Genomic DNA, 529577 nt, shown 5'->3' on the forward strand with positions numbered 1-529577 from the left:
AAGTTTCTGTTGCTTGAAGCTACCCAGTTTGTGGTAATTTGTGTGGCAGCCCTGGGAAACTAATACAGAGTCCCTTTTTAAATTAGAGTGGCAGACAGTTAATCTTACTTGATTTGGAGAATGCTTTCTGTTTCTCTAGAGTTGTATTAAGTAGCAGTAAGATGTGATGTTGGGGCAGAGCCCACAAATTCTTAACATCGCTAAGCTATCCTGGTGTCCCTGAGCATCCTTCACTTGATTCACCATCAGTGCTCTTCCCTGGATGCTGCAGAGATGGCCTTTGCTCCCATTGACATGGCCCCTTCTGGTCTGCCATTTTCTCCACTATTGCCAGATCGCTCTTGAGTGATCAGGAATTATTCCACTGCTCCCATGTCATACTGTGGTTTATATAGATAGATTCTGCAACTATCTCTTGTCTGGGATATTGACATCTCCCAGTCCCAGCACTTTACTAGGACAATGGATTGCAAGTTGTCTCTGCCTTTGAACCCCACAAACCTGTCTGGGGGTGTTGCCACCTCTTCAGGACTTGATCCAAAGAATGGCTCTGGGTTTGTTGTTGATGCATGTTCTCCTTACTTCCTCTCTGACTCTGTTCCCATCACTCTGGCTGAAGAATGTTTTTCTAGCCTTGTTTTGAAGGTAGGGTGGGGGAGTGGCAAATTCTTGCCTACTCATAATGTTTTCTCTAAGATCTTTTGTCTGTGTCTTGATTCTTTTCTCTTCCCTTAGCATCCTAAATCAACAGTTCTCAACTGGAACTCATTTAGCAATGTCTAGACATTTTTGGTTGTCACATCTAGAGAGCTGAGGGGTTTTATTGACATCTAGTGGGTTGTGGCCAAGGATGCTGCTAAATATCCACAGTGCACAGGACAGGCCCTTATAACAAATAATTGTTTGCTCAAAATGTCATTAGTTCCACTGTTGAGAAACAAGCCTAGATCCTTGAAACAAAAAGAGTCTGAAAGATATGTCTTTTTCACTTTGCTTTCTGCCATCATAAATTCCTTTTTTTTGTGGCAATGAACACAGAATATTCTGCTTTGCAATGGGGAGAGTTAATGGCGAATAGAAATTCACCTTATATCAGAATTGTTCTGATTCTTCTAGGAAAGGATATTTAAAAATCCTTTCAACTTCCTCTGTCACGTAAATACATTCTTTATATTAAAATATAAAACAGAGCATTAGCAGTTACGGGGACTTCTGAATTGGCTAGAAAGCCAAATCATCTAATTTGGCAGGGGACAAAAATCCACTCTAGAGTTTAAACCATTTTGGTTGACTATCTAGAGAGCTCATATGACTTAAGCAAGTGCATGATTTAGCGAATTCATGCCAGGCTTGAGAAGAATGTGTAAATGTGGGTTGCAGTCTTGCTTCTCTTACCAGCTGCTTGAGTAGGCAACTTCATTTATCTGGGCCTCATTTTTCTCTTGTGATACAGGTTTACTCTAGATTATTTCTGAAATTAAAAATTGTCATTGAATTTTTTCCTAGGATAGGACCAGATTCTGAGCAGAAATAATTTTTCATATACAGACTCAAAATGTACTATATAAAATCATCTTTTTTCATGACATTCCTTAGAAATTCTTTGTTGGATTGCAGTTGTCCAACAAAAGTTGTTCTCTTTGTTTTCCATGTGCCCTTATTCAGGGCAAAGACTAAGCTGCACAGTAAGGAGACCCATCAACACAGTGACAAAAAACAAACAGACAAAAAAAATGAGGCTACACCACATTTCTCAGACTCCCTTGCATCAGGCGTGATTAAGTTTTCACCAATTGAATGTGAGGAGAAGTGAGGTGTCTAAACCCTGATCCCAGTCCTGAAGGCAGTGGAAGTGCCTCTTTCATGTGTTCCCTTTTCCTCCAGCTGAACTCCGGGCTTCAACTGTGCAGGTAACAGTGATGCCCAAGGGGGTGGAACAAGATGAAAGGAGTCTGAAACCCTAATGACAAAATGGAGCAGAGCCACCCCACCAAATTGGATTGCTTTCCTCAGAGCTGTTTGAGAAGAGATACAAACTTTTGTTTTTAAAGTATGGTTCAGTGTCTTTATTTTAGCTGGTTAGCCTTGGCCCTAATAAATCAAGGAATTCTTCATGTAATTGTTAAAACAACAAACTTAAAAAAATGCATTTTTGTTATACTCAGTGTGAGGCCTGATGTTTCCCTGCCTCACTGTCATTCTTGATATCCATTTTCACCACTGTGCAAAAACCACTGTGCAGTGCATTGTAAGCACTTAAAAAATATTTGTTGACCTACCACATGCAGGACAGTTCTCCAGGTGGCCTTGTATCCACCCAGTTCCCCCTCCTTTTTCGTCTGTAGTTCTCAAGAGAGACTGTAGAATGTGCTGGGAATGCAACATCCTGAGATAAGGAGGGACTGACCTGAAAGGCCCAGGCTTTGTGCCAGTCGCTTCTATGTTGTCTTCTAATATCTCATTACTAAAATAGAAGTGATTTTTTTTTTAAGAGACAGGGTCTTGCTCTGTTGCCCAGGCTGGAGTGTAGTGGTGCAATCACCACACGTGGCTAATGTTTTAATTTTTAATTTTTTTACCTGTTGCCCAGGCTAGTTTCAAACTCCTGGCCTCAAGCAGTCCTCCTGCCTCAGCCTCCCTAAGCACTGGGATTACAAGCACGAGTCACTGTGCCTGGCCATAAGTGAAATATTTAAAGTAAGAAGAGGATGTGAACAAGTTTTGGTCCATCTTGTTCACAATCTCTTCTTTTCTCTGTACTATTTTCTCTTGTAATTTCTGTACTAAATAACAATCCTCATAATCTACTCCAAGCTGGCATTTGTTGTCTTCAGGGATGACCTATGCTCCCAGGATGATGAGTTTCTATAATCTAAATGCAATGGCTCACATTTTAGACTTAAAGTATTATATTTCACACTGTGTTGTTCCTCTTATAGGTCTTTCTATTTCATTGCTTTTCTGGAATGTAGGGGTATATGGCTCTCTTCCCATGTGTCTAGGCACAATTGTCTATTGTGGTCACTTGAAAAGAATACTTGGGAAACTCTTCCCTTTAGGGTGCAGGAGGTAGAAGCAGTGGTAGAAGTGGATGGTGGTTAGATCGTCTTGGTTTTTACTGAGAAGGAAGCCATTTCTTGCCAGAGTTCTGCTCAAAAATCACTGCTTGCTTTCTAGCAAGTGTTCTCTCTGTTGTTACAGCCACTCATCTGTAAGTTATTGTAGTAGTGGTTATTAAGTATCATTTCAGATATCAACCAAATTCTGACTGTGAACTATTTTTGTGTTAAATGAAATATCATTTGTTTTAACTATGCAAATAGAAACTATTTCTTTACAATAAGTATTAACTTATCAGATCATGAATAAGAGAAAGACTGTAAATTGAATACCCGATTTTATGTATGTTTAAACGTGGACAAATAGGTTAATCATTCTCCTGTTAATTTTTTTTCTCTCTTAAAAGGCAAAGGTGATTAGCTGATCTGTGATCTGAAGGGAAATGACTTTGATCATCTTATCAACCTTTCCATTTAGCTTTCTTTAAATGGACCCATCTTATATAGTTGGCTTGGTACTATTTCCAATATACTTGCTATTTGAAATCAAAATTCTTCCCGGGTGACTAAGGAAATTTGGGTTAAAATGTTAGTTCAATGACTTTTTTCTCAATGACCTGGTGAAATAACTTTACCTCAAAATTTTAAATTGGTCTTTAGGAAAGAAAACTTGTTTGCACATTTTAATCTTGATATTAGTTCATGCAGGCCTATATATTTTTCGAGGGGCAAAAATCCAAACTTTAAATCCATAACCCAAGTTTAAATCCATACTTGCTTGCTGTGACTTCACTTGGATTTGAATAGGAGGCCCACCTTTCTTCTGATGTTTTAAGTAGGCAGTTGTAGATGGTTTCCCGGGAAGAAAATCCCCAACAGGGAACTTTTTGAAGAGTTGTTGCATTTGCTCTGTATGCTCTCTGTGTTTTGATACACTGAGCAAGGAATGTTGATGAGACATGAGGCAGAACAGCTTGTTCCTCCACAGCTATTTTGACTTTGCAATGCTGGCAGTAGTAAAAAAAAAAGAAAAAAAAAGAAAAAAAAATAGAAAAAAAAGTTTAGTGTGTTAACTAAGCAAACACATGGGGCTTGGAAGAAGGCTAGGGAACAGCTAGGCTATTCTTGGTATCCAAAACCCTATTGCTTAGGAACTTTTAATTCCAGTTTATGAATGTATAGTACTTGGAGTTCTACATTTCTCTAGATGTCCTTTGTCTCTGGGAGTGTTAACGGGAACAAATGGTGTTGCTAATGAAGTAAAATTGTTTTTGTGTTCAATAATTAGATTTTAGTACAAGGAAGATGACTTAGAAGAATAGACACCTCAAAGGATTCAGAATGTGACTGTGAAAACCAAATTAATTAAGAGAAATACTCATACTACTTTAGGTATTGATGAGTATGGATTATCCTGAAAAAATGAAAATATCAAAGATGGAAGTTTGTTATATTAGGGGCACTGCAAGGCATTTTAGAAGAATGTGGATTATAAACTTGAGTTTTGTGAGTTGTTGTTGCTGTTTTTCACAGAAGTGCCAGCATGCCAGCTTTGAGCCAATGCTTTAGGAGGCATGGAAAGTTTCCATTGGCCTCTCTTATGCTCCTACCATCTGCCATGAGAAGGACACACCATAGTTAGCAACAGCTCCTTTTGCCTGGGTCCCAGGATCAGAGAGATACAGGAAACCAACCTGAATTTGAGCCAAGCTGAGCCTAATTGAGCCCGGCTAATCCACTGCTGACCGGCGGACCTCTGAGGGAGAAGTGGAAGTGAATACTTTTTTTGTTTTAAGCCATGGAGATTTGGCAGTTGTTTGTTATGCAGCAAAACCTGACTAATACACCTTTATTAGCGGTCTCTAATTACAGGTTGTTGACATGTGAGGACCAGAGTATATATGACCCAGATCTTAGGTCCTGCTTTAGATTCCCTTGGCAGGCTTGTTTCTCAGCCCATGCTGTCAGTGGTTTGACAGTGATACTTGCTGTCACTGGGCAGTAGCTACAGGGCAGTCAGGTTTACTGGCTACAATTCAGAATTTCTTACTCCTCCCATCACTTTTTTAGACTTTTGAAATTTTAATTCCAGTTTATGAATGCATAGTTGAAATTCACTCTGATGAAATTGCACAGTACTTGGTGTGGTGACTGACATCTTAAGTGGCCACCAGAAGAGCTAGATGACACAACTCAGAAGTGTGATGGTATTAATTCCCATGGAGCAATATTTGACTAATGGGAAACTGAAGATGGGAGGAAGAAAGCAAATACCTCTCTCCCCTTCTTACTCCTTCCCATGCACTATTCCAATTACAGATACACAAAGCTCATTTGAAGTCCTGTATGGCCAAGCAGGTGCTTTTACTGAGTGATTCACTATGCCTATTTATGGCTCATTGGGAAGCAGTGACCAGCAGGGTAATAGCATTTTACATGGCTTTCCATCCTTCTTTGCTACATCTCCCTTTCCCCCCCTGGTTCGTACAACCCAAAGAAAGCATCAACACTTAATTCTTGATTCAGGCTCTGTTTTCTAGAGAACCTAAGCTAAGGCCTTGAACTAGACCATCATGTCAAGGTGAAGATGATGAAACTGATGGTTAGGATTATGTCAACTAATACTTACTGATGACCACTGACTATGTATCAAGCAATGTATTGAGTGTTTTGAATTCATTTTATTTAATATTCATTACAACTCATGAACTGTGTAGTATTATTAGCTCATTATATAGATGTTTGAAAATTTGCCAGGATCACATAGGAAGTAAGTGGAGCCAGGATAGAAACCCAGATATTTCTGATATCATATCTTATCAGTTAAACCACTAAGTAACACAAATAAATTGCGGAATAGGTCACTGGGTGCCCAGTTTCAATGTGTGCCTGATACAGTGTACTTCACATAGCGTACATTCAATATGGAGTTTTGATTTAATAAATATTTTATTAGTTTTCTATTAATAATAGTCTGGTAATGTTGGGTGCAGTGGCTCAGGCCTATAATCGCAGCACTTTGGGAAGCAAAGGTGGGAGGATTGCTTGAGTCCAGGAGATCAAGACCAGCCTGGCCAACATAGACAGACCCTGTCTCTACAAAAAAAAATTTTTTAAATAACATTTTGGTAAACCTAGAGTTATGCTACTTAGGACTCATGGTTTGTCAATTAAAAAAATTAGAGTAAAAAAGCCATCTTTAACCATAAAACCTAAGTTAGAAGACTATTTAGAATTTTTGGGGGCTAGAGAGATACCATAAAATTATCTTTGTATATTGTTTGAAAATAGTTGATTTGAACCTGATGGATTTAGGATAAAGGCATATCTATTACAGTAGGAATGGTTTTTTGTTTTTGTTTTGTTTTGTTTTTAAAAAACCATCCTTGTTGCTTTATGGAGGCAGATGATTATGTAGAAAAGCAGTGAACTAAGAATAAGTGGACCTCAATTCAGCCCTTGAGTTTTTCATGAACAAGTTTATGATTTTGTGAAAGTCAGTCTGGGCTTGGGATTCAGATACAACATCTGTAAAATGCAAAATTGGTTGAAGAATATTTCCAGCTCTGACTAACATCTGTGATTTTCCTGAAGTTACTAGGACTTTCTATACAGATGGTATCTGAAGAGACAGTTGCAGCTACACTTTTGATGATAAGTTATGCTGTTTCCCTCTTCTAAGACTTCCCTTTATCTGTTACTTAGTTTGGCAGATTACATGTTCTTTAAGATTCATTTCAAATACCTTTTTTTTTGGTTTTTAAATTTGTGAACCTCCCTTGACATTCTTAGGCAATTTCCTACTTTTTACCCATAGGATAGCTTTATATACCGATGCTGTAATTTTTACTCCATCATTTTGTGATTATTTGTATATATGTTTCTCACTATACTATGGACATTTAAAAAACCACAACTAAGTATTTATTATACTTTAAGAAGGGAATCAATTGTGGTAGTGTTATAGAAGCTATATATATTTTTCCTAATGCCTTATGTGTTCATAGACTCTAAGTACAAACACTTTAATCATCAAATTCCACTTTTTGCCTCTAAAAATATACTAGCTCATGTGCACGAAGAGACTTGTGTAAGTTTCTTTATTGTAGCAGTGTTCGAATTATTTTACTAACTGGGACTACAGGCACATGCCACCATGCCTGGCTGGGTTTTTTTGTTTTGATTTTTTTTTTTTTTTTTTTTTGGTAGAGATGGGATTTCACCATCTTACCCAGGCTGGTCTTGAACTCCTGGGTTCAACTGATCTACCCACCTTGGCCTCCCAAAGTGCTGGAATTACAGGTGTGAGCCACTATGCATGGCCTGTTTTCATTTTAATAGCCCCAATGACATATAATTGACTGTATTACTTTACTACGACTGCTATAACAAAATACCACAGACTGAGTGGCTTAAACATACAGAAATGTATTTATTCACATTTCTGGAAGCTAAAATTCAGTTGAAGGTATCAGCAGGATTGAGTTCTTCTGAGGCCTCTCTCCTGGGCTTGCAGATGGTCACTTTCTTGCTATGTCCCTACATGGTCATCCTGTGGTCTGTGTCTTAATCTTCTCTTCTCTTCCAAAACAACAACAACAACAAAATTCCAGTTTTATTGGATAAGGGCCCACCAGTATGACCTTATTTTACCTCAGTTCTCTCTTGAAAGGTCTTATCTCGAAATATAGTAACAATCTGATGTAACGGTGGGTAAGACTTCAACATATGAATTTTGGAGGATACAATTAAGTTCATAACATTGACCTACCATAAAATGCACATAAAGGGTACAGTGTGATGTTCTGAGATATACATACATCTACAAAACTATCACAGTCAAGATAATGAATATGTCCATTGTCCTTTCATATTTTCCATGGCCTCTTTGTCATCCCTTCCTTTAGCCTTTCCCTACCTTCCTCAATTCCTATGCAATCATTAATCTGCTTTTGATCACTGTATATTAGTTTGTATTTTCTAGAATGTAATACACATGGAATCATATAGATTATACTCATTTTGTTATTCAGCCTAATTATTTTGAGGCTCAGCTATAATGTAGCACATACCAATAACTTACTCATTTTTGTTGCTGAGTAATATTCCATTGTATGGGTGTGCCATAGTTTCTTTATCCATTCATCTGTTTATGCACATTTGGGTTCTTTCTAGTTTGGGCCATTAAAAATAAAGCTGCTATGTACATTTGTGTACAGGTCTTATGTGGACATATTCTTTTATTTCTCTTGGGTAAATACCCAATAGTAAAATGGCTGGATTTTGTGGTAACCTTAAAAAAAAGTCTACTGTTTTTCAAAGTAGTTGTAGTATTTTATGATTTAATTTAATTTACAAATCTATATCTTAAATGACAAATAAAAATTGCATACATTTATGGTATACAATGTGATGTTTTGATATATGTATAGATTGTGGAATTATTACATCAAGCTTGTTAACATATCTATCACCTCACATGCTTATTTTTTTGTGGTAAGAACAGTTAAAATCTCTTTCCGCAATTTCAAGTTTAGATTATTATTAACTGTAGTCTCCATGTTGTGTAATCATTCTCCAAAATTTATTTCTCCTGTCTAACTGAAACTTTTTACTCTTTGACCAACATCTCCACATTGTCCCCACATTCACAAGCCCCTGGTAACCATCTTTCAATTCTCTGCTTCTATGAGTTCAACTCTTTTAGATTCCACATAAAAGTAAGATCATACAGTATTTGTCTTTCTGTGCATGGCTTATTACACTCAGCATAATATCCTCCAGATTTATCTATGTTGTCACAAATGATTAGATTTCATTTTTTATGGCTGAATGGCTGAATACTATTCCATTGTGTATATATACTACATTTTATTTATTCCCATTAATAGACACTTAGGTGGATTCCATGTCTTGAAATTGTGAATAATCTGCAATGAACATAGAAGTACAGATATCTCACTGACTTACTGATTTCATTTCCTTTGGATAAATACCCAGAAGTAGGATTGCTGGATCATATGGTTGTTTTATTTTTAATTTGTTGATTAACATCTATGCTGTTTCCTCCAATGACCATGGGTTATACTATTTTATAATTCTGCCATCAAGTGTATGAGAGTTCCAGTTCTCCTATATCTTTACCAATGCTTGGTATGGTCAATTTCTACTTATTTGTTTGTTTATTGATATTTAAAATTTTATCCATTTACCCAGGTATGAAGGGGCATCTCATTGTGGTTCCAATTTCCATTTCCATAATGACTAATGATGTTGAGACTCTTTTCATGTGTTTATTTGCCACTCATTATCTTTTTTGCTGAAGTGTCTGTTCAAATCTTTTGTCCTTTAAAACATTGGGTTATTTCTTTTGAATACAGTGATTCAATTTATTTTGAATCATTATGTATTCTGGATACTAGTTTTTTAAAAAATTATAGAAATCATTTGGAAATATATTCTTCCATCCTGTGGCTTATTTTCTTATTCTATTAGCAGTATCTTTTGAAGAACAGTACATTTAATTTTGATAAGGTCCAATTTGTCAGTTTGTTCTTTCGTAGATTATTTTTGTTATATCTGAAAAATCTGCCTATCATAAGGTCACAAAAGTTATTCTCCTATTTTAAAAAGAAGTTTTGTCATTTTATTTTCAGTTAAGTCAATGATTCATTTTAAGTTAATTTTTGCATGTGGCAAAATAAATAGATATATTAAGGGGCAGATTCAAGTTTCTTTTTTGCATGTGGATATCCAGTTGCTCCAGCATTGTTTTTGAAAAGACTATCCTTTCTTTCTCTATTAGATTTTCTTTGCATCCTTGTGGAAAACATTTGCTCATGTATGTGTGGGGGTGTCTTTCTTTCTTTCTTTCCTTTCTTTCTTTTCTTTTTTTTTTTTTTTTTTTGAGACAGAGTCTCTCCCTGTCACCCAGGCTGGAGTGCAGTGGCACAATCTTGGCTCACTGCAGCCTCCGCCTCCGGGGTTCAAGTGATTCTCCTCCCTCAGCTTCCTGAGTAGCTGAGATTACAGGCATGTGTCACCATGCCTGGCTAATTTTTCTTTTTTTGTATTTTTAGTAAAGATGGGGTTTCACCATTGGCCAGGCTGGTCTTGAACTCCTGACCTCAGATGATCCTCCCACCTCGGCCTCCCAAAGTGCTGGGATTACAGGCATGAGACACCTTGCCTGGCCAGGTCTGTTTCTTCATTGATCTACTGGTGTATGTTACAAGTACTACATTTATTTGATTACTTACAAGAAGTCTTGAATCAAATAGCGTTAACCCCCCAACTTGTTTGTTCTTTTTTAAAGTTGCTATTGTTTCTTGCCACTGAGCTAAAAAATAGTTGCTGTTGACTATTTTAGGTTCTTTGCATTTTCATATGTGTTTTGTCAATTTCTACAAAAGTCCTCCTGGGATTTTGATTGGAATTTGCTGGAATCTGTAGAATAATTTGGGAAGAAATGACATCTTTAAAATATTGAGTAATATTTTATATATTACTGGCTAATTAATATATCTATTTATTTTGTTTTTTCTTTATTTTTTCTCAACAATGTTTTAAGATTTCTGTTTATAGGTTTTCCACATCTTTTATGTACATTATCCCTATTTTATATATTTTTATGTTATCATTAGCGACATTTAAAACATTCAATTTCCAATAACTTGTTGCTAGTATATAGAAATTCAGTTGATTTTATATGCCAATCTTGTATCCCGAAATCTTGCTAAGCTTACTTATTAGTACAAGTAGCTTTGATTCTCGATTCCATCACATTTCTATACAAATGATCATATTGTCTGTGAATAAAGACAGTTTTATTTCTTCTTTTCTGATTTCTGTGCTTATTTATTTTTCTTTTCTTTTTTTATTGTACTAGCTGAAACTTCCAGGACAAAGTTGAATAGAAGTGTTGAGAGTAAAAATTCTTGTCTTGTTCTGGTCTTTTATCTTTCAGTATAATACATTTTCATAGGTGCTTTTTTTTGGTTGAGAAAATTCTCTTCAGTTTCTTTTTCACTGAGTCGTTTTATGAGGAATGGATGTTGGATTTTGCCAAATGGTTTGTTGTGCCTATTTTATGTGCCTATTATGTACATGTTGAATAATTTCTTTTTTCTTTTTTTTTTTTTTTTGAGACGGAGTCTCGTTCTGTCACCCAGGCTGGAGTGCAGTGGCATTATCTAGGCTCACTGCACACTCCACCTCCTGGGTTCATGCCATTCTCCTGCCTCAGCCTCCCGAGTAGCTGGGACTACAGGCGCCTGCCACCAGGCCTGGCTAATTTTTTGTATTTTTAGTAGAGATGGGGTTTCACCATGTTAGCCAGGATGGTCTCGAAATCCTGACCTTGTGATCCGCCTGCCTCAGCCTCCCAAAGTGCTGGGATTACAGGCGTGAGCCACCGCGCCCGGCCCTGAAGAATTTCTTTTAGCATTTCTTGTGTAGGTCTCCTGGAAAAAAAATCTGATTTGGGGAGAAGGGTATGAAAATGTCTTTATTTTTCATTTTTGTAGGATATAGGACTATGCTACAATTTTATGTAGAATCTATTTAGAATCCTATACAGAATTCCAGACTAACATGTTTCACTTTCAGCTCTTTAAAGATGTCATTCCATTGTTTTGGAGTAATTGTTTCTGAAGAGAAATTAGACATAATTTTTATCATTTTTTTCTTCCGTGTAATGTTTCTTTTTTCTCTGACTGCTTTTAAGATTTTTGTATCATCTTTGGCTATCAACAGAGTGAGTATGGTGTGCCTAGTTCTGTTTTTGTGTTTATCCTCTTTTGGGGTTACTATGATTCCTGATGCTGAGGTTTGATATTTTTAATCAATTTTGAGAAATTCTTGGCCATTATGTTTTCAAGGATTTCTTCTGACTCATTTTCTATCTCTCACAGATGCAATTACATATTTACTAGGCTACTTAATATTGTCCTAGAGATCATAGACTCAAGTTTTTCACTCATTCCCCCTTTTATTTATTTATTTATTTTTGGATAATTGACCTGTCCTCAGGTTTACTTCTGCTTTTTGCTGCTGCTAATAGGCTACTGTTGTGTTTTATGGCCTGTTAGACTCCTAATATGTATTCTCTTTTGATGACAGTGTATTTTAAAAACAAATTTTGACATTGCAGTTTGGTTTCTTTTCATACTTTTCATTACTCTGCTGAAATTCTCTATATATTCATGCATGCTCTCTACCTTTTCCACTGAATTATTTGACATATTTATCATAGTTATGCTGAAGTTACTCCCTGATAAATCTAACGTCTGTGCTTTCTAGAGTCTCAGCCTGTTGACTGTTTTCTCATTTGATTATTGCTCACATTTTTTCTCTTTGTGGGTCTCAAAATTTTTTACTCTATGTTGGATATTGTGAGAAAAATAGTAGAGATTGAGAAAATTAATATTTATTTACCCTAAAAAAGTGCATACTTTTTTTGTTAGACCTTTTCTTGGGAAAGTTGAGGAAATCTGTTGTATATTTGAGGTATGTGGGATTATTTCAGCTTTAGTTGGATTAGTTTACCACTGACTTCAAATGTTTTGAAAACAGAATAAGGTCTTTTCTATCACTAGGGCTTGTGATCTGAGCACTGGCAAGATTTCAGAGATCTCTGTGTGCTCCCAGACTGTTTTGGTTGCTAGGGAGTTCTTTTTCCTTTCCTGTTTCTGACTTTATTAATCTCAGGAGGTCTCTCTTCTTTTTGCTCTGCTGCTTCAAGCCTTTGGCATCCAGTGCCTTGTACTTAATGAAAGTTTGCAACACTCTGAGCAACTGTTCTCAGTTCTTCTGCCTTATTTCTGGCCTCCGTTGCAACTGTTTTGACCTAGTGAAGGCCTAGACTTTCTCAGACAGATTTCTTTTAACTCTTCTGCCCTGACTCCAGTCTTCACTGGGATGCTGCCTTGCACTTAGGGAAGGTTCACATGCCTCAAGGATCTCTCTCTCTCAGATTTCTTGACTTTCCCTCAGTCTTCAGTATAGTCCTCCTCTGTGCCTGGTGAAGACCTGTGGTAAAGTGCTGGCAGGTGAGTACAGCTTGATGGTGTGGATGGGTTCCTTGGGACTCCAGCATGTCAAGCTAGTTCACACACAGGTCTTAATAGTTGTCTAAGATTCATGTAGTTCCTCATTTTCTTTTCTGTGGTAGATTCTGTTTCCTGCTGCACCACCAGGGATGAAAAAATTCACTGGTCTCTTCTTTTATAGAACGGGATCATAACTATACAGATTTTAGTTAAGTTAGCTTTATTAGTATTCTCAGCTTTTTTAATGGGATAAAAAGCAATGATATTATGGATTATCTGACTTTTCCTTTAGTATTAGGTTTGCCCAATCATCTCCATGATTTCTAAATTCCAAACTTCTTGAATAAATAAAATTTAAAAGAAAACATTGTACTAAAGTCAAAAGAAGGGTTTTAAGGCATAGTTCTACTTTTTACTGTCCATGTATCCTTGGATAAACTACTTCTCTGAAATTGTATTGCTTGCTTTTTCAGCTTGTTGAGTCTTTCATAAATTTAAGGGTTGGAATATGTCTCTCAGACAGAAATTGATAGAGCTTTGCAAGTCTTCAGATGTATTCAAGTTTGGTAAACACTGGGTTAGGCCATGGATAAAAGATTGGTCTTTGTGTGTTCATAAGAAAACCTGGATAGGAAGCTCTTCTTCTTACAGAAAGCCTCGATTGAGAAGTAAAGCTGGGACTATTAGTCCGTGTTCTGCAGTGAAATAATGGTAGCCATGCATAGATTGATTTAAGATCTATGCATGTTAAGATACCTGTCTTAACACAGGTAATAGTCACATCAGGGAAAAGAGCAACAGGCAGAACTCTTGGCTTTGTGTAAGAGCCCAAGGAAAGGGCCTGAGAGAGTACACACTGTATCAAAGTGTAGTGTTAATGTGAGGTGTCGGGAAAAAGGTCTTGGGTGTGTGTGTGTCTGCATAATATATGTGTGGAAAACTCTCAGTGCTGGTCCTTTGAGATATGTCTGTGAAAACTCTTTCAATTAACAAAAATAACCAACATTAATTGAATACTTTTTATGTGCCAGTCACTGTTCCAAGTTCTCTACAAAAGGTAATTCTTTAGTCCTTATAGTAATACTGTAGTGGTGCTGATACTATTTTTATCTTCATTTTTCAGAGAGGAAGCTAAATCACGTAAAAATTAAGAAACAGCTCAGCGTTTCACAGCTAGTAAGTAACAGAGATGGGCTTGAGACCCAGATTGGCAGGATCCAGGTCTTGTGCTCATGACGACTCTGCTATGGTGCCTCCCTTGAAAGCATCTTAGTGCTTTCATTGTTGTTTTTGTTATTGTTATTCTTACTATTATTTTGTACCCCCTTGGTGGATAGTGGCTGTGAATTTGTAGTTGTTGGTGTGTTTCTTCTGGAGCGTAAGCTCCTTCCTCCTCTATTGTTAGCCAGAGTTTTTGTTACCTTTGAAATAATTGCTAAATCAACAAAACATCTGTTACATTGCTGCTGCTCGAATGGCTATCTTTTAGAATTAGCACTCTTCTTTCTGAATCTGATGCCACAGCCTTTTGAACTTAAGGTATTTGGATGTGTCAGTAAAGGGGCTGTGGTAGCTGTGGTGACAGCAACTCCAATGGTGGTGACCGTAGAGAATGTGGCAGAGCTGTGAATGAGATGAAGAGATTTAGTGATGGCAGAGGAAACTTTGGGATTTCACAACTTTCTTCCTCCAAAAACTATTTGAAAGCAGATATGAGGAGTGGGAAATACAGAAACAATTCCAGCCTTTGTGCACCTTACAGCATAATGAGTGATGCTCACAGCTGATAAATAATAATAGCAAATACCTGTATAGAACTTACTATGTACTGGACACTTTCCCAAATATTTTACATGCGTTATCTCACATGTTCCACTCAATAATCCCAGAAGATGGAACTCTGATCTCTAGTTTGCAGTTGAGGAAACTGAGGCAAAGCAAGGTTAAGGAGCTTGCTCAAGATCCCACAACCAGTAGGTGACAGAACTGATATTTGAACCTAGGAAGATTGGCTTGAGAATCTGACACTTAAACACTATCCTATTCTGCTAACAAATAATGAATCAGTTGGCAACTATGGTAAGAGCTACAGAGACAATGAGAAGATGAGGGGGATTGAGCTGAGTCTGGAGGGTTTGGGAAGACTTGCCTGATGAAGTGATGAGGAGTGATGAAAAAGTCAGCCAGGTGAAGGGGCTTGTGTATATGTACATGTGTGTGCCTGTGTTCCTCTGCCCATGCATGTGGCATGGTCAGGGAGACACATTTTTAGGACTTGTGTAACACATCTCTGTAAATAGCTTCAAAATAAAATATCAATTTGTGATTCTTGTAATGGAAATTTACTTCATACACAACTTTCAGGCACTGTTTTGTAGCATAATTCAAAGTGATGCTGTCTTTGTATACGGCTTTAAGACAGTTTTTGAGCACATATCTCTGCATGTCTGTGTCCTGCTTTGTGGGCAGTAAGAAGCTTGGGAATCCCGGAAAGCTGAATTCACATTCCAGCTTTTTAGCCGTGGTCATTGCTCAGTTATTTGGGGTTGTGTTCTCTGTTTGTTGATTAATAGAAAATGCATTAAAAGTGCATAAAATAGAAAAATTACCCCCAATCAGTGCAAACGTCCACATATCTGAAGGCTTCTGTTGCAGGTGCCTGGTAATCATCAGAACCCCTCTAGTGAGACCACCAGGTTATTTCTGGGCTCCATCCCAGAGTCAATGGTCCCTCAAAAAGGAAGCTTTTGTTTACTGTAAGCAAAACCAAATGGGATTAGGAGGGCCATGGATTCAAGAACTCTAAAGACAGGGTTGAGAAATTAAGTGAGAAGGAGAAGACAGAGGAAGATCTAAGCATTGAGATTACTCCTCTGCCCAACTTAGTTGTGTTCTAACATTTTTAAAAACGAGATTAACTGGGAAGCAAATAGAAATTAGACTATTTATTAGCAAGCCTTTAGCAGTTTCTCATCAAGTGACACATTTGGTGTTTAGTGTTCCTAATGAGTTGCACTAGGGTTATTTTTACACTTTTGGGCATCTGTGGAGTGGTAAATGTGTTCCTAAATATTAGATATAATTACAATAAAATATGTTTATATAAATTTACTTGCTACCAGATTCAGACTAGTTTTGTTTTAATCAGGGTTTAGAATTATACATGACTTTCATCTCTCTTCACCTTTATCATCATTAATCAAGAGCTGACTATATCAGATGTCTGCACTTGAGTGGACACACTGGATCTCTTTGAATTTTGGTTTTCGAATGATTTTAATCCTCTTTTTCTTTTTTTTTATTGTTTATTTTTAACATTGAGATTATTTATTAGTGACTACAAGTGGAAACAGAGCAGAGGTGTGCAACGCTCATCACCCAGATAACTAATTTGCCCTTTAAATTGCATATCTGCCTCTTTTTTTTTTGTTTGTTTCTTTTTTTTTTATTATTATACTTTAAGTTTTAGGGTACATGTGCACAATGTGCAGGTTAGTTACATATGTATACATGTGCCATGCTGGTGCGCTGCACCCACTAACTCATCATCTAGCATTAGGTATATCTCCCAATGCTATCCCTCCCCCTCTCCCCCCACCCCACCACAGTCCCCAGAGTGTGATATTCCCCTTCCTGTGTCCATGTGATCTCATTGTTCAATTCCCACCTATGAGTGAGAATATGTGGTGTTTGGTTTTTTGTTCTTGCGATAGTTTACTGAGAATGATGATTTCCAATTTCATCCATGTCCCTACAAAGGACATGAACTAATCCTCTTTTTCTTTCCTCCCTCCCTTCCTTCCTTCCCTTTTTACTTACTGCCTTCCTTTCTTCCTTCCTGGCAGTGGAGCAGAAGATAAGGAAACCAAGTCTGAGGTTTGCTACTCAGAGGCTGGTGAGCTTGACTTGATCTTTCTCCTCGATAGTTTTATTGCTGGTAAAATGAGACAATTCATTAAATAGATCCCCTAAGAGCCCTGCAAGTCATAAAAAGTCTACATTTTCATTTTACATGAAAATATTTGACAGTACTTTCAGTTAAACAGTTTCAGTTTTTGCCTGTTTAAAAGAAGGTTGTAGGCCTAGCTCTCCACCCCTCTAAACCCGAGAAAGGATTCCCACAAATACAGCTTCACCAAATTTATAGGCTCCCAGCTGAGTTAGCAGAAACCAGGCAGCTGAGTGGATGAGCTTCTATTAGCACAATGGTGTTTGGTTATGCAGCTGAGTGGATGAGCTTCTACTAGCACAATGGTGTTTGGTTATGCAGCTGCAGAACTGGGGAGAAAAGCTTGAGACAATATTTATGAGGTGCGACTGTGACCTGAACTTTACAACTAGTTATCCTGGAGAATGCAGGTAATTCTTTTTTATTTCCTTGGAAAAATAAATAGCTATGTAAGGTAGGCTGAAAAATGGCCCTGCAAAGATGTCCATTCTGAGATGTTCTAATCTCAGAATCTGCAAATATGTTAATCTACGTAACAAAAGGAACTTTGCAGATGTGATAAAGGGTGTGAGATGGGAGGTTATCTTTTATTTTATTTTATTTATTATTATTATTTTTTAATTATACTTTAAGTTTTAGGGTACATGTGCACAACGTGCAGGTTTGTTACATATGTATACATGTGCCATGTTGGTTTGCTGCACCCGGTAACTCGTCATTTAACATTAGGTATATCACCAAATGCCATACCTCCCCACTCCCCCGACCCCACAACAGTCCCCAGAGTGTGATGTTCCCCTTCCTGTGTCCATGTGTTCTCATTGTTCAATTCCTACCTGTGAGTGAGAACATGAGGTGTTTGGTTTTTTGTCCTTGTGATAGTTTGCTGAGAATGATGGTTTCCAGCTTCATCCATGTCCCTACAAAGGACATGAACTCATCCTTTTTTATGGCTGCATAGTATCCATGGTGTATATGTGCCACATTTTCTTAATCCAGTCTATCATTGTTGATCATCTGGCTTGGTTTCAAGTCTTTGCTATTGTGAATAGTGCCGCAATAAACATACGTGTGCATGTGTCTTTATAGCAGCAAGATTTATAATCCTTTGGGTATATACCCAGTAATGGGATGGCTGGGTCAAATGGTATTTCTAGTTCTAGATCCCTGAGGAATCGCCACACTGACTTCCACCATGGTTGAACTAGTTTACAGTCCCACCAACAGTGTAAAAGTGTTCCTGTTTCTCCACATCCTCTCCAGCACCTGTTGTTCCTGACTTTTTAATGATCGCCATTCTAACTGGTGTGATATGGTGTCTCATTGTGGTTTTGATTTGCATTTCTCTGATAGCCAGTGATGATGAGCATTTTTTCCTGTGTCTGTTGGCTGCATAAATGTCTTCTTTTGAGAAGTGTCTGTTCATATCCTTTGCCCACTTTTTGATGGGGTTGTTTTTTTTCTTGTAAATTTGTTTGAGTTCATTGTAGATTCTGGATATTAGCCCTTCATCAGATGAGTAGATTGCAAAAATTTTCTCCCATTCTGTAGGTTGCCTGTTCACTCTGATGGTAGTTTCTTTTGCTGTGCAGAAGCTCTTTAGTTTAATGAGATCCCATTTGTCAATTTTGTCTTTTGTTGCCATTGCTTTTGGTGTTTTAGACATGAAGTCCTTGCCCATGCATATGTCCTGAATGGTACTGCCTAGGTTTTCTTCTAGGGTTTTTATGGTTTTAGGTCTAACGTTTAAGTCTTTAATCCATCTTTAATTAATTTTTGTATAAGGTGTAAGGAAGGGATCCAGTTTCAGCTTTCTACATATGGCTAGCCAGTTTTCCCAGCACCATTTATTAAATAGGGAGTTGTTTCCCCCTTTCTTGTTTTTATCAGGTTTGTCAAAGATCAGATGGTTGTAGATATGTGGCATTATATCTGAGGGCTCTGTTCTCTTCCATTGGTCTACCTCTCTGTTTTGGTACCAGTACCATGCTGTTTTGGTTACTGTAACCTTGTAGTATAGTTTGAAGTCAGGTAGTGTGATGCCTCCAGCTTTGTTCTTTTGGCTTAGGATTGACTTGGCAATGAGGGCTCTTTTTTGGTTCCATATGAACTTTAAAGTATTTTTTTCCAATTCTGTGAAGAAAGTCATTGGTAGCTTGATGGGGATGGCATTGAATCTATAAATTACCTTGGGCACTATGGCCATTTTCACAATATTGATTCTTCCTACCCATGAGCATGGAATGTTCTTCCATTTGTTTGTATCCTCTTTTATTTCATTGAGCAGTGGTTTGTAGTTCTTGAAGAGGTCCTTCACATCCCTTGTAAGTTGGATTCCTAGGTGGTTTATTCTCTTTGAGGCAATGGTGAATGGGAGTTCACTCATGATTTGGCTCTCTGTTTGTCTGTTGTTAGTGTATAAGAATGCTTGTGATTTTTGCACATTGATTTTGTATCCTGAGACTTTGCTGAAGTTGCCTATCAGCTTAAGGAGATTTTGGGCTGAGACAGTGGGGTTTTCTAGATATACAATCATGTCATCTACAAACAGGGACAATTTGACTTCCTCTTTTCCTAATTGAATACCCTTTATTTCCTTCTCCTGCCTGATTGCCCTGGCCAGAACTTCCAACACTATGTTGAATAGGAGTGGTGAGAGAGGGCATCCCTGTCTTGTGCCAGTTTTCAAAAGGAATACTTCCAGTTTTTGCCCATTCAGTATGATATTGGCTGTGGATTTCTCATAGATAGCTCTTATTATTTTGAGATACGTCCTATCAATACCTAATTTATTGAGAGTTTTTAGCATGAAGGGTTGTTGAATTTTGTCAAAGGCCTTTTCTGCATCTGTTGAGATAATCATATGGTTTTTGTCATTGGTTCTGTTTATATGCTGGATTATGTTTATTGATTTGCGTATGTTGAACCAGCCTTGCATCCCAGGGATGAAGCCCACTTGATCATGGTGTATAAGCTTTTTGATGTTCCGCTGGATTCGGTTTGCCAGTATTTTGTTGAGGATTTTTGCCTCAATGTTCTTCAGGGATATTCGTCTAAAATTCTCTTTGTTTGTTGTGTCTCTGCCAGGCTTTGGTATCACGATGATGCTGGCCTCATAAAACGAGTTAGGGAGGATTCCCTCTTTTTCTATTGATTGGAATAGTTTCAGAAGGAATGGTATCAGCTCCTCCTTGTACCTCTGGTAGAATTTGGCTGCATATCCATCTGGTCCTGGACTTTTTTTGGTTGGTAAGCTATTAATGATTGTCTCAATTTCAGCTCCTGTTATTGGTCTATTCAGAGATTCAACTTCTTCCTGGTTTAGTCTTGGGAGGGTGTATGTGTCAAGGAATTTATCCATTTCTTCTAGATTTTCTAGTTTATTTTCATAGAGGTGTTTATAGTATTCTCTGATGGTAGTTTGTATTTCTGTGGGATCAGTGGTGATATCCCCTTTATCATTTTTTATTGCATCTATTTGATTCTTCTCTCTTTTCTTCTTCATTAGTCTTGCTAGCGGTCTATCAATTTTGTTGATCTTTTCAAAAAACCAGCTCCTGGATTCATTGGTTTTTATAAGGGTTTTTTGTGTCTGCATTTCCTTCAGTTCTGCTCTGATCTTAGTTATTTCTTTCCTTCTGCTAGCTTTTAAATGTGTTTGCTCTTGCTTCTCTAGTTGTTTTAATTGTGATGTTAGGGTGTCAATTTTAGATCTTTCCTGCTTTCTCTTGTAGGCATTTAGTGCTATAAATTTCCCTCTACACACTGCTTTGAATGTGTCCCAGAGATTCTGGTATGTTGTGTCTTTGTACTCATTGGTTTCAAAGAACATCTTTATTTCTGCCTTCATTTCATTATGTACCCAGTAGTCATTCAGGAGCAGGTTGTTCAGTTTCCATGTAGTTGAGCAGTTTTGAGTGAGTTTCTTAATCCTGAGTTCTAGTTTGATTGCACTGTGGTCTGAGAGACAGTTTGTTATCATTTCTGTTCTTTTACATTTGCTGAGGAGAGCTTTACTTCCAACTATGTGGTCAATTTTGGAATAAGTGCGGTGTGGTGCTGAGAAGAATGTATATTCTGTTGATTTGGGGTGGAGAGTTCTGTAGATGTCTATTAGGTCTGCTTGGTGCAGAGCTGAGTTCAATTCCTGGGTATCCTTGTTGACTTTCTGTCTCGTTGATCTGTCTAATGTTGACAGTGGGGTGTTAAAGTCTCCCATTATTATTGTGTGGGAGTCTAAGTCTCTTTGTAGGTCTGTAAGGACTTGCCTTATAAATCTGGGTCCTCCTGTATTGGGTGCATATATATTTGGGATAGTTAGCTCTTCTTGTTGAATTGATCCCTTTACCATCATGTAATGGCCTTCTTTGTCTCTTTTGATCTTTGTTGGTTTAAAGTCTGTTTTATCAGAGACTAGGATTGCAACTGGTGCCTTTTTTTGTTTTCCATTTGCTTGGTAGATCTTCCTCCATCCCTTTATTTTGAGCCTATGTGTGTTTCTGCATGTGAGATGGGTTTCCTGAGTACAGCACACTGATGGGTCTTGACTCTTTATCCAGCCAAATCTTTATCCAATTTGCCAGTCTGAGTCTTTTAATTGGAGCATTTAGTCCTTTACATTTAAGATTAATATTGTTATGTGTGAATTTGATCCTGTCATTATGATGTTAGCTGGTTATTTTGCTCGTTAGTTGATGCAGTTTCTTCCTAGCCTTGATGATCTTTACAATTTGGCATGTTTTTGCAGTGGCTGGTACCGATTGTTCCTTTCCAAGTTTAGTGCTTCCTTCAGGAGCTCTTGTAGGGCAGGCCTGGTGGTGACAAAATCTCTCTGCATTTGCTTGTCTGTAAAGTATTTTATTTCTCCTTCACTTATGAAGCTTAGTTTGGCTGGATATGAAATTCTGGGTTGAAAATTCTTTTCTTTAAGCATGTTGAATATTGGCCCCCACTCTCTTCTGGCTTGTAGAGTTTCTGCTGAGAGATCCGCTGTTAGTCTGATGTGCTTCCCTTTGTGGGTAACCCAACCTTTCTCTCTGGCTGCCCTTAACATTTTTTCCTTCATTTCAACTTTGGTGAATCTGAAAATTATGTGTCTTGGAGTTGCTCTTCTCGAGGAGTATCTTTGTGGCGTTCTCTGTATTTCCTGAATCTGAATGTTGGCTTGCCTTGCTAGATTGGGAAGTTCTCCTGTATAATATCCTGTGGAGTGTTTTCCAACTTGATTCCATTCTCCCCATCACTTTCAGGAACACCAATCAGACATAGATTTGGTCTTTTCACATAGTCCCAGATTTCTTGGAGGCTTTATCCGTTTCTTTTTATTTTCTTTTCTCTAAATTTCTCTTCTCATTTCATTTCATTCATTTGATCTTCCATCACTGATACCCTTTCTTCCAGTTGATTGAATCAGCTACTGAGGCTTATGGATTCGTCACGTAGTTCTCATGCCTTGGTTTTCAGCTCCATCAGGTCCTTTAAGGACTTCTCTGCATTGGTTATTCTAGTTAGCCATTCGTCTAATTTTTTTTCAAGGTTTTTAACTTCTTTGCCATGGATTCGAACTTCCTCCTTTAGCTCGGAGTAGTTTGATCGTCTGAAGCCTTCTTCTCTCAACTCATCAAAGTCATTCTCCATCCAGCTTTGTTCCGTTGCTGATGAGGAGCTGCATTCCTTTGGAGGAAGAGAGGCACTCTGATTTTTAGAGTTTCCAGTTTTTCTGCTCTGTTTTTTCCCCATCTTTGTGGTTTTATCTACCTTTGTCTTTGATGATGGTGATGTACAGATGGGGTTTTGGTGTGGATGTCCTTTCTGTTTGTTAGTTTTCCTTCTAACAGTCAGGACCTCAGCTGCAGGTCTGTTGGAGTTTGCTGGAGGTCCACTCCAGACCCTGTTTGCCTGGGTATCAGCAGCGGAGGCTGCAGAACAGTGGATATTGGGGAACAGCAAATGTTGCTGTCTGATCGTTCCTCTGAAAGTTTTGTCTCAGAGGAGTACCTGGCCATGTGAACTGTCAGTCTGCCCCTACTGGGGGGTGCCTCCCAGTTAGGCTACTTGGGGGTTAGGGACCCACTTCAAGAGGCAGTCTGTCCATTCTCAGATCTCCAGCTGTGTGCTGGGAGAACCACTACTCTCTTCAAAGCTGTCAGACAGGGACATTTAAGTCTGCAGAGGATTCTGCTGCCTTTTGTTTGGCAATGCCCTGCCCCCAGAGGTGGAGTCTACAGAGGCAGGCAGGCTTTCTTGAGCTGCGGTGGGCTCCACCCAGTTCGAGCTTCCAGGCTGCTTTGTTGACCTACTCAAGCCTCGGCAATGGTGGGCGCCCCTCCCCCAGCCTCACTGCTGCCTTGCAGTTTGATCTCAGACTGCTGTGCTAGAAATGAGCAAGGGTCCGTGGGCGTAGGACCCTCTGAGCCATGCGCGGGATATAATCTCCTGGTGTGCCGTTTGCTAAGACCATTGGAAAAGCACAGTATTAGGGTGGGAGTGACCCGATTTTCCAGGTGCCATCTGTGACCCCTTTCTTTGACTAGGAAAGGGAATTCCCTGACCCTTTGTACTTCCCAGGTGAGACAATGCCTCGCCCTGCTTCAGCTCAGGCTCGGTGTGCTACATCCACTGTCCTGCACCCACTTTCTAACACTCCCCAGTGAGATGAACCCGGTACCTCAGTTGGAACTGCAGAAATCACCCGTCTTCTGCGTCGCTCACGCTGGGAGCTGTAGACTGGAGCTGTTCCTATTTGGCCATCTTGGCTCCACCTCGGGAGGTTATCTTTTTACTAGGGAGACAGCAGAGTCAGAGTAAGCAAATTGTGACAGAAGCAGAGAGACAGACTTTTGAAGATGCTACACTGCTGACCTTGAAGATGAAGGGTGGGGCCATGATTCAAGGAGTGTGGGCAGCTTTTAGAAGCTAGAAAAGGTAAGCTGAACTCTCTTCTGGGGCCTCCAGAAGGAACTCAGCCTTGCCAACACCTTTATTTTAGCCTGTAAGGCATATTTCAGACTTTTGAACTACAGAATTGTGAGATAATAAGTTTGCATTGTTCTGAGCCACTATATTTTTGGAAATTTGGTATAGCAATGATAGGAAGCAAATGCACCATGGCTACCGAAGTAAAAACTCTACATTTTGAAACCTTTATTATTTCTCCAAATAAGTCTGGATGAACAACTCCAAGGATGGAAGAATAATTTTACCTATTACAACCTGGTAGTTGGAGAAAAGACTTGGTGAGTGGAGGCGATCTAGACCTTCCAACAGGTAAGAAAACTTCAAAATTGCTAGTTCTTGTGACATCCCAGGTGGGCCACAGCAGACAGCTTCATTCAAGGGAGTTACTGAATTATAAAGGTGAAAATTGGTTAGAATTGGCCTATTTCCTTTGGAAGTATTCATAAACGATTCCATTTCAGGTCTAGTTTTTCTTTCTACTCTAGGAATATGGCCACAATTGCCTGAGGAAGGGGCATGAATAAGATGGTATTGAAAGGAGATATGAAATAATTCTCTCCTGAGTTCAGTAGAGAATTAATCCCACTTTTCTGTAAAATCAATATGATTTGTCTCTGTCAGTAAAGGGATGGCTATTAGCAATAGAGTGTTCTTTAGGTGGAACAATAGAGATCAACTGCGCACAAAAAAATGGCAATGGATGGACATTGGATAGCTTTCAATGGGGCTTTTTCTCTCTAGGTTTCAGTCGAATTTTGCTGTAAGTTAAAAGAGAAACCCTATTATAGGTCAGGTTCTAGGGGGTTGTATCCCCACACTGACTACTTACTGGCTGTGGGGCTGCCCTATGGGAAATTGCTTAATTTGGGGTGAGGCAGGTCCCTTCTGTTGAGGGTAGTGCCCAGGGAGGGACTCAGCTGTGAACCAGTGACAGCTGGACCATCCAGGCAGCTGGGGAAAAAAGTGCCTCAAAGTGGGGAGCTGGGAGGAGCTGGGAGGTGTACTCAGTGTTCTTACAGACCCCTGGATGCATGTAGATAAGGGTAAAGCAGAGACATGGGATCAGCACCGAGTAGAGCTCTTAATTGGATTCCAGAAAGATAGATTTAGAGGTTCTATGCCATTGGCTTTGCGAAAGTTACTTGGTCAATTAATTAGTTCCATTGCTCTCTAGGTTTCAGTTGAATGACCCTTTCCATTGCTTCTACATCACGATAATGGTGAAAAACAGAGAATTATAATAGTTGAAAGTCAAAGATAAGCCTTATTCTAAATCTCATTTTTCAACTTTGTTGAAAAACATTTTCACATGCCTCGTTACCTTTACCCTCTTGGAACATTTTCATCTCTACATTTTTTGGGGTTTACCCTGATGGAAATGTATTAAAGCAAAATAATCGTGCAAAGTTGGTGGCAGAAAGGAAAATAAGCACAATTAAAGGACTTGGATTCAGTGAACCATGTGTTTATGGAACCTCTACTAGGTTCAGACCAAAAATATATATTCAACTATTTATTTTAGATGATAGACTATCCAGAGATTAAGTAATCTACTTTTTAAACAAGGGTAGACATCAGGATTGGGCTAATGGTACATTTTTAAAAGGCAGGAGTTTTTCTTTGGAAATTGTTTATCCCTACAAGTTACTCTTAGTTTGTTACTGTTGGTGAAAAGATTATCTTCCTCTATAACTTAAGCAACATTGTGAGAACTACTGAAGGTAGATTGTAGCTTAATTACATGAAGTTACCAGTCTTTCTGTATGTTTTTTTTCAGCCCTTGTTAACACCAGTTACTAGTCTTCCTTATTTTCCCCAGCACACTTTTCTACATTTTACAAATATCAGTCCCACTTACTGTATCTTCATTATTAATTCATTTAACTTCTGTCACAAGGAGATCAAGCATTTATTCCTTTTTGAACATTCACTTCCCTACACGCTTAGAAATATTTTACTGACAGCAATGGCTACCTCCATGGAGCCTGTGTAAACACGAGTTTATGGGCTGCTGTGCAGGCACCTTTGGTGATTTACTTTCTGGTTATTGGGATTTATTTATTTTTTGATGGACTGGTAAATTATGAGGCTGTGGACCTTGCCAAGTTTTCAGGTATCAACTCAGCCCTGCTGGAAAAACTGTGGTTGGCACTGCAACACAGAGAATGACCAATGAGGCATCATATATTTTTAATAGATATATGTTTTAATAAACATTCTCCTCCTAAAGCAATGGATTTTAAAATAGGCTTTTGCCTTGAGCCATGTAGCTACCCAGCTGTGAGTTTTATAAGGCAACAATCTCCACATCATTAGATGTTGTGACTAATATTCCAGCAACTGAAATAATAGCTATTTACATGCACATAAAAAGTTAAAATGACATTTAAGGTGCACTTCTACTCAGAAAAGTATGCTTATAAAAGCAATGCCACAAGTTTCTCCTTCATGTTCCTTCTATTGACTTGTAAAGATCCCTTGCAAAGCAAAAGGTAGCTTAGAAGTCTTGTTCCAGACAGACACCTGGGGACCCTTCAAACTTGAGAGCAAGGTAGGATAGCCTCTAACCTCGAATCCCACTGCCCTTTAGGGTTCTAAGCTTCTTGAAGATTTCTGCTGATTTCATTGTGCTTGTGGTCTGTTCCTGCCTTTGCAGAGGCTTTGCTATTTTCACTTCAATTCACTGTTTTGCTCCTTTATTTGTTTCCGTATGAAATTCACTCACATCAAACATTTAGTGAGTTTGTTGTGGATTTTAGTGGCAAGTCACTTTGTGCTCCTTACAGCATTCTGCCAGTTCTCTGGCCCCACCTGCTCCTGCTCCCCACCCCTGCTTTATCTTCCTCTCGTTGTTAGAAAGACAAACACATTTTTCTTTCCTTGTCATATTCAGAGCATAGCCTAGTACCCTGAGGTCTCATATTCTATTCCAAGTACTTATCAAGGTGTCCCTTACACCCCACAACAAAGAATCTGGTGCCAACTTTAAGTATAAAATTATTTTCCCATCTCATTATAGGACTGAAGACTTATTTTCTATTCCTACTAAGTATTTTGATCACAGGCATGCACCTGTTATGTGAACATGGGTGGGAACTTTCTTCTGAACTTTCTCCTGATATTCCTGTCTTCTGGGCAGGTGAAGAAAAGAAGCAAGCAAGGAAGAATAGCATTAATAAGAAGCTCAGGATGGACAACTGTTTTAGAGGGGGAAATGTTGGCATATCAGTTTCCGCTCTCTGGTGCAACATGAGAACGTGCATTCAAGAGAAGAATTTGCCTCTATTCAATCTACCTGGCTCAATCCCAGAACCATGCGTCCAACTTCATCTATTTTTTGACCTGTAAATCTCTATTATTCAAACGACAACTAGGCAGCCACGTTCTTTTTCCCTTGCTATTTTGGCCTATTACATAAAAACTTTGGCCTTTGGAAATATGGAACAGATTAATTTTCTCTCCTCCCTCCACTTCTCACTTCTCCTAGGTGGTCTGTCCTATTAGAAGAATGAACAGTGTATTTGACTCTGCCTCTGCTGAGTTTTCTTTAAATAAAATATTTGAATATAGCTTAAATATCTGTTGAATTTATGATTGTATTAAAGGTAATTTATTTCCTGAACTGAATCTTGTTTTAGTTACATAATCTAGAAGACTACTTGATATGAATTTTATTTAAAAATCATTTTAAAAATAATAACTTGGACTTCAGTGGATTCTCTCATACAGTAGTATTTAGAAGATTTAGGTATTTCCCCATCTCTGGATAACATGGAAAAAACTGTCTCAAGCTTCTTCAAAGCTGTTATTCACCTCAAACTATAATTTTGGGAGTTTGCAGAATCACATTCTTTTAGGTTCATTGCAATTTGAGTGAATCTGATGGAATTTTCTTTCATCCAGTTCTATATTCTAATTTTAATCTGAATTTCAAATTTAAATAGTCTGCCCCCAACCTGTACTCCACACCTTCCATGGTATGCATAAGTTCCTGAAAGGACTGAGACTGGGTCTCCTTTATCTCTTTCCCCATTGTAGCCTTGCCTGTTACAGGTACAGTGAATTATTTCTCTGTTAATTTGATAAGAAAGCATTAGCCTCTGAAACAGTTTCATGCAGTTGATGGTTGGTACAGAAGAAAATATGGAGTGAGCTCCAAATCTCCAGACTCATACTGATACTAATATATATATATACACACACATATATATTATATATAATATATATGTGTATATATAATATATGTAATATATATGTGTGTGTATATATATATATATATGAGGCATCCAAGAATTTGGACTTCCTTGTGTAATTATTATGTGAGTATCATTGCACACATCTCTTGCTCCTTAGTCATTTAAAATTACTAGGGCATTTTACAAAGAATGGGGGGAAACCAGATAACTTCTTATTTCTCTATAGTTTTATTAATATTAATGAAACAGCATGAAAGAGTTGCTTAAAGAGCAGTGAGACAGACACTGAGTACCAAGAAAATACACTTGCCTTCTTGTGGACATGTAACTCTCGTATGAGTGAATCTGGTTGTTTCAAAAACAAAGAGATATTTCTTGTGATTTGATTTCTCTCCCATCTTGTCTGTAGGAATCGCAGGATTCATAACAGAATCATCCTAGCATATGCTTTTTCCTTCAGTGTTTTGATACCGAAAGGAATACTGAGTTGCCTTGTACCGTGTTTGCACAGCATGCCCTCAGCTTCAGCTGAAGTCTTGAAAGACTTTGCGGGTTATGACATTCCCCTAAATGTGCTGAGCTTTCTTTAACCTTTCATAAAACATTGTGATCTTTATGGACTGTATCATATTGTGCAGTAATGTGCTTTATTGTCCACAGAATAAGCTTTTCTTAAAGATAATTGGAAAGCTGGAAATGGCTGCTATCGGCTGATTTTTTAAAAATACATTATTTCTGAAATGGGGCTGGTGTAATAATGACCCTATCTGTTCAAGATTTAAGATTTGTCTTGGCAGAGAAAATTGATCCATTTCACCTTTGTCTAATGGAAATTTTTATCTAGGATTATCTGTTTATGTAAATGAATGTTCCTCTGAAAAGGGAACTTGAGGGGGCTGTAAATCTTGGTGACACTTCAGTTTCATAGGGGAGAAATTGGAAAGGATTCTAGTATTTATCTGCCTGAAATTGGTTATAAAAACAAAGTTGTCTTCATGTACCTGCAGCATCTGATGTTTCCTTGAATTTCATTATATTTTTGAATAATTCAGTGCTATAGAAAGAATGCTGTTTCTGTATTACCTCATTCAGAAGTTGTTTTTACTTTTTCTATTTTCTGGTTGCTTTCTAATGCTGACATTATAGAGGAGGAGAAGCTTTTGCTTACCCATTCTTTTAGGGATGAGATGTTTTTATCTGCATAATCTTAATAGTCTTCAGCTATTGTAGGCTCATTATCTACAGTTATATGCAATGTATTAGCAGAATATCCATCATTTCTCCTTTTTAAAAAACATAGCTTATATAAATTCTGATCTTAGTATCAGAATTGCTCTACATTGAAAATAAATAATTTTTTTAAGGTAATTTTTTGACCAAGCTTAATCCGGAAGCTTAATTTGGAAGTTGTAAGGTGATAACTTTGAAAAGTCAGCAGTGTCTGACAAATTCTTTTTCTCCAAGTCAAAGGGAAAGTGGAGAGTAAGATCAACCCACTTAAATGTCAGCTAATTAGAGAAAACAAAGTGAGGCAAAAAAAAATCATTTGCATTAACTTTCTTGAAGAAAGGTATAATTTCTTTATAGAGACCACTAACTTTATTACCTGGTAACTATCAGAATTACACTGTTTTCATGTTTCTCTTGCAGCTACTTGCTTGGAAGTTTCTCCCCTTTACCAATATTTGAGCTATTTCACCAGGATTTAAAAAAAAAGTTAGCAATATGTTGCATTCCAAAGATGACATGAATGTAATTATTTAGCTGTGTGACATTAGGACTGAAAATTGGTAAGAACTTTGATTTTTGCAGCATGATTCCATTCATAAGAAGGGGTAGAAAGGCTACAACAAGGAGTGGTGCTTGCTGCCTGGAATATTCTTATAAAAGTCATATTTGGACATCCATATTCAGGATGATCATCACAGCTTTCTGTTAGTATTAAATAGACATGAACAACAAGTATGGTACAAAATCATCTCTATTTTCCAGAAGATTGAAGGGAAATGTAGCAGTATGGGATAGAAGACAGGGCACAGGACTGGAAATGAGACCTGGATCTGGCAGACTGGAGAATTGTGTGACCATGGAAGGGTCACGGCAGCTTCATGAACCCTTGACTCCTCATCCTTAGGATGAAAATTGAACTTATGCCAAAACGAAATGTGCTGTGAGGAGTCAGAATGGTGGTTACCTTGGAGGAAGGAAGTGACAGGAGAGGTGTTAGTAGCTGTAGGGCTTCTGGGATGCTGACAATGGTCTCTTTCTTTTGGGCAATATTCACACAGGTGTGTTCACCATGTGAAAACTCCTCAAGCTGTATGTACCTTACGATCTAGGTACTTTTCTAAATGTATATTAAATTATTATGTATAATATTCAGTTCAATTAAAAAGTTGCCTCAAATGCCTGCTTGTTATAAGATCACTGGGGGAAACTGTGTTTGAAATTATTTTAAAAAATAACATGCATTCCAATGTTAGGTATAAACCTCTGCAAAAATGTGTAGCTTTTTCAATAGGGATCACATATATTGCTTTCTGCAAAGGTCTCTAATCTGACCTTTTGTTACTATTTTTCTTTTTATTGTTTGTTTCAGCACAATTATGAATATCCAATAAGTTTATATTCTACTTATACATAATAAACTCCATTATATTTAGAGCACTGGTTAAGAAAAAAAGGCTCCCAGATACAATCAGATGCATAGCATCTCAAACTAAGTGCCATTATCACAAACCGAACCTTTTAAAATATTTTCGTCTGTGTGGAAGTTACACTGAACCCTGATCATTCATTCCAGCATTCACTCAGTAGCTTTTAAGGACATAGAAGAAAACAAACTTTAATTGCTTCCGTACTGACTCCCAAGCTGCTCACTATGTTTCTTACTCAGAGCACTGAATGTTCTTAAATGGTTCTAACGTTCTCTCGGCATGCCTCAAGTGTCTTTGGCTCTTTACTCCTTCCTGTCTCTGTAGAATGGCCTGGAACTGCATTTTGAATAAGGGGCAGAAAGAACTTTGTCTGCAGGGCCAATGACGTGTGTGTGTGTGCGTGTGTGTGTGTGTGCGCGCGCGTGTGTGCGTGTGTGCGTGTGTGTGTGTATGTGTGCGCGTGTGTGCGCGCACGTGTGTGCGTGTGTTTGTGTGTGTGTGTGTGTGTGTGTAGGAATGGGGTGGGGTGCTGGGCTTCAGGGCTTGGGCAGGTGGAACAAATTTTGGGGACCTTGATTCTGAATGTCAGTCCAAATCTTGTTTCATATCTCTGTTTAAAGCCTGTTTTTTTTTTCCTTCTTTTCTTTTTCTTTTTTGTAGCTACAGAAAAACTCTCCCTCAGCAGTCCTGACTATTGACTATCTAATCTCAGTATCTAAATTGATTGCAAGCACTATATGCTGGTAAATCTACATTTTCCCAACTGTTGAAGAGAGAACTGTTTCTCAGCATAGATCCAGAATTCAAGAGATAAATTTCAAAACCTGAGCTCTCAGCTTCCCTTATCTGCAACCTGAGCCACATTAAAGAATGGGCTGAAACATATTTTCTCATTAAGAACAGAGAGATAATAATAGCTGCACTCTCCTTCATCAGGGTTGTTGTCAGGATTTAATGAGAGAATGCATGCTAAAATGTTTTGACAACTGTAAACTGCTTTGCAAAGTTAAGAAATTAATAAATAGGACTTTTATGCTTCATACAACCTTTTCAGACATCTATTTCAAATCCAACCTTGTAATTGTAAAGACAAAAAAAGTACAACACTTCAGTTTTTATATCAATGTTAAAAAGTAACTCTGCAATAAAAATAGTTACAGAATTGATATGTCCTAATGAAAGGAACACCATCATTTAAATATTTAAATATACAAAAACATAAATGATAAATATTTGAATTACTGAAGAGTGCTTTACTTTACAAATAAACAGCAATCCTCCTCCCTCAGTATATTTAAAATTATTTCAGTATATATGTGTCATATGAAGCTACTACTACATACTTAGATTTGTTACTCTGAAGAAATATAAAGCCATGATACTTCCCAGGAACATGGCAGAAATGTCAGGCTTTCAGGAGCCAGGCTAAAATAGCAGGTTGTGGCTAAGCTAGAGCTCCTCAAGGACAGTGACTCTCTACTGTTTATCTGTATGAGATAGGGTAATGCAGAGGGAGACAAGAGTTTCTGCAGCAGGCAGACCTGGTGTTGAGTTTGGCTTTACTGCTTGTTATTGGTGGTTCCAGGCACATAACTAAGCTCCATTTTCCATAGCAGCAAAATAGGAATGCTAGCACTGACCTATCACCGTTGTGAGAACTTGCTGAGACCTCGGTAAAGAGTCAGCTTATTATAAATGGAACAATGAGTTCCCTTCTCCCTACCCACAACCTCAGAGTCCAATGTTGGGTCTGAAGGGATCCAATAAAAGAATACCACCTTTTCCTGCCTGAGAACCAATTCAGAGCCAATTGCACAATAAATGTGTGTGTGTATATGCATGTGCATATAAAGTTTATATGTAAGTATATAAACTTTATTACTAACACAAACTGGCTTGGGGGGGATGACTTACATATGCAGTAACAATGAACTTCTTAATATAGCATCCCAGAATTAGACTGAACACTCTGTCACAGACAGTACTAACCAGCCGTAGGCTTCCCATGTGGGTGCCTGCACTTGTAAACTTAGGGTGCTGAGAAGAAGAGAGTGTTGGTTCTCCTTGGCCAGCAAGCTCTCAGGAGGGAGACTGGAAGGGGCTAAGCTGCTCATGTTTCATTTCTCCTTCCAAACTCATCGGTTGGATAAATAACCTCACCTCCCTTGAGAAGTGAGAGAGCAGCAGCAGGAGGCTGGGGATGTTACGCTAATGGATGCATCCCTACTGGGAAGGAAATGTCAGCTGAGAAGATCAGGATTTCCCTCAACACCCAGCACAGCACGCATGGTGCATGTTTGATGGATAAATGTGTTTGTCCATCTAACAAAACTTCGTTTTGCTACCTACCTGAGGGCAATCATTTCAGGCAGTACAGAGCGCTTTGGATTCTGGTTCTCTCATCTGTGGGACAGATCATCCCAGTTCATGTGCATGTTAGATCACCATAATCAGCACCATCAACGCCTGATTTGAAGCCAGGTATTTCCTAGTGGTGGGCTATAGGTTGGGGTATGGCTTAGTACCGTCAACTTGCCTTTCAAGGTACCATTGTTCATTAGTTGTCAATGTTACTAAACCATTTAGTGATCTCATTTGCCACACTAGCTAATCTAATGCAGAGATGTCTATTTTGGCCACAAAAGGATGAAGAGATGCTTTACTGAAATCCAGGTATGCTATAGAACAGAGTCAGTTTGGCGTAATGGAAAGTTCAGAGGTAAATCCCAGCCCTGCCATCACTTAAAATTTAAGTTTTAAATACAAATTTAGGTAACAAGTTTCACTTCTTGTGATAACTAAGAGCATGTTTTTATCTCAAAAGCAACCTGTAAAAATCACACAAAATTTTGACCTGCTTTTTCACTGTCCACAGAGACTTGTTGACAAATGTAATTGTAAGCACATGTGTATCTGTACTCTCTAGACATGGACGAAGCAAAGACCCAGACAAGCTTCGTGATAAATCAGAACTTAAAAGGAACAGCAGGGATGCTAGAGGCTAGTCTGAGTGGGAGAAACATACTCTGCATGAACTCTTAATTTTCATCAGCCATGCTGAGAACAAAGTCACTGCCAACCGGTTAAATCTAAAATACATAAGTATTATGTGCTTGGTAGAGTAGAAAAGTCATGCATTAAAGTAATAAACCTAACATATTTGTCACCCCAAATGAAAAAGGCATACTCCTTTGAGGTTTCCCAGGTTGGAAAGATCAGAGAGCTTTATGTTAGTCAGTGTTGCCTCAGTGCGACTTTCTTCAGTGATAGGAGGCACAGCCTGGATGGTTTTTGGGAACCCATCCTACTTTGGAAGTTGATCCAATGTTCCCATGGCCGAGTTTTCCTTAGAATGCCCTTTGAAGTGTAAAGGGGGCACAGAGACACCAGGGAAAAGGAGAGAGGTCACAAAGTGTCTGTTGATTTCTCTTTTTTTCCCCTACTTCCCAAATCCTAGGGAAGACTCATCATCTGACATCTACATTATGCAAGTTATAGCTTTTCTTCTATTTGGTGTACTCTGCTTACAGCTGTTCCTGAGTTTTCTACATCATGGTGTAAAGTGACTCCCTGTTGTCTACTTATCAAATGCAACATCTCTGGATTTCAAATCACTCATAATCTGGTCACCCCCTCTTAAATAAAATGAATGATTAAATATTAGGTTTGTATCTAAATAATGATTTAATGAATATGCTTGTACCCATCATCTGCTTTAAGAAATAACGTATTACAAAAAACCCGAGTACCCCTCCTCTGTTGAATTCCTCTTAGTCCCAAAGGTATCTTAACAGATTTTTAAGGGTACAACAAAATATTGTTAGCTATAGGTACAATGTTGTATAGCAGATCCCTAGAACTTACTCATCTTGCATTACTGAAACATTCTACCCATTGAACAGCAACTTTCTATTTCCCTTCTCTCCTGCCCTTGGTGACCACTGTTTTGTTCTCTGCTTTTATGAGTTTGACTATTTTAAATATCTCATCTAAGTGGCATTACGCAGTATTTGTCCTGTGACTGGCTTGTGTTACCTCCAGGTTTATCCATGTTGTCGTGTATTGCAAAATTTTCCTTTTTTAAAAAAAGCTGAATAATATTTCATTTTGTGTATATATCATGTTTTCTTAATTCATTTATCCATTGATGGACATTTAGGTTGTTTCCGTACCTTGGCTATTGTGAATGATGCCGCCAACATACGTATTTTCTAACATTAACCCTTTTTATTGTTAGTCTAATGGGTGCAAAATGTATCTCACTGTGGTTGTAATTTCCAAGGCAGGACATTTTTCATATGTTTCGTGGCCAATCTCGTTTCTTCTTCTGTGAATTACCCGTGTGTAGATCAGATTTCAGTACCATTTCTTGAAATATTCATTCATTTTGCTGTTGATAGACATTTTATTTATTATATATGGCTATTATGAATAATACTGCTTTGAAAATTTTTTACATGCCTTTTAATGTACAAATATATTAATTTCTGTTGAGTGTACTCCAGACATAGAATTTATGCGTTAACACTAGTAGGTATAACGAAGTAGTCTTTCAATGTAGTTGTACTAGTTTTTATTCCCACCAGCCATGTGTGAGAGTTTCGATATTCACCTATCTTTGCTAACACTTGGTATTTTCAGCCTTTCAAATTTAGTCAATCTGATGTCCATCTAGGTTGGAATTTGAGCATCTTTTCAGAAGTTTACCAGATATTTGGATATCTCTTTTTGTGAAATGCATGTACATGTTTCCTGTTCATATTTTTTTTGGCCTGTGTGTCTTTTTAATATGTAAGGGAGTTCTGTATGCAAATGATATATATGCCTTTTTTCATTTCTGACTGTTGAAAAAACACCTTCTTATACATATATTTGCCTTCTTGCCATCATCTTGGTGTCTTTTTGGTGAACAGAAGTTCTTAATTTTAACATTGTCATATTGATGAAAAATCAGCATCTTCATACTTTTTAATAAGTCATCCCCACCTGATGTCATCAAAAGACTCTAGTAACTTCTGGAAAAATTATTGTTTATCATTCATATTTACATCTGTATTCTACTTATTAATTTTTAGTGTATGGTGTAAGGTTGAGGTCAAGTTCAGTTTTTGTCATGTGGGTGTCTTATTGGCTAAACATCATTTGCTGATTTTTTTATTTTTTCAGTGCCTTGCACATTTGTTGTAAATTAAGTGTACATTCATACATGTCTCCTTTCCAATATCTGTTCGTGTCAATCCTTGCACAATACCATACTTTCATAGTTATTTTAGCTTTATAAAAGGTATTGATATCTTATAGAGCAGGCCCTCTGTATAGGTGTGTTGCCTTTCTTTCTTTTTTTTTTTTTAAAAAAAACAAAAAAACAAAAACATGTTTCCTAGATGTTTGATAATGCTAATGCTATCGTAAATGGGATTTTTTTTTTTTTTTGACACAAAAACTCACTCTGTCACCAAGGCTGGAGTGCAATGGTGCAATCTCAGCTCATTGCAACCTCCACCTCCTGGGTTCAAGCAATTCCCCTGCCTCAGCCTCCCAAGTAGCTGGGATTATAGGCATGTGCCACCATGGTTTCACAATGTTGGCCAGGCTGGTCTCAAACTCCTGACCAAGTTCTGGTCAGGAACTCAAGTTATCTGCCTCTCTCAAGTGATCTGCTTGTCTCGGCCTCCCAAAGTGCTGGGATTAAAGGCATGAACCACTGCGGCTGGCCCTTTTTTTCAGATTGTTAAAAGAAAATAATGTTTAGCTCATTACTGGCATGTAAAATAAAATTAATTGAATATTGCTTTTGAATCCAGTAAACTTGCTAAACTCATTTATTTTGATAATTTATCTGTAGATTCTTTGGATATTCTGAATATACAAGTGCATCTTTTTAAAATAATATTTTATTTGTTACTTTCTATTCTTATACTCACATATTATTATTTTCTTCTCGTCTTATTGCACTGGTTGGGACCTTCAGGACAGTGTTAAATAGAAGCCATGATAACAGAAATTTTTATAGTTTTTCTGATTTAAGCAAGGAAAGCTATCAATATTTTGAATGTAGTGTTTGCTGTAGATATTTCGAAGTTAGCTTAAATCTTCATTTCTTTCCAGGTCTACTCTATGGTTCTTCACTCTGATTTTCCCCAGTAGACTGATCTTTATTTCTACCCCGTGTCTACAGGGCCCCTTGTCTACTGGTTTCTAGTTGTGCTTGGCTGAGGACAGGCAGTGACAGAAAATCAGGAGGATGAAAGGAAAAACAGTATGGTCTTCATCCTTCCAGAGACCTCCCCGTTGGGTTTGAGGAGGCAGTAACTGCATTTATCTACCAAAGTCATAGTTCCTTTCAGCAGAACTCTTCTGCAGCTACAAGCTCATCTCATTGTTCTTGCGGGAATAATAACAGCTTCTCTTTCCCATTTCCTATTCTTAACCTTATTGACGGTGCTATTTTCTGCTGTGACCCTGACTAATACAGTACATTTGTCAATGTAAGAAAGTTTCTTTCTATTCTTTTTGCTTATATTTTAAAAAATAATGATTAGATGTTAAGTTTTGTCATTGCCTTTTGTATTTCTTTGACAACCATATGATTTTTCTCCTTTATTCTGTTAATATAGATTACATTGATTGATTTTGCTGTCTTCCCAGTTAGGATATATGATGTAGGGATATATGTCAAGGTATGTTTTAACCTCACTTGTAATAGTTCTTCCTGGTGAGGTTTTTGTGGCCATTCCTTAAACATGAGATGGATCTCCACCCAAAATTTGGTTTGGGTATTGGGACCAATAAAACTACGTGTACTCCAAGAGAATATAAAAAGGCTTACCACTCTCATTATGAAGCTTTTTGAGAGAGTAGAGCAGTCTTTCCAAGCTGGTCCAAAAATGACTTGAAAGAGTAAGGAGACTGGCTTGGAGTTTTGATGATGGTTGGAGAGTAGGCAGGTATAGGGGCTTCCATGCATGGGTAGGAGTTTGCAGGATTTAAACCTCCCACTGGTGCCAAAGAAGGAAGCATCTGAGCTTTTTTTGTCATTTGTCCAGATGTAGGGCAGATAGACAAGGGGGAGGAGTGAAGCTTAAAATATGTCAGCAGTCAAATACTTAACATATGGAGTCAGACTGTTTATTGCAAGGTTTATCCCACTAGATAGATATCAAATTATTTTATTTTAATTTTTTCATATTTTAAGACTAATTTTTGAGTATATTTAACTATCTTTTGAGAGTTCATGAGTTATTTACAAGGAAAAAAATCAGACTGTCATCAGACTTTTCAGCAGCAAATACTCTGTCTTTTCAACATGTAACTTCAGGTCACCTGTTACTTCAAGAAATTTTTCTTGATTTATGGTTTTTAGTATTTGTTTCATTCCAATACTTTGGTTTTCTTTTCCAGAGTCTGCTATTATATTCATGTTGGATCATCTTTACCTTTAAAAAACACCTAGCCTTTTAAAAAATCTCTTTATTTCCTTTTGATTTTTGACATTTTCATTCTTTCCATTTTCTATTAAGGCATTGCCAAATAGGATTATTCACTCTTGTGTTCTTTAAAATTTAATTTTCTTTTCTAAAATCCTAAAATCTAAAAATGATAATTTTCTCTTTTATTTCTATTTTTTTCTAAAGTTCTGTTCCCTCTGTTTTCAAATGTTCCTTTCCATCAATGATTTCATATGTATTTTTTAAAAATTCCGATTTGTGTTTTTCAGTTATGCTTATGTCACTTATCTTCATTCTTTTTGCTCTATTAAGGTTGCAGTTTTTACCTATTTTGCGAACACACCTTTCTGGCATGCTTTCAATTTTTGGAGGAGTGTTATTTTGATGATGATTATTACTTTCATAAGTAACTTTGTGATAAATTTGAATATGACCCTTTACTGTTGCTCATTTTATGAGTTTTATCATAATTTTAAGAAAGAATGATGAGCCAGGATACTTTTATTTAGGTCCACTGCTCTAGATCTCTCTCTTCTACTGTTTTCTTTTCTTTTTTCTTTTTTTCTTTCTTTTTTTTTTTTTTTTATGAGACAGAGTCTGGCTGTGTCGCCTAGGCTGGAGTGCAGTGGCATGATCTTGGCTCATTGCAAGCTCTGCCTCCCAGGTTCACGCCATTCTCCTGCCTCAGCCTCCAAGTAGCTGGGACTACAGGCACCTGCCACCACGCCCTGCTAATTTTTTGTATTTTTAGTAGAGACAGGTTTCACCGTGTTAGCCAGGATGGTCTCGATCTCCTGACCTCGTGATTCCGCCTGCCTCGGCCTCCCAAAGTGCTGGGATTACATAAGCCACCGCACCCGGCTCTTCTAGTGTTTTCATACCACGATGTCTCTGTACATCTTGAATTCTTCTTCTGCTTCCTCTCACACTTTATCTGGGCCTTCTTTATCCTTTCCTCCTATTATTTCTATTCTGCTCCATTAGATTATACTCCAAGCAGATTTTTCTTAATTATTTTGTTCTGGAAATGAGAATCAGTATACAAATTTTGATAGTTTATTGAACCAAGACTGTTCCAGTACTGCCATATCTTATCACTGTCCACTTGAATTTACCCATGAATTAGATCCTATAAAACATCCTTCCAGTTTCAGATGCTGTTCTCATATTGCCTCACTGCATTTACCAGGGAGTAATTGTTGGAAAACTTGAGAGTTAGTCTAGGGCTAAGGTGAATTTGAGACTTAGTCTCTTAGTCTGAAGCTATCAGAATCCTTATTGCTTTCTCTTTGTTTCTTCACAGGCTTTTTCTAATACTACAGTAGTCGTGTAGTTGATATTACAGTGGTTGGTGATTTGTCTATACCTACTTACATTTTGAAGTTTCTGAAGATAACATATCACTTAGTTTTTTGTAGATATTTTATGTGGGTTTTTGGTTTTGTACTCTATTTCATGTGTCTATTTTTTTTTTACAAGAAAATTAGAGTAAATTAAAAAAGAAAATAATCCTGCCCCAGGTTTCTCTTCTCAGAATCCTTCTGGTCCCTCTTCTACTCTTCTATGGAAGAGGCTGTGTAAGGCTGATGTTATTGCTGTCTAAATGTTTGGAAAATTCTCTGGTAAATCCATCTGGTTCTGGAGAATATTTTTAAATGTTTTATTATGGAAAATTTTAAATATATACAAAGTAGAGAGACTATTCTAATGAACTTGGTATAACCAAGACCTACTTTCAACAATTTCAAAGCATATCAAATATTATTTTACTATAAAACCCTACCAGTGCATAACAGCTGATCATTTTGAAGTAAATTCTATGCCTCATTCAATTGTGCATATTATAGTATAGATCAATAAAGGCAAAGAATATTTTTGAAACATAAACACAATATCTTATCACACCTAAACAAGCTTGTTTAACAATAATTTGGTAACATTATCCAATACTAACACAATGTTCACATTTTCTACATTGTCATGTAAATATCTTATTTAAAACTTACTTTATCCATACATTGTGATGGGTTGATAGATCCCTAGGGGTCTTTTAATTAATATGTTTCCTGTCTTTATTTCCTGGAAATAATAAATTATAGATTTAGTCTCTTGTAGGATTATTCAGTTTTTAAAAAGTTTTTGTTGTATTAATCTTGGTGAGTGGTGTTTTTCTAGAAATCTATTTCTGTTAATTTATTTAATTCCTTTTCAATATTTTGTTCACGATATCTTCTTTTTAGCTTTGTAGTATCTGTAGGATCAATAGTACTGTCACTTCTTTTATTCCTGACTTAAGATATTTTCCTCCCTTTTTTTTCTTGCTCTCTTAGCAGGGGTTTAGTAATTTTAATAGGTTCTTTTCCCCTAGGAACTAACTTTTGGCTTTGTTGATCTTCATGTATATTTATTTTTATTTCATTAATTTATGTTTTTATTATTTCCTATCTTTTTAACTTATTTGTATTATCTTTGCTATCTTTTTATAATATCCTGAAATGGGTCTTGGTTCAGTGTTTTTCAGTGTTTCTTTTTTTTTTCAACATGCATTTAAAGCTAAACACTTTTTTATGGTGGGTTTAGTCACATCTCATAAATTTTGATTTTTTATTTTAATTATTAATTTCAAAATATTTTTAAATTTCTATTGTGAGTTATACTTTATCTGTGGATTATTTATAAGTATATTGCTTAATTTTCAAGCATATGAGAGTTTTCTAAATATCTGTTTTTCACTTCCAGTTCATTTCAACTCTGACCAACTACTCTTTATAACTTCAGTCCTTTTATACTTATTGGGACTTGGCTTATGGGCCAGTATATGGACAGTTTTGGTAAAAGTTTATATATTCTTGTAAAAAATATGTTTTTGATATGCAAGTAGCATGCTTGCAATAATATGTTCTATTTTTGTCAATTAGGTCAAATTTATTAATTTGAAATTTTGGTTTTATTTTTTACATGCTTTTGAATTTTTTGGTCTACTAATTCTATCAGTTACTAAAAGATACATACTCTCCTTCTGTGATTGTGGATTTGTATGTTTCTCCTTTCAGTTCTGTCAATTTTTTTTCATATATTTTGATGTTAGTAGGTACACACAGTTTTAGGACAGTTATGTCTTTTTGGTGAACTGTTCCTTTTACCATTAATGCTCCTTCTCATCTCTGGTAATACTCCTTGATTTGAGGCTTCCTATACCAAATAGCTGTACCAACTTACTTTTGGTTTGGGTTTCTTTATAGATGCTTTTCCATTTGACTTTTTTTTTTTTATCATACTTTAAGTTTTAGGGTACGTGTGCACAACGTGCAGGTTTGTTACATATGTATACATGTGCCATGTGGGTGTGCTGCACCCATTAACTCATCATTTAACATTAGGTATATCTCCTAATGCTATCCCTCCCCCCTCCCCCCACCCCACAACAGGCTCCAGTGTGTGATGTTCCCCTTCCTGTGTCCATGTGTTCTCATTGTTCAATTCCCACCTATGAGTAGAACATGCGGTGTTTGGTTTTTTGTTCTTGTGATAGTTTGCTGAGAATGATGGTTTCCAGCTTCATCCATGTCCCTACAAAGGACATGGACTCATCATTTTTTATGGTTGCATAGTATTCCATGGTGTATATGTGCCACATTTTCTTAATCCAGTCTATCATTGTGGGACATTTGGGTTGGTTCCAAGTCTTTGCTATTGTGAATAGTGCCGCAATAAACATACATGTGCATGTGTCTTTATAGCAACATGATTTATAATCCTTTGGGTATATACCCAGTAATGGGATGGCTGGATCAAATGGTATTTCTAGTTCTAGATCCCTGAGGAATCGCCACACTGACTTCCACAATGGTTGAACTAGTTTACAGTCCCACCAACAGTGTAAAAGTGTTCCTATTTCTCCACATCCTCTCTAACACCTGTTGTTTCCTGACTTTTTAATGATTGCCATTCTAACTGGTGTGAGATGGTACCTCATTGTGGTTTTGATTTGCATTTCTCTGATGGCCAGTGATGATAAGCATTTTTTCATGTGTTTTTTGGCTGCATAAATGTCTTCTTTTGAGAAGTGTCTGTTCATATCCTTTGCCCACTTTTTGATGGGGTTGTTTGTTTTTTTCTTGTAAATTTGTTTGAGTTCATTGGAGATTCTGGATATTAGCCCTTTGTCAGATGAGTAGATTGCATAAATTTTCTCCCATTCTGTAGGTTGCCTGTTCACTCTGATGGTAGTTTCTTTTGCTGTGCAGAAGCTCTTTAGTTTAATGAGATCCCATTTGTCAATTTTGGCTTTTGTTGCCTGGGAGTTCACTCATGATTTGGTTCTGTTTGTTGTTGTTGGTGTATAAGACTTTTTTGAGATGGAGTCTTGCTCTGTCACTCATGCCGTAGTGCAGTGGTGCAATCTTGGCTCACTGCAGCCTCCACCTTCCAGGTGCAAGTGATTCTCCTGTCTTAGCCTCCCAAGTAGCTTGGACTGTAGGCGCTTGCCATGACGCCCAGCTAATTTTGTATTTTTATTAAAGACGAGGTTTCACCACGTTGGCAGGCTGGTCTCGAACTTCTGACCTCAAGTGATCCACCAGCCTTGGCCTCCCAAAGTGCTGAGATTACAGGCGTGAACAACCATGCCCAGCCCCCATATGACTTTTAAACTTTATGTTTCAGATTTTTTTCATGAATAATATATAGTTAAAATCTTTTAATTGGAGTATTTAGTATGTTTACATTATATTAATACATGTATGCATGTGTATTTAAATATATTTATTAAGTATTTCTTATATGTCTTACCTTTTCAAGTGATTAATTTTATTTCTTTCTTGCCTTGTTTTTATCATTATAATTAGAAATTTAATAATTTTAGTAATATTTTTCAAAGAACCAGCTTTTGGTTTTTCTTGCTTTTCGAATTCAATTTAGAGAACTATTCTACTTTTTTCTATGTTAGCGTGAATGTTATATTCCTTTACTATTAGTAAATATTATATCATGCATACTTGATATAAATATATACTGTTACTTTGTACTGCTATTATCGTTCTGGACAATAGAAGGACCTTTTAACTTTGGCTCCATTTATTACACTCCCAACTTGTATACCATTGCAACTTCAGTTTTAATTATGTTTATATTTTAAAGGCTAAAACACACTGTTAATATTGTTTTATATAGTCAATGTTTATTTAAATTTATGCATATATTTGCAATAGTTTGTTTTTTGTTCCTTCCTGCCTCTCTAATCTTCAATTTTTGGTTATTTTTATTTTTTCATTTTCTTTTATTGTATCCTGCAGGTGATAAATATTTTGTCTGGAAAATATCATTTCACACGTTTTCTTGAAGAATATTTCCACTGTGTCTAGAATTCTGCATTATTTCCTTTTGGTATGTTAAAGATATCATTCCCTTGTCATCTTTTCCTGGTGTTTTTATTGCAAAGTGAGTTGTAAAGCTATATGTTGTTCTTTTGAAAACACTCAGCTGAAAATTTAAGTTTGGCTCCTGTAAGATAATCTTTCATTTTTTTCTGGCTATTACAATTTTTATCTGTATTTTTGATTTTCAGTAGTTTTATCACAATATGCATAGATGTGAATTTCTTCTTTGTATCCCACTTTGGGATAAAATCCCACTTGAATCTATGATGTCATATCTTCCATTAGTTTTTAAATGTTTTTAGTTATTATCTTTTTAAATACTGCTTCTGTTCTATTTTCTCTCTTCTGCCTTCTGTGACTTCAATTATATAGGATAGATCCACTCATTGTATTCTGCATGTGTCTTTAACTCTTGTCTGCATTTTGTATAATTTTTCTCTTTTTGATTCAGTTTAGATTTTTTCGGACCCATTTCTTCTCAAACAATTCTCTTTTCATCTGTCTAAATCTACTAATCTTATTTTTAGTTTACGTATTTTTATATTATTGAAATTCCATTTGTTTTTAATAGTTTTCAGTTTTCTGCCAAAGTTTTCAATTTTTTCTTTTATTTTCTTGACATAGTAAGCTTAGATATGTAAAGTATGTGCCTGACAATTATTAAAAAGTCAAGAAACAACAGATGCTGGCGAGGCTGTGGAGAAATAGGAACACTTTTACACTGTTGGTGGGAATATAAATTAGGTCAACCATTGTAGAAAACAGTGTGGCAATTCCTCAAAGACCTAGAACCAGAAATATCATTGTACCCAAAGGAATATAAAACATTCTGTTATAAAGATACATGCAGGTTTATTGTGAAGCACTGTTCACCATAGCAAAGACACGTTATCAATCCAAATGCCCATCAATGATAGACTGGATACAGAAAATGTGGTACATATACACCATGGAATACTTTGTAGCCATAAAATGAAAGCAATTATGTCCTTTCAGGGACATGGATGGAGCTGGAAGCCATTATCCTCAGCAAACTAATGCAGGAACAGAAAACCCAACACTTCATGTTCTCACTTATAAGTGGGAGCTGAACAATGAGAACACATGGACACAGGGAGGGGAACAACACACACTGTGGCCTGTTGGGGGTGGAGTGAGGGGAGGGAGAGCATCCGGAAAAATAGCTAATGCATGTTGGGCTTAATACCTAGGTGATGGGTTGATAGGTGCAGCAAACCACCATGATACACATTTACCTATATGACAAACCTGCACATCCTGCACATGTATCTCAGAACTTAAAATAAAATATAAAGCATGTGCCTGAAGATCGTTAACATCTGGAGCCCCTGTGGGTTCGTTTCAGATTTTTTTTGTGTGTCATTTCTCTTGGTTTCGGTTCAAATTACATAATATCTTGCAGGCATATTGCCTTAATTTTGTGGGTTATTTTAAATTTTGTGCCAGATAACGTATTTGCAAAATTGTACAACTATCTTAATGACTAGGATGAAATTTTCTTTCTTCACAAAGGATTTCTGTTTGCTTTTCCTAAGCACATAGAATGTTATCAATCAGGATACTTTAATATGATTTTATAATCAGACATGCAGCAAGAACTTGAATATTTATAGGTTACTCAGATGATGGAATTTTCACAGAGACCCTCTTGATTGATTTTAGATTTCAGTATCAGTTCTGCCAGCCCACGAGTCTCTGTCAAAATTCTGCTTAGCCTCTCAACTATTCCATGAGAAGGGAATTGCTTTCCAGGGTCTCCATACCTGATTCTGAGCCAAGTAATCCCTCACTATTTCTATTAGCTTTCCAATGCTTTCAAAGAAATTAAAGAAATATTTTGTCTAGTTTTCTAGTTGATTCACTTAGCCCAAAAGTGCTAATGTAACATCATTGGAAGGAAAAGCCCCACTCATTGTTCTTCCATTTACTTTTTGAGCAGTTTGTAAAGTTCTTTGAAATTGCCTGTCAATATTTTGACAGAATTATATTAAATTCCTGAACTGATTTTTAGAGAGTTAACATTTTCATATTTAATCTTTCAATCCACTTACAAAATATCTCTCCATTTATTTGGGTCATTACTTACAACCCTCACAATAGTTAAAAAATATTCTAATGGTTTTTCTGCATCTATTAATATCATATTTTTTCTTTTTAAATCTGTTGATGTGGTAAATTACATTAATATTTGTTAAAAATGTTGGGCCATCCTTCCATTGCCTATGCATTGCTTAATCAGTTTGCTAATATTTTACTTAAAATTTTTTCTATTTGTCACATATACAACAACAATCTAAGTGAGATTAGCATGTAATTTTATTTCTTATACTGCTTTGTATGGCTTTACTTTCAAGGTTGTATTAGCTCCATAACATAATTAGGGAATATTCCCCACTTTTAAATTCTTTGCTAGAAATTTTAAATATTGAAATTATCCATTTCTTGATTTTCTGATCTAATTCACCTATAAAACATTCTGAGAATATTAGTTTGCATGTATGTGGTGGGGAAGAGGTGGAGTAGGGTAGGAATAGTATTTCAGCTATAAATTTAACTTCTTTTATGTTTTAGTGAGTTACATTTTTTAAAATTTTCTGTTTTGTGAAAGCTTTCAAATAAGCTGGCATAATGTTGTTCATAGTATTCTTTGTTTTTTCTCTCTGTAGTCAAGTCCCTTTTTCATTTCTAATATTATTTAGTTAGAATTTTCTTTTTCTTGATTAATTGTGTCATGGGTTATTTTTTAGTTTTTATCAGTTGTTTTAAAGAGCCAGCCTTTAGTGTTGTTGATTATTGTATCACTCTTTAAATATTATCTCATAGAATTCTTGGTATTTTAACTTTTTATTCTTTATAGTTTCAAAAAAAGTCTAACGGGCACTTAAACATCATTTGCTTTCTCACTTAGTTGCTTTGATTTTGAAACCCACATGCACTTTTAGAATGGTCCTCAGACTTGGTGTTTAAAGCCCACAGTGTAAATCATGACTTTTATTAATATTCCAATTGCTCTCTCTTTTAGCTCCTAAATGCAGTATTTCTCAAAGTATGGTTCCTGGACAGTCTATCAGAATCATCAGGAGCACTTGTTACAAATTTAGTTTGTCTCTGCCCTAGACCTATATCAGAATCTGTTGGTGGAGTCTGTGAGGTCAACCTTGAGTTCATTTCCACAGGTGGTTTTTGTGGACACAATGCAGTTTAGAACATCAGATCTCCTCATATTTTTATTCTAGTTCTCAATTCTTTCCTTATGAGGGAATAGAGAGGAACCTTTACAATTCTTTGAGAGCACAAAACTCAATCACAAGTTTTCATTTGCATCTCTCAGATCAAGTAGAAGAATGGCCTCCTCAAATAGCAGATTTTTATTCAGCCAAAATTCATAATGTGGACCATTAAATCTATTTTACATGCATCTGTAATTAATTAATATGTCTTTTCCACATTAGAATGATTTTTGAGATCTTTTTGGACAGAAAAAAATGCCCACTTAAAAAATTACTTATTATAAAAAAATTCGACTTAAGTAATTTGAAAGTGTAATACAATAAACTACTGTATACTTTTCCCTTAGCTTATCAATTTTTATAATTTTTCTTCTTTTGCTTTATTGTTTTCCCTTTCCACACACACATATTATTATTACTGTTATGTTTTTGCTAAACAACTTTAGAATATGTTTCAGATGTCATTTCCCTTCATCTTTAAAAACTTCCACCTGTCCTCAGGAATGACGAAGTTCTTTTACATAAACACAGTAAAAATGATCAAATTCAGGAAATTTAATTTTGAAGCAGTGCTAATGTTTAACATAGTCACATTTATTAGTTACACAAATAATATCTTAATTTCCCAAATTCAAGATCCAGTTCAGGATCTCACATTGCATTCAGTGATTAGATCTCCTCAGCCTCTTTTAATCTGATTCAGGACTCAGATTTTCTTTGTCTCTTTGTCACAACACTTATTATTTTCTTTCTTAAGGATGAAGGCCAGTTATTCTGTAAAATGTTCTTCAGTTGAGGTTTGTCTGATTGCTTCCTCATGATTAAGTTATGCATTTTTGTCAGTGATAGGACACAAGTGATGTTATGTCCCTCTCGTGTATTTCATCAAGGGCAAATAGTGTCAGTTTGCTCCATTTTGGTGATGTTAATTTTGATTGCTTGGGTTTACATGGTGTTCATTAATTTTTCCACTGTATAGTTATGATTTTCCCTTTTCAATATAATAACTGATCTGTGGAGAGTTAATCTAAGACTGTGTAGTATTCTATTTCCCATCAAGCTTTCACTCAGTGGCTTTAGCATCTATTTGTGGTTCTTGTCTGAATCAACTATTGCTATGATGTTTGTAAAATAATGTTTTCTAACTACATGAGTTTTTCTACACCTGTTAGTTGGCATTTTATTATAAAGAAGTTTCCCTTATACCATCTTAAGTAATTATTATAGCAATATGGTCTTAGGTATTTTTTCTAATTAAATTGGTTATAATTAATTATGATCACTATTCACTTTTATGCTCAAATTATCCCACATTTGGCCAATGGGAGCTCCTTTGAGCTAGCTCTTTTTTTATGTTTCCATAGTTTTTCAGGACTTTCTTACTTTTTGGCACAAAAAGATACTTTTGGAATGTCATGTTCTAAGGAATCTTGATTCTTTTCAGTAGGGAATGATATTTAGAAACCAAGATCTGGATACCAGATATGCTCATGGCTATTGCAATATCATTTTTAGATCAACCCCTGCCCTTTTTTTATTTTTTGCAGAGAGGGCTAGGATATATATCTCTCTTTTTATTTCTGCTTCTTTCTCTGTTTCTTTCTCTCTCTCTCTCATCTTGATACTTTGAATTCCAATCCAACAGTACAAGCTTATTCACTACCTTTACATATTACTTATTTGTATAATATGTCTTTTCTCCCACACTCAAAGCCCTGACTCCACAAAATATCAATTTATTTATTCTATTTACTCAATTGCTTAATTATACAATATAGATTAAGCAATCTTAGAAGACTTCTTCCTTACCTCCACTGACATCAAATTTACTAAGTAGATTTCAATATTTTTTTAATCATTCTTTTTGTTTTTTAGACTGAGAGGATACAGGCGAATTTATTTGCTCAAATGTTATTGGGACTTTTTTTTTCTTCTACTTTGGTGTGGTTGTTATTCATCTAAGTAGAACTGGTATTAATTTTTGAATGAATAAAGTTTACATTTGTTTTTTGATACTTTGTTATTCTTATTGATTTAAATATATTTTTGAATATATAAAACACCAGTATAGTTCCAAATATCAACACTATACCAAAAGAACTACTCATAAAAGTTACACCTTTCTTTTCATCGCTTTTACCTTGTTCTTGACATCCTCTCTTACTTGCTGCCCACACACACTACTGACCAATTTGTTTTTGTTTTTGTTTCTCTTTCCTTTTATTTTTGAAAAATGAGTGTGTGTGTGCGTGTATGTATAAAATTTCCCCCACCTTTCTTATACAAAAGACAGCACATCTCATATACTTTATATCCTTTTATTTGCTATATGTCCTTCCCCCACTCAACAATATAGCTAGCAAATCACTTCCCATAAGCTCATAGAAATCATACTCTTTTTGCATTGTGTAGTTTTATCATAGTCTATTTAATAATCTCTCTATATAGACATTTAGCTTATTTCCACGTTTCAAAATTACAGAAAAGGATACAATGAATAACTTTTTAGATACATAGTTTTGCAATGTTGGAGGTGTGTCTTCTAGTTAACTTCCTAGAAGTCTAATTGCTGAATTATAAGGTAAATGCATATGCAGTTTTCATGAATATCATGAAACTTCCCTTCCCACATTGTACCATTCTGCATTCCCACTAGCAATATATTAGAATGTCCATTTCCCCATAGCTTCATCAACAAAGTATATTCAAGATTTTGAATGTTTCCCAATCTGACAGGTGAGAAATATCAGCATAGTTTTAATTTTCCTTTCTTTAAAAAATATGTGAGGTGGAACATCTTTTCATATGTCTATGAGCCATTTCTATATTTTTTGTGTGAATTGTTTACTTGTGTATTTCGGCCACTTTTCCATCAGGTGCTGGGTCTTTCCCTGGATTGTAAGGGTTCTGTGTTTATTAGGGACAGTAGCTTCTTTTTCCATTTTATATATTACAAATATATATTTTCCCTGTTTCTTATTTGCCTTTTGATTTTGCTTATGTTATTTCATTAAAATTTTATGTATTAAAATTTATCATTGTTTACCTTTATGGACTCTGGATTTTAAGTCATAAGTTAGCTTTTCCCCACCTGCTTTCTTTTAGTATATGTATAGTTTCATTATATATATTTACATCTCTTATCCATTGGAGTTTATTTTTGTGTATGGTGTGAGATAATAGATCCTACTTTATCTTTTTTCAAATAGATATTTTGTAGTACCAAAATAATTTATAAAAAGTTTTTTATTTCCATGACTTGAGATGTTACTTATATTATGTAGTAAATGTATTTGAGCCTATTTTTGAACTTTCTATTCTGTTTTCTTGTCTAATTATTCATGTGCTAGGGCCTTACTGTTTAATTTATGATATATTTAGTATCTCATATGTCTACTTCCTCTGATAGCTCTATTTTTAATTATTTTTGTAGTTATTCTTGCATGTCTATTCTTGCATATTTTATTTTGAATATGAACTTTTGTATAGACTTGTAAAAATATTGTTCATATTTTTATTGGTATTGCTTTGCATTCACGATTGACTTAAGGCCACCTCGATTTTTAATTATTGTGAAATTTCTGGTATCTGACGTTTCCAGACATAAAACAGACATCTGACAAAAATCTATGGTTTGAACAAATGAATGAATAAATGAGCACTTTTGTGGTTGATGGCTTTTATAACTTGACTCAAAAGGACATGTCTTTACATATATTTTTTCAATCAAAAGTTTAAAAAGTTTGTTGGGATAGTTTCAGTATAAATGGTACTGGCTCTTCTTTGTACCTCTGGTAGATTCAGCTGTAAATCTTTCTGGTCCTGAGCTGTTTTTTTTTTTTTTTTTTTTTTTGGTGGTTAGGCTAATTATTACTGCCTTAATTTCAGAATGCATTATTGACTTATTCACAGATTCAATTTCTTTCTGGTTCAGTCTTGGGAAGGTGTATGTATGTAGGAATTTATCCATTTCTTCTAGATTTTCTAGTTTATATGCATAGAGGTGTTTATAGTATTCTCTGAGGGTTGTTTGTATTTCTGTGGGGTAAGTGGTGATAACTCCCTTATCATTTTTGATTGTGTTTGATTCTTCTCTCTTTTCTTCTTTATTAGCCTAGCTAGCAGTCTATCTATTTTATTAAGTTTTTCAAAAAACCAGCTCCTGGATTCATTCGTTTTTGAAGAGTTTTTCCTGTCTCTATCGCCTTCAGTTCAGTTCTGATCTTGGTTATTTTTTGTCTTCTGCTAGCTTTGGGGTTTGTTTGGGGTTTGATTCTCTAGTTCTTTTAGTTGAATTGTTAGGGTGTTGATTTGGGATCTTCCTAGCTTTTTGATGTGGACATAAATTTACCTGTTAACACTATTTTAGCTGTATCCCAGAGATTCTGGTACATTGTAGCTTTGTTCTCATTAGTTTCAAAGAACGTCTTGATTTCTACCTTAATTTTATTATTTACCCAGGAGCCATTCAGGATCAGGTTGTTCAATTTCCATGTAGTTGTGTGATTTTGAGTGAATTTCTTAATCTTGAGTTCTAATTGGATTGTGCTGTGGTCTGAGAGACTGCTTCTTATGATTTCAGTTCCTTTGCATTTGCTGAGGAGTGTTTTCTGATTATGTGATCAATTTTAGAGGACTCTAACTCATTCTATGAGGCCAGCATCATCCTGATACCAAAACCTGGAAGAGATACAACAAAAAAAGAAAACTTCAGGCCAATATCCTTGATGAACATTGATGTGAATATCCTTAATAAAATACTGGCAAACCAAATCCAGCAGCACATCAAAAAGCTTAGCCACCATGATAGAGTTGGCTTCATCCCTGGGATGCAAGTTTGGTTCAGCATATGCAAATCAATAAATGTAATTCCTCACATAAACAGAACTGAAGACAAAAACCATGTGATTATCTCAATAGCTGTAGAAAAGGTCTTTGGTAAAATTCAACATCCCTTCATGTTAAAAACTTTCAATAAACAAGGTATTGGAGGAACATACCTGAAAACAATAAGAGCCATATATTACAAACCCACAGCCAACATCATACTGAATGGTCAAAAGCTGGAATCATTCCCCTTGAAAACTGGCATAAGACAAAGATTTCTTCTCTCACCACTCCTATTCAATATAGTATTGAACTTTCTGGCCAAGAAAATCAGTGAAGAGAAATAAATAAAGAGTATTGAAATAGGAAGTCAAGCCATCCTTTTTTGCAGAAGACATGATCCTATATCTACAAAAACCCCATAATCTCAGCCCAAATGCTTCTTAAGCTGATAAGCACATTCAGCAAAGTCTGATACAAAATCAATGTGAAAAATTCTCTACCATTCCTATATACCAACAACAGGCAAGCATAGAGCCAAATTATGAATGAATGAACTATTCACAATTGCTACAAAAAGAATAAAACACCTAGGAATACAGCTAACAAAGGAAGTGAAGGACCTCTTCAAGGAGAACTACAAACCACTGCTCAAAGAAACCAGAGAGGACACAAACAAATGGAAAAATGTTACATGCTCATGGATGGGAAGAAACAATATTGTGAAAATGACCATACTGCCCAAAGTAACTTATAGATTCAATGCTATTCCCATGAACCTACCATTGACATTCTTCACAGAACTAGAAAAACTATTTCAAAATTCTTACACAACCAAAAAAGAGCCTGAATAGCCAAAACAGTCCTAAGCAAAAAGTACGAAGCTGGAGGCATCACGCTACCCAACTTCAAACCATATTGCAAGGCTACTTTAACCAAAACAGCATGGTACTGGTACAAGAACAGACACACAGACCAATGGAAAAGAATAGAGAACTCAGAAATAAGACTACACACCTACAACCATCTCATCTTTCACAAACCTGATAAAAACAAACAATGGGGAAAAGATTTCGTATTTAATAAATAGTTCTGGGAGAACTGGCTAGCCATATGCAGAAAATTGAAACTGGACCCCTTCCTTACACCATATACAAAAATTAACTCAAGATGGATTAAAGACTTAAATATAAAACCTAAAACTATAAAAACCCTAGAAGAAACTCTAAGCAATACCATTCAGGACATAGGCACAGGTAAAGATTTCATGATGAAAATGACAAAAGCAATGGCAACAAAAGCCAAAATTGACAAATGGGATCTAATTAAACTAAAAAGCTTCTGCACAGCAAAGGAAACTATCATCAGGGTGAATAGCCAACTTATAGAATGGGAGAAAAATTTTGCAATCTATCCAATCTGACAAAGGCCTAATATCCAGAGTTTACAAGGAACTTAAATAATACAACAAAAAAACAGCCACATTAAAGAGTGGGCAAAGGACATAAACAGACACTTCTCAAAAGAAGACATACATGCAGCCAACAAACATATGAATAAAAGCTCAGCATCACTGATGATTAGAGAAATGCAAATCAAAACCACAAGGAGATACTATCTCACTTCAGGCAGAATGGCCATTATTAAAAAGTCAAAAAACAACAAATGCTGGTGAATTTGTAGAGAAAAAGAGACACTTTTACACTGTTGATGGGAGTGTAAATTAGTTCAACCTTTGTGGAAGACAGTGTAGCAATTCCTCAAAGACCTAGAGGCAGAAACACCATTTTACCCAGCAATCCTATTTCTAGGTATATACCCAAAGGAATAGAAATCATTCTATTATAAAGATACATGCACACGTATGTTCATTGCAACACTATTCACAATAGCAAAGATGTGGAATCCACCTAAATGCCCATCAATGATAGACTGGATAAAGAAAATGTGGTACATATACACCATGGAACACTATGCAGCCATAAAAAGGAATGATATCACGTCCTTTGCAGGGACATGGATGGAGCTGGAAGCCATTATCCTCAGCAAACTAACACAGGAACAGAAAACCCAACACTGCATGTTCTCACTTATAAATGGGAGCTGAACAATGAGAATACATGGACACTGGGATGGGAGGGGAACAACACACACTGGGGCCTGTCGGAGCAGGGGTTGTGGGGAGGGAGAGCATCAGGAAGAATAGCTAAAGGATGCTGAGCTTAATACCTAGATGATGGGATGATCTGTTCAGCAAACCTGTGTATGTTTACCTATGTAACAAACCTGCACATCCTGCACATCTCCCTGAACTTAAAAGTTGAAGAAAAAAAAGTTTAAAAAGTACATTCTCATAAACAATCAATCACAATATTAACAAATGTATTTTTATCTTAAAAAGGTCTTCATAGAGAATTACTAAAAAAAAAGAAAACAAACTAACTCCTGTGATGACTTTGAATGTATTAACAAAGGCATCCTTTCCTCAAAACCTTTGCTATCATTTGATGGAAAATTATCATAATATTCTACTTTTTTAATAGGATAACTTTATTATTTAAATACATATAGAAATATGTGAGATCTGTCATGTGAATAGTTCCCTTAGGTTTGTGCTGTGTACTACATGCACAATTGAACAGGGCTGTCTTATGGAATAATGTTTAAAACAGATTTGAGGTAGGCTAATGACATGAGCAATAATAAAAGTGTTGTCATTGTTAATACACTAGATAAAGAAAATGTGGTACATATACACCATGAAATACTATGCAGCCATAAAAAGAAATGAGATCATGTCCTTTGCAAGAACCTGGATGGAATTGGAAGCCGTTATCCTTAGCAAACTAATGCAGGAACAGAAAACCAAATGCTGCCTGGTCTCACTTATAAGTGGGAGATGAATGATGAGAATGTGTGGACACATGGCAGGGAACAACACACTCTGGGGCCTGTCAGAGGGTGGGAGTTGCAGGGAGGGAGAGTATCAGGAAAAATAGCTAATGGATGCTGAGCTTAGTACCTAGGCGATGGAATGATTTGTACAGCAAACTGCCATGGCACACATTTACCTATGGAACAAACCTGCACATCCTGCCCATGTACCCCTGAACTTAAAATAAAATTTGGAAATAAAAAAACTTAAATTAAAATTTAAAAATGTTTCATTGTCATGTGAAGATGATAAGCCTAATCACTAAGAGTAGGTCAATTGTTCAGAAGTTTCTATTTAAGGTTTTCAACTATCTTATATGTACTTTCTCTTTTGGAGAAGGTTTATTTATATCCTCTTCTGTGCATGCACACAGGCATACAATTCCTTTCATCGTAAGAAATCCCAGTAAGCTTTTCAATTTCTTTGTGCCTCTTTCACTGCTGAAATGCAGCTGCCTCAGCTATGGAAGATAGCAGCCAACTGGCACATAACAGGAAGTACAACAGTTGGCTGAAAGGAAATTTTGCTAATGACACCAACAATGTGAGTCAATTTTCTTGTGAAAAACTGCACGATTAAATTTTTGATGGAGAAATGGCAAACTTTCAATCATGACTTAACATATGTATTAGTCTTTCTTATATATATTTTACTACCAATATTACTTTTTTGCGCAGAAGGGAATAGGGGAAACAACCCACCAAGAAAAGGTAAAACCTATAAGCATTGACTGCCAAACCTTTTTGTTCATGTGTATGAATATAAGCTATTGTCATTTGCTGTGTCAGGTGACCGATTAAGAATCTCCCTGTATTTACAGAAAGTTTTCCTTACTCTTTATTCTGGGTAGAGTTAACAGTTATGAGGTTTGGGAGCCAATGACTAATATAGCTACCAAAGCATGTTTCTTGCTTGCATCATAAACTCTATGGAAGATTTAAGGAATCGTAATATAGATGTGCTCACTGTCCTTTGTTTGGATAAGCTCCTATGAGCTTTCATAAGGCACCTAACTCAGCAGGAGGCTGTCTAGTGCAGCGGATGGGGGCAACAAGTTTGTTGTCAGATAGACCTGGTTCATGTCTTGGCTCTGCTGAATTATTTTTACAAGTTAACCCCTCTAAGTGTTAATTTTCTCATTAATACAATGGGATGTAGATGTAATAAGAACAATACACCTGTCATGAAAATATTTTGAGGATTAGAATAGGGAATGATTAGCATTTCTGCTACCTATTATATTCCTTAAGTAAGATAAATCAGGAAAATTTTCCCATTTAGTTGTTACAAATGTAAACCGGCCAGACAAGGTTGAGAAAGTTAATGCAGTAATACATTTGTTCTAAGTCTATATGTCATCTCAATTCTGCAGAGGAAACGAGAGTCTAAAATGTAAAATTCAGTTAATTAACTGCCTAGAGACAATGGGTCACCATAGATTTTCAAGATATGTTAGGAGAGTCACTATGGTGCCTTCTAAATGGGAGCCAAAGATCCTCTTGTAAAAACGTCTTGCAGGATCTTTATGGGACAGAAAAAAAGCATTGTGCAAGTTTGAAGGTGTTAAGAGTCAGTAAAAATTATGGCAAAAATATCCACTGTTGATAAATCTATATTCCTCAGAGAAAATTTCTGTAATAATAGAAGTATTCCATTTCTGTGCTAATACGGTAGCCACTAGCCACATGTGACTATTGAGCACTTTATATGTGTCTAGCATCATGGAGAACTAAGTTTTTAATATTATTTAATGTTAGTTACCTTAAGTAGCCACAGGTGACTAGTAGCTACCACATTGGAGAGCACAGCTTTGCAGCACCTAGGTTATAATTGGAGGTGTAAATTATTCTAGAAGAATAATTCAACAATTTTTAAAGATCAGTAGTATGCAGTGAACCAAAGATGACTTTCTGTTAGGCAGTGTTAGTATATATTTGCAGCATATTTCTTGAGACATGGCTTGCCAGCACTGAATAAGTATAGCTCTGTCAATTTGTAGTTTAGATGCCCTGTAGTTCAACAGGCCTGAACACTCACCTGACTAGGGCAGCTTGGCTGTGAAACCTTCATTCTCCCCACCCCCACCTCCAAGAGCTGTTATAAACACTGGAAAAAAATTGTGGACCATCTGTAGCTGCAGATGGGGATTTGTGGACGGTGTACAAGTTGCAGTCATGGAATCAGCAGAGATGCCCAAAATATGTCATCCAAATTGACCAGTCAGAATGGTGAGGAGAGCATTATCTTGTGCAGATACTGCGTCTCACAACCATGGTGAATGGGCCCCTCATGGGATCACAGGCTCATTGTCTTTCCTCATTCTCTGATAATACTACTGTTTTAACTTACAGCAGGCTGGACTTAGAGACTCAGGGACTGTTTGGCTGCACGACTATGTGAAGCACTAGAAAATGCATTGCCATCGTCATTCTCTACCGTTTGATTTTTACTGTACAGCATAGGTTCTGAGAAAGTAATATTTTGACTTATTTGAAAAGATGAGTACTGTGGATAAATGGATTCTGTTGATTTGGTGAAGTAAATTTATTTTTTTATTCATCATCCTTGAGTTTTTGTGCATTTTCTAGCATACATAATCTTGCCATATCAAACTTAAAATCACATTGAGGTTGATAGAGTAACCTGAATTTGCTGAGAAGGCTACAATTAAATAAGCAGTTAATAGTTTCAGACCATAAGGACCATTTAAGGAAACTCAGTTTATTATGAGGCCAACAGCCCCTTTCTCTCAGTTCTAGAATTTTTTAATTTCTAAGATGGCTTGGTTTGATAGGTTCAAATATTGCACTTGTTTAATATGCATTGCAATAATATTGCAACACAGGCCAGTCTGAGCCCATGAGTCAGGTAGATTGATCCCACACAGAATACCAGTGTGGAAAAAGAAGCCCAGAGCACCATTGGTCTAAGGTTTTATTTGAGAACACTGGGCTTGAGGAAACTCTGAAGGAGTATTTTAACTTAGAGAAAGATGTGGGATGTTAGCAGGATGAGGCCAGTAGAAGTTGAGCCAGTTTCTGGAAGACTTGGTTAAGGATGATTCTTAAAGGAGGTAAAAATTGTTCTGTGAATGAACAACCATTATTGGGCAATTTGAATCTTTTAAGAGGGCTGGAAAAGAACAGAGACTAAGCCTATGTGTGAGAAGGGTAGGGAGAAACAGCTTGAGGGGACAAGGATATGCAAGGGCCACTGTGGAAAATTAGTTGTCTTTTGTGTCTTACACTAATGTATACAATTAAACAGTTTAATAGTGTTCTTTCAAGAAAGCAAAGTTAGGTTAATGAAGTACAGTTCCATGAGCTTTTGTGGACTGAAGGCATGTATATTCTCAGGTAAGTTCTGAACCAAGCATTTTAGGGCACAGTGGTTGCAGCCATCCTAGGTGGGAGAACTTACTCCCCACTTCTCTTGTCTCTAGGGAAGAACTTGATCAGATAAGCCCTACCAGCCTCTCTCTGCCCCTGGAGCAGGAGGAGAGCCTGGCCTGATGGTTAAGTTGGGAGGAGAAGTGAGCAGTGTGGCCCACTCCCTCTTAGGCCCACATAGAGAATGCAGCCCAGCCAGCTTTCCTACTCGGCGTGAACTTGGCAGCACAGCTTTGAGCTGTGCTGGTCCAGGTGCAGGTGCCCAGGTGCCTGAGTCGAATTCAGGGGAGTGTCAGCCAGCCTTGTGGCTGCAGACCTCACCCAGGTTTTCCAGTCCAACTTTATCACTAACACAATTGACATTTTGATCTCCATCTGTCTGAATTTTGTATGATTTTTTTCTATTAGTTGTAAATTCAGAAGGGGGACAGGGTGATTTCATTACTGACCTACCAAATCTCAACAGGCCTAAGAACTATTATAATAAATCTTAATTATGTAGCTAATACTACTGTTGGTACATGGAGACACACATTTTATGGGTGTGATCTGTGCAACTTTTAAAATTTCAAACTAAATAGTAATAATCATAATAATAATTACTGTTAGTAATTAAACACTTATTATGTGCCAGGTTATGACCTAAGCACTTTATGTACATTGTCTCAGTTCCTACCATAAATCTACTAGATATATACGATAATCCTGTTTTTTTCAGGTAAAAAGGAAGAGTTTTAGACAGGTTGAGTGGCTTGTTCAGGGTCACACTGTTAATAAGTAGCCATAAATACCCTACAGTTTCTCATACACTTGACCTGTGCATCTGTCTTTTTAGGCTGGGCTGACCCACACTGTCAGTGTTCCCTGGTGACTTATAAAAATGAAGGCTCCAGGACACTGCCTTACAACAGCATCCAACTTCCTTTTGATTCCTTTGCACTTGCTTCCCTTCTTCTCTGGTTTCCTACCTGGACTTGGATAGATGTCTCTCATCCCACTCTGTTTTGATGATCCTCTGAACTCTGCATATTTCTTTTTACACTTTAGCTTTGCTATGCAGCATTTTACCTTGCTTATTTCCTTGGCTTTGTAGTCCAAGTTACCTTGGTTATAAATATCAGCTACTGTCCTAATATGTTTTGTGCAGCTATAATAGAGCATCTGAGACTGGGTAATTTATAAAAAAAACAGAAACTTACTGGCTCACAGTTTGTTTTTGAGGCTGGGAAGTCCAGTGTCAAGGTGATGGCATCTGGTGAGTGAGGGTCTTCTTTCACTGTCATCCCATGGAAGAAGATAACACATGGCAGAAGGGCAAAGAGAGAGAGAGAGAGAGAGATGGACAGGCAGACCGGCAGACAGACAAAATGGGCTGAGCTTGTCTTTTATAAGGAACTCTCTCCTGCAGTAATGAACCCACTCCCTTGACAATGGCATTAGTGCATTCACTGTGCCCTGATGGCCTACTCACCTCTTTTTAGGTGTCATCTCTCAGTGCTGTTGCATGTGGGATTAGGCTTCTAACATGTTTTGGGGGACACACTCAAACCATAGCAGCTGCAATTTTGGATCCTCAGAACTTAATCTCTCTCTCTTTCTTCCTAGGAGAGAAATGCAATTCAAAGGTTTGTAGACAGTAAATTCACATATGCAGTGTTCAAAGTAACTATGTGATTCTCTAGTCAGAGAATAATTACTCCTCTGAGATGGCCTTTTGAAATTTGCTTTATTTACAAAGCAATAACTTTTTGTCTTTTGGAGAAAAAGGCCTAGCAGATGATCGTACACTGCTGTTGGTGCATAGGTCGGAGTAGTCAAGGTGAGGCTAGGATATCTGTACCCAGAGTTAAATCAGGGAGAATGTGGAGGGCACCAAAAACGAGTCAGGATGTAAGCACATTAGTCACTGTGTTGGTGAGTCCCACATAGAAATCAGTTTCACATGGGTAAACATCAGGACAAAGCTTGGGAAAGTGTGCAGTTAAAGACAGCAGATATACATGAAGAGGAAGATTTTGAAAGGGGGAAGAGTCTCAAGAGCTCTTTTGAAATCTGGGACCTATTCTGTCTTGAAGGCACAGCCCTCTCAATATGCAGTCTGACAACCATCTCCTAGCTATCAGGACTCACTGTTAATTTTAATCCATTTTGCTCATCTAAGCAATCAATAAATATTTCTTGAGTGTTTATTGTGTACACAGCATGAGCATAGATTAGAGAATATAATAATGAACAAACTTTACATGTTAGTGCCAAAAACATCAGGAGATTAGCCGTCAAAATACAATGTGCTTTTTATAGTGCCCAGTAGGAATACCAAGGATGGAGGGACATCTCACCAGCTGTCCTTGAGAAGTCAGGGAAAGCTTCCTGCAGACAATGATGTCTAATCTTAGATTTGAAGGATGAGTAGGGGTCAGCAAAATTTTGGGAGAGGAGTAGGAGTATTCCAGGTAAAATGCTTGTGAGCTCAAAGGTAACAGAGACCAAGGTAAGCATTTTTTCATGTGTTTTTTGGCTGCATAAATGTCTTCTTTTGAGAAGTGTCTGTTCATGTCCTTTGCCCACTTTTTGATGGGGTTGTTTGTTTTTTTCTTGTAAATTTGTTTGAGTTCATTGTAGATTCTGGATATTAGCCCTTTGTCAGATGAGTAGGTTGCGAAAATTTTCTGCCATTTTGTAGGTTGCCTGTTCACTCTGATGGTAGTTTCTTTTGCTGTGCAGAAGCTCTTTAGTTTAATTAGATCCCATTTGTCAATTTTGTCTTTTGTTGCCATTGCTTTTGGTGTTTTAGACATGAAGTCCTTGCCCTTGCCTATGTCCTGAATGGTAATGCCTAGGTTTTCTTCTAGGGTTTTTATGGTTTTAGGTCTAGCGTTTAAGTCTTTAATCCATCTTGAATTGATTTTTGTATAAGGTGTAAGGAAGGGATCCAGTTTCAGCTTTCTACATATGGCTAGCCAGTTTTCCCAGCACCATTTATTAAATAGGGAATCCTTTCCCCATTGCTTGTTTTTTTCAGGTTTGTCAAAGACCAGATAGTTGTAGATATGCGGCGTTATTTCTGAGGTCTCTGTTCTGTTCCATTGATCTATATCTCTGTTTTGGTACCAGTACCATGCTGTTTTGGTTACTGTAACCTTGTAGTATAGTTTGAAGTCAGGTAGCGTGATGCCTCCAGCTTTGTTCTTTTGGCTTAAGATTGACTTGGCGATGCAGGCTCTTTTTTGGTTCCATATGAACTTTAAAGTATTTTTTTCCAATTCTGTGAAGAAAGTCATTGGTAGCTTGATGGGGATGGCATTGAATCTGTAAATTACCTTGGCCATCAGAGAAATGCAAATCAAAACCACAATGAGGTACCATCTCACACCAGTTAGAATGGCGATCATTAAAAAGTCACGAAACAACAAGTGCTGGAGAGGATGTGGAGAAATAGGAACACTTTTACACTGTTGGTGGGACTGTAAACTAGTTCAACCACTGTGGAAGTCAGTGTGACGATTCCTCAGGGATCTAGAACTAGAAATACCATTTGACCCAGCCATCCCATTACTGGGTATATACCCAAAGGACTATAAATCATGCTGCTTTAAAGACACATGCACACGTATGTTTATTGCGGCATTATTCACAATAGCAAAGACTTGGAACCAAGCTAAATGTCCAACAATGATAGACTGGATTAAGAAAATGTGGCACATATACACCATGGAATACTATGCAGCCATAAAAAATGATGAGTTCATGTCCTTTGTAGGGACATGGATGAAATTGGAAATCATCATTCTCAGCAAACTATCACAAGGACAAAAAACCAAACACCGCATATTCTCACTCATAGGTGAGAATTGAACAATGAGAACACATGGACACAGGAAGGGGAACATCACACTCTGGGGACTGTTGTGGGGTGGGGGTAGTGGGAAGGGATAGTATTGGGAGATATACCTAATGCTAGATGACGAGTTAGTGGGTGCAGCACACCAGCATGGCACAGGTATACATATGTAACTAACCTGCACATTTTGCACATTTACCCTAAAACTTAAAGTATAATAATAAAAAATAAAAATAAAAATAAAAAAAGAGACCAAGGTAGATTAAAGTTACTGAAGGCCGTTCAGTGTGGCCTTATCCTAGAGTGATATGGAGAATATGAGGGATTTAATATGAAGAGGAAAGCAGGAGTCAGGTCATCTAGGGTTTGTAATGCATGTTAAGGGTTTTGGAAGCCACTGAAGGATTTTGAATAGGAGAATGACCTGGTCAGCTTTTTGTTTTAGGGAGATTGCTGGGGCTGCTTAGTAGAGAACAGAAGAACAGAGTGGAAAAACTACAGGTTTGGAGGCTGGAAAACCAGTGATAAGGTTGTGGATTAATCAAGATGAGATGTGACAGTGCACTGAATTAGAGTACTAGCTTCATGAAGAGAGAAGTGGATGGACTATTTGGAAGATAAGATCTGCAGAATTCCACTGTTCACTGGATGTGAGCATTAAGGGCCAAAGGCAAATGAAGTGTTAAGAATGACTTTTAGGGTGGTGATTGGGCACCTGGTCTCCTGAAATAGAGACTATGGGAGGAGCATCAGATTTCTGGGGGAATCTCGTGACTGGGTTTTGACTGGCATGTGCTGAGTGTGAGGTACTCATGAGATCAGCAAATGGACCTGTCCAGTAAGCAGCTGGATATGACGGGAGAGGGACTTGTGCAGTCCGCAGCATGCAGGTGGCAGTTGAAGCCATGGGAGAGGATATGATAGAGAACGAATGTATACAGAGAGACAAGGTAATTTTTAGTCTCCTTAGTAATGGAAAGTAATATTTACTCTTTGATTAAAGCTTTAATGTTTTCTGTGTTTTAACATGAACAAAAGATTTCTAATCTCACTATCAGTTCATGCATTTTCAAAAAGATCAGTGGATTAGTCAGCTTCCTTTATTGCCTAGGGATAGTTGAGGTGGTGTTTTTCATTTAAATACATTGAACATTCTCATTCCAACAGGCAAGACTCCTTTCAAATATGAGACAAACTAAAAACTGATATGAATAAATGTTATGTTTTATTATGATAAGACAATGATTATTAAGTATGTATTGATTCCACCATGGGTTCTTGTGTAATAGTACTTAATCATAAAGCATGCTTCTTGCCCTTTTGGCTATCAATCTTAAATAGGCACATCTGCCATGGAAACTGACAATGAAGATTTATCAACAAGCAGATAGAAAGGCATATAGCAGGGCCATATTTCTCTCTACGTATGCTCCCAACCTCTGAAAGGCCAGCCTTGCCCCAACGTTCAAATGTGTTTCTGAACAACAGACAGCATCACATGCAGTATTCTGGTAAATGTTAAACAACTGGCTCTCTGAGAGAACAAAACAAAATGTTAAACAAGTCTTTATTTGTAGCATTTGCCAATTTCAGTGGTATCACTATTTCCACATTGGCCAATTTCAAGCTTCCAGTCTGACTTCATTGACCACAGAGCTGGGAAAAGATGTTTAGCCAGCTTCAACCATGCACAATGGTATCTTGTAAGAGAGGTTAGACTTTGTTATATTTTTGACCAAAAAAAAAATTTTGCCATATTTGCTACCAGATATGTTGGCAGTGGTCCCAGACAGGAGGAAGGTACTTCTAAGAAAGAACTGCATTCAAGGAGGACACCAGTTGTGGAAGGAGGAAAGGTTGAAAAAGGGGAGATTAATTATAGGCATTGAGAGGCAGCGGGGATAGATACTATTATCCTTTTCCTTAATTTTTTTCATAGTGCCTTGCATTGCACGAGCGGGCGGGCGTTGATGTTTCTCAACAGACTGGCCCTTGCCTGCCACTGCTTGGTGAACTGGCTGAGCATAAGGCGGCTGGCCGGGCTGCTGTGCTGCACAGGTGCTGCTGCTGCTGTCGAGACCCACTCTCTGGGTGCTCCATGTAGTGCTGGAACCTGGGGCGTTTTGTCCAACTGCTCTTTGGTAACAAGTGTCCAGACCTCAAAAATCAGTGTCAGTGTTTGGCATCTTCAGGTTTTGTTTTTCAAAATCCCAGGTTACCTACCTGTCATTCTCAATCGGACATTCACATTTAGCATATTAAGATTCTGAACCATGGGAACAATTATAAAACTTCTCAAGCCAGTCCACATCCCCCTAACACAGAGCAAAGAAAAAATGCTTTCAACTTAAGAGAGTTCAGGAAATATTTTTTAATTCTTATTTTTAAGTTAAAAATCGAAAAGGCTTTGATTTTAAGTCTACTGAGTAGACAGTTTGAAGAACTGAATGGCTTTTTAAAGTGAGGCTGGTTTAAGATAATATTAGAACTTTGCATTTGTATTCTTCAAACACCAATCCACATAGAATTTTACTTCAGTTATCTGGCTACATGAATGTTTTAAAAACAAAGGATAAGTGCTTGAGGGGATGGATACCCCTTTCTCATCATGATTATTTCACATTGCATGTCTGTATCAAAATATCTCATGAATCACACAAATATATACAACTACTATGTACCCACAAAAATTAAAAAAAATTCCTGTAAGACTTTTTTGTCAGTGTAATTTCACATATACAAAAATAATAGTCAGAAAAAATTATTTGCTTTGTTCAAAGATTCTTTGTGCCTGAATAGTCTATATACTAAACTGTTACATTCCTTTTACAGCCTAAATTTCACTAGATCTGAGTTCTTGCCTGTTCAAGGATTATGTGCTGAGCCATGAGTGTCTGTAGAAATATGAATCTCTGTGTGTTTAACTGTACTAAATAGATGTAAAATATAAATATTCACAGGGGCCACAGTTAAGAATTGATCAAAAAATACACTGTGTGTTTTTTGAATGTGTGTTATTTTCTCTCTGCTTCCCCTCTTACTCCTCGTGTCCCTCTCTTTCCTTTCTGCTCTTTATCCCCACACCTCTCACCCTTAACCACTGGTCCTGCCCTGCCCAATAAAGCCTCTGCACCTTCCTGCTTGTAATTTGTCGCTAATCAGCTGTCACTGTCATCGCCATGATGAGAGGTTCATCTCTGGCTGAGGGTAATGGCCTTAAAAGTCACACAGTCAATGTCAATGGGATCGCTCCAATTCAATCACTGAGCTGAATGAGGGATGGCACCTGCTGACATTAGCACTCATTTTGAGCTCAAGCATCTGGGCCCCAGTAAATAACCATCAGTGGGTGGGTCTGGGGGACAGGTCATTAGCCCCACGAAAAATAAATATCGCTTCCCTTGATGGCTGCAAGTAATTTAGCTCAGATGAGGAAATTTCACCCTAGATTAAGTATGATGAGCCAATATCAGTCAGAGGAGGCCAAACAGTGAGAGCTTGATGAGATAGAGGGAAATTTATATTCAGCTGGCTGCATGTGAGATGAGCTCAAAGAAACAACATACCCTTCTGGCCCATCTTCATGTGCACACTCAATGGTGGGCTTATCTCATTGCTTGCCTCTTCTTCTTGTTTAATATGTTTTGGGGAGGAGGGGGTTTTGAAGACTCCGCTTTGGGAAACTGAAGGCTAGATTTTGGAAGGATGAAAAAGGAGGAATGAAAAAGGAGGGCAGGGTTTAAATTTTTCTCCACGTTGCTTTTGTGACTTTGTCCTCTAGCATGTAATGTCCTAGCTTAGCCCTTTTGCCAGAACTTGGCTGGTGGAAGGGGTTTGCCTTGCCCGCAGGCTCTCACTTCCAGACCTCCCTTCCTGAGAAAGCAGACCCAGCTTTAATTGTTTTGGAGGCCCTGGAGGCTCCTTTCCCACTTGTAAATGGGATGAAAGTGACAGGTTAGGTAGGCTGGATCACTCCTTTTTGATTTTTAGGAAGGAAGAACCACCACATTTCATTCACAAGAACATCATTTTATTTGTCCCACTGATGTGATCCATCAAATCCAGACGGGTTATTAATAGAAGGTCTCTATTAGAAGCAGTTTAGCTCACTTTAGAATCATATTTTATATCTGTAGGGACCTGCCCTCGGTCCACCCTCTCCCTCATTGAACTAGATGTCTCTCAAAGCTGAGTGGACCAGCTTCTCAAGCAGTTTCTTAATATAGATATTGTTTCTCGTGCTGCCTCCTTTCATAATAGACTGTGGTGAGGGTTTCAGTAGGGCATATACTATCTGCCATTAAAATATTTTGTAAGTCATATGTGCATCTGATAATTAGCCAAAAACTTTACAGTATTTTTTAAAAGCAAGGTTTTGTTACCTGACTGGCATATCCAAATTTTGTTTTTATGATTTTCAGACCAATTTTATTACAGAGAAATGGGTCACAGCAGCAACAGTCATGGTAAAGAATGCATGCATGTAGGGTAAAAGGGCATCTTGGCAGAGGCATGCACTGGTGCAGCTGGAGAGCTCTCACCTGGGAGAGAGGATCAGTCAAGGTCTCTGTGAAACCTCTCACCTGTGTAAGAGTTCAATAGATATTTCTGGATTGAATTCATAAAGACCTGCTGTGATAACTAAATGCATCACATATATGAACTCACGGCACCTTGTTTACTTTATTAAGAACAATGATTACAATTGTAAATATAGAAATATTAAGTAATCATTTGTTCCTGACCTACGGTGAGTGCTCCACAAATATTTGATGAGTGACTGTTAAACAAATATTTGCTTTAAGTCTCCTAGACTGTAAATTTTAGAGGGATAGAGAGACTGAGTCTGTGTCCAAGTGCTGTATTCCTGGCACCAACTTAGGAGATGCCGCATAATAAGTGCTCAATAAATATTTGACAAATGAATAAGTAAAAATTTTTGCTGTGTACTTTTATATGTCAGGCACTATGTGAGGGTCTAAAAAGTATGGTCTATGCAAGATGGACTTTATTATTTGGCTGAAGAAAAAAAGATATCCACATACATGACAGTTAAGAAAGTAAGCTTGTGAAAGAGATACCCATTTTTATATTATAATCTGGTTGCTTCTGTGTTTACCAAAATGTAAAAGGAATTAAAGAAGAGAGTACCATTGTAAAACTAAGGCCCTTGAAGAATTCCTGTAGGAAAGAAAATGTGTTCCTGGATCTATGGGAATCTGTGTACAATGATTTTGTTTGGCTCTTACTAGGTAAATGTCGCCATGATATGTTCTTGTGGAATACACAAGACAGTTAAAGCTCTTCTGCCCCTTTAGTTAGTAGATGTTTGTCAAAATGGAGATTCACAATTTTGTGATATATGTAGAGAAGGTATTTTATCCATTGTACAGATGACAGAGGTAGAGGAGATAAAGAGACTTGGTCAACATACCAGACAAAGCTGAAAATAGAGCCCAAGTCTTTATCTACTAAACAGGTAAGGGAATAGAGAGCGACACAAGTGTTAAATCAGTCAAGTCTAATTTAAATACAATATCATCATTGTTGTCATTAAAGGTATCCACACAGATAGAAACGTGATATCGCATTTACAAAATAATTATTGTATTATGGATTTTTATTATAGATACTTTTGTGTGCTTCTATCAAGAAAAAATACTAATCTGCCAATATGTTCTGGAACCATAGAGGATAAAGTTTTCCGAGTCAGGTTATTTGAAGATACTAGCTGTGCTTCCAGCAGGCAAAGTGAAGAGGCGATCAAAACAATTATCCCCATACTCTCTATTTCAATAATCTGAAGTCAAAGAAAATTTCTTTTCTACCAGGATTTTTGGTCTGAGCAGATTATATTAATCAGAATATTTATATTTTTATTTTTGAAGGAAACTAGGTGACTCAGATTCTATACTTTCAATTTTTGGAAGAAATGAATCCAGAATAATTTGCATAACTGGTATTTCTAAAATGTAGAATTGAATATTTCTATAAATTAATAAAAATCATTTCATGCTAATTTTGGGAATTAAATTATTTTCTTGTTATTAGAGTATGTCCATGGTAAAATTTCTGATAAATCATATTTATCTTGAAAGTGTTTATGTTATTCTAATATTTTAGAAGATGTATACATGCAGATATAGATGCTTCATATATCAAAGTGGAAGTTGTTTCAGAATCAAATGGTGCTGTTTGTGTGACTAGCAGGTTGTTGGTTTTCTCTGATTCCTCCCCCCATTCTAAAAAATTATAGTCCAGTTTTTACTGTCTTTCCGTGTACCATGTCTTGATGTGAAATCTACAGGGGCCCAGGGATTTAATTTCTTATATATTTGTTTGTCTTTTAATACTTAACTGTAATCACATGATTTAGCCTCACTTGGTAATTCAAAAGTGATTTTTCTTATTTGGTTGTCTCCTTTTGAGAAGGTTTTGTTGCTAAAGATAAGAGGTACCAGAGCCAAGGGTTTAAGTCTGCTGATAGATATAGATGCAACATTGGTAACTCAGATTTGGTCACTTTGGTATATGGGCCAGTGTTACAGCTTAAGAGTCTTATGCTGCTTAGAGTCATTTGAATGAATTGAGGCCAGGTATTAAGTGTGTGTGAATGTGTGTGAGTATGTCTGGTAAACAGATGAAAGAAATGGAGGATTAATTGGCTTAAAGTTTTTTTTTATCATTTTTTACTAACTCTTTGTCACCACATTAAGGTGTTGACTTTCACTTGAGAAAGAAAGAAAAATTTTGGCAAGGGGTCAGGGAGAAACCAAGAATGAGAAGAAAAAAGTAGATGAATCAAAAAGGAAATAAGAGGAAGTATATATATTCTTCCAAGGAAATAAATATTTATCTTTCCAAGATAAATATTATTAATCAGAAATTTTACATATATATTTTACATCTATAAGTATAAATATATGATAAATAGAACAATGACAAACTAAGCTTGTATAAAGGCTCCTGTAGTGGGTGGGAGTTCTATATTCTAGAGGTCAAGAAGCAAAGTGCTGATAACTTATGTACATTATTCTATCTAATCTTCACAATAATAATCTTATTCCAATATTACACATGAGCAAACTGAGGCTCAAAGAAGTTAAGTAAATTGTCCAAGCGCATGTAGTTAATAAAAGGCTGAGTCATACTTGGAACCCAGGTCTCTGATCACAGAGTCCTCTGCTTTTAACCACTGCATTTAATGAATGTTTGTTCAGTTGGAATGAATGTCTAGAAATGCAGATTTTGTTTTAGGCTTTTGGTTTATGTGACCGCATATATAGGTGGCTCATGCCTGTTATCTCAGCACTTTGGAAGGCCAAGGCGGGCAGATCACGAGGTCAGGAGATCGAGACCATCCTGGCTAACACGGTGAAACCCTGTCTCTACTAAAAATACAAAAAATCAGCCAGGCATGGTGGTGGGCACCTGTAGTCCCAGCTACTTGGGAAGCTGAGGCAGGAGAATCGCTTGAATTGGGGATGCAGAGGTTGCAGTGAGCCGAGATCATGCCACTTCACTCCAGCCTGGGTGATAAAGCAAGACACCCTCAAAAAAAATAAATAAATAAAAAATAAAGAAAAAAGAAAATGACTGGAACATATCTTTGGAATGACTTTAGGAAATATATCTTTTAGGTCTCATCATGGAAAGGAGGAGGTTTTGCTGAAAAAGTAGGAGGCTGCAGTGTATTTTGAGTTTGGCAGAGAAGTTGGTGTAAACTTGTAATATTAAACCATATGAAACGACACCACCATGGAAGAGGTGAACACTTCTTCCTTTAGTCTTTGATAATAAGATTATTCTGTCTTCCTTATCTTTGAAGAAATTCACACAGCCTAAAAATAAAGGATGAGAATGAAATAGACCTGTATTTCTCAGAACTTAGTAAAATGTGGCTACCTCTAAGTTATTTAGTATTTTTGGATTATCCATACTTCACGGGCTCTTTTTTAACTCTTGTTCTGAATTTCAGATGTCACTTTCATTTCTTATTGGTCAGCACAGAAGAAGGAGTAACATTTGGCTTAGCTAGTTGTTAGCAGGTATTAGTAGGAGAAGGTAACGTTAACATTACATGGTTAAATGAGGTTTAGGGATGATTCCATTTTTTTTCTTTCCTTTTTGCATGGGTACCTGAGAAATCTTGATTATGCAAGTTTGAAAATAAGCATTACATATTTGGTTTTTTGAAATAGAAAATAAAATGGGAAAATTTCATTTATAGTAGCAAAATTATAGAAAATATCTGGTAATCATTTTATTTTTAATTTGTTTATTTTTTAATAATTTCAACTTTTATTTTAGATTCAGGGAGTACATGTGTGGGTTTGTTACATGGGTATATTACATGATATTGAGGTTTGGAGTATGAATGATGCCATCACCCAGGTAGTGAGCATGGTACCCAATAGGTAGTTTTTCAGCCCTTCCCCTCCTCCCTCTCTCCTGCCTGTAGTAGTCCCCAGTGTCTGTTCTTCCCATCTTTATGCCCATGTGTACCCAATGTGTAGCTCCCACTTAAAAGTGAGAACATACAGTATTTGGTTTTCTGTTCCTGCATTAATTCACTTAGGATAATGGCCTCCAGCTGCATCCATGTTGTTGCAAAAGGCATGATTTCATTCTTTTTTATGGCTGCATAGTAATCCATGGTGTATATGTATCATCTTTTCTTTATCCAATCCACCATTGATGGGCATTTCGATTGATTCCATGTCTTTGCTATTATGAATAGTGGTGTGACGAACATATGAATGCATGAGTCTTTCTGGTAGAATGATTTATTTTCCTTTGGGTAAATAGTATTGGGATAAACACTACATATTAGTCAACATTTGTAAGTACACACATGCATACACACACACACACACACACACACACACACACACACACAATAAAAACAGCCCTTTGTCCTTCAAACTTACTTTACAGAACAGAGCTCATTAAATTTTCAGAGCTAGTATTTTTCATCTTTAATTAAGTGGACATTTGCTATGCTGTGGTGATAATATGGTGGACAGGACCTAGGTCAGAGCAATGATCTAAGTAAACCTGCAGGTAATATGACTAAATCATGAATTTTAGTAATGTTGGTTTTAGCAGTAAATATATAAGTTATATTTAAAATGCTTTTCAAGTTAAATCCTATACTAAATCCATTGGGAGAATTTTCAATTAAAAAATAGTCCTCAAACAAGCTTATAAATATTATAATCTTAAAGGGAATATTCTCTAAATCCATTGGTTTTGGAAGTACCATTTCCATTTATTTTGAGTTTCTTTCAGCGGAATATTCTATAAATATGGTGATGAATATTTAAATGATGTAGATAAAGATTAACAGCATTAATACAAGATCCATCAGAAGGATAATATTAGTATTAATAAATTACTGCAGCAATTTTGTTATAAATTTTTAAAATGGGATTTTTGAGGTGTGGAATCTAAAAGTCTTCATCATGAGAAAAAGGTTTAGATTTTTAAATTTTTAATTTTTTTTACATTCCTTTATTATTTGAAAGCATTGTTTGCATTGTCCCTCCTACCCTTTAATAGCTGGCATTTGTTATGATTTGGTATCTGTCTGCAGTGTTTGTGCATGAGAAACTAATCAATAAACAGTTGACGAAGTCATCATGAAAAAGTGGTTGATGATGAATTGATTGCCATTACACAGGTATTATGTGCATTCTACCAGTTGACATTTTGAACTTCTCCCGTAATGCAGGTTGCTTTCTCTCATCTAGGAAACAGATCAAAGGCAGGCATTTCCAATTAAGCCTGGTAGGGTCCTGTACCTCCAAATTATAGGCTAACTTACTGTGTCTAACTATAACAGACATTTTGTTAGCAAATTTCTTTGAGCACACAAATATGCCCAATAAAGCAAATAGGAAAATATTAGAATTACTAGTAAAAATGTTCAGTGTGTTGAATTCTATCGCTGAACAGTTTATATTAATATTTTAGAGTCAGCTACTTTTTCCCCCTTTTCTTTCTAGAAGATACTTTAGCAGTAATAGCAAGACTAGGAATTCAAAGTGATAGGTTTGAAAAAACAAGCCAATGACGGCTGTCAATTAAAGAAATCATAAGAATTTTACACAAATATTGTAGGGAGGAATTCAAAATTGTAGTAATTAAAATGTTGCTGGGGAGACTGGTACCATAAACAAAGTCCACATAAATTTCATCAAATTGTATAATCAGAGATTGTTGCAAGGGGTGGATTGGACACTGAGCTTTTGTACGCAGAAAAGAAGTTTTATTTTACTTTTTGAAACTTTTCATTCTGTTGCATTTTTTTCCTGTTTGAATTTTATGTTGACAGTGAGCCAAATAATTCAGATTTATATCACTGTAATACTGACATAATGACAAAATATGAGATTATGGAAAGTGGGGCTCATAAATGAATTCCAGTTGTTTTACTTTCAGGCATTTTACAGAAACACAGATGAAGCATTGATAAACTAGAGAACAGCTGTTGTTTAGCCATCTTACACAATGTAGTTTTTCACTTTTTTTTTTTCTATTTTCATGAACATTTTTTTCTTGCCGGATTCTTCACTTTATGGTTATTATTAGCATCAGAGATACAAGACTGTTATGCACTCTAGATATCTTTGGCAAGTTAATACTTTTTGGAATGAACTTGTGAGAAGAATTCTTTAGTAGACTCATTGTTATATAGATTACACCTTTATTTTACATAACTTTCTGAACCGAGTTCCTTTGGTTCCAGTAATTTAAATTTAACCAACATATATTGAGAACCTATTCCTTCTCTTTCTGTACTTTGCAGTTTAGAGGTCAGTGTATATTGCTGCTTATAGTTTATAAGGAATATAGAGTCAGTAGAGCTCTTTGCAGTTTATAACTAATTTTCATTTGTATGTCATCTCATACTGTTGGTTATATATACACATAGATGAATGTCATGATCCCTACTCTTAAGATCCTTACAATCAAGTAGAAAGAGTAAACATAAATGACTTATTTATTATGGAACTTCAAAGTCACCCTAAATAAAGATTTGAAAAAGATTAAGTATAAATGTATTTCAAATTTGACACTTGCTTAAATTGATACATGGCCTTGCTTTTAGGCATTTGGAAAATTTTTATCTAAAGTGCTTTCTATTTTAGAATTTATACATCAGACACTTTGTATTAATAATGGAGATAATAATACCTAATGCTTATAGAACATATAATACTTTTTAAGGAGCTTTTAAATCTTCAATTTCATTTTATCCTCATTAATTTGATAATCTGCTGAGGTTCTTTTCTGTCCGTTGATTTGATTACAATTGCTACACAGCAAAAAGAGAAATGGAATCACACTATAATAGATCTTGAAGGAAATATAAAGACAATCTTACCTAATGCCTTTATTTTAAAACGAAACTGAGGTTAAGGCTGTTACTTGTCTTAGGTCACAATGCTAGTTAGGGGCAAATCTTTTGACATTAAATCAGTCATGTTTCTACCAAATCACTGCTTCTCTCCAGTATAGGCTTTTCAACACTTGTCCCCATGAGTTTAGGCATGAATTATCCAGTTTGATTCCTTATACTACCCAAATGGACAGCTGTTTGCTCTCTTTCCTTCTCTCCTTGTTTCTTTCTCTCTCTCCCCACTTCCACCCTCTCTCTTAATAACCACCCCTCTCCCTGCCTCCCTTCTTTCCTTCCTTTCTCTCCTTCCTTTTCTTCTTTCTTCTGTTTATCCAGATATTCAGTCATTCATCGTCACTGAACATTTATTGAATCTGTTTCATCTTTGCTTGCCAATGCACATGGCATCTGAGATTATGTGACCCTGATACCATAATGTCAGAATGCTTATTCCGAGTATTTGAATATTACTCTATTTCTAGAGCAGAGAAAGTAGGTTTATGAATGGAGATTGGGTCAGGGATGGAGAGGCAGAGGTGGGAGGGTCATGTGACACAAAGAGTTTGGGACCAGCCTGGGCAACATAAGAAGACCCTATCTCTACAAAAAAGAGAAAAATTGGCTGGGCATGGTGGTGCATGCCTGTAGTCCTAGCTACTTAGGAGGCTGAGGCAGGAGAATTGCTTGAGTCTAGGAACTTGAGATTACAGTGAGCTATGATCGTGCTACTCTGCTCCAGCCTGGGAGACAGAGAGAGAGTCCTGTCTCCATTAAAAAAAAAAAAAGAAAAAAAGAAAAAGAGATTGCATTTCTAACATTTCATTGAGGTCCTCAAGAAATTTTGTTGCTACCAGGGCATATTAACTCTGTCTACCTAAGACAATAAATACGAAAATACCTCTGATCCTTGGTTAATCTAATGCGATATTCTCTGTCTGGCAGGGATACCAACAGAATTTTGTTGTAGTCTCGTAGTAACCTTCAGAAAGTAAATATAACCCAAAAGCTATCACTGTGGTGGGATGGGGGCACTCTGGGCTCAGATCTCCAGTACATAAATGGTCCCAATTTGGGGGACCTATGTATTTAGGTCCCATGCTGGCAACAGTGAAGGGTGTTCACCATAAAACCTCAGTCTCTTATCTATCAGATCTCAAAACTATACTGTGTTTTAAAATTCTGTTACTTTCTTGTGACTAGCCCAGTCATATTATGTTGTATGTTATTCTGCTAAACGTGCTAATTTGTTAAATGTGTGCATTTTATAAATATGTTATAATTATTATTCCTCTACTTTGGCATTTTTTCCCATTTTAAAAAGTGCTTAGTTACTGAAAAAGACATGGCAAAGATTGTTTTGAACTCTGAGGTTCCATTTAATTTGTATTTAGCTATTCTTATATCCTGTTACAGATATATCTGTAAATTGGTCTCAACTGTTTCTTATGTTTAGATTCTGAGTTCTCATAGTTTCTTCCAAAAGATCCTCAGTAGGATAAATTATACCGCTGCTAGCTATGTTGAGGAGTATCTTATTTAATTTAAAAGCTTCCTCCTTTTGCTTTTGGTGAGATTCAGTCCTAGGTTTTCAAGGTATGGTGACTGAATCAGTGGTCATCTATTTATACCCTTCGTGATTTTATAAATTTGAGTGATACATCCCGTCTGCTCCGTAGTTACAGAATGAAATATAACTATGCCTCTCATTTCTTAGGTGTTCATCCCTGAAACTTCTGAAATATCATTAGGTTTATTCTGATGTTTTTTGATTCAGAGCCACAAACACTGTCCCAGAAATGAACAGACTATGGCTGTGGAGGAAAGTATTCTTTGCTAATTGCTCTTTTTCACTATGCAAAAGTAAATTAGCCAGGTTTTAGAAATTGCTGGATCCAAACCAATTTTAAAATGTTGTGAAACAATGAATCTTCTATAGTGTTTGAGTTTCAAAGTTAACACAGTTACAGCAGTAAGATGGTTGCTATAAAAATTCAAACCATGCAAAATATTCAAGGTAAAACGTAAAAGTTGCCCTGCATTCCCCAATATAACATTTTGTCATCAATAACTTGTTGGTAGTATTCCCATGCCTTTTTGCACATTGATATATGAAGTCTTGGCAGGTCTTATTGTTAAGCTATGCTTGACATTTGTTTTCTCAACATGATTTATTTGAAGATGGTCAAAATGAAGTATTGCATAAGGCAAGAATTTAGTTTTTTCTTTTGCCCAAAGGAACTTGTATTCGGTAATTGTTTTCTTCCAAACATGCTTTGAAGTCCTTGACTACAATAGCCAATGATGGAAACAGTAATAATGTAGTTAAACACGCCCCAAATTATGCAGCAAAAATCTTAGATTCTGGCACTTACTAGCCTCACTAGTGGTGTACCTTTGAGTAAATCATTTAATTGCCTTTTGTTCATTTCTGAGACTTTTTTCATTTCTGCGATTCTATTATTCTTTTACTAAGTGAAAAATATATGTGGATTTTTCAAGAAAGAAGATGAATATTTCACAAATAACTAAGAATACAAAATTTAGAAAATTTTTGCCTAAAACAAACATGTGACAAAAATAAATTAGAATAATTTTTAATGGGAAGAAGAGTTTAGTATTGACTATTGTGCAATAAAGTAGATAGCTTTATTTATTTATTTAGAGACAGGGTCTTCTCTGTCGCCCAGGCTGGAGTGCAGTGGCATGATCATGGCTCCCTGCAACCTTGACCCTCTTGAGTAGATGGGATTACAGGGGCATGCCACCACATCCAGATAATTATTTTTTTATTATTTTTTTTTTTTTACAGATGATGTCTTGCTATATTGTCTAGGTTGGTCTTGAACTCCTGACCTCAAGTGATCCTCCAGCCTCAACCTCCCAAAGTGCTAGGATTAAAGCTGTGAGCCACTGTGCCCTGATGGGAGATAGCTTTATGTTATGATCCAATGTAACACCTAGAATCATTACACTATAATGCTGGCCTTTAATATACTTTAGGTTTCTAAAAATAAAAACAAATGAAAATAATTTTCAAGAGACAAGTCCAAACATAACTGGAGAATTTGATTATGAAAGAATTCATTTTGCCTACATTCTTGTTTGCACGGTGGCTCTCCCTGTATAGCCATTACATAAACTATACAGGACTGTAGATTATAAATTCGACTTATATTTAGAATTCATCTGTGATATGAATATAAAGTTTCAGTCTGTTTTATACTATAGTGTTAGAAAATAAAATCAAGAAGCAGAAAATGGATATGTCCAAAGAATTCTAGGTAATTAAAAGGCAGCTATGTTTTAATCTAATAAGTAGATATCCCTGTCAGTATTTTATGAATTGTGAAGATAGAAACTATATTATTTATCTCAAATTTCTTTAAAAACAATGTTACGATACTGGTCTAGAGACCAGTATCAAACTTGATGTCTTGCAGAGTTATAAAACAACATTGCCAATATATTTTTGGGGGATATTAAAACTGGGTCTAGCATGATAGAAGCATGAATGATCTGATGGTATAATATGTGTTAGAGGCATTCTAGCTTTGGAGAGTCAGGTTTCATTCTTCTTCTGACATGCTCCAGTTATATAACTACGACAGTCAACACAGTGTTCTTAGTTTTTTCTTAACCAGTTTCAGGTAAAACCATAGGCATTTAGATACCTACAGGAGGCATTCTCTTCTTCAGTGGTGACGTACTGCAATAAGGTTCTGAGACTAACCACCCAAGGTGAGTACCAGACTCCACAGTTTTAAGGACATGGTCCCTGACATGATTGCCCTCACTTCAGATACCAGATGAAAAATTGGAGCCCCAAGCTACCTGCATTGCTAACCAACTGGCTACAAATCCAGAGGATTCCCATGACTACAACTCAGGTTTGACAATTCCCTAGAATAAATCATAGAACTCAGGAAAGTGCTATACTTACAGTTTTATTGTCAAGGATGCAAGTCAGGACCAGACAAATGAGGAGACACAGAGGGCAAGGGCTGGGAGGATCCTGATTGCAAAGCTTCCATGCTGCCTCTCAGTGGGTTCAGAGTGTATCAAACTCTTGGCCCATCAATGTGTTCATCAACCAAAAAGCTCCCTCAAGCTTCAGTGTTGGGAATTTTTACTGGGGTTTCATAATGTAGGCATAATTGATAAAATCATTGTCCATGTAATTGAGCTCAATCTTCATTCAGTCTTCCTACCCTCGCTGAATGTCCAGAAGTTGGGCTGATATCACATGGTTTAAAGCCCCAATCTTCTAATAACATGATCAGCCCCCATTCTGAAGCTATCTGGGGTCCCACCATGAGTTACCTCAACACAAATTCAGGTGTGATCCAAGGAACTTAGGAATAACAAAGACACTTCTTTTACTGGGGAAGTTCCAAGGATTTAGAGTCTTAATCCCAGGAACAAGGAACAAAGACCAGTCAAATTCCTTATTATACAACAAGTGGTGTGGTCCAAAGCTCTTTCTTAAAAAAGTTAGTAGTTATTTCAAATATGTATGCACCATAAATTAGTCATAAAGTCTGACATTGTAACTGTTTTCTTATAGGATATCTGGAAGTATGTAATTCCCCTCTTTTCCAATCCACTCTTTGCCTCTCATAGTGGTTGGATTATATAATAATTTTATGTTCCAATGCTGATAATTTTCTTTTTCTGAGAAAACTGTGGAGTCAATATGAATTCTTATTTCTAGGCCAAACCTAAAGGATTAAGGCTGAGAACATCTTCTGTTTTTGATAAAGATTAAAAATACATTTCCTTTTGCTGGCCTATGCTTCTCTTAATATTCAATGACTTCAAATACATAATTGTGATTGTTACTGTAAATCATAGCAAAATGGTTTATGGTCAGAGTTTATTTGATTTGGCTTTACCTATCCATGTGCTCTTAGAATAGGAGAGGTATGGAAATACTGGAGTAGGCCTAACACTTTGATTTAAAACTTTTTCAGAGAAACGGACTGATAAAATCAAAGGGTTACTTGTGGTTTGCTTCCAGCTCCATCAATATAGCGTATGGTATAAAGTTAAGAAAATTACTGACAGATTTGATTGTTGAACTAGGTCTGATTGGCTCCCAGACCTGATGTATTTCAGTAACTTGTGCTGCTTCCGGATGAGAGTTGCTTTTCCTTTTTAAGGGAAACATAAAAGCAGGGTACACTATAAGAATACCTAAAAGTCTGAATTTCTCATGGAGTTTTTTTTTAACTTTAAAGGAACCAAATTAAGATTTTAAAATATGCAAATTTCATTTTCTATTTTTGAAAGCCATTTTCTGATTCGTACCACCAGGTGTTTTCTCTTGGTTGTAGTTGGATGGTAATAATCTATGCCTTTATGGTGTGTGGCATTCTTAGAAGTCTGAAATATGCCACGTGCTGAGTGTTATACTAGATAAAAACACAACAACCTTAATGTTGGCCACAGAATATGTTAAATGCAGTGATCATGAAAACGCCTTTTTAGATAAGACAACAGATAGTAGATACCCGTTATCAATGCAAGACTTGTGAGATAAGGTGAGTGGGGGAGAGGTATGTGCTATATACTGAAATAGTTTTTCTGTTGTTAACAAGTAGCATCACATGTATTGTTTAGAATGATGTTTTACTTTGCTGAAGAAATTCTCCTGAATCCCAAAATAAAAAAGAGCATAGAGGAAATATTTAGTTATCTAAATATTTGATAAGGACTGAATCTCAACAATCACTTTCTGTTGTGGGTAAGAAATTATTATTTAGGTTGGAAAAATGAGACAAAATATAGCAATTTGGGGAGAAGTAAAGAACTGCATTTATTTTGTGTTTGGTGACTGTATTACTCAACACTGTAAACATATATTTTTTGTATGAAAATAAATGTTTCTTTTGTGGGACAGTGCCATTTTATGTACTGCTGAAATTATTCCCCTACAAACTGTATTTTATCTGGAGAAGTGATTGGTGTCAAAAGTATTGCTTGTATCAAGATATATGTACAGAGTGGAGGTTGCTCAGTAATATATAGTGTCCTGATGGTTTATGTTGACGGTGCACTGACATAATTTACATCAGCCATTCCTTTTTACCTTGAACTATAAGGTGTGATAGCTTCCGGATTTATATTTGTAAGACTTTTAACCATTTAAGGAGTTACTGTTAACAAATGCACACATATTTATGATATTCTGGTTCTGAGATGAAAACAAATATAAAACAATGTTGCTTGTGAGAACAGGAACTGGTAAGGAGCTCTTTGACAAGCAGCACTGTCGATGCAAGTCATAACAACTACAATAACAGCAACAATAGTTATTATTTCTAACAACTTCCATTTGAAGGATGCTCTTATGAAGTAGGCTGGTGTAGTGATGGAGCACCAAGTCTCTGGAGTCAGACTATGCAGGTTTGAATCTCAGCTCTGCTGCTAGGTGTATGACCTTGGCCAACTTGTTTGACCTTTCTGTGCCTTGATTTCCTAATTTTTAAAATGGGGAAAAGAATAGGATTGTTCTGGGAATTAAATGACATGATAGAGAGAAAATACATAGAATAGTAAATTATTTTAATGGTGATGATTTACAATATCTTTAGTCCTTACAGCAACTCTGGCAAGTTATTTTTTTCCCTCAAATTAGGGAAAGGTACAATTTTGCACTATTAATAGATATGAGACTGAGCATCAGAGAAGTTAAAGTCTTGCCCATGAACGCAGATTTGAGATTGAAATGTAGGTATGGTTAGCTTTCATGCTGTAATTCATTTCACTAAGTTTTGCTGCCTCAATATTAGAACTATTATTATTCCTGTGAAAGGGAAACTTTAAAAAGGGAACAGTTATAGGAATACTTGAGTCCAAAATTTTCATGGAAAAATTTTTAACCTTAGTGGAACCAAATATCTTAATAGTATGCAGAAAGGAACCATTCTCTAGCCTACAAATATGTTCTTTGGGGGAAGAAGGATTAATATTATCACTGAGTCATAAGTGTAAAATTTATGCAATATGGTTAAATTGAAATTAGTTATAATTTGGAGAAATTTGGAGGAGGTTATGATCATGGATACTGCACACAAGCTGTCACACACTTTCTAGATCTAGTTTTAATTACATGCACATGGATTATCCAATCTGACTATTAAACCTGGTAAATACTACACTAAGTTCTTATTAATATACTTATTTTGCTTAATTAAAGAAGTTATGTAGATTATAAAAATATATCTCTCTTTCAAGCTATTCCTCATATTCTCAAGACTTTTATTGGCAAAATCTATTGAAGCATAAACACAGTTTCTCACATAGTTATACTCCTCTCGCTATCCAGTTGAGTGCTATGTGCGCTGTAGAGGTTTAGTAATTATTTGGTGTTTTTGGCAAGCTTATCTTTTGTACATTCTTCTTGATTCCTAAACCTTTTAGAACACCCCCAACTTGAGCTTTCAGTGCAGCAATAACGTGGATATCTCTCTGCATCTCCATGTAGCTGCAGTTTTACATTGAACATAATTTCAATGTCAGTAGACTGCATGGTCTGCTATGTCAGAAAGAGGCAAGACATAGTGAGCTTTCCTAATACCTAAAATGCTCCTGTGGTGGTAGTGGGGACCAAAATCCAATGGGATTAAGAAAGATGGGTATTAAGCAGACTGCTTATATTGATATTGGAGAGAGTCAGGTCAAGTTTCGACCTTTTCATGTGTATTACCTAGTTTGGCAATGGCCTCCCCTACTCACCCAAAACCTGAGCAGATATCCTGGGCATAATCCAGTGCTCACCCCTATTTCCACACATGCTTTTAGTAACAGGATCCTATCCCATTCCTCTAAATCTTAAATTGTTCTCCCATTCATCCCTGTCTCGTCATTCCCATTGCTATTTCAGTCTTTATAACTTTGGTCCCACAATGTTTCTCTCTCTCTCTCTCTCTTTTTATGAATGAGCATTTCCCCACATTATTAAATTTCCTTCAAAATATGATTTTTATGCTCAACATCACTAATCATTAGAGAAATGCAAATCAAAACCACAATGAGATGCCATCTCACACCAGTCAGAGTGGCTATTATTAAAAGTCAAAAAACAACAGATTCTGGCAAGGTTGCTGAGAACAATGTATGCTTATATACTGTTGGTAGGAATGTAAATTAGCTCAGCCATTGTGGAAAGCAGTTTAGTGATTTCTCAAAGAACTCAAAACAGAATTACCATTTGACACAGTAATCCCATTGCTGAATATATACCCAAAGGAATATAAATTGTTCTGCCATGGAAACACATGCATGCATATGTTCATTACAGCATTATTCACAATAGTAAAAACATAGAATTAACCTAAATGCCCATCAATGGTAGACTGGATAAAGAAAATGTGTTATATACACACCATGGAATACTGTGCAGCCATAAAAAAGAATGAGAACATGTCTTTTGCAGCAACATGGATGGAGCTGGGGGCCATTATCCTAAGCAAACTAACACAAGAACAGAAAACAAAATACTGCATGTTCCCACTTATAAGTGGGAGCTAAACATTGAGTACATATGGACACAAAGAACAGACACCGGGGCCTGCTTAAGGTTGGAGAGAGTGAGGAGTGTGAGGATTGAAAAACTACCTATTTGGTACTATGCTTATTACCTGGGTGCCAAAATAATCTGTACACCCAGCTCCCATGACACACAATTTACCTATATAATATACCTGCATGTGCATCCCCAAACCTAAATAAAAGTTCAGACAAACATGATTTTTATGTTTTTGTGTTACTTTATCATATGGTTGTGTCCGATTTAAAAATCCCTCTATTTTGGCCAGGCGCAGTGGCTCACGCCTGTAATCCCAGCATTTTGGGAGGCCGAGGTGGGTGGATCACCTGAGGTTAGGAGTTCGAGACCAGCTTGGCCAAATGGCAAAACCCTGTCTCTACTAAAAATACAAAAATTAGCTGGGTGTGGTAGGGGGCGCCTGTAATCCCAGCTACTCACGAGGCTGAGGTAGGAGAATCGCTTGAACCCGGGAGGCAGAGGTTGCAGTGAGCTGAGATCTCACCACTGCACTCCAGCCTGGGCAACAGAGTGAGACTCTGTCTCAAAAAAAAAAAAAAAGAGTACCTCTATTTTTACTTAGATTATTTCCCCTCTTGGGCTCTTATAAATAATATTTCTGTACACATTTATATTTAAAAACATCTCTGGTCATTTCCTTAGGCTAAATTTCTAGAAATACAAATTCAGGGGCATAAGATCATATTTTTTAAAATAATGAAATACTTATTCTCCCATCAAAAGTATGATAGCATCTGTCTCACTAGAGTCTTGATTATTATTATCTAAAACAATCTTGTTAATTCAGTAGATAAAAATTTTATGTTATTTTAATCAATGTTTTTGAATGCTAGTGAGATAGAACATTTTTTGCATGTGTGTGTGATTTGCATCTCTAATTTTTGTAGTTTGTGATGTTTTGAATAGACATTTTAAATTTTAATGTAGTAAAATCTATTTTTTCTCATTTTCTACTGGTTTTATATTGATAAAACAGTTACATAAGTTAAATATTTATCTTTATTTTCTTCCTATTTTATAGTATTTAAAAAACCCAAAATATTTAACTCTTTATCTAAAATACATTTTGGTGCACCTTGTAAAATGAGCATTCAAAATTAAATTGGATAAATTTAATTTTTTCAAATAGGTAATAGTTTTCCAATTGTTAATTTTTACACAGGTTCTTGACTAGTTTCAAATACTGAGGTTTTAAATTTCATTTTTATATTTGATAGACTGAGTGCTCCTTCATTAATTTTTTTTCCAAAATATCTTTGTGTGTGTGTTGATTTTTCATCCAGAGAAATTTTAGAATAATGTTATCTACCTTCTTCCAAAATGTTACATTGGAAAAAATCGACATATTTAAGTATTTTGTGTTTCTTCATTTAGTCAGATCTTATTTTACATTTTTTTCAGTAGTCTATTTTTAGTCAGATAAGTTCCATACATATTTTTGTCATGGTTATTCATAGGCATTTTGTATAGATTGCTACTCTGAATAAGATATTTTATTCTACTGTATTTTCTAGCTCAATTTACTGGGATACATCTTTAAAATAGTTTTTCATAGTCATTTTTAATAGTTCCCACTGTTAATTTCAGCACCAGAGGGAGCTGTAGGGTAGTGGAAAAAGCCCTCATCATTGAGAAGGCCTGAATCTGAGTCCAGGCTCTGCAAATTATTTCCCATGTAGCCTTGGCCAAATTATCTATGAAATGGGAGAATTCTTCCTGCCTCTCACAGGGTGTTGGGAAAATCCACTCAGAAGAGTAGGCACTCTTATTATACAATGTGGGCAGCTGATTAATTTACCTAGGTGTGAGGCAGAACTTAACAGGCAGTAGTTTTTATCTGGAGATGGGGAAAAAGAAAAAGCATTAGTAGCATTTCCAGGATTTGATATTAAAGTCAATATCAGCTTCTCATTTTATGCATTATAAATATCACCTGAAATTGGATGACAGATCATTAGAATGGTATTGCGGGACAAACAGTGACTGGGAAGCCAGGGAACATGAGTCCTGGTCCCCACGGTGCCACTCTGTTGGGTGATCCTGCACCATTCAGTCTTTTGGGACCTCAGTTTGCTAATATGTAAAATAAAAATTCAAATGTAAGTCAAGACGCATAAACTAATTCAAGATTGTTTCCACAAATAAAATTAGTGTACTCAGTGGAATACATGACTTATTCTGGACATGCTTTATGATTTTCTGGATTGGTTTCCAGTGTCCTGGTGTAGACTTATGATACCTGATTTGGATGGGTTTCTTGCACTGCCTAAAGTTATCGTAATTGACAGGTTAACAAACGTGAATCTTTCAGGATTTTTTTTTAAAAAATAAATAAAACGATGGTGAAAGCACTACAGTTTTTCTATTTCAAATATATACATGTATTTAAAAATTCTCAAGCTATTATGTCTTTTAGACTATGAAAGCATCAGCAGACCCTTAACTAGAGCTTTGTGAGGGGCAGCGCTGCAATCCAATGAATAATATCTATGAATCCAGGATCACGTTGGATATTATCACTCATTACCATTGTGAGAAAAGGATGATTAAACTAATAGTTACTCGGAGACACTTCTGATGACAGGAGGCTATGATGAAAATAAACTGGCTTCAATATACATTTAGAACCGGTAATAATGGGATGTGGCAGGAAGCCAATAAATGAACATGGCCCTCCGCTCTGATCAATGAATTACTTTCCCTTCTCTTTCCCTGCTCTTGAGGGCAGCACAGGAACCTTAATGAAAAATCAATAACCCTCTGTAATTCAGAAATGGAATCAATCGTTTGACCTGACTTTTTCTTTTTCCTTGCTAAGAGAATGCTTAGCTCAAGATAGAATTCAGTTGTAAAGAGCTGTTCTTCAAAAAGCCTACAGAAGACACCTGATATCAGTCCACAACAATTTATACCTGCGATGGGTAGGACTTTTCTTCCTTGCCATCTTAAGGAGTAATGAGTCTTACGTTTATTTTCCCCCACAGTTCTTCCTCATAATCCCTATCTTAAAAATTATATGCAACCATTAGTTGTTTTGTTTTTTTAATGGTTCTTGTGGCAGTTACTGCTATCAGTGCTGCAGATGCTTTAAAACATAGGTTGATAGCTGTGGATGCTGTCTTTAAACCCATCTGGGATCAAATGGGAATCAATTTTTCCACAGATCTCTCTGCATACTTCCTCTAGCATCTGTTAACTATTAAATTTGTGCTCAAAACAAGCCAGGGCCCACGTGCCCTTGACCTAAAGGCAATTAGGACAGGCTGAAAGGTAATTAGGATGTAGGTTTAAAAATAGTGTTTTCAGGTTTTTATTGAAAATCTCTTATGACATAGGACGAGTTCTCAGGGCCCCTACTATATCACATGCTGTGGTGTACTGGTGAATCTTCGGCATCTGGCTTTCTTAGTGGGTGTGGCCCTAATTTGCAGGTTTTGCTGATTTCCATGGTGCTAATAGTACCACTATGGCTGATTTCAAACCACTATTGTGACTGTCACTGAACATGGAGTTGGGAGGAGACAACACAATGTACTCAGCTTGTGAGCTGGCCCTAGTATACCACAGTTGGCCATTTGGCACCTTTGCACAAATTAGAAAACAAACTCCCTTCTGTGTGGACACCACATGACTTGATGAGTGGTATGGGGGAATAGATTTTAATCCCCACTTTGCCTCCTGGCCAAGCGTTATTGTGCAGTATTTTAATCTGCAGAAGCACATGTGAACTCTGGGAGTAACTTGGGGCCCATAAATCCTTAAGGGCTCATGGATGGACTTCAGAGAATCTGCAACTTCCTGTACAGTCAGCTGTGTGTGTATGTGTGTATGTGTGTGCATGAGCCTTTATCTGGGGAGAGGATTAATGACTTTTAACAGATTTTCAAAAGGATCCCTAATTTAAAAATTTAAATCCTTGAAAATTCTGGTTACGTTGGTAGAAATCTGGGGACTTTGAGACTACATTTAAATGCAATTCAAGGGATATAAAGCCACAAGACCTAGTAAGAGTCTTGATTTTGCAGCTTTCTAGGAAAAAAGGGCACAATTTTGAAATTGGAGGCAAAAATGAAATTTTGATAAGCCTGGGCATTTTTGAATACCTCATAGATACATGCATGTTTACATTCCGTATAATGATGCAGTCAGAAGGCAACAGGATTTAGTATTCTTGCCTTCACTATATGCTAATCCCAGCAACATGCATTAAGAAAATAGGGAATTATTCATCCCTTTTTGTCCTTTATAATGCAGAGCACTTCAAAAATTTCCAACTCCTTTTCTGTCTTTTTCCCAGGGCTAGGCTTACACCCAATTTATGGTCATCTTGCTCATGCTCATCCTGCACAATTTCTAGCATTTGGAGAATGTTTCTCATGGTAGCATCTAATGCCTGTGGCTGCTGAGAGAAAGCAGCGATGAGGGGAAGACACTGACCTCTGTTTGGGTGAGTATTTTAGTGTAAACCAGAGAGTTACCATCTAAGAGTATCACGTAGCTATATAGGCTTAAAACATTCATTTCTGGAGCGTTTTATATCATATTTTTCATTTAATCACCCAATGTCAAGTCTAATAACGTAGGTCTCTTTATCACCATTTTGTGGAGATTTAGAAACCGAGATTCAGAGGCATGAGAACATGTGCAAGGGAATCAAAAATTAGAAACTTAGTCAGGCCCCAAACCCAGCTCTTCTGAAATCTCGTCCAAGGCTCCTTCCAGTACTCCCACTGTCGCACTGTTGTGGTGCCCCTGCTTGTTCCAGTGGTTGAAGGTTCAAGCAAGCATGAGTGCCAGCCCAATCACGGGTACACTGAGGGTAAACCTCAGGACTGCTGTCTGGAGTGTAGTTATTTTAATATTTCTAATGACAATTCTGAAGGCAACAAGGGCTTTGGAGCCCAACAAACCTGTGGTGGAATCCTGACTCTGCCATTTCCTGGTTCTGTAACCTCTGTCAGTCTCAATTTTATTTTCTGTAAAATGGGGGTAACAGCACTTCCTTCAGGATTTTGTGAATATTAATGTACATAAAGCACTTATACCATGCCTGAAAGGTCCACAGTAAGTATTCCCTAAATGATAACTATATTAATTCTTAGTACTATACTCAACATTCTGATATATTTACCACAGTGAAAACCAACACTACTTCATCTAGAAGTTGAAGGTCATAATTTATTGGAAGACTTTATTTGAAAACACCTGCACCAATATAAATGTAAAAGGTTCCAAATAGGGTCACATGGATAAAGTCTTTGTTTCTACTCTTTAAAACACCCGACGCAGCTACCCCAAAGGAGCCTAATGTAACAAAGAAAAAAGAAAATAATTAAAACAAACCCTCTGCTCCTTCAAACCTCAGCACTCTCAGGCATCTGTGCTAAAGCTTCTAATGGTCTTGATTTCCTGGTCTGCCTAAGTCCAAAAAACAATGACTGATGTTTCTGTTATTTGTGTGGTCTGCTTCTCTGAGTTTACACTGAATGATGTGTTGTTCCCCGCTATTTCTGTTCCCAGTCAGCATTACTGCTGAGTTTCAATTACTTTATCTCATCACAAACACTCTGCCACTACTGTCAGCGTTAGTCTATTCTTCCCATCGTGTATATATTTTTTTTTCCCATGGATGTGTGGAAGATTTCTCTTCTGGTGGACAGATCCCTTCTGCTTCTGTGCCTGCTGCTTCTGCTGTGTGGTCTGTTTGATGAATGTCTGGACTGCTGGCAAGAAGGCAGGCTGCACTCCTTGGCATGAAGCTGAGCGCACTCACTGTGGCAAAGTGACCATGCATTACCACACTTGCATTTTAGGTTTCCAGGTATCTTATTCCTTGACATCTTCTTAACTCCAAGCAGAGAGGAGTATTGATTGAAATGTTTAGGATTCTGGGGCAGATGGATACATTCATGAAAGGGAGGCCCTGAGAGCTGGCACAGACAGACCAAAAATGCAGTCATTTCTCCTCTACCTAGCTCCTCTCATAGTGGGTTCAGTTGGCATCAAACACCCCTCTTTCCTCCTTTTCTCCAAAAAGACCTGTTCTGGTTTTCAGAAAGACTTGCTTTCATTCCTCAAGAACATTTTTCAAATTTCCCCATTGTGTTACAGAGGCAGTATCCCTCCCTCCCTCCCTCCCTCCCTCCCTCCCTCCCTCCCTTCCTTCCTTCCTTCCTTCTTTCCTCTTTTTCCTTCCTTGATTCCTTTCCTTCCTCCTACCCTCCCTCCTTTTCTCCTTTCATTCCTTCATTCGTTCTTTCTTTGTATTATCTTTATCTGTAACTTTTAGTTCAAAAGCATGGACTTTGGAACCAGACAACCTGAACTGAATTCCAACAACCCCACCTAACAGCTGTATATCATATGGCAGGTTATTTACCCTCTCTGTGTCTCAGTTTACTGATCTGTAAAATTTGGGTAATAATAGGGTTAATTCTTAGGGTATTCTTATGATTCAGTGAGTTAATATATGTGTAATTATTGCATAGTGAGTTGTGTTGGCTATTATTCACTCATTTATACACTTACTTATTTTATAATCCACACCCATATCACATTGACTGAAGACATTTTAGGATTCACTGTGTTAGCTTTTAAATTTAGAAATGAGAAATATAAATGCAATGCATTAAAAAAATTCTGTGTACATTCACCCCATAAAAATGTAGAAAAAAATAAATAAAAAATATTTAAAGAAAAAGGCATTTTCCAGAACATGCTTTGGTGTTGACATTTCTAAGAGCAAGAAAGCACAATTATCCAACTCTGAATACTGTTGGCTTTGGTTGCATGCACCAGATTAAAATGTGTAGGTAACTAAATACAACCGTAGGTTTTCATTGCAATCTGCTATGTGTATTTTTTGGGTTTTAGTCCCAGCTGTTCAATGTATATTTAGTTAAGTAATGTAGCTATGTAAGAACAAGTGTTATGCCTATTTATAAAGGCACATTGTTTTAATTGACTGCACATGTATGTTTTATTTTACTCTGGGTAGAAAGTACCCAGACTCAAGCCCATTCTGCATGGCTACCTCCAGAATATGTGAGCACACTGGAAGGCAGAAAGTTGATTTTCTCCCATGCTTCCAAAGACAAAGGCCTTGGGATGATCTTGGACATTGTTTTTCTAGTGATATTTGTTTTTGTATACAATCATGTAGGTCTTCCTGGAGTTCTGATCACAGCTTTTTTGCATTCCACATAGTGGATACCCACATGTAGGAGCTTTAAATATGTTGTGAAAAAATTGTTTGATGATATTTCTCTATCTTGAACTTATTAACACATCAGAATCCCACCTGTAAAGTGCAGAGAGTATACCTATACTTCCTGCCTCACCAAGATTTTTTAAGCTCCTTCAACCATTGGTCAGATGTCTTTAAAAAAATTTAAGGATTTTTTTTTTTTTTAAATAGAGCATACTTCCAAGTGCTCTTTGTCACCATACGTAGATTTCTAGGTAAGGTCCATTTTGTTGATATGCTGGGAGAAATGCATATTTAGATTCAAAGCCAAATTATCAAGTGGAATATAAGCAGAGCAAATATCAAAGTGTATTTTTAGTACTTTGGCATTTTGACATGAGTTCTTGCCAATCAGTTTCCTTTTTGTGGTTATAAGCTGATTTTCCTTCCCTGTTAAGAACAAATGCCCTTTATTTTAATGTTTTCACTTGCTGACAGCTTTCTTTTATATGAATTTCAAGTGCACTATATTATGTGGAGTTCCTGTTTGGCAAACTGTACCCATGTAAAATCATATTGGTCCTGTCAACTGATAGACATAACTTACAAAAAGAAACTCTGATTTGGAAAGCTCCAAAGCTGAAAGTTGGCTATTAGTAAGATTTCATTTGCTTCCATATCTGCATTCTGTTTTTGATGAAATAATTAAGGATAAAATTTCAGTGGAACATTTTTTAAGGGTACTGAAATACACACTACATGCCTCATTTATATTTTGCTCCAAGAAGTAAAATTCCCATTGCCATTTGGGAACTAGGAAGAAGGAAGGCGAGAAGTCTAGATGGTACTGGACATGGATATCAAGTATAACAATCAAACCACCTAGAGAACTATAGGCATAGAAATGGGACAGAGGGTCTTTCATTGCCAGATTACTCAGTAAAATCTGGACTGGATCAGAAGTACTCTCAAGCCATTTGCATCGTACCCTTGGCAAGGGGCCTACTGAGAGTAAAGTAAGTATGAAATGGGCTGTTCAGCTCCCCAGGGTCACAGCCCATTCATATATCAATGCTGTACTCATTAACAATGTCTTTGGAAATAGAAACGTAAGCAAACCGTGTTCTGACCATTCCCTTCTGAATGGACTGAGTTGGCAGGGTGAGCCTTGTCTCTTGCTTCTGTTGACAATCACACGTGGAAAATCCCAATGTTCAGGATAGTCAATCTGTCATCTGTGGTGAACACCATAAAACAAGCAGTGATGTACTTAGCAAAGCTGCTGACCTTTTGTGAACTAGGATGGACGATGTCCTTACAATTGGAGGATGAGCTCTGGGGGAAAAGAGTCATAAAGATCTCATTAATATACTAGATTTGGGTAACAGTTACAATGAGTGTATGGAGACAAAAGAGAAGGGAACTAGCCTCTGTTGGAATCTCAGAGGGCTGGAGCTCTTAAGTAGTTGTAAGAGCAAGGCCGATTTTTCATGCATGGATGCATTGGGGTTCCTTGTGTATAATATCCATGCATATACATATGTGTACTATATGAAGTCAGGCGTTCCTGTATGATATGAATATAGTTGCAAAAGTGTGACTATACTGAGGTTAATTCCACAAGCTCTGAACAAAGGTCTCATTCTTTTATGATCTTTTTTTTTTTATAGGGCTGTGGGAACTACAATATTAGTTAAAAGCATTGCGGTCTGAATTGGGATGCTGGTTTTTGGAAGGCTGGTTGATAGAACGGAAAGAGCTCTGAACTGATTAGTAGGGGACTTTTCTCTCAGACTCAGGTGCACCACCCTAAAAGCTGTGTGACAGGAGGAGGTTTCCTAGTCTCTCTGGGTTTCCTTTGCTGGTAGGCGAATCAGAAAGCTGGATAGATGCTTCTGGTCTCCCTTTTTAAATTTCGTGCTTCTCAAATAATTGCTATGGTGGTGATGTTGGTGAGAATCTTTACCTGGATTTTTATGGAGTTACTCTAATTTCTGAGAGCCTTTGTCTTCTCCTACCCAAGAAATCCTCCTGCTTTGTGTTTCTTTGAGTATTTTTTAAGAAAGGAAAAAGTGAGGAAAGTGATGAAAAGAGCCAGGGCAGTGCGCTAGAGAAGGAGAGCATGCAGGCGCCGGCAGGGTGCCAAGCTGGCGTCCACGCGGCCCGTGCTCGCTCTGTGCCGCCTGGCAGCCAGGCAGGAGCACCTCTCGAGAGGGGCGACTGCCCTGCGTCTCAGGCAGGGAACAGCCCAGGGTTATAGCTTCACTTTATTTGTTAAACAAAAGGAGATAATTAAAGGAGCTATAAAAAATTCCCTCCAGAGCCTGTACTTTCTTTGCACACTGGCGTGGTTTATTAATTGATACAGATTTCCGGTTCAGTTCACCCTGCGCCCGCGGTTGAGCAATGATCTGCGTGGTCAGAGTTTGTGACTGCGGTGGTCTCGGGGGCGCAGGGCTGTCCGCCATGTGAGGCATGGCTCTTCTTCCCAAGAAAGCCAGTCACGAATCCAGATATTCAGGGCACGCAGGACAGAGCAAGGGAGGAAGCCACTGTCGCCGATCTCGCCTAATGCCCCTGGCTTGCTCTCCTCCTTCTTCTTCTGGTTCCTGTTTTCCTGGTACATTTTATTCCCCTCTTTTCTTCTCCCCCATTCCCTTAAGTAGAGGTGACACAGATCAATACCTTTGATGGAAAGTAATAATCAGGCCTATTAAGTGACAAAGGTTTACTCTGTAACAGCTGTGCTGGCGGGAGAGGAGAGCTTGTCTGACTAATGAATCATGAAACAATCAGGCAGTAGCCATTTGTGTTTAGATCTGTAAATATGGTGTGGTTCAAGTGCCAGACCATTGCCGGCGCTCCAGCTGGGGGCACAGATGGTCCGCATTCAGAGCAGCACGAGTGTGAAGAAAGGGTTTTTTCCCTTTCTCTGTCCCACACCGCACCTCTCTGAGCCTACACTCAGTTATCTGCAGCAGGAACTTCAGAGAAAGAAAAGGAGACCCTTTCAGGGGAGGAAGCCCTTCCAATGTGAGTTTCAGTGTAGGTCACCAAATACTCCAGGCTCCTCATTGCTCCACCTGGGAGGAAAAACATGATAATAGAAGATGTCACTGTTTTTTATTCCCATAAGAAGGTTTGATATGTATGTGACTCTGAATGTCTGTTTGACTTGGCACTGTCAACTATATTCCTTTATATTTTTCCTACACATTACTATACAAGACCCCCTGTTTTGTTCTTAGCTATAAATGGAACAAGTTGAGAGAAAAATATACATTCCAAGATGAGAAATTCACATTTATATACAAAGCTAAAAATGTTCTATATAAAATTATGCTAATAATGTCTGCTTGGATTCTGTTTCTCCTAGCTCTTGAAGTAAGGAACCTTGTCTTCAAGGGATGAGATTATCAAGAATTAGTTCTCCTAACCCACTATGAAACAGGGTTTTGTAGTTTTTTGTTGTTCACATTAGCCAAGAAAGTGTCACTCTTTACTAGAGCTGGATGCTGAGCTGACATTAAAAAAAAAAAAAAAAAAATCTTGTCATTGATGTTGTTTGAATCATTTATGTATCTATTAATGTACCGTAATTTCTTCTGGTGCTCTGATAGCTGTGTTTCTTAACAGTTGCTACTGGAGTCTTTATAGAGCTTGCATTGTGGCACCCTTTCAACCATGAGAAATACATTCTTCACCAATTTTTCTCTTTAAAAACATCTTTAAAACATGCAGTAAGAAACGGCTAGTAGGGGGAAAATTATAAATGTTTAGGAATATTTAGGAAAGACAGATATTTCAAAATATATTCTAGAATCTATTAATACGTTTTCCTTTTAAATTTGGCCTCTTTTATGGGAGGGCACCACTTTCTCTTGCCTCTCTTGTTTGGATAAATTAAAGTTTATTAAATAAACAAAGAAGACATTTTTCAGGATGAGCTATTTATACAACGATGGAAGTAAGTCCCATCAATGTTTCAACTAAAGTGCTAAATTGTAAGTTTGCTTTTGAAATTAAAGATATTTATGGGAGTACTGAGTTGTGATAAAACAGGCCCAAAGCAATCTCCACATAGCTCTGCAGAGCTTCCTGGGGCTGGCTGGCTTTTGGTTCCCTAAGGATTGGGTGATATGAAGATGCTTTTGATTTGTTGGTCTAAGGTTGCTGGTAATTTCAGTTTATTATTGAACCAGAAAACAAGTAGTGAAAAGGGCACAATGAGATTAGAGTACAAGTGTGTGAAAATGGCTTTCCTTTCCCCACCTTTTCCTCAGAGGTACACCCAAGGTTTGGTGGTCAGGGCAGCCCTTGTGGAGACAGGAACTCAGTTAGGCACGCTCACCACCATCTATAATGCTTAGAATCTCATTATGTGATCAATCTCATTGTCTTCAAAGGGAAATCTTGCTGTGCCATGGTGACATTTTTTCTTATACCAATTGCTTCTTTGCCTACCAGGTCTATAATAGACCTGGCCATGGCTTATCAGAAGTCTGTTTTGAAAAACACTGGTGATAGGACCATGACTTGCTCATTACAGATTCAGCTCAATACTCGGCCCCTCTGTTCTAGCTACCTTAAGTACAGCATCGTTCCAATACTTGACAAACTTGGGACACTGCCTATACAGAGATAAAGCTTTTGATACTTTCAGTTAACTAGTTGATCTGGCTCATAGTCAGCAGTATTTAAAAATTTGAGGTCACAAATCTCTGAACATCTGATGGGAGCCAGGGATCCTCTTCTCAGAAAAATACTTGCTCTCATACTTGCATACATAACATTTTATCACCTGGTTTTAAAGGTTTAGTAATCACCCAGTATCCACTCATGGTTCCCAGGTCAAGAACACTTGTTTCTGTTCTTCTGTGCTTAGTTAGCAACCTAATTAGTCAAGCCCCATCTTGGCACCAGACCCTTCAGCTCCATCTAAAAATCTTAAGTCACCGTCTTGTTCTCTATACTTCCTGACTCCTAATTTTATTCCTATCCCCTTAATTTCTTCTAATCAACTCTTTACTTTCCAATTCATTTTTGCATTATTATCATTAATACCATTCTTATTTTTGCTAATCTTATAGTCTAATTGTTTCTCCATTTTCTTTTTTAAAAAACTTTTCTGTTGTTTTTCTATGGTTTCATTAATAAAATAGTTTTTGTTAAGTTTGGCACGTGCTAGGTACTTAAAATACTAATAGTACTTATATTAGTTAATAATTATTGAAAACCTCATAGGCATTGTGCTAGATGATTTATAACCCCCATTGCTAATCATCACAGCAGTCCTGAAAAGCAGGTTATATTCCATTGTACTCATTAGGATCCTGTAGATTAAGAAATTGGTATCCTTAATTTTTTTTCCTTAGACTGATTTTGTATTTTTTCTTAAATAAATGTTTAAAAATTTGAAACTCCATATCACTCATGGAAATACAAAGCAAAAACAACTTGCCAAAAGAGAAAACAACTGTAAAATTAAATACATAAATATTTTTAAGAATCTGTCTACTGCCAACAATCACCTACTCTATACTCTGTGACATAACTTCGCTCTTATGCCATTCTCTTACCTTCAGTTTGTACCGTTTTTTTCCCCATCTTTCACTTCTCCTCCCTGCTCTGCCTCTTTTCTTCTCTTAATTATCCCTATTCTCCTACTCCTACATCCCATCTGCTTGTCTCTCTGAGGCCTTCGAGTCTATCTTCCTCAAATGTAACATCTGATCACCCTGAGTCACTAGACTGTCTTCAGTCAAGAAACCCAAGCATGTATGCCCTATCTGTGAAGTCTCTTCAGTGCAGATATTAGCATTGAAAAAGCTTAATTCACATCATTCTTGCTCTACCTCTGGGCAGTTGGAAGAGGGTGGTTATGTCCAATTCCCACATAATGTTCAGATCTAATAGAGACTCCTACTACTTGTTGTATTTGGCTCATTGGCCTGAGAGTTAGGGCATCAGGCTAATTCCAATTGCCTTCTCTCCCATATCTTTAAACTTTGGCAAGTTCTCTCCTCAGCCCTGCTTTCTACTAAATGTAGCCTTTTCCTTCAGGTCATCTCAGGCAGTGCCATGACTTTAAATAATTTTTAAGATGTACTGTTCTCAAACTTCTATTTCTGGCCTGGCCTCTCTCTCTCTCTCTCTTTCTCTCTCTCTCTATCTCTCTCTCTCCTTTTGCACTATTTCTCTTATGCAGCAGAATGATTTTTCTAGAGTGGAAATAAGATCACATTACTTACTGCTTAAAGACATCCAATGACTTCTTTTGTTACCAGAAAAAAATTCAAGCTCATTAGTAAAAATCCAAGCTCATAGAGCTGTGGGTCTTATGTATTTTAGTCTTGCTTATCTCTCTGACATTATCTCCCTCAATGTCTGTCTTGTCCATGAAGCTGCAGCTATACTGACTTTCTTTCTGTAAATGGAACATGCACAATTCATCTCCCTTTTTGGAACTTTGCACTTGCTGCACCTTTTTCTTGGAAAGTTATTTTTCCTGGTCTCCTTGTGTTTGGTTTCTTCCTGTCCCACTCATCTCAACACAAATGTCACTTCTTCGCTCTATAGGAGTTCACCCAATCCTCCTTATAACTATTTTGTCTTCATAGCATTTATCAATCTCAAAAGTTTTTCTTAATTAATGTAAGTACTTATTGTTGGCTTCTACTTAGAATGTAACCTCCTTGAGGACAGAGTCTGCTTGTCTTGCTCCCTGTAGTAGTCTGGAGCTTGGAACAGTACCTAGCAATAATAGGGCCTCAATACATTTTATTTGACAAGCTGATTCTTTCAAAAATTCTTTGTTTTTTTTTGTCATAGAGACATGTGAAGTGTTTGATGTAATATCTTATTTCAGGAATATACCAATGGCTTATAATTCCAAGATGATTTCAGTTGACAAGCTGGGAGAGAGGCACAGTGAGAAACAGCCTGTTCCACCCAGTAGGTAGCCAGACAGCTGAATAGGGAAAGCTGTCACAAAAGGATAAAAGGGTGGGTGATAAGCTGGGTTGGGTGTTGGTGATAGAGAAAGGTGTTGGGTAAATTGAATTCTCTTTTTGCCCTGTCTATTTTTGCATCTATTGAATACTTTTTCTAAAGATTATTCTGGAGGCTAGAATCTATTTAGTTGATTTCTGTAGTATTTTTAAATTGCACTTTGTTTATATATTATCCTTGACTACTTGGTCCAGTTTTTAGCTTTTGTTTACTAAAATCTTTCAATTAGTGATATTCATCTCTTTTTTTGTCTTTCTCCTATATTCACTTTTATTTGCTAATTATTTGAAGCTTTCAGTGAAAAAACACACTTAGCATAGTAAAAAGAACCAATTTTGAAATTCCAGCCTTGAGGTTTACTGTTGTTTTTACTTCAGGTCAAACTGAGCCTCAGTTTCTCTGTGAAATTTGGAAACCTTGTGAGATTATTACTTCCACCATAGTTGAGTGGTACTGAGTGGCCATGGGATATTTGGAATATGGCTGAGGGAAGTTAAGTTGGAGACACATTTTGTTTGGGTTTAGTGGGACATAGATATGTAGTTTGCAATCACTTCTAGGGGTAGTTAAATTATTGTAGGATGTCTTGGTATGAAAACATCTTCTGATGCTGAGCTGATTTATCCCTCATTATGACACAAAAGAACAAGGCCAGAGGTTGTGTTCTATGAAGCCTGTCATTAGAATAAATGGGTATGAAGGAAAAGCAGATTTAAAATGTATGGAGCCAGAAGCTAGACTGGATTATTCTAGATTCTGTGATACTTATGGTGTTTGTCAGCTTTTGAATTATATGATCTGCTTTTATTTTCTGATTTACATATTTATTCACTTTTATATCTAATTCTTGTTCATATATTAGTATTCCTTTTCTTCCCAAATTATATATGCTTTAGGCCCTATAAAAACCTCCATCAACTCCCATTTAATGGTAAACATTTTTAAGGCATCCAGGCTGTCTTTAGGTTTAAACTTGTTTTCATAAAACCCATTTCAGGTGTGGAAGAAATTGAATTTGAAGGAACCCCCAACATACTATAATTCCATGAATTTTGTGCTATTGGTAGAAGAGATTTTAGTTTTTCCCTAAAGTTTTATTATTTTGTAATTGACAAAAAGAAAGTGTTTTTGCAGCAGGCCATCTCTGTGTGGCTCCAGGGCAAGAGCAAGAGGTTGCAGGGGTTTCTGGTATTGGAGTCCACTGAGCAACTTTTATATGCATTTGTCATCTGTGTAACCCTAGTCTCTTACACCTGCTGGGGCTGAAGTAAAGCTTCAAGGCAGCATTCGAGATAAGGAGACAAGACCTGGAATTCACAGAGCTATTCATTGCAACCATCCTCACTACCTACTGAACTTCCAGTTGCCCTTTCCTACTTAATTGTTCTCTAATGCACTTACCACCATGCCTTGTTTTAGTAAATGATTTAGTGTTTAGTGTCTATTTCCCTCAACTAAATGTAATTCAGTGATGACGATGACATTTTACCTGTTTTATTCACTGCTAATTCTCAGTTCCTAGAAAAATACCTGGCATATAGTAGATGTTTAAAAAAATTGTCGAATGAATGAATGCCAACATTAGTAGATGGCGTATCATGTGATGCCATTCCATATCTTTTCAAGATAACACCATTTATTTTCTCCACTTGCATAGGTTAAGTCAAGGTCCAGATTAAAAGGTACATACTCCTCATTTTTTTTTCTTTAAACCATCTTTGCAAAAATTTTCTCATTTTTCATATTGAAGCAAGCTCTATAACATTTTTTATCTCCATCTCTTCACCTTATCTTATCACTTCTGCTATTCATTAATAAGGTGGGAGTGTATTTGGATTGGAACATTCAAGGTGAACATTAGTGTGCCTCTTCAGATCTTCCTTTTCTTTAAAGATTATTTTACTTTTTTATTATAAAAGAATATATTATCATAATTAAAAAGTCAAACACATCAGAATTATATAATAGCTCCACTCCTCTGACTCTACTTCTGCAAAAATGACCACTGCTTGGAAATTGTTTTATAGCCTTCTTATATCTCTTTTTTTTTCCTCTTTATAAACTGTCAACTATTTTGCTAAACATTCACATTGAACAGAGAGGCTTACTTTGAAGAAATGCAAAGAGTCAATAAAACACATGGTTCCTTGACCTTGAGAAATTTAAAACTTCAATATGGAGATAAGAAAAATATATGAATAAGAAAATACTTTTGAAGAGGAATACAAGCAATTAGTAATTAATTCCATGAAAATGGGAAGCACAAGGGCTGGAAGACAAAGAACAATTGAGCAAATGTGGCCAAATGATATGAATTGAGGAAGAGTACCTACTGGTATCACATTATAACAACATGGAAATAAGCAATCCTTTATCTTTCTATAATGCTTTTCTTTCCAAAAAGTTATTTCAAAAAGTTTAACTAAAGGATATTCTTTTTACATGTATAATGTAAAAAAACAGATTATTCCCCCTTAAAGCAATGACCGCCACTGCTTTAAACTGCATTTTGCATTTTGGTGATTCTGATGGCTATATTGATATGAGTCTGTGTGGAAAGGTAAACAAAAGTCTGTTCATATCAATGTAACCAAGAAAGGAAAAAAATATCCTTTTGGGTGGCAGGAATAAGGATTTACATGCATATAGATTATAATTTAAAATTGACTTCTGAATTTGTCAAGCCTTTTGACCTGTATTCAGAGCACTCTGAGAGGGCTCATGCCAGCAAGTCACAATACTGTATTTATCAGCAGCCACCTACAGAGCTTAAGTGTCCAGCTGCTACTTTTTTCTTCTTCTGATCCATTGGTACTTTTTATCTAAAATGCCTGTAGACCAAAGAGCATTGACTAAGAAAAGAGAGCAAAAGTGTTTTCCTGCAATCATTATTTTATTGGGACAAAAGAGCAAAGTTTTCTGAATCAACCTTAAGAAGTACAGATATTGAACATGTTAACAATACTAGTGTTTTTCCTAAAAACCACATTACACCTCACCTCACTGGCTCTATTGAATGGAATGTCATGTCAAATGAAAGGAAATAAAGAAGCCCAAACTGCTTATTCGAACAAGGTGCCATCAATAATGCCCACATGGGCGATTGTTCCCTGATTTAAGAGCTTGTCTACTTCATGCATCCACTTAAAGGCCTTTGGATAGAAGAAAACACACCCACCCAAACAGAATGTTAAATTAAGAAAGATTCATTCCCATTCTACTGCCCCATTCCTTATGCAGCCAATTTCCTTTGCCTATCTCTCTCTCATAGCATTCATTCTATTGACCATTTGTAGTATTGAATTAACGATGTGCAATTTGTGCTTCTAAACTTAGACCCTGTGCCTATGTATTTACATATAATAGGACCTTTGTTCTAATTTTTAAATAAAAATGTTTGCTTTTGGAAGGCGTCTTAGGAAGATCAATCAGGGAAGAACACAGCTGGCTTTTGAAAGTTGAGTTTCTATTTAAAGTTTCCTGCTATTGCCTTGACAATTTTATTATTATCAAAGCATTTGAATATTAGATATGACGATGAACACTCACTGCAGGGAAGAGAGGAGCAGGAACGTAAGTGGGAGGGGGCCACTAACAATTGTGCCCCCCGTTGTAGCCATAATAATTTAATATTCTCATACTGGGAGGCTCCATTTTTCTTGCCCTATATGGAGCTACTCACTGGATGTGTTGTTTCCTTTTGGCCAAACTATCAGGGTCTCCCTTGAACAGCCTGTAAAGACTTCAAATAAAGAATCATGCTGATAATTGCCTAAGGGCAGGATTTTTGTTTTGCCTAGGAGTCAGTAATTTAACTGTTACACTGAGGGAGGCTTCTGGGTTTTGAATAGAATTTCTTTCAAGGTTGTATTAAAGTTGTTGGTAGATCAATAGTTTTTCATCTTGGTGACTATTTGTCTCCTCTCAAAAACTAGGGATTACACAGTCACTAAGTGATACAGACTCTAGATGTATTGGAGTTGCCACATGCCGATGGCCCTATTCTGTTTGTTCTGTACTTTGTGGCTCGATATATATATATGTATGTATGTATGTATGTATAGTTTATGCAGTGGATTTAACTCTTTCATCTAGATTTTTGCTCAATATCAGATAGGATTTAAAGCTGTTATGTTAAACATGTTAAACAGAAGAGGCAGATTATTTTTTCATGTAATTCCTACTCTTGTATTTTTCCTGGTATCAATGTAGAGGATAACCTCCCTGAAGTCTTTAAGGCATTATTGTTTTAAAAAAGATTCACGAGCCCAGCTGACCTTGGCATAGTATGCTATAGAATATACTATAAATAGGATTTGTCTCAGTCTTTATCCCTGAGCACATGAACGATTTTGTTATATTTTTTACCATAACATTGTACAGCAACAAACATGGGGAAAATAGGTGTAACAATGAGCTCCAGGGTATTTCTGAGAGATAAAAAGAAAAATAAAGATTAATAGAGTTTCTTCTTTGCAAAATTGTTTTAGACTGAGAAATGGGGGTTTATCCAAGGTTATGAATGTTAGAGTGAAGTGTTAAATTAGGGGAACCTAATCACTATGTAGTTTTTGATTATCATTAGTTGTCTCTAAGACACGCTTAAAAAAGAAATATTAGTAGAGCTATGAAGCATTTGGTTCTTTGTTTTTATTGATTTCAATCCAAACAGTGGGAAACTCTCAAAGAAAATGCCTAGCTTGAAATACCACATTGCCATGGGAAAGTGGATATTGCAGTTATTTATTTTTTTCAACTGCTGAATTTATTTTAGGATTTCAAAATCTTTACCTGTTGATAAAGAGATGTTTTTCTTTTGACCATAACTTAGAGTTTAAGCAATGTGAGCTCATTAAGAAATGCCAGGTTATGGTTAGAAATGTCTCTTTGAGATTCCCATGACCACATGGGTCTTGTCTCTTGTTTTGGAGCCCAGTGACCTCAGGCGTGAAGGTCAGAGGTCATCATGGTGTTCTGTGTACTTCCATTGTCTGCATCTTTACTCAGGATGGTGAAAAGAGTTATCATTGCTGGGGCCAGCCTTCATCTCCAAGGTAGGTTGATAGAACATCTGAACATGAATGATTATTATTGGTATATTTATGCTGAGTTCCAATGGAGAACAAAGTCTCTTTAAGAAATAGGCCTGACCATTAATATGACCATTATCATGATAACAAAGAGGATAGTTTAGGTTAAGGAGCAGACCATCAAGGTTAGCACCCTTGTATGCATACGTGTGTGTATTAAGCGCTGGACAAAAAAACAACAAATGAAGGAGAGCATGAGAGCAATTCTTTTTCAATAAGAGCCATAAATGCTGAGGTGGACATTTGTTTAGATGTCTGCATTTCTTTATAAATACCCAAAGACATTTAATTACCAAATTTTAAAAATGAATATGAAATAGACACATAGACTCTTTCATGTGGTATTTGCATTTTTAACTTAACGGCACAATGTTCCAAACTTGGGACTAAGGTGAGCAAGAGAGAAGCAAAACAAAACATACAGAAGGACATTAATAATTGAATTAATTTGGGCTCAAGATGATTTAAAAGTTCTTGTATGAATGGTTGGTGCCAAATATGTGTAGCAGGGCTACCGTTCTCTCCTGAGGAGCTCACACTTTCTTTAAGGTCTCACTTGGCAATTGTCGTCCTACTTTACAGTGCTAACTTGGCACAGATAGTGCAGCTAAAGGAGGCAGAATGCATAGTAGTCAGGACTGTGGACTCTGGAACTGATTGCCCTGGGCTCAATCCCAGCTCCATGACTTACTAATTGGATGAACAAGAGTAAGTTATAGCTCCCTGTGCCTCAGTTTCCTTACTTGTAAAATAAGGCTGTTATGAAGATTAAATAAGTTAACATACATAGAGTGTTGCAGTCCTTGGAACACAGTAAGTTATTTTAGCTCTCTATATCTCAGTTTCTTTGCCTGTAAAATAGGGACAGTAATTGTATCTCCTGTATAGGATTATTGTTAGAATTTAATTAATTAATTTTATATTTGTAAAGTGCTTAGAACGGTGCTTGGCATTGTGTGTTAGCAATTATTATTCTACAGAATAAATATCAAATTTTTTGAACTTCAATTCTGTTTTTTTTTTTTAGAAACATGCATAGCTAACTTCATGAGGGTGGTTGTTTCCTTCACATACAATTCATTTACAAAATAAATAAAATGTGTTAGTCAAAAATTCTGGCACATGTTTCCATTTATATCAAAAGATTTTCTAATCCCATGTTGGAAATCATCAGGGTAGAAGAAATAAACTTCCATCAAAACAACAGTGAACTTCTTTAGAGACTTACTCTCAACCTATTTTTTTAATTCAGAAAAAAAATGTGTATTCCAGAAGTTGTACATACTTTTTTAAAAGTAAATTTTAAGTACTGTCCCCTTACCTTCAGTAAAGTCTTCCTGAGAACATTTTGTCCATTCTGACAAGTGACTAACACTAATATTCTGTTAAATTCTGAGTACATTCTGATGAACCTTGTGACAAACTGTAAATTGAAGATCATGAAGTTCTTAGAGTTTTGTTTTGGCATAGAAATGAACAACTTGAAGTCTTTATGCTTTGGGCATTTAATTTAATTATGTTCATTCATTTATTCAACAAATAATAGTAGGATGCCTGTGTGCCTGGCATTGGGCAAGGTGTTGTGTACCTTAGAAAGAACATGTGTTTTTTTCAACTGGTCTCCATGGCCCTGCCTCAGTATTTTCTATGCTGTGGATTGTGACCTATTAGTAGGTTGTAAAATAAAATTAATAGATTATGACCAGAATTTTTAAAAAGTAGAATTGAGAATAGCAGAGTACACTGGATATAGTATTGTTTTATGAAACTTTGAAATATCTCTATTTCAGTATCTATCTCTAAGACACTCATATATAGCTACAAGGTATATTTGGATCAGATCATTATAAAAAATTGAAAAAGCCTGTTCTCAGTATTAATCTGCATCTCTCTGCACTCTACTCTACCTGCCCTACCTTCTCTCTTGTTTACTCTGCTCCAAACCAGCCTCTTCGCTTTCCCTTCAACTTGCCAATCACATTTCCCTCTCAGGATCTTTGCACCTGTGATCAGGTCTGCTTTGAAAGCAATTCTTCTGTACCACATGGCTCTTGTCCTCTTTTTTTTTTTTTTTTTTTTTTGAGATGGAGTCTCGCTCTGTCGCCCAGGCTGGAGTGCAGTGGCGCGATCTCGGTTCACTGCAAGCTTCACCTCCCGAGTTCATACCATTCTCCTGCCTCAGCCTCCCGAGTAGCTGGCACTACAGATGCCCGCCACCACACCTGGCTAATTATTTTTTTTTGTATTTTTAGTAGAGACGAGGTTTCACTGTGTTAGCCAGGATGGTCTCAATCTCCTGACCTGGTGATCCGCCCGCCTCGGCCTCCCAAAGTCCTGGGATTACAGGCGTGAGCCACTGCGCCGGGCCCTCATCTTTTTTTTTTATTTAAATTTTTGGTCTGTGCTCAAATACCACTTTCTCAGAGATTCCTTGTCTTCACCACTCTATAAAATAGTACACCATGCTCCCCATTCCCACACCTCACATTGCTCTCCCATTTATTCAGCCTTAATTTATTTCTACAGAGTAGAGCTTATCACCACCTGACGTACATTGTCATTGCTGTTAGTTTCTTGTCGTTCTCATGCCATCCGAATGAACAAGCCATGAGTTCAGGGACTTCGTTATTATGTTCACCGGCATACCACTGGCAACTAGAACAGTGCCTGGCATGTAGTAGATGCAAAACATGTATTTTTTAAATAAATTTAAAAAAAATGGATAATGGCATTAAAGTGCCATATTGTTTCTTGCTTTATTGCATATTAATTATGTTGGAAAGACTACTAATTTAAGCTCCTTACACAGCCCCCAAAGTTTGTATTGTCCCTAGCTTTCCAGTTTAATAAGTTGTCTTTTTATTTCCTTTCTTGTCTCCCATGCTTATGATTGCTAGGCTTGGGCAACTTAGAGATTCCAGTGGTTCTCTGCATACATATAACTGTCATGCATCTGTGCCTTAGCTCATACCATTCCCTCTGCCTGAGATACCCTTTCCTCTGCTTTTGCTTCTTTACCTGGATAACTGTGCCAGCTCTTCAAGATTTAGTTTGTACCTCATGTTTCCCTCAAAGTCTCCATGACCTTCCTGGCTGGGGAAGGTGATTCTTCTCTGTGCTTTAATTTTACCCCGTGAATTTTCAGTATCTGTTTTTTGCCTCCTTGCTTTTAAGCTACTTGAGAGAAGAAATGAGTTCTTCATATCTATATTTCTGGAATCTCCCACAGTACCTGGAATGCAATAGGAACTCAGTAAATGTTTGTTGATCTGAAAGAAAACATGTTTGAAATTTCAGATGGTTTATTTCTTAACTGATCTGAACTGTTTCCTTGAAATTGACAACTAACTTTTTGGCAAGTTTTATAAGATCTTCAATCCATTAACAAAGGCAGACATTTTCATGGCTGTTTTGTTTTTCATTTCTCAAAAGAAACCATTCTTAAAAATTGATTTGAGCAAGAGGAGAGGTTAAGTGGTCTGGATGAGGGAAAGATGGAAAGGAATGCAGATGCAAACGACCCCTCCCCTAATCATGTTTTCCCATTGCACATCTCAATTATCTGGGGATCTGTATTCAATGAGTGAGTTTTTGCTTTTGCTTTTTCTTCTTCTGCCTGCATCCTGAGAACTGATCCCTGGAGATGAGAAAGGAATTTGAGTAAAATGTGAAGTTGTCTTTTAGATCTTGAGAATACTCTGGTAAAAGATTCAACCAAAATGAAGATTTTGGATTATGTGTTGTTTTCATTTATATTTGTTGCTTTGGATACTTTTTACTAGGGATAATTCAGAGTTGGCTGAACACATCAACTATCCAACTAAATATACCCTCTGAGGAAAATTTATTCTTTGCACTCCTTTGCCTTTTTATTGTGATGAAAAGAAAAAAAAAACAACCAGAGATTCAACGGGCTGTAACTTTAATAGGTCATTCCAGCCAGTGCTTACCTTCACAAAATTCTGATAATACACGGAAGACAATACAGTGATCAAAAGCAGTGATGAGATTTTTTAGCAGCATTAACCGTCATGACCTAGCAAAATGAAAGAAAATGGTTTAACAGAACTGTCAGCTTCAATATAGCTAATAAAGGCATGGATAAATGTTTATTACATACCGGAGACAGATCATTTCTGTACAGAAATTGAGGATGACCTTTACTGATAACTCTTATCTGCCTAATATCCTGAGAGGGAGGAAAAGAGAGGGGTAAGAGAGAAGCATATTTACTGATATTTGTGAAAGGAGAAATTATCATTTGCAAATAAAACATTTTAACAGTGATTATCTCAAGTCACCCTCTTGCCCTCACTTCCACCCCAACAGACATACCTCATGAAGGTATAGTAGCGATTCCTCTCTAGGGGACCAAATGTGCCTGAAAGTGGTTTTGGTAAATTCAGGGAAATTCTAACTAAACTCACTGTCTTAAAAAGTAAAGAATAGGAGCACATAGATATGAATAATTGTATTGTTAACTTTGACTTTTATTCTGTGATATTACAAAGATATTGCAATTATATAACACTCTTTCAATAAAATGGTCTCAATTATAACTATGGGTTTCAAAGGAATTAATAATAATAAACTCATGTCCCTTCTGCCATGATAGACAAATTAGCTGATATCCATAACATGTTTAGAACTTTCAAAATATGTTGTTATTTAAATACCACTAATTTTTGGTAGGATTAGTTTTGTTCTTGCTGTGAAATTGTTAGTGGTGGTGATGGCAGAAGGGTTTTATTTTGCTTTATATTTTTTCTTTTTCATTCAAAGAGGAGATTTTTTGATAACTTATTCAAACTGTTTATAATTTAAGTTGAATTGTTATCAAAACTGTAAGTGAACATTTGATGCAATAATTTGGGTAATTTAGGGAAGAAAAAGTAAAAGATTTGCCTGAAATATTTAAACCCTAAGCTTGTTTTTTGTTTAGAGACACATGTCAAATCTTATTATTATATTGTTCCTGGAATAGTTCTGTGCATCTGGTGGCTGCCCAGTACATTTTAATTAATGACAGTATTTATGACAGAAACGGAAATCTTAGACATTTGGGGATTTTCCTACATATTCTCGTTTTCGGATATGTTTATATATAGGACTAGTTTCACTCTAAACTTAAATTTTTCTCCAGAAGGCATAAAACCTAACATGCAGAGTAAAGAACAGACATGTGCTGAATGAAACTCATTTGACATTGAAATGGACCATTCTTGTTTTTAAATTATATTTGATTTAATAATAGAGGTGGCACTAAATAACCCCATATCATCTTAGCTCTATGGCTAAAGAAAATGTATTTTCTTTTTACTTTTTCTTTGTATGTTTTAAACAAGCTGCCAACAACTATTTTATACACCTAGTATATAGAGGCTCTGCTAAAGGGTTAGTTGAATTGAGGAGCCATCATAGGCATTTTATGCTTAGAAAAAGAAAGTGTCTCTTCTCTCACTCTTTCAGCTGCAGCTGTCATGAGTTCCCTTGGCCCATGTGGGCTGCTCTGAGTCACTGACTCTGCCACTATTAAGATAAGATGAGTTTTCCAGAATGTCGAGGGGGCTTGTTTGGCATTTAATATTGAATATAGATTCCATTGAGGCTGAAAAAGAAAAAAACAAACAAAATCTTGCAGATGAGGGAAAACAACAGTTTGTGCCTTGTCATAACCATGTAATTTTATGCCTCTGACCCAGTTTCCACACCAACTTTTCCTCTAAGTACTATTTTTCTCTTGACATACAGGAATTGTTGGGGACACACACATACACACACATACACACACAGAGAGAAAGAGGGAGAGCAAGTACAAGCATCAAACACTAAAATCTATCTATAGCCTCTCTTTGATCCTGATAGTTGAGTTAGTGTAGAAATTATAAGTTTGCAAATACCTGGTAGAAGAAAGGAACTAGAAAGAAGTCTTTTAACTATTTTCGTCTATAACCTTAAACTATCATTTGTTAGCTCTATAAAGAACAATAAAGATAAAGCTGTAATTTGATGAAGTATTTTGATGAATAATAATTAAATATTTACTGTGAAAGTTTCTCAATAGAATACCTTGTTTTTTAGATTCATAATTTTCTGTGTTATTCCAATTTGGTGTCCAAATCATGTGATAAAAATTAGGTTGACTGCTTTTTGTGCTTATGTAAAATTAAAAGCCTTGAAAATCTATTTAGATTTTATTTAATTTGTAAAAGATTTTTTCCAGTGCATGTTTATGAATGCTTTGTCAGGATGGATTAGTTAACCAAACCAGTATATATGCCTGACAAAGGATCACAGATTATGGGGCCATGTTTGTGATAAATGTTAATCAAAAACTGTATTTGCTGTATGTCCTGGATATACTTTTTTTCCTTTACCAGAACCTTATATAGCCCTTATTATAGGCTGTTTTAAGCACATCCTGCCTGTACTAACTCATTTAATCCTAACTACATGCTTATTTTATCCATGAGAAAACAGGCACAGAGGACTTATGTAACTTGTTGAAGTTTGTATAGCTAGTAGAGGTGGAGCCAGAGCTTTACCCAGGGGGTCTGAGAAGCTTGTTCTTCATCACTGTGCATCACTGCCTCTCAAGTACCAAGGGATTAGAATTGGGGTAATTATATGGTACAGTCCATGTGGCTTTCAGAGGTGTGATCTGAGTACCAACTTTGTAAATAGAATTAAGTGATTGAAAAATATTAATAGCTCTTATTCTTTTAATGCTTGAAGGAGAAAAGGAAGGTAAGCATAAATAATACATATTTACACTTATCTGTGCTTCTAGGGTAGGAGTGTAGGTTAAAAAAAAAAGTCCCTTTGCCACCTACTTTTCTTCTAGTGTTTCTTGTATGGAAATACTTCACGTTTCCTCTCCACATTTCCTGTATGGTTCCAGGACCCCCAAGGATACCAAGTTCAAGGATGCTCAAGTCGCTTATATAAAATGGCATAGTATTTGCATATAACCTACACACGTTCTCTCACATGTTTTAAACCATCTCTAGATTACTTATAATACCTAATACCATGTAAATTCTATGTAAATAGTTGTTATACTATGTTTCAAAATTTATATTTTTTATTGTTATATTGTTACTTTTAATTGTTTTCCCCCGATTATTTTTGATCTGTGGTTGGTTGAATCTGTGGATGCGAAACTCATGGGTACAAAGGTCTGGCTGTACTTGCCTTTCTTCCAGTCTATTTCTTCTACTCAAGGAACTAGGAAAGCAAGAACAAACCAAATCCAAGATTAGTTGAGGAAATAAATAATAAATATCAGAGCAGAAATAAATGAAATGGAGACTGAAAAAATACAGAAGATCAACGAAATGAAAAGTTGGCTTTTTGAAAAGATAAAATCATCAACAAACTTTCAGCTAGACTAAGAAAAAAGGGGAGAAGACCCAAATAAATAAAATCAGAAACGAAAAAGGAGATATAAGAACTGAGACCACAGAAATACAAAGAATCATTAGAGATTATTATGATCAATTTGTACACCAACAAGCTGGGAAACTCAGAAGAAATGGATAGATTCCTGGATGCACACAACCTACCAGATTGAACCATGAAGAAATACAAAACCTCAACAAAAAAATGAGAAATGATATTAAAGCCATAATAAAAAGTGTCCTATCAAAGAAGTCTAGGACCTGATGACTTCACTGCTGAATTCTACTAAACATTTAAAGAAGAACTAATATTAACTACACTAAAACTCTTCAACAAAAATTGAAGAGGAGGGGATACTTCCAAACTCATTGGACAAGGCCAGCATTATCCTGAAACTAAACCAGACAAGGACACGACAAAAAAGAAAATTACAGGTCAAAGTCGCTGATGAACATAGATGCAAAAATCCTCAATAAGAAACCAGCCAACTGAATCCAACAACATGTAAAAGAGATCATTCACCATGATCAAATAAGATTCATCCCAGAGATGCAAGGCTGGTTTAACATACATAAATCAATAACATGATACATCACACTCAGAGAACCAAAAAGAAAAACCATATGATCATTTCAATAGATACTGAAAAAAGCATTCAATAAAGTTCAACATTCTTTTATAATAAAAACACTCAAAACACTGGGTATAGAAAGAACATACCTCAAAATAATAAAAACTACATATGACAAACTCACAGCAAACATTGTACTGATTGGGGAAAAATTGAAATCCTTTCCTCTAATATCTGGGACAAGACAATGATGCCCATTTTTACCACTTTTATTCAATATAATAATGGAAGTCTTGGCCAGAATGATTTGGCAAAAGAAAGAAAGAAATGGCATCCAAATTGGAAAGGCAGAAGTCAAATCAGTTTTGTTCACAGATGACATGGTCTTGTACTTAGAAAAACCGAAAGACTCTACCAAAAACTATTAGGACTGATAAATTCAGTAAAGTTGCAGGATGCAAAGCCAATGTGGAAAAATAAGTAGCATTTATATATGCCAACAGTGAAAGGAAAAAAGAAATCAAGAAAGCAATCCCATTTACAATAGCTACAAAGAATATAAAATATCTAAGAATTAATTTAATCAAACTAAATGAAAGATCTATACAAGTAAATCTGTATAAAACACTGATGAAAGAAATTTAAGGGGACACACAAGAAAGAAGAAAGCTATTCCATGTTCATGGATTAGAAAAATTAATATTCTTAAAATAGCAACTCTCCACAAGGAAATTTATAGATTCAATGCAATTCCTGTCAAAATACCAATGACATTCTTCACAGAAATAGAAAAAAAGTCCTAAAATTCTTATGAAACCACAAAATGACCCAGAATAGTCAAAACATCCTGCACATAAAGCTCAAAAGTGGAGGAATCACATTATCTGACTTCAAATTATACTACAGAACCAGCATGGCACTGGTATAAAAACAGACTCATAGACCAATGGAACAGAATAGAGAACATAGATTTGAATCCATGCATTTACAGCCAACTCTTTTGATTAAAACACTAAGAGCAATACAATGGAGAAAGATCAATCTCTTTAATAATGGTGCTGAGAAAACTGGATGACCATATGCAGAATGAAACTAGACCCCTGTGTCTCACCATATACAAAAATCAAATTAAAATGTTGATTAAAGACTTAAAACTATGAAACTACTGGAAGAAGACATTGGAGAAGCACTCCATGACATTGGACTGGGTAAAAGTTTTTTGTTGTAAAATCTCAAAAGCACTGACAACCAAAGTAAAAATAGACAAATGAAATTACATCAAGCAAAAAGCTTCTTTACAGCAAAGGGAACAATCAACAAAGTTAAGAGACAAGCTACAGAATGGGGGACAATATTTGTAAACTATCCATCTGACAAGGGATTAATAACCAGAATATATATGGAGCTCAAACAACTCAATAGCTAAAAACCCAAAAATTCCAATTAAAAATGGGCAAAAGATCTAAATAAAGCATTTCTCAAAATGAGACATACAAATGTCCAATAAATAAATGAAAAATGCTCAACATCACTAAACATCACAGAAATGCACATAAGGACTACAATTAAATATTATCTCCTCCTAGTTAAAATGGTTTTTATAAAAAAGACAGGCAATCATGGGTGCTGGTGAAGATGTGGAAGAAAGGGAAACTCTTGTACACGGTTGGTGAAAATGTAAATGGTAAAGCCACTGTGGAATACAGTATGGAGGTTCCTCAAAAAACTAAAAATATAACCACCATATGATCCAACAATTCCACTTCTGGGTAAATATTCCAACATAATATCAAAGAGATATCTACACTCTCATGTTTACTTCAGCATTATTCATAATAGACAAAATATGGAATCAACCTAAGTTCCCATCAGTGTCCCTAACGGGAAATAATATGTAGTACATATACACAATAGAATATTATTCAGCCATAAAAACTAATGAAACGCTGTCAGTTACAGCAATGCTGAAGGTCATTATATTAAGTGAAAAAAGCAAAGCTCAGAAAGACAAATATTACATCTTCTCACTCATATGTGGGAGCTAAAAAAGTAGATCTCAGGAAGATAGAGTATATTGGTGGTTACTAGAGGCCAGGAAGGGTAGAGGAGGTGGTGAAGAGGGGTTATTTAGTGGGTACAAATATACAGTTTTTATAGAAGAAATAGGACCCAGTGTTTCATAGATCAGTAGTATGACTATAGTTTAATATAATCTACTGTATATTTAAAAATACCTAGAAGAGAATTCAAATGTTTCTAGCATAAATAAAAGACAAATATTTTAAGGTGATGCATATCCCAATTATACTAATTTGATCTTTAAAAATTACAGGAGTGCATTAAATTATTACTTGTACCCCCCAAAAGTATTTCAGCTATTTTTAAAAGTTTATTGCTACTTATAATGTTTAGAAAAATGTTTTTAAGTTCCAAAAACCAAACTAAACCAAACCAAAACTCAACGTGGAAAATAAAAACAAGATACTATTTGGAGAGTATCTTTAACCTAGATTATATTTATAATTTAATATGAAAAAAATTAAACATTGTAAAAATTCAGTCTTGCTATTATATATAACAAATTATTTTTATCTTTTCCTCAGTAAAATTTAAAACTTTTATGGGTAGGAATTTCTCACATATCATGTTAGGGTTATTTATAGGTATTTAATATTTTCGGTTTATTGAGTGTTGAATTTTTTTTAGTTTTACAAATAAAAATTATATATATTTATCAAGTACAACAAGATGTTTTGAAATATGTATATATCAGCAATGGCTAAATTGAGCTAGGTAACATATGCATTAGTTCACATATTTATGATTTTTCTGTGGTGAGAACACTTGAAATCTATTCTCCTAACAATTTCCAGAATACAAGATGAAAATTGAATATTTTTCGGTGGTTAGTGTTGGTATGTTGGAACGTCCTTGAATGTATGTATACTTTATAAGTGGCCATCGTATTGAATTCTTGTATTACTTTTATACATTTTTTCGGTGAATCTCTTGGTATTTTCTTAAAATGCATCTTCCAAAAAAGATCTTTTTTGCCTTTCCAGCAGTCATACCTCTTATTTGTTTATTTTTGTTTCATTGTATTGATTCAAATTTCCATGACAGTGTTCATAACAGTTCTGATATACTCATTCAACTTGAATGGAAATCTTTCTATTGTTTTGCCATTATGTGAAGTGTCATCTTTAATTTGAGATTTACTTCTTCAACATATTAAGAAATAAGTTGTTTATTCATAGTTTCAAATGTGTAAGTCAGAACTGTATCTCTTTATCTAATGCCTTTCTGGCCATTGATTAAAATGTATATATAGTTTTCCTGTTTTTGCTTATTTCTGTGATAAAACAATGTTAGGATACTGAATAATAATTGAATTCTTTTAAGACATCTTGCTTGGTCAGAGTAGGATTTTGTTTTGTAGTTTTATGTGGATTTAATATTGTTACCAAATTTTAACTTTATTTTTTTACTAACTTGACTAAATAAATTATGTTTTTCTGTGCTATGGAACAGACACGATCAGTTCCTGAACAGATTGGAAGGAACTTCCCCATAAAACTGTCTTTGGGAATTAAATCTTTGGAAATCTAAAAATGTACCTTTTTCTTATTTTCTAGAACTTTGTGTCCTCGATTTTGATCATTTACATATTTTCTTGTAAAGTGTTCAATATCATAAGGGTTTTAAAATTAATTTTCATAAAATTATTGATACATTTTTTTCTATAGAAATTATTTCAAGTTTTCTATTTTTTAAATTAATTTTGGTAGTGATTTTTTTTAGAAAACTGGTGATTTGTGAAGATTATTTTAAAATAAGCTTTATTGACATATAACTTAGGTGGAATAAATTCATTCTTTAAAGTTTGATGCGTTTTGGCAAACATATACATGATCATATCCATAGTTAAGATATTGAACAGTTCCATCATGCCAGTAAGTTTCTTTTTACCCCCTTTTAACCAATACCCACATCCCTCACCCCATCAGTGTTTGTTCTACTTTTATAACTATAAACTAGTTTTGCCTATTCTAGAATTTCATAGAAATGAAATCATTCAGTATGTAGTCTTTTTAGTCTGGTTTCCTTCATGTAGCGTAATGCTTTTTAAGTCTTCCACATTATTCTGTATATTAGAAGCTAGTTCCATTTTATTGCTGAGTAGCATTACATTATATGATATACCACAATTTCCTTGGCCATATCCCTGTTTATGGGCATTTGAAATGTTTCCAGTTTTCAGTTATTATAAAATTGCTTAAAATATTTGAGCACAAATCTTTGTGTAAACATCTCTTCACATACCAAGTGGAATTCCTAGTCCATATGGTAAGTGTATATTTACCTTTTTAAAGAAATTATCAAACTGGTTTCTAAAGTGATTTTTAACATTCAGATTTCTACGGCAATATACATGCGAATTCCAGTGGTTACATATCACCACTAACACTTGGTATTGTCATATGTATTTAGCTATTCTAGTGATTGTATAGTGGTATTTCATTCTGGTTCTAATTTGTATTTCTCTGATGATTAAAGATGCTAAGCATCTACTTTAAAATCAGCTTTATTAAGGCATAATTTGTATAACAAGTTATACATATTGCAGGCATACAATTTGATAAGTTTTAACGTATGTATACATTCATTAAACCATCACATAATCAAGATAACGAACATGTGTATACCCTAAAAGTTGCCTTGTGCAACTTCAAAATAATTTTTCCCTCCTGACATCTATCCCCAGGCAACCACTAATCTTTCTTTTACTATAAACAGTTTGAATGTTCTAGAATTATATATAAGTTGAGTCAAATATTATGTACTTTTGTTTTTCACTCAGCATAATTATTTTAATTTTTATCCACATTGTGTGTATAATAGTTCATATCTTTTTATTTTGGGGTAGTTGTACACTGTATGTCCATACCGCAATTTATTTCTCCATTCACCTGATGATTGGCATTTGGATTGTTTCCACTTTTTAGCTATTGCAAATAAATTGCTACAAACATTTGTTTTCAAGTCTTTATATAGACACATGCTTTCATTTCTCTTTCATAAATACATAGGAGCAAAATGACTAGGTCATGTGCTAGGAGTATGTTTAGCTTTTTAAGAAACTGCCAATACAGTTTTTCAGGGTGGCTGCTAGATGACATGATCTTATATGTAGAAAATCCCATAGTCTCATCCCAAAAGCTTCCTAAGCTGATAAACAATTTCAGCAAAGTCTCAGAATACAAAAAATCAGTATGCAAAAATCACTAGCATTCCTATACATCAACAACAGTCAAGCTGAGAGCCAAATTAGGAACAAACTCCCATTCACAATTGCCACCAAAAGAATAAAATACCCAGGAATACAGCTAACTAGGAAGGTGAAAGATCTCTACAAGGAAAATTACAAACCACTGCTCAGAGAAATCAGACATAACAAAAACAAATTGGAAAACATTCCATGATCATGGATAGGAAGAATCAATATCGTTAAAATGATCATACCACCCAAAGCAATTTATAGATTCAATGCTATTCCTATTAAAGTACCATACATTTTTCACAGAACTAGAGAAGACTATTTTAAACTTCATATAGAACCAAAAAAGAGCTTGAATAGCCAAGGCAATCCTAAACAAAAAGAGTGGAAGCTGGAGGCATCATGCTACCCAGCTTCAAACTATACTTCAGAACTATGGTAACCGAAACAGCATGGCACTGGTACAAGAACAAACACATAGACCAATGAAACAGAATAGAGAACCCAGAAATAGGACTTCAAACCTACAACAATCTGATCTTTGACAAAACCTGACAAAAACAAGCAATGGAGAAAGGATTTCCTATTTAATAAATAGTGCTGGGAGAACTGGCTATCAATATGCAGAGAATTGAAGCTGCACCCCTTCCTTACACCACATAGAAAAATCAACTCAAGATGATTTCAGGGCTAAAATGTAAAACCCAAAACTACAAAAACCCTAGAAGAAACTCTAGGTAATACCATTCAGGACACAGACATGGGCAAAGATTTCATAACGATAATGCCAAAAGGAATTGCAACAAAAGCAAAAATTTACAAATGGGATCTAATTAAACTAAGGAACTTCTGCAAGGCAAAAGAAACTATCAACAGAATAAACAGCCTACAGAATGGGAGAAAATTCTTGCAATCTATGCATCTGATAAAAGTCTAATATCCAGCATCTATAGGGAACTTAAATAAATTTACAAGGAAAAAAAACAACCCCATTAAAGAGTGGGCAAAGGACATGAACAGACACTTCTCCAAAGACGACATACATATGGCCAACAAACATATAAAAGGAAGCTCAACATCACTAATCATAGAAAAAGGCAAGTAAAAACCACAGTGAGATACCATCTCATACCAGTCAGAATGGCAATTACTAAAAAGTCAAAAAAGAATAGATGCTGGTGAGGTTGTGCAGAAAAAGGAATGCATTTACACTGTTGGTGATACATTCATGTGTATGTTCATTGGACCGCTTTTCACAGTAGCAAAGACATGGATTCAACCTAAATGCCCAGCAATGATAGACTGGATAAAGCAAATGTGGTACATATACACCATGGAATACTATGCAGCCATAAAAAAATGAGATCATGTTCTTGTGGGAACATGGATGGAGCTGGAGGCTATTATCCTTGGCAAACTAATGCAGGAACAGAAAACCAAATACCACCTGTTCTCATTTATAAGTGGGAGCTAAATGATGAGAACAGTTGGACACATAGAAGGGAACAACACACATTGGGGCCTTTTGGATGGTGGAGGTTGGAAGGAGGGAGAGCATCAGGAAAAATAAGTAATGGGTACTAGGCTCAATAAGTGGGTGATGAGATAGTCTATACAACAAACTTCCTTGACACAAGTTTACCTATGTAATAAATTTGTGCATGTCCCCAAAAGTTAAAAATAGATAAATATAAATAAAAAATGAAAAGAAAAACAACAACAAAGTGCTGCAGAATATGAGATTTCCCCATCAACACCAGCAGAATATAAGAATTCCTGTTGCTCTGCATCTTCAACAACACTTGGAAAGGTCAAGCTCTTTAATTTTAGTATTCTAATAGTATAGAGGAGTGTCACATTGTAGTTTTCCTTTGTTTGTCCGTAACTTAACAATTAATAATGTTGAGCATCTTTTCAAGTGTTTATTTGCAATTTGTATTTTCTTAGGTGAACTGTTTTTCAAATCTTTTGCCCATTAAATAATTGGATTGTTTCTTAGCTTATTATTGACTTTTGTGAGTTCTCTACATATTTGGGAAATAATTAGGTGACTTGCAAATACATTCTTCTAGTTTGTGGCCTTTAATTGTCTTAATAATGTCATAGCCACAGAAAAAACTTTTAGTTTTTATACAATCTGTTTTATCAATTGTTGTTTATGCATTGTGCCTTTGGTGTCATAGCTAAGAAATCTTTGGGTAACCGGAGCATACAAATATTTTCTCTTATTTTCATCTAGAAGGTCTGCAGTTTCAATTTTTTTTTTGCAACTTTATTTTAGGTTCAGGGGCAACTGTGCAGCTTTGTTACATGGGTAAATTATGTATCACAGGGTTTGGTGTACAGATAATTTTGTCACCCAGGTAATATGTGTAGTACCTGGTAAGTAAGTTTTTGATTCTCACCCCACTTTCACCCTTCATCCTCAAGTAGGCCCCAGTGTCTGTTCTCTTCTTTGTGCCCTTGTGTATTCAATGTTTAGCATCCACTTATAAGTGATAATATGAGATATTTGGTTTTCTGTTCCTGCATTAATTCACTTAGGATATTGGCCTCTAGTTCCATCCATGTTGCTGCAAAGGACATGATCTTGTTCATTTTTATGGCTGCATAGTATTCCATGGTGTGTATGTATCCCATTTTCTTTATCCAGTCCCCTGTTGATGGGCATTTAGGTTGATTCTTGTCTTTGCTCTTGTGAATAGTGCTGCAGTGAAAATATTATGTGTGTGTCTTTATGGTAGAACAATTTATATTCCTTTGGGTATATATCCAGTACTGGGATTGCTAGGTGGAGTGGTAATTCTGTTTTAAGTTCTTTGAGATATCTCCAAATTGCTTTTCACAGTGACTGAACTAGTTTACATTTCCAACAGCAGTATATGAATGTTTTTTTTCTCTGCATCCTCTCTAGCATGTAATTTTTTGACTTTTTAGTAACAGCCATCCTGACTAGTGTGAGAGGACATCTCATTGTGATTTTGATTTGCATTTCTCTAATAATCAGTGCTGTTGAGATTTTTTGTCATATGATTGTTGGCCGCATGTAGGTCTTCTTTTGAAAAGTGTCCGTTCATGTCCTTTGCCCACTTTTTTATGGGGTTGTGTGTTTTTTTCTTGTAAGTATGTTTAAGTTCCTTATAGATGCCGGATATTAGAACTTTGGTGGTTGTTTGTTTACCTGTTGATAGTTTCTTTTGCTTTGCAGAAGCCCTTTAGTTTAATTAGATCCAATTTGTCAATTTTTGCTTTTGTTGCAATTGCTTTTGGTAACTTTGTCATGAAATCTTTGCAGTTCCTATATCCAGAATGGTATTGCCTAGGTTTTCTTCCAGGGTTTTTATAGTTTCGGTTTTTACGGTTAAGTAAAATCCATCTTGAGTTGATTTTTGTATGTGGTGTAAGGAAAGGGTTCAATTTCAGTCTTCTGCAGGTGGCTAGCCAGTTATCTCAGCACCATTTATTGAAGAGAGAGTCTTTTCCCAATCAATTATTTCCGTCAACCGTACCAAAGATCAGATGGTTGTAGGTATTTGGCTTTATGGGTTTGTAAACCCATTCCATTGGTCTATGTGTCTATTTTTGTAGCAGTATCATGTTGTTTTGGTTACTATAGCACTCCAGTATAGTTCAAAGTCAGGCAGTATAATGCCCTTGGCTTTGTTCTCTTTGTTTAGTATTGCTTTGGCTATTTGGGCTCTTTATTTTTTGTTTCCATGTGTATTTTAGAATAGTTTTTTTTAAGAATAATTCTGTTAAAAATGTCATTGGTAATTTGATAGGAATAGCATTGAATCTGTCAATTGCTTGGGGCAGTATGCCCATTTTAATGATGTTGATCCTTTCTATCCATGAATATGGAATGTTTTTCCATTTGTTTGTGTCATCTCTGATTTCTTTCAGCTGTGTTTTGTAATTCTCTTTGTAGACATCTTTCACCCCCCTGGTTAGCTATGTTCCTAGATATTTTATTTTTTTGTGGCTTTTGTGAATGGGATTGCATTCTTGATTTGGCTGTCAGCTTGGACATTGTTGGTGTATAGAAATGCCACTGATTTTTGTATCCTGAAACTTTGCTGAAGGTGTTTATCTGATCCAGCAGCTTTTGGGCAGAGATTATGGGGTTTTCTAGATATAAAATCCTATAGTCTGTGAAAAGAGGTAGTTTAACTTCCTTTCTTCTTATTTTAATGGTTTTAATTTTGTTTCCTTGCCTGATTGCTGTAACTAGGGCACTATGTGGAATAGGAATGGTAAGAATAGGTATTCTTGTCTTGTTACAGTTCACAAGGGGAATGCTTGTGAACAGTTTTTGCCTGTTCAGTATGATGTTAGCTAGTGGTATGTCATAGATGGCTCTTATTATTTTAAGGTACATTCTTTCAATGCCATTTTGTTGATGGTTATTATGTTTAGAGATGTTGAATTTCATCAAAAGCTTCTTCTGCATTGAGATAATCATGTAGCTTTTGTTTTTAGTACTGTTTAAGTGATGAATGACATTTCTTGATTTGTATATGTTGAACCAACCTTGCATCCCAGGAATAAAGCCTACTTAATCATAGTAGATTAGCTTTTTGTTGTGCTGCTGGATTTTGTTTGCTAGTATTTTGTTGGGGATTTTTGTGTCTATGTTCATCAGTGATATTGGCTGAAGTTTTCTTTTTTGGTTTTATCTCTGCCAGATTTTGGTATCAGAATGTTTCTGGCCTCAAAGAATGAGTCAGGAAGTCTTCCTCCATTTTTTTTTTTTTTGGAATTATTACAATAGGAGTGGTTTCCAGCTCATCTTTATATGTCTGGTAGTCTTTGGGTGTGAATCTGTCTGGTCAAGGGGTTTTTCTGGCTGGTAGGCTTTTTATTACTCTTCATTTTTGAAACTCGTTATTGGTCTGTTCAGAGTTTTAATTTCTTCCTAGTTCAATGTTGGCAGGTTATGTTTCCAGGAATCCATCCATTTCTTTTAGGTTTTCTAGCTTGTGTGCATTGAGTTGTTCATAACAGTCTCTGAGGTTTTTTGTTTTTTTCTTTCTCTTGGTTCGTGATAATTTTTAGGTTTTGAAGGGAAGGCGAGGGTTAAAGATATATACAGAGAGAGGGTGGCTCAAACAGCAACACAGGTATATTGCAGAAACCTGCAGAAATGGAGGACTGGCTTAAGGCCAGAGCCACCACTGCTTACAGGCTGTACTTGTAGGTATGGGTGGGAGGAGTCTGGGCCATATGGTTTGCTGCCCGTCAGGATGTTGATAAGATGTTCCCATGTTGAGGCAGTTCTGGCCCTTGTTCCAGCAGAATGTGGTGTTCCTTGCACTTTCTCCCAGCAGAATATGATAGGGATGTTTCTTTAGTTGGGCCTTTGCCTAGCAGGATGTCATAGGGATGTTTCTTTAGTTGAGCCTTTGCCTTTAGCTGGGCCTTTGCCTGCCTTGTGGTCAGGTGATTAGGCAGGCTGTTTCTCATGGCCTGAACCCACATGAAATGTTTCACTTTGACCAAGGTCTGCAAAAAAGCAGGGAGCTTACATAACAATGCAGTTTGGACTAACGGTAATGTCCCCTTGTCATTTCTAATCATGTTTATTTGGATTGTTTTTTCTTTCTTAGTCCAGCTAGCAGTCTATCAAGCTTATTTATTCTTTAATATAACCAAGTTTTGGTTTTGTTGATTTCAGCACAGAAGACTTCTGTGAGCAAATCTATGAGATTGTTTTCCTTGCACACCAAGCAAGCAGTCAATTCTGCAGTGAACACCAGCTAGATGTACTCCAATTCAATTCTGACACTATTTACCTGAAGATAACATTAGTCATAAGCCCTCAGCCCCTGGAACTTCTGATCAACCAGTTTCAAGTTGTCATTTCCACTTTGGGTTAAATTACTTTGCTAGGGAAGCTCACAGAGCTCAAGGAAACTTACGTTTACTGGTTCATTATAAAAAAATATTCCAAATGATACAGATGAAGAGATGCATAGGGTGAGGCATGTGGGAAGGGGCATAAAGTTTCCATGCCCTTTCTAGGTGCACCATCTTCCAGGAACCTCTGTGTGTTCAGCATTCCAGACACTCCCAACCCTGTCTTCTAGGGCCTTTTTATGGAGACTTCTTTAGATAGGCTTGATTGACAACCGTGTAGAAATGTGATTAGACAAAAAGGGTATCATCTTATGCTAATAGACTGAGTGGGGAAACCCAGCAAGGTTTGTATGTTCAGATTTTTCTTGGCCTCTCTGTGCAGCATTCCTTCCTCCAGGGTATGGGGCAGAATTTGTTCTGAAATGTGAAACTTATGACCTACAATCAGAAAGACAGGGGAAGATTAGTGTCTTGCCTTGGGTTGGTGAAAGGAGGGCAGGGGAAGGTCAGAAAGAGAGATTTTGTTTTCTGAGGTTTGCTTCTTAGGCCTAAAGTGCACCGTTATAATAAAGACTGTAACAAGGGCTATAGAGGTTGTGAGCCAGGGATTGTGGACAAAACCATATATATAAAATATCACACATTGCTTTAGTTGCATACCACAAATTTTGATGTCTGTGTTTACATTTCTATTAAAGCCAAATATTTTTTATTGTTACTATTTTTAAAAAGTTTTAATTGATCATTATTTGAGCATTTTAAAAAACTTTTATTCTAGGTTCGGGGGTCCATGTGCAGGTTTGTTATATATGTAAACTTGTGTCACAGGGGTTTGGTGTACAGATTATTTCATCACTCAAGTACTAGGCCTACTACCCAATAGTTATTTTTTTTCTGATCCTCTCCCTTTTCCCATGCTCCACCTTTGGGTAGGTCCCCGTGTCAGTTGTTCCCCTCTTTGTGTCCATGTGTACTCATCATTTAGCTCCCACTTTTAAGTGAGAACATGCAGTATTTGGTTTTCTGTTTCTGTGTTAGTTTGCTAAGGATAATGGCCATTAGCTCAATTCATGTTCCTGCAAATGACATGATCTCATTATTTTTTATGAATGCCAAGTATTTTATAATTTCCCTTTTAACTTCTCATTTGATCCACAGATTTTTCAGAAGTGTTATTTAATTTCCAAATATTATGGCATTTTCAGATTGTTATCATTAATTTCTAATTCAATTACATTATAGTCAGAGTACATTGTATAATTTTAATAATTTTAAGTTTAGGCTTGCTTTGTTGGGTTGAGTACTCTACAATGTCAGTTATGTCAAGATGGTTGATTGTGTTGTTTAAGGCTTATATACTCTTATTATTTTGTGTCTACTTAATCTATTAATTTATTAAAATAAAGTGTTGAATCTGCAACTATAATTCTGGATTTGTCTCCTTATGGTGTTTTTCAGCTTTGCTTTATGTGTTTTGAATCCCTGTTTAGAGCATATATAAGTAGGATTACTCTGCCTTAATTGTCACATTTGACATTTTGAAATATTTATTTTAAATTCTGTAATATCCCTTTTTCTGAAGTGTATTTTTCCTGATATTAATATAGCTACTTCAGTTTCCTTTTGATTAGTATATGAATTTTTTCTAATTTTTAAAATCTTTTTATTTTTAATCTGAATCTTTATATTTTAAGTGAATTTCTTGTGAACAATATATGGTTTAGTCATGTTTTTTATTCAGTTAAAAAATGTTTGCTTTTTATTGGAAACTTTAGATAATTTACATGTAATGTAATTATTAGTATGGTTCAGGCTAGGTTTACCATTTTCTTATTTGTTTTATTTTTGACCTGTATTTTCTCTTCTTCTCTTTACTCTTTTTCTGCTTCTATTTGAGTTAGTCTGAATATTTTACAATTTTTGTCTTTAGCAATACTTCTGGATTTTTAACAAAATATCTGTCTTATTTCATTTCACTAAATGAAATCTACATTATTATAGTCTACTTTATTATCTATTATAATCTACATTCATATAAATTACATACTTCCATTTCCTCCTTCCAATCTTTTGTTCTATTGTTAGCACAAACATTTTCTTACATGTTATAAACCTCAAAATACTATCACTATCTTTTTTAAAAAAACTTTAAAATGACAAAAATATCTGTTATATTTACCACATATTTACCATTTTGGCACTCTTAAATTTCTCTGTGTGTATTGAAATTTCCAGGTGGGTTTATTTTCCTTCAGCTAGAATAATTACTTTTAACATTTCTTTAATGGAAGTCTGATGCCAAAAAATTGAAGATTTGACTTTTCTTAAAAAAATGCTTCCTTTGCCTTCATTTTTGAAGATTTTTTTTCCAGATGTAAAATTTTAGTTTTATCATTTTTTTCTTTCATTACTTTAAAGAGGTCATTGCATTGTCTTTTCAAGTGCATGACTGTTGGTGTTTGAGGTTATTCTTATCTTTGTTTCCCTGTTGTGTGTAACATGCTTTTTTTCCCCCACTGGCTGGTTTTTCAGTTTTCTCTGTATTAGTAGTTTGAGCAATCAGATTATGATGCTCCTTAGTATAGTTTTATTTGTGATTGTACTGCTTTTATTTAAAATCTTAAAATTGAAGGTATATAATTTTCATCAAATTTTGAAAAATTTTGACAATTATGTTTTTAAATATTTTGTTTCCTCTATTCTGATAGTTGCTACACTAGATAGAAAGTGATAGACACAAAGTAATATATATAATACGCTGTGATATACTGCTTGTTTTCAGAAATAAAAATAGTAAAAAAGCAATAATTTTGATATTGCAGTATGATTCTTGCAAATTGCTTTACCTATATTTAATATAATACTTAAAGAAATTGTAAAAATAAGTCCATTTACTCTATTAGTTCATGATCTAATTGAGGGTGATTGACACAAAAGAAATAGCAATAATATGTTGTGATAAATTCTTTAATGGAGGTTTTCATTGTGCACTGTGTAGCAAAAACAAAACTAAATGTCATTTATTGGGGTTGCTGGTCAGAGAAGGGTGGTGACATTTCAGCTGGGTATTAAAGTATGAAAATAAGTGTACTAGTTAGAGAAATGGGGAAGAGAGATATGTTATATGGAGAGAAGAACATTTTTCTAATGCTCAGAGGTTTAAACAAGCCTTATTTTTTCGAGGAAATGATGAGCCATTTACTGTTGCAGAAGCTGAAAAGCAAGAGTTTGTGAAGAAAGAAGTGTTAAATAAGCAGGTTTGCTGCAGACTGTGAAGGTCCTTGAGTGCTACATTAACAAATTTGGATTTTGAAATAAAAGTAGTATATTGTGGTTCCTTTATATGGTGATTTATTTTATATGATATTAGGAGAATGGTGACTCAAGCAAAGTAGCAAGTAATAGTGGCATTTTAGCAACTTTGATACTGAAGTAGTTACAGGGGCACTCTCTTGTTTCCAATTTTTCAAATCTTTCTTAATTTTATACAAACAAATAAGTATGCAGTAGGCTTTCATTTACATGCTTTTATGGTCACCTAAGTGAGGAACTGTGACAGATAAGCTTAGAGAACTGCCTTAGTCTTACTCACATGGGACAGAATTCTGTCTTGGCCTTTTGAGTTTGAGATGTTTGGAATGTTGGTGACGTTTTTTAGTTCAATGATTTAATTTACTGAGCTAGGAAGGAAATATCTGAAACTGGCATGAATTCTTGCCAAAAGATTACCTAGGGAAATATTAGATTTCCTGACTCCAGTCTCTATCCCTTTTAAACAGATAATTTAGAGGAGAATAAAAAATATTGAAAATTAATGGCAATTTTGAAATAGAATATTTGGTCAAAATCAAATTCATTTCATTAAATGCTTGAGAAGAATGCAATGAGTAAATGAGGTATGAATAACTGTAAGATGGGACAATTACCACCTCAGAAACAATATATTTGTAAAGTTAATTCCTCTCGAACATGAACAATCCCCTTACACTTGACCCCTTTCTATTGCCTCTTCCATGCTTGAACTCTCCTTGAACTTTGAAGATCCATCTTGAGAGTATGATACGGCCATCTCTTTTGCATCTGGTTATTTTAGCTCCAATTTGCAGCCTTAAATGGCAATTATGATGATATATTGCTCAAGTCACCCGACATGGATTAGTATCGGGATCAGCACATTTACGCACAGGAGTAGTGAATGGAGACTGCAGCTATGATTTTAAATGACTTGATTAATTCTGAAACAACATTTCAGAGTCCATTAGGTCCAGCAGGTGTTGGGGTGCAGACTATGCTTTTTCCGTAAGCAGCATATTTGATTAAAGTGCCAAAGTATTTTGGATTCATACATTATCTTTCCCAGAATAGTTTCCTTTCACTCTGTTAAATTTCCTAAACAGCCACCACTCCTCCTGAAAGAGATCTTCTTTCTGTTTTGTCTCTACTCAAGTTCTCTTGTGTCAGTTACTGACTGCCAGCTCTGTTTGAGCAACCTGAACAATGTGTTCTGTTCTTGTTCAAGAAGGCATTTACATGACAGAACTCCAAGTACCCCACCGCTAAAAGCTCCTGCTGACTCAGGTCAAAATAAGGCCAATTGTGCTGTTTATCCTAAGGGCCATTTTATCAGCAACTTGTGTCAAGGTTAGAAATGTGTCTGGTTAATGCCTTGGCTCAATGCTTTCTTTAACTACTAAATATACATGTATATGACATTGGCATCTCCCGTCCTCCCTCCATCCCATCTGGGTGTCCCTGCTCTAATAAAATATGTAGGGCTGGGTTTTTTATTTAAGTTCTTTAGGGTTTTAAATTCCTAGATTCTTTGTTGATTTCCATGTATTCTAAAGTGATTTCTTTTAAAAATTCTTACAATGAGCCATGCATGCTTCATTACTCTCAATTCTTTTCTTTACAACATAAAGAACATAACAATGGGTCTATAGTACAACATTTATAGAGAGATCGTAAAATGTGGTATACCATGAATTGTTCTGTCATCTGTTCCCCTGGTATAATGTACCTGTCTCTATTATAGTACAAATCAACATGTATTCTATCTATTTGTGTGTTACCACATTTGTCTTCCTTAGGAGTCACATCTTATTCTTCTATCTTTATGCCTATCATATATTTATCCGTCTATCCGTTCATCCATCCATCCACCATTCCATCCACTCACCCACTTATCTATTCATCTATTTAACATATTTAGAGCCTCCTGTTATTATTATTACTATTATTATTGTTATTTAGATAATCAATATTTTTAATTACATTGAATTCGTATGTTCTGGGAAGCCAAACAAAGAACAATAAAATATTTTGTCCCCGCTATCCTGATGGTTGCTGGATTAGACAGAAAATGATAGATACAAAGAAATATCTATAATATGCTGCAGATAATACTGCCTTTAGTCCATGCAAGTAATGCTGCCATTATAGATATATAACATAATGAGAACATAAAAAATGTATAAAAATTTTGCAGAAATAGGAGGCAGGGCTAGGCATGGTGGCTCACGCCTGTAATCCCAGCACTTCGGGAGGCTGAGGCAGGTGGATCACCTGAGCTCAGGAGTTAGAGACCAGTCTGGGAAACATGGCAAAACCCTTTCTCTGGATATGGTGGCATGTCCCTATAGAACTGTAGTTCCAGCTTCTCTAGAGGCTGGGGTGGAAGGATGACTGGAGCCCAGGAGGCAGAGGTTGCATGCAGTGATCCAAGATCATGCCACTGCACTGCAGCCTGGGTGGGAGGGAAGGAAGGAAGGAAGAGAGAGAGAGAGAGAGAGAAGAAAGAAAAGAAAGAGAAAGAAAGAAAAAGAAAGAAAGAAAGAGAAAGAAAAAGAAAGAAAAGGGAAGGGAAGGGAGAAAGGGAAAGAGAGAAAGAAAGGAAAAGAAATAGGAAGCTGCACACTTGGGCACTAGAATCAGCTTTATCACTACTGGTTGAGTAACTTGAGGAAGTCACATAATCTCTCTTTGTGAGCTTTTTCATCATTAAAACATAGATGAAACTACTTATTCCACCCAGTTGATGGGGATGTTGAAAGGCTGAATAAAAGAATATAAATGAAAATATTTTGAAAACCATACAACGATATATGTTGAGATGATGGTGAAGATGATAATTGAAAGTATATGGTTATGTTTCAGATGTGGTGTGCCTGGGAATAATGTCACCAATAGCATAAGAATTAATGTCTACTATGATGCTGAAATAAATAAACTGGTAAAACTACTCTGCTGTCTAAATCCCCAAGTTACAAATTTACAGGTACATTTGATATACTGACTGATACAAATTTCCTTTGCAAGAAATAGTACCAAGTTTAGCAGTAACAGCAGTAACAGTTCAAATTTTTCTGTTTTTTTTTTTTCTTTGACAGAGTCTTGTTCTGTCACCCAGACTGGAGTGCAATGGTGCAATCTCAGCTCACTGCAACCTCTGCCTTCCGGGTTCAAGCTATTCTCCTGCCTCAGCCTCCCGAGTAGTTGGGATTATAGGCACCCACCACAATGCCTGGCTAATTTTTGTATTTTTAGTAGAGATGGGGCTTCACCATGTTGGTCCAGCTGGTCTCGAACTCCTGACCTCAGGTGATCAGCTCACCTCAGCCTCCCAAAGTGCTGGGATTACAGTTGTGAGCCACCATTCCTGGCCCAAATTTTTCTGCTTTAATAAATGGAGTATATTATAAAGATAGAATACAGATTATTTTAATGTTGAATGAACTTAAGTTACCTAATAATTTTCTATACTGGTTTAAAAATTGATATAATTTTATAGAACTGCTCATATTACAGTTCTTTAATATATGATCTTAGAAATGGAAAGTTTCTCTATTCCTTTCATCTCTTTCTCCTTGCAAATTTTGAAACAACTGAGAGATAGGATATAGGGATCAGACAAATAGAAATCCTTATTACTCACAACAGCTTGAATTAGTGAATATCGCTTTAAATTTATGTCCAGAGAGGGCTTGCTAATATATCACTTAATATGAACCTTTCCTATCTCCCAGAGCTGCCGGCTTCCCCTTGAAGGAATAGGAGTAGACCTGCTGAACTATCACATGAGAGAAGAGGCCCAAAAGCTTGCACACTACAGTCAAGCTGGCCCTTAAAGAGATGGACCTAGAAGATGCTGAGCCAGATGTACTCAATTACTTCTCCAAAATTCATCAATTAGGTAAGACACTCTTCCCATGAAAGGAGGTAGCTGGGGGAGAGGCTGAAGTAATCCTTCCATGCTTTGTTTCCTAGGGAATAGAGTGGACATTTCCTGCTCAAGGTGGAAAATTGTGTAGTAATAAATGTCCTCAATACATAATTATCATCTATTACCCAGTGGGCAAATTCCACCACTGCAGAGATCCAGACTGCAATACTAGAGGTAGCCAATATCTACACAACTCTCTGAGGAAGAGAAAAGGGCCTTTTTCTTCTATGTTTCTCCTGTAACCCCTATGGTACTCATATAGCAGACCCGAAAGAGTGCCAATATAAGAAAATCATGAAGTTACTCAAAAATCAGTCTTACTCTTTTGGTCAGGCTTTTTTCTTCTTTCTTCTTACATTCTGAAAAACCAAGATTATTGATTTCAAATGGCAGATGATCAGGTACTTTCAATGTGTTAACAGATGTCAGTAGTAAATTGTTCAATCACTGTTGAAATGGATGAAGAATAACAACATTTTTTAGTACATGATATTTTGTAAATGTCATCATTTTGGCCTTGTGTTACTTTTCTAGGTAACACTTGGGTAGAAAAAACAGCTAATTGAATTTTATAAATCTGGTTGAACATCTATTGTGTTCAAGCCATTATGCCAAGTGCTGTGAAAAATGCAAAAAGACTAAGACATACATAGTTCCTACGTATATATATGAACAATTTCATCCATAGGCATTTATATTCTGGTAGAAATATACTGAAGAAAATTCCAATACGGGGAAAGCAAAGATAGAATACAAAGTCCAAAGTAAAACAGAACAAACCCTGAACTGCCTAGATTAAAAATAATGGAAAGGAGATGGAAAAAAAAAAAAAAAGAAAGGAGACGGTAGTTCTAAAGACATGTATTCCAGCTGGTGGGAGGTATATCTGAACAGATTGAACCACAGAATCCACCAAAGTATTATACAGCCGAACAATAGCACAAAGCCCTAAGAGCCAGAGAGGGAGCTTTGAATAGCTCAGCCAATCTTTCACTTTGAATGGATAGCATTGAGCAGAAGCTTCTTGGGCCTTGGCGCAGAGTGTGGGAGGAAAGAGGACATATTATTAATATCTTATCCCTGAGCTTTAAAATGGGAACAATGGGCTGCTTATTCAAACTGAATTGAGATGACTGACCTGTTCCAAATAGGCAAGAAACTCTTAATTTTAAACCTAACCATCTTAATACCACAGAGTTTCCACAAATGGAATTACTTTGCAGAATAGCACACTGTCATTTCTTAATTTTTAAAGAAGTTTCTTTAAACAAAACTAAAGCTCATGTCAATGCACAGTTTAGAAGAGAGACTTATGTCCTAGTGAAATTGCCAAACAGGACTCAAGCCTCCCTTGAAGATGACAATAGAGAAATAAATATATGCTAATTAAGTTTCTTATTTGTGCACTTTGCAAAATGTCAGCTCCCATCTCATCGTAGAATTATAGAATTCTTAAAGTTAGAAATGTTTTTTCAAATAATCCAAGAATAATCTCCCACTTATTTCAGTAATGTCTTCTCCTAAAGCATCCCTCATAGTCATAGGAAGCACATTTACCTTCTGAGGAAGCCACAGTTTGGCACTTTTTATGATTAAAAAGTTCTTTTTTTTATGGTGAGACAAAATCTACTACCTTGCAACTTCTATCACTAATCCTGTTTCTGACCTTTAGACAAAGACAGACCAAATCTACATTTATTCTTTGCATGACATTTTCCAGGAGGGTATCTTAGAAATAATGTTTCTGTCTGTTTTATTTAATTACCAGTGATGTCCCATCCTAGTGCCACACACTCTTTTGAATCTTTTCCACATCTCCTTTCCCATACAACATTGTTGCAGGGTGAGTGCGGGGCATAAACAAGTGTTGGGCATTGCATGAACAGATGGATGCGTAGAGTTTTAAGGTTTGAGAGAGGTTCAGAGGAAAAGCTATCTGTTGTAAATAGGGATGCTTTGCAGACCACTACTTTATGCAGTTTGCCCACTAAACAATTTCTGAATGGGCAAGAAAAACTGGGAGCCCATTTTCTTAGCATTTAGTGGTGAATTTTATGTGGTTATATATGTGTATCTTGGACCTTATCTTTATAGATGAAAGCAGGAAAAACATATTTCTCTGTAGAAAATTGCTTTATTCCGGGTTAATTTATCTAAATTTTGTGTGATTATTCATTGTGCAGGGTAATTTCTCATTTGTCCATTGTTCTTATTTTTCTTGAATTGGTATTGCCTAAGGCACTACAAATTGTTGAGGTGCAAATACCAATTATTACTCAGAAATGACCAGCTAGTTATCTTCAAGAAACGCAAGCTTTGACTTGAATTATTTTATCATTTGAAACTCTATTTCCCTATGAGTTTTCAGTGGTAGCAGGGTTATTCAGGCAAAAAAATTAAGGATTTCCTTAACGTCTAATTTTAAGGAAGGGGATTATAAAAGAAAGTGAATGGTTGTTCTAATTAGCTAGGAAAACTTATACATTGTAGGTTAATATAGGAGTGATGCCAGGGATATGGAGTGGAGTGCTGAGTCTGTGTGAGGACCCTAAGGAGGTGGTGCATGGGGCACTGTGTTTTAAGAGGACTATCCTTCATTAGATAATCTGCAACTCACATTTTCCTCAAACACCAGCAACTTGTTAACATGTTTTGCCTGAGAAAATGAGTAACCAAATCTTCACACCCTTTTAAGACTGGAGAGTAGGCAGACTTCATGCCTTGATGCACCACAGAGGGACCCTCTTTTCAAGTTTGCACAGAACTCTTCTGGTGCCTCCCCCACCATTCTTTCCAACCTCCAGCCCTTTGAGACACCAGCCTGACACTAGTTGTGTCTATAATGAATGAGGAGGAGTGGCAACATCCCATTCCCTGTCACAGACCTGAAAAATTCCATTGAAATATTTTATCTGAAGCAGAATCTGACCTCAGGCATACAATATCCTTTGTTCACATTTCTCACTCTGCTCACCACTGAAGTGGTGAATTTTAACACAAGAAGCTCAAGAAAGATGTGCAAAATAGGGTATAGGGATATACAAATCCTTATTTTATTAACACTGTAAATTCTACTTCCTCAGAATTTCCAATTTTTCCCTGCCTAGCAGCATAAAGACAGTTAAAGGGACTTTTGGTGACATTCCCCTTGTTTAATGAAGCTTGGATTTATGGGCAAGTGCCTTGAACTGCTGTTATTATCTGCATGAGTGAATAAGGGCTGAGGGTCCAGATCTGTGCAAAGAGTTCTACTGCAAATAGGCACATTGATCATTCATAATCAGACCTACCAGGTCAGCAGTGCTGCAGTGCCAGCAGGCTCTGAAAAAGCTGACCAAGGGAGCAGTAGTGCTCACAGGTTAATGTAATATTCAGGCAGAATAAGATCTTTCTTATATACTAATCTCTTTGCTTTTTTTCTGGCATAGTGGGAGTGAGAGCTAAAACACACTTGAACTATATCTCATATAACCAATCGCAGAGCCATCCTCTGTTCATCTGAGGGTTCTACCTGTTTCCAGAGCCTTACTTCTTTTAGAAGTGCATTTCTTCTGTGTAAAAGTTTGTGCTTTAGATCTGCCATTGCCATACTATTTAGGGTATTATGAAACTGCTTTGTTGTAAATATATTATCTTCTGATTCCCGATGTTATCTCACATGAGAGGTCACATTTAGAAGAGAGCAATTACAAGACATCACTATTTGAAGCTTCAGGGTGAATGTTGTACCAAATGTTTGTTTCTTCATCATTCCCTGGGCTAATAAGTATTAAAATATATATTTGAATACATCAACATCTGATTTAAAAATTTAGCTTTGTGTAAATTACTGTATTTATAAAAACCTGATGAAAATATTACTATCATGATCCATTAGAGTGGTATTCATTTCACATCACCATCTTTGTGTGTATTGTACTGTGGATGCAATCATTTGGGGACAATTGAAAAGGTGAGTGCCTTCTTCTAGGTGTACAAATTTTGCAGAGCTAGAAATAAATATGTTTTAGGTTTTCTGCTTCCCAATTCTTCTTAAAAGAGTCACAAACGTAAGGAGGTATTAATCACTGAAGGGCACAGTGATGCTTCTAGGGGTGTAAAATTTTAGCAGAGTCTCAAATCTAAGAGGAGGATTTTGAGATTAATATCATATGCTGAGAGCACCAGAAACCTAATTTGATATCCTATGTTCATACAGCAAAATGGTGTTGCTAGCCCATTGTGAATTGGATGTGCTTTGTGAATTATTTTCCTATTGGTGATGAATTTGCAGTGATATATCTGCATGCAATCATTCAATTGACCTTGTTACCAATGACAAGCATATGTCAGATGGTTGGCAAGGGTGGGAGTTTACTGTCATTTGAATGATGATTCCATGAGCTTGTTAGTATGATCGCCTAATCAGCTATGCTAAGTGAGCACAGGGTACATCAAAGGGTTAAGAAGAAAAATGTGACCAGTTCATTAATCACTTCTTCAGAGACCTGATTCAGGAAATCGTTGGAATTCAACTGAGGGCATGATTCTCCCACCTTGTGTTGAGAAATGAGACAGAATTCTTACTCTAAAACAACCAAATATATACATTTACATATGGAAGTAGTTTTAGATTTTTTGCCATGTTGTCAAATAAACTTTACAATCATCCTAAAATCATCAAATCCCAGCAGGCTTTGATTATTGATTTGTAATAGCTAAATACTTAGTCAATATTTAAGGTAATGGTGATTTGATTTAAACTATTATTTGGGAAAATTTGAATCCTAGAGCTTTATAAATTAAAGGGACTTGATTTAATAACTCAATAGCTAAGTTATCTTGAGGCTCAGGAAAGTTAAATGACAGTCCTGAGGCCATTCTGCTGGAGATCTGAGATTTAAGCCTCGGGACTCCTAGTTTTTAGCTCAGTGTTCCTCACTTTATGCTCTGTAGTAATTTGCATCCTTCAGTTTTGCACACATGAATATGAGTTTCTGATGTCAAAAAATGTGAAGAATAAAACCATTCTGGTAACCATGGTAATTTTATATGAGACTTCTATTCTTTTTTATTGTCTTTTCATTTGTTTGGCTAGTAAGCTTTTTAAAAACATTTTCCAATACATTCAACACAAACTGCACTTTTAAAAATATTGTATTTGAGAATTATTTTATACTTATAGAAAAGTCACAAGAATAAAACAACTAATCCCCACATACTCTTTACCCAGCTTCTCCAATATTAACGTTTTATCATATTTGCTTCATTCTTTCTCTATTGTATAAATATATTTATTTTTTAACCATTTGAAATCATTGCGGATATTGAAGCTTGATATTTCAGTGTGTATTTCCTTAAAACAAGGGCATTTTCCTGTATAACAACAGTACAACCATCAAAATTCAGGTATTACCATTGATAGATCCACCGTGTAATCCACAGTCACCATTCAAATTTCACCTTTTATTCAAATTATATCTTTAAAAGGTCCAGGATTCGACAGAGAATCATTTGCTGTATTAAATGTCATGTCTCTTAAATATCCTTCAGTCTGCAAAATTTCTCAGTCTTCTCTTGTCTTTCATGATCTTGATAATTTTGAAGAGTATGAGCCAGTGGCTTTGTGGAACATCCCTCAGTTGGGGATGGTCTGAGGTTTCCACATAACTAAATTTAGGTTATGTATATTTGGCAGGAATGCAACAGAAATAATGTTGTATCATTTTCTGTTTGTAACAACAGGTACCCTCTTACAATTTTCCCGTGTTTGGTAGCTACACTTTGATCACTTGATTAAAGTGTTGTCTGCCAGGCTTCTCCATTGTCAAGTATTTCATACTTATTAAAAAATAATCATTAAGTATTTATGGAGATAGTTTTGAAATTGTATAAGTATTTTATTTCTCATTAGACTGTCACCTGTTAGTATTAACATCCATTGATGATGCTTTTCTGATACAATTTTTTCATAGTTGCCAAATAGCTATTTTCTTATACTGTTGTTCCTTCTACATTTATTTGTCGATAATTGACTGTAAGGAAGGCCTTTCCTATCTCTCCCATTTATTTATTTAATAATTATCTATTTATATCAATATGAACTCAAGGATATTGATTTTATTCACTGACTTATATTTTATGATTGTTATTTATTTTGATGCTCTAATTGTCTCATGTTTGACCAGTGGAAATTTTTTCAAAGATACTCCCATGTCTTCTTGACACGTCCTCCTCCTCTTTCTAGCACTTATTTTCTGAGAAGCCGAGATGTTCAAGGATCATCTTAGACTTTTTCTGCCCAAGCCTTGAAACAACCAGTTCTTTAAGGAGCCCTAGTTCTTTTTATTGGGGAGCGGTATTCACAAACCACAATCTGTGCACTGGGTGTGTTCATTGTTATGGTTCATTATTGCATTATTACTTCTAGGATCTCTCAGAAAATCAACCCAGGAAATATATGTATATTTTTATGACATACATACATGCATGCATACAAACATCTATCTGTCATCTATGTATGTCTATCTATCATACGTCTTTTTTAAAAAAAAACTTGAGTTTAAACTGATACTTCCAATTCCAATCTAACATAACATATTTAGCCTTCTCTCTTTTCATATTTATAAATCCCTTCTCCAACAGTGAGAAATCTGGCTCTTCGCCATCATAATATATTTACTAATTTGCTTAATCCCCTGTATGTAACCAGTCTGGAAACATGCAAGCCCTGACACACACTATGGGCCTCAACCACATGGGATTCCTCCTTATCTCTGGCCCCAGATAATATACTACACTGGTAAAGTTCCTAACTAAACATGCCAGGAAAATCCCCAGCTAGGGTGTCATATCCTCCGCATCCCTGATGAGTCTCTGTAAAATGCTTGTGGAAGTTCATGGCCAAGACCTCTCTGTCCCAGTCCCTGGTTCAATGCAGTGTATGAAACTGATGAATTCTTGTCCAAAAGTTTAATTCTGACTTTATCCCTGTCACTATAACCATAAAAGAGAATCCCTGGCCTGGTTCCACCACACCCTGCCTCAATCCCAGCCCTGGCGAACATACCTACCAAAGTTTTGGCTCCGATTAAGGAAGGGGAATAGAAAACTCATTCTATACCCTTTGATTTCCTTTTTTCGATTATTGTTTAACAGGAAATAGAGCTAGATCTTTGCTAGATGGCCTGACTCAACTATTGAATCTAAGTCTTCACATGTTACCACATTTTGGTCTTTGATATTTAATTTAATTATTTTAGCTTGTTATTAATTTTTGTTGCATTTAAAAAATTGTGAATTCTCCCTTTCCTTTTTATATCTGCCATTTTTTTATTGGGGTTTAATTTATACACATTAAAATTTGCCAATTCAAAATGTACAATTTAACGAGTTTTGATAAATGTGTACAGTTACGTAACCTCCACCACAATCATGATATAGGCTAGTTTTACCACCCTTAGTTTTAACACTCTGTGTTTCTTTGCAGTCAGTGACCTCCCCCCACATCCTGCCCCTGGCAACCACCTATATGCTTTATGTCACTGTAGATTTGCTTTTTCTAGAAATTCATATGAATGGAATTATACAGTATGGAGTCTTTGTGCCTGCCTTTTTTTTCACTTAGCTTAATACTTTTGAGACATATCCATGTTGTTGTGTATACCAGTACTTGATTCCTTTCTATTTTATTTTATTTTGTTGTGGTTAGAATACTTAACTTGGGCTCTACCCTCTTAACAAATTTTTAAGTGTCTAATACATTATTGTTGACTATGGGTGCAATATGTTACAGCAGATCTCTAGAGCTTATTCATCTTGCTTGACTAACTCTGTTGATTAGTAACTTTTGATTTCCACCTCCTCTCAGCCCCTGGAAACTACCATTCTGCTCTTTGATTTTATGAATTTGACTATTTTGCATATCTCATATCAGTGCAATCATTCAGTATTGTTCTATGACTGGCTTATTTTACTTAGCATAATGTCCTCAAGATTCATCCATGCTGTCACATATTACAGAATTTCCTTCTGTTTTTTTAAAGTTGACTAATATTCTATAACAGGGTTGTTTCTAAATCTTAGCTGTTGTAAATGGTGCTACAATAAACATAGATGTGTTAATATCTTTGTGAGATCCTGATTTCTTCTCTTTTGGATAAATAACCAGAAGTGAGATTGCTAGATCATGTGGTGGTTCTATTTTTTTTTTTTGTAATATCCAAAATACTTTTCATAAAGCCTGTACCAACTTTTAGTCCAGCCAGCAAGGTGTAAGGTTTCCTTTTATCCACATCCTTGCCAACACTTGTTATCTTTTGACTTTTTGATCAGTTATCCTAACAGTTGTGAAATGATAATCTATTGTGATTTTGATTTGCATTGCCCTGATAATTAGTGATGTTGAACATTTTCTTTAATGTACTTTTTGGCCATTTGTATGTCTTCTTTGGAGAGATGTCTATTCAGGTCTTTTGCTCATTAAAAAAATTGGATTATTTGCTTTTTTTGTTTTGCTATTGAATTGTATGAGTTCCTTGTATATTTTTGATATTAACCCTTTACCAAATATATGGTTTGCAAATATCTTCTCCAATTCTGTGGGCCGCCTTTTCAATTTGTCAACTGTTACTTTTGCTGTGCCAAAACTTTTTAGTTTGATGTAGTCTTATTTGTTTATTTTGCTTTTGCTTTTTGATCCAAAAAATCGTTGCCCAGACTAATGTCATGAAGCTTTTCTCTTAGTTTTCTTTGAGTAGTTTTACAGTTTCAGGTCTTATCTTTAAGTGTTTTATCCATTTTGAGTTGATTTTTGTATATGGTGTGACATAAGGGTCCAAAATTATTATTCTGTATGTGGCTATCCAGTTTTCCCAACATCATTTGTTGAAGAGACTATCATTTCCCCGTTGTGTATTCTTAATACCTTTGTCAAAAATTAGTTGCCTACATATGTGTAGTTTATTTTTAAGCTTTTTATTCTGCTCCATTGGTCTATATGTCTGTTTTTGTGCCAGTACTATGCTGTTTTGATTACTATAACTTTATAATAAGATTTAACATTAGAAAGTGTGATGCCCCCAGCTTTGTTCTTGTTCAAGATTGCTTTAGCTATTCAGGGTCTTTTCTGGTTTTATACAAATTTTAGGATTGTTTTCTATCTTTGTAACATATGTCATTAGAATTTTGATAGGGATTGAATTGAATTTGTAGGTTGCTTTGGGTAGTTTGCACATTTTACAATATTGATTCTTCTAGATCCATGAACATAGGATATTTTTCTATTTATTTGTGCCTTCTTCAATTTCTTTCATGAATTTTTATACTTTGTAGTCTAGATCTTTTACATTCTTGGTTTAAATTTATTCCTAAGTATTTATTCTTCTTGATACTATCATAAATGGTATTGTTTCTTGATTTCTGTTTTGGATAATTTATCCTTAGTGTATAGAATTGCAACTAATATTTGTATGTTAATTTTGTGTCCTGAAACTTTACTGAATTTGTTTATTAGTTCTAATAGTTTTGTGTGTGTGTATGTGTGTGTGTGGACCCTTTAGGACTTTCTCTATATAAGATGATGTCATCTGCAAACAGTGACAATTTTTCCTCTTTTTTTTCAATGCAGATGTCTTTCATTTTATTCCCTTGCCTAATTGCTCTGGCTAGCACTTGCAGTTGTATGTTGAATAGAAGTGGTGAGCATGTGCATTATTGTCTTGTTCCTAACCTTACAGGAAAAGCTTTCAACATTCCATCATTGAGCATGATGTTAGAGGTGGGCTTGTGATATATGGCTTTCATTGTTTTGGCTAATTTGTGGATAGTTTTTATTATAAAGGAGGGTTGAATTTTGTAAATGCTTTTTCTGCACCTGTTGAGATGATCATGTGATTTTTATTCTTTCTTCTCTTAATGTGGTGTTTTATATTTATTTATTTGTATATGTTGAATCACCTTTACACTTTACATTCCAGGGATAAATCTCACATGACATAGTGTATGATCCTTTTAATGTGCTGTTGAATTCAGTTTGCTAGTATTTTGTTGAAAATTTTTGCCTATATTTTCATCAGGAATATTGGCCTGTATTTTTCTTTTTTATATTGTGCTTGCCTGGTGGTGTTAGCATGACAATCCCAGCCTTGTAAGTTTTACAACCATAAAAATGAAAAATTATTACATTTTATTTATTGCTTTATAGGGTAAACAGACATAATATTCATGACAATAGACTTAAGAAGGGGAATACAATGGAAATGTATGCTGATACAATGATCCTACATTTTACCAGAAGTGACTTAAAATTATCCACAAATAGATTGGCTAGGTATAAGCTACATATATAATTTCTGGTTTAACCACTACATGCAGAGATAGAAATAGAAAGCAAGTGAAGGTATTAAAATAGCTTTTTAAATGCAATAGATTAATATACAAAACAAGGCAAAAAAAGATGAAGAGAAAAAGAATACTAAATGAGAAAATTAAAAAACGAATAGTAAAATAGCAGCCAAAAATTTAATCATATCAATAATTACATTAAATGTATAATTTTTGTTTATATAGTTATATAACTTTAAAAATACAGAGAAAAAGTTTTATATTTATTTATAATTTTAACATTTCTAATACTCTTTATTTTTCTCTATAGATCTGAGTTGTCATTTAGTGTCATTCACTTTCATATTGAGGACTTCTCTTAGCATTTCTTATAGTGCATATCTATATATGCAGCATATATGCATATACATATATCTGCATTTTAACTATCTGTCTATCTATCACTATTATCCCTGATAGTTTCTCTCATTTTTTGTTTATCTAAAAGTGTGCATATAATTTTTTATCCTTCAATGTTTTCAACATATTATTCCAATGGCATCTGGCTTCCACATTTCTCATGAGAAGTCAGCCATTAAATTTTGTCGTCTATTCCTTTTCTCCAAGCCCCTTGAAATATTTTGTTTTGGTTTATTTCAAGATTGTCTCTTTACCTTTGGTTTATAGCAGTTTGTCCCTGATATGGCCAGGAGATTTCTTTTTATTTATTATTATTATTATTATTATTTTTTTTTTTTTTTTTTTTTTTGAGACAGAGTCTCACCCTGTTGCCCAGGTTGGAGTGCAGTGGCACGATCTCCGCTCGCTGCAATCTCCGTTTCCTGGGTTCAAGCGATTCTCCTGACTCAGCCTCCCAAGTAGCTGGGACTACAGGCACCCGCCACCACGCTCGGCTAATTTTTTGTATTTTTAGTAGAGACGGGGTTTCACTGTGTTAACCAGGATGGTCTCGATCTACTGACCTCATGATCCGCCTGTCTCGGCCTACCAAAGTGCTGGGATTGCAGGTGTGAGCCACTGCGCCCGGCGAGATTTCTTTTTATTTATCTTGACTGGGATTTGTTGACCTTTTTGAATCTGTAAATTATTATATTCTACCAAATTTGTAAATTTTTAGTTAATGTTCTAAAAATATTTCTCCTACTACTTATTTGCCTCTCTCTTTTCTTTCTATAATTTTACTTCCATGCATGTTAATTAATAGGGTCTGTTATTTTTTTTCTCTGTTCTTCAGAGTGGGGAAATTATTTTGATTTATTTTAAGCTCACAGAGTGTTTTTCGTTATCTTTCTTTCATTATCTACTGTTGAGCTCATCTAGCTAATTATGTGTATTTCTCTATAATTTCCAGCTGCTCTATGACTTTTGGGCTCTGTACTCTGACACATTAAGCTTTCTGTGGTCAAGTTGTGCACAATTTGAAAATATACTCAGATAAGTGTTACACTCAGATTCTGTATGGTTTTATCTTTTAACAGGAGATTTCTCTTTGGTGCCTTCCCTTCCTGTGTTTTTTACCATAATGTCAGCCTAGTATTTGGACAATGTATGCTTCCCTTACCGTCAGGATTCTCCTTTAAATTTCTAGCTGCTTTTCTTGCACTGAACTCCGGGATCTGGCACCTTACCAGTCTGCCTATGGTTTTTCCCTACATCATTTGCTGTAGCTGTGGAGATTAGGTTGTGCCCTCAGGCCAGAAGATTTGACAAAGCCAAAATTTATACTTCTTCAGGTAATTTTTTTAAAATATTGAATTATTTAACTGCTTCTGTCAGCTTTTGAATGCTTTATGGCATATTTAAATAATTATTTTTTTATTTTTTCAGTTCATATAAGTATTATCTGTGGAGTATTTGTATACTACATCATTCCTCACCAGCTACTTTCTCTTGCATTATTTTAAAAGAGTGGTGTTCTATGTTGTTTATTCTGTGTTAATCCAGGGCTTTTGCTTTCTATCTTCTAAAATGTTCAACACTTCTTGCCCTTAGGGCATCTTTTCTTGTTTTTCAGAACTATTATTTATTTTTAAATTTTTCCTGTCATGTTAGAAAATTTGGAATGGGAATAGAGATAAATACAAATACTACGCCTCCCACGTTGACCCAATCTTCTCAATATTGTTACTTACTTTTAAATTTCATATTCATAAATCAGTTCATTATTCTAAGCAATCAAGAATATTTTGAATTTTTTTCAAAAAATAAGATTAAAAATCTGTAATTAAAGCAAAAGGTTATTTGAATTTAGTTATTCAGGATAGAGTTTAAATTAATTGGCAGTCTGAATATTTTTGGTTTTTCTCTAAAATTTTTCTATAATATTTGGATTTTCTAGGTCTTTATTTCAAGTGCATTTATAAAAAGACTCTTATTTGTATTCTTGACTTCATTTTCAGGCCTCATTTACCCATCAAGATGTAAACTTCTTGTAGACATAGACTTTGCATACCCAGAAAAACAACCTTGGGCCTTGGCGATGTTGACTAATCTACATTTATTTTACCTTTCTCCATTTCTCTCTAATTGAAGTAGATGAAGGAAGGTTGATTCACTTAAGATGATTAAACTGAGCACTTCATCCTGATCTAAATTTTCTTAAGGACGCTGTTTATAAAGGTACAGATTTTTATTTTCCTACTACCTTGTTAGGTATATAATATCCATATTTTATCTTTGTTATTTTATTTTTTTAATTTCTATTTTAGATTTAGGAGTAAATGTGCAGGTTTATTATACAGGTAATTTGCATGTGATAGAGGTTTGGTGTAAAGATTATTTCATCACCCAGATAATAAGCCTAGTACCTCATAGGTAGTTTTTTGATCCTCACTGATATGGTTTGGCTGTGTCCCCACCCAAATCTCATCTTGTATTCCCGCATGTTGTGGGAGGGACCCAGTGGGAGGTAATTGAATAACTGGAGCAGGGGTGTCTTTCCCATGCTGTTCTCTTGATGGTGAATAAGTCTCACGAGATATCATGATTATTCTAATGGGGAGTTTCTGTGCACAAGCTCACTTTTTGCCTGCTGCCATCCATCTAAGATGTGACTTGCTCCTCCTTCCCTTCTGCCATTATTGTGAGGCCTCCCCAGCCACGTGGAACTGCGAGTCCATTAAAACCTCTTTTTCTTCCCAGTCTCAGGTATGTCTTTATCAGCAGCATGAAAAAATGAACTAATGCACTCACCCTTCTCCCACTCTCCACCCTCAAGTAGGCCTCAGTATGTTGTTCCCTTCTTTCTGTCCATATATACTCAATGTTTAGCTCCCATTTATAAGTGAGAATATGTGGTATTTGGCTTTCTGTTCCTGTGTGAATTCTCCTAAGATAATGGCCTCCATCTCCATTCATGCTGCTGCAAAGGACATGGTCTCATTTTTTTTAAGGCTGCATAGTATTCCATAGTGCATATGTACTACATTTTCTTTATCTGGTCTACCATTGATGGGCATTTAGGTTGATTCCATGTCTTTGCTATCATGAATAGTGCTACAATGAAGATGTGTGCACATGTGTCTTTGTGACAAAACAATTTATATTCCTTTGGATACATACCCAACATGGGATTGCTGAGTAAAATGGTAATAATGTTTTAAATTCCTTGAGAAATTGCCAAACTGCTTTCCATAGTGGTTGAACTAATTTAAATTCCCACCAACGGTGTATAAGCATTCCCTTTTCTCTATAACTTTCCCAGCATCTGTTATTTTTTGATTTGTTAGTAATGGACATTCTGACTGTTGTAAAATGGCATCTCATTGTGGTTTTGATTTGCATTTATCTGATGATTAGTGATGTTGAGCATTTTTTTCATATGCTTCTTGGCCACATGTATGTCTTCTTTGAAAAGTGTCTGTTCGTGTCTTTTGTCCATGTTTGAATGGAGTTGTTCGTTTTTTGCTTGTTGGTTTGTTTAAATCTGTTATAGATGCTGGATATTAGACCCTTGTCAGATGCACAGTTTGCAAATGTTTTCTCCCAGTTTGTAGGTTGTCTGTTTACTCCATTGATAGTTTATTTGCTGTGAAGAAGCTCTTAGTTTAATTACATCCCATTTGTTGAATTTTTGTTTTTGTTGCAATTGCTTTTGGCATCTTCATTGTAAACCTCTGCCAGTTCCTATAATCTAGAATAGTATTTCCTAGGTTATCTTCCAGGGTATTTAGTCTAGGAGATTTTACATTTAAATCTTTAATTTATCTTGAGTTGATTTATGTATATGATGTAAGGAAGGGGGTCAGTTTCAATCTTCTACATATAGCTAGCCCATTATCCCAGCACAATTTATTGAATAGGGAGTCCTTTCCCCATTGCTTGTGTTTGTAGATTTGTTGAAGATCAGATGGATATGCAGCATTACTTCTGGGATCTCTGTTCTGCTTTTTTTGTTTTGTTTTGTTTTGTTTTGTTTTGGTCTGTGTGTCTGTTTTTGTACCAGCACCATACTGTTTTGGTTACCGTATCACTGTAGAATAGTTTGAAGTTGAGTACTGTGATACCTCCAGCTTTGTTCTCTTTGCTTAGGATTGGCTTGGCTATTCGGGCTCTTTCTTGATTCCATATGAATTTTAAGGTAGTTTTTTTCTAATTCTGTGAAGAATTTCGGCAGTTTGATAAGAATAGCATTGAATCTATCAATTGCTTTGGGCAGTATATCCATTTTAACAATATTGATTCTTCATATCCATGAGCATGAAATGTTTTTCTATTCATTTGTGTCTTCTCTGATTTCTTTGAGCAACGTTTTAGAATTCTCATTGCAGAGGTCTTTTGCCTCCTTGGTAATCTGTGTTAGTAGGTATTTTATTCTTTTTGTGGCTATGATAAATGAGATTACATTCTTGAGTTTGCTCTCAGTTTGGATGTTATTGGTGTATGGGAATGCTACTGATTTTTTATTTTATTTTATTTTATTTTTTTGAGAGACGGTCTTGCTCTGTTAGGCTGGAGTGGACTGGCATGATTACAGGTCACTGTAGCCTCAAACTCTTGGGTTCAATAAATCCTTCCACCTCAGCATCCTGAGGAGCTAGGACTACAGACATGAACTGCCACATCTGGCTAATTTTTGTATTTTTTTGTAGAGACAGAGTTTTGTCATTTTGCCCACGCTGGTCTCAAAATCCTGGGCTCAAGCAACTCACCTTCCTCAGCCACCCAAAATGCTGGGATTACAGGCATAAGCCACCACACTCAGCAGGAATGCTACAGATTTTTGTATATTAATTTTGTATCCTGAAACTTTGCTAAAGTTGTTTATTAGATCAAGGAGCTTTGGTAGAGACTACAGTGTTTTCTAGATATAAAATCATATCATCTACAAACTAGTTTGAAGGAGAGTGCTTCTAGCATTTGCGTATTCAGTATTATGTTGGCAGTAGGTTTTTCATAGATGGCTCTTAATATTTTCAAGTATGTTTCTTCAATTCCTAGTTTATTGAGGGTTTTTAATATAAAGGTATATTGAATTTTAAGAAAAGCTTTTCTGCGTCTATTGAGATGATCATGTGGCTTTTGTTTTTTGTTCTGTTTACATAGTGAATCACATTTATTGATTGTGTATGTTTAACCAACCTTGCATCCCAGGGATAAACCTCGATTGTGGTGGATTCGCTTTTTGATGTGCTGCTGAATTTGGTTTGCTATTATTTTGTAAAGGGTTTTTATGTCTATATTCATCAAGGATATTGGCCTGAAGTTTTCTTTTTTGTTGTGTCTCTGCCAGGTTTTGATATTGAGATGATGCCGGCCTCATAAGATGAGTTAGGGAGAAATCCTTCCTCATCAATGTTTTTGTGATGGTTTTAGTAGGAAAGGTACCAGCTCTTCTTTATTCATCTGGTAGAATTTGGCTGTGAATCCTTCTGGTCCTGGGTTTTTTTTTTTTTTTTTTTTTTAAGTTGGTGGGCTTTTTACTACTGACTCAATGTTGGTTATTATTGGTGTGTTCAGTGATTCAATTTCTTCCTTGCTCAATCTTGGGAGGTTGTGTATTTCCAGGAATTTATCTCCTTCTTCTAGGTTTTCTAGCTTGTGTGCATAGAAACTTTTGTAATAGTCTCTGAGAGTTTTTTCTGTTTCTATGGTAACATTCCCTTTGTCATTTCTGATTGTGTTTATTTGAGTCTTCTCTCTCTTTTTTATTAGTCTATCTAGCAGTCTATATATCTTATTAATTCTTTCAAAAACTCCTGGATTTGTTGATCTTTTGCATCTCAGTTTCTTTCAGTCCACCTCTGATTTTGGTTTTCTTTTTTTTCGTCTGCTAGAGTTTGGGTTGGTTTTCTTTTGTCTCTCTAGTTACTCTAGTTGTAATGTTAGGTTGTTAATTTGAGACCTTTCTAATTCTTGATGTGGGCATTTAGTGCTATAAACTTTCCTACTAACACTGCTTTAACTGTGTCCCAGAGATTCTTGTATGTCGTATCTATGTTCTCATTAGTTTCAAAGAATTTCTTGATCTCTGTCTTACCTTCATTATTTAGCCAGAAGTCATACAGAAGCAGGTTGTTTAATTTCCATGTAACTGTATGGTTTCCAGTGATTTTCTCAGCATTGAGTCCTATTTTTATTGCACTGTGGTCCAAGAGTGTAGTTGGTATAATATTTTTCTTTTTTTTTTAAATTTGCTGAGGATTGTTTTATGCCCTTTTTTATGGTCAATTTTAGAGTATATGCTATGTGCAAATGAGAAGAATGTATATTCTTTTTTTTCGGGTGGAGAGTTCTGTAGTTGTCTGTTAGGTCCATTTGGTCAAGTGTAGTGCTCAGGTCAGAAATATCTTTGTTAGTTTTCTGCCTTAATGATCTGGTTAATACTGTCAGTATTGTCTCTCACAATTATTATGTGGTTATTTAAGCTCTTCATAGGTGTCCAAGAATTTGCTTTATGAATCTGGGTGCTCCTGTGTTGGGTGCATATATATTTAGGATAGTTAGACCTTCTTGATGAACTGAGCCCTTTACCATTATGTAATGCCCTGCTTCTGTTTAAATTTTTTTGGTTTAAAATCTGTTTCATCTGAAATTAGAATAGCAACCTTTGCTTTTTTCTGTTTTCTGTTTGCTTGGTAGATTTTTCTTCATCCATTTACTGTGAGCCTATGTGTGTCACTGCATGTGAGATGGGTCTCTTGAAGATAGCATACAATTGGGCTTTGCTTCTTTATCCAGCTTACCACTCTGTGTCTTTATTTGAGGCATTTAGCCTATTTACATTGAAAATTAGTATTTATATACTGTCATCATGTTGTTAGTTATTATGAAGATTTGTTTTTGTGATTGCTTTATAATGTCACTGGTCTATGTACCTAAGTGTTTTTGAAGTGGTCAGTAAGTATTTCCTTTCCATATATAGCATTCCTTTCAGGATCTCTTGTAAGGCAAGTCTGGTGGTAATTCAGTCCCTTAGCATTTGTTTGTCTGAAAGGATCTTAATTGTCCTTCACTTATGAAGCTGAATGTGGCTAGATTTGAAATTCTTGGTTGAAAATTCTTTTCTTTGAGGATGCTGAATATACTCTCCCACCCCATAATCTCTTCTGGCTTGTAGGGTTTCTGCTGAAAGGTCTGTTGTTAGCCTGATGGGATTCCCTTTGTAAGTGATTCCCTTTGTAAGTGATCTGTCCCTTCTCTGTAGTTGTTTTTAATGTTTTTTAATTCATTTCAACCTTGGAGAATCTCATGATTGTGTGTTTTGAGGATGGGCTTCTTATGTAGTATTTTGCAGAGGTTCTCTGCATTTCCTGAATTTGAATGTTGGCTTCCTTAGCAAGATTGGCGAAATTTTCATGGATGATATCCTGAAATATGTTTTCCAAGTTTCTTCCTCTCTCTCTCTCTCTCATGAGTCACAGATTTGGTGTCTTTATATAATCCCATATTTATCAGAGGTTTTGTTGATTCTTTTTTTTATTATTATTTTACTTAAAGCTCTGGGATACATGTGCTCAATGTGCAGGTTTGTTACATAGGTGTACATGTGCCATTGTGGTTTGCTGCACCTATCATTCTGTCATCTAGGTTTTAAGTCCCACTGCATTGGGTATTAGTCCTAATGCTGTCCCTCCCCTTTCCCTCCACTTGCCAACAAGCTCTGGTGTGTAATGTTTCCCTCCCTGTGTCTGTGTGTTCTCATTGTTCAACTCCCACTTATGAGTGAGAACATGTGGTGTTTGGTTTTCTGTTTCTGTGTTAGTTTGCTGAGGATGATGGTTTCCAGCTTTATCCATGACATGCAAAGGACATGAACTCATTCTTTTGTATGGCTGCATAGTATTCCATGGTGTATATGTGCCACATTTTCTTTATCCAGTCTATCATTGATGGGCATTTGGGTTAGTTTCAAGTTTTTGCTATTGTAAATAGTGCTGCAATAAACATACGTGTGCATGTGTCTTTATAGTAGAATGATTTATAATCCTTTGGGTATATATCCAGTAATGGGATTGCTGGGTCAAATGGTATTTCTGGCTCTAGATCCTTGAGGAATTGCCACACTGTCTTCCACAATGGTTGAACTAATTTACAGTCCCACCAACAGTGTAAAAGCATTCCTATTTCTCCACATCCTTGCCAACATCTGTTATTACCAGACTTTTTAATGATCACCATTCTAACTGGTATGAGATGATATCTCATTGTGGTTTTGATTTGCATTTCTCTAATGACCAGTGATGATGAGCTGTTTTTCATAAGTTTGTTGGCTGCATAAATGTCTTCTTTTGAGAATTGTCTGTTCATATCCTCCATCCACTTTTTGATGGGATTGTTTGTGTTTTCCTTGTAAATTTCTTTGAGTTCCTTGTAGATTCTGGATATTAGACCTTTCTCAGATGGATACATTACACAAATTTTCTCTTATTCTGTAGGTTGCCTATTCACTCTTCTTTACTTTTTAAAAAATTTTTGTCTGATTGAGTTATTTTGTAGAGCAGGTTTTCGTGCTCTGAGATTCTTTGCTTAGCTTAGCCTATTCTGCTGTTAATACTTGTGAATACATTGTGAAATTCTTGTATTGTGCTTTTCAGCTTTATCAGATCAGTTTGGTTCCTTCTATAATGGATATTTCATCTATTAGCTCCTGTATCATTTTACAATAACCTTTAGATTCCTTGAATTGGGTTTTGACTTTATGCTGAATGTCAAAAATCTTCATTCCTATCCATATTCCAAATTCTATTTCTGTCATTTCAGCCATTTCAGCCTGGTTAAGAACCATTGCTGAGGAACTAGTGCTTTCATTTGGAGGTAAGAAGACACTCTGGCTTTTTGAGTTGCCAGAGTTCTTGCATTGGTTCTTTCTCATCTTCATGGGCTGATGTTCTTTTAATATTTGAAGTTACTCTCTTTTGGATGAATTTTTTTTTCTTTTATCCTCTTTAGTGTCCTTGGGGGTTTGATTATGCTATAAAGGTGGATTTAGTCAACTGGCTTCATTCCTGGAATATTTTAGGGAGCCAAGGCTTATCTCAGGACTGCTGCACTGTGTGCCCTAACTCTGAGAGGCTAATATCAGACCCCTTGCTTTGTTCTCTGGCCCCTCAAGTTTAGGAATCTGCTGCACTGGAGGGGCTGAGGTTTTCTCAGACATCTGGTTACAACACTCAATGGGTGGTGCCAACCAAAGTGTTTTATTGGGTGGTGGGAGCCTGCCAGCATCCATACACATATTTGTGCTGGTGATGGTCAGCTTGGGGGTTGTTGGCAGGCCTGGAGCTGGCACTCTCCATTTACTCATTCATGTGGGCAGTAGCAGCTATGCAGGATGGGGGATGAGGCTGTTGGTCTCTGTGCATAGGTTTGGACTGGAGGTTGTGTCAACATGGGGGTGAGGTACTGAGGGGTGTGATGCTGGTGATCTCCATGTGCATATAAATACACAAGTGGCAGTAACAACACAGAGTAGGGGGGTGGGGCTACTAGTCTCCTTGTGCTCCTTCATGTTGGACAGGGTGTATGAGGTGTGCTTATGCTGGCAGCAGTGTCATGATGGGGCACACATGCACACTGGCAGGGAAGAGGAGGTGAAGTCTTCCTGCACCCACTCACTGGCAAAGTGATGTGGTGGGCAGCCATGGACAAGTGCACACAGGCAAACCAGCATGGCCAAGGCTGTGGTGGTGGGCGGGAGCAGGTAATTTGGTACCTGGTAGTGGGGGCTGCCCTACTGGAGCTCCCTGATGCTCAGGCATGATTTATCAGTGCAGGAGCTATGATGCAGGCATCTGGGAGTTACCTCAGCTGAGCATCCAAGGCTGCACTACAAGCAAGTGCATCCAGGCTGGGATCCTGGGAGAGACCGGTAGACAGTGGGGCTCTCAGGTCAGACTGGCTTCATCTCATGGACAAGATTGCCCTTCACTGTTCAGGTCCAACAGTTTCCCTAGGGCTAGATTCTCCTAGGAGAGCAAGGTGAGCCTAGGGGGATGGACATCCCTTGCTGGGCTTCACTACAGACATTCCCACACCAAACCCTCTGGGCTCTGCACTGGCTGGAATTCTGCCTCTACCATCTCTCTAAGCAGCTCTCCCTGCCAGCTCAGGTGTTCATGGAGGTCATGGGGTCTCCTGCTGCCAGGGTTCCAGAGGTGCCTGGTGGGTTGCTCCTTGCCTGCTCAACTCACCACTTCCCCAGGAGTTGTTGGGGGCCAGGAGCGAGTCCCAGTACATGGTAGCCCCATGCAGGGTTCCCAGCTTCCTCCACCTTCAGACCAGCTTATGTGTCTTCCCTCTGTCCACTGACAGTGCTTGGAGTGTGCCAGTCTTCCTAATGTCCTGGACCCTTGGTGGCAGATGTTCCTCCTGGATGCATCTAGTTGGCCTTCTTGAGAGCAGCCTTATCTCTGTTATTTTTTGAGAAAAATTAAGCACTATTCTTTGAAACCTTTCCCTTGCTTAAAAAACATTTTAACCCATAGTCTTTTATATTCAATATATAAAGATCCTGCTATTTTATTATAATTCTGTAGAATTTAAAGAAATTTTTCAAACAGGATTTGTAAGATGTGGTTATGTAAGATTGCAAGATTTCATGAAAGAACTTTAAGTATTTGTTTATTGCATGTAGCCATGGTGTGTCCCATTTCTTCTAAGTCTAATAATTCGAGTAAGTAAATAATTTATTGCCACTAACAGCTATAAAGATGACACAGTGAGGAGCCCTAAAAAATTTGAGATTAGTTGGTTGAACACTTTGCATTATATGTGAATTATAATCTTAACAGAAATAGATAAGAGATATATACCAGCAATTACTACCCTGTACAGTAGTTTATTTATGAAACAGTAAAGAATATGGCTATATATTTGTAATTAAGTTACTGATTGAATGCTGTGTAAATAGTAATATATTATCTGAAGGTTTTCTAAATGATAAGTATTTGAAAGGATTATATAGAAACAATCCTACCTCATCTTTGTTCAGAAAATTATTTGATATATTTTATTCTTCCGTATCATTGACTATCATTATCTTTTAGACAGAGCTATAGGGACATATCAATAATTTTAAAAGATCTTGAGATTACATTTTTTGTTCATTGTTTTCAATTTGTGATTTGGTCTGACAACTTGAGTTAATAACTTGAGAATCTTACACTGGGTGTGCATGCCTTTTTTGAGGAATCCAGTATTGTTTTTGCCATTTCACCTCTTTCTATTCATATTATTTGTAAATATTGCATTAGCAAAATTATAGTAATAAGCAAAAGAAGGAAATAATTATTTAATTCTGTCTATTTTCAAATGCCATTAGTGTAGGTCACCAGATATTTCTGGCTCTCCCCCTGCGTGCATAGTAAGATTGCACTTACCTGTCTCCATTGATATTAGGCATGATTATGTACTTGCTCTAGCCAAGTGATTTTTGTCAGTTCCTTGTGAAAAACCTAAAAACCTATGCATGATTTTCCATGTTACTTTCTCCTTAATGCAGGAATTTTAAAAGTATATATTAATATTAAATCTCTATCATTCCAAGTCCTTAGGAGACTGATGAACACAGCCATTGCAGACTCACTTTGGACATGAAATATATGTTTATGTGATAAGCCATAAGATTTTTGTTTGTTACTGAAGTGTATCCTAGCCTATTCTGACAGATACAAAAATTGATATTCAAAGAGAAATGTCAAAATATGTGACACAGGCTTAGCTTTTTGGTCCGAGGCAGTGAAAAGACTACTTTGAATGCTGAATCACAATCAATGTTATTCAATAGCAAAATATTTGGTAAAATTATTTTTGATAAAGATGTGAAAATAAGATAATGTACCTCATAAACCTGTAGTTCTCAGAAAAGTGGTTAAAATAGCTTTAGTAGTGTGTGTTGGTTGATGTTGGCTGCATTTGATAGGGAATTATATAAAGTAAGATCAGGAAAGAATTAGCTTACAAGCAGGAGTGAATGGAAATAGAGTACATGATTTCAAGGTCTTTCAGTATCAAAGAGGAAAGTTTTTCTCGACTCCAACTGATAAAATATAAAACTGAGAAGAATTTTGAGTCACAAGAGCCGATTAAATCTCAGTCTGGTGGCAACAACCAAATTAAGGTATATAGCTTTTCAAATTGTTTAGAACTTCTGAATGGATTAAGATGTCTTAGAGTAAAATTTCCAACTGAGGGAGTGACACCCTTTAATATTTCAAATGGACAAAATAATAATGGTGTGTCTTTTCTATCAAAGCTTATTTACAGACCCAAGATGCCAGTAATTAAGTTGAAAAATATGATAAAGCAAAGAAATGTAGCAATTTTAAGAAATAGAACTAAAAAGTACTGTGATCATGGCTATTGGCACTTGATACTGACTGAAATATAATAGATAAAAAGCTTACTAAGTTTTTGCTACGCATTTTAATAGAAATGTAAAACCATAGCTTGCTGCTGTTGGAGAAGACTTGTGGATTCAGATAACCTAGTGGACTAATCTGATTTATTAGTGATTCATGCAATTCAACATCATCTTGAACTTGCAAGAAAATTCATGATACAATCCTTTATCATTAATGATTTTCTACTGACAATGTTACTGTGTTGCATTCGTAGGTATTTTGTAACAGAGCTGAAATAATGCCCTGGATCTTTTCGTTACATTGCCAAATTTATCAATAATTTACCAATTGAATCAAAGACTATCTTTTAAAAGCAGGTAAAATCTATATGTGGAACATTTTCTGTGTACATGTCAATAATAAGTACCACAACACTTTAAAAACATTCAATTAACATTCTCTACCAATAATGACTTATATAATTTCCAACCAGTATAAAGATTATATTCAATATAAGGCTTGATTTCCAGGTATTATTTACACATTTCTTTACTCTGTCTTAATAGTAAAAGAAAGAACTCAACACTCTAACCTCGTTTTATTTTTATTTCAAGGGTCACACAGCTGCTAATTGTTCTGTGTGGGGAACATGTGAGGGGAGAAGAAAAGACACACATACAATACCTGTAAGGGTAAACAACCTTTATCCCATGTAAATGGCAATGCGGATATAATAAGCAAATGATATAATAAGCAAATTGATATAATAAGCAGATTGATATAATAAGCAAATTGCAATGGGAAGGGGAGAAGGAAAAGATACATACATACATATATATACATGTATATATATGTATACACATATACACTCACCAGACTATGGAGGATTCACCACCAGACTGGGAAGCAACAGCCTGGGCTCCAGAGTCGGACACCACACTCACCAGATTATGGAGGATTCACCACCAGACTGAGAAGCAACAGTCTGGGCTCCAGAGTCAGAAGTAACAACAGGCTGACCTCCAGAGTCGGACACTAACTCACCATAGTATGGAGGGGATTCACCACCAGACTGGGAAGCAACAGCCTGGGCTCCAGAGTTGGCTACCCATCCATGCACAGATGAGGAGAGGTCTCATGAAGCTTTGGTATTGTCCGGGACCCTAGCTTTTTTTGTAAAAGTTGTTTGGCATGAGGCCCAGTCACAGTGGCCCTTCGCTGTGTCATAAACACTTTTCATGTAATTATTTGTGGTTTTATGATCATATTTATAATTACAGCAAATTTTCCACTTTATAACACAACAACTTGTACATTTCACTAATAGGCATACATATTGTGTCTGTTTTTTTCACTAGTATAACTAATGCTACAGCAAACATCTGTGTGCATAAATCTTTGTTTAAATATGATTATTTTCTTATTATTAGAAATAAAATGGTGATGAGAAGATAAAAGTATTTCTAAGGCTCTTGAAGCAAGTGGTCACACTGTTTCCTCCCACAAATTTTGCCATTTTATTCTGAACAGAATACCTTTTTCATTTTTTACTCTGTATTATACTTTTTAAATCTTTGCTAACTTTACAGTTGAATGATACCTCAATAATACTTGCATTTTATAAAGAAATTAACATTTTTTTCTTCTTATAGTTTCTAATCCATAGGTAGTTTAAACTATTCATTGATATTCTTTTTTTTTGCATTTCTATGCTTCATTATTTATAGAAAATTTTTACCGTTTTATATTTCTTTGGTTTTGTGTTACTCTTGATTTTCCATATTATGTTTTTCCATATGAATATCTTTTATTGTTATGTAGTTAACCAAGTTGTGTCTTCCTTTATTTTTCTTTTACTGTTTTAAGCTTGGAATTATTTCCCATGGAGAGATAAATATTAGTCTACCTATTTTTTATACAAGTATTTTGATTTTTTGAATTAGCAGTTTAATTCATTGAAAATTTAATTTTGTCTAATATATGAGGTGAATATCTAAAGTTTTTCCACCTAGCTTATATTTGGTTGCAAAATCATTGTTTACGTTTCCCCATTGGTTTGTATTGTTGCATTTCCCACGTGAACACTTCTGAACCATTGTTTTGTTTCATTTACTTATTTGTCTTTTCCTCTCTCAGAACCACACTAACTTGTTATTATGACTTTATACCATTTTGTAATACTCGGTAACATTATTAATTCCTCATCAATCTGACTTTTCAATAGTTTTAAAATTTAATCTTAAACATCACAATCTTAAAAAAAAACCCATAAATTCCATTGGCATTTTGACCAAGAGTATATTAATTGCACAGATTGCTTTGGGTGAAATTAACCACTTTGTAGGCTCAGTCCTCCTATTTGGAAAATGTTAATTATCTCCATCTATTTATGTTATCTTCTGTACTTCCCTTTCTTCCTATATTTTACACATGTCCTGATAATGTTACTCCAAAGTATTTTATGATTTTTTTCCCTACTGTACCACACTGCATGTTTACTCATACAAACATTATAATAAAATTTCTTACTTTTAAAATAACTTCTATTTTAAAAATAAAAATACAAATAATTTTTACTAATTTGATGCATATCAATTACTCATACTAACATAACTGTTGAAGAATAAGTTATTTAGAATAGGATTTATTTAGGAGTTTTAACTATTGTCAGTCATTATTTTATATAACATGTAACTCATCCTAAAACGATTCTTGGGGAAAAAAGCTATTGGCATGATTTCTGCATTCAATACTTTGGGTCCTCACAGCTTCTTGGTGACCCACCCTTCTCAGCAGCTGCCATTGTCCATCTTTTCTTAGTAGACCTGGTTTCTCCGTATTCCTTCTCAGAGAAAAAGCCTCAACACATCTTTTTCTACAGTAACACAAATGGCTTACTCTAGTCATGGGGATATCCTAGGGAAGACACAAGTCAGAACTTCTTTCATTTTAGTTGACTGATTAAGCAATAAACCAAGCCTCATTGTATCTTTTAAAAACAGCTTGTTAAACATGAAACTCACCCATTGAAACATGAAAGCATTTTATCTTCTTGCATCATGCTGATGAATCTTGCATCTTAAAAATCCTTTTAAATATAAATAATCCATGTTGACACAAGACACATGGTCAGGAGAATAATCATATGAGACAGTAAAGAACTCATGTACTCTTTCCTCAATTGAAGCCATAGTTTATTTGTATGTGTGTGCTTTTTAAACATCCAGAATTCTAATCCAACTGTCTCAACTATCCCAGAGGAGACCAGGCCTAAAAAAGCCATCTGTCTCAAATATAATGTCCAATGGTATGTAGGTATAATTTCCATGTGCTGCTTATGGAATCACTTTATTTATTTATAATCATATAATTTATGTTGACTGTCATTGTATAAAAATGCAGAACTTCACTGGGGAGAAAGGACATAATAGGTTGGAGAAGAAAGGTGAAGAAAACCTGAAAAGTTTCAACACTGTTAATCTAAGAAATTTAAAATAAGAACCATGGGAGCATGTTTTAATATTTTCCTCCTAGGCTAGCTACTTCACACAATTCATTTGTGTATCCACTTTATATTTTATGCCACAGTCTTAATTACATTTTGGATGTTTGGTGTATTCAAAAAATGGTATTTTTTAAATAATATAAAGAATTATCAATACAGATTTTTTTAAAACTTCTTTTTAAGTGGTTAATGGTTTACAGATCTTAGGTTAAAATGGAAGACCAAGAAATTGCAGTTTTCCACTATTACTCAAATCTCTAAAAATGACAGAAAAGTTATAAACAAAAATAAATAACACAATATAGTATTTGATTTTGACTGGTGTCACCAATGTTATACCAAAATTTTATTAACATATTTACAAAACGTTTTCCTTAAAGTTTATCTTATCTGACTCATGGAGTTTAGATTTTTTTTTTCTGTTTACTGAGAACTGGAGAGTATAATTTATTGAAATACAAAGTATCATTGAACAAGATTTTCTTATACACCATTTAAACAACTACACATACAATGTATTTTTGAAGGAGCTTTGACTTTTTTAAATATTTCAGCAGTCATATATAAACATTATTGATGACCAGTTCACTAATGCAAGTCACAGCTCTTAGAACTTTCTCTATCTCTTCCTTATTCCCCGTTACCACATTGTTTTCCTTAGCATAATCACCATTCCCAAATGCAAATGGTAAATTTAAAACTAGAATTTTTCAAAGTCTGCTTCAATTTTAACTACAAATATTCACAGAAAATGGATCTTTGTTGGATATCCAGTTAGGTTAGTTATAACTTCTTTTGTAATTTAATTTTAGAGTGGTTTTATCTTTTTTTGTAGATATTTTAAATTAATATAGTCTGGCAATTTAATGCAACTATACTAATGGGAACTCAACACCATGAACTTGAGGTAGAGGTGACTGAGAGTAAATGTGGAGACTATTGATTACATGATCATAAGTAAGACAGGGAAATTTAAGCAGTGGTACATTGTATTTTCATGATAATTACATGTGTGTCTATAACAAATAATAGCAAATTCAGGTCAATAGTTTCAGTGATGCTTTATGTTTCCTTGTTTCCAGTATTAGAATGAATTTTAAATCACTAGCCACGTAGCTATGGTGTCATAGTCTGAAGTAGAAGTTAAGAAGTTTTCGTTGCTAAGAATTAGTCTGACTGACATGAACCATTTGTTTGTCCATGTTCCTTCTCAGCTCTTTTCCCTGTGTGTTAACACAACCTCTCCCCTTTTCTCTCCCTCATTTTTGTCTTCCCATTTTTATATCAATGCTGGAAGGCCCTTCTGCCTGCCAGGGAAGCAAACTGGCCTGGCAGCCTTGCTGCTGGGAGCACTCACTCAGCTCCTGAGGGCCTGGCGTGCTGCACCATTTCTTACCTTGCTCATGCACTCCCTCTGGTAACTTTTGTTTTCATGAGAACTTTGGATAGTTCTGCTGCATTGCATTGGGTTTTTAAAGTATTGCCCCCAAAAAGCATCTACCAAGGAAATGAAGCTGAGAAAGGCCTTTATTATGTGTTACAAATTAATTGTGCCAGTTTTCTGCTCTTGGCAATAATACTTTTGCAGATGGTTTCTACCGAAATATCATCATCATATTACTGAGATTGATTGTACCAGAGAAAATTTTTTGTTAACCCAAGAAGTTGATATGTTTAAGATGTTAGAATCATAGATTTGCTAGAAGAATAAAAAGAAACATGCACTTTGAAGGCAAAGTTTCTGACAGTAGAAGAAGAGAGAAGAAGAAAAACAAGCAAATCTATAGTTTAAAATATTTGAGAGAAATGTAACTCATAAGTATTTGGGCAGGACAGTATGATTATATTTTTCATGTTGATGAAAAATTATGTTTTTGGCTAATATTACAGAATATCTGAAATGGTTTCATAATTTTTGTCTGATTTTAGCTACTATAATAGTAGCTTAAAAAAGTGATAAATTTTAAATTTTTTAATACTTACAGGGGTGCTAACCTGCCCAGCATCTCTCTCCTCAATAGGAAATACATAATGTTTGTGATGAGGCATATCGGTTTTCTTTCGCCCATCACATACTTAGTGCTCCTGAAGTATTTATTACAGAGTGAGGTAGAATTAGAAACAGCTCTATTTGGCAATATTATCCCCAATTCTAGATAATTTAAAACCACAGCACCAGGGGCCAAATGTACAATATTGTACAAGTATATAATTTAAAAAATATATAGTACTTTAAAATATTTATTGTGGGGAAATGAGAATATTAATCATAATTTAAAATCTTATTATATTGTACTATAGCTAAGCACTTTGACCTACTACCTTTTAATGTTAAAAATCCTGGGAAAATATCTCATAGGATAAGTTGGAAGAGTAAATGAATCACCATGGAGATTTATACTTTTGTTAAAGTAGCATTATGAGACATAAGACTTGAGTACACTGCCTCCAAGAACTCAATTTTTATTTGTTGTTCTACTCTATGTTTAATTGTACACAAGGAAATAAATGGAGCATTTTGCTGTCCCTAAAAAAGCCAATAAAGAAAACCAACCTACTGTAGAGTACAGGGGTGATTTTAGACATAGAATTCCACTTTCCAGATATATATTCTTATCTGTATAATTAGAAAGTTTAGAGGATCTGATGAAGCTCAACTGTCTGCTATTTTATATAATTGCTGGGTGCCAGCAATTATATAATGTACAATGATGATAATAGTGACACCTCTCATGTTTCTCAAAGGTTTCTCTTTACTTGTCAAGTAGGGAATCATATTTCCTGCCAATTGTGGGAGCATGAATGACCAAATAGCAAAGATGACTCTCTTGCACTTACTTATAGTGTAAGGTCATAATTACATTTGGTTATAAGTTTGTAGATGGCAAAACAATCCATTTGAAAATCCATTAACTTATAATCTAAGCTTTGGAAGTAGACAGGTGGCATTTCTCCAAGACACAATCCCTAATATTTTGTATAATTTACTTTTAACATGTCCTGCATTTCTGGGTTACACATCCCACATCTCTTTATCTTTCTGATATAAAGGGTGAATAAAAGGGGTACCTTCTACAATTACATCATATGGTCTTGAGATTTTGTGTATGTCAGTGAGGACTTAGTAAAAATACTAATTCTTTACAAATAATTTGTTGATATGAAGAAGCAATTTCCTTTTTAAAGTGTTTATTTTGAATTATGAAATATTTAAGGATAAAGTTCCCAAAGTTATGTAACATATGTCTGTAAGCACACAACCCTGATGAAAAAGATGTCAACATTTTGCTATCTCTGCTTCAAATTTCTATTTTAAAAGCCATGAAATGGTACAAATAAAGTTAATGCCCTCCTCATCTATTTGTCTTTCTCTCACTGGTATAACATCACTCACATGGTGTTGGTGTGAATCATTGCTATTAAGCTTTACGTTTTCACTACATAATTCATGTAACCAAAAACAGTATATATGATTTGCTTTAGCTATTTCAAAAATTTACATAAATGACATCCTTCTGTATACGTCCTTTTGCAAATTATTTTTTCATTCAACATTGTATTTTTAAGATTTATTCATGTTCATAAACATAGCTCTAATATCTGTTTCAACTGTTTTACAATATTTTATTGAATGAATAAACAATTTCCCAACTGGGGACCATTTGAATTGTTTCACTTTTTCTTTTTTTATAAACAGTGCTACATTAAACATCCTTATATATGCCTCATTTCTTACATGCTTCAGAGTTTCTCAAGGTTAGAAACATAGAAGAGAATTTGCTGGATCCTGAGTATGTACATCTTCTGTTGTGGGAAGTCAGGGACCCCGCACGGAGGGACCGGCTGGAGCCATGGCAGAGGAAAACAAATTGTGAAGATTTTATTTTAATATGGACATTTATCAGTTCCCAAATAATGCTTTTATAATTTCTTATGCCTGTCTTTACTTTAATCTCTTAATCCTGTTATCTTCATAAGCTGAGGATGTACGTCATCTCAGGACCACTGTGATAATGTGTTAACTGTACAAATTGATTGTGTAACATATGGGTTTGAACAATATGAAATCAGTGCACCTTAAAAAAGAACAGAATAACAGTGATTTTTAGGGAACAAGGGAAGACAACCATAAGGTCTGGCTGCCTGTGATGTTGGGCAAAAAAAGCCATATTTTTCTTCTTGCAGAGAGCCTATAAACAGATGTGCAAGTAGGAGAGATATCACTAAATTCTTTTCCTAGCAAGAAATATTAATATCCTGGGAAAGGAATGCATTCCTGGGGGGAGGTCTATAAACGGCCGCTCTGGGAGTGTCTGTCCTATGCACTTGAGATAAGGACTGAGATACGCCCTGGTCTCCTGCAGTACCCTCAGGCTTATTAGTATGGGGAAAAACTCTGCCCTGGTAAATTTGTGGTTAGACCTGTTCTCTGATCTTGAACCCTGTTTTCTGTTGTTTAAGATGTTTATCAAGACAATACGTGCACAGCTGAACATAGACCCTTATCAGTAGTTCTGTTTTGCCTTTTGTCCTGTTCCCTCATAAACATGCGACCTTTGTTCGCTTTTTGCCCTTTGAAGCATGTGATTTTTATACCTACTCCCTGTTCTTCCACCCCCTCCCCTTTTGAAATCCTTAATAAAAACTTGCTGGTCTGAGACTCAGGTGGGCATCACGGTCCTACCGATATGTGATGTCACCCCTGGTGGCCCAGATGTAAAATTCCTCTCTTTGTACTCTTTCTCTTTATTTCTCAGCCAGCTGACACTTATGGCAAATAGGAAAAACCTACATTGAAATATTGGGGGCGGGTTCCCCTGATAACCTTCCACTTCAGCATTGAGTGGGTGTAATAGGAGATGCTCAAGGGGATCCATTGCATGGATCCAAACAATGGATCCAAATATACTCCTCCCTGCCCCATTTTGGAGCTGCAACTCTATTTTCCCTTTTAAAGACCAGTCATTCCAGACCTAGAGTCATATGGACCACACAGGACCAAAGTGGGTGGCCTTCTGTGTCACTCTGAGGGATATCAGGATCAACTAGTCACAGCCAAATATTCTTGTAGTTCAAATCCTCCTGATTACCATGCTGGCCCAACTGCCTTGTATACATATGTCTGCCTATATGTCTGCCTTACCTCTGGTAATTAAGTGCAACCTCTCCTATCTTTATTCCCAGAGTGCAGTCACTACTCTAGGGCTTTTCAAGAATGCTAATGTTCCCCAGGCCAAAGTAACTTTCAATGTTTTGGTGAAGACAGTGTTCTCCAAACCCTTTCAGGGTACCTAATTAGACATGAGTAAACTGGTTGCACGTGGTAAATCCACTCCAACATTTGTATCTTTTAAATTCCCTCTTCTACATAATACCCAAAATCCTGTCATCTCAACTTCATTCAGCATAGGCCATTATTGAACCCAGGTGTTAGTAATTCAACTGAAGTGGCAGCCCTAGAGCTGTGCTGCTCAGATTTTCCTTCAAGAATTTGCTGAGGATTCTACTTCTAGAATGGTGGCAAAAGTAGCTCCATGAACCCACTCCCCAGAAAAACAACCGAAAGTGAAGAAAATTATATATATTACATATGACCTAATGTCTTCTAAAATTGTCCTAAGGGCATATAGTAAATGAAGTAATATTTATTCATTGAAATCTACTAAATCTCCATAAAGACAGATAGTTTAGCAGAAAGAACAGCATAAGAAACAACTAACAAGAGCTCTTCTAGAATCAGAACAAATCTCAGAGACTGGCTTTAAAAAGTGCCCATAAAAAAAGAACCAAATTTAATTGAAAGAGATTGTAGAGCAATGAGTGTCCCAGAGAATTTGTCCAAAACAGTAGAGCAACCAACAAAATTAATGGAATCTAGTAGCTGGTTTTGGCATCAATGGGAGCAGACACTCTAACAGAGTTCAGAGAAGAGATAGTAATAAAGAATCCTGCCAAAACTACAATCACCTCAGGATGACTAGAGAGCTTCAATAGCAGATTTAAGCCAGCAAAAGAAAGAATCGGTGAACTTGAAGATACATCAACTGAGGTTATCCAGTATGAGAAACAGAAAGAAAAAAATAATGAAGAAAAATAAGCAAAGCCTAGAGTAATGTAGAGGACCATTAAACACACCAACATACTAATAATGGGAGTAACAGAAGGTGAGGAGAGGAAGGTGCAGAAATACATTCAAAGAAATTATGGCTGAATTCCCTTTGAAAACCAGCACAAGACAAGGATGCCCTCTCTCACCACTCCTATTCAACATATGGTATTGGAAGTTCTGGCCAGGGCAATCAGGCAAGAGAAAGAAATAAACGGCATTTGATTAGGAAAAGAGGAAGTCAAGTTGTCTCTGTTTGCAGATGACATGATTGTATATTTAGAAAACCCCATCGTCTTAGCCCAAACTCCTTAAGCTGATGAGCAACTTCAGCAAAGTCTCAGGATACAAAATCAATGTGCAAAAATTACAAGCATTCCTATACACCAATACCAGACAAACAGAACCAAATCATGAGTGAACTCCCATTCACAATTGCTACAAAAAGAATAAAATACCTAGGAATCCAACTTACAAGGGATGTGAAGAACCTCTTCAAGAAAAACTACAAACCACTGCTCAAGGAAATAAAAGAGGACAGAAACAAATGGAAGAACATTCCATGCTCATGGATGGGAAGAATCAATATCGTGAAAATGGTCATACTGCCCAAAGTAATTTATAGATTCAATGCTATCCCCATAAAGCTACCTCTGAGTTTCTTCACAAAATTGGAAAAAAACTACTTTAAATTTCATATGGAACCAAAAAAAGAGCCCGCATAGCCAAGACAATCCTAAGCAAAAAGAACAAAGCTGGAGGCATCACGCTACCTGATTTCAAACTATACTACAAGGCTACAGTAACCAAAACAGCATGGTACTGGTACCAAAACAGATATATAGGCCAATGTAACAGAACAGAGGCCTCAGAAATAACACCACACATCTACAACCATCTGATCATTGACAAACCTGACAAGAACAAGCAATGGGGAAAGGAATCCCTATTTAATAAAAGGTGCTGGGAAAACTGGCTAGCCAGATGCAGAAAGCTAAAACTGGATCCCTTCCTTACACCTTATCCAAAAATTAACTCAAGATGGATTAAAGACTTAAACGTAAGACCTAAAACCATAAAAACCCTAGAAGAAAACCTAGGCAATACTGTTCAGGACATGGGGATGGGCAAAGACTTCATGACTAAAACACCAAAAGCAATGGCAACAAAAGCCAAAATAGACAGATGGGATTTAATTAAACTACAGAGCTTCTCCACAGCAAAAGAAACTATCAGCAGAGTGAACAGGCAACCTACAGAATGGGAGAAAATTTTTGCAATCTATCCATCTGACAAAGGGCTAATATCCAGAATCTACAAAGAACTTAAACAAATTTACAAGAAACAAACAAACAACCCCATCAAAAAATGAGCAAAGGATATGAACAGACACTTTTCAAAATAAGACATTTATGCAGCCAACAGATTTATGAAAAAATGCTCATCATCACTGGTCATTAGAGAAATGCAAATCAAAACCACAATGAGATGCCATGTCATGCCAGTTAGAATGATGATCATTAAAAAGTCAGGAAACAACAGATGCTGGAGAGGATGTGGAGAAATAGGAACATGTTTACCCTGTTGATGGGAGTGTAAATTAGTTCAACCATTGTGGAAGACAGTGTGGTGATTCCTGAAGGATCTAGAACTAGAAATACCATTTGACCCAGCAATCCCATTACTGGGTATATACCCAAAGGATTATAAATCATTATGCTATAAAGACACATGCACACATATGTTTATTGCAGCACTGTTCATAATAGCAAAGTCTTGGAACCAGTCCAAATACCCATCAATGATAGAGTGGATAAAGAAAATGTGGCACATATACACCATGGAATACTATGAAGCCGTAAAAAAGGACGCATTCGTGTCCTTTGCAGGGACACAGATGAAACTGGAAACCATCATTCTCAGCAAAGTAACACAGGAGGAGAAAACCAAACACGTGTTCTCACTCATGGGTGGGAGCTGAACAATGAGAACACATGGACACAGGGAGGGGAACATCACACACTGGGGCCTGTATGGGAGTGGGGGGTCTAGGGGAGGGATAGCATTAGGAGAAATACCTAATGTAAATGACAAGTTGATGGGTGCAGCAGACCAACATGGCACTATGTAACAAACCTGCGCATTGTGCACATGCACCCCAGAACTTAAAGTATAATAATAATAATAATAATGAAAGAAATCATGGCTGAAAACTTTTCAAATTTGACAAAAAACATTAATCTGCACACATCCAGGGAGCTCAAAAAACTCTAAGCAGTATAAACACAAAGAGGTCCACAATCAGACATACCACAGTACAAATGTTAAAAGACAGAAAAAGTCTTAAAATCTGCAAGAGAAAATTGACTCTTCATATACAAGGGAGTCCCAATAAGCTTAACAGGTGATTTGTTATCAGAAACAGTGGAGGCCAGAGAGAATGGGATAACTAAACGAAAGTGCTGACAGACCAAACAAATGAAAACCCACAAACCCACAAAAACTGGGAATCTTATATCCAGCAAATATACCTCTGAAAACTGAAGGTAACATTCACAGATTTAAAAAAGCAGTGAAAAAATTAATTGCTACCAGGACTGAAGGAAGTTCTTCACGCTGAAAGCAAGCAATTTCAGATACCAATTTAATTTCCTTTGGATATACACCCAGTAGTGAGATTGCTGTATCATATGGTAGCTTAATTTTTAATTTTTCAAGAAGCCTCCATATTGTTTGTCATAATGAGAGGTGACAGTGTGCTGGCAGCCCTCACAGCCCTCGCTCGCTATGAGCACCTCCTCTGCCTGGGCTCCCACTTTGGTGGCACTTGAGGAGCCCTTCAGCCCGCCGCTGCACTTTGGGAGCCCCTTCCTGGGCTGGCTGAGGCCGGAGCTGGCTCCCTCAGCTTGTGGGGAGGTGTGGAGGGAGAGGTGCGGGTGGGAACCCGGGCTGCACCTGGTGCTCGCGGGCCAGCACGAGTTCCGGGTGGGTGTGGGCTCGGCGGGCCCCACACTCCGAGCCGCCAGCCAACCCTCCCAGCCCTGGGCAATGAGGAGCTTAGCACCTGGGCCAGTGGCTGCAGAGGGTGTGCTGGGTCCCCCAACAGTGCCGGCCCACCGGCGCTGCACTTGATTTCTCACTGGGCCTTAGCCGCCTCCCTGTGGGGCAGGGCTCGGGACCTGCAGCCTGCCATGCCTGAGCCTCCCCAACCCTCCGTGGGCTCCTGTGTGGCCCGAGCCTCCCCGACGAACGCCGCCCCCTGCTCCACCCTGGCGCCCAGTCCCATCGACCACTCAAGGGCTGAGGAGTGTGGGCAAACGGCGCCGGACTGGCAGGCAGCTCCACCTGTGGCTCCCGGTATGGGATCCACTAGGTAAAGCCAGCTGAGCTCCTGACTGGTGGGGACTTGGAGAACCTTTATGTCTAGCTAAGGGATTGTAAATACACCAATCGGCACTCAGTATCTAGCTCAAGGTTTGTAAACACACCAATCAGCACCCTGTGTCTAGCTCAGGGTTTGTGAATGCACCAATCAACACTCTGTATCTAGCTACTCTGGTGGGGACTTGAAGAACCTTTGTGTTGACACTCTGTATCTAGCTAATCTAGTGGGGATGTGGAGAACCTTTGTGTCTAGCTCAGGGATTGTAAACGCACCAATCAGCACCCTGTCAAAACAGAGGGCTGGGCTCTCTGTAAAATGGACCAATCAGCAGGATGTGGGTGGGGCCAGATAAGAGAATAAAAGCAGGCTGCCCGAGCTAGCAGTGGCAACCTGCTCAGGTCCCCTTCCACACTGTGGAAGCTTTGTTCTTTTGCTCTTTGCAATAAATCTTGCTGCTGCTCACTCTTTGGGTCCATACTGCCTTTATGAGCTGTAACACCGCGAAAGTCCGCAGCTTCACTCTTGAGCCAGCGAGACCACGAATCCACCAGAAGGAAGAAACTCCGAACACATCCAAACATCAGAAGGAACAAACTCCGGATATGCTGCCTTTAAGAACTGTAACACTCACCGCGAGGGTCTGCGGCTTCATTCTTGAAGTCAGTGAGACCAAGAACCCACCAATTCTGGACACAATAATGGCTATAGCAATTTACATTCCCACCAATAGTGTATGAGGGTTCCCTTTTCTCCACATCCTGGCCAACACTTAACCTTTTGTGGTTTTGATAATAGTCATTCGGACACGTATGAAGTGATGTCTCCTTGTGATTTTGATTTGCATTGCCCTGCTGGCCATTTATATGTCTTCATTTAGGAAATGTCTATCAAGTTTTTTGCCTATTGCTATGGTTTGAATGCTGGTGTCACCTCCAAAACTCATGTCAAAACTTAATCTCCAGTGGAACAATATTAAAAGTGGGGCCTTTAGGAGGTTTTTAAGTCATAAGGGCAGAACCTTCCTTAATGGAATTGGTAACCTCATAAAAGGGGTGAGGGGGACTAGCTTACTCACTTTGCCCCTTTTATAAAATCTTTCTGCCATGTAAGGACACAGCATTTGTCCCTTTTGGAGGATGCAGTGACAAGGGTTTTCTTGGTAACTGAGAGCAGCACTTACCAGACACTGAATGTCAGCACCTTAAGCTTGGACTTCCAAGCATCCGGAAGTGTAAGAAATTAATTTCTATTGTGTATAAATTACCTAGTCTCAAGTATGTCACAGGATCACAAAAAATCTAAGAAACCAATTTTTAAATTGGGTCATTTGTTTCCTTGCTATTTAGTCATTTGAGTTCCTTTTTCTGATTTTTAAAAAAAATTATTTTAGGTTTAAAAGTGCATGTGCAGGTTTGTTATATAGGTAAACTCATGCCATGGTGGTTTGATACTAAGATTATTTCATCACCCAGATACTAAGCCTAGTACCAAATAGTTATGTTTTCTGCTCCTCTCCCCAGTCCCACCCTCCAACCTCAGTGTGTGTTGTTCCCCTCTATGTGTCCATGTGTTCTCATCATTTAGCTCCCACTTCTAAGTGAGAACATGCGACATTTGTTTTTCTATTCCTGTGTTACTTTGCTAGCGACAATGACCTCCAGCTCCATCCATGTTCTTGCAAAGAACATAATCTTGTTCTTTCTATGGCTGCATAGTATTCCATGGTGTATATGTACCACATTTTTGTTATCCAGTCTACCACTGATGGGCATTTACATTGATTCCATGTCTTTGCTATTGTGAATAGTGCTGCAATGAACATATGCATGCATTTTTTTATAATAGAAGGATTTATATTCCTTTGGGTATATACCCAGTAACGGGATTGCTGGTCGATTGGTAGTTCTGTCCTTAGGTCTTTGAGGAATTTGCCACACTGGTTGAACTAATTTACACTCTCACCAATAGTATATAAACATTCCGTTTTTCTCCACAATCTCACCAGCACTTGTTATTTTTTGACTTCTCATAATAGCCATTCTGACTGGTAAGAGATGATATCTCATTGTGGTTTTGATTTGCATTTCTCTAGTGATCAATAATATTGACCTTTTTTTTCATATGCTTGCTTGCCACATGTACGTCTGCTTTCAAAAAGTGTCTGTTTATGTCCTCTGCCCATTTTTTAATGGGGTTGTTTGTTTTTCTTTGGTAAATTTGTTTAAGTTCCTTATTATAGTTGCTGGATATTAGACCTTTCTCAGATATATAATTTGCAAATATTTTCTCCCATTCTATATATTGTCTCTTCACTCTGTTGGTAGTTTCTTTTGCTTTGCAGAAGCTCTTAAGTTTAATTAGATCTCATTTGTCAATTTTTGCTTTGTTGCAATTGCTTTTGGTGTCTTTGTCATGAAATATATCAAGTTCCTATGTCCAGAATGATATTGCCTATGTTGTCTGCCAGGGTTTTCATAATTTGAGGTTTTAAATTTAAGTCTTTAATCCATCTGGAGTTGATTTTTGTATATGGTATAAGGAAGGGGTCCAGTTTCAATCTTCTGCATATGGCTATCCAATTATCCCAGCACCATTTATTGAACTGGGAGTCCTTTCCCCATTGATTGTTTTTGTCAACCTTGTCAAAGATCAGATGATTGTAGTATTTGGCTTTATTTATGGGTTCTGTAACCCATTCCATTGGTCTACATGTCTATTTTTGTACCAGTACCATGCTGTTTTGGTTACTGTAGCCTTGTAGTGTAGTTCAAAGTCAGGTAGTATGATGCTCTTGGCTTGTTCTTTTGCTTAGTATTGCCTTGGCTATTTAGGATCTTTTTTGTTTCCATATGTATTTTAGAATAGTTTTTTTTTCTAATTCTGTGAAAAATGTAATTGGTAGTTTGGTAGGAGTAACACTGAATCTGTCAATTGCTTGGGGCAGTGTCCATTTTAACAATATTGATTCTTCCTATCCTTGAACATGGAATGTTTTTCCATTTGTTTGTGTCATCTCTGATTTCTTTTAGCAGTGTTTAGTAATTTTCTTTGTAGACATCTTTCTCCTTCCTGGTTAGCTGTATTCCTAGGTATTTTATTCTTTTTGTGGCAACTGTCAATTGGATTGTTTTCCTTATCTGGCTGTCAGCTTGGTTGTTATTTGTATATAGAAATGCTAATGAATTTTGTATGTTGATCTTGTATTCAGAAATTTTGCTGAGGTTGTTTATCAGATTAAGGAACTTTTGGGCTGAGACTATGGGATTTTCTAGATAGAGAATCATGTTGTCTGCCAACAGGGATAGTTTGGCTTTCAGTCTTCCTATTTGGATGCCTTTTATTTTTTTCTCTTGCCTGATTGCTCTGGCCAGGACTTTCAATACTATGCTGAGTGGGAGCAGTGAAAGGGGCCATTCTTGTCTTGTTCTGATTTTCAAGGGGAATGCTTCCAGCTTTTGACCATTCAGTATGGTGTTGGTTGTGGGTTTGTCATAGATGGCCCTTATTATTTTGAGGTATATTCCTTCAATACCTAGTTTGTTTAGAGTTTGTAACATGAAAGAATGTTGAATTTTATCAGAAGCCTTTTCTGCATCTACCAAGATGATCATGTGGTTTTCTGTCTTCAGTTCTGTTTATGTGATGAATCGCATTTATTGGTTTGCGTATGTTGAACCAAACTTGCATCCTGGGAACAAAGCCTACTTGATCATGGTGGATTAGCTTTTCGATGTGTTGCTGAATTCAGTCTTCTAGTACTTTAATGAGAAATTTTGCAACAATGTCCATCAAGGATATTGGCCTGACATTTTCTTTTGTTGTTGTCTCTCTGCCAGGTGTTGGTATCAGGATAATACTGGTCTCATAGAATGAGTTAGGGAGGAGTTCTTCCTTTTCAATTTTTTAGAATAGTTTCAGTAGTAATGATACCAGCTCTTCTTTGTACACCTGGTAGAATTTGGCTGTGAATCCACCTGGGCTAGAGCTTTTTTCAGTTGTAGGTTATTTATTACTGATTCAATTTTGGAGCTCATTATTGGTCTGTTCAGAGATTCAGTTTCTTCCTGTTTCAGTCTCGGGAGGGTGTATGAGTCCAGGAATTTATCCATATCTTCTAGATTTTCTAGTTTATGTGCATAGAGGTGTTCATAATAGTCTTTGGTGGTTATTTGTGTTTCTTTGGGACATCCTTTCTCTTCCCTTTATTATATTTATTTGGATCTTCTCTCCTTCTTAGTAGTCTAGCTAGTGGTCTATCTATTTTATTAACTTCTTCAAAAAACAAGATCCTGGCTTCATTGATCTTTTGAATGGTTTTTTTTTGTGTCTCAATCTCCTTCAGTTCAACTCTGATTTTGATCAATTCTTGTCCTCTGCTAGCTTTGGGGTTGGTTTGCTCTTGAGTCTCTTGTTCTTTTGGATGTAGTGTTAGTTTGTTAATTTGACATCTTTCCAGCTTTTTGATGTGGACATTTAGGGTTATAAATTTCCCTCTTAACCCTGCCTTAGCTGTGTTCCAGGGATTCTGGCTTGTTGTATCTTTATTCTCATTAGTTTCAAAGAACTTTTTGATTTCTGCCTTAATTTCATTATTTGCCTAGAAGTCACTGAGAAGATGGTTGTTTAATTTCCATGTAAATGTATGGTTTTGAGCAATTTTCTTCATATTGAATTCTATTTTTATTGTGTTGTGGTCCAATTGTGTTGATGTTATTTTTGTTTTCTTGAATTTGCTGAGAATTGTTTTATGTCTAATTATGTGACTAATTTTAGACTGTGCGCCATGTGCAGATGAGAAGAATGTGTATTCTTTTGTTTTTGGATGGATAGTTCTGTAGATATGTATCAAATTCATTTGGTCCTGTGTCGCGTTCAGGTCCTAAATATCTTTGTAAATTTTCTGCTTGGGTGATCTGACTAGTACTTACGGTTGGGTGTTGACGACTCCCACTATTATATGTGGGAGTCTAAGTCTCTTTGAAGGTCTCAAAGAACTTGCTTTATGAATCTGGATGCTCCTGTGTTCAGTGCATATATATATATAGGATAGGTAGGTCCTCTTGTTGAACTGAGCCCCTTACCCTTATGTAATGCCCTTCTCTCTCTCTCTTTCTCTCTCTCTCTCTCTCTCTCTCTCTGTGTGTGTGTGTGTGTGTGTGTGTGTTAATCTTTGTTGGTTTAAAGTCTGTTTTGTCTGAAATTATGATTGTAACATCTGCTTTTCTCTTGTTTTCCACTTGCTTGGTACATTTTTCTTCATCCCTTTATTTTGAGCCTGTAGGTGTCACTGTATATGAGATGGGTCTCTCAAAGACAGCATACCACTGGGAATTGGGTCTTGCTTTTTTATCCAACTTGCCACTCTGTGCCTTTTAATTGAGACATTTAGCCCATCTGTATTCTAGGTTAGTATTGATGTGTGTGGATTTGATCCTGTTGTATCATTAGCTGTTTATTAGGCTGACTTGTTTGTGTGGCTGCTTTAAAGTGTCACTAGTCTGTGTACTTAATGTTTTTTGTGGTGGCTGGTAATGGTGTTTTCTTTCCATATTTAGTGCTTCTTTCAGGAGCTCTTGTAAGGCAGGTCTGGTTGTAATGAATTCCCTCAGCATTTGCTTGTCTGAAAAGGATCTTATTTCTCCTTTGCTTACAAAACTTAGTTTAGCTGGATCTGAAATTCTTGGTCGGAATTTCTTTTGTTTAAGAATGTTGAATATAGGCCTACAATCTCTTCTGGCTTATAGGGTTTCTGTTGAGAGGTCCACTCTTAGTCTGTTGAGCTTTCCTTTGTGGTGATCTGTACCTTCTAACTGCCTTTAACATTTTTTATTTCATTTCAACCTTGGAAAATCTTATGATTATGTGTCTTTGGGATGATCTTCTTGTGAATTAATTTGCAGGGTTTTTCTGCATTTCCTGAATTTAAATGTTGGCCTCTCTAGCTAGGTTGGGGAAGTTCTCATGAATGATATCCTGAAATATGTTTTCCAAGTTGTTTCCATTCTCCCCATCTCTTTCAGGGACACCAATGAGTCATAGGTTCAGTCTCTGTACATAATCCCATATTCTTTGCAGTTGTTGTTTGTTCTCTTCATTCTTTTAAAATTTGTTCTTGTCTGATGCCTTATTTCAGAATGCCAGTCTTCAAGCTTGAGATTCTTTCCTCAGGCGATCTATTCTGCTGTTAATACTTGTGATTTCATTAGGAAACTTTTGTAGTGTGTTTTTCAGCTTTTTTAGATTGGTTACATGCTTTTCCATACTAATTGTTTTTTCTGCCAGCTCCTATATTGTTTTATTGTGATTCTTAGCTTCTGATATGGTTTGGCTGTGTCCCCACCAAAATCTCATCTTTAATTGTAGCTCCCATAATCCACACGTGTCATGGGAGGGACCCAGCGGGAGGTAATTGAATCATGGTGGTGGGTTTTTCCCATGCTGTTCTCATGATAGTGAATAAGTCTCATGAGATCTGATGGTTCATAAAATGCAGTTCCCCTGCACACACTCTCTTGCCTGCCACCATATAAGATGTGATGTGCCTTTGCTCCTCCTTCACCTTCTGCCATGATTGTGAGGCCTTCCCAGCCATGTAAAACTGTGAGTTCATTAAACCTCTTTTTCTTTACAAATTACCCAGTCTCAGGTGAGTATTAGCAGTGTGAGAACAGACTCATACAGCTTTTTGGATTGGGTTTCATTGTACGCCTGAATCTTGATGATCTTCCTGTCTATTCATATTCTGAATTCCATTTCTATAATTTCAACCATCTCAGCCCAGTTAAGAACTCTTGCTGGAGGACCAGTGTGAAAATTTGGAGAAAATAAGACATTCTGGCTTTTTTAATTGTCAGAGTTTTTGCACTGGTTCTTTCTCATCTTTGTGGGCTGAGTTCCTTCAATCTTTGAAGTTGCTCTTTTGGATTTTTTTTTCTTTTATCCCATTGGATAATGTTGAGTGTTTGATTGATATATAAAATGGGTTCAGTTGATTGGCTTCATTACTGAAAGCTTTAGGATACCAAGGCTCAGCTCAGGACTCCTGAACTGCATGTTCTAACTTGGGGGAATAGTATCAGGCCCCATCTTTGATCTCTGGGTCCTCAAGGTTAGGAATCTGCTGTGCTGGAGGGGCTGAGGTACTCCTGGACTGCTGGTCATAGCACCCCAATTGGTGGTGCCAGCCAAAGCACTTCATAGGGCAGTGACAGTGGGATCCATCCTCACTCACATGTGCCAGTGGCAGTGGCAGTGCAGAAGGTTTCATGTTTGTCAGCTGAAGCAGGGTTCTAGCAGGTGCAGGGGTGTTGGCCTCCCTGTGGGTGTTCACAGCAGCAGTGGTGACAGTATGGCACAAGGGATCAGGGGTTCTCACTGGTGACTGTGTGTACATTCACACTGATGGTGATGTTAGCATGGGGACAGGGTGCTGGTGGGCACAGGACTGTGTGTGCCTTTTGTGCATATTCACACTGATGGCAGTACTGAGTTCTTTGTATGTTTTAGCTATTAACCCCTTATGAGATATATGTTTTATAAATATTTTTCTTCCTTCCCAGAGGTTGCATTGTTGCTTTGTTAATTGTTTCCTTTGAGTGCAGAAATTTTTTATTTTAATGTAATGTCGTTTGCATTTTTTTTGTTTTGTTTTTATTGCCTGTGCTTTGGGGTCATATCAAAAAGATCATTGCCCAGACCAATGTCATTAAGCTTTCACGCTAGGTTTTCTTCTAGTAGTTTTATGTGTTTTTGTATTTTACATTTAAATCTTTAATCCATTTTGAGTTTATTTTTGTATGTGGTGTGAGATAAGGGTCCAATTTTATTCTTTTGCATGTGGATATCCAATTTTTCCCAGCACCATTTAGTGAATAGACTATTATTTTCTCATTGTGCATTCCTGGCAATATTGCTGAAGATCAATTGATCAAAAATGTGTGGGTTTATTTCTGGAGTCTCTGTTCTATTGGTCTATATGTCCGTCTTCATGCTGGTACTATGCTGTTTTATTTACTGTAGCTTTGTAATATATTTTGAAATCAGAAGGTGGGATGCCTTCAGCTTTGTTCTTTTTTCTCAAAATAAAAAATTCTTTTGAATTCAGGGTCCTTTGTTTATTTTATATTTGTAAAAAATGACAGTGGAATTTTGTTAGGGATTTTGCTGAATCTTTAGGTCACTTTAGGTAGTTATAGACATTTAAACAATGTTAAGACTTCAAATTTATGAACGTAGGATGTGTTTTTATTTGTATCTTCTTTAATTTCTTTAATATTTTATGTTTCAAGGTTTATGTGTTTCACCTTAAATTTATTTCTATGTATTTGATTCTTTTTGATGCTGTTGTAAATATGCATTTTCTTAACTTTGTTTTTAAATACTTTATTATTAGGATACAGAACACAAATAATTTTTGTTTTTTATATATTGAATCATCATTGTATCCCAGGGATAAATCCCACTTGATCATGGTGAATGGTGCTTTTAATGTGTTGTTGAATTGGTTTTCTCATATTTCATTGAAGATTTTTACATCTGTGTTCATCAGGGATATTAGCCTGTAGTTTGCTTTCCTTCTAGTGTCATTGTCTGTCTTTGATTGGTATCAGAGTAATGCTGTCTTCATAAAATAAATTTGGAAGTGTTCTCTCCACTTCAAGCTTTTATAGTGGTTTAAGAATAATTAATGGTAGTTTCTTTTGAGATAATTTATGAAATTTACCATTGAAGCCATCTAGTTCTGAGATTTTCTTTGTTGGTTTTTGATGACTTATTCAATCTCCTTACTGATAAATTATAGGTCTGTTCAGATTTTCTATTTCTTCATGATTCTGTCTTAGTAGGTAATATGTTTCTAAAAATGTATATTCATTTCCTCTAGGTTACCTTGTTACCAGATTAAAAATCGGCCATTATAAGTATAAAATATTTTATGTAAGCCCCATGGCAGCAACAAAGAAAATACTTATAGAACATACACAAAATATCAGAAAGGAATCAAAGTATTTTAATGCAAAAAATTAACAGAAACACAAAGGAAGACAGCAAGAGAGGGAAAGAGGGACAAAATAACTACAAGACAGACAAAGCAATGAACAAATTGGCAATAGTAAGTCCTTCTCTATCATTCATTGCTTTAAATATAAATGGATTAAACTCATCAAATACATAAAGTGGCTGAATGGATTAAAAAAGACATTTTATAATAATAATAATATCAATTCACCAGGAAGATATAACAATTATATGTATAGATGACCCCAACATCATTGCATCTAAATATGTAAAGCAAACATTGATTGGTAGAACTGAAGGGAGATATAGAAAGCAGTACAATAACAGTAGGAGACTTCAATATCTCACTTTCAAGATATGCAAGATTATATTTGTGGATATGCAAGAGTGTATTTGTGGAATTATGTTTGTGGAAATATGTGGAATTTAAACATATTTCAATTTTCTATGAAATATGTTTTCATATTCCCATATTCATATTCATATTTTCATATTCATACTCCTTATTGATGTCATTGGAATTGAATAATACTATAGGAGTCATTGGAATTGAATAATACTATAGACTAAATGGGCTTAGTAGTCATATATCAAACATTCCACTTGACAGCAGCAGAATACATATTTTTCTAGGTGCTCATGGAACATTCTATGGAATAGATCACATATTAGGTCACAAAACAAGTCCTTAAAAGTTTAAGAAGACTGAAGTCAGACCATGTATTTTTTTCTGACTACAATAGAATGAAACTGGAAATCAATAGTGGAAGAAAAAGAAGAAAATTGAAATATGTTTAAATTCCACATATTTCCACAAATATAATTTCACATATATACTCTTGCATATCCAATGAGTCAAAGAAAAAATTAAAAGAGAAATTAGATCATATCTTGAGACAAATGAAAACATAAACACAACATATCAAAACTTATTGGATGCAGCAAAAGTAGTACTAAGAGGGACGTTTATAGCAATAAACACCTACATTTATAAATAAGATCTCAACCAAACTTTATACCTCAAGAAACTATAAAAAGAAAAATAATCTAAGCCCAAAATTAGCAGAAGGAGGAAATAATAAAGATCAGAGCAGAAATAAATAAAATAGAGAATAGAAAAACATTAAACTATAAGCTGTTTTTTAAAAATATAAGTCAGTTGACAAACCTTTAACAGAATGAAGAAAAAAGAGAAATTTCAAATAAAATCAGAATTGAAAGAGCAGACATTACAACTGATGTCACAGAAATATAAAGGATCATAAAAAACTACTATGAACAATTGTTTTATGTTTTAATCTTAACTAATTTGTTTCAGTTTCCTTAGGTTTATTTTGCAGTTTTTTTTAGTGTAAGTATTTTAGGGTGTATACATTTTTTTTCTGGCCTTTCAAAGGTGTAGATCAGATACTGGACAGTGTTAACTCAAATAAAATATTTTCTCCTTTCCCTTCAAGTAAATAGTCAGCTAGCTAACATCATTTGTAAATGCAGCAATGGTTTTCTTCCAAGACAAATGTTAAAATGAAGATATGTTATTTAGGTGGTACACCCATTACACCAGTAGCCACAAGTAGCCCAAATAAATGCATTCCTTTATTATATTAGCTTTAGAGATAAATATCTTGAAGAAACAGATTACTTGGCAATTGCATTGTGACAGAGGTGCAGTAAAAAGCAGTGGTAAAATCTAGGCTCTGTTGTCAGGTTATCTGGTACTAATTTTGGCTCTCACATTTATTTTTCTGTGCAACTCTGGGCGAGTTAATTGACTTCACTAAGTCTCAGTTTTCTCATTTGTAAAATGTTTTTAGTATTGAATGAAGTAAGTCATTAAAGCACTTTGCACAGTATCTGGCACAAAGTAAATATTTAATTAATCTATTATTACAATATCCCAAGGAAACGAAAATTTCCAGACAATCTGGAGAGGACTCGCCAGCATTCAGAAATAGCTGGGAGACACTTGGGGAGAATGTGCCATGGGTAAAGACATTCTCTGACCCTTCTTCTCCTGGCTCAGTGATAGGTTAGGCTTCTTTCTTATATGTAGTCCTGATACTCCCATTTGTTCTCTTAATATTCCTCACATTTTAAACTAATTAATCCTCTCTCTTCTTGGCTACATTTTAAATTCTATGAGGCCAAAGGTCATATGTATCATACTGACCTCTCTATCCCTGGCATCTATAATAGTATGGATAATCAATAAATATTTCTGAAATATTCAATGAATGAATGGGTGAATAAACCTTGAATGCTTCAACCACTTCACATTTTTAATTAAACTATTTATTTTGAGGTAATTATCGATTCACATACAGTTGTAAGAAATTATAGAGAAATTCCCTTATACCTTTTACTCAGAGTCCTCAATGATATTATCTTACAAAACTGTAGCACAATATCACAACTGAGATACTTGGCCTTGAAATCTTGAAGTGCAGTGTCGGCTAGGTATATTAGAATCAAAATGTCTCTTTTACCTCTAGCAAATTCTGAGCAGCGTTTTTCAGGTTTGCACACCTGGAGCTACAAGGCCAGGACCCAGGTCTGTATGCTGAACTGGCTGACCACCATGCTCTTTGCATGCCCAGGGTCGAATATTGAGAGGTAGCATTGATTTCTTCTAATACATTTGAAGGCTTTCAAAGGACTTAATAGGAAAGATCTTTTTAATGTGACTGATATTTTAAAATATGTGTTCTCTTTTTTTTTCAGGGCTTCCCGTAGTAGTCAGATATATTGGCCTGAAGTGAAAGAAAGGGATTTAGTTTCAATGTTCTGCATATGGCAGATCAGTTATCTCAGCACCATTTATTGACTCCCAGCACAATAGGGAGTATTTTCCCCATTGTTTGCTATTGTCAACTTTGTCAAAGATCAGGTGGTTGTAGGTATTTGGCTTTATTTCTGGGTTCTCTATTCTGTTCCATTGGTACATGTGTCTCTTTTTGTATTAGTACCATGCTGTTTTTGTCATTTTGGTTATTGTAGCTTCATAGTACAGTTTAAAGTTGGGTAGTGTGATGCCTTTAGGTTTGTTCTTCTTGCTTAGATTGCTTTGGCTATTTGGGCTCTTTTTTGATTTCATATGAATTTTAGAATAGATTTTTCTAGTTCTGTGAAAAAATAATATTGGAAGTTTGATAGGAATAGCATTGTATCTGTCAGTTGCTTTGGGCAGTATGGCCATTTAAACAATATTGATTCTTCCTATCTATGAGCATGGAATGTTTTTCTATTTTTTTGTGTGTCATCTGATTTCTTTGAGCAGTGTTTTGCAATTCTCATTGTAGAGATCTTTCACCTCCTTGGTAAGCTGTAGTCCTAGGTATTTTATCCTTTGTGGCTGTTTTTTGTAGGATTGTGTACTTGATTTGGCTCTGACCTTGGATGTTATTGGAATATAGAAATGTAATAATTTTTGTACATTGATTTATATCTTGAAACTTTACTGAAGTCATTTATGAGTTCTAGAAGCCTTCTGGCAGAGTCTTCAGGATTTTCTAGGTAAAGAAGCCTATTGTTCATGAAGAAAGATAGTTTGACTTCCTCTTTTCCTATCTGGATGCTTTTTTCTTTCCTTCTCTTGCCAGGTTGCTCAGGCTAGGCCTTCCAGTATTACATTGAATAACAGTGGTGAGATTAGGCATTTTTTTTTGTTCCAGTTCTCAGGGGGACTGCTTCCAGCTTTTGCCTGTTCAGTATGATGTTAGCTGCAGGTTTGTCATATATGCCTCTTATTATTTTGAGGTATGTTCTTTCAATGCTTAATTTGTTGAGTGTTTTTAACATGAAGAGATGTTGAATTTTATCAGAGGCCTCTCCTGCATCCATTGAGATGATCATGTGATTATTAATAAAATTTTGTTTATGTAGTGAAACTCATTTATTTATTTGTTTACATTAAACTAATTATTTATTTGTGTTAAACCAATCTTGCATTGGAATAAAGCATACTTGATCATGATGAATTAACTTTTTGATGTCTGTTGAATTTAGTTTGCTAGTATTTTGTTGAGGATTTTTGTGTCTGTGTTCATCAGGGATATTGCCCTGAAGTTTTCTTTTTTTTGTTTTGTCTCTGCCAGTCTTTGGTATCAGAATGATTCTGGCTTCATAGAATGAGTTAGGGAGAAGTCCTCCTCCTCTTTTCTTTTTTTTCTTTTTTCTTTTTTTTTTTAAGAATAACTTCAGTAGGATTGGTACTAGCTCTTTTACATCTTGTAGAATTTGACTGTGAATCCATCTGATACAGGCCCTTTATTGGTTGGTAGGGTTTTTATTACAGATTCACATTTGAAACTTGCTATTATTTTGTGCAGGACTTTAATTTCTTCCTGGTTCAATTTTGGGAAGCCATGTGTTTCCAAAAATATGTCCATTTCTTCTGGGTTTTCTAGTTTGTGTGCATAGAGGCATTCATAATAGTCTCTAAAGACTTTTTGTATTTCTTTGGGGTCAGTTGTAATGTCACCTTCATTGTTCCTGTTTGGGTTTATTTGGGTTTTCCCTTTTTTTCTTTATTAATCTAGCTAGCAGTCTATCAGTCTTGTTTAATCATTTGAAGAACCAACTTTAGGTTCTGTTGATCTTTTATGAGGATTTTCATGTATCAATTTCATTCAGTTCAGCTCTGATTTTGATTCTTTCTTTTCTTCTGCTAGCTTTGGGGTTGGTTTGCTTTTGTTTTTCTAATTCCACTAGGTGCGCCATTAGGTTGTTAATTTGAGATCTTTCTAACTTCTTGATATAGGTGTTTGGTGCTATAAACTTTTCTCTTAAGACTGCTTTAGCTGTGTCCAAAAGATTCTGGTATGTTGTGTCTGTTTTCATTAGTTTCAAAGAATTTTTTTTTTGTTTTTGCCTTAATTTAATTATTTACTCAAAAGTCATTCAGGAGCATGTTGTTTAACTTCCATGTTATTGTACAGTTTTGATAGATCTTGGTATTGATTTCCTTTTTTCTGCATTGTGGTCTGAGAGTATTGTTGGTTTGATTTTAATTTTTAAAAATCTGTTGGGACTCGCTTTGTGGCTGAGCATGTGGTACAACTTAAAGCACATGCTGCGTAGAAGGTAAGAATGAATATTCTGTTGTCTTTTGATGGGGTATTCTGTAGATGTCTATTAGTCCAATTGGTCAAGTGTTGAGTTCAGGTCCAGAATATCTTTGTTAATTTTCTGCCTCAATGGCCTGTTTAACACTGTTAGTGTGGTGTTGAAGTCCGCCATTATTATTGTGCAATTGTCTAAGTCTCTTCATAGGTCTCTAAGAACTTGTTTTTTGAATCTGGGGGCTCCAATGTTGGATGCCTATACATTTAGGATAGTTAAGTCTTCTTGGTGGATTCAGCCCTTTATTATTGTGTAATGTTCTTCTTTGTACTTTTTGATCATTGTTGGATTAAAGTTTGCTTTATCTCATATAAGAATAGCAACCCCTTCTCTTTTCTGTTTTCTGTTTGCCTGATAGGATCTTTCTCGATTCCTTTACTTTGAAGCTGTAGGTGTCTCTTGAAGATAGCAGACAGTTGAGTCTTGTTTCTTTTCCAACTTGACACTATATGCCTTTTAAATGCGGGATTTTGACCACACATCTACAACCGTATGATCTTTGACAAACATGACAAAAACAAGCAATGGAGAATAGATTGCCTATTCAATAAATGGTGCTAGGGAAACTGGCTAGCCATATGCATAAAACTGAAACTGAACCCCTTCCTTACACCATACACAAAAATTAACTCAAGATGGATTAAAGATTTAAATGTAAAACCCAAAACTATAAAAACCCATTGCCCATTCAGGACATAGGCATGGGCAAAGATTGCATGACAAAACATCAAAAGCAATTGGAACAAAAGCAAAAATTGACTAAGGAGATCTAATTAAACTAAAGACCTCTGCACAGCAAAATAAACTATTATAAGAGTGAACAGACAACCTACAGAATAGGAGAAAATTTTTGCAATCTATCCATCTGACAAAGGTCTAATATCCAAGGATCTTAAACAAATTTACAAGAAATGAACAAACAACCCCATTAAAAAGTGGGCAAAGGACATGAACAGGTATTTTTCAAAAGAAGTCATTTATGTGGCCAAAAAACATATAAAAAAAGCTCAACATCACTGATCATTAGAGAAATGCAAATCAAAACCACAATGAGATACCATCTCACACCAGTTAGAAAGCGACTATTAAAAAGTAAAAAAAAAAATAATAAACCAGATGCTGGCAAAGTTGCAGAGAAATAGAAACACTTTTACACTGTTGGTGGGAATGTAAATTAGTTCAACCATTGTGGAAGACAGTGTGGTGATTCCTCAAAGACCTAGAACCAGAAATACCATATAACCCAGCAATCCTATTACTGGGTATATACACAAAGGAGTATAAATCATTTTATTATAAAGGTACGTGCACGCATATGTTTATTACAGCACCATTCACACTAATAAAGACATAGAATCAACCCAAATGCCTATCAATGATAGACTGGATAAGGAAAATGTGATACATATAAACCATGGAATACTATGCAGCCATAAAACGGAAGGAGATTGTGTCCTTTGCAGTGACATCGATGAAGCTGGAAGCCATTATTTTCAGCAAACTAACACAGGAACAGAAAACTAAACACCACCTGTTCTCACTTATAAGTGGGAGAGGAACAATGAGAACACATGGACACAGGGAGGGAACAACACACACTGGGGCCTCTGGTGAGGGGGAAGGGAGAGCATCAGGATAAATAGCTAACGCATGCGGGGCTTAATACCTAGGTGATAAGTTGACAGGTGCAGCAAATCACCATGACACACATTTACCTATGTAACAAACCTGCACATCCTGCACATGTATTCTGGAACTTAAAATTAAATTAAATTAAAAATTAAAAAATAGGCCAGGCGTGGTGGCTCATGCCTGTAATCCCAGCACGTTGGGAGGCTGAGGCGGGCAGATCACGAGGTTAGGAGATCGAGACCATCCTGGCGAACATGGTGAAACCCCGTCTCTACTAAATATATATATATATATAAAAAATTAGCCGGGCGCGGTGGCAGGCGCCTGTAGTCCCAGCTACTCAGGAGGCTGAGGCAGGAGAATGGTGTGAACCCGGGAGGTGGAGCTTGCAGTGAGCTGAGATCATGCCACAGTACTCCAGCCTGGGATACAGAGCGAGACTCCGTCCTCCCCCCCCCAAAAAAAAGAAAAAGAAAAAAGAAAAAAAAATAAATAAATGGGGCATTCTTCTTGTTTACCTTCAGGGTCAATATTAATATGTGATGATTTTATCCTGTCATTATGCTGTTACCTGGTTTTCATGTAGACTTTGTTGTATAATTGCTTCTTAGTGTCAATGGGGTGTGCGCTTAAGTGTGCTTTTTTCAGGGCAGATATCATTCTTTCATTTCCATGTTTAGCACTTCTTTTAGGACTTCTTGTAGGGCAGGTGTAGTGGTAACAAATTTCCTTAGCATTTGCTTGTTTGAAAAGGATCTTATTTCTTTTTCGCTTATGAAGCTTAGTTTGGCTGAATATAAAATTTATGGTTGGATTTTTTTTTTCTTTAAGAATGCAGAATGTAGGATCCAAATCTTGTCTGACATAAAGGGTTTCTGCTGAAAGTTCTACGATTAGCCTGTTGGAAGTATTACTATTCCCTTTGTAAGTGAACAGCCCCTGTTCTCTATCTGCCTTAATTTGTTTTTAATATTTCAATAGGTTTTTGGGGAACAGGTACTGTTTGGTTACATGAATAAGTTCTTTAGTGGTGACTTCTGAGGTTTTGGTGCGCTCATCACTGAGCAGTGAAATCTAGAAGAAAATCTAGGCAATACCATTCAGGACATAGGCATGGGCAAAGATTTTATGGGTATTCATTTTATAAATTTGGGAGCTCCATTGTTAGGTGCATATATATTTAGGATTGTAATATTTTTCTGTTGAACTAGTTATTTTATCATTATATAGTGTCTCTCTTCGCCTTTTTTAACTGCTGTTGCTTAAAAATGTATTTCATTTGATATAAGAATAGCTACTCCTGCTCCCTTTTGGTGTCTATTTGCAGGGAATATCTTTTTCTACCCCTTTAAGTTTATGTAAGTCCTTATGTATCAGGTAAGTCTCTTCAAGACAGCAGACACTTGATTGGTGAATTCTTATCCATTCTGTCATTCTGTATTTTTTAGGTGGAGCTGCAGTATTGTAGGGAAGACACAAGCTTGCCCTAGTGTCAGGTGGTGGCTAGGGCCATAGAGGTCCCAAGAGATGATGTCCTTTGTCTTTGGCTACCAGGGCCAGTAGAGAAAGACCATCAGGTGGGAGCAGGGTTAGGTGTGTCTGAGGTCAGACTCTCCTTGGGCAGGACTTGCTGCAGCTGCTGTTGGGGATGGGGGTGGGATTCCCAGGCCAATAGAGTTATGTTCCCAGGTGGATTATGGCTGCTTCTGCTGTGTCACACAGGTAGCTAAAGAAGTGGGGAAAAGCCAGCAGCCACATGCCTCATCCAGCTCCCATGCAGCCCATAGCCCAAAAGACTGGTCTTACTCTCACCATGGCCCCACAACAGCACCAAGTTTACTTCCAGGCAGCCGGTGAGCAGGGCTAAGAGCTTGTGCCAGGGTACAAACCTCCCAGCTGAGAAAGAAAGCCGACTCACAGTTCCTCAGCTGTCCCACAGAACCTGCAGCAGCAACCCACCTTCTTCAAAAGGGTCTGCAGATTCTCTCAGCTTTCTTGGTATGTACTTGTGGTAGCTCTTGTAGCAAAAGTTCACGATGTGGGTCTCTACACGCTGCTCTGTCTGTCCGAGTGGGAGCTGTAAGTTAGTCCTGTCTCCTATCTGCCACTTTTCCCCTTTTTTCTCTAGCTGCTTTTAGATTTTTCCTTTCATGTTGACCTTGGAGATTCTGATGACTGTGTGTTATGGGGATGGTCATCTTGCACAGCATCTTGCAGGGGTTCTCTGAATTTCTTGAATTTGCAGGTCAATTTCTCTACTGAGATTGGGAAAAATTTTATGGGTGGACTGTATCCTTAATTATGTTTTCCAGGTTACTTGCTCTCTCTCCTCTTTCAGGAATGCCCATGAGTTGTAGGCTTGATGTCTTTACATAATACCATATTTCTTGGAGGTTTTGCTCATTTTTATAATTCTTTTTTCTTCATTTTTGTCTACCCATGGTGCTTTAAAGGCGCATTCTTCCAACTCTGAGATTTTTCCTCAGCTTGGTCTATTATGTTGCTATGGCTTCCAGTTATATTTTTAAATTTATGTAGCAAATTTTTCACTTCCAGAAATTTAGTGTTTTTTTCCTTAAAATGGTTATGTCATCTTTGAATGTTTGGATCATCTTACTGTTTTCCTTGGATTGGGTTTCAACCTTCTCTTGTATATCAATGAGTTTCCTCACCATCCAGATTCTGAATTCTATGTCTAAAATTTTAGTCATTTCAATCTGATTAAGAACAATTGCCAGGAAGCTAATGTGATTGTTTGGAGGTAAGAAGACACTCTGGCTTTTAGAGTTGCCTGAGTTCTTACACTGGTTCTTTCTCATCTGTGAGTGCTGATGTTCCTTTATCCTTTGAAGTTACTGTCCTTTGGGTGGAGCTTTTGATTTTATGCTCTTTCTTGTCCTTGAGGGATTGACTATGGTGCAAGTTGTTTATAGTTGAGTGACTTTGCTTCTGGATGCTTTCAGAGGGTCTAGGCTCAGTTCCATACTCCTGGGCTGCATTCTCTAACCCTGGGTCTATAGCTTTGTCCTCTGGTCCCTCGAGGTCAAGTCCTACCTGGGCTGGAGTGGCCAAGTTATTCCAGTACTGCTGGCAACAGCATTCTTGGGGGGATGGTGTGGGAGCCGTGAGCATAAATGCTCTGATGGTGGCAGGGTGGCACCACAGGTGGGAGGTGTTCCTGAGGTGGGTGCTGTGGATGGGAGGCATTCCAGAAGGGCCACTGCAGGTGCTCCAGTTGGGGCAGCAGGGGTGATGCTGGTGGGAGGCACTTGGGTGGAAGGCCACCTGGGGTGGAGGTTGTGGTGGGGTGAAGTGCACTGAAGGGGTGGCAGTGGCACTGTGGAAAAATGTGCTTTGAAGTGGTGTTGGTGGAGTTTCAGGCAAACATGTTTTAGTGGGAGGCTGTTAGCAAAAGTGCTCTGTTGAGGCAGTGAGGCCTGCGGCAGAATCACTGTGGTGGTGTCTGCTGGGAAAAGTGCTCCAGCAGGGTAGCTGAGGCTGTGCTGCATGCAGTCACGGCTAGGCAGTGACTCTGGGAGTAGCTGGCAGACAGCAGGTTCCACAGGTCACTCTCCATGGTCCTGCAACAAAGACAGCCCTGCTGTTTCCAGGTCTAGCAACTTACACAGGTCAGAGCCACCCCATTTTTAGGGAGCTTTTCAGGGCCTGGAATGTGTCCACGTACTTGGCAGCCCTGTGCAGGGTTCCCAGCTTTTGGATCATCTCTCTTCCACTTCATCTCATCTTCTCCTTCAGTTCCAGCATCTGGGTCATCTGTCTACCCTCTCTCAGTTTATTCTCTCAGATGGTCTACTTGGTGTATGCTGGTTTGCCTGATACTCTGGTCTGTCTCAGTGGGAGACAACTTGTCTTTTTTTGTTGTTGCTGTTGTTTTTAATTGGAGAATGTTGTTAGAAGCCAAGATCTGGGTATAAGGTGTGCTTGTTGCTATTGGAATGTCATTTACTTTAGGCCCTCTCAGTTGACAGAAGAAATATATGTCTGTAAATATCTATGTAGCTCTATCCATATGAAATTATATGCATTCATATATATTTATATGAAATTATATATATTCTTGGTAATGTCTGCAACACTAATTCATTACCACGTGAATTATTCTAGCTCCTCTGCTTGCTATATCTATAAATTCCTACTCCATCAGTGAGTAATCAGCCTCCTGCCTTTCATCCATTTAATTACTTATTCAGTTCCAGAATACAGGCATATTTTAGAAATATTGCAGTTTTTTTCCAGACCACTGCAGTAAAGTGAATATTGTAATAAAGTGAGTCACATGAATTTTTTTATTTTTCAGTGCATATCAAGGTTATGTTTACATTACACTACATTCTATTAAGTGTGCAATAGCATTATGTCCATAAAAACAATCTACATATCTTAATTAAAATCATTTATTGCTAAAAAATGCTAGTGGTCATCTGAGCCTTTGGTGAATTGTAATATTTTTGCTGATGGAGGATTTTGCCTCAATTTTGATAATTGTAGACTGATGACGGTAGTTGTTACTGAAGGCTGGAGTGGCTGTGGCAATTTCTTAAAGTAAGACTACAGTGGACTAGCACACAGCTTGTGGCTGCAATCCCAACTACTCTGGAGTCTGAGGCAGGATCTCTTAAGGGCAGGAGTTTGAGACCAATCTGGACAACATAGTGATACCCTGTCTCTCAAAAATAAATATAAAAAATTAGCTGCACATGGTGGCACACACCTGTAGTCCCAGCTACTCAGGACAGAATGAAATGCTGTTTCTTAAAAAGAAAAAAAGACTAAAATAACATTTGCCACATTGATTGACTCTTCCTTTTATAAAAATTTCTCTGTAGCATGTGATACTGTTTGATAGCACTTTAACTATAGTAGAACTTCTTTTAAAATTGTAGCCAATTCTCTGACACCCTGCTGCTGCTGCTTTATCAACTAAGTTTGTGAAATAGTCTAAATTATTTGTTGTCATTTCAGCAGTGTTTGCCAGGCATCTTTACTAGGAGTAGATTCCATCTCAAGAAAACACTTTTTTTGCTCATCCATAAGAAGCAACTCGTCTTCCATTAAAGTTTTATCATGAGATCTCAGCAATGCAATCATATCTTCTGGCTCTACTTTTAATTCTAGTTCTCTTGTTATTTCTACCACGTACACAGTTCCTTCCTCCACTGAAGTTGTGAACCCCTCAAAGCCATCTGTGAGAGCTGGAATCACCTTCTTCCAAACTCCTGTTAATGCTGATATTTTGACCTTCTTCCATAAATCACAAATGTCCTTAATATCATCTAAAAATGGCGAATCCTTTCCAGAAGGTTTTCAATTTACTTTTCCCAGATCCACTAAAATAGTCACTATCTTTTGGCAGCTAAAGCCTTCCAAAATTTATTTCTTAAATAATAAGATTTTAAAGTCAACATTATTCCTTGACCAATGGGGTGAAGAATGAGTGTTGTGTTAGCAGACATGAAAACAACATTCATCTTCTTGTACATCTCCATTAGCACTCTTGAGTGACCAGGTGCAGTGTTACGTGCAGTAATATTTTAAAAGAAATCTTTTTTTTTCCTGAGGAGTAGGTCTCAACAATAGGCTTAAAATATTTAGTAAACCATGCTGTAAACAGATGTACTCTAATCCAGACTTTGTTGTTTCATTTATAGACAACAGGTAAAGTAGATTTAGCATAATTCTTAAGGGCTCAGGATTTTTGGAATGGTAAATGAGCACTGGTTTCAACTTAAAGTTACCAGCTGCATTAGCCCCTAACAAGGGAGTTGTCCTGTACCTTGAAGCTTTGAAGGCAGGTGTTGATTTCTCCTCTCTAGCTATAAAAGTCCTAGATGGCATCTTCTTTCAATAGAAGGCTGTTTTGTCTACATTAAAAATCTGTTTTCTAATGCAGCCACCTTCACCAATTATCTTAGCTAGACTTTCTGGATAACTTGCTGCAAGCTCTATATCAGCACTTGCTGCTTAACCTTGAACTTTTCTACTGCGGAGATGATGTATTTTCTTGAACTTCGTAAAGCAACCTCTGCTAGCTTCAAACTTTTCTTCTGCAACTTCCTCACCTCTCTCAGCCTTCATAGAATTGAAGAGATTTAGGGCCTTGCTTTGAATTAGTCTTTTACTTAAGGAAAAGTTGTACCTGGTTGAATCTTCTAGACAGAGCACTTAAACTTTCTCCATATCAACAACAGAGCTGTTTTGCTTTCTTATCATTTCTGTGTTCACTGGAATAGCACTTTTAATTTTCTTCAAGAACTTTTCCTTTGCATTCCCAACGTAGCTAACTATTGGCACAAGAGGCCTAGCTTTCAGCCTATCTCAGGTTTCAACATACCTTCCTCACTAAGCTTAGTAATTTCTAGCTTTTGATTTAAAGTGAGAAGTGTGGGACTCTTCCTTTTACTTGAACAATTAAAGATCATTGTAGGGTTATTAATTAGCCAAATTTAAATAATGTTGTGTCTCAGGGAATAGAAATGCCAAGGCAAGAGAGAAAAAGATTAGATAATGGCTGGTCAGTAAGCAGTCAGAACACAAACATTTATAAATTGTTTGCCATCTTACATGGGTGCAGTTCATGGCCTCTCAAAACAATTTTGATAGTAACATCAAAGATCACTGATCACAGATAACTAAAAAAATGAAAAAGTTTGAAATATTGCAAGGATTACCAAAATGTGACACAGACACAAAGTGTGCATATGCTGTTGGAAAAATGGTGCTGATAGACTTGCTTGATGCGGGATTACCAAAAACGTTCAGTTTGTAAAAACTGTAATATCTGTGAAGCACGATAAAGTGAAGTGCAATAAAATGGGGCATGTCCATACTTGTGTAGCAGTATCAGCATCATTAATTCTTACACCTGTGAGAAACAATTTTATCAACCAAAGTACATTGCTTGTGTGCAATTTCTGTTGCATTCCGCCTTATAAATACTCTTTTCCAGAGTTACTTAGGTCAGTACTTCTTCTCCCACCTTCTTGAATGAGGTTGTTTTATATACTTCTGTTACAGTTATACCCTCTTGTCACAGTCTTCATTCCTTCCCGAGGTTCCCTAATCTAAGTGATTGTTTTAAAAAACTTGGCTATATTAAGGTTCACCCTTTGTGCTGTCGAGTTTTATGGATTTTGACAAATGCATAGTTCACGTGTTTATTCATCATTACAGTATCATACAGAATAGTTTCACTGCCCTAATATAGCTCCTGCATTTTATCTCTTTAACGCCCCTCCCCCGACAAATTCTTGGAAACTGCTGTTTATAGTTTTACCTTTTCCACAATGTTGTATAATTGGAATCACATAGCTTTTTCAGACCAATTTCTTTCAGTTAAAAATATGCATTTAAAATGTATCTGTATATTTTTGTGACTTGATAGCTCATTTGTTTTTAATCACTAAATAATATTATATTGTAAGGATATACCACAGTTTGTTTATTCATTCACCTATTGACAGATATCTTGGTTGTTTCCAGCTTTTGGGAATTAAGTTTAAAGCTATAATTCCTGTGCAGGTTTTTATGTGGGCATAAATTTTCAAATTAAATAGGTAAATATCTAGGAGTGATTGCTGGATAATATAATAAGTGGCACGATCATGGCTCACTGCAGCCTCGACCTCCCAGGCTCAAGCAATTTTCCCACCTTAGCCTCCTAAGTAGCTGGGACTGCATGCATGTGCCACCACACCTGGCTGATTTTTGTAGAGACAGGATTTTGTCATGTTGCCCAGGCTGGTATCGAACTCCTGAGCTCAGGCACCCCACCTGTCTTAGCCTCCCAAAGTGCTGGTATTACAGGGATGAGCCACTGTGCTAGGCCCCTACTTTGTGTTGTTAAAAGTACAATGTTTTTAAACAATTTTCCCAAATTACTCTTGTGACAGAATAAATTATAGAATTATTGTTTAATGGTTAACTGCACAGGCTCTGGAAGTGGAAGGCTTGGGTTCAAGTCTAGATTCTATAATTTACTAAGTACATGATTTTTAAGCCTGTCAGGTAATCTCTCTATACTTCAGTTTCCTCCCTTATAAACTGTGAATTATAGTATCTCTTAGTTACTGTGAGGATTAAATTAGATAATGTGTTTGGCACAGAGTAAGAAGTTAATTGTTGTCTTTTTTTTCTTTCAATACTCTAGATTCATTTGAAAGGAACTCTCTATTCTTTCTCTTTCCTCTGTCACCTACGATAGCAACCAGGTCTTTACTTCTAAAGTCCAGCTTCTTAGCAAGGGTAGGGAAACTGTGATGGCAGAAAGGGCTTAATACTTCTTTATGTCCCAGTGCCATTAAATGAATTAAAAGTGGATTATCCAAGAAAGGAATCTACCCAAGAGGTTGATGAGAGGGTGGCTTAAACCTAGAGGATGTTATTCTGTGTGGCAGGCTTATTACTTACTGACCTATACAAGGTTTCTGTGTAAATTAGAAAAAGGTTCACTCTGGGCAGATGCAGCCCAGGACAAAGGCACAACCTTAGCCAGTAGAGCATAGCTAGATTCCAGTCCTCCACTGGCCACTTATGCTAGGTTCTATTGTTCAGTGTCCACACTACACAACTATAAATGTCATCTCTGCCTGGTAGATGGAAGGGAGGATTGTGGGTTCCATATGGGACAAGCACATGGATCAAGTCCATTGGAACACAGCATCTCAGAAATGCTAGAACATCTATCCCATGGAATTATTGTGGGAAAACAGGAAATGATGTCTCTAAGTACTGGGCTTTGAGAAAAAAAAAAATGATGCCACCAGCAAAGCCATCTGCCATGGCTGACATAAGGATCATGTTGTCCTAGCAAGAAAGCTAAGCAAGTGAGAACACTGCAGACAGAATAAAAAATTGGGTGGATGGTGAAAAACCAGTCTGAACAAGGCACAGAGTCACCATATGAAGAAAAGGTAAAGTTGAGACTGAGAGTCTTCTCTTGTGATACACCTAAGTTTTTAAGACTCTCTCATATGATGTTAGAAAAATGAAAGGTGCCCCCAAAGAATGCTGATTGGAATTCCTGTAAACTTTAGATGAGGAAAATGTATGATGGAAAACGAAGATAAATAGGAAGTTTCTTTCACCCAAGTATTACACCTTAGTATAAGGAAAATATGGACATACATATTTTAAGCAGTCTGTATGAATCCAATGTGCAGTATTTGCCTGCACAGACAAGTTGAGTTCCCCTAAAACTCTATTTCGGCTTTCTCCAAAGTATTGTCATTTCTAAGTTACTGGAATCCTTCCTTAAGCTTCTTGCTCAGTGGGAAGTGTAATGCAAATATTTTCAGATGAGTCACCTCCCTTTATAAATGGTTCCTTAATATTTTGACTCTCTAGTTGGGAGCCTGTCAAAGCAAGGGTGTCTCATAGATTGTCAGGGGATAGAGGGGATAGACATAGGATATCTTACTTTTCTATAAAATGGTCAGACACCCAACTCTAGCTGAAAGTGTCAGGAATTTTATTATTCCCATAATCTATTTTTAATTCTATTATATAAATATATTTTAAATGGAGAAAGTTTTATTTCATTTTAAGCAAAGATACTTTTTCCCCAATATTAAAGAAATGTCATTTTGGGGCATTTGTTTCTTATTGCGTTGCCAAGCCAAACATCTATTGTTACATTCATAGCTTACTGCTTTTTTTTTTTTTTTTTTTTTTGACAGTGGGAGTGCAAGAATCCAACTTGTTATTGGTGCCACAAAGATTTTTGCATAAATCTTTAAATATACTCCTAGGGAAGACACATGGCTAGACCATCCAGGAGCCCCAGTAGCCCATAGGCAGCTCTGCAGCAGAAGCACATACGCTCATGAAAGCCTGTGCAACAGTGTAGGTCTCTTGTATTTCAGTCTACACATACTATTTAATGACACATGAGCATAGTAAATTCATCAATAAATCAGTTTGGTTGCTGTAAATTCTCTCATCACTATGAAAAATCTTGTTTTTGTAAGAAGATTTTGACATTAGCTTTGATTTCTGACCACAACACACAGATTCAGTCTTGTGAATGAAAATGCTACCTCAGACACCCCAGCCTTTATATCTGCATGATGCTCTGAATGTACCTTGTTATTTATGTACCATCCAATGCAGCATATGGTATGTGTAGAAATGTTCACATGTGCTGTACTTGAAATGTAAGGAGTTAATATTCACTGACTAGATACTCACTCCCAAATAGTACTGTTTGGGGGAATTACAGAGAAAACCCTTTATACACAATTTCAAAACTTCGTCATTCAGCATTAACCAAATTATAGTAGAAATTGATTATATTTGTTTGAAAACCCATCTGTTCTTACCAGATAACACTGTATTTTACTGGATGTGGTTAGAAACAGACTGAGGAGAATGTTTGAAAGTTCACTTACTATCTTTAATCTGCTTGCCACTTTGTTTTTATTCACACATGTGAAACTGAGTTACCCATGCGAAACAGGTCTTTTCTCCCAATACAAATAATTCATGCAAATAGATGCCTGTGAACCTCTAGAATAAGTGAAAAATCAGCTAGGCTAAGAAGATGCAAAAGAGTGTATATCCAGCTAAAATAATGTTTATGAAAGCACAGAGGTAAGAGAGAAAAACACACATATTTAAGAAGCACAAATTCTACATTTCTTCAAAGGCCCAGTTACAAATATTTTATAAAGGAAATCAGGAGTCAATTCAATACTAATTCAGGTAAAGAGTCCTGAATTTTCAGTTCTAATACCACCTATGACTCATTTAGGCAGTAATTATTAAATGAATATATACTATATGTTTCAGACACTATGCCAAATTCTAGCAATCCCACAGTGAACCAGGCACAGTCTCTCCTCTCAGGAAATCACAATCTAATTAAGGAAGTAGGGATATAGAAATAATCCTACAAAACTCTCTAGGCCTCACCATCTGTTAGATGTAGATAAATTTATATTAACCTTAATGTCTGAATTTGTTGCCTCAGACCTTCTTAAGTTATGAACATCAGTTTTCCTTCTAAGTTTCCTGAGTTACTCAGGAATTCCCAAGGATACCTCATACGTGTTCATAGAATCCTTCAATTTTCTTTTTTGGGCTCCCACAAAGGCACTTCTGACTGCTAGTGGTACCTCTGCATGTATGTTGCCCCTCCCACTCTTCAATGTCCTGTATTCCAAACCTTGCAAATTCCTCGGGGCACCACGTTGCCATTGGGTTGGTGTAACATGCTGTTTTCAGCAGAATGTGAAAATGCCCTGAGCCTTACCTCTAAGTTTTGCTTTGTCACCTGAACTACCAAGCCTCGCTACTTATGCCCCAGGTCTCACAAAGTTCTGTCCAATCCAGCCTTTGGGGTTAAAGCTGGAGAAGAGATGCACATTCTCTTCTCCATTTCCCTCTCTTATTTTTTGGCTCTGATAAAACATTTCTTCTCACAGGTCTCTGTCCCTCAATACAAGTAATTAACCCAAATAGATGTCTGCAAACCTCTGCTAACTTTTTAGCAGACACAGGAACTTCTCAATTTTATTGTAATTACTACAGACTATGGTAAAAGTAACGGCAAAGTTTACTTACTAGGGTCTGGGGGGCATACATGGAAAAAGCACTTAATTCAAGCTCAGGGAAGTGAGCATGGGGAGCTGGAAGGATTCCTGAAAGACAATACAACAAAACTGAGAACCTAAGAAAAAGTGGCAATTAGCTAGGCTACATGGACCCTTAAGAGTGTATATGTACTTAAAACAGTCTTTATGACAGCTCAGAGGTAAGAAAAAAGAACACATTTATTCATGGAGTTCACATTCTACCCTTCTTCAAAGGCCCAGCCCAAACATCTTTTATAAAGCCTTCTCTTCTCTTTTCCCATTAATCTATTTATACCCCTCTTTTGCATTTGTCACATTAACCTTCTATTATAATTATTTGTGAGCATATCCATCTCCCCTTACTAGAAGAGAAGCTCATTGTGGGTTCTGCCAAATTATTTTTCATATCCTGCACATTAATAACCACAATGGATTGCATAGAACAGGTGCTTAATTAAAAGCAATATGCCTAAAGAGGCCGAAAGTGCTTGGAATAAGCAGACTCATGTTTCATAAACGAATAACAGAATGGCATCAATGATTCAAGCAAGTAGATGTGATAGTAACCTCACTGATTCTAGATAAAAAGGAAAGGCTGGACAAGATCTTTCTTACCTGTTGGAATAATTTCTTAACTTTGTTGGTATCACCAGAGCACTTGTGAAATAGTGATCAAGAGAATAATTATTCAGTTCCTTGTATTCCACTTTTAAATTTACTAATATTTATTAAGAACCAATTGTGCTAGATGCTTTTTTATTTAAAATATTAATGAACTAAATGATTCATACAAAATACTATTACATACATTTGACACTTAAAGGCTGATAAAACAATTATGTGCCTGCCAAATAGCTGAAGAAATAGACAACTAAATATTACAATGAAACATTTCTTATCCTAACAAAATGGCAAACCAGTATAGGCAGCTGGATTCCTCCCTCAGCTCTGGGGAAGTTTTAGAACTCAAAATAAAATTACAGACAAAATTAACATAATAGACAAGAGGAGTACGTAGGAATATGCCAGAATGCTGTAGTACTTGTTTCATTAGGCAAAGCAATTTAAATGGGTCTTAAGTCTATTACAAGAGCAAATGGAGAAAATATTATATAAACAGAATAAGAACACTAAATTTATGCAATAGAAAGCATAAATGAAGAAAAGAAATGCAAGGAAAGTATAAAAAATGAAAAAATATTTTTAAAATGATAGCAGTATTAGGTCCTAAAATAATAGAAGCTGCAATAAATATAAATGGGTTAATCTAGTCAATTAAAGTCAGAGACTCTAAGATTTTAATTAAAATATCTAACATATTCTTTGCAAGAGAAAATATGAGGATATAAAAAGAAGAAAGCACATATTAACAACAACCTTGAAGTCCACACTGTGATGCCATTAGTTACATCTCCTTCCTCCAGAGGTAATAATTACTCCAAAGTTTGTGTCTATTATTTCAGAATTAGTTTACTATTACTGTGTAACAAATTATCACAAGCTTAGTGGCTTAAAACAACATACACATACTATCTCACAGTTTATGTGTGTCAGGTATTTGGTCATGGCTTAGCTGAGTCCTCTGTTCACAGTTTGACAAGGCTGCAATTAAGATTAAGATTGGCTGAGCTGTGTTCTCATCAAAGGCATAACCAGGGAAAGATCTAATTCCACATACCGTAGGTTGTTAGCAGAATTCCTCTTCATGTGGTTATAGGATTTAGATTTATGTTTTCTTACTGGTCATTGGTTTGGGGACACTTCCAACTCTTGAGAGTCCTTTGCCACATAGGTTTTGCCGTAGACTTACAGCATCACAATGTGTCAACTTACTTCAGGGTCAGTATTTACTGAGAATGTTTCACTTCTGTCTGTGAAAATAGAAGAATGACATTCCACCGCCTTTGCAATAATCTATTGGTTAGAAGCCCATACTGCAAGGGAGGGGACTATACAATGGTGTGACTCCTTGAGGGTCATCCTAGGATATGTCCACAATTTACATTGATTTACTTTTTCACTGTATATGTATATCCTAAAGTAGATATTGTTTAGTTTATATATGATTTTCAGTTTTATGTAAGTGGAATCATCCTGTATATATTATTCTTCAATTTCTTTTCCACTCATAGTTATTTTTGCTTTATATTCATATGTTCCACTGTAGTTGTAATTTTCATGACCATATAGCAGTCTATTTTAAGACTGTCACAAAATTGATTTTTCATTGTATTATTTCAGTTTTTGCTATTATAACCAATATTTCTATGGGCATTGTTGTTCATGTTCTCACTGTAAATGTGTAGGAATTTCTCAAGATTATAATCCTTTCTTTACACAGTAGCCAGAGGAAGTAGTCTTTTTACAACATAAATTAAAACCCTCCAGTGACATTTTGCTATACTTCGAATAAAATCCAAACTCCTTAAACTATAGTTTACAAAGCTTTACTTGCTCTGGCCTCTGACCATATCTGTTACCTTATCTTAAACTGATATTACCCTTTCCCACTACAGTCCACAATGGCCTTTTTTCTTTTTCTCAATATTCAGTTTTTTTATTCATTCCTGCCCTAAAGTCTTTTTACCCTGTTACTAGAATACTCTTCCTTGGGCTCTGAATGTAGACTCCATTTGATGTTGCATGACTAAGCTGACATATCTCCAGAGTGGCTTTCTGTAGCTACCAAATTCAAAGTAGACTTCTACTCACTGTCAGTCCCATAACTCTATTTTAACTATTTTCACAGAATCTATCCTTTTGATATATTTTTTAATTTATTATCTTCCTGTCAATGTGTTTAACTCTCTATTTTAAATGTAACTTCCCTGAGAACAAGTATCTTTTCCTACTACTTATCTGTATATGTATAATATCTAGCAAAGTGTCTGGTACATAAGTAAAATAATAACTACACTATCAGATTTGGCAGAAGCAAAGATATAAGGTAAAATGGAGTATGAAACAACTTTTCTATAGACAGCAGGTGGGCTTAAGTGACATGCCTTCCATTGTCTTATTAACACTTGTTAAGAAATATTGCCAGAAACAAAAAATAAAGAGTTTTCTGACAGTTTGAATTCTGAACTAGGAGGAAATGACATAACAACACTGGGTGAGTGAGTTTGGGGAAGGGTTAGGAAGTGCTGTTTTTCCAGGCCAATCATTTGGCATTTAGTTGTTGACAGCCTTCTTGGCTCACTAATTAGAACTGTAAAATTTCAGGTGAGTGACAGTAGCTTAAACACTAATTCTGCTTTTTGCAGCTGCAATCATTGGGAAGCTAATGGTATAATTGATGGATGCTGCCAGTTGCTGAAAAGAAGTGGAAATTAATACTTAAATTACCATTGTTAGAGGTCATAATCACATTTTCAGTTGCATCCAAAAGCAGTGCCTCAAACAATAAAACTGTAATATAATTTTTGGGAGCAAACATGCCATTAGTACCTTGAATGTTGCTTATTATAAATACAGGTATAAATGTGTACATCAAATTTTACATTTCAATCTGTAATGGATTCAAGTTCTGCCCCATCCCCCAACTAACAGCCCTTAAAGAATAACAAAGAAAACTAAGATTTATCTAAACAGATAAATCCTCTGTAATAAAATATTTTTTCCACAAAAGGCTTCAGTTTCATCTTGGACCTCTTATAATTGTTGAACACATCTGCTTAGTTTTAAAATAATATATGCTTCACCATGGATTAAAGGAATTAAAACTTTTGGAAACCCATTTATGATGGAGCATAACCAGCTAATTGATTTTATAGTGGTAAAATGGACTTGAGCTCTTGAAATGGGATGCTATTGTGGTGATCAAGGATTTCTGAAATGATAGAACATCACAGTATTTATTTTTAAAACAATGTTTATGTCATATTCATCCTGTTCTAGTGAAGGCAATTGAGACTATAGAAGTAGTGGCATTATTTTTTTTCTTCTGGTTTCCTTCATACACTTCTGTCCATTTCTTTTTGGTTTTCTTCATAGGCATGAAGAAAAAGTCATGGGCTTGCCTTTATTTTTCCTTAATGTGATAATTCCAGATCCTGGCTGCACCTCATAAGTTCTGATTTAAGTGGTCTGAGGGTATCCTTGGCATAAGTATCTTTTCATTTGATTCTAATGTGCAGCCGGTGTTGAGAATCAGTATTTTACACTGTCTCCTTGGGTAGTTCATTCACTCTCATAATTTGAACGACTATCTTGATGACTCCCAAATGTGTATCATCAGCTCTAATTTTACCTGAGCTTTATGTTTGAAGGTGCAGATGCATGCTTGTCATCTCTCCTTGGATGACCTCAACATGCCAGTACTGAACTCATCAACCACCAAGTGTCCTCCACCTGTTTTTTGTTCTATGTTTACTTTCTAGAATCTTGGAAATATTCTTTTGTTTCCTTTGTCTCTCCAACTATTCAACAGTCTTGGCAATTTATCTTCTAAATGTTTCTCAAGTCTTTTCCTTTACGCTTACCTGAACTACCTTTGTTTAGTTACAATGTTACCGAATTGGCTTTTGTGACAATTTCAACATATTTTCCTTGTTCAGATCCTCTTCCCCACTAATAAAACCCACCCTATCTATCTGGGATGATCAATTTAAAACACCTGTTTAGCCACATCACTCACAGTCAAAATTCTTCAATGGCTTTTTATCATTTACTGGATCAGGCCCAAGCTTCTTAGCAAAGTTAGTTAAGGTAATTTCACCACTGGTTTATGTCTCTTTTCTCATTACTTGATTCTACATGATTCGTACTTTAGGATAGAGGATAAGGAACTACTTACGGTTGTCCCTAAACATGAAGTTCTCCTAATTCTTCATGCTTTTGTTCATATTATTTCGTCTAAAATTACCTTTACTTTTTCATAAAACATTTAACTTCTAATCATCCCTTACTACTTTATATCACCTCCTACTAAAAGGCTTCTCTGACTTGCCAGACTTGAATAAATGTCCCTCTGTCCTCTCCTAGCACTTTTGGAATTCCCTTGTAGTAGAATTAGCCTTGTTAAAGTGAAATAATTTACTTACTTATCTGCCTCTCCACTAAAATGTAAGCAGGAGCTGTGTCTTACCATCTTCATATCCTCAGTGCCTACCTCGAGCTCTGTCAGAAACTTAGTAGGCTTTAATTGCACACTTTTTGAATGAGATGATTGCTGACAGCACCACGAAATCAACGTGTATCCTTTAGACACTACCACTCAATGAAGGTGTTTTCCCTACTGTGAAATGGGTTGAGGAATTACTGTCTTTTTTTTTTTTTTTTGAGATGGAGTCTCGCTCTGTCGCCCAGGCTGGAGTGCAGTGGCGCGATCTCGGCTCACTGCAACCTCCGCCTCCCGGGTTCACGCCATTCTCCTGCCTCAGCCTCCTGAGTAGCTGGGACTACAGGCGCCCACCACCACGCCCGGCTAATTTTTGAGACGGGGTTTCACCGTGTTGGCCAGGATGGTCTCGATCTCCTGACATGGTGATCCACACGCCTCGGATTCCCAAAGTGCTGGGATTACAGGCGTGAGCCACCGCGCCGGGCCCATAATTTTTTATGATCATTTCTCTTGAGACATTTCAGAAGGCATCAGGCAGCATTAACAAGAAACATCAGCTTGTTTTCACAGGTGCACGTTTTTATTTGATACTGCCTTTAAAACATTCCTAGTGATTTTATGTGTGAAGCTTTCCTTATCTAATGCCTAATTGCATTCTATGCTCTTTGCACAGTGAATTCTTGATTATCCATGGTCATGGTAGAAAGGGAGAGCGTGGATAATCTAAAAATCTCATTTGCATCAACTGCCTCTCTCACCAAATCTTTTGCCAGAGATAGTAATGAGTGTATCAAAGCTAGTGGAAGTACAAATGAGCTGTGAAATGGCAAAAACACGTGTTGCCAAATGAAAAGCTCTGAATAATACACATCTGGATAGTCAGTTACAGAATAACAGAATTAACTATATTTTAAAACTAGGAACTTAGTGTTTATGATTGATGACAAAGAAGACTGACGTCTCCTGCTCTGTTATCAGGACTCATTTTACCCATGGACAAAGTAAATGATTGTATACATGCTATTGTTTCAGGTGTGCTGGGTAGGTCTGGCTATCCTTAAACCCTATGAACATATACTTTTTATTCTGATCACATCGACTTTTAGGAAACATATTTCATTCTCAGGTTTGGAGGACAGTTACAAGGCAGGTGAGTCAATGTAAGCATTATTTCTGTAGTCATTTACCAAATGGCTATCTCATCTTAGTGGAGTTGATAAGGTCAGTTGGAACCTCCAGAGTGCCCTGGATGTACCTGGAGTTTTTAATACCCATATAGTTTAAAAACTACAGTAAAACCCACATATGTATATTTGTAGTAAGACCTACATATGTATATTTGTAGTAAAACCCACATCTGTATATTTGTAGTAAAACCCACATATGTATATTTGAAACCCATATGCTGAAATTGGTGGAGATGTCAAAAACCTTATAGCTTTACAGGGCATACTCTATATATTAGATATTAGAGTTATAGAACCAATGGGATGTGATGTGTGTGTGTGTGTGTATATATATATATTCATATAGGGATATATATATTTATATATGTGTGTGTATATACAAAGTGACTTATTTTAAGTAATTGGCTCACACCATTATAGAGGCTGGCAAGTCTAAAATCTGCAGGATGGACCAGCAGGCTGGAGACCCAGGAAGAGGGTCTTCATGCTGTGTCTACAGGCACAATTAATTCTCCTTGCTCAGGGAGGTCAGCCTTTTGTTCAGTTAAGGCCTTCAGTAGATTGGATGCAGCCCATTCTAATTATGAAGGGCAATCTTCTTTACTCAGAGTTCACCAATTTAAATGTTAATTTCATCCCAAAACACCCTCACACAAACAACCAGAATAATGTTTGACCACATATCTGGGCACTGTGGACCAGACAGCTTGACGTAAAATTCACTATCGTACATCTGTTAGATGATAAAAGAAGCCCAAGAAAGTTAAATAACTTGCCTGAGCTTCTGGTAATTGAGCTCAGACTTGTATCCAAATCTTCTTATTTCTTAATTGATGTCTTCTGCCACAGACTACTGATTTTTCACAACTGTGGTAATGAGAAGAAAAAGAATTTAGCTCAGAAATAAATGGCTCAGAATTAAATACAGATAGTGTTTCATTTTAAAAAGTCTATTGAACAGGACTCACGACATTTCAGAATGTCTAGTGCACATTATCCCTGACTAAATTGACAGTAGTAGATTCCTATTTTTTTAAATGACAGTTATATTGAAATATGTCACATACCATAAACATCACCATTTTATTGTTTTTTATTTTTTAGTTTTTATTTCCATAGGTTTTTGGGGAACAGTTGGCATTTCGTTATATGAGTAAGTTCTTTAGCGGTGATTTGTGAGATTTTGTTGCACCCATTACCCAAGCAGTATACACTGAACCCAATTTGTAGTCTTTTATCTCTCACCCCCTCCCACCTTTTCCCCTAAGTCCCCAAAGTCCATTGTATCATTCTGATGCCTTTGCATCCTCATAGCTTAGCTCCCACTTATGAGTGAGAACATATAATGTTTGGTTTTCCATTCTTGAATTACTGAACTTGGAATATTAGCCTCCAGTTCCATCCAGGTTGCTGCCAATGCAATTAATTTGTTCCTTTTTATGGCTGAGTGGCATTCCATCATATACATATGATGGAATATATATATACACACATATATATGTATGTATATATACATATATGTATATGCATGTATATATACACATGTACACATATGTATATGTATGTATATATACATATATACGTGTGTGTGTATATACACACATATATATACACATATGTATATATACCAAAGCCCTCACCAAAATTGGCATAAAAGGGACATACCTCGAGCTAATAAAAGCCAGCTATGACAAAACCATAGCCAACATAATACTGAATGGGGAAAAGTTAAAAGCATTCCCACTGAGAACTGGAACAAGACAAGGATGGCCACTCTCACCACTTGTATTTAACATAGTACTGGAAGTCCTAGCCAGAGCAATCACACAAGAGAAAGAAACTAGGGCATCCAAATCGGTAAAGAAGAAGTCAAACTGTTGCTGATTGCTGATGATTTTTTTTTTTTTTTTTTTTTGAGACGGAGTCTTGCTCTTCACCCAGGCTGGAGTACAGTGGCGTGATCTCGGCTCATTGCAAGGTCTCCCTCCCGGGTTCACGCCATTCTCCTGCCTCAGCCTCCTGAGTAGCTGGGACTACAGGTGCTCGCCACCACGCCCTGCTAATTCTTTTTATTTTTTAGTAGAGATGGGGTTTCACCATGTTAGCCAGGATGGTCTTGATCTCCTGACCTCGTGATCCGCCTGCCTCGGCCTCCCAAAGTGCTGGGATTACAGCCGTGAGACACTGTGCCCGGCCTATGATGATAAGATCTTATGCCTCCAAAAAGCTCCTAGAACTGATAAATGAATTCAGCAAAGTTTCAGGATACAAAATTAATGTACACAAACCAGTAGCTCTGCTATACACCGATAGCAAATGAGCTGAAAATCAAATCAAGAACTCAACCCCTTTTACAATAGGTGCAAAAAACCCCCAAAACTTAACAATATACCTAACTGAGGAAATGAAAGACCTTTACAAGGAAAACTACAAAACACTGCTGAAAGAAATCATTGACAACACAAACAAATTGAAACACATCCCATGCTCATGGATGGGTAGAATCAATATTGTGAAAATGAACATACTGCCAAAAGCAATCTACAAATGCAATGCAATTCCCATTAAAATACCACCATCATTCTTCACAGAACTAAAAAAAAGTCCTAAAATTCATATGGAACCAAAAAAGAGCCTGCATAGCCAAAGCAAGACTAAGCAAAAAGAGCAAATGTGGAGGCATCACATTACCTGATATATATATATATATATATATATGGCTATAGTCACCAAAACAGCATGGTACTGGTATAAAAATAGGCATGTAGACCAATGGAACAGAATAGAGAGCACAAAATAAGCCCAAATACTTAGAGCAAACTGATCCTTGACGAAGCAAACAAAAGCATAAAGTGGAGAAAGCACACCCTATTCAACAAATGGTGCTCAGATGATTGGCAAGTCACATGTAGAAAGAATACAAAAGTCAACTCAAGATGGACAAAGGACTTAAATATAAGACCTGAAACCATAAAAATTCTAGAAGACCACATTGGAAAAACCCTTCTAGACATTGGCTTAGGCAAAGACTTCACGACCAAGAACCCAAAAGCAAATGCAAGAAAAGCAAAGATAAATAGGCTACACTTAATTAAACTAAAGAGCTTCTGCACTGCAAAAGGAACAGTCAGCGGAGTAAACAGACAACCCACAGAGTGGGAGAAGATCTTTGCAATCTATAGGTCTGGCAAAGCACTAATATGCAGAATCTACAAGGAACTCAAATTAGCAAGGAAAAAAGCAAACAATCACATCAAAAAGTGGGCTAAGGATATGAATAGACAGTTCCCAAAAGCAGATATACAAATGGTCAACAAATACATGAAAACATGCTCACCATCACCAATGATCAGGGAAATGCAAATCAAAACCACAATTTGATACCACCTCACTCCTGCAAGAATGACCATTAATAAAAAATAAAAAATAATAGAGTTGGCTTGGATGCAGTGAAAAAGGACATTTCTACACTGCTGGTGAGAATGTAAACATCACTATTTTAAAGTATACAGTTCAGTGATTTTTAATGTATTCACAAACTTGTACAATTACCATGATCTATTTCCAAAACATTTAATCACCCCCCAAAGAAATACTATACTATTAGGTTGGTGAAAAGTAATTACAGTTTCCTCCATTTTTAAAAGCAATGGCAAAAACAACTACTTTTGCACCAACCTAATAATTAGAAGTCACTCCCCATTATCCTTCCCTCTGTTCTTTGAAAACCATGAATCTACTTTTTGTTTGTATAAATATACCTTTTCCGGACATTTTATATAAATGGAAATATATAATATGTGCCCTTTCGTGACTGACTCTTTTCACTTAATATAATGTTTCAAAAATTCATTCATGTTGTAGAATGTGTCAGTTTTTTTCTTCTTTTATTGCCAAATACTATTCAATTATATGGATATACTAACTTTTGTTCATCTATTAGATATTTTTGTTCATCTAGATAGATATTTGAGTTGTTTCTACTTTCTTTTTTTTTTTTTTTTAAGACAGAGTTTTGCTCTTGTTGCCCAGGCTGGAGTGCAATGGTGCAATCTCAGCTCACTGCAACCTCCGCCTCCCAGGTTCAAGTTATTCTTCTGCCTCAGCCTCCCAAGTAGCTGGGATTACAGGTGCCTGCCACCATGCTCAGCTAATTTTTGTATTTTTAGTAGAGATGGGGTTTCACCACATTGGCCAGGCTGGTCTCGAACTCCTGACCTCAGGTGATCCAGCCGCCTCGGCCTCCCAAAGTGTTGGGATTACAGGCATGAGCCACCGTGCCCAGCTGAGTTGTTTCTACTTTTTAGCTATTATAAATAATCCTGCTTAAACATATGCGTACACATTTTTTATGGACTATTGTTTTCAATTCTTTTGATATATTATTAAGAGTTGAGTTGCTAGGTCCTATGGTAACTTTTTGAGAAGCTGTCAGACTGTTTTCCACAGCAGCTGCACCATTTTCCACCGCCAGTAGTGCATGGGGTACTAATTTCTCCACATGCTCAACACTTGTTATTGCCTGTCTTTTTTATTACAGCAATGACTGTAGATGTGAAGTTGTATCTAATTGTGGTTTTGATTTGTATTTCCATAATGACTAATGATTTTTTAGTATCTTTTTATGTGGCTATTAGCTGTTGGTATATCTTTGGAGAAATTTTTATTTAAATCTTTTGCCCATTTTAAAATCGAATTTTTAAACGGTTGAGTTGTGAGAGTTCTTTATATATTTTGGCAATAAGCCTGTTATCAGATATATATTTGCAAATATTTTTCCCCATTCTATGCACTGTCTTTTCACTTTCTTGATGATGTTCTTTGAAACATAAAAGTTTTTAATTTTATATATTATTTACATGAAAATTTAAGGAATCCAGAATAGGAAAAAAACACCCTTGAAAAAAATAAATGTGGGTGTTTAAGTAAATTTGGGATGGTTAAGTCTGATTACTTATTTTTCTTTTTCTGTTTGTGTATTTGGTATCATGTCTAAGAGACCATTGATTAATCCAAGATTACAAGGATTTAGGTTTTCTTCCAAGAGCTTTATACTTTTAGCTCTTACATTTATTCTGTGATTCATTTTGAGGGTTTTCTTTTGTCTATGTTGTGAAGTAGGTATCCAGCTTCATTCTTTTGCAAATTCAGTTGTCTCAGCATTATTTCTTGAAAAGACTATTCTTTCCCATTCCCATTCTTTCCCTGTTGCGCAGGCTGGAGTGCATTGGCACGATCTTGGCTCACTGCAACCTCCACCTCCTGGGTTCAAGCAATTCTTCTGCCTCAGAAGAATCCTGGAGCCCTTGTCAAAAGTCTATTGATCTTAAGTATAAGGGTTTATTTCTGGATCTAAATTCTATTCCAATTATCTGTATGACTATCCTTGTACCAGTAGCATACTGTTTTGATTACTATAGCTTTGTAAGAAATTTTGAAGTCAGAAAGTGTGAAACCCCCAAATTTATTTTTTTCCAAGGGTGTTTTTTGCTATTCTGGATTCCTTAAATTTTAATGTAAATTTTAGTATCTTCATGTCAATATCCACAAAACAGGAGGTTGAGATATTAATTGGGATTGCATTGAATCTGTGGACCAGGTTGGGAAGTATTTCCATCTTAGCAATATTGAGTCTCCTAATCCATGTATGTGGGATATCTTTCCTTTTACTTAGTTTTTTTTTTTTTTGAGATGGAGTCTTGCTCTGTCGCCCAGGCTGGAGTGCAGTGGCATGATCTCGGCTCACTGCAACCTCCACCTCCCGGCCTCCCGGGTTCAAGTGATTCTTCTGCCTCAGACTCCTGAGTAGCTGGGACTACTGGCGCATGCCACCACCCCTGGCTAATTTTTCTATTTTTAGTACAGACAGGGTTTCACCATATTGGCCAGGCTGGTCTCGAACTCCTGACCTCATGATCTGCCCACCTCGGCGTCCCAAAGTGCTGGGATTAGAGGCGTGAGCCACCACACCCGGCCTACTTAGTTCTTCTTTAATTTCATTCCACAGTATTTTGTAGTTTTTAGTATGCATGTGTTGCACTTCTTTGAGAAACTTATTTCTAAATATTTCATTCTTTTAATGCTATAAGTGGAATTATTTTCTTTATTTTATTTTTACAATGTTTATTGCTAGTATGTAGAAATATAACTGATTTTTGTATATTGGTCTTGCATCTTGCCATCTTGCTGAACTTGGCCCCTGTAATTTTGATAACCAGTAAATATTCCCATGTATTTCCAAAAGCTTCTAGGTTGGGAAAGGTGGTATTCTGCCTAAGTGAAGAAAGCTTGAGCATGATCTGAAAGGTAAGTGTTGAATCCCGGAGAACTAAATAGTTCTGCCTAATAAAAAACTGGGGGTCTTAGAATTGTCAGTGCTTAAAATTGGGATTGATAAGCCTCTTGACATGGAAAAAGAGACATGGATGAAAAGGACACACCTGCAAGAGTGACCCAGCTGCACTCATGGTGATTAGTGAGTACTAAAGAGGAGTGAATTAGAGAGAAATTTTTGTGGTGAGAATGCCAGAAGAATTGTAAATGGTCTTATGGTGTATTTTTATTTTATGCTGTCCACAAATATCCCATGATTATAACTAATCCTTTAGTCACAGTCTATGGCACCTTTGTGTATGTTTTACATTTTACAAAAGAAGAAAAAATGTTGTTTCTTAACTGAGTCAACTTGAGATTATATTAATCTGGCATGGCATGGGAATGAAATACTCTGGTTAATCTTAATCTATTTAAAAGGAGAGACAGCATTATGTTACATAGTCTACCAATATCCAAAGAGCTGGAATACTGTAAAATGTATCTCCATTAAGCTTTTCCTAAAGAGGCAACATGGTAGTGTCCATTATAGGAAAGGGAAAGATAAATAGAAGTAAATAGGAAGTATTTTTCATATATTATTATATACTAACAACATATGTGTTACATTTATGAAGTAGGAACTGTTATTACCATCATCCCATCTTACAGATAGGGAAACAAACTTCAGAGAAATTTAAACATTATTTAGAGTAATGCAGCTAATATAAGTGGTAAAACTAAGTCTCTGATTCCAAAGCCCCTCCTATTTCCACCATATTGTTGATTTTCAGGACATCTGTGTTGCCCAAATTCAGGAGTGCTGTTCACACAGAATACAACATGAATGGTGTCTTTTAGAGTTGGCAGCACAGCAGCTCTGAAAAGGAAAGAAGACTTGGGTCCTAGCTATGTGAACTGAGAAAGTCACTTACCTTTCCTGAATGTGCATTTCCGCAGTTGTACAATAGGGATTCTAATATCATCTCTTGACTACTGCGTGAGGCTTTGCTGTGAACTAGAAGAGATCATGTGAAAGGGCTTCATAAAAACATTAAGCAGGCCCTTTCTTCCATGAGAACTGTGGGGCTGTGGGGAGGGTTAAAAAATAAAAAAATAAATAAAGCAGATAGAAGTAAGGAATGGTGAAGAAGAGGCAGAATTGACATCAATTTCTTAGCCTGTCACTGGGTCATCATTACAAACATTAGCATTATACTAGAGGTGTCTGCTGGCATCAGTGCTTGGGAATTTTAGTTAATAGAATGCTGACTGACACAAGGTTTGTTCCCAGGTATTTCTGCAGAATGAAAGCTTCCAGGAGTGCAAGGCCATCCAGCTACATCCAGATTCTGTATTTAAAGGTGGATGCTTGGAAGACAGCTGGAGAGGCTGTGCTTGACTGGGAGTCTGGCAAGCTGCTTAGCATCCTCCTGAAGACACAATGAAAAGATCCTGTAGCACATTCTGTCAGGGGTTTGCAGGAGATAGGAAAGATTACCCTATTTGTTATATTTATTGGAGATATTATTATTTGTTTTATGCCGTGTGGAAGGAGGGCCAGAGCTATAATCTATTGATCATTTAGTTTTATGAAGTTCTCAAATGGGTGATCTGGTATTTTTCTGACAGAGAGGCTATGGTTCCTGAACACCAGTAATAAGGTTGTCATGTCATTTTCTTCTCGGTCTTTTTATCGCTTTTTATCTCTTTGCTGATATTACCTCTCCCCAACCTCACCTCCCTCTTGCTACTGTATTTTTTTTTAGGGCCATGTTTAGGACCAGGTTGATTCATTTCATAGAACCCATCCTGTGCTTTTAAGAAATTACTCATCTTGGTTTTTCATGTTTCATCCTGTGATGAAACAGTCTGCCCACTGCAGTCACTATTGTAGTCTTCATAGACTTCATAGTAAACACAGGAATTTAACTGGGGGAGAAATAGGTCAGGGAAGCAGAGACCAAATGTTCATTTTGCAGCCACGGTGTGAGCAGATGGGTAACAGAATGAAGTGGCTTTCTTTGTGGGCCTTGGTTTTCTGTGAACTCTTTCAGGATCTCCTGGGATTCATGCTCCTTCAAAATTCCCAAGTGTCTTGAGCAGACAAACATTGAGGACGGTGTCTTTCTAAGAGAAGACACCAAGGTTATTACCTTCCTATCTCCTCCCTTATCACACAGAAAATACGCTTGATGAGATACACTCTTTCACCCACTTAGTTATCTAGAAATGTGATAAAGAACACAAAATCTCCTTGGGAAACACTGCTAAACAGCTTGGCTCTCAACTGGTGACAAATAGCCCCAGGTGGTCACCAGTGGCCCCAACACAGACAAAACTCCATGCTTCCCTCGTGCCAGTCAGTCAGCCAGGTGAAGTGGTTTCAGATCATTCATAAGCTGGCAATATATGACTTTGCTCCCAAGGAACACAGAGTTAACAAAGAAGCTGTTAACAGAATGTATCTACCTTTAAGGGAAAGAGTATAATGTGTGCAAGGACAGCAGAAAGATTAGCAATGGCATCTCGTACCCAGGCTAGTGAAGAGTTAAGCATTGAATGACTGTGGGAGGCTGGTGTTATAGCTGGGGAACAACTGCCTAATGTCTTTCAACCGGATTGTTTAGCAAAGCTTCATTATGAACGTAATTGTGTGCTTGCACAGGCACACCACACGGAGGGAACACTCACAGTAAAGGTATGATTGTATTGCCTGCTGCCATGCCAATTACTGGATATTAATGGCAGGATGGCATGCATATGCCGGAGCTGGGAAGCAGAAGGTTAATAGACAAACAGCACCAGAAGAGCCCATTTATCAGTTTCTATTTATCTCTCCTTGGGAGGTGGCAGGTTTACAGTAAATACCTTCTGTCCTCCTAATTTCCTAATGATGGGGATAATGATGGAGAATGGTGAAGTCATTAACTGGGACAGGCTCTGTGCATCACTCTGTCAACCACATCTCCCCAAGACCTGCAATGAGAAGTGATGGGCCCCAGCTGTTCACCAGAATCTGAGCCCCTCCTCCCATCCCCTCCACTCTAAACTGCAGGCTTGGGAAATGGTTCCCCAAATGAAGAAGCTGGAGGCCCAGGGTATGCAAAGAATGAGAGAAGGAAAGCAAGTCTCTTCAGACAGGAGTAGAGCTCTTCCTGTTACTCTCCCTTTGCACAGAACCTGGAGGAAGTTGTGTTGACATATGCTGGAGTGCTTCTCCAGTGATGCCAAAGCTACCATGAAATATATGTAGAATTGGATAATGAATCAGTAATTAAAGTGAGTATGCTAGGGGAGGGTGGAGAAGCACATTTCACCCAATGTTCTTCTTTTTAAAAACTGGGAGACATCTACAAAATATATAAAGCATTTTCACAGCTCGCTTCAAAATGGGCTGCAGAGACTGGAGGAAAATCTCTTCTGCAGAGGTAAAGGTTTTTATTTTACAATCCTGAAGGTAGACGGAAACAGCTTAGATTGACTTGGCTGTGATTTTAAATTTATTCCTAATAGTGGTTACAAAGTATCTACTTCATCTAACTGTTTATACATAGTCTTTTGACTTAGTTATTGCCTAAAAGTAAGTGGTAACTTGGTTTTGCCTCAGTAATTTACAGAGCCTTTAAAGAAGGATGACTTTCTTTTCTTTTATTTAGGAAGCACATTATCTATTTCTAGAATTTACTCTCTATTAATTGAGGAAAGCTGTTATTTTACCTATAGGTGGTAGGATTATTTTGCTAGCAATAATGGAGAAGTACTTAAGCCAACAACAGCAAAACATGAAAGTATATCCTGGTGGCATGAAAGAATCTCAAGATCAGAGACATAGTTGGGCCTCAGGAGTAGACTGAGAAAACTTATCATCTTAACTTAAAATTGTAGCACCATCTTTCTCTTGCACGTCTTGCTGCTCTCTAACCACGGTTTTTTCCCCTTTCTATACACCTATGTTCTATTGTTCTTAGAATACAGAATGGGAAATAGAATTTCTTACAGTGCACAGTTTTATTATTTCAGATCCAGCTGAACAACTGAACTTTTTTTTAAGAGGCAGGGTTTTACTTTGATGTGGGGGCTGGAGTGTAGTGGTGCAAACATAACTCAGCTCATTGCAGCCTCAAAGTCCTAGACTGATCCTCCTCTATCAGTCTCCCTAGTAGCTAGAATTATAGGTGTGCACTACCATACCTGCCTATTACTTTTTTTTTTGAGACAGGCTGGTCTTGAACTCCTGGCCTCAAGTGATCCTCCTGCCTGGGGTCTCCCAAAGTGCTAGGATTACAGGTATTGTAATCCTAGCACTTTGGGAGGCTGAGGCGGGCGGATCACAAGGTCAGGAGTTCAAGACCAGCCTGCCTAACATGGTGAAACCCCGTCTCTACTAAAAAATACAAAAATTAGCTGGGCGTGGTGGCACGCACCTGTAGTCCCAGCTACTTGGGAGGCTGAGGCAGGAGAATTGCTGCAACCTGGGAGGTGGAAGTTGCAGTGAGGCAGGACACCCCACTGCGCTCCAGCCTGGGCAACAGAGCAAGACTGTTTCAAAAAAAGAAAAAAAAATTACAGGCATGAGCCACCATGCCTGGCCAGAAATCATCTGATCTTTATCATCTGTCTCTGTTTCTCTTTCTCCTACCTCCCATTTGAGGGGTGAAACTTTGGCCCAGTTTTGTCTCTTATAGCTAGGGTACTGGAATTAGTCACATGATTATGGGTGCTGGAGGATGGAGGTATGAGGTATGGGGAGTCACCAAGTCACCAAAGAAGGGGAAACGGAAGGGAAATTGTGAGCTATTAAGACAGCTTATTTTATATATATATATATATATATATGTATATGGAGAGAGAGAATAGACAACTTATTTTATATATATACATACATATATATACATATATACACATATATGTATGTATACACACACACACACCCACATATATATATATATATAGAGAGAGAGAGAGAGAGAGAGAGAGAGAGACGTGGTAAGAAATCAGGGAAGAGTACAGTCCCATCAGGACTTATGTTTTGGGAAATTTACTTCAACAACACTTAACAGTTATAAAAGCTCTTAACATCAGTCTAAATCAAGTCCAATGATAGGGATAGATATCAAGAACATCAGTTCTATGATAGGGATAATAGTATCTGCACCATACCTATTAAATGGGGAGTCATGAGGATTAAATGAGATGATGTTTCTGAAGTGCTCGATCAGTACCCCACCTAGAAAAAGTTTCCTAATATGTGGTAGCTATTATAGTTGTCAGTGTGAGTTTTCCAAGTTTGATAGTATCAGTCCATTCTCTCATTGCTATGAAGAAATAACTGAAGCTGGGTAAGTTATCAAGAAAAGAGGTTTAATTGGCTCATGATTCCACAGGCTGTACAGGAAGCATGAGGCTGGCATCTGCTTAGCTTCTCAGGGGGCCTCAGGAAAATTATAATCATCATGGAAGGCGAAGGGGAAGCCAGCACTTCACATGGCTGGGTCAAAAGGAAGAGAGAGATGGGGAAGTGCTACACACTTTTTTTTTACTCTTTAAATTTTATTTATTTATTTTATTGTACTTTAAGTTCGGGGATACATGTGCAGAACGTGCAGGTTTGTTACATAGGTGCACCTGTGCCATGGTGGTTTGCTGCACTCATTAACCCATCATCTACATTAGGTATTTCTCCTAATGTGTCCCTCCCCTAGCCCCCTACCCCCCAACAGGCCCTGGTGTGTGATCTTCCCCTCCCTGTGTCCATGTGTTCTAATTGTTCAACTTCCACTTATGAGTGAGAACATGCAGTGTTTGGTTTTCTGTTCCTGTGTTAGTTTGCTGAGAATGACAGTTTCCAGTTTCATCCATGTCCCTGTAAAGGACATGAACTCACCCTTTTTTATGGCTGCATAGTATTCTGTGGTGCATATGTGCCATATTTTCTTTATCCAGTCTATCATTGATGGCCATTTGGGTTGGTTCCAAGTCTTTGCTATTGTGAACAGTGCCACAATAAACATATGTGTGCATGTGTCTTTATAGTAGAATGACTTATAATCCTTTGGATATATACCTAGTAATGGGATTGCCAGGTCAAATGGTATTTCTGGTTCTAGATCCTTGAGAGATCGCCACACTGTCTTCCACAATGGTTGAACTAATTTACACTCCCACTAACACTGTAAAAGTGTTCCTGTTTCTACACATCCTCTCCAGCATCTGTTGTTTCCTGACTTTTTAATGATTACTATTCGAACTAGCGTGAGATGGTATCTCATTGTGGTTTTGATTTGCATTTCTCTAATGACTAGTGATGATGAGCTCTTTTTCACATGTTTATTTACCACATAAATGTCTTCTTTTGAGAATTGCCTGTTCATATCCTTTGCCCACTCTTTGATGGGGTTGTTTGTTTATTTCTTGTAAATTTGTTTAAGTTTTTTGTAGATTCTGAATATTAGTCCTTTGTCAGATGAATAGATTGCAAAAATCTTCTCCCATTCTGTAGGTTGCCTGTTCACTCTGATGATAGTTTCTTTGCTGTGCAGAAGCTCTTTAGTTAAATCTCCTTAAGCTGATAAGCAACTTTAGTAAGGTCTCAGGACACAAAATCAATGTGCAGAAATCAAAAGCATTCCTATACACCAATAATAGACAAGCAGAGAGCCAAATCATGAGTGAACTCCCATTCACAATTGCTACAAAGGGAATAAAATACCTAGGAATACAACTTACAAGGGATGTGAAGGACCTCTTCAAGGAGAACTACAAACCACTGCTCAAGGAAATAAGAGAGGACATAAACAAATGGAAAAACATCCCATTCTCATGGATAGGAAGAATCAATATCCTGAAAATGGCCATGCTGCACAAAGTAATTTATAGATTCAATGCTATCCCCATCAAGCTACCATTGATTTTCTTCATAGAATTAGAAAAAACTATTTTAAATTTCATATGGAATAAAAAAAGAGTTTGTATAACCAAGACAATCCTAAGCAAAAAGAACAAAGCTGGAGGCATTATGCTACCTGACCTCAAACTATACTACAAGGCTACAGTAACCAAAACAGCATGGTACTGGTACCAAAACAGATATATAGATCAATGGAACAGAATAGAGGCCTCAGAAGTAACACTACACACCTACAACCATCTGATCTTTGACAAACCTGACAAAAACAAGCAATGGGGAAAATATTCCCTATTTAATAAATGTTGTTGGTAAAACTGGCTAGCCATATGCAGAAAACTGAAACTGGACCCCGTCTTCATACCTTATACAAAATTAACTCAAGATGGATTAAAGACTGAAGACCTATAACCATAAAAACCCTAGAAGAAAACCTAGGCAATACCATTCAGGACATAGGCATGGGCAAAGAATGACTAAAACACCAATAGCAATGGCAACAAAATGCTACATGCTTTTAAACAACCAGATCTCATTAGAACTCACTCACTATCATGAAAACAACACCAAGGGGAACATCTGCTCCCATGATCCAATCACTTCCCACCAGGCTCCACCTTCAACATTGGAGATGACACGAATTGTATGTGACATGGATCCAAACCATATCAGACATGTTTCTGTTCTCCAAAGGTGAACAAGTCGTTTATAGCAAACGTGGCAGACTGTATTTTCAGAAATGGCCATAGCAGTATTTCTGACCCTACATGCTCTTCTGGATTATAGCCACGCCCACAAGAGGTGGATTTATTTCCCTTTCTTTTGAATTTGGGTGGGTCTTTATGACTGCCTTGATGAACAGAATGCATCACAAATGATACAAAGTGATGCTAGATCCTGAGATACAATACATTCCACCTAGGGCCAGCTTCATGCGCATGGGATTTGTGCAATCACACAGGGTCCTGCACTCAGAAGGGCCTCACATTGGTTGAATGCTCTACTGTTATTGTTTTGAAATTCTTGGTATTTTTGGACAAGGGGCTTTCCATTTTCAGTTTCCACTGGGCTTTACAAATTATGTCACCAGTCTTGCTTCCACCTGGCTCTCTATCACTTGGGACACATACATTGTATGCCTGTAGACATCATGCTGGAGACATGGAGAAGCCATGTGGAGATTCCATTATAAAGAGAGGACATTCAGATGTTTCTCCTCTCTGAAGAGCCATATTTTTGCTAAGACTTGAAGTCTATAAAACAGTTAATCAAGTGTATGCCAGGGAAGCTAGATACCCTGGCAGAAGCTAGAATGTTCAAAGACCCTGAGGTCAGAAAGGACTTTGCATTTTGGCTCCGTTTCAGGGACTGTGTTAATGTCTTTTTGTAATTGGTGGAAAGTTTGCATATGAAGGCCTAGAAAAACTTCAAGAAAACTTGAGAAAATATATTAATTTGTCTTTTCAAAAAATTAAGGCTTAGAAGTTTTATTTCTTCATTACCAGCCTCAGGCTTTCTCTCCTTTTCCTCTGTTCCTCCTTCTGAATATTTTTACATCTGTGATCTAAGTTTTTTTAAAAAAAGTAATCTTAAATGTTAGAGAAAAAGCCAAAACACTTGTTTTGTGTAAATACAAGAAAAATTTATCTTTGATTAACTGAGATGGCTATGTAAAGTAATAGTTAAATGTTATAGCATTCACAAAAAAACAAAAAAAAAATATAGCATTCACTAAAATCCAAGCTATGAAAGATTCTTTTAGAGTTTGTTTATACATTCAGTTAATATATATTTGTTATGTTCCTCTCATGTTGATAACATAGTGCTTGGCCCTGGAAACACTCTCTGCTCTCTTGAGATGTTAAGAATCTAGAGAATAGCCATGGTTTGAATGTGTCTCCAAAAGTTCATGTGTTGGAAACCTAATCCCCAAGGCAACAGTGTTGAAAGCTTGGACTTTTAATAGGTGATTAGGTCATAAGGGCTCTGCCTTCATAAATGGATTAATGTCATTATTGTGGGAGTGAATTATATATTGTGGGAGTGGGTTAGATATTGCAGGAGTTGGCTCTTGATAAAATGATGAGTTTGGCCCTCTTTTCTCTCCATGTCATGTTTACTCTCTTGCCCTTCCACCTTTCACTGTGGGATGACACAGCATGAAGGTCTTCACCAGATGTGGGCCCCTTGATCTTGGACTTCCCAGCCTCCAGAGCTGTAAGAAATCAAAATCTGTTCTTTATAAATTACCCAGTTTCAGGTATTCTGCTATAGCAGCATAAAATGGACATTTAGACTGTAGATAAAATATGGGCAAATACAGCAGTAATTATATAGTTATTATATAGTAAAGACTCTGAAGGGGGAGGTACAGGTGCTGAAGCATCTCATATGGATTTATAATGAAGCCAGGGATTATTTCAATGTGAACATAGCACCATTATTGTATAAGGTAACATAGATCTTATAATTTCAGAGAAAATGTTACCGTGGATTATTTACTTTGTGGCTTATCTATGATCAATATTTAATCTTAGGTTGCCTATCTCCTTGTTCTATGACACATATTTAGGAGTACTTAGCAAATTCTTAAAGGGACAAATCTACTATAAAATACTGTTACCCAAAATGAATCACAAAAAGTAATACAAATAACATTTGGTTGATCTGCTATTTGGAGATTCTGTGAGGAAAAGTGCCTAGCACAAATTCTAGTAAGTATGCATTAATTATTGGTTTATTTGTTTCTACTTTTTTTATTTTATGAGTGTAGAAAGTTGATTAGGTTCAGAAACTTAGGACATTAAGAAGAATATGAACAATAGGAAAGGCAGAAAATAATAAAATTGACAGGAAAAGGTATGAAATCAGGAACTTGTCTATTTTGCTATAAGTTTATATTCTTTTCTTTCATTCTGAGTCATAATCTGTGATTTTTATCACTTATACGTTGGAAAAACAATGCTTTCAAAGGCTTCATGACTACTCTACAGAATATAAAATGAAATAAATCAGTGAGGATATGCTCCCTCCTAATAATAAAAATTTCCCTCTCAAGATCTGTTTACTGATATTGGAACCATTTCCTTGAACCACTCTCAAAATTATATATTTTTTAAAAAAATTAATAAGACCCCCAATTGTATTGTGAAACTACTTATTAACTTTTTTTCCAAGGGAAAAAACAGTTTATCTGAGAACACAGTTGGCACTTTAATTATATGCTTTAAACACTTCCCTACAGATGCCAGGCAGCTATTTATTTTCTGGATTTTTTTCCCTAAGTCTCTGGTTGTTTGCACAGATGAGTTTTATTTAAACATATGATGAAAGTCAGTAACACTCAAAGTTTATTTTAAGAATATTTCCTTTACAGCCTCTCCTTCATGTACACAAGGGGGTCTCTATGTGGTTGGGAGGGTGGCAAAGGTTACCAAAATTACCTGGGGTAGCTTTTTCAAGCTGTCCATATCCTTCGCTCTTCTCTAGATTTAGAAGCACTTAAATAAATGTAAAACACCCTACCTCACCTTTAATTCCTGAGACTGAAAACTATAAGTCAGAATTAGTTGGGCAGTTACATAACAATCATGAAGAAACAGAATAGCAATCATAGAATACTAGTAGATTTAGAAGGGGTATTAGAGGCAATCTTGCTCAACTGTTATTTTACAGCTAAGACTGCAGAGGCACAGAGAGCTTAAATAACTCAAATTTGGCAGGACTTTAACCAGAACTGCTGTCTCCTGACTCCACATTTCATTCTTTTCCATAAGACCACACTTGTTGCTCTCTTAGTTCATATTAGATAGTGCAAATAACACCAATATGGAAACTCCAGCGAGCCAAGATGGATATACTTTCGTGGGTAGAACGAAAAGGAGATTTTGAAGATAGTTTCTGCTAATAGAAGACAGAATGCTTACTGTAACCTCAGTTGATGTAATTATATGAACTTGAGGTTAGATGAAAAGGTGAAAGGTTGTGGGGATAGTGGGACAGGAAGCGTCAGTGGCTCAGGCAACATTGATCTGTTGCAGTGCCAGTCTCTAATCATTCAATCAGCTATGTGTTGAACTAGATTCTATATGAGCTAATAAAAGTGTTACATGGTGGTACTCTACGGTTGGCACCACATTTTATACTCACTGGGAGATGGAAAAACACACAGGAGGTATATTGAAACTAGGTAGATTGGTAACCTTCACAAGATCCTTGTGTGTCTTGTTTACCATCTCATCTCATACATAGAACAGTACCTGGTATATACTAGATGTTTAATAAATATTGATTTAATAAGTTATTAACATATGATTAAGAACATAGATAAATACAACAACAAATAAAGTCTCTAGGATTTTGGAAAGAGGCTGTAACCACCTGGGAAAACTTCACAGAAAATGAGAGTTTCAGATACTGAGAATAGAACCACTAAGAAGCAGAAAAGAGAAGATATTCTCGTGGGGGAGAACAACGGCTGGGAGGGGAGGAAGCATGGCCAAGGCAAAGAGGTGGGCATTAATAAGGTATGTTCCACGTTCTGGGGCTAATGAGAAGACAATGTTAGCTTTATTTCTTTTTACTTGGAATGATATATGTTATTTATAAGGTTAAGTGAGATTTTACACAGCTTTAATGCCTAGGCTGGCCCTGGACCTGGAAATTTGAGCCATTGAAGTTTGGGGGTTTGGTAATGACAGTGAGGCCTTTGAGCTGCACTGAAGCTGGTCTCTTAGGACAACAACAATTAGAGGAGGAAGGAAGGTAAAGGAGGCCTAAGACAGTCAGGGGGAGGGAGACTCCCCATTCACTGACCTGTCAGTTCAGGCCTGGGCTCTTGCCACCTGTGATCCTGTTCATCATTTGGTTAGGTACCCAAAGCTTATGTGAAGAACAAATTGTTTGGAATAAATTTGTGGGAACCTCTGATAATCACTGTATATGAAATAGAATACAATTTTGAGAAAAAATCATTAGGTTTTGAAGAACAGTTAAAATATTTTTAAAGAATATGGAGAATTGGAACAATTTCTCTGAGAATTAGACATTTTGAAACTATATATTAATATTTACTCATCTGCTCCTTAAATGCAGCACATTTCTGATGCTAAAGTATTAAGATGAGAGCAAAGTGAGAGGGGGGTGGGAAAATAGTTTCTTAGTCATATGTTCTCTGGGTGTCCACATCTTTGAAAGCCCGTGTACAGGATTTTATGTTGTGGATCACTGGCAATAATATACAGTCTCAGTAGAGAGTATGAAGGTTACACCCTGCTGTGGCTCCTTTTTCTTACAATTTACTGGCCATTGCTACATAGAAATCAAGTCACAATGGAAATATTTATATTTAAAAACTCCAGACTATTTCAGGAGCAAAATTACTCATGATTGAGTTACAACTGGATGCATCAGCTCATTTAGCAGTTGCCTCCTTAGCTTTGAAACATCAACTGTGACATAAATCAAGATGTACATTAACAAGGATGGTATAAAACATCTGTGAATTCTAAATAAGGGAAAATCACATTAGTCACCATGCAAACAATGTGTATGATAATTTACATAAAGGCAGGAGGTAGCCAGGAACTCAAACAGACCAAAGAACTGAAATAGACCTCTTATCCGAATGCAAATAGTATACAAAAGGAACTATCTGTCTTCTCATTTTTTTTCCTGAGCATGTAAGAAATAGTTATACAAATTGAATAATATTATTTCTATTGAATTAAGAGAAAAAGGCTCTTCTTGAAAGAAGGGAACATAATTTCTTCTTGAAGCATGTAAGTCCTGGCAGATAATCCTCTGAGTGTCTAAGCCATCACATGCTGCCCCTGTGGAGTCAGCTGGAACAGTTTGCTGCTCATTTCTGAATGCAAACTGTGTCTCTAAAGTTCTTGACTGTGGTCAACTTCAAAGAAAGGCAAGTCCTAAATACCCCATACAAAAAGAAATCGGCCTTCTAACCCCAAGCATGGTCATTGTAAGTACCTTTTGGCATCAGATAACTTATGTGTCTGATTGCATTATGTTCTGAGCTGATGTATTTCTACTAGCAGTGAATAAAAACTGAAGATGGCTAAGTGTATGCATCACAAAATATTAAGAGAAATTTTCAAGTTATCATGTCCTTTATTTTCCGTGGATAATGACACATGAAATTAATCAAGTAGCCTAAGGAATCACAAATGCAGAAAGTTGTGGAGCTAAGAAACAGGTCTTCTTTCTTTGTCCTCCTTAACATCATAAAAGTTCTTATTTCAACAAGCAATGTACCTGAAGTTAGCAGTTTGTTTCATCTATAATTTGCGCTGTATAACAATGAGAATGATATTCTCGTTATTCTTGGTATAACAGGCTGTTCCTATCCTTGCCCCCATTAACAATAAAAACCCATGCAGTTTTCAGCCATTATCATTTTTCTCCTGATAAACCATCTGTGACATGGAGACCTTGAAGCCGGGAGTTCTGGCCACAATGCTCAATAGACTATGCATACAGCTTTTTCAGAGGTAATCACTGTAAAAAAAAAAAAAAAAAAAAAGATACCAGCTCCAGTGTTATTCTTCTCTCTTATAAGTTTTGTTTTGCTCCTTTTTATACATCTAATGTAATGTGAGTTCACATGAATTCAGCCCAAGGCATTTTGCCTGACAATAGAAACTACATCTAAGGCTAGTGCTTAAGTAGGTGCTAGAGCTGTCTTTTCCCTTAATTCCAGCTGCTCTTGATGCTATATTTAATGCAATAACTAGAAGGAAAATGTTCTCACTACAGAGCTGCTTTGTCCCTATTTCATTGTCTTTCCTTACAGAGTTCAGAAATCATCTGTCTTTTGGATAGACTAGGTCCCTGTAAATTGATCTTGACTCAAATAAAAAGGAATCAGATGGCAAATAAACTCGTATCCCCACCAACTGGTTTCATAAATAAATAAGAACATGTGGCTCTCCAGAGCCTGCTGGTTTTGACCTCAAGCCTTTATAAAGCTGAAGGCTATTACAAAGTGATATGCAGATAATATCTAAAAATCAGTTATAGAAGTAGATCTAAAATAGAGGTTAATAGATCAATTCTTTTGTGTATGCATGTATTAATCAGGATTCTTCAGAAAAACAGAACCAATGGGATATGTATATGTATATAGAGAGATTTATTTTAAGGAATTGGCTCATGTAATTGTGGAGGCTTGGTGAATCCAAAATCTGATGGGCGAGGCTGGCAGGCTGGAGACTCAGGAAAGAGTTGCAGTTTGCGTCTGAAGACAGTCTGCTGGCAGAGTTCCTTCTTTCTAGGGGGAAATCGTCTTTGTTCTATTAAGGCCTTCAACTGATTGTTTGAGGCCCACCCAGATTAGGGAGGGTAATGCTTTACTCAGGTCCACTGATTAAAATGTTAGTCCTATTCAAAACACACCTACACAGAAACATCCAGAATAATGTTTGACCAAATACCTGGGTACTTCGACCTATACAAACTGACACATAGAATTATCTATCATAGTGCACATATACTCCTTAATGTTAAATAAACAACACCCATACTTCAGTATCCCTTCAGAGATTTACAAAAGCTCAGAAAATCATTTGAGCAGGCAATGCTTCTATTTTCCATGCACGTCCCAAGGACAAGAGATTACTTTTTTAAATTGTAGCTGTGGACTGTTAATGCATATAAAATCAGGAAGTCCTCCACTGTCCACCCTCAGGTGTCATACCTGGTGTTCTGTTGTCCCATGCTATTTCTTGGGGGAGTGGAGCTTCCTATATTAGTGGACATCTGTAAGCCCTATAAATAGTCACTTAGAAAGTAACTTTAATGTTTATCTTGAAGTAAGAAATGAGGTTGTTGTCTCACAGATAGAAATAATTTTAATTTTTTGAAATTATAAAATATGAACACTCTATATGTATATGTGTGTGTCTGTGTGTATGAATTTTTATTTTTTTTACCAAGGCAGTGTGTATCTATAAATAGAAAAAAAATTATCTTCAGCTCATAATGTTTTGGGGGTGAACTACATTTTATCTTTTTAGTTGAATTTTCTCTTCCCTTTGGGAGCATCTGAACCAACAACAAAACTAGGCCCAGAAGACGGTGTCTCCCCTGTTAACTTCTGGGCTTCCTCCTTTGTTCTTATCTTTGTTAATCTGAGTGCAGAACCCCCTCTCTTTTTGACTTATCAAAAAAAAAAAACCATAAACATGGAAAGAAATATCAAGCTGAAGAAGGAATGTGCATTTTAAGGAAAAAAAATGTCCTTTCATGCATCAGTTGAAAATGGAAGTCCAGGGCTCTACTGTTCTTAGAATGTGAGCTGTCCTCAGCTCATTTGAGTCATACTATTAATATGAATAGTGTGAAAATGAGGTCAGTGTAATTATTTCTTTAAAGTGGGCTTGTACCAAGCCTAATTTTGTTTTGTATCCCATGAGATTTTTACATTTTTAGTAATAATAATAACAGGTCAGGGTATACTGTAGAAAGTGAGAATTTAAACTGTATCTTACTGGCAGTAAATTGTTCCTTTGAAGTAAATGATCTCTTATAGGTAGTTTGGCTTTTTGGGAAAGATAATTTCCCTCACATGAATTAAGAGGAGAAGTTTCTTATTTGTCTTATTATGCATGAGATCAGTTCCCAAAATAACTATGCTAATAACCAGATAAAAACCTTACAGAGATGTAAATACTAATATCATATGGGGAGAATTTTATAACTTTTGGAGATATTTCTCATCTAGTCTAATTTAATTGTTCTCATAGCTGTTCTCAGATTGTTCTCAGATGTTATCAGCATCTGAGTTGAACATTAAAAGTAAAACTGAGCAAAACAAATGAAGCAAGATATCTTTTGAACAATAATATTTAGAAATATTTGCACTTAACTTTCACAGCAAATTTTAAACTTCCTTTGCTGGCTGCCATGGCCCAGAAATTTGACTAGAGACAAAGTCTGTTTTATTTTTAGTTTTGTCCATATTTAATGGTAAGGCATGACTTTGAATCACAAACATTTTTTCATTTGCAAAATAGGTGATACGAGTTCAATGTATAAACTAGGAAAACGGCGAACAATATTTAATAATTGCGTGCTCTGGGAAAACATATTATGATACAGACGTTAAATTCAGAGTATTTAACTTCTCCAGAGAATATGAGAATTACTAAATCAGTTACTGGATATTTTTAAATGTTCAAATGCTAATTTGATACAAGTCCTAGAGAATAGTTCAGATAATGACCTATGTCAAATACTTTGGAGATATATATTAGGAAGAATAATCATAGGTCAGAAAGAGCTTCTATTCATCCAGCAAATATTTATTGATGGCTTACTATGTGCTTTATGTCCTGTGTTAGATACTATGAATATCATTTTATATAGCAGAAACATGGTCCCTGCTTTTGTGGGACTTCAAGCCCAGTGGAGAAGATACATAGTATACACACATACATGCACAAATGTACATGCATGCCCTTTGTGATGAGTGCTATAAAAGAAAAGTTTGGTGCTGTGTGAGAGAATAACCTTGGTGGTGGTTGTTGGGATGGTGGACTATATACAGGAAGATCATGAAATGGTCTCTGTGATTTGACATTTATGCTATGATGTGAAGGTTAAGGAGACTGCTGTGCAAAGAATGAAAGAAAAAGCATTACAGGGAGAAAGAAGAGCATGTGTGAAAGCCCTAAGACAGGAAAGAACTTGGCAAGTTTCTGAAATTGAGAGGCAGCCAATGGGACTGGAGCCCAGAGAGCAAGAGAGAGAGAAGGGGTTTGGACTTGTAGTGTCTGTATCATCATGACCATTGCAGGCATTAGGATCTTACCCTAAATGCAAGTGGAAGCCATTGAAAGGTTTATCAAAAGGACAGGTATATGACCATTCAGGCAAAGGTGAAAGCTCATGCTATTTATTTCATGGTTTTAAATGTAGTGTATTTTGTTATTTTTTGACGTATGATATTCTTGTTTTTTGTTTTGTTTTGTTTTGTTTTTTGCTTTAGAGTCAATTTTGGTACAGAAGTAGCAGTTATCTCTAATAATTACCTAAGAGAGAGCGGAAATTCTACAATTTGACCTCGAGAAAGTTGCTTAGCCCTTCTTTTCCATGCCAGAACTCTGAATTTTAATAAGATATGGTAAAGCTATTTTTAAGGCAGTGATCCAAGAAGATATACTTTGAAGTGTATTTCCTTTTTGTTGTATTTCTGACTATATATTTTCTAAAGGCCTATTAAAAAGTACTATTCTTCAAAGATAATCTATAAATATACACAATGATTTTCAAAATATCATTCCCAAACCATTTTATCAAAGTTACTGTTTACTATTCTGTTTGATTGCACAGTGGTGTAGTTCCTTCAGAGACTTTTGGGGAAGGCAGGAGAAGGACAGAGCATATGGAGGATGTCATGATGAAATAATGCTTCCCAAGGAAGTATAAGGAAATATTTCTTTGGTTCTGTACTAGGCAGAAACCCAATACAAATGAAGCATCAAGAGCATTACTATTTCCCAAGAAAGATCATGAGTGTATTTCATGGTTCTATTTGTTCATTTTCACACTGCTATAAAGAATTGCTTCAGACTGAGTAATTTATAAAGGAAGGAGGTTTAATTGACTCACAGTTCCACATGGCTGGAGAGGCCTCAGGAAACTTACAATCATAGCGGAAGGCACAGGGGAAGCAGACACCTTCTTCACAAGGTCGCAGGAGGAAGAAGTGCCAAGTGAAGGGGGAAGAGCCCCTCATGAAACCATCAGATCTCATGAGAACTCACTATCACGAAAACAGCATGGGGGAAACTGCCCCCATGATTCATTTACCTCCATCTGGTCTCTCCCTTGACATGTGGGGATTACGGGGACTACAATTCAAGATGAGATTTTTGTGGGGACAGAAAGCCTAACTATATCAATGGTGATTCTGTTTGTATCTGTTCTTTAAATTAATTTGTTGTAAATGAAAGAATGGAGTTTGTTGCTTCAAATGGAGGAAAAAAATCATAATATTCTATCCTTTAAAAAATGAGGTGTCTTATACTGATAAAAGAAATTATAAAATATGACAGGAAATGTATATGGACCACATGTGTTTTCTCTAAAAGTGAAAAATATTTTTTGTGTTCACAAATCTATAGTTTATATAACCAGAGTCTCGAATAAAAACAAACAACCCCATCAAAAAGTGGGCGAAGGATATGAACAGACACTTCTCAAAACATTTATGCAGCCAACAGACACAGGAAAAAATGCTCATCATCACTGGCCATCAGAGAAATACAAATCAAAACCACAATGAGATATCATCTCACACCAGTTAGAAAGGCGATCATTAAAAAGTCAGGAAACAACAGGTGCTGGAGAGGATGTGAAGAAATAGGAACACTTTTACACTGTTGGTGGGACTGTAAACTAGTTCAACCATTGTGGAAGACAGTGTGGCGATTCCTCAAGGATCTAGAACTAGAAATACCATTTGACCCAGCCATCCCATTACTGGCTATATACCCAAAGGATTATAAATCATGCTGCTATAAAGACACATGCACACGTATGTTTACTGCGGCACTATTCACAACAGCAAAGACTTGGAACCAACCCAAATATCCGTCAATGATAGACTGGATTAAGAAAATGTGGCACATATACACCATGGAATACTATGCAGCCATAAAAAAGGATGAGTTCATGTCCTTTGTAGTGACATGGATGGAGCTGGAAACCATCATTCTCAGCAAACTATCACAAGGACAAAAAACCAAACACCGCATGTTCTCACTCATAGGTGGCGACTGAACAATGAGAACACTTGGCCACAGGAAGGGGAACATCACACACCGGGGCGTGTTGTAGGGTGGAGGGAGGGGGAGGGATACCATTAGGAGGTATACCTAATGTAAATGACGAGTTAATGGGTGCAGCACACCAACATGGCACATGTATACATATGTAAACAAACCTGCACGTTGTGCACATGTACCCTAGAACTTAAAGTATTAAAAAAAAAAAAAAAAGCCATACAGCCTTTGTCCACTTCCCTGGTTCTCAGTTTTCCCATAGGCAAAGGCAAAGATGAAGCAGCTAGGGAGGTGCGTTCTTGCTCACATCCCATGTGACTTTCTTGCCCTGAGTTGCTAAGGAAGTGGGCGTGGCTCAGTCTAGGCACTGCTGTCCAGCTGCAGTGGACTCTGTGCTCTTGCCGCTAAGGTTTAGAGTAGAAAGTTACAACCAGCTCTGAGATTTTCCTTCACTCCTTAGAAAGTTCAAGGAAGAAATTACACACGCGGTGGCCATGATTGACTACAGTGAACGGGAAGGAGACTAAGAGACCATAAGGTGGTTTCCATTAAGGGGAAATTTTACTCCAGGGGCACATTATAGTTAAGTTTCTTGGTTAACAGTCTCGTAGTTTATTAGTCTCTGACCTTGTGCTGCTGATTTGCAGCTTTGTAACCTGCTCCTGCTTCAGTGTCCTCTTGCTTTGCCTGCTTTTGAAAGAAGGAAAAGAATAAAACACCGAACTTATGATGACACTGATTTTACATTAAAATCTGGGGCTGAAGTTGGTGTGTAAGGGATGTGGCCACTTCCATCTGTGGATCTGTGGCTACTATTGGATTCGTTTTTTTAAAAATGTAGTTCTGTTGAAAATCATCTTCTGATAGACGTATAATTTTACCACAAACTCCAGATAAAGCATCTGAATGGAAATACTTAGAGATATCTTCACAGAAGTCATTTCTTGTGTTTTCTGAACTAATTGTTAAATAAATTCTACAAGCTAGATAATATTCCAATTTTAGGAACAAAACCAAGGCTCAGAGAAATTAAATCACTTATTCAGAGTCACAAGTAATAACTATTAGGGCAGGGAATGTCTTATGGGTGAGTGAGATTAGCAGTCATAGACCTGTCGGTTTTTCCCTTGCTTCACCAGCATGCTAAACTCATCATTTTTGCAATATTAAATACAGAGATAATGAGGGCATAGCACAATCAGAATAATAGCATAAATGTTTATCTTTAACGTATTAAAAATATGTCTGTTGTGTATTCATGGCAACAATTAAGCTCCTGGTCAGGCCAAAGGGTGAGAATGTTTAAATGAGTCTTTTTCTGCCACCCATTATCAACTAGGAAAATCAATACTAATGGGGGAAGCACAAGAGCAATGACTAAGTTCGTTACATGTGATCAGAAAGTGAAACACATCTACCATGTTAATGTAGCTTTCAATTTATGGTGACATTTACTGAAAATACTCTGCAATATTTGGCAAAGTTAAAAGAGAGATTGTTCCCCAATTAACGAGAGGATCAAAGAGTGAAGATTAGGGAGGGAAGTAGTGTCTTTTTTTTAAGAAGCAAAATGTTTGGAAAGGTCAGGCTTTGAGTGAGCTAACCTCCACCACTTTTAGTATTCAGGTTGACTAATGAGCGCTTCACTCATCATTCTAATGGATGCATTTATGCTAGGAAAGAATAATAAAATGCTTCTCAACAATGGGGGGGACCAATGGCAACTTTATACGGACAGACACGTAATCATTTCTCCATTATCTAAGCTACCCTCAAAAATTAGAGTTGAATATAAGCTGCTATCCTATACTATAATCATTTTATTCAATATTTTGGATTATTTCATCTAATCAATCATTTAACAATTATTTATTGAGCTTCTACTATGTCAAGACCTGTTCTAGACTCAGGAAACTAGTATACAAAGCCCTCGACCTCATGGAAACTTTATTCTGAGATATCTTTACAGGAATTATCTAGATATAGTTTAGAAAATTACTTTTCTTGCATCTGATTCTTCTTGGGGAGGTAACATTTTCCCCCTCTGAACATAGAATTTACAGTCTATTAAAGCAACTGCGTAGATCCTAGCAATATGTTATGCAATATGTGAATCCTCTCTATGTGAAGAAAATTAACAGCTGTAAAAGTTTAAATCTGTGGGAGGTTACTAGGATGAATAATATAACTTCTACCCTCTCCCTACTTTCTTCTTACACGTTGTGTCACCTTGGGAAAAAAGTTTCTGTTTTGGCATTGCATACAATTTCAAGGATCTAAAATGCAAGAAACAAATTTTGTGCCAAAGGATACTATCTGTAACTTTAATGTTTTTTAAGTGCTTGCTATTGAGGTGGCAAATAAAGTTTTGTTAGAAATAGTGGGGCCTAAAAAGATACAGTATTACTTACTGTTTTGTTTGTTTTAGTGAGTCCCATGAAACACTAATGTCTTGGGAATATTTTTTCCCCATGTATTAACAATTAACATTTTGGGAGAAATTCTTCTCTTAAAAAGATGAACTCTTGACCATTGCAGAAAGAGGATTCCCTCAAGATTTTGCTAGGATGCTCTTGTGTTATATGTTCTAATATCCTGAAGAAGTGCATAATTATAGTATTGTCTACCTTTTTTTTTTATCATTGGCTTTTATTCTGCCTGTCATCTTTTTCTGAACTTGCAAGCATATTTGTTCAGCCTCCCCTTGCTACTGAACAGTTTGTTTTCCTCTTCCTAAGGAAAATACGATCTATTTTATGCTATTTTCTATCTTGTTTGCAGTGTACCTTTTCCGCTAGGATTCTAAGGATGTTTTAAATTTCTCATTGTGATAATATAATATTTGCAATTTCTAGTTTTCACCAAAAATAAGTTTAAATGAGGATCAAGTTATGTCACATGCTGAGTTTTGTCTTTCACATTTGTGCTCTACCTTGACAACAACATTTACTTGGAAGAAACCAAAATGCTAGCTTTCCCATTCTCAGTGCTATCTACATTTCTATTAAGAGCCACATAACACAGAGATGGCTTCTGTTTTTTTATTTGAAGACCTGATGCTTCTTCAACTATCAAAACATATCCAAAGTCTGCCTCTCCTGGCACACTAATGTCTACAGAACACTTTTCAAATAAGAAATAAAATATTGCAACTTGTTTTGATAAAACCCATATTGTATTAAATGTTAATTTTAAGTGAACCTTGTAATGATTTCTTCAAATAATAAATAGAGATTTAAAAACAGCCCTTTTCTAATGTCAAGGAGGTTTTAAAAATATGCTGAACTGCCGCAAGGATGCTGCCTGGATTCTTTGGTAAGTAGCCTAGAGGAAACAAATAAAATCACTAAAAAGAACTCCTAAAAGATAATCACATGTAAAATAGGAAATATAAGCTAAAAGGGCAATTTTCTCCATAAAGAAGTTGAAATCACAGGTGAAGCACTCAGTAAGTAATATAAGAACTTCTGATTCGGTTTGTTCTACTCACTCAGACCTCTGTGGGAATGAAACACTTTAGAACCTGTGACTTTAACTGCTGGATGCTAGGTAGAGGTTGTTTTCTTTGAGGTCCTAATTTATACAGCATTGCTTAGAGCTTACTCAGGCTCTGTGAGTCTGGGGGAGCAGAGTGGAATCTTGGAAGAAGAGCAGCTGTTTCCTCACAAATGTACATAGTTTTACGCTAGGAACTCCCCTTCCCCCAACTTTGGCTGTGAAAAACGTCTTTTGTGGAAATAAGTATGTGTATTTCCGGAAGATAAATAAAAGCTGGTATATAAATTTACTCTCTATATAGCACATAGACACTGAGATTTACCTGACACAAGCAAACTAATTATATCAAATTAATTAATTGGCAAAAATAAAGTTTTTTATATTTTGTAGATGAAAACAATTATTTTATTAACTACATCTTTTTTCTTTAACATTTGGACTTCTGAGTGCTTATTTACTGCACTGAAACTGAAAAAGCTGTACATAAAATTTATTTTTAGAGTTTAGATTTTGTACGTGAATTTTACATGCCTGAGTTTGTTTTTTTAATTGAAATATTGGATAATATATTCCATTTGACAGGGCTACTATAAGAGATTTTTTATTCATTGTAGGTTCTTTCTCTCTATTTTTCTCCAGTAGTTAACGTTGTATACCTTTCATACCTTATCATGGGCCATTATGTTTGATAAAACATCAGTTCTATTTTTTCTCACTAAAGACATCAGCTAAATATTCTAATAAAGTCACAAATCTTTCACAGAACACACAATGCCAAGACAGCTGGTCTCTTCTATGTTTCCTCAGACAGCACCTTTTTCCCCCATAATTCTCATGCAGGAGTCATTATTTTGGGTTTCAAGATGTAATGGCTAGTGAAGACATGATGGGAAGATTGTTTATCTTTAGAAGGCAGCCAAAGTGGCACTTTTCAAAGCTCTGGTTGAAAGGATGCTGAGATATTTGGGAGTGGAGTTTGGAATTGGGAATTTCCTAGATGATCCTATAACTCTTTGGGGAAAGTTGCTATTTTAATGGATAAATAATTCCACTCGTTTAAAAAACAGACATGTTACTTCTTTAAAAAGCTGTTTCTACATCTTTCCTCCCCAATTAAAAGTCTCTCATTTTGTAGATGTGGCTTTAATTTGAAGCAATATGGTATTCTCTCCCCACCCCATTCTAACTAAACAAACTCTGTAAGAATTAGCTTTGAGTTATTCCATCTGTGGACTTTTAATTTTGTCATAAAAACACAGAAGCCTGGCAGGAAACTCTTTCCAACTGGCTACATGTATCATCTTGTCTGAAAGCTGGTTAAGTAAGTATGGCATTTAGAATGAAATTAAAAAAAAAAAAACTTCATTTATGGAACTAGTTCACACGAAGTGTTTGCCCACTTCTTTGACCATCTGTTTATGTTGACAACCACCGCCCCACATTGTGCCAAAGTGCCCTTGGCTATTAAAAACAGTGTTTTGTGTGTGAGTGGTATGTGTGTCCTCACACATGTATGTGTTTCTGGGGTGCTGTTTTCTTGAGAAACATCTTGTTAAAGGTTGAATATGGTCTATGTGGAGATATTTCAGGTCAGTTGCTGTTCAGAAAACATTGTGCTGAAAATGCTACAAGCCCACTCATTTTAAAAGGTGTTCCCCCCGCCTCCCGAATATACTGAAATTTCTTTTAAAAGGCTATGAATATATTATCAAAATACCTGTTGAATTTGGCTATAATGGTAATGATATTATATGTTGAAGGTGAATCAAAATATGAATCTAAACATGTCTGAGTACAGAAATACTTTGGAATGATTCAGGAATTCGAAGCTGTTGGCAAGATTCCTTTTGCCAACAGGAATATTGGAGTTGACATTTAATTCACCAGATGATAGGGGAAAACTTCTTTTCTATTGAACAATGTAAAGACTTTGGGGACAAGATGGCCTCCTTGGAGATGAAGGACTGTGGACAGGGGCATCATTGTCATTTTTATTGCTTTGAATAACTGTATATTAAAGGTTTTAAACAACTTATTAAAAGCCAATCAGTGAACAACACTACTTCAAGCACTGAGCTGGAGAAATAAAAAAGCACATTCTCAGCTGTACCAAAACTGTAATTCTAGTGGGAAGGAGGAGACACTAATGATAAGAAAGATAAAAAGAGATGGATTTTGTCAAATGGAGATAAAATATTTATAGGAGTTCCAAGGATAGAGAAGTCTTGGTGGGCTGCTGAGTACCAACGACAAGCCAGTTTCAATTCCTTAAATCCCTGAAATTATCTGGAATGTACATGGCAGCACCTGTGAGGCTCCAAACCTCCACTGAACATTGAAATGCATATAACACCTGAGAAGCACGATGAACACAGTGAGGTTTATATACTTGAGTAACTCACAGGGATAGGATGCAGGCTTAGAAACAAATTAAGTGTGTGGCTTGGGGACTAGTGTAATAAACTGTCACAGGACTCTCTTAGGTAAGGTTGAGTGCATATTCTTTGTCTGGCTCTAATCTGTAATTATTATTTTTATTATTACATTTTAATCTTCCAAGACTGATTTTCTTTTTTACATTTGGTTTGTCAGCTTTTCAAATAGGTTTGCATTTTCTCAAATAATTTCCCATGTTTTATCATCAATTGCTTTAGAATTATTTCTCAGAGCCCGAGTCTGGGCTGAATAACAGATATCATTTCTGACAGCTGTAAAGTGAGGCTAACGAACATCCCAATGAGGATGTACCATGCCAGGTTCATCCATCCAGCTGAATTTGTATTGTGAGTGCAAATAGCTGCATGTCATGGCCCACTGCTGCCCAGGGCTGGAGTCATTTATTTAATAACTCAGTTCACAGGCATTACAGGGGAACTGTAGCATTTCATATTATTCAAGACAAATAAAAAATCAAAAAATTTTACATGGAGAAAAGTAACATTTCAGTTCTTCCCATTGACTGAGGCTGTTTAAATACTAACCGTGACAGTTAGTCCTGAGGTATAAAACATTAACAATTTATATTAGGTTCGGAAACGGTATCTCCAACTGTGTCATTTGATGGCATGTAGTTTTTCTTTGGGTTTATTGGAGAGGAATTTTAAGATGTGTTTATTTCTCTAACCTTCAGTTATTTAATGTGCAGACCATTCATGCAGTTTAGCAAACTGAACTTGCTTCTAGTTGTTAATACTTAGAAATGCTTGTGAGGCTGTAATCCCAGCACTTTGGGAGGCCGAGGCGGGCTGATCACGAGGTCAGGAGATCGAGACCATCCTGGCTAACACGGTGAAACCCCGTCACTACTAAAAAATACAAAAAAAATTAGCCGGGCACGGTGGCGGGCGCCTGTAGTCCCAGCTACTCGGGAGGCTGAGGCAGGAGAATGGCGGGAACCCGGGAGGCGGAGCTTGCAGTGAGCCGAGATCGCGCCACTGCACTCCAGCCTGGGCGACAGAGTGAGACTCCGTCTCAAAAAAAAAAAAAAAAAAAAAAAAAGAAATACTTGTGAGGATATGCATTAACAACAACAAAACAGAATTCCAGTTTTAAATGTGAATTGTTTATGTTTTCGATTGTAACAAATTTTCTCCCCTTTTTTGAATGTTTTTTCCTCTTTTGTTTATCTAAAATTAGACTAGGCATTCAGCTTTATTTTGAATACTACAAAGTTGTCACTGAAACAGCAAGCTGCAAGTAAAACGATGAAAATTAATTTTATCAGGGGCAGGGAGGATGTAAAAAGAGCGTTAAAATAAAAACATAAAGAGAAACTTCTGGCCGGGCGCGGTGGCTCACGCCTGTAATCCCAGCACTTTGGGAGGCCGAGGCGGGTGGATCACGAGGTCGGGAGATCGAGACCATCCTGGCTAACGCGGTGAAACCCCATCTCTACTAAAAATACAAAAAATTAGCCCGGCCTAGTGGTGGGCACCTGTGGTCCCAGCTACTCCAGAGGCTGAGGCAGGAGAATGGCGTGAAGCTGAGGGGCGGAGCTTGCAGTGAGCCGAGATCTCGCCACTGCACTCCAGCCTGGGCGACAGAGCGAGACTCCGCCTCAAAAAAAAAGAAAAAAAAAAAGACAAACTTCTGTTTAAAAAACATAGTCATAACTTAATGGTGACAAAATTTTACACTTCGGAGATATAAATGTGATGAAAACTTACTATTGTTCCTATGATTCATCTCTTGACACGTTTTATTTTACATAGTAGATTGAGAAATATTTAGTCAGCAAATGAATAAATGATTTGCTGTTGAATTTCAGAAGAGAGTCTTCAGCCTCTCAGTAGCAGTGGAAGCTTGGGGTGGGCCTGAGCTCACCCAAGACAAAATGAATGAAGGGCGAAGAAGAAAATGCCAAGTCAGACCCTGCCCTGGGGATCACCAACAGTGAGAAGAGGAAATATAAGAAACTTGTGAAGGGCCGAGCGCAGTGGCTCACGCCTGTAATCGCAGCACTTTGGGAGGCCGAGCCGGGCGTGGTGGCAGGTGCCTGTAGTCCCAGCTACTCGGGAGGCTGAGGCAGGAGAACCGCGTGAACCCGGGAGGCGGAGCTTGCAGTGAGCTGAGATCGCACCACTTCACTCCAGCCTGGGTGATAGAGCGAGACTCCATCTCAAAAAAAAAAAAAAAAAAACTTATGAAGGAGGCAGAGATATTTCAAAGAGACAAGAGGAGAACTGAGATAGGTGACCTGAGAAACAGTGAACTAGAGAGATTTGAGAAGAAAGGATGCAGGATGTAGCAGAAATCAAGCTAACGGATCCAAAGGGTCTAATGGATTGCTTAGAGGGAAATATTGGAAAGAACAATGTTGGGGTGTTTCTAAAAGGGATGGCTAGATGGCAACATTTTGAGGAAGCAATAGGAAGTGAGGAAAAAAGACAATTTAAAAAGCTATTCTTTCCAAAAGACTGGCTGGAACGTAAGGAGAAAGGACAGACATTAACAGTAGGCAGAAGTGGCATTCGGAGTGGGAATAGTAGACATGACTGGTGGCCTTTTCATGTTTCCTGAGCTCTCACCATGTCCCTGCAGGTAATTCTGAGACCTACACTGTGTTCTGTCTGCCAGAGTCCCCAAGAAGGTATAGCTGCAGGTGCACACTGTATCCTCTTACTTGATTAGAAACTTGATTAGTAACACCCCTTTGTTGACTTCCTCCATTTCCTGTGTCACATTGCCATCCCCTATCTGAATACTTGTACCTGACTTCTTGTCTAAGGGTTTGTTTCTAAGGATCCCAGACGGAGACAGAATTTGTTGACAGGCAGGAGTTAATGGAAAGGGCAAGTCTGAAGACATAGAAAAGAGAAGAAATAATTGATAGAGCAAAGACTTCATGAATTGAGAGAGCAAGGTGGTGAGCTAGGAGTCTTGATGAGTATGGTGGAGATAGCTATAACTGAGACCAGAAAAGTGTGGAAGGCTTGCAGAGAACTATAAAAAGTCTCAAGTCAACTGGATGCTATTATTGACATTGGGTAGCAAAACAAAAACAAAAAACCACCCACACAAACAAAAACAACAGCAGAAACAAAAAACCCGCACAAAGCTAAATTATCATGTGTAAAGCACTTCAAACATCATTTGTCTTGTTGATACTGATATTTTACAATTTCGGGAAAAATCCACTTCAAATGTAATAGAAACTTGAAAGTTATTCTTCTGTGCACTGCAAAACTAAAGGACAAAATTGAATTCGTTTGAAGAAAAAAAAGGTTCTTAATCTTCTTGGATTTTTTCACAGAGATGAGATTTTGAAAAAGTATTTTAAAATAAACTTAATTTTCTGTGGCCTCATACGTAAAATCATTTTTTAAAAAGTTTGTATATGAAGAGCCTTTCAAATACAAGAATAAAATATTGATAACGAATGGAGTATGGCAATTTAAAACATTTACCACATTTTGCTTCCTTGTCTCTCCCTTTTTTTTTTTTAAAAAAAGCACAGATTAAACTGTTAACAACTTAGCAATTAAAGCCTGATGGCAGGAATCTGTGTAAAGTGATCCCTTCATTCACCCAACATTTGCTGATAATCATCCTGTGCCAGTTGCTGTGCCAGACGTTAAAGATAAATGAAAGACCCATTTATCCCCCTGGAGGAGCTGACACTTTATTGTTTATTTTTTTAAATTTTTTAAGTTATTATTTTAGGTTTGAGGGTACATGTGAAGATTTGTTACATTGGTAAACTTGTGTTACAGGGTTTTTTTGATACAGATTATTTCCTCACCCGGGTATTAAGCCCAGTACTCAATAGTTATCTTTTATGCTCCTCTCCCTCCTCCCACCCTCCACCCTCAAGTAGACCTCAGTGTCTGTTGTTTCTTTCTTAATGTTCATAATTTCTTATTATTTAGCTTCCACTTGTAAGTGAGAACATGCGGTATTTGGTTTTCTGTTCCTGCATTGTTTTGCTAAAAATAATAGTCTCCAGCTCCATCTATATTCCCGCAAAATACATGATCTCATTCTTTGTTATGGCTGCATAGTATTCCATGGTGTATATGTACCATATTTTTAAAATCCAATCTGTCATCGATGGGCATTTAAGTTGATTCCATGTCTTTGCTACTGTGAATAGTGCTGCAGTGAACGTTCGCGTGCATGTGTCTTGATGGCAGAATGATTTATATTCCTCTGGGTATATACCCAGCAATGGGATTGCTGGGTTGAATGGTAGTTCTGTTTTTAGCTCAGTGAGGAATTGCCACAGTGTTTTCCACAATGGCTGAACTAATTTACACTCCCACCAACAGTGGGTAAGTGTTCCCTTTTCTCTGCAACCTCATCAGCATCTGCTGTTTTTTTTTTTTTTACTTTTTAATAATAGCCATTCTGACTGGTGTGAGATGGTATCTCATTGTGGTTTTGATTTCCATTTTTCTAATGATCAGTGATATTGAGCTTTTTATTGCATAGGCTTGTTGGCTGCATGTATGTATTCTTTGAGAAGTGTCTGTTCATGTCCTTTGCCCACTTTGTAATGGAGTTGTTTGTTTTTCTCTTGTACATTTGTTTAAGTTCCTTTTAGATGCTGGATATTAGACCATTCTCAGATACGTATTTTGCAAATATTTTCTCCCATTCTGTAGGTTGTCTGTTTACTCTGTTGATAGTTTCTTTTGCTGTACAGAGGTTCTTAAGTTCAGTTAGATCCCACTTGTCAATTTTTGCTTTTGTTGTCATTGCTTTTGCAGTCTTTGTTATGAAATCTTTGCCTGTTCCTATTTTCAGGATGGTAATGCCTAGGTTGTCTTCCAGGATTTTTATAGTTTTGGGTTTTACATTTAAGTCTTTAATCCATCTTGAGTTAATTATTGTATACGGTGTAAGAGGGGGGTCCAACTTCAATCTTCTGCATATGGCTAGCCAGTTATCCCAGCACCATTTATTGAACAGAGAGTCTTTACCCTCTTTCTTGTTTTTGTCAGCTTTGTTGAAGATTAGATGATTGTAGATGTGTGGTATTATTTCTGAACTTTCTATTCTGTTTCATTGGTCTATGTGCCTGTTTTTGTGCTAGTGCTATGCTGTTTTGGTTACTGTAGCCCTGTAATATAGTTTGGAGTTGAGTAATGTGATGCCTCCAGCTTCGTTCTTTTTGCTTAGGATTGCCTTGGCTATTCAGGCTCTTTTTTGGTTCCATATGAATTTCAAAATTGTTTTTTTCTAGCTCTGGGAAGAATGTCATTGATAATTTTTTTTTTGTACTTTAGGTTTTAGGGTACATGTGCACAATGTGCAGGTTTGTTACATATGTATACATGTGCCATGTTGGTGTGCTGCACCCATTAACTCATCATTTAACATTAGGTATATCTCCTAATGCTATCCCTCCCCCCTCCCCCCACCCCACAACAGGCCCTGGTGTGTGATGTTCCCCTTCCTGTGTCCATGTGTTCTCATTGTTCAATTCCCACCTATGAGTGAGAACATGCGGTGTTTGGTTTTTTGTCCTTGTGATAGTTTGCTGAGAATGATGGTTTCCAGCTTCATCCATGTCCCTACAAAGGACATGAACTCATCCTTTTTATGGCTGCATAGTATTCCATGGTGTATATGTGCCACATTTTCTTAATTCAGTCTATCATTGTTGGGCATTTAGGTTGGTTCCAAGTCTTTGCTATTGTGAATAGTGCCGCAATAAACATACGTGTGCATGTGTCTTTATAGCAGCATGATTTATAATCCTTTGGGTATATAGCCAGTAATGGGATGGCTGGGTCAAATGGTATTTCCAGTTCTAGATCCCTGAGGAATCGCCACACTGACTTCCACAATGGTTGAACTAGTTTACAGTCCCACCAACAGTGTAAAAGTGTTCCTATTTCTCCACATCCTCTCCAGCACCTGTTGTTTCCTGACTTTTTAATGATCGCCATTCTAACTGGTATGAGATGATATCTCATTGTGGTTTTGATTTGTATTTCTCTGATGGCCAGTGATGATGAGCATTTTTTCATGTGTCTTTTGGCTGCATAAATGTCTTCTTTTGAGAAGTGTCTGTTCATATCCTTTGCCCACTTTTTGATGGGGTTGTTTTTTTCTTGTAAATTTGTTTGAGTTCATTGTAGATTCTGGATATTAGCCCTTTGTCAGATGAGTAGATTGCAAAAATTTTCTCCCACTCTGTAGGTTGCCTGTTCACTCTGATGGTAGTTTCTTTTGCTGTGCAGAAGCTCTTTAGTTTAATGAGATCCCTTTTGTCAATTTTGGCTTTTGTTGCCATTGCTTTTGGTGTTTTTGGCATGAAGTCCTTGCCCATGCCTATGTCCTGAATGGTATTGCCTAGGTTTTCTTCTAGGGTTTTTATGGTTTTAGGTCTAACATGTAAGTCTTTAATCCATCTTGAATTAATTTTTGTATAAGGTGTAAAGGAAGGGATCCAGTTTCAGCTTTCTACATATGGCTAGCCAGTTTTCCCAGCACCATTTATTAAATAGGGAATCGTTTCCCCATTTCTTGTTTTTGTCAGATTTGTCAAAGATCAGATAGTTGTAGATATGCAGCATTATTTCTGAGGGCTCTGTTCTGTTCCATTGGTCTATATCTCTCTTTTGGTACCAGTACCATGCTGTTTTGGTTACTGTAGCCTTGTGGTATAGTTTGAAGTCAGGTAGTGTGATGCCTCCAGCTTTGTTCTTTTGGCTTAGGATTGATTTGGCAATGCGGGCTCTTTTTTGGTTGCATATGAACTTTAAAATAGTTTTTTCCAATTCTGTGAAGAAAGTCCTTGGTAGTTTGATGGGGATGGCATTGAATCTATAAATTACCTTGCGCAGTATGGCCATTTTCACGATATTGATTCTTCCTACCCATGAACATGGAATGTTCTTCCATTTGTTTGTCTCTTCTTTTATTTCATTGAGCAGTGGTTTGTAGTTCTCCTTGAAGAGGTCCTTCACATCCCTTGTAAGTTGGATTCCTAGGTATTTTATTCTCTTTGAAGCAACTGTGAATGGGCCTTCACTCATGATTTGGCTCTCTGTCTGTTATTGGTGTATAAGAATGCTTGTGATTTTTGCACATTGATTTTGTATCCTGAGACTTTGCTGAAGTTGCCTATCAGCTTAAGGAGATTTTGGGCTGAGACGATGGGGTTTTCTAGATATACAATCATGTCATCTGCAAACAGGGACAATTTGACTTCCTCTTTTCCTAATTGAATACTGTCGTTGGTAATTTAATAGGAATAGTATTGAATCTATAAATTGCTTTGGGCAGTATAGCCATTTTAATGATATTGATTATTCCTTTGCATGAGCATGGGATGTTTTTCCATTTGTGTTTTCTTTGATTTCTCAGCGCACTGACACTTTAATAAAAGAAACATACATGTAGTGAAATAAGTACAACATAGTGTGTTGAATAAAAGTTAAGAAAGGCTTTCTGAATGATGTGATGTTGAAGGTGAAGTGTGGGTCTTTAAGGATAATGGGAAGTGTAACAGTGTGACTCTGGGTGCTTAGGGCAAGTGTCCGGAGGTGAGAAATTGGGCATAGGAAGTGGGGAGGCAAAAGAGTAAAGAGAAATGAGATTGGAAAGGAACTAAAAGGCCTGATTTGGAAAAGCCTTATCTGGCACATGTATCAACTAAGATTATATTCTGGCATAAGTAACAGAAAATACTCTAGGGGCTTAAGCAGGTAAGGAGTTTGTCTTTCTCACATACCTGTCAATCCAGGGGGTTTTATTTAATAAACACTTTTCATAATGCCTGGTTTCTAAGCATAGGCTTGTTGCAGATATTGATTTATCTAACACTTATTACAACCCTTTGAAGTGTGTATTACTTTTATCCCTATTTTATGATGAAAAAAACTAAGACATATAGTAGTTAAGTAACTTGCTCAGTGTCACACAAATACTGGAGGTAGGTTTGAGTCCAGATGGTTTGTCTCAAGAATGCTCTGAGGAACTCCATGGACTCCACTCTGCTGTCCTGTGGGAGAGGCTCAAATCTTCAAGAGAGCAGAGAAAAAAGGATGAGACAGAAAGAAAAGTGTCCTATCTAATCTAAATACTTCTTCAGTAGATAAAAGTGAGAGATTCAATTAAAATCACACATTCCCATCATTCAAGATATCTATGTTTTTGGTGAGAGATGAAATAATGTTAATGGGCAATTAGCTACCCCAGAGTTTGGACTGTAACTACTAAAACAAAGAGAATAAACAGAGCCTACAGAATTGGAATCTTGAGAACAACTTGTCAATAAGAAGTTGATAAATACAGCAAATGCTCACTTAGCATGGGGCTGAGTGTAATTTTGGGTTGGAAGTGTATTTAATTCTCTAAACTCTACGTGGGTGAACTTACTCAGTTTGTATAATTCTATTTTTAAAATATAGTTTTAAAATATGTTTTTATTCTAAATAAATATTTTTTTACATTTGAAGACCACTGGTGAGCTGATACACAAATATTCTTTACTGTTTTTTCCTTTGGCTTTTAAAATCTTTAAGAAAATCTAATCTGTGGTATCCAGTAAGCTAGTTTAATGCAACACTATTAGCTAAAATGTTAAATAAAATAAAGCAGCTAAAAAAACTGCCCTCTCTCATTATTCTTGCATTATCTTTGTAAGGGACACAAAACCTATTGATATGGTTTGGCTGTGCCCCACCCAAATCTCATCTTGAATTGTAGTCCCCATAATTCCCATTTGTCCTGGGAGGGACCAGTGGGAGGTAATTGAATCATGGGGGTGGTTACACCCATGCTGCTGTTCTCGTGATGGTGAGTGAGTTCCTATGAGATCTGATGGTTTTATAAGGGGCTTTTCACCCTTTTACTCAGAACTGCTTCTTGCTGCCGCCATATGAAGAAGGACGTGTTCGCTTCCCCTTCCTCCATGATTGTAAGTTTCCTGAGACCTCGCCAGCCATGCTGAACTGTGAGTCAATTAAACCTCTTTCCTTTATAAATTACCCAGTCTCGAGTATGTCTTTATTAGCAGTGTGAGAATGGACTAATACACCTGCCATGCCTGTTCCTTACTTACTAAAAAAATTTACTCCCCTTTCTCCATAGAATGCACGCAATTTGACCTTATGCTACACTTCCAGTCTCTACTCCTGCCTCTTTATGCTCTGTCCACATGTGATTTCTCACTATTCTCTACATGGCTTGTGCCCCTATAAGGTTTGTGCCCTTCATTTCCTGTGCCCTCTACCTCTGGTTCCCATGCTCAGAATATCAGTGTCCTTACTGCAGGGGTGTATAAGCTCAGATCTCACCTCCTCCATGAAGCCCCTATAGACACCCAGAGAGGATTAATAATGACCCTCCTCCATGTTTCCATAACACTGCTAGGCTTTCTCCTGAATTTTTGTTTTTAGGCTAATGAATTAGGCTTTAATCTCTTTTAACTCTAAGGTATAATTAGATGTACTATATTCACAGAATCAAGGGAATTTGAGTTGGAAAGGGCCCTAGAGATCAGCTAGAACCACCTCCTCATTTCACCAGAAATAATTGAAATTTTAGGGGACTTGTCCAATTTACTATTTTTGGCTAGTTGTAGGACTCAAACTAGAACTGCTTCCTGGATCTGTGCTTTTTCATTAGAATATGTTGTAGCCATGTGGTAGACAGAAAAATCTGCTCCCCTCCCCTCTTCAGATGTCCATATTCTATTCCATGGAACTTGTGAATATGTTAGGTTACATGGCAAAGAGAGATTAAGGTTGTAGATGATATTAAAGTGGCTAATTAGCTAAATTTAAAATAGGGAGATTTTCCTGGGTTATCTAGGTGGGTCCTGTGTAATCACAAGAGTCCTTTAAATGTTGAAGGGAGAAACAGAAGAGTGTCAGAGCAATATGCTATGGAAAAGTTTGGCTGCCATCACTGGCTTTGAAGATAGAAGGGGCCATGAACCAGGGAATGTGGACCTCTTTTGGAAGATGAAAAAGACAAAAAAAAAAAAAAAAAAAAAAAAAAAGAAAGAAAGAAAGAAAGAAAAAGGATTCTGTCCCAGAGCCTCCAAAAGGTATATAGTCCTGCTAGCATTTTGATTCTAGTCCAGTGAGACACAGATTTCTGACTTCCACAACCATAAGATAATAAATTTATATTGTTTTAAGCTACTGAATTTGTGGTAATTTGTTACCATAACAAGAAATGCATGTACTTAAGTCCAAACAAGGTTAAATTGATAACTCAAAGCTTACTAAAGAGGAATATGATTACTGAGGGGTTTTTTTTAAGGCATATTTTATTTCCACAAACTTTGAGATTTACTCTGAATGTTTTGGGTTCTATTTATTCATTCATCCAATGAATCTCTATTGAATGTGTGACGTTTGCTGTAGTAGACATTATGGTAGTTTAATTTTATGCCTCAGTGTTTTCAGTCTTCCCTGCATCTATCTTCTTACCATGGACTCATTATGGGTGAAGGGTACTTTCTTATGCTTTGACTTTGGACTTGGCCATGTGACTTGTTTTGGCCAATTATATGTGGGCAGAAGTGAGTGTGTCAGTTTTGAGCCAAGCTTAAGAGCCATGCTATTGCTTTAGAGAAGCTTCTCCTTGTCATCTGCTCCCTAGCCTGGATAACACATGGAACACTTGAAACAGAATATCTAGCTGAGCCCCAGACCTGTGAGTAAAGCAAACTTATTGCTCTATGCTAGTAGTGTTACTGAGTTTGTTATACAACCTTATTATGACAGTTCTTGACTGGTACTGTCATGTAAACACATGATCTAAACACACCTGAATAGAAGCATAGGCAGTATCGTAGAGGTATTTCAAGTATAAAGGAGAGTTGTGTCAAAGCACCTGACTCTTGCTGGGAGAATCAAGGAAGTCTTCAGAGATGAAATGACATTTGAGCTGAATCATAAAGGATGAATATGATTTCTTTAGGTCAATAAAGGGTGTGGGTGAGTAGATAGGAAAGGTTATGCGAGGTAAGTAAAATAACTTTAAGCAGATTTAAAGGTAATTTAGTTTCAGCTGAAGGAGCTGGTAAATATGCCCTTTCTTTATTTGGAGTTTGCTTTTTTTGATACTTTTTCTATAGAATGTGAAAAGTAATATTTCCCAAGTAGTTTGTTAAACAGATCTCATGTCTGCTTTCTGAAGTGATAATTACAAGATTATGTCAAAACCTGTTTAAGAGAGTGAGAGTGTGGAAGAAGCAAGAAATAAAGAGGGACTCATTTTAAGAGGTCTCTCATGGTCCAGGTAGATTCTATGCCTCCTTCGTGGGCAGAACCAATTTCCTGTCTCTCTTCTTATGTATAACAGGATGGTAGCAAAATCACGCATCTTTTTCTGAGATGATTTTTAATGCAAAATTGTACTTTCCATCTGAATTGTTCTTGGCTCACTTGGATTGTTAAGTGGTCTTAATTAAGCATGGGAATCAATAACTAAGAAGAATTAAGAGATTGTTGGGAACATCATGACTATCATTTGTAAACTATATCATGAGTGGTGCTTATGAGACCAAAGCCATTGTTTTATTTCCTCAGTGTTTTGGTGTTTTCTGAGGTCTGGGGTATCCTCCTGTACCCTAACCCTAGTTGGCATTTTCCACATGCACACTTTCAGCAACAAGGGAAAGAGGAGACAGTGTAGAATCCTTTCCTTCTAGAGAGAACAGCGACATTTTCCAAATGATCATGGGTCAATAGTATCTTTGTCTAAAAAGATTGATATATGTCATGATTTCAACAGTTTTGGAATTTGTTCAACAAGAGCGGTCTTGGGAATACTTAAGAGCATGTGCACATTGAGATGTGTGTTAACACCTCTCACTATCATATCTGAAATTTCCAATTTTAATTCTTGTGTAATATATTCTTGTTACTTAAAAAATTTCATATTCACATACCCAAATTCTATGCAACCTGCAGGAAAACATGCATACTCTTTCTCTATGGCAAATGGCATGCAATTCTGGCATGAGCAGGGTTAGAAATGTTAATGAAGAGGGATCTGCAAGTGTAACTAATATGATCTCATATTTAAACAATTCACAAATCAATACCATGGTTGGATTTAGATACCAGATGTCAAACCACATAGTAATGCAGATACAGTTGCTTGCCTCCCTGTAGCTGGTCGCCAGAAAGAAACAGATGGTTAAAAAGATATGTAGCCGAGGCAAGGCATGGAAATAGGAAACCACAGAGCAGAAATTCTGCCATTTAAGTAACAGTAATTTTCTAGTCTGAAAAACCTGGCTGTTTTATACCTCCACTTATACACTTAAGCAGTTTAAATGTGAAACATAGCAAAAATAGTCCAAGCAAGGCTGGCAACTTGCAAATTTTGCAATGCATAATTGCATCTCAAAAATCTCGGAGGCAGACGCACAGCAGTAAAAAGTAAACACTTGTATGCAGTTGAACACAATTATGTGGTGGTTATTACCTTAGCTCATTATGGCATCAGAAGGGACTCTGTGAACTTGTGCTCTAACTAGCAGGTCAGGCAAAATGCAAATAAGTACCAAATTTGAAAGCGAGTGACAAAAAACAGATACAATTTAGACTGGGAGTCTATAATTTGGCTTTTAAAAATAATCCTCAGCAAGAATTATCCTCATTACAATAATGGCTTGTTTATTCTGCACAACTTGTTTGCAATTACAGACCCTCTTTCAAAGCTGATTTCAACAAGAAATAAGAGCATACAAAAAAGGGAGAGCTTTGTGGCTGGTCAGTTGTTATAATTAGAGTTGATGCATATATGTGTCATAAAACCATTTACGCCTTTTCTCCAAATCTTTTAATTTCAGATTTCTGTCACTAAAATCTAAAGTCTGAAATAGTCTTTTATTCTAAAGAAATCATTATAATTGAATTTCTAATGAGGGTGTCTATGGAGCTTTGTTCATGGTATTCCTATTATAGAACTGGAGTCCTCTGCATCTATTATGGTCAGGTGACCATGAAATGATGAGCTACAGCTGTTACAGGGCATGTCTCTGCTGGTGCTTAATTCATAGCAAATACACATTTTATTGCTAATGTGCTTCCTCATTCATTTCTTCAAATATTTATTCAAATATTTATGGGGTACCTACAACGAGAAGGCATAGATCATGGTTAAGGATGCCAGACAGCTTGGGCTGGAATCTTGGCCCAGACATTTACTAGTTGTGTGACCTGGGACCTCTGTGCCTCAGTTCCTCCCGTTTTAAAATGAAGACAATTATAACTCCCTTATAGGATTGTTATGAAGATTAAATAAGTTAATATACCTAAAAAACTCAGAAGAATACTTGACACATAGTAATGTGCTGCCTGTTGTTATTTGCTGGGCCTTGGGGGCAGAGTAGTGAACAAGACGGGGTTGATTTCTACCTTCATAGAATTTTTGTTCTGGGAAAGAGGGAAGAAGGCATTCAGCAATGAATCATCCATTTAATTATTAAATTACATTGGAATTAAGAGCAATAGGGAAGGATAAAACTGTGAAGGTATTGTATAAAATGGGAACTTGACCTGTTCTGAGTAGGTTTCTGCCTTCCTGAAAGAAGTGATATTTGAGATCTGAAGGATGGGTAGGAGTTACTTAGAAGAGATATTAGGGAAGTTGCTTTCCCTACAGAAGCCATAGGAGAGATGAAAGGTTTAACGTGGGAAATTCAATTAGAGACCCTGTGGCTGGAAATGACTCAGTCAAACAATTATAAAAATAGTTTAATTATAAATTGAGTTTTCCTGTCATTGATTCTTGTTCTTCCAGTGAGACCCTACCATGCTTTGCAAGCCTTTCACTCATGCAACTCACAGTGAAATCCTGGGCTTTTCATTGATGTAGATGTTTCTGGGTTTTTTTCCTAGCTCATGACAAAATTGGTTTCCACTGCACTTTGTTGTATTCAGAGAAGTCAAATAAAAGTCCCAATTGAAAAATACATGAAAATAGATGTCTAATAAGCCATATATATTATACATATATGTATTTTTATGTATGTATATACAATTTTATGTTAATAAAATTGTAAGTTGCTTTTATACCATATATAGCGTTTTATATTGTGTTTTTTTCTTAAGATTCTTCACAAATTTTTCCTTACGTTTCATGCTATTCTTAGAAAATAAGGTTTTAAGCTATTTTAAAATATAGTGCATGGCTGTTTCTTAATTTATTTACCCATAGAACCTTTAGATTATTCCCAAATTTCCCATTATAAATCATGCTGTAAAAACATCTTTCTAAAACTCTTTGGGCAAATTTCCTTATACTAGATTCTCAGGAGTAGTATTACTATGTCAAGAACAATGAATTTCTGTTTAAGATTCTTTATACACATAGCAAAATTTCTCTACAGAAATACCACATTGAATGTACCAGCAGTAAATGAGATTGCTTATTTCAATACTTTTTCAACAGTATTGAGTATTGATAACTAAAACATAGAATCTTGTTTTAATTTACATTAATACTTGCTCTGTTCATATTTATTTTACTTTCTTTATGAATCCGATCTTTGCCAGTTTATGTACCAGGATGTTAATTTTTTCACACTGATTTTTTAAGAGCTCTTTTTATATTAATGGTAAAAACCCTTTGCCTGTCATATGTATGTTTCAGTTTTTCACTTTTATTTTGACGTTGCTTATATTTTTGGTGTTTGGGACTTTTTAAATTTTTACGTAATTGAAATCCTCCTCACTTGCCTTAGATACTCCCTGTAAATATTCCATGTGAGCCTTGCAGTTCTCTAAAATATTACTGTGAACTTTAGGCTCAAATTTATTTACATAAAATAAATAATGAATTTTTAAAGCAAATAGCTATTGAGTTATTTAGAGAAGTTTCTCAATGAGGAATATTAACAATATTGTAAAGTTATCAAAAAAATAACTTCAACTTCATCCTGTCTTTTCTTTTTTTAAGTTTTATTTTATTTATAATTGACACATAATAATTGTACATATTGTGGGGTACAGTGTGAAGTTTCAATGCATGTATACATTATATGATAATCAAATCAGGGTAATTAGCATCACTTTAAACATTTATCATTTACTTGTGGTGATAACATTCAAAATCCTCTCCTACTCCTTCCCTTCCTTCTGTCCTTCTCAGCCTCTGGTAACCACCATTCTACTCTCTATTTCCATGAGATCAACCTTTTTAGATTCTGCATATGAGTCAGATCGTGTGATGTTTGTGTTTCTATGCCTGGCTTATTTTCTGTGGATGAATGGATAAAGAAAATGTGGAATGTATGTATACAATGTAATACTATCCAGCCATAAAGGAGAATAAAATTCTGTCATTTGCAACAACGTGGATGAATCTGTAGGACATTATGTTAAGCAGTGTTCTTTCTAATACCATTTTCCTCATTATATTTTTGAACAGATGAGCCTGAGACGTGTAGGCATTGTTTACCCTTCCCTGAGTTTATAATGTTTTTCTCAACTGGACCTAAGGTCTTTGATTTTATTAACATAAAGTGGAGTTCATCTTCTGAAAGTCTTTTCATTGGCCATAATGTAAACTTTTATACACACACACACACACACACGCACACACACACACCCCATATGTAGTTATATATATATATGTAGTTTTATATATATAGTTTTATATACAGTTATATATAGTTTTATATATATATATATATATATATATATCTGTGTAATTGTTCAGGATAGGTGAACCACCAAGTAACTGAACCTGACCTGATTATTAATATATAGGAATCTTTCTAATAGATTTAGAATTATTATGTATTTTCATTGCATTGTTGCACTTAAAACAGTTGAAAGCTAAAGTTAATTTCTATGGCTATTTAGATTTTTATTAGAGCCGTACAATCATTTGGTATGCTCTTTAATGTAGTCTTCTTATTAGTGAGGTAAACCTACAATCTTTCTATTTAAGTACTGTGAATTGTTATGCATATAGAATGTAGGTATGTTGAAAACATTGCATGTGTGTATTAGAAGCCAAATTTATGGCTACAAGTTGATCTGTGAAAGTATAATGCTGATTTCAAACATATATGTAAAGCCATAATTAAAATTTTTGTGCTTAATTTTTTTCCGGAGTTTTTAAGTATTTATTCTAATGATGTAAGTGTTTTCATTTATAAAGCTTTGCTTGCAGAATTATCTTCAAACCAGTTTATAAACCATGGAAAAATATCCAAGTCTCAAAAAAAAGGCTTCGAACTTAAGCTGATTTCCTTTTATTTATTATCTTTGATCAAATAATGAAATTTTGACTCCATTAAGGGTAGTCAAATGAATATATTCTAAACTCTGAAGGTATTTGAAGCATCTTGCAACACATACTTGCACCTGCATGCACACATGCACACACATTAGGAAAGTATTGTAAATAGTTAAGGAAACTTTGATGAGTGGAAATAAATGTAAGAAAATAATCCTTTGTATTATCCTACAGAAGTACCCACACTACATGTTTTATGTAGTTGTTGGAGGTAGGTTATAAATTTGTTTCTACTTGTAGTCAGAGGAAAGAAAGAAACAAAATGAATTATAAGATGCACAGTGTTTGTAAGACAAAAACACACCATTGTTCTGGAGAAGCACACTGTTTCTGACACTGAGACCTAAGCAAAAGCTTTTCCCTGATTTTTTTTTTTTAAGAGGACACTAACTATGGCACCTCTTCTACATATAACCACAGGGGCAGACATCATAGTGCAAAAGGTCAGTAGACAAGTTGTTCAAAAATATTAAAAATATCAGAAAATATATATACAATAAAAAGCAAGTAAACTGAAAATGTATTTGAAATAGATGTGACACTCAGAGTTAATAGTTCTCACATATTTCAATGACAAAAAGATGAATCTTTTAATAGAGAAAGAGACAAGGGATATGAACAGGCAATCTCAAAAGAGAAAATACAAATGACTAAAAAAATTAGAAAACTCTGTTATCATTAGAAATAGAAGTGCAAATTGGAACATCAAATGGAAAATGTTTGCATAGTAAATGGGCATAAATTAAAATAATATTCATTTTTGTGAGGATTCAAGAAACTTGCAGTCTCAAGCACTGCTACTGAGTATGTAAATTGATATAACTTTTCTGAAAGGTATTTTGACAATGTATATAAAAAGTCTTAACAGCCCGCTTACTATATGACTTGGTAATTCTTCTACTAGAAATATGGTATCAGGAAATAATCCAAGATACAGACAAATATTTGGTAGCTGCAAAAAGGCTCATGACAATGTTGTTTACACTAAGGAAAATTCAAATGTACTCAACACGCAACAATGAAGGTTTTATTTTAATAAATTATGGTACATCGCATATTATCAGAATAACAATAAAATTATAGATAATATTTCTTGTCAGGACAAGATATACACAATATAATGGTTAGCGAAAAATCAGGTTACTACACAGTATATGAAGTATTATTCTATACCTAACGTATGGACTGAATTGTGTGCCCCCAAAATTCATAAGTTGAATGTCTGAACTTCCCTCCTTTCCCTCTTTTTTCCTGCCTCCCTCCCTCCCTCCCTTCCTCCCTCCTTCCCTTCCTCCCTCCGTCCCTTCCTTCTCTCCTTCTACTTTTATTTCAATAAATTTAGGTGTATAAGTGGTTTTTGGTTACACAGATAAATTGGTGAAGTCTGGGCTTTTAGTGTACCTGTCACCCAATAGTGCACACTGTACATAATAATTAATTTTTAATCCCTTATCCTCCTCCCACCCACTCCCCTTCTGAGTCTCCAGTGTGCGTTATACCATTCTGTATGCCTTTGCATACCCATAGCTTAGCTCCCATTTATAAGAAAGAACATGCAGTATTTGATTTTTCATTCCTGATTTACTTCACTTAGGATAATGGCCTCCAGTTCCATCTGGCTTGCTGCAAAAAACATTATTTTGTTCCTTTTTATGGCTAATATTCCATGGTGTGTATACACACACACACACACACACACACACACATTATTCCATGGTGTGGGTGTGTGTATATGTATATAAAGAAATTGCATATATATGATTTCTTTCATCTGTGTTATATATACACACCACATTTTCTTTATCCACTTACCAGTTGATGGGAACATGGGTTGATTCAATACCTTCACAATTGTGAAATGTGCTGCAATAAATAGATATGTGAGGTTGTAGTTTTGATATAGGTGATTTATTTTCCTTTAAGTCGATACCCAGTAGTGGGATTGCTGGATAGAATGGTAGGTCTGCTTTTCGTTCTTTGAGAAATCTCCACATTGTTTTCCATAGAGGTTGTACTAATTTACATTCCCACCAACAGTGTGTAAGTACTCTGTTTTCACTGCAGTTGTGCCGACATCTATTTTTGTTTTTGCATTTCCTGGATGATTCATGATGTTGAGCATTTTTTCCTATGTTTGTTGGTCATTTGTATATCTTCTTTTGAGAAATGTCTGTTGATGTCCCTTACCCCTTTTTAATAGGATTATTTGGTTTTTTAAATTTCTGATTTGTTTCAGTTCCTTGTAGATTCTGGATATGAGTTCTTTGTCAGACGCATAGTTTGTGAATATTTTGTCCCAGTCTGTAAGTTGTATATTTACTCTGTTGATTATTTCTTTTGCTGTGCAGAAGCTTTTTAGTTTGATTAAGTCCCATTTATTTATCTTTGTTTTTGTTGCATTTGCTTTTGAGGTCTTAGTTATAAATTATTTGCCTAGGTCAATGTCCAAAAGAGTTTTTCCTAGGATTTCTTCTAGAATTTTTAGGCTTCAGGTCCTACATTTGGATATTTAATTCATCTTGAGTTACTTTTTATATAAGGTGAGAGATAGGAATCCAGTTTTATTCTTCTGCATGTGGCTATCAAATTTTTCTAGCACCATTTATTGAATAGGGTGTCCTTTTCCCAGTATATTTTTTGTCTGCTTTATTGAAGGTAAGCTAATTGTAGGTATTTGGCTTTCTTTCTGGGTTCTCTATTCTGTTGCATTGGTCTATGTGTCTACTTTTATAACAGTACCATGCTGTTTTGGTTACTATAGCCTTGTAGTATAATTTGAAGTAAAGTAATGTGATGCCTCTTCATTCGTTCATTTTGCTTAGGATTTCTTTGGCTGTTCAGGTTCTCTTTTGTTTCCACATGGATTTTAGCATGTTTTTTCTAATTCTGGGAGAAATTACATTGGTATTTTGATAGGAATCGCATTGAATCTGTAGATTGCTTTAGGCAGTATGGTCATTTTCCAATACTGATTCTTCTAATCCATGAGTATGGGATATTTTTCCATTTGTTTGTGTCATCTGTGATTTCTTTCATCAGTGTTTTGTAGTTCACCTTGTTAAGATATGCCACCTCCTTAGTAAACTATGTAAAAAGTAAAGTAGAGGTTCTTCTTCAAAGACTTTCCCCCCCATCTAATTAAGAATAAATAGTAACTTCTCTTAGAAGCAAAATTTATTCAAAGACCTGTGCTAACATTCTTGAATGTCTGCTAGCCGTAATAGAGAAATCAATGTACTTTATGTTCTTAGCGCCCACAATTTAGCCTAAATATTTGCCCTGGCATGCTTATACTAGTCCAAATAAGCATTAGGTCATATCCTGTGCCTCTTCCTTATTTGAAGGTGTTTTTACCTTTCTCAGCATTCCACAAGTTACTTCCTCCTTCCTTTGTTCTCCTCTGCCTTTGCCTCTTTTAAAAAGTTCTAAGTTGCTAGCCAGTCAAGACAAATACAGAATGTGAAGTCCTGTTCCAACCAAGGGAAATCGGACACAGCAATAAGGTAGATGCGTCAAGTTATAAATGACCCTCTTTTCTTTTTTTAGTGTACTCTCGTAGCAAAACTGCTAGCAAGTGTACCCTTTCTGCAGAAAGTAAAAATAGCCTTGCTGAAAAAATTAAATTTACGTTCAAGTGCTATTTCTTTACAGCATCAAAGAACAAGAATTTCAAACAGCTATATTCCTGGGTATTTTGGTTTTTTTGTAGCTATTATAAATGGAATTAAGTTCTTAATTTGATCTCAGCTTGGTCATTATTGGTGTATAGTAGTGCTACTGATTTGTATACATTGATTTTGTAACCTGAGTCTTTACCGAATTCATTTATCAAGTCTGGGAGTTTTTTGGAGGAGTCTTTAGGATTTTTGAGATATGAGATTGTATCATCACCAAATAGACATAGTTTGACTCTCTTTTCTAATTTGGATGCCATTTATTCCTTGCTCTTGCCTGATTGCTCTGGCTAGGACTTTCAGTACTATGTTGAATAGAAGTGGTGAAAGTGGGCAGCGGATATTTGCATTGTTTTTTAATCCATTCCAGAAGGTCTAATCTTTACTATAACTGTGTTTGGTGATAGGGCCTTTAAGGAGGTAATTAAGGTTGAATGAGGTTAAAAAAAAAAAAAAAAAAAAAGGAGAGTTCTAATCCCTTAGGATTGTTGTGCTTTGGAAGAAGAGGAAGAAACACAGAGCTTTCTTTCAATTGCATGCACACAAGAGGCCCCATGCAAGCACACAGCAAGAAGTCAACATCTTCAGGCCAGGAAGAGAGGCTTCACAAGAAACCAAGCCTGCTGGCATGGTAATCTTGGACTTCTAGTCTTCAGAGTTATGAGAAAATAAATTTCTGTTGTTTAAGTGAAATTTTGTTGTGGCAGCCTGAGCAGACTAATACACCTAACATGCTCTTTAATATGTTAGCATACTAAACTGATCAAGAAAGTTACACTTCAAAGGGTTATCATTAGTGACCACTGGATGTTGGGGATTATGAGTGCTTTTATCATTCATTTTTCCTACTCTCTTCTAATTTTTCTTCAATGACATATTGTTTTATAAAGAAAAAGAACATTGTTCTTCATTTAAAAAAACAAAAAAGTAGGACTGTCTTCTATGGGGTGGATGATATCTTCAACATCTTCTCTATATTATGTATTTTATATGCCAGTTGTAATATGATCCTCAGTGTAGGTGGGTATCAAACATTGAAGGATAATTCCTTTTAAAGCAATTGTACAAAGATCAAATTATGATATGTAAGCATGGCATATTAATAAAGTTGAAACAGAATATTTACAGAAATAAAATAACTACCTGACTTCCAGACAGTCTTTAAGTACATTTTCGCAAAATTTGACTTTCAATAGGAATTGGACAGGAGGAACAGAATGTTGCGAGAATCAAGGGCTCTAACTTTGGAATAAGGTGGCCTGGTTTTTTCCTCACTTGGCCTCTCCCTAGCTAAATCATTTCCAGAAAGGCATTTAAACTCTATAAGCCTCAGTGTTCTAATCTGAAAAATAATACAATAATATTAACACTCTTAACAAGTGTTTTATTAATAATTAAATGTGATAATACTTAATGAGAACCTACCATAAGACTTAGCTGCTAGGGTGCAACATAGTTATAAAGTACCACGCTTATTTGAAAGTTCAAGGTTATACTTTCTATAAAGGACTTCCAATACAGATATTTTGCATTTCTGACTGAAATAGATATACATGCTTTTCATTTCTATTGGACAAAGGGTGGGCTTTTAGCCCACATATGAAAGAAAAGCCTCTAAGCTAAATTTATTCTTGCATAGATGATTACTGTGCATCTATAAAAGGAGAGATTAAGTCCAGGAAGTAGTTCTACATTTTTTTCCAAACTCAGTTTTGTTCCTAACCTAATATTTATTGCTTACAATTTAATATTTTATATTTAAAGTAATAGTCACATTTGTATAGCATTATACATATTTCATGTATGAATATTTTGGCTAAATAGGATAATACCTCTTCATAGAAATTTAGATTATAAGCTTTAAAAAAATGAAGGAATTCCAGCTAAAACTAATAATTTGGATTTGGTTCAAGAAAATAAAAATAAATAAATTAAAATAAATTCCCCCAAATCTGGAGATTAGTAGATTGAAAGTGATCTCAAAAAATTATATAACTGCCAAAAAAAAAAAAAAAAAAAAAACCCCAAAAAACCAAAACTGCCCTTTGCTTCTGGAACAAAATTTTCAGGCTTGCATAATTTTTTTCTAATAATAATGTATTTTATATAGTTGCAGGGATTATGTACTAAACTTACTGTCTTAACTGCCTGAAATTTGTAAATGGACAGGCTGGTGAGAAGTTCGTGGGCTGAACAATTTTTGAAATGTCGGCTGAATTGCATCTTTTCCTGAAATACATTTCACAAGTCTTAACAGCACCAAGTGGCCTAAATGAGTTAGGATCACTCCTCAAGCCCTTAAATTAATATCAGGAAGCAATTTAGACACTGAGGAGAATTAAGCTCAATGTGTTAGTGAGATGAATAATTGAAGCATTTGAAGTGGGTGATAGATCTTACTAAGTGATTACTTCCTTATAAATTCCTAAACAAGAAGTCTTCATTGAGAAATGGTTTGGGATTGCTGCCATTTGTCACTTGGCCTATGAATGCTTAATCACCTGCGTTTTCAGGCCATTAAAGGCTATTCAGTGTATTGTGGTGGCCCAAAAAAGTTAATACATCCACTGAACACCCAACCCAACTCCCCAGAGGGACCATTGCAAATGCTGGGAAAGTATTCAGCTTACTGTTGTCACTCTGAGTAAGTAAGCCACTATTGTCCTGATAAATTTTAATAAAAGTTAATATATAAGTAGGAAAAAAAGGATTTTTTTTTACTATTTTAATGCTTATTTAAGTTGCACACTTGTAGTTATTTTAAAATTTGAGTTAAAAATTACATCAGATTCATTGTAACTGAACCCTCAATAACCCAGTTTAGATTACATTGGTCAGGGCTGGGCGTCGTGGCTCGCATGTATAATCCCAATACTTTCAGAGATGGAGGTGGGCAAATTGCTTGAGGCCAGGAGTTGGAGACAAGCCTGGCAAACACGGCAAAACCTCATCTCTACTGCAAATACAAAAATTAGCCAGGCGTGGTGGCGCACACCTGTAATTCCAGCTATTTGGTAGGCTGAGGTAAGAGAATCGCTTGAACCTGGAAGGGGGACATTGCAGTGAGCTGAGATCACGCTGCTGCACTCCAGACTGGGTGACAGAACAAGACTTGTTCTGAAAAAAAATACACTGGTTAAATTTGTTATGCATGTGTCTAATTGAAGAGACAACCTGAACAGGCTAAGTGTGAGCAACAAGGCTGTTGATTCACTCGGGTGCGAGTGGGCTGAGTCTGAAAAGGGAGTCAGTGGAGGGTGGCGGGATTGGAGCTAGTTTTACAGGTTAGGGCTAAGCAGTGGAAAGTTACAGTTAGGGGACGTTTATTGCGGGCGGGGAAGAATGTCACAAGGTACATTATCACAAGGTGGGAGGGGTCACAGGGCACAGTGTCACGAGGTTGATCAGTTAGGGTAGAGCATGTTACAAGGGTAGAATGTTGCAAGGCTGGCTAATCAGCTAAGACAGGAACTAGCTGTTTTTTCTTCCTTTGTGGTTTTCCTGTTGTCCCAGACTTTCTGGCTCCAGGAGACCTTCTGGATGTGTACGTGTGGATCACAGGGATCATAATGGCTTCACCACGGCATAGCCTGTTCAGAGGACCTTACAAAATTGTGCATCATGAAATTTATCAACTACTTATAGTAAAGGAATGACAAAAATAAATTTAAAAGGAGGGGTTAGCTTCCACCACCTAGACTACTATCATATGCTTTTATATTCCTATATGCACAGCATATGCTTCTATATATGTTAGACATCTTAATATACCCTGGGTTAGCGGCAGCGTAAGATGGTGTTTAAGAAGAAAGGCTCTGCAAGACTCCGTCTCAAAAAAAGAAAAATAAAAAAAAGAAGAAGAAAGGCTCTGGAGGCAGATATACTGCAGCCAGATCCCGGCCCAATAGGTCAGTTATTTAGTTTCTCTAAACCCCGCTTTCTTTATCTGTAAAATGGCGAGAGTGATGGTAATAACTGCATAGGGGCAGGTGAGGATTAAACGACAAAGTGGATGCCTGGGTCTTTTGTGCAGTGACTTGCAGATAGTAGTCATTATACACATTTGTCTATTATGGAATCCTGTCATCTTTTTGTTTGCTCAAACTATACAGTGCTTTTTTTTGCCCAGTAATCTACTCAACCATCATAATTCAGCATTAAGTATTTATTATGTTTCTTTAAACCTTTTGATTACATTAGTTGTGAGTCCAGAACCAGCTTAAGTGACTGGCTGAGCTTGTGTAAAACATGAGACTGAGGGAAAAGAGGTAGTTTTATATGCATGCAATATAAAACGCTAGATATTTTCTTAAGCTACATGAGCATGTTCTAATAAAGGCAGGCAGCAGATGAGAAGAATTTATAATAGCTACATTCCATATATTCTTGTTTCTGCTTCATAATTTGTCTTCGGTGAGTATGTAATTTTTTTTCACAGTAGTTATTCCCAGCTGCATATGTGTGCTGCAGAAAGAAAGAGCATATGGAATATATACCGTGTATATATACATATAGAGATATTCTGGCACTGGGCATGTGGATTCACATGCATATACATGCACACACTCGTACTATCAGTCTATGTATGTCTATATGTAGAGAGAGACAAATATATGTATAGATATACATTCCTTCTGCTCTTTTCATTGTGTTATGCATGTCAGAGGCAGTGAGAGTTCTGTTCTCCTCCCTATTCCCCACCCCCCACAAGCTGGAGGGCCAGAAGGTGGGGCGGTACCTCAGGATAATGGCAGCAGAAGGCAAAGGGAGCAGACAGCTGGCAAGCTCTGTCCCAATATGCTTCCCTGAAAGAGGCGAGGAAATTTCAGAAGATGCAATGCCTGAATGGCTCACTTTGCAGGAAAACAGAAGAACCAAGGTAAATTCCTTAGAATGTCATCCATTTTAATGGGTCTAGAATTGACCATCTTCTTATCACCATTTGGTAAACTTCCCCAAAGTTGTGAGTTTATAAACATCTCATCTTGGAAGATAGTCTAGAAAGAAATGTCAACTTTTCTGACTCATGAGAGCTCTTCTCATAAGCTTAAAAAGACTCTGCCAATGCCAGGTGTCTCCTGGAATTTTCTAGAACAAAAATATACAGTGAAACCTCTGCTATGTTAAACACTGGGAGCATAAGAAATTCTGTATAGCAGATGCCCTGTCATAAGCAATACAACTTAACTGTTTTGAATGAAACATTTTCAAAAGACATTTTACATGCCTCCTTGCCATTTTAAACAGGTTATTCTAATTTCACACTTTCCTGATGACTTAGGGTCAACATTATGAACAATAATTTTTATTAGTCAAACATAGTACTCTTTGAAATGCTCCATTAAAATATATAGGACTATTTCCCCTGTTATTAAAGTTTTTCTTTTCATTTTACTCTGGGCCATTATTTCTCCCAAGGTCTGTTTTGATACTTTTAAATCAGTTGTCGGCTTGAATTACGTAGCCTAGTTTGTTGGGATGTTATAAAAGTAGGAAATAATTGCTAAGTGAGCACTCAAGGCTTCCTTTCTTGCAAAGGCCTTGTCATGTACATGGCCTTTGCAAAACCTTGCAAAGGTTTTGCTTGTTTGTTTGCTTCCTGGGTTGTCAGAGATGAGGTTAATGAAAGGCTGAATCTTCCTTGAACACAGTAGTCTGTTCCTATCCACGGTTTCACTTTACATGGTTTCAGTTACCCATGCTCAACTGTAGTCCAAAAATACTAAAATATTTTGAGAGGAAAGAGAGAATTCATAGTCACGTAACTTATAATCCAATATATTGTTATCATTGTTCTATTTTATTATTAGTTATTGTTGTTAATCTCTTACTGTGCCTAGTTTATAAGTTCAACTTTATTATAGGTATATATATATATATAAAGACAGTATATAAAGGGTTCAGTACTCTTCACAGTTTCAGGCATGCACTAGTGGTCTTGGAACATATCCCCCAAGGATAAAGAAGGACTACTGTATTATAATTGTATAGTGTCATTTTGTCCATAAAGCTTTATCTTATCTCCACAATTAGATTGTAAACTCCTTGGAACAGTGATCATATTATATACCATTTTCTTTATTCTTTATAACACCAAATACAGTACTCTACTTGTAAACTAGACACTTACTTACTTTTACATTGATTCCAAGGTATAAAAAATTTTATACTGGTTCATTATTATCACAATGAAAGAGCAATGTTTTGGGTGGGGCTATCAAGCTAACAAATTAACTTCAGCAACTGCCAAAAGCACAGGATGACAACTGTATTCATGGGACAGATAGTAGTATTAATGAACAAAGAGCTTCAGGGGTTCAGTTATTTTGCTACATGCTGAAATATTAATATGTACAGGCAGGCAAGTACATGTGGATCAGAAATGTAAGCAGTAAAAGTGATCAGTTGATGTGATATGTAGTTGATTTTTTTTTTCTTTAGGGATTCTGATAATCAGAGCCATGGTTTGAGGATATGTGGTCTGTCATTTCAAAACTTTATAAATTCAGATTTGGAAAAACTCCTTTTCCTAAAATTAATATTTGAAATTTTATCAGCATAAACTATCCCATTTATGCATAATATGGTAAGAATAGGAAGCTTTTGTTTTACATTTTATATGACTCATATAAAATGAACTTCTTATGATTAAAATATAGTTAAACTCTTATTTATTTGTGTGTTTCAATTTAGTTGATTATCTTATAGTTTATATGCCAGAATATCATATGGGAGAAGACATCATTTATCTGCTTATGTTTCTAAACAAAATCCAGCTATTTATTTTCTTTTTCAAGCTGGTTCTAAACTAGATGAGGGTCAAGTACATGGAATCCCTTATGTCCTTTACTTCTCCACTTGTTTTGGTTATGCTTAGAACTAGCTCTATTCATTATAATTGCTCACCTTCACAGAAATACTGATGACATCATTTTAGAAACACAAGTCATTGATGTTTCCACTTATTTATGGAGTGCCCAATTTGTAGCACATGCAGATAGGCCCTTAATAAATACTGATATCCTGGGGCTGGCTAGTACTGTTTCTTACTATCTGACTCTTATATTTTCAGGAATTTTGCATTCTGGTTGGTAAATCATTGGTAGCTTTAAATTAACCATAGTGGGATTATTTACACCACCACAACACAGGAATTGACAAATGTTCCAAATGCCCCTCTATGAGCCAGTTGCTGATCATGAGTATTTTTTATGGTGATGACTTGCAAAAGAACTGCTTGATTTCCAATACACATTGTGGTACAAGAACATATAAAATAGAAATACTCCTCTACTACTGGAAGGAAGTAGTAAGGACTCTTGATTTTGATAACAGAAATGTTAATGCAATGGAGACCAATATGACAGAATTTAGTTGGATCTTTCACAAGTACTTGATATATATGTATGCTATTGGTTGAATGAACCACCCCCTGGCCCTGCAAAAGGATGTAGTAGAAACTTATTCCCCAATGCAACAGTGTTGGGAGGTGGGGCCTAATAAGAGGTGATTAGGCCATATGTGGTCCCCCCTCATGACTAGATTAATGCCATTAGTGTGGGAGTGGGTTTATTATAAAAGGCCAAGTTCAGGATCGGGCTCCGTGGCTCACGCCTGTAATACCAGCACTTTGGGAGGCCGAGGTGGGCAGATCACAAGGTCAGGAGATCGAGACCATCCTGGCTAACACAGTGAAACCCTGTCTATACTAAAAATACAAAAAATTAGCTGGGCATGGTGGCGGGCACCTGTAGTCTCAGCTACTTGGGAGGCTGAGGCAGGAGAATGGCATGAACCAGGAGGCAGAGCTTGCAGTGAGCCGAGATGGCGCCACTGCACTGCAGTCTGGGCAACAGAGCAAGACTCCATCTAAAAAAAAATAAAAATAAAAATAAAAGTCCAACTTCAGTCCTGTCTTATTTCTCACCCTCTCTTGCATTTCTGCCTTCCACCAGGGAATGACACAGCAAGAAGGCCCTTGCCAGATGCCACCCCCTCAATCTTAGACTTCCTACTCTCCAGTACAGTGAGCCAAATAAATGTCTGTTCGTTATAAATTGCCCAGTCTATCATATTCTCTTATAGCAGCACCAACAGACTAAGAGAGTGTATTTATTTCCTTTTGCTGATCATGAATTTCTCATATTGTTCATCAAAGTCAGTGATAATTTTCTTCTAAAAATTATTTTTTAAGTGATACTAATGGTTAATTGTATAGTACCTGCTCTTTTCTAAATATTGTTCTTACCAATTTACACATATTTACTTAGTCAATAGTCCTACTAAATAAGGATTAATATGCCTTGTATTACAGATCTAGAAACTGAGGCACAGAGACATTGAGTGACTTGTTTATGTTTGCAGGGTAGTTCTCTGGGTAGTCTTGGGCCAACCAGTTCCCTCCCTTTCCTTACTGGAAGTTCTCAAGAATAACTGTAAAATATGCTGGGAATGCAAAATCCTGAGAAAAGAGTAGACTGGCCAGAACAGCCAAGGCTCTATTCCAGTCCCCCCTAAAAAGAAGATGTCCCTGAATGCTTCATCCCAGCAAATCATGTTATCCTGGAGTGTAAAACCCAGGTTGGGCTGCTTTCTGGGTTTCCTCAGCTGTGGTACAAGTGGACCATGAAAAAGTAAGACTCTATCCACCCCAGGTAGTTTTCCTGAGCCTTCAGGTATTGATTCACAATTGTCGCTTTCTGCCTGCTGCATGTAACCTGTCATCTATGTGAGTATTCTGTCTTACTGGATTTAGGCAAGTCAGTAACCAGTAAACAGCAAATCTGCTTCAAAATGCTCATGTAGCTAGCATGACTTGGACTTGAATACAGGTAGTCCAAGTAGTCAAGAACTATAAAATGAGGATAATAGTAGTTCTTATCTCATAGAATTATTGAGTGAGGATTAAATAAATGAATACATACAAATTAGAAAAATACCTGGCAAAGAATGAGTATTATACACCTTATCTCTAAGTATTATTTTTAGAATGTATTTTTAGAAGAATTATATTATTAACTATTATTGACTTTGGTAAACCATAACTATTACAGATTCATAATCATCAAAAGAAAATAAATACACATGTATTTCATTCTCTTAAGTACTCTGTTCTATTCTTTATAATCATTTATAAGCACAAATAATTTTATTTTAAAAATATTATCTCAATTATGTTTACTCTTTATCTCAATTATTTTACTTTTTAAGCTGTATCTAGTCCTTTGGGGAGCAAGGTAGGAGATAAGTGAACAAAAAATTGTGTACTGTAGAAAAGTTGGGAACTATGAGTAATAATGAAGAAAATAAAACCATCCAGAGTCCCATTTTCTAGAATATCTGTTAATATTATTATAGTTTATTTATTTGCACATTTTTCCTGAGCTTGCTTTTGTATGTTTGAGATCATAGTATATCTCCTTTACTCATTTAATATTATACTATAAGCCTGTGACCCAGAACATCTCTTACATTATTTTTAAAAGTCAATACATTTTGAAAGATTTCTTTTTGGTGGGTAGAGTCAAAGTTTATTTTTTAATTAAGACTATCAATTAGCAAAACTCTCTTCTTTAATAAATTCATCAAATGACTGAAATGGTATTATATACACTTGATATTTGTAGAGGAGGGCTGAGTGACATTTTTGGATGTCTTAGGCTGAATTTCCCAAAAAGTATCTTAAATAATATTATATTTTCTAGATTTATTCTTTGAAATGACATCACTAATCATTTAAAAGAATAGTCTATTATATTGACAGCAAATAAAAAGAAAATCTATGTTCACTGTCACTAGTTTGTTGACCACCTCTTGTGTTTCTTACCAGAACTTGACTTCATGAGCTTCCTATTCACCTAAGGAGTGGTGGATGGCTGGTAAAATTGAGTATATGCCCAAGCCAGTATTGATGGAATAAAAATGGCTTCAATACAAGGCCTCTATTAACATGTATTCTGTTTTCCTCACAAATTTATGGAATTTTTCCACCAAACATATGCATATCTGAAATTCAAATTGAGTGCACCTTACCTCATGCTCTCCTCCGTACCTCTAATGAGGTGGAAAAATGTACATTAATGACAGAAAGTTATTTAGTGCTGAACAGAGTTAATTGCTTCTAATCACTGCTTACATCCATGTGGTTTTATGGTAGACAACAAACCTCTTCATTGGGTTTGCTCATTAGACATATTGTAAATCACAGAGATGCACTGGCATCTTGCATATTGTGCTTCTATTAGTGAGGCAGCATTTTCATATAGCCCCAGTGGCAGGCTTTGGGATGCAGATCAACTTGTCTGTGTTCTGTTAGAACTGCAGGGAGTCCTGGTGAACTGGCCTCCTAGGCTCATTTGGAAGGCAATGGAAAGCTACTACCTATCAAACTCTAGATGAAAAGCTGTGAAAGAGCTGCCAGAGACTGGGATAGCAGATACCTTTGCCATGATTTTAGGTGGTAATATTGGTGACTATCTCATTTTCCCCCAAAAGCTTGGGGTTAAAACTTCCTTCTACTACTATTATTTGGCAGAGTAAATAGAAAAAGGATTGTATGAACAAAAAATCAAGGTTTAAAACAGAGGTAGATGCAATCTTTAATCTTGTGTCTAACACTAATAGCTTCTTAAATTGTAAAGAGTCAAGCAATGTTTTATCAGAATTTTGGGAAGATCAAAGGAAAAATATAAGCACATGAATTATTATAGTGAATAGCTTTATCATACCAAAATTACACTTGAGCTAAACTAATTAAGATGCTGTGGTGTAACTGTGCCATTAGCTGATATCAGTTGATGATAAAAGATTTAGAAAATTCATATGGGAAGTAAGACCTGCAAATTTTGTGACAATGTAGAACATTTGACAGGATATTATAATTACCATAATATCTTACATTGTAGGTAATTTTATCAGTTAAACAAGAAATAATCCCTAAATCTTAAAAGAGAGAAGAGGAAGAAACAAAGGGAGGGAAGGAAGAGAGAAGGAAGGAAGAAATAATACATGTGTAGAAGTGTCTGATATTACTTTTCCTTTTTTGGTGCTTGCCTAATTCCTTCCCATTAAGGTAAATGACTTTAGAGGGAGGTAACTAAGTCATGAAGGGTGCAGAATTTAAAACTGAATAGTAACCTAGGGATTATCTGGTAATATATACTCTCCTCATTTCATAAATGACATAACTGAGGCCCAGAAAGATTGAGTTGTCAAAGATAGGTCAAACAGTTACTTTCATGGCAGCAGTGGGGTAAGAGAATACAGATCAGTATCATGTGTCCTCACTCAGCTAGACATCCATTAATTTGTAATCAAAATTAACAATATAACTTAAACATGTATGTAATGTGCTCCCCACCTTCATATTCCCCATTTTTGTACTTTATTTAGGAAAGAAGGAAGTGACAAATAAGTTAGTTTTTTTTTTTTGGTTGGAAAAACAATTTAGACAACATAGTCTATGGTGACTATATATTTAGCTGTATTTTTACATATACAACTCCATAAAATACTAAAAAGCTTTCTGAGTCATTAAAGGTTTGTGAATTTTGAAGTACATTTAGGTCTAATTTAAAACCTAATAAAACCAAGAGTTATTAAAATTGATAACTCACATCTGTCATATATGATAACTATTAGTCCAAATACTTTATTACCTATCAGGAGTATAAAAGTGAAATTTCACCATAGTTCAATTTTTTGGAGTAATTATCCCAACCTCAATTCCGCTATTTTTTAATATTTTAATGTCTAGATTGAAATGGATTTCTATGTCTTCTTTGCTTCTTCTGTTACCTTTACAATTGAGGTGTAATTGAATAAAATCAACCTGATTTCAAATTACTTTGGAAAGATTTTCAACATAGCTACAATCTTGGTCTCAGGATTTTGCTTAGATTCTTTAAGGATCAAGAGATGTATATGCTGAATTCAATTCATATCAATGGTCTTCTTTTAATTCTGTACTACCATGCAAAATTTTTGCACTTTAGCAAAATATTCAGAGATGTTCACTTTTATTACACCTTTTTTGTTGAAAAATATTCACAGTATATACATATATAATACATGATATATAACATATATACACATGTAAATATAGAATTAAATCATTAAGAAACATATTTATAAATGGGTTATGCCCTTTTACTTTTTTAAGTCCCTACAATATTTTCTTTATAATCTGATTTGATTTGACTTTAAATTGAAACAAGATTTTAAAAACTGTTTTGGAAGTGTTTTTTCTCTCCTTCCACATCTTTAGCATTCAATATGAGTGGAAGGCCAATATGAGCTTGGTCGATTGGATGAGGGTTAAATGAAGAGTAGTCATTATTTCCATTGCTTTAATTATGCCATCCTCACCATGATGGACCTTGCTCCATTTCCCTCCAGTAGACCTGACAGACTATAACTGACCTAATTGATACCAGATGACAGCTCAAATAAGGCCTAATAAAGAAGTAATCACACTGATCTAATGAGCAAGCTGTTATGATATTGGCTTATAGAAAGCTGTTTTTTAATCCCTCCATTTTTCTTTTATTATCCGTAACCACTATTCTCAATCTCCTTTTCTGTGATTCTAGAATCGAAGGACTAAAATGGACCTTAGGGGAAACATAAGCTTGATTTCCTGTTATTTGTGCTATATGATATGCATTGACATTTTTTTCAACTCTTAAATATAGAAATGCCAAACAAACTGAAAAGTTGAAAGACTAATACAATGATCACATATATACCTCCATTTCACATTCAGTCATTATAAATATTTTGCTATATTACTTTGTATTTATATGTATATATACATTTTTTCTGAACCATTTGGAAGTAAGTCACATGTATCACAACACTTCATCCCTGAATGAATATTTTCAACATATATTCCTTTAAAATAAACCATTCTCCTACATAAGCATAATAGTAGCAGCAAATTAACGATAATATCTGGTCTATGTTCAAGTTTCTCCAACTGTCCCCAAATATCAAACCATATCCAACCAATATTTCATTAGTTTTTGAGCCTTGCTTTGCTTTCTAACATAATAAACTATTTTGAGCTCACCTTGTACTTTCTTGTCCTATGTGCGAAGTCAGCCATTGTCCCAAGAAGCCTAGGAGTAAGATCTGGGCTAGCATGCTCACTGCTACAAGACTGTCATTACTTCTGTGACTTTTTTTGAGACGGAGTCTCATTCTATCACCCAGACTGGAATGCAGTGGCACGATCTCGGCTCACTGTAACCTCCGCTTCCTGGGTTCAAGTGATTCTCCTGCCTCAGCCTCCCTAGTAGCCAAGATTACAGGCAGGCGCCACTACGCCCGGCTAATTTTTGTATTTTTAGTAGAGACGGCGTTTCGCCATATTGGCCAGGCTGATCTGGAGGTCCTGACCCCAAGTGATCCACCCGCCTTGGCCTCCCAAAGTGCTGGGATTACAGACATGAGCCACTGTGCTGGGCTTTCTGTGACTTTTCAATGGAATAGGTTTGTGTGCGTGTGTGTGTCTGTGTGTGTGTGTGTGTGTGTGTGTGTGTGTGTTGAATTTCTATGAATAGTTACATTTCAAATGTAATATAGGATTTTCTTAACTTTTAAGATATATATAAATAATATATGTGATTATATATAATCTTTATGCTGAATGTCTGAAAGTCTTGGTACCTAATAGTATTAATTTGTTTAATTGCATTTTTCTATAATACGCATAAAATATTTTCTAAATTACAACACCAATATTGTATCTAAATCAAGTTTAAGATTTCTCTACTTCTGAGGGCTCTGTTCTGTTCCACTGATCAATATCTCTGTTTTGGTACCAGTACCATGCTGTTTTGGTTACTGTAGCCTTGCAGTATAGTTTGAAGTCAGGTAGTGTGATGCCTCCAGCTTTGTTCTTTTGGCGTAGGATTGACTTGGCGATGTGGGCTCTTTTTTGGTTCCATATGAAATTTAAAGTAGTTTTTTCCAATTCTGTGAAGAAAGTCATTGGTAGCTTGATGGGGATGGCATTGAATCTGTAAATTACCTTGGGCAGTATGGCCATTTTCACGATATTGATTCTTCCTACCCATGAGCATGGAATGTTCTTCCATTTGTTTGTATCCTCTTTTATTTCCTTGAGCAGTGGTTTGTAGTTCTCCTTGAAGAGGTCCTTCACATCCCTTGTAAGTTGGATTCCTGGGTATTTTATTCTCTTTGAAGCAATTGTGAATGGGAGTTCACTCATGATGTGGCTCTCTGTTTGTCTGTTGTTAGTGTATAAGAATGCTTGTGATTTTTGTACATTGATTTTGTATCCTGAGACTTTGCTGAAGTTGCTTATCAGCTTAAGGAGATTTGGGGCTGAGACAGTGGGGTTTTCTAGATATACAATCATGTCATCTGCAAACAGGGACAATTTGACTTCCTCTTTTCCTAATTGAATACCCTTTATTTCCTTCTCCTGCCTAATTGCCCTGGCCAGAACTTCCAACACTATGTTGAATAGGAGTGGTGAGAGAGGGCATCCCTGTCTTGTGCCAGTTTTCAAAGGGAATGCTTCCAGTTTTTGCCCATTCAGTATGATATTGGCTGTGGGTTTGTCATAGATAGCTCTTATTATTTTGAAATACGTCCCATCGATACCTAATTTATTGAGAGTTTTTAGCATGAAGGGTTGTTGAATTTTGTCAAAGGCTTTTTCTGCATCTATTGAGATAATCATGTGGTTTTTGTCTTTGGCTCTGTTTATATGCTGGATTACATTTGTTGATTTGCGAATATTGAACCAGCCTTGCATCCCAGGGATGAAGCCCACTTGATCATAGTGGATAAGCTTTTTGATGTGCTGCTGGATTCGTTTTGCCAGTATTTTATTGAGGATTTTTGCATCAATGTTCATCAAGGATATTGGTCTAAAATTCTCTTTTTTTGTTGTGTCTCTGCCTGGCTTTGGTATCAGAATGATGCTGGCCTCATAAAATGAGTTAGGGAGGATTCCCTCTTTTTCTATTGATTGGAATAGTTTCAGAAGGAATGGTACCAGTTCCTCCTTGTACCTCTGGTAGAATTTGGCTGTGAATCCATCTGGTCCTGGACTCTTTTTGGTTGGTAAGCTATTGATTATTGCCACAATTTCAGCTCCTGTTATTGGTCTATTCAGAGATTCAACTTCTTCCTGGTTTAGTCTTGGGAGAGTGTATGTGTCCAGGAATGTATCCATTTCTTCTAGATTTTCTAGTTTATTTGCGTAGAGGTGTTTGTAGTATTCTCTGATGGTAGTTTGTATTTCTGTGGGATCGGTGGTGACATCCCCTTTATCATTTTTTATTGCATCTATTTGATTCTTCTCTCTTTTTTTCTTTATTAGTCTTGCTAGCGGTCTATCAATTTTGTTGATCCTTTCAAAAAACCTCAGAAATAACGCCACATATCTACAACTATCTGATCTTTGACAAACCTGAGAAAAACAAGCAATGGGGAAAGGATTCTCTATTTAATAAATGGTGCTGGGAAAACTGGCTAGCCATATGTAGAAAGCTGAAACTGGATCCCTTCCTTACACCTTATACAAAAATCAATTCAAGATGGATTAAAGACTTAAACGTTAGACCTAAAACCATAAAAACCCTAGAAGAACACCTAGGCATTACCATTCAGGACATAGGCATGGGCAAGGACTTCATGTCTAAAACACCAAAAGCAATGGCAACAAAAGCCAAAATTGACAAATGGGATCTAATTAAACTAAAGAGCTTCTGCACAGCAAAAGAAACTACCATCAGAGTGAACAGGCAACCTACAAAATGGGAGAAAATTTTCACAACCTACTCATCTGACAAAGGGCTAATATACAGAATCTACAATGAACTCAAACAAATTTACAAGAAAAAAACAAACAACCCCATCAAAAAGTGGGTGAAGGATATGAACAGACACTTCTCAAAAGAAGACATCTATGCAGCCAAAAGACACATGAAAAAATGCTCATCATCACTGGCCATCAGAGAAATGCAAATCAAAACCACAATGAGATACCATCTCACACCAGTTAGAATGGCAATCATTAAAAAGTCAGGAAACAACAGGTGCTGGAGAGGATGTGGAGAAATAGGAACACTTTTACACTGTTGGTGGGACTGTAAACTAGTTCAACCATTGTGGAAGTCAGTGTGGCGATTCCTCAGGGATCTAGAACTGGAAATACCATTTGACCCAGCCATCCCTTTACTGGGTATATACCCAAAGGACTATAAATCATGCTGCTATAAAGACTCATGCACACGTATGTTTATTGCGGCATTATTCACAATAGCAAAGACTTGGAACCAACCCAAATGTCCAACAATGATAGACTGGATTAAGAAAATGTGGCACATATACACCATGGAATACTATGCAGCCATAAAAAATGATGAGTTCATGTCCTTTGTAGGGACATGGATGAAATTGGAAATCATCATTCTCAGTGAACTATCACAAGAACAAAAAACCAAACACCGCATATTCTCACTCATAGGTGGGAATTGAACAATGAGATCACATGGACACAGGAAGGGGAATATCACACTCTGGGGACTGTTGTGGGGTGGGGGGAGGGGGGAGGGATAGCACCAGGAGATATACCTAATGCTAGATGACGAGTTAGTGGGTTCAGCGCACCAGCATGGCACATGTATACATATGTAACTAACCTGCACAATGTGCACATGTACCCTAAAACTTAAAGTATAATTAAAAAAAAAAAAAAAGATTTCTCTACCAGTTGCTATTTTTCTTTTTAGAGTATATCCCGCCTAGGAGGTATAGCCAGAGTATTGTGCTCAAAAGTCACTTGAAATAATTTTTTTTTTTTGCATGGTTATGTTACTGATTTGAGTACATGAACAGTTAGATTTATTTGCTTTCAATTTTGGGGTTTGCTCCTTTATCTAAATATATGTTTTGTGTGAAAAGATTTACATGGTTCAAAAGTCTACATATATATGACAGTATGCATAGAAATTCTCACTTTATTTTTATATCTCTCACTATATTTCTCTCAACTTCAGCCACTGTAGATAACAATTTTAGTTTCTGTTTTATCCTTTCAGTATTTTCTTATGTAAAAATAAGCAAACAACTCTTCATAGGGTACCAATTCTTCTGCACTTTGAGGTTGCACATACATTTATGAATGGCAGGGTTCTAGATCTGGAAGTCTAAGAACCACAGGGCGGTAGTCAAGAGTCACCAGGTATATGTGTGAAATGAGAGGTAAAGCATGTTCAGCAGGCAAGAATCTGAAAGGATGTGGCTCCAGGTGACATAATTCCAAGGGCGGCCACTGCTACAGGCACTAGCTATTGCTAGTGTCACTGGGGTCAAGAGGCAAGTCACAAAATTCAATCCACTACCAATCTCAAAAATCTTCAGTATAAACAACATAAGCCCTTTTTCTGTTCATGTTGCTGCTTCAATAACATCTACAGTTCTTGCTCACGTGGTGTTCATAGTTTAGTGGCAGCAACAGAGTTACGTAATTACGTGATGATTGAACCAAGGCAAACAAATAAGTACACTAAACATGATTCTATGATTCTACAAAAATGTAAGACAAAAAAAGCAACCAACCAGACAAACAATATAAACCTGACTTGGACTGGGGCCTTCTGAGAAGTATTTGCTGAGAAAGAGACAGGAACAGAGATCAGAGGGGTGATTTGGTGCTAATAATGTGAAAGTGGAGGCTGGAGAAGTGAGTGCTCCAGAGAGAGGGAGCAATATGTTATGAAGGGATTGTGGTGAGTCTGAGCAATGTATATGATAGAATTTTGAGAGATGAAGAATGGGACAAAATAATACTGGGATCAGATGAACAAGGTCAACGTCAACAGTGATCAATCATGTTGCTAGTATAGGATGAAAATGGCATTTTCCCACTGTAGTCTTTCTAAAAATTCACAGCCCTGGACTAATCATGCAAAAAATATCAGACAAATTGAAACTGAAAGATGGTTTACAAAAGATCCGACCAGTACTTCTCAAAATTGTCAAGATCATGAAAAACAAGAAACTTCTGAGCACTTGTCATAGTCAAGAGAAGCTTAAGAGATAGGACAACAAAATATATGGTGGTTTGCTGAGTGGGATCCTGGAATAGTGAGAGGACACTAGGAAAAAAAATAAGGAAATCAGAATATAAACTTTAGCTAATATTATATCAATATTAGTTTATTAATTGTAACAAATGTACCATACTAATGTAAGATATTAAAAATAGGGGAAACTCAATGTGGGGTAGATGGAAGCTATGTACTGTTTTTGCAATTTTCCTGTAAATATGAAACCATTAAAAAAATAAGTTTATTAAAAAGTATGCTAGAGGGGTGGTGGTTGGGGGCTGGACCTTGCAGGACCTCATAAACTGTTTTAAATTTTAGCGAAATACACTTACTTTAAGAGCTGTGATTTTTTTAAACGGATGGATTACATTTTACCTTACGTAAAGTGTCACTGTGGCTGAGGTGCCAAGCACTGAATGGCAAGTGTGGATGCAGGACATTCAGTTTTAAAGCTCTTTTAATATTCTTGGCAAGAGATGATGGTAACTTGAACAAGGATCAGGCAGTGGAGAGAGCATGGCGTAATCAGAGTTGGTATCAAGTTTGTGGGTAAAATTACAGCAGTGGTAATTTGACACCACTTAAAATTATGGGTTTAAGAGAAGAAGCAACACATTTAATCTTATGTCTGCCACTGAGCCAGGTCACATTTTCTGGCCTAGAGGACTTAGTGAGTTAAAAGGGAAGTCTTCTTTTCCTTTAAGTCTGGAGTCTTACTTTCTGCTCTTTGGTGAGTAGAAGTAGTTGGCTTTTCCAAATCTGCAGGGGAATAAGTTAATTGCTTCTAGTTAATACAGATTATAGGCTGCAGGCATAGGGGGATCTCCCGTTAAAAAGCTGCCGGCAAACTGGTCAATTGTCAATCCATCTCTGTCTTATAGCATCTTATAAAAATATCAAGCAACTGTCAACACACACATTCTGCCCTTTTCAATGGTTTGCCCCCATACTATAGATTCTGTGGAAAAGTTATATCCTTCCCAAGTTAGCTCATGTCAGTTTTATGGAATATTTTACCATAGCATCACCAGAGTTATCAGCTTTCCAAATTTCAAAATCTGCATGTGTAAGAGTGTGTGTGTGTGAGTGTGAGTGTGTGTTTTGCCACTAAATTCTTGAACACTAAGTGAATGCCACATATTTCAAGATGGGTAAGCAGCTCTGCTCCATGAGATCATTCATGGACCCAGGTTCTCCATCCTGTTGTTCCCCCATTCCTTAGGTTGTGCTGTCTCAGATCTTCATTGGCTTTTCATCTACAGAAGCAGAAAGAGAGAGAGTTGAGGTCAAGGACTTTCCTTTTAAGAAAATAGCATGAAAGTTGCACACATCTCTTCTGATCATCATGCGTCCAGAGCTAGCTGTAGGGAGGCTTTAGTGACCATATGCCCAGCTAAATCTTTTTCTTTTTAATATATATATTTTTTATTATACTTTAAGTTCTAGGGTACATGTGCACAACGTGCAGGTTTGTTACATATGCATACACGTGCCATGTTGGTGTGCTGCACCCATTAACTTGTCATTTACATTAGGTATATCTCCTAATGCTATCCCTCCCCCCTCCCCCCACCCCACAACAGGCACCAGTGGGTGATGTTCCCCTTCCTGTGTCCAGGTGTTCTCATTGTTCAATTCCCACCTATGAGTGAGAACATGTGGTGTTTGTTTTTTTGTCCTTGCAATAGTTTGCTGAGAATGTTGGTTTCCAGCTTCATCCATGTCCCTACAAAGGACATGAATTCATCCTTTTTTATGGCTGCATAGTATTCCATGGTGTATATGTGCCACATTTTCTTAATCCAGTCTATCATTGTTGGACATTTGGGTTGGTTCCAAGTCTTTGCTATTGTGAGTATTGCCGCAGTAAACATACGTATGCATGAGTCTTTATAGCAGCATGATTTATATTCTTTTGGGTATATACCCAGTAATGGGATGGCTGGGTCAAATGGTATTTCTAGTTCTAGATCCCTGAGGAATCGCCACACTGTCTTTCACAATGGTTGAACTAGTTTACAGTCCCACCAACAGTGTAAAAGTGTTCCTATTTCTCCACATCCTCTCCAGCACCTGTTGTTTCCTGACTTTTTAATGATCGCCATTCTGACTGGTGTGAGATGGTATCTCATTGTGGTTTTGATTTGCATTTCTCTGATGGCCAGTGATGACAAGCATTTTTTCATTTTACCATCAGAGTGAACAGGAAACCTACAGAATAGGAGAAAATTTTTGCAATCTACTCATCTGACAAAAGGCTAATATCCAGAATCTACAAAGAACTCAAACAAATTTACAAGCACAAAACGAACAACCCCATCAACAAGTGGGCAAAGGACATGAACAGACACTTCTCAAAAGAAGACATTTATGCAGCCAACAGACACATGAAAAAATGCTCATCATCACTGCCCAGCTAAATCTTGACTTCTATTGAAGAAGTGAAGGATGGATTTTGTAAGCCTACCAGCAGCCAAAGGAGACTAAGAGGAGTCATTCAGGAATATGAGGGTTATGAAGACAGTGGTGTCCCAGAAACCAAGGAGAAGAGGATGTTGCATGAAGAAGGAGATGATGGTTTCACTTTGGTTACATTTATCCAAATGCCCCGTCCAACTCTTCAGTGTCCCTAGTAAAATCTGGTATAGAGATGGACACTGTTTTTTAGGTGAGGCCTGCTGAGTGTGGAGAGTTGTGAAAAATTTTTCCCTTAAATTGAGAATGTTTTAAATAATGCAGCCTATGTTTTCTTTAAGTAACAAGGCCATCCCACTGACTCACACTGATCTTGTTCTCAGCAAAAAACTCCCTGCTCTTCCTCATATTAATTGCCATAAAAACAAGTCACTTCTATCATGCATTTGGCTCATTGAGTTATGAAAATATGTAGGTATTTCGTTTCTTTTTATGTAAATTTATGCTGGTTTTAGTCCATCATTTGAAGTCCAGAAGTCTTCTGGAACTTAACTGTGTCTGTATTAGTTGTCTTTTCCATCTTGTGGTTTATGGTAAAATTAATAAAAGGCCTTGCAAACCAGTAACAACAGCTGCCGTTTACTGTGTGCCTATTGCTCAATGCCTGTTGATAGAGTCCACTGGGGTGCTGGCTGGCTGCCCTCTCATTTAATTTTTGAACATTCTCATAAGGTCATTTTGTTTGTTTGTTTTCTGGCCTGAGTATTGTATTAATTACATAAAAGAAAACTTTGGGGAAATATTGTTAATTTTTGACAGGATTTTCCAACACTAATACTAGTACTGTTATTACAGCTACCATACAACTCTGACCACTAAAGAATTTTTGTTTTTAAGAATTTGGAAATTATTTTATTATGATATCATTTATGTACATTAAAATTCATTCTCATTGGTGCACAGTTCTATTTGTTTTGACAAGCTCACACAGTCATGTAACCATCACCACAATCAAAATATAGAACAGTTTTAATAACAATTTCTTTATGTTCTTTATAGTCATACCTTCCCTCACCCACTTTATGTCCCTAACATTTTGCCTTTTCCAAAAATGGAACATAAATTGAATTATATTGTATGTAGCTTTTTGTGTCTGGATTGTTTCATTCAGGGTAATGCATTAAGATTTGCCCATGTTTCTGTGTGCCTTAGTAGTCTATTCCTTTGCATTGCTGAGGAGTACCCATTGTATGGAGGTATCACAGGTGTTTTATCCACTATTTGGAGAATATTTGGTTTGTATTTAGTTTTGGACAGTTATGAATACAGTTTCTATAAACATTCATGTACCATTTTTTGTATAAACATCAGTTTTTATTTCTCTTAGGTAAATACTTACTAGTAGAATTACTGAATTATATGGTATGTATGTTTGTTCAAACATGTGAAAAACGACCAAACTGTTTTCCAAAGTAACCATTCTATTTTTCAGTCTCACAGCAAGTAGGAACATTCTAGTTACTTTATATGCTTACCAGTCTTTTGTCAAATATATGATTCACAAATATTTTCTCCCAGTCTATGGCTTTTCTTTTCACTTTATTAATAGTGTCTTTCGTAGTGCAGAAGTTTTTTTTACAAAGTCCAATATAGCAACATTTTCTTATATAAATTGCACTTTTGGTGTTATATGTAAGAAATCTTTGCCTAATCCATGATTACACTGATTTTCTCCTATTGTCTCTTTCTAGAAATTCTATACTTTTATATTTTACATTTTAATATATGATGCATTTTGGGTTTTTTTATATAGCAGGAGATATGAGTTGATATTCATCTTTTACATGTGAATATTCAGTTTTTCCAGTACTATTTCTTCAGAAGACTCTCCTTGTCAATTAAAATACCTCTGCTCTTTTGTCAAAAATAAATGAAGTTTATATAAGTGGGACTATTTCTGGACTGTCTGTTTGATCTATGTATCTATTTTGTAAAGTAGATTTTAATGTATGTATTATATAGATGAGAAAATTAGTTTCAAAGAGGTTAAGTAACCTGCTCAACATCATCTTAGATACACACGAGTTAAGATTAGTCAATGAATTCATAAAAATGTTTTTGAGTATTAGACCTACACTCACTTTCACTCTGCTTTTACTCACCACTGGATCCAGCTTTGAGGGTTTCAGTGATCCATTGGTCTGTATTTAATAATAATAATATCTAACATTTAGTAAATTTTTGCTATGTGCCTGGTATGATATTGAGTTCTTTGTGTGTGCCATATTGTTTAAGCATCACTTCACCTCTTTAGAGAGGCTACTATTATGCCTTGTCACAAGATAGAAGTGGGGCATAGAGATATTATATGACTGCCTTGAGGTCATGGGGCTTCTAAATAGGAGAGCTGAAATTTGAACTCAGGTCCTCCCACTTGCTCTTAACCATTATACTATTCTGCCAATGGAAAGTCTAACTGTGAAACAAATCAAGATGCTGCCACATTTATTGGTACCTAGTCTATATTTTCTATTGTATCTTTATGGATTTTTAAAAAGATTTTATTCTTTCGACAGTTTACTGAGAATGATGATTTCCAATTTCATCTATGTCCCTACAAAGGACATGAACTCATCATTTTTTATGGCTGCATAGTATTCCATGGTGTATATGTGCCACATTTTCTTAATCCAGTCTATCATTGTTGGACATTTGGGTTGGTTCCACAGTAAACTATCGCAAGAACAAAAAACCAAACACCGCATATTCTCACTCATAGGTGGGAATTGAACAATGAGAACACATGGACACAGGAAGGGGAATATCACACTCTGGGGACTGTTGTGGGGTGGGGGGAGAGGGGAGGGATAGCATTGGGAGATATACCTAATGCTAGATGACGAGTTAGTGGGTGCAGCACACCAGCATGGCACATGTATACATATGTAACTAACCTGCACATTGTGCACATGTACCCTAAAACTTAAAGTATAATAATAAATAAATAAATAAAAAGATTTTATATAAAGTCTTTTAGCATTGAATCTATGTCCACATTTATCTCCTAATTTTTGATTCCTACAAAAGAAACCTCACACAAGCACATAAATGCATAAGTACTATGAGAGTTGCTTATGAAAGATAGCTAAAAATGAGGTTGGTCTTTTTGTGAAGAAATTATCAGACAGATCAGAGTGTCATTTTGAAGTTCACAACAGAGACTGCTGCCCTGACATTGGCCTTGTTTGTTAGATTCATTTGCAGTAATAACTAAAGGAGTTTTTTTTGCTTTCTTATCTGTTGTTTAATATCAATTCTTCTGGTCCTGAATATTAAGGCCATGTGAGACGATACTCTTAACAGAGAAAGTGCTCAAGAACTTTGAGACTCATTTGGAACTGGAAAATTATTTAATAGCCCCAGATCCATAGTTCTACTCTCCCATTGGAATTAGCTATCCTAAAAAAACCTTCCTTGACTCCCAAAATTTTATTAGAGCCCCCTGTTCAATATTATCATAAGACCTTTACTTTCTTATCAACACTTTGCACATTTTGTTTATCTTCTTATTTAATGTGTATCTTCTCTAAAACACTTCATGAGAGTAGGAATGTATCTGTGTTGTCAGAGTTTAGTACAATGCCTATACATATTAAATGTTCCAGAAATGTGTTTCAACAGACAAACTGACATAGAGAGCAATTGGGGCCAGTAATTTAAATGGCTTCTTCAATACTTTTTCAAGAAAGACTAATTCTTGGAAACGGTTTGTTATTCTAGAAGAAAGAAACCTACTGGTTTGGCAGAGTGATAGTCTAATAAATAGGTAGAATTAGCAATTTTCCCCTGGTGAAACAATGAGGGAGAAGATTGGGAAGAGAGGAAACTGCTAGTGGAAGAGGTACTGGATTGGCCTTTAATTTCTTTACAATACTAAAAAGGATATTTCAGAGAAAGTTGTCCTCCCTAGTTACACTGGAAAACCTCAGAATTTTTTATCCTCTCACTTCAGAATCCTCACAACAAAATCCTGTGTCAATAGATTGCAAAACAGCATAGCTGGTAGCAGGGACACAGCCTTTTCCAAAAAGGTATTGGTCCTTTTTGAAACTGTGCCAACTTATACCTTGAAAAATTATATGAATCCCTAAAAGGAGTCCCACATTTTCTAGTGGAGGAGTCAGGTGGACCACAGCTGAAAGTATTAATCTTTTTAGCATAAAAAAGGGACAATTAGATAATATGTGCATCCTAATGAGATACAGTAGGGAGACAAAACATATAATTTATATGTTTTATTATTGTCAAAAATAATGAAACCTAAATGTGACCAAGCTTCTAGATCCACCACCAGTTTACAGGAAATACAAGGCAAAAAGGAACTTGTAATAACACCATGGGGATGCATTCGGCAAAAATCCTGAATATGGAACATTTTCTAGGACAAATCATTCATATATATATATGCATACACACATATATGTATATACACATATATATGAAATAATATATATGACATAATGAGATGTTTGACCAATACATGAATATTTAGTGACATTAAAAATTTATTAATTTTTAAGATTATGATAATGCTATTACAACTCTGTGTGCTTTCTAACAGATTTCTTATCTTTTGGATAAATGTTTTTGAAGAATTTATGGATGAAATGATATGATGTCTGAGGTTTGTTTGAATAATCCACACTGGGCACAGTATTGTTGAGGTTTAGATAAAACAAGATTGGACACATATTGATAGTTGCCTAAACTGGGACTAAGTACATGGTATAAATAATTCTTCTCTGCTTTTGTGTATGTTTGAAAATTTCCATAATAAAAGTTTTTTTTAAATCATCAAAATAATGATTATACATTTGAAAATTTTTCTTTAGCTCCAAAACAACTGTTCCCTTTTCCACAACTCTCCCTAGTTGTGTTTTCTTTCTAAAATGTTGTGGCATGGCATTGAAACACATAATGCCTTCCATAACAACCCAAGTTTCTTTCCTATGTTAATGCTCACAGCATTCTTCAGAAGCACATAAAGCTTCATCCACATGTTAAAAACAATAGTTTGTTGGCTTTCACATTTATGCAGCAGATACCTGGGAAAGCCAGGAATAGAATCCAGTTCTTTGGTCTCTCAATCAAGTTCTCTATCCACTTGTTTAGGTTACTACTATGTTGTGAGCCAAATGAATCATGTAAACTCCCAAATCCTTTAGGTTCCTGGCATATCATATGAAATGAGAATTTGTTCATGAGGGATAACATCTGTTAAAGAGACCTTTGTATAATATTTGACAGCCCCAACATTCCTTGAATGCTTGACAACTGCCATGGGGATAAAACTGAGCATAGCACTAGAACAGTCAACTCTAGATTGAGTCATGCTCTGTTTGCCTCACCACAAATTATTATTTATTTTTCACAGGGAAAACAGTATAATAGAGTAAGAAAAAACATGGATTCAGATACTAGTTCTACTGCTAACTTTTATGGCCCAGGAAAATTCTTTGTCCTATTTTAGCTTATTCTGTAAAATGGTTATAATAATATCTACCTCATAAAGTTGATGGTGGGGATTAGATGAGAAAATATATAATAAGTACCTAGTACAATGTCTGCCACGTGTCTAAGCTATCATCACCTGGCCTTAGTCATTATTAGCTAAGTTTTTTTTTCCTGTTTTTTAACTTGTATGTCAATGCCTTGATATTACTTGATGTGAGTTGGATTCAAGTGTTTCATTATCTCTGCCCCTTCTCTTGAGAACAGAAAGCTAGCCACCTTTCCATGTGTATACAGAATGACTGTACTGTCAATTAAAGTGACTGTAGAAGACAATTTTTGAAAATCAAATACCATTTTTTAAGATGGCCTCCAAAATCACCTCTACTAATTTAGCTATGTGACCATATCTTTTGTAACCATTTTGTCTTGGAGGTATATATTGATTTTGTCTGTATAGCATTTATTTTACTCATTTTTTTAAAAAAGGAATCCCTTGTTTTTCTTTTGACAACCACTCATTCCCATTTTTGGTTTATGTAAGGGGTTAGAAAATTTTTTCTTAAAGGGTCAGAGAGTAAACAGTTGAGGCTTTTCAGGCCATGGTTTTGGTTGCAACTATTCAACTCTGCTATTGTACCCTGAAAGCAACCACAGACTATTCACAAACAAATATATACATGGCAATACTTTTCAACAAGTCTTTATTTTCATAACCTGGTAGCCTACTTGTGGACTATAGTTTGCCTCTGGTATATAAAATTTAGATAAAATTACCTTTTCCTGCACTCTATTCCCCCACATGATCCAGAACTGCTAACAGTGTACTGTATCCATCTGGCCACTGTGGTTGGCTCATGATGGGAATTTGATTTAAATTGAAACAATTAGAAACAGGCCCATAACTTTTGCTATTATGGTTAAGGAAGATGCACTCTCTTTTACTTGGGGTAGATAAATTGGTAGAATATATTTCTGGGATGTCTGGTGGTCATCTTGTTTCTCAGGGACTGTCACTTGGGGAATCTGTCATCTTGTCAAAATGGGGAAGTCTACCTGAAGCTGAAACCAGTGCAGAAGAACACAGAGCTGAGAAACATAATGGAAACTGCAATCTTTTGTGTCAGTAAGACTAAGTTGTTTTCTTCAAGAACACTTTGCCAGAAAAGATAAGACCGCAAAACCAATAAATAAAACAAGTCTTCATGTGAGGTGATGTTTCTTCAAAATCTTCCCTGCCTAAAATGATTTCGAGGTTATCCTTTGCTGTAGAAAATTGGGGCTTTTTATTACCAATTATCTCTCTCTCTCTGGATTAAATCCAGAATTGTTAATTATTTGAGTAAAGTTTCAGTCTTGTAAGCAGCCATCAATTTGCCCCTTGGCACATTCTCAAGAAGTTCAGTGGCTTTCTATTTAAGCAAATGTCTAGTTAGTCTTTTCATATTTTCTAAAATCTCAACCCTAATTCCAGGATGAATGACTATCAGGGCATATGGTCTACGCTTAATTGGCCAAGAAAAAGAACTACAGTCAGGTACTTTGCAGACAGTATAAATTCAAACTCACAGACACCTTTGTTTTTGGGTTCATGCTGACAATAGAAAGCAGTGAATTTAGACCACATTGCTTTGCTTTTGTTCAGCTATATTCCAAAGCATTGCTATTAGTTTACTGAGTGCCATTATTAACAATAGCCCCATAAAACTTGTAGTTCCTAGATGATATTGTTAAGGGTGCATTCTCTACTCCATGCAGTGACCTTTTAATAAGAATACATGAAAATAATTTCTTTCAAATCTCAGTGCTAGGAATGTCTGGGTTTTTTTCATATCAATTGATTATTTTTTAAAATGTTATGAACACCATTAATCATGTACGTTTTCTCTTTGAACAAACTACTAAGGTACTCAGTATTCAGTTTATGACTGAATTCTAGTAAGGCTAAAGGATCTTTTTTTACCAGTTATTTTTATCCCAATTTCCTAACTAATTTTAATTTATCACATAGCATTGTGAGACAGTTTGTAACTATCTATATGAAGAGTCCTTCTTAATTAGTTAATAAAGAAATGTAGGCCAAGAAAGGAGAAAGGGGCCAGAAAAGGAAAGTGGGAGGATACCAGAAGCTGATCTTTTTCATTTAACAGCTTAGTCCAGTGCCTTGCCTGGACTGCCACTAGCTGTCTTTTGGTCTAGAAGAAGCCATGAGCAGGTTCCAATTGTATTGCTTCTAAACACTTGCTGACTGTCAAAAAGACCCCATCCCTTTGGGGACATAAGCCCTAGAGTTGAGAGCACCCACAGGATTCACGCTTCCCTGACTCTGGGGTTCCCTTTAGGGCTTTACCAGATGGAAAACTAGCACCTCGGAGCCAGTGAGGTGGTGAGCTAACAGGCTTTATCGACAGATGGAGGACCCCAAGTGTGAACGAAAACAGCTTCAGCTTGAAAGAAAAAAAAATTCAGAATCCAATCTATGTAAGCAAATACCCATATAAACCAATTATTCAAAAAAAACCTGGGGTACAATGACTACCTTGGTGACTCCACATGGAGATATTTACCTGTCCCATATTTTGTTAATGCTTTTAAATCAGTTATACTATGTTGAGAAAGAATGATGCTTTCCTGTTTTAAATGTGAACTTAATGTAGTGTGACTAGTTCCCGTTTGTTGCTGTTAACAGGATAGTTACTGACAATTTTGGGAAATCAGAACTTTAACAATTTCACCACACATTGTTTGGAAAACCTTAAGTGTGTCTTTCTGCTTGTGCTTTCTCTGAATGTAAAGATATAAATGTGTGGTAATTGGATCAGATAGATAGATCATAGTTCCATTATATGGGAATATTACTGGAAGTTATGAAGTATTTGTCTCCAGGTTCATCCAACACTTCTAACCATTTAATTTTTATCAATTTCTAGAAATAGTAACATTTATACAAAGAAGCTACCTCCAGTATGGATCAGATAGATAGATCATAGTTCCATTATATGGGAATATTACTGGAAGTTATGAAGTATTTGTCTCCAGGTTCATCCAACACTTCTAACCACTTAATTTTTATCTATTTCTAGAAATAATAACATTTATACAAAGAAGCTACCTCCAGTACTTAGCTTCTTGTTAAAAAATTATTATAGGTTAATTTTATAACCTACTTATAACTACATAAGTCTTGTAAAATGTATATTTCTTTGGTTAACATTTTATATTTGTTCTATCCAATGCAAAGACAAAGTATTGACAAAATTACAGATATTTTACTTACTAAGCCTCCATTTGTTTTTCAGCTTAAAAATAAGTTCATATACATCTGTTGCATTCCACTGACCACAATTTCACATCTTTTTGTTTTTTTAAGTGTCAGAAAAATTTTCACCAAATTATTTGAGAAGTATTTATTTCAGGAACTCTATGAATATAAATAAGTTTCAGATAAAAATAACAAACCTCCCCTTAAATTTAAAAGGACTTCTTATTTCAATTTGAAGAATTTGTAAAATGTATTTTATGGAAAAAAAAAGATTTTTTCCCCCTCAGGTTTAGAATATCTAAATTCATTTTAAAACTGATTTTTAAATTCAGAAGAAATTATACCTCAATTGGAATGCTAACATAGGTTTGAGAATTTTTAATTTGAAAAAAATTTATGAGTTAATTAAAATCTTAATTATATCATTGCTGATACATTTTTGATAAGTCAAAAATCTATTAAAACTGAATTAAAGTCTTCAAAGTTGATTTTAACATCCAAGTTTCGTTATGACGTGTCATTCTTGACATTAGGGACAGAGAATTAATACAGCAAAATTATAAAGGGTTGCACAAACAGAGCCATCTCTGAGGTGGCAGAGGAGCTTAACACTTCATGGGACCCTTTTGCACAAGTGACAACATTGTATTGGTCATAATGGTGCATAGTCCACCATCTGTCTGATAAAACAACTCCGCATGCTAAGTATTATTGACAGGAAGATGGGAAAACTGCCTTCTTGTGGGGGCTCTGGCTGACCCTTTCTCAAAGCCTGGCAAACTTTCAAAGGTCTTTTCTTCAGTGTAAAATACCATCAATCTGCCTGACTCAGTATTTCCCCTTTCTTAGAGTACATGCAACATTCTTTCTGAAAGGAACAGCTACAAATGTATTCCAGTGATCTAAAATGTTGAAACACAGGTGCCTAAATTGGGTAATGTAAAACTGTCTTTTATTTATGGCCAAAATTTACTGTATATCAGGGAACATCTGATCAGCTATAGAGGTTACCAACATGAGGTTTCTGGTGATTACAGCCAAGTTACAAGGATAGTGAACTTAGGAGTAGTCTGAAAACAGCCACTCCTAGCTGCTCATTCACACAGTGGTATGTATGTGGAGTTAGGTGTCTAGAGATGGTTTTAAGTGGCTAAGACACAGATGTTGGAATTTCAGCCTACAGAAGGTGTGTGCACACATGTTTGAGTGTGTGCATGCTCCCATATATCTATTGTTTTCTTTACAATAATCTGTGATTTTTAAATTCTATTTTTATAAAAAGCTTTATTGAAGTATAATACACACCACAATATTTACCCATTTTAAGTATAGAATTCAACGATTCAAACACTGACACCTATCACCTTTCACTTCATTTTGACAGTGTTTGATAACATATTGTGATTAGGATTGTGTTACTCTGATTTCTACTTGCTTGTTAAACTAAATTGTTAAATTAGTATTACTGAGGGCAATTTTATAATTATTGATTAGTGCAGAAACTTAGGTCTAAACATTGACGAAAAGCTGTTCAGGAATATGATCTTCAAACGTTTACTTCCAAAGTAAAGCTTCCAAGCTACATGTGGGTCATATTTTCTTTGTCATGACAAAATATGTACAGTTTATGTGATCCCGTAATTTGTATTATTCATTATATGCCCTGTTTCCGTAGATCTGCAAATCAATGCATATGTGTATATGTGTAGATTAGAAGCTATATTGCTAATTTGAAGTCGACATAGGTCTTGCATTAAACAAAAAAATCTTTTTAAAGGCTCTGCAGGATCCCAGTTTACAAAGTCTGTATCCTAGGCAACTTTGAAGCTTTCTAAGGAATGTGCCAAGTAGACAGCTGCTGTAGCTACTACCAGAGAACAAATCTTTTTCACCTTGGCATCTGGGTTTTCCATTTGTTGGCCAAAAGAAGCAGAATTTTAGCATTGTCTTTAGCTATTCAATAAATGCCAGTGGCTTAAACCATTGGGAATACTGATGAAGAGCAGTTGTTTGTTAAATGCCATAAGGACCTATTATTTTAGCTGTTAAAGTCAATTTTCTGAATTAAAAAAGTAAACTATGATAATCCATGTGATTTAATTTAGATTTTCTGTAAATCTCTTCCTCCTTTTCTGTCCCCACTGAACCACTGTTGAGAAGATATCTTATAATTTAAAAATCATTATAACTTAAAACTTGGAACAAACTGTAGAATAAGATTTTGAAGTACAACTTATGGAAATCTAATATAACAGACAGAGTAAGTGAGGAACAGGTAGCAACACACAAGATTCATCATAATTTCCCTTTTAAAAAATTGCCTAGAATATGTATGATATATATTAGCCCAGATTACCTAGAACACAGAGCTTCAGACAAAGCATATATGTTAATAATGCTTTCTTGGGGAGTACAATCTCAGGGTAATAAAAGTGAAGGAAGAAGGGAAGTGAGATAGGGAAAAAGGAACACAAATAAAAAATCATTTCTCAACTAGTTAAGTACAGGTTCACACACCAAAAAATGGCAGTTGTTCAGTCATAAGAGATGTCTCCTGAGATCATCTCTAGAATCTCTGTGCCTTGGAATAATCAGCAGCAGGAGGAAATGAATAGATTTATTTGCCAGTATATACTTGCCTCTTGTAGTTCTCTTGGTCAAGGTTTATGCCATAGACACTAATGTCACTGCAATTCTGAGTTATATTACCTGGCCACTTGGAATTCTATTGGGAAATCCAGGTCATACTTCCCATAGTATGGTATTGTTGAGTTGGACAGGAGCTGGTAAATTTGCTGTGATTTCTTCCATGGCAGGAGCCATAGACTTATGTTTAAGTCTAGATATCACTCTGAGAAAGATTGAGAGAGTGATAAATATTAAGTGAAAGGTGACAATGACAGCTGGTAGGATTCCATTGAGCGAGTTGGCAAGGCTTGGGAGTCAGCTAGTACTAAATGAATCTAGGGAGTCTTGTAGCTGGATTCAGTATGAAGTGTCATTCACTTATAGAATTCAATTTGCATGAACCATTAACATTATATGAACATAACTGTTTTGGTTGTCTACTATGCCTTAAGCGAGAGATAGCCAGAAATAAAGATATACATTAATTTATGTGCAGTTGTTAATAGTTTAGCTGGATGATCAGGGTCTTGGAAGGAAGAGAATTGGGAGATTGGTGACAAGGAAGTCTGAGAATAAGTATGTGAATGGGGCTGGGCACAGAGGCTCACACCTGTAATCCTAGCACTTTGGGAGGCTGAAGCATGTGGATCACTCGAGGCTAAGAATTCAAGACCAGCCGGCCAACGTGGCAAAAGCCCATCCTACTAAAGAAAAATACTAAAATTAGCCAGGTATGGTGGTGTGTGCCTGTCCCAGCTACTCAGGAAGCTAAGGGATGAGAATCGCTTGAACCCGGAAGGCGGAGGTTGCAGTGAGCCAAGATAGTGCCACTACACTCCAGCCTGGGTGACAGAGCAAGACTCTGTCTCGGAAAAAAAAAATGTTTGTGAATGGACCTCTTATAATGGACACAAACTGTGAAGATATTTGTTTTCTATATTAATGCCCACCAAGGGATGTCTATTTTAATAGTCAGGAGGATAAGATGACATGTTCTCTAGTGGTCAGTCATCTAGATTTCCCCAGCTAGCCCACTGCTTGTACAATGAGCCTATGAGCAAAGTGGCCATGATGTCAGTGATGGAGGTGTGCATGGGCTCAACATCATGGTGTGCACTTACCAAGGGTGACCTGGCTGCACTACTGCTGAGTGCCTAATCTGCTAACAACTCCTGAGAGTACCAGGAAATGGTGTCAGATTAATTACATTGGATGTCTTCCATCATAAAGGGGGAAGGTATTTGTCTCTTGGAATAGACATATTTTTGATACAGATTTACCTTTCCCACCTTTAATGCTTCTGCCAGCATTGAACTCACAGAATAATTTATCCTTTTTATGGCATTCCATGTATAATTGTGTGTGATCAAGGAACTCATTTCAAAGCAAAAGAAATGTAGCAATGGGCTCATACTGATGGAATTAACTAACCTTACCACATCCCCCATCACTCAGAAGTGGCTGGACCAATTTAAAGATGGAATGGCTTACTAAAGCAGTCAGGTATAGTGTCAGTTGAGAGATAATACAGAAATGAGGTTCCATTTTACAGGATGTACTTAGTATATGCTTTGTGTTAGAGATCATTATATGAGGATGCCTTTTCTATAGCCAGAATACAAGGGTCTGGAAATCAAAGGGTAGGATTGGCAATGTTCTTCTCAAAATATCACATAATACCCTACTCACAGAATTTTTGCTTCCTGTCCTGCAACTTTGCATTTCGGTTGTTTATGGATGCTGGTCACTAAAGGGAATGAGGCATGGAAGATACTTCCATCAGTGGAAACAATAATGATTCCATTGAATGGGGAGATGAGACTGCCAACTAGTCATTTTGGGCTTCTTATGCCACTGAAAAAACATATCAAAAGAAAAAGAAGTTACTTTTTCTGGTTGGAATGATCAATTCCAATAATCAAGGAGAAACTGGGCTGCTGTTACACAATGGAGGTAAGGAGGACCATGTTTGAAATATGGTAGATTCTCTGTGGTGTCTCCTAATATATTCATGCTCAATGGCAAAAGTCAGCAGAGAAGTATAGCAACTAAAAAACAACAACAAAAAAAGGCAGGGTAACTGAGGACTCAGACACTTCGGGAATGAACATTTGGGTTATTCCACCAGGTAAAGAATCGTCAACCAGCTGAGATTCTGGCTAAGGGCAAAGCAAATACGATATGGCTAGTGGAGAAAGGAAGTCTTAGATATCAACTAAAGTAGACCCTTGAATAACATAGGTTTGAACTGTGTGGGTCCACTTGTACATAGATTTTCTTCTGCCACTGCCACCCCTGAGACAGCAAGACCAACCCCTCCTATTCCTCCTCCTCAGCCTACTCAACATGAAGATGATAAGGATGAAGACTTCATGATTCACTTTCGCTTAAATATATTTTCTCTTTCTTATGATTTTCTTATTAACATTTTATTTTCTCTAGCTTACTTTATTGTGAGAATGCAGTATATAATACATATAACATACAAAATATACGTTACATAACTGTTAATGTTATTGGTAAGCATTCCAGTCAACAGAAGGCTATTAGTAGCTAAGTTTTGGGGAAGTTAAAGGTTAGAGTCGATTTTTGATTGCATGGTGGAGGGTTGGCACCTCTAACCTCTTTGTTGTTCAAAGGTCAACTGTACAAGTGCAGAAACAAGGACCATAGTAATTTTGCATATATGCTTTTTGTTTCTAATATTTGCATATATTAACTTTCTTTTTGCTTTCTTCTTTCCATTTACTTTTATATACTAGTCGGTGGAGATTAACTTTATAACTTAGTCTGTAAGTGACAGCATATTCAGTAGAGCTATGGAGGAACTTGAGGAATAACTAGTATAGTAGGCAGTAGATACAATGACTGCTGGGACTATGTCTCTCCTCATTTTGGGGAAAGGGTAAGAACTGCATCACTTGTAAGTAAAATAGTTGAATCTTGTTAGATGGAAATTTAGGGTTATTTTAATGTGGTATGGAAGCTCAAATGTGTTAGAAAGGTGCATATGGAAACTGAGTAGCCAAAGAGGTAGTCTGGACCTTTCAGGTCCAAATCCACCTATCACTACATGCTTTTCAATAATGGAGATGGAACCTATAAGCATTTATCCTTTGTAGTTGGCATGATGTTAAACATTGTCAATAGAGGGCACTGGAGGAACAGTGAGGAAGAAGGGGCTTTTCTCTGCTATTCCAATGTGTTTCTTGATGCTGCTTCTTGCTCCTCATGCTTGTTTGCCAGTGACACACGTGAGAGGCATCTAGTAGTACTCATCCCCTTCGAGTTTAAGTGGTAATTCTGTGGATGGCTTCCTGTCAAGTTCCATTCATACCGCCATGAATGCATTCCTAGAGAGTCTTGTAAGCACTACAGCAGTCAGCTCCATAGCTGTGGCCCACCTGCACCTTGGAGGGGGATATCCTTCTTGTTAGTTTCAGCTAGTTCCAGCTCTAGTTCCCTGCCTACCAGTTTCAGTCCACCTGCACTTTGGAAGTGCATTTCTGGCTTGCCAGGTCTAGCTGCAATTGTGTCTGCCTGCTTCAACTCACTTGTACTATGGAGGGGCATTTCTTGATTACCCAGCAATTGTGAATTAGTCTGGCCTGGGGAAACCCAGTGAACTTCTCTGCCACCCAAAGGGTACCAACAATGTCTTTTCCAATGAAGTCTGAACCCCAGACTTAGAGAAAGGAACTTCCAAATGTATTTCTTCATTGGACATTCTTCCTCTGCCCTGGTCCTCCTTAGTCCTCTATAGTTAATTCTGTTCATAATCTTTATATTAAAATTCCCTGTTCAAATTACTGTGTTTTCTGTCTCATTCCATCTTAATACACTACTTATCTATGAGATTTGGAAAAAAGGATTGTATGAACAAGAGAAGATATTTTATCCCAAATATTTTAGGGATTTTATTATCCACTTTGGGGTTCAGTTGTTAGTCTGGAATAGAAAACATCAGGAATGCAGTAGACCTATTGGCTATATGGTAGTTACAGCATTCATATCACAGCCATCAGGCTGGTTTATGTCTAACCTGTGCAATGCTTTTCAGGAAGGAGAGGAGCTTAGGGTTCCCTTGAGCTACTTCTCATTAGAGATAAGAATTAGGCTTTGGATAGTTTAAGGAAGCCCACTGCTTACTGGACATAGTCAAGAATGGGATCTCCTCTAGTCATGAACTAACCCTGGAGGTTAAATGCTTCTTTCGGTTACCCAAGTGATTTTCCGGAGTTGGGTCAAGTTTGAAATTTCTGGGTAGTGGTCTGAGATTGATGAAAGGCTTCCTCAGATGCATACATGGTAGAGAGAAAACCTTAGAGCACAACCCATCAAGAAAGATGTCCCCAGGTTTTGAAGACCTCAGGACCCTTTCACTGACTTTCATAACATGTTCTCAATTGGAAAAGGGCCAACTGGACGGTTATTTGTATCCTGCACAGCTGCAAATAATATTTTAAAAAATGAAGATGAGGAAGGGTGCTCCCTTTCCTCAATTATCTTGAAAAGATCTTGACAAAATTGTCATATGGGATTCATGTCCATCCCCCACATATGCGCTTACACCAATAATGCTTGAAAGATAGAGGATTAGGAAGTAATTGAATCTTTCAAATTATCTCGTTCATTTTTTGAACTTGCATGTTCTCTACCCCTTCCCTCACCACTAAACCATAAACTCCATGAGAGCAATCTCTTTTGTGTCTTAATCACCACTGCATTTATTGTATGTTTACTGTCTTTTAAATAAAACAAGTTTACTGATGTGTTAGCAGTTGAAGAGATTCAAGGTACCTCCAGTTACCAGTGGCAAATCCATATGTGTCTGCAGCAACTTCAATTCTTGCCTCCTCAGAAGAAAGAATTCAACTGAGGGGCATAAAACAGAAAAAGAGATCGAAGCAAGTTTCAGAGCAGGAGTGGAAGTTTATTTAAAAGGCCTTAGAACAGGAAAGAAAGGAAAGTTAACTTGGAAGAGATACAAGAGGGTACATGAATATCAAAGAGGAAATAAAAAGGGCCTTTAACCTCGATCCTGGGACTTTATGGGCTGGCCTCTTTCCCATGATTCTTCCCTTAGGGTGGGCTTTCCGCATGTGCAGGGTTCTCCTTACCCTTGGGAATTGAGCATGCGCAGTGTGTTTAGAGAGTTATAGGCATGCCCAACTGAGGCTTTCTTCCTTTTTCCAATGGAGTGTACACGGAAGATCATACTATGCCATTTTTGTATCTTAAGGTGCATGACCAGGAAGTTACTTCTCCCTGGGGTCAGCCTTTAATTAACACTTCAATGTTAACAGGGGTGGACCATCAGGAACTGGCCTCTCCCTGGCTCTGGCTGCCAAGTTATCGCTTTTAGAGAGGCATTGCGATAATTGCCAAACCATCACCTGACTTTTCTAGTGGGTGGGGCAGGGAGAGCCCTCTCCTGCCCTGCTCATGCCTAACTGCCTGTAACAGTCCCACCAGTCCGCTTCATTGGGCTACTTCCAGTAATACTAAGCCATAGGCATCAGTATGTCTGTTAACTGAATGAAAGATACATTGCCCAATTTTTCATTTAGTACTTTGCCTATTGTCTTTTTCACTTAGTATTTATTTGTTATCTGATTCTTGGTAAAACAGTATTTGGGAAACTGAAATTGGAGTAAATGTTAATGTTCCCATCACTATGTTTCCAAGATAAAATTTTTAAAATTAACTAGTTTACTACTAAGTAAACTAAAATGTAAGCATTTTATTATAGCTCTTGAAAATAAGAATTTGAGTCTCACTCTCCCTCTCCCCCTCCCCCTCCCCCTCCCCGTCTCCGTCTCCCGCTTTCCACGGTCTCCCTCTGTTGCCGAGGCAGGACTGTACTGCCGCAATCTCGGCTCACTGCAGCCTCCCTGCCTGATTCTCCTGCCTCAGCCTGCCGAGTGCCTGGGATTGCAGGCGCCCACCGCCACGCCTGACTGGTTTTTGTATTTTTTGGTGGAGACGGGGTTTCGCGGTGTTGGCTGGGCTGGTCTCAGCTCCTGACCTCGAGTGATCTGCCCGCCTCGGCCTCCCGAGGTGCCGGGATTGCAGACGGGAGTCTCGCTTACTCAGTGCTCAATGTTGCCCAGGTTGGAGTGCAGTGGCGTGATCTCGGCTCGCTAAAACCTCCACCTCCCAGCCACCTGCCCTGGCCTCCCAAAGTGCTGAGATTGCAGCCTCTGCCCGGCTGCCACCCCGTCTAGGAAGTGAGGAGCATCTCTGCCTGGCCGCCTATTGTCTGGGATGTGAGGAGCCCCTCTGCCCGGTGCCCAGTCTGGGAAGTGAGGAGCGCCTCTTCCCGGCCGCCATCCCGTCTAGGAAGTGAGGAACATCTCTGCCTGGCCGCCCATCATCTGGGATGCGAGGAGCCCCTCTGCCTGGCTGCCCAGTCTGGGAAGTGAGGAGCGCCTCTTCCCGGGCCATCATCCCGTCTAGGAAGTGAGGAACGTCTCTGCCTGGCCACCCATCATCTGGGATGTGGGGAGCGCCTCTGCCCGGCCGCCCTGTCTGGGAGATGAGGAGCATCTCTACCCAGCCACCACCCAGTCTGGGAAGTGAGGAGCGCCTCTGCCCGGCCGCCACCCCGTCTGGGAGGTGAGGAGCGTCTCTACCCGGCCGCCACCCCATCTGGGAGGTGAGGAGCGTCTCTACCTGGCCGCCACCCCGTCTGGGAGGTGAGGAGCGTCTCTACCCGGCCGCCACCCCATCTGGGAGGTGAGGAGCGTCTCTATCTGGCCGCCACCCCGTCTGGGAACTGAGGAGCACCTCTGCCCGGCCACCCTGTCTGGGAAGTGGGGAGCCCCTCCGCCCAGCAGCCACCCCGTCTGGGAAGTGAGGAGTGTCTCTGCCTGTTCGCCCCCTCTGGGAGGTTGGGGGCGCCCCCGCCCGGCAGCCACCCCCTCTGGGAGGTAGGGGGGCGCCTCCGCCCAGCCGCCCGTCTGGGGGGTGAGGGGCCCCTCTGCCCGGCCGCCACGTCTGGGAAGTGAGGAGCCCCTCTGCCCGGCGGCCACCCCTTCTGGGAGGTGTACCCAACAGCTCATTGAGAACGGGCCATGATGACGATGGCGGTTTTGTCGAATAGAAAAGGGGGAAATGTGGGGAAAAGAGAGATCAGATTGTTACTGTGTCTGTGTAGAAAGAAGTAGACATAGGAGACTCCATTTTGTTCTGTACTAAGAAAAATTCTTCTGCCTTGGGATGCTGTTAATCTGTAACCTTACCCCCAACCCCGTGCTCTCTGCAACTGTGCTGTGTCAACTCAGGGTTAAATGGATTAAGGGCAGTGCAAGATGTGCTTTGTTAAACAGATGCTTGAAGGCAGCATGCTGGTTAAGAGTCATCACCACTCCCTAATCTCAAGTACCCAGGGACACAAACACTGCGGAAGGCTGCAGGGTCCTCTGCCTAGGAAAACCAGAGAACTTTGTTCACATGTTTATCTGCTGACCTTCTCTCCACTATTGTCCTATGACCCTGCCAAATCCCTCTCTCCGAGAAACACCCAAGAATAATCAATAAATACTAAAAAAAAAAAAAAAAAAAAAAGAAAAAATAAGAATTTGAGCAGTTTTAAAACTTAGAAATACTCCAAATATTAATTTAAAGAATCCTTTAAAATGCAATTAAGTATTTAAGCTAAATGGATATGTAAAAAGAAAAATTTAGTGGTATCTTCAGGAAAAAGAAAGGATCAACTTTGTGAAAAGTAACTAGCAATTAAAATTTTAAAACAGACTTATTTAACACACTTCGAAAATGCGATTAAATCCATCAGTTGAACCTGATTACTTCTGTTCCTAAGGCAGTTTATAATAATATACTAATAATCACAGTAAGTGCTAAATAGTGAGCTAAGCACTTAAAATGCATTCTTTCATTTAATTAATTAATATATTATGTAAAGAATGCAGAGAGGCCTGGAGTGGAACTAAATCCACTGATCATTACTTTCTAAATTTATTACAGAGATTCACTTAGAATTCAAATTCCTTTGATATAAAAGTTTGGTTTTTCTAATCGGAATCACCCTCTCTCAAGGGAATCAGAGCTAGTCCAGGGAGCTAGTGGCTCTTTGGGCCCCAGTTTTGGTTTCTTGAGGCAAATGGTAGAGCAAGAAGAGTCTCACTGAAGGTCAAGGGCTGGAGGAAGCTGGAGTTGTAAGTCAAGTCAGGAATGTGAGTGAGGTCAAACGTCAATGGTAGTGGTGCAGAAGTAAGACTTGAGGCTAGGGTTCTAAAGCCAGGAGTTCAGAGGTGCATATGGCTTAGAAAACAGTGAAAAACAGATGGCAGGGCTGGAGGGATTTGGAATAATTGTTGAAACTATCATTGTGTATTTTGATAGCTTGACTTTATAGGTCCAGGGGAGAGTGGTGTATTTATCTGGCTTAGGAAGCCATATACGAGAAAGGTGATTACTAAATCTATATTATAAACATTTGATTATCCACATTGAAGCTTATTTTTTCTTGTTACCTTCACTACATTTCTGAGAATTTCATATCTCCCCTGCATTTCAGTTTTCCCTGTATTGGCTTCCTCACAATCTATTCGTCACAAAATTCCTTTGCCATTTGCCTGTATTCTTCCAAACATCTACTTCATAGGAAGTTGAGACACAATAACAGTTTTTATAGAGACAATACTTAATGATTCAGAACCACAACTAAGAATAAGAAGAGACCTTAGGCTTGGAGGCAACATAGCCAACTAAATACAGCCAGGAGGAACATCTGCCACCAAGTGACCAGAACATCAGTAAGACTGGCGCACTCCAAGCAGATCTTCAGAGGGAAGGCATTGAGAGCAGACAGAGGGAGGACAGAGATACTGGGTTGAAGGGGGAGAAAGCTGGGAACCCTGCCCAGGACTACCATGCACTGAGACTCATTCCTGGCCCCAAGCAAGTCCTGGGGAAGGGGTGAGTTAAGCAGGTGTGGAGCAACCTCCTCTCACCACTGGTCTCAGGAATCTTGGCGGCAGAAGACCCCATGACCCCCACAGACACTTGAACTGGTGGAGAGAGCAGCTTAGAGAGGTGGTAGGGGCAGAACTCCAGCTGGCACAGATCCCAGAGGATTTGGTGCGGGAGTGTCTGTAGTGGAGCACAGCCAGGGATGCCCATCTCCCAAGGCTTGCCTTGCTCCCCTAGGAGACTTTAGCCTTAGGGGAACTATTGGACCTGAACAGAGCAGGGCAATCTTGCCTATGAGATGAGGCCAGTCTGACCTGAGCACTTCCCTGTCTACTGGCCTCTCCTAGGGCCCTGGCCTGACCACACCTGCTTGCAGTGCAGCCTCAGATGCCAAGCTGTGGTGCCTCCCTGGGGCCCACATCATAGCTCATGCACAGGTAGACCGGGCCTAATTGTCAGAGAGTTCCAGCAGAACGGCCTCCCCACTGACATTCACCAGCCCGCCTGCACCTTCCCCCAACTGCAACCTCCCCCATACTGCTTTGTCAGTACACACACACCCATAACCAACCCCCACAATCGTTTGATGGGTCATGTGGGATCAGGTGGACCTTCCTTCCCTTCCCCTACCACTGGCAGGTATTTGCATATACACCCCACCATGCCATGGCTGCCAGTGTGAGCACACTCTGCCCCCTGCTGTGCCACCATTGACAACATAGATGCACATAAGACCAGCAGCCCTGCCTGCCATTCTGTGCCACAATTGCCACTGGCACAATTGCAAATGTGGTGACCTCTAGCACCACTTTCACCAGTGCTCTACCCCTGCATTGATACCACCGGCACAAACCTGTGCCTGGAGAACAATGGCCCCACTCCCCACCCTGTGCCACCATTGCCACCAGCATGAACATGTGCATAGAGGGCAGCAACCCCACACCTACTAGTTCCCCACCCCGTGCCAATACTGCTGCCTGCATAAACCTGCACGTGGAGAACAGTGGCCATGCTGCCACCACTGCTGCTGTGAACACCCGCAGGAGACTGGCACTGCACTGTACCCACCAGCTCCCTGCCTTAACCCACAAGCATGCACTCCGCCATGCTGCCACTGCACTGACACATGCAAGTGATTACAGATCCCACTACCACTGCCTAAAAAGCACTTTGGCTGGCACCACCCATTGGAATGTTGTGATGAGCAGTCTGGGAGCACTTGAGCCCCCCCCCAGTGCAGCAGGTTCCTAACTGTGAGGGGCCAGAGAACAAAGCAGGGAGCCCAATGCCAGCTCCCAAGAGTTACAGCACATGGCCCCAGAGTCCTGAGCGGAGCCCTGGGCCCCTAAAATCTTCCAGAAAGGAACCAGTCAACTGAACCCACCTCATAAGGATGAGAAAGAACCAGTACAAGAACTCTGGCCACTCAAAAAGCCAGAGTGTCTTCTTACCTGCAAATGACCACACTACTTCCCCAGCTATGGTTCTTAGCCAAGCTGAAATGTCTGAAATGACAGATATTGAATTCAGAATATGGATAGGAATGAAGATTATTGACATTCATGAGAAAGTTGAAACCTAATCCAAGGAATCTAAGGATTAGGATAAAACAATACGTGAGCTGATGAACAAATGACCATTACAAGAAAGAACCAAACTCATCTGATAGATTTAAAACTCACTTTGAGAATTTCAGAATACAATTGCTAGCATTAACAGCAGAATTGACCAGCTAAGGAAAGAATCTCAGGGCTCAAACACCGGCTCTCTGAAATAACACAGTCAGACAAATATAAAGAAAAAGCAGTAAAGAAGAATAAACAAAACCTCTAAGAAATAAGGGATTATGTAAAAATGCCAAAAGAGAGGCCTATTGGTGTCCCTGAAAGAAAGAGAAAGCAAACAACTTGGAAAACATATTTCAGGATATCGCCATGAAAATTCCCCAAACCTTGCTAGAAAGACCAACATTCAAATTCAGAAAACACAGAGAACCCTTACAAAATACTACACAAGAATACCTTCTCCAAGACACACAGTCATCAGATTCTTCAAAGTTGAAAGAAAAATACTGGGTGGGCCAAGATGGCCAATTAGAAGCAGCTACAGTCTGCAGCTCTCACAGAGGACAAAATGGTGAATGAATTCTACACCTTCAACCTAGGCATCCAGGTTCTTGCATTGGGACTGACTAGGTGATCAGCATGACTCAGAGAGAGTGAGGAAAAGTAGGGTGTGGCTATGGCCCACCCAGGAGCAGCACAGAGCAAAGGGAGCTGTCATCCCCAGCCAAGGGAGTTGAGTGATTGTGTGACCCCGCACAGGAAACCACATTTCTGCCACAGATCTTTGCAATCCACCCGCTATGAGGCCATGCCACCAGGGCCTTGGGTCTGAGGCAGAGAGCTGTGTAGATTCTCAGCGGCCACTTGGGCATGCACGGAGATGCAGGAGTTTTTGCAAACTCCGGCCCCAGGAATTCTAGTGAGGCAGGAGATCTGTCCATTCCCATAGGAAGAGGGCTGAAGCCAGGGAGCCGAGAGGCCACGTTCAGCGGGCCCCGCTCCCATGGCACCTCATAAGTTAAGACCCATTGGCTGGAATTCCAGCTGGCCAGCGGCAGCAGACTGGAGACCGCCTGAGATGATTGAGTTCCACAGGAACTCGGAGACTGAAACTAGACCCCTTCTTTATACCATATGCAAAAATCAACTCAAGATGGATTGAGACCCAAATGTAAACCCTAAAAGTATAAAAACTCTGGAAGGTAACCTAGGATATACCATTCTGGACATAGGACCCGGCAAAGATTTCATGATGAAGACGCCAAAAGCAATTACAACAAAAACAAAAATTGATATGTGGGACCTGATTAAAGTAAAGAGTTTCTGCACAGCCAAAGAAACTATCAACAAATAGGCAACCTAAAGAATGGGAGAAAATATTTGCAAACTATGCATCTGACAAAGGTCTAATATTCAGCATTTATAAGGAACTTAAACAAAATTACAGGAAAAAAACACCATTAAAAAGTGGGCAAAGGACTTGAAAAGAGAGTTTTCAAAAGAAGACATACATGGGCCCTACAAGCATATGAAGAAATATTCAACATCACTAATCATTAGAGAAATGCAAATCAAACCACAATGACATACCATCTCACACTAGTCAGAATGGCTATAATTAAAAAGTCAAAAAATAACAGATGCAAGTGAGTTTGCAGAGAAAAAGAAACACTTATACACTGCTGGTGGAAACGTAAATTATTAATGGCTCAGCCATTGTAGAAAGCAGTTTGGCGAGTTCTCAAAGAACTGAAAACAGAGATACCATTTGACTCAGCAATTCCATTATTGAGTATATTCCCAAAGGAAAATGAATCATTTTACCAAAAAGACGCATGTACCCTTATGTTCACTGCAGCACTATTAACAATAGGAAACACATGAAATCAACATAGATGCCCATCAATGGTAGATCGTATGAAGAAAATGTTGTATATATACACCATGGAATACTACACAGACATAAAAATGAATGAGATCATGTTCTTTGCAGCAACAGGGATGGAACTGGGGCCATTAGCCCAAGCAAACTAACACAGGAACAGAAAACCAAATATCTCATGTTCTCACTTATAAGTGGGAGCTAAGCATTGAGTACATATGGACACAAAGAAGGGAACAACAGACACTGGGGCCTACTTGAGAGTGGAGGTTGAGAGGAGGAAGAAGATTACAAAACTTCCTACTGGGAACTGTGCTGATTACCTGGGTGATGAAACAATCTGTATAACAAACTCCCATAACAGGCAATTTTCCTGCATAACAAACCCGCCATGTACCCCTGAACCTAAAATAAAAGTGAATTAAAAAAAAAAACACCTTTTGTTAGCTTCTTCTAAAAAAAAATAATAATAAATGACCTGGCCAATTGTGCTGCATATACTTGTCTTCCCACTTATAATAATTTATGTAGTATGCTTTATATTTTATTTTCCCTTAACTACCAGATCCATATGAATAAAACTGATTATGCCTCTTTCAAAAAAAGAGAAACCTTATTAGCATATTTATCCCTATGCTTTCATTTTAAAAATCCACTCATTCAAAAAAACATCTGCACTCGTATGTTTACTGCACTATTCACAATAGCAAAGTCATGGAATCAACTGAAATGTCCATCAACAGATGATTGGATGAAGAAAATGCGGTATATATTCACCATGGAATACTACTCAGCCATAAAGAATGAAATGTGATTTGCAAAAACTTAGATGGAACTTGGGACCATTATTCTAAGTGAAATAACTCATAAACAAAGTCAAATATTGCATGTTCTCACTTATAACTGGAAGCTAAACAATGGGTTGCATGAACTGAGAGAGTGCAATGATAGACAATTTAGAGACTCTAAAAGACGGGATGGGGAGGGGGAATGAGTGATGAAAAATTACCTACTGGGTACGATGGATACTACTACAGTGATGGGTACCCTAAAAGCCCAGACTTCAGCACCAAGCAATATATCCATGTAACAAAACTGCATTTGTACCCCTAAATCTATTTTTTTAAACCCCACTCATTCAACATTATTTATTGAGCACCTAAAATGCACCAGGCAGTCTTCTAAAAACTGGGGAAATAAAGGTGAATAAAAGAGGTTGAGCTCCCATTCTCATAGGACATACATTTTATTGGGGTAGATAGATAATAAACAATAAAATAAATATAAAAATGTAATATAAATGGCAGGTAAATGCTTTCAAGAAAAAAAAACATGGTAATGGCATAGAGAATGATAGGAGAAAGGAATGTGATTAGGGAAGTCTTCTGTAAAAAGTGAAATTTGATCAGATAATTAAAGTGAGAAGAAATTCATGTTGCAGCTCTGAGGGAAGTATGTCCAAAGAAAATTCAGTGAGAACAAAGTTGGAGGGCAGAAAAATTTCAGGATTAGCAAGGAGGCCAGTGGCACTGAAGAGGAGTGAGAGAAGTGGAAAGAGATGATGTTAAAGAGATATGCACATATCACACAGGTCCCTGAGGGCCACAGTGAAGAGTCTGAAACTGATTCTCATGCAACAAGGAACCATTAAAATGTTTAAGCAAGGAAAAGTCATGATATATACTTTCAAAAAGTGTATATCAATAAAGAATACACTGAAGAAAGGCAAGAGAGAATGCAGGGAGACCAGTTAGGGGTCTCTTGAATTGTCAAAGTGAGAGGTGATAATGGCTGGGATCAGGGAAGTAGTAGTAGAAGTGGTGAGAAGTAGCCAAACATGGAATATATTTTGAAGTTTAAGTCAACAAGACTTTTGGTTGATTTTATAGGAAGTGCAGTGAGGATAAGAGAAGGTTGAAATGTGACTATAAGGTTTTCGACATTTGCGTCAGGATATGTAACATTTGCCAAGATGGTAAAGACTAGGAGATAATCATGTTTTGGGGGGAAACCAAGAGTTCTAGTTTGAATGTGTTACACTTAGATGCCTCTTAGATATTCAAATAGAGTCATCAAATAGGCAGTTGAATATAAAAATGTGGAGTTTGGGAGAGGTCCAGGCTACAGTTATCAAATTGTGGAATCTGTTGCACAATACTAGTATTTAAAGCCATTGGACAAGATTAGATGACCAAAGGAGTAAGTATAGAGAAGAGAAGAGGCTGAGGGCTGAGTTCTGGAGCATACCAACATCCAACCACTAAAAAGACAGAAACCAGCAAAGAAGATTTAGAAATCAGAGGAGAACCAGTTGAAGAGAAGAGAAGTGAAAGAAGTGATGAGAGAGAGAGAGAACTAAAGTTTAGTTATTGAGCATGGCAAGAAGGGTGTCATTAGTGAGCCAACATGAATGATTTCAACAAAGAACTAGAAGTCCTACGACAGAATATTCAAGAAGAGATGAAAAGTAAAGAAATGTTTTTAAAAATAGGGATCAGAAAATGGGCAGTAGTTGTAGGAGGCTGTCATCTCTAGTGAAAGTTTTATTATTTTTTTAAATGAGTGATATTAGAAAATGTGCTTATGCTGACAAGGATGATCTGTCATGCCTAGACTTTTGAGTTTGAGAGGAGGACACATTGCCAGACTTTTATTTGTCAAAATAGATGAGCTTTCTGTCAGGAGGGAAGGTAGTTTTTCGTTGACATCTTCATTAGAATCAGTAGCATTGAATAAGAATAGCTTCAGATTCCCTTTTTTAAGACAAACATAAATAACTTCACAGGGCATGCTCTGCCTCACATAGATTTCCAGGAATCTAGGCATGTGGCAGGAGTGGCAGGCCTGCCACCCAGTGTAGCTGGTTCTGTGTGATGGATTGGTGAGCTTTGATGAATGGCCTATGCCAGGCAGCACCATTAGAGCTGACTCACTCCAGCAAGATTAATTGTATTAGATTGTACAGACATCTTTCAAGAGGGAAGCATTTCTGTTTATCTATCGCATGTCCATCACAAAGGGGGTCCCTAGCAGCCTGTCATAATCCATAAAGAGGATCAAAACATTTTCATATCTATCAAGGATGCTTTCAATGGTTTCCTCACTTCCTGTTGCATCCTCATGGCCAATAAAAACATACTTTGTTGGAGTTATTAAATTCTCATTATAAGTTATCCTTGGCACTAAGAGAGAAAATTAAAATAAAATGGTCTAAAGACCAAGGTAAACCATGGATTAATCTAGTTTGTATAACATAGCAATTATTATATTGTAAATACTTGTCCACATGGTGTCCCAGATTCCCTGAGAGATAGTATAGAGTCTGAAATACATTGTGTTTTATGTTTTTAAGTGAATTAATTTGTGAATAAGATACATAACACTATAGGATTAATGGGAACTTAAATATTTAAAAAGGATTTGTCCTTTTCTTTTTTTTTTTTTTACTTTTTTCTTTTAGTTAATTTAATTTATTTATTTACTTTTTTATTATTATTATACTTTAAGTTTTAGGGTACATGTGCACAACATGAAGGTTTGTTATTGATGAAGAAAATATATAAGTCCAAATGACACATATACCATATATTTTAGTCAAATATTTACATAGAGCTTGCTATATGACAAGTAGTGTAAGAATTGCTTCACAAATATTAGTTCATTTAACTTCATAAGTTGGTATTATTATCAGTATTTTACATATGAGGAAACTGAGGCAACTAACAGTGGCATGGAACATAAATGTGGAATAGTCATGTAATTAAGTGATATACAGAAATGATAATGAACTATAATTATATACAATAATGTCAAAGAATCTCCCAAAATGTAGAGTGAAAAAAGGAAGACACAAAATACTACATGCTGTATGGTTTCATTTATAGAAATTTCAAAGACAGGGAAAACTGATCTATAGTTTCAGAGATCAAGATAATGATCACACTGGGGGTGGTGGTGATTGGAAGAGGGAGTGAAAAGAGCATACATTATAACAACTTTTTCCATTGTTGATGAATACTTGCATTGTTTTTAATTTTTGCTATTATGAAATGAATTGCTCTAAATATTTTTGTACATGTCTTTGGTGGGCATATATGTCTCAGTAATTTTTTAAACTCTTCTTTACTGATATTAATATCAATATTCTGTATTACTATCAGTAATACCAGTATTTTTATTAGTATTTGTGTGCTATATATTTCTTTTTCAAACTCTTCTTTGATATTAATATCAGTATTCTATATTGCTATCAGTAATGCTGGTGTTCTTTTGGTTAGTATTTATGTGCTGTAGCTTTTTATCCTAAGTGAGTCCTTAAATGACTATCTCTTGTAAACTGCATTTAATTGTCTTTTTACCAAAAAACAATATTAATCTTTTATTTGGATTGTTTAATTCATTTATATTCAATGTTATTAGTGATATAGCTGTGATGCAGGGCAGACAAGCCTCAAAGTGGAGTTTACCTGTGATGGTTCTTGGCTTTGCCCAGGAAGGAATTCATGGGCAAGTTAGAGGTGGAAGAAAGCAGCTTTATTGAAGAGACGTTGTTACAGCTCCATGGCTGCTCCTGCAGAGCAGGGCTACCCTGTAGTCAGACAGTAGCAGCTTAGAGCAGTTTTGCAGTCATATTTATACCCACTTTTAATGGCATGCAGATTAAAAGGTATTTTATGCAGAAATTTCCAGGGAAGGGTAGTAACTTTGGGTCATTGCCATGGAAAGGGGCGGTAACTCCCAGGTGTTGCCATGGCGATAGTAAATTGACATGGCTCGCTGGCGGTTGGGTCTGATTGAAAGCTGCTTCCACCAGGGCCCTAATTTAACTAGTCCTCAAGTTGGTCTGGTGTCTGAGCCCCACCTCCGGAGTTGAGTCCTGCCTCCTACTTCAGTTGGGTTTTTAAAATTATCTTTCGATTTGTTTTTTATTTGCCCCAGGTATTCCTTGTTTCTCTGTTCCCTTTTTCTTGCCTTATTTTGGAATTATGAGATATTTTTACAATTTAATTCTTTTCTCTTACATTAAGGTTTTAGTTATACTTTCTTATACTATTTATTTCACGTATTTTAAGAACTACAGTAATTTCTCCTGTATGAAAAAAGTGAATTGAGGGGTAGGAAATGTTCCTTGTAGCCCTCAATGTTGCAGTTATAACTTTGAGTATTATTTCACCTACAGTTCAGTTCAGTGTGTTCCTTTATCCTGCAGATGGGCTTCTAGATCTAGAGATTTGATCAGACACTGGTTGCACCCCTTTGGCAACACAATAAATGGTGCTGGGTTCTTTCATCAGAGACAAGTAGAAAACATAAAATTCACTCTGTCTTTATGTTAGCAGCTATTGATGCTCAGTGATTAGATCCATTAAGTCTTTGAGGGTTCTAAAATGGTAATATATTAACTCAATTAAAATGAACCATATATATATAAATATAAATATATATATATATATATTGACACGAGGTCTCACTCCATCACCTAGGCTTGAGTGCAGTGGTGCCATCTTGGCTCACTGCAACTTCCACCTCCTGGGTTCAAGCAATTCTTATGCCTCAGCCTCCTGAGTAGCTGGGACCACAGGTGCATGCCACCACACTCGGCTAATTTTTATATTTTTTGTTAGAGACAGGGTTTCACTGTGTTGACCAGGCTGGTCTCAAACTCCTGGCTGCTTTGGCCTCCCTAAGTGCTGGGATTACAGACATGAGCCACCATGCCCGGCCTGTAAATACTTTTGTAGCCATGTCAGAAAAGTTTAAAGAAACTTGTAAAATTAATTCTAGTATATTATATACATATTTCATTAACCCAACACCTCACAAAATACTATCATTTCAACATGTAATCAATGTAAAGTTGTTAATGAAATATTTTCTTTATTTTTATTAAATCTTTGAAATCTGTTGTGTTCTTTTGCATATGCCCTCTCTATTTTTCCCCTATGTGTTCCAGTTGTACTATTATTACATTGACAGAGCACATAGCCATTACATTAAATACTCTTAAATTCTCAATCTTATTTACACCACTAGCTTCATATTTAATGCTCACCACCAGTCTTTTTGTTGATCTTTCTCTAGTCATTTTGGTTGTCTGAAGCATGTTTTCTAGATATATCTTGGTGTAGGTCATTTTGTTTCAATATTTTGGGGTATGCAGTATGAAGTTTTAAAGTGTAGTTTCAAAATTTTAAAAATACTTTAATTTGCAAGAGATTTTTTTTTAATTGTTGCTTTTAGTTTAGTATTTAGTTCCTTTGCTTTGGTTTTCTTCTTTAGGTCACTTATTATCTGTAAGAGGATTCTCTTTGCCTATATTCAAAATGTGCCACTTTCAGAACCATTTTCTTTCATTTCTTTTTGATTCTGAAATTTCTTTTTACTGCATATTTCTCTGAAGCCACTATTTCTGTGTACATTCATTTTGGTGTTTGATCTTTATTTCAAAAGCTTTTTAAAATTTCTAATTTCTTCTTGAGTTCTGTCACCTAATTTCTGAGTTTTTCTAATTTATTTCATATATTGTATCATTTTATTAATACATTTTAACTAATTTTGGAATGTATGCTGCCATTTTAATCTATATTTGAGCATATTTTTGTGGCATAATTTTATTGCCTGAAGGATGTTATTCTGCTTCATATTCTGTTAAAATTTTAGTTTAATCTTATTTGTTAAATAGACAGATAAATTTGTCTATATGTAATCATGTACAACATGAGAGTCACTACAAGACAATATGAAGCAAATTAACATATGTGGGGTAATGCATATGATAACAGTAGTGGCCCATCTGGAGCGGCTACTGCCATTATGCCAGCTGCAGTGGAAAGGTGTGGCCAGGGCTGCACATGCCACAGAGCCAGTGGGAGCCAGGGAAAAGTGGGAGCCCTGTCCCTTCCAAGTTGGTGGGGCAGGAGCTCCCAGGGGTCAGCTACAGGCCTCCCTGTGCTCTTGGGGATTCTGGGAGCAGACAGATGCCTGGCCATCCTGGACATAGCTGCAGCCTTCCAAGTTGTGGCTGCAGACCCAGGTCTCTTGCTCCACAGAGCAGGACCCCTGATCCTGGGAGCAGTGGCAGCTACCCAAACTGTGGTTGCACACCCAAGCATCGTTGCACTTTGCGGGGGCTGGGAAGGCCCCCCTTGCCCTCACAGGCTCAGAAATGCCTGCTCCCGCTGTCTGCCTTCTCCCTGCTGTCAGCACCTACTTTGATCTTGGAGCAAAGTCGGAGCTGAGCCCAGGTGCTGTCACAGCCCAGCTGGGTGTGCACATGGTCAAGGAGTGCTGACAGGACAGCCCCCTGCTGCCTTGGCCCCTTCTGGACTTTGGGTGCTGATGAGCATAGGAGGGAAGCTGATGGAGGAACTGAGGGTAGCTTGGTGCTGGCCTGCAGGCACCCCTTGGCACCTATAGCCTGGGGGCCATGAATGGCAGCAGGAGGTAGACAGGGTCCTGGCTGGAAAAGGGCAATGAGGCCCCACCTTCAGGCCATGGAGGGCCTGAAGGCTGGGGGCCAGGCTGCCAGTCCTGCAGACAGGAGTGGGAACTTGTGGTTCCTTTTCCAGGCCACCCACGGCTACCCATGGACCAATCAGCACATACTTTCTCTCCTCTGAGGCCCATAAAAGCCCTGCGCTCAGCCAGAACTAAGCAGATATCTGGATGACCAGCTGCAGAAAGGAGCTACTCATTCCAGGGCCTCCTCTCTGCTGAGAGCAGCAGACATCAGGATGACCAGCTGCAGAGAGGAGCTACCCACTCCAGGGCCTCCTCTTTGATGAGAGCTGCAGAGACAGTGGGACAACCTGTCTGCAGAGAAAAGGTACCCACTCCAAGGCTTCCTCTGAGCTATTCTGACACTCAGTAAAGCTCCTCTTTGCCTTGCTCACCCTCTGCTTGTCTGTGTACCTCATTCTTCCTGTATGCAGGACAAGAACTCAGGACCTATAGAATGGCAGGGCTGAAAGAGCTGTGACACAAGCAGGTGAAGAGGAGAGAAGAGCTGTGGCCCTTTGGTGAGCTAGACCTGGGAGCTCCCTGAGCCAGGGTTGTGACTCTCTCTTTTGGACCCTGCAGTTCCTGGAGTCTCCAAGCTTCTGGGCGTCACCACATTCCCTGGTGGCAGCTGTGGAAGCTGCTTGTGGTGTACCTGGTCTAGCCACAGCCTCACAGAGAGCTGGCACCCATGCTGGCACCTAGAGCTGCATGCCCTGCTGCAGCTGCCAGTGTGCCTGACTGTGAACAGTGGTCAAACACCATGCTCACTCACTCACACTACCCCTCACTGCTCCCTGCCTGGCTCACCCTTGGCAGGCATGGGATCCAGACTGGTAGCATGAGCCGAATGCAGCCTGCCAGGCCAAGTGGGCAGAACAAGCCCAGCAGGCCCAAACAAAACTTGGGCAAACACACCACCAGCCACAGAGGTATCCAGCCAGAAAGGTGACACCTCAAGGATCCTTCAAACATACACATTAATTTGCATCATATTATCTTATAATGACTTTCTGTAAATACAGAACTTGGTACTTTCCCCTTTCTCATAGTTAGGAATATTTAGTTTCCCTGAAATCACAGAAAAAGGCTTGGTGCAGATAGCTTTCTGAGATTTCTTGGTTTTGTTGTTCTCCCTGACTTTTATCCAAACCTTCACATTTCTTCATTTCAGGTGTCTCTGTGCTGCTCGTTTTTATTTCTCTCAGATGTTTCTTCTCAGTATGGGGACTTGTCTTTGATGGAAGCCCTAATGGGTTATTTTTGAGAGTGCATAGAGTCCAAAGTGCAAAAGACTCATGCTTAATTGTAGGCTTGTTAGTTTCACCCTCTATGGGACTGGGCAAAATTCTTCACAGTTTTATATTCTGTGTTGATTTGGCTCACTGCAGTTTCCAGTGAATCTTTGTTTGGTATTTGGGGGTTATCCTAATCTGAGGTCCCCATAAGATATCCCATTGCTTTCTCTGCTTTCTCCTCTGCAGATGCCAGTAACACATACATTGTGTGACTGTTGGTGGTTTATCCTCATCCACTTTTATTTTGAGGTTAATGGGAATATTTTGTCATTTAGTTTTGTTGCAAATGTCCATTGGTTTTGGTTTTGCCATCTGTTTTAATGTGAGGATCTTGGAAGGTGGAAAAACTATGCTGCCACCACAGCTGCCATCTTTCCATAATGCAATCCTCTGTTTTAAATCAGTTTCCAGATTATCCAAACCCCAACAAGAAGCATTTGATTGGCATCTGACTAGGCCATTTTGGGGCTCTCTGTAGGGAAGGGTAGGATGGATTTGGATTTTAGGTACAGTGTACATAGAGTCCCGCTTTTGACTCTCCATCCTCTAGGCTAGGAAAGCATGTGCAGGATTGTAGCCAGCTGATTTCCATCTCTGCTGAACACTGATTGAAACTAACCTGAACACAGGCTTGGCCTGGAAATAAACTTTAACAAGAAAGAAAGGGAAACTCAACTTCATCTAGAAAATCAGAGCTGAAATCGTGATGATGAACCTACTCTTTCTTTGACTTTGAGGGAGTCATTTATAGTCCTCCAAATGAAGAAACTTAGTTTATTTCTCCATTTCTAAAAACACTGTCTTTACTTGGCTAGAAACATTGGGGGAAAGAACAAAAGATGCATTGTTTTATAAAGCTCCTTTAAAACCAGCAAATCATTTTCACATTTATATTACTTTTGTAAAGTCTTTTCAAAATATTACATCTATGGTGTTATAAAAACCAATTGTAAATCCCCTTTGGCCTTAGAGCTATATGTCATTTTTTAGAACTATATCAGTAGGCCTTGAAGTGAAAATGAAAAAGAAAGGTTAATAATTACATTAGTGAGCACATTGATATATGGTTTAAATTAATGTCTTTTGAAAGGGCTAAAATAAAGTGGCACCATTAAGACATTTGAGGATGCTCTAACAAAGACTTTATTATACACAAAGAATAGCCTAGTTATTATTATTTTTAATGCAGTCCCCCTTCTTGATGACATTGGAAAATTTGGGCTCTTCTACTTATAGCGTGTCTGGATACCCTTGGACAACATGACTATCTTCCTTGTATGCTTCAGGTATTGTTTTGGCTGAGTGTGAAACCAAGTGACTGAAACCCCTTCTAAGATTCTACTATTTCAATAGGCAACAGTGTGAATTTTCAGAGAGTTGTATGATACTGTAGTCACCGTACTCTCCAAGTCAACTATATAAAGAATAGGGTCTAAGAATCAGTGTAATAGAAAATCTCAGGCGACCATGATTTTTACATTAATTTTTAATACTGATTTGGGAGAAGAGGCAGGGGTAGGATCGGAACACAGTGTACCTGTACCCTGGGCTAGAACTAAAACCTATGTACATGGATCAACTGGGAAATAGATAATTACTCAGAAGTTGAACGTGGAAGAATATAGTGCTTTTGAAACCAGTGAGACCATGAGGTTTAAGCTAGGTAGTATAATTGTGTTCTGTGCCATTTAAAATAAAGTCCTGAGTCCTCATGTGACATCCAAGTGTGTAGAAATATCGAGAGCAGCATTCTGCAAGGAATTTTCCTTTAAACAATGGTTCTACAAAATGCTCTCTGAAAAAGTAAATCATGCAGTTAAATAGTGGAAAACAGTGGATATTATATACTCCTTTTGAAGAGTTGACTAAATGTTAGCACATAAAAATAGCTGAAAAATATTAAAGTTAAGAAGCCTACATATCCGTCTATAATCTAGTGTTTCCCGATGATACCCACTTGCTCTCATTTTTTTTTCTTCAAAAGACTATTAAAACATTAGAGAGAACTGGATATCTGAGGAGAACCTAATATCTTTTGAATATAATGGTGTGGACTGAAAGTTTGTGGGAATAAAGTGGTCAATGGATTCGTACCCAGTCTTTAAGCAATTCTAATGATACTTAGTGCCTAAAATTGTATAATCAAGCATGAAAAGTATAATTTCCAATTATGTTAGTGGATCCAAGAAAGAACTAGAACTTCTGCTGAAAAACATGCAAAGACAAGCTAGTAAAACATAAGAAAAGAAGTTGTAGATATTGGAAATAGAATAGTGTGATGTTTTAGACTTAGAGATCTATGCAAAGAATTAATGAGTTTAGAAGAAACAGGCTAAACAAATATTGCAAACAAACAAATGTTTGATCAATATAGCTGTTCTTCATAATTCCTTCTGCCTTTGCCACATCTTTAATGAGGGCTGAACAAATCTAGTCACTTTTCTAGTCTCACTTGCAGCTATGGGTGGCCATGTAACTAAGTACTTGTTAATAATATATAGGGGGGAATAGGGAAATTTGTGAGAAACATCTTCTTATTCAGCAACAAGGAGAAATCTAACTTTTGCAAGTATTCTCAGTCCTGCATTCTTTCTTTGCATGAGTCTTGCTACCAGAAGCCTAAGGACAAAATGGTAGTAGAGTCTGTGTTCTTGAGTGGCTGAACCAATTATGAGTACTGCCTAATTATGGACTTTTATAATAAAAAGAAACTCTATTTGTTTAGTTTTTGTTGATAGAAGCCAAACACACCCAAGTTTATGTAGTAAATGTGTTCTAAAGGGCATAAATATAAGGATATTTTGTGAGCCCTACTATTCCAAAGACATGCAGTTCTCAAGTCCTAATAAGGTTATAGAGTCACCAAGTATTTATTAAGTGAGTATTATATATCTATCATCATGCTAGTACTATGAAAGAAATACAAAACTGTCCCCACCTTGTAGAAACTTACATATAAAAGGGATGACAGGATTTAAATAAATAAAATGGCTAGAGAATACCTAGGGCATAAATAGTCAAAATACATAGATGCGTGTTAAAAACTATGAATAGCATAATAATTTAGATAAGGGAGAGAACAATGATTGTCTGGATCAAAAAGACAACAAGAAAAATCGTGGTATTTTTATTCCTTTTGCACAGTGACTAGTGCATAATAGATATTCAATAAAAGTTCATAAAATTAAAATACGACTTTAACAATCTTGAAGGAAGTACAAGATATGGATGACATTTAGAAGCATGAAAACTTTCCTGTAGGGTGTATATTTGCATGCATGTGTGGAAGGATGAGTGTGGATGTGTACAAGTATGAGGTTAAAAAAATTAACAATGAGCAATGACTAGAAGAAATGACCTAGTGCATGCTCAAGAAAGTGAAAGTTTGAGCTCTGGGAGTTCCTGAACAGCAGGCAGAGCTTGTATCTGGAACAAAAAGAAAGCATTGAGAATTCTTGGGCTAACTGAATGGTACCATAAATGTAGAGGTCTAGCAAGACTAATGTGGTTGTAACATGCAGAATATATTGGCAGAGGAAAACTAGTTAACAATGAGTGCTTTTACAAGAGTGCTGACAACAGGATTGTACGATTATGAATTTATCTGGGAGATGTTATCAAAAAACACTTTCTCCTTCCTTGCCTTCTTTCCCTCTGTCATATTCTCTCTGACTCTGGTTAAATACAACCTTTCTCCTATTCCGTTCACTTAGCACTACTTGGAAATCCCTCCATATTTTCTTAGTCAATTTATACTCTCACTTTTCTAGACTACTTTACATCTTCTCTCTTCTGAATCCCCAACACCCCATCCCTCATCTTCACTTCCACTTTATCTTCACTAAGGAAATAAAAGCCAAATGAAGACAACCTTCACATGCTTCTAGAAGTCTACCATTTCTATCTTTTCTGAGCCCATATACTCTGCCTTCCATATATTCTGGTCAAGCTGGTCTCAAACTCCTCGCTTTAAGCAATACCCCCACCTCCAACTCCCAAAGAATTGGGATTATAGGCATGAGCCACTGTGCCCAGCCTTGCCCTCCCAATATTTAACTTTGCATGTATTGTCTCTTCTCCTGTTTAAATCAACACTTCCGCTCGTGCACTAGATCAGCACTAAAGTACAACCATGAACCATTGTTGGTCATGGACTAGTAAACTGTTACTAGTCTGTGATGAGACAGTACAGAAATGGAGAATAAATGTATAGAAACTTTTATAACAATTTGACAGAGTTGATTTTATGTCTGTTGGATCTTAAACTACAGGTTCTATTCCTTTTGAGGACTTCTCTCCTACAATGACTTCGTCTCTTGTAACATAAATTTTTTTAAAAATTTGTATCATTACCGTCACTACAAAAATAGGCTGTAAATCTCCCATCTTAAAATAAACTTGCTTTGATCTATCATTCTCCTTCAGTTCCTACTCTATTTCTCTTCTCTTTTTACAGCAAAACTAACAAAAAGAGTTGTCTATTCTCACTGTCTTTCACATACTTTCTTCTTATTCTCTTTGCATGATTCTGACTTTTATCTATACCATTCCAAAATACCTGACTTTGTCAAGCTCACCAGCGATCTTCACACGGCCAGATCTCATGTGTACTTCTTTATCTCAGCATTTGGCACAGGTCTTCAGTCTTCCTCCTTGAAACACTGCCTGTGTTTGCTGGGGCAGTGCTCTTTTTTTGTTTTCCTTGCCACACTGGGCACTTCTTTTCAGTCTCATTTAATGGACCATCCTTACCTTTCTCTAAATGCATCGGGTCTCAATCCTTGAAATTTTTCTAACCTACACTCATTTCATAGGTTATCTGATCTGGTTTCATAGCTTTGATGACTATCTCTATTCTACTGAAGCTCCATGTCCAACTTCTTTATTATTGCTAGATCCCATTGATAAGGTCTCTGCATTTTGAATTCCATATTCAAATACCCAATTGCCTACTCATGTTCTCTGTTTGAATATCAAATTGGCATTTCTGGACTTAAAGTGTCTAAACTATGCTTCTTAATTGTCTCCTAAAACCTTTCCTTTTACAATTTTCCCTATCTCAATAAATGGCAATCCCATCCTCCCAGTTGGTCGGATAAAGTATCTGGAGTCATCCTCATGCCTCTCATTTTCTTAAACTCTGCATCCAATTTATCAACAAATCCTATTGGCTTTACCTTCAAATCATATTTCAAGTCTCCCCATTTTCCTCTACTTCTGTTAATACAACCCTGCTCCAACTCACCCTCATTTCTCTAATGGACTTCTCTAATGACCTCCAAACTGGTATTCCTTTTTCCACTTTTGCTCTCCTGCAATCTGTTCACCACACAGCAGCAGGGTAATTTCTCTTAAAACTTAAGTCCAAACAAGTTAGTCCTCTGTTCAAAACTCTCTGCTGATACTCCTCTCACTGAGAATAAAACTTCAAATTATTACACTGGCCCCTGGCTCAACCTGATCTGGCCCCTGCTGCCTATCAGGCTCTCCCCTATTGCACTTTCTTTAGCTTACACCTATGGGGTATCTTGCTGTTCTTTGAACAGCTCAGCAGCCATTGCACTCCTGCCTCAAGGCCTTTGCATTTACTGTTTCTTCTTCTTGAAATTCTTTCTCCAGTTAAATGCATGGCTTACTCCCTCACCTCATCAGTCCTTGGCTCATTTCAATTTATGAGAAAGAGGTTTTATGACCAAGTTTTATGAAATAACACTGATCTGCCCTGCCTCACTCTCTTATCCCCAGATTCTGTGTTTTTTTTTGTTTTTTGGTGGTTTAAATTTTTTTGTAGAGATGAGGGTCTTGCTTTGCTGCCCAGGCTGGTCTCAAGCTCCTGGCCCAAGTAATCCTCCTGCCTCAGCTATATTTTTCTTTAGAGCACTTTACATCTGCTTATTAAAACATGTGTTTCTCTATTGTTTGTTTCTCCTGTTTAGAATTATGACTGATGTTCCTTTGAATTAGTTGGGTCCATGCTTGGTCCTTTTGCCAGTTGGGAAAACTCAGTATCAACCTCACATTCCTCTACTCCCTCTGTCCAGGGTGGCTGTCTATGCCACTGTACACATAACTCTCTCCCACCCACCTGCCCTCATATCCCCACTTCTCCTTAGCATCCATTACATTGGCATTCAGTTTTATAACAGAATGTGGGACTTGCAGGGCCTCTGCCAAAGCCCTGCACATCCAAAGTCATTTAGTGAAGGAATCCATTATGATCGGCACTCGCAGAGATAAATCCCCCGTGATGGAGGCAGCTCACTCACACAGAGCAGTAGCTCTCTTCCTAATGGCATTCTGCTCTGCTTGGCAGGCAACCTGATGTGCACTCTCCCCCTCTGGAAAAACAACAAATCACATAGAAACATCCAACAACAATAACAACCATAGGAATAAAAAACAAATACTCAGGACTGCCTGAAGAGAGACAAAAGAAACCTAGATTTCAGTCACAGTGATTGTTCAGGTTTTTGCCCCTCAGCATGATGGAATTGCTAGTTCAGGCACCTCAGGGCCCCTGCTCTCTTACAGTTTGGCGTGCTGGTCCTTGCAACTGGCTAACAGAGGCAGGCAGAAGCAAAGCTCTCACAGAAGCTGACGGTTTTGCACTCTCCAACACAGAAGAATCCTTTTGCACAAGGAAAGAATAATTTTATAAAACGTATTCTTCCGGTTGAAGGCACCTGAAGAACTCTTCCAAATAACTGGTATAAGAACTTCCCATTTTGGGGGGTAAGTGAATCACAGAAGATTCATCCCTTACTATTCTCTATTAGCTTTTTTGAGTCATCATTGCATTTGGGAGTAGAAAGCAGAGACCAAGAGGAAGGAAAAGATACATTTATTGAATGTAATTAGGGCTTCACTCTTTCAATGAAGAATTTTTCCATTAAACGAGTAAGGTCTTTTTAAATAACATATTCCACCAACTCATAGATTTTAAACTGTTTGTTTAAAAAGCACAGTGAAAGACAAAAAGCATGTTTAGCTAAATTATCTTTGTATAGTATATTTCATAGAATGTGGATAATTTACCCACATTGTATCAAGCTTATATTTTAAGCAAATAGGAATCCTTTGAGTAGATATAAATATAGTCAAGAACATACACCTATTTCATAACCTTCTTCCTGAAGCAAATTCATTTACGTAGTTTGATGAAGGGAAAGCTGAGAAAAATTTAATAATGGTCTTCAAAAAGATGTGAGTTTATTACAAATTAAATGTGCTTTTCTGCCACGGAGAATAGAATGAAGAAAATGGATTTCAGTGGTAGAGATTCAGGCACAAGTTGGATGAATTTTCAGAGAGTGAAGATTATTACACTTGGGGAGAGGCTTAGTAATGAAGGATGAATTGCTTTAGCAGTACAATTCTAAAAAAGTGGAAAGCCTTGAATATTTAATGAGATTCAGACTCTGAACATTTGGACAGGTCATAGAATGCTTCTGTTTTCTCTACTGCAAAATGAAGGTGGTGGTTTCTTCTAGTTTTAAGCATATACTTGTTTGGAGGCAAAGGAGTAAACTATTTGAGTGGATGAAGTTTTCCCAGGTAAAATCTTCTTTACAATGGAATCTCATAACTGCAAATACAAGTCCCCTAGATTGAACTCTGACAGAAAAGCTTCAGTGAGAACTTCTGGTTGTGTCCTCCTCTTCTTGGGGGAACAGAATTTCAGTTCCCATAGTTGTTGGTGTGACACCACAGGTAGAGTTTATTTCCCATCCTGATGACTGGGAAATGGCATGTGCACTAAGCCCCCAACAGCACTGGAGAGTTTTAGGGTGTGTGTCTTCAGTACTGTGGGAGCTGACGTTTGCATTGCTGTTTCCTAGGAGGAAACAGCAGCTTCTGCCTGCCATATGTTCATATAACACTGCATGCCAACTTGCATGCCATATCATGCCAGCCTGGAAACAAGTATGTTCACCAGTACTATATTAGCATCATCCTACTTGCAATCTAATTAATAACTAGCTGTCTTCCTGCAGCCCTTGAAGACAAATGTGAAAGCAACTTTGTCATGTTTATTAAGAATATACTTATCTTCTGGTATTTTAATATGGACAATGGAAAAGGGAAATTTCAAAATCTGTGGAGCATTGATGAATCTGAAGGAAAGGTTCAAAGGATTCTTTTTACTGTTTTGAAACTTCCTGTGAATCTGTAATTATTTCAAAATAAAATGTTTAAAAAATATGATACAAACTTAGGGATGGCCTTACATATCAATAGAATAATCAGTAGTTTATTTAACATCAATTCTGGTATTTACAAAGTTTACAATTGTAAAGTTCATATCAAATATTGGAACTCTGATTCCATTAGATCTTTTAAAGATCACTTTAGTATGAATGAAAGATTGAGGGTAAAGTTACGAGAGGTCAATGTTGACTTGCCAAGGAGGCTAATGGCTAGACATTTCTCTGCTTCATCACCCTGCCCAAAGTTATGCCGGAGAAGAGTTCTTTACTGTACTCAGATTGGGCAGTTTGTGAGTAAAGAGTCTGTGTTTCATTGCAACACAAGTAATTTTGCAATTTCAAAAGAAATACTGACTCCAAAAGAAGTGACTATGTATCTTGGACATCTTTACTTTGAAGACTCTCAATGTAGGGTCAAATGACTGCATAAGGAATCCTTTCTTCCTCTAAATTGAACTATATTCAGGAGTAATTAAGGACACTTTGTATTTTTTTTTATTATACTTTAAGTTTTAGGGTACATGTGCACATTGTGCAAGTTAGTTACATATGTATATATGTGCCATGCTGGTGCGCTGCACCCACTAACTCGTTATCTAGCATTAGGTATATCTCCCAATGCTATCCCTCCCCCCTCCCCCCACCCCACCACAGTCCCCAGAGTGTGATATTCCCCTTCCTGTGTCCATGTGATCTCATTGTTCAATTCCCACCTATGAGTGAGAATATGCGGTGTTTGGTTTTTTGTTCTTGCGATAGTGTACTGAGAATGATGATTTCCAATTTCATCCATGTCCCTACAAAGGACATGAACTCATCATTTTTTATGGCTGCATAGTATTCCATGGTGTATATGTGCCACATTTTCTTAATCCAGTCTATCATTGTTGGACATTTGGGTTGGTTCCAAGTCTTTGCTATTGTGAATAATGCCGCAATAAACATACGTGTGCATGTGTCTTTATAGCAGCATGATTTATATTCCTTTGGGTATATACCCAGTAATGGGATGGCTGGGTCAAATGGTATTTCTAGTTCTAGATCCCTGAGGAATCGCCACACTGACTTCCACCATGGTTGAACTAGTTTACAGTCCCACCAACAGTGTAAAAGTGTTCCTATTTCTCCACATCCTCTCCAGCACCTGTTGTTTCCTGACTTTTTAATGATTGCCATTCTAACTGGTGTGAGATGGTATCTCATTGTGGTTTTGATTTGCATTTCTCTGATGGCCAGTGATGATGAGCATTTTTTCATGTGTTTTTTGGCTGCATAGATGTCTTCTTTTGAGAAGTGTCTGTTCATGTCCTTCGCCCACTTTTTGATGGGGTTGTTTGTTTTTTTCTTGTAAATTTGTTTGAGTTCCTTGTAGATTCTGGATATTAGCCCTTTGTCAGATGAGTAGGTTGTGAAAATTTTCTCCCATTTTGTAGGTTGCCTGTTCACTCTGATGGTAGTTTCTTTTGCTGTGCAGAAGCTCTTTAGTTTAATTAGATCCCATTTGTCAATTTTGTCTTTTGTTGCCATTGCTTTTGGTGTTTTGGACATGAAGTCCTTGCCCATGCCTATGTCCTGAATGGTAATGCCTAGGTTTTCTTCTAGGGTTTTTATGGTTTTAGGTCTAACGTTTAAATCTTTAATCCATCTTGAATTGATTTTTGTATAAGGTGTAAGGAAGGGATCCAGTTTCAGCTTTCTCCATATGGCTAGCCAGTTTTCCCAGCACCATAGTATTAAATAGGGAATCCTTTCCCCATTTCTTGTTTTTCTCAGGTTTGTCAAAGATCAGACAGTTGTAGGTATGCGGCGTTATTTCTGAGGGCTCTGTTCTGTTCCATTGATCTATATCTCTGTTTTGGTACCAGTACCATGCTGTTTTGGTTACTGTAGCCTTGTAGTAAAGTTTGAAGTCAGGTAGTGTGATGCCTCCAGCTTTGTTCTTTTGGCTTAGGATTGACTTGGCGATGCGGGCTCTTTTTTGGTTCCATATGAACTTTAAAGTAGTTTTTTCCAATTCTGTGAAGAAAGTCATTGGTAGCTTGATGGAGATGGCATTGAATCTGTAAATGGATAAATTCCTCGACACATACACTCTCCCAAGACTAAACCAGGAAGAAGTTGAATCTCTTAATAGACCAATAACAGGAGCTGAAATTGTGGCAATAATCAATAGCTTACCAACCAAAAAGAGTCCAGGACCAGATGGATTCACCGCCGAATTCTACCAGAGGTACAAGGAGGAACTGGTACCATTCCTTCTGAAACTATTCCAATCAATAGAAAAAGAGGGAATCCTCCCTAACTCATTTTATGAGGCCAGCATCATTCTGATACCAAAGCCGGGCAGAGACACAACAAAAAAAGAGAATTTTAGACCAATATCCTTGATGAACATTGATGCAAAAATCCTCAATAAAATACTGGCAAAACGAATCCAGCAGCACATCAAAAAGCTTATCCACCATGATCAAGTGGGCTTCATCCCTGGGATGCAAGGCTGGTTCAATATATGCAAATCAACAAATGTAATCCAGCATATAAACAGAGCCAAAGACAAAAACCACATGATTATCTCAATAGATGCAGAAAAAGCCTTTGACAAAATTCAACAACCCTTCATGCTAAAAACTCTCAATAAATTAGGTATTGATGGGACATATTTCAAAATAATAAGAGCTATCTATGACAAACCCACAGCCAATATCATACTGAATGGGCAAAAACTGGAAGCATTCCCTTTGAAAACTGGCACAAGACAGGGATGCCCTCTCTCACCACTCCTATTCAACATAGTGTTGGAAGTTCTGGCCAGGGCAATTAGGCAGGAGAAGGAAATAAAGGGTATTCAATTAGGAAAAGAGGAAGTCAAATTGTCCCTGTTTGCAGATGACATGATTGTATATCTAGAAAACCCCATTGTCTCAGCCCAAAATCTCCTTAAGCTGATAAGCAACTTCAGCAAAGTCTCAGGATACAAAATCAATGTACAAAAATCACAAGCATTCTTATACACCAACAACAGACAAACAGAGAGCCAAATCATGAGTGAACTCCCATTCACAATTGCTTCAAAGAGAATAAAATACCTAGGAATCCAACTTACAAGGGATGTGAAGGACCTCTTCAAGGAGAACTACAAACCACTGCTCAAGGAAATAAAAGAGGATACAAACAAATGGAAGAACATTCCATGCTCATGGGTAGGAAGAATCAATATTGTGAAAATGGACACTTTGTATTTTTTTTGGTAAAGGAGAACATAAAAATTTGTTTCCTTGTGAACAATAAATGGTGCGATTTCTTGATAGTTTAAGAAAATCTGTGCCATTGATAAATAACTAAATTTAATTAGGGGAAATAATTCTTTTCAACTTAAAGAGTGAGCTAATATTGGTACTTTAGCACCCTAACGTTATTAAGAAGAAACTAACTCGCTGTTTCCTAATTTTGCTATAAAATTAGACCAAATTAAGAAAACAATGTTTAAGTAATGTTGAAATGTTGAATTTCTTACTAAAATATTGTACAGTAGAAATTAGGCTGTGTAAATTCATTTGGCTAATGAAGTGAAAGGGAACTCATGGTATCATGCCAGTCTTCTAAGAACCAGGTAGGGGGTGTGGTAGAGAGGCTGGCATAGAGACCTAGAATCCAGAGAGTCTATGTTCTAATGCAGTAGTCTTCTCATGATCATTAAGCGTATGTAAAGTGACTAAATGAATGCCATGAACTTGTTAATGTATATTATAACTCTTCCTGACAAACATATATATATATATGTATACACACACACACATATATATACACACACATATAGAGATATATACACACATAGAAGATACACACATACATATACAACACACACATATATTATATGTGTGTGTATATATACATATATACTATGCTATATACACAAATAAGGCTCCACAGATTTTGAACTTTCCCCTCTGTTAATAAGATAAAAGAAATGTATTTGTAAGTAATACAATAACTTCTTTAGGTTTTAAAACTCATACTTTTCCCAATAGCATCTACAGATTCATATTTGATGTTGTGAAAAGAGAATTTGTACAGTTTTCCAAACTTGTTGGAGTTCTATTAAAAGAACCAAATTTCCTGGAAGGAAGTGAGGATTTTATTCTAATTTAAACCAGACTGTCAGATATATATTTAGACCAGAAAAACTAAGTACAGTGATTTGAATTGATATCCTGTGCAGAAGCAGGGGCCTAAAATATGTAATAGCTTGTTTTATGGGCAAAACTATATAGTAAACTCTTCATTGACAATGGAATGAGACACAGATTTAGAGGAAAAGAAAAGGAGTAAGGTGCATTATAAGCCCTTAACTTTTGTCTTTTTGTTTCTTTTGATTAGAAACTACAATGATATTTAGGGTATGAATTATGATTTAGTAAAGAGGTTTTTATCTCAGGAGTTATGTCATCAGTATTATAGAGTAATGCTAAGAAATTAACAGGGGTTCATAGAAAGTAAGGTGGGGGCTATGTTCCAGTTACTAATTGTTACTTAACATTGAACATTTTTTCCGATGCTCACATTCTGTGGGTCAATAATTCAAGGACAACCTGTCTATACTGCATGATATCTAGAGCCTCTACTGGAACGGGTTGAATTGCTAGAGATGGTTGGAATGGTTGGCATTCTTGAGCGGCTGGAACAGTTGATGGGGGCTGCTATTACCACTTTTTCTCCATACAGTTCTTCTACATAGCTACTCTGGGTTTCCTGACAGCCTGGAGGCCTCAGGGTAGTAAGGGCTCTTACATGGCATTTGGCTTCCCTCAAAGAGAGAGTTCCAAAAGAGGAAAAATAGAAACTGCCAGTCCTCTTAGGAATTAGGCCCAGAACTGGCAAAGCAAGATTGTGGCATATCTTGCTGGTTCAAGCAATGAGAGGTCAGCCGAGATTCAAAGGACTCCATAGATTCCACCTTTCGATGGGGGAGTGACATACAAGTACATATATAGAAGGCAGGAATTGATGGTGGGCCCCTTGGAGATAAGCTACCACAAACCACAAGGAAATTTTTTAGTTAATATAGCTTTGTAAACACATAATATAGTTTTAAATAGATGAGGTTCCATTATTTTTAGTAGGTTAAAATCCATGCACTAAAAAATATGTCTAAATGTATAGAAAGCCAATTTCAGACATAAATTCAGGTGCAGCAGGAACACAGAAAGTTGTATTAGATTCTGAAGTTGTCTCCATGGAAAAAATAATACAGACCAAATACCTGAGTCACTTTAAACTAGTCTGGAAGAAAAATATGCAATATGGGTCAATGTTGTATCGGCAAGGAGGTACCACTGGTCTTTTTAACCCTAATATCTATAATGTGTTTTAATATTTGTCTTCTTTTGTGGTCAATAAAACTATGTGATAAAGTTTATTGAACTGTGAACATTGTCCATTTTGGGGATTGTATCCAAGCATATGACCAGGTCCCTGGGATGCTACTGAACTGCATAATCTATCACCTAATGCAATTTGTGGGTGCATTAAAGAAGTTAAGCATATTGCAGCTGTGAAACTCCTCTAAGCAGAACATGTATTCCTCTTCTTTTAAAAACGTGCAGAAATTCTTTCATCAGGCTATTTGCAAGTCCCTTGCTTCTTCATGTCAGCTGCCCTTGGCTGCAAGATAGCCATAAAACATTTACTGCAAAGCCATGAAGAATCCATATGTCCATTTGATGTGTCAGGCCACCAAGAAGCCAGAGCTTGTGGGGAAGCATAAGGATATCTGAAGGTGACACATGCTGTCAGTTGATGAACAGAGATGCAGAAGGGAATTCTGGCAGCCTCTATCTTGGCCTTGACAACTTGTGATGGTGACCAGGTGGGGTGTGTTATCTTAATAGTCTGGAGCTCTTGTGAATTATTTGCTGATAGATGTAAACAGCTGTTATTCTTGGTAATGGAAAGCAATTAGAAACATCTGTACTCTTGGCTATGAGTAATGCCTCCTATCCTCACTGCTCCCAAGTGCCAATTGGAAATAACTACATCATCGGGATGGTGTTGGCAATTCTACACTGCATTATGGGCTGATGATTACTACTGAGCTGTGAAGAACAAGAGGTGAAGTACAGGGGGGAAAGGCTTTACCTGAAATTTATGAAGCAAGAAGGAAAACTTACTGCTTTATCTGGGTAACAGAAGGCAAGCACTAGGGCTTTGGAAAAGGTACATTTGCATCAACCTCAGAACCATCCCAGTATAAAAAGTTACTTGTTCTTAAAGGGCACAATGTTAACTTATTCATTCAACAAGCCTAATACAGGGATTAAGGATTAATGCTGGACTGCTCAGATTTGCATCTTGGCCCTCCTACCTATGTGACCTTGGTCAAGTTACTTTATTCTCGCATCTTAGCTTTAGTTTCCTCTACTATAAAATGGAGAGTATAGTATCAGTATGAGAATAAAATGAATTAGTATATGAAAGGTGCTTGGAACAGTGCATGGCATGTAAAAAGTACCCAGCCAATCTTAGTTACTGTTATTATTATTGAACACATACTGTGTGTTTGGCATGACTAAGCTCTGGATATAGTCTCGAGCAGCACATTCAAGATGGCTGCTCACATAGGGATCACAACTTAGTGTAATATTCATAAAAGTATCTAATCTACAGCCAGGTATATAGCAGAAATCTAAAATAGTTTATTTACCTTTTTTCTTTTGCTTTCCAAGATAAGGTTTATGTGCTAGTTTCCCAAAGACTGGAAACTAGGACCTATGAAGCAGGCCAGATCCTACTTCAGGTCTTAGTTGTGGATGGCTTGATGGAACTATGAGTCTGTATGTAGTTCAAGATGAATAAAAATTACTCAGAAAAATTTTGTTGTTAGATCTGTTAAGTAACCATATTCTAATACTTATTTTCTCTACACAAGGAGAATACTTATTTTTCCCCTCCTACAGGATTCCTATATTTCTTCTTTCTGATGCTCATGAAGTTATCCAGTACACACACACATTGCCAAGATGAAATATAGTATTATCTATGTGCCTCATGATTTAGAGAAAATAGAGACCAAGTTCTGTCTCTGAATACAGTTGTCATGGTATATCGTTTCATGATAGGGATTGCCAAAGAAGATAAATAGTTGCCATAGGAAGAAGTGATGAAGAACTGGAAAGAATTCTGGTCATAAGAAAGGGGAAAATTGAGGCAGATTTTTTCGCCCTACTAGTTTAATATCATTTTAGAAACTATAGTCCACCAGACCTAGACCTTGTCCTGAAGTAAGGCAACATTTTCACTCACTCATTCAAAAAATGTATAATGAGTTCTTCCTTTCTGTCATATGTATAGTAGGAAAATGAACAAGAATGGGACATAGATCCTGCAAAGTTACACTGATTTTCATGTGCATTCTATCAATTTGAAATTTATATTTGATATTTATGTGAAGCAAATGGGTTATCCTGAAATCTCAGTGTGCACAGATCTAGGGCAAGGCTTTAGTTTCCTAGGGATAAGGATTATAAAACTGAGATGTGAAAACTAATGGAAAGGAAAAGTGAAAGGGCTTCAATAAAAATGTGACAATTTTCAGAGCTTGGTGAGTTATAACTTAAAAGGATATGCTGTAAGCAACATCGTAAATGCCAGTGAGTCTGGCGTGTTGTTGGATACCAACAAATGCTTGTTAATTTAAATATGTTTAAAAACCTTACAAAATAGGGGGAGGAGACCTTAACCAAACCAGTGCTTAATCACCTTGACAATACATTTGATATTTTAAAAGGACAAGATTATTTTAATGGTTTTTGTTATTGTTGCTAAAAGTTCTTACATGTCTTGCTCAATTGCTCAACATGAAGGGAATGCATGGATTCTACTATTTTATCAGCCATAGAAACTGAGGCTAGAGTACTGAATCCATTTTACAGTACTTAATAGAAATAAGAATGACTTTTGAATCTTCTGGCTCCTACTAAGAAATTTGTTTCTTTTGATCTTGTTCTTGCATTTTAAAGAGAACACATTTAAAATGCAAACGCTGCCCATAAAAGATAATAAAAGACAATGGAGACTGATAAGTCCTCAAAGACATGTCTGTGCCATCAGAAAGAAGAGACAGGTATATGATACTATAAGGTCAGCTGAAAATGAACACTGTCTACAGCCTGGAGTAATAAGTCTTACCAAGCTCTCTCTCTGCTATATCCCGAAGTTCGCCACCCTGCAGGTCAGCCCGTGAGGGCCATCCAGCTTCCATCTCCCAACACTAAGTTCACTTTGTGTCTCCCATGACAGGGAGGAAACTTAGCATTCCTTGGAGACCTGAAGACATGCAGTTAGCTTAAGAACTTTCAAGAGCTTACCAATAAGTCAGCCCTTGTTCATCCCCAAGTGGATGTGTGGTGGTATTGTGGTGGACCTTTACTGGACACTCTGCCGAATAACTGGAGTGGCACTTGTGCTTTAGTCCAATTGGCTATCCCTTTCACCCTGGCATTTCATCAACCAGAGGGAGGAAAAATAAACATCATAAAGCGAGAGAAGCCCCTTATGGGTCTTTCAACTCCCATGTCTATTTAGACGCAATTGGAGTCCCATGGGGAATACCAGATCAATTTAAAGCCCGAAATCAAATAGCTGCAGGATTTGAGTCAATATTTTGGTGGGTGACAGTTAGTAAAAATGTAGATTGGATAAACTACATCTATTACAACCAACAGCGATTTATTAACTACACTAGAGATGCCGTTAAAGGAATAGCTGAACAATTAGGGGCTACTAGCCAGATGGCTTGGGAAAATAGGATAGCCTTAGACATGATATTAGCAGAAAGAGGAGGAGTTTGCATCATGATTAAAACTCAATGTTGCACCTTCATCCCAAACAACACTGCCTCTAATGGAAGTATAACAAAGGCATTGCAAGGTCTGACTGCTCTATCCAATGAGTTAGCCAGCAACTCAAGGGTAAATGACCCCTTTACAGGATGGCTAGAAAAGTGGTTAGGTAAATGGAAAGGAATAATAGCCTCAATTCTTATTTCCCTCGCAGCCGTTATAGGTGTACTTATTCTTGTCGGGTGCTGTGTCATACCATGTATCCGTAAGTTGGTGCAGAGGCTCATAAAAATGGCACTTACTAAAACCTTCCTTAACTGTCCTCCACCTTATCCAGAGAAGCTTCTTCTTTTAGAAAATCAAGCAAAATAACTAAGCTATGTTTAAAAAGTTTGAAAAGAAAGCTGTAAGGAAATACAAGAGGAGGGGTTGTTAGATATGAATTCTAAATTTCTTTTCAAAGAATTAATATGTCATTATGTTCAATTCTTTGCCTTCTACTTTTAAACTTAACTTCCTCGTAAAGCAATCTTTTTTGATTACCTACTCCACCCTGACTCATTCTGATTACCTGCTCCACCCTGACTCATTCCAATCACCTGCTCCACCCTAACTCATTCCGATTACCTGCTACCTGCTCTGCCCTGACTCCCGCCAAAGCACTCACCCCGTCATTCTCTTTAAATTAGCCAATCGGAATTAGTTTAGCCTGTGCAGTCTAACCCTAGCCAATAGGGAAACAACACAGCAGCAGGAGCCACATGCGTCAGGGATAAGAACCCCTTCCCCTCCCTTGTCCAAGTGTGCGCTCACCATTGTTCCATCTGTAAGGGTGCACCCTTCTACATAGAAGTAACTTGCCTTGCTGAAAATTAAAAAGAAAATTAAAAAAAAAAGAAGAAGAAAATGAACACTGTCTCACCAGGTGTCCTGGAATTATTTATTTGAAAACAGCTTTGGAAAGAATTTGGCCAGAAGGAGCTTCCCTTTTCAGTACTTTCATTTCTTAGACTCCCCATGACTACCTTCCTTACAAACTTCAACCTAAACCCCATTCAATTAGCCAGTCCTAGGGATTTAAATTTTTTCTTTAACCTCTTCTTTCCTCTCCACTGCCTTATTTTTGTCCCTTGTTGTCTTCTACTTTGACTTTTGTAGTAACTCTCTAATTGAAATCTGTTACCTGATCTTGTCCCCTCAAATTCATCTTCCATGCAGTTACCAGTGACTCAGCCAATGAACGTCTCATTATGCTGTTTTCTTTCTTAAACACATCTTATTATTCCATATTGCCAAAAGAAGAAAGTACAAGTTTTCAAACATCTTGTACTAAGCCCTGAATTACCTAGTTCCTACCTCTTCAATCCTATCTCTCACTTTCCCTACTTTGAAAATTTTTCCCTAAACTGCTTATAATCGCCTTGCACTTTATTAATTCTATTATCTTTGATGACAATGACTTGTTCATATTTCTTTGCCTGAAAAACTCCTAAATAATCCTATGGATACCTCTCCAGAGTTACATCTGCCAGGAAGCCCTTCTAGACCACTCAGGGCATAATAGTGTTCTTTTCCCTGTGTTGTATTTTGGCCTTACCCTTATCATATCAAACATATCATATTACATTATATTATATCACATCTTGTTTTTAGTTTATCTGTTTGAGGTCTAGACTGTGAAATACTTGAACGCTACTATAAAATCACATCTTATTGATATGAGGATTCTCAACATCCTTTATAATACATGTCTTAGTACATTTATCCTGCTATAACAGAGTAACACAGACTTGATAATTTATAAAGAACAGAAATTTGTTTCCCACAGTTCTGAGGTCTGGGAAGTCCAAGATCAAGATGTCAGCATTTGGTGTGGGCCTTCTTGCTTCATCCTTACATGGTAAAAGACAGAAGGGCAAGATAGGGTGAACCTGCTATTGCAAGCCCTTGTTAGAGTAGCATTAATCCATTCATGAGGGTAGGGCCCTCATGACCTAAACACCTCCCAAAAGACCTAACCTCTTTACACTGTTGTATTGAGGGTTAAGTTTCTAACATATGAATTTTGGGGAACACATTTAGACCACAGCAGTAGGTACCCAATAAATATTTGTTTGATACAGATACAAATGCTGACTATTATAGTAATGTATATCATCTTTCTATGTGCCAGGCAATATACTAAGTGCTTTGCATACATTTTCTCATTTAATTCTCCTAACAAATCTAGGAGATGAGCACTATTTTATTTTCATTTAGGAAATGAGAAACTGAGGCTCAGAGAAAATATGTAACTTGCTTTAGGTTACAGCAAGTGGTGGAGTCAGGGTTATATTGCAAGTCTGACCAGCTCTTTTAAGTGCTCTGCTAAACACAACTAGAAATTTGGGATACATCAGGCAACATAGCATAAAGATCTCTGATCTTGAGGAGCTTATATTCTAGTGGAGTGACAGAAAATAAAAAGCAAACATAGTAACTAAGATAATTGTATAGAAGACTGGAAGGTGATATTGGGGATATCTCAACTCTGGGTCATTGCTTTGCTACTCTAATGACCAGTCTTGGCTTTGTGAATCCAGGGCTGGCCAGAGCCTCTGGATCCCTCTGTATGTGCCAAATAGAATATTTTGGTGAAATGACATGATTAAATGAGTTAATAAAGGTGAAAATATGTTGTAAACCTGTTTCATACCTGATTATTGCAGAACATCACTGTTTTCTAAAGTGTTAGCTGGCAAGCCTTAGAGGAGGCAACCCAGGACTCATAGATACTAAGCAATACCCCAGCCTTTCTGCCTAAATCAAATCCCTGGTGCTACTGGGGAAATGGGAGAGGATGGGGGTGCACTTGAAGAACAGAGCAGAAATAAAAGATCTGTTCAGGGAGATGTGTCTATTTCCCCTCAGATAACCAGTATGGGCAACATTCATGGATGTTTTGCCACTTTCCTCTTTGGGTGCACAAAGAAAAGTTCTGAAGATATAATAATGCTGCTCCACAAGGAGGCCACAACGGAGTCATTTTTTAAAGGACCTATAATATTTACATAAAATATACAAATTAAAATGCGAGCAAGTAATGTTAAGTGCTGAATGTCAGGTACAAATTAATAACTTCCATAAAAGTTTCCAGAAGACAATGATGATTGAAATCAGGCAGATTGTGAAGGCTTTAAAGAGGCAGTAAGGTTGTGCCTCTTTTTGAGGCACAGTTCTTCCTCCAGATACAATGTTGGTAAGACCAGGAATCACTGTGCCCTCCCGTAACTAAAGAGTGGGCATGCAGCCCGGTCCAGGTTAATTAAATGTTATTTTCCTGGGATTTGGCTCTTGAGACAAAGAGTGATGCAAGGCAGAAAAGTTGTTTATACTCACTTTTTCTGGTATTAGGACCCTGAGAATACTATCTTTTAGTTCCTATAACTTAGGTTCTACTTTGGTTGTTATCCTTTCTGAGTCTGTCGTGGTTTTTTGTTTGTTTTGTTTTGTCGTTTCTTCTTGCTCTAGCTTTTCCTTGAATTCTGATACATTTTGATACTTTTTTTTTCCTATTAAGTTTTTGAGAGTCAGTTTCTGTTTCTTGTGCCTGGAGAATCCTGACTGATATAGGGGCTTCAGGAAACTCTGTGGAGTTTGAGGACAAAGGCGGTATCTTTCATTTTTGTGTATATCCAGCAACAATGCCTGGCTCTAACACATGATTTTAATTAATATTAACAGAAATAAAATGTGTGTGCATGAACTGGACTGAGTGGAAGTGTTCATATGATGGAATGAAGAAAAGTAATATAAAGAAAGTTATAGGGACTACATTGAGGAAAGCCTTGAAAGACAGATTGAAGCCTCAATTTTGGGGGCATTGGGAAGTCTTGGAAGTTTCTGCACACAAGGTTGCAGGGTGTGGTGAGTGAGGGAGTGATATAAGAATAGTGTTTCAGGAAGGTTAACTGAACAGGCAAAGAAACAACTAACACTTATCAATGCTTTCCAGGCTCCAGTGCAAATGTTTCCTAGCAATTAACTCACCAATTCCTCACAGCTGTCTACAGCTGGGTACCATCATTATCCTATCCCCAGTTTACAGATGAGGAAGCAGAGGCACAGACTTGCCAAACAATTTACCAGTCAAACAGCAAATGGCAAACATGGGCAGTCTGAAAAGCATTTAACTATTACATTCTACTGCCTCCCTCTATAGTATGGCTATGCAGATGGAGGAAAAAAAAAAAAACATTCTCAAGGAGACAGTAAAGAATCCAACTGTAGAAATGATGTGGCATAGATAATAAATACATATCATAAAGTAAGAGTTGTCAGGACTTGGCATCACTAGATGTGGGCTGATATTGGATAAAATCAAGGCCCATTAATTACTTAGCTAGTAATTTATCCATTAATTTTATCAACATTTATTGAGTACCCACCAAATATCATGCACTGTTATATCTACTAGTGATACCACAGTGCACAAAGCAGACAAGTTCTTTGTTGTCGAGTCCATATTCTACTACAAGATAAGTGATTAATAAATAAAAAATATCAGGTAACAATAAGTGCTATGATGAAAATAAAAGAAGGCAATAGAGACTGATTAGGATCTGATTACATAGACAGTACTCAAGGAAGGCCTCTCTAAGGAATTAGCATGTACACAATGACAAATTACATCCCTATTATCTGCCACAGAGCCTATCAGGCTGTCCAAGGGAGAGAATACAGTCATGGGTTCTTAGTTTCTGTTTCTGATTAAGCCAGTAAAGCTCCTTCCTCAGAGAGACAGAAACTAAACACCATGGCTGCAGGCTTCTAAAAGCCTAAAACAAAACAAAATAGAACAACAACAACAAAATAAGGCAGGTTGGACAAGCTCTAGACCCTTTAAAAAATATTTGCTGAATGAGTGAATGAAGTGATTTGAGGAACTTGAAAAGCAAGAAATTACATTTTTCCAGGATGGGTGGGACTGTCATGAAAGAAACAAAACTTCTTTCAATGACCTGAATGATGGGAATTAACCAACCTTCTAAAGATCTAGGGACAAAGTGTCCTGGCAGGGGGACCAGCAAACACAAAGCCCCAAGAAAAGAACGAATGGCATGCTTGGCATGCTTGAAGAACACAAGTAAGGCAAATGTGTCTGGGATGTAGTGGGAAAAGAGTATAAAGAGGTGAAGGCAGAGAAGTAAACACAGCCCACATTATACAAGGTGCTGGATGACAGGCTTAGGGGTTTTAATTTGGAAGGTTTAAATAGAACAGTTACATAATATAAATTCTGTTTTTTAAAAAAGTCACTCTGGCCAACCTGTGAAAAAGGAATTATAGCATGATAGGAGTAGAAGCCAAGCACTATATTAGGAGACAATAGAAGAAGTCCAGTTTGTAGCTATTGAGATGGAGTTCATGGAAATATTTCAGAGGTGGAATTGACAAGAATGGCTGATGGGTTAGACAGCAAAGAGAGGGAAGGAAAGGTTTTCTAAATGTTTCCTAGATCAACTAGATAGATTGTGATATATTGAAAAATTTCCTAGAGCAAACAGATAGATTGTGGTGTATTGATGATTGTTTAAAAAAACAAGGAGGAAGATAAGTTTTGCAAATCTCAGAAGTTTTGTTTGAGGCATGTTAATGAGTTGCATATTAGAAATTCCAGTGGAAATGTCAAGAGGTCAATTGGATCTAAAAGCCTATTTCAGGTGAGGTTCAAGGCTAGAGAAAGAAATTTCAGATCACTGGAAATACGGAATTATTTAACTCCATGGAACTGGATGAAATTGCCTAGTAAGAGAGTGTAGACTAAAGAAGAAAAAGATCCCCAGCTACAAACTCTGAGGCTTTCCGGTATTTCAAATGTAGCAGAGAATAAGGAACCAGCAGAGGAATGGCCAGTAAGGATGGAGGAAGTAGAGTGAAGTATCTGAGAGCCAAACTCAGAGAGGCTTTTGAGGACAGAAGGGTTCACCATGGCCAACGCTGCTGAGAAGTCTCTAAATATAAGAGCAAAAGTGTTACTGTTGGATGTGGAAACATGCAAATCATTGGTGATCTCAATGTGCAATCTCAGTGGAAGGTGAGGCAGAAAGCCTACAGGAATTAGTTGAGGAGAAAATAGAAGGTAATGCAATAGAGAAGAGACTATAGACAACCTTGTCAAGAATGTTCACTGTGAAGGGTGTAGTATAAAGGGATAGTAGTGAATAAAATGTCAAGAAGTTTTTTTTTAATGAACAAACCTAAAGGTTTTTTTAATGCTAATGAAAATGATCAAATGGAGGAAGAAAAGTTAATAATGTCATAATTACGGAAGGTAACTTTTTTTTAGAAGGCTGGAAAGTGGTGGAGTGTACAGGGGAGACCTGGGCTTTGATAAGAGGACCACATCTTCTATTCTAACAGCAAGAAAGGCAGAGATTACAGGTAGTGATGCAGGTAGATTGGTATATTTTGTGTTGGTAAGATGAGGGAATTTCTGTTTGATTGCTTCTATTTTAATCAGAAAAGCAAAGGCAGAATTTCAAGTCTGGGTAACGAAGAAAATAATGGAACAAATTACGCACACCAACACAAAATCTCTAAGGGTATGTGCTAACTTCAAACATATAGAGAAGCAGAGGGCTTAGAAGAGCTGTATAGTCACTGTATGTCTGTGATAAAATGTGGTCTCAAAATCTATGCATATCATTCAAGTGGTAGAAGTTGGGGAAGGAGAGATATAATTTTGCAAAATTCCAAAAGTTTTAAAAAATATCTGTACTAGAAAATTGGTTATAGTGGTATGCTTTAATTCTTTGTGGAACCACAGAACATATAAATAAATAAATATATTTAATCCTGTTATGTTAATTGGAATTATATTTTTTCCTTACCTATCCATCCCTATTACCTGCCACAGAGCTTAGGGCTTTTAACAAATATTTGTTGAATGAATGAATGAATGAAGTGATTGAGGAACTTGGAAAACAAGAAATTACATCTTTTCAGGGTAGATGGGGCAGTACATGAAAGAAACAAAACTTTATAAATGCAATGCTTTGTCTCTAAACCCAAAAACAAAAGTCCATTTGGGAGGCAACAGCCCTAAGGCAGCAAACTCTTGAGAAATTTAGCTCAACTTTTATCCAACTCTGTAAATTACTAATCATATTAATTTGAAAGGCTCTACAGAGGTTGTGACCCTAAGTAACAATCCCATGTCCCTCTCAGGGCTATAGTGTCCCACCAAAGTCAATGCTTAACCATGGCTCTGGAGTAATGGAAGGCAATATGAATCAGTATAAAGGAGTCTCATCAACAAAATGCTTTTCTATTTACTTCTTAAATCGAATCTTGACTGTCATAGGGTATCTTCCTCTGAGGTAGAGCATAAATTTTGATATCCATGTCTATCAATCAAGTTTGATTCAAGAGTATCAGGTTGATTATTTTTAAAAAATCTACCATTAGTCATCATAGGTAACAGCCTCTAGCATAACAGATTCTAGTTATTGTTGTTTCTTGAAGAATGATTGATGTCTTAAAGAATGATTGAGGGCCGGGCGCGGTGGCTCACGCCTGTAATCCCAGCACTTTGGGAGGCCGAGGCGGGTGGATCATGAGGTCAGGAGATCGAGACCATCCTGGCTAACAAGGTGAAACCCCGTCTCTACTAAAAATACAAAAAAAATTAGCCGGGCGCGGTGGCGGGCGCCTGTAGTCCCAGCTACTCGGGAGGCTGAGGCAGGAGAATGGCGTGAACCCGGGAAGCGGAGCTTGCAGTGAGCCGAGATTGCGCCACTGCAGTCCGCAGTCCCACCTGGGCGACAGAGCGAGACTCCGTCTCAAAAAAAAAAAAAAAAAAAAAAAAAAAGAATGATTGAGGTCTTTAAGAATGTGCATACTCAGTATTAAAGTATTGGTTAGGAGGTAGGTGACTAATTTAGCACATTTTTTGAAAGAGTGTTGGTAGATTCTTTAGTGGGGTGCATTTAAAATCAATCAGATATTACACTGTAGCTTTTGCAGCATTGGACAGAACCAGTAGATGGTGGTCTTAAGTTGCAAGTTGCTTTTACGCTAACACCTGTCAGCATGTGAAACAACTACTGCTTTCAACAAAATGTTGAAATTCACCTTTCTATTTATCAGATGCCATAAATTGGATGAAGGTGGCACATGAGAGCATTTTGAAGTGACATGTTAACTGTTGTTTATTTTTCAAAAGCACTGATCTGAAAGAACACACAGACTATTCATCACAGCACTTTAAAACTATGCAGTGTTTTTATCAGAAACAGATATAAATGGCTTTGCCTATTGTTTATCTTTTCTTCAAAAATTAAAAAATTAATTTCTGATTTAGAATGCTGTCTGTTGGAAGTCTGAAAAACCAAGAGCAACTCTAAGCTGCAATACCTAAATAAGATATTCACTTAACTTTCACTATTGTTAAATGCACTTCTGAAATTCAATTGCAAGAGTATTACAATACCTTGTAATTATGCAGACTGACTAGAGTTAAAGACTTTGGAAATTAATTTTGAGTTGAAATATTAAATGAAGTAGAATGTTTTATCATAATGGCATAATTTAAAACTAACTAAAAATAGCATTAATAATAATCATGATCACTCTCCTTTCATTAAAAGAAGAGATTTAGTACTAAATTATTAAATGATCAAATTTACGGTGCCCAAGTTAGTAAAGATTTTCTAGTAGTGTAAATCATGCTACATGATTTCTGTCTCATGACTATAGCAAATTAGTCACTATAGTAAATTTTAGAGGCTGTTAATAATACAAACACTTCAATGTTGGAAGCTTTGGTAGAATGATACTGCATGCATCCTTAGGCATTCAAATATTCCATTTTTTTCTCCCAACAGTGTATTATATAACTGCCATAGGTAGTATCAAGGATGGGCAATTACACCTTGAACAAAAGGAAAGGATAAGCACTTTATTTTTATAAGCCAGTGATTTATGAGAAGTGATTTCTGCTTCCAGACATTAACCTTTGTCCTCTTTCTATTCAACAGTCTTCTGATTTTACTCTGAAATTTTACTGTCTGTATTCTAAGCAGAACATATGTTGCTCATTTTCTTTAATAATCCTCAGATCAACTAAATTTAAGAGAATTCTACGAACCCACAATGGCTGAAATGATTACTTTTAAATTTACTTAAAATCATCCTAATATACACACTTGATTTCTTAATAAATGAATAAACTGTACCAGTATACAAATTGTGACACAGTAAGCAGTCTAAAATAGAAAGCAAATATACACCAACCTCTTAATAATAAACGCTTGAGCAATGAGGATGAGGTGGGCAAATAAGGTGAAGGGATGTTTGCCTTGTGTATTCTACATGTTTCTTAAAGGAAGTGTTTATAGATGTTTCAAAGTATATGTGTGTTATAGATTTGTGTTTAATATATTTGAATGTCTCCTACTTCTTTAGTCATGAATGTAATTTTTAATATCTGAATCATATTTCAGAAAGTTATCAGATCTGAGAATCTCTAGTCACATGAGATTACAGTTGATTGAAACACATGTAAAAATGCTGTGACTCGCTCAAATAACTTTTTACATTTTTATTTCTTTTCGAGTATAATAATCACTGTCAATAAGGGATTTGTACTATAAAGAATATGTATTACGTATCTGCTAATACATAATGGAAATTTTTGAAAGTTGTGGGCAAATATTTCACCTCACCAAATTTACCATTATAGAATAACTTCTGAGACTGTTAGAATTATTTTGGACTGGGTTGTTAATTTAGGGTAAACCAGCCATTTGTTACTTTTCTTTGACATCATAACATTTTGCCCATGAGTTCTTTACCCCCATCACCCCCAAAACATTTTGGCACATGGGAATACATGTTGCTACAAAAAAATTCTCATGAAAAATATGGATTAAAGATGGTATGGTACAAAACCAAAGTAGCGCACTCTCCTTCACAAGGCTGTGAGGTGTCATTAACAAGAGGCTAGTTATTAATAGTCACACATTCTTGGTCATTTATTTAGCATGTTTATAGCACTTTACAAAGTGCTATGTTAGTGAATTCAATATAATTGCTATATTTATAACCTCAAACTCACTGTAGTTTGAGATAATTGTGTGTGTGTATTTTTGTAACGTATTAATTCCACAGCTGGGATATTCAGTGGAGAACCACATATGTCATATTAGGACATTTAATTAGACTCAGGAGTCAAACAGACATCTGAAAACATCTATGGACTCATTAGTATAGTTCCAGTAGCTCCTTTGGCTTTGACATAACTCAGGAAATAGGAAATCATAACATCATAAATAGTGTTCATCTGAACCTTTCGGGGTAGCCAGAGCAATTTTAAGCCAATCATTTCTCACTAGGCTAATACTTGTCAAGTCTCTTATTCAGGTAAGTTTTTTTTTTCTTTTTTATTCTTTTGGATATTCAGTGGCCAATGAGGTGTAATAAGTTTTAGCAAATTGAGGCTGAGGTCTCTTAGGTTAGCTTTATTATTTGCTGTAAATTACATCAGCTTTATAACTGCTTAACACAGCTCTTGAATCAAGAAATATCACACCTGAATTTTTCTGTTCAGGCTGAATGACTGGCATGTGTGTGTGTCTGTGTGTGAGTGAGAGAAAGAGGGAGAGAGAGAGAGAGAGAGAGCACCCCTGGAATTCAGGATTAAAACTGCTGCTTTCAGATTGTCAAACTGATTTATATTTTAACTGTTGGATAGCTGAAGTGACAACTAAATAGGATCTTAACAGACTAGCATTTTCCCACATTTTTTTCTCTTTGCAGATTATAATTTGGTAAATTGTTATATATTTTAATTGCACTCTGTATTCCATCTTTGGTTGACATTGAGTTGAACTTTGGATTTTGGATTTTATTTTATATGTCAGGCTCAAAACAATGAGGTGTGACTTGAGTGACTTGCTTCTCATAATCTCACATCTGTTATTTTAAACACAAGAAAGCCAGGCTCCACTATGAGAAGGCCCCTCACTTGCTAAGTAGCAGGCTTACAGAAGGAGACACTCTCAGCAGAGGGAACTGGTGCAGAAGATTCTCTTTCTTCTCTTAGTAGCTTTCGATAGGTCAGCAAATCAGAATTGTTTGCTGTTTTCCTTCTTTCCCCACTGACACCTCATTACAGAATGGGGTGTTTTTTCCCCCAGTCTGTATTAGCAGAAACAGAAAAGTAATTAATACATAAAGTACCAAATATGAAATATTACTCTGCACAGACGCATTTCACACTTCATTGATTTCATGAGTAGGCCAGAGGTGCCAGAACAATAATTAATATGTTGTAAGAAAAAAAACATTATGCAAGGTCAGCAGCATTTGAAGACTTTACAAGGAAGAGGCATTAAAAGATATGCTGCAACTATTTCTTAAATACAGCTTTAAATTGGGATTTAAATGAATATTTGAAGAAATACACAGATTTACTATGAGAACTTGGTAGGAATTTTTCATCTGTTAGTATGCTTGTGTATGCAAACATAGTATGTACCAATATACTGGCATTTTAGAGAAAATATGAATAAATACGTGTGGATAAATTTGTGTGTGGATTTATGCTTGGCTTTATAGATATCATTATTTACATTTCTGAATTTTCAATGAAATAGCAAAATTTAAAACTCAAGTAAATTTATTTTATATTATTTAAAAATTACTAAACAATACATGTTTGTTCAAAAAATCATTTAAATTTCAGAAAATCAAGAACAGAAACCTTAAAGTCATTCATAATCCTACCATGCTGATATAAGATGTTAATATTTTGGTGTATATCCTCTGAAGACTTTTCCTCTGTGAAAAACAGGATGCTGTAATATTGTCTTCAGTATACTTTTTCACTTATTAAATGATTATTCTTTATGTCATTCAATATTTTTCTACAATATTTTTGATGGCTACATAACATTCCACTGGTATGATGTATCATTATATATTTAAACAATCTTCTGTCAAGGGACATACAAATGGTTTTTAATTTTTTAAAAATTGCAGTGAATATCACTAGAGCTATATCTTCATAATGCCCTTTGGCACATCCCTAGAAATGAAATTCTGATGGCTTTGACAGACATTGCCAAGTTGTCCTCCAGAAAGGTGTCTCAGTTTATTCCCAACACAATGTGGATTTCAAATTCCCTCTCAGTTGTGATTATAAAGCTCTTCTTTCTAATCTGCCTTCTACATGACTCTGATATCATGTCATAAGTAATGGATTTTTCAGGATAAATGGAAGGCAATTGAGAGAAAAATCTCAAAACAATTTCAAAAGCAAAATATTTGCAGTGATTGTCTTAAGGCCAAAGTTAGCAAATTCATTTAACATCATACATTTATCCCAAATTGAAAACTACGAATAGCCATTATTTACTAAGTGCTTACCATGCAGCAGTGATAACTTTGCAATAGTTCTATGTGCTTTACATCAATTATCTCGTTTTTTTATCCTCACAAAATTACCCTGTGGAATATGTTTTTGATGTTCCTTGTGAAGAAAAAGCCAGAACTCAGACAATTTATAAATAAATTGCTCAGTCACACAGCTAGTTGGTGGGAAGCTGGGATTTGAATTCAGAACAGTATGATTCAAAAGATTATATTTCAGCTACTAGAAGGATCATAAATTTGTAGTTCTGAAAATGTTTTACCTCAAAATAGTACACAGTATAGCTCATTTGTAGATTTGCAACAGCAACATTTTACCTCAATTTATTGTCATTTGGTATTACGATTGAAGATATCTGCTTGGATAAACTTTGGATTTTTACCACCTGGACCTGTGATAATAAACAGTAGGTCTCTCATTTCTCAAACACAAGGTGTTAGGAAGGCTGCTGCTGGGTTGGCAGAGGAGGTTCTCAGCCGTTCTCAGTGCATATGGCTCTTTGGGGTAGAAAGCGACCACCAGGCCCTCTCTTTTGCTCTCCTTTTCTCACAAATTGTAGTCCATATGATAGATATTCTGACTTTCTTGTTTACTTCCTTTTTGAAGGTGAGTTTGAGGTGATATAAAGAAGCAAAGGGCCAGGAAACTGACAGCAGAGAACGCTGGGTCTCTCCAGGAAGGTTTCCTTGGTCCCAAGATTTTATGTCCAAAATTGAACCAGGAGCCTCTCTAGTGGGATGTTTCTCTGGTTGACACAGTTGTGGGAGGGTTAGGATGGGGAGATGGGAGGAAGATACGGCATAGATAATATTCAATCCCAAATGTAATGGAACTCAGAACAGAAAAAGGAAAATGGTGTGCTCTATCCCAGATATGAAGCTCAACAAAGTAACATCATTAGGGCCAGAAATTGTCCTGTTGTGGCATTCCAAAAGCATATGAGCCTCTGTCCTACTCATTATGAATCTTTATCCTTTCCTCTCCCTCTGCTCTCTCTCTCATCAGCAGGCTAAAGAGAGGATACATCTCTCGCTTAAGCTTGGGGCTTTTTGGCACGAAGCTTGATTGTCTCGGTTTCTTCTTGGCAGATTTAAATTGTTAGAGAAATGAAACTCGTTTGAAAACAGTAGGCCCTGGCAGGCACTCTCCCAGGCATTGCCCAGGACTCCAGGAACAGTTGTCAACTTGCTGCATGGCATTTGTCTAGGTTGGGTTTGATCTTAGTCTCAGATCCCATATGGTAAGAAATAATTCTGTTTTAAAGTTTTGTGTATGATTGAGGTCAGAAGAGGGAGAGAACTTGCTGCATATGGAGTCTGCAGATTTTTTATACTGAAATTAAGATTTAATAAAGATGGAGTAAGAACAAAAATTATTTGCATGAAAATGAGACAAAACTGAAAAGGGTATTTTTCTTTTCTCTGAATGTAAATCTCTATTTGACTATTAAATTCCTTAATTTTAAGATATTTCTATCATTGTGGAAGTACAAGAATACTGACAACTAATATGTATGTACAATATGGTATGTTAGAAATTAAAAGCACATTCACATATATATATTACTGAGTTTGAAAAAAACAGTTTTACTACAAATGGGGAAACAAAATAAAATAGTACCATTTCTAGTAGTATTAGTTCTTATATAATTTATTATCCAAGTTTTTGGTTTATTTTAAAAGAGCGTGTACAGCACCATATAAAGAATCTGGGCCAGGTGCAGTGGTTTACGCCTATAATCCCAGGACTTTGGGAGGCTGAGACCAGAGGATTGCTTAAGACCAGGAGTTGGGGACCAGCCTGGGCAACATATTGAGATCCTGTCTCTACAAAAAAACGAAAAAATCAGCTGGGCATGGTGGTGTGTAACTGTAGTCTCAGCTACTAGGGGGTCTGAGGCAGGAGGATCACTTCAGCCCAAGAGATCGAGGCTGAAGTGAACTATGATGGTGCCTGTCTACTCCAGCGTGAGCAAAAGAGTGAGACCCTGTCTCAAAATTAAAAATAAAAAAGAATTGGGCCGGGCCTGGTGGCTCACCTGAGGTTAGGTGTTCGAGACCAGCCTGACCAACATAGAGAAACCCTGTCTCTACTAAAAATACAAAATCAGCTGGGCGTGGTGGTGCATGCCTGTAATCCCAGCTACTCGGGTGGCTGAGGCAGGAGAATCGCTTGAACCTGGAAGACAGAGGTTGCGGTGAGCCAAGATCACCCCAATGCACTCCTGGGCAGCAAAAGTGAAACTCCGTCTCAAAAAAGAAACAAACAAATAAATAAATGTAAAATAAAAAAAAATCTAGTAGGCAATAATATGCTTAGAGGTTCTGATGAAACATGTTATATAGTATTTTCAAGTTTTTCTTTAGACTTCCAATAGGACATAGTAATAGTAAATAATTGAAATTAAAATGCTTCCCCAAAATTTGAGATGTGGGTAGATAAGCATAAATTTTTGAATCAATTTCTAGTTAAATCCATACTGTAATTTGATTGTGCAATTACAAATTTCATCTTCTTTTCTCCATCTCTATACCACTATTTGGAGAGAGAGATGGCTACTTAACAGCTGGAACTGTGAAAACAGAATAAATTTCAGAGCATCTAAATGTGTGTGCCGCTCCAATAAATATTTTAGACATCAGAAACAGTTGATGTTGTCAACCCCTAAGTGTCAGGTCTACTTCCTCTGTTTATTTTTCCCCTACCACCCACTACTGTTTCTCTTTGACACACAGCCTCTTCTTATTGCAGAATCTCAGAGGAGCAAACACTAGGCCCTTTTCACAGAATCAGTTTAATATAGACTAGTATGAATGATGATTCATACTATTCAAAGAACTATTAATGAAAACTTTCTATATCTGGTGGTTCATGGGTTAAACTCAGTTGTCACCCGACATCTCCAAACTGATTTTTGACCTGGATTTGTTCCTTACATATATGACCATCTCCTTCCATTAACTCAGGTTAAGCAGAAGCTAAAACAGAATAGAGTAAACCAGGGGTAGAGGACCAATCTGATTAAATCTAACAATTTGTACATCTGTGCCTGACTTTCATCACTTCTTATGATTGCGTATAAAGTACCTGCTGTTGAATGAGGGATTAAGCCCATTCCAATTATTGATGCTTTTTAACTTTACAGATGTCAAAGGCATTCCTTCAAACCTGTTCATTTCCAGAGCAAGGCTTTTCCAGATGGGAATTAGAAAGCAAGATTTGACAAAATCTGCTTCTCTGTTACTCAGTACAAAGGAATATTACAGTAACGCTCCCATTTCTGTTAATCCATTCATTTCAGGTTTGATTTACCTTTTTTGCTTTGATCTAAAAATCTCTGTGGCTTTATAGGATTATATGTTGCTATATTCAGGTTTTGAATGAATCACACTGTATGCATTTTAATATGATTTCTCTGACTCCAAAGCCAGGATTAACCTGTTGTTTTTGATTAAAAAGATGCTATGTCTAGATTTCAGAGGAGTGTTAGATTTCTCTGCTTATCTACTGTTTTTCTTCTTTTTAAATAGACAAAAGAAATTATATTTGTTGTCTATATTGATGAAATAAAGAAAAAAAGTATAGTTTTTTAAAGAATTTAAATATTAACACTCAATATAAACTGTTGTATAAATAAGAGTGAAAGTTTTTTTTAACACTGTGTTTTGCATGCCCTCTGTTGACTTCTTGCTAAATCGTGATTACTAAAGTAGACCTCATTTAAACCACAGGAAAGAAAAACTTTGGTGACTGGTCATGTCATAGAAATTAGATATTTTTTAAAAATGGTTACCTTAGTGTTTAAAAACAAAGGGAAAGACTCTGATCTTCCCTCATTCGGTGCTGCCAACTTTTCTTGACTCTTCTAAAATTGTATGTGAAGCAAAAAGTTACAGTAGAGAATCCCAATAATATTCTAAAGAATAACAATATAGTAATGGCAAAATCTTAGAGATGCTTAAAATGGACAGACACTGCTCTAAAAACTTTACCTATATCAAGTCAATTAATTTTCCCAAAGCATTTGGAAGTTGATCCCATTATTTTAATTATACAGATAAGGAAAATGAAGACAGAAGTGAAGAAATTATTCAAGCTTATATGGCAGAAGCATGGTTCAAACTTGGCAAATTTGGTTCAAGTCCATGTTCTTAACCACTATGCTAGTTATGTTTACATGGTCAACCCAGAAAATATATAAAATGAATTAAACTCAATCTAATGAGAATATGGTAATGAACAAGTGAGAAATCGAATGACCAACTGGTCCATTTTTCTCTCCTCCACAAACTTCCTTTTTAAAAGTATGGTATGGTTTAAATGTGTCCCCCAAAATTCATGTGTTGAAAACTAAATTCCCAGTGCAACAGTGTTAAGAGGTGGGATCTTTAAGAGAGGATTAGATCAAGACATCTCTGCCCTCCTGAATGGATTAATGCCATTATCTCAGGAATGGATTAGTTATCTCAGGAGTGGTGTCCTGATAAAATGATGAGTTGGACCCTTTGTCCCCATTGCTCTCAAACCCTCTCTTACCTTCTCACCTTCATGGGATGATGCAGCAAGAAGGCCCTTGCCAGATGTCACCACCTTGATATTGAACTTCCTGGCCTCCATTAAGTGTAAATCACTCAGTCTGTGGCATTCTGTTGTAATAGGACAAAATGGACTAAGACAAAGTAGAAATTCCAGATATGGGTTCCATAGTACATCAATGCTGAGCCCATTTCTAAATTTTAAGCACAGCTCATCTGCCAAGTTGCTAAGGTTTTAGCCTATGACTCATAAGCCCTTTGGACTCATTACCACATCGTCTCCCTTTGAACTTACCCTACAATCAAGGAACAGAAATACAGGGTAAAGAAGAATCTAGCTGCGAAAACTAGATTCAAACAATTAACCAATGTTTGTGGAGGGCACATACTGATTTTCCTACATCAGTGATTGGGAAAGAAATTGAAGTTTATATACACATTGCTAAATAAGAATAGAGACAATGCACATCCGAATCAAATTTTGGCAATCATAAAAGGCAATGTTTATGAACATGTCTAAATGCAAATTAGAAACAAATCATTGTTTATTAAAATCAGTTTCATTTAATCTTTGATATTTCTAATATTTGCTAGGAAAGATTCCTGTCTTTTATTTCTATCTGGTGGCTTTGTTCAAATCACTCTCTAAGGTTCTTTTATCCAGTTTATTATAAATAAATTAAACATTACTCTGTATCCTCGAGGAAAGAGGATTTTAAATTTAAATATCTATAAGCATTTCTATGTATCTGAAAGTAGACATGATGCTAAAAATGAAAAATGATCCATAGTTTTCTAATAATATACAATTTGTATACTCTTACTTATATTTTCAACTAGATTCTGAACTCTTGAAGGAAAAACCTTCTTATTGCCTATTTTTGTATAATTTACGCCTATAGTTCATCCCCATTCCCTCATCCCATACTATAGTGATTTCAGTGATATGGATATAGTAGGTGTTTAATAAATATTTGCTGTGTGAATAAATTGCTTTCCATTACTGAAGCTACTTTGAGAATTATTTTTGAAACAATAAAGAGTCTCAGAAAGAATATAGTAGACAAGGTTTGAAACAGGGTTTGCATGTAAATTAAGCATCTTTCTTCAGGTCTCTGATTTTGACATAATCCAAATACTGCTTCACTGTAAAGCAAAGAGGCATGTTAGTGCATCTTATTCTGTCTTAGGGAGTCAAAAGGTGCAATGCAATAGAAGAGGTGATGTTGGAACTTGCTTTTTGGCTGCATGCTTTGCCTTTCAAGCACTGACTGAGCTGCAGCATAAGGTGTGAAATTAGGACAAATGTTCCAAGTCCTAGAAAATGAGTGTTTTATTTAACTCCATCTTGCTCAGGAAATCTGTTTCAGGATTACAGGCTTTCAGAAAAGATTGTTGACTAAGGGATATTTAGGTTGATAAATAGAAACAAAAAAACTGCATGATCTTTGACAACAAAACTAAAATAAATGCTGACACACAAAAGCAACTTTGATAATGCTACTCACAATAGTACTCCAGAGTTTACTTTTAGACACATAAGGAAGGACCTGTAGATAAACTTAAACTCTCAGGAGTTGGTTTATCCCCCCAAACCGTAATATCCCCTGTGCTAAACACTGGGAAATTGTATTACTTTAAAAAAGCAGGAAAGAAAATGTTCAAAATGCTAGACATTAAATGGGTAGTATAAATAATCTTCAATTGCAAAAACTCTTTGCTGTTCAATTTAAAAAGACAGCTTAGAAAAACTAGTCAAGGATAAAGTATCATGCTTCTCATAGTATTTTCTATCTCCATCATTGATAAAGTAATGCAGAACAGATTGAGTTATTATAACCATGAACTTCTTATTTATTTAATATAAAATATACAATTTGTTCTTCTGTTCTGAGAGTTCTATTCCTCTGAGAAGTAACATGTCTTTAAAGTATTAGATTAGGTGAAGCCTGTCTAGTTGTTTATATTCATTCTTGAGCTAAGCTAATATTAATAAATGGATTCTTACCACTTTTAAAAGATATCCCTTTTCTTTTATTTTGCTATTTGAAATGTCTTACTTTCACTAAACCAAATTCTTCCTTCTGAAATTACTTCATTCTGTGTAATTCTGTGTGGAAGTGGAAGTAGAAGTAGCAAATATATACTGAATCCTGTATTATATGACAGAAAATCTTTTGCCTTACATTGACCTAGTTAATCTTCATCATAACAGTTTGAGGAATGTTACTAATTATCCCCTTTTTACACATGAGGAAATTAAGGCACAAAGAAGGTAAGCAACTTGTCCAGAGTTACACAGCTTAAAACTATGAAGCCAAGCTTCAACTTCTGGAAGTCATCCTTTTAACCAATAAGCCATTCTTGACAGAGGACACCATTTTGTTCATCTTTGTATTCCTACACCTTACCCAGTGCCTAGAACTTATTAGGCACTTATAGAACATTTATAAAACAGAGCGCTTATTAAGCTTTAGAATGTACCTCCCTTTATTTCTTTTCTTACCTCTGCAGCCAGATTCACACCTTGGCCTTCCTTATCTGGGAAAGAGCTCCTCATTAATTTCAGCATTCAATCTTCAATTGATACTCAGTTTCAAGTACAGTTTTGACCTTCTCATTTAATTCCCTTGCTCAAAAATTGACCATGGACCCCATTACCTCTGAACTCTTGTGTCTGGCATTGAAGGCTCTCTTTTCTTTGTCCTAGCCTATGTTAGTTCTTGTCTCCCAGAAGCCAGTATGCCAAATTCTACTACTCAGTGTTGTCATAGAATGCCCTATGATTTAACATTTATCCCCACCCATAGACCACTGAATGTTTTTCCTTTGTTGTTATGTGCTCCTGAATTCTCACTCCCATCTAATCCCCATTTATGATTAAGGCTATTGATTCTTCAATGCTTAAATTAATGGCAGCGGCAGACCATCCAGAGCAGCTGCTGTCATCAGGGAGGCACAGGCAGTGACAGCAGGAGCGGCTGTGGGAGCATCATCAATGGCAGCAGTGGGTCCCCTGTGCCTTCTGTCCCTGAGCAGCAGACTGCACTGCTCCCACCCTCCTGAGGCCAGGCAGGACCTGCTCCCAGGTCCAGAGCCTCTGCTGCTCTGCATCCTGGCCATGCAGTTGCCGCTGTCGCCTGCCACCGTTGTGGGGAGGGTGTGGGGAGGAGGCAGAACTGGCCCCGGAGTGGTGCTGCACTCCACAGAGCTGGCAGGAACTAGGGACAAGCGAGAGCCTCCGTGGAGCCCACTGCCCTGGGGGCTACTGTGATGGAGCCAGGCTGAGCCACCCACTGGATGGGGAGCAGTGTGGTCAGGCACAGAGGAGTGGACAGAGAGGGCCTCAGCGAGGACCTGGAGCCCCGGCCCCAGATTGTGAGGAGGTGCAGCTGGGGCTGCCACACACTCCATGGAGTGGGCGAGAGCTCCGCCCTCCCAAACGTAGGGCCTGGGCATCTCTGCACTTTGCACCCTCAGGAGCCCAGGAAGGCCCCCCTGTCCCCTCAGGCTGGGCAGTGTCTGCTCCCACTGACTTGCCTCTTCCCATTCCTGGTGCCTGCTCCAATCTCAGAGCAGGGTTGGGGCCAAGCCCAGGTGCTGTCACAGCCCATCCAGGTGTGCACTCACTCGGGGTATTGCTGACATGCCAGCCCCCTCATGCCTCAGCCCCCTCCAGACTTTGGGTGCCAATAAGCACGTGGTGGGGGGAGTTGAAGGGGGACTGAGGGCAGCTCGGCGCTGGCCTGCAGGTGCCCCTTGGTGCAAGCAGCCTGGGTGCCATGGACAGCAGCAGGAGGCAGACAGGCTTCTGTGTGGAAGGGGGTGGGTCCCTGTTGAGGCCCCACCTTCAGGCTAGGGAGGGCCTGAAGGCTGGGGGGCAGGCTGCCAGTCCTGCAGACCATAGTGGGAATTTGTGGTGCCTTTTCTGGGCCCACCAATGGCTGCCCATGGACCAATCAGCATGTACTTCCTCCCCACTGAGGCTGATAAAAGCCCAGGGCTCAGCCAGAGCAGAGCAGATGATGGGAAGAGCAGCTGCAGAGAGGAGCTACGTTTTCTGCTGGGAGCTGAACACTTGTTGGGACTACCTGCCTGAAGAGAGGTTCTATCCTCTCTGCTAGGAGCTGAACACTCATCTGGACACCCTGGCTGCAGAAAGGAGCTGCCCCCTGCAGGTCTCCCCTGAGCTGTTCTATTGCCCAATAACGCTCCTCTTCGTCTTGCTCACCCTTCACTTGTCTGCATATCTCATTCTTCCTGGTCACATGACAAGAAGTCGGGACCCACTGAATGGTGAGGCTAAAAGAGCAGTAACACGAACAGGCCTGAAACATGTCCCTTGCTTGCCAGGTTGCGGGAGAAGAAAAGGAGAGAAGAGTTGTGGCCCTTTGGGGATCCCAGACCTAGGAGTTCCCCAAGCCAGGGCTGTGACTCCCTCTTTGGGATCCTGTGGTTCCTGGCATCTCCAAGATTCCAGGTGCCACCACATTCCTTAGTGCCAGCTGTGGAAGCTGCTTATGGTGCCCCTGGTCTGGCTGTAGCCTTGCAGAGAGCCAGCCCCAGTGCCAGCACCTGGAGTTCCCACCCCACTGCAGCAGTTGGTGTGTCTGACTGTGCACAGTGGCCAGACCCCACACTCACTCACACACCCCTCACTGTTCCATGCCTGACTCGCCCTTGGCAGGCATGGATACACGCCCTTGGCAAGCATGAGACCCAGACCAGTGGTATGAGCCGAGTGCAGCCTACTGGCCAAGTGGGCGAAATGAGCCCAGTGGGCCCAAGCAAAACTGCCAAAGGTGTCATCGGCCACAGAGGTTTCCAGCCAGGAAATGGACATCCCGAAGATCCCATAACAAAATCAAATGTTAACAGTTTAATAACATGTTCTCCACTGATTTTACTTGACTATATTTTATTTCTCTTTGGATTCAAGTAATAGTTGATTACATTTTGCTTTATGTTAAATGCCTTTGTCTTTTTCTACTTGTTAGGTTATAAACATCTTGAGAGCAAGGACTAAATCTTACTTATCTTTATTAAGAACTAACAGTGGAACACACAGAAAATCCATGGATATACTGTCAGACTGTCACCAAATATACATTCAACATTTTTCTTACTTGTGAGACTGATTTTGAGAAAATTTGCTATCACAGAATCACTAAACTTTAGAGCAGGTAAAGACTCCTGCAATGATTTTATTTACTTGCTATATTTTACCAATAAGAAAACCGAGGCATAGAGAAGTTGAGACTTTCTACACACCAGTGCCTAGTCTTCATGATGCTTATGCCCAACCCTGAGTCCTTTCCTCTATATAATCCTGCCTCATTACATTTCTGAAAGACGGAGAAGTTTTATAACAACAAGATGAAAGACTTTGGAAGTTTACAGAGGCTATCAGGCTATCTTCTCATAGACCCATCATTTGTCCAGCAGAAAGAGACTAAAAAGGCTTATAAGAATATCAAGACCCCAATGTTGTACTTATGGTTTGACTTTATATCTCTGACTAATTACAGAATTTGATTATTAAAAAAGGTTTTTTATATCAAATCTTGGTTTATACTTTAAATTTTTTTGGTATTTATTATATATCAGTTGACACTTCCTCCTCTCCACCCCAAACAAACAAAAACCCCAAAATAAAAACTGTTGGATAGAGCTGTTATCTATCCATAAGCATTGTTAAGCATTGTTTCCTCATTTTATGGATAAAGAATCTCAAAGGAAGCAACTTTGTCAATATTAGGATTGTGACCTTAACCTGGAGAGTAGCCAGGAGGAATCTGTTCTCATATTGCAGATACCAGGACATTCTGCTTCCTCAAGAGATGGTAACTCTAACATCTTGATGTGACTCTACAATATCTAAGGAATGATTTTGTTAGCAATGGAGACTGCGAGTGACAGGTGCTAGTTAAGTCTGAACCAGCCACCACTGCCAATGAGCTCTGGCCTGGTTCAGCTTGGTTTCCCCATTCGCTTTCAGGTGATGGAAATGTCATGCTTTAACATGCCCAGTTATAATACTAGTGGCAATCTGTTGTACCTTCCCAAAGAGACATTCATGCTTATAGGGGCAAGTATTCACAGGCACTGAAAAAGTAGAACTATCTTGAGAATTTGTAAAAATAACATTGAGAACTGCTTCATTCACTGGATGTAGGCAATGATTTTCCTAAGGTGTTAGGCAAAATGCATGCCATTTGTATGTGGGAAGAAAGAATGGCAACAGAGGGAACATTACAATGAAATTTGGTTTTATACCTTGCCATATACCTTAACATGTTTCATCTCAAAGCACATTTTGTTGCCTATTTCAAGTTAAAGTCCCAACTTCTGACATTGATCTTTGATGTGCCCCCACAATATGGCCCCCCTACCCTGCACTTCTATTGCTTCTTCCCTTCATATCTTACCTGCCTTAGTCAACACAAACTACTCATTATGCTTACAACATGCCGATTCAGCAAAATTCAAAGAAACAAACATTTGATAAATGTCCACCATATGTTTGGAATTTTGCTAAGAACTATACAGGGCAGGAAGAGAAAGCATTTCTTCTATCCTTAAGTAATTGGAAATCTAATGGGAAAGACAAGCAAGTACATAAATTAATCTGATATGAAGTAGAGTGAGCGGTAGGGAGGGCAAAAATGTTGAAAAGTAAATTGGGTTATATGAGGACATCAAAAGAGGTTATTTAAGTGTGTGTGTGTTTTTAATGCATTGGGATCCTCTAAAAGGTTTTGAATAGGGAAAGAATGAGCAGAACATGAGGTGGACATTAGAAAGGATAAGCTAGAGAGACGGATATTAAAATTAGAGAAGCCATATTTTAAGAAGGTTGTAATAGCAGTTCGTGTCAGGTATGATAAGGGCCTGAAAGGTAATCACTGATAGTAGAAGTGAGATGAAAGGGATGCACTCCATGACTTTGCAGTAAGAATGTCCTTATATTACAGTGGTTAAGCATGTGAGTTCCAGAGTCACACACAGGTTTGCATCATGTCTCTGCCATTTATTAGCTATGTCACCTTAAATGAATTAGCAAACTGATCTATGCATCAGAATCCATGTATCTAAAGTGCAGATTATCTTGGCACTCAAGTCAAAAGTGTGTTCTTAGTTCACATGGAATAATCTTTATAAAATGCCTGCCACAGAGTAAGTACCGAATAAACATTTCATATTATTGTGGAGAAGTTTTAAGACAGATGGTTGAAGAATTTGATCAGAATATCCTCCCCTCCAAGTTTATTTTTCTTTCCACTTGCTTCTCTACCTTGTTGAAATCTGCCCATCTCTATTGCACTCCACTATGAAGAGTTCCTTGAATAGTCCTGTGCACAATGATCTTTCCTACCTGTGTTTTTAAAATATTGATCATCTATACTAATCAAGAGACACTTAGCATTTACCTCATGCTGTTAAATATATTTCTTTGATACAATTTTTTGATGAATAATATGTCAATTCCTGTTTATCAGCATTAAATAAATTGTAATGCAGATTAACCAGAGGAAGTGATTTTACTTCGGGCTCATTTCTTGGTGATAGAATCCACTTCTAGCTCCTCAGTTCAAGGTCTTTAAGAAGAAAATACAATAAGTTAAAAATACTTCTGTACATGGTGGTGATAAAAGCTGGGCACCCATGGAAAAGCAGAAGAGCTCCAGCATGGGGACCAGCAAGCACAAGGGCTCTAGCTATACGAGGGACCAAGTGTGGAGGAGCCAAATCCATTTTATAATAGCTCACAAAAAATACTTGAATTTAATTTAACTTTGCAGGGCAAAGTTACCCTTTACAACAATAGCTAATTTTATCTTACAATTTATTGTATTCTAAAAGAGGTTTAACATTATTTTGTCTGGAATGGAAGGCAGTCAGCCTTACTTTAAGGAATCTTCTATTTCTTTTAAAAATGATGGATGCTAAAATGCTTCCATAGCAGAACTAGAGAAAAATAAAAGACTGGCCAAACTAATTTCCTCTTATTCTATTTAGTTGGTTTATTTGGCCCTGCATTAGTAGAAATACATAAATAATTTTAAGAAATGACATATGGAATATTTTGAGAGTATAAATGTGCATACGGGATACAAGGGCATCAGAGGGATTTTGTTTTGAAATATGCACTTTTAATGTAGATTGATACCATAGAATAGAAATTGAAATTATATTACAGATTTCTGCTTTGAATAACTTTGTGAATTTTCCTTCTCTTCTGAAGATCTAAATCATATCTTCTCTTTCCTTATGTCAGTCTTCCCAAATGTATTGGTATTCTTTTCTGTGAGAGGTATTATTAATTCATCTATACAATAAGTATTCAAGGAAAATGTCACTGATTTATTCTTGTTAAGTTTAGGTTGCAAGTGTAAAAATCTATAAACAATCAAAATGATGGTAGGACAAAATGAAAAGGGATGTGCAGTTGCTGACTAATATTAATCTGACAAATTTTAAATAGTTTTCTACAAAGACACCCAAATCCTTCATAACAAAGTCTCATTTTTTTGTGTCATTGCATTGTCTGAGACTGTATATGTGTATATAATGTATATATCTTTATTCTATATATGTATATTTGCATTATATTTGTATATACATTTGTGTGTATATTCACATATATTTCATATCTATAGCATCAACTACTTCATAATAAAAGTGATATGTGTAACTTTCAAGTAAAATGGTTTAAAGAAGAAATTGTTTGCTTGCCACTTAATCTCTTTTTCCCTTCTTACAAAATGGAACATGGACTAGTATGTGTAATCCAACCTCAACCAATCCAGAGAAGAACACTGGAGGAGGAAATGGAAGAGAAACAAGATATCTATAGGGAAGGAGCTTCCCTGCTGGCCTGGAAATGCTCATCCCTGGATCGTTAGATAAGACAGAAATAAAATTCTATTTTGTTTGAGACTTTGAATTTTAGGGTTTTGTTGTTGTTGTTGTTACAGCTGCTTAAAATATACACCCAAAGTAATATATTTGCCATCTTGACTTTTTAATTTGTGCATCCTTCCCTTTTCATTCCTGTTCTCTTGAGGCCTTTTATATATATATATATATATATATATATATATATATATATATATATACCTCCCAACATAAATATTTTCAAAAAGCATGCAAAAAAGCAGTCCTAACTGGGAAAGAAACAACATAAGAGATAAATGTACAGGTCAGTTTTTACTGCTAACATGGACCATCTGAAAATCTTTGCAAAGACACTCACTTTTCTTTATTTTCAGATGCAAATTTGATAATATCTTCTTGGCCTTTGTTCATTTATTATTTTATTTTACATTAATTTGAGTAGGGGTCTTGCTCTGTCGCTCAGGCTGGAGTGCAGTGGCATAATCATGATCACTGCAGCCTCAAACTCCAAGGAAGCCTGGGACGACAGGTGCGCATCATTACACCCGCTCTTCCTGACCTTTGTTAATTACAGTGATGATCAAGATAACATAGTGGGAGAATTGGTGAACTGGGACTTAATTTAAGGGGAGATGGGAAAGGAACACAGTGCCATTTGAAAGTAGCTAGCTGTTCAGACAGGAAGGCTCCTTGGAGCAGATAGGCTTTGGTCTGAGATAAAACATTTGGGCAACCTTCTAGAATTAAGTCAATAATGCTTCCCTTTTTGTTTTGGGAGAAGAATGTAATTGGTAGTCTTTTGACTTGGGTAATGGACGTTACCACTCTGTCAGACTCCTTGGTAGGTTTAAAAAGTTGCTGAGAATAAGTTTGCAGATTGGCGTCGGAACCAAAAGAAGTAAGAGTATGAAAACACAGACCTTTTCACTTAAAGATCAAAATGATTAGAATGTCTCTAATGAGCCTAGATGGCCTGAGAAAGAAATCTCCACACATTTTCTGACCTCTTTCATCTTTATATCACATTTTTGTTTTTAATATATGATTGTTTTACTAATTTTTAAAAACTCATGTTGATTCATTTTGTTATTTTTCCTCTGCTCTATGGCATACTTTTCTTAGTGACAGCTCGACAGCTCTTCGACCATCATGTGTTTTTCTGTTTTTGCACCTCTTTTGTCTTTCAGTTGTTAACATATTTGGACTAAGATATTTACATATATCAATAAAATTAGAATTGAGAAGATCCTTTATTTAGCCAAATTTTCTCTGATCTTATCATGAACCTCAGCATCTGTAGATAGCAGTTTCTCAGTTAAAAAATTATGGTCTACAGAGCAGAGTCAACTGAGTGTCAGCAATTTAAACTGTATTCATCACAAAATACAAATTTGAAGAAAACTGCAAGCAATTTTATTAAAAAATGTAAAACAGCACAACATTGCAAAATATATTCTTCAGAAAATTGCCAGTGACACAGTGTTAGAAACAGGTACAGGCTAAGAAAATGATTAAGAATGTGTATGTGAACCAAAAATAATTATCCCATTTATTTTTTAAGGTACGAATAATTCATATAAAGACATTTTTTATTTTGCTTTAATAACAAATGTTAGTTCTATATTTCGGCAAGAATATTTTTATATTTTCAGCAATGAATAAAGTTCATTGAACAGCCAATGAGATAATGATATTAAATTGTAAGTCCAATATACATATTTCAAAGAAATTATATGATTTTTACTACTTTTCCTGCTCCATTTCATCCTCAAAAATATCCTTTTTGGGATTTTTATATGGTCACACTACCTAGAAATTATGCATATGAGAGTATTAAACCCAATGAAACACTTGAATCTAGGTAATGACGGTGGGGGTGCTGGTTTCAGGCAGACTGTAAGAGTGATTTGAGAACCCCTCTTGAGCCCCTTGCCCTAGTATCTTGAGTATGCTATACCTGTTTGGGTGCAAATTAAAAGAACTCTGTCAGTGAAAAGGTGTCATACTGAGAGGCCAGGGTTCCTGTGGCAAGGAGCAGACATAGGTGAATATAATCCTAGGAATAAAGAGACTACATTTCTTTCTCTACCCACCATGTCCCACGTGATGCACTAAGAAGCTGTCCCCAGACTGGCAGTGGTACCTCATGTCTCTGTCATAGTAGCAGTCGCCTGTCTTCATGGGCTGAATTCTTTCTCAGGATGTTCTTTGGTTCTTCATGTAGAGAATGCTGCCGGGACTGACCCATGTCTTTTCTGAATCACCTCTGACATATGACCAGGTTAGGCCATAGATAGACTTTATCTTCAAATAGAGGCTCTTCCCCCACCATGTATGCAAATAAAGTGGTGATTAATAACTAAGGTAAAATACTTTACATAGATCTTAAATATTTATCCAAAAATCTTGGAAAACAAGACTCCTAATACTATACTGCCTTTTAGAAAATTATATTCCACATATTTCACAAAGTAAAACATGACTGCCATGGCAGTATAGTCATCAGTTCATTTCTGAGATCTAGAAGTTTTATGTGCCTAAAATTTCACAAATCATTTGAAAGATTGTTCAATTTCTCTAGAAAAGCCGGTATGGCTCAATGAACAGGGCCTTCTTCCTAAGCTGTGCATCTGGGTAGGATGCTGGCACATGTTCACCTGCAGGATGTCCTGGTTCACAAAAGCTTTTTTTACTTCCTGCTCTCATTTGATAGGAAGCAGTGAGATGGGGAAGCTTTTCATATGAACATAGAAGCAAGAAGATGTGATCTTATCATTTGATTATGTATTATAAGGACACTTAAAAGAATAGAATGGTGAGAAAAAAGCTTTCTCCTCTTTAATAAGAGGATCTCAAACAGGCATCTTCCTCATTTTTTAGGTATATTGAAAGACTCTCAAATGGTATAACATAATAATCCTCAAAAATCTAGTTTTCATCATTTTTTCTACTAGTAATTTGTACATTTCTCTTATTTACATCCCCTTTGAAATTAATTAGCCTATCCTACTTACATGTCTACTTCTTCAGAGTTAACTCATTTATAAAAACAGATGTTTCCCTGAGGAATATGCTTTCATGCTTGCTTTATGCAGCTCTGGTAAGCCCTGTTCCAACTAACTATCTGACATTTCACTCTTCTTAATAGAGAAGTTATGATGGAAGAATATTCACAGCCACAGTTCAAGCAATTAAGGGAATATTGATTTCCATATGGAATCAATGAAAAGCTGGATGTCTGAGCAAGTTAGAGATGACTTAACTTTGGGCCTTTCTATCTTCATTTCCTTATTTATCTTTAAACAAGAAAGAGAACTGTATTGCATTAGCTTGTAAGGGCTGTGATAACAAAATACCACAGACTGTGTGGCTTAAGTGACAGAAATATATAGTCTCACAGTTTGGGATGCTAGAAGCCTGAGATCAAGGTGTTGGCCGAGTTGATTTTCTAAGGCCTCTCTCCTTGGCTTGCAGATGGCCATTTTCTCCCTGTATCTTCACACAGTCTTTCCTCTCTAGGTGTCATCTGTGTCTAATCTCCTCTTATTATAAGGATACTAGTCAAATCAGATTTGGGCCCATCCTAATGGCTTCATTTTAAGTTAATTATTTCTTTAAAGGTGCTATGTCCAAATAGTCACATTCTCAGAGAGTAGGAATTAGAAGTTCACACATGAATTTTGGGAGGGACAAGATTCAGCCCATAACAGAAATCATGGTTATAACTTTTATTTTTCAATAACAGTACTTTGAAAAATGACATTGTGTCTGTTTCTTCCATTTTAAAAGGAATACAACATGTTTAAGACCACAGAACATCTGCATAGGTAAGTATAAATCTTGTTGGCATTTTAATTTTCTCACTGGAAACCTTGTTTTCATGTGCAAGTGCTGAAGGTTCTGGAATATTTTTTCATTATTGCTCTCGTTATGAAAGCAGCTGTTCAATGAACACAGCATATTTTGTTACCTCATCAAGAAGCAGAGGAAGATTATGTTGTGATCAAGTTTTGTATAGCTATAGTCAAAGCTTTTCTGATTGTTTGAGCCTGGTGGTTGATTTAATAGGTATACTCCAGGGCAGTTACTCATCCCTGATATATGTCCAACCCAAAACTCCAAGTTATTTATGTAAACGATGCTTCATATGCCTTCCATGCAGATAAATCCCAGTTGACAGAACTGTTTAAGAGATGAATGTGCTCCCAACTGGGATTACGGTCACAGTATTTATCTATATCAACTTTCATGTTACTTCACTGGCAAATTGGGAGCTTTGGAGGATAAGAGGATAACATATGATCGGGAGAATCTATTTTCTGCTCTGAAGGTAGTATCTCAACATTTCAGTACACTGTGCATCGAGGAAGACATCAGAAAACAAACAAACAAAACAGTCTTGAGAACAGATGATTTGTCTTTGAAAAATAAAAACATCTCTAAATCATGGGGAAAATCTAAAACCAGAGCCATTCAGATATACTCAGAAGTTGGAAAATGTTCTTATGTGTAACAAGTTCTGCATTTTTAGCTTTGGCTGAGGATTTTTTTTTATATGGTAGAATATGAGCCTTATATGTTCTTTACATACACATGATTATTAGAAGATCAAAAAGCTACATATGATTTCTGGTTTAAAAATTATGGAGTAGGAACTATGATCTTTCCTCTTCTTTTATAATAAATCACCCAAAAGCTAAAAAATAATGAGACGAAGGTAAAACAAATGGTAGAGACACATAAAACCTGACAGAGCTGGGAGACACATAAAACCTCAAAACAATAACCACAATCTAAGAAGGGAGTATATTGCTTGTTTCCTATGGCAAATTCAACTAAAATATCCTTTGATAAGAACAATTTTGCACAAACAATTTAATTTTATTTATATTGTAAGAGACTAGAACAATCCAGAAAGAAAATTCTATTTTCTTAATATATTTCTAAAACATTCAACAGCATTTTACTTCTTTGACCATGTAAAGGACATATGGATCCTATATTGAAAATGTATGGACCAAGTTTCCATATATCCAAATAAATTTCCACTATGTTCTAGCTTTATAACTTTGCCCCTATGTAATTCCATGGATATGAAATTATATATGGGAAACACCAAGATAATTATTTTATGAAGGGAAACTAGTGCTCTCTCATGCTCTATATCCTTTATAAAAATTAAAAGAAGAAGAAGGGGAAAAAAATCCTCATTAATGTATGCTGGCAAAACAATGGCAGTCATTTTCCTGGCTGAAAACTAAATTATTGTGCATTGTAGTGTGCATGTCTATGATAAGTAGATTACTATAGATCATTCCGAGAGGAGGTAGAAGGAAGATTGCACTAACATTAGCTTCTCTGGTATTTGCAGGCTGTAAATTTCGTTGAATGATGGATGCAAAGATGGAAGACAGATGGATAGAGGAAAAGACAGAATCAGATACTGGATGAGTTAGTACTGCTGCCTGTGCTTCAGAGCTGTCTTATTACCACAAGGCCGGCAAGCATCAATGTCCCCACATCCCCCTCTGCCTCCCCCTGAAATGTACCGATTTATATGAAAATTAAGATTACAAATTAAAGCCTGGCTATCCTGGAGTTTTCCAGTTCATCAGCCATCCAATAAAAATGATGTCAAGCCTGTATGCATAATTCCCGGAAGATTACTTTCGTCCTTACAGCTAAGCCCTGTCCCTGATATGAAAGATCTCTATCCACTTTTATTGAAATAAAGAACTAACATCATAATCCCAATATTGAGGTATAATCTTCATTATCTCCTGACCCTCTTGAGGTTCCCCCAATCTATATTACTTCAGATTTGGTTTATGTGTAATCCTTATGTATTTACTTTTATTGAGATAGGATTAAAAACTAAAAAAAAAGCTTCAAAAAATCCTTATGATCTCATGATTGAGTTTCATTTCACCAACAATCAACTAATGTGTTAGACTGAGTTTTTTTTTAAGTGCTTCTTATAGTTATATAGTCCAAGCTTGAAAAGGCATTAATTGGTCCCATGTGTTTCCTGTTTCATTACATGAATTATTTCCAATTCAACTTGGTTTGTGAAATAATGGCATCATCTTCTTTTCCTATTAGAAAAGGTGTGGGAGGGGGATGTATGAAAAGATAAGCATACACATAAAATAATCCAAAGTAACTTAAATCTCTTTTCTTAGGAAGTTTTGATTCATACCTATAGTTAATTACTGGTAAACCACAATCTACCAACCTTTTCTTTCCCCCAGAGCCTTAATAGCCTCTGGCTATGCCTCGGGCTGTTAACTACCAAACTAGTCATTAATGCTGGTCAAGATGATTTCTTGGAGATTATTGCTCATTTATTTTTTTAACAGACAAAACAGAATTTGCTTTGCACATGGACTAAAATAATACTTCAGCCATTTTTTTCCTTTCAAAAACATAAACACTGATGAAAATCACATTGTACTGTGGTATTTTCAAAGCATTTCATATGTTATTTTAGCTGTATTTTCCAACTGAAAACTGGATTTGCAATGCTCAGGATTTCCCTGGTAATCATCATGTTTGCTTATTGTTTGCTATTATATTTGGTAAAACACATCTTGATTAAGAGATTTGATGTGTTCTCTATTTACCTGTGCCTCTTATTTTTACCTTTTGTCCAAGGATATGTTAGGAAGATATTTGTTTTTTTAGAATTGAAAACAGGGTATGGAAATAGAAATACTTCACTATTGGCATAAAACAGCACTGGAGTGTTTTCTTCTTAACGTAGTATTTATTGTTTGAAAAGAATTCTTATTCTATTGGTGTTTTTTTTTTTTCTTTTTTTTTTTTTTTTTTTGAGATGGAGTCTCGCTCTGTCGCCCAGGCTGGAATGCAGTGGCACAATCTCGGCTCACTGCAACCTCCATCTCCCGGGTTCACGCCATTCTTCTGCCTCAGCCCCTCCAGTAGCTGGGACTACAGGCGCCCGCCACCACGCCCGGCTAATCTTTTGTATTTTTAGTAAAGACGAGGTTTCACCGTGTTAGCCAGGGTGGTCTTGATCTCCTGACCTCGTGATCCGCCCACCTCAGCCTCCCAAAGTGCTGGGATTACAGGCGTGAGCCACCGCACCCTGCCTATTCTATCGTTATTGATATAAAATGGGATTCATTATAATTTTTATTGGCTCAATTATTCCTCATCTGTGAACCACTCATTTTCATTCATTCGTGCTTTTACTTGAGCACCTGCTATTGCCTGGGCACATTCAGAGACAAATTAGAGAATGGAGAAAAAACTGGAAAGACAAAAACAATCTATGATCACTCAGTCATCTTTCTGCCAAAAAATAATATTCAAACATAAAAACACGTATTGGAATGATTAGGCTTATTAAAATGTTTACTCAACAACTAAAAAGGAAGTGGATGAAACAATATTTTGGTACCCTTAATATTTTCTGGTTATCAGTTTATTTCTGTGAATTTCCTTATTTTACTCTCGCAACAACTCTACAGTTCCTTAAAGCAACCTTATACTTACACCTATTTTGTGGATGTGGAAATTAAGACTTTAGAATTGCTGAAGATATAGAAGAAACAAGAAGGTACTGGAAGAAAAATGCAGAAAAGAAAGCTTCAGGGGTTCAAATACAACAATGCTCGTTTACTTAGCACCTTAATTCCCGCACTTGCTTATAGACAGAAAATGCCTCCTTCCTTTCTTTTGAAAGCTGTGGCTCAAGATGGCAGGACACCCCACAGAGTCCCAGTTTAGATCTTGAAACAGGTAGAGTAAGAATGGTTTTGGTTAGGTAGGTTTAACCTACCAACTGGAGGTTTATTTGAATTACATCTAAATATTATTTATAGGAGCAAGTCTGCCAGTTATTAATAATTTATGAAAGTTGCTTATTACCAGCTATAATGTAGGTTTTATTGACCGATAGATTTAACTATGGGAAGAAGTAGCAGAAAGAGAAAAGGAAGTGAAAAGGTGATATGGGAGTGTGGCTTATTTTGAAAGAATTCTAGTTTTGGCCAGGGTGTATAATGTAAGCTAGAAAATAATAATACTGAGCACCAGGGATGAGTGAAGAATTCATTTATGTCTTTGGCTTAGTCCAGCGCTATTTGACTTAAGACAGTGTGTATGGTGTCCTGGAAAGGTTTATAATTTATAAAGCTTTGAATTCTCAGGGATAAGCCATGAATTACAGGGTGATTTCAAAAGCTTTACATTCTAAGATAAGCCACTATTATGCTTTTTCCTCATTAAAGACAGGAGCTTCTGTTTTTTAGCAAAACTGACCCAAATGTCTTTTAATAAGAATTGTACTGGCATGCAAAAATTTAAACTATAAATACAGTCTGTTTTCATTATTCAGGGTACCCAATTATTATAACAACTACTTTACATTATGAAAATAAAATTCAAGTCAGTAATAAAAAATACTTTTTTTCTTGAACAAACAGAGGATCCAATACAACTGTCATAAAGTCTTTTTTTCACCTTGCCTTTATAAAAATAGCATCTTTGACTTTCTAACAGCTGACAATTTTCTCTTTCATACATTGTCACTCCTAAACCAGCTTTCTAACTCTGAATTCAGATTTCTATCATCTGCTGACAAATGACAATTTCAGGTTATTTCATGGCGCTCCTATTAGCCTGCCAAGGATTTAGTTTTGATAGGGTTGCTATCTTTATAAAGCAAGGTATATGCAATTACATATTTCAACATTTCCAAAGCAGGTACCTTAGGGTATAACTCTAGGTATAATCTAGAGTGAATGAGTTTAACCTCTGTGATACTACTACCTATTAACTCAATGCAGTTGAGGCAATGATGCTAATTAGACACACAAAAGCTGTGACGTTTCAGCTTAAATACCTACTGGATACAAGCTTAATCTACCCCATCCCCAACAATTATAAAGAAGATAATAAAATTAAAGAACATGTATTAAATGTTGAAAAATATATATTAGATTATTGCCTTTCAAGGGCTACACAGACATGAGTAATTTTTAAGGAACTCAAATTCTGCATTCTCAAGTTCCATATGTATGCCTTTCTAAAATGATCTGCCTAAGAGCAGTTCTATGGGGCTGCCTCTTTCTCACCTTTCTTTCACATTAATCTATCTGCCACTTTACAAAAGAGATGTACCTCTCACCCACTGGGAATCTTACTAAGCGACACTGTCCCAGGATGCAAAAACGTCTTGATTGCCAAAGGAGCAATTAGAAATATTTGTTTATTAAAGACCTCCTTATACAAGAGAGTACGTGATTTTTCAAAATTCTTTATAACATTTATTATTTAACAAACAGTCAAACTTTTAATTTGTGTACCAGCTTTCAGGAATAAAAGCCAGACTTAACACTCTCGTTAGAGTTCTGGTAATGAAAAACCAACCAGATGCTTGCCCTAATGTACTATCATGGTTTACTAATGTTTTATTTATTTATTTAAGAGTTGGGGATCTTGGCCGGGCGCAGTGGCTCATGCCTGTAATCCCAGCACTTTGGGAGGCCAAAGCGGGTAGATCACCTGAGGTTAGGAACTTGAGACCAGCCTGGCCAACATGGTGAAACCCCATCTCTACTAAAAATACAAAAATTAGCCAGGCGTCGTGGCACATACCTGTAGTCTCAGCTACTCGGGAGGCTGAGGCAGGAGAATTACCTGGGAGGTGGAGGTTGCAGTGAGCTGAGATTGTGCCACTGGACTCCAGCCCGGGTGTGACAGAGAGAGACTCCATCTCAAAAAAAAAAAAAAAAAAAAAAAAAAGAGTTGGGGTCTTGCTTAGGCTGCCCAGGCTGATCTCGAACTCCTGGCCTCAAGAGATCTTCCCACATCAGCCTCCTGATTAGCTGGGATTACAGGTATGAGGCACCACGCCCAGCCAGTTTACTGAAGTTTTCGAATATGTAAAAATTTTGGTCACTGTGTGTATGTGTGTTTGTGTGAATTCCTTTATTCAAAACCATGTAAATAGGAGATTAAGTACAGTTCGCTTTACCTGAAAAATATATTACATATGAATGCTTAGGTCATAGAGAGTAAAAGGTAACTTTTATTGAGTCTTTTCTTTTCAAATGAATGTATAGAAAGTTGGCTTGCTATATTTACAGGAATTCACCTTCTCCATATTTTATCCCTTAAAATGTCCACATACATGCATATATTTGTCATTGCTGACATAGTTATTGTTTGATAATACATTCTCTGAAACACTGGTTCTTTTCTGGACCATTAAAGAGGAAACAAAAAAAAAATGATCACTGTTACTCTACACCAGTTTAAATTGAGGGGTAAAAATGTCTAAAAGTAAAAATGTTTACAGTAACATTTTTTACAAATTACAATGCAGGTTTTTTTTTACACTAACTCATTACACAATAACCCTGAAAGCACAAAAGTTATTTTTATCTCTATTCTGTAAATGAGAAAACTGATGTGCTAGAGGATATCCACGTGGTCATAAGCCAAACTAGGACTAAAATTTAAGCTGTTGGACTCCGCACTCTGTGTCTTCTCACTCTATTGAACCACCTCTTGTGAAAATTGCTCAACTTGCTAAGGACTGTGTTCTCTAGGTAAGCGCCTGTGAAATGCAGTTGAGGTGATGACACCATTCCAAAGGTGTGAAATCTATCTTAATTTTGGTTAGGAAAGCAATATATGTATGATTTAAAATGAAAAGAGTTTTTTTCCCCAGAACTTCACAAAACGTAATTCCCACGCCCTAATAAGGAAACATGGTGTTTAAATAACCCTTCAAGTGCACCTCAAGGAAATGATCTGTGTCTTACTGGATTTCAAAGACGCATTCATGTCTAGGGAAAAGTATTAATATAAAAAAGGACCTTGATAAGTCACTTAGTCTGTTTCACTGGATTTTGGCTGGGTACTGTGTTCTTAAAAGTTCTAACTCAAGATGCCCAGATGGTGATGGGATATGAGGAGCTAATGACATGGATGGAAGGACGTGGTTCCAGACATGCTAGGTGTCTGGTTCCTAACAAGACACTGCAGAATTTGAGATTTTTGCTCTGGAAACAAATTGGGACAAATTTCATGGTGTGATTTGTGAATGTTCTCATCCTTCAGGCTTGTGCTGTATACTGCCATTGCCAAGTTGTAGCTATTGTTTGCTTGAAAAGAAAGGATGAGGAAGAAAGTAATGACCAAAAAAGCCCTAAAAAATAACATACATGATCTCACATTTATGTAAAACACATATGGAAGAATGTGTGTCGAATGTTCACACGTACTTTTAAAATATTTTTAATTTACAAATTATTTTTAGAACAGTTTTTACAGAAAGTTGAGCAGAGTTCCCATATACCATCTCACCCTTTCCCATATGTTTTATAATAAACAAAATTTTGTTATATCTCCTCTGAATTATTTGCTTCTTTTGATGAATTAATTTGTCTGGAGAGTATTAACATGGAAAAAAGCTCCCTTCATATTATCTTTATGAAGAATTCAACGCCTTGTACTGATCAGTGATTTTCAGATGACAGTGTGCAAAACAATCACCTGGAGGGTTGTTAAAAATACGGGACTGATTTTTTAAGTCTGAGCCAGAGACAAAGAAACTGCATTTTTAACATAGCACCCAGGTGATTCCGATGCACTAAGCATATGAACTATACTTTGAGAAACAATAGGCTAGAAATTCTTATCCCCGGATGGAAAATCTCTATTAGACCACCTGAACCCATACATAGGTCTGCTGCTCCTTAAAATTAAAAAAAAAAAAAAAAAAAAAAAGACTCAGTAGTCTTTTTCAAATCCTGTCAAATGTTGTCAGCATGGAAAACAATTTCAGTGTCTGAGCTAATTCATCAACCAATGAACACGATAAATTGAGTGAGAATTAGAAGTGAAACTTTTAAAAACCTCATACACCATTCACTTGCCTAGAAGCCAATGAGGCAAAATTGTTATATCAAAGCATCCTAATAGATATAATATTATCAATACATTTTATACTATATACACTTTTTTGTTGTACACGTTTTTAACAAACTCTATTTTTATTGAAATTATTAGGCCATCAAGACATAAACTCAAACAGGATTTATGTAAATGTATATTTAAGAAGGGGAATCTGAATTATTTAGGGTCTAATCTATTATTAAATGACCTAATGGATAGTCACAGGTGTTTTGGACCCCAGTCCAAGGGTTGGAGATGAGCTTTAAGACCCTTACTAGTCAAAGTGTGGTTCCGGGACCAGCAACATGAGCAATGTAGGAACTAGTTAGAAATGCAGATACTCAGGCCCCACCAGACATACTGAAAAAAAAAAAATCTGCATTTTTTAACATAATAACCAAATGACTTAGCTGCACATAAAAAATAAAGAAAACTTTCTTTCCAGTGTTTCAGTCCTGATCCTTTCTAAATTTTCCTGGCTGTGGACTAATTCCCAGTACTATTCCCCATTTCTCCCATATATCCACACCCCATTATTTTTATTTCAGATGGTCATCTCTCGCTTCTTGCTCTTATCTCCAAAGGGAAAACCACACAGACTCTAACTAGGAACTCACAGGCTTCATTCACAAGTTTTCCTCTTTTAACCAAAGAAAACGTAGTGAGCTGATCAATATCTTTAAATAATCTGCTAGCAGACCTGAGCACATCCAGTTTATTTAAAGCTGCAAGTGAATAAAATATAGCTAGTATAAGGGTATTCACACCATTAACTGTCCTCCCTCCTTGCTTCAAAGCCTTGCTTTGCTCTCTCTAGGACTGTGCCTCAGTAAAAAGTCCCTTCAGAATTAAAAAAAAAAAAATCACTTTTCCTGTGTAAAAAGAACAATGCTATTACAAAAAAAATGGTGCCACAGACTCTCACAATTTGTGTTTCAAAAAGCCACTGCTGCTGCTAAATCACCGCTACTGTCCTGGAACCATTATGAACATGCTAATCTATGCCCAAAGCAATATTAGTATTATTGTTTATTTTATTTTCATTATAGCCCAAACCAGATAGGCTGCTATAATTCTGCTTTCTCCTGGTACGAGACTGGGAAAGAAGATATAATGATAACAAAGAAATGCCAATTGTTTTAGTAAATAACACTGCAGAAGTCATATATCATTTCCCATTTTCCAATTGCTCCAACTCCTATCAAGTTACTAGAGACAGCAAGTCAATGTGCCTGGTGCTGGAAAAAAATCATTCAGGTAAGCTGAGGCTACTCCTTCTGTTTCTCCATCTGCTAAGCTGTTAACACAAAGACATATTGACAAAAGCTCAAGGAAAACATGGAATACTTCATCAGTAAGATTATGCTGCCCTAGAGACAGATGTTAGAAAGCTGTAATATTTAAAAATAAAGAGATAAACACATGGTTGAGAGGAAAGAATAAAATAATTTAGCGTTGAGATAGAATATTAAAAAGAAAAAAGGAAAAGATGGAAAGATAGATTTTATCATACTGTATTGGCACAAGAAATGGCAAATCCTTTCATGTAGGGAAAAACTTTTATATCTGCCTCAGGCAATCATTTACCATTAGGCAGACATTCTTAGAGTGCACTAGGGTAGATCTGTAAGAACTGCTTAGCAGGGCTAATTACGATTACACAGAAAAGACTTACCTCTTGTCACCAGATAAAGTCCAGGCTTTGACTTAAATCCATACACACCAGTTTTCATAAAAGTTTAAACATGAAAAATGTTATATACTTTGGTAATTCACATTCAGTGAACATAAAAACAACATTAAGTAATGATAACTCTGGATTTATCTGGTAACTTTTACTGCAGAGGTCAAGGTACTTTGTCTTCACTTATTTTTACTAGAGAAAAATAATAAAAATAGATTATAATTGTAGGTTATATAAATATTTACAATTGACATACAGTAGCCATGTATTAAGCAAACACATTTTTAAACAGCAGATTCTCCATTTTTGCTAAAATTTTAACACATTTATAAATAAAATGCAAAGAGTAGGAACAGAAAAGTAGAAGGAACTTTGGCTTTGAATTCAAACAGAATTGGGTTCAGATCCAGGATATTTAATTCACTTCTCTGAGCTTCAGTTTCCTCATCTGTAAAACAGGGATAATACTACCTACTTTACAGGGTTGCTGAGAGGGTTAAATATGTAACTAATGAAGGCTCCAGCATTGTGTGTGAACACTGCAGGTACTCAATAAATGCCAAGTGACATAATCACAAAAAAACTAACACAAACAAGCACATTAGAGATTCCAATTTAATTACCGTTTGTCCTTTTCTTAAAATCTCCAAGTTCTGATTGTACAGTAGAAGCTCCTAACTTAACACCTTTTCCCACTGGGAAGGTGATGCCCTCCTCCTCAAAAAAAAGGGAGGGGGGAATAGTATAAAGGAGGAGTTACCAGAGAAAGGAAAAGGAAACTGAATACTTCTTCCAGGAAAGAGGAGGAAGAGGGCATGAGGTCTGACTTCATGGTCCTGACTACTTCACCTCCTCAAGGATGAAAACTCAGGTAAATAATGGTTAAAAAACAAAAACAAAAACTGAAAGCTGGAAATCTTCAAGAGTTTGCCCTGCTTCCTGTTCATCATTCTAAAAGGAGAAAAACTTGCAGGATAACCACACCCAACAGAGGACTACTACAAACAGAATAAAATGGCAGCGTAGTGTGAGTAGGCCAAGAAAGGTTCTGTAATGGCAGGTCTCAAAGTTCCTTGGCTGTTGTGCAGTGGCTCTTGTGTCCAGGTATTCCTTCATGATCCCAGCAGGATATGTGAAAGGTGGTTGTTTATAGAGTTAAGAGTGAGAAGCCATTCTGGTCACTGTGAGATGATCCCCACAGCAGATGCTGCAGAGCAGACAGACTAAGCCAGGGTTCACAGAGTAGATGTGGTTGAGACATGAGGACCTGAAATGCTGTTGAAAAATGAGAAGAAAACAAATGAGAAAGGGAGAGCTATAAGCTCTGACAGCTCTGAAAGAATACTGGTTTAGTTAATGATAGACTGGAACAGCAGATAAAGAAACCCAGTAACTAGTTTGGACTAGATATATCTCCATGGCAGTCAGTGAGAATTCAGATGACTGCACAAAGACCACACACAGATCTGGGGCTCTCTCCCCTCCCTGCCATAAGAACACATGAACCTTTCCTGACATCTAAAGGACATTTCTGCCAGGAGAAAGGGACAGGAAGAACACCAAAAAACTGGGATTTACCCCCAAAGAACCTATTTTAAAACTAAAGAAACTGAGATCATTTTGCTTGTCATCTTTAAATTCTATCTCATCCTACTCCACTCAAAAGAAAATTTATTCCAATTCTAAAGAAATGAAAGGCCTTTTTAGCTCTTGATAAGTTAGATGCAATGTGTCCAACTCTATAAGTCATATTTTCTTTCTGAGGCCTGGACAGGAAACCAAAATAACCATAATGTTTCTTTATTCACAAATTAAAGTGCCCTAATTACATCAGGTAAGAGGAAGTAGGTAATTATATCAGGTAAGAGGAATCATACATACATTATTTTTCTCTCCTTTAAAAAAATTTATTATATGGGTAATTTGAGAGGTCCATTCATTCATTCATTCAATAAATATTTACTCAGTACCTTTTCATCTATCATATGCACACAGAAGTAAATAAGATTGAGGCTGACTATTATGCACAGAGCAGTTAAAAAGCATTTTTGTACAAAATCATTGTTATAGAAAATTCTGTTGCCAGAATAACAAGTGAAGCCAGTTGTAAGAGGTAATACTATGTAAAATCTTATTTTTTAAAGTATATTTGCTATAACAAAAGAGACACAAGATATGGAGGAACAGGTCAGAAAGACTATCATCATTGCCTTTTTCATTTTTGCATGAACAGGCATGCAAAAGAAGTTATATAGCTGTTTTAGTTATCTCAGTAAATACTGCTTGAAAATTTTAAGAAATTAAACTGAAAAAGTCAAATAACACTGTAATAAAGGCTATAGGATAGTTTGTTGTTTAAGAGTATAGGTATTTTTCATAAAGATTCCCTTTAAAATGTTAGTATTATAGTCCTTTTTTTGAGACAGGGTCTTGCTCTGTCACCCAGACTGGAGCACAGTGGTACAATCATGGCTCACAAGAGCCTCAAACTCCTGGGCACAAGTGATCCTCCAGCCTCAGCCTCCTGAGTAGCTAGGACTACAAGCACGCACCAGTATACACCACCACGCTGGCTAATGTTTTTTAGTTTTTGTAGAGACTAGGTCTTGCTATGTTTTCAAGGCTGGTCTTGAACTCCTGGCCTCATGCAAAGCTCCCGCCTTGGCCTCCTAAAGTGCTGGGATTACAGGCATGAGCCGCTGTGCCCACCCCAAGCCCTTAATGTCTTGCTTATTAAGTTCAAAGTTTTACATTATCAGGTTTTCTTAAAGGTGGGCTATGGAAGCCTGACAAATACATGCTATTTGTCGATATGGTGTTATAAACATGAAACAGAATACTATGGCTTTACTTTAAAAAAAAATCCTATAATTTTCCAAAGATATTTATCTATAGAAATGGCATTGTAGAATATTTTCAGAAAGGCTTTTATGGTGGCTCTTTGAATCATTGCCCATTCAAAGAATTTTAAATATTCTATCTAACCTCCTGTACCATAAAGCCCATTGGATTTCATATACTAGAGCATAGAGTACAAAATTTAGGAAAAACCTCTGCTTTTATCAGTTACTTCTGACAAAGTTGGTATTTCAGTCATCCTACATGTACATCATACACTGATTGAAAGGTGACATTGTTAGAGATTATAAATAATTCAACAAATGGCATCTATCTGATTAGTATTTCAAAACAATATTTTATCTCTTCCCAACCCCCTCTTTATCTTCATAGAGTGCAGTTGCATTTGAAATCTATGGTTTCTGGCATATCTGGGGTAAGGTTATACTACGAATTTACCAGACCTGTCAGTCTGTAGGTTTCTTCCATATTTCATTATATCATTCCAGTTATAATTAGTTGTCTGGTAAAATTAAGAACAGTCTATTTCAGTGACTGCTCATGTGAACATTTAACAACTTTTTGTTAGAATGACAGTTTAGCGACACAAAGAATAAACCAGAAAGGGAGAGTCACTGAAGTAACCTTACTTAACTCAATGTTGCCAGCTCAATTGAAAACACTAAGATTTTGCATTTTTTTCATTTTTGTTATTAATAATCAAGCACATATTTCTTGTCAAGAGATAAGCAGCAGTTTGATGACATTCCTGCCTCAACCAGCATGTTTTGAACTGACCTGTCTTCATTGCTATGGCTCCCAAGAAACTCTGCCGTTGACAAGCGTTGATTCAGCTGAATGCTTTGACATTTAGCTTGTCAGTGAAAGCTATTTTAATCATTAAGATGCATTTCCCATCCAAGATTGCAAACTGTTGCTGCTCATACACAACATTCTATCATTTGATTACCGTGGAGAAGAAGAGAACCTGAAAAGTTACTCTTACTATCGATTATATTAAGAGCTAAAATTTATTGATTATTTTACTGTGTGTGAGGAGTTGTGCTTAGCAATTTACATAGATTGACTCATTTAATCTTCTCAATCATGGAGTCTGACCACCTGAGTTTGCATCCTTGTTTTCCACTATCTGTATAACATGCAGCCCTCCCTGTGACATGATTTCCTCAACCACAAAATGGAGTAATAGTACCTACCTCACAGGCTTATTATGAGGAATAAATGAAACACATCATTAACAGTGCTTAGAATTAATACCTGCAAAACAGTGCGTTTTCATAGTGTGAAGAGCAATTTTTATTACCATTTTTTAGATGAAATCAACCAGTTCTTCACCAACTGTCCTGCTCAGCATCACTTCTAACTCTGTCTCTGTTCCCAAATCCAAAAGTACAGATAGGGAAAATGAAAAATATTTTTTTTAGGACATTTTTTCTATAGGTATTTGAACTCCAGCTCCACAGGAGGGAGCACCACAATTGTAGAAGGATAGTACTTTTGCAGTATGAGCCTTTTAAATGTTTTTCCTGTTCTTTCTTTCTTCACTGTAGCCTTTCTCCATTCAGGGAGCTAGACCTATGTGCTGGTGAATCCCTATTAAATGGGATGCAAGTGAAGATTTAGACAGTTTTGGGGACTTCAGAGGAGAGGGGTCATTTGTCCCAGGTTTAATTAGTGGCATAATGGCAGCAAGATAACAGAATCCCATAGTTTTCCACGCCCAAGTTTGTGAAGCAGCAGAATAAATATATGTCAGGTGTTTATGTAGACAACCTCAGACAGCCTAACAGAGTTCCCTGGGCCATGCCATGGAGTGAGAGCAGCTGTATGATCCCATTGCTTCTAACTGGGCATGGAAGCAAAACTTCTCAAAGTCCAGAGCACCACTAGGATGTTTCCTATTGTGGCAGAAACTATGCTGTGTTGTTGCTGAACTCCTTCCTTTCTTTCCTGAGCACAAAGCTAAACTAAATATCATAGCCTCCCCTGCAGTTAGTTGGGTAAGACTTGACTTTTAAAACCTTTATTAACCACTATATACATTCTTTTCTCTCATCTGCTAGTTGAATGTATATGAACCAGTTGAAGGTCTTATGATCCTAGAAAATGACAAGAGTCATTGAATTAGGAGTTCTTAACCTGGGATCTATTTAATAAGATGTAGGAGAACCATGACCTTGGATTTGGAACAAAAACAATTCTGTATTTTCATCAACCTCTAACTGAAATCTGGCAATTCTTTAAATTATGAACATAGGAATCAATGCACAGTAGTATTAGCAATACTTGAGACTTTGTCACCAATAAAACTCATAGGTATTTTCATATCACATTATAGATACTTAAGGTATCTTAAATATCATTTATACTAAAATTTACTTTGAAATAATAGTAATTATTAGGCTATTCAATATGCTAACACAAAGCACATATATTACAACAAAAGTATTTTTAAAATAGTTTGATAACTATATCAATGAAATTGTTTTCCTTTGTAATCTGGTATAATTTTTACATCTTTTAAAAATTTTTCTGCTTCACCAGATTGCCAAAGGGAGCTACAGAAAATTAAGAATCCCTGTCTAAATGATCCCTGAATGATACCATGGAGTAGGGTCCATCTTTTCCCCTCTACTCCACATCACCACCACACTGATGACCCACATTGTACTATGATGTGAGAAATAAGATTTTATTGGGTTAAGTTACTGAGATTTGGAAGTTAATTTTTAGAGCAGTTAGCCTGTGCAGACTAATACTCATATACCCTTGCTACCAAAATGGTAAGAGACCTCCGGTTGGAAAAGACCCAGAAGTGAATCCTGAGGATCAAAGATTGGATGGGGCCATTGAATATGTCTCAGCAGATAACAACTCAGAAAGACGGTGAAGCTCAGTCTAGGAAACATTTCCTTCAACTTAGAAATAAAGTTCAATTACGGTATCATAAAGAAACAGTTCAATTATTCTTGAATTTGTATGCTGAAATTTATAACTGTGACACAACAATGAATTTTCTTATTTATTATTTCTCTCTTCTTTTACTACAGTGGCAGTTATTTTGTTTCTCATAGCAGATATTAAGTGCTTTTGAATTCATCAGTTTTATAGGTGTGTGTGTGTGTGTGTGTATATATATATATATGGTTTTAAAACAACCTCTGATTAGCTCTGTTCTCAGCTAGAGTTTAACAATGAAGAGAAGCAAATAACTACAAAGATGAGATCAATACTGTGTAAGTCCTTCTACGAAGGAATTTGAAAGTTGAAATTTTTTTTAAAAGGTTTGTGCATTCAAAGAGTCTTGAGAGAGCCCTCCAGGGTTTTCAAGACAGGTGTAAATTTGACAACGCTTTCTCAAGGCATCAAGTTTTAATTTCATCTTTGCTTTTAGACTGTTCTGCCGGCTTTATTTTTTAGAAAAAATGAATCAGTCACTGTGAAACTTTCAGGTTATTAAAAGTCAGATGCAAAATCTCCTCTGAGGACAGATTCTTTCTAACCACCAAAGACTTACTGTATCTAAATTTTTATAACATACTGAACTGTAACTGAATGAAAATAAAATGGGATTAGTGTGTTATAGCTTCGGTTTTGGCATTAAAATGCAAAAAAAAAGTCCATTTATTCTTAAATGCTATATAATATAAACATCAGTCTGTCTTGATCACTGCTGTATACTCAGCTCCAAGCCTAATGCCTGACAAATATTTTTATGAATGAGTAGACTAATCAAATAGCACTTACTGAAATTATATACAGAATACACTATTTATGACTAGACTTTGCCATGAGAAGTTGCTGCCTTTCATACATGTAAGGGTAAGGTGACTAGATTAAGATGTTAAAGCCTGTAAACTGCCAGTAGCTCACCGACCCTTGAAATTCCTAAGGCGATACAAAGTCCTTTGATGGAAGAAATACTGTGGTATATTATTACAATTAAGTTGTTTCTAACATACCAATCCTTTAAAACTTAGTTTCAGTGGTTTCTTAGTATTAGCATAAGTGTGTATTAAGAAGTACAAGAGCTGGGCGCGGTGGCTCACGCCTGTAATCGCAGCACTTTGGGGGGCTGAGGCAGGCAGATCACAAGGTCAGGAGTTCGAGACCAGCCTGGCCAATATGCTGAAACTCTGTCTCTACTAAAAATACAAAAATTAGGCCGGGCACGGTGGCTCATGCCTGTAACCCCAGCACTTTGGGAGGCCGAGGCGGACGCATCACGAGGTCAGGAGATCAAGACCATCCTGGCTAACACAGTGAAACCCCGTCTCTACTAAAAATACAAAAAAATTAGCCAGGCGTGGTGGCAGGCGCCTGTAGTCCCAGCTACTCGGGAGGCTGAGGCAGCGGAATGGCGTGAACCCGGGAGGCGGAGCTTGCAGTGAGCCAAGACAGTGCCACGGCACTCCAGCCTCGGCGACAGAGCTAGACTCCATCTCAAAAAAAGAAAAAAAGATACAAAAATACAAAAATTAGCCAGGCGAGGTGGCGGGCGCCTGTAGTCCCAGTTACTTGGGAGGCTGAGGCAGGAGAATAGCTTGAACCCAGGACGTGGAGGTTGCAGTGAGCCGAGATCGCGCCACTGCACTCCAGCCTGGGCGACAGAACGAGACTCTGTCTCAAAAAAAAAAAAAAAAAGTACAGTAATTGTTTTGGCTCTTTAACTTTTCATGCTAATTTTCACACATTCGAAAGAGTAAATGGCATAAGGAACCCCCTAAGTACCCATTTCCCAACCCAACAATTATCATTGCCATTCTTATTTCATTTTCCCTCTTTCAATCTTTTTCTTCTTTTTTTGCTGGATTATTTTAAAGGAAATCCTAGGCATCCTATTATTTCAGCTATAATTATTTCTGTATGTATCTTTAACAGATAAGGACTTTCTAAACATAATACAATACCATTTAGCTCCTCTAATAAAATTATTAGTAATTCCTTAATATAGTCCCCGTTCAAATTTTGCCTGATTATCTCAAAAATGTCTTATACATGGTTTGTTTGAATCAGTATCCAAACAATGTCCATAGCAGTTGAGTTTAATGTATCTGTAAAGTTTAACAGAAAATGCTTCATCTTTTTTTGTGTGTGTGCCATTTATTTGTTGAAGAAACCAGGTCATTTGTTTTGTAAAAACCTCTCATTCTGGATTTGGCTGTTTGCATCATGGTATAGTTTAACAAGTCCCTCTATTTTCTGTAAAATGGTAGTCAGATCTCATAATTTTCTTTTGGAAAGAATATTTCATAGGTAGTACTGTGCACTTCCTGTTGCATAAGGAGACACATATTTGTCTCCACGTTTAGTGAAGACTGACTACACTGACTTCAAGTGTTGTCAGTCTGATCCATCATTACAAAGTGCTCCAACTTTTACCTAATGCTATTAGCCATTGATGACTCTTGGCTGGGTCCATTATTTCATCAAGAGTTGGAAAATGATGATTTTATATTTCTATCATTATTACTAACTGGAATTCCATAAAGAAAAAAATGCCTTTCATCAACTACGTGGTTACCCTGAAATACAACTCATGCCCAAAAAGCAGGATAAATGCTTGTTTCTTCATTGAAATTAATCTACTTTCAGCATGAGCTGGTATCCTATTTAACTTCCAATAGCGTGTAATGAGTCTCCCTCAACTCACTCTAACTTCTCCCTAAGGTCACCAGGTGGTTTTTACCGTAAAATCTCGCAGGGCCAGAATGGGGTAAGACAGGATGGAATTGGGCAGGCCAAGGCAGGATGCAGGGATTTAGGAGAAGGGGGTACTGGGTCAGGGAAGACAGAATACCTTAAGCATGCTCTAGGAGGTGGAATCCGAGCTTTCTGAGCTGTCCTGGACGTTGGTGCTCTCCACAGACTCCTTAGGTTCTTTGCTGTCACTGCCACTTTCTTCGGTAGCCGGGTTCTTTTGCTGACAGGCCTCTTCAGAATCAGAAAGTGTGCTGCCCTGGGTCTCCTGGTTCTCCCTGGAGCCCAGGACCACATACCCGCCCTTCTTCAGGTCCATTTGTCGTCTCAGCTCATCTGCCATCTGCGAGAGATCCCGCTTCATAGCATAAGCATCTTCCCCATCTGCATAGTATTTAGGTTCCACCTCACTAATCTGAAAGTTGAGGGTGTTAGAATAAAGGTGCAAGGCTGGCCGGTTACTCTTCCTGACGTGCAGAGACACGTATTTGGCGTTAAAGTTCTCTATCATGGCCCTGGAGGCCTGGTCCATCAGCTTCTGGGCCAGGCCGAGGCGCCGGTGTGAACGCTTCACGGCCAGTGAGGTGATATGGCCATGCGGGACATCATCTGGTTCCTCCTCCATTTTGGCCAGAACATAGCCCACAATCTTCCCGTCCTCATCCTCAGCGATGTAAGAAAGCTGGGGCCAGGAAAGGCCATGATATAAATAGTATTTCATCTGGTAGTTCTCAGGAAGGCAAAGGAGGTTGCAGTGTTGCATATTCATCAGGTCGTCTGGCTGAGCGTTGCGGATGTTCATAATGGCAGAGGGTAGGGAACCGGTTGGACTGCAGTGAACCCAGAAGAGGCTGTCGCCGACCTTAAGGGGCACTGTTTGCCTCAGGAATCGAGTCCAGGGGGCTAACACCACCGGGCTGAATCGTGTGGAGGGCGGATGGCGGGAAGGCGGAAGGAGCAGGAGATGGAAAAGATGGTGCCAAACTGCGGCTTTCAGAAGTGCGTCACTGATCCCAGCCAATGAGGTTTCGCTTCATTGTGCGTGTGCGTGCGCAGGGGTTAGGGGGTGGGGAGAGAGGAGTTCATTGTGGTCGCCTTTGTTTTAAATAACGCGATCCATTGCAATTATTATTTTTGTTTCAGTTTTAACTTTTTGATTTGGGTACATCTGAATAAATTTTCACAAACTGGAGAAACCCATATAACAGGAACTTAGAGAAAATAAAGAACATTGTATCCCAGAACCCCCCCTCCTGTCCCCTTCCAGTACCTGCTTCCAACATCCCAAGAATAACGATTACCTAGACTTCCGACAGACTTTATATAAATGGAATCATAGTGCATGCATTATTTTTGTGTCAGGTTTTTTCAGTCACTCTTTGTAAGTTTCAGCCACCTCGTGTATAGCTGAGGGTTCTTTATATTCTTCCTTGTTTGATATTCTATTGCCTAAATATGTCACAATTTTTTTTATCAATTCTACTGTTACTGGCCATTTTGTCATTTTCAGTTTGGGAATAGTACCCCTAGGGTAGCTGAACATTCTAGACTTGTCTTTAGTTGGAACAAATGCATATTTATCTAGGATTAGAATTATTGGGTCATTGAATATAATGATGTTCAACTTTTATAAATACTGCCACTTTTTCAGAGTGGTTGCTCCACCTTCTCAACAGCATTTGCTATTTCCCCATTGTTTTTATTTTAGCCATTCTTTTGTAGGGGTAGAAGTATTACACTGTGGTTGTATTTGCATTGCACTGATGAGTAGTAAAGTTGAGCACTTTATATGCTTATTAGCCATACTGTGTTCTCTTTTGTAAATGGCTGCTCAGATTTTTTTGCTCATTTTTCTACTTGTGTGTCTTTTTCACATTAATTTTTGAGTTTTATCAAAAATATATTCTGGGTATAAGTCCTTTGTCAGATATATTTGTAATGAATATCATTCTTGTCTATTGATTGATATTTCCCTTTCTTAATGGTGATTTTTGACACCAAGCATGAATTTTAATATAGTTCAATTTTTCCAGTTTTAAAATTTGGTGGTTAATGCTTTTTGTGTTCTGTTTAATAAATCGTTGCATACTCCATGGTGACTGAAGGCATTCTTTTATATTTTCTTCTAAGATTGTTAGTTTTACATTTTATATTTAGATCTGCAATTGACTGAAATTTAGTTTTGTGTATGCTGTAAGGTATCAGTGGACCCAATATTCTTTTCCTGTGTGGATGTACAATTCATATAGCACCATTTACACCATTTTGTGAAAAAAGATTATTATCCTTTCTTCATATTACTGCATTGTTACCTTTGTCATAAATCCTAAGTTTTATTTGTAGATGCATTTAAAAATTTTAATGTCATCTTAGCTGGGTGTGGTTATTCATGCCTGTAGTCTCAGCTACTTGGGAGGCTGAGGCAGGAGGATCACTTGAGGCCAGGAGTTTAAGGCTGTAGTGAACTATGATTGCATGACTGCACCCCAGCCTGGGTGACAGAACAAGAAGAAGAATAAGTAAATAATCATATGCCATCTCGATAAAGCAAGATTTGGGGTATTTAATAGTGCAAGGAAGTCACATTTTATTAGCACTACTTGCACAAATGGAATTATCTGTGTGTCTCGTACAGTCTTTCTTCCCAGTTTCCTAGCAGACCTCAGAACTCAAGTACCAAAATGAATTATGTTGTAATTAGCCAGGTCATGGATACCCTCTTAACTCATCTAGAATATGTGTGCAGCTTTCTTTCCAATGAGGGTACGCACTCCTTTAATAGCTAGAGTAACCTAGAGCCATGTGATCTGTGAAACATAGCTTGAATAGCCACTATTTTTGTTGTATTTTGACAATTGGCAGTATCTATTAATATATTTTTAAGATTTAACGTAAGCATTTTAGCTCCCTGATTTTTTGATAGGCTGTATACATTGGAAAAGTTATTCACCAGTATTATTTCCGTTCAGAAATTTCTTTCATGTTGTGCCTGACACCATGGATGGGGATCTATAATTTGTAGTGATGTAGCTCTAAAAGCATGATCCAGAAGAGTCATTTTGTTGATTCTTCTGTAGTGGGTTCTTCTTTTAAAAAGCATAGACTATTGAAACTTGAGTGCACTGTATTCTTTGACAGGGTTAATTTAAATGCAGCCAGGTTCATTACAGATACTATATCCTTCAACATAGAATAGTGCTGACTTAATGCTCAAGAGTTGGGCAGTATACTTGACTTATTCCAGAGTAGGCATGGTACCAAAACCAACAGTAATAAGCATGGTTTTTAATATACAATAATGTGATCTTTATTCATATAAAATCGTAGAAGGAATATGATGACAACTCCACTGTCATGGAAGAATGGTCTACCAGTTGCAATGACCACAGTAGCTAAGACAAAAAATGCAAAAACTGGTTATATTCTGATAGGCTGTCTTCTTTTTTGACAGAGAAGTTGCTATCATATATCCTCAGCATTTGCATATTCATTTCAGCTGCAGTGGAAAGCATGGATCCAAAACTAAAACTCTGACCCTTAAGGTGGTGTTGGTAGTAAGTAGTACTTAATTTGGCCCCTCCTACTGAGGTCAAGTATAAATGTTCTCTCATGAATTACAATGTGCCTCTAATTTCTGGACTATCGATCTAGCATGTCTTGTCAAGTTTTGTATGTGGTATGTTTTTATCATAAGTAAAGGGCATTGGCAATCTTCATTAATATTTTGCAAAAATTTAGCAAAAAGTCATCTAATACATAAATGTTTTGTAAATGAGAGCTCCTGGAGTTCTAGTCAGGTATTATGTCATATCTATAATATTTCATGTGGAAAAAGCTCCCATCTTCCTAACTGGCTTTATATCTCATGCCTATAGGATCTAAGGGCAAGACATATGATTATTTGAGCCTGGGTTCTGCACAAATCTTAGTCAAGTTATTTTTTAACCTTATGTTTCTACATCTTATCTGTCTTTTGTATGAATTCTACATACCACTGTGGTGCTATGGATGAATAAATAATTTCTATATACACTTCCTTTACAATATGACTTGCAAACTAATTTTCTTCTTACTAGTAAAAAACAAGTTTATTCCAAATATTATAAAGAGTTTTTAAATAGCTTTTTATTGCCCCCCTCACCCTGAGTAATTTTATCAGGTTTACTGTAAGAATATATTATGTACCTGAAAAAAATATATAACATTTCCTAAACACTTTCATTTGAACAACTTTTCTTCATATGTGTGAATAAACAAACCTAATACTCATAAATGACCCTAGGAATGATGGGTTAGCCATCCTTTGTGTCTTTACTGGACTTCCTAAAATGTAGGCCTGACAAATGGGGAAAACATAACAAAATAGACCAATTTGGAAGAATTAGAAGCATATCAACTATCTGTTATTTTTACTGTCATCTCCTTTGTCTGCCTTTCTTATTCCATGAGCCATTAAAGCAAGATGAGTATTTGTGGGTTCAAAGAAGTTTGGAAAGAAAAGGCACCCTATTAATCAGTAAGGCTTTGTTTGTTTGTTGGCTTGATTCTGTTTAATCCTGAATCTGAGGTCTAATCTTAAAGAAAGTCAAACACAGAAATAGTTTTCAGGCTCGGTACAGTGGTTCACACCTGCATTCCCAGCACTTTGAGAGGCCAAGGCAGGAAGATCGCTTGAGCTCAGGAATTTGTGACCAACATGGGCAACGTGTCAGGGCCATGTCCCTGCAAATGTTAAAAAAAAAAAATTAGCCAAGCATAGTGGTGCACACCTGTGATCTCAGCTACTCAGGAGGCTGATGTGGGAGGATCACTTGAGCCCAGCAGGTGGAGACTGCAGTGAGCCGTGATTGCACCACTGCACTCCAGTCTGAGCAACAGAGAAAGACTGTCTCAAAAAAAAAAAAAAAAAAAAAAGAGAGAGTGAGAGTTTTCAGAGGCAACTGGTTGAACCCAGAAAGGGAAAATGGCCATTACTTTGGCTCCAGTGAGAGTCAAACATTTTCTTGCTGAAGATGTTTGGAGAGCAACACCATTTATAACAGCTGTATTATAAAGGAATTATATAACATATAAAAAGATTATCAATAAAAGGACAAACAGACAGTTTTAATACCTACTGAGAGGATAAATTCTCATTGTTTTCTCCATTGTCTATAATCATAAACAATATCAGAGATTATAAATTCAGTCATATAGATAACAAAATATTTTCTACATTCTCGTGTTACTGCATATTCCAAAACAACTTTTTTTTCTCATGATGCCACTGTCAGGGCATGTCTATATAAATATGAGATGATAATTTTGAAAAAAAAGTTTAGAAGTTAATATTGGGTTTGAATAGTGGACAGTGATGATAGGGAACTTCCCTTCCATTGAAACAGAAGAAAAGAGGCTGAGTTTAGTATAAGCCAATGGCAAACGGAGAATAATACAATTGCAGTTTGTTAAGCTAGCATTAAAATGTGATTGTGTGAATTTTTTAGTAGGTAGCTAGGCAGACGTGAGCAGGGTAAGAGAAAACCCCCCTGTCACCTGTAACCATCAGGTGACAGTCATGTGGTTGTTAAGCTGTCTCGCTAAAATGATAATTGGTTGCAGCTGGCACCAGGGAAAGGCAGGCTCCTAACAGATAGGAAACACCTAAAGCTGGTGATCAGCAGCTTCCCAATAAGATCTCTAGGAGTTGGGTGAGCAAGCTTAAGCATGTAAACTAAGGGGCAAAATGTCAGAGTTTAACTGATATATGACCTTCCTGTAGGTACACTCAACTGGTAAGGGAAAGACATCTCAAATGAGCATGTGCACAACTTCAGTAAACACAGTGTACATGCGGCCCCTCCCAATTGCTGGCAGGCAACTGGGCCTGTGGACAGTCCACTCCAAGGAAAAAATCAAGAGAGGATAAACTACAATCCCTGAACCATGCCAATGTATAAAACCCCAAGTCAAGGGCCGTACAGTGCACTTGGATCTGTAACTACCCAATGGGTTCACCTTGCCTGCTGCCTAGACAGAGCCAATTTATCAAGATGGGGGAATTGCGATGGAGAAACGCTAATTCACACAGAGCCAGCTGTGAGGGAGACTAGAGTTTTTATTATTACTCAAATCAATCTCCTCAGGCATTCATAGATCAGAGATTTTATAGCTAATTTGGTGGGTTGGGGGGCAGCCAGTGAGTCAAGAGTGCTGATTAGTTGGGTTGGAGTTGAAATCATAGGGAGTTGAAACTGTCTTCTTGTGCTGAGTCAGTTCCTGGATGGGGGCCACAAGATCAGATAAGCCAGTTTATTAATCTGGGTGGTGCCAGCTGATCCACCAAGTGCAGGGTCTGCAAAATATCTCAAGCACTGATCTCAGGAGCAGTTTAGGGAGGGTCAGAATCTTGTAGTCTCCAGCTGCATGACTCCTGAACCATAATTTCTAATCTTGTGACTAATTTGTTAGTCCTACAAGGGAAGTCTAGTCCCCAGGCAAGAAGGAGGTTTCTTTTGGGAAAGGGCTGTTATCATCTTTGTTTAAACTATAGAATATAAACTAAGTTCCTCCCAAAGTTAGTTCAGCCTCTGCCCAGGAATGAACAGGGACAGCTGGGAGGTTAGAAACAAGATGGAGTTGATTAGGTCAGATCTCTTTCACTGTCTTCGTTATAATTTTGCACTGGTGGTTTCAGATCTCTCAAGTCATCCACTTGGCCCTCTTCCAAGTGTACTTTGCTTCCTTTTGTTTCTGCTCTAAAGCTTTTTTTTTTTTTTTTTTTTTTCTGAGACAGAGTCTTGCTCTGTTGCCCAGGCTGAAGTGCAGTGGTGTGATCTTAGCTCACTGCAACCTCCACCTCCCAGATTCAAATGATCCTCCCGCCTCAGCCTCCCAGGTATAAAGCTTTTTAATAAACTTTCACTCCTATTCTAAAACTTGCCTCAGTCTCTCACTTTGCCATTTGCTCCTCAGCTGAATTATTTCCTCCAAGGGGGCAAGAACTGCATTGCTGCAGACCCATAAAGATTCATCACTGCTAACATCTTCAGGAGTGCTGTTAGTGTGTGGGAGATAGCTATAGTCAGAGAGGTGGGTAAGGCCAAAGTAAAGGAAGTCTCAATCACAATAGCAGCTGCAGGAAAGGCGACAAACCAGCCACTTGAGTCAGGGGAGAACTGACTTATATTAAGCAATGGGTCACTGTCTTGAACATATGTTCATACCTAAAACAGTTTCTTTGTGAAAAATGTATTGGCTCAATGATTATCAAGGAGACTTAATGCTGGAGTTCTCTACAAGGTTTCTTTTAAAGAGTAAAAAGCGTCTTCGGCTTCCTGTGACAAAGGTCATGACTCTGGAATAGTACTTTAAATTGGATGCACTTAGAATCATCATATTAGAATCATATTTAGTATACTATATCAGTAATAGCTGGCCATATGCAAGAGAGTGGACATTTGTGAAATTTGGGTGGATCTTAGGACCTTGGGATTGCTTTTTCTCTTAGGAGAAAATCTCACTTCTGAATAGGTATGAAATGTTCTAAGTGATGAATCTGAGACAGACAAAACCATATGTATTTTAGAGTTTTGTAGCACAGGCCAGGCATGGTGGCTCATGTCTGTAATCCCAGCACTTTGGGAGGCCGAGACGGGTGGATCACCTGAGATCCGGAGTTTGAGACCAGCCTGGCAGCATGGCAAAACCTCATCTCTAATAAAAATACAAAAATTAGCCGGGCGTGGTGGTGCATGTCTGTAATTCCAGTTACTTGGAGGCCGAGGCATGAGAATCGCTTGAACCTGGGAGGTGGAATTTGCAGTAAGCCAAGATCGCGCTACTGCACTACAGCCTGGGTGACAGAGTGAGACTCAGTCTCAAAAAAAAGAAAAAAGTTTTGTAGCACAGAAGGTCTATACAACAAGGTTTAGGTATCTTATCTTCCAGTGAAGGAGTGGCTAGCAAGAGGCCATCAACATCTTGGATAAGGACAGATTTCCAGTGATAAAATATCTAAATCCTTTTTCCAACGTGGGAGAAGAAAGAATGGCTTTCATTATAGCCTCAAGGAATTTGCCTTAATGTAAACTGGAGGTCTACATGGCTCTTGGGTTTTACTGGGAAAGAAAATAAAGTAGATCAAAGAGCAGTTCGATAAAATATTTAGCAATATCAGGGATGCAGGATAGGAAAGGGATGGGGTTATGAATGACAAAAAGAAGGTAACTCTGTAGCATGTACTGTTCAAAGAGCTTATGAAAGTTTTAGAATAAAAATGAAGTCACTTGTGTTAAAAACCATGAGAAATGGAGCCCAGGAAGGGCATGAAGGGAGGGTTCTCATGCAGGAATGCCTGATAATAAGAATGATCACAAAGGACTATGCAAAAATCACAACCTTGCACAAAGGCCACCACAACCTTAAAGAAAAGCAAGTGCCTTTCCAACCCCAAACTGGTGCCACTCTTGTTATTGATCCTTGTAGCTAAGAATAATTATTTCAAAACAATTATGTAATGCACCTCATTTCTTCTTTAAAAACATCTGTCCTTGGGAGGCCAAGGCGGGCAGATCACCTGAGGTCGGGAGTTCAAGACCAGCCTGACCAACATGGAGAAACCCCATCTCTACCAAAAATACAAAAAATTAGCTGGATGTGGTGGCGCATGCTTGTAATTCCAGCTACTTGGGAGGCTGAGGCAGGAGAATTGCTTGAACCTGGGAGGTAGAGGTTGTGGTGAGCCGAGATTATGCCATTGCACTCCAGCCTTGGCAACAAGAGTGAAACTCCATCTCAAAAAACAAACAAACAAAAAATCTGTCTTATTTTACTTTACTGAATATGCACATAGTTAACTATGCCACTTGTATTCCCATTGCAATGCCTATTCCTGAATAAATATAATTTTCTTTTACAGAGCCGCTCTCTGTCAGTTGTTTAGGTTGACAATCTTTAAAATTTTGATATATCTGCTAGGTTTCTTGCATTGCCAAGTGGATGGTAATGTGATGGATTATTTCAGAATTTTCTTAAAGTATCCAGGTAATTATGCATTACAGTTGATCCAAAGTAATGATCACTGTTATGTATGGGAGAGGAGCCTGGGCAGGTTTCAGAGAGACATAGCAATTGATTTGGTTCTTCCTTATCTTTTCAGATTTGACTAAAATGTCACCTTTTATGTGAAGCCTTGTCTGACTCCCTTCCCCCCTGGAAAAATGAATTGCTTCCTGATTTGTGTACCACTTCAATGTGTATCTATGTCATATGTGTATTTCATGCTGTAGTCTTAATTTCTTTGCTCTCTGTTTCTTGAAGACATGAGCCTGTCTTATGAAAATAGTTGTTTCTCTAGGGACTAGCCCATTCCATGCTGCACATTAGGTCTTGCGTGACTGCTTATAGAATACATTTGTAAATGGAGGCATAAACATATTAAGACAGGCTACACAAAACTTTTCTTCATGAAGTCCAAATAAATTGCGTAATTATACTATGTATTTCGGTGTAATAATATCCATTATTATTGTTTAAAGAATGTAGTAAGAAAATACAACGGTACTTCTGCTGCAGAACTTCTTATATTTAGCAGTGGTTTCACTAACCAAATACATTATCTACCAAATGCTACAATGTCTAAACTACTCAAAGATTTGCAGATCATTTTAATTATTTAAAAGAAAAGTAAATTGAACATAATTTAGTAATTAGTTAACAGCTCTAAATTTCTCTTTTATGACATGGAAAGTGAGTTGGTCATAGTTTATTCTACTGATATTCATTTTCAATCCTTCACCTATAAACTATGGTTCTCAGGTTTCATTGCCAGCTGGCTTCCAGGTAGATTAGCTCATGAGAGGTAGGGGGTAGGGTGGTAGTAGAGGAAGAATGGAAAAAGCCAGGGTATTTCTCCTCTGCAAGTTCATCCTCAGTAGCATTTTACAGTAGTGGATGGTTTTCCTCTGTGGTTTTAGTTCCCCACTAGACAGCCTTTGCTCAGTTCTAGTCCTTACCAGGCAATTCTGGTAATAAGACTTACCTTTGCCACCCCAGCCTTAGACGTGGTAGTGGCTTTATACAATTGCTCATCTTTTGGTTGCTTCACTATCCCCTGTTGGCTTCTCAGCTCTTTCTTTGCGTATTACTTATGTATTAAAATTTTCTCAATTTAACTACCTAGAATAGTTTCTGCCTGGCCCCTGACTGATATAAAAATTATAGTAATTGACTATGTTTCTAATAAATTTAAGTTTTATAATTATTTTTCCCAGTTCAATATATGGAACCTAAATAATCTAGCCATTAATGAATGATACAATATGGCAAAATATTCAGAAATAATGATGAATCCATGGTTCTTGAGCAGAAGAAGGGAAACCCTCTTTAAATTCACATAATTCCTGCTAGCAGAGGTACCAGAAATTTCTTCCATCAGGTCCAGATTATTTCCATGTAAGTGTTCCAGTGGCACCTAAGTGCCATTGGGAAGTCAGCTACTACAAAGGCTTTGAAGATAGAAGTCACTGGTAGTTTGTCTTGTTGTCACTATCAATTTGTATAAGAGCTTTTAAATATTATTGCATGGAAATATACGTGGGAGTGAAGAGTGACAATGGAGAGGGAGCGATGAACAAGGACCAACTGACACAGCTAAAGAGACAAGGTGGCATTAAGAAATCATGCTGGGGCCAGGCGCAGTGGCTCACGCCTGTAATCCCAGCACTTTGGGAGGCCGAGGCAGGTGGATCATGAGGTTAGGAGTTCAAGACCAGTCTGGCCAACATAGTGAAACCCTGTCTCTACTAAAAATACAAAAATTAGCCGGGCATGGTGGTGCATGCCTGTAGTCCCAGCTACTCGGGAGGCTGAGGCAGGAGAATACCTTGAACCCGGGAGGTGGAGGTTGTGGTGAGCCGAGATATGCCACTGCACTCCAGCCTGGGCAACACAGTGAAACTCCATCTCAAAAAAAAAAAAAAAAAAAATCATTCTGGTCATTGTGAGAAGAAACTTGACTTTTATTCTTGGTTCAATCACTTATTGAACTATGATCTGGAGCAGGCCACTTAACTTTTCAGGCTCTTTTCTCCCATAGAGAGAGTGGAAATCTATATACCTCTGCCACTTTGCTTTGAGAATAAAATGTGGTAATGTATATGAGAGCCTTGTATAAAGGATTATTTTTGGATTTTTTTTAAGGGAAGAAGTCATCTTGAAGCCCTGAAAGTGCTGACTGATAGATATACTTGATAAGAACAAAAATATTGATCAAAGCACAGTATATATAGCAGGTGCAGCATAGCAGAAATTATGAATGGGTTTTGAATCAATTACGTTAGAAAAAGTAGTACTGGAATGACAAAAAGGCAAGGAAACAATAGTCTCTAGCTTTTGAAAACATACAAGAGGAGAAAACTAATTTATCTCACATTTTCCTACTTAAACCTTACAATGTGCTCCATTGTCAGTTATCGGACCATTCTTGTTTAAAACCTTACTGACATATTTTATTCCAATGTCCCTTGGAGCATTGGTTATGATCAAATGCCGTCATCTATATTGTGAAGTAGGTAGTAGAGTGATTAAGTCAGAGCAAATAAAACCACTTGAGAAATTAGTCACAGAATTTTAGAGAGAATCTAGGATGCCAAACTCCTACATAAATTGCTTTTGGTTTCCTGGTATACAACTGGTTGCCAACATTTATAAATGTTGTTCCTTTATAATCTCCATTCTACATGGTCTTGTCACTTTGATAGTTGACTTAATTATTTTGCGTGTGTGTGCCAAAATTTAGTTGCTTAAAAAGTGCTTTTTTCTCAAACTCGGGGAGTTAATAAACCTTTTAAATGACCATCTACAGAGAATATTGTTTTCTTTTCTAGAGTTTCTTTCAAAAAGAAATTTTGTTTAACAATCATGTCTAATGTAATTTTATTGTTGGGTTGAACCACATGATAGTTTGGATCTTTTCTAGCTCTAAAATTCTGTGAATATTAGTTTAGCATAGATAAATGTTGCTTTTGCTGGAGTGGGCTGTTGGGAGTGAAAATGGAGAGGGATGAAATAGTGGCATAGTGCTTTAATATTAAGTTGGAATTTACTAAGTGAAAATAATGTCCTTAAACCCTACAGCAAAATGATTATGAAAATTTTTACACTGAAAAATTGATGGATATTTTTCTCTCAGTTTCAGTGATAATTCTTTGTAATAAATAATTTTCTATCTTTCTCAAGCCACGGTAATAACAGTTACACAGTATGACTCTGTTTACACTAACTTCCCTAGTTCTAGCCTAGAATTAATTTGCAAAGTAGAAAGTGCTAATAATGTCTAGGAATATGGGCATACATAATGATCCTTGCTTGCTAATCATGGGGATTAGGTTTTGGGAAATATGATTTAGCATTGTTTAATTACAAGAGATAAGAGGCCGGACGCGGTGGCTCACGCCTGTAATCCCAGCACTTTGGGAGGCTCAGGCGGGCAGATCATGAGGTCAGGAGATCAAGACCATCCTGGCTAACACAGTGAAACCCCGTCTCTACTAAAAATACAAAAAAATTAGCCGGGCGTGGTGGCGGGTTCCTGTAGTCCCAGCTACTCCAGAGGCTGAGGCAGGAGAATGGCATGAACCCGGGAGGCGGAGCTTGAGTGAGCCGAGATTGCGCCACTGCACTCCAGAGCCTGGGCGACAGAGCGAGACTCCGTCTCAAAAAAAAAAAAAAAAAAAAAAAAAGATGAGAATGCAAGAGACATGCGTATATCTATCCAAAGTCTTATTGCAAAGTGTTTTCCTGTGATGGGTCTAGGTCAGATCAGCACATTAGCCATAGTGATCACCAAATTCAGAACTGGCTTTGGAGGAGTAGAACTAGATTTGGAGAATTGGTGTAAAAACGTAGAAATGCTTTGCATTTCAATCGTTCATCAAGACAATTCAGGAATACAGATTTGATGGAGTTTCTCAGGGCCCTTATTTAAGGTAATTCTCCTGAATCAAGGAGTACCCAACACAGCAGTCAAGCTGTATAAGCAAAACAGCTCAATATTACGAACACAGGCTAAATATTCAACTGGATATCCACCCATAGTTATATTGCCAGTTAAACTCAAGTTTATGATTCACTTTCTAATTAATGCAATAAATGTAAAGCATATTTATGTTTTTTCTTTTCCAATTTTCTGCCTTTGTATCTTTCTCTCTCATTGTCATTAACTCCTTGGTTTTCTCTCAGTTTCACTTCCCCAACACAGTACAGATTGAACATGCAAAGCATAGAACACAAAAGAAAGATGACACTTGGGTCATTAGTCTCCTGGCTCACTTTGCTAATCTATCTCAACTGCCATCACTAATTAGGGTGAAGAGATGACTACTACCATGGCTGTTACTGCTTTTGCTGTATTTAAATGAGTTTGGAGAGCCTTACATAATTTTTTTCACTTGATGAACTTATTACTCAATGTAAAATCTGGGAAGACAAGAGATTAACTTTCTAAAATTTGGGTACTTTTTAATAGATAAAATACGTCTTCCATATAAAAGAATGTATATAATATATAGGCAGAGTTTAAAATGTAATAAACACCTATGTATTCAACACTGAGTTAAAAAATAGACTAATAACAATACTTCGGAAACTGCTTTAATAACTCTCTCAAAATATCTTTTGCCTCTACGTGTGTCTCTATTCTGACTAGTATATTAAAATTACTTATTTATTTATGTACTTAATTGATAAATTATTCAAGTTTTTTGTTTAATAATTATATAAACAGAATGATAATGTGTATACTTTTATGATTTTCCTTTTTTTCCTCAACAGATTTTAGATTTATTCACATTAGGCATACATAGCTATAGTTTATTTAATTTTTGCATGGTTTAGGTTTAGTATACCATTGCATGCCTTTATTGAAATAATTTATTATCCATACGTCACGCATAAACATTTGGATTATTTCAAAGTTCTTTTTTCTATTACAAAATGTGTTAGTTTTCCATTGCTCACATTATCACAAACTTAGAAACTTAAATACCACAAACGGGTTATCTTGCAATTTTGTGAGTTAAGAGTCTGGGCACTGCATGGCTCAGCTGAGTTTATTTGCTTAGGGTCTCACAAGTCCAAAATAATGGCATTGGGCAGGGCTGCGGTCTCCTCTGAGGCTCAAGCTCCTCTTTCAAACCCATTTAAGTCATTTGTAGAATTAATTTCTTTAGAGTTGTAAGACTGAGATCCCCACTTTTCTTGCTGCTTGCCAACTGGGACCTTTCACAGCTTTGGGGACCACTTACTATTTTCTGCCATGGGAACCATTCTACAACATAAATGTTTGCTTATCCAAGTACAGCAGAAAAAATACCTCTAACTTTGAGTCTCTCCTACTTCTTTTAAGGGCTCTCTGATTATATGAGGCCCACCAAGAGTGATATTCCTTCTGATTAACTCAAAGTCAACTAATTACATACCTTAATTGTCTCTGCAAAATTCTTCCTGCAATAAAACATAATAGAATCATAGGAGTGAAATATCATATTCAGCAGTACTCCTCACACTCAAGGTGAGGGCATTATACAGGGTGTGTACACCAGAGGGTGAAAATCATGAGGACCATTTTGAAATCCTATTTACCATACAAACAATTTTGTAAATAAATATTCCTGAATATGCCTCTTGTTTCATTTCTTATAACTGTAAGCATTCCTTGTATGTTTTCCAACTCTATTAAGTTAGGCTAAACAGTTTCCAAAAAGGTTTTATCACATGTAGTTGCAATTAAGATATGAGAATTTATCTTGTATACAGTCTCACCAACAATTTGAATTTATATTTAAATGCAATTTTACAATTTTTTATTTGTCTTACCCATCACTTGTTAAACTTATTTCTAGACACCTTATTGTTATTGATATTGTAATTTTTGAATTACATTTTCTAATAGTTTTATATATTAATATATTCAATGGACTCACAAAATTATCTTATTACTTTTAATAATTTATATGTAAGAGTTGTTTTCAGACTTACTATGTGGACAAATGTGTCATTTTTTTTTTCTATTTTCACCTTATATTTTACATTGTCTTTAAATGTAAAACCCAGCCCCCACCATACTGCATCCTGCCATAGGGTTCAAAAGCTGTTGCATCTCTGCATCTCCAGGGCCCCGTTGACATCCCCTGCCTGCAGCCACCACCATGGTTGGTTGCTGTTGCCAGGGGCAATGCTCGAACCATTGGCATTGACCCCTCTGCCCTTAGCAGCAGACCAGCTACCACAAACTGTACCACCTTGGTGGAGGGCTGCCTCCACCAAGGCCAAAGCATGACCTACCCTCACCAGCAGAAATGCTGCACATTTACAAAGGCCCTAATAACAGGGTATCCCACTTGTAACCTCCACCTGGGGCTGATATCCCAGCCGCTTGTCTATGGCTGCTGCCACTGAAAGCCATGCCACCTTCTCTAGTAGCAGGGGTATATTGTAACTCCTGCTACCCTTACCCAAGCATTCTGCCAGGGATCATCCTGCTTTTGCCTATCACAGCCAGTACCTGCACGCATTACCAGGGGACTTTAGAACAGGTCTTCCCAGACAAGCCCCACACCCCGTCCAGTGCCTGAGCACATTGTACAGGGGTCTGAGGATCACCCAGCACAGTCCACCACCATTGACACCTAAGCACACCTCTCAGGGGCCTGACATTGGGCCCACACAAACTACTGCTGACACCATAGTTGCACCCACCTGAAAACACCAGCTGCAGGCCTGGGGACTGGCACACCCAGCTTATCACAGCCACCAAAATACCAATGCAGACTACTTGGGATCAATAGGGTTGTCCTATCACTCCTCCTGCCATTGCCTACACCATGTCCACTGCCCAGAGGCCCAAGTACCCACCCACCTGCCCAGCCTACCACTGCCGTTATTGGCACACGAAAAGCCTCCCAGAGGCCCAGTAATTGATCTGCCTGGACAGGTTAACATTGGTGCTAGTGTATGCTGCCCTGGGACCAAAAAAATAGGCATGCTCAACCTACCACTGCCACCACTGGGAACTGTAAAATGGGTTACCTGGCATCCCAATCCCCAGCAAAACTCTCACACAGACACTACTAACAGCCACATCCTAAGCCACTGAGGAAATTACAGACACCATTGAGGCTGATTATAGCCAAATAAATCATACAGAGACTACACTATTCCATACACCCAGAATCAAAGCTAAAATGTCCTACAGAACCAACACCATAGATACACCTACAGGAAAATTTCTCCTGTGAAAGCAAATGCAAAAGGTTGGAAGAAGTGACTATTATATCGAATGTCAATTATATTATACCAATGATGTATATCAACAGAAAGACAGAAGAAATATGAAAAATCAAGGAGTATGACACCTTCAAAGAGAGAAAATAATTCTCCAGAAACAGATTCCAATGAAAAGGAAAATTTTCAAGTCCCGGAAAGATAAATCAAAATAATGATATTAAAGAAACTCAGTGAGGGGCCAGGCACAGTGGCTCTTGCCTGTAATCCCAGCACTTTGGGAGGCCAAGGCAGGTGGATCACGAGGTCAGGAGATCGAGACCATCCTGGATAACATAGTAAAACCCCATCTCTACTAAAAATACAAAAAAAAATTAGCCAGGCTTGGTGGCGGGCACCTGTAGTCCCAGCTACTAGGGAGGCTGAGGTAGGAGAATGGCGTGAACCTGGGAGGCGGAGGTTGCAGTGAGCCAAGATCTCTCCACTGCACTCCAGCCTGGGCGACAGAGCAAAACTCTGTCAAAAAAAAGAAAAAAGAAAAAAAAAAGAAGCTCAGTGAAATACAAGAGAACACAAATAAGCAATACAAAGAGATCAGAAAAACAGTCTAGGATATTGCATTAGTCCACTTTCATACTACTATGAGGAAATACCCAAGACTGGGGAATTTATAAAGAAAAAGAGGTTTAATGGACTCACAGTTTCACATGGCTGGGGAGTCCTCACAATCATGGTGGAAAGCAAAGGAAGAGCAAAGGCATGTCTTACATGGCATCAGGCAAGACAGCAAATGCAGGGGAGCTGCCGTTTATAAAACAATCAGATCTCATGAGACTTATTCACTATCACAAGAACAGCACAGATGAAACCCACACCCATGATTCAATTACCTCCCACCTGGCCTATCCCATGACACATGGGGATTATGGGAACTACAATACAAGATGAGATTTGCGTGGGGACACAGCCAAACCACACCAGATATGAATGAGAAATTCACCAGAGATAGTTATAATAAAAAAATTCATATGGAAATTCTGGAAATGAAGAGATCACTGAATGAAATAAAAAATACACTTAAAACCTTCAAAAAGGAACTATATGAAGCAAAAGAAAGAACTTTAGAATTTGAAGAAAGGTCTTTTGAAATAACCCAGTCAGACAAAAGTAGATAAAAAAAGAGAAGGAATAAATCCACATGACTTATGTAACACCGTAAAGCAACCAGGTATTCAAATTATTTTGTGTCCCTGAAGGCAAAAGGAAAAAAAAGGTATAGAAAAACCATTTGAAAAAATAATAGCTGGAACATTCCAAGTTTAGCAACATATTTAGACATCCAGAAATAGGAAGCTAAAATATCTCAAATACACACAATTAAAACATTTTATCTCCACAGCACATCATAGTCAAACTGTCAAAAAAAAGTCAAAGACAAAGAGAAAATTGTAAGGCAGCAAGAAAAAGACACCTAGTCATATATAAAGGGACCTCCCCACCCCCACCCCACAATCAGACTAACAGCAGATTTCTCAGCCAAAAAAAAAAAAAAAAGTAATAAAAAGAGAAAATGGGATTTTATATTTAAAGTCCTGAAAGGGATAATATATTCAAAGTGTAGAAAGAAAAAAAAAAAGCAGCTGACCAAGGATACTATCTGCAGCAAAGTTATTCTTTACTAAAAGGACAAATAGTCCTTCCTATGCAAGCAAAAGATGAGGAAATTCATTACCACTAGACCAGACCTACAAGAAATGCATAAGAGAGTCCTACAGCTGGAAGCAAAAGGACTACATCCATTATCCTGAATAGACATGAATGTATAAAACTCAATGGTAAAGCAAACACAGAGATTAAAAAAAGAAAGAACTTAAATGTTACTACCACAGAAAACCACCAAATCACAATGATAAACAAGAAAAGAGAAAGAAAGGAACCAAGGATATACAAAACAAGCAGAAATCAATTAGTAGAATGACAAGGATAAGCTTTCACATATCAATAACAACCTTTAACGTAAACAGATTAAGCTTTCCACTTAAAAGATATAGACTATCTGAATGGATAAAAAATATGGTCCAGGCCAGGCACAGTGGCTCATGCTTGTAATCCCAGTACTTTGGGAGGCTGAGGCAGGTGGATCGCGAGGTCAGGAGATCGAGACCATCCTGGCTAACATGGTGAGACCCTATCTCTACTAAAAATACAAAAAATTATCCAGGCATGGTGGTACACACCTGTAGTCCCAGCTACTCAGGAGGCAGATGAATCACTTGAATCCAGGATTCAGAGGTTGCAATGAGCCAAGATCGTGCCACTGCACTCCAGCCTGGGTGACAGCCCGAGACTGTCTCAAACAAAACAAAACAAAACAAAACAAAAAAAACCCGATTACATGCTGCCTACAGGAAACTCATCTCACCTGTAAAGATATTTTCTAATGACAATGCTTATTTATTTATTTTGTAACTTTTTGCGGTTAATTTTTGTGAGTACATAGTAAGGGTATATATTTATGTGGTACATGAGATGTTTTGATATAGGCATGCAATATATGATAATCATATCATAAAGAATGGGATATCAATCTCCTCAAACATTTATCCTTTGTGTTACAAACAGTCCGATTATATTATTTTAGTTATTTTAAAATGTACAATTAAATTTTTATTGACTATAGTCACCCTCTTGTGCTATCAAATAGTAGGTCTTATTCATTATTTCTAACTAATTTTTTGTACCCATTAATCTCCCTCCTACCCCTACCCCTCCATCCACTATCCTTCCCAGAATCTGGTAACCATCCCATGCCCTATGTCCATGAGTTCAATTGTTTTCATTTTTAGATGCCACAAATAAGTGAGAACATGAAATGTTTGTCTTTCTGTGCCTGGCTTATTTCACATAACATAGTGAACTTCAGTTCCATCCATGTTGCAAATGACAGGATCTCTTTCTTTTTTATGGCTGATTCATATTCCATTGTGTATATTTACCACATGTTCTTTATCCATTCATCTGTTGATGAACACTTAGCTTGCTTCCAAATTTTGGCTATTGTGAACAATGCTGCAACAAACAGGGGAGTGCAGATATTTCTCCAATATACCAGTTTTTTTTTGACTTGTAGATATATACCCAGCAGTGGAATTACCGGGTCTTATGGCAGCTCCATTTTTAGTTTTTGGAGGAACCACCAAAGTGTTCTCAATAGTGGTTGTACTAATGTACATTTCCACCAACAGTGGACAAGGGTTCCCTTTGCTCCACATCCTCACCAGCATTTGTTATTGGCTTTCTTTTGAAGACAAGCCACTTTAACAGGGGTGATATATTTAATTGTAGTTTTGATTTGCATTTTGCTGATGATCAATGATGTTGAGAACATTTTCATATGCCTGTTTCCCATTTGCATGTTTTTTTAGAGAAATGTCTAATTCTGACATTCTCTGAATGTCTCTCTTTTGCCCATTTTTTTAATTGGATTATTAGATTTTTTCCTGTAGTTGTTTGAGCTCCTTATGTATTCTGGTTATTAATTCCTTGTCAGATGGGTAGTTTGCAAATATTTTTTCCATTCTTTGGGTTGTCTCTTCACTTTGTTGATTACATCCTGTGCTGTGCAGAAGCTTTTTAACTTGATGCAATCCCGTTTGTCCATTTTTGTTTTGGTTGCCTGTGTTTTGGGGGTATTGCTCAAGAAATTATTGTCAAGACCAATGTCCAGGAGAGTTTCCCCAATGTTTTCTTGTAGTAGTTTCATAGTTTGAGGTCTTTGATTTAAGTCTTTAATCCATTTTTATTTGATTTTTGTACATAGTGAGAGATAGGAGTTTCGTTTCCTTCTTCTGCATATGGATATCCAGTTTTCCAAGCACCATTTATTGAAGAGACTTTTTCACAGTGTATGTTCTTGACACTTTTGTCGAAAATGAGTTCACTCAATGTACACATTTGAGTAAATGTAGGTGTGTAGATTTGTTCCTGGGTTCTCTATTCTGTCTCACTGGTCTACGTTTCTGTTTTTATGCCAGTACCATAATATTTTGGTTACTATAGCTCTGTAGTATAATTTGAAGTCAGAAATTGTGATTCCTCAAGTTTTGTTATTTTTGCTTAAGATAGCTTTGGGTCTTTTGAGGCTTCATGTAAATTTCAGGATTCTTTATTCTATTTTTGTGAAGAATGTAGTTGGTATTTTGATAGGGATTATATTTAATCTGTAGATTGCTCTGGGCAGTATGAACATTTTAATAATATTTATTCTTCCAATTTGTGAACATGGAATATCTTTCCATTTTTTTGAGTCCTTTTCAATTTCTTTCATCAGTGTTTAGAGTTTTCATTACAGAGACTTTGACTTCTTTGGTTAATTCCAAGATATTGAATTTTATTTGTGGCTATTGTAAATGGGACTACCTTTTTATTTCTTTTTCAGATTGTTTACTGTTGGCATACAGAAATGTTACGAATTTTTTTGTGTTGATTTTGTGTCCTGAAACTTTATTGTATTTGTTTATCAGTTCTAATAGTTTTTTTTTGTGTGTGGAGTCTTTAGTTTTTTATAACATATGGAGTCTTTAGTTTTTTATAAAATATAAGATGATAACATCTGCAAACAAAGATAATTTGATTTCTTCCTATCCAATTTGGATACTCTTGATTTCCTTCTTTTGTCTGATTGCTCTAGCTAAGACTTCTAGTAACATGTTGAATAAAAGTGGTGATATGGTTTGGCTGTGTCCCCACTCAAATCTCATCTTGAATTGTAGTTCCCATAATTTTCATGTGTTGTGAGAGAGACCAGGTGGGAGATAATTGACTCATGGAGGTGGGTCTTTCCTGTGCTATTCTCATGACAGTGAATAAGTCTTATGAGCTCTGATGGTTCTATAAAGGGGAGTTTCCCTGCATAAATTCTCTTTTCTTGTCTGCTGCCATGTGAGATGTGCTGCCTTTCACTTTCTGCCATGATTGTGAGGCCTCCCCAGACACGTGGAACTGTGAGTCCATTAAACTTTTTTCTTTTGTAAATTGCCCAGTCTCGGGTATGTCTTTATCAGCAGCATTGACTAATACAGTAAATCGATACTGGTAGAGTGGGGTGCTGCTTAAAAGATACCCAAAATGTGGAAGCAACTTGGGAACTGTGTAATAGGCAGATGTAGGAACAGTTTGGAGGGCTCAGAAAAAGATAGGAAAATGCAGAAAAGTTTGGAACTCCCTAGAGACTTGTTGAATGGCTTTGACCAAAATACTGATAATGATATGGACAATAAAATTCAAGCTGAGTTAGTCTCAGGAACTTGTTGGGAACTGGAGCAAAGGTGACTCTTGTTATGTTTTAGCAAAGAGACTGGTGGCATTTTGCCCCTGCACTAGAGATTTGTGGAATGTTGAACTTGAGAGAAATGATTTAGGATATCTGGCAGAAGAAATTTCAAAGCAGCAAAGCATTGAAGATATGACTTGGGTGCTGTTAAAGGCATTTTAAAATGGAAACAGAGAATAAAAGTTCAGAACATTTGTAGCCTGACAATGTGATAGAAAAGAAAATCCCATTTTTTTGAGGAGAAATTCAATCCTGCTAATAAATTTGCATAAGTAACAAGGAACCAATGTTAATCCCCAAGACAATGGCGAAAATGTCTCCAGGGCATGTCAGAGACCTTTGCGGCAGCTCCTCCCATCACAGGCCTGGAGACCTAGGAGGAAAAAATTGTTTTGTTGGCTGCGCCCAGGGTTCCTCTGCTATGTGCAGTCTAGGGACTTGGTGCCCTGCTTCCTAGCCACTCCAGCTGTGACTAAAAGGGGCTAAGGTACAGCTCAGGCTATGACTTCAGAGGGTGCAAGCCTCAAGCCTTGGCAGTTTCTATGTGATATTCAGCCTGTGAGTGCAAAGAAGTCAAGAATTGAGGTTTGGGAACCTCCACCTAGATTTCAGAGGATGTATGGAAATGCCTGTGTGTCCAGGGGGAAGTTTGCTGCAGAGGTGGGGCACTCATGGAGAACATCTGCTAGGGCAGTGCAGAAGGGAAATGTGGGGTGGGTGCCCCCACACATAGTCCCACTGAGGCACTGCCTAGTGAAATTGTGAGAAGAGGGCCACCATCCTCCAGACCCCAGAATGATAGATCCACTGACAGCTTGCATCGTGTGCCTGGGAAAGCTGCAGACACTCAACTCCAGCCCATGAAAGCAGCCAGGAAGGCTGTACCCTGCAAAGCCACAGGGACAGAGCTGCCCAAGACCATGGGAACCCACCACTTGCACCAGTGTGATCTGCATGTGAGACATGGAGTCAAAGGAGACCATGTTGTAGCTTTAAGATTTGACTGCCCTCTGAAATCTGGACTTGCATGGGGCTTGTAGCCCCTTTGTTTTGACCAATTTATCCCATTTGGAGTGGCTGTATTTACCCAAGCCTCTACCCCCATTGTATCTAGGAAGTAACTAACTTGCTTTTGATTTTACGAGCTCACTGTCTGAAGGGACTTACCTTGTCTTGGATAAGACTTCGGACTGTGGACTTTTGAATTAATGCAGAAATGAGTTAAAACTCTGGGGGACTGTTGGAAAGGCATGATTGGTTCTAAAATGTGAGGACATGAGATTTTGGAGGGGCCAGGGGCAGAATGATATGGTTTGGCTGTGTCTCTACCTAAATCTCATCTTGAATTGTAGCCCCCCTAATTCCCATGTGTTGTGGGAGGGACCCAGTGGGAGATAATTGAGTCACAGGGGTGGGTCTTTCCCATGCTATTCTCATGATAGTGAATAAGTCTCATAAGATCTGATGGTTTTATAAAGGGGAGTTTCCCTGCACAAGTTCTCTTCTCTTGTCTGCCACCATGTGAGATGTGCATTTCACCTTCCACCATGATTGTGAGGCCTCCCTAGCCATGTGGAACTGTTAGTCCATTAACTCTTTCTTTTGTAAATTGCTCAGTCTCAGGTATGTCTTCATCAGCAGCATGAAAATGGTCTAAAACAAGTGGTAAAAGTGGGCAACCTTGCCATGTTCCCAATCTTAGAAAAAAGGCTTTCAGTTTGTCATCAATCAGTTTGATACTAGCTGTTGGTTTGTCATATATAGTTTTTGTTATGTTGAGGTATGTTCCTTCTGTACCCAGTTTTTTGTGGGTTTTCATCATAAAGAGATGTTGAACTTTATCAAATGCTTTTACATCATCAATAGAAATGATCATATGGTTTTTATCCTTTATTCTGTTGATATAATGTATCACATGGATTGATTTTTGTATGTTGAACCATCCTTGCATCCCAGGAATAAATCCCACTTGGTGATAATAATGATCTTTTTAATGTACTGTTGAATTTGATTTGCTAGCATTTTGCTGAGGATTTTGGCAAAAATATTTATGAGAGATATCGCCCTGTAGTTTTATTTTTTTGATGTGTCTTTGTCTGGTTTTGATATCGGGGTAATATTGGCATTATAGAAGGAGTTTGGAAATATTCCCACCTCCTCTATTTTTTGGAATAGTTTGAGTAGGATTGGTATTCGTCCTTCTTTAAATCATTGGTAGAATTCAGAAGTGAAGTCATCATGTCCCAAGCTTTTCTTTACTGGAGACTTTATTATGGCTTTGGTCTTATTACTTCTTATTGGTCTGTTCAGGTTTTGGATTTCTTTATGGTTTAATCTTGATAGGTTGAACCGTGTGTCTAGGAATTTGTCTATTTCTTCTAGATTTCCCAATTTATTGACATGTAGTTGCTCATAGTAGCCACTAATGATTCTTTAAATTTCTGTGGTATCAGTTGTAATGTGTCTTTTTTCATCTCTGATGTTATTAATTTGGATCTTCTCCCTTTTTATTTTCTTATGCTGGCTAAAGTTTTGCCAATTTTGTTTAACTTTTCAGAAAACTTTTTGTTTCACTGATTTTTTGTTTTGTTTCCTTCCTTTCAATTTTATATATTTTTGCTCTGATCTTTGTTATTTCTTTGCTTTTACTAATTTTGTGTTTGGTTTGCTCTTGCTTTTCTAGTTCTTTAAGATGCATTTTGTGGTTGTTTATTTGAAATTTTTCTCCTTTTCTTTTGTTTTTGTTTTGTTTTGTTTTGTTTTTTATTTGTTTGTTTTTTGAGATGGAGTCTTGCTCTGTCACCCAGGCTGGAGTGCAGTGGTGCGATGTCAGCTCACTGCAAGCTCCACCTCCTGTGTTCATGCCATTCTCTTGCCTCAGCCTCTCGAGTAGCTGGGACTACAGGTGCCCGCCACCATGCCTGGCAAATTTTTTGTATTTTTAGTAGAGATGGGGTTTCACCATGTTAGTCAGGATGGTCTCGATCTCCTGACTTCGTGATCTGCCCTCCTCGGCCTCCCAGAGTGCTGGGATTACAGGCATGAGCCACGACGCCTGGCCTCTCCTTTTCTTATCTAGGCACTTATAGCTATAAAGTTCCCCCTTGGTACTGCTTTTTCTGTATTCCGTAGGTTTTGGTATGCTGTTTCCCTTATCATTTGTTTCAAGAAATTTTTTTCATTTCCTTCTTAATTTCTTCACTGACCCACTGATGATTCAGGACCAGATTGTTTAATTTTCATGTATTTGTATAGTTCCCCAAATTCCTCTTATTAATTTCTAGTTTTATTCTATTGTGCTCAGAGAAGATGCTTGATATTATTTCAAGTGTTTTTTGAATGTTTTAAGACTTGTTTTGTGATCCAATATATGATCTATTCTTGCGAATAATACATGTGCTGAGGAAAAGAATGAGTCTTCTGCAGCTTTGGAATGAAATGTTCTATAAATGAGTGTTAGATCCATTTGGTCTACAGTGCAGATTAAGTCCACTGTTTCTTGTAGGCAACAGATTAATGGATCTTGCTTTTTTTATCCATTCAGCCAGTCTATATTTCTTAGAGAGTTTAGTCCATTTACATTCAATGTTATTATTGATAAGCAAGGACTTACTCCTACCATTTTGTTATTTGTTTTCTGCTTGTTTTGTGGTCTTCTCTTCCTTTTTTCCTTCCTGTCTTATTTTTTTGTGAAGGTAATTTTCTCTGATAATATGCACTTTCCCTCTCCTAGTGCTCTGAAATGCTTTCCATACCATGCCACTGCTGCTAGGAAGTGGGGATGGGGTGCTAGCTATTTCAACACTCTTGTTTTTTTTGTTTTTTTTTTTTTAACTTCTTTGGTTACTCTTTCAGTGATAATGAAGTTTAAACCAGGTACTGTGAGCGCTCACCTGGTTTTTGGTTCTTATGAAGAACCAAACTTTTTTGTAGATAGTTGTTAAATTTTTGTCCTTGTGAGAGGGACAATTGGTGACTTCTATTCTGACATCTTGTTTTGCCTCTCCAAAGACATACTGACTGAAAGCAAAGAGATTACTAAAAAGATAATCCACACAAACAGAAACCAAGAGTGAGCAGAATTAACTCTACTTATATCAGATAAAACAAATTTTAAGTCCAAGAAAATTTAGAAAGACAAAAGGATTATTATATAATGGTAAAGGTATCAATTCAGCAGGAGGATATAACAATTCTAAACATATATACTACCAACACTGTATGACTCAGACATATAAAACAAATATTATTAGATCTTAAGGAGGAGGTAGACTCAAATACCATAATATAATACTTCAAGACTTCAACATGCCACTCTCAGAATTAGACAGATCACCTAGACAGAAAATTAACATAGAAGCGTTGGCCCCAGCATCATGCAGGATACCCAGGTAAAAAACCTGTGCATTTACCCATGTACCCCCGAATCTAAAATGAAAGATGAAATATAACAACAAATAAATAAGAAACTAAAAAATAGACTGCATTTTAGACAAAATCAATCTAACAGACATTTAGATATAATTTCTTCCAACAGCTACAGAATATATGTTCTTCTAATTGGCACATGAAAAATTTTCCTGGATAGACTGTATTTTAGGCCACAAAACAAGTCTTAACAAATTTTTAAAAGTCAAAATTATATCAACTATCTTCTCAGACCACAATGAAATAAAACTAGAGCAAAGGTTCAACAAAGAGAAAAGATAACATCTATAATTCACTAGCTAGACTAACAAAGAAAAACAAAGTCAGAAACAAAAAGAGATATTACAACTGATATCACAGAAATACAAAAGATCATCAGCAACTATTATACACTAATGCACAGGAAAACCTAGAGGAAATGCAATAATTCCTGGACACGTACAACCTACCAAGTTTAAATCAGAAAAACATAGAAAACTTGAATAGACCAATAACTAGCAATGAGACTGAATCAGTAATAAAAAGTCTCTTATCTATGAGAAGTCCAAGAGTGAATGGCTTCACTGTCAAATTCGACCAAGTTTATAAAAAAGAACACTATTCTCAAACTATTCAAAAAAATTGAAGAGGAGGGAATTCTTGAACATTCTTATCAAACGATTCTAAAAAAATTGAAGAGAAGGGAATTATTTTAACTCATTCTGCAAGGCCAGCATTATGCTTATACCAATGCCAAAAAGGAACGCAATGAAATAGAAAACTCAAGGCTAATATCGCTGATAAACATAGATGCGGCTGGGCGCAGTGCCTCACACCTGTAATCTCAGCACTTTGGGAGGCCAAGGTGGGCGGATCACCTGAAGTCAAGAGTTCGAGACCAGCCCGACCAACATGGAGAAACCCCGTCTCTACTAAAAATGCAAAATTAGCCGGGTGTGGTGGTGCATGCCTGTAATCCCAGCTACTCGGGAGGCTGAGGCAGGAGAATCGCCTGAACCTGGGGGGGGCGGAGGTTGTGGTGAGCCAAGATTGCACCATTGCACTGCAGCCTGTGCAACAAGAGTGTAACTCCATCTCAAAAAAAAAAAAAAAAGATGAAAAAATCTTCAACGAAATACTAGCAAACTGAATCCAACGATACATTTTTTTTTTTCCCTGAGGGAGAAGCAACCCCACATTTAGGATTGGATTTTTATTAATATGTAGTATCTATGAGGTTTCCAAGTCCAGAAATCAATTCGCCAGTTCTGTACAGCATTCTGTAGGGAGATCAAATCTGGGATGTCTAAAATTAAGAATTCAGGCCTTGGTAATGGATTAGATTAGATCTACTTGAGCTTATTTTGCAAAGAAAGAGAGGAAGGGAGATAGCGAGAGAGAGAGAGAGAGAGACAGAGACAGAGAGAGACAGACAGAGAGAGACAAAGATACACACAGAGAGAAAGACAGACAGAGAAAGAGAGAGAGAGACAGAGAAAGACAGAGATGGACAGAGAGAGACAGAGAGAAACAGACAAAAAGAGAGAGAGACAGAGAGAGAGAGAAAAACAGACAGAGACAGAGAGACAGACAGAGAGAGAGACAGACAGACAGGCAGAGAAAGAGAGTAAGACAGAAGACAGATACAGAGAGAGAGAGAGAGAGACAGGTAGAGAGAGAGAGAGACAGAGAAAGAAAGAGAGAGACAGAGAAAGAAAGAGACAGACAGAGAAAGAGACAAAGACAGAGATGGACAGAGAAAGACAGAGAAAAACAGAAAGAGAGAGAGAGAGACAGAAACAGACAGACAGGGACAGAGAGAGAGACAGAGACAGAGACAGACAGAGAGACAGAGAAAGAAAGAGACAGAGAAAGAGACGGAGAAAGACAGAGATGGACAGAGAGAGACAGAGAGAAACAGAGAGAGAGACAGAGACAGAGAGAGAGAGAGACAGACAGGGACAGAGAGAGAGAGAGAGAGAAAAAACCAGACAGACAGAGACAGAGAGACAGACAGAGAGAGAGAGAGATACAGACGGGCAGAGAAAGAGTAAGACAGAAGACAGACACAGACACAGAAGCAGAGAGAGACAGAGAGAGAGAAACAGACAGGCAGAGAGAGAGAGAGAGAAAAACAGACAGACAGGAAGAGAGAGAGACAGACAGAGAGAGAGGGACAAACAGACAGAAAGAGAGAGAGACAGACAGGAAGAGAAAGAGACTAAGACAGAAGACAGACACAGAGAGAGAGACAGGCAGAGAGAGAGAGACAGAGGCAGAGAGAGAGAGACAGAGAGACAGAGAGAAAGAAAGAGAGAGACAGAGAGACAGAGAAAGACAGAGACAGAGAAACAGAGAGAAACAGACAGAAAGAGAGACAGAGAGAGGGAGAGAAACATACAGACAGGGTCAGAGAGACAGAGAGAGAGACAGAAGACAGAAAGTCAGGCAGAGGAAGAGAGTAAGACAGAAGACAGACACACAGAGAGAGACAGAGAGAGAGAGAGAGAGAGACAGAGAGAAAGAAAGAGAGAGACAACAATACATTAAAAAGATAATACAGCATGATCAAGTGGAATTTATCCAAAGGATATAAGGATGGTTCAACATATGCAAATCAATAAACATGATACATATGATTAACAGAATGAAGAAAAAATGATCATTTCAATAGATGTGGAGAAATTATTTGATAAAATTTAACATCCCTTCATTATAAACACTCTTCAACAACCTAGGCATAGAAGGAACATACCTCAACATAACAAACACCATATATGGCAAAGTCATGGTTAATATCACATTGAATGCAAAAAGTTGAAACTCAAATAATTCAACAGTAAAAAAATAACCTTATTCTAAAGTGCAAAAAAGAGATGAATAGACATTTTTGAAAAGAAGACATACAAATGGCCAACAAGTATTTGAAAAAATGCTCAACATCACTAATCATTAGGGAAATGAAAATTAAAATCACAATGAGATATTATCTTACCCCAGTTAGAATGGTGTCTTTGTCCATTTTGCATTGCTATAAAGGAATACCTAAGGCTGGGTAATTTATAAGGAAAAGAGGTTTATTTGGTTCAAAGTTCTGCAGGGTGTAGAAGAATCATGGCACTGGCATCTGCTTCTGATACAGACCTCAGAAAGCTTCTAATCATGGCAGAAGGTGAAGGGGGAGCAGGCATGTCAAATGGTGAGAGAGAGAGCAAGATAGCAAGAGGAGAAGTGGCACACTTTTTAAAATAACCAGCTCTTGTGTGAACCAATATAGCAAGAACTATATTAGCATTATACAACTCATTACCTTGGGGTTGATCACCAAGCCATGCATGAGGGATCTGCCCCCATGACCTAAAAACCTCCCACTAAGCACCACTTCCAATACTGGTGATCAAATTTTAACATGAGATTTGGGGGGGACAAATATCCAAACTATATCAGATGGCTATTATAAAGAGACCAAAAATAACAGATTCTGGAGAGTATGCAGAGAAAAGGAATCTCTTACACACTTATATACTGTGAGTATATAAACTAGTATAGCTTATGGAAAACAGCATAGAGATTTCACAAAAACTAAAGAGAGAACTACCATACACTCCTGCAATCCCACTACTGGCATTTACACAAAGGAAATGAGTTTATCAAAGAGATACCTGCACTCTCATGTTTACACTAACAAAGGAAAGATATGGAATCAACCTAAGTATTCGTTAACAAATAAAGAAAGAAATTGTGGTATATATACACAATGGAATACTATTTGTCCATAAAAAAGAATGAAATCATGTTATTTGCAGCAATATGGATGAAAATGGAGGTTATTATGTTGAGTGAAATAAGCCAGACACAGAAAGACAAATACCACACATCCTCACTCATATGTGGAAGCTAAAAAAGTTAATCTAACGGAGACATAGAGTAGAATAATAGATACCAGAGCACTGGTGTGTGCATGGAGTAGGGGAGGACAGAGAGAGGTTGGTTAATGGGTATAAGTATACAGTTAGAAGGAATACGTTCTAATGTTTGATAGCAGAGTAGAGGGACTACAGTTAACAACAATTTATTGCCTATTTCAAAATAGCTTGAAGAGAGGATATAAAATGTTCCCAACACATAGAAATGATAAATACTCAATATGATGGATATCCAAAATACCCTGACTTGATCATTTCACGTTGTATTCATGTAACAAAATATAACTCTACCCCATAATGTGTACAAATATGTATCAATAAATAAAAATAATTTTTAAAAACCTCAATAGGGACTTCTGGGTAAATTGTCAAGATCATTTTTTTTTTTTTTTTTTTTTTTTTGAGATGGAGTTTTGCTCTTGTAGCCCAGGCTGGAGTGCAGTGGTACGATCTCGGCTCACCACAACCTCCGCTTCCCGGGTTCAAGCGATTTTCCTGCCTCAGCCTCCTGAGTAGCTGGGATTACAGGCATGCACCACCACGCCAGGCTAATTTCATATTTTTAGTAGAGACGTGGTTTCTCCATTTTGGTCAGGCTGGTCTCAAACTCCTGACCTCAGGTGATCTACCCACCTCAGCCTCCCAAAGTGCTGGGATTACAGGCATAAGCCACCACACCTAGCCGATAATTTTAAAATACACAAAACAAGCGAAGGACCGTGAGCAACCAAAACACCTCTGAAGAAAAATAAAACATATATAGAGAAATAACCTACCACGTATGAAAATCTATTATCAGGGATAAAGAGTCATTTTATAATAAGAAAGGTAAATTCACGAATAGGAAAGGACAATTCTAAAGGTTCACACACTTAATACTATAGCTTCAAAATACATGACATGAAAATGGACAGAAATGAAATAGACAAGCCTTCAATTCTAGTTAGAGATGTCAATATCTTTCTTTCTTTTTTTCTTTTTTTTTTTTTTTGAGACGGCATCTGGCTGTGTCCCCGGGCTGGAATGCAGTGGTGCGATCTCGGCTCACTGCAAGCTCTGCCTTCCGGGTTCAAGCGATTCTCCTGCCTCAGCCTTCGGAGTAGCTGGGACTCCAGGGGCGCGCCACCACGGCCAGCTAATTTTTGCATTTTTAGTAGAGACGGGAAAATGTATAAATATTAGGTTTCCTTTTTTATTTGTTTTATTTTTATTTATTATTATTATTATTATTATTATTATTATTATTATTATTATTATTATTATTTTGAGACAGAGTCTCTCTCTGTCCCCCAGGCTGGAGTGCAGTGAGTGGCGCAATCTCGGCTCACTGGCAAGCTCCGCCTCCTGGGTTCACGCCATTCTCCTGCCTCAGCCTCCTAAGTAGCTGGGACTACAGGCGCCTGTCATCACGCCCGGCTAATTTTTTGTATTTTTAGTAGAGACGGGGTTTCACTGTGTTAGCCAGAATGGTCTCGATTTCCTGACCTCGTGATCCGCCCGCCTCGGCCTCCCAAAGTACTGGGATTACAGGTCTTGCCTTTTTTTTTATTTTTTTTGAGACAGGGTCTCGCTCTGTCTTCCAGGCTGGAGTGCAGTGAGGCAACCTTGGCTCACTGTTATCACCACCTCCTGGGTTCAAGCAATTCTCATGCCTCAGCTTCCCAAGTAGCTGGGATTACAGGCAGGCGCCACCACGCCCGGCTAATTTTTGTATTTTAGCAGAGACGGGGCTTTGCCATGTTCCCCAGGCTGGTCTCAAACTCCTGGCCTCCAGTGATCGGCCCACCTTGTCCTCCCAAAGTTCTGGGATTACAGGCGTAAACCACCGCACCTGACTGAAATATTAGGAAATTATATAACACACTACCAAATAACTATGGGTCAAATAGGAAATTACAGGAGGAATTAGTGTTTTAAACAAAAAAGTAAAACATTTTTCAAAACAATACTTGTCAAATTTGTAATGTTATTTTTCTTAAATTGGGTGGTAGGTTAACAGGTGTTTATTTTGTTATTATGCTTTATAGTTTCACTGTATTATAATTATACATCAGTTTGTATAAAAATATACAATTAAAAGATAAATGGAAATCTGAAATAAACACATGGAAAATATTCCCTTATGAAAGACTAGATAGGCATAATCCAAAATAGATTTGGGATTGATATGTGATAGATTTCAAGTTTCAAGGAAAAAGTAGCATTAAATCTTAGGCTACAGTATGTGAAGTCACTGGTTGATCGTTGTTTTTTCTTCTGAAAACATGTGATCTCCAATAACACTAAAAAACATACTACAACCTGTCCTTGTTGCATGTTTACGTTCTCTGTGGTCCTTGTCAAAGAATGAAAAATAAACATATGTGTTTCATGCAATTGGTTGTATCATCAGGCATCAAAAAAAAGAAACCATAGCATCTGCAATTCCCCATTTTAATTATATCCCGAAGTAATGGCTGCAGCTGAGCCATTTATTGCTTCTGTAAACGAGAGCCAGTAGAGGGAAGCTGTTTTTCCGTAAGTCATTTCTGAAAGGGGAATATAATGGCGACAGCAGAGGAGAGATGTTCAGAGTGAGGGACTTGGACTGACCTCTGATGTAATAAAAACAACTTAAGACAGGCAATATGTTTAGCATCTAGTAGTGAGGAACGTGGGGGTGGGAACAGAAACGTAACCATGACACAGAAGCAGTAAAGACCCAGATTTCGCTGGAGTCACCAACCAAAGTGCAATGTCAACAAAATATCAGCAACGAATTCAGTTTCTTTATTAATAATATAAATAAATATTTTTATTCTGAAATATTTTCATTTTTCTGAGATTAAAAAAATTATTTGTGTATGTAGAAAATTTTCCTGAGATATGGTTCTTAATACAAACACATATTCAATTATTGTTTACTTATGTGATTTGTTTTGGAATTTAGAGTTAAATGTTTTTATCATTGGTAATTTAAAATTACACTCACACACATACACACTTACACATACATATACATATATTCTTTAAATAGCTACAATTTCCCCAGGCAACTACTTACCATGACAAAATGTTGGTTGCTCAAAATCATTGTGTATTTTCTTAACCCTTGAATATTAAAGTACAAATAATTCTTCCTTTCTTCCCAGTATTGACAAACTTTGTGTGTTTTTTTTTTTTTTTTTTGCAGGAAAAAAAACCATACTTTCAAAAAAGATTGTATCACAGAGATTGTATAGGAGATTTTTATTATTGGCTAGAGAATAGATGTTTAAAACTTTTCATATTGACTAACCCTGAAAAATGAGGTTTTCATAATATTAAATGGGACCAGAAAACCATGTCAGATTTATAAAACTGTTTGTCCTACAAAACTATGTAAGTGGAAGTTTTTTGAAGAGGGTTGGCTTGAAGCACTTCATTATTTTGAAGACTGGATTAATGTTCATAGTTTTCTGTTGCTCCTTTTTATGGGGGTTGTCTCAAATGCAGTATATTATGCAATGGTTTTGTCATGTATCAGTAATGATATTAACAGTCTAATGCTAAACAGGTTCTGAGAAAATGAAGAGGGGAAAAAAATGACTTACTATATTTACCCTGAAACAAGATTCAATCTGCCACTGTATTTAATGCTATATTTTTCATTATCTCACAAGCATATGTTGAAACCACTACAGATAATGAAGTTAGCTGCTGGGCAGAGTTATCATCAATGCTTTCCATCTTTATTTTAATAAGAGGAATGAGCAAATTGTTTGTGACCTTTGTCAAGGGCTTCGTGAAAGACAAGACACCTAACCACAAAATCACTAGCCTGGAGCCCTATTGAATATTCAGATCCATCTTTCCTAGAATAAAATATTGTATAACAAAGCCATTGTTTCTGATAGAGCCATGTCTCAAACAAAAGGTCCAAAAGCTAAAGGTAAAATATACTTTCATTTTTTTTCTTTAAAAATATTGAATGTATAATATTTGTTGGTGGTCATGTTGAATTTATAGGAAAAACACATTTCTTTAAGGTCGATGCATCCTTATAAATAATAATGCCTACCCCTACTTAGGACACCAGATTCTTAGTTAACCTTGACACCTTTATAAAACCAAGCCTCCTGGGTTAAGTGGAATCATCATATTGAATAGCAAAAGCAACATCTCTTGAGAGCTTACCACCATTGTGCTAACCTCTTTACTCAGTTATTTCACATAATCCTTACTCTGGAGGTAAATCCTGTGATCAACTCCATTTTTTAGATTGGTAAACTGGGCAGAAGAAGACAGAGTAACTTACCTAAGATCATCCAGTCTGTGTTGGAATTCAGATGATAAAACTAAGACTTAAGGCATCTGACTCTGGGTGCCCAGTGACTGCTCTATGCTGAAGGGAACTGGTATTGCAAAATTGCTATCTTTTGAAATAATCTTAGTTATTATATAAATGATGTATTTAATATTTCTGTCTATTAAAAACATAAGAGAGTGTGAGAAAACTTTGGATTCTTAGGTGTATACCAGATTACCTTCCGAAATTATAAAAATAGTGGATTGCCTATATTTCCCTGAAGGAAGGCTGCATTTCCCTCCTAGAATTATCATAACGTATCTCTAGCTTGAGAATATTTTAGACATATATTTGGTCCTATTTGTAGACAAATATATGTTAGTTGCCATTCTCTGTATTGCCATTACATAACCAAGAAGGCCTAAGCTAATACAGACAGGTGCTTGTCAAGTTCAATCCCCTCATTCCTGAGTGGAAAATGGTCAATGCTGCTTGACTTGTAACCCTAGGTATAGGACAGTTTAATTCACAATAAAAAGAAAATAAACATTCACAATTGCCCTCTGCCTGTTAATTGTGGGAAGATCACTGAAGATAATACAATTTACACATGTGAACTTTTGGTCTTTTGTGCTCACTCTCCAAATTTTATTTTTGTACTTGCAGTTTTCCCTTAAGAGTAGTATACTTTTCTAAAACTCTCCTACAGTTATTTGTGATGAAAAAACACAATTGATTAGAAAAAGAATCAGCTCTCTATCTTAAAGTCCTGCTGTTATTCACAAGTGATTTTTTTAGTCTTGATTAGGAAGAAATATTTAACAGTGATGGTGCATTAAATTGTCTTTCTTTAGACAAATGCTACACAAAGTGGTTAGCCAACTGGCAACAATATCTAAACAGTTTGTTACCAGTTCATCATGCACAAGGGAGCTTGCCCCAGAATGTAAAACAACACATTGCATCCTTTATTGAGAATGTCTTATAATGAAAAGAAAAAATGTAGCTGAACCAAACAGTGTGCTTTTGATGTAGTTGATTTACATTCCCAGACTGGCACTTTAAGTAAGACTGCTGTAGACCACTTTCAAACAAGACTTCACAATTTCAAACATTCTTCCCTGCTGGATTGTCTTTGCTAAAAGCACTTTTCTATTGCTGTTAAGGCCACTTAGTCTCTATATTTCTCTTAACCTTTATAAGAAAATGAAGAAAACCTCATAAATACTTCTCAATGTCCTCCTTTTCTTAACATTAAATAGTTAATAGTCCTAATATTTCTCAATTAATAAACACATTATCAATCATTGAGGTTTTAGAATGAAGAACTATGAAATAGAAGTCCTAAGACAACTTGATTTCTTCTTATAGTAGTCATATATTGCTCACTCAATCTTCTTGTGACTTTTTTCTTACAAAAAACAAAGAAAATCACTTTTAATTCAAAAAATAGATCACAGTAATTTTATTTTTAAAATTTTCATATCAACTATCATTTTAAAATTTAATAAATACATCCATATTATCACTTCATAGACATTCTACCTTCCCATTATTAAATAGGGATATTTCAAGAGCAATATTATGGACCAATGCCTTGGGTTTTCCCAAAATTAAATGACTAAAGCCCCTGACACTGAATTTCAATCATATAATTTTATGTACGTGCATCTGTTAGTTGAAAAATTGAATATACACTGTCAAAAATTTTTTAACCGAAAGCTGTTTTGTAACATATTTTAAATGAAAAAATGGGATACAGTGTTATTCTCTTAGCTTGTTTCATTCTTGTTTGTTTTTTTTAGCTTCAGCAAAGAATTCCTGTCACAACATTAAAGAAATATGGACAGTCTTCAGGGATGCAATTGAAAATGAACAAATATGAAAATAAAACCATGGTTAACCCTAATAGATATAGTAAGAAAAGCAAATTAGGATTTGGAAATGAGGAAAATATCTAAGCAGTCACTTATATAAGAGTCACAAAATTGGAACAATGCTGTCAGTCTAGCAGTGACATACAAATGACACTTTTGTGAAGATTCACTGTACAGAATTAGTCTTGAATGGCTAGATCTAATTTGAACACGATACCTCTTTTCAACTCTTAAATTTCTTAAATTAATTTTTACTAATCATTATTCAGTTTTTATTTGGCCTAGCCTCTTAGGTGCTACACTTGAGTCTTTCTATCAATGACCCCACTCCTGGGAACACAGTCATAGAAGAACAGGATAAATTGCTGTCCTGATATGAACTGACTCCCAGGGTGGTATGCCTACATGCTTTGCATTGGGCTAATGGGCAAGACTTGAACAGATGTGTTGGAAATTCCCACTTCTGTTTTGTCAGTTAACGTTGATAGACAAATATACTATAATGGCTGCTATACGGAGTTTGCAAAGAGAAACACACCTCTTGAGAATAATAACATTGATATCCTTTGGAGTTGCATAAAAAAATCTGGGAGAAAAAAAGATTTCTTGAAAGTGTTCTCCTATGAGTATGTTTTTCTGTGCTATCATAGACTCGGCAAACTGTCTTTTGCTGTTGGGGTTATAGTCTGGCTATACTGAGGTAGAAACAATCATTAAAGGAGTAGACGTGAAATTCTGAATCAGGAAGACTAATTCTGGAGTAGCCATTTGGGGACTCCAGATAAGCCCTCTGAGACATTAGTGGTTAGCTGTCTGCAAAACAGGGCTCTTAATTTCTACTTTAGGAGATATTTTTGAATAGTAGAAGAAAAAATACTTAGAGATAGTTTAGATGTTAATAGACATTAGGTGATCAATTAATGCTTAAAAATGTTTTTGTCTAGGTGCAGATACATTCACTCTTGTTTTACACATGTAATTTCAACTTTCTGTAACATACTGAAACCACTGCTACATCCTCATATGAGGGTCTCATTCATTCATTTTCATCTGGTATATTCATTGTATATGTGTATGTATACAGAACAGCAGGCACATGCACCCCCACACCCATGTTTGCTTCCAGATTCAAATGGTTTTTGGACTCTCTGAAGCCCATTTAGTTTTTTCTCTATGCCCATGAATCCCAGAATAAGAAACTCTGATTTAGAGTCTCTATCTCATGACATTCGTTTGGATGATTAAATTGATATAGCAGTTACTAACAATGCTATATTCCAAAAGTTCCTGCATTCCTTTGTCTTTTTTGAGTAGGTCCTTGTTGGCTAAAGAATTGGGGGGAAATTTTCTAAAATTTGATTTTCCTTTGTAAAAACTAATTGGCTATATTCCAAAGGAGCAAAGCCAGATTGTCTTTGGCAATTGAAACTAAAACCCTGCACTTGTGATCAGAGACCCAAGTGCTATGATTTATTAATATTATTTTGATATCAAGTACTTGAAAAATAGTTTGTATGAACAATTGGGGAGTCTAGCAAAATAGTTTTGACATTTCGCTAACATTAGTGCTTCAACACTGAACCATCTGCTAGAGAGTTCCGAGTCTGAATGAAAGGTGCAAACCTGGATTAGCATCGATATGGTTTTCTTTCAAGTTTGGCTTATTCTCATCTCACTGGATGTTTTCCAGGTCCCTTTTGAAGCCAAGATTGCCATTGTAGAGTGCAATGCCATATGTTAAGATTCATGTGACATATTACCTAAAAGTCATGAATTATTATACCGTGTCTCTTTACAAAGCTGTGATTAGAAATGTTTATGTAAGTGCACCTCCAAAGAAAAATGGTACCCAGTGTTGGGCAACAGTTTGCCTGGTAGCATCAATGAGATTCCCTGACACAGAGAGTATCTCAAAAACAGTTTAATCCTGGGATAATGAAAAATCAATGCCTTTTCCCTAAGTGTACTGATCTTAGAGAGGAAATAACAGATTAAAAGAATCATTAGGAATAAATCAGTAACTTCCTCTGCAACACAAAAAATCATCAAGAAAAATGCAATGACTCAAAAGCTAATCAAAACACCTTATGTCTAAGGACAAGTCAAAAATTGCAAAATAACACATCATGTTACTAAAGAAAACGTAAATGTCAATGTTTTGTTCTGCTGAATATTTCAAAATATATATGCATATACAAATAAATACATATACATACATATATGTATACATATATATGTACATACACACATTTATACACACACACAAACATACACATAGTGTTTGCTGGTAGTTAATCAGAGGTACTGCAGGTTATAAATGGAGCTTGACATTTTTCTCTAATATCATTCAAGAAATGAATAAATGGAGCTCATCTTGGTATTTTAAAATGCTAAACAACGCTTTGGCTTTTAAAAGGATTTGGAATGGCTAGCTTTGTATTTCTTTATGCATAAGGATTAGGGCAGGAGGAATGTTTCTATATTCCATGTTCTGTAGTCTACATTCTAAATAATGCTCATAGACACTTACTGACAGATATATATTTGTACTGCTTTCGAAGTATCTAGGATAAGATCATTTTTGATTAATGCCTAATGTTAAAAAAATACTAGTCATTATGAGAAACAAAGATATGTCAAAACAGCTTGTTTAATCTTTGGAATATGTAACATTTGTATATATTACTATACATAAATTAGTGATGAAAGATTAATCAAAATTGGTAGTACTATAAATCACCTGGAGGAGACACATACGTTTTGATAATAATGATAAATAACTGATTTTGTCAACAACATTTTCTATATATTTTTTAGTGACCTAATAAATATGATATTCAAAGGTAAGGGATATTTCCACATATAACCAGTTCAAATTATAAAGATTTCTAAATCCTTAGGAAATTGTATGGAAGTAGGACGTTTTTATACATACATACATATAAACATGTACACTTCATGTAGTTACAAAATGAATACACTCAAACTTGCCGGCCCATATTTTCTTAGCTTCGACAGAACTTAGTGGGCATTTAGTCAAGGCTCTGTGTCGCTGTGGGATCAGCCACACGTGATTATGTATGGGATCAGCATGATCGGCTGTCACTGGTTTCACTGACATCTGTCCCCACAGTGAGACAAGCTGCAACATGAATTATTGAAGACATACACATGCAGATCTTTGTCATGATTATGCCAAATAATACATTTTGCCACACTCTTGAGAGCTGAAAGAAGTCATGGACCATGTTGTCTTTAACCCTTTTTGGCAATCTGCTACTTTGTTACAGATTTAAAAAAGAAACACAACACTATGACACTTTGTGATAGGCTTTTGTTTCTAACATAAATGAAAAACAAATTCTCCCTCCCCTCCCTTGAAGAGTTTTTATTTGCTCTTTTTTACAGATATTCGCCAAATGATTTGAATACACTTAGTTTGATAAATTTTTTCTATAGTTAAATGGTAAACAGAATTAGTCTCCTCATTTATAGACGATTTCAATTTGGCAGATTAGTTGATGCTACCTCACTAAGGAACCATCTTTAATTAGAGGAGCTTGAAGTAGTTTACAAAAAGACAATACATTTTAGCATTAGTAATATCTCTCTTTTTTTTTTTTTTTTTTTGAGATGGAGTCTCGCACTGTCGCCCAGGCTGGGGTGCAGTGGCGCAATCTCGGCTCACTGCAAGCTCTGCCTCCCAGGTTCACGCCATTCTCCCACCTCAGCCTCCCCGAGTAGCTGGGACTACAGGCACCCGCCACCAGGCCCGGCTAATTTTTTGTATTTTTAGTAGAGATGGGGTTTCACCATTCACAGGATGGTCTCGATCTCCTGACCCTGTGATCTGCCCACTTTGGCCTCCCAAAGTAGTATCTTTAAAGTTGTTGGGAAATTTAAACAACTTGGTTGATATTCTTGTTAATCAGGAAATATACTCCAGGGTAACAACTTGAGGGTCCGTCTTTTGAAAATTTTGTTCTGCTCTGAAGCAGCGCTTTTATAATATAATCTGCCCTCTAAACACCACAAAAGTATATCCAACACTCAATTCTATCTATTATGTATATTTTTATATTTATGTTTATGTATTAAGGGTTGGGCAATATATATATTTATAATTCTAGGACAAAGTATGTTGCTATATTACTAACCATGTTACCATATAATTGAATGATTCAAATATATTTGGCCTTGAATAAGTTACTTAACCTCTCTGTGCCTCAGAGACAGAACATTGCTCAGATATAAAATGTCATAATAGGTACATACTTGCCTGTCATGCAGGGTTGTTGTATAGGTAGAATAAACCTATGAAATGTAAAATGTATAACAAATTCAGAACACTAGTATTAAACATCCATAATAGCTGTTTCATAAGCTAATAATATGGCTGTTATAATGGCTTATTTCCCCAAAGATATTTGCATTTAACAAAAATGTTTACATTTCCCCTTGGAAAATATGGCTAAGAAATTTTCCGATAATTATTGCTACCTTCTCTTATTTTCTACCCTGTTCCTATTTCTGTTTCCAAGGTCAAACACTCAGGTGCTTGAATGATGGCTGTGACTCCTTAGAAATCATTTTTTGGTAAGGCATCTAGAAGAATGGAGTTAAATATTGCTGGGAGACCATTTTTCTTGGTTCCTTCCTGTTTCTGCACATCTTATGAGCAGGGGGGCTGACTTTCCTTTTGCTGTACTAGCTTTTAAAAATATGTTTCTATAGTCAACATCTTCTCTCAGAGCAAAGCTTACTCTCCAGTATAAAAGATTTTAGTTCTCTAAGCTCAGGGCTTATCTGTGCAATGCAACCCACTGCATGTGCAGCTATCATTTACCCCTTTGTGCATGTCCGTGTGGAAACTGGAGTTTAGCACAAATACAGACTCTCTGACTCCTCCTATTATGTAAGTATTAAATGGTCCCTGGTCTTTGAACCAGGAGTCTTAAGTCTTTGGCCAATATCCATGAAACCTCAGTGGTCTAACTTGTTAGACTGAAAGTGCAGTAAAATTTCAGATCCTTCACAGTTCTTGGCAGATGTTTCTCCTCCAAACTCCGCACCCCCCACTGTGTCCCTAATCCAGTATATTCAAACCTTACATGAAGAGAGATTTTTATGGGGTAGGGTGACTTTAAAATAGAGGAGTTAGAAGGCAAGAAAATGAATTGAGAGGAGTCTAAGTTCACTTCCATGCCCGCTGATGCCAGGCTATCAATAAAGGAAAGCTTAAATGTAGTGCAGATCTGATGGTAGTAATAGCAGTTTCTCATGTACAGATGTGGTGAATAAGTACCTGATTCTGCACCTTTATCCTGGCCTCACTCACCACACAGCAATGCCTCCTGACCACAGGAAACTAGTTCCTACTCATTATATTAGAATAATAGTCTTTGGCAACAATATAATAATTGTTACATTAATAATATGATTATTACATTAACAATGTAATAATGCTGACTGTAGCAAACAGATTTGACAGTTGTCTATATATATGGAGTAATGTTCCTTTTGTTCTCCTTTATTCCCTAGGTTTGTGTGAGACTAAAATAAACATTGGAGAAGGTAAGTTTCCTTTCAAGCTCAGAGAGTTGAAAGCACACAGTTAACTAAATGGAAGAAAAAAAAAAAAAAAAGCTTGGTGTCCTGTCTTAGTATTTGACTAGATTGTGTAAATTGCTATGACTGCAGGAGTATAAAGTTGTTCTGTGCCAGCATAAGAGAAGATGAGGATCAGCCTTACTCCAGATGTCTTACAATCCAGGATATGCATATATTACTATAAAATTATGATAAAATTTGGTTTTAGAGCCTAACATATATGCCACACTTTAAATACTATTTGCACACAGTTTCAATATATTTTGCCCTGAATACTGAGACAACCTGAGGTAACTTTGGATTTTTGAGGGCAGGGTAGAAAAAATTAAGAGAGAAAAATCTTTATAAAGGATTAATAGTCTAATTTCAAAGATATCGTTGGAGAGAAAATCAGTTTTCAAAAAATCTAGGATTTCTCTGCTCTAAGTATAAAAATAATATATGGAAAAACCTGCATTGTTTGCAGCCGATATTCTTGTCCCCTACCAATGTTAACTTATTTATGAGTATGCAAATTGTATGCAAAACTAGGAGACTCCCTGGGGGTATAGCATTCTACTGTCAGCAAGATATTCTAAAAACAGATGTTTTAATATAGTCTTTAGGATTTGATGAGGGAAATTATGAAGTGCTATGTGAAGTCAGTTTTTTGTAATTTAAAATTTTTCAAAAGCAGATTGATGCAGTCTTACTTAGAATAGGTATATAAGCTTTCTCTTGCTAGTAGTCAGACTAATAAAAAATGATTTAGTATGGCAAAAATAATAATAAAGATGTGCCATCTTAAGGACTTTTTGGAATTCAAGCATTTCCTTTTGCAACTATTTTATGATTATAGTCCAGCCTTTTGGGTGTTCTGTATCAAAAGCTTGCACTAATTTGAGCTTAGTAAGAATATATTATTTAAGTATACTCCAAATAATAGTATAGCTTATATAAGGAAATTTACATTATAGACTCTTTACAATTTTCAGAGATTCAGAGGCATTATACAATTACTGTAAATTTAACTGTGGAATAAGATCACTTTCTCAGCATGGAGCAGAAAAGTCCACTGATTTTATATCTCTTTTCTCAGACTTCATTTAATTATAAAAATAAACAAAAAGCATTTATCATTTAATTGTACAGAAATGTGTGAATTGGTGGCTTGACATATGGCATGTCAGGTGTGAGAGACAGGAGCCACTTCACCTCTTATTCCCATTTCCCATCAACTCAGACTCTTCTCCAGCTAAGTTTTCAAGGCTACAGAAATATTCACAAAGAAAAATAAGGTCAATTGCACCCAAGTTGCTAACTTTATGAGCTTCTCCTATATTAAATATGGTATAAAGGTTTATTCCTATCATTTGTAGCCGTAAGCTCCTATTAAACAATAACGACTCTTCTAAAAAGCTAAACCCCAGTAGGCTTGTGAGCGGGACATTTTTTCCAATGATATGTTCCTGTCAGAAAAAAAATAAAACAAACAAAAAAACCAAACAAGAAAAAAAAACTGGCTTTTTGTGCTCAATACCAATTTGCATGCGGGTTTGCATATATTTGCATATGACATTCCTGAGCCCCTAATTCCAAATATGCAAAATAAAAGAAAATTAATTAAATAGGGTAAATGACTACAGTTGAATTCCAATTCAATGGAAAGGGCATGGCACACACAAAATACATAACAGATTTAAAAAGTAATCATTCTAATTGCATCCCAGATGAAGAGTCAGTAACCCTGAAGCTGAAGATGGCTATGCCTCAACTTTTCTTGGCAGAGGGTTTACTAGGGACTTCTTCGGCATATTCTGCCTGTGTAGCTATCCTACTCCCATCTAATAGAGGTCACATCAGCAGCAGCAGTAGCCTAAATTTTTATATCTGCGCATACACTATACATACATGATCTCACTTGAAAATTACATCGACCCTCCGAGAAAAGCTAGATAAAATTATTTTCCTTAATTTAGAAATGTAGAACTCAGGGGCAAGAAAAGCCAAGTTGTTAAAATATTATTTATAGCAAGCAGCAGAGTTGGAAAAAAAAAAAAGAAAAGTACAAAATGTGGATAGTTTACTCCAAATGTAATGTTGTTTACTCCAAGGCACTTCCCACATATCTTCCATCCTAGTTTTATAAATAGGATTATAGCTGATTGGTTTTTTGTATCTTTTACTCTTATCTTCAAGCTCTTCTGGGGCTCCCTTATGTAGCCTGTTTTCTTTGACACTTTAAAATCTTAATGTTTTAATGTTTTCTCCATTTCACCCTTTTGACTTTAAGAAGAAGCTCTTATAAACTCATTTGCATTGCAGTGTTTATAATTTAATGTACGTCATGCATCACTTAATGACAGGGACACATTCTGTGAAATGCATCATTGGGAAATTGTGTTGTAGTGCAAACATCATAGAGTGCACTTACACAAACCTAGATAGATGGTCTAGCCTACTACACACCTAGACTATATGGTATAGCCTATTGTGCCTAGACTGCAAACCTAGGCATGTTATATACTGAGTATTGGCATGTTACCGTACTGAGTATTGTAGGCAATTGTAACACAATGGTAAGTATTTGTGTATTAAAACATATCTAAACATAGGAAAGGTACTTTAAACATGCAGAATTATAATCTTACAGGAACACCATTTTATATGCAGTTTGCTGTTAACTGAAAAGTTGTTATGTGACACATGACTATACTGGAAAATAATCTTAATTCAATAAGTCTGAAGAGCAACTTCTTTATAAACTTACTGAGAATCTCTTCTATGATAAACCCTTTTCTTAAGTCTGGGTGCAACAGCATAGAAAAAAAAACAGTTAAAAATATTGTCCCTTAAATTCTAAGGTTGGGAGAAGTGGAGGATGGCAGTAAATAAATTGTAAAATAAGTTAACTGATTATACACACTATGGAAAAAAATGAAAGAAGAAAGAGAAATAGGGGGTACTAGATATTGGTTGGGAGGGATTGCTTCAATTTTAAATAAGGTGGTCAAGAGAGGCTTTAGGGAGAAAGTGACATTTGAGCAATGACTTGAGAGGATAAGAAAGTGGGCCCTATAGCCATCTGGGGAAAGAATCTTCCAGGCAGATGGAAAATCAAACATGAAATCTCTATGGCAGGAGTATAACATGTTCAAAGGGCAGCAAGGAGGCCATTGTGGCCTTCGAGAGGACTTGAGCTTTTACTCTGAATGAGATGAAAAGGCCTTGGAGAGTTTAAAGAAAGAAATATCATGATTTGTCTCACCATTTGTGGTAGAATGAAGAACACAACCACAATATTTTGTAGCTCTTCCTAGCAAGAGATGGAATCATATCATTCAGAGTCCATTCTGGAGGTGGAAACCTAGTTACTTGAGATAATTGAATATAAATAAATGTTTATAACTAAGTATAAAAGTGTTAAGTAGGTCATTCAATAAAAAAGAGAACACTAAATTATCAGTGAGGTAGGAAGCAGCTACGTCCCTTAGGGGTGGTCAAAAGAGATTAGAATATTTCAATTTAGCAAGTTAGAGGAAGTGTACCATGAAGCAAAACAAATCAAACCTCTGAGGAAGGAATGTTGGCCAGCTTTTGTCAGAGTCGCTGAGGGATCCTGACCAGATCAGTACCATGTGTTGAGAAAATGATCAACTAGATTAGGTTCCTGCCATGAGAAGGACCTGCTACTGGGTGTGAAGAAGTGATGATGCAGTGATGCACTCACATGAACCACAAGAATATAGGGACCAAATTGGGAGAAGCAAGTCCACTTTCCTTTCTCCAATTTTGCAGTCTCTCTCTGTTATCTCTGACTCCACTGGCAAAGTCAAACATCATCTGCTCAGTCCCACCTCCATCATTACAACAAAGCAGAGTATAGAAGGATGAATTTGGATCTCAGTGAAAATTGCATAATCATCAATGCAAGGCTTCAATCTGGCAAAAGTGATGTTATTTAATTTTCAAGGCTAAGTCTCAAGAGGCATCTTTTCCTTTTGCTCACTTTGGATGCTACCTTGAGATCACCATGTACTGAAGGTAGTCTGGCTATTTGGAGGATGAGAAGCCACATGAAGGGGAATGATGGCATCCCAGAAGCCATCTTGGACCTACCATATTTTCTTGGGAGCTGGAAGCATATGTCCAGCTGTACCGTAGAATTGCTTCAAGTTAGGTGTTCTGTGTGCTTTCTGTTATTCCCTTTGAAGGGGACTGTCTAATGGAGTTCTCTAGTTTCTCTCTAATCATTGTATGATGGATATCTTAATAATTAGTCTCTAGAAAACAGCTCTCTGGACCCACATAAATGCAGCCAAGAAGTTGTGCCTATATCTGAACTAGATGTAGATTGTGAGATAGTGGGGTTTCTGTCTGATTCTGTAATGAGAGGAGAGTTGGAGGGGAAGGATGAGCAATGTTTTGCATGGGTGAGGAATGGAAGTCATCATAATTGGAGGGTGGACTGAGGTAGACTGAAAAACATGGCTGCATTATTTTACAGCTCTTTTCATTAAAATTTTATTACAATGTGTAGAGAACTTAGTTTTCCCAGCCAAGAGCCAAACCAATTACCAGACCTGTGAGGCCACCTTGGATCTTCTAGCCCAGCTTAGCTTCCGGCTGAATGCAAGAGTAAGTCTAGATAAAACTAGCAAAAGAATAGCCCAACTGTATTAGTTCATTTTCATGCTGCTGATAAAGACATACCCGAAACTGGGAACAAAAAGAGGTTTAATTGGACTTACAGTTCCACATGGCTGGGAGGGGCCTCAGAATCATGGTGGGAGGCAAAAGGCACTTGTTCCTTGGTGGCAACAAGGAAAAAATGAGGAGGAAGCAAAAGCGGAAACCCCTGATAAACCCATCAGATCTCATGAGACTTATTCACTATCATGAGAGTAGCATGAGAAAGACTGGCCCCCACGGCTCAATTACATCCCCCCGAGTCCCTCCCACAACACATGAGAATTCTGGGACATACAATTCAAGCTGAGATATGGGTGGGGACATAGCCAAACCATATCACCAGCTAATTCACAAAATCATGAGAAATAATAAATCATTGTTGTTTAAAGTCTCTAAGTTTCGAGGTGGTTTGTCTCACAATGCTAGCCAATCTATATTACTTTAACAGGATCATTCTAGCTATTTGGTTCAAGGAAGTCTATTAGAAGTAAGGGTGAGGAAAATATAAGGAACTAGAGAAGAAGGAAAACGTTATTCTATTCCTCAAGCTCAAATTAGAAATTAAATTTTGAAAAACATAGAATATTTAAGGCAACAAAATGAATCTGTGATGGTAGACATTAAGGCAACAAGAAATAAACAAGGAAAGGTGGTTTTTAAGGCAAGGATCCTTACTAATGTCTCTAAAATCATACAATGCATGAACTATATGTAAAAAACTGAATATAGTTTCTGAATACATATAATAATAATAACTAGAATTTAAATATACTAACTCATCTTTTCCTCACAATAAATCTATAAAAATTATACTATTATCTCTAACTTATAGGTGAAGAATTAGAAGTATAGGAGATTAAGCACCTTACCTCAGTTTGCAAAGCTAGTGAGAATTGGAGCTAGAATTCAAAGTCATACAGATTGAAAGTTCTAGAATCTGTTCTCTGAACTACTAGCTACACCTCAAAGCGAAAGAATTTGGAGTGTTTCAGTTAAGTAGTTGACATTTACTGAATTTAAACTGCATTCAATTCCTAATGTGTATAATATATTTTATCTGAATTCATGATGTATAGTTATAGGTTTGTTTTTGTCCTTAAAATTATTCCATTTTTTTAATGTAAATCTAAGACTCAGTCTAGCTATGATGGTAAGTAGAAAAGAGTGAGGGCAATTTTCCTAGAGCAGAGGATACGTGAGTTAGGTATTAAAGAAATAACAAGAATAAAACATCTTCCAAATTTCTGTGCACGTCAAAATCTTATCTAGTTTTCAAATTACAATATACAGGCTATGTTTTTTTATAAAAGCATTTCTGACTTTTTCCAGCCTGAAGTCATTGCTTTTCCACCAAATTTTTTAAATAACAAATATATCTCTCAGGACATATTTTCTATCTTGTCTGACATTTATTTATAGATATGTTGTATCTTCTTTAAGATGGAATCCAGGCAAGGTTTATTTTTGTATTTCTTTTCCTTCCAATGTGATGAGTAGATAGGTGAGTGGAAGAATGAATGGATGATTAAAAGGATAGATGGATTGATGAATGAATGTCTCATGCCTTTGAAGTAACTCACACTTTTAATCCACATTTTCAATATTGCCAAGGGAATATTTTTTGTAAAAAAAATTGTTTTACTCCAGCCAGGCACGGCAGCTCACGTCTGTAATTCTAGCACTTTGGGAGACTGAGGCTGGTTGATCACTTGAGGTCAGGAGTTCCAGTCCAGTCTGCCCAACATGGTGAAATCCCATCTGTACTAAAAATACAAAAATTAGCCAGACATGGTGTTGGGCTCCTGTAGTCCCAGCTACTCAGGAGGCTGAGGCAGGATAATCATTTGAACCCAGGAGGCAGAGGTTGCCGTGAGCCGAGATCACACTACTGCACTTCAGCCTGGGTGACAGGGCAAGACTGTATCTCCAGAAAAAAAAGAAAAGAAAAGAAGAAAGCTTTACTGATATGCTAAGACAAATTAATGATAAGTTGTTGAATTGTTTCATAGAATTATCCGGGTAAGAAGGATATGCCATGTTGTTTGGCCTGATTGCCTGTCTTTCCACAAAACTACCCAATAGTCATTTTTTAATAATCATTTTGAAATTGTCATTACTCATCCCCCTAGTCTGTTTCTTTTATTAATTCATTTTTGTGCATCTGTTTGAATATCCATATGTAAGGAACTATTTCACTGATGTGCCAGGCCTTTCTTATTTCCAATCAAAGTATTTCTCATCATAATATAAGCTTATTTTTTCTTAATTTTTGAATGCAGAGACTACCTCTGATACTTAAAAAAAGTAAATCAGTTACCCAGGACTGTCACATAATTTGCAAGGATAAGTGGAAAATAAAGATGTGGGCCCCGTGTTGAAGAAATATTGTTAATTTCAAGATGGCGACAGCAGGTCATTAAAGCAATCACGGGGCCCTGTGTGACTGCATGGGTTTCACACTCATGAAGTGGGCCCTGGAGTTACCTTTAGACTTTTCGTCTGTAACCTTGATAATTAGCTATTTTGCCATGGAAGCAGAATTAAATACCTCTTTACTTCACTTTCCAGTGGTGAAACAAAACAAAACAAAACAAAACAAAACAAAACGAAATGAAACAAAACACCTTTGATGATAACCATGAAATGCCACCGAACATGTACTTTAGGGGTGGTTAGGCTGTGTATTTACATGTTCTGCCTATTGAGATATTAGAACATTATTGAAGTATAATGTAATACAGATGAGTGCACATTATAGGTGTACAGCTCTACAAATTTTCACCAGTTAAATACTCACAAATAGCCAGAAACAAATAAGGAAACCAAATTATTTGCATCCAGGATATCCCCTTGTGTCCCCTTTGGTTACTTACATTCTGCCACCCAAATTTAAGTAACATCATGACTTCAACAGCCTAGTTTAATTTTGTATGTTTTTATATAAATGTAATAACATAATACGTACTTTTTTATGTCTGTTTTTTTGCGCCCAAAATTATGTTTGAGAGAGTCATCTCTGTCATTACATTCAGTTGTAGTTCATTCACTCTCATTGCTGTGTAAGATTCCATTGTGTGAACATATGACAATTTTTAATCTATTCTTTTGTCGATGGGCATTTGGATAGCTTCCAATGTTTGGGATATTACAAATAGTGCTGCTATGAAATAATGTTGTTGTGATCATTCTAGTAATGTATTTTTTGTGACTATATGTAGGAATCTATTTCTACTCTGTATGCACCTAGCAGTGGAATTGCTAAGTCATGAGTATGCATATGTTTCATTTTAATGGATACTTTTGAACAGTTTTTAAATTTGCTATACAAATTTACACCCAAATCAGTAGTATATGAGAGTGATTGCTCCATATGCTAGCCAACACTTGATATAAGGCCTTTTTAATTTTAGCCATTCTGATGTTTGTGTAGTGATATTATATTGTGGTTTTAATATTTACATCTCTGATTAATAAAGCTGAACACTTTTGCATCTATTTATTGGACATCTGAATATCTTTTTTGTGAAGCATCTGTGAAAGTCTATTGACCATTTTTCTAATGGGTTGCTTATGTTTTTCTTTTTTATTTACAGGAGATCTTTATATATTCTGGATCTGGGTCCTTTGTTGGGTATATATGTTAAAATATTTTCTTCCTCTCTGTGGGTTGCTTATTCATTCTTTTAATAGTTTTTTTATAATGAACACTGGTTTATATTTTAAAACCTTTTTATTAAATAATTATATGACAAAACCCATAAAGGACAGAAAGACTTTCTATGAAAATATCCATCCAACCTTTGCACAAGTGATACAAAATTGACTATGGTGAAGCCTAAAGTAACATAAATTTAAGTTAAACAGAAAGAATAATACTGATGATGCATCAAAATCAAAGAATTTCCCACTGAAATAGTGGGAACTCCAACTATTTGTATGTGTGTGCCCAGTAAGAGCTTTCTGACATTGCCGACTATTGTGTGGCAACCAGACTTCTTAGCAGAATATTAAATATTTGATAAATTCTAATGGCACACTAATTTTAATTTATGAATATCAAATTTTAATAACACTTATTAGTTCAGTGGATTATTGGTATTTAGTATTTAGACCTTTTTTATACATAAAATACAAGTCTCTAACACAGGTCTGATTAATTTCAAATAATGAATGAAAATTAGTCTTTGGCTTTTGTTTGCAGTCATATTTGCCTGTGGTCAATTATAACTTTCAGATGTTTTTCCCTACAAAGTTGGTGTTAACAAGTCCTTCTTTCAAAATATACATGTATTATTGTTTGTTGTCTTCTAACATAATACAAAATCACCAGTGTTATACACGTCTCCTAGATATTTATATTTTGTCGTCAAAGGGTATGATTTTGTTTGCTAGACATTTTTGTTCATTCATTTATTCATTTTGTTCATGTTTTCATTCACACATTCAATAAACTAGTTGCACAACTGCTAGATACTAGGAAAATGGCCGTGAAGAATTAAAAAAAAAATCCCTGCCTACATGAAGCTTACATTCCAGTGAGAGTAGATAGATAAACATGATCTATAAATGTAGTATGTACTTGTAAATATGTATACCTATATATGTATGTATAAATGTATGTAGGTATATATATACATATATATGTGTGTGTGTATGTGTATATATACATATATATGTATACATACATATATGTGTATATATACATATACACACACACATATATATGAGGAAGAAGCTCTGGCTATCTTGAGAAGAGCATTCTAGGTGGGAGGATGCAAAGATCTGGAGGCAGGAGAGTGCTTGGATGAAGATAACTTCCATATTGTTGTTTTGATGACTTCAATTTGACGCTCACTGAGATATGTACCCTTTCAATCAAAGTCACAATTTGGCAATTATCAGGCTTGTCCCATGAACTTAAACTAGAAATAGACCTGAAAACAAAATTATTTACTTGGAAAACATAATGTGTGGTTCTGAAAATTAGAAATTAGAACCACTAAATTCATCCGCTATTGAAAGAGTTCTGTGGCAATTTTGAGGCAATTTGATTTCAGAGGCTAAGTTGTGACTTGTGATTTTCATAATTGAGAATGACATAGAAAGTGTTTCTACGGTTTTACTAAAAAAAATAGTGTTACTTTATTTTGTGTCCATGGGATACTAATAGTTTAAAAGTAAGGAAGAGCAATTTTATGAAAGTCTGTCAGGAATTCAGAATGTTATTCTAAGGTTCACAAATAATGAGGCAAAAAGCCATAATTTTCATAATTGAGAATGACATAGAAAGTGTTTCTATGGTTTTACTAAAAAAAATAGTGTTACTTTATTTTCTGTCCATGGGATACTAATAGTTTAAAAGTAAGGAAGAGCAATTTTATGAAAGTCTGTCAGGAATTCAGAATGTTATTCTAAGTTTCACAAATAATGAGGCAAAAAGCAGTGTGCTGACTGTGATAACCTAACTCCAGAGATGCATGGTTACTGGGCACATTCGATCCCAGGGTTCTTCTATTAGCCTAAAACTCTCATCTTAGTGTTCTTTTCCACATATTTATAACTTGTGTGAAAAAAATGAACTGTTAATAAGATTAGATATTTATTCAATTTACATAATTTAGTGTGCTAATAAATTTGAGATTCATAAAGAAGCAAAAAGACTGCTGAACAGGACTCTATATGCCACTTTTTTCACCTTAAAGTTTAAGATTTTGAAAATTGTTATGCCTGTGAAATAGTTTTTAATCTAGTTCAGATCAACTTTTCACTATTCCTCTAAAAGTATAATGATTTTCTAGCAATTACAATAAAAATATTTTCATAAACATAGGAGTAATTAAGAAAAATGTCTAAGGAAGAACTACAGTAATTAACATACCAGGATTAAAGTTGACTAGCAAGAATTACTAGAGCAGTTAAAAAATATCCATATGTCTTAATAGAAAGTTGTTGCTACAGAGAAATGCTAAATGTTTAAGGTGATGGTTATAGTAATTACCCTCATTTGATCATTATACTATGTATAAATGCATTAAAATATCCCATTGTTTGCTGTAAATAAGTATAATTATTATGTGCCAATTATAAATAGAAAAATAAATTAAAAAGGAAAGACAGGAATCAGATTCACTGAAATCAGTATTCTGTTTTCTTGAATTAATCAAATATTGAATTCTTAATTCAATAGTTCTCAAGAAATTATAAATAACATCATTTACTTATGTATTTTTTTCTGCTTTAATTTATTTCTAGAGTGATCCTTTCTTTCCTCCTCCCTCCTTCTCTTTCTCTCCTCTCTTCCCTTCCTCTCTCCTTGTTTTCTTTCCTTTTATCTTTTATGTATGTTTTTATGTTTATCTGTATGACCTACCCAATTTGTTTAAATTTCAGAAGAGCAGCTATATGAGCAACATCTCATGACTGAAATACATCCCAGCATTATGTATGCAGCAATATTAGATGATGCTCCTCCTAGAGTTGTATCCCATAGGAGGTAGCCAGGCAATCAGTACCCTCAGCAAATCAGTGATGACGTGAGCAAATGATTTTACCTTTTTTCCATCCCAAGCAATAAGTTCACATATCTACTTGGTCAAATGTGGTTGCTTCTTTTCTCTTTAAATTTTTATATGTATCCTTAAAGTTAAAATAGGTCTTGATGGTTTTATGGGAAGGTATAGTGTTTGTAGAACATGACAAAATATCTTTCCAACAAGAATAACACTATACAGTATATGATGTCAATAGTTTGCAAAGTAATTTCATTTTTGACCTTCTTTATTATTTACGTGCAATTTAATTATTTGAAGTTACTTTTGTACCTTTCCATTATGTTTATTTGATGAAATTATGCTTATTGGGATATTACTAATACTTAAAATGAAAAAAAAATCAGAGATTGTTATATATTAATGGAAAAGAAGTAGATTTAACCAGCTAATTCATGTAACACATTTTTATTGTTCATTTATAAACATGGTTCCTGTCCTACTTAAACTTAGATTCATGTGTGGAGAGATAGACAATTGAGACATAAGCAAAGATACAAGTATATAGTCCAAATTGAGATGTGTGTGTGAAGAAAAACAATAGATGCAGTGGAGGAGAATGGGCTAGGGAGGACTAATTTTAAAATGTATGGTTAAAGAACATCTCTGAAGAGGTGACATTTAATCTGAGGCTTAAGTCACTGACTCAGAAGACTGAGTGAAGAATATTCCGGAGAAAGGAACAGAATGTGGAAAAGTCCAAGAGAAGGAAGAGTCCTGAATCTTGTTTGCTTCACTTCCAAGGAAGTCTCACATTTCCCCTTCTATTGCATCCATGACGTGAGATACATCTTGAGTAACTACTAGAGTTTTTTTTCTTTTTTTCTTTTTTCCAAACTAAAGGACTGTTTTGTCCTCATTACTCCTTTTTTCATGGATTATTCTATTTAAGAAAACCAATGTGGCCTCCCAGTGCCAGTGATTCTAAGTTCAGTGTGGTTTAGATAATTTCTACTGCTGATATTAGGTTGAACTATATAAAATTACTATTTTGTGGGTCAAAAACACGATTGCTTACCATTCCACTTCGTTCTCTCTGCATATTTCTATTTGCTCTGTCAACCCTGAAAGATCTCTAGTGCTAACTTTATCACTGGGATGTTTTTGGATAATAAATTGAAAGGCAAAGACTTATTTTTAATGGCATTCACTATCACACATTCTAAAACTGTTGAACTGTTGCAGAGAAAATTTGGCTGTATAGAAATATTTTTACCTAATATGGATAATCAAAACATGTAAGGGAATTGTGCATACTTTTCACTTTTAATTTTTTTGTTACATTAGGGCATCAAAATTCCAATATTCAAACAGATTTTCAAGACGGCTGACTAGAGGCACCCAGCACTTGGTTTCTCCATAAAGAAGAACCAAAACAGTGAGTAAATAATCAGTTCAAATAGATCCTCTGAAAAACAACATTGGAATTCAGCAGAGAGGTTTCAAGAAACACCTGAGGCAGGGAAGGAGAGTGAAGCAAGGCAGCCAGCCCTCTGGGATACCCTGGGAGCCCACAGAAGATCCTGGTTGTGAGGCAGAGTGAGATAAGTGACGTATCCCCAGTGGTCCACATTCCCACTGAGGATTCCTGAAATCCTAGCCATGGGAAAGCCCTCTCAGCCTTCACAAGCCCTATTACACAAGATTATTACAGGGAGCTGCTTGGAGTTCATGAGATGGCATTGCTCCAGAGAGGAAGCTCATGTTAGGTCCCACGTCCCCCAAGACCCAAGCAGCTGCAACATGACACCAATTTGAGAGCCTAGCATCCATTAGACTGTATACTGACATGGGGAATAGCCCCCATATCTTCACATCCCTGTAGCCCTAGTGACTTCCCCTAATATCCACCTGGAAGGCTGCCGTGGCACAACACAAGGTGGACCCGGCAGTGAGTACTGCCAGGTCCCCAGCGCTGTAGCCCACACAGTCCTACACTCCAGGTAACAGGTAGTAACAGCACACTGGAGAGGTTGGCCTCTGGACTAAGGGAGCCAAAGCAATGCAACACACAGCCTGAAAGCCACCTGCTGGGGACCACTGCCACTGACAGCAACCCCACCACCCATAGTAGCAGAGCTGCAGCATACATCCATATGCCCTGAGGACAGATTCTGCCTACCTACCACTGCTACTGCCACCACTTGATCATGCTCTTAGGGATTTGGGAATGGCCCTGAGTTGCCCTCCAAGCCTGTACCTGTGCCTGTGCTGCCCCTCCCGGTGTTCAAGCACACCGCCTGGGGACCTGGAGGAAGTCCAGTGGCATCTGTCACTCTGGGCATGTGGATGCACCATCAGGAGGTCTGACAAAAGACACAACTTTGCTGCTGGCACATGAGCATGCTGTCTGGTGGCCTGGGGATCACCCCACCCCCACCCCCCACAGCCTTCTCCTGTGTGCATTTTCAGAGGGACGTGAGGACAGACTTACACTGCCTGGCACTGACTCCCTTATTGCCCAGCACAGCCAAGGGCCTGGGGACTGCACCCACTCTGCTGGTCACCCTAGGTCCATGTGCATACCATCAAGGGACCTAACAACAACCTAGATCATCTGTTACTGGCATCCAAGCATGCAGTCTGAAGGGCTGGAGATTACCCCACTTTGTTCACAATAGTTAGCAACCATGCACCCCTACTGGGGGCTTGAGGACAGGCCCACAGAGCCTGCTGCCACCGTCACCATAACCGACCCACATATGTCACTTGGGAAATGGCCTGTCCAGCTCATTACCACCACCGCTAACACCAATGCATGCTGCTTGGGACCTCAAGGGTTGTTCCAACATTGCTACTGCCATTAATGATGTCATGCACACTGCCTAGGGACCCAAGGACCTGCCCCCATATGTATAATATTATATATTTAGTGAAGTAATAATAGCTGGAAACTTTTCAAGTATAGCAAGAGAGTTAGACATCAAGATACAGTAAGCTTACAGATCCTCAAAGGATACAACATAAAAGGTTCTTCTCCCTGGGAAATTATAGATAAGCTGTCAAAAGTCATAAACGAAGAGAACATTTTAAATACAGCAAGAGAAAATCAAGTACCTATTAGGGAACTCTTATCAGACTAACAGTAAATTTCTCAGCAGGAGAAATTCTTTCCTTAAAGCCAGGAAAGAATGGAATGATATATTCAATGTGCTGGGGAAAAAAGTCAGTCAAGAAAACTATATCCTAGCAAAGTTGTAATTCAAAAGTGAAAGAGAAGTAAAGTTTTTCCTAGGTAAGTGAAAACATGATATTCATCACTAAATTGGCCATACAAACAATGCATAAGGGAATCCTACACCTTGAAGTAGTATCTACCAGGATGGTATCTACCATCATGAAAATGCACAAAAGTATACAACTCCCTGGCAGAACAAACGAAAATGAGGAAGATAAAGGAGTTAAATGTTACCACTACAGAAAACCACCAAACCACAATGATAAACAGTAAGAAAGAAAGAAACAAGAGATATAAAAAGGATATACCAATAAAAAAATCTAAAAACCAGGAATAAGTCCTCATCTATCAATAGTAACCTTGTATGTAAACAGATTAAATTATCTACTTAAAAGACATAGACTGGCTGAATGAATTAAATATACATGAGCTAACTATATGCTGCCTATAAGAAACTCATCATCTGTAAAGACATACACTGAAAGTAAAAGGATGAAAAAAGACATTCCATGCAGATATAATTTGCACCCAGATATATAAAGCAAATATTATTAGATCAAAGAGGAAAGAGAGACTAAAATACAGTAATAATTGGGGCTTCAGTTTTCAGCATTAGACAGATTACCTAGACAGAAAATCAACATAGACACACTGGATTTAAACTACACTTTGGACCCAGTGGACCTAATAGGTATTTACAAAATATTTTATCCAACAGCTGCAGAATACACATTCTTCCCAATGGCATAAGCAACAATCTCCAGGACAGACCATATGTTAGGACACAAAAGAAGTCTCAAAAAATTTAAAACAATTAAATTCATATCAAGTATCTTTCCAGACTACAATGGAATGAAACTAGAAATCAATAACAAGAATTGTGGAAAGTCTAAAAATATGCAGAAATTAAATAACATGCTCCTGAGTGACTATTGGGTCAATGAAGAAATTAAGAAGGAAATAGAAAAAATTCTTGAAACAGATGAAAATGGAAGCACAACATACCAAAACTTATGGGATATAGCAAAAGCAGTGGAAAGAGGAATGTTTATACCAATAAACGCCCATTCAAACTCTTAAGTCTGGTAAATAAATTCAGTAAAGTTGCAGGATACAAGATCAACATGCAAAAATCAATAACATTTCTATGCATCAGTGACAACCTAGCTGAAAACAAGGATGCAAATTCCATTTACAGTAGCTACACACACACACAGACACAGAATCCTAGGAATAAATTCAGCCAAAGAGGGGAAAAATATTTAGAAAGAAAACTATAAAACCCTGATGAAAAACATTGAAGGGGACACAAATAAATGGAAAGACATCCCATGCTCATGGATTAGAAGAATTGATATCATTAAAGTGACAGTACTACTCAAAGCAATCTATGGATTCAATACTATTCTTACCAAAATATCATGACTTTTGGCCAGGCGAGGTGGCTCAAGCTTGTAATCCTAGCACTTTGGGAGGCCAAGACCTCAGATCATCTGAGGTCAGGAGTTCGAGACCAGCCTGGCCACCATGGGGAAACCCCATCCCTACTAAAAATACAAAAATTAGCTGGGCCTGGTAGCAGGCACCTATAATCCCAGCCACTCAGGAGGCTGAGGCATGAGAATTGCTTGAACCTGGGAGGTGGAGGTTGGAGTGAGCCAAGTTTGCGCCAGTGCACTCTAGCCTGGGTGACAGGGTGAGACTCCATCTTAAAAAACAAAAACAAAAACAAAAAACAAACAAAAAAACAATGACATTTTCACAGAAATTAAAAAAAAAATTCTAAAACTTATTTGGAACAAAAAAGAGCCTGCACAGACAGAATAATTCTAAGAAAGAAGAACAAAGCTAGAAGCATCACACTATCTGACTTCAAAATATGTCACAAGACTGTAGTAACCAACACAGCATGGTATTTACATAAAAACAAACACCACAAACCAATGGAACTGAATAGAGAACCCAGAAATAAATTCACTTATTTAAAATCATGATTTTTGACAAAGACATAAGGAACATACATTGAGGAAAACACACCATCTTCCATAAATGTTGCTGGGAAAACCAGATATTCATATGCATAAGAATGAAACTAGACCCCTCTCACTCAACATATACAAAAATCAAGTCTAGATACACTAAAGACTTAAACAAAAGATTTAAAACTATAAAATTGCTTGAGGAAAAAGAACAGGGTGAACACTTCAGGGCATTGGTCTAGGAAAGATTTTATGGCTAAGACATCAAAAGCATAGGTAACAAAAACAAAAATAGAAAAATGGGACTATATTAAACTAAAAATTTTCTGTATAGCAAAGGAAACAATAAACAGAATGTATGGACAACATTCTATATATTTATCCTATGTTGAATAGGAAAAAATATTTGAATAGGATAAATCTACACATTTATCGTATGTTGAATAGGAAAAAATATTTGCCAACTATTCATCTGACAAGGGACTAATATCCAGAATATATGAAGAACTCCACTCAACAGCAAAAAATCAAATAACCCCATTTAAAAGCAGGCAAGGGATCTGAACAGACATTTCTCAGAAGAAGATATACATGTAGCCTACAAATACACAAAGAAATGCTCAACATCACTAATCATCAGGGAAATGCATATCATAACCACAATGAGATATATATCATCTTACCTGAGGTATATAATAGTTACTATCAAAAAGACAACAACTAACAGATGCAGGTGAGAATGCAAAAAAAGAAGTCTTCTAAACTGTTGGTAGGAGTGTAAATTAGTACAGCCATTATGGATCACAGTAAGATCTATATGATTTTTTCAGAAGACTAAAAATAGAACTATCATACAACCTAGCATTTTCACTACTGGATATGCATCCAAAGAGATAAAGATCAGCATGTCAAAGGGATACCTATATCCTCATGTTTATTGCAACACTATTCACATTAACTAAGATATGAAATCAACCTAAGCATCTATCAATGGATAAATAAATAGATAAGGATAATACACACACACACACAATTGAATACTATTTGGCCATAAAAAAATGAAATCTTGTCATTTGCAGTAACATGAGTGGGACTGGGGGACATTATGTTAAGTTAAATAAAAGAGACACAGAAAGAAATATTACATATTCTCACTCATATATGCGAGCTTAAAATGTTGATCTTATGGAGATAGGGAATAGAATGATAATTACCAGTGGCTGGGAAGGATGTGTGCGTTGGAGAGCATGGGGCCTGAAGAGAGGCAGGTTATGGAAACAAAGATACAGTTACATAGAAGAACTAAGTTCTAATGTTCAATTGCACAGTAGGGTAACCATAATTAACAATAGTGTATTGTACATTTCCAAATAATTAGAAGAGAGGATTTGAAATGTTTCCAACACATAGAAATGATAAATGCTAGAGACAGTGGATATCCTAAATACCCTGACTTGATCATTTCATGTTGTATGCATGTAACAAAATACCATATGTATCACATAAATATGTACAGTATTATATATCAATAAAAACCAAAAAAGTAAAAAAATAGTGTTTTGAAATATTTTCAGTACATCATAATATCACTATTTCTTCTTCCATTCAATGTAAAATATTTTTGAAACTCTATGGAATTGATTTGTATAAAATTGCTATTTTTTCTTGATTTCTACCATAATCATAGGAATAATCATAAGCAGTTTTAACAGTTTTCATGAAAACTGGTTACAATCGTAGCAATAATTATAGTAGCACTTTCTAGTGCAATAGCAGTGTATGCACTTTGCAAAGTGCTTTCATATACATTATCAGATCTTTTTTCATAAGTAGCATTTAGTTTAGTTCCTCCTTGTGTTCATTTCTTGCATTTAGTTTAATTTCTTACTTGCTTGTTCGTTGTAAAAATCATTTGTGTTTACAGTAAATTCATTTTTTTATTAAATCTGTTTGGCTAATTGAGACATTATTAACCTATGACCAAATAGCCAGTGAGAAAATCAGCTCTGGGTTAAAGGTTACCATGATTTATGCTATGACTCTTTTGGAAACTTTACCTTAACTTGTGGTGCTCCTGTTTGGCTGGAAAAAGCCATATGGCCAATGAAAATGTGCAGAAGTTGCCTGAAACCAATCCACAGAGAGCTGGTAAACTATAACTTTAGGCTGTGATGACCACATGCTGCCTTTCATCAGCCAAGAAAACAAAAATAGCCAAGCTTTTTATAATGCTTTCTAAAAAAATTGTAAATCCATGATTGTATCTTCTATCAGAAAGTCTTAGTGGTAATACAGGTATCCTAGGTATGGGCCTCATTGATCCTCTAAAAAAAATGTACCACTAGGGAATTCTACTTCACCAACATTTTCTTGACAATAGTTGAATCAATCATGTAAATCAGTCTTAGGATTTAGCTGATTCTGCAGCATGGTGGTTTTCTTTGAAAAGAAGAAATGTCTTGATCCTGAAGACATTCACCGTCATCTAAATGTCTTCCCCTTGATTCAGTTTCTTACATTATAGACTACTTTAGTGAAGATATCCTTTTCTTGCAACAGTTATTCACTTAAAAAGACTTCAAAATATTATCCAGTCACTGAAGCTTCTTTGAAGAAAAATATGACTGCTCGTGTAAACAATTAATGGTTGTTAAGCATGGCAGTGTATATTATGACAAACAACACATGCTACATTATGCCAGCTGGTGTAATGATGTGATAATGTCTGACTCATTAACTCTGGCACACAGTTTACGATGCCCTTCTATGACAGGATTAATTGATTCACACATACATTAAAACAAAAATAACTAAACTGAAATTTAGCTGGAAGCCTGGCTCCTCATTTGTCATAAACCCTGCTGTTGGTGATAGCTGACAAAGACCCTAATGCCGAACGGGGTTGAGGTTCCCTTCCTGACCTCACCTTTCTTTCTGAATGGAAACAAGAGCCTTGGAAACAAACCAGAATGCTTTAAGGTAAAGTCTCCCCTAGAGAATAATTCATGCTGGAATATATATATATGCACATACAGTTTTCACAGTGAAATTGCTCAAAATACTTTTTTAAAAGCAAGTAGCTACAAACCAACCATTACTAAAGGGTGTCTGGTCTACCAGAAATACAGTTTAGATGACTTTTTGAAATACTTGGATGTTTAAAGATAACTCATCAAATACTTGTCAGAGAACTTTTTGTAACTGTAACTAATCCAGAATGATGTTAAGCAGAATAATAAACAGAAGGCTAACAGGAGTGCTAACTTTTACTCTTGGTCTCATCTACAATTTCATCTATTCATTGAAGTGTGAGGGTTGACAATGCTTAAAATCTGAGCCTAGGGAACTCTTCTTCACCTAAAACATGAAAAATGCAATAACAGTTCTATTAAATTGAAAGGCTCACTTATTCCAATACAAAATCCGTATTTGGCATTCTATGACACTTTCAATTAAGAACTAAATTATTTCTTTATTAAGTGTTCATTGTTTCACTTGAGATGATATTGTATTTAACAATTTCTAGTTGTTTTATTAAGTCAAAACTGAATTGTATAATATGATTTTTATTTCACAAGTGCTTCTATACACTGGATTTATTAATATTATTGTTACTATTGTTGTTACTAGCAATTTTGGCCCAAATGTTGGAGGATATAGAAAACCCAAAAGTTTACCTGAGTGTATTTTATTCAACATACTGAAAGACAAAATGTAAGGGGGAAAAAGTGAAAACGTTTAAAAAATTACAATTTCTTTAATTATTTTAATTAATTTTATTCATTTTACCATTCTTTGTTTTTGGAATCAGAGGATGCACATCATGTCCTTCTTTTCACATTGAGACTAAACAATTTACTAGGCTGGTCAAGTAACCATGATTTGTTCAGTGTTGTATCTAAAAAGAGTCTCAGGAGTCATTGTCATCTTGTAAAAAAGATATGGAATAATAAATTTACCTCTTCTTTTGCCTTGCTGATTTTTCTTGTGACATTAAGTTAGTAATTCCAAAACTTTTTGTTACCATAGGCTATTTTTTTCCAATTTTTTCTTCTATAAATCACTACTTATACAATTTTATTTATTCTTATTATAAAATCCATATCTAATGGAGACAATTTAGAAGATACAATGAAAACACAATGAAGAAAATTAAAGATTATCCATAATTTTATGACTCGGAGAGAAGCACAATTAACAGATTAATAGACTTCCTGTCTGAATTGTTTTATGTATATTTTTATATATTGTTTCTAAAGTTGAGATTATTTAAATATGATTTTGTATCCATTTTCTTTCTTTGGATTATATTCTGAACATTTTACATTTTATTAAATGTTTTAATAACATTATTTTTAATGACTATATAATACACTTGAAAGTTTCAATATTGCTGGTCACTTCATTGTTTTGAACTTTTATTTATTATATAACAGTAAGATTTACTGCAATGAACATGGGTCCCATAATTTGAAAGCATCAATCTATAGAAGAGTAAACTTGAATTTGTCAACAAACAATTCAGATGCCACACTGCTTAAAAGTTAATCAAAACATAGTAACTGCCATAAAATCTTGAGATCAACATTAGATATCAGTGTTGTTGCTCTGAATTAGTAATATTTCACCAAAGTGGAAAGGAAAATTTATGCTCATTTATTTCTCTCCAATTTGTCAAGAAAACACACGATGTATCTTCCATGTGTTGACATGTGAAAAAAACTCTGAAACCTACAAATTGACAACTAATACACTAGTAGATAACAGGTAAACTTTATAAGGATAAGTAGAGTAGAATTAATAGTGTGTGGTATAATTCACTCTCCCTATTTAAAAAAAATGGAAATATGATTTCCAAAGAGGTGACTATGCAAACTACTGCAATAGGAAGAATAAGCACTGAAGAATTAAAATATAAATATAGATATGCAGATTATTGGATATGTCTTTCAGCATGAAGGTACTTATTTTGAGGGAAGAAATATGCTCTATTTCTTCAGATGTGGGCTGTGTTGCTTCTCAGCATGCTGCCTTAGCTTCCTGATGACTTCTCAACATTTGCTAGTTGTACTTAATAGTCTGGTTTAGCATTGGGATAGCTTCCCTTATTTCACTGAGATCAGTTCAGTGTGCTGTCTCAATTCTTCATAGTTTTTTTGCTTTTTAAATTTTTTTTGAGTGTGTGTGCGTATGGCTAATCTTTTTGTTTGTAACTATTGTTTTTAGTGAAATTTGAGTAAGAATATTGAGAAAAATACCTTAGTATATAATTTTTAACAAAAAGAATGTTTTTAAATGTACAAAGTAGACCTGCCTATCATAAGCTTATCATACACTTGCAATGCCTATGTATACATAGTGCTTGTAGGCATTTGAGTTTGCAAACCCTTGGTCTGAGATTGAGCTTGGTTGAGGAAAGAAGGAGGTGTTACAGACAAACAAGACAACACACCCAATAGAGTCGGCTGAAACTTCAGTTTACTTTACAATCCCCTCCTGGCCGCACTGCTTTATAATTCCAAGTAACTCATCCTATTCCTTCAAAGATGGCTAATAATTAGGAAGAAATATGGAAAAAAAAAAAAAGTATGTGGCTGAGTGCAGTGGGGCAAGTCTGTAGTCCCAGCTACTTGGAAGGCTGAGGTAGAAGTTTCCCTTGTGCCTAGGAGTTCAAGTCCAGCCTGGGCAACATAGCAAGACCCCATCTCTATAAAAAAAGAAGTACAATAGTATATGCAAAGCAAATAAAGCATTTATGTTAAATCATATAATTAGCATTAAGAGTTTAGAGCTGTGTCTGCAAATAGTAAATACTCAATAAGTGTTAGACATACATCACAAAGTAGTTATAAAAAAGACACAGTCATCTGACAAGTAATCGTTTATACTTTCAAAGAAATTACAAACCATATAGTTACATTTGCTTGTAATATATACACATATAATATTTATAATACACATACATACATTCACATATATACAAACATACAGAGAAAAAAGAGCTATAAAAGGAGACACCATGATACAAAGGAGATTATAAAGCAACAAAAGATTAAAAGTTATCAGGCAGAGCTTAAGATAGAAATGGAAGACAAAAATAAACATTACTAGAAACATGAAAGCTATATTAGAATGACAAACTAAAATAAATACAAATAAAAAAGTCAAAGACACAAAATAATAATAGGCTTGAGGAAATCACTCAAAGTACTTGATAACAGAAATAAAATACCATCCACAGGGATCCAATAAATGCATAACTGGTACCCCAAAAGAAGAGAACAAAAGAGATTAAATAAAAATAAGTAAGTAAATAAATAAATAATAATTTTTTTAAAAAAGGAATTGAATTTGCAGATTGAAATGGTATGCAGTGAACCAGGGCAAACTGAGATCGAATGTTTAACACCGAGCTCCAGGATCTGCTCCAACTTCACGTGGCATTCTTCCCTCCTATCTACACAGTCTCATCATAACACCAGTCATAATGGATTAAGGATTCACACTACTCAAGTATGGCCTCATTTTTTAAATACCTGCAATGACCCTATTTCCAAATAAGGTCACATTCTGAGGTCCTGGAGATTAGAATTTCAACACATCTTTTGGAGGAACACATTTAATTCATAATACCTTTCTTTACCTTATGGGGAAAAAAATACTTTTTCTGTTTAATTTTGAGATGGTTGGAGATTTCTGAGATTGGAGCATTTTCCCTATTGCAATAGTCTTTTTTTTTTTTTTTCGGAGTAAAGTCTTTCCTTATCTAAGTTTGAATTGACAATAGTTTATAGGTAGTACAGTTTCAAGTTTAAATTTGTTATTCCTATCACCTTTCCATTAATCCACAAAAAATTAGTGCTCACAAAAAGTTGATGATTTGGAAGATTTATTTTTCAATAATGATAGTTATTTTTACTAAAACATAAAAGTTTTTTTAAACCATTTTCTTACATAAAAATCAGAAAGACAGCTAGAAGTGAGATGATTAGTTACTGGCTGTGTAAAACTGGAGTCGACATTTTAATTGGTTAATTCAAACAGGACTGCTTCTAAAAGTAGAGACTATTCATCGAAAAGTAACAAAATAATCATCCCTATGATTGACTATGACTTAATAACATTAAGCCAAAATCTAAAAATCTAATGCTTTACACTGTGTAAAAGACATCAGAATGTTTCACCATTTGTCTAAATATTTTGTATTATAAGAATAAATAGTTTTTTGTTTTAAAGTAATTTTTTTAGAATTTATAGTTTATTTTGAGAAGTTAAGATTAAAATACAGGAAATTTGACCAGTGGCCCAGAAATAATCCTTTAACATATGGTCTTTGGAGGTAGGCTATATTAAATATAATTTAAAAGATAGGCAACAAAAGATGTATAGGAGTATTGTTACATCAAACATTTTTGATGAAATCAAAATTTTAAAATTTCAGCATTTACTATTCAGATAAATGACAAATTTCAAAAGAAAAAATACTTTTAAATCAGTAATTGCTCTTTGGTAAATCATCTCATTCAGAGAATGGTAGAAATGAAGATTACAAAGCTACCAAAAAAACACTAAAGTACAGTTTCTAATAAGGGTTAGAAGGGGACAGTAACTTGGAAATCTGTATAGGAAAATAATCCCCAAAGGTTAAAATAATCTATAGTAGTTATTTAAAAGGAGAAATACAGAAAGGAGAGCTCTGCAATTAGTCACAGGAAATCAAGAGATGTTGTTAGAAAAGTCAAACAAATAAAATGTTTGCTCCTTAATATTTGTGTAATTTCCAGGCTCTGTTTCCTAATAGTAAACTGTAGACAACAGTAGGTAACACTCCAGGTCGCTGCAAGGATTAAGAGAGATAATATATATTAAATCCTTAATACATTGTGTAATTCATGGTAGATACTTAACCTTCCTCTAATTTCCTTTCCTCCACACAATTGATTTTTATCCACTGAGTCATAGGATAAATGGACCAGATTAGATTACAACTCTCTCAGTTCAGAATCACTTCAGCATCTCATTCAGAAAACAGCCTGAACCACACATTTATTTTAAAATTGTATTCTTTCAAAGAAATTGTTATTCGAGTTATTTTTACTTTCCAATGCGTCTGTGTCTTTCTCAGTCAAAATATGAGTTTTTCTGTGTGTGTAAATTTTTTTAACATCTTTGTGAAGATATTTTCTACAGATTACTGTAAATGAATATTAATTTAATATTAATTAATTAATGTAAATGAATATTAATGCATATGATATGTAAGGGTCCTTTGTATTCCTAATCACAGTGCAGATGAATATGCCCTGTCATGTGGGAATCAAAGCTATTGCTTTGACTTGTAATGAGTTGTTTATATGTTATGCAATGGTGCTGACTAGTGGCTTATTTTTTGAAGAAAACAACTTAAAATATGTATTTTGCATGGCAGAGCAGAAGTTTGGCTTCTACATATCCACTTAATATGACATTATCCTGCAATATTATACTTCATTTATTCATGCATTCATTTATTCATTCTGGACAGTCACCAAGATATTTATTGCCAATACACAGAGCCTGTACACAGTGCTTTGCTACACATGGGTTCAAACACATAACTAAACACTGTAGACAAATGCTACATTCCAGAAATTAAAGGAAGGTCATATATATAGAACTTAGAGAGTGAGGGGGCTCTAGTTGGGAGATGAGGCAGGACCAGACCACACTGAGCCTCAAAGTTCATATTAAAGGTTTTGGTATTAATCCTAGAATAGTGAAAAAAAAAGAGAGGAGAAGATAAGTAATTAAATTTTCATTTAAGTTGCAACTCACTTGTTTCTAAAGGGGATAGTGGTATGGTGAAAACCTGGAAGGATGCGAGGACAATAGTTAGGATGCTGTTAAAGTAAATATTTGGTCAGAAACAGCAATACATTGAACTAGGGTATCAGTAGCAGAGCTGGAGAAACGTAAATAGATTTAAGCAATATTTATGATCTAAGATTGGCAAGACTTTATGACAACATGGATATAGTTTAGAGAGCGAGGAGCTGTGTGGTAAGATGAACAGAGATATTAAGTAGGATTTTCAGGTTTCTGGATTCGAAGACTGGATAGTGACTTCATTCATTGTGATAAATAGAAAACACTTCAAGTGGATCATGTTAGGAAATAAAGCTATTTAGTGTAGTCTAATTTCTTTATTTGTCTTCTTCCCATACCTAAAGTTTGTAATACTTCATTGCTTTTGTCATTTTTTTTGGTAGATTTTCACCTTATTATAAAAGTAGTGCCTTTCATTCCTTTAAAATGGGGGGAAATAGAACTAAATAAGATTTAAAAATCCTTCATTTTTCAATCAGCTTTAATCAAATACTTGTAACAAAAATATTGGCTAAGCTAGAGTATGAATATATTATTTTATTTGAGAATTAAGTCTTTATGGAAATAATATGCATTTCAATCTAACTTATTGCAAAGTGTCTAAAGTGTAAGTCCAAGATTAAATCCAAATTTAAGATATAATTGCTAAAAGTTAGAAAAAAGTTTTAGTTAACAGTATGTCTTAGTTCAGACTACTAAAACAAAGTATCATAGACTGAGTGGCTTATAAATGACAGAAATTTATCTCTTAAGAGTTCTGGGGGCTGGAAGTCCAAGGTCAGGGTGCTAGCAGCTTCCAACTCTGAGAACCCTTTTCCAAGTTGCAGAAAGTCTTCCCCTTGTATCGTCACAAGGCAGAAGAAGAGGAAAAGAGAGCTCTCTAGCATTTATTTTATAAGGGCACTAATTCCATTCACAACGGCTCCACACTCATGACATAATTACCTCCCAAAGGCCCCACCTTTTAATGTCATCATATAGAAGGTTGATATTTCATTCAACACATGCATTAAGGTGAGCGGACACAAACAGTCTATTGCATCTTAAAGTTGGCTGGTACTCATTACATTGGAATTTTCTAATCAATTGGAGCAAAGATGGATTAGAGCTTGTTGTGATTGTCTCAAGAGAGTGATAACCTATTTTGACACATGAAATTTTATAGGTTATATAATAGAAGAATTTGCACTTTTGGATTTTATATTGCAGACAAGATGCCTGTTAATATCCCACTGTTCAATCGCTCCAACTTTAGTATCTAATATTGATTTTTTTTTCAGATAGGATATGTTTATACTCAGTGATTCTTTAATAAAATAACAAAGTGTTTATTAGGGAAATGTGCTGCATTTTGAATGAAGAAAATTCAGAAAAAAATAAGTACAGATAAATAAACAAATGATATAATCAACTTTATTCTGTTCAATGGCTGGCCATAGTTTGAGTAATTTTATTGACCCATTAGCTTTAAATCAAGAAAGACTTAATGGAAGACTTAGTGATAGGTACAATTTTTCAAAACACAGTGTTTACAATGGGTAAAATGTGGTACCTTCAGAATTCTAGGCTTAGATTTATTTTTTTACACTATCTTATGCATGACTTAAAATACTGCCAACTTGCCAACAGGTATTCAGTTGTAGAATGTGATAGCACAGTGGGGTAGACAGCTAAGTGGAATTTAAGATTTACTGTTGATGTGCTAAGCAGTATTAATATTATTATTTTATTATTATTATTGTAATTTTTAGAGATTTGGTCTTGTTCTATTGCCCAGGCTGGAATGCAGTGGCACTACCATAGCTCATTGTAACCTCAAACTCTTGGCTTCTAGTGATTCTCCTACCTCAGCCTTCTGAGTAGCTGGGACTATAGCCATGCATCACCATACCTGGCTAATTTTTGTATTTTTGTAGAGATGGGGTCTCAGTATGCTGCACAGGCTGGTCTCAAACTCCTGGCTTCAAATGATGCTACTGCCTTGGCCTCCCAAAGCACTGTGATTACAGACATGAGCCACAGTGGCAGACCATATTATTTTGTAAGTGTTTTAATTAAAAGTTTCTTTAGAAACATTTTAGAATTTTAGGTGTTACTTCTGTTGAAGAAATAATATAAAGGCTTTAAATATTAGGGAGCTATTCATTTTTTACCCATTCATCACATTTTGTTTTCTTTTTAATTGAACATCTATTCTCTGCCAAACTCTACTGGAAAAGAATACACATAGACACAAAAATAAGAGAGCTCCTAGCTTAAGAAAGCTTGTGGTCTAGTAGACAAAGGAGATAAACATGTAATTAAGATGTTATTTGTTAACTGCTCCTAGAGGAGTGTACAATAATTTATAGGAACTCTGAGCAGGTAACACAAAATTTAGCCTGGAAATGAGGTTATATTAGTGGAAGTCTTTCCAGTTGCGTATGATAGAATTCCAACTCTAATTGGCAGCTGAAACTGGATTTATTTGCTCACATAGCTGAACAATCTCCCTATATCTATTTGGAATTGAGTACTGAAAATCATAGAGTAATAGGAGTAACGTTCCCCATTTTAGTAGACTGGAGGATGGTCAAGCCTCTTTCATCTCAGTCTCTTTCAGCCCTATTGAGAATCAATTTTAGAGCCCGGAAGCAAGGGATGAAAAAGGCCAGGGACCAGACCACCTTTTAATGATTCTAGGTCTATGAGGCTGGGCTTGATTGTGTGCTGGCTTGGTTGGTTGGGTCAATAAACCTATTATAGTGGGAAGTCTGTTAGGGCAGTTCTCAAACGTGGCTGCAGATTAGAATCACTTCTATAATTCAAAAAATATGCCAAGAAATTAAGTCAAAATTTCTGGTGATGGGTTCTGGAATGAATATTTTAAAATGTTCTTTAGATGTGGAAAGGAAGAAAAAGGCTACATACCTATAAAGGAAGATGTGTAGGTGAGATTGTGTAAAGAATAGTGAGCAAAACAAATGGCACTCTTGTGAATAGAACACTCACCATTGCCTCTGCTCTAAGGCAAATCTTAGCGTGAATGCTGGAGCAGCCCTACATGACCAAAGGGAAGAGCATGAGGAGATGGCATTCCCATGAGACATCTTCAAGAAATAATGTTTATTATTTTCTTTGGTTTTATCCCCAGTCTGATGTAGCCCAGGGAAATGGCTATCACATTTTAATTTAATATGTGTGCTTGCCTCTGCTATAAAACTATACATTTTTATAGGTAAATTATCTTATTCATCTTCATATTCCCAATGTCTAGCTGACACGGTACTTGGTATATACAGGACACTCAGTAAACGACAATGGGATTAATGAATCTAGTGATATAGTACCACTATCTAGGGTTTTCCATATCTGGATTTAAAATCTGTAAAATTTTCTATTTGTAAAAATAGAAGTACTTACCAAAAACATACTTCTATAAATATTTGTGCTTTAAGAGGTAGCAACTCAGAAGCAAGTTATAATTCAAGATTGACCCAGAAGATCTCTGGGAATAAAAAGAATAAAATTCAAGTCTATGCTTATTCATTAGGAAAAAACCTCCAGCTCAATGAATTTTCTGTTGCATTTTAAAAAATTGGCCCTGTGATTACACCCTAGAGAAGAATAAACAGAAATTATGTCTTCTTATATAATTTATATATTCTGTTTAACCTTATGTAGTTATATCAAGTAAAATGTATGAGATATAAACTATTTAAAACTTCCATGAAAAATAAAAATTTCTGAAATATTAGCCCATTAGGAAAGGTCAAGTTTAAAATGCCATATTCACTGGACATTTGATGAGTTTTTTTTTTCTGTTACATAGTATGATCTTTAAAATGGTCATTTTGATAGCAGGTCTAATATCAAGTGTGTTTTTTTCCTACTGAATATTCCACATTCTCTCTGGCAATAAAGGTTCTGGATCCCGGCAAGGGCAATTCTTTTGAGGACGCATAAGGCAATTGCTTGTAATGCAGTTTACTTGTCCAAAGAGTTCTTGGCTCTGTAGTATTGACAATAACAGAAATGTATTTGGACATCCCAAACCCAGTCAAATATGACTAGGAAGACAATGAAAGGAACAGATGGATATCTTTACAGAGCAACAATTTCAGAGCCACACTTGGGGTCATGCCCATTTTTTTTTTTCCAGGAAATGTGAGAAAGGGAACAGATAAGGATCAGGGAGAAGGGCTTAAATCTCTCTGTGGTGAAAAAAATCTCTCTTTACATTCTTGAAGATTCTGAAAACTAAAATGCATATTATTTCAAGGTTATTATGCAAAGAATACTAAAATTTGAAACTAATGCTTTATGGATAATGTACCATGTTTAAAGATAAACTAGCTTTAGAGCATATATTTTAGCACACAAAGTCAAGTTCTTTATTATTAGCATGTATTTTCCTAGAAGACAAGAATAATTGAATTAAGATAAACCCTATGTGTTAAGACTTCTTTTGAAGCATTCTAATGAGAATTCTGCTATGGGTCTTTCAATCTCTCCCTTTTTTTGTTCTCCTATTGTTCATAATTAACTATACTTTCATTTCAATGCAATTACACTAGTACACTCGTATAACAAGAGACTGATGAGAGAATTTCACTTGGATTGTGGAAAGTTTTCAGGGTAGCAAATATTACCGTATTTCTTAGGGAATATTATCTTAAAATGCGTATTGAAAAAACATCACCTCTGAACTTTATTATTTGGAGAATAGGACATTTTTTATAAAAAAAACAATAACCAGGGGGATATATGAATTTGGAGAAGGGCTAACAGCATATTTAGAAATTGTTAGCATAATGATAATTTTAAGTTATTTGTTACATGAGAGGCATGATCCATGAGGTGGTATTAGATGTTACTTATATCAGCCCTGGATGGGTCATAACCACAAAAAAGTAAAGTTTTCATGTGGTAAAATATACACAATAGAAAATTTATCATTGTAACCATTTTAAGTGTACAATTCAGTGACATTTAGTACATTCACATTGTTGTGCAATCATCACCACTGTCCATCTTCAGAAATTTTTCATCATCCCAAACTGAAACTGCATGCTCATTAAAAAATAATTACTCCCTTTACCTAGCATCTGATGACATGATTCTACTTTCTGTTTTTAGGAATCTGACTGTTCCAGGCACCTCTTATAAATAGAATCATACAATATTTGTGTTTTTATGTATGACTTATTTCACTGAGTATATTGTTCTCAAGGCTTATCCATTTTGTAGCAAATGTCAGCATCCCACTCCTTTTTAAGGCTGAATAGTATTTCATTGATTGTACATAGCAGATTTTGTTTATTCATTAATCTTTCCACAAACATTTGTGTTGATTCCAAATTTTGGCTATTGTGAATAATGTTGCTATGAACATTGATGTACATATATCTGTTTGAACCCATGTTTTCACTCCTTTTGAGAGTATAGTTAGAAGTGGAATTGCTGACTTATGGTAATTCTATGTTTACTTTTTGAGGAACTGCCATACTGTCTTCCACAACAACTGCAACATTTTATATTACCACTAGCAATGCACAGAGGTCTTAATTTTTCCACATCCTCTCCAACACTTATTTCTGTTTTTTTTAATTGAATAGCCATCCTAATAGTATCTTTCTGTGATTGTGATTTGCATTTCCCTAATGACTAATGATGTTAAGCATCTTTTCCTGTTTTTACTGGCCATTTGTATATCTTTTTTAGAGAAATGTCTATTAAAGTCCTTTGCTCAGTTTTTAATTTGGTTGCTTTTGTTTTTGTTTTTGTTTTTTGTTATTGAGTGGTAGGATTTCTTTATATATTCTGGATATTAATCCCTCATCGGATATATTATTTGCAAATATTTTTGCCCATTCTGTGCCTTGCCTTTTTATCGCCTCTTGCCTTTTTATCACCCCCCTTCCTTGGAGTCATGAATTGTTGTCTTGATCATCCAGATCTGCGATGATTAAGAACACCTGTGGCAACACCAAACAGAGCCCACAAACATCGTGCTGATGAGCAAGGACTAGGGAAGAAGATGCTCAAGAAACATCCATGAAAACAACCAGGAGGGCTTTGAGAGAATGCGGAGCTGGAGCTCGGATCTTCCTTTCTGAAAAGCATGAGAAAACCCAGAAGGCTCTGTCTTAAGATAAAAAGACCAGGGACTTTCTAGGGGTCATAAGGTGAGGGGTTGTAACCTTTCCAAGATGAATCTGGGGACCTGGGGGGAAAACGATGTTAAAATCCAACAGTGCCAGAGATTAGAAGGGGAAGGAATCAGAAAGGAGGGAGAATCATATTACAAATGTCGAGGATAAACTACAGAGGAAACAAGATAATCAGTTTACTGTACCATATCAGGCAGGGGATAATAGTGATGCCTGAACTAAAAGTGTGAATGAAGGGGAAGGAAGAGAAAAGCAATTTTAAATTCAGTTCCCCTGACACACCTCTTTCCTCAGGAATTAATTGAATGTTGGAGAGAAACCCCTGTGTGATTATTACTGCATTTACAAATATCTCCAAGTATGAGCTTGGAGAAAACTGTTTTTATTCTTAAAATTGAAATCTTCAAAGAAAATTGGCAGTGTCATATAGAAGAAAGCTCCCCTGGGTTCTAATCCCTGCATTATCAGGCACAAACCAATCCTTGGACCTGGAACCATAAATTCCTCTGCAACCCAGTTTCTAAATCTTTAAGATAACGGGTCTGACATCTGTGATTTCTAATTTCCAGCTAAAATTCATGAGGTGTATGCTATAGTTTCAAGGTTTGTTTCCTCCCAAACAGATGTTGACATTTAATTGCCATTGTAACAGCTGTGAGAGGTAGGAACTTGGAGTGGTGATTAGGCCATGAGGGCTCCACCCTGATGAGTGGGACTGGTGCTGTTATAAAAGGGCAAGTTAGTCCCCTCTTACCTTCTGCCTTCCACCATGCAACGTCACAGCAAGAAGGCCCTCACAAGATGCTGGCCCCTTGATCTACAATTTCCCTTTTTCCTGAACTGTGAGCCAATACATTTCTGTTTATTATAAATTACTCGGTGTCAGGTATTCTGTTATAGGAGCAAAATGAACTACGATGGGATATATTTTAAATGTAAAAGTTTCTCTTTCTAAATTGTAGGTTAACTTATAACAGTCTTTGACATCTGGAAAATGAAAAGTAAACACCTGCAGTTCTCCAGTAGCAGCTATATGTTACATGACAAAAATGAGACACCATGAGATGCTATTAAAATATTTTGCTTTTGTCCTTGTTCCTCTTATTTGGGCATTGCATGATTCTCGTAATACATGTCAGGGCTGGTATAAGAAAGTGAAACTGTAGTGAACTCACAAAAACAAATGAGAGAAGAACACAAATACAAAGTACTGGACATTGACAAGAGCTGAAGGGTAGAAGCTGTGAAGGGATGAATGAAAGACAGACAAATGATTGTCCAAGTACTTATTGAGGCAAACATTTGGTACATAATTTGTTTTTGATACAACTGTAATGAATGTCATTCTTCTCTATGGAACAGCACGCCAAATCTTTAGCACATCGCTGCTTGGTGCCCAGTGGGCAGCAAATGCCCAATTGCCAATGCCACTTTTTAGCGCATGTTCATCTGCAGGATATTAAACAGATTGCCATCCTTTTGATGTTTGTGAATACGAGTAGTAAATACCATATGATATGACTCAATGAATTTGTTTCAGAAAAAAATAAAAAGACAAAGACGAGAATGGAGAAGGGAAAAGACGGAGACAAACAGGAGAAGGAGAAGGAAATTTCCTTCTTTCTTTGATAGGAAGGGATGAACTGGCAAATCTGAAAGGAAACAAATGTTACGGAAGTTAGTAACAAGCTTTGTATCTAGAAAAGAATGATACACCTGCCAGTTCACTTGCCAATTTCTGGCACATTTTGTGACTAAAGAAATGATTCCCCAGAGAATCTGTAAACAATTTTTTTTTCCGGGAATAGAAAATCATGAGTGAACAGAGAATTATTTCATTATAGTTCAGAATCTTCCAGAATGTGTCTGCCTTAATGGGCCATAGAATTTGTATGCGTGTATGAGTATGTAAATGTGCCCCAAATTATTCATTGGTCAAGACATTACTTAAGTTTCATAAGAAGTCTAATAAATGGTTATTATTACCTTCACTTTCATCTTTTAGATAGTAGGTATAGGTAGATGTAGTCCAAGAAAAGCACTATCAATTGGGTGAAATTAAAGGAACATTAGAAATCTAAAAACTTTTTTTCTAATCTTTCTTTCAACATGTTTTAATGACATCTAGTAAGTGACTTAAAATTTTCACCTACTTCATTGTATTAGATGATGTTGGATTAGACGGTCTCTTGAGCCTTACCTAACTACAACCTCTTCTTGCACATGAATGTAGTCTTGGAGTTTTCTTTGAGAAGACTATTTTTGAGAATACCAAACTCTACAGAACGAATCCTATTCCCCAGATGAATCATCTCCTAAATGCTAACGCTATAACTTTTTTGGATTGTGAAGATGATTTTCTTGTTATTTTCCTCAATGTTGTTAATTATAAAACCGAGCTAATGGTAAATATCTATGACCTATTTGAAATAGAATGTGGAAGAAGTGACCAGTTGATTCAGTGACGTGCACTTGAGGCCAGACAAACTTTTTCTCAGAGGAGAGAGAGAGCAGAGAGAGAGAGAAAGAGAGAGAGAGCGAGCGAGCAGAGAGAGAGCAGAGAGAGAGAGAGAGAGAACCTAATTAAAGATTCTTTCCCAGGTTGTCTATTCATCCCCTGCTCTGGTCACATTGCTGAGGCCCACAAAGGTGGAAGCAGGGAGGTGCAATTAAGCATATTGTCTACCTCTGTTTGGAGAAAAATCTAAACAAAATAGAGTTATCATTATTTGTAGTTACTAGAACATTTTTGTCCTGGTTTTGCTCAACTCTGTTTCAAAGCTACTGGTATAGACAGTATAGTGTTTCCTTACTATTTTTGGCATTATAAATATTTTCCAAACTTGACTTTCCTATGACACTTGAAAAACATATTCTAATAACTGAATATAAGAAAGGTTTGTTAGTTTTTGTAACGGTAAACTGAATTTCATAGGTAGTTTAATATGAGATTAACACTACAGTCTTACCACCTTCTGTTTTTTTTTCCCACCAAAGGTCAAGGCCTTCTCTTGTTTTCTTTTCTAAAATAAATCATTTTGTTGAGGGCTGATATGATAATGAAGTATAATGTATGCTAAACACATAGAGAACAAGGATCACATGCAATTTCTCCAAGCCTCGAATAAATTGAGCTGTAAAGGTTGTTGATGGAAACGATGGGGGCTATTTAAATATTAAGTTTATTAAGTTTATTCATTTTGTATTGATTGAAACAATCAGAATATAGACAGACTATAGAGCTGTCATTTCAGTGGGAGGTTAAAGTAGGTGACTTACTGAGATGGTATTGTATTTATTCTAGACTTTGCTGGAAGATTACCCTAGGGGATCTTATTAGTTCACAAGATTTAAAAAAAGGCATGAAAGCAAATTTTCCATATAGAGCAGTCATAGAGTTGGTACATAATTTCCCACCAAAATGAGGATTGTATAATGTAACATTTAGACTCACGCATTGAGAACGAGGGCTTACCATGAGTGAAACAATAGGTTCCTTGGTAGATTATGAATATTAATATCAAAATGATAATATAAGCACCAGACATCACACACAAACAGATAATAATTCAGATTCTGAGTAGGGTGGGGAGGGGGAGATGCTTATCTCTCTCAGTGCAGTGTATATGGTTTCCATTCCCAGAGCTCAGTTAGAAATGATCTAGCTGTTTAGTGCTGCTTCTACATTTATATCACATGAGGTGTTTTTAATTAGATTTAATAATACATCTGTCTTCTCTTCGGATACCTTTAACATTTCTTTCCCTTCCTCACCTTGTTTCTCTTTTCTTCTTCTCCTCTCTCTCTCTTTCTCTTCCTGTCCTCCAACTTTTTCTCTCTCTCACTATTCTTTCTTACTGTCCTCCTCCCCTCCCAGCCACAACTTAAATTTACAAAATGGCTTCTCGGAAAATAGCATCAGAATTAGGTGCTTTTCTTTCTCCTGGTTAGTGTTCCAGCTCATGCTCTCTCACTCGCACATATGCCTGACATTAAATGATGACTTGCTGTTTCATAACATGCATGCAGTGAGACCCCATCATCATAATTTCACCATGTAGTTCTGCTTAGTGGCAATATAGAGAAATTATTAATTAGATAATTTTATAATAAAATACACAGAAGCTCCTTTATAGCCTTGGGGTAAAGTATTGTAATTTACCAATATCCTATGAGTTAAGTTAAGAAAATGAGGCTTTTAAAGGCAAAGATACCTAAAAAAGATAAGCTGATAAGCACAGGAATGTGCATATGGAAGGAGTGAGAGTGAGATGCTGAGTTTGAGGACTTTTATTTCTGATTTTCTTATGACATCTTTGTTTGTAACTCTTCATAAGGTCCTTTGGAATAGGTCCCAGAAGGAGAATTATGACCGGATAGAATGAAATGAGAAATTAATTTGTTTTAAATGATTGTAGACATTATCATGTACTTCTCCAGCCTAATCACACAAATGACTTCAAATAGAGCTCACAGACCTGCTAGAGAGGAACTGGTACACCCCATGCTAGCTCACTGCAGACTCAGTGAGGATACATCAGTATGCATAATAAAGAGCAGAGATTAAGCTACTTGAATAAACTTTGGCTATATTCCTTAAGAGTTTGAAGATAATTTTCTCCTTTTAAAAATAGTTTTACTGAGGTATTATTGACTGCAAATATTTAAAGTGTTTGATTTGATTAATTTTGACATATGTATTTATCCTCCAAACCACCGCAATAATTACTATAATAAATATATTATTCACCCCCCAAATTTTCTTCGTGCCCCTTTAAAATCATGCCTCCTAAGCCTTCCTGCCAGTTTCTCATCACCCCTCTCCCAGCTCCCAGGCAGCTACTGATCTGCTTTCTGACACTGTACAATACTTTGAATTTTCTAGAATCTTCTAAGGACAGGATCATACTATACTCTTTTCGTCTGGCTTATTTCCTTTAATTATTTTGAAATTCAACTATGTTATAGTGTTTATCAATAGTTCATTTCTTTTTGTTACTAAATAGTATCCCATTGTGTGGATATATCATAGTTTGTTTATCTTTCTACCCGTTGGTGGCCATTTGAGTTGTAAACAACTTTTGGCCATAATAAGTCCTGTGAACAAGTCTTTGTATGGACATATGTTCTCATTTCTCTTGGGTAAATACCTAGGATCATATGTATATTTAATTTTTGAAGAAATTCTCAAACTGTTTTCCAAAGTGCTTACACTATTTTATATTTTCACAAGAAACATGAAAGGCAAGTTCTTCTACATCTTTACTAGCATTTGGTAGAGGCACTCTTTTTTTGTTTGTTTTGTTTTTTAGGTATTCTGGTTACTGTGTAGTTTCTATCTCATGTAGTTTTTCTTTTTTAGTTTGTTAATCTGGTGAAGTACATTGAGTCTTCTAATTATGCTGACTCATTATCCTATTGTTACATTCCCTCACTTGGTCATGATGTATTATTCTTTTCAAATATTGATAAACTAATTTGCTAAAATTTTGTTCAGAATTTTTGCATCCATGTTTATGACAGATATTGGTCCACAGTTGTTTTTTCTTGTAACATCTTCTTTTCCTGGTGTTGGAACCAGGATAATGCGATAAACCTGGCCTCATGGAATGAGTTTGAGAACATTCCCTTCTTTACAGTCTTCTGGAAAAATTTGTGTAGGATAGGCATTATTTCTTCCTTATAAGTGTGAAAGAAGCCACTTGAGCTTGAGGTTTTCTTTGTAAGGGGGGTTTTAAGCTAGAAATTCAATATTTTTAAGAGATATAGAGCCATTCTGGTTATCTATATTTTCCTGAGTTTAAGAAGTTTGTGTTTTCCAATGAATTTGTTCATCTTATCCAAGTCATCAAATTTACTGGCATAAGGTTTTCATAATATTTCTATATTCTCATTTTACTATCCTTAATATCCTACAGGACCTGTAGTAGTAATGTCAATCTCATTCCTGATATGGATAATTTTTGTCTTCTCTCCTTTTTTTCTAGTAACGGAGGCTAAAAGTTTATCATATTCACACTCTGAAAGAACAAACTTTTGGTTATATCAATTTTGCCATTTTGTCATTGTTTTCTATTTTCTATATCTGTTTTGTATCTTCTTTAGAATTAATTGATTACTACTGCTCTCATCTTTACTATTTCTTTACTTCTTCTATTTAGCTTGGGCTTAATTTATTACTCCATTTCTCGTTTCTTAAGGTAGAAGCAGAGGTTAGTGATTTAAGACCTTTTCTCCCTTCTAATACAGGCATTTAGTTCTATAAAATTCTTCTAAAGTACTGCTTTAACAATCTCTCATAAATTTTAATATGTTGTGCTTTCATTTTCACTCAATTCCAGATACTTTCTATTTTCCCTCTTTATCTCTTTAACTTATCAATTATTTTAAAGTTTGTTACTTAGTTTTCAAATGTTTGGGGACTTTTCTAAAGATTTTTCTAGTGTCGATGTATAATTCTAATGTGCTCAGACACCATACTTTGTAAGAAATCTTTTTTAATTTTTTGAGGCTTGCTTTTTGGCCTCTATATGGTCAATCTTGGTAAATATTCACTGTGCACTTGAAAAGAATATGTATTCTCCTATTGTTGGGTGGCATTTTCCATAAATGTCAGTTAAGTCATGTTGTTTGATAGTGTTGTTAAAATCCATATCTTAGTAAACTTAACTACTTTTTCTATCAAATATTGAGGAAGAGGTATTGAAATATCTTCCTGTTATTGCACAACTTTTTATTTTTCCTTTCAGTTCTATAAGATTTTATGTATTTTGAAGCTCCATCATGAGGTGCATAAATATTTAGAATTGTTATGTCCTCTTGAATTTACCCCATTATCATTGCAAATGATCTTATCACTTTTAATATTCTTTGTTTTGAAATTTACTTTCTGATATTTCTTTTTTATTATTATTAACTTGGTATATCCATTTTCTATCATTTTACTTTTGACCTTTTTTTCTTATGTGTAAAGTATGTTTCTTGGAGGCAGTGTATATTTTGGTTTTATTTTTTAAATCTGACAAGTTTCCTTTTTAATTGGGGTAATCAAATCATTTACATTTAATGTGCTTGTTGGTATGGTTAGGGTTAAATATATTTTCCTACCTTTTCTTTGTTCCTCATCTGTTTTGTATCTTCTTTAGAATTGAATATTTTAGTAGTTCTAGTGCATATTTTTAATATAACATTTTGTTATTTCAGGATTTATAGTATATATCTTTCATTATCACTATAACTTCAAGTGATACATCATTTTCCACACAGTATATGAGTCTCAAACTACTACACCTTCATTTATCCTCTTCTTTGCTATTGTTTTCTTTTAGACATGCTTGCATTTCATACTATATTATTATTTTTGTTTGAACAGTCATTTGTTTTTTCCTACTTGAAAGCAATATTTTCTGAAATATTCCAGTGTTTTTTCCCAGCATATATCCAGCTAATATATTAAATAAAAGAGTAAGTTATAAGAAATTTGGTGCAATCATAATATACTTTTTGTAGCAGCATAAAACATATTTAACTTTTAAATACTGCCTTTGTAGGTTTCTCCTGATAAATAATATGTATACACATTCCCCAAAATGTATATAGCTGTTTACCTTAAAGTATTTAGGACCATCCATGTTATAATCTACTGACTACAATGTACTTTCAACTTATAAATGAGCTACTCTATATGATATAGACATGATATAAAAAAGGGAAATAGTGTCCCTGTCCCTCTAGGATTCACACAATAATTCAGTAAAATAGTAATTAATGAGACCATGTAAATTGTCTAATAAATTTCAATTTGGCAAATATTTTTCAGGAAAATATCTAAGCTATGAGAATACTAAATTTCTATTGTAAGAATTTAGCAAATATTTCCATTAAACATTCAGTTAAGATGTAGTCTCTCTAATATGTAGAAAGGAGGACTTGTAGCCTATTAAAAACAAGAATAACAATGACAAAAAGTCCCTTAATTTTAGCAGATTAATTACACCTCTTAATCAAGTGTGTGTAACACAAAGAACCAAATCTGGGTCCATAAGTGTTAGAGGATAGTTGATAAAAAGATTCCATGAATAGAATCTGAATAGCCTATGTTTTAGAAAGAATGGGGCAGAATGTTATGGCAATGGAGGGGGCCAGCCTTCAAGATGGCTGGCCCAACCCTGTCGATGTTAAAAAAAACACACCCAATATTTCTACAGTGCTCTTCTAACGTATTTTCTTTATTTCAGGTCACAAGTCTAGGGTTTTCATGGGTCATGTAGCAAGTGGTTTATAAACAAAATCAGAGTCTATAATAGTGTCATTATATTAAGAGGCAGAACTGCTATATGCTTTCATTATGTAAAATGTTTACATCTTGGGACTCCATAGCTGGTATTATTATGGCACACCCGAGATATATCTTGCTCCAATTAGCATTACCATGCTACTCACTATAAAAAATCCCAAAGGCAGACTAGAGAAGATAGAAGGATCACCACCTTCAGGAGACTGACTGGTAACCCAACCCATTGACTTCATTACGGCTTTCTTCCATGTGGCATAACGAATTTCACTTTCTGTGGCCTGGATCTGTGGTTCAAATCGTTCCATCCTGAGAACTGACAAAGCCTGGGGTTCAAGGCTCCAAACGCTTACTCCCTCTGCAGCCCCTGCTGCCATGGCAGCTCCTAGTGCAGTTGTTTCAGGCATAAAGGGTTTTATTACTGGAATATGAAGAATATCTGCTTGTAGCTGCATAAGAACTTTGTTGTTGGTCATTCCTCCATCTACCTGCAAATGACGAAGTGGAATTCCACAGTCACGGTTCATGGCTTCCAAAATCTCTCGGGTTTGGAAACAAACAGCTTCTAATGCAGCAAAAGCAATATGACATTTATTGGTAAACTGAGTGAGGCCACAGAGTATCCCTCTTGCACTGGGCTCCCAATAAGGTGCATATAACCCTGAAAAGGCTGGGACAAAGTAACAGCCATAAGAAGTTCCTACTTCTTTAGCAAGTCTTTCAATGTCTCCTGAGGTCTCTATAATTCCAAGATTGTCTCTTAGCCAACGAATAACAGCACCTGCTATAGCAACAGAACCTTCCAGTGCATAATATGCTGGCTTCTCTCTGCCTAGTTTGTAAGCTACTGTGGTCAAAAGGCCATGTTCAGAAAACACACATTTACGACCCGTATTACACAGTAAGAAGCAACCTGTTCCATAGGTGTTTTTGGCTTGTCCCTCCTGGAAGCACATTTGTCCTACTAATGCAGCACATTGGTCCCCCAAACACCCAGATATTGGCACACCTTCCAGGGCTCCAGTTTTAATTAGGCCATAGATCTCAGAAGAACTGAAGACATTTGGAAGAAGGTCCATTGGAATTTCAAAAAAGTCACAGAGCTCTTTATCCCATTCCAAAGAATGGATATTAAAAAGCATTGTCCTACTTGCATTTGTTACATCTGTACAATGCACGCCTCCATTAACTCCTCCTGTCAAACTCCAGATAAGCCATGAATCAATGGTACCAAAAAGAGCTCTACCTTCTTCAACAGCCTTTTGGACGTTTCTCACATTGTCAAGCATCCAACGAAGTTTTACTGCACTGAAGTAAGTGCTGAGTGGAAGGCCTGTCTTAGACTTGACGAAGTTACTATTTCCTGGAATTTTTTTACTAAGATCCTCAACAGTAGTCTGGGTTCTTAGATCAAGCCACACCACAGCATTGTAGAGAGGCTCTCCTGTTAACTTGTCCCAGATTACAGTGGTTTCCCTCTGATTGCTGACACCAACAGCTTTTATGTTGGATATATCAATATTCAGTTCGTCAAGTTTCTCACACGTTCTCGCTATACACTCGTAGACAGACTGAAGAATTTCTTTAGGGTCTTGTTCCACCCATCCTTCTTTTGGGAACTCTTGTGTTAATTCCACTTTGTGATGACTAAGTAGTTCCGCTGTTTTTGAATTGAAAACCAGAAAGCGAGTGGAGTTGGTGCCCTGGACCACCGCTCCCACCAACGGCCCCACAGCTGCTGTCTTTGGGGCTGCCATGACACCAGTAGGTCGGCTCAGCAGCTCTGGGACCGTTTCCCAGGCCACGGCGGTGTTGGGGGCAGGGAGCGCAGCCAGTCAGGAGCACAAGGCGCAGGCGCAAGGCAACCTTTGCCCTTTAACTGGCGCGGCGCCTTCTCACCCCACCCCTCCAGCCCAGGCTTCACCTCCAGCCACTCAGTTGTCTTCTAAGATTTAATTTTTTTTTTTAAATCATATATTTATCCATGTAATTACAGTTACCGGCGTTCACTCTTTTGTGTGGATCTATATCTCTACGTTATCATTTTCCTTCTTAATAGTGCAGGTCTGCTGGAGATGAATTCTTCCAAATTTGAACATCTGAAATATATTTCATAGTAATATTCAAAGGTATTTTCTCGGGGTATAGAATTCTATTTGACATATTTTTTCTTTTTAAGTTTCAGGACCTTGGAGCTGTTGCTCTACCATCGTCTCTCTTGCTGTTTCAGGTGGAACTTTGCTATTATTTTTAACATGTCTATTTTTCTCTATCTTTAGGGTTTTGCTCTTTATCAGTGGTTTTGCCCAGTTTTATCATGAAGTGTCTTGGAATAGTTTTCTTATTTTCTTTGCTTGGGGTTTACTGAGCTACTTGAATCTGTAGGTTTACAGGTTTCATCGACTTTGAAAAGCTTTGGGCCCATTATTTCTTCAAATGTGTTTTATTCTGTCTCTTCTATCCCTTAGGGACTCCATTGATGCCCTACTCATTATAATTACCTTTTCTCCTTGTCCTTGATTTCAGATAGTTTCTGTTGCTCTCTCTTCAAGTTCACTAATCTTTTCTTCTCCAATGTCTGCTCTGCTATTAATTCATCCAGTACATTTTTCACCTCACATATTGTAGTGTTCATCCCTAGAAGCTCAATTTGGGTTTTTTAATATCTACTTAACTTTCTGAACACATGGAATACAGTTAGAATAACTTTTAATTTCATTTTCTGCAATTCTAACCTCTGTGTCAGTTCTGGTTCGGTTTTGATTGATTGCTTATCTCCTCATTATGGCTTGTATTTCCTGTTTCTTTGCATGCCTGATAAGTTTTAATTAGATGCCAAACATTGTGACTTTTACCTGACTGGGTGCTTGATATTTTTGTATCCCTATAAATGGTCTTGAGTTTTGTTTTGGGATGCAGATAAATTACTTGGAAACAGTTCAATTCTTTTGCGTCTGCTTTTAAGATTTCTTAGATGGCACAAGGATAGTACTCAGTCTGGGGCTAATTCTTCCTCTTTACTGTGAAGAGATCTTTCTATGTACTCTACCCAACACCCCTGACAAATGAGGCTGTTTGGAACAGTAATTCCTCCCAGCCCTGAGTGACCACTGGATACTGTTATCTCTAGTCTTTCCAGGTGCATCTTTCGTTAGCCTCAGTAGTTTTCTCCTATACATGCACTGATCAATACCCAACTGAATACTCACTGGGGGACCCTCTAAAGCTCTCTGGAGTTCTCTCTCTATGCAACTCTTTTTTCTCCAGTGCTATGCCTGGCAGAGTCTAGCTTCTTTGGTTTCTCTAGGCTCTCAGCCTAATCTCCTTGCCATAGGTTTCCACTGAGTTTCAATTGGGTTCCCTGTCTGTGCTGTTGCTTCAAAACTCTCTCAAGAAACTAAGCTGGGGAAATCATAGTAGTCATGTCACTTGTTTTTAATCTCTTAGAAATTACTGCCTTTCATTCCGTGATATCCAGCATTTTGTGAACTGTTGTTTTATATTTTGCACATTATGTGAACTATTTCATCTATTTTTTCCATTTTTGATTGTTTTAGATGAAAAGGTAACTCCAATCCTTTTTACTACATCTTGGCCAGAGTGGAATTCCACTAAATGGAAACTTAAATTTTCAGATTAACTATAGAGTCGGTGAATAAAGACTTATTTAATCATTAATTAAAATATATTGAATATGCAGTCAATGAATGGCAATTTTTTGTATTAGGGCATAGGCTACATTTCTGAATTAGCTCAAGGATAAGGCCCATTTGTGTTTAGTAAAACCAAATAGAACAAGATAGAAAATAACATAAAAATTAACTGTGATATTGTTATTTCACTATTTTATCTGGGTCGTATTTTTTATTTAAGCAAAAACCCTTCAGGAAATACTATGAAGTCTGAGAAAGAAAGAACATTGAGACTTAATTTGCGAAGTAAGGTATAGAAATTATTAAAAACTGGATCAGATTTTCCTGGTTGTGTCTTTGTTTCTAAAATTCTATCAAAGCTTTTCCAAGCAAAATTGTAGAGGCAACATTTACCCGTATTCCAGTTAACCATAACATGTCTGCATTTTCATGGAACAAATTTATATTTACATTGTTTTAACTTTTTTCTCTCCAGGTATTTGGCAAGAGTAAACATTGTGTGTATAGATTAATGTACGCAATAAAAAGATTTGACCCAGAGCTTCTTTTCTACATTCCCTCTCTCCGTTCACACCAATATTTACAAACAAATGTTCCTAATTCCATTAGGTTTTGAGTCTGGGAATACTTTAAGTATTTTGTCTTTAATACAAATACCTTATTTATAAAATCGTCAGTTCTGCTTATAAAGAACTGGCTTACATAGTAGTTTCACTGATAATAAATTGTAGCCACTAAATAATCAGATAATAAGTGTCCCAATATAGTTTAGAAAGTTTACCAAATTGCAATAACTTCCTTAGAGTAATTGCAAACTACTGATGGGTTTAACCAAAGCTGATAAACAGTATTTAAAACAAGCAAACGAAAACTAAGGAGCTTAAATGAAGTCCACTATCTTCTTTATTTCAAAAACAAAACAAAACAAAACCAACTAAAATTTTTGTTGTCTATAATAGCTTCTTTATATTCTAATGTAGGATTTAAGCACTTCTGAAATCTTTGTTGGCACTACCTTATTTGTGAAGGCATTCAATTTTACAAGAAAATTGTTATTTCATTTGTATTATATTCCACAAAATCATAAATGCTTTAATGGTGAACATACTATTCAGAATAGTTCAAACAACAAAAATATATGAGGGGATTTTCTTCAAAAAGTCTTTTATTATGGGATTGTTAAAAATAGAGTTGTTAACATACTTGACTTTGTATATTATTCATTTACCTTTAAGGCTACTCTTCTAAAGTGCAGCTACTTAGTATTGAAGGTTTTAAGTAGTGTTCACATTGTAACATTTAAAATTTACTCATTCAATCAGTAACATGGTGAATATGTTTTGAGAGGTTGCTATCTATGGATTTCATTATAAGCCATGATATAGTGGTGCATCAAACATTCTTACTGCCCTTATTATAACCTTTAAGTTAAGAACAGTACCAGCTTAACGTACTTATCTTAATGACATATTTTCCTGTGCATGTTTTAGAGAGCCACTTGTTTAATTATTTTTTTCCTGTTAAGCACACTAAATTGTAAGTTCAATGAAGTCAGGGACCTTGGTTATTTAATTCAATCCTGTATTTTCAGCACTTATACTCAAAGCAGGAATTCAAGTGGTATTTGTTGGATGGATTAATGAACACCACTAAATATGGCCCTCACTTTATTAAGCAATCATCGTAAAGTCAAGATAAATTTAATTTTGCTTGCCGGATAGGCTATTGGTTATTCATTTTTCTTTTTCTTTTTTTCTTTCTTTCTTTCTTTTCTTTTTTTTTTTTTGAGACAGAGTCTAGCTCTGTCGCCCAGGCTGGAGTGCAGTGGCACGATCTCAGCTCACTGTAACTTCCGCCTCCAGAGTTCAAGCAGTTCTCCTGCCTTAGCCTCTGGAGTAGCTGGGATTACAGGGGCCTGCCACCACGCCTGGCTAAATTTTGTATTTTAAGTAGAGATGGGGTTTCACCATGTTGGCCGGGCTGGTTTTGAACTCCTGACCTTAAGTGATCTGCCCACCTCAGCTTCCCAAAGAGCTGGGATTATAGGCATTAGCCACCGCACCAGGCCTCATTTTCAATCTGATATAATAAGATGGATTGATGAAGAGACAGAGGATTGTATAGATAGAAAGATATGATAAAAGTAGTATAATAAAATGATAATTATATAATCTGTGTGGTAGATACGATGTTGATGAAAGTTTTTTCAACTTTCTATATGTTTTCAAATTTTCATAATAAAATGTTAGGAAAGTGTGATGTAAATACAAGCTGATCAAGCTGCAAAACAGTGCAAAGAGACCTATTTCATACAGGCTCTTTTGTTTGGAGGGACAGTTGAGTGAATGGAATAAAAAAGTCGCTGTTACGTTTACATCAATTTGAGAGACTCTGTGGCAGAATAATCTAGTTGTAGTTGTTCATCCCAAGAAAACCATTAATTATGAATGATTAAGATAGTTGTACTTTCATTATAAGCATTTTCTTCTGCTTTTTATAAACTTTTTAAATTCTAGGAAACCAGCTGCCTGTTTAATGCCTTGGCTCTTAGAAAGAAATTGCAGACATCTAAGAATGCTGCCACTCTTTTCAATCTCGAGAGTGGGAATCAGTGGAAAGTTTAGATTTCACCAAATTTGGACTTATCTTAGTCATGAATTTGAGAGTGTGCAACCTGATGGTAAGAGCATTCATTTATATAGTTTGTGGCTAGCAAATTTGACTTTTTTAGACCATGTCATAACCAATGCATCATCACAGTTGGTAATCTTCAAAACACTGATGCATTTTTCTACATGCTGTTCCCAAATGTGCTGGACCAGCTGTTGAGAGCCATACCATCCAATCGCCTGGAAGACCTCTTCTTGGACCACAAATCACCTAACGTACTATCCCTCTTTGTTCTAATGAAGAAAGGAAAAATTAAAGCAAGCTACCGTGGTTTATTACTCATGTTTTCTCTGTTATGCATGGGCCGTGGGAGCCACCGCATTCACATTAGGAGCCCTTGGCATTTTAGGTAAGCATTACATGACAGACAAGCCAATGAGTTTAATATTCACGGATCTGGAAGTGATTTTATGAATATTTGAATCTTGAAATGTTTGATTGATTGTGTGTGTGTGTGTGTGTGTGTGTGTTCTTTGTCATTTTCTCAGTGAAAATTGCCCTGACACTGATCTCAATGTTAATGTATTCCTGCTTACATTTGACTTTGGAATATGTTACAGCTAATTATCATTACACTGGATGAAAGATCAGAGCCCTGAGTGAGGTGCTTGGGTTTAGGAACAAAGGGAGACCAAATCAGCATCTTGGCTCTAGGCCCAATAATTGTAATCAAACATCTTGAAACTGATGGGATCTTTGCATTTATTTTTTATTTGTTATTTTTTTGTTTTCTTTCCTCACTTTTTGAAAGGAGGTGGGAAAAGGGGGCTAAGGGTTTGAAGGGGCTGAAATTTCCCCTTGAACATGATGTCAATATGTTGGCGTGTCTCCTTTTATTAAGACGCCATCCAACTGATAACAAGTCCTGCTGTGTTTTACCAACATAAAAAATTAGACTGGAGACCGAGGAGCGGCAGGTGGCTTTTGGCACCAAGAAATAATCACACTTGATGTGGAAAGTAAAGTAAAAGGAGCCATCTGTTCACTGCAGGAGGACGTGAAAAATCACATTAACATATTGTCACTAACATCATGAAATACACAGTTAATAATAAATTTAGTTATCATGGCAAGTTGCATTGGATACTTACTCTGAAAATGCAGAATGTGAAAGATGCTCATTCTTGCCCACCCCTATCTTTTTTTTTTTTTTTTGAGAGAGAGAGGAAAAAAAAAAGCTTTAAACCTTTCCTTGGAATGTGTGTATGTGTGTGTGTATGTTGGAGATGGGGAGGGGAATGTGTATCATTTTCAAGGCAGACTATGGTTCATTGTTGCTGACTAAGTGAGCAAAATAGCCACTCCGGCAGATGGAAGGTGTCATTTCTTGATTCCATCCACTTATTATCTACCGTGTAACTCTACAGCTTCTTACCTGGATGGAAGAGAAGGGATGTAGAAGAAAAAAAGGTTGTTTTGATCATGTTCCTTGCACGAGACCCAGAGCATGCAGATGCTCTGTGAAAAGGATGGGGGACAGAGTGCTGCCACATGCAAGAATCAGTGGCTGTGGCCTTTTCTTGAGCATCGAATTTGCCTTTAGTAAAGTGTTCCAGCAGAATATTTTTCTAGTGGGTTTTCTGTGAAATGCCTGCACATACTTTGCAGAACAAGTGTGTTAAGGCAATGTGATGGAAAGGTTTCCTTGCACTTCTTGTGTGTAATGTTGTTTGCATATGTCAACAAAATGAATAAAGAAGCTACAGAGCATGGAGGTCAAACTGAATTGGGAAAATTGGGGTTATTTTCACTGGGTCATTACTAAAGCCATATTTAAACATCTTTTGCTGTCAGAGTTTGCTCTCTAGTTTCTTATAGTCATTGCTTATAATCACTGCAAATTGTGACTCAAACCCACACTATTACTATTATTAATATTAAGATCTCATTCTATTTTATAAAATTACAGTTGTCACATAATAGAATCCTAATTAATAAGTTGACCAGTAGTTATTTCCTGAATATGGCTGTTGGTCTACATCCAGTCATTATCCCATATGCTTGAGAGAAAAAATATATAGATAACAAATATCTATATGTAATCATGAAAACTATGTTAGAATAAGAATTAGAATTTTAGTTCCAGCTCTGACTCTAGCTTTATGATCTTTAGCAAGTCAAATCACCTCTCTGGCTTTTTTTTTTTTTTTTCCAATGGCAAAATTTAGGCAACCTCTAAAGAAACTCCTCTTCTCCTTAAAACTTAAAGATTTTTTAAATATATTGTCTAATGAAACTTGATATTTATTTTAAGTTAATGAAAGAAAAATTGTGTTCAAGAAGCAATCATTTCGATAGTGTTATTTAAAAATTGTTAATGACCCTGAAAGGTAATGTGCAAATTAGGGTTGCCAACTTTCATTCAGGTAATGACGAGACAGGTTGTGATGGCATTTTGAGAGAGACCTGCTGTTTTGGGAGCAGGATGGTGGTAGGCTTTTCTTCTATTGTGTATGTAATATTCTGTCACTAAAGGTGAATGTTACCATGAAGTCCAGATCTAGGTGTAGACTCTGTCACCTGAGTTACCAATGTGTCTCATTCTAGTCCTAGATAATTTGCAAAAAAGTAGTCATGGGTGGAACAGAGTCTTCTATTTTGTATTCGTTTCTAAAGAATGATAGAGTTCTGTTCTCTCAGTTAGATGATCTGGACACAATCCACTGTCTACTGATAAACAGCCACATGCTTGTTAATTTGTTCCAGTAGGCTTAAACCATATGCTGACTTACCTTTTGGACGTTCCTCCTTCTACTATATATTTTCCAAAGTATCTTCAGCTCATTGTCCTTCCTCAAATAAACCTTTCTTGAACCTTTAACTGTAGTTAAATCACCCTGCTATAGTTCCCTGTTGAACCTTGTTCTTCTGTTTTCTTACATTTCTTACATTTGAATTAATTGTTCAGAATGTAAGCCCCATGAAGGCAGCACCCTGTCTATCTTGGTCACCCATTATTAACATCATGCCAGGCATGTAGAACCATTTAATAGGTATTACTTATTGGTAGACAGTTGGACAGCCCAACCAACTTTCAGGGTTCGTCAGGTTTTAGGGAAAACAGAACATGTGTTTGGCATTTGCATCACCATATAGTCATCCTGAAACTCTCAGGTGATCTTCAGGTGACTGTTCCAGAGGTCACCATTCCTATTGGAAGCACAAATAAATCTAGACTCCGCTTTAGGGTTCTGATGGAACAATTAGAATTTTTAAAGGATATCCTAAAATAGACATCAAAACAGTTCAGCTAAATGCTGAATATTTTTGAATATTTACTACTTTGTTTCTGATAATTAGGCAGCACTGGAAGATAAATTTCTAGGGCAACCCTGGAAATTTTCTGAATCCACCAAAACAGTTAAATCATACATGGACAAACTATTCTTCAGTAGACTAGAGTCCATCATTTTACCAATTTTTATTCAGCTTAGGGGAAACATGTAAATTTAATTTTGCAGAGATGACAAATGGCAGAAAAATATGTTTTATAGCACAAAGCAAGATCTATATATCAATTTCTGTGTTTTCTTGCCGAAGTGTTTAGAATGAAATGAATTGGCCAGCCAGGTGTGGTGGCTCATGCCTGTAATCCCAGCACTTTAGGAGGCCGAGGTGGGGGGATCCCGAGGTCAGGAGCTCTAGACCAGCCTGGCCAACATGGTGAAACCCTGTCTCTACTAAAGATACAAAAAAAAAAAATAAAATAAAAGCTGGGCGTGGTGGTGTGTGCCTGTAACCCCAGCTACTCGGAAGGCTGAGGCAGGAGAATCGCTTGAACCAGGGAGGTGGAGGTTGCAGGAGCTGAGATTGTGCCATTGCACTCCAGCCTGGATGACAGGGTGAGACTCTTGTCTCAAAAAAAAAAAAAAAAAAAAGGCCAAATAATTAAGTATGACTTAAAATGATGAAATGAGTTACTGGTGTCCTCCCCACAGCTACTGTTGTTAGAATTGTTATATTGATAGAGCCACATACATTACATGGAAGTATACATACTGAACTCATTGTATATTTGTTATTCTAATACATATTTACCGAAAATGTTTATTAATAATGAATAATCTCAATACTAGGAGACATATGTATTGGCTTAATGCTTTATCAGCTGAAAATGTAGCAAAAAGCAGCAAACAGAAATGAAAAGTCTGTGATAATCATCTAAAAATGTAGATAAAATTAGAAAATCATCATACTTAATGATACTGAATTATGCTGTGTAGGAAGTTGCCAAATGTTTGGACTTAGGTTGAAAATATTTTGCCACGGTGCATAAAAATTACCACGGTGCATGAAAAAGACCCTTGGAGGCAGTTGTAGTAACTGACAAACATTTTAAGAATTGACAGTCCCCCTTACCCAGTAGATATGTCATTCCCTGCATGCTGGGCTTCTTTGCAGTTGTTGAAAACTAAGGCAGATGGGCACTCCAGTCAGCCTGAGGGGACAGGAGTAGCATACTTCAGGGCACCAGGTGCCCTGAGATTCCTCCTTTTCATCAGATGGGCTAATAGACCCACAGAGGCCAGGGATTCAGTGATATCCTAGAGGGTCTTGCAGGTGGTCATCACTGAAGTGACTGGTAGACTTCCTGCCGACCCCTGGTTTCACGGAGTGTTGAAAGCAGAATTCTTTCACTGTGACAGCTAGGGTTTGACATGAAATAGCATATTAGAGAAACTCTGATGGTTTTTGAAGCATGGAAAACATTCAGAGGTTGATGATGATGAAGAATCCCAATGTTTTTCTTTTCTCTTTTTGTTGGCTAGCTATAGGTATCCTTAGTAATTCCATCCGTCAGTACTCTTTGCTCTTCCTCTGAACTTCTGAGGCATGCAATGTCTCTTCATTCAGCACTCTTAATTCCTTTTTACATCTTGTATTCTTTTTTCTCTGATTACAGTGTAAGATACCTGATGGGAAGGGATTGCTTTATGCATTTTATAATCTCAGTAGTGAATGATGCACAATAATAATAATCTATATTTTTGCTTTTCTTCTTTGTTTCTTCTTTCATTCATTCAAAAAATACTGACTGAATATCAACTATTTAATAGTCGCTGGGCTAGCTTCTGGAATACAATTCCTCTAGACAGACATAGTGCTTGCCTTAGCGAGGTTCTAGTGGGTAAGTCAGACAAAAACTGAGGAAATAAAGGTAAACAAATACCAAATTGTACTACCTTTTAGAAAGGAACACATGGCTAAGATCAAGTATAACTGCAAGTGGAAAGCTGACTGTTTTACTTCTGTTTTTCTTGCTATTTTTCTTTTTTCCAGCTTTTCAACTTTTATTTTAGATTCAGGAAGTACAAGCGCAGGTTTTTTACAATGGTATATTGTATACACTGTAATACATTGTATTACAATGGTATATTTTATACAATGGTATATTGCATGATTCTGAGGTTTGGAGTACAATTGAACCCATCATTCTAGTAGTGAGTATAGTACCCAATAGGTAGTTTTTCAGCCCTTGGCCTTCTAGTTAACCTTTGCCCTCTTGTAGTCCTTAGTGTGTGTTGTTACCCTCTTTATGGCTGTATGTATGCAATGTTTAGCTCCCACTTAAAAGTGAGAACAAGTGGTATTAGATTTTCTGTTTCCACATGAATTTGCTTATGATAATAGCCTCTAGCTGCATCCATACTGCTGCAAAGGACGTGATTTTGTTCCTTTTTATGGCTGCATAGTATTTCATGGTGTATATGTACCACATTTTCTGTATACAATCCACCTTTGATAGGCATCTGGGTTGATTCCATATCTTTGCTATTGTGAATAGTGCTGTCTTGAACATATGGGTGCATGTGTCTTTTTGGTAGAATGATTTATTTTCTTTTGGATATATACCCAATAATGGGGATGCTGGGTGAAATGATTGTTCTATTTTTAATTCTTTCAGAAATCTCCAAACTACTCTCCATGTGGCTGAACTAATTTACATTCCCACCAGCAGTGTATATGTGTTCCCTTTTCTCCGCAGCATCTCCAACATCGTTATTTTTTGACTTTTTAGTAATACCCACTCTAACTGGTAAGAGATGGTGTCTCATTGTAGTTTTGATTTGCATTTCCCTAATAATTAGTGACGTTGAACTTTTTTTCATGTGCATGTTGGCTGCATGTATGTTTTATTTTGAGAAGTGTCTGTTCATGTCCTTTGTCCACTTTGTAAGGGGTTGTGTGTTTTTTGCCTATGTTCCTTGTAGATTCTTGACATTAGACCTTTGTTGGATACAAAGTTTGCAAAATTTTCCCCCATTCTTTAGGTTGTCTATTTATTCTTTTGATAGTTTCTTTTGCTGTGCAGAAGCTATTTAGTTAAATTGTTAGTAGATATCATTTCTCAATTTTTGTTTTTGTTGCAATTGCTTTTGAGGACGTAATTATAAATTATTTGCCAAGGCTGATGCTGAGAAAGGTGTTTCCTAGATTTCCTCCATGATTTTAACAGTTTGAGGTCTTATGTTTAAGTCTTTAATCCATCTTGAGTATATATGGTGATAGGTAGGGGTCTGGTTTCATTCTTCTGCATATGGATAGCCAGCTATCCCAGCACCATTTATTGAGTAGGGAGGTCTTTGCTCATTGCTTATTATTTTTGTCAACTTTGTTGAAGATCAGATGGTTGTCTGTGTATGGCTTTAATTCTTGGTTCTCTATCCTGTTCTTTTGTGCTGTTTTTTGTTTTGTTTTGTTTATAACCAGTACCATGCTGTTTTAACTACCATAACCTCATAGTATAGTTTGAAGTTGGGTAATGTGATGCCTCTGACTTTGTTCTTTTTGCTGTTGTTGTTGTTGCTGTTTGAGACAGAGTCTTGCTTTGTCTCCCAGGCTGGAGTGGAATTGCATGATCTTGGCTCACTGCAACCTCCGCCTCCTGGGTTTGAGAGATTCTCCTGTCCCAGCCTCCTGAGTAGTGGGGACTACAGGTGCACACCACCACACCCAGCTAATTTTTGTACATTTTAAAGTAGAAACAGGGTTTCACCATGGTGGCCAAGATGGTATTGAACTCCTGACCTCAAGTGATCCACCCGCCTTGACCTCCCAAAGTGCTGGGATTACAGGCTTGAGCCACAACACCCAGCCTGTCTCTGGTTTTGTTCTTTTTGCTTAGAATTATTACTATTTGGTCATTTTTCCCCTAGTTCTGTGGAAAATGACACTGGTCATTTGATCAGAATAGTGTTGAATCTGTAGATTGCTTTGGGTAGTCTGGTCATTTTAATGATATTGGTTCCTCCAATCCATTAACATGGACTTTTTTTTATTTGTTTGTGTCATCTATGATTTCTTTTCAGGAAGTACATCTTATGTATTTCCTTGGTTGGATGTACTCCAATATATTTTATTTATATGTGGCTATTGTAAATAGGATTGTGTTCTCAACTTGGCTTTTAGTTTGACTATTTTTGTTGTATAGAAATGCTACTGATTTTTGTATCCTGAAACTTTACCGAAGTCACTTATTAACTCTAGCAGCCTTTTGGCAGAGTCTTCAGGGTCTTCTTTCCTATTTGGATGGCTTTTATTTCATTCTCTTGCCTGATTTTCCCTGGATAGGACTTCCAGCACTGTGTTGAATAGGAATGGTGAGAGTAGGTATCCTTGTCTAGGTCCACTGCTCAAGAGGAATGCTTCCAGGTTTTGATTATTCAGTATGATTTTGGCTATGCATTTATCATAGACGGCTCTTATTATTTTGAGGTATGTTCTTTTAATTCATAATCTGTTGAGGGTTCTTATAATGAGGGGATGTTGGATTTCATTGAAGGTTTTTTCTGCACATATTGAGATGGTCATATGGTTTTATTTTTAATTCTGTTTATGTGTTGAATTACATTTATCCATTTACATATATAAAACCAACCTTGCATTCCAAAAATAAGGGCTACTTGATCACAGTGAATTAACTTTTTGATGTGCTGCTCGATTCAGTTTGCTAGTATTTTGTTGAGGATATTTGTGTCTGTGCTCATTAGGGATATGGCTTGTAGTTTTCTTTTTTTGTTATGTCTTTGCCAGATTTTGGTATCAGGGTAATTCTGGCTTCTTCAAATGTGTCAGTGAGAAGTTCTTCCTCAGTTTTTTGGAATAGCTATTTTTCTTTCTCTTCTTTCACCTTAGTTATCTCCTCTTCCAAGTCAAATATTCTAAATCTCTTCTTTCAGGTGGATGTACGTGCATTTAAAAATAATTATGAAAGGCTAATCACTATTATTATAATACTTTTCTTTTTCTGTTACACCTCTCCTGGGTATATTTAAGCAGATTGTTCCATAAATTAGAAGAATCCATGGCTTTTTAGTGGCTACATGCAGTGGTATGTCTTTCTGAGTATCACATTCAACAGATTACATGTAGACAAATTCTGATTAAATTAGAATACAGAAAATACACTTTGCTAACATGGAAAATTTCCTTCTGAGGCCTCTCATTGGGTTATAGGTGGCCAACTCTCCTCTTTATTTTCATGTGGTCTTCACCCTGTGTGTGTGTTTGTCCTAATCTCCTCTTTCTATAGGGATACCAGTCATGTTGGACTAGGACCATTGATATGAATTTATCTTACCTGTTTTACCTCATCAAGGGCCTACCTCCCAATATAGTCACATTCTGAGGTACTAAGGGTTAGGTCTTCAACATGAATTTTGGGGGTGACACAACTTAGCCCATAACAGATACTGTAATAATTACTGAATCAGTCAGGGTCAGTTATAGTCAGCAAAATGGAAAGCACTTCAATTATTTGTGATGGAAACAATTTAAAGCAAGGGATTGATTTTATGGGTGATAGGAGAGTTGCAAACTTAAAGAAGACGGTGAGGCAATCCAAATATCAAAAAATAGGAACCCCCTTATAAGCCTAGAGTGAACAGACAAAAACAGGAAGTAGTTCTAACCTAGGCAATAATGCATCACCCCATGGAAGCTGGAACCACGTAGGCCTGCCTAGAGGGCCTGAAAACAAGGAAACCACAATGGAAACACACTTGCTACCATAGATTAGTATTCCAGACAGACAGAGAAGGGTGAGTACTCTTACCTGTTAGTCTCATTCTTCTGCTTGTACCTGCTAATGGCTAAACCTGGGCAGAAGTCAGTTGATGCAGGAGCCTAAGAATTATTTACAGCCTGGCTGGCTGGAGTCAGTCCTCCTGCATTGCAGTCGAAGCAGGAGGACAGGGAATGACTTTAGGGGCAAAGAAGCTCAAGACTGACACAAGTACTAAAAAAATGAGAATATTATAAAATGATTCAAAATGGCCCTTCAAATAAATGAAGGCAAATTTACATATTTATATTTATGGATAGTGACTGCTATATACATCTACTCACAACTGGCCAAACAAGACTTACTTTATTTTATCCTTCTAATTACTTTAAAAATATTTCTCCTCTTTTTTGCTGGAAGATCCATTCTCCCTCCTACCCCACAATCTGTGCATTTCTAATTCTAAACCTTGTTTAAAAGCTTACTTAAATTCTCCTTGAAGTTTTCCAAATTCTTCTTTCCTCCTGTTTCTCCTTAATCCCCATTACACTCTGTCTATATTGGTGTCAAGTCACTAACAACTTCCCATTTATATTAGTAGCTGTTTATATACACAATTATGTACTTTTCAAGGATAGGGTCTGGGTCTTTACCTATCACACAGTTTTCAATATGCAGCTTGTACGTTATTGAAAATCAGTTAGTATATCTAGTATACTTAAGAAAACTCTTATAATAGTGACATGATTCCCACTCATTATTTATAATCTTATTACCCCTCCTATCATTTTCCCATTATTTTTTGCCCTCCTGAATGACAAAGCTAAGAGAACACAAAGAGGTTTTTATTTGTTCTTTTTTTAAAGAAAGATGTACTTCATTTTATGGTTATATAGGTGAGAATCAATCCTTATCCTGGGATTCAAGGAAATATCCTCTTGTCTCATCTAAGCATTAAAAAGCATGTGAAATTTTGAATGAGTATCCTAAGATAATAGATCTCTTCTGTTTATATTTTTGCTTTTTTTGAGTGTCGATTTTTGTAGACTGGGAAATAAATATATTCCTTCCACTATTACTTATTGAATACTAACTATGGTCCAGGCATACTCTAGGCATTTGAAATATATCAGGAAACAAAGCAGACAAATTCTTCCTTGTATTCCAGTGGAAATAACAATGAACATTAAAGAATTTTAAGTTTTCTTGAAGTGATGTGTGATATGGGGTGAAAAATAAAATAGAATGAGTTATGTAAAATCACAAGTGCCAAGATGGAGGTAAGAAGCTGATTGTCATTTTAAATAGAGTTCTCACAGTCAGCCTCATTGTGAAGTGACATTTGAGCAGAGACTGAAAGGAGGTGATGAAGTTAGCCATGCAGGTGTGTGAGAAAAGAGCTTTTTAGGAATACAGAACAGAGTGTAAAGGCCCTAAAGCCAGAGAATGACCAAAGCAGATGTCCCAAACTTTTTAGATTCATGAAGCTCACAGTGTCTTTAAACCAAAATAAACAGTTTCATTCATTAAGTAGTTAGTCCCAATCAACATGAATTTTCTTCCCAAATACTTTAGTAGTCAGTTGAAAAACTAAAACACATATATTGTAAGAAAATGAATATTTTTATTTTATTTATAAATTACCACAATTATTTATGAATGGAACATGTATGCCTATTGAGAACTCAGTAGCTTCTCAAATCTTAAAGTTAGGTGAACATTAACATCATAATTTCTTATTCCTCACTAGTTTTGTGAGGTGTAAGACTTTTACCACAAAAACTACCCCAAATTCAACTTCACAAGGGTTTGACCTCATCGAAAAGAATAGAGCACAATCTACTGCTGAGCTGTGAGCTGTCTCAAGCTAGTAGTTCATATGGTGTCTGGCAGATGTCAGGTATTGCTTGTTTTTCCTTTAAAATTTTAAGATGTCTTTCAATACCTTTGTGAGTTTGTTCTGTCATTCTAGGGCATCTGTATTCCTCCATTTTCATGCTGATGATAAAGATGTACCCAAGACTGAGTAATTTATAAAGAGAAAGAGGTTTAATGGACTCACAGTGCCACGTGGCTGGGGAGGCCTCACAGTCATGGCAGAAGGTGAACGGCAAGTCTTACATGGTGGTAGGCAAGAGAGAGAGCTTGTGCAAGCAACCCCCCACCCCCCTTACAAAACCATCAGATCTTGTGAGACTTATTCACTACTACAAGAACAGTATGGGGAAACCACTCCCATGATTCAATTAACTTCCAGTGGGTCCCTCCCACAACACGTAGGAATTATGGGAGCTACAATTCAAGATGAGATTTGGGTGGGGAAATGGCCAAACCATGTCAGCACCTCAGTGGATAGTTTGGGAAAACAGGAACAGCAAGGTGGTGGGTAGCTGGAAAGGAGTGAACAAGGGGGAGAGAAGCAGCAGTCAGAAAGTGATGGGAGGAGGCAGAAGTTGTACCACCCTCAGACCATGGTAAGGACTTCAGCTTTAACTATAAGGGGAATGGGAAGTGTCTTAGTCCATTTGGATTGCAATAACAAAATACCATAGACTGGGTGGCTTATAGACAAGAGAAATTTATTACAGTTCTGGAGGCTGAAAAGTGGAAGATCAAGGCAACAGCCAATTAAATATGTGAGAGCCCACTTTCTGGTTCCTAACTGGTGCCTTCTCTCTGCGTCCTCACATGGTAGAAGGGATGAGGGGTCTTTTTCATAAGGGCACTATTCCCATCTATGTGGGCTCCACTCGTATGAACTAATCATCTCCCAAAGGTCCCACTTTCTGCTATCATCACCTTGGTAGTTAGGATTTCAACATATGAATTCTGGGGTGGACACAAACATTCAGACCATAGCAGGAAGCCACTGGAAAGTTTGAGCAGAAGAATGACATTATCTAATTTAAAAAGTATCACTTTGGCTGCTGTATTGAGAAAAAAAAACTATAAAGATGGGGTGAGGGCAAGGTTAGAAACACGGAGTCCTGGTAGGAGGCTTCTGAAGTAATCTAGATAAAGAATCATGGTGACTGAGACTAAGATGGAAACATTGAGATGGTGAAATGTGCTCAAATTTTAGATGTATTTTGAAGGCAGTCAGTAGGATATGTTGATGGATTAGAAATGAAACATAAGAAAAAGACAGGACTCAAGAATAATTCTGAAGTTTTTGGGCCAAAGAATATAAAGGAGAAAGTTGCTACCATCAGTGGAGGTAGGGTAGATTACAGGTGGAGCAGGTATAAAGAGCTCTATTCTAGACAGTTTCCACTTTAGACATCAGTTAGATCTGTAAGTGGAAATGCCAGCTAGCCAGCCTGGTAAACAAGTGCAGTGTTCAAAAGGGAGGCATGGGATAAAGATGTAGTTTGTGTTGGTGTGAGGTGTGTGGATGGCATTTAAAGCCAAGAAGCTAAATGAGATTCTCTAGTGAATAAGTATAACTAGAAGAGAGAAAGGTCCAGAGCAGTGAACTGGGACACATCAATATGAATGGGTTTGGGAAAAGAGGAGGAATTCGAATGTAGATTTAAAAAGTAGGGGAAAAAGCAAGACAGTGTGGTACTCTGGAGGCTCAGTGAAAAGCAGATCATCTATTTGTCTGATGCTGCAGAGAGGTCAATAAAGATATGTAAAATAATATGCAGTTGGTCAAACACTTCAGTAAACTCAGAAATGAAATTCTTTCATTTAACAAAATAACTTGTGTTATGTCTTCTAAGAATCAATGCAAAGTTACTACAAGCCTTTCCTATTCAAGGATGAGAAAATCAGAATTACAAATTATAAATTATCAGAAGTATTAATTCTGATTTTGTAATAGTGTCTGAGTTTACTACTAGTACATAGTGATACCCTGTGATAAATTTCTAAAAAATAATAATTTGTTAAAAAAGTTAATTAAAATTAATCATAATAATCTTGACATATAAAATTTGTTTTCAATGTTTTAAAAATTGGCAAGAGAAATACCTTTCAGGTCCAGCACTGCTTTTCCATAGTGACTTAATATGTATAAAATATTCGGAATATTTGCAGAACATCTGGTAAAAGCAGGCAGCTGTTTCCTTTTCAATATGTTTTAACTGACAATTTGAGAAAGCTGGAAAATAACAATTTTAATGTTCATTTAAAATTGACTTTGCAAAGAAGCAGTTTTATTCCTGTTTTCTCTAGTTGCTTGAGTTGGTTTCCTCACTTCAAAATAAAATTTTCTCAAATAAGATTGATAGAAAATCCATTAAATAATATTTTATTATTCTAAAACAAGACCTCAAATATCTCACATTCTAACTGAAACCTTTCATTGTCAGCAGCTTGCTTATTATTTATTCCCAAGACACTATTATTTGACCCCATTAGATTGTCATTAATGTGATTTCTGTAGGTTCTCACAATGTAATAAACCCCTTCTTGTCTCTCTCTTTCATTTATACCTCGAATCTCATGACTGATCATCTAAGCTATGCTTTCACTGGTGTATAAGTCTGGGTACAGTCAAGAAAGCAGAAGCCATACTAGATATTTAAAACACATGGAGTTTAATATAATGACATGTGATAGATGAGTTTAAAATACAAATAAGGGATGGTGCCACAGCTCAGGTTAGCAAAAATAGGAAGTCACCACCACCCCCAGGGCTGGATAGAAAGCATGAAAGAGTAGCATTCCTGTAGTCCAAAAGTCAAAGCTTACTGAACAGAAGTAAAACCATGGTGAGAGTTGCTTGGCAGAGCTGGTATTATGAGGGGAGGGTATGTGCAGAAAGAGCTGGAGAAGATACAGCTGCTTCTAGAAAGAACAATCAAAGCAGAACAAGAGAAAAAAATAGCCCTGGGGTATGTGCAACTGAGTACAGTCAGAAAAAAAGAGAACCCATACCAATTATTTTTAACAGAGGTAATTTAATATAGGCAATTGGACATAACAGGTATTGAAGTACTGAAATACTAAAGAGGGGACACTGAGGCAGTACAGAGATAGTAACTGAAGAAAGCAACCACTAGCCCCAGGGCCAGGGTAAGAAAAGAAAGAAGTTAGGAGTACTGGAAGATAGGGATTTGAAGACGGGTCATGCCGGGCTGAAATTCAGTCCTCTGAATGGGGGAGAAGATGGGTAATAGCTAGCTGCTGTTGTAACCTCAGGGGCCTAGGCAAAGGTCCCTGTGGGCTGGAACTCAGATCTTTGAGGAGGGGCTGCTTGCCAGCTTGTGCTGGATCCTTTATGAAGTGTGAAGATGAGACTGTTTCTGGAAGTGTCTAAAACAAAAATAATAAACAAAAAAACCTGGAACTTAGAATCAATGGCTACCTGAAGAAACTGCCACTTTTGGAATGAAAAATCATTGCTGTGGTCATGCTGTCACTAACAGAAAGCAAATAGGAAAGAACTCAGCTGCTCTCCCTTTTACTGCCTTACAGGATTCTCCTTGCACTCCCTATTTACAAAGCCTAACAGGAGTCTCTTGGCAAAGGAGAAATAGAGTTTGTGGAGTCAGAAGTTCAGCATAACAGGGCAGACTATAAAAGGGTGGGTTTGGGGCTAATAAATGATAACTTAATTACACAACCATTTGCTCCCCTATCACCATCTTCCACTAGTGCCTCCCTATTGACTAAATGTACCTAAAACCAGTGAGCTAGGGAACCTGGACAATGTAATTCCTCACAGAGCAAGGGAAGGCAAGAAGTGATCTAAGTACAATAGGCAAATGACTGACACACAAATACTCTTTGTTGTTTTGTACTGTCTACTACTCTGGATAAGCAAAACCCCAACACTATATCAAATATATAGCCCAACTTCTGTGCTATATACCCAGGGGTCAGCAAACTATGGTCAAGTTAAGCCCACCACTTTTCCTACAACCTGCACCCTGAGTGGCTTTTACATTTTTTAATAGTTGAAAAAATTCAAAAGAATAATATTTTATGGCACATGAAAATTATATGAAATTTAGCTTTCAGTGTCCATGGATAAAGTTTTATTAGAACACAGCCATGCTTATTCATTTACATGTTGTCTATGACAGCTTTTCCATCACAAAGGTAGAGTTGACAAGTTGCAACAGAGACCTTATGGACCACACAGCCTCTCTGGCTCACTAAAGAAACGGTTTACCCACTCATACTTACTTACTTACTTACTTTATTTATTTAAAACAAGATTTCACTCTGTGGCCTAGGCTGGAGTGCACTAGCACGATCATAGCTCACTGCGGCCTCAACCTCCAGAGCTCAATTGATCTTCCCACTTCAGTCTCTCAAGTAGCTGGGAATACAGGTGTGCATCACAACACCTGGCTAATTTTTTATATTTTTTGTAGAGATGGGATTTCGCCATGTTGCCTAGGATAGTCTCAAATTCCTGAGCTTAAGTGATCCTTCCACCTTGGCTTCCTAAAGTTGGCTGCCTACTCATTATTCATACCCAGGAAGCTTAGTCCTGCTGATAGAAATACAGCCATGTTGATTAGTATTTTATTTCAAGGCCATTTGTTACTCTTTCACTTGAACTTGGTCAATTACCTTCTTCCCTTTCCTTCAAACATCTGTTACAGGTCTTCATCACTTTCCTCAAGTCTCTCAACACCCACGCCTTTACTCTAAGTCATAGACAATGTTCCATCACTTCATTGACAAAATTGGGATACAAAGAAACTTATCCTTTTCTTTCTGCTCCAGAGATACAAACACATACATCTAAAACTCTACCTTTTATCCCCTCTTAAGTCTCAGAGAATGTTGCATCTCTCCTTCATTTTAAGGGTGGCCATCTCACCTGTGCTCATGGCCTCATTCCGTCTCACCTGCTCTTTCACCATCTTCTACTCTCATCTCTTCATTGTCTGTTTCCCTTCTAGAAACATTACAGAGTAGTGACCAGGAATAAAACCTTAAGTTTGGCTGGCTAAGCTCAGATTCTACCTCCACTGCTTACTAACTCTCTAATCATTAGCAGTTTATCTTAATCTCTATTAACTTCAGTCCCTTCCTCTGTAGAAATAATTATGTGTCAAATTGCCATAAGCATTAAATAAAACAATGCATATAAACATCTAGTGCAGTGCCCCACATATAATGTGTTTAAAATATTTTAGTTATTTTAAAATATCACTAAATTTTTACTATCATCACCTCTAAAAGGGCTGAAGTCTCCCTCCACCTAAAAACTTTAAAAAGCTCCCTTAATCCTGTGCCACCCTTTTGTTATCACTTTCTTCAACCTCTTTTTTCATTCAAACTCTCCCTTCCCATCAAAGTAGTCTATTCTTCTTGTTTCAAGATTTCACTCTTCTTTCATTCACTCTTTAATGCATTGAAATTTAGTTTCTACTTTTAACTAGTCTTCTGAAAATACTCTTACAAATGTCATTTATGATATCCCAATTCCCAAATCAACTCATAGTTTTCAGTCTTCATATTATCTAATTTCTCTGTGACATTCAATCTTGTTAATCACTCACTCTTCTAAACTTTCCAACCCCTGGCTTCCAAAACACTAGTCTTTGGATTTCTCAACTGTAATTTTTTCTCTCCTGGGCATTTCTTCATCTGTCCGTGCTTTAGTTCCCATTCTGTTCCCACTGTTCATGTTGTATCATGTATTTCCTGGGCAGTTTTCTTCAGCTCCTATTAATATATATGTGCTTATAATATAGTAAGCATATGCTTTATTAATGCATTAATACATGTATGCTTATAATACTATAACTGCAACCCAGATCTTTTCCAAGCCCAAGCATACCATGTACCATGTACCATGGCTAACTGCCCATGGTACATTCATATCAATATGACCTACTTTTAAATTCAGTGTGTCCAAAAAGCTCATATTTTTCTTAATTTGCTTCCTCTACTTTTTGATGAAATCATTGGCATATAATCAGTCCAGAAGGCTGTGAGTCATTCTTGATCTTTCCCTTTTCTATATAAGCCAAATTCACTTAATCTCCATGTTCATCCAATTTTCACTCTTAAACATCTCATTCTATTTTCTAGTGTGAGTTTTCACACTGAAACTCTCCTCTGCCCTGGTTTCACCCTCACCATCTCCAAACCACACTGCAATAATAGCCTGTAACTGCAGGCCCCTTTACCAGTAGTCTCGTCTGTCTCAAATCTGAATTCCACACAACAGCCAGCTCTATGTCTATTTTGACAATGCTATCCTTCTGTTTAACCCTTCAAAGGCTCCTCATTGACTGCACATTACACTCTGAGCTTCTTCAGACGCCATATACCATCCTCTATGTCGGGGGAACTATCTTCCTCTCTAGTCTCATTTCCTGCTGCTCTAAAGTAATATTTTATATCTTTTCAACAGTGTACTCTGCATTCAGAAATATGAATTATGCAGCTCTTTCTCCTCTCTGGGCTTTGCTCATGCTGTCTCCTTAGCCTGTAACATTCTTCCTCCATCTTTCCTCCAGCCCTCGACCTAACCAAATGTTTCATCATTTAGCATTAACCCTGGTGCCACTCCTCACAGTAGGTCTCCCAGTCTGGGTTACACTCCATTCTTCACTTTTTCCTTACATTTTCACCAATGTTCTTTCCGTTGTATTATAATTATCTAGCATGGTGTCTGAAAAAGAGTTCGCACTTTAGGATAGAATTATCCAAGAGTTTATTCAATATTTAATAGTTAAGTATTACTTACAAGGTAAAATGATACATTCTTGTGTTTGCAAGAAGTAACATGTAAATCTGCCTTTCAAGGGCATGTGGTCAAGTAGGAGCTGGGTGGCAGAGAGTTAACTAGTTTTACGAACCAGTGCAAGGTAGAAATTCGTAAGTGCGGAATAGCAGTGAGGATAAAGTATTCAAAGAGTTCATGTGATATAAGGATTATTCCCATAATGAATATTTGCCAGATATTCAAAGCACTAGCCTAAATATTTTGACATTCTATCAATTTGATACAAGAGTTATGATTTTTAATTATATTGCATTTAAAACTTCAGTGCAAGTACAGCTCATGTTGCACTATCCCATACCCAGTATTTGACGAGTTGTATCTCTGACTGAATTTCTTTGCCTTTCCAAGTTTCCTCCTCCTCCAAAATGCCTTGCCCAGCAATTGCTTACAAATGCTTTTAAAAAATATTTACATTTGCATATTTCTCCAAGAATATTAAAGCAATGAGAAAGGGAAAACCTATAAATGCCACTTTCAACAAGAAAGTGGGGAAGTGACAGAGTGAGAAAGACAAGGATGAGTGGCAGTAGAAAATGTGCCCAAATGAATAAGAAGTTAACAACTGTAATATCGCTCCATGAAATACATAATGTGGGCATGATATCTCCATTTTATGGAAAAGAAAATTGAGAGTCAGAGTTGTTAAATAACTTACCTCAGTTCATGCATCCAGTGTCTTCAGGGCTGAATCTAGGTTTCAAATCTTCACAAAGCAGAAAATATGAAGAGAAAGAAGAAAATATGCCAAAAGATTCATCACCAGCTCTATTCTTGGAAAATCACTCTTATGCAAAATGTTGAGGAAGTTTATAATTGTGTTTAAAATAATTAACTTTATATTTTATATGTGTGTGCATATAAAATCAGAAACTGAAAATATAAAGACTATGCTAATTTAGTTATGTCTTGGTAATTATTCTGAGACTGATATTCAACCATTCTTCACGCACACATACATAATCTCCCACACTCCCTCACCCCAATCTCTGCCCAGTCCACCTTTTCCATTGAACATAAGTCACACTAACCTGAGCAAATGTCCTCCACCTCAGGCAGTCTGGACCACTTGTTTTTTATGGAAAATATGATAATTTCTTATCTCTATGCCTTTGTTCCTGTCATTCTTTTGGCTGGAAATTCTGTTTCATGCACAGTCCACACTTTGGACTTTCAATATGCTTTCCATTTTTCAAGTCTAAATTCTATAGAAGGATGTAGAAGGAGTTTACTGATCTCTAACTGGAAATATTTCCATTTTCCTCTATGCCTGGCTATCAAAACAGCTGCTAACATCTGAATATTGTGCTTTCAAAATCACCACTCTGTTTCAGGCCCACACACTATCTTTGAAATAGGTATTATATGCTCCACTTTATCTTGAAGAAGTTAGGGGCAAACTGTTTGGGCTGTTTGGGCAGTTGGCCACACAGACCCTCTTTGGATACAGAAAAGAGATGTGCCTATCACAGGCCACATATTCTAAGGCTCCAGTCCAGTCCTCAGCTGGCAGTGACCCTCCCTGAGGATGAGGATTCCAGCTGGCTAAGAGGAGCCTGTGTCCCCTCCCTTTCTGTCCCAGGGACTCTGGAATTCCTTGCATGCATGGAGCTGAGCCCATTCTTAAGGTCTGCTCAGGCCTTCTTCCTTGGCTTTATCTTCTTCAGGGCAGACAGGACAGACACTATGTGCACCCAGAAGTCAAGTACGACCAAAGGACACCTGTTTTCAAGGAAGGTGGACTGAACTTGGACCTCAGCCAGGAGTCCAAACCTGTGACTTGAGACCTCTCACATTTTGGATGAGAACTAGGAATGAGAAGATACAGGGCTGTGGGTTGGGGCAAGACAAAGTCAATTTTCCCCCAGTCCTCCAAGCTGTTGGAGGGAAATTTGAGCACCTGAGAAGTTTAATTTTTAGCTCAACCTTCCAGGTTATTCTGATGTGTATTTGTCAAGGGGGAATGGAGTAGGTTACATTTGATTTGACAGTTTGTTAATTTGATTTATAATTTTAAATATTTAGTTATAAAGTATGGACCAAGATATTTGGTCAATTCAGGAATTGTTTGCCCATCTATTGACTGATCATGGTTGGGGCATGGAGGTCTGACCATGTCAGTTCTTGGTGAGACAATTTTCATGTTCTATATACATTCCAGACCTCTGTGCTGTTGGCCAAGGTTTGATTGGCCTGAGCTGTAGTTCAACTTCTCCCTCTGCCCAATTCTGGTTCTTCCTCGTTCTTTCCAGCTATGTTAGGTCCTGGTAAATATCTTATACAACAAACACTGTCCCAGTGTCTATTTCCAGAGAATCTTGCTTGTAACACCTAGCAAGTCTGAAGTACACTCAATAAATATTTCTTTTTTTTTTTTTTTTTTTTTTTTTTTTTTTTTTTTGAGACGGAGTCTCGCTCTGTCGCCCAGGCCGGACTGCGGACTGCAGTGGCGCAATCTCAGCTCACTGCAAGCTCCGCTTCCCGGGTTCACGCCATTCTCCTGCCTCAGCCTCCCGAGTAGCTGGGACTACAGGCGCCCGCCACCGCGCCCGGCTAATTTTTTGTATTTTTAGTAGAGACGGGGTTTCACCTTGTTAGCCAGGATGGTCTCGATCTCCTGACCTCATGATCCACCCGCCTCGGCCTCCCAAAGTGCTGGGATTACAGGCGTGAGCCACCGCGCCCGGCCAAATATTTCTTGAATATATGGTAAACACATAGTAATAATAATAGAGAGCCAACATGTAAAATGCTTACTATGTGCCTGTTACTATTCTAAGTAATGATACATATTAATTCTAACAATATTATTGAGGCATGTATTATTATTAACCCCATTTGATAGCTTAGGAAAATAAGGGCCAGAGAGGTCACATAATTTGTTTAGGGTCACATAGTTGGTAAGTAGTGGCTCTTACATTAGGACACAGGCAATCTGATTCCAGACTTGGCATTATTAATTACCATACTAAAATGCTTCTCTGAAGATAGTAACAAATGTTCACTGATGACTGAATAACAATATACTTCTGTGGTATAAGTAGTCAGTTAACATGCTATTGATTATGCTTGGGATATCAAAAAATATAAATGCTAGTAAACGCATTTTATTCTTTAGAACAAAGTTGAGAAAAGTAAATGAGAGAAATTTTTTAATTGACCTATTAGAGGATATTTATTTTTGACCTTTTCTCTCATATTTGGTTGAATACTCATGATTATTTTCCCGTTCCTGTCTAATCTTTCTATTATGATAGGAGTCAGTCCTTGGGGCAAGTTCTATTTTTTGGAAATCTTTTGGAAAAGACTATGTCTTGGCCTGTAGCCCACCATTCTTAGTGACAGACTGGGCTGGATAACTCTCCTCTGTTGGTCTTGCTTCTCCTAAGCCAAAGCCTGACACTGACCTGCATTGAAAGGATATATAGTAAGGTGGTCTTAGACATGGTCCATTAGCCAACCTCGAGTCAGTACAGTCATGAATTTTGTTTCCATTTTCCCAGTGTGGGCTGTTGTCACAGGTCTTGTTTAGTGGCTTTCTTGCTGCATTCCCCACTTCTTCAGTCACCTGGCTCCTGTCTTGTCACCAATTCTTATAGGAATTGTATTTCCTGGTCAGAAAATATGGCTACCACTTTCTATTTTTATCTGACTGCTGCTGTCTGCTCAGGTGATCCCATAAATGAGAACCTCTAACTAAGTCAACACAAGCTGCCTACCCTACTTGGTGTATATTCTACCTAGTTTTTACTGTATTTTGAAATTTTTGCTAAAGATACTTGGCCAACTATTTTTTGCCCCTCTACGTACTGATGTCCTGGTTCCTCTTGCCCCTTTTTAATTTCATCTGTATCTGCTACTAGAACGACTGATCCAAGTCTTGCTTCTTTGTTCATACCCTTGTTTGTTAACTGATTCTATAGTTCATTGGAAGAAATTCATTCTGGCTGTGTTTTATCTGAATCAATTCCTCATTGATTGGTCTCATATTGATCTTACAGTCACTAAAAATGTAAAGTGGGTGAACAAGTAATTACAAATTAAATTCATGCAGAAAATTTATCCAAGGAAAGATAACTTCCATTTTGTACAATCTGTATTATTTTATTTTAGATATGCACTATTTAAGTGATTGTCCCACTGTTGCACTGACTTTACAAAAATATCTTCAGAGAGCAGAGAAGTAATTTTACTCCATTTTTCTCAAATATTAGTAGTAAATCATTTATTGAGTAGGTAATCATTTACTTGACAAATATTTATTGAGAGGCCACTATGTGCCAGACCCTAGGCAATGTAGCATTTTTGGCATCTTAAATTCCTTACTTTTCATATACCTGTACTTTTTAGATGAAATTCATGATTGCTGTATAAAGATGCTGGGGATGGACATTTATTTTTTCTCATCACAGAAATGAACTAGCTGAGGCTTAGAGAAGTTTTCGTGACTTGACCAAGTTTATTCTGCTTAATGGCACTGAGGATAAGACTTCTGATACCCTTGCTGGTCTTTTTTTCACTAAGAATATTAAAGATTAGACATTAAGAGATTAAAGCCCATAGGGAAAGACAAATTAGCCTTATATGTCACTTGGAATTACCTCATTAAACAAGTCTGATAGAAAATAATACTTCCACAGAATGAGTAAATGTTTGGAGTTCTGTCAAGAGATATTCTAATTAATTTTTTTCTGAAAATGTGATGGACCCTTTTGAAAATTCCTCAATTTTATCAAAACTAGTGGAAGTTCTGCCATTCTACTCACTTAGATGGTCATTTTTCTATAATGCTTTTCTTGAGGTACATTGATAAGAAATAAATATAAGCCATGTTCACATAGAGAGACATACAGCTGGGAAAATCTAGCCCACTGGTATTTCTGGGATACTTACTTGCGTGATATGGTAAATACAGTCAATGCATGGAGAGACACAATGTAAACTGTTACTTTGAAATGCTTGCTTTTGGCACAACTTCATCACAGGCGTTTTACAATTTACAAGGCAGTATGGAGTAATGTTGACAACTTCTGTGTTTACAAATTCACTGGTTCCTCTTTACTCCAGGCAGGATTTTTGGTTTTGGCACCTTTTCAGATGTTTGTCATTTCTTCCCAATGTGTTTGCATCTGATATTACTCTTTACTTTATTAGAATAGCTATTATTTTATCCCAAGTTGAATGGGCCTCAGTGAGCCTATTTGACTTCCAAAAGGAAATATTTGTTATCTGGCTGGATCTGATGCTAGGTCCTTTGCAAAATGCCTGGCTTCATTACATTTAATACATCAAAACAGCGATTTTCTTTTAATAATGACTGAAGAACATGAAAGCTTGAACAATGATATCCAATAATTATCTTCACCTTTTTCAATGTAAAGTACTGAAAGCCTTTGAAAACAGCTACTTGGTCATCTTTAAGAAAGTAAGACTTAATTAAAAGGATCTAAAGCTGTTATCAGTACAGTGTTAAGAAGTACCTTTTTGTAGCATTTTTTAAGATTCCTTATTCGGGAGGCTGAGGCAGGAGAATGGCATGAACCCGGGAGGCAGAGCTTGCAGTGAGCCGAGATTGCGCCAATGCACTCCAGCCTGGGCCACAGAGCGAGACTCGGTCTCAAAAAAAAAAAAAAAAAAAGATTCCTGAGATAAATATCTTTAGGATGGTTAAGATGTTGCCACACCTATGAACTGAGAGAAGTATTCAATAATTAGATAAAGATAAGAATAAAAATATTGGCCTGACTAATATCTAACATTTACTGTGGGCTTACTTCATGTCAGACAGTATTCTAAGATCTTCATGTGGGTTAGCTCATTTAATCCTCCAAAAAATTTTATAAGAGTTTTGTTATCCCCACTTTAAAGACATGAAAACTGAAAAACATAAAGATCAAGGAATTTGCCTAAGGATGCACAGTTAATAAGTGGTAAAGCTTGGAGTCTAACATGGGATTTTGTGCTACTTAAGTGTCGACTATGGATTATTTATTGTGCTATGGTTATGGGTTATTGTCTTTAAAGGTTTATATATCCCATTAGAGAAAAAGCAGAAAACAACGTTTAGCAATGTACATTGTATAGAAGCCACTATGGTTTCTAGATAAATGGAGAGATACACTACATTTGTGGATTAGATAATTTAATATTGTTATTTTGCCTAAATAACTAGGCAATTTTGAAGGAATAGACAAGCTAATTCTAGAATTTATATGAAGATGCCAAGTATATAGAATAGCCAGTTTTAAAAATTAACAAGGAAGACTTACATTACCTGATTTCAAGATTTTATATAAAACTAGAAGAAAGAATATAGTGTGATTTTGGAATGCAGACACATAGAATAAAGGGCTTATAATAGATACACATATATAGGATTGATCAATTTTTGGAAAAAATGCTATGAAATTTCAATTGGGAAAGGCAGGTCTTTTTAACAAATGCTGATGGAACAATTGAACATCTGTATAGAAAACCCCTATGTTATTCTTACACACCCAAGAAATGGAAATGGCTCACAGACTTAAATGGAAAATACAGAATCATAAAGCTTCTAGAAGAAAACATAAGGTAATGTACTTACAACCTCAGTGTAGGCAAAAATTTCCTGGAGAAGATAAAAAGAACACAGACCATGAGGGAAAAATATTGTTAATTTGAATGTCATCACAATTAAAATTTTCTACTCATCAAAACTTACAAGCCAAAAACTAATATGAAAGGTCTTACATTTAGAACATATGAAGAACTTCTCCAAAGAGTCAATAAAATAAGCTAATTAAAAGACAAACAGAATATGCTTCACAAAGAAGACATAAAAAGAGCCAAAAAGTATGTGAAAAGGTTCTTCAGCGCATGAAAAGTGCCTTAGTCCTTAAGGAAATGTAAAGTCACAATGAGTTACCACTTCACATCCACTAAATGCCAACACCAGATGTTACAGGTGTGGGTCAATTTTCATACATTGATGGTGAGAAGGTACAACACATCTGTCCCATGTATCACAACTCTACTTTTAGGTATTGAAGAGATAAAGAAAAGACTTGTACAAGAATATTCTTATTATAAAGTCTAAAATCTTTTTGTGTGTATGAACAAAGAGGTTCTTTACTTTTTAATTAAATAATAAAAATTGTTTACATTTATGGTGTCAACATGATGTTTCAATATATGTATACATTGTGGAATGGCTAAATAAAACTGATTACCATATGCTTTACCTCACATGCTTATCATTCTTTTGTGGTAAGAACACTTAAAATCTACTCTGCTAGCACTTTTCAAATACACAATATATTGTTATTAACTATAGTCATTACGGTATTTCTTATATGGATATTATAATAAATTTATTACCTCTGTCTAACTGAAATTTTGTATCCTTTGACCAACAGTTCTCTAATTCTTTCAATCTTTTACCTCCTATCTCTAATAACCTCAATTTTACTCTCCACTTCTATGAGTTCAACTTTTTTAGATTCCTTTTACAAGTGAGGTTATGTGGCATTTGTCTTTTTGTTCCTGGCTTATTTCACTTGGTATAATGTCTTCCAGGTTCATCCATGTTGTTGCAAATGACAAGATTTCTTTCTTTTTAAAGGCTAAGAAGTATCCCACTGTGTATATATACCACATTTCTTTATCCATTAGTTAATCAATGGACACATGTTGATTTCATATCTTTGCTTTTGGGAATAATGCTACAATAAACGTAAGAGTGCAGCTGTATCTCCAACAAGCTGATTTAATGTCCTTTGTATATCTATCCAGCAGTAGGATTTCTGGATCATACGATAGTTAATTTCAGTTTTTTGAGGAACGTCCATACTGTTTTTCATAACAGCTGTACTATTTTACATTTCCATCACCAGTGGCTAGGGTCCTCTTTTCTCCACAGTCTCACTAACACTTGTTACCTTTTTGTCTTTTTTTCCAGTAGTCATTCTAACAAATGTGAAGTAATATCTTATTTTGGTTTTAGTTTGCATTTCTCTGGTGATTATTGTTGAACATTTTTCCATGTACCATTTGGCAATTTTTATGTCTTCTTTTGAGAAATGCCTATTTACCTCTTGCCCATTTTAAAATCTGCTTGTTTTCTTGCTATTGAATTGTTTGAGTTCTTAATACATTTTGGATATTAACTTATCAGAGGTATGGTTTACACATATTTTTCTCCCATTTCATAGGTTATCTCTTCACTCTGCTTGTTGTTTTGCTAAGCAGAAGCTTTTTAGTTTGATGCAATCTCATTTGTCTATTTTTATTTTTGTTGCCTGTGTTTTTGGGATTATATCCAAGAAATCATTGCCCAGACCAATATCAAGAAGCCCTTTCCTTTATAGTATGAGATAAGGGCCCAATTTCATTCTTTTGCATGTGAATATCCAGTTTCACTGACACCATTTATTGAGACTGTCTTTTCCCTCTTGTGTGTTCTTGGCATCTTTGTCAAAGGTGAGTCAGTTGCCTGTAAATGCATTACTTTGCTTCTGAGCTACCTGTTCTGTTTCATTGGTCTACATGTCTGCTTTCATGCCAGTAAAATTTTGTTTTGATTACTATAGCTTTGTAGCAAACCTTAGAATCAGGAAGTGTGAAGAGTTCAGCTTCGCTCTTTTGCTCAAGGTTGTTCTGGTTATTGGGTATCTTTTGTGGTTCCATGTGAATTTTAGGATTATGTTTTTCTATTTTTGTGAAAATGTTATTGGAATTTTGGTGGTAATTGTATAGAATGTGTAAGCTTGCTTGGGTGGTATGGACATTTTAACATTTTAAAATAGGCATTTAATTTTAATAGTGATATTTCCAATCTATGAACATGGAATATTTTTAAATTTATTTGTGTTTTCTTCCATTTCTCTCATTAATGTTTTATAGTTTTTAGTGTACAGATTTTTTTCAACCTCCTTGGTTAAATGTGTTCCTAATTTTTATATTTTACTTATATGTAGCTATTGTAAATGGGATTGTTTTCCAGATTTTTTCAGATAATTTGTTATTAGTGTATAGAAATGCTACTGATTTTTGTATGTTGATTCTGTATAGTGATACTTTCCTAAGTTACCTCATTAGTTATAAGTCTTTTATTTTTAATTATTTTATTTTATTTATTTTCTTATTTTTACTTTTTTTTATTTGTATAGAAATGGTTTTCTGTTCCTGTGCTAGTTCACTTAGGATAATGGCCCCCAGCTCTGCCCATATTGCTGCAAAGGACATAATCTCATTCTTTTTTATGGCTGCATAGTATTCCACGATGAATATGTACCACATTTCCTTTAACCAGTCTACCACTGATGGACATTTAGGTTGATTCCATGTCTTTGCTATTGTAAGTAGTTAATAGTAGTTTCTTATGATTCTTTGTATTTATGTGGTATCAATTGTAATGTCTCTTCCTTCATTAATGATTTTATTTATTTAAGTGTTCGCTCTTTTTTTTCTTAGTTGGTCTATCTAAAGTTTTCTCAATTTTGTTTATTTTTTCAAAAACGTACACTTGGTTTCTTTGATGTTTTGTGTTGCTTTTCTAGCCTCTATTTTATTTATTTCTGCTCTGAAAGTTAGTATTTTCTTCCTTTTGCTAAATTTGGGCTTAGTTTGTTCTTTTTCTCATTATCCGAGGTGTAAAGTTAGGTTGTTTGAGATTTTTCTTCTTTCTTAATGTAGGAATGTAGGTATTTATCACTGTATCTTCCCCCTTAGAGTTGCTTTTGTTACAGTTCATAATTTTGGTATATTGTGTTTTCATTTTTCTTTTTATAAATATGCTTTTTGATTTCTCTTTTGATTTCTTCTTTGACCCATTGATTGTGTGGATATAGGTTGTTTAATTTTCCCTTATTTTTGAATTTTCCAATTTTCTTCATGTTATTGATTTCTAGTTTGTTACCAATGTGGTCTAAAAATATGCCTGATGTGATTTCAATCTCCTGGAGAATATGCCACTTTCATTTGAAAAGATTGTGTGTTTTTGCTGCTGTTATATGAAATGTTCTATATAAGTCTGTTGGGTACATTTGGCGTATAGTGTTGTTCAAGTCCACTATTTCTTTACTGATTTTATGTCTGGATGATCTATCCATTATTGCAAGTGGGACATTGGAGTTCCCTACTATTAGTATAATATAGCTGCCTATTTCTTCCTTCAGTTCTGTTAATATTTGCTTTATATATTTAGTTGCTTTAATTTTGGGTGTTACACATTTTTCATACCAATAGTCATAGCCATTAACCAAATATGGTCATTGTGTCCTTAAAATGGGGTTAATGTGGTTAAGAAACTGAATTTTTAGTTTTATTTCATTTTAGTTATTTTAAATTTAAATAGTCATTGCTAGTGGCTATCTATTGGACAGCACAACTCTGTATAGTTAACAACAGATTTACTCAGCCTCTGTTTTCTATATACATTGTAGTTACAGGCTAGTTGCATACAAAAGTAACCTGTACATTTCTTCTGACCTCAACTACTGGTGGCCTCATGGCTTCATGCACCTTCTAGGTTGTGGCATGTGCCGCAAAACAGTTGGATAGAACCCTAAGTGAACATCTGGTTTAGCCTCGACAAATGCTTTCCTCACTACCACCCAATACCAGAAAGAGTTAATTGTTCCTGGCTGTTGGTCTTCCAATTTAAGCTATTTGATCTTTGCATGCTCGGTATGTCTCCCTTAAAAGAGAGTTGCTTGCTATATTGCATGTTGAAAATATTGAAAGGTGAGAGATGGTTATTCTTGATCACTCTTTAGATTTAACCACAATGTTGCTGCAAATGCATCTCGCAAACTACTAGGTGAAATCATGGAAAATTCTGGAAGAAAAGGAGAGAGGTGTAAGTCATTCTGCCTTATTTTATGCATCTAATAATGACAGTAATTATTTTGTAAACACAAAATTTAGAGGAAAAAATGCTAACCTGGATGGATGCCTAGTTAATAGATATAATCTGGGACTGTCTCAGGAAAATTGAGACATATGGTCACCTAATGGATAAGCCATTATCTTGCTTCAAACAAAATTTCAACCATAGAGAAGAATAAATAAAAGCATAAGGAATTTATAATTGGAATCAAAACTCTAAAAAATTCAAAAAGCATAAAAGAGGTGAGATTCACTTAATATTGTGTTTTGGGGAGAAATGTACTATTAAATTATCATCTGTTCTCTCAAAACCAAGTGAAGAATTAAATGCATGTGAAATTCACAGTAGAAAATAGTTTATTTCTTGTAAAACGACAGTTTCTGCTAAAAGTACAGCCAAGTCTATTTAATATGTGATTAAAGGCAAATTTTTTTTGAAGTTTTTGCACATTGGGGTGAAAGAGAAAGGACTGGAAGTATTTCTATCATGAATTAATGGTTTACTCCTGAAAAGCATTCAATTTCTAAATTAAATATTTTGAAAAATAAGAAACTGTTGTAAGCATAAGTTTTTAATAAGATCAGTGTATCCTCTGTTTATTTGATAGTAAGTAAGGAAACAAGCAACTAATCCTGTAATAAACTAATAGCAGTTACATAAAAATATCAATTAAATTGATATTTGGGGGAATCTACTAATTTTTATTACACATCTCAGTCCAACTTACAGAGTTATAAAATCCACTGTTAGCCAATATATCTGTGTAAATTTGTCTGCCTAGAGTGAAGGATCTGGCTTATAATGGTACCACCAAATCCACAGAAAACTTAACGAAATTAAAGACAAAATTAAGAACAAAAGTGAATGAATATTATATGTACTTGATGATATGGTTTGGCTGTGCCCCCATCCAAATTTCATCCTGAATTGTAGTTCCCATAATCCCCACGTGTCATGGGAGAGACCCGGTGGAGATAATAGAATCATGGGGGCGGTGCCCCCATCCTTTTCTTGTGATAGTGAGTTCTCATGAGATCCGATGATTTTATAAGGGGTAAGCTTACCACTTTGCTGGGCACTCATTTCTCTCTCCCGCCCTGTGAAGAGGTACTTTTTGCCATGATTGTAATTTTCCGGAGGCCTCCCCAGTCATGCAAAACTGTGAGTCAATTAAACCTCTCTTCTTTATAAATTGCCCAGTCTCAAGTGTTTCTTCATAGCAGCATGAGAACAGACTAATACACTTGGTCATTTACATATTTTGGATTTAGTAGTGTTGAAGGTTTCTAAGGAAGCGAAAGAAGTTAGGAATGCTGTCACTATTGTGTAAGTGATTAGTCATATATTTCTGAATAAACTGGCCATTTTATGAAGTATGTAAATAGAGCAAAGCCAATAAATGCAGAAACCTTCACTCATCCAAAATATGTTGTACCTATTATGCACTTACTGGTGGAGAGGGAGGGAGTCCCAGAGATTATCAAAAACATGAACAATTACGTTGAAAACTCCTCATTCAAGTGGCCAAGGAATCAAGTGTTCTGTGGATATTAATATCCAAATTTAAATTTATCTTAGTTTAAAAATTATATTTGAAGTAAATAATATGCTTTTCTTTTATGTTCAAAAGTTTCTTGTTTGACATCTGAAAGAATGACAAATTCAGAACTATTTTTCCTTATGTAAAGAAAAAAATCTAAAATAAACATAGACTAAGGAGTAATTTAGAATCTATTTTATTAGTATACAAATTTATATTTTAAATTTGTTGAACTAATTTAAAGTATAGAAAATAATTTTAAAGAATAATGCATTTTGGAACTATCATTTAATTGGAGGGAAAAAGCTGCAAATGACTTTTGGGTAAGTGTATGCAAGAATTTTATAGACTTAATATGACTATGGTCCCCAAAACTTACTTTTATCATACCTCTGTCTATCTTAAATGCATCAAAGCCATTTAATCATCTTGGTACTTTGTTAATGCTACAAGGTTTTCAAAGTCATATTCCTTTTATTATTAAATTACTACATATTGCTGAGATTTGGCCAATGGTTCACTTCACAAGGGTCCTAGCCCTGCCTCATTGTACATTATTATATTTATTAAATACGTATTATGAAGTATGGCACCAAAATTAAGGTTTCTTTTACTCTTAGGCTCTAAAATATTAATATCTGTTCTTTTAGTTTGAGACTTGAAACTGATTATATATTTAATTTCAAAACCTACTCTTTCAAAAAAAGATTTATATTTTTCATTTTTACCCATTGATTGTGAAAAGAAATAGGATTACCCCACATCATTGAAAAAATAACTACAAGTCTATCTTTCCTGAAAAAAGTATAAATTATTTTGATATATAATTAATGCTTTTTACATTTCTAACTAAAGTTAGCATCTCTCATTTCTGTTGTTTCATAGGTAGATAGATTGATGTATTAGGGTTCTTAGAGAGAGACAGAACTAATAGAATATATATATATATATATGAAGGGGAGCTTATTAAGTATTAACTCACACAATCACAAGGTCCCACAATAGGCCATCTGCAATCTGAGGAGAAAGGAGAACCAGTCTAAGCCCCAAAACTGGAGAACTTGGAGTCCGATGTTTGAGGGTAGGAAGCATCCAGCACGGGAGAAATATGTAGTCTGGGAGGCTAGCCCAGTCTAGTCTTTTCACATTTTTCTCCCTGCTTTATATTCTAGCCACACTGGCAGCTGATTAGATGGTGCCCACCCAGGTTATGGGGGCAGGGGCCTTCCTTTCCCAGCCCATTGACTCAAATGTTAATCTCCTCTGGCAACACCCTCACAGACACACCCAGGAGCAATACTTTGCATCCTTCAATCTAATTAAGTTGACACTCAGTATTAACCATCACAATTGATAATAGATGGTAGATGAATAGAGAGACAGATGACATATAGGCAAACAGAGAGACAAACATAGATTTGTGTCTTGTTTTTCTTATATCTTTACCAACCTCCCATTCCCCTTTACCCAAATTATCATACATCTCATGGTATGGACGGTGGTCACTCTTAAAACATTGCATGAAATGATAAACTGACTATTTTATAGAGAAAGTTGTCTTGCAATCTCCTGGATTAACATATTTTTACTACGAGATTCCCCGAAATGTTTTATATCCCAGTACCTACTAGAGTGCTTGTTGATAGTAAGACATATAATATTTGTGAAACAAAAAAAAGTGCTACTTAAATGCAAGATTCTTATTGGACATTGCCCTTGTAAGACTGCTGTCACTGCTCTCATTCTTAACATGTTCTTTTTTTTTTGGACAGGGTCTAGCTCTGTTGCCCATGCTGGAGTACACTGGTACAGTCATAGCTCACTGCAGCTTTGACTTCCTGGAGACTCAAGGGATCCTCCCACTTCAACCTCCTGTGTAGTGGGACTAAATGCGTGTACCAGCACACCCATCTAATTTTTTAAAAAATGTTTTTGTAGAGATAAGATCTTGCTTATGTTGCCCAGGCTGGTCTCGAACTTCTGGCCTCAAGGAATCCTGGCACTTGGCCTCCCAAAGTGCTGGGATTACAGACATGAGCCACTGTGCCCAGCTTAACTTAGTATAGCTTTTATAAGTTTATTCTCCGACATTTCACTTTCAGTTTTCTGGATAAACTTATTTTGTCATCAAGTAGCAATTTTGGTAACATTAGTTTGGACAATAGAGGGAAATTTCATGCATATCTTGTCTTATCCAAATGTTCAGATACCTGTTTTTGAAACTTCAGGTAATTCTATTAAGGTAGAGTCTAGGTAGGTATCCATATTATATTCTTGTTTAAAGGAGGGTTATTCTCTATATACTGAATGATAAGATTCTTTGATTTAAAAAAAAAATCAAAAGATATATTTGATAGCCCTAGGACCTAAATGGGTTGCCAGGTTCATAACTTAGAAGAATTTGCTCTTTATAACTTAGCTCAAGAAATCATGCTTTCATTGCATGCTTTCAAAACATCCTGTCAAAAGACCTCACTGAAATTAATGGCTCAGAACCGATGCTAAGCTTTCAAGGATGCTGCAGTGATTTATTGAGTGGTGCCAGTCTCCGGCTTCACTGGGTGGAGAGCACTTGTCTTCATGTAACAGGGCTAATATTACTTCAAGCTGTTGTCAGTTGACTCGGTAAAATTGCTTAGATACACTCCCCACACAGTTAGCTGGTGATGATTACCCTTAAGTATTCACAGAGCAGAAGCCCTGGGGAAACACTAATTAGCCACCCGCAAGGAAGATGTTCCAGCCACATAAACAATCTCCTGAAGTCTCTGGGCTGTAATGAGGACTAAGCCCCAGTGACAAAACCTGCCCTGTGCTGTGCTGCTGCATCAAGTTTCAGCAATTTTCAAGGAGAAAGTGATTGGAGTCAGGCCCAGGGATGCACGGAATCCACTAATCACCACAAAGAGACTTTGGGTACTGGAAATCCACGGGGGAAAATTGGCTCTTATGAGCTAAAGGAGACACTTGCGTATGTTGTTAAAAAGTGTGGGGGCAATCTGCTTAAATATTTATATATTTAAGGTATATTGGGGTCTCTTTGGTCTTTGCATAGTTGATACCTTGCTCTCTTTCTTTTAACTAACTAAAAAGACAAACAATAAACCCATATCTTTACTCAAGCTGACTAGTGACTTTATTAATGTCTGTTTATAGCTTTTTTCTTCTTTTTCTCTCCATTAATAGAAGACTAATCAGGTTGACAACACAGAAAGAAAGAATGACACAAGGTATGTGTATGTGGATTTGATGTGTAGGTACATTTATTGCGGCTTCGTACTGTGAATGTGTCTGGATCTAAATGAGGGACAAGAACGATTTATCAGGTTTTCATGATGCAGAACTTTGGAGAATCAAAAGTTAATGGGAACAGAACAAACAACTCTTTCCGGATCCCTAGTAACCACAGAAGATTAGAGAAAGAAAAAAAATATAAATTCTGAAAATGACTGCTAGAGGAGAATTGGAACATGATCAGTCTCTCAGTTCTCAGCAGTGGAGGGGACCAGTAGATGTTTTCTCTGGCTCAAAATCAAAACAGCAAAGTTGAGAAGTATAAAGAGACCATGAATGGCCACTAATTTCTAAAATAATCTTGAGATCCTTGATTTACAGTAAGCAAAGGTAAATTCACTTCCACATGGGAAAACAATGATTTTTCAACTACTTAGATTAGAGTGGCATCTTCAACTGTTGGTGTCAATTCCAACCGGGGCTTTTCTTGGCCCTATAGTGAATGTGACTCAATTGCTAATTTCATGTTACATCTAATTTACATCTTAAAGTAAAGTCCCAAGAAAGGCCAGGAAATTTGGCAAATGAGAACTAAATGTAAAAAACTTTTTAATTGTTTTTCCACAGATTTTGAAGATTAAACATAATCTTCATCAAACCTTAGGAATAAACAAATATTGTGTAATATGTTAGAAGTAGCTGTACTATGCATCAAGTATGGTGTGTATTGGCATATTTCAAGGATTTTAGTTACAGTTGCTATGGTTTACTGGAAACAGATAACAGAAGAACAAAAAGTTCAAAATGAAATCATTGAATTTTCTGTTATAAAATGTGAAAAATGGCAAATGATTTCTAGATAGAATATTTGCTTATATTGTATAGTGAATATTTATATTTTAGTAAGTAAAATCCTTTCACCTTATTGATAAATCATTTGATTTACATGAATAATAAAATGAATCACTAAAGGTTAGCATGTAGACTTTCTTGTAGCTTTGCAGAAAATCAAATTTTTGGGTGAGTTTGAATAACTTCTACAAGGCACGTGAAACAAATTCCCATAATGACAAATATTCTTAGTACATCTTACTCTCACCTACACTTTTTTGGTTGTGCTATATTGATTTTTTAAGTTTTACATAGTTAAAATATCATTCATGGGAAAAACATTTTGTTCTAATTATATAAAATATATTTCACAATAATAAACTCAAGTCAATTTCTCTTAAACAGAGCTGTGATAGTTAATTCCATGTGTCAACTTGTCTGGTGCCCAGACACTTGGTCAGACATTATTCTGCATGTATCTGGAGGGTGCTTATGGATAAAATTAACATTTGAATCAGTAGACTGAGTAAGGCAGATTGCTCTTCCTAATGTAGTGAGGCCTCTGCAATCAATTGGGCTTTAATAGAACAAAAATGTTGACTCTCCTTTTACTGACTACGTGTAAGCTGGGACATTAGTTTTTCCTGCCTTCAGGCTCAAATGGAAACTTTGGCTCTTCTTCGTTATTGAGCCACCAGCTTTCAGACTGAAAGTACACCAATTTTGGACTGGAACTACACCATCAGTTCTTTTGGTTCTTAGGTTTTTGAACTTGGAGTAGAACTACACGGTCAGACTTAGACTGAAACTACGCCATTGGCTCTCCTGGGTCTCCATCTTGGTGTCTCTGAAGATCCTGGGACACCTCAGCCTCCCTAATCACATGAGCCAATTGCTTACATTTCTTTCTACATATGTATACATCCACTTGTTGTTTCTGGAGAACCTTAATATGACAGCCTTGAATTAAAACCTGATGTTTTCATACTGCCAAAAATATATAATTTGAAAGAAGCTCTTCAGGGCACAAAGAAAAATTGTACTGAATAGAGTAAAATAGGCAAGAAAGATTTATTCAAGACTGTTGCAATTACAGTCAAGACTATTGCAATAGGGGAGAGAGATTAAACTCAACTCTATTAAAGCAATGTTTCCTGAGGCTTTGAATAGATGCACATCTCTTGTATGATTTAGGTGGAGTTTTACATGGAATGAAGAGAGAAAGACTCTCTGAATGTATTTCCTTTCAAATCCAGCATTCAATAATTCTAGAACAATACTGCTTTTAGATTTTTCTTGGTAAGTGGAAGTAGATATTTTATTAACTTAGCTCTGGCGATAGAGCTTTCTTTACCAATGGTATGCCCACTTCTTCTATCATTTTTAACGGACTGTGTTGACTTGCATATATTTTCAGAAAAGGTATGAAATAGCTTATGTCAAAATATTCCCAGTAGTCTGGTTCAATGGGAAATCAGTTAATAAAAGAAAGATTTCTAAAAGCAGAAGTCTGTGACTCATTTCACTTGTATCTGTATAATAGGACTATATACTCTCAAAAATTATTTGCATGAACCTAATCTAGTATCAAAATCTTCCTTTAAGAAATACATAAGATAGACATATTCTCTGCCCTAACAAAATTTAGTGTCTAGTGATGGAACAGGGTAGGCTTAAATTTCTTCCAGTTCCTATTTGTTGTTTTCTACTTCAAGTAGAATTCATCTTCCTCTCTTTTTAAAAAAATTAAATTAAGAATTAATTTTTAAAAATGATATAGACCAATATCCAATTCGATTTTTATACAAAGGTAATTATCAAGAAAAGCCTTATTTCATCTTAACTTTTATCCTGGATTCACCAATACCAAATTTATAGAATAGTTCATATTCACACAATAATATTCACATAAGACATATGATAACCTGTATTCACTCAAGATACTGAAGACCATGAAAGGAATAACAAATGTTTTCTACAGATGAGAGAAGAACCTGAGATTCTTTTACCATCTTAAAACATTATTATTCAGAGAACCAGGGAAGCCATTATTCACTGATAGCATATCCAGTTTTTATGTGATCTGATAGAAGAAAGAGAGCTATGCCTCACAATATTAAACCATTAGGCTAAAGTCAGTTTCTCCCTCAATCCAGTGTTTTTCAATTGCAACTAGTGCCTAAGCAGCAGATCTCAGATATTGGAGTGTAATAGATTTGCCGCTGTTATTATCATTCTAATAGCTTATTGGTTTTTCATCCTGCTTTATACCGTTTCACTTAGAACTAAAGGTAAACCAAAAATAAGTTACATAATTTTTCTTCAGTCTTCTTTTTTTCTAAGGAGATTTAAGTTGGCTGCAGTTACTGCCAACCAAAATTCACAAAAAGAGTAGCAGCATGTTAACATATCACTAATAACTGTACTCCAATATATTCAAAATGGCTTTTTGGTCTTGTGTTTACATTCAGTAACAACAACAGTTAGGGTGTACATCAAAGTCCCATTTTCCCAGACATTATTACTGTTCCTGAAGACATTATTACTGTTCCTGAAAAATCCTATATTTTATATGGATCATTTTAAAGACATGCAAATCATGTCAATGAGGCTTTCTTCATGTAATTCTTGGGCTTGACTGTAATAATCAAGTAGACGCTTTGAAGTCTTATTGTTACTGTAGTCTGTTTATGTGTTTTTAATTAACACTACAAGCCAGATTGTTACTTTCATTTTTATTTTATTTACATTTTGCTTTTAGGTACAGATAAGAAGGTCTAAGGAACAAAACTCTTGACTGTAATATCAGAATCCTTAACTAAGGAGCTTCATATTTATATTTAATATTAATACTACCTTGTTGCATTAGTCTATTGGTATATACTGTATGATTAACTATAGAAATGAGTCAAAGATTCATTAAGGTATTTAGAAAGTAGAGAGAAAGAAATCTCTTCAAGGAGGCATTATGCTGAACATCAAATACCTAGGTGGTATAAATGGTGTTTTAAAATAGTAAGGATTTAGTTGGTGCACACTGTTTTTTTTTCATGCTAGCACAATAGACAATGATGTCAGGCTAGGTGAGGGAACAATCTGTTTCAAACAGCTTTTGCAAAACTTTGAATTTTTTTCAAAGCAAGAGACAGCCACCCACAAGGACAGCTTTTCTTTCATGAAGTACAGAATGTTGTGTGGTTGCTATAATTTCCTTGGTCTCACTTGTGAGTGACTGAGTTGAGTGAGTGAATCAGTGCTGATGCCCAAAGCCTTTCCAGCCTAAGAAGTTCTTAGGCTGTTTAACATGTTCCCTGTAATCCACTTAATTGCATACATAAGCTTGCAGGAGAACTTCCAGCTAAACGAATCAATAATGTATTCAGAGCACAGTTGGAAGACACTGAAAATGAAGTTTTCAGCTTTCTGGAGCATGCTGGCTGAGTCGCTTGTGAGTCTTGTTGACCTGGCCAATAATTAGGCCAATAGCTTCTGGAGCTGGGTGGTCAGGATCTGAGATGTGGGTTCTGATTAAGTGACAGTGTGAGTGAATTAGGAGACCAGCTTCCATATATTAGAGCCTAAATTATAATGAGGAGATTTGCTAGTCTAGTCAGTAATTATGTACCCTATAACCTTAATTCCAGAAATACGAATGTTCAAATACATGGGCTAAAAATCATCGAGTTACTTTTTATATTTTAAAAACATGTGTGTATCATTGAACAAACTATCAAATGGAAGTTAGGCCAGACATTGTTCTACTGCACTTATTGAGGCTACTTTTATGTAAGCATTTTTATTCTTGCCATTTAAAAATTAAAAGTTGCCAATGATGTTGAATTTCTCTGTGTTGCTCTATTGTTCATCTTCTATCTGTTCTACTAATCTAATTCCAGTTGTTTGAGTATAAAGAAAAATACTTTTACTGTTATATTGGCTTTTATTGAAATTTCCTCACTTTTTCTGGAATTATTTAGAAAAATATCACACAAAATATTCAGAATGGCATTATGAATATAGAGGGCCAATTTAATATAAATTCTATTTGTATGTGACCCCAATAATAATATACACAAATATTTCTGAGATCAAACAATGAATTAGACAGTTACTAGATTATCCATATGGTCTTGCATAAAAGAAACAAAACTCTTACAAAAACTGCCCTATCATTATTGAAGTTTCTACTTCATACTTATATAAATGCAAATTTCAATTGACTTGAGCTTAGATTTAAAAAGACTCATCTAATTCATAAGTACTTATGAAATATCACAGTGGAAAAAACATACAAGGTTGCTGTTCACTTGTGGGGCAGGGTACAGAAAATAGCATGTACTTACATGGTTACATAAATGCATAAATAAATAAGAGAATTTCAGATCATTAAAAATAGTAATATCATAAAACAGTGGTAGGCTGGTATCTACTAGAGTACTTTTCTGCCTAGAGGCAGTTAGAGAAACCCTCTCTAAGGAGTGCTGAAATTGTGACCTGAGACTTCAGTGCTGAGAAAGAGCCAACTATATAAAGATGCATAGGAAAAGAGGGCTCCAGTACAAACAGTCCAAGAAAGGAGCAAGTTGACCACTAGATGATGAGAAAGAGTGGTGAAACCACAAGGTTAGAAACGTAGTTCAACTTTTCCCATTTTAAATAAACCTATAGATTTCTCTGAATAGTTTCCTTTGCTGATCAACAGTGGAGCCTGATACATAGCAGGGGTACAATAAGTGCTCATTAAAAAAGAAACAAATCTCAAAAATGAAGAATGATATTATAGTCCTGATATTTTGGATCAACTTTTATTGTTACTATCTGGTCAAGACAAAAATTATGAAAGTCTAATGTTATAATACCATACTGAATTTTCTGAGTTGCGATGTACTGCATAAGAATTCGATAATGAGAAATTTGTCATCATACACAACAATTTTAATAAAATGAAATAATGTATGTAAAAACAGAATCATAGAATCAATAAATTCTAACACAGACATCAGAGATCATCTAAACTCTCTAGCTACTTGAAATGTGATTTAAGGACAAGGAACATCAGCATAACTTTGGAATTTGGTAGAAATGGGGACCTTCAACACCCAACCCAATTTACAAATGAGAATCTGCATTTTAATATGATCCCTCAGTGATCCTTAAGTACATTAAAGTGTGAGTAGCTCTGCTGCACAACGGTGGTTCCCAAATACTAGATTGCAGTCCCTATGAAAAATCATTTGGAGTAATAATCTTTTATTTTTAGATCAGTGGACCTCAACCCCTGAAGAGTAAAATTCTGGAGTGAGGTGTGCATATGAAACAACAACAACAGCAGCAACGACAACAAAATAACAGAAATTATCTAGTTGATTCTGATGCATCCTAATTCTTTCATTTGTAGGGTTGACAGATTTAGCGAATAGTATGCAATATATTTACATTAAAAATTATTCATTATTTATCTGAAATTCAAATTTAACTGGGCATCCTGTAGCTTATTTCACAATTCTATTCATGTGACACAATAATAGAGACTCGATTTAAATCTCTTTTTAAAAATCCATGGCTAAATATATCGGAACTGATTCAAAATGAGTTCTCTTGGTATGAGAGTTATTTGTAAAACGTAAATATATAAAAAGTAAGGTATTGGTACCTGTGTCAATTAAATAATATTCTACTTTTCTTCATTTGTTGATTTTCATATGCAGCTCAATCAGGTTATTGTAGATAGCACATAAAAGAGAAAATTATGTGTCTCTAACTGTAAGAAAACCAAATACAATTTATTATAACACAATTGTTTTCTTCTGAATAAACTAACGTGTCCACTTAAGGAAAAAAAAGTTAAAGGTTTTCTTTTTTTTCACTTTTTATCCTTTAATAATACCTTGTAACGGTGATTTTTTTTTTGTTAACTCTCAACTGTGGACAAATTTGAACATATGAAAAATATTAAAAATCTATATAATAGCTATTTAAATGAAGAGTATCTCTAACTGAAACAGTCTGAAACCTAAAGTCTTCTCATACAATAATATTTGCTATTTTTTAAAAAAATAAAGGGGTTTTCCCTATTAGATAACACATGAACATCATATTTAGAAAACAGAGAAAGAAAAAACTTACCCGTAACTTTATCAACAGAATGCAATCATTCTAATGGTTGAACATATTATTTTCTAAATATTTTCCCTGTAAACACTTTTTTCGTAGTTACAATAATATTGTACCATAGTGTATGATAATAGTGCTTTTCGGCCTCATAAGTACTTCCTTTTTATTACAAATAACACTGTATTTATTGTAGATCTAATGTCTAGTCAAGTAAATACACCTAAGTTTTATTTTTTCCTTTAATTCTTTTGGGTCTGGGACGTATTATACAAATTTAAGCCTTTCATTAATCATGCTATGTCAGACTCTTACAGCAGAATAGAAGAAAATGTGTCCCTTCTACATCTTATCCCTTATAAAACTCTTCAGTCTTAAGAGAACTGAAATAAGTAACCCTTTAGGAAAGGGCAGGGCTTCAGTTTCTGGCCAGTTACCCCAAATTCCTATTATTTGAAAATAACAGAAATGTAAGCTGGTTCTCCCATGCAAGTACTGTGAAAGCTCGGAGAAATTCAACTACAGCTGTCACTCCAATGTAAGACTAAATCTAATTTGTTGGGTGGAAAGAGTTAAATGAACTTTAACTGAAAAGCTCTCGTTCTCTTCCTCTCAGGGTAGAAAATAGCCAAGGGCAACAGCGGATGACTAATGTGTAGAATATTGCAATTAGTATAGCAAGGTACTTACAGGGATCAAATTAAAAAATTCATTAATGTACGCACTTAATTAAGAAACACTTTTCGGTTTACATGATAAATTATGACACCTATTAAATCTTCCAGTACAAGCTGTAATGGCTTCTTTGCTCCTGGGTAGAGAACTATTGCCTTTGAGGTCCTTTGAAACTCCCCAAGGACCAGCAGCATTAGTTACAAGTGTATTAAAAACAATGCTTTCCCCCTGCAAGGTGCAAAAGCATCTTTATTGGAAACTAATTTAAACTTAAGAAAGCACCAGGGAGCAAGAGACTATCATGCTGCAAGCAAATGACAACACATATGAAATGACCTTGAAAAGAAAATAGAAATCTTTGCTCCCCAACATTCGCAAAAGGGAAGTGACAAGGACAATGTCTTTGTTTGTTTGTTGTTTGTTTGCTTTTGTGTCTTTTGTTTTATCTCTGTCCTCTTTCTGCCTCCCTTAAGGATAAATGTTGCCAGTGGAGAGAGAATACTTTAGAAATAAATTTTGTATTGGAATATTTGTGGTAAATATGCTTTTTTCCTTTTCATTTAATAGAAAGAATTAACAGGGAGATAAGAAGGAAGAGAGTAAGGGAAAGAGGGAAGAGAAAAGAATAAAGGTAAAAGTGAGAAATAAATATGTAAGGAAATCAGATATATCCCTCAGAAGCTGGTTGTACCTGAGGACTTTCTTCATTGTGGAAAGCAGGGATCAATAGTGATTAAAAAAAAAAAAACAAACCCTGGATTTCTATTATTTTATTCAGAGCATCTTTAATATCTCCTTCAATATTCTTTATAACTCTGGAGTTAGCAGAGCTGGTAAGGGAAACTAGAAAATTAAATTGGTTTTCCAGAGTCAAATATATTCATTATCTCTGGTACAATTCTCTCTTCTCCAGACTACAAAGTTTTTACTTTTATGGCCATTGTTTTAACAGGCCTATGTACCACTTGACAGTTTGCAAATATTTCCCTTTCTGATCTGTATGACTTTACTGTGCAAGGGTTAGAATTATTACTTCAGCTTACAAATCACAGAACTAGCACACACTGATGGTGGTGCTGAGTAGAAAACTCCAGCCACTTACTGGCTTTTCTGGTTTCTCTGAAGGGGTTGACTGTTGTCTTCTACAGAAAGGAAGATGCCAGAGAGAAAGCTGTGGAGCAGGATTCGTGAGAATTCGGGACAAGTGTAGTGAAATTAGCAGTAAAATGCCTTTTCTAACTAATTTCTCTGGAAGCTTTCCCCCATTTGAAGTTATGTTAAGGAAGCACATCTTTAATTCCATAAAACAACCCCAGCTTCTAACTTACCACATGCAGACCATGCTGTCTTTATGTCATCTCATTTAGCGTTGTTTATACACTTATTTTTACCTTATGCCTATTACAGAAACAATATGAAAACTACACTAAAGAAAATCTTGAAAAAAAAGTTAAAAATAAACTCTAGCACAATTATTTTCATGTCTATTTCTTACCAAAGTTACTGCAGCCTGTAATAATCACAATCTGCAGTTATCAAGTGCTGTAATAGGGTATTATCAGAAACTGTTTGAAAAATGAAGAATTTATAGCCACGGAAGGCATGGCCTTCCCCTAAAACTCTTAATAATCTGCGCCGCAGTTTTCCTATTGCAGCTTGCCAGGGATTCCAGATTACTTCTTTACACGTCAGTGATTCTTCTAGCATGACTGGTATGCTAGATAACATGGTCTGAGCAACAAGGATGCTTGCAACAAAGCTTGGACTACAAAACCCTTTCTTGCTATTGACCCCATTTGAAAGTGGTAGTCTTCCAAGTTACCCCAAAAATGGGTTAGATTAGTCTTCCCATGTGTGGCTTATGCTACTAGTAAACGTTAAAGAAGCCCACTAAGACACTGTGTGTCTTTATTAGTGTTATGATGATTTAGAGTTGCAGATATTAGGGAGCCCAGTTCCATGGCATTATCCTGTCAACTCCAGCTTAAAGAAGACAAGTTACCATACGTGTCCTCAGGCTTTCCCAGTGTGTGCATTAATTGACAGTTAATTGTTTGCACAATTTTTTTACAAGGCATCTAATGCCATCAAAGACACCCATCCCACACATTGCATTCCTTATAATCATTATCTCCACCAAAATTATTGTCTGAGTTTAGATTCTCCCAGAAGCAGGGCATGAAACCAGGACTGAGTGCAAGTATTCTATTAGAAAGTACATATTTCACCAGTAGAAAAGGAAATGTGCAAAATAAGGGGTGCATGATTAAGTCAACTACTATAGTAGGCATCTGGAGCTTATCCCACAGGCTGTCCTTGGGAAATGGTAAAATCCACACCTCAAAAATTATTCCAACCAAGGACAAGGGAACTGGGGGGATTATATAGCAATTCTCAAGAGTCTTTGTTTGAAGGTTCCTGTAGAAGAGTTAATTCTTGACATTTTCAATCTGCTGTGCACATAGCATTAACACTTCCCACCATCATGAGGAAACACGTGTAGGCTCATAGATGCAGACGCAGTCACTTGGAAGATGGCAGAGCACACTGAAAATGTGAGCGGTTAAGGGTAGGGCACTGATGATGTTTACCACACCTATAAGTCCAACAACCACTGCATATCCCATAAACTCATTTTTTATCAGCACTTCATCTCAATCAGAAGTTAATTACAAGGGTAATCACCACCCCCACTTACTACCAGCAATTTAGACTAGTGGGCAATTCATATCCAAAATATGTTGAGGATCTTCTTTCTAGGGTCATTCTGGTTCTCTACTGTCTTAGAGTAGGTTTCTTAGGAAATAAAACCTGAATCAAAAGCTGTGTGTTAACAAGTTATTGGGCAATGCCATTCCAAGTAAACAGGTGTGAGAAAAAATGGAAATAAAGTAGAAAGGGGAAAGAATAAATATAAATAAGTGCATTACCAAGATGATCATAACTTCATGACAAGATGACTACTTGGTCTTGGAAGAGCTCTTCAGGGAGTCAGTGAAGGTGTTGAATCCACATATAGTTTATATAGTGGGAAGAAAGGAGAAAAATTCGTTCACTTGCTTCCATCAAAGAGCAGTCAGTTTCCTACACTGGGTACTAAATTCCTATTGTTTAGTTTTGCACTGAATGAGATCCCAGTAGGTCTTGTAATATTTCAAGCCTTAGTGTTAACAGAGAACACCAAGAGAAAGATCCAAATGCTGTAAAGCTTGAGGCTATAAACGGTAGAAGAGTGATTACAAGCTTTAGTAAAATCTCAAAGATTACCCATATCCATTTAAGGAAATGTTGTTTTCTCTGGTATCTTTTTTGCATTTATCTATATTTTATTTTCCCTTGTTTCTATGTTGTTTTTATGTGTAAATTTTTAGCAGGTGATCTCCTAGAAGACAAAAGCAAACTACCCCGACTTACTTTGTTCCCAAACAACAGTATCTAATATCTAATAATAATAGCTAAAATTCACTGGGTGTCTTAAAAATGCTGATTATGTTTAGTTCTTACAATAAATATAAGTTTGAAACTATTAAGTGACTTTCCCACGATTACTAAGTTTCTAACTGGTGGAGACAGGTTTTGAATTCAGGTAGTTGGACCCCAGGAGTGACATCTATTCAACGTTCTGTCCAGCATTGCTTTTCTAGCATAAGCATTGAAGAGCCATTTCAATAATTAATTAGCTTTATAGAGAAGAAGAAAAAGATGAAATGGAGATAGGGGTAATGGCCTCATTTTGGCAAAGGATACAATTGTGTCATCAATAGTGCAATTCTAGAAATTTTTTAAAATGTTCATTTAATTTTTTAAAAATAGTTTGAATCAGTGATTTAAATTTACTTCATTTCACTGTAATTTTTCATCCCCTGCATTTATATTATGGGACTGGTCTAATGTTATTTTTAGCAGCAATATTGTTTGCTCAGTTGACTATACAAGAAAGACATATGAATAAGATTTGCTCATTTTTGTTATTAAATTTTGCTGATTTTATTTGTCTGCAGTAGAAATTTCAAACAGAGTTACTTAATTTCCAAGTCAATTTTTTTAAATAGAGCCGATTTCTTTCAATGGTATATGATGTTTTAAATATAACAGAAATAGGCTTTAAAGGATCTCGAAACTTTTTAATCATTGAATGAAAATGTCAGCATAAGACTTTTTTCAGGTGATGAGGTGTTCAGTAATAGAGAATCCTTATTAGGGATTTTCTTTGCAGATTGTTTTGTGTGAATTAAGATCCCCTATGAATACTCCAAAACAGGCTGTAATGTCTGCTAATCACTCTAGTGTCAGAGCTTATAGTGTCAATATATCTTTCTCAGACTACATCAGGAGACAGTAATAATTTCAAGAACTAGTGCTTAAAACTGCCATCAAATAAATTCTCAGTCCCATTTCACCTAAATGCACATTTCTATTTATGATAGAGGAGGGCAGTTGTCCTTAGTCATGAAGAAATTCTCATTGAAATTTGACTTTCAACTTTTTCTAGAATAAAAAAAAGAGAGAGTCTTTATTGGGAAAGCATTATTCAGGAAGGATGGGGCGATCCATGTGAGAAAATGCTGAAAGATTTCCTCTCAGCTATATTGAGCATGTTGTATCACTTTGGGTAGTGTGTTTCTCAGAGCCTATGCTACCTTTTCTTTTATAGTTAATGGAGTGAATGTTTTCTGATCCAGCCTAGTTCCTGATTTGTCCGGAGCTGACTTTATAGTCCCTGGTTCTCTCTCACTCCAGCTGTGGTCTTCCACTTACTTTGGTGATTCAAGTTAGCTTCTTTCTTTCTGCTCAGAAGTGTATAAACTGTCTTACAAAGTCAGTCCTTGATTTATGATTGTTGGGCTTATGATTTTTGACTTGATGGTGCAAAAGTGATCTGCATTCAGTATAGTATTCAATAAATTACATAACATATTCAACACTTTAGTATAAAATAGACTTTGTGTTATAAGATTTTGCCCAATTGTAGGTTAATGTAGGTGATCTGAGCACATTGAAGGTAGGCTAGGCTAAGCTATGATGTTCAGTAGGTTAGGTGTATTAATGAATTTTTGATTTAGGATATTTTCAACTTACAATGGGTTTATCAGGATGTAAACCCATCAGAAGTCAAGGAGCATCTGTATTTCTTACCAGTGCCCTAATGCTGGTGCTTATATTGTCCTTCTCTGATATACTTGAATCTGTGATTTTCCTCATTGTTCTGCCAGATAATGCTGACAGCATTTTGGTTCCTATATATGTGCCTTACTTTATGAGCTTCTAACTTCTTTAATCCTCTCTCTTGCATGTTTCTGGACTCTGATTTGCCCAAATTGTTTTAACAAGTGTCTTGATTTGGGCTGTTGTTCTCTTGGGCTGTGTGAAAAAATTAATCCTGAAGGTTGTTTCTTCTCCAATTGCCTGGAAATTCTGCCTTTATATGACACTGGATTATTGGTATTTCATTGTGAATGTGTTCATGTTTTTGCATGAATTATCATCTAAGATTTTATTATATGCTCCTTTTAGAGATGGACAATATTTTGGGGTATTCAAGGAATTAATATAGAAGGAAAAAAGAGATATTCCTGGAGCAAGATGTGAAAAGGATAAATGGACCTCTGTTATAATCTTAGGGTGAATCTTCCATTCCTAGGTCATATGTTTGCAGTTTTCTTCAAGCGGAAGAAAGAATTATCAAAAAAGCAATGATACTTCAAGCTGGCATCTTAATGAAATCTGGCCCCTAAATCTGTGACACCTTAATGAGAATTGTAGAAGTTAAGAAACATATTTTTCTAAAACTGCAAACAAGTTTCTGTATTGTAAGAAGTGAGTGACTTGAATACGCTTTTAGAGCTATTTGTGTGTGTGTCGTAAGAAAATTACCTGCATGAGATATTTTGCCATGCAAACATAAGTAAAGGATGATGATAAAATATAATTGTCAGAAAAATATATTGTACTATGTTTAATTTGTCTTTGATTCATATAACCTGTTATCAGTTTCACTTCCTCATGGTACAAGAAGTCATTACCTGCTTTTTGCTTTAATATGCACTTATGGCATTTGTTCTTTCACATTTATTTAGCATCTATTATGTGTCAACCACTATAAAATTATTGGGGACACATTTTCTCATCTTTTAAGAAAATTTAATAGAAGGGTCTATAACATTCCCTAAAAGTTGTTTTTTGAATTAAGTTGCTGATAATATAAATCACTTTTTTTTATTAAAAATAAGCTGTAGAATGCATCTTTATATTTGATTATGTATTTATTAATCATTTTAATGAGATTTATATATACTTGTACCCATTCAAATATCCCCTATAGTTTTTATCCTAGAGTAACTCGGATTTAAAGTCCAGAGTTCTTTAATTATTTCTGGTTTCCAGTGACTTTATTAAGATGAAATATCTTCCAAAATACCAAAGGAGTATTGAGAAATAGAGGCTCTGTTGAAAATATGTCTTCACTTAAACCATAAAAAATGCAGGAGAGGAGGAACGAGAGAAGTTGATGGTACATGGACAAAATGTACCACTTCAGTTTTTTGGCACAGATAAAAATCCCCTAGACTAGCAAAGTGTTAATATCATTTCTCCTCTAAACTTCCATTGTTAACAAAAATGGATTACAAATCGAAGAGGATCAACTCCAGTGTGCAATGGTTCCCAGTGTTCGTTTATCTTAAATGGAAAATTGACACACATATCACTCTATAAAATTATGATTTATGTTACTAGTTCATTTCTTTCCTTCCACTACCATCACCCAAGACTACCTTCTGTTTGGGGGCGAACCCAGTACCAAACACCTGTGTGGCAGCTACGGTCTCTGCTTTCTTTTCGGATGACGTTGGCCTGATCCATCTGCAGAACTGTGTGCCAATTCTGATTATCCAGGTGGGACTAGAGTCCTTAGAAATTTGTGAGAGTCCAAGAAACATTAAAGAAATATATTTTCGCTTCCCACCAGCTTTGCTTGAACTAAGTATCTTATTGTTTTTTTCTCCCGTTTTCTTTCTAATAGGAGTGGCCTTGCATATCAATGAGGCTTTACTTGATCCAGTGCCAACCAGTCTTTGTGGGGTAATTAATTGGCATAGTGATTGGCAAAAACCCAGCCCAAATTTTTGTAGGTGATTTGTGGCACAGGTAATTGCCTACTTGTGAGTAATTTCTAAATTTGTGGTGAGCAGAAGGTAAGTGATATTTTGATTCTGAAGCAGCTTATTAGCAAATTACTGTATAAAATTACAAATGCCAAAGAATTCAGTTTTGATTTAAAAATAGTTTTGACCAGTCTGGATTCTGGGACATAGGAAAATTATTTTTGAGTATTTAACATGGGTTGTCAGTTTCCTGTAACATTACTACATATATATATTTTTTTTACTTTACTATTTAACATGGGTTGTCAGTACCCTGTAACATGAGTATATATATTTTTTAACTTTACTACATTTTTTATTATTTTTCTCCCTTTATGAACAATGAAGTGATAGTTTGGAAACATTTTGGTGAGCTTGTTCATTTATTAAAAAACTATTGAGCCCATCCAATTTATAAGAAACTGTGTGGTTGGGTCTTATTCTTTAATGCATAGAAAATTGTCAGAGAAATAACAGATGACAAAAGATTGCAAAGTTAATTTAATCAAGAGGCAACTATTAAAATCATTGAATTGTACAGTTAACTTACATGCATTTTACTGTATATAAATTTTGTTTTACTTTATGTAAATTATACTTCAATAAACCTGACTTTGAATAAAATAAGCAATTACTGAGCATCTATAAAGTTACCAAAATTACACTAGTCACTGAAGCTACGGGGACCAGTAGCTTCACTACAGGGATAACTCAGCTTTAGTCCCAACTTGCAAAAACTCACAATCAAATTAAGAATATTATAATTCTAATGGTGACCACTTGAGTGTGCAAAATACAACAATGGAAGGGTGTTAAAGAAAGATGTGGTACTTACAAGGAATATTTAGCCTTTTCTTGGTAGAGAGAAAAGAGAGATATGCAGGGAGAAAAGATCAAATTACTAAACTGCTTGTAATATCTAAAACACCCCACTTATTTATGTCTTACTTTTAACTAATGACAAATCACTTTCAGAAGATCTTCTTTGAATTTCTTATCTAGGTTAATGGCTCTTCTCACAAAACTCTGGGCATGGTGCTACCATGAAATTTTAAATTTTCTAACACTCCATGCTCCATTAGATTATTGTTAGTTTCACCAGGACCTCGTCTCATGCATGGTGTGTAAATATTTATCCACATATGTTTACTTAACTTAAATATACTGAATAGAAATGATGGCAGAATTGGATTATCAGGAGTTTTTCAAGTAATTAGGTATGGGGCTAGGGGGTAGAATTTGTAGCAGAAAGAATCTTAGGTCTTGAAATAACATACTGTGTTCAGGCAACTATTAATAAACTAAATAAATACTGAACTATTAATAGTTGGGAAGTGTCAATGGAGTGGGAAAGAGAAAGAGAGGGATCAGGATGGCTAGAAGAAAAAAACACTTGAGAGTAGATAAGGAGGATCTTTCTTGTTTTTTATCTGTTGGTGCTATGTGTCATCGAAGAATTTTATGCAGATCTGTAACATAATTAGGTTTGTCTTTTGGATAACCTGCTCTCCTTCAGAATGATGTAAGGAGGATAATTATGGAAGCAGGAATTTGGTCAGGAAGTATTGAAACAATTCAGCTTGAAAGTAATGTGGGCCACAACCAAGGCAAAGGCATTAGAAGTGGTAGACAAAGTTTGGATACAAGAGATGAAACTGCCAAGCTTTTGATAACTAGTCAGATATGGTTCTTAAGATACATTAGTAAGGGGATAATAACGCATTTCATTTTACATATATTGAGTTTGAAGTAGAAATATCTAGTAGACATGTATAGTAAGCAATTAGATAAATTAGATTTGTACTCAGAATGAAGATGTTAGCCCAAATCACAGGAGTTTGAGATCCAAAGGAGAGGAGACATAGAGGGAAAGAAGAAGGACACAGAAGGCAAATGCTTAACCTTCTCAAAATTTAATGTGTACACAGAAGAGAATTCAGTGGAGAAAGCTCAGGATGTTTGGAGATAAAGAAAGGTAAGTATAAAGAATTAGACAGTGAAGACATGAAAAACAAATAAAACAGGAATTTAAGAAGGGAGAAAAGTGGTCATTAAAATAAGATGATATAAAAGTCAAGTTAGATAAAATCTGGGAGATTTTTAATCAATTTGAAAATATAGAATTGATTGTGTAGAAGTTATGTATTGCTGTATAATGCCAAATCACCCCAAAACTTAGCAGCACAAAACAACACAATTATTCTCTTACAGTTTTTGTGAGTAAAGAACAGGAAAAAAAAAAGAAAAAAAAGAAAAGAAGATCATGCATGGGTAAAAGTTTCATTCAATGTGCAAGATAAACCGATAGATTTTAATGTAACAGAGTATGATAAGCACAATGATATGTTTCTAGATTCCACAGCAATTAATCTGTAAGGAACCAACACTTGTTGAAATTTGGGGTAGTATCAAAGAAGACTATTCATAGTTCTCTGAAAAGACTATTAAAATACTTCTCCATTTTCCAAAAAAAAAAATGTTGTTAAATAATTTTAACATCATTGGGGAAATATGATACAATGCTAAGAGATAAAAGTTGGCAACAACATTGAAAAAAAAAAGAACAGGAGCAAGGCATCTTGTCAGATTCTTAGATGATTTCAGTCAAGGTGTCAGCTAGAACTGGGTTTCATGTACAAGCTCAAATTGGTAAGAATCCACCTCTAAGTTCACGTGGTTGTTGGCAGGATTTAGTTCCTGATTGGTTGTTGGACTGAGGGCCTCAGTTCCTCTTTGCCTATTGGCCAGAGGCTGCTCTCAGCTCCTTGCCACATGGGCTCTCCATCATTGCTGCTTGCTTCGTCAAATCACAAGAGCCAAGAAAGCAATAGAAAAAGGCTGATAGAAGTCACCATCTTTTGAAACCTAACTATGAAAGAGACAGCCTGTCACTTGTGCAATATTCCATTGGTTAGAAACACACGCAAGGGGAGGGGATTACACAAGGGCATGAGTACCAGGCATTGGAGATCATTGGAGGGTTTTTCTTAAGAAATCTGCCCACCACAATTGGTGACCGTTTCCAATAGAGTATCCAGTAGAGTTTGGAGGAGTAGTAGACACAGAAACCAGATTCCATTGGTTGAGATACAAATACCAAATAAGTAAGTGGAGTTTCGTGTAGACAACCGACTTAAGTGTCTTGACTAAGAAAATCAGAAGGTTGGGAAAAGTAAGGATTTGTAATGATGGGAGAGACTTCAGCCAGTCTATAAGATGAGGAGAAAGGACCATTAGAAAGAGAGGGAGAGAGAAAACAGAAAAGAGGGAGGGGATAACTGATGGAGCACAATACTTGAAGAGTCTGCAGAGGATGTGACTCATAGCCCAGACAAAGATAGGAATTAGCAATAAACAAGTAGAGAAATAGCTTGTCTTCAGTGATGGAAGAGAGGAACATAATTGTAATCAATGTAGGTAAGTATGGAAAGGCAAAACTGTGAACTAATCCACACCTGCTGACTTCAAGTTTCTTGCCGTGGTGGGAGGCAAAGTGAGAAGTAATCTGTTTTCCTTTAGAAGCAGAGACAGGCATAGAGTTGAGGAAGGTAACAAATTAGAATAGCAGCTGAGGAGGATGAGAGGAGGTAGGAATTACTAAGGCTGGTATCTCTTTACGTTTGAATAAATTTCCTATGTATGGGTTATCAATACTGTGTATTGGTCAATAAGACTTCAATCTTTTGATTACAGAAATGACATGATGAAAACATTGTTTAAAAAATCACTTGTAAATACCGGAGTCAGAGATGGGAAATTTTGGTTTTGTGAAGAAAATTGAAGCATCTTTGGCTGTAATTCACTCAGGAAGCAGTAAGTTCCCAAAACAAGGTGAGAGGTTAAAGGAAGGAACCGTTAACCAAAAACTGTGATAACATTGGAGTGGGACAGATGACTATAAGGAGTGTGTAGGGATGGGAAAGATGGAGGTATATGTTAATAGGTTGGAGTGAAAATAGGCAGTTTATAAGAAACCTGCTCTGTGTCTCTAAAGAAGTCACTTAGTTGATTTGAATGACTCTGACTTCCCGTCCAGCTTTCCTATTATCTTACTTCAATCAACCTTTACTAGCAACAACACAAAGAGTACACACACATTTTTTGTACATACACGCACATTTTTTGTACAATTCAAGAGGTAATGATCCATTCACCAAGTAGGGGATTTATTGGAATATGAAGCTATCATAAAAATCAGATTACCTGAATATCTTTATCTGTGAGGTTGTTTCAGGATTTGAGGAAAAATCAATATTCCCTGAGTAATGCTCTGAGAGGGCCAAGCAGCTTGTCATGACACCTGTGGATTAATGACTCTTAGTGGTCTCATTCTGAAATCTCTTTTCCCATTATCACTTAAGCATGGTGGAGTGTTCTATCCTAGTCAAGGATACAAGAAGAGGGCATACATCGGGTAGTTTTGATTTTTGCTAAACACGGGAGACAGGTTTGGATCATTGAAGGATGCTAGATACAAATATTAAGAAATTTCTAATCAGCCAGTGTTAGAAAGACCAATTTAAATTTACATTAGCCTACATTTAAGTATCAACGCTTTAAGCTTTCATTCTCTGCAAGTAGGCTGAACTGCTTGGTAACAGGTCAAAATTGTAAATAGCAAGCCTGCACCTCCAAACTACTCTAAGGCTGGCAGAGGCTGAATGCTTAATTTATGGTAAATGTATGATTAAGTGTTGAATGACAGTCAGAAGGGACTTTCTAAGATTATCTGATTAGCTTTTAGCACCCAGAGATCCCTTCTCAGTGGAATCTGTGCTCTATAATTAAGAACCAGTAGTATAAATGTGTAATAGGGATTTTTTGATTCATGTACCAACAACACATTCACAAAGGGCAAACCATAGGAAAGTATATAAGAAAGAGTTTGAGATTTTGAATATTTGGTGAATTTTTCTTAAATAAAAATTATTTTGTTGTTATAATATACAATTTAATGTTTTACTTTACTACTACTACATGAAGAATTTTTTCACTTTGTTTCTTTGAAAAGCAGAATACTAAAATGTATTTGATTATTTAAAACATTCCTGGATTTCAGTAGAAACATGTTTATATGTCTTGGCTCAGGTCATCTACTGAGTTAGTCTATGAACAAGTTATTTTGAAAACCTTCAAATTTGAATGATCAAAATTAGAAGTGCACGATTATAATTAATTTTGATATAAATTATTTGATTTTTACATACATTATTATTATGACTGATTCCTAAGGTTATTTCTTAAAGTATGATATTAAATTTTAATAATCAGGAGTATGTTATTTCAGTTATATAACTTCTAAAATATAAAATTTTAGAGCTGAAAGAAACTTATGATTCCTTTCTTCTTTTTTTAATTAATAGGTACTTTTAGGATGCTTGCAGCCTTTCTTTGAAGAAAATTTCATGGTCAAATAAGTATGGGAGCAGGGGGTTAAGCAATATCCTACAGGTTTCTTTCCTAAAGGGATTTTCTGAATCATTACTGTGTTACAACGTATTGTGTATTTTCCTGGAGGGCTACATTATCAAACATTGTTCTATAGAACCCTGCATGAAATGCATTTTGGGAACAATTATTTGTCTAACTCCTACATTTTACAGATAGGTAACTGAAGACCTAGATAAAGTGATTTTTCCAGGGCCATGTATCTGTTTAGTGGCAGATGTTAAAAAAATAACAACAAAGCTTGAATTTCATTCCTATTGTCTTACTCTCTCACACTAACAGATTTAAATATGATGTATGTAGATTTTTGGTAAAGCAAATTATGTTGATAAATATTTAGATAAGTTATCTAAATATTTAAATATTTTTCTTTGTTGATGCTTTCCCTTTTCAGTTGAATTTGTGATGATAGAATTCTGTTTTGGCCCTAAATACTAACATTTGCTCAAACAGAAATTCCATTTGGTCATCTAATTTTGCAGGAATACATATTTGACTCATGACACGTTCTTAGGCTGGAGCAATGCTCCATGACTTTTCTATAGTACACAGAATTCTGAGAGTAGGGCAGTGGGTGTTGGCTGGAAAAGGAAAAGAAAACCACTTAGCTTTTTATTTCAAGTTAATGTAAATGTTTGTATAAGTCAAGAAGAGCCAAGGATTTACCAGCAGATTATTTATGCATTGATATAATGCTCTACTTATACAATATTGAAAAGATATATGAAAAATGAAATATTTTTTGGGGCAGACCACCTGCCCTTGTCATATTTATTATACTCACAAATTTTCAGTTATTTTAGTCAGGCTTCCAAATTGCTTAATACCTTTCTAAATATTACCAACTTAATTTATCACAGAAAATTAGTGTTACATTTCCTTGTACTTGTTTAGTGAAGGTTTATAATTTAATTACTTGGATGTCTTCTCTAAAATGAATTATTTCAGAACTCTTGAACATTTTTGCCAAATAAAAATTTTCTTTTTATTAACAATTTTCTTTTTCAAAGCCACTAATTATCTTCCCTCTTGCAGTTACAGCCTAGTAATCAGTTAATTTTGTTCTTTCAGAGATGCATTGTTCTTGGAATCACTATGGGTTTTTGCAAAACACAGGTGGATAAAGTATGGACCTCATGCTGCTGCTGCTTCTGTCACAGTTCTTTAGAAAACAGAAACACTAAATACAGCAATTTGAAAAAAAAATCAAAGGATGAACAATTAAAGTGATCAGAATTTTATAAAATTTGGTAAGCTTTGTAAGTTATATAAAAGTGACTGAACTCCTGCTCTAATTCTGAAACTAATTATAACAATACAATTACAATGATTCACTGGGCTTTTCCTAGCACACTGTTCTTGGCTGGAGTGCAACATAAGATGAGTTGTTCTTTGACCCCATCCACAATGATTTGAATACAAAGACATAAAAGGACTCTGTTGGAAAGTATTACAGTGTGTTGTGTTAAGAGGTCCCAACTGTATTCATTACAAGAAACAGACTCTGTGTCAAATAAGAATGAAGTAACAATTATACATCTCAGAAAACTATAAGCTAACAGATGTTAGCTTTAGAAGAAAAGATATGCCATAAGTTTGCTGAGTATATACCAAAAACTCCTAATATTTCTACTGATAGCCTGAAAAGCAAAATTCGGAAAAACTATATATGAAATGATTTGTACATTATTAACAACTCTATTCAAGTGGGGCAAAATCAGTTTAGACAGAGACAGACTTTTCTTCCCCTGCTTATTCTCCTCTCCTCCATGTACCTCTTCTTCTTCTCTCTCCTCTTCTGCCTTTTTTTGTCTGTCTTCTTTCTTCTCTCTCATATTTTCCACTTTTTGATGCTCTTCTCCATGCTCCTCTCCTAGCTCTTCCCCATGGACTCACTTCTTCTTAGAGTCATACTTCATACTAAGAATTGTCATCTCTAAATGGATGCATATGTAGATGCAAAATTTCACAAATTTCTTTATGGAATTTCTTAAAGATGTATTAATTTTTACATATGTATCATCATGTGGAGACATTCATTCAATAGATGCCAGTTAGGCTTTTTATCAAGCTTTCTGCCTCTTCTAGATTTGCTTTTCTCCTAAAGAAAATGTAGGAAAAGACTTGATCAGGTATTTCACAGGAAGGAAGCATGAATGGCTTATCAGCATATTAAAAATTCTCTATGTTTATTTGACAAAAGAAATGTCAAATAAACCATTAATGAGATACCATTTTACAACAAGATCATAAATTTGAGGAAAACAAAAGAATTACCCAGTGTGTCCGGAAAGTATACTTTCATATACTGTTAGTTAGAATATCAGTTGGTGCAACTTCTTTGGAGCAATGTGGCAATACCCAACAAATAATGCTTAAATATACACATCCTTTCATCCTGTAATTCTATTTTTAGAAATTTAGTCTACAGATACTGTAAGTATTTTCTAGAAGTTAAAACCATATTATAACAGAAAGATGTGTGTATAGGAATATTAATTACAGTATTGGTTTAAATATAGAAAGGGATGGGAAAAAAATTAAATGTTCATGGTTATACAAATTGTGGCATAATAATACAATAATAAGGAGAGGACCATGTAGACCTGTAAAAAATAGTGTGGCTTATATGTTTCAATAAAAATGATCTCTAAGATGAACGTTAAGTTAAAAAAATAAAATAAGCCTCAGACCCCTGTGTATAATATCCATTTGGGTTTTTAATAATATATGAAAATATATATATGTACGTATACACACGCAAATGTACACATATACTTCTCTATTCATTAAAAAGTGTGAAAGCAAAACTAGGCATTAGTAAAAGTTGGGGTTTTGTTTACTCTTTTATCTTAACATGAGCATATAAAATTTTTGTATTAATTAGTTTATTTAAATACCATGTAGAACCCTAAAAATTAAATGAAATAATATATTATTTATAAATTTTAAATGTATCTTTAAGCAATTAATATATAAACATTTTTAAAAAGTAAAAATTGAGTTATTTTATTTTTCAAAAGTATTTTTGACATAAGTACTTTAATTCAGATGCAGATAAAACATAAAATTATTTTGAGATTATAAGTTAATATATTTGAGAATCATCTGTTCTGTAAAGTATTACTGGATTTATAAAATAACATTTATCTATCTCTTTTCTGATGACTGGTAATACTATCTGCATCCTTACAGATATTTCTCATCTTATTTCTAATGCACGTATGCTTTTTTTTTTTAATTGTAGGGTTATAGAAGGCAGAGTAGTTTGTGCATTATTCAGCATGGGTCCCCTTTGTCAATATAGGTTCTCCATAATGATATTGAGCAAGGAAGAAATCAGTGTGTAAATTTGACCTTTGGCCTAAGGTCTGGTGGGGCTGACAGTCACCTATCCAAGGTGGTGTCAAATGTTCCCTATGTTCAAAAATATTCACCTTGAAAGGATTGGCTTAACATGAGAAATTTCCAAATTAATTGACTCTTTAAATCAAAATATTGGAAACCCTAGAATTTTTTTTTCTATAAGGAACAACCATACTGTTATATCATTATTCATTCATAATTGAACACTATTTCATTTATTAGATTAGTCTAGGCAGAAGGAGGCCTGAGTAATTTAGCTTGAGGAGTATCAGCAAGATTGAATGAGTGACCAGGAAAAAGTGAGATTAATTCCAGTGTCTGAGAGGGTAGGTCTGAATGAGTTTTTGAAACACTGGACTAAGTATGGGGAGGGGTTTTGAAGGGATCTTGCCTTTGAGTTAATGCATGGAGAATAAGGAATTGGTCATTAGAGGTTGTATTCTAAAGGGAGGAGTCAGGAAAATACAGATGGTCAACTTCAATTTTACAAAAGATTAGTCTTACATTTTTTGGTTTATGACCATATTTTCTTATAGTGGAAAGAAAATAAACGTCAGAGAAATGTGTTCTAATATTGACACTGATGTCGTCCAAGGCTTTATGGAGATTATTATCCTATATTTCCCCCATCTGTGAAACAAAGATAATTTATGTCATCTACCTTGCAAAAGGGTGACATGTAACTGCAGCTATTATTATTAGAATCAGTGAATATCAAAATACAAAGCTTTATTAATGTTAGACTCTTTCATTATGGTAAAATATACATAACTGAAAAGCCACCATTTTAACAATTTTTAAGTGTTCAGTTTAGTGGCATTAGGTGCATTCACTGTTTGTATGTGTGTAACCATCCTCACCATGCATCTCCAGATCCTTTTTTCTTCCCAAACTGAAACTTTGTATTAATTAAACATTAACTCCACATGTCTATTTCACCCAGCTCCCGGCAACCACCATTCAACTTCCCATTTCTATGAGTCTGATGCCTCTAGATACCCTATGTAAGTGGAATCACATAATCCTTTTTGTCTGGCTAGTTCACTTAGGATAATGTCTTCAAGGTTCATATATGTTGTAACATGGGTCAGAATTTTATTTCTTTTTTTTTTTCTTTTTTTTGAGACGGAGTCTCACTCTTTGGCCAAGCTGGAGTGCAGTGGCACAATCTTGGCTCACTGCAACCTCCACCTCCCAGCTTCAAGTGATTCTCCTGCCTCAGCCTCCTGAGTAGCTGGGAATACAGGCACGCACTACCACATCCAGCTAATTTTTGTAGTTTTAGTAGAGATGGGGTTTCACCATGTTGGCCAGGGTGGTCTTGAACTCCTGACCTCAGGTGATTCGCCTGCCTCTACCTCCCAAAGTGCTGAGATTACAGGTGTTAGCCACCGCGCCCAGCCAGAATCCTATTTCTTTTTAAGGCCTAATAGTATTCCATTGTCTGTAAATACCACATTTTGATTATCCATCCATACATCAATGAGCATTTGGTTTGTTCCACCTTTTGGCTATTGTGGAACCGTGCGCTATGAACGTTGCCATACTAAACATACTCTACTTTTAAAAGAATCCTAACTCTAATTAATAAAGCATATTAAACTGTACAGATTTGGTAGGAATAAATGTAAGTTATTCCAAAAGTTTTTAGGTAATATCACTAAGAAACACCAGATTTGGTTTGAGAGGTGTTATATAAAATGCAAATTCAGTATTTGAATAGCCCAAATGATATTCACAATTAGCACTGAGACTATTGTTACTTAACATCTGGACTCAATTATGCAAAAGTTATATAAAAATATCAAATGTCAGCAAAGAACATTTATTTCTTCTTCTTAAAATTAATTAAGGATTTTTCTTTATCCTCTTTGTAGGCTATTTAAGGTATAGGGATAACAGACATGTTTGTACAATGTGATGTTTAAGGTAAAGTTTTTATTAAAGAATGTTTGGTTTAGAACAAAAGCTCTTCACTTCCTGATGGAGAGAGGACACCTCTGAAGATTGAGGTATTTTCAGTCAAGTTCTGACATACTTTGCATCTTGAGGAAGAGAGGGAAGCAGCCAGAGGTGGAGAAGGGGGAAATTTCAAGAAAATAGGGCATGGAAGACTGAATGAGGAAATATTCTGTCTTTCAGTGAAGGAAGGAACAAAAAGGCAAAACACATAATTGGTTCCATTCCTTTGTGGAATAATTTGATGCCTTTCGCACAACTTCTGGAATCATTACCGCAACTTGGCAAGCCTGGGAAATAAAATTGAGATATGAAACAAAGAGAGAAGACAATGGTTTTCTCTATAATAATAGAGGAATTTGTATCAAAAAAGAATAAAAATCTGTAATGTAGTTATTTACTGAATCTTTCTTATACTCATAATTGGAACTTTATTTCATTTAACACTGAAAACTGAATTAGTGGAGAAAGAGAATTATGTTTTTCATTTTTGAATTGGACTCTCCAGATGCCCCTCTACATGCCGTCTTTAATCAGAGCCAGATCTAGGAAAATTCTAGGCTAAATGAAATGAAACACAGAAAATGTGTTCAAATTGTCAAATGTTTTCAGTAGATCCATATGTGTCCTACTGAGCTGTACTGAGCCTTGATTCTGGAAATAAAATCTTAACTTGCCTTTTTGATTTGTGACCATTTGTATTTCATCACCTTACAGTTGATTTAACCATATTTTTAGTATTTGAAAATATGGTTCTAAACTAGTAAAGGACCCATACATAGGCTGAAGTATTCAGAATAAACTAGGCATGTGAAATTGAATAATATACTAAACTGTCAAGGCATTTATTAATCCTATAGTTTTCTGATTAATTTGAGTTTATTTAGCATATGGCTTTGCACTAAATATTTAACTTCTCTGTTCCTCAGTAGTTTAACTTATTAAAATGAGGAGCTTGCAGTAAATTATTCTGAAATTCTCTTTTAAATCTTAAATTTTATAGCTCTATTTGCATCAGTTTCTCCATCTATAAAATGGGTTTGCTCTTAGCATTTCCAGGTTTCTGTGTCTTCTGCCTTTGTTACCAGTTGGAAGTGATTCTTGATGGTAGAAACATCTGTTTTACCATTGTGTAAGTCAGGATAGTAATGATTTTAGGAAATACTAGGTCACATTAACTAACCTTTCACAATAGAGAAACACATCTAGGTCAATTATCTTTGAGTGGCTCAGTTGTTTTACTGGCACTTAGCTAGTTACACCACATTTTGGCATCACAATTTAATTGGGGTTCTTGAGCCCTTTGAGCAAGTTTTTGTTGACTCATTGGCCTCATCCCAACACTCTTTATAAAATTCTTCAGAGCAAAACAAAATTTTGAATGTACTTTCAAATATTTGGAGGTATTTCTTCTTATACAATATTTCTGCTGTTTTCTAATCAGCAAGGGCACTTTCCACTGGGTGATAAATATGTTAGCATGCTTTTACAGAGTCAGTAAATCAGGAACAATAATAATAAAAAAGCCCTGTCCATAACTAACTTCAGTTTGCAATTTATGTAATGACATCACGTTCCTTCTTTAACTACAGCACGGAAGTCTCATTTACCTGCTAGTCTGATAAACACTAGATTTTTTTTCAAGTTGAAATTTAATATAGGCACATAATATATGACATTTGTATTCAAAAGGAAGTAATGAAGAGAAGATGAAGAACTGATAGAGCAAATGACGTGATAATATATGCTGTAATGGGTAAGACAGAGGGTGGACAGATGACAAAATCACATTTCTTTTTCAGACACAGTCCCTGAATTTTTCAGCATGTACATTTACAGGCAATGAAGACATATCAAGACTCAAGTGGTGACAAGAGAGCTTACTGCTCTAGTTTTAGTATCTTCTATTCCATGAATATTTATCACGGCAGCACCACACAGAACACTTCTCCCTGCTTATTGCAGTCATTTGCCATACATGCTATCGTAGTTAAAAGTCTATACGCTTTTCTGTTATGAGGCTTGCTGTTTTGTGGCTTAAAGTATCTCTGTGCCTTAATTAACTCTGCCTTTAATTTCCATTGAGACAAGGAGCAACTTCTTACTTTCATAAAAGAATTTATGATGTTTAAAAATAGTTGTTCCCTTTCACTGACTCAATTTAAATGTGAAGGTAATTTATCTTTTAATAGTCATCTCTTCCTAATCTGACACGCTTATTTTATCTAAAGTATTTATATTAACATACATATTACTATTCACATATAATTCTTTAACCTCTGTTGCCATTTAGCATCCAAAATCTGATTCTAGAAACCAGAGCTGACTTAGTCAAACGAAAGCCCTAAGGATGTTAGTACAGTTGTTATAAATAAAAGCTATATAAATTTTGTTGCTATGCAGACATATTTTGAAATTTAAACTCACAAATCCTAACCAGACTAAAAATAAATAATTGACAGGCTCAGCATTGATTCTTCCATATTAAAATATGATTTGTAAATATGCAGTAATAAATTATCTAAGTAAATCATGTTAATTTGCCTTTTTATATCAAAAGTAGTGATTTCTACAATTCTAATTATCAGTTGTTTCCAATTATTCATAATAATGTTGTTTGCCAAATTAGTTATTATGGAATTAACTTATTTCTATGGTGGTAACAAGACATGATCAACAATTGAGGAGATTATTCAATCTAGGAGTTCTTCCTTATTTATAGTAGTTAACTGTAAGTAATATGAAATAACATGTTGATGTTACATTAGTTTTTGAAGGTACATTTGAGAAAATGTGAAATTTGAAAACAATATTCAATCAGAGTTCTTCCTAATTTTCTTGATCCTTCTCTTTCATTAGGGCCAAGCCTGACATCAGATGAATTTTTAAAAATTGCAATTAAACCATACTGCTAATCTTATATAATGAGCATAATTATATCCTTCCCTCAGTATGTTAATTTATTAAACAAATATTGATGTACTACTGAAAATAGTGGACTGGTGAATGTTAAAATAATGGAGAAAATGAAAACTTCTTTACAAAATAAGATGTCCTAAGTTAGGTAGAGAGTAAGCCTCATGAGAACAAGAAACAATGTGTGCTCTCTTCTATAGAGTCTCACTGATTAGCACAGGGTCTGGCAGTAGTTGGCAAATAATAAGTGCTCGTTCAATGAAATTAAATTTGATAGGTAATTTTATCATATATTCTTGTTCCACATATTCATCATTGCTATTTTATGCCTCCAAATTTTTGTTCATGATTATTGCTCTCTAAAATTATTTTTTATTATTTTCTTACCTGGCTATCAGTCATCTTTCAGAAGTTTGAACTGGCATTATAATATCTAAGAAGTTTTCTGGCTCCCCACAGCTGAGCAAAGTAATCCCGAGTCTTAATATTTCATCTTAAATACACTCTATGTGATTCTTCTGGAGGTCTCTGAGTATCAAAGCACAACCGTACTTTGGTGGGGATGGTTGTTTGTTGTTTAGTTAGTTTCAGTTATTTTTAACCAGTCTTACTTTGCTCTTACTTTCAAATTTTGTTTTGTACACTTCAATGGAAATTAATAGAATAGCAAACTCTTCCACATAAAAATATCTTACCTATGATTTTGATTTTTTCTGGTGAATAGTTAAATAATGTGACTGGCATGTTGTTATAGCTACTTAAGTAATTTGCCCATATGTACCCGTATGACTACAATTCTGCCCATAAAACGAATTGGATATGACTATTTTTAATGGTCCATATTAGAAAGAGAATTTTGCTGTTTTTCCAATTTTAGGGAACCCACAAATCATCAAATTACTCACATAATTCCTATGAATCTCAAATAATCTGATTAAAATTCCTTCTGAATTGAAAGTAAAATGACTGTCAATCTTAGCCTATAAGAAACTTATAGTCTTAAAAATATTATCAACAGAATAACAGTACTCCTAAAGAAATAGAGAGGTATGGGAAACCAGAAGAATTAACATGATATGCAGTTCACTCCCACCATACCATCCCTGTATCTGTCTCCTTCAAGCAAAATACAATCTTTATCTTTTCACAATTTATGGGTAAGATATGTAGAACAATTTGCTTGGCTAATTTAAATATGTTTGATGCAGAGGTTTTACAAAACACATATGTATTGATTAATCGGGCTTTATTTTGATTCTTATGAAGACAAAAAATTATGATCTATAACATAACAGTTTAATCATAGAAAACCATTTAGACTACTGGATCAGTGAATAATATATGTGTTACCTGAACGTGGCCCTGTCATATGATTTTGGACACAGCTAATTGTTCTAAGCTTTGATTTTTTCCTTCATTGTATTAAAGAAAAAAATTAGTTCTTTAAATTCTGAAACACAGTCATTCCTGAACCATTGCTTGTCCTGCACACTTCCAGGAAATGTACCATATATGTGCTGAAAACATTGTTTTCAAATTGAATTTTGGTAAACTGAACCACTGTTTCAACTCATTGCAGATTCAATTTTAAATTGATATGGTGGGAAACACCCATTTTGAAGGTACTTTAATATTCTCATTTCTTGAAGCTTGCTCTAAGAACTCAAGAAAAACAATACCCAGAAAATAGGAGGCATTGGGAAGCCAGCTAGATTGTGGGAACGATAAATCATTTAGCAGAATTGGGACATCCTTCCTAAGTGTTCCACAGCTGTGGATACTGCCAAAAAGTGAGTTATTTTCCCAGAATAATTCCAGGGAAAGCTCAAAAATTGGAACCAGACTGGGTGTGGTGGCTCATGCCTGTAATCCCAGCACTTTGGGGGACTGAGGGGAGTGAATCACTTGAGGTCAGGAGTTCGACACCAGCCTGGCAAACATGGCAAAACCCTGTCTCTACTAAAAGCACAAAAATTAGCTAGGTGTGGTGGCAGGCACCTGTGATCCCAGCTACTCAAGCAGCTGAGGTGGGAGAAAGAATCTCTTGAACCCGGGAGGTGGAGGTTGCAGTGAACCAAGATCACACCATTGTACTCCAGCCTGGGCAAAAGAGCTAGACCCTAGCTCAAAAAAAAAAAAAAAAAAAAAAAAAAAAAAAAAAAAAAATTGGAACCATCTGATTCCAGGGAAGGCAAGTTGGGAGAAAAGAACTGAAATCAAAAATATCATCTGAGTGTCAACTTATGGAATAATAGGTAATCTAGGTTTTCACGCTTCTTACCCTCTCTCCAATCATGTAGGCAGGCAATTAACACTCATTCACCTCTGGAAACATGATTTATTCTCTGGAGAAACTGAACCACAAACAATCTAGGCATGAAGGATATGTGGCTTTCTTCTAAATATAAATGGGAACCAAAATTATTCAATTACATTTTGACCAATGAGACATTTTATAGCTTCATCTCTTCCTTTTGTCTCAGGGGAAAAATGGAAAACATGCATATTTATTTACACAATGATTTCAGTAGTGCAAATAAATGTCAAGTATTTTTACTTTTTTATTTTAAGCAAACTTTAATTAAATTCATGAGGGTTTGTTGTACAGATTATTTCATCACCCAGGTTTTAAGCCTAGTACCCATTCATTATTTTTCCTGATCCTCTCCCTCCTCCCACCCTCCACCTTCAGGAAGACCACAGTGTGTGTTGTTTTCTATGTGTCCATGTATTCTCATCATTTAGCTCCCACTTATAAGTGAGAACATGTGGTATTTGGTTTTCTCTTCCTGCATTAGTTAGCTAAGGACAATGGCCTTCAGCTCCTTCCATGTCCCTGCAAAAGACGGGATCTCATTCTTTTTATGGCTGCATAGTATTCCATAAAGTATACATAGCACATTTCCTTTATCCAGTCTACCACTGATGGGCATTTAAGTTGATGCCTTGTCTTTGATATCGTGAGTAGTGCTGCAATGCATTTGTCTCTATAATAGAATAATTTATATTTCTTTGGGTATATACCCAGTAAAGGGATTGCTGTGATGAATGGTATTTCTGTCTTTAGGTCTTTGAGGAATTGCCATATTGTCTTCCACAATGGTGGAACTAATTTATATTCCCACTAACAGTGTATAAATGTTCCCTTTTCTCCACAACCTTGCCTGATATTTTTTGACTTTTCAACAATAGCCATTCTGACTGGTGTGAGATGGTATATGATTGTGGTTTTGGTTTGTATTTCTTTAATGATCAGTGATGTTGAACTTTTTTTCATATGCTTGTTGGCAGCATGTATGTCTACCTTTGAGAAATGTCTGTTCATGTCCTTTGTCCACTTTCTTTCTTTCTTTTTTTTTTTTGACGGAGTCTTGCTCAGCCACCCAGGCTGGAGTGCAGTGGTGCGATCTCAGCTCACTGAAACCTCCGCCCCCCAGGTTCAAGCGATTCTCCTGCCTCAGCCTCCCGAGTAGCTGGGACTATAGCCATGCACCACCATGCCCAGCTAATTTTTGTATTTTTAGTAGAGACGGGGTTTCACCATGTTGGCTAGGATGTTCTCGATCTCTTGACCTCGTGATCCGCCCGCCTTGGCCTCCCAAAGAGTTGAGATTACAGGCGTGAGCCACCACGCCTGGCCCTTTGCCCACATTTTAATGGGATTATTTGCTTTTTTTGTGTAAATTTGTTTAAGTTCCTTGTAGATGCCGGATATTAGACCTTTGTTAGATGCATAGTTTGCAAAAATTTTCTCCCATTCTGTAGGTTGTTTACTCTGTTGATAGTTTCTTTGGCTGTGCAAAAGCTCTTTGGTTTAATTATACTTCATTTGTCAATTTTTGTTTTTGTTGCAATTGCTTTTGGCATCTTTGTCATGAAATCTTTGCTCGTGCCTATGTCTGGAATAGCATTGCCTAGGTTGTCTTCTGAGTTTTCATAGTTTTGGGTTTTACATTTAAGTCTTTAATCCATCTTGGGTTAATTTTTGTATATGGTGTATGGAAGGGTTCCAGTTTCTATCTTCTGCAATATGGCTAGCCAATTCTCCCGACACCATTTATTGAATAGGAAATCTCCCTGTTGCTTGTTTTTGTCAGGCTTATTGAAGATCAGATAGTTATAGGTGTGCAGTCTTATTTCTGGGTTCTCTATTCTGTTCCAATGGTTCTTTCTATGTGTCTGTTTTTTCTATCAGTACCATGAAAAACTCTTACTGTAGCCCTCTACTATAGTTTGAAGTTGGGTAGCATGACGCCTCCAGCTTTGTTCTTTTTGCTGAGGATTTCTTTGGCTATTTGGGTTCTTTTTTGGTACCATATGAATTTTAAAACAGTTTTTTCTAGCTCTGTGAAGAATATCAACCACTGAGATGATCACATGGTTTCTGCTCTTCATTCTATTAATGGAGTGTATTACATTAATTCATTTTCATTTGTTGAACCAGCTTTGCATTCGAGAAGCAAATACCACCTGATAATTGTGTATCATTCTTTTGATATGCTGTTGAATTTAGTTTGCTAATATTTTGTTGAGTATTTTTATGAGTGCTCATCAATTATCGATTTGTAGATTCCTTTTCTTGTAGTGTCTATGGCTGGCTTTGGTAGCGGGAGACTGATGACCTCATAGAATGAGCTTGGAAGTATTTCCTTCTCTTCAATATTTTCAAGTGTTAGAGGAGGGATGGTGATAATTTTTCTTTAAATGTTTGGTAGAATTCTTCTGTGAAGCCAACTGGTCCTGGACTTTTCTTTGTTGGGAGTTTTTTGACTACTGATTCAATCTCCATACTAGTTGTTAGTCTGTTCAGATTTTCTATTTCTTGAGGACAAATCTTGGCAAATTTTGTGTTCCAGGGATTTATTCATTTCTTCAAGGTCATCTAATTTATTGGTGTATAATTGTCCATTGTATTCTCATATGATTCTTTGTATTTCTATGGCATCAGTTTTAATGACCCTCTTTTATTTCTGATTTTAGTTATTTCAGTCTTCATTTTTTTCTTAGTTAATCTCGCTAAAGGTTTTTCAATTTTGATGGTCTTTTCAAAAAAACCAATTCTTTACTTTGTTGATTTTTTTAATGTTCTCTATTTCCTTTATCTTTCTTCTAAATTGTATTTTTCCTTCCTTTTGGTAGTTTCAGATTTAGTTTGTTCTTTTCCAAATTCTCTGAAATGTAAAGTTAGATTATCAATTCAAGATTTTTCTTCTTTAATATATTTTTTTATGGCTATAAACTTCCTTCTTAGCACAGCTTTCAATGCATCCCATGAAATTTTGTATGCTATATTTTCATTTATATTTATTTCAAGGCATTTTAAAAATTTCCCTTGTAACTTCTTCCTTGACCCATTGGTTGTTTAGGAGTGTGCTGTTTAATTTCCAATATTTGTGAATTTTCCAGTTTTCCTCTTGCTATTGATTTCTAGTTTCATTCCATTGTAATAAGAAAAGATGCTTTGTATGAGTTCAATCTTGAATTTCTTGACTTATTTTGTGGGCTAATATATGCTTTTTATTGGAGAATGTTCCATATGAACTTGAGAACAATGTGTATACTGCTGTGGTTGTGTGGAGTGTTTTGTATGTATCTGTTAGGTACAATTAATCTTCAGTATTATTCAAGTTCTCTATTTCCTATTGATCTTCTGTCTGATTGTTCTATCCATTACTGAAAGTAGAGTATTGAGGTCTCCTGCTATAAGTTTGTTGCTATTTATTTCTCCCTTCAGTTCTGTCAGAGTTTGCTTCATATATTTAGGAATTCTGAGGCTTGGTGCATAAATATTTATAATTTTTAAATCTTCTTGGTAAATTCACCATTTTGTCTTTACATAATATTCTTTTTTGGTCTCCTATAAATGTTTTTGCCTTGCTATTTTGTTTAATGTTAGTACAGCCACCCCTGCTCTCTTTTGTTTCCATTTTCATTGAAAATCATTTTCCATTTTTTCTCTTTCAATGTGTGTGTTTAGATTTAAGGTGAATATCTTGTAGTCAGCATATGGTTAAACTCTATTTTTTTTTTAAATGCATTTAGCCAGTCTATGTCTTTTGATTGGGAAGTTTAGCCCATTACATTTACCAATAGGGAAAAACCTACTATTGCCATTTTGTCAATTATTTTCTGTATTGTCTGGTAGTTTTTTATACTTTCTCTCTGGTTTTACCCTGCCTTCTGTTGTGTTTTCTTGATTTTTTTTGTAGTGATATGCCTTGATTATCTTCTAATTTCCTTTTTTTGGGTATTCTATAGATGTTTTCTTTGTGGTTGCTATTATAATTATATAAACATCTCAAAATTATAGCCGTCTATTTTAAACTGCTAAAAATTTAACTTCAGTTACGTGCAAAAACTACTTCTTTTACAGCTTCACTTTGCCATTTTGTTATTGATGTCACAAATCACATCTTTATGTATTGTGTGTTCATTAACATAGGTTTAACTTTTTATATTTTTGTCATTTAAATTCTATGCAGCAAAATTATAATAATACAGGTTACTATATGTGTCCATCCACTTACCTTTACTGGTAAGATATATATATTATATATATGTTTATGTTCTTTAATACTAGCAATAAGAGATTAGAAATTAAAATTAATAAAGTGCCAATTGTAACAGCAACAAAAATCATTAAATACTTATGAATAAATCTTGCAAAATATGCAGAATCTCTGCAGAAAATAACAAAATACTGACAGAAGGATTAAAATAAATAAATGGGGAAATATATTGTGTTTATTGAGTGGGAGATTTAGAATTTTAAGTACCAATTCTCTTCAAGTTGATCTATAGATTAAACACAATCACAACTAACATTCAGGAATATTTTTGATAGAAATTACCAGATTGAATCTAAAATGTATTTGGGTAAGCAAAGTAATTAGAATAACCAAAACAATTTTGTGTTAGTTTTAAAAAATCACTTAGATGAGAGATAATTGACATGTGAAAAGCTGTACATATTTAATATATATTACTTGATGAATTTGGGGATAATCATACACCTTTGAAACAATAATCACCATCAAGTCCGTAAACATATCTTTTTCCTCCCAAAGTTTCCTCCGTTCACCTTTATTATTAGTACTACTACTACTAATACTATTGTTGTGTACGGTAAGAGCACTGAACATAAGATCTACCCTCTTAGCAAATTTCAAGTATTTATACTCTAATGTTAGATAAAGGCACTAACTCTATAGTAGTAGATCCCAAGAACTTGTTTATCTTTCATAATTGAAACTTTGTACCTTTGATCATGACCTCCTTCTTTCCCCCTCCCCCATCATTGTACACTCTGCTTCTTTGAGTTTGGCTATTTTAAGTCACATATATAAGTGAGATCATGGAATATTTTTCATTTTGTGTCTTACATCTCACTTAGCAGTGTTCTCCAGGTTCATCCATGTTGTTGCAAATAGCAGGGGATTTTTTTCTTTTTTAAGACTGAATAATATTCCATTACACACACACACACACACACACACACACACACACACACCACATTTGTAAAATCTGTTCATCTGTCAATGGACATTTACATTATTTCCATATCTTGGCCATTGTGAATAATGCTGAAATGAGCATGGGAGTGCAGATATCTCTTTGACATACTGATTTAATTTCCTTTGGATATATACCCACTAGTGGAATTGCTGGAACATATGGTAGATCTATTTTTAATTTTTGAGAATCTACATACTGTTTTTCATAATTGCTGTAGCAATTTACATACTCACCAACAAGCATTCCTGTTTTTCAATATCCTTGCCAATACTTATCTTTTGTCTTTTTAATAATAGCCATCCTAAAAAGCATGGAGTGATATCTTAGTGTGGTTTTGATTTGCATTTTCCTGATAATGAGTGATGTTGAGTACCTTTTTATATACTTGTTGATTATTTGTATGTCTTCTTTGGACAAATGTCTGTTCATGTCCTTTGCCCAATTTTTTATCAGGTTTTTGTTCTATTACTGTTTAGTTATATAAATTCCTTTTATATTTTATATATTAACTCTTTATCAGATATATGGTTTGCATATATTTTCTTCTATTCTGTACATTGACTTTTCAAGGCTTTGCTTATTTCCTTTCATGTGCAGAAATTTGTAGTTTGATGCAATCCTATTTGTCTTTTTATTTGTTGCTTTTGTTAACTGTGCTGGGGTGGGGGAAGGGGGGAGGGATAGCATTTGGAGATATACCTAATGCTAAATGATGAGTTAATGTGTGCAGCACACCAACATGGCACATGTATACATATGTAACAAACCTGCATGTTGTGCACATGTACCCTAAAACTTAAAGTATAATAAAAAAAATTCACTGCCAATATCAATGTTAAGAAGCTTTTTCCTTTTCCTCTGGGCCTTAAGTTTAAGTCTTTTATTTATTTTGAGTTTTTTTTTTTTTTTTTGTATGGTGAAAGATAAGGGTACAATTACATTTTTTTTCATGAGGACATCCAATTTTTTCTTCCTTTGTACAGTTATTTTTGTTTCCCTTTGTAATTCATTTCTTGTTAAGGAAATCTCTGCCTATTCTAAAATCATGAGGAAAGGTTTCTGTTTTTTTCCACCTAGTTTTTTTTAATTGTCCCATTTTCACATATAGATGTAGAGGGTATCTGGAATAGATTTTCATATAATGTAAGGGTAAAAATGTATGTTTATATGGCCATCTGATGGACTCATTATGGACAAAATCTCGATCTTTTCCTTACTGCTCTGCAGTTTTACATTGGCCATAAATCTAATGACTGAATACATGTGGATCTTTTTGTTTACTTTCTATTAAAGTTTATTGACCTGTTTTTCTATACTTGTACAATGCCACACTGTCTTAATTACTGTGGCTTTTTAATAAACCTTGATATCTAGTAGTGTAAGTCATTCAGCTTTATTCATCTTCTTTAAGATTTTCTTGGCTATTCTTTCTTTCTTTTCTTTTCTTTTCTTTTTTTTTTTTGAGACGGAGTCTTGCTCTGTTGCCAGGGCTGGAGTGCAGTGCTGAGATCTCAGCTTATTGGAACCTCTGCCTCCCAGGTCCAAGCCATTCTTTCTCCCTCCTCAGCCTTCTGAGTAGCTAGGATTACAGGTGCCCACCATCATGCCCAACTAATTTTTGTATTTTTAGTAGAGATGATGTTTCACCATGTTGGTCAGGCTGGTTTCAAACTCCTGACCTCAGGTGATCCGCCCATCTTGGCCTCCCAATGTCTTGGGTATTCTTGATCCTTTATATTTCTTATAAATTTTAGGAATATCATCCACTTTTACAAAAATTTTTTTGAACTTTGATTGGAATTTCATTAAATCTATAGATTAATTTGAAAGTATTGATATCTTTAAAATAGTTGGCTTTCTAATCCATAATCATAGTATATAGTTTATCTTATTTAGGTCGGCCGTGGTGGCTCACTTCTGTAATCCCAGCACTTTGGGAGGTTGAGGTGGGCGGATCACCTGAGGTCAGGAGTTCAGGACCAGCCTGGCCAACATGGTGAAACCCCATCTCTGCTAAAAATACAAAATTAGCCAGGTGTGGTGGCACATGCTTGTAGTCCCACCTACTCAGGAGGCTGAACTGGGAGGACTGCTTGAGCCTGGGAGGCAGAGGTTTCAGTGAGACAAGATCACACCACTGCCCTCCAGCCTGGGCAACAGAGTGAGACTCTGTCTCAAAACTAAATAAATAAATAAATAAAATAATTTATCTTATTTATTATAATAGCTTTACTGAGCTATAATTAACCTAGCATACAATCTACATAAGTATACAATTCAGTAGTTTTTAATATATTCACAAACTTTTACAATAATCATAACTATCTAATTCTAGAATATTTTCATTACCCCAAAAGAAAACACACCCATTCATTACAGGTCATTTCCCATGACCCTCCATCTAGTCCCTGGAAACCCCAGTGTAATTTGTGTTTCTATCAATGCACTTGTTTTAAATATTCCATATAAATAAGATTCTATAATATGGCCTTTTGTAACTGGCTTCTTGTATTCAGCATAGTATGTCCAAGTTTCATTTATGCTGTAGCATGTATCAGAACTTTATTATTTTCATTACCAAATAATATCCTATTGTATAGATATATCACTTTTTTTTACACATTCATCAGGTGATAGGCATTTGGGTTTTATTCACTTTTTGGTTACTATAAAAAATGCCAAGATATATATCTATGTGTAAGTCCATGAAAACATGAACACTTGTTTTCATTTCTCTTGAATATATGTCTAAGAGTGGAATTGTTGAGTCAAATGTTTTTATTTGCTTTGATTTTTAATTTTTATCAATATTATTTTATACTTTTAAAAACAACATTTGTGTGTATCTTTTATTATATTTATCCTTAAGTATTTTGATATTTATCATGACTATAATCCCAGCAGTTTGAGAGGCCAAGGCAGGTAAATCACTTGAGGTCAAGTGTTTGAGACCAGCCTGGCCAACAAGGCAAAACCCTGTCTCTACTGAAAATATAAAAATTAGCAGGGCATCATGGCACATGCTTGTAATCCTAGCTACTCGGGAAGATGAGGCACAAGGATTGCTTGAACCTGGGAGGCGGAGGTTTCAGTGAGCCAAGATCATGCCACTGCACTCCAGCCTGGGCCACAGAATGAGACTCCATCTGAAAAAAAAAAAAAAGATGATGTTGGTATCTTGATAGTTTTATTTATTTTCTTTCTTTCTTTTTTTCTTGCCTTATTGCACTGTCCTGGTCTTCTTTACAACATTCAATAAAATTGGTAATAGTGGGTATCAATATTTAATTCACAATCTCCAGAGTAATCTCAAATTTTCAACAAGTATGGTTATGATTAAAAATTGTTTCTCTACTCTACTTTTTAGTATGCTGATTTCTAAAAACTCATATTGTGTTAAATTTTATCAAATGATTATTGGAAAGATCTTGTATATTTCCTCCTTTATTCTCTTAATGTAGTGAATAACATTAATTTGATATATAATGTTAAACAAATCCGGCATTCCTGGAATAAAAGCAACTTGCCTGTGATGTGTGTTCTTTTTTGTATATCACTGGATGTGATTTGCTAATATTTTATTTAGAATTTTTACATCTGCATTTATTGGAGAAACTAACCTGTCATTTAACTTTCTTTTATTGTCTTATTTGGGATTTAGTATCAAGATTAATTTGGGAGGTGTTTTCAATTTTCCTGTTTTCTGAAAGATTTCATGTAATGTTGGACTTTTGTTCTTCTTTAAATCTTTGGAGGAATTTACTAGTCATCTGAGCCACGAGATTGCTTTGAGGGAAGAGTCTTAATTAGAAATTAATTTTTTGTAAATGTAGGACTATTTAGATTAATTTATTCTTATAATTTTAAGGTGCTATTTTTCAAGGCATTTCTTAATTTCATTTAATTTTTTTATTTATTGGCATAAGGTATTTTTTCTGTATCCTTACTATCACTTTATTATTTGTATGGTGTTTGTGATTTCTCTCTTTTCATTTCAGTCTTACTAGAAGTCAGTCGAATTTTTAGTGTTTTTAAGGCACTGATTTTTGGTTTTATTTATTTTTCTTTACTGTACATTTATTTTCTAGCTGATGAGGTTTTGATTCAAGTTTACTTATTACTTATATTTTTATTCTTTTGGTTTAATCCAGTGTTTTTGCCTTATTTTGTTTTGTTTAGCTTTTTGAGAGGTATGATGGGTTAGATTTTGTATCTCCAAAGAATATTCTGAGGTCCTAACTCCTGTATCTGTGAATGTGATCATATTTAGAAATAAAATATTTGCAGATGCAATTAAGATGAGGTTGTTGGTGGGGCGGGGGAGGGGGCGAATTCAATATGACTTGTTGTTATAAGAAGAAGAAAAGACACAGTCATACAGGGAGGACAGCCATGTGAAGACAGAGGCAGAGTGGAGTGATGTTGCCACAAGCCAAGAAATGCCTGGAACTACCAAAAGCTGAAATGAGGCCTGGAAGAATCCTCTCCTAGAGGCTTCAGAGGGAACATGGCATTGCTAATATCTTGGTTTAGGACTTCTAGCCTGCAGAACTGCGCCCATCTCTCTATCTATCTATGTATCTATATTCATCATGATCATCATGATCATCATGATCTATTCAAATCAGTAAGATATTCCATGAAGGCAGGGATCACTTTCTGTTTGGTTAATTGCTGTTTCCAGGGCATAGAAAGTCCCTTCTACAGAGTAAGTACGTTTAAATATTCAAATTTTAAATTTCAAAAAAAATGGTTTGGGGAGAACAGGAGGTGTTCGGTTACATAAATAAGTTTTTAGTGGCGATTTCTGAGACTTTGGTGCACCCACTGCCCAAGCAGTATACACCGTACCCAATGTGTAGTCTTTTATCCCTCAACCCCCTTTCACTCTTCCCCAAAGTCCATTGTATCATTCTTATATCTTTGCACCCTCATAGCTTAGCTCCCACTTATAAGTGAGAACATGTAAGGTTTGTTTTTCCATTACTGAGTTACTTCACTTAGAATAATGGTCTCCAACTCCACCCAGGTTGCTGTGAATGCCATTATTTAATTCCTTTTTATGGGTGAGTAGTAGTATTCCATGGTGTGTGTGGATATATAACATTTTCATTCTCCACTCGTTGATTTATGGGCATTTGGGCTGGTTCCATATTTTGGCAATTGTGAATTGTGCTGCTATAAACACGTGTGTGAAGGTGTCTTTTTCATATAACGGCTTCTTTTTCTCTGGGCAGATACCCAGTAGTGAGATTTCAGGATCAAATGGTAGATCTACTTTTAGTTCTTTAAGGAATCTCCACAGTGTTTTCCATGGTGGTTGTACTAGTTTACATTCCCACCAGCAGTGTAAAACTGTTCCCTTTTCACCACATCCAAGCAAACATCTATTATTTTTTGATTTTTTAATTATGACCATTCTCGCAGGTGTATGATGGCATCACATTGTGGTTTTAATTTGCATTTCCCTGATCATTAGTGATGTTGAGAATTTTTTCATATGTTTGTTGGCCATTTGTATATCTTCTTTTGAGGATTGTCTATTCATGTTCTTGGCCCACTTTTTGATGATACTACTTTTTTTTTTCTCACTGATTTGTTTGAGTTCCTTGTAGATTCTAGGTATTAGTTGCTTGTCAGATGCATAGTTTGTGAAGATTTTCTCCCATTCTGTGGGTTGTCAGTTTACTCTGCTGATTCTTTCTTTTGCTGTGCAGAAGCTTTTTAGTTTAATTAACTCCCATCTATTTATCTTTTTTTTGTCCTGATCATTAGTAATGTTGAGAATTTTTTCATATGTTTGCTGGCCATTTGTATATCTTCTTTTGAGAATTGTGTATTCATGTCCTTGGCCCACTTTGTGATGATATTACATGTTTTTTTCTCGCTGATTTGTTTGACTTCCTTGTAGATTCTAGATATTAGTCCTTTGTCAGATGCATAGTTTGTGAAGATTTTCTCCCATTCTGTGGGTTGTCTGTTTACTCTGCTGGTTCTTTCTTTTGCTGTGTAGAAGCTTTTTAGTTTAATTAAGCCCTATCTATTTATCTTTGTTTTTGTTGCATTTGCTTTTGGGTTCTTGGTCATGAAATGTTTGCCTAAGTCAATGTCTGGAAGAGTTTTTCCAATGTTATCTTCTAGAATTGTTATGCTTTCAGGTCTTAGATTTAAGTAGTTGATCCATCTTGCGTTGATTTCTTTGTAAGGTGAGAGATGAGAATCCAGTTTAATTTTTCTACATGTGGCTTGCCAATTATCCCAGCATCATTT

At 36.5% G+C, this 529577-nt stretch overlaps 2 protein-coding genes and 3 long non-coding RNA genes across 15 annotated transcripts, besides 4 other annotated features; 2 read left to right on the forward strand and 3 right to left on the reverse strand.

Annotated features, from left to right (window-relative positions):
- The first annotated feature begins 12979 nt into the window (after window positions 1–12979).
- On the forward strand, window positions 12980–350031 carry LINC01088 (long intergenic non-protein coding RNA 1088). The gene is made up of 6 exons (NR_038342.1): window positions 12980–13108; window positions 14232–14284; window positions 127328–127494; window positions 237068–237164; window positions 347923–347960; window positions 349505–350031. It is a non-coding gene; the product is annotated as a long intergenic non-protein coding RNA 1088 (long non-coding RNA).
- Window positions 189053–192952, reverse strand: LOC124900723 (uncharacterized). The gene is made up of 2 exons (XR_007058154.1): window positions 192663–192952; window positions 189053–191050 (listed from the first exon to the last, which is right to left on the reverse strand). It is a non-coding gene; the product is annotated as an uncharacterized LOC124900723 (long non-coding RNA).
- Window positions 189533–189733: a silencer, noted in NCBI's record as "peak5059 fragment used in MPRA reporter construct". NCBI's record gives its function as "represses an SCP1 promoter by STARR-seq MPRAs in K562 erythroleukemia cells {active_cell/tissue: K562}" and the evidence as "EXISTENCE:reporter gene assay evidence [ECO:0000049][PMID:32103011]".
- Window positions 196608–367293, reverse strand: NAA11 (N-alpha-acetyltransferase 11, NatA catalytic subunit). 9 transcript variants are annotated; one of them, XR_007057978.1, is made up of 3 exons: window positions 337742–338571; window positions 335245–335346; window positions 327930–332032 (listed from the first exon to the last, which is right to left on the reverse strand). XR_007057978.1 is itself a non-coding variant. In XM_017008779.2 (2 exons), exon 1 carries the CDS (start codon window positions 367107–367109, stop codon window positions 366420–366422), a length of 690 nt encoding a protein of 229 aa, XP_016864268.1. In that variant the 5' UTR covers window positions 367110–367293; the 3' UTR covers window positions 196608–198103; window positions 366408–366419. The 9 variants fall into 9 exon arrangements, 4 of the variants coding, with proteins under 4 accessions (XP_016864268.1, XP_016864267.1, XP_016864266.1 ...); XR_001741340.2 differs by lacking the exon at window positions 337742–338571 and adding an exon at window positions 366408–367293 and having other exon boundaries at window positions 330658–332032; XR_001741339.2 differs by lacking the exon at window positions 337742–338571 and adding an exon at window positions 366408–367293 and having other exon boundaries at window positions 330658–332032; window positions 335237–335346.
- Window positions 289497–289998: an enhancer, noted in NCBI's record as "H3K4me1 hESC enhancer chr4:80169419-80169920 (GRCh37/hg19 assembly coordinates)". NCBI's record gives its function as "activates a minimal SCP1, AML or CMV promoter by ChIP-STARR-seq in naive H9 embryonic stem cells {active_cell/tissue: H9 hESC(naive)}" and the evidence as "EXISTENCE:reporter gene assay evidence [ECO:0000049][PMID:30033119]".
- Window positions 338768–339336: an enhancer, noted in NCBI's record as "H3K27ac-H3K4me1 hESC enhancer chr4:80218690-80219258 (GRCh37/hg19 assembly coordinates)". NCBI's record gives its function as "activates a minimal SCP1, AML or CMV promoter by ChIP-STARR-seq in primed H9 embryonic stem cells {active_cell/tissue: H9 hESC(primed)}" and the evidence as "EXISTENCE:reporter gene assay evidence [ECO:0000049][PMID:30033119]".
- Window positions 394184–394684: an enhancer, noted in NCBI's record as "H3K27ac hESC enhancer chr4:80274106-80274606 (GRCh37/hg19 assembly coordinates)". NCBI's record gives its function as "activates a minimal SCP1, AML or CMV promoter by ChIP-STARR-seq in primed H9 embryonic stem cells {active_cell/tissue: H9 hESC(primed)}" and the evidence as "EXISTENCE:reporter gene assay evidence [ECO:0000049][PMID:30033119]".
- Window positions 416186–440438, forward strand: LOC105377300 (uncharacterized). Of its 3 annotated transcripts, XR_938920.2 has the most exons (5): window positions 416186–416291; window positions 419051–419193; window positions 420496–420586; window positions 439167–439397; window positions 440345–440438. It is a non-coding gene; the product is annotated as an uncharacterized LOC105377300 (long non-coding RNA). The 3 variants fall into 3 exon arrangements; XR_938919.2 differs by lacking the exons at window positions 416186–416291; window positions 419051–419193; window positions 420496–420586 and adding an exon at window positions 427076–427344; XR_938921.2 differs by lacking the exons at window positions 416186–416291; window positions 419051–419193; window positions 420496–420586 and adding an exon at window positions 435187–435271.
- A 7154-nt stretch (window positions 440439–447592) lies between these two features.
- Window positions 447593–449460, reverse strand: GK2 (glycerol kinase 2). Its single transcript, NM_033214.3, has one exon. It carries the CDS (start codon window positions 449430–449432, stop codon window positions 447771–447773), a length of 1662 nt encoding a protein of 553 aa, NP_149991.2. The 5' UTR covers window positions 449433–449460; the 3' UTR covers window positions 447593–447770.
- Between the last annotated feature and the right edge of the window lie 80117 nt (window positions 449461–529577).

Source organism: Homo sapiens, chromosome 4, assembly GCF_000001405.40.
Source record: "Homo sapiens chromosome 4, GRCh38.p14 Primary Assembly".
NCBI classification, from domain to species: Eukaryota; Metazoa; Chordata; class Mammalia; order Primates; family Hominidae; genus Homo; species Homo sapiens.

Excerpts from the sequence above, each read along its gene's own strand:
- NAA11 (XM_017008779.2), bottom strand. The coding sequence starts at position 367,109 with ATGAACATCCGCAACGCTCAGCCAGACGACCTGATGAATATGCAACAC.
- GK2 (NM_033214.3), bottom strand. The coding sequence starts at position 449,432 with ATGGCAGCCCCAAAGACAGCAGCTGTGGGGCCGTTGGTGGGAGCGGTG.